Source organism: Podarcis muralis, chromosome 7, assembly GCF_964188315.1.
Source record: "Podarcis muralis chromosome 7, rPodMur119.hap1.1, whole genome shotgun sequence".
In the NCBI taxonomy this organism is placed as follows: domain Eukaryota; kingdom Metazoa; phylum Chordata; class Lepidosauria; order Squamata; family Lacertidae; genus Podarcis; species Podarcis muralis.
This window is the reverse complement of record NC_135661.1, coordinates 50,817,329-51,287,539: the sequence shown is the minus strand read 5'-3', so window position 1 is coordinate 51,287,539 and position 470,211 is coordinate 50,817,329. Positions and strand designations below refer to the sequence as shown.

Here is a 470,211-nt window from a genome sequence, read left to right as displayed (position 1 = left end):
TAGCAAAAATGGCACTACCCATGCACAAAAGAGGTATCAGCAGGGTCAGGGGAACCCAATGTACAAGCAATATTTTGGGGCAAAGCCCTAAGGGGGCAGGGGCGAGACTCAAAAATAGCACAACAAAGACTAAAAGTCCTTTGTGGGCATGGAATGCTGGATGACTGACTGGGTGGGAAAACTGAGGAGAAGGAAAATGGAATAAGGTATGTTGGAAAAGGTCGTGGCTGGCTGGAACCCTGAACAGGAGCACTCTATACAACAAAATTTTGCTGCAGCCCTCATTTGTGTGTAAATAAGAAAAGATACAGATAGAAGTAAAACATTACCCTAACGTATGTTGATTCTTTCATTTACAATGCACAATTAACAAACGAAGGGGGTATGCATATTTGACCCTGTGCTGTCAACTGTGATAGAATGGTGGGGCAGGACCTGTCTGTGAGGAGGACCCCAGGACTGGAGTTCAGGCAGTGAGAGGGATGGGGCTCTGTCCTGCCATCACAGGACACCATGAGGGAAAAGTTGGTTGAGTCAGTCTCTACCCTGCCTTCAGAGAATGACCTTCTCAAGGGAGCTGAAAAGCCGGTTGGCCAATGGATGGAGGCAGCTAGAGAACTGGACTCAGGCCCTGTTGCTGCTCTTTGCACTGGCGTGCACAGATTTAGCAACTGCCAAAGAAGCATTTGCTCGCAGCTTAGTCTTCTTGCTTAAGCATAAGAACTATACAAAAGATGTACTCTGCCCCACTCTTTAAAAGTGAAATGGGAAGGGTGTGTCAGCTATTGGGAAGATATTCTATAGCTCTGCATATGGACCTTTGAACTGTGTGTCCTGTTCTCTGAGCTGAGGTTCAGGCCGTGTGCTGATTCCTGGAGTAAAGCTTTCAGGTTTCCTCAAGCTGGGAGTCCAAGTACTGAGTCTCTGAGGGCAGGAGCCAGAACAGCATGTTTCTTTCTCCTGGGAAGAGTCGGAGCTTCTCCCTCGTGTTGCCTTGCTTTAGCAAAGGATCCAAACAGCGCACGCATTCTCTGAGCCTTCCTGCTTTTGACAAAGAGGCAGGCGATTCCCATTAAACCAATTCCAGCTCTGGCTGATATGTATGCCAGGCAGAACTCGGAAAGACCTAACAGAAACCAGATCAGTTTCTTTCTGGTGGAGAAGTAGCGTGGAAATCCCGAGAGGATTAGCAACCTAGGGATGAAAGTCAGTTGAGTGTGTTTCTGGACATTGCATAATGATTCCTGGACTCTGATCTCAGCAACGAGCATGGCAGGAGTATATTTTTTCTGGAAAGCTCCGTAACCTTTTGCTCATCTCTGGCACTTACGTGTTGCTTAGTATTAATGATTAATACCAGTTGCTGGGAATCGCAGGTGAGCAGAGGCTGTTGTGCTCATCTCCTGCTTGCAGGCTTCCTGCAGGCATCTGGTCAGCCACTATGAGAACAGGATGCTGGACTAGGTGGAACATTAGTCTGATGCAGCAGGCTCACCTTCAGTTCTTATGCTGCCAGCTTCATCACTGCATCTCCAACATCCCGTTGCTTTGCTAATTGGGCATGGGAATCAAACTACCGTATTTTTCACTCCATAAAACGCACCCGACTATAAGATGCACCTAGTTTTTAGAAGGGGAATGCAAGGAAAAAAAATATTTTTAAAGGGAGCGCTGAGCAGAACCTGTATGCATCGCAGGCTCTGCTCAGCGCTTCCTTTCACGAGCTGCGTGGAGCGTGTGTGCGGCGCTTGCAGGCTTTTCCCCTCCTCGGGGAAAAGAGCTGCGCGGAATGTGTTTTCGGCTCTTGGGGGCTTTTCCCGCCTCCCTCCCACCTGCATTCGCTCCATAAGACGCACACACATTTCCCCTTACTTTTTAGGAGGGAAAAGGTGTGTCTTATGGAGCGAAAAATACGGTATATTTCATCCCATAAATTTGGGGTTCCTTTTAAACGTAATAACTGACTTTGTTAGTTGATTCCAAGGACTAAAAAGCCCAGCATTTTCTTTCCAACTTCCTTCTCACAAGGGAGGCTTAAGAATCATAGAATAACATCTGCTCCATCAGTAGACATAGTCTTATGCATCAATAGGATAGAATGTACACTTCCAATATCCATCAAATTCACTATAGTTAAAAATCAATATCTGCAAATATATGTACTAACATAACATACATGTTAAATTCTTAAAGCAAAGTGCTTCTGCTCCCACCTCCCGATGCGAATAAAAGGGTATGGTAGCTAGGGGCACTTTTAGAATGCAAAGGGTGGAATATTTAGAAGTGTAATTAGTCACTGTAATAAATACATGATCATAGTGATTAACTGCATCCTTCTGGGATCTAGAACAAACTTGTCTGAAGTGCTGCCTGATGCTTTAATATATATTCGTATATATCCACCAACTTGGATGCCTTTAAAATCAGATAAATTTAATGGATGATAGATTGTCACAGGCTAACAGCCATGATGGCTGTGTTTTAACTCCACTGTCAGAGATGGCATGACAGTTGCTTGGGAACCACAGGATAGGACAGATGGAGCCAGATTCAGTGACAAGCAGAGACAACTAGAAACATAAAATCATAGAGTTGCCCACAGGGCCTCTAGAGTTAGCTCCTTTCCCAGCTCCTGTGCAACAGGGTTTCCCTCAAGACGCTGCTGGACTACAGCTCCCATCATCCTTGACCACTGGCCATGCCAGCTAGGGTTGATAGGTGTTGGAGTCCAACAACAACTTTTGTAAGGCTACAGGTTTCCCTACTCCGACCTAGAAGCTAAGAGATTTAGTGGGAGGACAGAGGCCTTTTGTGAGTAGCACACATCCATGGCAATACATGCACATGAACACACATAAACCCCAAGGAACCATGCAGTGCACAGCCTGCCCTTTCATGCACTCCACAGCTGGCTGCTGAGGTACATTTTGAACTGTGGATAACAGATTGTATGACAATTGCCACACACCCCCGCCACCGCCAAGATATCATTTCCCAGATGAACAAATACCCCCTGAGCTTTGAAATCAGTGGAGGATACATGTTGACAAAGTAAACTCATAATGCAGGTGGGACAGAGCCTTCTGCAACTTGTAATAGTGCGGTCGGGGGTTGGGAAGTGATCCTTGGCATGAGGTCTCTGTTTGTGTAACTAAAACAGCACCACCATTCACAAAAAAAGAAAGAAAAAAGATGGCAGTATCAGAAGTCATGGGTAGGCGTGGGGAACCTTTGCTGCAACTCTCATTGTCCCTAGCTACTGGCCATGCTTGCTGGGTTCAGCAGCCTCTAGAGGCCCAAAGGTTCCCCACACCCGGCTTGGGAAAACTGCCAGGGTTTACGGGAGGAAAATAGGAGTGAGTGGTGGAATGGAATTCCTGGAAAGCAGAAGCACTTCATACTGCAACATTGTTGCAGCTCTCACTTATTGCACCTCCTTCCGTCTATGAAATGCCAGAAGTCAAGGTATACAACAGATTTAGGGAACCTCCAATCCTCTCTGTCTAGCTCTCAGGAGTCTCCTCAGTCAACACCCCCTCTTCAGCCACACCTTCTGTTGACCTTGCTTCGCACCCTCTTTTAGAGTTTTTGCCTGGCTGCAATTTGTCCTTGAACTCTGCTACAGTTTTTTGCTTGTCTGGATGGAGGATAGAGTGCAGTGTGTGGAAACTAGACTACTGTACAACAGTAACATGAGCATTTCTTGCTCCGCCTACTTTTGCCTCCAGCCCCACCCAGCACTGGCATGTGCCCCTGGAAAGGAATGCAGCCCTTGGGCTGAAGGGGGTCCCCCACCCCTGGTATACTAGTATCCCATCTAGATGCAAAGGCTGGGAGGTGGACTGATATGCAAACAAGAATCCCCCCCCAAGGGCTTTCGCTTTACTGTTGCTTCAGAAGTATGATTCAGAGCATTGTTTTCAACAGGAAACAAGTTTGGCCACTGAAGCTTAGATTGTAGGAGAGGGGAAGGAGGGGTGTGGTGTTATGCATGCAAGGCAAACATATCCAGGCTAACAGTTCTTTGCAGTACTCAAATTCACTTTCAGGCGTATTTAAGGGGTCAGCATGATCTACTGGGACGACATAGAGTTGCTCAATGCTGCCCATCAACGCTAAAGGGAAGATTTTAGCTTTTGCACAACCAGCAGCAAGGCTTTGGTGGTAAAGTCAGCTATGATAGTATAGTCAGATTTTTAATCTTTAAAATGCACTATTACATCTCCTATGTTTCTGTGCTTAGTATAAAGACATGAGAGTGGTGTAGTGGTTAAGAGTATTGGGCTGGGAGACGAGAGGGCAGGGTTTGAATTCCCAGCTGGCCACGAAACTCACTGGGTGACCCTGGGCCAGTCACTGCCTCTCAGCTCAATCCTACCTCACAAGGTTGTTGTGGGGATTAAATGAGGAGGGGGAGAACCATGTATGCCACCTTGAGCTCCTTGGAGAAAAGAAAGGGTGGGGGTGTAAATCAAATTATAAATAAATAAATAAGAGTCTGGTTGATCAGGCCAGTGACCCATCTAGTCCATCATCCTGTTCTCACAGTCGCCAACCAAATGCCTATGGGATGCTGGCAAGCAGAGCCTGAGCACAGCCCCACTCTCCCCTCCCGTGGTTTCCAACGACCTACAACAACGAAGGGAGAATGCAGCTGTCAAGGTTAGCAGTCCGTGGTGATTCTGTTCTGCCTCCACGGTTGGAGATAATATGCTTCTCAATGCCATTTGCTGGAAACCACGGGCAACAGCAATTGTTCCATGGTAGTTTCACATTCAGTTTTCAACTGGTTTTGGTCTTATTAGTTTGACTCTGGGGCAGCTTTAAAATCATTCTGTAGGCCTTTCCCCTCCCTCCCTCCCTCTGCATTAAGAGAAGAGACTTTATCAAGCATTATCTTCAAAGCCTCTCCCGTTTATCATGATCATGGGGTTTTATGCTTCTCACAGCATCAGAAAAGCGTAAATACTAATTGGCCATGGACAATAGTAACGAGTGCATCAGGGTTGATAACTATGAAGGCTACAGAGAGCAAGCCAGCAGAGAGAGAAACTTGTTTTGACTTGCAAAGGGAGTAAACATGTCAAAGGAATGATGGCAGTCATACGGGCCAGCAAGCCTCCGTAACTCTTCGTGGCCAGAAGACAGTAAACGCAAATCATTCATCTGGAACTAAGTCACTTTCGCAACTGGCTTTTGAAGAAGGAGGTACAAAGGGATTGGGGTGGGGGATTGGAGGAAGGCAGAATCAGAAACCCTTTTGAGAAATTCTGCAACGACTTGCCAGGCATGGTCTACTAAAGCAGCAAAGAGACTGGGCTGCAAATCAGGCTGTCACTGGTTCTAATCTTAGACCCAGCACGTAGTAGTAGTAGTAGTAGTAGTAGTAGTAATAATAATAATAATAATAATAATAATAATAATAATAATAATAATTTATACCCCACCCATCTGGTTGGGCTTCCCCAGCCACTCCGGGCAGCTTCCAACAAAATATTAAAATACTGTAATACATCAAACCACACACACAACACACCTCCCCAATTTGCTAAATGATAATATGAGGAGAATATTTCCAACTGGTAGTTGCCATATCACTGGGAAGAAGAAGAAGAGGAGTTTGGATTTGATATCCCGCCTTTCACTCCCTTTAAGGAGTCTCAAAGCGGCTAACATTCTCCTTTCCCTTCCTCCCCCACAACAAACACTCTGTGAGGTGAGTGGGGCTCAGAGACTTCAAAGATGTGTGACTAGCCCAAGGTCACCCAGCAGCTGCATGTGGAGGAGCGGAGACACGAACCCGGTTCCCCAGATTACGAGACTTCCGCTCTTAACCACTACACCACACTGGCTCTACATAATTGACTGGCAGGGCACTTTAGTCCAGAGCTGGGGAACCTTTGGTGGTCCTAGGGCCAGATTTTTATCTGGCCAACCTTCCAAGAGCCAAGTGGACAGGCCCAATGGAAGGCAATTTAAGTAACACACACCATACTCCTGAACTACTCTCCCCTGCCATTGCTGTGTTTGTGTACAGGATTTATGCCTTTGGGATAGTAAAGGATAGTGTACTTTACTGCAGTTTGTTTCAACTTGAGGTGAACAAAGAACTCCCCACCACCAATAAAAATAAGACAGACCATACCCACAGTCTTATAATCAAAAAGACACACCAAAGGAAAAGGGAATGAGGAGGGAAGAAAACAAACTTGACACATTTTTAAAAGTATATAGTAGTTTTTAATAACCAGCCTGAATGGAGAGGAGGAACAAAATGGAGCTGGTCTTTCAGTGGAGCTGATGAGGGTCACCCTGCTTCCCTTCTCTCCATCGGGTACAACCATATAGAATGGCTGCTAAAAATGTTGGGTTCCATCCAACAAAGTCCTACTCAGAGTAGACCTTTGGAACTTAGTGGACACAACTAACTTGTGCCCCCTTCTTTCAACAGGTCAATTCTGAGTAGAGCTTAATTGGATACAACCCACTGGTTTCAGAAAATTTGGTCTATTGTGACATTGATTGATTGAATTAACTTATTAAAGGAGAGCATAGATTTTCTAGCTAAACAAATTAATGGAAAGATTGTCTATACCCCTCCAAGAAACTCAGAGCTGCATGTGTTTTTCCTCCCCATTTTATTCCCACAACAGCTGTGTAAAGTAGGTTAGCCTGTAAGATTGACCAGCCCAGTGAGATTTGCGGCTGAGAAGGGATTTGAACCTTGTTTCTGCTACCAAAACCTACTATTGAAACTTTCCGTCAAAAGCAGATGCTTGGCCTCAGCCCCCAGTTCAAATGAAATCTTGAGAGGTTCACATAAGGTGTCATGCTATCTTCCTTCTTACCTCATCTGAAACAAACAGGCACGATAAATTGTTAAAAGGAGAGGTGAGTTTCCAGGTAAGCAGCTCACCATTCATCAACATGGATTGAGGATGATGGAGTTTCAGCCATAATTTCCACTGATAAAGTAAAGTTATGGAGGTCATAAAGATACTGTGTGATTAGAACATACCTGAATCATTAACCTGGAGAACCATGTGGGCGTGGTTCTGAAACTGACAGGCATTGCGTACGGAGGGCTGGAATGCAACTGGATTAAAGTGCTGTGTCTCTGATTCATAAAACGTCCCGGGGCTGATGCAATGTCATGAGTTGTGCTAGGATGCAGCGGGCAGATAGTGCAGCATATTTCTCCCCAGTGAAAAGTGCTTGCCCTTATATAATAATAATAATTTATTATTTATACCCCGCCCATCTGGCTGAGTTTCCCCAGCCACTCTGGGCGAATCCCAATCAAGTGTTAAAAAGCCTCTGTGCCTCTGTCTGGTTCCCTGTAACTTCACTTCTTGCAATGAGGGAACCGCCAGAAGGCCCTCGGCGCTGGATCTCAGTGTCCGGGCTGAACAATGGGGGTGGAGACGCTCCTTCAGGTATACAGGACCAAGGCCGTTTAGAGCTTTAAAGGTCAGCACCAACACTTTGAATTGTGCTCGGAAATGTACTGGGAGCCAATGCAGATCTCTCAGGATCGGTGTTATATGGTCCTGGCAGCCACTCCCAGTCACCAGTCGCATTCTGGATTAGTTGCAGTTTCCGGGTCACCTTCAAAGGTAGCCCCACATAGAGCGCATTGCAGTAGTCCAAGCGGGAGATAACTAGAGCCCTTAGCCCTTAGCAACCTATACCTGAAGGGGCATTGCAGAATGATCCCTTGTGCTGCTCTCACTTCTAAAAATGTGGGCAGTTACACAATGCGCCCCAACTGCAATCTGAGTTTTGCTTCTGTTTCGCTTACACAGGCCATCTATACCCTGTCTGTCTGGCTGGAGGCACTGCAGTCTGCTGCCGAATATCAGTTGCTGGAAGCTGCAGGAGGGGACGGGGTTCTTGTGCTTAGGTCCTGCTGGCACGCTTCCTATGGGCATCTGGTTGGCCACTGTGAGTACAGGATGCTGGACTAGATGGGTCATCAACCTGATCCATCAGGCTCTTCTTATGTGGTATAGTGGTAAGAGTGTTGGCCCAAGACCTGGGAGACCAGGGTTCAAATCCCCACTTGGCCATGAAGCTCATTGGGTGACCCTGGGCCAGTCACAGTCTCTCAGCCTAATGTTGAGATTAAAATGAGAAAGAGAGCAAACCATGTACTTGAGCTTCTTGGAGAAAATAGTGGGATAGAAATGCAATAGGTAAGTATGGAAATAAGTAAGTAAGTTAGTAAGTAAGTAAGTAAGTAAATCAGTAAGTAAAATGTTCTTATCTTACCATTTGGATTTCCATTCCTAATAAGAAGTTTAAAAAAGGAGCCAGGGACATGCTGACATTTCTGCTCTAGTGATCATTTCATCACCGAGTTTTTGTCCTTTTCTCTTTCAAGATGATCAAAGGAAGAACATGGAACAGGGTGGGGGTGGGGATCACACACACACACACACACACACACACACACACACACGGAACTACAAACCTGATCATTGTTGCTATTACTGAACCCCAAAGGAAAGGGGTGCATAATTTCTCACTCACTGTTTTTGTGTACGTGTGATTTAATAAAAAAAGAAAATCAATGCCCCCCCCGCCCTTTAAAAAATGAAATAATGCAATTTAAGCATTGGTCAGATCCCAGGAAAAGATAATCAACAGCCAAATAATGAGACAATTTCCACAGAAATAGTGTAACATCCTAGCCAGCTGTGCTTGCTCCAAACTTCCTGTATATGTCCCGAGAAGTAATGTGTTCTGCTGCCTCTCTCCCAGTTTGGGGCTTTAGAAGTAACATAAAGATGTCTCCTCAGGCAGTGGATGCCAAAGGGTTGCTATCAGTGTCGGATCTGTGCACAAGCTAAGTAAGAATAAAAATATCCTAGCCAGATGGATGGCAAAAGTCATTGCCAGGCGACCTTCCCCGGAAAAGCATTCCATCCGCGAGGGGCTACCACAGAACAGGTCTGTTTTATTGTTGCCACCTTCCAAACATACTGGGTGTGGGACGGCACAGAGAAGGGCTTATGGGGGAAAAGGGATGTATAAAGACTTTGACTAAAAATAAGAAGGAAATTTGTCACCTATTTGTGAATGAGACGTTTGTAAGTAGAGCGCATCCATTTACAAAAGGGACACCTCACTGAGAAAATGTTAGAAGATTATGGTTTTGGCAGCCTCTCTTTCCCAGGAATTTCACAAGACCTAAATGAAAGGAAGGCCAAAGAGTTTACCCCTCACTGTCTCTGACCTGCAGTCTTCGGTCTAAAAAGATGCTGAAAAGATGCACAAGCCAAAACCTCAAAACCACCCCATCATTTCCTATACAGGCTGTTGGAAATGAGAGAAGGGGAGGGGGGGAAAGGGTTTCTCCCCCACTCCCTGCCATGCAATCCCTATCAGGATACCCAAGCAGAATAGCTGTGTGGCTTCTATAAATAACCATAAAGCTATTTTTAAGCCTCTGGCGGGACTTGCAATTCAACACTGTGCTTTGAAATGCTAAATCCTGTCAGAATGAGGATCTGGGCTACAGGGAGTGCATCGCTCTAGCTGCAGCAACTCCACGTGCAGAGGACTGTGGCCCACTTCCTCACATGTCGAAGGGAAGCAAAGACGCAGCTTGCCTGTCCTTAGACAACTCCCAAGTCTCTCTCATTCATGTCAAAAGGAGCTTTGCCTCGTTTCTTTCCATTCATCCCCTTCATTCACATTTCTTCTTCACTTGTCTGGAGAGGCAGAGAAGGCGAGAGGGGCGGAGGAAAGAGGGAGAAACCATTTCTCCATCACGACCCACAGGCAATTTCCACACCAGCGGTTTCACAAAGCTCTTCGTGGGCACATCACATTCCTTCAAGCTTGTCCGTGTCGTGCAACTTTCAGCTCATATGTTATGGACAAAATGGTTGCTTTTGCCCAAAGGGAAGAGGGCGGCTATGCTTTTAACTAGTGCCTGGTGATCTGGGCAAATGACAGGTGCATAGTCTAAGGTGTGGTGGAAGCTCAGTGGTACACACATGCTCTGCATGCAAAAGGTTTCAATCTCCATATGGGGTTGGGAAAAGACTCCTGTGTGAAACCTTGGAGAGCCACTGGCAGTCAGTGTTGGCAATGCTGAGCTACGTGGAAAAATGGACTGCCTTGGTATAAAGCAGTTTCCTATACAGTGGTACCTCTAGATACGAACGTAACTAGCGACGGCATGTCTGCGCACGCACGCGTCGCTTTTTGCCACGTCTGCGTATGCGCATGACGTCATTTTGAGCGCATGCGCAAGCGGCGAAACTTGGAAGTAACGCGCTCTGTTACTTCCGAGTTGCCACGGAGCGAAACTCGAGCGTGCTCAACTCGAAGCGTATTCAACCCGAGGTATGACTGTACAGTGGTACCACTGGTTAAGAACTTAATTCATTCTGGAGGTTCATTCTTAACCTAAAATTGTTCTTAACCTGAAGCACCACTTTAGCTAATGGGGCCTCCTGCTGCTGCCACGCCACCGGAGCACGATTTCTGTTCTCATCCTGAAGCAAAGTTCTTAACCCAAGGTACTATTTCTGGGTTAGCGGAGTCTGTAACCTGAAGCGTATGTAATCTGAAGCGTATGTAACCCGAGGTACCACTGTATTCCAGTTAGGACACACCTTTGCAGCATTCAGAGGCATTTGTTGTTTTTTTCAAGCGGCATTTGTTTTAAGGAGAAAGCATGCACATTTAACACAGTTCCATTGCATTACAAAAAGGTCTGTCGCCACCATTCAATTACCATTATTTTGTTGTTGTTGTTTAGATTTTGATTGCAAAAAGATTTAGATTTGAAAGAACCTGGAGTCTCTGGAGATCCCAAATATGGAGATCTAGGCAGACTTCAGTATGTGTACATACTGTGAAACCAACTGCATCGTAATTCTTATGCAGTCTGTCCCTCCAACATTTGAATGTGTACCTCCACATTCTTACTCAACTAGCCACACATTTTACAGGTGGAAACAGATACCAATTGTTCACACATGTGCAGAATGAACACGTGACAAACAATGTAATATTTTAACCCTCAAATTCCATGAAAACTTTTTGTAACTGGAAATAAGAGGCCTTGGAAACATGGTTCCTGATATCTGGGACATCTGAATGCTTGAAAGGTGTTCAGGGGTAATGACTACCATGAGTCTTCGTGCTTCCACAAATATCAATGTGGGGAGCTTCTTGGGCCAAACCAGCCACCAGAATTGTGCATGCGGTCCCCTAGCCATCATTTCTAAATTGAGAAGCAAAAGGTAAGCATGGTAGAGCAACTTCTGTGGCAATGCCACCTGGCGGCAGACCACTCTGAGGCTGCGCAAAGGGCCATGTTCTGCAAGCTTCCACTTCCTTGTCAAAGCAAGCCACAGGCAAAATCAGTTGCTGACCGAGATCTCACAGGTATACACTACCTCAGGCGAGGCCAATGCAGTGGACTCCAACTCCCATCAGCCTCAGCCAACATGGCCAAAGGTCTGGTCTGACAGGACCTGTAGGCCAACGCCATTTGGAGGGCACATGTTGGCTACCCCTGCACTAACCATTCATTGAAATTGCTAAACACCTGACATGCCAAACAACCCTATCTATTCAAAATCCACATGTAATCCCCAGATTATTCTCATCTCATTTCTACAGCAGAGTAATGGCTGCTTGGGTCCCAGGTTTGCATTCAGTGATGCTGAGCTCTGGTGCCATCTTGAGGAGGTGGAATCAATAGGCCCAGTTCATAGATCAAAGCACAGTAATGGAAGAAAAGGCAGTGTCTTTTTATGGTCTTAATTGCCACAACATTTTTTAATTGCTTTAACTGCTATGCAAAAAAATTCAGGATTGGTTCTGGATCACAGGAAATAATAACAAAAGAATAGTAAGAGATATACACTCTGAGAATGCCCAGATTTAAATATTTCCGGTATCATGTGAACGCACACAGCTCACCACACCTGTAATTTCCTGTGAAGTGGGGTGACAGGAGGTTCCTGTTCAAGAAGCAAGGATCTTTGTGGGATGGAGAATCATAGAATTGTAGCATCGGAAGAGACCCTGAGAGTCATCTAATCCAACCCTCTGCAACGCACCAATCCTGCCCCCCGTTTTCCCTGGGTTGGCTCGTACAACCAAACGGTCTGGTAAACAGCCAGATGCACCGTCCCTTTGGGCCACTGTAACTTCTCTCCCTCACCAATGCACACACAACTGTGAACACACAAAGCAACAGTACTGTATGTCTGAAATTATGTGTGTATGGAGAGTTGAGATATCAGTGGAAATCAGCACTAAACATTAGTGTCGTAATTTTATCGAATATCCTGCATATCAATGCTGCTTCACAGAGGTTATTTCAGGAACTTGGTTTGAGGGGTAAAACCTTTATTTTGCTTACAAGTGTAAGCAAGACACGACCACACTCCATTTTCCTAAAATAATTCAGCTGTACTGTAACAGGAAAGCTGTGTCAGTGGGAATTTGAGCTCTAGGGAACGGACTCTTACCCTTTTTCCAAGATATAATGTTCAGCCTTTCCTGCTGATAAAAAGCATCCTGATGGATAAACATTTGTTGCTACTGTTAAGTGCAGCAGTTTCTTTTGCTCTTAAATGGTTATTGACCATTTCCCCATCTTTACCCACAAAGGAAAGGTTGCATTTATTAGGGTTTGAATTCAGGCTGTCAACTGACTGCAGGGCTGCTGTTTATAAATGGATTAATCTGCAAGTTTTCTATGTAACGCTGTGGCCACTATGACATGCCTATAATTAGTGGTGCTGATTTGATTATAGAGGTTTTAGGACAGGTTGGGGAAGCTGTAGCCCTCCAGATGTTGCTGGACTCCAACTCCCACCACTATTAGCCATGATGGCTGATGCCAATGGGAGCTTGAATCTATTAACACCTGGAAGGCCACAGGTTTCCCAGTCCTGCTATAGGAGATTGAGAGGCAAAGCACACTTCCATTTCCCAGAGCAAGTAATTGAAAATATCAAAACTTGTCTCTAAGAAGACAGATGCTGGCCATCTCTGTACCAAATTGATTCTACAACCCCTCTTTTCATGATCAGGGTGGCTCTCTACAAAACTTCAGCTTCATTTCAAGGCAAGGCTATTTTCAACTGTATCTTTTTTTTATTAAAAGAAAGAAAATATTTAATGCAAGAGACAATAAATGTACGCAAACCATAAAATGTTTATTTGGTTAGTTCAACTTTAAGACAATTCAATTTTGGTCTGCACCCTTCTATAAAATAGTTCAAGTTTTCAACAAACCTCCAATACATAAAGCAAAGTGACTTTACCGTACACAGATTTCAGGTCAAAATACAACACTCTTTTTCTTACATTTTATAAAACCCGGTCAATACAAACTACATTAAAAAATATCACACACTTTCACCTGTCCTTAAAACATCATTACACCAAATTTACACACAGTGGCTACAAAGCCCCTGGAGCACAATCTATGTGCTTTAAATTAAAATAAAAAATAAAAGACCCTTACTTGCCCAACATTATACTGAACATGTAAACAAAGTGCTACTTAATCCAAGAACTGTTTTGTATCCCTTTTTTGCATCTTTAGAATATGTAAACCTCAAAAGTATTACCAACGAGAATGAAAGAATTGTAATTTTTAAATGCCTGCCATGCAAGGCTATCCATGAAAACAGACTGATGGACAAAGGACACGTGAAAATGATCCTAAAGCAAACAAACTCAGATATTTAGCATGATCCAACACCCCATAAACTCTGATTCACAGACCGGATTCTCTTTGATGACTGAAGGCTGACGTAAACTTTGCAGAGCAATGAGCGTGTGTATATATATCAATTTAAGGCTATCGATGGCTACTAGCCCTGATGGCTATATTCTATCTCCACTGTTGGAGGCAGTATTGCTCTGAATACCAGTTGCAAGGGTACACAGGTAGGAGAGTGCATCACACTCATGTCCTGCTTACAGATTTCTCATTGGGTGGCCACTGTGAGAACAGGCTGCTGGATTAGATGGGCCTTTGGCCTGATCCAACATGGCTCTTTTTATGGAAGAGGAGGGTTGGGAGCATCCGAACAATCCAAGCATAAAACGTTTCCCGTCTCAGGGCAGGTGCACACATAAAAGTCCTAGGTGAACAGTGCCAATTGGCTAGTACTTGAGATGTCACCAACACACTCCTTTCTTCCCCACAAATTCACTGTAGCAATACTGCAGCTGCTCATGAAATATTTGTAGCTTTGCTTTAGATAAGATTAAGATACAGGTGAAAGACCTTTTGTGGCCTCAGTTCAAATGTTACATCTATACTTATTCTAGGAAGAGAAACACATTACGAGTATAAGGCAATTTCCCACTGGGAGCAGAGAATTCCACTGGTCAAAGAATGGGGGGAACCCCTGTACTTAAGTGTTACATGTGCGCATCACATTGAATCACAGCCACTGTTTTTTCTTAGCTAATTAACAAAGTTGAACAAGATTTCTCAGAAGCACAACATTTTTTTAAAAAGAGGCATTGACAAAACACTTGAGAAGGATATACAGATAGCAAAGACAACACTACTTATTAATTACGCATTAATATCATATGTTCCATTGCAAAGCCCATTTTTCATAAACTGATCACAAAGTGCCTTCAGAATTGCACGTTTTTCTTCTTCAACCATAACCGTACAAGATAGCATGCTTAACATTCAAATTAGCCCAACTTCAGCTGTTCTTACATTTAAAGAAAATAATAATCCCCCTCCCCAACTAGCAAGAGATGCGGGATCCCTTACACAACAAAATCAGGAAAAAACAAGCCATGCATACTTAACGATGGATTTGTTCAGATGCCATATGAGTTTACCAAGGACCTGCTGGAAGCTTAAAATCACTTTGTCATTCATGGGAAGAGCAGCCATGGGAATGGGCTCTGTCCCATGACTGAGGGAGCTGGGGACACCCACAGCAGAGTAAATATATTATACTCACCAGCACTGACTGATAGCTGAATTAGAAAGGGTAAGCAAGGAATAAAAAACACAGCCAGCAGCATGCCACTAACTTTAAAATATTTTTTTTTAAAAAATAAAATAAACTTCTTCTGCCTGGCTTTGTATGTAGATGCAAATGTGGTAAGGTGGAATGTTGGCTAGTGTGGCTAGAAAAAAACCTGAGCCCAAGATGATGGGAAAGTTGCTACTGGTCCAAGTCTGGAGCACTGGGCCTGCTAGCTCAGGACTGATTCCACACAACAGCTTTCAATGTAGTTTCTAGCCATATCTTCACATCTTGGTTTGGTTTCATCTTCTGCGCCATCTATTCAGCACAGGAGGGGCTTCCTCGGAGTGTCTTGTGGAGACATATGATATCTGAACAAACCCAGTTGACCGAGCTGACAAAACAAAAGTGATCTTGGAGGTCCACTAGTAAACACTGACTTCCCTTATGGTTTGCAGAGAATTGTGAATTAGCATCAACAACATCAAGGGTATTAATATTATTACTGCTATTATTTTTGGCAATCTACAGGCCTTACTTAGCATTGCAAACACTCCAGTGGAACTGCATAAATAACTTGAGGGACATTTACATCCCATTTTAAAATCCAACCCAGAAACCTATTCTTGTATGACTCTTCCAATTATTCAGTTTGCCAACATTTCCTCTAATGCTATGTAGTAGAATGCATAGACGAAAGCAAACTGAGCACTAACCAACAGAATATATGCATAGATAATTTTGTCTGATTCCAATTCTCATACCATTAAAATTTCTGGATTTTTCATGTTAACTGTCAAGATGGCAATTACAAGCAGCAGCTATGGCAAGAAAAATATTTTTTTTGGAAATTCAGCAGGTCAGCCATAAACATCAAGAACCAAGTATCATGAATTTTAAAAATGATAGAAAAACCTTTGTTAAATACACCCCCTCCCCAAATTATACTCAATTCCTATTTCTGGTGCCTTATTTTGTTTTTCTGTATCAGCATTTTATTTTTATGGCCAGGGGTCTCAAAAGCTGGGAGTGGCCTGCATCCCCCAGGCTGGTTATGTGTAGTGATAACTTCTTATTTTTGCAAATTGATTGCGTCTGACAACTCTGAAGCTATGAATCTCTCTTCTTCCTCCAATGGAAGACATCATACATTTACGAGATTGTTCTGTACATCTAGGGTCTTAAAGCTGCACTTCATGTCTACAATTCACTACCTTAATATGGTAACCATACAAACTAAGTGGATGGAGTTAACAGCATTCTCATAGACATCCAACAGCCCTGATACTTTGTAAGTCTCATATTGCATGGGAGGAAGGAGCTGGTCCATTCCCTTCACTACTAGGGAATAGTCTTTAGAGAGTACACATGCCTCTGAGGACTGTGGGGTTGCCCACAACATATACAGAGCCAAGCAAAATATATAATGATGGGAATTGTGGAATGGAGTATTTTGGATTTTGCCCATTATGTCTACACACTTCTAAACAAAAGAGCATATTATTTTGAAAAATGTATACAAATTCTGTCAATACAATACGAAAAAAGTTCCTCTGAAATTATACAGCTACACAACATTAATCAATGTACTGTGTGCTTCCTCTAAAAAGGCCACTTTGACAAAGTACAAAAATTGTATGTTTCCTTAAATAACCTGCATTTCTGTTAACACACACTGTGGATGTGTCGGAAGAACAAGAAATGTATAATTACCTTTTGGCTTGGCTATACAGAGTCAAAATACATTTAAAATCCTAGTATCTAATGCATTTTCAATTAAGAAAAGAAACATGATATTTAAATCTAAGAGCTCATTGAAAGAAAGCTGTGAGCACAATCCACAGAAAATTAGCTGCACTGAAGTCCTGTTGAAACAAATGTTGCTATAAATACAGGGTTAAAAACAGTGCTCTCCCATTTATTTCAACAAATCTTATATGCATACAACTTTCTCTGGAAGGCAATTTTTAGATTAACAAGAGACCACAAAAAACAATTAGTTTCATTTGTGCTAAGTGAAACAGTGAAGCAGCTCAAACACAACAAATGACATGAAATACTTGCTCAGAGGTAAATGGAACACACACAAAAAACCCACTAGCCAGTCTGCCAGCCCGCCCCTCTGCATTTCTGAACACATTTCAGCAGAAACAAGAAACCAACTCCCTTCCAAATCTGGACTAATCGCTTTGACTGGAGATGCTAAATAGCCAAATGAGGTGAAGCAGAAGGCATTTCTTAGCACAGGTATTTACAGAGAAGTTAGAGGTTGTTGCTCTCTTTTGTCTGCATAGTCCTTTCAGAAGAGCATACAAACAAAAGTTGCATAGCTGAGCTGAACAAGAAGGTGGAGAGGTGGTTATGGTTTACTAACTTCCTCTTGCATACAGTTCTTGTCATAGTTTTGCCCACTATGGATTTGTATAGGAAAAAAGAGATCTACCTGAATTTGCTATAAGTTGGCATTAGCTTATAAAGATAATGTAAGTAGGTCTTTCTAAAGTTGAATAAACATCTTAAGTTCCAACTGGAAAAGAGAGGGTTGAATTAGATGCTGCATTTAAAACAAATGCAGCAGACACTCAGTACCCCCCCCCCAAATACACAGCTGCCTGGCGGAGAGGAGAATTGGAAGGGCAGATAAGTGGTAGGTAGGGAAGATGTTAAGCCCCACCAAAACTTTTTCCCCTGAAAATGGGTGAGGGTGGAGATCTATCGGAGATTTGTTACATGTATGTATTTATCATTAAATTGGGCCCATATTCTCTTTTAAAAAATTAAACCACACAATCTGTCTTTTTGCTATGACATCCTGAATACTAGAAAAGTCTGAGGACATTTCATTTTTGTATCCAATGGTTGGATGGATGCAAATGTGTAGCTCAGAATAGCAGGCAGCCTTACAGCATAGAGCAGGGGTCAGCAACCTTTTTCAGCCGTGTGGTGGGCTGGACCAAGTTTTGAAAAAAAAATATGAACGAATTCCTATGCCCCACAAATAACCCAGAGATGCATTTTAAATGAAAGGACACATTCTACTCATGTAAAAACATGCTGATTCCCGGACCATCTGCGGGCCGGATATAGAAGGCGATTGCCTACCCCTGGCATAGAGCAAACCAAACCTACACTGAAGAAATACAGATCTGATGGGAAACATCCTGCCAAAATATGAAGCAGCCTCCACTTGGTGGGGTTTCCTGTGGCAGCCAGGAATGGATCTGTGCTTGAAGAAGACAAACAATAATTATTATTGATAAAAACAAAGTTTCAAATCCCAGTGCAAAAACAAAACAAAAAACTTAGTCAGAGAGGTGTCAATAAATGAGAGGCCCCACTAAGAGGGTTCAGAACACATGAACAAATTATTGATCCATGTTACGTTCTTTTTCTTTCTCTCCCTTATCAGGCAATGATAAGAAAGTTACTAAAATAGCAGCCTTGCCTTGATGCAGTGAAATTGCAAGGACAACCTGAGGACAAAGAAGCAATCGATTTAACTGTATTGTGTTTTTCACCCCGATGGTTATAACATCTGGTTAAAAATAATAATAATGAATGACTGAAAGGTTTCCCCCACACCAAGCCTACCCAGGGAGATCATAAATGGCATGGAAGATTATATTCATATTTCTCCACTGTCACCAAAATTGGGAAGAGAACCTAAAGTATTGCTGCCTGCTTTTATCTTACCTCTACAAAAGCCTCCCTCTTCCTCAACTAGGCATAACAGGCACAACTTCCACTCAACTTCCTCCAAAAGAGACAAGTCATTGTTGGCCTGCCCTTTCTCCTTTTTAAGAACAGCAGCCGCAGTTGGCTTCAATCCAGAGTGGGGCCATTATGCAAACAGGGGGAAGCAGGTGGGGAATAATTTTGCCACCAAAAATCAACCTGTCTGAAACTGCTCTGGGCATGTTCCTTCCCCCATTGAATAAGTTCAGAAAACTTGACAAACTTTCAATTTGCCTCTCTTTAATATCCTACCTTCACTGTATTTGGGGATGGGCAGCTTAGCTTTCCATGATTAATAGTTAGTGAAATGGTATAGGACTTCTTAAAAGTCTACAAGAGGAAGGTACAGTGCATTCAAAGTAACTTTTTTAAAAAAGAATCAATCAGGTAAATGTTTCGTACTTATCTGACACCTCCTGGGAACTGGATGCAACTCAAGAAAACTATTTCACAGGAATGAGATACATGAGGAAAGAGTCCCCATGTAAATTGAACACTTCAACATTTTACAGCAATACTTAGATAAAAAAGCCTATTGTTCAGTAAAGGGCAGTTATTTTATTTCATGAAGGGTGTAACAGTATAGGACAGTATAGAGGCTGTTCACAGAGAAAGGTTGTACCTTAAATATGGACAATTTCCCTGACCTCAACTAAGAAAGAACAAAGGAGCCACCACTCACCATCAATTGATAGCTAACATTCAAGTAAAGGATCAATTTGATTTTTTCAAGCACAGTGTTAAAGAATTCAATAGTTATGTCAAAATAGCACCTTTAAAGAATAGAACAAGGCTCTTGGTATCAAGCAGAACAAAAACACAACTGATTGGACCACACAGGGTAAGCAAAGGTTGTCTTTGCATACATGTTAAGCCATCGTTCTGCTTTTCCTGAGAAGCAAAGGCTGGAAATTCCTGCTTTAGCCTGTTGGTTGTTTTATTTTGCTATAGTTAATAGTAAAAATTCAAGCTATGACATAACACTAGTAATTTTTACTTCAGTGCAGTTGAAGTCAAAACGTGATATGGAGCAGAATGCTGAATTTCATTTTTACACTGTACAGCTAACTATAGCTTTTCAGCTTATTGAGTTATATCCAACCACTTTTTAGTCTCAGATGATTAACAAACTAGATATAACACAACTGGGTTAATGGAAATGGAAGGGGTCTTGCCCTCACCCCTTTTTTGCAGGGGGTTGGTAAGTGATGGAGACTCAGAGGGTCTGGATGGCAGCTGGAACAGAGAAGTAGGAGAGGATTGGCCTCTTCACTTGGGGATAATGGCACAGTAACACCAAAACCTCTCTTCTGGGTGTCCTGCACACTGTATTCCTGGCAGGATTCAACATCTATGTGCTCTGCACCCTTTGGAATATGCAAAGCCTACTTTCACACACACACACACACACACCACCACTGTAATGATGGGCCTTCTGCTAGCTTCTAAAGAAATAACAGAAGAAAAAATGACACTCCACAATCTTCTTCCTGTTAAAGTAAGTAACTGTTCCTTTTTGTGTTACTAAGAGTATTAAAGGGAACCCACAGGCCGCCTATAGAGAAATACCCACTTAACACATTAACTATCCAGCAAGAATACTTACAGTGCAATTCTGTGCATGTCAACTCAGGTGTAAGCCCCACAGTGTTCAACGGGGCTTACTCCCCGGTAAGGGCGTATGGGATTGCAGCGTTAAATGCCAGTGATAATTGGCATTGCCTAGTTTGTCCCAGGTGATTCAAACACACTAAATAGTTACATCAGCCAAAGCAATATTAAAATGGTGAATTCTAACAAAGAGCATAAGGAATGTTTTATTTGGAGAATCTAGTGTACGTTAGGTATGGACTCAGAAGGGACAGCTACACTTTCATTCCTAGTTAACAAACTTTCAAAACCAACCAAGACTTTAAAATCAGTTAGTATGATTTTACAATAAAAAGGCAAAGACCGCAACATAAAATCCTATGCATATCAAGTTGATGGTCAAACGGAAGACCGACTTTAATGACTCTGGACTGCACCCACAGCAAGTAAAACATTTGAAATTTAAGCAACCAGACAACAGATCCATCTGGCAATTTTACACCTGTCCCTTACAGTTGGATATAGAGCTATCAGTTAAAAATCCTAACTTCCTGTTTACTATTGAGGCTTCTTTAGAAGAAAAATACCTCAAAACTATTTTAAATGTTGTCAATTTCATAATGTTAACAAGTTAATAACAGGCTAATTTAGGATTAAGAACAAATTGCAGTTGTTTTCAGTTCCTTAATTTAGGATTAAGAACAAATTGCAGTTCTTTTCAGTTCCTCATTTCTGCTCCCACTGATATTGCAGTGAAAAACCAAGGCCAATAAATAAATAAAATAAATAAAAACAAGACACGACCCCATCTCCAAATATGCCAGAACGCTTCGGAAGCATTTTTAATGTCTAACAATCAGGCTAGGGGAGAAGCACAATGATGTATACTATCATGAGTTCCATGAATCTTATAGTTGATCAGTACTTCTTGCCCCATTATGGTAACTCACATTTAGGGTTACAGAACCTGAGATGTGCAACTTTCCTTCTGTAAGCAAAATCAGTTAAAATAAATTGCACTAGACATGATCTGTTGCCCAGTGGAAAGAGCTGCAGATTCAGGAGGGGACTGACATGGGGATCAACAAAGGACTCTCTTCTTTTTCACTCTTCCTTGGGGTATGTGGACTGCTGCTCTCAGCCATAACTTGCAATGAGAGTCCTGTATGCAGCTCTCACATACACATCCAGCCACGTCTCTCTTCTTCTAAGGGCCCTGGCCATGAAATACTCATTGTGAGTAACAGGCTCTCGTTAAGAGCAATTGCTGGCATGCTGCAGAGCACATGGAAAGGAGATGGAGAGAAGCAGGCTGCAATGAGACCTATGATGATGCCTTCCCACGAGTCCAAATACACCCCAGGGAATGGATCAAGTTCACACTTTACAATATTTATACGAAGTTAAAAATAAAAATGGTCAGCTGCCATTTACTATTTAAATGCATGGCACTAGAATACCAATGGGGCAGTAGCGTGCCCATATGCCCTACAGGCAGCGATGTTTTCTGAGGCAGTTTTGGAGTATAAATTAAGACAAAATAATCAGACCCTGCAGAACTTTGATTTGAACAGTTCTAAGATGTGCAAAGTTTCTTTACTAAAGAATTCCACCATTCTTTTTGCAGCTCAAGGTCTTAAACAGCCCTGTGCTCTAACGGATGAGATCCAGAATACCTGCGTAGAAAGAGAACTCTTGGCACTTATTTTCGTTATTGCATACTGCATTATGTGCAACAAATGTAGGCTCCATGCTTTCAGAAGCTTTATACTGACAAAAGTATTGAGGACAGAAACGGTAACAAATAAATATTCCTATTTCTACCACTGGCTGTCTCTTTAAGGATTCTGATATACACCCCATTCTTTGCAGAATGTGGCTCATATTCTCTCCACTTAATTTTATCGTCACTTAAAAATTGTGACGATAAAATTGATTATAACTGTATTTTAAACCAGGATCTCAGAGGTGATTCCAATCAGATTTTCAACAGGCTTTGATTGCTCTTTCTAAACTGAACATAAAGCAGAGTTTGCATAAGATAAACAAGTAGTTTTGATTTACATCCAGAAGCACACCTATTGCACGATGCTAACTAAGGCTTACTTCACAATCAAAATGAAGCATAAATAGTTGCTATGCAACCAAAGCCACAGATCAAGCCATCATTGGTAGTGCAGGCAACATATGCTAAACTCAAAACCAAGGAGTGGATATTATTCTGTGCAGGGTCCAGTGGAATAAACAGAACCTGCACCCTAGTCTTAAAGGACCAAAACTAGAAATGGTAGTGCCACAAGTAGAAAACCGACCCCTTTTCCAATGCCTTTCTCCTTGAAATTGCTTCTCCCTAGGAGAAATACAGAGAGAGAGAGAGAGAGAGAGAGAGAGAGAGAAAGAGAGAGTTGATAGAGGGGAGAAAAGGTGGGGGCAGGTTACTTCCCGCCCTCACTCCCACCAGCTTTAAGTTGCTGCTACAACACTGCTTTATGAGGCAGCAATCCAATTCCAACACACAGTTCTGCTGTCACAACATCTAGTTTAGCTCCAAGATCCAAGTTGGCAAAATGATTCTACAGACATGGCCATGATGGTAGACAGAGAAGCTTTTCCTTGTGTAGCTAACTGTAGGGTCCCAAGGCTGGCAAATGAGACCAGTTAGTCCTACTGTACTAACTCATCAGCTGCAAGTTCTTCTAGAAAAGCTCAAAACCAAATATTAGGTACCTAAAATTGCACTGACTTAATTGCTCTGCAGTGACTGTCAACATAGTACCCGTGTATGCAACTCACTACTAGTCACTTCCCAATCAGATGCTGCCCCTCTGTTCAACTACATGTACCCAACAGCTTTTTGTCAAAGCTGGTTTGAGTGACTGTATTCTGCAATTAAGTGTGCTTTAACAATGCAATACATAGCAGCATCTCACCCTAAATATTTCCTGTGCAGCAGCTCACAAGCAAGAAGACTAAGATATCCTCCTTAAAAAGGTAAAGGTAAAGGTACCCCTGCCCATACGGGCCAGTCTTGACAGACTCTAGGGTTGTGCGCCCATCTCACTCTATAGGCCGGGGGCCAGCGCTGTCCGCAGACACTTCCGGGTCACGTGGCCAGCGTGACATCACTGCTCTGGCGAGCCAGCGCAGCACACGGAACGCCGTTTACCTTCCCGCTAGTAAGCGGTCCCTATTTATCTACTTGCACCCGAGGGTGCTTTCGAACTGCTAGGTTGGCAGGCGCTGGGACTGAGCGACAGGAGCGCACCCCGCCGCGGGGATTCGAACCGCCAACCTTTCGATCGGCAAGCCCTAGGCACTGAGGCTTTAACCCACAGCGCCACCCGCGTCCGTAGATATCCTCCTTAGGAATACATTATAAATTATGTTTTCAGTTTCTCTTTCAACAAGAACCTTGCATTTATTTTTTATTTTTAAAAGAAAACCAACACTCTCTGAAATGTTAGCGAAATCAAAATAAGATTGCTCCTCACAACATCATTAGATTCACCGTATGGAATTTTGTTCCTTAGTAAGGTACACTAGAATTTCACTATTATAAACACGGCCAGGGCAAGGACAGCCTCTCCGAACAATTAGCAACCCTCTCCAACCTGATGCCCTCCAGATTTTTAAACTTTCAAACATCAGCCTGTGGCAGCTAGTCAAGGATGATGGGAGTGTAGGTCAAAACAGTTGCGAGGATGGCACTGGATTAGAGAAGGCTGAATTAGGATGTTCCCTGCTACTTGGCGAAACAGGCAGCCTTGGGCCATGGAAAGGAAAGGCTCCTTAGAGTGGTTTGGCCACTCCTGCACTCTTCCCAGTTGTTAACTTCCAAAGGGACAGACATGCAGAAAGCAAATTTAAGAGGGCAGAGCTGCAAACACACCAAAAACTCCACCCGAAAGAGCATATGAACGAAACTCATAATCACCTCTAATGAACCAGCTTCTCACAAGCTAAGCAAACAATACACACATCTCCCCCTTTTGTCAGTTGCCTCCCTCTTACTTTTGTACATAAACTGGTCTTCTTTGGTCTAGAAGTTTAGACTGGAGTGCATCTCAGTTAACGCCAAAGGGAGGACAACACACAAGTAAGGGTTCAGTTGGAAACTATCTGGTAAGTTCCCTATGCTGCCACCCCAATAGGATCATAAGCAACTCAAGATTATCCCTCACTAGTCCTTTGTTCTGCCTGAAAATATGTGAAGAATCCCTCAACACAAAAGCACAAAGCATAACGGGGTGGGGAATAGCTGCCTGTAAGGAATAAGTAGCTGAGAGGGAAAATTGGGAGACTGTAAAATAGGGTGGATTACTTGAGAATTGCAGCCTTTGGATTTTCTGCAAAACTTTTGAAGTTGACGAGAAAATAGTTTATAGTATTATATGAATGAACTTAGAAGCATCTCTCAGCTCCCACTGTTTGGGGAGTGGGGCAGAGTTGTGGTTCCATTGCTTGCATGAGTCAAGCCAAATGTTATTCTGGATTGTAACCTCTGAGCAGAGTCAGAATTCTGATACTTCAATTTCTGAATTGTATCCCCAATGGCACAAATGCATAGAATACACTCTTTGTGTAAGTGTGACATGATTGACCTAGCTTATTAAGAATGAATGCCATGATCAAGCTAACATACAGTGGACATGTTGAGCATGTGCTTAAGGCTGCAATTTTAAACACAGTTACTGAAGAGGAAGACCTACTGAACTTAATGGGACTTATTTCACAGTAGACATGCACAAAATTGCGTGGCAAATCTCTTCTCTTGAACTAAATGAGGCTTAAAATGTGCTTACTCTTGTCAAAACTTCCTAGATTCTGGAGTGTCTCTTCTAACAGAATTAATACAGCATTGTTGCGTGGTACTAGTTGTCACTTCTCTTTCAGTGTTACCTTCTAAGACAACAGGCACCCCTCTGGGTTTATGGTAGCGTAAACAAGAGCAACATCTGGCCCTGCAACACTGGAGTGCAACAGGCACAACTGAGGTCCTACAACTTTCCAAAGTGGAAAGCACTAAATCTTATAAGGATATAGTTTGCAAAGGTTGTAGTGCAAGACTGTGCCCTTTTCCATTTCTTCTTTTTTAAAATTATTGTGTTTCACTAACAAAGTAACAAAATAAAGTTTCAGTAGTGAGGTAAACAGTGTTCTACCAGCAAAAAATTGCTATCAATTAAATATTATTATTTGTGAGCAAAAAGTTACAAAAAAACCCAGAAAAAAATACTTCACTATAACTGCACTCTAAAGTTCAACAGTACTCAGTAAGACTATATCTTAGAAATAGGTCATTTGTACACCAGCTTTTGATCCCAATATAATTCTCCAGAGCAAGTCTGAAATGTATTACTGTTTAATAGTTCCACTCCCACCCTCCCCACAAGTTAAAAATCAGTCTTTTACATTCCTCACTTTTTGCACTAGTATAGGTATTAAAGTTTTCAGCCCTGTAAACCTGCAGCAACTTTCAAGTTGTTTGGAAAAACACTCCTTATTGTATTTCTCTTAAAAAAAGAAAGAAAGAAAGAATCAGAATCAGATTTGTGTGCTGCGTAAACTGGCTGATAGTAATAGCATGGCAATTCCGGAAAACCCAGCCTTCACCCACCCACCCACCCAACCTCACTCACTGTTTTTCAAGTGAGTGGTTACTGCAGCATGTGGCTTTGTGCTGGTCCACATATGACACACCATTTTAGATCATTTGACGTACACAAGATTTACAAAAAAATCTGTGTGACTCTCAGTTCTCTACTGTACTGAAATCTTTAGCTCAGTTTAGTCCATTTTAAACATACTGGTGTTTTTAAAAAGATTATTAGGAGTGAAAACACACGGAAAAGTGACATATGTACAATTCTATCCTTTCAGGCACAGGCCTTAAATTGTCAGGAAGGCCTTGAAGTAAAAGGTGCAACTGCCCATCTTTCTCCACAGTAGAGTTAACAGTCTCTTTTGGCATACTAGTGAGATCGGTTTTCATACAGGATTTCCTGTGTTATCAATGTCATCTAATGTCAACACAGCAAAGTTATTTGTAACAATTCTCCTTGATGAAAATGTCCCTTACTGATTCCCCCACCGTCCCAATTTCAATAGGTTTCATTTTTTTTAATCCACTCCTCCTGGTTTGAAGCAAAGGAACTGCTTCAATAGCATGGTTTAGTATCTTTAGATAAACTGAACTTAAGATACCTCCTCAACCATGTTTCTCAATGTACAATGACTTGCCCCAAAGCAAATGCTGAGGCTTAAGCATTTAAGCAGTTAAAAAAACAGGACAGATACCATACCAAAGCCGAGCATACAGTTTAAGTTTCTGCCGCAAGATGTTTGTTTCTCCTTTATATAAAGATATATTGTTATGGTGGAGTGCCTCTCAAATTATTCCCATCTCCTCTGTTTTCTGAAGTTCTCTCAAGGAGAAGGAACACGGATGCGGAACAATCCTTGCTGGAGCTGGAGCCGGAAAAGCTTGCAGTTTGCTATACGCAAAGCTGCACATCCAGTACGGCGAAGATCCGATGGAAAGAGTGGCTTAGTATGGTGCCAAGTTCCGGTGCTTCTTTTAAATTCTCGAACATAATCGTAATTGGTACCTATTAGGAAATATATTTTTAGCTTTAGGATTTAAACAGCATATGGGGAAAGATTTACTCAATAGCATCAGTGGAATTCGAAATAGAAACCTGTTGCAGATCTGGGTTTCCCTCACTTTAGAAAAATGCAAAGCAATACCAGGTTCAAAAACAAATGCATTTTGCATCTCACACTGTTATTATGTGGGAAGGCTCTATTGCAAATATGCAGATTAAGGATATATTTATTTCCTTTACCCAACCCCCTCCCCTACTTGCTGTGCCCTAAACACACCAAGAAAGAGATAGTTGTTAGTTGTAAAATGATATTTGAGAATACAAAATGTGGTATTTCAATGATGGACCATTTAAGAACAGGAGCTAGCAACATATAAACTATTCAAATCCTAAGAACAACCCCCCCCCCCATTCAAGTTTGTATAGCACAGGTCTGAAAAGGTTTTATAGCAAAATGTTAAAAGGCTAAGATGCAACAAATGCAGCATTAATGGACACCTTTGGCTCTTGAGATGACATTTGGGCTTGTCTTTTAGGAAGAAGCCAGACAAGTGGTTTAGCAGTGATACTGCAGAAGGCTTCAAAATTTCCTTTTATGTCCTAGTTTTCAGTGACTGTTTTTAAAGATGTGAGGAAAACACTGGATGGATGAGTAAAGGCTGAACATGACCAACAGATGGTTTTTTGGAGCCTATGTTGACTCACTTGCCAAGCTGATGAGAGAATGCCGATATCCTAATCCTTTGGCAAGATTAACTGCTCTGAATATACAAAAAAAGGCCTTGGCCAAAACAGATAAATGAACAAGGCAGATAAATGCAATTCAAGTAGTACATGGTGCTTTCAAATCCCAGAATATGCGTTATTGTGCAATGAGTTTTCATTGACCAGAGTCAACTTTATCACATGAGTCTTTTGTGAACTGCAAGTGACAAATTACATAACAAATTACTTAAGATGTCACAGAATGGTCATTTTTACTGAAGTGAACTAACATGGCTACTTTTTTCAAAGAGACAGGGATCGGTGGCAAAAGTGAATTACCCTCAGTTTGGTTGAACAAGTCAAACTTATTAGAACAAAATGCATGATAGAATAGAAAGAAAGAAAGCTAGGTTATACTTATTTTAAATAAGTGAAAACAAGATAATTTGCTTTCCCAGCTATAATTTCACATCAACAATGTTCATTAAAGTGAAACACTTAGCATGGTTGCTCTCCAAAAGGCACTCAGATAGAAATGTGATGAATGAAGTCTCCTCCCCTAATCTGCCTTATATATTTTAAGGGTGGGATTTAATTTTAAGCAAGTGGAACAAGTTACAAAAGAACTAAAGAATTAAACATGGAATCACCAAAGAGTTTCATACTATCAGTATTCCAAAAATGTAAGTAGCCAAACTCTTGAGGAGCACATTAGCTCCCTCTGCCTTACAGTATGTCCTCTGAGAAACAAATACATACAATAAAGGGGAAAAAACACACAAGATATATTGTTTAGACTCTAACCTGTATCAAGATCCCCAATCACATAGATACTAGCCCCAATGGGCACAGCTCCATACACAAACGAAGAACTGGCTGGGATGCATAAGTTCTGATCATTCAAGTAGATCCACCTGCAAGAAAAAGCAACCTTTGAAGTATAATTTGTAGAGGGCTTTTTGCAACCAAGAGACACACAGATGCCAAAGATATTCGCCTCACAAATTTACTCACCCTGGGCAAGAAAATGAATGAAAGTCCACGGATATCTAAAGAATAGGATTTCTAACCTGATGTAGTGTTACACCTCGAGGCCTAGCTCCCTTCTCATCTAGGTTGGGTCTTGAATGCATACCAGAATCCTTTTCGTGAATAAAGCAGGTGGATGTCAAAATGTCCATACAAGCTGTCTTTTGTACAATTAGTACCTGAAATGTACACTGTTTCCTGTGTCCTGCCCTTGTCAGTGCTCCATTTTTTTAGTGCAAATATTAGCATCTTATCTAACAGGCGTCAACTGTTACATGATGGGAGGCTTCATTACTCAGTGGATTCTGGAGGTCGTAGGCGCAATCTCATCTTCAAATGAAAGGATTTCAGGTGGTATGACAACTCCATCTGAGAGCTGCCACCTGTCAGAGCAGACAATGCTGTGCTAGTATGACCAGCAACTCAAAATCTAAATATATGGCTCAAATATTTGTATTCATTAATTTCTTGCAATGTTTCTAATCCTCACTGTTGAGCCACTCTTCCTCCTCTGCTGTATTCACATCTAGCAAGTTTGCTGGCATGTGTTTAAAGATGTGCATGAACAAAAGAGCAGCTTGCAGTCCCAGTATAGGAAGAAAGCAGGGACACAAAAATGGTTGTCTGGCACACAGTTATAACAAGAGAAAAGAGAGAGCGAGGTCGAAAAAACAGTCCATCCTTGTAAAATAGCACCATCTTCTGGTTAACAGATGTAAACAAGTGGAACCACATGTATAGAAAGATTTATTGAATGCAGACATGCTCCCAGAACAGGAAGATTAACATTACACAATTAGTATGGCACCACTGTTAAGTATTCAGTCTTGCTTATTATTTCAGGCATAACCCACAGAAGCAAGAACTTTCAACCAGTTCTCATGAAAACTATGCAGATGCAGCTTACAGGTCAAGTTAAGATTTAAATGAAAAACCAAACAAGGCTGGCATACACTAATACTTCATAAAAATAAATCTATTATTCTATCTGGAAAAAATGCCAGGGGTTAGATTTACTCATGCAACAGGGCATATATTTTATTTTTCCCCCAAAAGGGAAGAGACCATAACTCAGCATTGGAGCCCATGTACTGCATGCAGACAGTCCCTGGCTGGAATTTCAAGCTAAATAATATCAGGTTACACTCAGCGTTGGAAAATATCTCAGTCTGGCAGCATCTCTACAAATTCTCAATCAGAGCAGACTGTGCTGGGCTAGACTCAGAAAAAGACAGCCTCTACAGGGCACCTCTGCATGTGCAGTTGCATTACAACTATTCAATTAAACTGTAAGTGATAAAAAGGTCAACAGCTATTTTAGAGGCTGTAAGATCATGTTAGTGAGCTATCTTAGCAGTTGTTACCTTTTAAATTCATCGTGATAGAATTCTGATTTACACGTCACCATCTCACTGGATTGATTGTCATCACGACTTCTCACTCCACCGAAGACATAGAGTTCTGAAGCAACTCCACAGGCCACAGCCCCAAACCTTAAAAAAAAAAGATGTAAGAGGAATCTTGGGTGTCCAGGTTAATTCAGAATTCCTGCTCTCTTGACATTAAGCAGAATTTGACAGAGCTACTAACATTTGGAGTGATTTAAAACAAACAAACTATGGCTTAATGTAGTGAGATATATGCTATAAAAAAGAGAGACCCCGTCACTCGTAAAATAAAAGCAACATGAAGTCAAGGAAAATACAGTGGTACCTCAGGTTACAAACACCTCAGGTTACAAACTTCGCTAACCCGGAAGTAGTACCTCGGGTTACAAACTTTGCCCCAGGTTTGAGAACGGAAATCGCACGGCGGTGGCAGCAGCGGGAGTCACCATTACTGAAAACGCACCTCAGTTTAAGAACGGTTTCGGGTTAAGAACAGACCTCCGGAACGAATTAAGTTTGTAACCCGAGGTACCACTGTAATACATGCTGTATAGGTGAAGGCAAGAAAACCAAAGAGGACAGTATGATCTCAGTATCACACACATGTAAAAACCACAACATCAGCTACCTGAGTTGACAAGCCTTTCACACTTGCTCGTCACCATTATTTTAATCTTGTAAGTTTATTGATTGTTTAGAAAAGTATAACTATTTGTTTCTAAGCTGCCTTGCCATCCCCATTGTTCATCTGTCTATGAATCTCATATCCACTGAAACCTACAGTAACTCCTGAGACTTAACAAGTTCCTCCCTTGGTAGCAGCAACTTAAACACTGAGAATTATTTACAAAAATGCAATTCAGCTTTCCAAAAAGGGAACGATCAACTGCACAAACTAAAGACAACATCCCACAGACAAAATCTGCAACCATAACTGCCTAACAATAGACAGTGTTTTGAGTTGCAGCTTACACTCTGAAATCCATTAGTTCTTATGATGTATTTTATTACATATTTCTTATTGTAATAATTTATATAATTGTTTTGATTTTCACATTGTATAGCTATCATGTTATGTACTTTCATTTGCATTCCATGTTGTAAACTACCCTGTAGTCTTTTGATGAAGGACAGCATATAAATTTAAATTAATAACCACAACAATAACAACATCAACAACAATACTGTGGTCAGTTATGTAGACCATGTAAAGAGGAGGAGCCTTCAGCAATTGGGGAGATGTAGCATCTCAGGAAACGATCCTTGCTGCAAGAAATAAGGGTGGTTTATAAACACATATATGTGCCTCTATTTTCACCTGTGGAGCACTGGATGGTATGCAGGATTAAGGCAATGATACGTGTTACTAGTAATTTACTAACCTCCTCTCTTTTAGCGGACAGATAGCTGTCCACTGCTGGATCCTTGGGTCGTAACATTCAACGGACTCAAAAAGCTTGCCATACGAACCCCCGCCCATTGCATAGATCTTCTTTTTCATAGCCGCATAGCAACCAATCTTAAAAAAGCAAAATCCAAAGCTATCATGCACCGTTTGTCATCTGGTTAATGTATATGTCAGACAGTAATAATAGTAAGAACACAAATAAAGTGAAGCACGAGCCCTTTAAAATCAAAATACTTCTGGGGGGGGAGGAGTTCTCTCACACATTAATCAACAGATAATAAGTTTACTGTTCCTAATGCAATTTAAACAGAAAATACAACAGTTGATGAGGTGAGTGTTTTGAGCCATTATCTGGCTCAAGATTGCTCTTCTGGAATTCAACCTTGCTCTGTATCAGCTTGAGATTTAGCCACCTTTCTGAACTTAGGAACACGAGTAAGAAGTGTAGAAATGAGCAGTTCAGAAGTCAAGCAACATTAAACCAAATGCAGCAGTTTAGAAACAGTTTGAAAAATAGCATCCTGTTTTTGCTTAGTTCCTACCTTCCTAATCATTGTCAAGTCCGGTTGCTTCGTCCAAGTCCTATTATAGATGTCATAGGACTCCATAGAGATGAGTTCCCGTTCTCCATCCTCGCCTCCCAGAACATATAGCACTCCATCAATCTCTACCAAGCCAAAGTTGTGCCGGGCCTATTGGAAATAAGTAGAGTAGCATTTATTAAATTCACTTACAAAAGAAACTGAAGAATTTAACAGAAATAACTATCCTAGTTTTTGTTAACCAACATAAATGGATATCCAAAGATCTGATCAGAACAAAACTGCAGAAATTGGGGTGGGTGGGGGCGACGGCTAACAAAAAGGCAGACTTGCCTCATTCATTGGTGGTAAAGAACTCCATGAATTGGTATCTGGATCATACTTTTCTCCAGAGTTTAAAGTGGATTTATCTTCATCTTGACCTCCAAGTACAAACAGGAACCCTTCTGAAAAACAGACCACAAAATGATTTGGAAATGCAAGTTGCACTGGTGGCACATCTAGCTGGTATTCATGAGAACTAGGAGCCTAGCTGGATCAGACCAGAGGTCTATCACCCACAGATGCCCACAAACAGGACATGGAAGGCCATAGCCCTCTTCTGTGGTTGCTTTCCACCAATGAGTATTCATACTGCCTTGGAACATGGAGGTTCCAGGAAGCCATAATCACAAATGACCATCATGATCTTTTATCAGGTATCCAGAATTAGGGCACTTACAGGTCCAAATCAGTGTTGATATTTCTTGCTTTTTGCTGCTTAGTCTTTATACCTTATAATATATGTATTGCAACAAGTGAAAGATGGCTTGATGTTTTATTTATTCTAGAACACTAGTTTGTGGCAATTATATTCCAATAAAGATATAAAAATAAAAATGTTATACTGGGAACAGTTTTATTCTTTCATTTAGGAGATAACACAGAGCAAGATTCCAGTTGTTTTATAGCAGAACGTTCTTGTAAGAACATGTTTAACAAGTTTCTACTAGATACCGAACAGCAGTTCAAAGCTTATAAGAATACTTCAAAGCCATGGGTTTTGATACCAATTTTAAACTGATTAAATTCTTTCTTACAAAATCTATCGATACTTGAATATGTGATGCAACACAGAAAGTCTGGAATGGGTGTAGTTTTCCTATTGCCAAGTTTGTCAAATTTTATTTTATTTGTATACAGTATATACTATATGAGGAAGTTCCAAAGAAGTTGATACACATATGTTGTGGCTGTTGTTTTGCCAATGTTATCTTTTGGTGGTGACACTTTGTTTCTCATGGAAAGTTCCCTGAGCTTTGGGGGCAGGGGGGGGGGGACAAACGACAGATGCAGGATCTACCAAATATGTTGCCAATCTTGACTCTAAATGAGTCTCCACCCTTTGGTTGTCCTCCAAAATACTTGAGAACTTTCTTGAGTATTTCACAGGTTAATATTCTCCAAGGCTGTGATCAAAGAAGCAAAACAAACAAACAAACAATATTGGCTTTGAAAACAGTTAACACACCGGTAGGCAAACTAAGGCCCGGGGGCCAGATCCAGCCCAGTTGCCTTCTAAATCCAGCCCGCGGACGGTCCAGGAATCAGTGTGTTTTTACATGAGTAGAATGTGTCCTTTTATTTAAAATGCATCCCTGGGTTATTTGTGAGGAATAGGAATTTGTTCATTTCCCCAAAAAAAATTATAGTCTGGCCCCCCACAAGATCTGAGGGACAGTGGATCGGCCCCCTGCTGAAAAAGTTTGCTGACCCCTGAGTTAACAGATTTAGCCTTGTATTCTCCTACTAAAGAAACAAATAACTTTCCTACCTGCTGAAAGCACACCATGATTTATCCTAGGTATACTTAAAGGAGCCAGTTCTATCCATAGCTGTCTGTTAGGATCATAAAGAGGGCACATACACCTCATTACTGCTGATGGTTTCCGGGATCTGAACAGGAGAAAAAGGATAAATTAACTCAGCTACCTTGCCCATACAGCAAATCTTGATTAGAACCCAACAATGCAGAGGAGATGGGGTTTCTACTTCAGTGTAGAAGCATCCATTCTGTTTGTATACTTTATACTGACTTTTGTTTGAGACTTAAATCCTTTTTGTGTGTGTGGCAGGAGGGTGGCACAATAGGTCAGGCAAGTCAGGAGAAAGGCTCTAGAGCTCAGTGGTAAAGCACATAGGTTGCACGCAGATGTTGCAAGTTCAATCTTTGGCACTTCCAGGCCCGGCTGGGAATGTCCGCAGTCAGAAGCCCTGGAGGACCACTGTCAGACAATACTGAGCTAGATGTTATGGCCTGGCATTTCTATTCTGCCAAGCACGTGTGTTTAGACCAGGTTTGTTGAGAGACACATGCCTAGTCACTTGTGTTGAGTGACAAATGCCTCTAAGCAACAAGTCACAGAAGCTGCACATTTCCCTTCTCTCTTTTAGGCTACTGTACATACAAGTACAGTGAGCAGGCAGTTTTTGTAGACATGGTTGCAAGGTTATCTGGTACTCCAGCATGGTGAGATATGAGTTATGCAGTATTCCTATAGAAATAAAACGTGATTTGTTCCCTCTTAGTGTTTTGAGGAGGTGGTTTTCCACAGGGCTTCACACATTGGTGACTTAGACAATAATTTGTACAAATAAATGAACTCTGAATAAGTCAGTCACCTTCCATGTTTTTCAGCTTACATACCTCTGTCTTTGGCCAGTTTACAAGTTCTTCATGTTGAATGGATGTTATAAACAAGTAAATGGTAGTATGTGTAGTATGCATGTCAAAGTCACATAACCCTTTGCTTCAGAAGAAAAATGCCTGTTTCCTTGCACTGGTAACACTGCTAACAGGCAGGATTCAAGGAACAGTGGGCAGAAGGATAATAGCTCTTAGCCCTGTTGCACAAACATTTGCACATTAACTTGCATAAAAGTGGACACGGCACTGTAGCAGGTAGGCTTTAGAGTAGTTTTCATGCTTCCACTTGTGCAAGAGGTGGCACAACAGAAGAACATATCTGGAATTGGTTTATTTATTTTCCTTGTGCAACACCTTGGTCCAAATGCAAAACTGCCCTTTTGGTGAACAGAAGAAACCTCCCACAAATGGAAGTGCATCTTTGGAGATAACCCATAGTTATGAGGCATACAAGAAAAAATAAAGCACAATGTAGTTTTGCAGCTTAATCTCAAATATGACCAACAATAGGACACTTACTCGAGTATCATCCCTCTCCAACCCCCATCCACTTCTGAGATCTGAAATAGCATGCCTGAGCCACTTACACTCTTTCTTCACCACCAACAGTGACAATGCACTCTGAGTATCCTCTGGGTTTAAAAGATGCTAGCATTGCCTCCCCCTGCTGTGGCGGAGTGAGTGGAATGTTGCTACATTCTTTGACAATCTCCCGTACCAGTGGGTCATTCATCATTTGCTCACGCAAGTAGGTAGCATCTAGCCCAGATACCCACACAGCTGACATTACATCCTTCATGTGAACCTGAAGAGGCAGAAAGATATTTCAGGCAAACAAACAAGCCGAATCATAAAACAGTCACACGAGCATATGGCTTTATGGAAAGCTTATTTCTCAGAATCCCTGCTTATACAACACCAGGATATACTGACTTAGAAGAGGAAGCACTGACATGAAAAATGCTACCGCATATGCATTATTTGGGTAATATGGAGGGCTGTCTCTATTTTGCAATTCTGCAGAAGCACATAATATGGTACTAGGTGCACAAATCAGCTTCCTTTAATCTAATTTTTCATCTTAAAACAAGTTCATAGTCCTTATGGCTGAGAAAATAGGCTAGAAAGTGAGTGAAGAATATCTTCCTACATCTCAGAATCCCAAGGGGCAGCTGAATAGTTGGGGCAGGACAGGAGTCCACTCTGCAGCAACTTGCTCCTCTCTATGACTAGGCATTGCTAGAATTATACAAATTAGTAAAATGTAGAATGAATTAAGGAAATTAATGTAAATAAAGCATGTAAAGTTCTTTGGCCAGCTTAATCTATATATGCTGCAGAATTCAGCTTTTCTTAGTGCAGAATGTCTGGGTACAGACAGAATGATGCTGGTAACATCTGTAGTCTACAACATGGACCCAAATCCCACAATGCATTGCAATTTGAAGCACCCAAGTACAATGAAGTGCTGATTATTTTTTCTGAAGCAGCATTATATAACTTCAAATTCTGTACCTTTCTTAACTCAGGGTCATGGGAGATCCATCTAATAACTGCTTCAAAAACATGTCTTTCATTCCCAACATTCAGCTTCTCCAAGGACAGCACTTCTTTTGCTTTCTGAGGACTCAGTTCCAGAAACTCCTCCGTACTGCTAACATCCCGGAAGTGTGTTTCCAGATATTCGGAGGCAAGATAATGAACATGACGCAGACAATAGTGTAGTGCAAAGTCCCGGATTCCAATACAGTTCTCAGCAGCAATGCAACCTTCCAGAAACTCACAGCACAGAGTTTTCAGGTCTGTAAGCAGCAATAAATCAGCAGCCTGCACAACGTCCTGGATGGTGTCTTCACTTAGCTTGATCTGCAAAAGGTTTATTTTTGAGGAGAGGAAATTACAACTAGCTCAGTTTCAAGTATAAAAGTGCAGCACTAGTGTCCATTACTGCAACTAACTGTCTTTCCCCTTTGTAGCTTGGTGGAGTTTTGCCTCTACTTTAGTGAGAAGGTAACAGCACAGCACTGGAGAGGGAAGTTGAAGTGTATGCTGTACTTATGCCATGGGCCTTCTTTCCTCCACCTCTAGTATACTGCCTGTGTCACTTGTCACACATTTACATATTGATCATCTCTGATATAAAGTGACTCCTGGAGTCAGAGTTAGGATGACTTCAATATGATACTGGAATTTGCTTGCTGCAATATGTGGTGAAAGCCACTTGCTTACATGACTTTAAGACGGGGATCAGAAATGGTCATGGAGGATATGTCTGTCAAAAGACACTAGCCATAACACCTAAACGAAACCTGCAGGTTGATAGGTGGTATACTTTTGCATACTAGTCACGGGGGAAGAAACATGAGAAGGCATTTGCATTCACACCCAGGATTTGGACTTCCTAAAAGCTTTTAGCTAGCCACTACGAGAAACAAGATGTTACATTAGTTGGACCCGTGGTCTCATCCAGCAGTCTTCTTGTGCTTTTACTGTATGCAAGATCATGTTCACAATCTCTCAACTGTTAAAACAAAGCAATGTGCCCTCTTGATAAATAACGTAAGGATCAGACCAGCTTCCACCTCATTTAGCAAACTTTGCAAGAATCTCAGCAAGCAACAGGGATGAGATGGTTCGTGGGAAACTGGTCTACAATCCACTACAAGTCTACTTCAGGAGTATGGAACCTCTGGCCTGTGGACCAAATTAGGCCTGACGATTTGGTTAACAATTTGGCCTGCAAGGCTATTTTCCCCAAACAACACCCACCATATTTGACATTAGGTGTGGTGCAGGGAGAGAGGCAGATGCAGAGAAATCACCAGGAGCCTTGAAGTGTCCTCCTAACTGCTAGTGAGGTTTGTTATCGATGTGGCTGATTGGCAGTGAAAGTAAACCCCATGGGATTGGCTGTGTTATTTGGGATCAGCGGCAATTAGGAACTTTGTAGCACAGATCATCTCTGCCCAAAGCAGGGCTTGTTATTAGCACTGATCTGCTGAATGGAGTTTACAGGAAGCCCCACTGGTATCAGCAAACCCCAAAGCTTGGACTGAAGCTGGCGATATAAAGAACTCTTTCTGTTAGAGCAGCTCAAGCTCAAGCTGCACTTGCATGAGATTTTTTTTTACTTTGGCTACTCTGACTAGCCACTCAGATAATACGTCCTGCCTCAATCTACTTTCTGCCCATTCTATTCAAAGGGTTTTTTGAAGGTGTAGATTATGACTAGAACTGACATACAGAGATATGTAGGAATAACCTTGGAAACACAAACCTGACCACTGAAGATGTAGTCCAAAATCTCTTTCATAATATCAACAGATATCCCTTCAAGTTCAATTTTATATGTGGAGCCATCATCCTTTGGAGGATTATAGTTCAGCTTTGTTCTGAAATCAGAAAACATAGCTGTTTTTACAAGATGATTAGAACAAGACATAAACAAAGGAAGGTCACATATGAAAATTTCTCAGCTTTCAGAATAGATTTTTCAATTACATATGAACACACACTATTAAAAAGAGGTACTAAGAAAAGGAGAAAAAGCAGCTGTTTTAAGTCTGTAGTATCACTTAATGGTATCAGCCTGTGGATGTTTAGTGCACAGCATAAAATTCTTTCATGCCAGCTGTTAAATATAGGAAGTTAACTCTGTTTTCTTAACAGGAATTTTGATCAACACATTATTTCTTTTTTGCTATGCATACACTCCCTAAATCTGCTCAGTTCACAGCACAGGATTTGTACAGCATTATTTCAAGTGATAAAAAGATAAAGTTTTCCAAATCCAATCAGATATAAGCCTAAGGTTGCAAAACAATTCACACATTTCCTGGGAAACAACGTTCATTAAATCTGCTACAGTGGAAATAACCACACACTAATCTGGATGCATAAGGGAGACCACACTTTGCCAGCCACAATGAAAGGCTTGGAGTAGGGAAAGGCATAAGTTGTACTGGAGCAGATATAAGGGATAGCCAAAACAAGAATATAATATACTTAGCAATGCCTGCATTGAATAGTCTTGATATATGCTATAATGAGAAATTATTATCCATCCATTAGGGGCATGTGAAGCCTTAGGTCTGTGAGCTGCTGGCTGCAACTGGGAGGGGGTGGCATTGTGAATCAGTTGGTCCTTAATTTGATCCAGCAAATCAATGCTCATTCCCACATGTCCTTTTTGATCTGAAGACAACGCCATTCATTCACACATTTTATGACATTCATATCTCATCTCTCTTCCATGGAACTCAAGGTGCACATGTGTTGTCTGTGTGGTAGGATAGGCTGAGAGGCAATGACTGGATCAAGGTCATGCAGTGAGCTTCAAGGCTGAGTGGCGGTTACAACCCCAGTCTCCCAGGTTTCAGTCCAATACTGTCTCTCAGTCATATTGCAAGTTCCATCTTATCACAATGTGTAACCTTGGACAGCTAATGGCAGGGCCTTTGAGGTTTTATGCCAACAGGCCTCAGCAGTAATGAAGTAATCATCTCTGCCTGAAGAGGCCCATCTAAGCCCATTCTCAATGAGTTTTCAACTGGGCAACTGAAAACAGCTCAGGAAAACAAAATGGGAAGGAGAAAGAAATACACAGCAGGAAGAGTTTTCACCTAATTTATTCCCATTTCATTTCTTTCAGGAGTAAAACTGACTTGAAGGTTTCCAGATTTAAACAATAGGCTAGGTTGCCTACTGGCCAGTAGATCAACTCACAAGTAATGACCTGCATTCCATTTCAAGCAGAAAGCTTATAGAGGGCATGGTCACAAAGTTAAACCCGTGCAATCATTTTGCTGAATGTTTAACAAATCTTACTCATCATCAAAATGACATTTGTTTAATATTTAACCTTAAGTGTTTCTAAATAACATGAAGTGGGATTTGCGTAACACAGAGCTACAGGTGGTCTGTGAAGTGTCTTTAGGCATCTCTCTCTTTAGATATCACTCTGTGTGTATGCATATAGGAAGAATAAGCTATATACTTCTGAAATTACATCTCCTCATTAAGGAAAGACCAGCTACCAGGCAGGATATCAAAACACAAAGTAAAAATGTTAGTAATATCAGATATACAAATCTATTACAAATCACTCAAGTAAACACTGGCTGAGTCAGCAGAATGCTATTGCTTAAGGTTGAACAAAAGAATGGTATCTTTTTCAGTAAACACATTACACAGGCATAAATAGGACCTGGAATGAAGATCTCATGCCTATATTCAAAGGCAGCATTAGCCACTTTTGGAAACCCTTCAGGGTCTGTTTAGGTGTTGCAATTTAAAGAGAAGTCTCGGTTTGATTTGCGTCTCAGGCACACATACACCCAACTCCTTTACCACAGGGAAGAGGTAATTAACAATCCTGCTCTGTATCACGTGTTATCTTACTAATGACAAAGTTCAGGGCCCAACTACACTTGATGACAGAAGATACACGGCTTTAAATGACAACCTGCCTCAATTATATGTAAAACAATGGGCAGGTATGGAATCGAAACCACAAAAGGAACACGAAGATTGAGGTGCTAAGCTTTCTCTACTTATGCCACTTTTATCTCGCCTTCCATCTACTAAGGTCTCCCCCCCCCAAAAAAAGAACTAAGAATACAGGAAATTATCCAAGTCTGAAGAAAATCACCTTGAGGGGGCTGAAGGAGGGGCGTGAATAGCACTCTGTGCCAATGTTAGCCTTTTGCACTTTATATCTCACTCCCTCAGTTATTATGGAGGCAGATCCACATTAACACACACAGATCCAAAGTCATCAGGTACCCTTTGCTGCAAGTCAATGTAAATGACTGCAGATTTCGCTACTGCTGAAGTCTATATGGGTAGCTTTTGGTATCAACCGACAGCACCAAGTCACAGTTAGGTTAACTTATTTCTATGAAGATTTGTGATCTGCCAGAAAACACCCCCATGTCAGCCCTAATGAAGTATTGCTTAATTGTATTATATAAAAGATGACAAGCCATCATTATTGTTTTTATGGCTGTAATGCTTCCTTGCTGTAAATTCTGCCTTTGGCTCATGAAAATGTTTCAGGGAGTATTATATTCCACATCAACATGATGCAGCACTTTAAGGTTAAACCCCTTCCCCATAAAGATTTGTTCAACAAATTAACAAGGGTTTCTGTCTCCCCTCACCTTCTGTTCCAGGTCACACCCTAGCCTTTTGGCAGTGCACATTAAAGATATCAACTTTCACCACACCCTGCTCTGAGTGGCAATTTTCCAAAAATTTTGCTTACGTACTTGTTTTCAGGTGCTCTGTACATGATGAGCAACCTCAGAACTCAAAGGAAATAAAAATAAATCCTTGCAGTATTTCTGTATAAAAACCAGGGTACTTGTCTCTGCACTCAGCTGGTGAGGCCTTCCTGGCAGTGCCATGTGTTCAGTATGGTGTCACCAGAATTATGGAATTTATCTTTTTTTCTCCCCACTTGGCCCTTTCCAAGCTGAATTATTGTTTCAGTTTGCAGCTGATAACATCTATGATGGATTTTTATTATGTTTTGTCATTCTGCTTCATTATTGATTATATTTTATGTATTTTTGTATACTCTTGTTCATTGCTTAGATAGTTTATACTAAACAGCTTACAAATTCTTAAAATAAGGAATAAAAAAATTGGTTTTCAACTGGTGAAAAGTCAGCTTTTTAATCTTTCAGAATTTGTGAAGTCAAACAAGGTACTGTATTATAAAGTTTGCAATTTGTAGCATTTAATAGGCCAAAGGCAAGCTAATGATGACATAGCTGGTCATGTCTCAATATCTCAATTACAATGTTGCAAAACTAAGAGCTGGCACTGCCTGGACTAGTAGCAGAGTTTAGCAACATATCCTTTAAAAAAAATGTTTGTATTAAAGGATTTCCATAGTTAACAAGGGTACGTGCAATGCTTCCGTTTTCAATTCACAGAGTCCTTTCTACAGGTCAGTTACAGTTAGTGTGAGACACTGCTGTCATACACATTGTGAGGTTGTGGGGGGAAATAATCGGAGGGGGGAGAAAAAAGGAGGGGATAAACGTTCATTCTTTTGCTTAGTATACGTGCAGTTTTTGTGTCAGCGTTGTGAAGATAGGTCCTTCATTTGTCTGTTTCTTTGAAGGCGGTGCGAGAGGCTGGAGAATCCACAGCTTAGCTGGTTGCATTTAGTCAATTGCAGTGGGTTTTGTTTGTTTGTTTGAAGGGGTGGGGTTGTTGGATCTGGTTAATCACTTTGATCTGTATGCTGTTGGGGCGTTTACATTGTTGCTTCGTTGGGCTGTATATGTAATAAAGGGGAGCTATACCAGGGTGAGAAGGCTGATTACCGAAGAATTGATGCTTTTGAATTATGGTGCTGGAGGAGACACTTGAGAGTCCCATGGACAGTTTGGGTAGGGTTTATTTCATAACTTATAGGATGCTCCCATTGGTCTTCGATTGTGTTGAGGAGCTTTGTAGAATCTTGGAGTAGTTTTTTGTACATTGTGGACACCATCCACTTGCTGTGTCCCTCTGCTGTCAGGAGGAGTTTTTCAAAGGTGGTGAGAGGTCTGGTGCCTGCTGCTTTGATTGCTGGGCTATTTAAGGAGGTGTGTAGTTGGTGTTGGTTCAACCAGGGTATTTGGGTGTTCCCTAGTTTATCTTGTATTTCTTGTGCTGGTATAGGTTTGTCATTTCTGCACCTAAGTCTGTTAGGTGGTGTAAGCCATTGGCTCGCCATGTTTTTGTTGGGAAGCTTTGGGCTGCATGCTGGAATAGTGGGAGGTGGTTAGGCCTGGACAATGTATCAATACATTGTCCAGGACCAGTTTGAGGGCCAGAGCATGATGGCAACTTCATTTGGCAGCATATCATGGGTGAGACTTGCTTGCGCCTTACCTTCCTCCACCTGCTCCCTACCTTTGCATATTGGGTGCTGGTGGCAGAGAGAACTGCAGCGGTTTCACCCAGCGCCCCATGGGGCCGGGGCAATCCTTGTTGTTCCACCCTCCATGTGATGGGCGCTGGTAGTGGAGGGAGGAGGCTGCCAAACTGAACAGGTATGGTCAGCACCCCACATGAATGTCCACCCTGCAACAGGATTCTAACCCCAGAATCCTCTGCCATGGAGCCCCCTGCATATTGCAAACACTAAAGGCATGAACTTGGAAAACCTGTTGTGCTCACAGCATGAAAATATGGTTATAGCAAATTAGGATAAGAGCAACAGAGAATTTCAATCAAGGCCACAGGGTACATTCAGTGCAGCTAATGCACTTTCAATGTCATAAGAAAATGGGACTAGGAATTCTGCACAATTAAATGCACAACAAACACAAGACCTGCTTTTCTAGCAGGACAGGATAAAACAAGAGAGATCAGCTACCACCTTCCTAAATTGACATTCCTTCAATTTGTATGCTGTAATTTCAGGGTCCACCCTGGACATTTTTCACAACTGAAACTGTCTATATTACATGCAGGTCTCCCTTTCTGAACACAATGAAATTCCCAGGAAATCATTCATTAGGCGAGTGTTCACAAAACGAGCTGACAATTTCCATTATTTCCAGTGGGAACATTTCTAATCCGTTATTTGTCCAATCTCCCCCTCTTTCATGGTTTCTTTCTGAAATGGCTGCTGCTGACCAGCAAGGAAAAAAGTTTATGTTCAAAAGTAATATTGAACAAATGTTCTTAGCTATATCACACCAACTTTTAAAGGATAAATATGGGGAGATATGTTTATCTTTCAGATATTAATGCAAATTTGGATAATTAGCTCAAATAAAAAGGGTCTGTCTTCGTTAAACAAACCACTACACAAAACCTCTGATCTAGTAAGTTTTTTTTAAATAATCATGCTATTTAGGGGTTTAAACTGCAACAGCCTTCAAATCACATTAAAAAACCAAAATACAACCTAGTATGCCAAGATGTAACAGAAATGGTAATTCCACACACAAAGGCAGAAGGGAATGTGCTAACCCATGTTGCCTAACACTTCCATTAGCCAAAAACACTCAAAGTAACAGCACGACTACCATTATTACTCACCCAGTTATGTTCTTACATAATCTCCAGAACTGAATTTAAATCTCACTCAGTCATTAAAATTAGGAGCCAAGTGATGCACACCACCAAATTTATGCAATGACTAAGGAGCTTTAGTCATCTGTCTTCTCACAAGCTTCAATAAAAACCAATCAAAATGCTATAAAAATCAGACAATGCCAAGTAGAAAGAAGAAAGAAGTCTGAGACAGAATAGGCAGGCCCACACCCTCTTTCAGCCACAGCAGATAGCAACAACTTTAGATCTATTTATGGTTCTTTTATGTTAGTAGTTTTTAACCAAGTCTTCTAGGAAGACATTTGTACATCTGGAATAACAAGTTTACAGCACAATTACTCAAGAATAATTTGAGCATTTGGGGCTAATAACAGGACAAAACATTACATTAAGATGTAGAAATATTAAAACTACGTGTATTTTAAGTATCAAGCACCTGTAAAAAGGCTATTTTAGGATCTTGGCAATAGGAATTTCACTAAATAAGATATTTCCCTGACCCTGCAAACAGCAGCATTGTTAACTGTGACACTTGTGTCTTGAATGTAATCACAGTGTATATGTGAACCTGATCTGGAAGAAGTAGAGGGATGCTAAAATTGTTACCACCTCTTTGCAGAACAATGCAGTTAGCAAGTGGTTATCTGCAAATTATAAGTTACCACTTGGGCAATGATCATGAAGTAATTAATGGATATCATTTTTAATACACATGCTCTGTATAAATGCTAGTTGTTTAATTATTCAGTCCTTGAAACATCAGAATTTAGAATTGTATTCCAAACAGTCTCACGACAGATCAGTAGGAACCCATGTTACTCTGCTCTACAGACCCACACCTAACAGAAATAGGCCAAGTAAAAAGAAAAGAAAAAAATTGAAAGTCACCCACCCACCCCACAGACAAGGCTCTCTATGGATATGCTAATATGCCAACACACTGGCACACTCAGTGTATCCAACTCATATCAAACATATTTCCATTTTCTCAGAATACTTGAAGCACTGATTTAATATATGGCTAGATGTCTTATAAAATGAAAGAGAATTATTCTTATTATATCTTGGATATCTGAATAGTTTACACAGGATAAAAATAGCTTGAATTGTATTCTATTTGCCAACTACTAAACTCATACCTGCCCCTTTAGGATGTATGACAATACTAATAATTAGCATCTGTATAGCACATTTGAATGTTCAAAGCACTCTATGAACATTAACCACCCAGGGTGGCCCATTCTGTTTTGCCGCCTGAGGAAAAAGGGGGAAATGCCCCCCACTCCGCCGAAGACTTGCTTACTGGTGTCACACAGCTGTGGCTTCTGGCAAGACTCGTGGAACTCTTGTGAGATCTCACTGGAAGCCACCACTGCAGCTGCACAACCCTAGCAGAGGCGGGAGGGACACCACCCCACAGGATTCTGCTGCCCAAGGCAATTGCTTCAGTCTGCCCCATGGGCAGGCCAGCCCTGTTACCACTACACAACAAAAGGTAGACTAGCATTATTACAGTGGTACCTCGGGTTAAGTACTTAATTTGTTCCGGAGGTCCATTCTTAACCTGAAGCACCACTTTAGCTAATGGGGCCTCCACCTGCCGCTGCGCCGCCACTGCATGATTTCTGTTTTCATCCTGAAGCAAAGTTCTTAACCCGAGGTACTATTTCTGGGTTAGTGGGTTAGTGTAACCTGAAGCATATGTAACCTGAATTGTATGTAACCTGAAGCATATGTAACCCGAGGTACCACTGTATTCTCATATTGAAGATAGGGAGCAGAGGTCATGGGAGAGTGAATTTGTGGCAGAGATGAAACTAGAACCTGGGACTTACTCACTGGCTGTGTTTGTACCTTCACACTAAGCCAAACCATGGAGTAGTACAAACATGTTCATTCCGGAAATGGAGATCACATTTGTTTTACCCCTCCCTGGGCTTTTTAGGCCAGCATAACACAACAACTAAGCCCAAGTATTGTCTGAACCCAAGATCATGGTGATGAACTCTCTTTCCTAACCATCATCTGTAGCCAAGATTTGTTCTATGGTTAAGCAGGAGAGAAAACCCACAACTTTGGACAGCACACTAAAGCCAAACTTTGGGCTTAGCTGCTGTCTTGTGCTGACCTAGAGTCAGACTCCAGGGAAGAACAACATTGGAGTGAGCTCCTCTCCAGGAGCCAACACATTAGCACAGTCATGGTAAGTCACATTCTTTCTTACTGCAACATATGAACCAGGACTGTTATTTTGGGTTGGATGATATGACCATATTATATTGGATACAAAGGGAGGCTGTTATAGCCAAAAGAAACCCCTAATGGTTGCTTACTCAATCTAGATCCAGCATTAATCGCAGAAGGGGCGTCCATAGGTGACTAATCCATACATCATTTTGCCGACTATTCCAAGTCATTCACAGGTACACGTACTTCTCTACAAAACCGTGAGCTACATCAACCTTTCCCTTTGTTTTTTTTCAAAAACAGTAACAAACACACATTCCAAAGTTCACGGATCTTGGAATGAAGAGAAGGTGTTCTTTAAAAAAAAAGTCATTGCCAGTTGTTCTTGATTCTCTTTTGACTCACTTCCGTTTCTGAATCAAAAATTTAAATGTAAACAAATCCAAGGTTGGAGTAAATTCAGGGGTGTTGTCCCAGGATGCCTAACAGTATAAACAAGTGCTTCAATTAAAAATGATAATGTCTTATTACTGCTGTTGTTATTATTATTAATTTATTTATACCCAGCCTTTTCCCTGACGGGACTCAAGGCATCTTACAAATAACAACAAGAATTGCCATGAACATAGAAAACCAATCACTGAAACAGTTAAACGTTAATAGAATTAAAACTATATACATATATAAAATCTGTTTAAAACATACAAATTATTACAATAAAAGCAGCATGGCACCAGCCCTTTCATTAAAAGCAGTCAATTCTTCCCAGCTGAATTTAAAAACTGTTGTTCTGCATCTTTTACCAGCATCTTTGCAAACCTAGCCATTACAGTATCATAAGTACAGACATATCTCTGGCAAGTCCTTGTGATTTCTAGCAACTGTGCAGCTGGGATTTGTTCTCAGGCAATTTTAATTCTCATTCTTGTCCCCTTGCTTCAGGCAACAGGCTTTTTGTCTGGTTCTGGCCTCTCCCTTTCTTAATTAGACATGTGGGCTGACATTCATTTTTCATCCATCAGCATTTCCATTTCCCCATTATGTCTGGGGGCACATTACATATACTTTAGCAAAATGCCCTATTATAAAACATATCTTCAGGAGGAAGAGCTTCCTTACACAGAATCCTGATGCATTAATAGGAAACCCTGGTTTTGGTTTCAAATATGCATAATGGATTTCACTGCAAAAATACCCTCTAAATTATGCACAGTTATATTTATTAAACCAGCTGTACCAGAATACAATAACCATCTAAATAAACCCCTTCCTTATAATTTAGTAATATCTATAAAACACTAATTTTTATAATCTATTCAGAAATCTTATTTATGAAATGGGAAAACAAAACTCTGGACTAACTTGAAAATGCAGAGGTTTTCTCCTAGCCTGGGTCCTTTGCAGATAGAATCATAGAACTGTAGAGCTGGAATGGACCTTGAGGGTCATCTAGTCCAACCCCCTGCAATGCAGGAACCTCAACTAACACATCCATGACAGATGGCAATCCAACCTCCAAGGAAGGAGAGACCACAAGCTTCCAAAGGAGTCTGTTCCTCAGTGCACTCAAGATGCATTGAGCCTTTAAAGGACATTGTAAATATAAATGATGTACAGTAAAGTGAAACTTAAAATAAATAAATAAATCATATGCTGTATTTCTGTTAGCCACAAACAATTAAGGAATAGGTCCTCTGCTAGGCCAAAATACTATTTACTGTTCAATGAAATTTGCTTTAGTTTAGCTACTTTCCATTTTTACAGCAGGTCAAATTACATGTTATGGTAAGCACCTATTTTTAGAAAAAGTAGCTACACAGGTCCTGCAGCCCAGGGACTGCAGCCCATGATAAGGGGTTAATCCTTTCCTCTCACACCATTTCCATCTGAAAATCCCAGCCCAGCCCCACTACTACACGCAGCAGAAAGCACCTTCAGGAAAAGTAGCAGAGGTGAATGGATTTGTAAAGGTGTGGCACTGAGGGGAACAGGGTTGAAAGCTCTTCTCTGCATTCCTTATTAGGTTGCCCAACAGCTCCTTTTCTTAAAACTACAGGCAGTAATAAAAACACTTAAAAAATGTACACCTAGCATCATCTAACATGCAGTTTGACTAAAAATATGCACTTTTGTTCCCTTTCCAGTTACCATTCCAAATTTTTAAAAAAACAAACCCTATGCATTAAAAAACACTTGCACACTCCTGCACCCACAATAACTGATTCAATGAAAAAGATCTTATCTTGTCCTTCTCAAATTCTCTGGAACAAATGTGGATACAAATGCTTACAACCATCTACAAATATTTTATTTGTTGTTCCTATTATTGTCCCTAAAACTATTGTGTGTGATGTGCCAATAAAAAAAACTACAGAACTCTTTATTTCACTAGGCATCAACACTTTAGCTCACTAAGGCTAAAGCTGAACAAGTCCCACTAGATAAACTAACTTTTCATGTTTTTGAGCCACTTGTTCATGTTTTCTGTTTCAGATTACAGTGGTACCTCTGGTTACGAACTTAATTCGTTCCGGAGTCCTTTCTTAACCCGAAACCATTCTTAACCCAAGGCACGCTTTTGCTAATGGGGCTTCCCGTTGCTGCCGCACCGCTGATGCACAATTTCTGTTCTCATCATGGGGCCAAGTGCTCAACCCAAGGTACTACTTCCGGATCAGCGGAGTTTGTAACCCAAAGTATTTGTAACCCGAAGCATTTGTAACCTGAGGTACCACTGTATAGAGAAATGTTTTTATATATTGTTATAATTCATTATCGGATTATTTCTATCTGATGCTAAAAATACTGTCAATTAAAAGACTGCCTATGCTAGGCATAATGTTTTTGATTTCTCCAGTGAACTCAAACTACATGCTACCACAGTGGTTAAGGATTAGCAACTGAGGCTTTAGAAGGCACCCAAATACTGTTTAAGGTCAACACTAGTGCGTTTTAGAGCATTTAAAATGCAGCAAGGTTGTTTCCTCCTGCCTCATTTCAAGTCTCACTGACATGCTGCTGTACACACCAGAGAGGGGCAGGGGTGTCTTCACCTAGTGCGTGTTACACATTTATTTCTCCATGCCTGCAACACACACTCCAACCTCCTATTCATGAAGCTGTCATCTGTGCATGCACAATGGCTGTCTCAAATGTACACATCTCTGTTTAACAGTTGGATTGAGTGGAAATGCACCAAACAGGAGTATTTCTCAAGAATCCACAAAACAGATACAGATTGTGACTGATGTCATATGTACACAGCTTTAAACACTGGCAGTGGGAATGCACTAGAGGCAGAATTATCGGTAATGTGCACATGGCCTCAGTATCTAGGCTGCATATTCATTGGCAATCAGCATAACATGACATCAAATGTATTGGCAACAAATCTAAATAATTTTAAAGCAAGCTTCTTCTTTTTCTACACTTAAACCAATAAAGGAGGATAGTAACTGCCCTATAAGCTGCCAGAACCATAAACTATGTGATGAAATGTCAGTTGTCAAAATACCAATATTTAACAAAGCTTATTTGTCATAACACTTCAAAAAGAGGCAAAGTGACTTCAATGCAAATTATGCAAAGAGTGATGATTGAATATTCAGCATGCATTTGATCTGAAACTACTTATCAAAGTAGGGAGAGCAGAGAACAATCTAATGCTGAAAATGTTGCGGACAGGCCTTTCCTGCTGGGTCAGGCAGCTGAAGATGATGAGCTTATTTATTAGTTCATCACAAGAAGGAAATAACAAAGCACCACACTCTCTCTCTAAGGGTGTCACTGTATTGTGTAAACACCAAGTTGCATATTATAATGAAGGATATCATTTTAAAGTTAAAATGTCCAGTCAGCTTTTAGACAGGTGTGTGTTGTTTTATTTAAAGCATATTTAAAGCATATATTTATAATGAAGCACAGGAAGTACATAGTTAACATTATAAAGACAGCAACTTTAGCCTTATGCATAAGTAGTGCATTTGCAAGATATATGTAACAAATTGTGAAACTCCCATCTCTACTATTTATTGTCAGTCTTAATAATGTCAGTTCTATATACATGAAAGAACTTTTTAGCACACAAAGCATGAATCCCCCAGGTGGCTCCCTTTCAGTTAGTTGCTAACCAATAATTTCAAAACCACCCCTCACCATGAAAACTGCCACTTTTGATTTTTGCAAGAATCTGTTTCACATCAAACAGGGAATGATGGCAGTGATGTCCATAAGTAATGTTGCTAAACAAAGAAATGATACTTCCTGTATTCCTTTCTAGTGAAAGGAAGCATAAGTGGCTTGGGAGCATGAATTTGGCAATAACCTCCTGACTATGGCAAGCACTCACCCCCAGAAGCTACACACCTGTGGAATTGGTCCAAGTCTAGGCTTCTGCCTCCCTTTCTGAATCATAAAGTACAGCTACATGCTTTCTCCTGTTTACAGCACAATGAGATTAATGTGCTTTAAAGTAGCTCAGAAATTTTTAAAGGGCATGCAATACAAGATGGGGCCAAAATGACAGCGCTGAGCTATACAACTCTGTGTGTCTGTGTATGGACCTATTTGGTGTTTTATTAAAACAGTCAGGACTTTGTCTGCACTTTTTAATCTATTCTCTTTCTATTGTTGAGGAAATGTGTGGATAAGAGGAAAACAGCAGGCCAGGGCAGGGCTGGAGAGAGAAAAAGAGAAAAGGGAGTGAGCAGCTAGGTTGTTAGCTAACCAACTGGGTCAACAAGAAATGAGAAAACCCATGAAAGCTAATAACGAGAAAGATCTGAATCCATAATGTGGTGGCTACTTAATAGTCTTGTTCCTGTTACAGACAGCTCCTTTTGCTGTTTTAATCATTCATATACTCTTATCTACTTTCCCATAAACCATGGTCCCTGGGCATAGTATGGAGGGAGACTGAGCAATATGTTTGCTGAAGCTAAGCAGGTCTGGGCCTGGTCAGTGTCTGGATGAGAGAGAAAATTTAGGAACTGCAGGTCTCACTTTAGTTCTTTTGCAAAGCACTGTGACTCAATGGAAGAGCATCTTCAGCTTGAAACCCAATGGAGTTGCTGCCAGTCAATGTAGACAGTACTGAGCCAGATAAACCTATGGTCTGTCTAAGGCAGCTTCCTATGTTTTACAATGGAAGGAGGTAACAACCCACGCCCCGTTTTCATTAATTCTCTGGCATGCAGCTGCAGCTGCAGCATTCATATATCAAATAAATGTTCTCTCTAATGGAACCCCAGTATTGTGGGGACTTGTAAAGGATTAACTAAGTGTACATCCCAAGATTACTAAATATGGTCTGCATATCTGTAAGGAGCATTAACTATCCAGAGTGGTTAAGAGAGTTAAAAAATTATTCCACCTTTTAAATGCATGCTTAAGGGAGAACAAGCCAGGAAACACTTTCTGTCTGTCATAAACAGTAGCAGTTTTTGTTTTGTTTTTTTAAAAGCTGGCAACACAGTTTCAAGAATAAGTCTTTGTTCTTTCAAAAGATATTGGGCTCAGCCATGGCACACAGCATTTAATAAGGAGTGATGGGGTTCAAGCCATCTTGGGAGTCTTAGTTCTTCAATCCTGAAGATGTGTTTGTGGAGGGTTGCAATTCATCAGTATAGAGAATAATTCATCAGTGGTACCTCGGGTTACAGACGCTTCAGGTTACAGATGCTTCAGGTTACAGACACCACTAACCCAGAAATATTACCCCGGGTTAAGAACTTTGCTTCAGGATGAGAACAGAAATTGTGTGGCGGCTAAAGTGGTACCTCAGGTTAAGAACAGTTTCAGGTTAAGAACAGACCTCCGGAATGAATTAAGTTCTTAACCTGAGGTCCCACTGTATACCAATCATATCTAAATGAGACCTCCATTTTTTCATAAAAAGTATGTTCTCGGCATACACACACACACAAAAAATTAGAGATGGCCATCACTACCATCACCTACTTTTGAATTTCCTAGGCAACTAACTGAAAGCTGTTGTCAACGGTGGTCAAGAAGCTACATGCCTCTGTGAAGCTCACAAGCAGCAACACATTTTAAGAAACCATGATGAATCCTGCTAGAAAGATCAGGACTTGCAGGTCAAGTTTCCAGAAGCCTCTGGTTGTTACGGTTGGAAATGCTGTGCTTGATAGACCCACCCTGGTTTCATCCAGCAAGGCTCTCCTGCTGTCCTTAGCAAGTATTGCCTTAAGCTACAATTGGAAGTCCTGGTCCAACAAACCAACTGTTTGATTCTTAAAACGAACTGTTTTTTAAACAACAGGTGCTACCTGCCAGGTTCCCTGTTGCTGACAAAGAGCAGGACCAAGGACTCCTAAGGCTCAAGTTCCTTACTGAGGAGCAGACGGTTCGACAACCTCCTTCCTTTCATATTTATTGTGTTTACATCCTAACCTTTCCTCCAAGGAGCTCACTGCGGCCTACATAGTTAACCTCTCCCCAAAATTTATCCTCAGCACCTTGTGAGGTAGCTTCGGCTGACTGCTCCAATGTCACCCGCGGTGCTTCACGGCCAAATGGGGATCTGGACGCGGATCCCGCCCCCACGCCCCCAATTTTAGGCGGCCGCTCTAACCGCTACACCGCACTGCCTCAAGCCGAGCATGCTAGCTAATTCCGAGATGGTGGTAATAACGAAAACAATGACACGCGTGTGTTGCGCATGTGCAGCCAGGAAATGCTCTCCCCTCCAAACACACCCGCCTGGTGCACTCTGCACATGCTCGTGGGGTTGAGTAAGACCCAACGACGAGGCCGTGCCTCACCTGATGTAAGGGCTGGCGGCCGCCAGGATGTTGGTCTGCACGGGGATCTCCTCGCCCTCCAGCACCAGATGGGCGTCGCAGAAGCGGCCCTCCTCGCGGAAGGAGCTCAGCGCCCTCAGGAGCCGGGCCGGGTGCTGGGGGTCCGACACGGCGCTGCCCGCCGCCCCGCTCGACATCGCGGCGTCCCCAACCGGACGGAGCCCAATTCTTAGCAGCAGGAGTTAAGGGGCGGTGGTGGTCGCCGATGCCGCCGCCTCTTCTCCCTTCGCGCCTTTTCCTTCTCTCCTCAGGGGCCTGACTCCGCCAGGCCAAGGCGGCCTTTCTCCGCTCCTCCTCCTCCTCACACGCCCAACAGGCCGAAGCTGCCTCCGCGCCTCGCGTCCGCTCTTTCGCCTCAGCCGCTCTCCGGCTCCTCGCATCCGAGCCGGTCCCCCACCATACATCCCAGCCCCGGCTCCGGCCTTGACATCATATCCTCGCGCCGGCCCATCCCGGCTCCGCCTGCCGGAGAGGAGGAGCCGCAGCCGCCGGTGGGATGGAGGGGAAGGAACTGGGCAGCCTGGATTATCCCCTCCAGGCTGGACAAAACGGACGGCATGTGTCATGAACACCACGCGGGATGACAGCAACAACAACAATAACATCATACGCTTTATCCTCTTTACTGGCACGCACGCAAAGCAGGGCGGGCGCTCTGCTTATGCTCAGAGGCACCAAGGCGGCTCTCCATCTGCCTTGCGCTGAGCTTGCTCATTTAGGTTATGGGGGGGTGGGGTGTCATAACCTAAGGCCCTCCGGACGTTGCTGAATTACAATTGCCCAATTGACTAATTTAGCTTAAAAACTACTGTAAACAGTTAAAATTGTGAGTAGGGTTGGAATAACACTTGTAGTTTAATGGTAAATTTTGGATATAATATAAATGAAGATTTGGGTTATTGTAAAAGATGCAGGAGGAAATGATTAACAATAGGACCCACAAAGGGGAGGAGGGAAGTTCATGAGAGTCTATGGAATCTTGCCTTTCCGTTGTATGTTGGATATGTGATCGTAAAATCGTAATTTGAAAAACGAAATAAATTATATATATATATAAATTACAAATACAATTGCCCCTGAGGCCGTGTTTGTGAGATTGATGGGAGTCCAGCAACATCCGGGGAGCCATAGGTTATTATTTATTTCTATACTGCTTAATATTCAGAATCTCTAAGGGGTGTAAGATTAGCCAGCCATGCCCAAACTCCTGATGTGTGGAGTGAGTGGAAGATACACTCTGAACATGCTCACAGCATTAAGCAACAAATAATGTTCATAGATTTGCAGCACAAACCTATGCATATTTACTTGTAAGTAATCCCCATTGAACTTAATAGGATGTACTTTTAATTGTGCATAGGAGTGTGTTGTTATATGCTGAGACTATGCATGTATTCTTTGGAAGAATGCTGTTGTAAACATCAGACCTGGATTAAATGGTGCCTGGTGTCTTCAGCGCCTCCATCCATTTGCTCGACTTTATTTCAGAGTTGGATCCATGTTTTGTATGCATGATTTATGTTGTCATGTAAGACAATAATTTTTCATGCTAAAGTTATAGAAATCTGTATTGTGTGGCATAAACCACTCCATTTCATCACATGAACGGTTTGCTGCACAAAACTCCTACTATATCCCAGGTTAACGGGGCTGCAAACAGATTTTTTAAACATAGAAATGAGTGCTAGTTCCATTAGATTCCATTAGATTTCCAAATTTCCAAATGTGACTTTAGCATCATGTGAAAGATAAGATAAGATAAAATGCAGAAATCGTCAGGTAAGTAAATGTTGGAAAAATGGAATAAAGTGCTGCCTGAATGAAGCCCAAGTAATTTCACAGTAGACTCATTGAAATGAATTAACAAGTTCATTCTTTTCAGTGGATGCATTCTGCCTGGGACATAGTTGAATACAACCCAATTATTACACTGGCCCCAACCAGAAGTTGGGCATTTAGTATTGCTGATCCCATGCCGTGGAACACGCTTCAAAGAGACATTTAAGACTTTTTTTTATGTGGACAGGCCTATGCAGCCGATTAAACTTTTCTTGAGTAGCCAGTCTTTTTAATGATTGTTTTGTGCTGCTTTTATTGGTTTTAAAAATGTTTTTACATTGCTGTACACCGCCCTGATGTTTTATGAAAGGGTGGTACATATGTAAATAAAACCTGTGTTTGCATTTGGACATGTAGGCCCATACTGAAACTTGTACACATAAAGGAGGAGGGATGCAATCCTCACCCTCAGGCTCATTCCCAAACATCAAAAGCCAGGGGAGATTGTTGTTGCCCAGGTGAAGTCAGAAAATGAAGTCTTTTATTACATTTCTAAAGCCAGTGGCCTGCATGAGTGCATTGGAAGTCCAGGAAGCATTTGCTACCCTGGGAATGCTGTAACTCACAGGCCTTGTACCTTGCCACATGGACAACAATGCAGAGATTTGCAGGTTCTTTTTTTTTTTTTTTTTTTTTTTAATATTTTATTAAGGATTTTCTTGTTTTACAGAAGTGTAGTGCCTCATATATATTTTTCCCCATGTAACATTTTTACAAATCCGTTTCATTTGTTGAGGCATTAGGGGGAGAAGAAAATAAAAATAAAAATAAAAAAAGGAGAGAAAAGAGAAAGGGGGGGTGGAGAGAGGGAAGATGGATAAGGGTGGGATTGGGTGGCGGTGTTTCTATTATGTTTAATGTGTGTAGAGTTTGGTGTCAGCGTGCTTGTGTTGTTCACTTGTGTTCCTTTGGTGGTGAGAGAGGTTGGGGTTGGCCTAGGGTGTGATTGTTTGCTTGTGATTGGCTGTGGTGATCTTTGTTTTCGTGTGTGAGTGAGGTGGGTGGGTGTTTTGGATCAGGTTAGCCATATTGATTTGTATGCTGTTGGTGGATTATTGTCATTGTCCTGTTGGGCTGTGTGTGTGATAAAGGGGAGCCATACCGGGGTGAAGGCATCTTCTTCTGTTTGTCCCCGTGTCAGTTTCAGTTTATTAGTTAATTTTTCTAGTAGGGCTGTTTCCCATACTATTTGATACCATTGGTCCATGCTTACTCCTGACAGGTCTCTCCAGTGTCTGGTTATGGTGTTTCTGGCTGCTGAGAGCAGGTGGGTTATGAGTTCTTTGTGGTGTAAATGGGCATTGTTGTCTTGGAAGATGTTTAGTAGGGCCAATTCTGGGGTGGTGTCTATTACTTGCTTAGTTATTTTACAAATTTCTTGTATGGCTGTTGTCCAGAATAGTTGGATTTTGGGACACTCCCACCACATGTGGAAGTATGTGCCTGTGGAGGTGCACCCTCTCCAGCATTTTGGTGAGGTTCCTGGGTGTATTAGCGCTAGTTTCCTTGGTGTTAGGTACCACCTGTAGGTGAGTTTCAGTGTGAGTTCTTTTCTTTTCGTTGATATGGATTTAAAGGGGGGTTTAGACCACATTCTGGTCCATTGAGTGGGGTTTATCTCATAGCCTATGTCATTCTCCCATTGATTTTTGATTGCGTCTAGGGGATTTGCGAGATTTTGGAGTAGTATTTTGTATATTGCGGATACCATCCCTTTACCGTTTCCCTTTGTTGTTAGGAGGAGGTTTTCGAAGGTTGTCAGGGGCCTAGTTGCTGCTGATTTTACTGTTGGGTTGTTTAAGAGGGCATGTAGTTGGTGTTGTGTTAACCAGGGCATTTGGGTGTCTTCTAGTTTGTCTTGTATTTCTTGTGTTGACAAGGGTTTGTTATTTTTATAAAAGTCTATTAGGCGATACAAGCCTTTGGTTCGCCAGGTTTTTATCTTGAGGTTTTGTGCTGCATGGTGGAATAATGGGTGGTACGCCAGGGGTATTAGTGGGGATGGGGTTGGGGATAGTTTGCCTATTTGTGTTTTCCATGCTTTGAGCATGGTCTGTGTGTACCTGTTAAGTGTTGTGGGAATTTTCTTTAGTTTGTTTGGGAGGAGTGGGTATGTTGTGGTGCAGGTGTTTTCAATTGTGTCCTTCTCTAGGTGTACCCATTGTTTTGTCTCATCTTCTAGTATATATGGGATTATATGGCGTATTTGGTTGGCGTTGTAATATGCTTCTATGTTGGGGATTCCCCATCCTCCTTCTGAGGTGGGGAGGTGCAGGTATTTGGGGCTTATTCTTGGTTTTTTATGTGAGAAGATGAAAGAGTGTAGTTTTCTCTGCCAACTGTGAAGTTGGGTTGAGGGGATCCAGATTGGGAGGGTTTGGAATAGGTAGGTTAGTTTTGGGAGTGTGATCATTTTGATCATGGCTATTTTGTCTGAGAGAGTGAGGTTCATGTTATTCCATCTCTTTAGGTCTTTGTTAATTTGTCGCCACAGGGGCTTGTAGTTGTGGAGGTATAATTTATTGAGGTTTCTGGTTATTTGTACCCCTAGGTATCTGAACTTGGTGTGGCAAAGTTTTATTTTGGTGACCTTCGTGAGTTCTTTTTGGGTGTGAGGAGGGGTGTTGAAGCACATAGCTTCTGACTTTGTGAAATTTACCTGTAGGCCCGACACCATTGCAAATGCGTTGAGTTCTCTGATTAGGGAGGTTGCTGTGCTTATGGGGTCTGGTGTTGTGACCATTAGGTCATCTGCAAAGAGCCCTAATTTATAGGTCCTGCCTTTTATTTCCACTCCCTTGATGTCTGTGGCTGCTCGGATGCGGATTGCTAGGGGTTCCAGAGCCAGGATAAATAAGAAGGGAGACAGTGGGCATCCTTGTTTCGTGCCTCTTTGGATAGCTATAGTGTTAGAATCCATATTGTTAGTTCTGCATTTTGCTGAGGCTTGGGAGTATATTTGTTTGAGGATTTGTAGGAAGTTGGGGCCAAATTTCATGTTAGTTAGTACTGCTAATATGTATTTCCACTCCAAGCAATCAAAGGCTTTGAGTATGTCTAGGGACATAATTGTCAATGGGAGTTTGGTTGCCTTGCTGTGTTCGATCAGGTTCAGTAGTTTCCTGATGGGGTCTGTTATATTGCGGCCAGGGACAAAGCCAGTCTGGTCTGGGGCTATTAACTTGTGTAGGAAGATTTTTAGGCGGTTGGCCAAGATTGATGTGAATATCTTGTAGTCTTGGTTTATTAATGAGATTGGGCGGTATGATTCTACTTTGAGGCTGTCTTTTAGTGGTTTTGGGATGGAGACTATTTTGGAGTGGGTCCAGGTTTTGGGGATGGGGCCTCCTTTTATGATGTCGTTGAATAGGCGGGTCATGTAGGGCATCAAGGGTTCTTTGAATTTCTTATAGAATTCTGCTGTGAAGCCGTCTGGGCCTGGGGCTTTGTGTGGTTTCAAGTTTTTGAGGACCGCATCTATTTCCTCTGGGGTGATAGGGCTGTCCATGAATTCCCGCTCCTCATCAGTTAGGGTAGGCATGGTCAGTCCTGCTAGAAATTTTTTGATTTCCCTCTCTGGTGGGTTATGGGAGGTGTATAGGTTGGAGTAAAATTCTGCAAATTCTGAAATTATTTCTTTGGGGGAGAATGTTATGTTGCCGTCTTTTTTGGTGATGCAGTGTATTCTTGTTTTGAGTGCTTTTTTCCTACATCTATTTGCTAGTATTCTGGAGTTTTTCCCTCCATATTCATAGAAACGTTGTTTAGAGTATAGAATGTTGATCATTGTTTTGTTGATTTCTAAGGAGTCTAGTTCTCTCCTTTTCTGTTCTATAAGTTTGAGGAGTTTTTTAGATCCTGTTTGTTTGTAGCGTGATGAGAGGGCTGTGATGTCTTGTTCTATTTTGCTAATTTTTGAGGAGGTTTGTTTTTTAAGGAATGTTTTCTCTTTTATGCAAGCTCCTCTGGTGACCGCTTTCATTGCGTCCCATAGGAGGGGGGTTGTTGTATTGTTTACATCGTTTTCTTTGAAGTAGTTTTGGAGGGTTTTTGTGAGACTCTCTCTAATTTGTTTGTTTGTAGTTAGGATGGGACTGAAGGACCAGGATGGGGTGGTTTGTGTTCCTTCTCCTATTTTAACAGTGACTTCTACTGGGGCGTGATCTGTGATTTTAATGTTACCTATGTTTGTTGATTCTACTGAGGGAATCAGACCCTGTGTGAGTAGAATGCTGTCCAGTCTGGACACTGTATCATGGCGTCCCGATTGGAATGTATGGCTGATGTCTCCCGGGTTTTGCTCACCCCAAATGTCATAGAGACCCCTGTTTTTTAGCATTTTTAGTAACTTGTAAGAGTTCCTGGTTGTTGGGGGTTTCCTTCGGAGGAAGGTTGCCCATGGGGTTGTGGGGTGGATATCTTTCAGGGATATACCTTTCATATTTAGATTGAGGTCCCCTCCTAGGATTGCTTCCCCTTCAGAGAAGGAGAGGAATTTGTTTAGTGTTTTCTGGAAGAATTCTAGTTGTTTCGTGTTTGGGGCATATATGGAGCCGATTGTCAGTTTGATTTTGCCATCTAGTGTCCCTTTAGTGAAAATGAATCTGCCTTTTTTGTCCTTGAGGACTGTTGTGGCAGTGAAGTTCAGGTCCCTACTGAGTATTATGGCTACACCACGGGCTTTCCCTGAGCCTTGTGCGACCCACTGTTGACTAAAGCGGGGGTCGCTCAGGAGTTTGCTGCCTTTGGGTGGATTGTGTATTTCTTGTAGGAAGGTGATGTGTGGTTTCATGGTGTTTATGTATGAGGTGATGCGTTTTCTTTTGATGGGGTTTCCCAGCCCCCTCACGTTTAATGTAATTGCTTTTAGGTTAGCCATTTTGTTTATCTATTATGTGGGGCGATTCCATGCCAACCCGTTCGGGTTGTCTTGTGTCTCTCTCTTCGTGTTGTTTAAAGAACCAGTGGGGTTGCGCTGACCTAGGGTGTGGTGGATGGGGGGCTAGTAGGATTAGAGTGAGATTTGGGTTAAAGAGTAGGGGGTAAGTTGTAGGGAGTTTCCTATATGTAGTCATATAGGTGTTTGTTTGGGGTATTTTGGGCCATCTGGCATTTAGCCAGTTGGTCCTAGGTCTCAGCTGGTGTGGAAGGCCGTGTTCAAGGACAGGCCGTCCCCCCTGTTGTCTGCGATAGGGGGTGATCAGCGAGACAGTGTGAAGTGACTTTGTAACGTCGCTGTCAGGTATAAGGTTTGTAAGCAGTGTTGCCAGTATTATGAGCAACATTGTTGGTGTGTTGGGGTGGGGATGTGGGTGCTGGTACGCTCTGGTGCCACCATAGTGCTGGTTGGGTATCAGATTTTAGCCTGATTGTGGGTTGTGTTATTAAGGTTGGAGTTGTTTTTCCTTAGTATGGAGTATGAGGATGTTGAAGGTGTGGGTGATGGGGAATGTGGTTGGGGTCGTATGGACTGGTGTTGGGGTGGGGATTTCTGTGGGGGTGCGGGGCTGGGGGGGGTGTTGATGGTGTTAACTAAATCTATGTTTTGGGGGGGGAGGGGAAAAAAAGGGGGGGAATCACCAGTCCTTCAGTTTGTGGTTTTTTCCTGGTTGCTTCTTTCAGCCGGGGTTGTTGTTGTTGTTGTAGGGTTGTCCATCTGCGATGAGTTGGTTTGGTTGATCTTGGTCTGGTTTCTTGTGTCGTATGGCCGGCGGGACGGTTCTGAGCATGATGCTTGCCTGTATTGGTTTGCGTTGTTGCGCCGCTTCTGTTGTATCTTTTTCTTCTGTACCATTGTCCAGTTGTTTGCTGTTGTTTCCTCGTGGTTGGGGCTGTCGCTTGGTGGGTTTGTCGGTTTCCATTCCGGCGGGAGGTCGAGTTCAAGGTTCTTTAGTAGTTGCAGGGCCTCGGGTATGTTGGTAGCCATGTGTTGTGTTGTGTTCGTTGTTACAATGAGGCGGAAGGGGAAGCCCCATCGGTATTTGATCCCTGCTTGTTGGAGACGCTGGGTGCATGGGCGCAGGCTTTTCCTCCGGTTTAGGGTATCCTGCGATAGGTCCTGTAAGGCCAGAATGGGGGTTTCTCCATATCGAAGGTTGCTTGAGTTTCTGAGTTGGTGCCATATTTCTTCCTTCTTTCGGTAGCGTGTGAAACATACAATGATGTCTCTTGGGGGGGCGCTGGGTTTTGGCATAGGTTTTAGGGCTCTGTGAGCCCTCTCCAAGTCCTCTGCCTCAAGTTTCAGGCTTGGGATTGTGTTTTTCAGCCAGCGTATAATTAGGTCCGCTGGGCTTTTCTCCTCTGTTTTTTCAGGAAAGTTGCGGAAGCGGATGTTACAACGTCTATTGCGGTCTTCAAGGTCGGCTTGCTTAATTTTCATCTCGTTGTGTTCTGCTTCCATTTGGTTTACCAGTTCGTCCAGTTTCTTGTTCACACGTGCGTTCTCCTCCCGGTATTGTTCTATTATTCTTTCTTGCATTTGGTTCTTGTTCTCTAGAGCTTCCACTTTGGAGGTTAGATTGTTGATTAGTACCTGCATGGGAGCCATTGTGGCCTTCAGTGCTTCTTCTAATCGTGTTTCCATTTCCCTCAGATCTCGTTTCGTTATTGGGTGGTCATCATCTTGAAGGGGAGCTACCATCTTAGCATTGTTTGCCATCTCCCTGGTTGGTGTCATCTCGGTCTCCCTGATGGTTTTGGTTTGAGGTTGGCTTGGCGTCCTCTTGGGGTTGGGCGTGTGATGGTTAGGAGTTGTGGCAGTGGTGATTCCTGGGTATTGTTGGGTTGCTGAGCTGATCAGGCTTTGTTGGCTGGTGGCTTTTACAGAGCGTTTCGATTAGGTGGTCATTTGTGTCACTTCTAGCCTGTGTTTTAAGAACTTCTCTAGGGCTTCTGTAGATGCCTCAGCGGTGCCGCCGAGGCGGGGGGGGGGCAGGTAAGCAGAGATGGGTAGACTAATGGACAGACAGTTCATATAAAGGGAAGGGGGTTAGCAGGTAGAGATGCAAGAGATTAGAGGGTATATGTTTAATTTTCCTCCATTTTTAATTACTTTCCCACAAGCAAAAAATAACAACAATAACCAGGGGGAAATATTATTCTTAAGAAAAACAAATCAAACAAAACCATGCAGTTATTTTTTGTTCTCCAAATGGGTATATGGAGGAAATTTTTGTTTTAAAAGAGAGTGGTGGTCGTAGCTGGGGGCGATAGATTCCCCCCTCAGGAGCAGGCGAACAAGAGCTTTAAAAAGAGAAAGAAAAGAAGAATAATTGTATGGCTCTGCTCTGTCTTTTAAAAAATAATAATAATATGTCCCCCCAACCACCGCCACCACTCTCCGTCTGCAGAAAAGCAACCAAAAATGTACGGGTAAAAGATAAAAATGAGAATTAAAGGTAAAAAAAAAAAAAAAAGGGGGGGTGTCTTTAAATAGAGCTTTTTATTTTTTTTTTTTATTTTTTTTTAATGAGTAAAGTATAGGTAAAAGAGGGTAGGTAAAAGAGAGTGGAAAGTCTGGGGCGGAGTGGCAGTCCCAGGAAATGGCCTGTGATGGTTCAGGGCTGTTTTCTGGGTACTGCCATTTTAAATCTTAAGAGGGGGGTTTGAGGTGGAAATAAAATGAGGTTTAAATTGAGGATGTGTGTGTGGAAAAGTGTGTCTTTAAATAGTGAGTAGAAAAGATAGAAATAAAAGTAAAGATTCAAATAAAGGGTGGCTGCAGCAGCAGTGGCCCCTCTTTTAAAAAGAAAAGTGGTAAAAGTAGGTATATGGGGGGGGAGGGATAAGAAAGATGTATATATATATTTTCTTTAAAGGGAGGGAGGGAGGGGGAGGAAGGGGTTAAAAAAAGGGGGGTGTTAAAAAAAAAAAAAAGGGGGGGGGAAGGTTGTTTTTTCTTTTCTGTGGTCTCCTTTGTTATGCAGCTTCTCTGTGTTCTCCTTGCCGCTGGAGCTCCCGGTAGGGCTCAGCCACGTGCGTTTTTGTTTTTTTTCCCTTCCTCCCCGAAGCCTATTTTGCCTTCACCGTGCTCACCTACCTCTCCTCTGCTTTCCCGTCGGCAGAGATGGGGGCAGCAACGGTAAATTTGGGGCTCCTTTTTCTTTCTTTCTTCTTCTTCCTCTCTCCCTTTCTTTCTCCCTCTTTGCGTTAGTTCCACTGTCCTCCGGGTTTTGGAGCTCCTCTTGGCTGTTGGGGGGGGGGTCGGGTGCCTTTCCGGCTCAATCAAGGTCGTGGGGGGGGTGTTTTGGCTCCTTTGATAGATGCCCGGGCACCCCCAATTCCTCTCCGTTGGCAGTGCTGGCAGCAGCAGTTCTGGGGGGTCCGGGAATCGGTCACCAGAGCCTTTTACTCTGGCTGGCTTCAGGAGCTCTTTTCTTCTGCTGCTGCCGCCATGCTGCCTCGCCGGAAGTCCATCCAGATTTGCAGGTTCTTAGTGCTAGTTCTGGCAGCTATCACCATAGTGCACCTAGAAGCTGATGTGGAGTGATTTAAAGTTTTACTTTTTGTACCGTTTTTCTCTTTTATTTTGCTTGTAAGCTCCTTTGGAAAGGCATTTGCCCAGAAAACCAGCCTAAAAATATTAATAAAAAGAACAATTAAATACTAAGGCTCATCCTATATCAGGGTGGGGGCTATTTTTTATGGGGGTCACAAAACCTTTGTGAGGCCAGTGACAAAAATGAGTAGAATAATTAATGTAAATTTGGCTTTGTACGGAAGACTGGTTTTTACACACTCACCCCTCTATCTTCCATCCAAGCAAGCAAGCAAGAGCCATTATCAGAGATAGAGGGCATGTTGCAGCTAACCAAAAACACCCCAGGATGGTGAGGGGTGTAACTGGGGAGTGTGTATGACCTTGAGTGAGTCCCAAAGGCCAGATAGAGAGGCCCACAGATTCGCCCACCTAGACCTGAGATTTCCCCACCTCTGTCCTAGATTCTGAGGCTGTGTGTTGGAGTTGACCAGCTTTTAGTATTCTAGTTCCCACCATATAGCACAAAATTTAGTACTCTGCATCTCTCCGTAACATTACAAGAAGCAGACATTACGGGCAGGATTCGCCTAAAGAGCCCTGTGCAAAGATTTTGGCTTGTGAAATGGGGCTTTCCCCCCTCTCCTTCCCTAAAATTGGCTCTGGGTGGTCAGGAAGACCCCCAGAACAGTATTTAGGGATTACGGGGGGGGGGGGGGAATCCATCAGGCAAGCAGAAAGAACATTTGGCATAGCACAACACAGAATTACACCCTACATATGCATGCATGCACACAATGCAATGATCTCCTTTGGGTGTGGGATGGGGTGTGCTGCACTGAATATGATCTGTCCCAGTCAGCTTGGAAGAGAAAGAAATGTGGAACAACCCAATGCCTCGTGCTCAATAAACTCCCAAAGCTGAGGACGCTCAAGGAACTTCACCTGTAAGAAGGCCCGTGTGTTTCTCCATTAATACAGCTGCTTTGGAAATTTCCTAACCAAGGGTGTTGTGCTTTGACTGCATGTAATGTGAAAGCCAATAATTTGGGTGACCTTGTCTTAATTATTTCAAGAGAAGTACGGTAATTTGTTTCTGCTGTCACCTGTTAATGATTATGATGTAAGGAAGCAGAACTGTGTTTTTGGTTTTCCCTTCAACTTGTAAACAATGACTTGGCTTCTCAAGTCACCTATCTAGGTCAACAAGGAAAGCAGGTGATGTAACAGATGGAGCAAGGAAGAACAAACCTAGATGCAAAAAATGGGAAAGAAGCCTGTTGAAAACAAAACAGGAAATGGCCCAGCCATCCTCTTCCAGCTGGCTCTCTCCCTTCATCCCTCCTCCAGGAGAAAAGAAAGGAAGGGTGAGGTCTGAAGGTAGGGATGGGGGAGAAATTTGATTCAATTCACAGTTATGTAGGCTAATCTGTCTAATTCTCACTTTCCAAAACTACTTGAACCAAAACACAGCAATCCTTCCAAATTTGCACTTTTCCAAATTTTCTCCAAATTTAGATAACAGTTCTTAAAGGTTGACCAGCTGAGGTGGATATAGCTGAGAGAACTGTCTCTGAGTAGAGCTGATGGAATGGCCTCGATTCTTTCCTCTCATCTCATTCTGCTACAGCCTGATGGAGCGGCTATTGCTAAGTGACCACTGAGGAAAAAAGCTTGTCTGCACTAACCTTTGCTACATGCTTTCTAGGCACAGGTCCAGGTTTTCCAGGTCCGTGTCTGAGCAGGGTTTGTCTGTCCCCCTGTCTGTCCCCCCATCACTTTCTCTTGAGAAACCAGCATTTTACAGCAGAATCAGAGCAAATGACAATCTGCAGAAAAACCCTATTGCCATTTGCTCCGATTCAGCGGTAAAAGTCAAGTTTTCCTGGGGAAAGTGCCAGGACAAAACAAAACAAAAAACCCCACTGATCAAACCTGAATCTGGAAAGCCTGGACGTGTGCTTAGAAATGAGGCCTCAAAGGAAGTGTGGATGAGCCCAAAGGCTCTCAGTAGATCTGATGGAGTGGCTCTGCTTTCCTTCTCTCGCTCTGTAATAGCCTACTGCTGTAGGCTATTTGACAGCCAAAGAACAGGAAGTAGGCGAGGAAGCCACTGTCCATAATAAACCTCAGCATTACACTTTAAATGCAAGGATGGAGTTGGTAGGGCATGTATGAGTGTTTTTTAATGACCCCTGTGCAGGAAAAACATCACGTGAAGTAGCTTGCACTGCAACATTTGGGTCAGAGGGGAAACAGTCGTCCTGTTTTATTCATGCAAATTAATGTCAAGATCACCTGATCTAACTTTAGGATAGTCATTGCAGTGGCGTAGGTTTGGTGTTAAGCAAGTTATCCTGACTAGCCTTGCCCTGCTCCACAAAAACATACACACCCTTTTATATTGCCTGCCTGCAAGTGATGGTATGTTTTCAGCTTCACCCTGATTTTAATCCTCTGCCTGAGATTTCTTCCAGGATATTGGTCTATGGTGCAACTCCTTAAGTGCTTGTATTGATTTCAAGAGCCCTAATTGTATGCTGAGCTTTATGTTCTGACCCTGCATCCCTGAAGACAAAGATCTGGCCATTTACTTCAGTGGCAATGGAATCAAGGCTCTAAAACAGACCCAAAGCAAGTTTGTCTGACAAAAGCTTTCGGTAGAAAGGGATGTTATTGGACTCAAGACTGTTTACATCAGCAAAGCGATTTGTGGACATCATACACTGAAAGGACATGACTTCCCCCAAATAATGTTGGGGGAACTATAGTGTGTTAAGGATGCTGGGAATTGTAGTTCTGTGAGGGGTAAACTACAGTTCCCATGATTCTCTGGTATGTATGGATGTGACCTTGTGTTATGATGCAGTCACTGATCTGAGGCAAGGCTGGATATAGGGCTCTGGCTGTGATATAAGAGAGTAAAACATTGATGTTGCTCCAATACTGGCATTCCACCAAGTGCCTTCAACCTGGATCTTCCAATTTCTTGATGTTATTACCCTATCTATCTTCTGCTTTTTCTGTGAAATTGCTTCAGGACCTGCTGTCCCAGCTCTTTATGTAGCCAGGGAGAGGAGAGGTTAAGAGCACAGCAGCAGGAGTGGACTTAGGGCAGTGCAAGCGGTTGCGCACCGGGCATGCAACTAAGAAGGGCACCTGGTCAGTGGTTGCCTGGTTTCAGGAAGGAGGCATGTGGGCCCTGACAGGGTCCTAGAGTGCTCCTTCTACCTTCCCAAAGCCAGGCAAGTTCTTACTGAGCTTTGGGAAGGAAATGGGTGGGCTCTAGGACCCTGCCAGAGCCTCATACCTCCTTCCAAAAGCCCAGCTTAAGCAGGTACTGTGAGTGTGTCAAATGGCCTTGCACAGGGTGGCCCCTGACATCAAGTAGCACAGTTTGCCCCTGACATCAGGTAGCCATCTGCCATAAAAGGTAAAGGGACCCCTGACCATTAGGTCCAGTCGTGGCCGACTCTGGGGTTGCGGCGCTCATCTCGCTTTATTGGCCGAAGGAGCTGGCGTACAGCTTCCGGGTCATGTGGCCAGCATGACTAAGCCGCTTCTGGTGAACCAGAGCAGCGCACGGAAACACCGTTTACCTTCCCGGACCTACTTATCTGCTTGCACTTTGACGTGCTTTCAAACTGCTAGGTTGGCAGGAGCAGGGACCGAGAAACGGGAGCTCACCCCGTTGTGGGGATTCGAACCGCTGACCTTCTGATTGGCAAGCCCTAGGTTCTGTGGTTTTTAACCCACAGCGCCACCCGCATCCCTTCAGCCGTCTGTCATAGAACACCACTTTTGGCCCACCAGTGTTGATTTCTAGTAGTACCTGCAATGGCACAGCTTCAAGGCCATGGTTGGCTGAACCCAACTCCTCACACTTACATTGAACCTGTACATTACATTGATTAGAGTAGCAGGCTTTCAAGTTGCACAAACCCCTTCAAGTAGAAAGCCCCAAAGGCCTGTAAGATCCAGCATATCCTATGGGTGTATGTTAATAGTCCGATCTGGGTAACTTGAATTCAAAGCCCTACTTAACCATTCCAAAGCATAGAACTTCCAAGCAACCTGTTTATTGAGCTACAGATAGGTAGCCGTGTTGGTCTGCCATAGTCAAAACAATTTTTTTTCCCTTCCAGTAGCACCTTAAAGACCAACTAAGTTAGTTCTTGGTATGAGCTTTCGTGTGCATGCACACTTCTTCAGATACACTGAAACAGAAGTTGCCAGATCCTTCTATATAGTGAGAAGGTGGGGAGGGGTATTACTCAGAAGGGTGGTGGGAATGGGTGATTGGCAGATAGCTGTGATGAGCCTGTTTATTTGTTTATTGAGCATTATCTTTATTTGACCGCAGGTGAATTAGATGACACTGGCTATTTAATTAGCACTCGTTCTGATTTGTTTGGAGGAAGTTAGACAATGTTGCATCAGGCAAATATTATCCCACATTTTCCTGTGCATTTCCTCACTTCACGTAGTGCAAAAATTGGATCTTTCAGGAAAGCAGGTGTGTTGTGTTAGAGCTCCAAATTAGCTTTAATTGCACAACCTGCATTTCCCCAAATAGCATATCTGGAAGTGCCCTATGTATCCAATTTTATCAATTAAAAGCTAACTCTCAGTATTAAGAACAAAATAAGACATTATTAACACTCAGGAGGAAATTAAAAACATTTCCTGATTACCCAGGAATTTGATGGTTGAAAGATAGTGGGTTGTCTCCAACTAGTAAGTTTTACTCATAGCAAACCCATTGAAATTAATAGACCTAAATTAGTCATGGCCATTAATTACAATGGAACTACTTGGAGCAGAAGTAGTATTGGCTACAACTTACTGTTCTCACCAACCTTGAAATTATTAGTTGTATGTGGCTATTTTAACATGTTTTAGATGTTCTTAATTGTATTTAATTGTTCACAACATGTTTTATCTTAATTGCATTGTTTTTACTACTTGCTATTTGCCCATTGGGCTTCTTAGGGAGGAAGAAGAATGGGATAGTAAGAGCCCTGCTGGACCAGATCAAAAGTCTATCTAGACCATAATCTAGTTTTCATTCTGATCAACCAGATGCTGATTAGAAGCTCACAAGCTTTTTTGGGGTGCTGTACACATGATGTCGCAGCAGTTTTTAGCCTTATCCTCCATGAATATTGCTAATTCCCTTTAAAAGTCATTAAGTTGGTAGCCATCACTACATCTTGTGGAAGCATAGTTTGTAGTTTAACTATCCCTACATGGTGAAAGTATTTCCCTTTGCCAGACCTGCATCTACCACCATTCAGCTTCTAGTATGATGACAGAGGGAGCAAAATAGCTATCTGAGTGCTTCCACACAGCAGCTTATTGTGGATTCGGTGTTTCTCATGAATGAAAGTTTTACACAGCATACACATGAAGTGATCCTCAGCAAAATGCCATCCCATATGCTTTCCCCACTTAATCCAGATTTACTATAGACACATAAAATGCAGTAAGTCAAAACAAAACAAAACACTCACATGGAAATGGTAAATCCAGATTTAATTGGGGAGGAAGGATGGGATGGCATTTTGAGAAAGACAATGTATTGTGGTTACTGCAAAAAAAACCTACCTGTGTGAGCCACGCAAACTCCACTATAAAATGCCCTGTGGAGGCATGCTCTATCCACTTCCTCCATAGTCCACGATGCTTAATTTTATATAGTTTTATTTTTTTAAAAAAGCATTGAAGGATTATGCAAACTGTCCTCAGTTGCTAACTGTCTAAAGTGAGAGAATTGCAGCTGTCTGCTCCCCCTTTTTAACAGGGCATTGTTGATGTGACTGGCCCAGGGCGGGGCCTGACAGGCCTATAAGAACTGCTGTTGCGGCTACCATCTAGGAGGATTCCCCTGCTCAGCGCCTGAGGGCCCCAGTCCTGCTACTCACCACCTGGCCCAGGGCGGGGCCTGATGGGCTCTATAAAGGACTGCTGCCACTGCTGCTGCTGGGCAGAGGGGGCTCTGTTTTGTTTTGTTTTTGTTTTTTACCTATGTCATTTTAAACTCTGATATGAATGCTGTATTCTTAGTTTTAGATTTTGATTTATGTGGAAATTGTTTCCCATTTGGTTGTGTATTTTTTGGATGTGGTTTATTTATTGTTTATGACTTTTGTAATTATGTAAATCTTGTTATGCTGTAAGCCGCCTTGAGCATTGTTTTTTTAACTGTGGAAAGGCGGCATACAAATAAAAAAAAATGATGAATGAATGAAAATAAACATGTTGGTTTCTATTAAACATACTTCGGATTTTAGCTTCAAACCAGAAATTCCCTCGGTAAATATACTTTGCCCCCTGGAGTTAATCAGAACAAATGAAGCATGAACTGTGTGATATTTAACTTAATTTCAACGGGTCTGGCAGCTTACTGTGTTTAGATACATTATGGTGATTTCCCAAATCACCTCTGGTCTGAAACATTCTTCAGCTCCAAAGACATTTATCAAATTCTAGGTGGAGCCAAAGTGAAAGTTAAGCTGGCATGAGACAGAATAATGCAATGGCACCTGGGCTGTAATCTCCTTGCACCATGCCAAGTTCCTTGTTAAGACAGAATTAGGTTTGATTTCTGTCCATGAATGGCCACCCAGTTAGAATACAGTATCTGAATCCCCCTTCCTTTCCAGATTGAGGATTCATTTGTTATTATACCGGCAATGTGCTTTTATAAAAAAAATTGGCACACTACTCCTATGGATTGGTTTAGGAGCTGTAGTCCAAAACACCTGGAGAATGCCATGTTGAGGAAAGCTGGTTTAAATTGCAACTATATGCATTTCTGTGTATGCAGCAGTACTGGGAGAATGAAGATTTAATAACAGCAGGAGGAGCCTTATCTGCCTTCCAGAGGCTGTTTGGGAACATAAGAAACTGCCAGATATACTCAGTACTTTCTACATTGAGCAGCTGTGGCTCTCCAGGATTTCAGATGGGGGTCTCTGCTAGCTCTTCCTGGAGATGCCGGGGAATCGAACCTGAAGGAAGGAGAGGGTCAAAATATAAGAATGGCAACGACCCTGCCACAAAATGGTGGCTTTCAAATGAGAACAGGAAGAAGTCAGGGCTATGTGTCCCTCTTCTGTTTTCTAAGATTTATGGCTATCACTTTTCTTGCTATAGAAAAATGGACAGTGAGTTATTGAATTAATGTCCATAATTTCAAAGGATCGCAGGCAAGTCAACTGCTATGGTGGCAGAATGCTATTCTAAAGGGCTAGATCTTGTATAGTGCTTAAGAATGCATCCTTTTGAAGGGCCAAGTACACTGATTATGGTGAAATTTACTTCCAAGTAAACATGCGTTGGATTGAGCTGTGAGGAGGGCTGGAACAAAGAGGCCTCGTCAGCCCATAACATTTGTGCTCAGAAATATTCATTGGCTATTGATTTGCTACTATGCCAAGTTCCAGGTGCCACTATTAGCATATAAAGCCCTTAACAACTTGGGACCAGTTTACCAATGAGATTGCCTTATCCCACATGTGCCCACTTGACCACTTCAGTCAGCGAAATTGGCACTACTACAGATGCCACATACCTATTCCGCCTTTGCAAGAATTTGATTGTTTAGCGTTCTCCCTGCCTATCGAGATCAAGTAGGCGTTTTCACTGTACTCTTTTAGAAACCTGCTAAAACAAGCCTATCCAGATGCTTAGAAAGTCGAGGTAATTTTAATGTGCTTTAGTATTTTAACTTTTGTATGTTTGTTGTGGATTTCTCTCTCTCTTTTGTAAACTGCTTTGAGGGTTTTCAAAGTGTATAAATTTCATGAAGTAAATAAATAAAGCCCACAGAACAACACACCATAGCTGTCAACTTTTTCCTTTTCTTGCGAGGAATCCTATTTGGAATAAAGGAATTTCCTTTTTAAAAAGGGAAATGTTGACAGCTATACAACACACCCTTTTACAGAATGGGTGGGTAGTTTTCCCAGCAGCTCATTTTCTTTAAGAGGTGCAGAGTTAAATGTGCTTTGAAAGAAAAGGCAGTGGTTGAACTGGGTTTGTTGCAGAACAACTTGTTGTTTAGTCGTTTAGTCGTGTCCGACTCTTTGTGACCCATGGACCAGAGTACGCCAGGCACTCCTGTCTTCCACTGCCTCCCGCGGTTTGGTCAGGCTCATGTTGGTAGCTTTGAGAACACTGTCCAGCCACCTCGTCCTCTGTCGTCCCCTTCTCCTTGTGCCCTCCATCTTTCCCAACATCAGGGTCTTTTCCAGGGAGTCTTCTCTTCTCATGAGGTGGCCAAAGTATTGGAGCCTCAGCTTCACGATCTGTCCTTCCAGTGAGCACTCAGGGCTGATTTCCTTAAGAATGGATAGGTTTGTTCTTCTTTCAGTCCATGGGACTCTCAAGAGTCTCCTCCAGCACCATAATTCAAAAGCATCAATTCTTCGGCAATCAGCCTTCTTTATGGTCCAGCAGAACAACTAGAAAAATGTTATTTATGTTTGGATATTTGAAAATAATAACAAAAGACATGCCAGGGGTGGGGTGCAGTTGGGGGTGGAGGGGGATCTAAGATTAATAATGCAATGTTATTTATATGTATTCAGAAGTAAGACTTCTGCATGAGTATTTTGCAGCTTGCAAAATGACAGATGACGTTTGTTAAGCATTTGTGGCAATACTTACCTATTAGGACCTTTTTAAAATCAGACATATTTAAAGTTGAAGTCAAATCATATTCTGGTTTCTTTTGCCCTTGGCTTCAGAACAGTATGTTTAGCTAAGGTTATCTTTATTTTATTACAATATTTTGCTTAATATACCTTAGGGAATACCATATGAGAGAAGTATTTCTGTCTGCGGCATGTAAAATTACTTTTGTCACTACTAATTGTTAGGTTCTTTGGATACGGTGCTTAGTCTTAGCTTGGTTATATTTCTCTTAAACAGAAAAAAAATATATGAGCACAATCTCGCTTCTGCTGAAATAGCAAAGCATAATTTACTTATGAGACAGTAAGGCCAGTAAGCCCACTGAACTTGCATTAGAAGTTCCTAAAGAAAAGATCTAAAAATAAGTACATCTGAAGGATTCAAAGGAAAAAGGCTTGCTTTAAATATAATTACAATATACGGTAATTAAAAATAATATAAAAGCATTCTGGATTTAAACGTTTTTCCACACAGGAAGGAGGATAAGCCTTGCCTTCTTTTGAAATAATACAGAATGTCAGGTCAAGAAATCTTTTAGCACCTTAACTTAACATTTCACTTTGGTTGTTGAATTTAGCAAATGAAGCACCAAAGTAATCAGCTGACAATGAATCTCAAGTGAATTGCGATTAAACACCAGAATTTTTGACAAACTCAGATTATCGAGGGTTTCCTTCTAATTATGTGCTGAACACAATCCTTGAAGATTTCAAACTTTGGAAAGTGTGATTCATGTCGCACACACCACATTGTAAACTCACTTTGTTCAAGCAACTAAGTCGTATGTTCATTGCACAGACATCTTGCAAAGCTTGGCAAAAGCACCCAGAAAATACTGCAGACAGCTTGCACCATATGCCAAGAACCAGGCCATTAGTCCAGCATTGCAGGTAAATATACAGGTGCATGTGCTGAGGACTGGAGTATCACAGCAATTTTTTCAGCAGTGTGCAGCAAGACAATGTTCGGATTATAACATGAAACAGTCTATTTTATTCGTGTTCGTTGTCCAAATCTGCCTCAGGCTCCACTTTCAAATCTTTCTCAGGTATGAAGAGACCATGTAAGTCCAGGTGCAGATCTGTCTTGACCATGGCCCGAGCTATTTCCTTGAACGTTTTGGCATCCAGTATCAGCAGGAAAGGTGGTTTCTGGGGATCTGACGTTACGATGGGTGACAAGATGATACCTAAAGTTGCAACAGAGTATATGCTAAAACAGATTTTCCTGAAATATGGCTTTTCTTTTTTTTTTTTAGAAGATGGGGCAGTGGGGGCATGGAATGGATATTAATTTATGCTTAACTTTTGGAGCTTGCCCTGGCACAGGGAGTTAATAGTTTCCTACTAAACTGCAATGAAAAAGAAAGCACTGTTGCTGCATGGAAGAAATAGCCTGCTGGCCGCTTAAAAAGCAAAAGAATTAACTGGAAACAAGCTAACTGTTATTTGATGGAAAAATCTTAATGATCACTTTAATGGAGTATGTAATGTTAACACTTGGGAATGCAAATGCTTCTTTGATATGATTTTATATGCCCTGCATTGTTTTCTTCACTGATACTCTCTTGTTTGTTTTTCTTATATGTAGCATGCCTGTATGATTTCAGTATTATAAAATTACAATAAAAACATACTCCCCAAGTAAAGAAACTGGAGAGGCCATAGCTCAGTAATAGAGCACCTTCTTTGGATGCAAAAGCCTGTATGTTCAGCTCCTGGTATCTCCAGTTAAAAAGAGAGCAGGTGACTGGGAAGACCCCTCTTTTCCCAAGACCCTGGAGATCAGCTGCCAGTCACAGTTGACAGCCCTGAGGGAGATGGGCAAGTGGTGTAAGGCAGCTTCTTTTTCTGTTATAGCTGTGCTTGTTGTGTTGATATAAACTATTTTTTTAAAAATAAATAAATCCTATGTATTATTATTGTTGTCCCTTAGCCTAACATATCACAGAGCTGTTGTTATGATGATAAAATGGGAGAAAGCCAAATACATCACCCTGAGCTTCTTGAAAGATGTGCAGGGCACACGTGACAAATAAATGCAATGGGGACAGTTGACAAAGGAAAGTGACATGTGTCAAAAGCCGCAATGTGTGGATGTCAAGCTTCCCAATTAAGTCAGCATTACCACAAGTATATAATGGTTCCATGCAGCTTCTTGGAATGGTTTCTCAACATGTGTGCAAATGCTGAGCACTCACTTAAGCAGGAATGTAGCCCAGATTATAAAGACTTGTTTTCAGACTACATTAGCCAACATGCCATGGACTAAGTGAGTCATTGACAAGCCTGCAAAGTTTAAATCCAAAGAGTTGCATTCTGGGACATTATGGTGAAGGGTAGGAAAGAAATTTGAAATAATAATAATAATAATAATAATAATAATAATAATAATAATAATACTTTATAATATTACTTAAGAGATTTGAACCCATGCAAAGTTAATGGCACACATTATTATTATTATTATTATTATTATTATTATTATTATTATTATGTGTTCCTGTAGTGGTTTTCAAACTCTCTAGCTTCAGGGGCACTTTGGCAAAGAACCCCTTGCACATTCCAGCACATTCCAGGGATTGTTCACCCTGATAAGCTTCCAAGGATCAGTTTTGCTTGAAAACTGAAGTTACTGAAATAGGTAGAGAAACTATTAACGATGACTTTTCCTTATAATCTTGAGCAGGAACTTTTGTTTATTAAACTGGATGTTCTCACATCTCCCATCAATACATCAAAAAGCTCCTATGTTGAGGTTTTGTTGGTTTTCAAACATTTACCATGTAATCAGTTAAATGAATATATAATTAAAATGCAGATATTATCAATTAAAATATATTCAATTAGTTAACAGCCTTAGTTACTTATAGCATATATTTATGTCTTGCTCCTATCTGCAGTTCTTCCAAAACAGAACTGGCAGAGTGTGATGAAACAACTGCTGTTGTGTTTGCTGACTCTGCTGTTTAGCTTAGACAAAACAGCCTTAATCTCCAGGACTATTACACAGTTTAAGACGAGGCCCTTTGATGATAAGCCATTCCAATAGGCTGCATGAAAGATCCATTGTACACGCCTCTGTGCCTGTCAAGGCGAAATGTAGCTTTGCTTTGTTCTGAGTTGTGCATTGTCAGTGGATAAGTGAGTTGCATTGTCAAGAAATTTCTACTGGTGATATAAACAAGGTTTAGGGGCTGTTATGGAAGGATGACATGTGCCAATCTAGTCATTAAAAATCCAGTTCTCCATTTCGAGTAGGTATCTTAGTACCTACTCCAGTACCTTAGTAACTGCTCATAAATTCAACACTTCCTATTTGAAAGAATATGAGGTAAATCCATCTGCCTGAGATTCTGGACACTCACTGACTTGCAAGACTGGAAGATAGATTCCCTCTCCTGCACCTAAGAGTTGGTGGCTACTCATCATGTTGGTTATATACTGCTTCCAGGATCAGAGGCAACATGTCTCTGAATACCAGGTCCTATCTGCACTATACCTTAATACAGTTTGTACTTTTGGCATGATGACCAATATATTTTAACAAATAAATCTGACTGGCTCTTGAGTTGGGGTTGTGTTTAGTGGTTTCTTGTTTGGCAGGGGGTTGTTGCTGTTATTGATTTTTTCCCCCCGTATCTTTATTTTTAGATCTTAGGATTTATGTGGAACTTATTTCAGTTTGGTTGTGTACTTTTTGATGTGTTTTATTTATTGTTTATGACCTTTGTTATATTTGTAATATTTTTTCCCCCATGTGGTAAGCCGCCTTGAGCATGGTCCCAACTATAAAAAGGCAGCATACCGATAAAATGATGTATGTATGCATTTGTGATTCCAGCAGAATTTGAGCAGTTTCTTCTCCCACAACAAAACCAGAGAGATAGAAAGGGAGAGAGAAAGCTGGCTGTCTAGTCACTGGTTTTGCAGGTTTCTGTAATGCTCCCAAAGCCTCCCAAACTTGTTTGACCAGAGACAGCAGCAGGATAATAAATGAGCATCTACATCACAGTAAGGTAAACAAGGCCTGTATTATACTACCTTCAAATCCCTTTAAAAAAACTGTTTGCCTCTATTCTTGGTAAAAGCAGCTTCTTAAAGCCTGTTCTATTTGTGAAAGAGAAAGGCTTTAAATTAAAATATTGTTTTTTGCGACTAATAAAATTGCATTCCCTTAAAAATGGGTCTTAACTTTCGCAAATCTTCACACTTTCCCTCATTAGAACCATCATGTCATTTACCATCATCTTCCTCTTTGGCATTAGGACTAGGAACAAAGATTGGTTCAGCTGGCCAGCAATGTTCTTCCTCCCAGTGAAGTGCCGTCTTCGTCAGAGTGTCAACTTTAACTACCTAGGTGAACAAAGAAGAGGGGAAATGCATTGTTATGATAGAATTCTTCAAATATTTTCCTGATTTAGATTTGCATGCCTCCCCAAAATAAAATTAATCCCCATTCCAACTGCCTGACTCAGAGGGAGGGATGCTGCAGCAAATCCCTACCCCCTTCAACGTGTCCGGGGACATCTGAGGAAGACGCAAGACAGCAACGACTTATCAGTTGGCCTGGCTGGAATCTACTAGCATTTTGTTCCTCCCCTCCCAGCTCATGTATTTTGCTTTCTTTTCCCCATTTTTATTTATACTGTGTCTATTAGATTATAAGTCATGATTTTAAACTGTGACCTACCCTGAGCAGAAATGGGGTATATAGAAGTAGTAAATAAAATTATATAGTTTCTTTAAATATATTTATTATTGTTTTAATATTTCATTGTGAGTCACCTTGGAAAGATTTCTATCCTGAAAGGTGAGATTAAAATTACGATTGTAAGAAATAATCAAACAACATACTCATTTAACTTTTCTGTCCAACATCCCCATTATTATTATTTTATGTGTAGAAATATTGAGATTGATTCAGATTCACATTCAAAAGTGAACCTACCTAATTTGCACTTCCTGAAGCAATGCACAAACTGAAACATAAGCATCCTTCAAAGTTTGCACTTTTCTGAATTCTGCAGTGCAGTTCTCAAGCCAAGTAATGTGTACAAAAATGCACATACTGGGGTAATATGTGCATGAAATTGCATATATTACATACAACAATGCATTATATTTGTGGAAACTGCTTTCCCAAAATGTGTGTATTATTTTTATTAAGGCAAAATTGCATATAACATGTCAATTAGACAAAATTTGAACTAAAATGCTAATGAATTTTCATGAGGACTTTAAAAATACACACACTCACAATTGAAAATTGAGTTGGAAATGTGGGGAACTGAACTTAAGATTGGAAAAATGAGAAACTGAGAGCAACTGAAATGGACAGATTTGCCCATCCCTAGATATTATATGTAGACAGAGTACGGCTGCCATATATGTGGATTTTCCTGGATATTACTGGGATTTCAAAGGCAGAATTGATGTTTGGGAGGAATTTCCAAAAGAGAGCACTTTGTCCCGGATCTTAGGCAGGTCAATTGAAAAATTGCATTAAAAAAAAAAAAGCTCAACAACTTTGGGGTTTGTTTAAAAAAGCTCAACAATTTTGGGGGCGTCCTGGTTCGTACTTTTTGAAATATGGCAACGCTAAGATGGAGTCTAGAATACAGGATATGGTCCTGACATATGGATATTACTTCATGGTCCCACTTCCGTATCTCTGGCTTGATCAATAATTATGGAATGAAAGTCACATTTCATGCAACTTTCCAAAGTTGCCAAAATAACTTGGAAAACGTTTGAACTCTGGGTCAGATTTGCTGCTGAAAAAGGAAGTCTATTCTCAGCTCTATTTTCTCCCTATTGTCCTCCTTGACCTTAACTCAGGAAGAAGCAACAGCCTTAATTAAGGGTTAACAAAACATGCATGTCAAGCAAATTTAATTCAGGGCCCTTTGGTTGTTGCTAAAGCTGTGATCTATGCATATAATTGTGTTAGGTGGCATCATCAATTATAAGAGAAAGAAAATAGGCCATGGACAATAGAAACGGACGTGATTCAATGAAGCATCTAAAACAAGGGTGGGGGACCTGTGGCCTTCCAGATGTTGTTGGACCACAGCTCTCATCATCCCTGGCCAATGACCATGCTTTCTGGGGCTGATGGGAGCTGGACTCCAAAATCTGAAGGGCAACAGGTTAGCCACCTTGAATCTAAAGCACTTCTGTGGAGAACCTGAAAGGAAGGAGATGCCACCTCCTCCTTAGGCAGCTTATTTCAAATACTGCCCTGCTTGTACTTAGCTCCCTGGCCTGCAAATGGCAACTGGAGTATCTTGCGAAGTTGTAGGTCAGAGGAAAGGCAGCCTTGGCTTTAAACAGATTTTGTTTAAATAATAAAGTCAGTATAATGTTTATTGGCATTGCACAATGACATGTTATAAGAGGAAGTGTGTTTTTAGACAGCATACCTGTGTGGGAACTGGACTCCATTTAACCTGTGTGGCATAGATATATCTGTATTTTTTGCCATTGTAGTCATAATTGATGCGAGGCAGCTCTATTCCTGCAAGGGAAGTAGAACAATTTGTACTCATAAACAACAAGAGGTAAACAGAATCACTGCTGATATAGGGGTAAATATATTTAAAGAGCCTATAGTATAGAAGATCAAACGTATCCATTTTTAAGGAAATCAGCCCTGAGTGCTCACTGGAAGGACAGATCGTGAAGCTGAGGCTCCAATACTTTGGCCACCTCATGAGAAGAGAAGACTCCCTGGAAAAGACCCTGATGTTGGGAAAGATTAAGGGCACAAGGAGAAGGGGACGACAGAGGACGAGATGGTTGGACAGCGTTCTCGAAGCTACAAACATGAGTCTGACCAAACTGCGGGAGGCAGTGGAAGACAGGAGTGCCTGGCGTGCTCTGGTCCATGGGGTCACGAAGAGTCGGATACGACTAAACGACTAAACAACAACATAGTATTGAATACAGTAAGACTGACTTCCTGTGTAATCCCTCTGGGAGCTGGTCATGTCTGCAACTGTGATCATATCTGGAGTCAAGTTCCTAGAGCATGGGTGTCAACATGGCATCCTCAAAATGTTGTTGGACTTCAACAGCCATTTTCCATGGCATTTGGCCATGCTGGCTGGAACTAATGGAAGGGCACCATGTTAGCTAGCCCTGTCCTATAAGGTCATTAATCATTTCAATGGGCATTTCACAAGGAAGGTGGTGGAATATTTTCAATCACAGTCATATTTTATACATCCCTGAATAGAAATTATGAGACTTAGAAGATGCACTGTGTCTCCCTCCCCACCGGCTACACAATGGCCTCTCACCTTCATATAGTAATTCAGGCTGACAGTAGATGCTTCCATCTTTTTCCTTCACTGCAGTTGCAGTGGTGGATGGGAGCTGGACCAAATTCGAGCCTATTTCTGCCTCCTGAAAGAAAGACATAGTGCAAAGGGTGCATTTCCAGTGCCAAATGAATACATAGGAACCAAGGAACCTGTCTTCTACAGTCAGACCATTGGTCCATCTAGCTTACACACTGACTGGCAGCATCTCTCCAGGATTTCAGACCAGGGTTTCTTCCAGCTTTACTTGGAGATGCTGAGGAAAATATTCAGGACATCCTGCATGCAAAGCAGTCACTCTATCATTAAACTAAATGTAAAATTTGCACTGGGATGTATTTCATAGTATAAAACAGCTCACAAAATTATGAATCGGGATTAGAAGCAACTTGGCTGCAATGAGGCCAATTTCAAACACAGAGATGGGTTATTTTTTAGTAAACCCAATGAGGACTGAGCATGCACAGTAACCATGTAATGCTGAGTGTCACCTGAAAAAGAAAATATCAAGTGACCTGAATCCTGCACTCATCATCTGCAGCCTTATTCGTGTGCCCCCTCCACAAGAGGTCCTGAGAGTGGCAACATGAGAAAGGGCCTTTTCTGCAGTGGCTCCCCATTTGTGGAATGCTCTCCCCAGGGAGGCTTGCCTGGCACCATTATTATATATCTTTAGGTGCCAGGCAAAACCTTTCCTCTATAACCAGACCTTTGGCCTTTAACTATTTAAGTGGGTGGGATATTTTTAATGTAATTCTCTTTCTTTTTGGTTTTAATTTTACCTATGTGGGGTTTATTATCTGGTTGGTTGTAAGTTGCTTTGGGTTGTCCTAGGCGAGATAAGTGACTAACTAATAATAATAGTAATAGTAATGATGATGAAATTGGGTCTGGGATGGAGATGGAATGGCTTGCTGGAGGGAGGGCCCTGGCTGGCTAGACAGCACGCTGAACAGGAGCATACTTATTGAGAGATGATAATACATCAATGTGCAGCAGGATCCTCTTGCCATAGTATAAAAGATTTGAAGGCATTGAGATTTGCTATGCAGATTTTTAAGGGAAAATACTAAAAACAGTTCAGTTTGGCCAAACCCCCTCCCCCGCCCCATGCCTTTCATTCTTTACAGATCAGGAAGGAAGAAAAATATTGAGGGAAACAACTGATGCAATCTCAGTTATTAGTACAGAGCTGTGTTTTCATGGCATTAGTATAGCCCTGTTTCAAAGGCGTAGCAAGGAACACTGTCTCAGCCATTCCACAGTGCGGCAGGCCTAAACTTGTCGGACAGGTTGATGGGCAGGATGAGTTATCCCTACAAAACAAGACAAGGCAGTTTCAGGACTGCTTCAAATGTGATGGGATTCTTGACACAGGTACCACTTCCCTGTTGGAAATCATGTTTATGTCACTTGAGAGCTGGCAGTTAAGACTGTGAACTGGGAAGTCCCCAGGGCAAACCTCACTGCAGCTGTGAACTCACTCAGTGACCTCAAGTGGTGCCATTGGGGTGGAGGGGGGGGAGAAATCCAGGGCTCCACTCAGTAGAAAGAGCACGAGGGTCCCCAAACCCAGCTTGGGTGGCTTCGTACATTTTAAAGAAAGCAGAATAGAAACATAGAAAGCTGTCTTATATGATGTCAGGCCCATCTAGACATCTAAACTGGCAGTGCCTCAGAAAGGGGACATTCCCAACACTGCCTGAAGATTCTTGGGATTGACCTGGAACTTTCTGTGTGCAAGGCAGATGCTGTATCAACATCTAAAGTGGGGTAGCAATAAGGCCATTAAACCCTGAGTCTAAAATTACCAAACTGCACCATCATCTCTTATATCCCTCCACCTACAATTTGATAATAATGCTGGTTGACCTTACAGGGGTGTTTTGAAAGCTACATTACATAGTATTTTGGAGCTCTGCAGTTGGATCTTGGGAGCTCCACAAAACAACTTGCAGGGGCCTGGGTGTGGCCTGAGGACTACAGGTTTGCCACTCCTGGTCTAAATCTTTGTCCTCCGACTTCGGCCCTAATCTGACTCCTCCTCTTGCTTGAAAGAGGAAGTGCTGTAGCTCAGGAGTAAGGTGTCAGCTTTGTATGCAGAAGGTCCCAGGTGTTCAATCCTCGACATCTCCTGGTAGGCTGGGAATGTCTCCCATCTGAAATCCTGGAGAGAAACTGTCAGCCAGTGTAGACAGAACTGAGCTAGATGGTTCAATGGCTTGATTTATACTTAACAGGACAGCTTCCTATGTTCTGATGAAATTGGTACTAGCTGCATAGAGGAAAACATACACATTTATGTACAGCTTCAGTGGGAGGTGATTTAATACAGGAAACCAGCTCAGAGGCAAAGGGTTAGACTTCTCTACTCCCACCTCAATCCAATTAACCCCTGCCTCCAGATACCTTTTAAGAAACAAAGAAACACAAAATTGCAGGGCATTCCAGTCTTGCAACCGCCACGCAACATGCAGTTTGATCCTGGCGATAATAAATGCTGATAAATTTTGGTGAAGTGTTTTGCACTCCCTCAAGTACTATAATAAATGCTATGTAGTATTACACCATCTGTATTTACTTTGCTATTCAGATGCACAGGCTCATGTAATAGATGTTGCAGCTGCCCTTGGTTGCCACAGCCCACTGAGGTTCCCCAGCGCATATACATGCAGCTAAACAGACACATGTGCATTTGTTATGTATGACACACAAGCCACTCCCATGCCAGTGCCCCACTCTTCAGAAACATGAAGAAATACATTTCAAGTTACCTTAGAATTAACCAAAATGTGATCTTATTCCCTCTCCTCATTCTTATACAAATGGGATCTAATAAACAATTTAAAAACAATGGACAGTTTTTTCATGAACATACCTCACACTGCATTCACTTAAACTCATGTTTTTAAAAATAAATCTGTTTTCTGGTATATTTACTTGCAGTGTGCAATGCAGCCGGGAGACCTCTCAGAAAATGTAATTCTCAAGCAAAGTAGAGAAGGGTTACATCCATACTATAACATTAAAAGCACATGGCTTGCCCCAAAGAAACCTGGGAACCGTAGTCTACCCCTCATGGAGCTACAATTTTTGGCATTTTTAACAAACTCCAGTTGTCAGGATTGGGGGGAGGAATAATGTGCTTTAAATGCACGGTATGGATGTGACCTTGAAAGAAAATGTGGCACAATGGACCAGCCCTGTTAAACAGGGCAAAGCGGCTGCCTCAGGTGGTGGATGCTGAGTGGCGGAGGAAAGTGGCAACAGACTCCATCTATCCTTCCAGAGGCCCCTCCTTCTAGCCATCTGCTTCCATTGGAGGATGGAGCTATGTGGGTCACATTTTGCACCTTCTCAACTAGGCTGCTGCCCTTAAGCACTGTGGCAGACATTGTCCCATTGCTAATGTTGGAGTAAGGTTGAACTACCATTCCAGTCAGCTTCTGAACCTGCAATGATGTTCAGTGATGACTGTTGCCCATTGGGACTGGTAGATTAACAGCAAGGAAGCCAGCAGTAGGTGGAGCCAGAGCCAATGAAAGGCGGAGCCAACTCTCCTCCTCTCTGCTGAATTCTACAAGGGGCACCTCAGAGTAAGCTGCTGGGAAGTGCTGCCCACTGGACTGTGCACAAGTAAGAAGGCAGGCATATAGGGGTTGGCTGAGGGTAGTCTGAAATTAGAAGGTCAATGTCCCATTAACCCCAATGGATCCGGTTCCAGTGATGGTGGGGCGCTCTCTTCCCTTCTTGATCCGCCCCTCCCTGCACCTGCAGTTCACTTTTAAAAAACGGTTCATGCAGTTATGAATGTCATGGATAGTATGTTCCTAGTTTGGTGCTTATGGTGTTGAGACCTGGGAAGTAGGACCTGGGGGCAGGAGGGAGTGGGAAAGAGTGGAGTTAGGATTTTGTGGGACAGAAAGCCAGGCAAGAGAGACTGCATGGGGAAAAGATATTCTCCCAAGTTGGGCTGATGGGTGTGTGGATATATGTGTGATTTCCACATAGATCAGCCAAAACATTGGCTGCCAGAATTATACAAACGTTGTGCAGTATAAGTAAATAATGCAATGAATTAATTTCATTATTTGGCTTACCTGGGTTGTGCCCAGGTCATTCAGAAGGCAACGTGCTTCTGACAATGTTTTCTTTTGGCTGACCCAGAAAACAAGCCAGGTCAGCTGGAGATTGTGGAAGGAAATGCATACCGTCTCAATGATTCACCCACAGAGCCCAGGTCTCAAAGCCAGCCCAATACATTTTGTTGCCTGAGGCACAGGACAGCATGGTTCACACATGCACCCATTCCACATATAGCAGCGAATCCTATTTCAGTACTAGCAACTGGGCACTGCTCTGCCCTGGAGGGAGATAAGTGGGGTGGAGGGCAAGCTTTGTGATGCACAGCTCTCTTCTCCAACAGAAGGGTATGGTCAGGGAGCTCAGGAGGAATAACTGAGGACCACCAACTGCCTCCCAGCATATGCTGCCTGAGATAGTCACCTCACTCTGACTAATGGTTGGCCTGGATCTGCCAGGTCTTAACTACCAATGATTTGGGGAGGAAGTGTAATGTAAGCATTATCAACTATATCAGGCATGCTGCCCCTTTAAGAGAAATAGCTATGGCCCGGAGCCCAGCTCCTAGAGAGCTGATTCAGAGGTGTGGCCTGGCTGGAGAAGTTTGTCACTACTTTCTGTAGTGCCCCAGGCCTCATCAGAATTTTCTTTTGTGTGCTACCATTAATTCAGCTTATAGTGAGTTTCCATGTACGCAGCAGAAGACATTGCAGGGAGCACCAGAAAGTTTTATATAAGACTGTTCCTGGGGAAACATGACATTCTAGAAGAGTACTGTTATCTAAGGTTGCATCCAGATAACCTGTTTATTGAGCATTCATCCTGATTTCTTTGCAGAGATGTTAGATGATGTGTCAAGCAAAGATGCATTTTCCCGTCACTTTGCTTATTGTAAAATGTGAATTTGTTGTGTAAGAACTCCAAAACGACTTTGATTTTGCAATCTGAATTTCACTGTATGCGATTGAATCCCATCCCAAAGTAGCAATAGTCTGGAAATGTCCCTACTCAAACGATCTAACATGTAAGTTTGCATTTTGCAACATGTAAGTTTGCAACATGTAAGTTTGCATTGCATTGCCTTGACAAAACTTGCCCTCTCTGTTCTTACGCTTGTAGATGCTGTGTTCACCATTGCTATGTGAATCAGAACCAAAAGATACAGTTTAGAATTACCTTGTCATATTGCAGAGGAATCACAAATCGCTTGCAGGTTGGTATAGAATTGAGTTTGGTGTTGTTTTCAAAGTTACCGTCCAGGTTTTTTAAATAAAACATCTGGTACAAGCTATTGTCTTTATAGGAGATGATGTCGAAAACCACATGGTCCTCCTCCTCGTAAGCATTCACGTGGTGAAAGAGGACCATGGCATCCGTGTAAAACTTGGCAGACACAGGTTTCTTGGTCCTTTTGTCAATAAGGTGGATCCAGGTCTACAAAATGGCAACACAACTTCTGGTTAAGAATGTTGCTGTCATAAAGATGGAAATTACATTACGCAATCAGACTGAATAATTCTGCATTTTCATTTTAGATACTTTGCTTTAAAAACTGTATATAGATTGTATTTTATTTTATGTTGTCTGCTGTTCTAACCCAACCTGGGACTGCTGTTTGAAAGGCAGCATATAAATCTCAATAGTTATTTATTTATTTATTACATTTATATTCCATCTTTCCTCCAAGAAGCTGAAGATGTGTATATTGTTCTCCCCTCCCTGCTCTGTCCTCACGTTGTAGGGTAGGCTAGGCTGACAGACTGTGACAGGCCCAAGGTCATCCAATGAGCTCAATGGCTAAGTCAGAGTTTTAACCCATGAAGAATAATGCCAGATTAAAGGGAGGAGTGGAATACGAGCTGACATTTTAATGCCAATGACATCAAGTCCTGGCTGGGGCTGATTGGAACTACAGTTAGCGATGGATGAAAGTGTCCATTTCAGCTTACCTCAACTTCTCATTGTTCCAGTCTTAAATTCACTTCTCTGCATGTCCTCAGCAGCTTGTAATTTTTATTTTAATCCTCATGAAAACTCATTAGCATATCTGATTTTTCTGGTAATATACACATTTTTGAATGTAGTTCTGAACATATATAATGCTTTTTTTTTGCTATTTTCATGAAAATGTGCATTTTAAATTGCACACTTTCCTGCAAATATATGCATTTTTTAAAAAAAACAACATTACTGGGTTGGAGAACCGCATTGCAAAATTCATAGATATGTGCATTTTGAAGGTTAATTGTGTTTCAGTTCATATATTGGTTTGCAGAGTGCAAATTAGCTGGCTTCCCATTAAAATGCAAACAGAATCAAATCTCTTCTCCATCCTAAGTTGTGGTCTAAAACATCTGAAGAACATCAGGTGAGGAAAGGCTGTTTTAGTCAGTGTTGGGCTTTTTATATTGTTACCAGCTCTGGATATATAATTTTAAAAATAAAATAATGGAATCCAATGCAAGGAAATAAACTTCCAAATATTAGTCAGACAACATGCAGATGTGAGCACCTTATACTGCAGAGGTGACAGCCAAGACTGCGCGAATGTACTTCCAGGGGTTTATTGATTTCAGAGTCATCACATCAAGAAAACTCACTTAAGCAAACAGCCTGCAAATTGTTGCTTAGCCATGTTCTCAGGAAAATATGGGCTTTGGCACTTGCAATTTAATGTGAGGTGCGGCATTCCAAAAGAAATGTTCATGCTAATAACAAATAATATGTTGGATGGAGTAAGGGAGCTGTATAAAACTAATAGGCAGTTACAGAAAATTCACTACTGCTGTACTCAGCAAGAAAGGAGGGGGTGGGGGAAAGGTGTATATATATATATACCTTGTCATCCTTATGGAACACGAGGCATGAGGCCCAGTTCACCCCTCTGATGTAGGCTGTTGCCATCTTGAGTATATCCAGTTTGAAGGGCTGCTCTATAAAGAGGATGTAATTTTCCGAAAGGCCGAAGCTGTGGTAATAGCTTGGGTGGAGCAGGGAGCGAGAGGGGATGGAACACATGACTTCCAGGTGTTTCAGGCACGACTTCTTTTTCCTCTTTTCGCTTGCTAAATAAATAAATAAAAAGAACACATACACCGAGGGTTGTCAACATTTTGGGGCATGTGAGCTCTTCTGCAAACCAGAGAACTGCCACACCAGTTCTTCCCTTACAATCGCACCCCCTGCCATAATGAGACTTGAATAATGCTTTCTATCAGCTACAGAAGTTTTCTTTCAAGCATGAATTTAGGGGGGGGGGGGCAGGAAAACAACCCTTTAGTAGGGAAGGAACAAATCCGTCAATTTCGGTTTCTCTCAGTTTCTTATTTCCCCCCAATCTTAAGTTCAATTTTGTATGCTATTTTCACAACAGTGTGTATTTTTATGCACACTTGATCGAGCACATGCATTTTTGTACACATAACAGCTGCAGAACTGCACTGCAAAATTCAATAAAGTATGAATTCTTAAGGATGGCTCGGTTTGAGAAGTGCACATTAAAATGCAGATTCAAATTCATCCTTCATCCCCTACACACACAAACACACCCTGCTCACCCACACATGGTCATTTTTTTATTCGTAGACCACCTACCCATACAACATGGTTGTTCCCTTGCTATGATCCTGGTTAAAATGCCCCCCAAGCTGCTACTTCTGTTAGGAGAGGAAGAGTCTCTGGTGTTCTCCAAGCACAACGTGTTGTACAAATCCACCTGATCCTGCTTTATTTCGCATTAATAAGGCGCTCAGAGATGCCAGCTCCTTGTGCCTCTTACCTGGTGCTGAAGAAGGGATCTTAAAGATAACATATTTTGTCTTCCCCTTATCCACAATGGAGGTACCCATATTGAGAACATTTCCAGCACTGTCATAATGGGGATGGGATGTTGACAGATTGATGGCCACGTACTTGGTGTAGTCAACCTACCGCAGGAGAGCAAAAGAAGACAGAAGGATGATGGGATGTGTTAATGATCATAATTCACATCCCAGAAAGTGTTAAGGAATCTGTTCAGGGGAGGCTGGTCCATTAGAGCAAACAGAACAGCGCCCCACCAGACTCACGTCTACCCGCATGCAACTCCCACCTGCCTCCCTTCCTACTTAACTAACAGTTCAGAGGGTGGCACTGGCTGCTGCCTTCCTCTTCCTTAGCCTCAGTGTTGCCCTTGTAGAACTCAGGAGGAATACATTAGCCCTGCTAACATTGGCTTTGGCTCCACCTACTGTTTGCCTCCTTGCTTTCTGTCCTACCAGTCCTAATGAGCACCAGCCTTCACTGAACCTACGGCTACCCTTGCCAAGGATTCTGTTGGGCAATTCACCAGGAAGAGCAAAGACTAAAACAATGGTATTTAACCTGTGGCCTTTAGCTTAATTTCACGGAACAGGAAAGGATGGAGGGAAAGGTGGGATTGGTGGAGAGAGAGAAGGAATGGCCCAACCAATTTGGGCTCTGGCCTCATCCAATGCTAGCTACAGCACCAGACATTTGGACTTTAAAAGATTAAAATGGCAGTGGGCCACAAGGGTTCCGTCCAGACCGTCACTATTTTGGTGCATGAGGTTCAGTCACAAACTCACTATTGTAAAGATGAACTTTTTGCAGCAATGAAAGGGATAGAAAAGTGCCCTGGAAAATGTGGGGCAACAATTGCCAGGTGGGGCATCATAAACATGCCCACAAATGAATCAAGATGGATGCTCCATAAACAAGCCCTCTGGCGGTGACCACTGATGGCTGCATGACTGAATTATAGGATGATATGGAAGGCTCACTTTATCTAATCCAAAGTATAATTCATGCAAAAAGACAACTGCACCCCACTGTGACAGGATCCACTAAACCTAATTACACCTGACAGATTCATCTGCATTGGCCAAGGTTGTAAGATTTATGAGGACAATTAAGTATGATGATAATCAATGCTGGGACTCAGTGGCAGAGCTGAATCATGTTTGCTAGCTCCAGTCCTGACATCGATGCATTGAACAGCTCTTGTACACAGAGCATATGGACACACAGTTTGGAGATGCTTGGCTCTGTGTAGAAGAGAAAATCCATATGTAGAGATCAAGGGTCTGGCCAGGAGGTGGCATCCCCCACTCCCAGGTTTAGTTGTTTTCAGAGTGCTATAACGAGACATGAATAAAGAAATGTTGAGAAAGGATCCAGTCCTGGGAATTAAGTCCCACTGAAACTGTGATTGGCCTTACTTCTCAGCAAACACGTATAGGATTGCACTGAATGGTACACTGGAAGCAGGGATGGGCAGAAGGTAGATGTCTGGGTGATTTGCAAGGGTTTCAAACTCTCAATTTGTCTAACAACAGCAACAGCTAAAAAGTATTTTCCCCTCCTAATTTAGGCTGATGAAAAGGCATGCTTGGAATAAAGCCTGAAGTGGATTTTTGTGTGAAAGGACTTGGGAGCCTGGTTCTGGAAGGAGCTTGTGTTGAGAGACACCCGCTTCCTTTCTTTTGCCTGTTCTCAGATTGGTTTAGCAATTGATCCCTCTTCCTAGGGAATTCTGAAAACTATAGCTTTGTGAAGGGAATAGGGTTCGCCTAACAACTATCAGTAGCCTTAACAAACTACAGTTCCCAGGATTCTTTGGGGGAGGCCATGATTGTGGTACAATAGTGCAGATGTGGCCCAGCGCAGTGGGGTCTCCTACACAAGTTCCTTTGGAATTAGGTTTCCAACTACAGTGGTGCCTCGCAAGACGAAATTAATTCGTTCCGCAAGTCTCTTCGTCTTGCGAGTTTTTCGTCTTGCGATGCACGGTTTCCCATAGGAATGCATTGAAAATCAATTAATGCGTTCCTAGGGAAACCGCCTTCAGACCAGGTCCGGGGACAGTCTGTCCCCCGACCTCTTCTGAAGGCTGGGGGGGGGACAAGGGCCTTTCTTCCCACCCCCAGCATTTTAAAAAACCCCGGGACAGCGGAGGACGTCTCCGCTGTCCGGGGCGATCTTAAAATGCTGGCGGGCGGCATTTTAAAATCGCCCCGGGACAGCGGAGGACTTCTCCGCTGTCCGGGGCGATTTAAAAGCCCCTGGGAAGGCAGGCAGGGGGGACAAAGACTTTTGCCCCCGCCTGCCTTCAGAAGAGGTCCAGGAACTCGTTCTGATGCCGGGCGGCGGGGGGAGGCGTTCCTGCCCCGCCGCCCGGCATCGGGGCATCGTTCCGAAGCCCGGCGGCGGCGAGAGGAGGTGTCCCCGCCCCGCCGCCAGGCATCGGGGCATCGTTCCGAAGCCCGGCGGCGGCGAGAGGAGGTGTCCCCGCCCCGCCGCCAGGCTTCGGAGGAGGTCCGAGGACAGCGGGGAAGACGCGCTGCGCTTCCCCGCTGTCCCGGAGATTTCCCTATGGGCTGTCGTCTTGCGAGGCAAGCCCATAGGGAAATTCGTTTTGCGAAGCGCCTCCAAAACGGAAAACCCTTTCGTCTAGCGGGTTTTCCGTCTTGCGAGGCGTTCGTCTTGCGAGGTACCACTGTATACCCTCTGTATCTGTCAAATCATCTCCTTGCAGCAAAGCGATTTATCATTTGAGGTGCATTTTTACCAACTCCACCATTGCTCTCATTTTCTGGCCTTTTGCCTTATGAGGTCTACTCATAAGACACCAATGCTTACCTTCTCCATGGTTTCCAGAGTCCGAGGATTGATTTTCCTAATGAAATTAACCTCACTTGTAGCGTAGTAATCGTCACCATTTCTCATTATGTTGATGAGACAATTGTCTGTGAACTCAGGTATTGTGTGGGATAAATAACAGAATGCCCTGTGGTCAAGGGGAGGGAGGGGAAATTGCATCACAGTGATAATCTTTCCTATCAGCTTCACCAAGAAACATCTTTAAATGCCAAGAAAATGTGAAAAACTGGTTTGGTACATATGCATGCACATTATTTGGTTAGACAATGTGTGTTAATCTGCAACTGAACTTGTAAATACACCACATTCAATAGGATGGTACTTCAGGCAGCAACTAAATTCTACCTATGGCTCCGGCCTGGTGCTGCTCAGATGTTTTGGACTATGATTCCCATCAGCCCAAGCCACCAAGGCCAATGGTCAGGGATGGTGCAGTTGTTTGTCCAAATCATCTTGAAGACACTAGGTTGGGGGAAGACACCTGTGATAGGTCATTCACACATGCAAGGCATCACTTGTACAATACTCAAGGGATGGTGTGTTTGTGAATTCGGCCTATTGGTGGATTAAATGTCATATATTTTATTTATTGGACAATTTTTACACTAAAAAGTGTCAAATCGACTTGATAAAGTAAAAATACAACACACAGAAGCAATTTAAGGCCAGAAAAAATGAGAAACACTGGCAATGTAATATACATAAGATGCTAATCGAAGGACCAAGGAGCACCACCATAGGAGGCAACATCAGTTAACCAAAGGCCCGGATAAACAGAGAGGGCTTAGCCTGGCACCTAAAAACTGACAAAGATGGCACCAGGTGTGTTGAGCTAAGAACAGCATTCAGTAGATACTCTGGTGTGTCCTGTATGCCATGTTGCTAGTATCTACTAATTTTTTGAAATTCTGAATAATGGACTGTTGGGTAGCGAGGATGTCACATTCCTCTACTAACATCAGCAAAATGCATGTTGGAAAGCACCCAGGTATCTTTGTGATGCTGAAACATAAACACACATTTCCCAGCTTAAGTAGTGACGCTTGGTATCAAGGATGAGGAGCCTCTGGCTTTCCAGCTGCTTTGAACTACAACTCCCATCCTTGGCCATTGCCATGATGGCTAGAGCCAATGGGAGTTGGATTCCAAAATCATCTGAAGGGCCATACATTCCCCACTCTACTTTATATGTCACATGTAATTGTAATCAAAGATAGGGGAGGGGTCAGGAACTTCTGGCTCAAGGGTTCTATGTGACCCAAAGGGCCTCCCCCTCTAACTCACAGCCACTTCCCAGGCCTACTTCCCCTCCTCCATCTGCCTCTCCTCCTAGGCCCCCTTTTCTTTGTTGTTGAACTGTTTCCCTCTGATCAGCACAAGTGGAATAGTAGAGAGGGGAGGTGTAGACTCAGCTGATTGGTGGCAAATAGTATTTGTATCTGACAGGTATGCAGAGCTTGCATTACAATTTAATCATTGTGACCTGGGCAAAATTCAAATTCCTGCATTTGTTATGTATGCAGAGGGAGGTGGAGACATCTGAGTCAATGAAGGTGGGAGAGGAATCCTGTTCTCATGTAGGTATTTTTAAGGTGGCTGGACAACAATTTCCTTCGTTAAACCTATAGCTAGAGGTTAATAGCCCATAATGGTTCATTGTGGTCCACTGTCAACTGAAGGGGCAGGTGTCTGTGTATATATGAAAAGCAGCACTTTGTAAGGACGCATTACATTCATAAGTAAGTAGAATAGGGAGAGTAGGGACGAGTGTGCCAACTCTGTGCCGTGACAGTGGCCTGGTTCACATGTAATGCTAAGCCATGGTTAATGGTAAACATCATTAATAAACAGCAGTTTTACATAATGTTAAGCAATAGTTTAATAAACCATAGTTTAGCATTAGGTGCAAACCAGGCTAGTGTCAACTTCCATGAGTTGTGAAGTTGACCATCTGCAGCTTGCTGTAGCTCAGTGGCAGGGCATCTGCTTTGCAATGAAGAAGGTCCCAGGATCCATCCCTGGCATCTCCAGGTAGGCCTGGGAAAGACTCTTTGCCTAAAACCCTGAAGAGCTGTGGCCACTCAGTGTAGATAATACTGACCTAGAGGGACCAATGGTCTGTTTTAGTAAGGCAGCTTCTTATCTTCCTATGAGCCTAGAAAATCAGGGTTCTATATTGCATGGGGCGTTTCCCTGAGTACAGGAGGCTCTGTGCTGCAGATGGTTGCCCTCCCACTCATGCAAGGTAATGGGGATGGTGACAAGAGGGTGGGCAGAGGGCAACCCTGGTTCCTTCCGAAGGACCTGAGAGAAGGGGCACTGAGGAGCTAGGCCTCAAAGGGAAGCAGGGAAGAGCATCACATTGTGTATAGAAAGAATTGCTTACTTGGCAAATATATTTTTACATGGATCTGGATAAGCCATCGTTCCAAATTCTGACACCACGATTCGGTTTGCCTCAATATTGCAATTGTATGTGTCGCTGCGGAGGTATTTACTTCGATAGAAAACTTCACCTGATAAGAAAAGAAAAGAAAAGAAAAAGCTTTATATGCACACGTAATCCTACACATGGATTGATTAATATGGTCCCAATTTCCCACTCATTATGCAAACTGAATTTGATACTTTTGTATAAAAGGCACACCTTAGTTTGACCTCAGCAGACATAGTTCTAAGCATGATTTTGGGACCACATATTAAGGACAGGAGAAGAACCCTGTTGGGTCGGGCCAAAGGGCCGTCTAATTCAGCATCCTGTCTTCACAGTGGCCAACCTATGGGAAGCCTGCAAACAGCGCTTGAGCTAGAGGTAGGGGAGAGATTAAATGCACTTCACACTTAAAGGTGAGTCGGATGTTGTTGGACTCCAGCTCCCATCAACCCCAGCCAGTGGGGCCAATAGGAATAGCAGTCCAACAACATCTGGAAGGCATCACATAGGCTATCCCAAATATTTGCTATGAAAAAGACAAAAGAAATCTCATGATGCAGGACAAGGGTTAGAATCATAGAATTGTAGAGATGGAAGGGACCCTGAGAATCATCTAGTAATTGCCTCCTGCAATTACAGGAATATGCAAATGTACCATATGGGGATTGAGCCTGCAACCTTAGCATCAGCACCATTGCATGTCAAGGCCCCGAGCCCTCCTCCATAATAATAAAACACACGGCCACCAGTATTTCAGGTTAATGGGATAATTAAGGCCACAACTTTATTGGTTACAGAATATGAGTGGTATTGGCTTAGGCATTGGAATTGAACCGACTATATCTGACCCCTGCCTGCCATGCAGGTAGGCTAGTAAGGGTCAACCACCAGTAGGAGGAGCCCTGTTGATGTACATCAACTGAGAGCTCCCCTAGGGTCCCTGATGGGGTCGTGGCATGGCCCTAGCCCATACCCAGGCTTCGGACAAGATCCACTCCCCCCCCCAGATCCCTTAAAGAGGAGGGGCAGGTAAACCAGGTTTTACCAATGCCTAACCGCAAGTTGCAAGCGAAGGCAACCGGCTGCTTCAGCACCCAAAAGAGGCAGAAACAAAGAAAACTACCACTTGTTTATGCAGTGAAGTGGGAAGCTAAGGCAAGCAGAACGGGAGCAGCGGCAGAGATCCGACGAAGAGGTAAGAAGGGAGAACCCCTGGCTGCGCGGCTGTTTAAATAATGCAAGCCACGCCCCCCAGCCAGCCAGATTGGTCGGCCGGGGGGCGTGACGCAGCCAGGACTCCCTGTGACGTAGGCGGCATCGCCACGCCCCCCACTGTACAAGGGGAGAGTGCGTGGCCTGCCTGCAACACCGCCCCCCTGGGAGGGGGAGTGGCCTGCTCTAACCGACTGAGCTATCCAGGTTGTGTAAGAAGGTACTGGGTCTAGAAAAGGTTAGAAGCTTTTATAATCAAAGCACACAAAGGCATTTGTTTCAGAACAAGGAAGAAAACCCAAAACAATTCCAGATCGGCTGGGCCTGCCAATGACCCTGATTAGAAAAATCAAACTTCACTTCACTTCACTGGCTGTGTTGTAAAAATGCAAATTGCAGAAACACGTTTACAAACTAAAGAAAACACCAGAATAAGAATATGATAACAGTGAAATCCCAAATAAAGACAGCATCTGCTGTCCTGGAAGCACACAAACTCTTCAAGCTTGTGCTGTGTTAAACAGAAAGCACAGAGTGGTTACTTTTCAGGTGTTCAGAATTGTGGCAAAGGTCAGACCAGAAGTAATTGGGAAGGCAGAGAAAAGGATCATGTGAACGATTTGCTCCTCACCAAGCCAAGGTCACTTTGTTTTGGCTGCTGCTACTCCCCGTATTGGGGTCATTCATTACTATATAATGAATAGGCTGAAGAGTGAAACCTGTTTCACAAGTGGCCTACTTTCGTGCTTGGCTTCAGAAGCTAAAAAAAACTGCAGAAGGGCAGACTTTAAGTCACTGAAAACTAGGCTAATGTAGCATGTTGCCCTTTTACCTTTGGGAAACCCATCAGATCTTGTGTGCATCACCATAAAGGTGAATCTTATAGATTTTTTTATGGGCAGCCTGGCATTCCCTGGAGCTACACCCAGCCTCCATAAAGAGGCTTCTACTTCATGGTTTGAAGCAGGAAGGAAAGAAATCACCAGTGCAGACCTGCTTCCCTGGACAAGCCTGTTGGTCATGGAGCAGAGTTAAGACCTCAGCAACTGGGTTCAGAAGCTCAGAGAAAATGCTGTTAACCACCTTCTCCAACCTGGTGCCCTCCGGATGTTTTGGACTACATCCAAATTGCCTAAGCCAGCATGGCCCAAGGTCAAGGATGATGGGTAGTCCCAAACAGCTGAAGAGCTGTACAAGACTGGGAAATTCATGACCCTCCCATCACCCCTTGGCCATGCTGGCTGGGCTGATGGGACAGGGGTCCCACAACATCTGGAAGGTCAAAGGTTCCACATCCCTGTTTAAAATAATGCACTGACTTTTAACCTAAAAGGCAAGAGCAGAGAAAACGCTGTGCCTCTTAACATACTTCCCTTTATCACGTGGAAGTGAAAGTCACTAAGTACCTTCCCACCATCACATGTGCAGTTCAGAAGCTGTCTTATTCCAGTCAGAATATTTGTCCTCTAGCCTAGCAGGCAATTCCACAGGCCAGACTTTGCCAACCTTCAGGTGTTTTGGACTATAACTCCTAACAACCCCCAACTGATGGCTGGTAGCATCTCTCTAGGGTCTCAAGAAGAGGTCTTGCCCATCACTTGCTACCTGAGCAAATATTTGAAGATGCCAGGGATTGAATCTGGGACCTTCTGCACCCAAACAAGCTGTTCTTCCACTGGGTTGCAGTTCCTCCTTTAAAATGCACCAGGGTGTAAGGAAACAGGATCTAAGTCATAAGCCCAAACAGTGCTAGATATTTATAATGTATGCTAAAGAAAGGGAGTGCCTGGCGTGCTCTGGTCCATGGGGTCACGAAGAGTCGGACACGACTAAATGACTAAACAACAACAAAGAAAGGGAGATTGCCATCACTGGATCTGAAGTTGAGAAGCTTTTTCTTTGGATTAGATCTCAGCTTCTCCCCTAAACTCGCATTCACTGTCCAACAGTGGCTAGCCAATGCCTCTGGGAAACATCCATGCAGAGCTTGACAGAGATAGCCATGACCTGTTGCCCACAAAAGCTTTAGCACATTAATTATGGCATGTCTCTGGCATCACAAATGACTAATGCATTTATTGTGGCATAAGACACCTTGCTGCTCATCTCCTGTGGTGTGTCTCCATCCTGTGGTAACTGGAGGTAAAATCTGCCTTTTGAGCACTCACTCTCCATTCAGCTGCATTGCACATTTGTGTGCAGAAGGGCTCAGTGACAGAGTATAAGCCCAGGCTTCCTCAACCTCGGCCCTCCAGATGTTTTGAGACTACAATTCCCATCATCCCTGACCACTGGTCCTGCTAGCTAGGGATCATGGGAGTTGTAGGCCAAAAACATTTGGAGGGCCGAGGTGGAGGAAGCCTCGTATAAGCTTTGCATGCAATGTCCCAGGTTTAATCCCCAACATCTCCAGGTCTGTCTCCTGCCTAGAATCCTGGAGAGCCCTTGTCTGTCAGTGCAGACAATACTGAGGTAGATGGACCAATGGTATGATTCAGTAGAAGGCAGTTTCCTATGTTCCTCTTCAGTTTGACTATTAGCGGGGAAGAAGGGGGCTCTATCCAACATCTGATTGGACTCCGTTTTTGCAAAATCACTCAGTGGCACTCTGCCTATTTATTAGGGATAACAAAGATACTGTATTATACAGCAGGCTATGTTTTGTTAAAACTGGCATTAAATGTTTTTGTTGCTGAACTTGTATTTTGTGATATGGTGCAGAAATCTGGGATAACCCTAGTAAAGGTAAAGGGACCCCTGACCATTAGGTCCAGTCGTGACCGACTCTGGGGTTGCGGCGCTCATCTCGCTTTATTGGCCGAGGGAGCCGGCGTACAGATTCCGGGTCATGTGGCCAGCATGACTAAGCCGCTTCTGGCGAACCAGAGCAGTACATGGAAATGGCGTTTACCTTCCCACTGGAGCGGTACCTATTTATCTACTTGCACTTTGACATGCTTTCGAACTGCTAGGTGGCAGGAGCAGGGACCGAGCACAGGAGCTCACCCCATCGCAGGGATTCGAACTGCCGACCTTCTGATCGGCAAGTCCTAGGCTCTGTGGTTTAACCCACAGCGCCACCCATGTCCCTCTACTAGGGATGACTCTAGTAGAGAGGAATTCAGTGTAACCAAAAATAAGTTATGGTGTACAATAGTTGTAGTCCCATATTGTACACCTGAGACATTCTTCAGAATGGAAGTTGGCCTTCCTTCTTTAAAGGCACATGTTCATAAACCCGTAAGTTATATATTGGACAAAGCCCTTCTCTATGTCAGCCCAACATTTCACAAAACTGAATATTTTAAACCTGCAGAAAAGAGAAGGCTGGGCACAACCTTGTAGGCATTTGACAATGAGTTACTCAATTTTACCTGTATGGCATCTCAGGATGCCTCTGACTATAAGATCTGTGGCATCGTTTTAGTTGAAGATACCAAAACGGACTTTGAATAGATACAGAAGGTGATACATGAAACCAGAGACAGTCAATAGGGTGCCCTCCATTAAATAATACTAATTAAATGACAACAATTATTAGAATAATTATAAAATGGATTTTTGTACTGCTTCCGCCAACCCAGAAAATACCAAGATAGCTATGCCTTAAACTTATGCCAGAAAATACCAAGACAGCTTCACATCAAAAAACACACAAAATTCAATAAGAAAAATAGATTTTAGTAAACAACAGTTACCAAAGGCAACAGGAACCCATGGAAAGCCTGGGTGGACAGATAGGTTTTTACTACTACTAATAGATATGCAATACAAACAAGCTTACCATTTTTAATTGTGAAACTGTGCAACAAAGCCATGCCGTCGAACCAGTGATTGTATTTACTTTCCCCGATTGTATGCATTCCTGGACCATTACGGAGAAGGATCCCCTCCATCCAGCTTGGGATCTCACCTGGAAAAGAAAGGGACTTTTTGCAGTAGGATATTTGTTTCTGCCTCAATGGAACCCCAGAAGTATTTCTGTTGAATGACCCCCAATTGCCCAGCCCTCACTCCTGCCAAATTAATATGGCAGGCTGAGATCAATTTTGCAACATGTCAAAAGTGACAGGATGGAGGTTGTTTGGTGATCTTAGAAATGGAAGGATGCTACCAGACACAGGTGTCGGATGCATTAGGCAAAAAAGGTGTATTAAGTCAGTAGGGTGGCACCATCCCAATAAAGAAACCATTCAAAAACCCCATACTACTCAAACTTCTGTTTCTTCCAACTGTTAGGATGGACCTACAAACTGCAAGTACTTCTGTAAGTATGTTTAGGCACCCCTCCCCAACCATTCAGCCACTGGCAACACAGTCTGAAGTGGAAGATCACCAAAAGGGAGGCTTAACCCTTGAACCTCTCTCATCCAGCTGCAGTCTGGGGAATAAAGCAGTTTGGCTGAGCAATTATCATGGATTACACAGATTTTTAGAGGGTAGGCCTATAATCTCTTCTATTTCTGCTGTTTTGGTTGTGAGTGCCATTGTTTATATAGCCATAATGGCACCACCCACACGCAAGAGGGTGTTATCAGCAGAGTTGGAGAAGCCAGAATTTTGCAAGTGTAGCAAATAAATCTTGAGAAATAACCCCAAGTGGGGGGCGGGGGGGAGGAACTATCTAAAGCAGACCAATGAGAACTCAGCCGCCACAGAATGCTGACTGGTGGCTGCAAGGCAGGGGGCAGAAATGAAAAACCAGGGGGAAGAGAATGAAGTGGCTGGAATCCTGAACTGTTCGTTGTAGGTCCTACTTGTTACCGTATTGGCCTGAATTGGGGAAACTGCACTTTCCCCCCAAATTCCGACCATGAAAAGTTAAAGTGCAGCTTAAATTTGCGACCTTACAAAAATTGGCTTTTTCGATATTGCTGCTGAAACTGACATACAATAAAACGGAACGGGTGTGAATGCCTGTATAATTTTAAGGGAGCGGCTTATATTCGGGTACTGTCTTCCCACCCCTTGAATTTTAAAGGTGCGGCTTATATTCAGGTGCAGCTTATATTCGGGCCAATACGGTAACAAGTATGGATCATGCTGGCTCCATGGACTTTACATGTTTAGAGGCAGTGGTGGTGGACCATCCCTTACACAGAATTGGCTACCATGAGAAACTGGATACTGGACTAGATAGGAACATAAGAAGCTGCCATATACTGAGTCAGAACCTTGGCCCAAGCTTAGTAATGTCTATATTAACTCTCCAAGGTTTTGGATGAAGGACATTCCCAGCCCTACATGGGATTAAACCTGGAACCTTCTGTATGTGAAACAGAGACTACCTCTGTAGATTTAGCTGACACCAGGAGCGCTCCTCTTTACATCCTTACAATCTTCACTTGAGTGGCAAATGGGGAATTCTCTCTTATTGTAAACAATAACAATCACACTGTCCATTTAAATCCACCTATAATTTAGTTCTGTGTGTATCTGTAGAAGTGGATGTCAACACATTTCACAAAGGCACTCATGCCGATGTAAATCCCAGATGAGCCAAGTCACAGTAATAATGCCAGTGCTAGACTTATGACGCACTGACCATGGCAGAATTTATGACAGCAATATCTTCAAGCCGTTGGTCATGTCAGAAAAAGGAAACCAGGATCCAAAGGCTCTGAAACTAGGCCAGTGAAACTCAAGGGAGCTTTAGATAATTCCCCTCCTTCGAAAACCCTCTTCCTCATGCCACATTGCGAAGTGCTTTTGAAAATGAAGGGAACTTGACTGTTCAAAGGAAAAGTAAAGAAGGAAAATAATCCAAGGGTCCTTGCCTCTTCTTGAATCTCACTCAGCCAGCCTTCAGCAGCCTGGTGCCCTTGCAGATGGTTCAGACTACAACTCCCAGCAGCCCTCAGCAATACTACATATGCTTACTTATCCTGTCTGAGTTGCAAACATTTCCAATGATGTCAATCTCATAACTTGTGTGTCCCCCTAATTATTATTCCTTTTATAACTTGAGGCAACTTTTCTCTTACTTAACTATCCTTTGTGCCAAGATAAGTTTGCCCTAATATTTAACCCAAATCAAGCTACCCTCTTACAAGAGCAACATATTTCTTATAAAATGGCTTGATCTAATCCAGTATAAATGCCTTATGAAAGAGCTAGGTTTATCTAACATGCTTATTTGCATTACATGATGATTGACAGTGAAAGACGTGCAAACGCGCACACACACCAAACAGGGAGACAGGAGGCAGGCAGGCAGAGAAGATGCTATTCTTCTGTTTTTATATGGGGATTTTAGCCACATGCACAAGGCATTTATAGGGAAGGAATGAAGTCCAGACTGCAGGATATATTGATATATTGGTGTCTCAGGTTTGAAATGCCAAACTTAGCTTTATTCTTGTGAGAGTCCCTGATGTGGATTGGTGCTACGGTATGCGTGGCAGGGGTTGGTGGGGGAACTAATAGTTTCATGTCTCCAGCATGATTTGTGGTTGGTTCCTCCGTAATTTGGATTTTAAGAACTTGCATTAAACTAATTTAATTTGGTTTAATTTGTAATAATTTGGAAAATTAATTTTTTAAAAAAAATCGAAATGGCAATGCACAGTGGAAGTCAACCAAATCTTTTAAACCTGAATCTTTCGCAGTGCTGATGGGTCTTGAACTTGTCTGGCTTTGAAGCTATTTTTGGATCTGGTATGCTAATGCAATGAAGAATATTTTGTATTCCCTCATTAGTTGTTGGTTGTCTTTTGAAGGAAAAATAGGAGAAAGCCTTTCTTTAGAACAATGAGATTTTATTTACTAAAGTAGCAAAGTGTCTGTCATTAGGATGGGTAGGATACAGGTGGAGGAATGCTTTGTGCATCATAAGGAATCCTGGACATCTCAATGGGTTCACTTGCTGTGCATCCATGCTATGAGATTCCTGTTCATGTGCAATGTTGAAACAAGACTTTGCCCACACTGCAGTAATGGCCCAACCGCTGGGTACAACTTTCTCCATACACCTGAATCATTTGTTTAGGTTTAGAAAATCGACTTGGGGACCCCACTGGGACAGGAACTAAACTGCCTTCCGGCAAATCAAGATACTGAGAATCAAGTCTGGCCTTATTTACATAGCTTTGCCTCAACATCTGCATAGACTTCCTCTGGGATCATGCTAGAATCTGGAAGAATATTGGGAACAGACTTTAAAATTTCCAAGCCTGCAAACCACAACAAAGGGTTGCAGTACAGTCTCACCTCTTAAAAGTAGTGCTCCGCTTTAGGGTGCCAGCCAACCATGGCCATAAGGACTCTCCATTCCATCCCCACCTTCATTTTGTGTGCCCCCCACAACAGTCAATTTTCTGTGGATATTGAACATGCTTAATTCTTTTGCTGGAAGGAGAGGTTAAGTTTTGGGGTTGTTGTTGTTTTTTTTTTTACTTCTGCAAAACTGTAGTTTCCTCTGAGGTTGCTTCTCTGTGAACCCAGTTTGGTTACAAACCTATTGGTGCTTACCACCTGAGTTTGCTAAAAGAGAGAGCAACAAATCTATACTACATATTATTCTAATGCAGGGTTGGGGAAACATTCACCCATTAGACGTTGATGGAATGCACCTCCCATCATTCCTAACTATCTGCCAGGTTGCCTGAGGCTGGTCAGAGTTGTAGTCCAAAAAATATCTGAACAGCCACAAGTTCCCTATACCTGTTGTCTAGTGTGTGTTGTTGGTTGTGTAAGCCAGTGCAGTGTAGCAGCTGGCAAACCATGATGGGAATGAGGTTTACATCTCCAACTCAGCCATGAATATCTCACTGGGTGTACTTGAGCCCCCCAGCCAGCCCCCCCTCTGTGTGTGTGTGTGTGTGTGTGTGTGTGTGTGTGTGTACACAGCACACACAGAGCACACTTTAAATCACATTGAAAGCACATTACTTCCTCAAATAATCTATGATTCTCTTATCACAATGCAACCATTACTAGCATCTTTAACAAAGTACAGTTCCCAGAATTCTTATATATCGGCCTCATCTACCTCTCAAGTTTGTTGTTAGACAAGGATCACAGGTGGATGGGTGAATAATCATGTATGCTGCCCTGAACTTCTTGGAGGAGCAGAGTGGGGGGTTTTTTGGGGTGGGGGATAAAGAAATAAGTAAACAAAATGTAAGAAAGGAGAGACTTTTCGCTTCAATCGCCTCGCTAAACTTCCGCACATGTCTAAAACGTCCTTAGTCATTCCAGCGGGAATTTTAAGCTGATGGATTTTTATTTTGTGTGGTTTATTTCATGTACATTGCTTAGGTATATAAATGCCTTAGATAAATAAAAAATGGAGCCGGGGCGTGTAGCAATCTCTAGGTGCAAACATTGAGGAAATGGCCAACTTGCTGACTAGGCAGATGAAAGCTCAGAGAGGCGAGGGGGAGGAAGACGACGACGTTAAAGTGAAAGTACGACTCCCCTCCCCCTATTTAGCTCCGAGGAAACCAACCTGCCCCCCGGCTGTTTTGGAGGTTTAAATGTATTTGGGCAAGTGTTACGCCACTTGTCCGCCTCAGCCGGACTTTGAGGCTCAAGTCCAAGGGCAGTGAAGCCACATTCCCTCCCAGACGGTGATTGGAAATGCTCATAAACAGGAAGTGGGGAGAGAAATAATTTATCTGCGATCCCTAAACTGCAACCCGATATTTGTTTACTAGGAAGTGGACCCCATTCAGCTCAGGCAGACCTGCCTCTGAGCAAACACGTCTAGGGAAAAGAAGTCTTCTCTGGAGAAAGGCAGGAACACCCCCCCCCCCAAAAAAAAAAAACCTGAGTTCCTTCGCAGTTGGCTAGCTGCCTGTTGCACTTACCCTGCACTTCTGCTCGGAGGGGCTCCGGGTGCTCCTCTTTATTTCTGGCAAAAATCGCTTCCATCATCCCTACAGGTGCTGCCATCGTCCCAGCCGGCGTTACTGCGATTTGCAGCCTTCCTTTCCCATCTAAGGCTTTGGAGAAGGAGGGGGGGACCCGCCGATTTTTCTGGTTATTTATATTTACGGGGGTAAAAGGGTGAAGTCCGCCCCCAGCCGACTGCTAGTGGCTAAAGGGTGACCATGTGGTTTATAAACGGCTGAGTATTAATCCGCAGGACTTTACTTTTCTGCTGAGCTTCACACTTTCTCTGCAAAGGCTACTCCGCGCGCCCCGAAGTTGCGGGGCTTAGGATCACCTAGTTTGGAGGAGAGGAAATCCCTCCCAAATCGCCATCGGCTTCTCCTTAGCTTGGGAAGTTTGCTTCATTCGGCATGTCTTGTCTCCACTGCTTCGATATGTAATAGATTACTACTTCTGCTATAATCATACTGTTATTTGGCAAGATTAATATACCACATAGTGGTTTACATAAAATTGTATTATTAATTGTTGTTGTTATTAGACGTGTTAGTTGCTTGTTGCAAAAAGGTCTCCAAGTTACCTGCAACACGTTTAAAACAAATAAATATACATTATACCACAACAGTGGAACAAAACAAACCCCATAACAGCCACAGGATACTTTGGGAGTACGCCAGTAACAACTCCCTCCCATAGCACCCCTTAGCCTACTCTATGAAAAGCATTATTCAGAATAGCAATTTGCACAACCCACTAAGGAATATAATAACATAATGAAATTCAAAACAGTAACATTTGCACATATTCAAAATCCAATTAAAACTATGTAGTTTTATTGATGCAATTAAACTGATGAACTCGATCCAGGGATACCAGCTTTTCAAAGTTTGATAGTCATTGGCACCTCCAGCACCCCATGACGCCCGGTTACCTCTCAGCGCCTGCCTGGGTAATCCCACAGCACCACCAACTTTGGGAACCGCTGCCTTAGTGTATCAAAAGCCTTGGGGGGAAGTGTAAGCCTTTTCCTAGCACTGGAGCAATGCCAACGATGGTGCCAGCTGGAGGAGAGCATTCCACAGATAGAATATAATCTAAGGGTCTGAGTATTATGTTCATATCAAGAGAGGCATATGAAATATCCATTTTAAAAATAGCAATAAAAACAGGTTTTAAAAACAGTAGATTAAAATAATCAAAACATACCGTATATACTCGAGTATAAGCTGACTTTTTCAGCATATTTTTTATGCTGAAAAAGCCCTCCTCGGCTTATATTCGAGTGAGGGTCCTTTCGGGCTGCTCCTTCCTCCTCCTCCTCCTCCTCTTCCTCCTTTACTGCTGTCGGCAGAGGCGGCGGAGGAACAAGCAGCCCAAAAGCAGCCCTTTAGGGCTGCTTGTTCTTTCTCCTTTGCTGCTGCCACCAGCCTCTGGTGTGCTGAACTGGCTTATACTCGAGTCAATAAGTTTTCCCAGTTTTTTGTGGTAAAATTAGGTGCCTCAGCTTATAATTGGGTCGGCTTATACTCGAGTATATACGGTAGATAAAATTAACAGTTTTAAATAAAAACACAAATGTACAGAATTAAAGTACAGTGGTACCTTGGGTTAAATTCTTAATTCGTTCTGGAGGTCCGTTTTTAACCTGAAACTGTTCTTAACCTGAAGCACCACTTTAGCTAATGGGGCCTCCTGCTGCTGCCATGCCGCCGGAGCATGATTTCTGTTCTCATCCTGAAGCAAAGTTCTTAACCTGAAGCACTATTTCTGGGTTAGCGGAGTCTGTAACCTGAAGCGTCTGTAACCTGAAGCGTCTGTAACCCGAGGTACCACTATACGCATCTGGGTAGGCAAGTTTTTAGCAGCCATTTAAAAAGTAGTGTACAATGAAGTTACCTGCCTAATATCATTAGGCAGTGTATTCCAGAGAATAGGAACTGCCACACTAAAATATCAGTTGCTTGCACACTTATAAAATGCCTGCTCTGCAGATCAAAGTGGTCAAGTGGGAAACCTGTGGATGCCCAGATGTGCCTGAAAAACAACTCTAATAATTGGCCATGCTGGCCGGGGATGATTGGACTTGGAGTCCCACAACATCTGGAGGACCCAGCCCTGCCTGGAGATGCCAGGGACTTGGTACCTTCAGCACGCAAAGCAGATGCTCTGCCACTGAGTCACAGCCCTACAGGTTTGGTATCAAGAACCTGGACATGGCCTTCAGCTGGCAGTACTGCAGCCACACATTTGACTGGCTCGTCCTCCCTAGTCTCTGTGCTTTGGCTATTGCTCAAGTCTGGGGTCATGAGACCAGATCTGTTCTAAAAGGAAGGTAGCAGCCTAAGTGGGTGAAAACAGACAGTTATGGCAGGGAACAGGAAGCGGAGGGAGATGTAAGGGAAACTGAGGCAAATATGCGTACACTAACAATTTTTCAGAAATTGGCGCGCTCAACCCAACAGCGATTTACCAGTAATTTGTATCAGAAAATAGAAGATAGTCACAACAAAGGCTTTCAGATGATTAATAATAATAATAATATCATTTAACTTTGAATGCTAGTAAAAGTAGCTCTTGTTGACTCTTACTCCCCCTTCTTTCCCTTCTGAAACTTGAACATCTCTAATTGTGACGTTACATGCTCCACATGAAGACTCTTTGCACGACTCATTGCATGTCACAAAATCTCATGTGAATTAGACTTAGAAAATCAGAAGCTTATTAACCGCTGTCCCAGAATGTGTTTAAATCTCTCTTAATAACCAATTAAGCAATTAACATATGCGTCTGCTAGAACTAAATGGCAGTTTTTACTGAATAAGGCTCTTGCTGCATAAGTTTGAAACTAGGTCCAGGAATCTTTTAGACCTGCAAAATTTGTTCCTAGGTTGTTGAAGGGCAGAGCCACATATTATGAGAAAACCACAGGAGCCCTAATGCTGATCTTTTCCTTGGGCTGTAAAGCCAAGGCTAGGAAGATACGTTACTGTGGAAAATGAACACGTGGGAGCATCTCTGGCTTTTATAGAGAATCCAGGCAAATTTACTGTTAGTCTGTTGCATTTCTGCACTTTCTGTGTTGCCCTCCTGCTTTTAATCCTCCCCACATAATCTGTGGCAATTAATCAATATGTAAGATACACTCACAGCATCAGCCTCTCCAATATAAACAAAACACTATTTAGGCTTTCACAAGTTATAGAATTCTCTCCAGGGGAAGCTGACAGACTTTCTCTTTCTTCCCAATTTTATATGGTGTTCGAATATATTTTTATTCCAGGGGCAGGGGTTGCTGGGATTTAGCACAGCTGTACGTCTTTTTTATTATTTCTATGCAGTATTTTATTGTTATATTTTGGTTTTTGATGGAAGCTGCTTTTGGAAATTGATTTGAAAAGCAGAGTACAGTAGACATAATCAAAGCAAACAAGCAATGAACCTGGGACATTTTGTGTGCCATGTTTGTGCTCCAGCATTAAGCTATCCGTTGCATATTTCAAAGTGGAGCTATCAGGACCAGTCAGTGTCTATAACAGCCTAATCCCAAAAGCATATCCAGTGCATGGCAAATAAATGGAAAGCTGGCAAACTGTTTGGGTGCCAAAGGTGCACCGCCTTCTCCAGTGCAAAACACTGGTGGTCGGATGATGGAATGGAAAATGGAGTATCCTGTTTGGAAATCTGAGCAGGAGTACACCACACTGCAACATTTTACTGCAGGTCTTACTCGTTCATTTCTTCTTCTATTTATCATAGTCAACAGCAGTTGAATGACAACAGGTAACAGCTAGCTACCTTTGAACCTGCCATTTATCTGTGTTGCTGTATGGAGCACAGGAGACTTAACTGTTTTAAACGTGGCTCTCTTATCAAGTGCACTTAAAACTGCATAATTCCGTAGTAAAAGCAGGGTCTGTAAATAAAAGTATTAGCAAGCTTGATGCATATATGAACCTGCCTGTTATGAGCCAGCAGATGCAACAGCAAAATTGGTAAGTTCAGAACATAGCAATATATTCACTGAATTGATTGGGAGTTGTTATCTCCTTGTGCCAGGAGATGCAAGGTCTAACCATTATCATTGTTAGAGATTGCCTGGCGGGCGTGATACCTGTTGGCAATAAAGTAAAAGTGTATTTAATAGCTGAGGGCTGATCCAAGGTTCCTGATTTGGCTGAGAGGTTTCTGTGCGTCCGCTTAAGAACATCAGAAGACCCCTGCAGAACCAGGCCAAAGACTCATCTAGTACAGCATCTTTTTCTCACAGGGGCCAAGCAGATGCCTATGGGGAGCCTGCAAGCAGGACCTGAATGCAACTCTCCCCATGTGTGATGCTGAACAAATGGTATTCAGGGCCATCCTGCCTTCCAGAGTGGAATGCTTGTACACACAGAGGCTTTCTTCAAACCTTCAAACAAACCCATGTGAAACCCTAGCTAGCTGCAGCCACTCTGCTCTCCAAGCATGTACTCATTCCACCCACAAGTGTCACAAGAACAGCTCTTTAGTAAACAAATCGTATATTTATGAGGCTCTTGAATCTTTCAATAGACAGCTAAGCAACATCTATTTATTTATTTGCATTTATTTGCCACACTTTGAGGGTATGTGTCTAGGACAGTGGTGTCCAAACTTTTTTCAAAAGAGGTCCAGATTTGATGAAGGGCCGTGAGGGCTGACCAACCAAAAGTTGGCCAACCAAAAGTTGTTGACCTTTTTTTTGGGATTGAAGTCTGCCACAGAGGATGGATTAAACGGACTGGCGGGCCGGATTAGGCTCCCAAAACAGACTTGGGCTATGCCTGGTCTAGAGCTGGAAAACCACTCAGCCACGAAGTTCACTAGGTGGGCTCAGGCCAGTCACAGTCTCCCAGCCTAACCTACCGTTGCTAACTTTGGGTGCGTGTACTGAGAATGTGTTGGTTTTTGTACCCAGTCAAGATAGCTTATCAAGGGGAGGTTTATTACATCTTACCAATTAAGATAAACACCTCAATAACCTTGTGACAGCACTAGCTGAAGCAGCTGACTCAGCTTATACAATACAGAAGAATGTATATTGTGAAATGAGCTTTGAGGAATCAAGAAAATCTCTTTGCCAGAAAAAGGGGACACGTTTCAGCACGGTGCCTTGGAAGTGGAGGGCAAGGAGGACATTTGGGTGAATGGGAACGTGCAAAAATGAAAACTGCTACTATCAGTCTCCTTGGCTGTCTGTACCTTTTCTGATCCTCTCCTTAGGCGGATGGATTAACCTAGTTTCCTTTTGGTTAGCTAACATGGAAAGCTGCCTTATAGCGAGTCAGTCCATTGGATCATTTAGCTCACTATTGTCTACAATGAATAACAGTGGTTCTTAGGGTTTCAGACAGGACATTTCCAGCCCTGTCTGGAGATGCTGGAGAATGAACCTGGGACCTTTTCTTTGTAAAGCAGGTGCTCTCTCACTGAGTCACAGTCCTTCCCTTCCAGCAGGAATAGCCAAAGTGGTGCATTCCTTCTATTGTTCAACTTCAACTCCCATCAGCCCAAGTCAACATGCCCAATGGTAAAGGATGGTGGGAGTTGTAACTAAACATCATCTGGGGGCATGGGGAACCACAAATATTGCCCACTTTTGCATAGAGGGATATAGGAAGCTGCCTTATATCAAGTTGGGTTTTCTAGCTCTGAATTGTCAACACTAGCACTGCAGGGGAGTTTTACCTGCAAGGCTCAACCACTGAGCTCAACCACTGAGCTATGACTGTTCTCCTACAAGAAAAACAAGAGCAACAACTCTCATCGGCCTCTGCCAACATGCCCAACGTTCAGGGATGGTGTGGCTAATGGTTAGTAGAATAACAGAATCATAAAATTGTAGAGTTGGAAGTAACCCTGAAGGTCATCTAGCCCAAACACCTGCAATGCAGTAATCTCAACTAAAGCATCCATGACAGATGGCCATCCAACCTCTGTTTAAAAACTCCAATGAAGGAGTGTCCGCCACCTTCCAAGGGAGTCCATTCCACTGTCAAACAGCTCTTACCACCAGAAAGTACTTTCTGATGTTTCATTGGCATCTCCTTCCTTGTAACTTGTATCCATTGGTTCAGGTCCTATCCTCCAGAGCAGGAGAAAACAAGCTTGCTCAATGTGACAGCCCTTTAGATATCTGAAGGCGGCTATCATATTTCCTCTCAGTCTCCTCTTTACCAAGCTAAACATACCCAACTCCCCCATAAGGGTTTGTTTTCAGACTGTTGATCATCTTGGTCACCCTCTTCTGCACATGTTCCAGCTTGTTAATGTCCTTCTTAAACTGTGGAGCGCAGAACTAGACATAGTACTACATGTGGGTTCTGACCAAGGCAGAATAGAGCAGAACTATTACTTCCCTTTGGCCTGGATACTATACATTTGTTGATGCAGCCTAGAATAGAATTAGCTGCTGTAAACCTTGTGGTCTACGAAGACCACAGATCCTTTTCACATGTCCTAGTGGCAAGCCAGGTGTCTACCATCTTTTATTTAATGCAGCTGGTTATTCCTGCCTAAATGTAAAACCTTACATTTGTCCCTACTGAAATTCATTTTGTTAGTTTTGGCCCAGTTCTCCAATTTGTTAAGGTCATCTTGAATCCTGATTCTGTCTTCTGCAGCATTAGCTACCCCTCCCAGTTTGGTGTCAGATTGATTAACATCCCCTCAATTCCTTCACCCAAGTCATTTATAAAGATGTTGAATAACAACAAGCCCAGGACAGAACCCTGTGGCATCCCACTTGTCACTTTTTTCCAGGATTATGAGCATCCATTAATGAGCACTCTTTGGGTTCGGCCAGTCAAACAGCTACAAATCCACCTAACAGTTATCTTGTCCAGCCCACATTTTACCAGCTTCTCAGCAATACTATCATGAGGGATTTTGTCAAAAGCCATACTGAAATCAAGATACACTATGCCTACAGCATCCCCCTGATCCATCGAGCTAGTAACTCTGTCAAAGAAATGAGATTCGTCTGCCACAACTTGTTTTTGAGAAACCCATTCTGGGTCTTAGTAATCACAAAATCCTTTTGTAAGTGCTCACACACCAATTGTTTAATTAGCTGTTCTAGACCTTTTCTGGTATCAGCATCAAGCTGGCCAGTCGGTAGTTACCTGGGTCTTCTTTCCCCCCATTTTGAAGATGGAGACAACATTTGCCTGCCTCCAGGAACATATGGAACATATGAAGCTGCCTTAAACGGAGTCTGTCCAGGACTTCTTCCTTGACATCTCAGACCAGGAGTGTTTCTCCTTTGTGTTTTTCACAACCTACATGATACACCAGGAGCTGACACAAAACATTTATGTATGCAAAGCGTGTGTTCTGTCACTGAGCTATGGCCCCTTCTGGCTAAGGGAACATAATGAAAAACATACCAGGAGTCCACCAGCTAAACAATGCATGCCTGTGTACTGTGATGTGACTTACAATATAATGCTTTACCTTAAAGTCCCTTTGTCCTCTTATGCCCTTTTGAGCTGGCTGGAATGGGGTGGCGTGAGACAGTCCTTCCATTGAGGGCAGTCTATACCATGAGCCAAGAGGCTGTAAAGTATAATAAGAACTTGTGGGGAATGAGGCACCATCCTGGGACAATTTCTTTGGGACTATTTGGAGTAAATGATTTCAGATCAGTAGGTGTTACGTCCTGAAAAAATGCTCGTTCTGTGTAAGAGTCAACTCACACAGTTGCATATCAAAGGGGATGATTTCTTGAAAGGATAGAGACATATGTAATATGAAAAAAAGGATCTCAGTTATGAATCCTTTGGGTATGGAAAGCTTCTTTTAGTTGCTGACTCCCGGGAGCCATCGTTTTATTTTTCCAGAATATCTTGGACATTTTGTCATTCCAGGATATTCTGAGAATAAAATAAGATTTGCCACCCAAAAAATGGCAGCACTGACTAATGGCCACCATCCTGCCTCTTCCCTAATTTTTGGTGCTCCAGTGATCGTATATTCTAAATTTTGGAAAGCTAGAGAAATGAAGGGAAGCATGACCCATTCTAGATGTACCCATGCAGGCTCAATTAGGGTAGATTTAGGCTTCTGCAGAGTTAGACACTGGGGTGTCTGTGCAGCAGGCCTTGATTCCATCCCTCAGCAGACATTGCATTATGCTAATCACAGAAGGCTGATCAAGCATTTAGCAGTCCCACCTAAGTTGCCAGCTGCAAAACTGGTTAGGAGCATCACAGCTATAAAGACATTATGAGAGCTTAGCATCACAGAAGCATGTTCTGTTAGGATGACAGGTCTGGTAAAAAGCATAACAACCACTAGGCTAGTTATCAAGGCAAGGTCAGAGTATTTATTGTAAATACCAGTACTTGCCAGAACCAGTATGTCAGAGGCTGAAAGCCATATAGCATGATACATTTCCTGTGTCAGTGTGAGTCCATCTTTTGAAAATAATCTTATTGGTAATCAAAAGCAAAGTTTTTATATATATAAAAAAACAAAAAACCCACACATACACAAGTTGAATGTTGGGTTGACAACTGAATTTTATCCCTCTCCTTATGCGTTTGATGGACTGTCTAGTTCCTCACTGGTGCTGGTAATTTCATCTCTACCACATTTATAACTGGGATCAGGGGGGGAAATTGTCTTTCCCCCAGTCCATCAAGCAAAGCCTGCAGAATAAGCTTATTGCAGCCGTCTCTCAAAATCCACACTTCTCTGAATTTTTCCGTGCAGGTCTTCACCCAGGTAATATGTACAAAAATGCATATACTGTGTAAAGAAAAGGAGGGTACTTTTTACCATATGTGGTGGGAATGTAAGAAAGTTAAGGACTTCTGGGAAATCTTAGGCTGTGATAGCCAAAGATTTTGAAATGATGTTTAAAAGAATGATATGCTGGAAAATATGTGTAAAAACCAATAAAAAATATTATAAAATAAAACAAAAATGCATATCCTGGGGTGAAGTGTGCATAAGCATTGATAGTGAAAATATCACGGAAAATATTAGGCAAAATTGCATATAAAAATGTGTATTTCATGAGAAATTCGCACTGAAATGCTGATGAATTTTCATGAGGTCTTCAAAATAAATAAAATTGTAAATCAATGTGGAAATGTGGAAAACTGATATTAATTGAGGGGGGAAAAAACAGGAAACCAACATGGATGGATGCACCCTTCTCTAGTGCATGCCCTGGTTCACATACTGAATGGAAAAACACAACTCCAATGTTTCATTGCACATACAGAATTTCTGTCTGATTATTATGGTGCACCAGCTTTCTGAGTTTCTAAATGGTTATTTTGAGGTTGAATGCCCAGCTGCTAAGGTACAATAGCTTCTTTTACAGGGTCCTTTATCTTTGGTTGCCATATGTCCAGTGGGTGTATATATCAAAGTAATCTTCTCTACTCACATGAAAGGCTATAAATTAAAGCCCACTGTGTATACCGTCTTTATTTGAACAATTGTACAATGGCCTGTCTCATATCCATTGGCACATCTTGGCATTAAGAAAAAAACGTTTTCCCCTGTGCAATAACCGTTGTTTATTGGGAGCAAGCTATTCCGCAGAGCCATTGCTAGTATTGTCCAGGGAAGGGAAGGTTGAGGCGAGAAGAGCATATGCCAGAGTAGAATGACACCCCAAATATCTGCAGAAAAGGTCAAAAAGAGTGGTGGGCTGCATCGGTCCCCAAAACAGGACTTGGTAAGCTGCTGAATCGAACATGAAGCTCCTCATCCTAAGCCTCATCATCCCTCTTGTCGTCAGTTCTACTGCAGAGGATTTCTCCCTCGTGGAGGGTATACCATGTTCAAAATACCAAGTGGCTTTCAATAGCTCATGCTATGAGTTTGTGAGGCTCCAGCGCACTTTCACGAGTGCCCAGAGCTGGTGTGAGAGAGGAGGGGGCCACCTGGTCTTCATTGAAAATGAAGAAACCCAGATGTTTCTGCAGGAGCACATCTCTGAGGACAACGAATGGTGGATCGGCATAACCTACAGTTCTTCCTCCAATGATACTACTGAAGGTAGGAAAAAATAGAATCCCTGTTTTGTGAAATGTTGAGCGGGGGGGACATGTTAGCATAGTGTGGTGCAGGGGTGGGGAACCCGTGGTCCTAAAGATGTTGCTGGACTACAACTCCCATAATCCCTAACTATTGGCCATGCTGGCTGGGACTGATGGGATTTGGAGTCTGACAACATATTCAGGGCCATAGGTTTCTCACTCCCAGTGTAGAGGTTAGAGCAGGGGTAGCAAATGTGGGATCCTCCAGATGTTGCTGGATTACATTCTCATGACCCTTGGCCCTTGGCCAGGCTGCAGGGGGTTGGACTAGATGACCCTTGAGGTCCCTTCCAACTCTATGATTTTATAATTTGGAGAACACCATGGTTGGCTACACCTTGGTTAGTTAGTGTACCAGACCAAGACTGTGGAGACTCTGGTTCAGCCATGAAGTTTGTTGGGTTGCCTTGGGGCAGCCAGTCACACTCTTTCAGCCTAGTCTTCCTCACAGGTTTGTTTTGAGGATAAAATAAGGGCTGAAGAGAACTTTATGTTGCTATCTTGCGATCCTTGGAAGAAAGGTGGAGTAAAAATGCAATAAACAAGCATGCTGGATGTCAGTGGATTAAATTATGCTTAGATTTTTTTCACTGTACTACTGATGAGATATTAGCCAACTGAGTCCTGGCGACATAGACCCATTTGAGCTGAACCCCTAAGTCAATATGCAAAAATGTAACCACCTCCCACAATCAATATCTAACTAATGGAAAATGTAGAAGACCACTTTCATCTTATTTTCTTAAGGCAAGTTTCTGGTTTTAATGGTTGAAAAATAAACCCTCTCAGAAAATGCATATAACAGTGAAGATAACATACAAAAATGCATTATATTGAGGAAAATTGCTTGCTAGGAAAAGTGCACTAAAATGCTGACAAATTTTTGTGATTTTTAAAAAAATTTAAATTGCAAACTCGTGCAGAAATGTGCTAAACTGAATTCAGGACTGGAACAAGGAGAAACTGGGAGAAACATAAATTGGCAGATTCACTCATCCCAGTTGTTCAAGTAGGAGGGGCATGTGCACTCACGATGCAGCTTCCTTCCATGCAGGGTCCATGGTTTGGCTCGATACCTCGAATATCACCTACAGCAAGTGGCACCAAGACCTGCCTTCCGTTCTCTCGTCGTCATGTGGCTATATCCTGAAAAATGCTGGCTATGACTGGGGTGTAACAGAGAACTGCAGCCAGGAGTTTGACTTTATTTGCGAGTTTGGTAAGAGGTCCTGAACTGAACTTAAGGGTAACTACTTGTACCACACATCACCCCAAAAGAGTTAAAAAATAAGATTTGCACAGAACACAGATCTGCAGCAAAACACATATGCTTATTTATAATTATAGGTGCAACATAGGACACTTAAAATAGAAGGCTGTCCTGTGTAATGCAACCTAACCCATGCATTTGAGAATGTATATTTATAGCTCGCTTGATTAGTGCTATTCCCTGAAATATGTTTATTAGCAGTTTCAGTGTGTGCACAATACCATGCTCTCATTTCCTCCAATAATTAACTCAAGTGGCGATTGTCAGCAGTAATGGGCCAAATCAGGCCCATTTCAGCATGCTCAGGTGATCCTGGCGCTTGGAGAAGCACAAAAGAAGGATGGAGTCCCATTCAGGGAGCTTGGTCAGTGGCCACTTGAATGATTTCTGAAGAACCCCTCACCCAAATCAGGGGCTGCAAGGGATGTGGGATGAGGCATCTGCAAAAGGTTTGTTGCATTTTACACTGCAACATCTTGTTGCAGATCTCACTCGTGGTTGCTAGAATTTTCTCTCCTGGTTCTTTTCTGAATCTTATTCATGCCACCTAGAGGATCATTTTGGAAGTGCTCTCAACCCATATGAAATTCCCATTCAACTTTTTGGAAAAAGTGGGATTAGTCGTCTGGGGCAGGGAAGGGTTAAGAGGAAAAATAATGCTAGCATGCTTTTCTCCAGGATTGTATGCATTTTTTAAAATCGTCAGCTTGGAGCAGCCCATTTAAATTTCCACAATCCCTCAGAGCAATATTTTAAAACTATCTTTTTTTTTAATGATGATGGTTCTATGTATGTTTGTGTTAATGGTGATGGCCTTATGTATACTTGCTTTTAAGTGGACTGTGTCTTTATCCAACAATGCCACACACTCATGGTGTTTCTTGTATGCGTGCACAGAATCAGGCCACAGCATTGCCTGCGACAACTTCAATGCCACAGTGCAGTGTGGCTCAGGAGAAGTAATTCAGATTGGAGAAAGCTTCTATGGACGGAAAACACCTCACTTCTGTGTGCTAGAGACTCCCCTACAGTTTGATGTCGAAGAGGAATGTAGCTGGATAAGTGTAAAGGATGAAGTTGCAGGTAAGGCTTAGGGGACTTCAGTCTTTGAACACAGATGGGGGAGAAAATTGATTCAGTGTGCATTTAAAGGCAAATCTATGTGGCGAAGCAAGGCGCTAAGTGAAACGCAGCCAACCTTCAAAATCCACACTTCTCCAAGTTTTGCAATCCTGTTCTCTAGCCAAGTAATGCATATAAAATGCACACATTGTGGTAAAGTGTACATTGAACATCATTATATTAGCGAAAATGACATACTATTGCATCAAACCTTGCAGGGCAGTGCCATGGACTCCAAGCATGCCAGGTGGCAGCTGATGGGACCTTCTTTGGAGATCCTTGTCCAAGTTTGGGAAGCTACCTGTCTGTTCAATACCACTGCATGGAAGGTAAGCAGCAGCACTTTCTCCACCCACACCCACAGGTACCATCAGCAGGCTGAGAAGCATCTCCCAGTGACCAGCTTGCACCTAGATGGACCAGTGCAGCCTGATTCGGTACAAGGCAATTTCACCCGAATGACCTCTCCAAGGATGCAGAGAGGTGCTATTATTCTGTGCACTGTTTTACAGGCTTGCGACTGGCTGTGACAGAGGAAAGCTTTATCTTTGAAAACATCACCATATCAATGAAGTGGCTCCTCTCTCCTTATTCTGGCAATCTCTCCTGCATCATTAGCACCGGAGACGGAAACACTATTGATCCATACTACCCTCCAACGTAAGTCTAAGTTTTTGCAGCCAGGCGATGAGGAAGTGAAGGCTTTGTTGCTTTCTTATTTGATGATGGTGATGATTGAAGACACCTTTCAAGTTGTCAGTGATGCCCCAAATCAGGAGAGCAGAACCTCACGCTTGGGGACTGAATCCCTTAAGGACTACCCAGCTGGTTCGTGAGACTCTCCCCATCACCCCAGACCTTACCTCTAACTGGGATGTGTCTTTGAGCTGTCAGACCTCATCTTCCTTGCCCGGATGCAATTGGAATGGTGTATGTTTGTCGAGACATCTTGCTTTTGCATGGCTGTAATGTAGCCTCCTGTACAAATTAAGAGTCCCTTCCATTGCTCCGCCCACATTTCCTTCTGGCCATGCCCACCACCAGCATGCAGCCCCTGGAACATCAGAAGGGTATAAAGTGAAGGGGCTGGAAAGAAGGATGACTGGGGTGTGAGTGTGAAGTGGAGGGGAGAAGATGCAGTAGCAAATCCAAACAGCTCTCCTTTTCCTCTGCCTTGGTCTCCCTGACCCATTCACCTCCCTCCTTCCCACGCTTCCCTTTTCTTCTCTCACACTTCTCAGGCTTCTCTGCTTGTCTGCCATTTCATTTCCTCTCTTTCATTCCCCTCTAGCTCTGTGTGCTACAGCATGCTATATCTCATGTCTCTAAGGGGCTCCCACATATGCCTGCATCAGGGCTGTCTTAAGCATATGCGGCCCTGGGGTGCAAATATCTGCCTGGTGCCCCCCCCCCAGGTTGCACAGTCCCAGGTGCGCAGGAGGGCGGAGCTGGCCAGCCGCCTCAGCGTCTCACTGGCTCGGTCGCCTCCAAACTTGCAGCGCAGAGCTGCCCGCAGAAGAGCCTGCTGCGGCGCTCCAACCGACGGGCGGGCTCTTCCCCGGACTCAACTCTCGGGCCCCGGACTCTCGGGCCTGGTGCCCCTGAGAGCCTGGCGCCCGGGTGCCCCGCACCCCTAGCGCCTATGGGTAAGACGGCCCTGGTCTGCATTCTGCTTGTGCCAGGTGTGGTGCTGGCATCAGTTCAGTCCAAAGGCAGCCTGCCCACTCTGTCCTGCTTGTGCACAAGCAGGACAGAGTGGGCAGGCTGCAGTGCTGAGGCCCACCTGAAAGTGGACTGAGGGTCAATGGTTGCCCCCTGGCTCTTAGACTGAAACACTTTTTCTAGGTAGAAGAGAGAGAAAGGCTTCCCAATGCCACAGCAAAAGAATGAAATGAATGCTTTAAATGCTGCAAAAATGATGCAATTTTAACTTGAAAAATGCACATATGAGCATTGTTGGAGAATGGAATGGATTATCCTGGAACAGGGTGTGGTTGTTGGTTGACTAAAATCCTAAACAGGAGCACTCGCGCTGCAACATTTTGTTGCAGGTTTGGCTTGTTCTGCTTCTAACGTGTTCCATTTTGCACCTCAAGCCTGTCTAGCAATGTGACCCATCGCTTCACATCTCCTGGCGAATTCACCATCTTTGTGGAGTGCACAACCAGCGAGTGGCACGTCACAGCTCAGAAACTGATCACCGTGCAAGACAAAATGGATGAGCTTTTGGTAACCGGGTGCTTCAGCAAATATGAAGTAGGGAACACTTCACATTGCAGGACTCTTTATGAAGAGGTGTTATGGATTCAAGTGGAACTTAATGGAGGTCAGAGCCATCACTTCGTTTTTGTTTATATATTCTTTTGCAGATCAATAGTAGCTTGAACAATGTACTTTCAGAGCACATAGGAGAGACTTCTGCTGGAACTGTCCTTTTTAAAAAACAAAACACCTTTCATGCTTAGGGAGAAATTCAATTCAGTTTGCATTTGAAGGCAAATCCATGTAATTCAGACTTTCTTAAACCCTACACGTCCCAAAGCACAGTCTTCCTTTGAAATTAACACTTTTCCAAATTTTGAAATGTGGTTCTCCAACCAGGTAAGGTCCATTGACTTCCCATTTTAGACAGGTGTTGAAAACAGTTTTATTCCCAAAGGCATGTTGTAGCTGATTTCTGTCAATTAAAACTGTAAATTTGATGGATTGTTTTTTTTGCTTGTTTCAGTGCTGCTGTGTTTGACATCTGCCTCTGCTTTCTTTTTAATCGGTTTTATTATTTTTATATTTGATTCTTTTGTAATGCCATGCACATGGATGGTGCCAAATAAGTAAATAAACCACATTGCTATAGTATTACGGTAAATAAACTGATACAGTACATAAAATAAATGTTTTAAATGTTTTGCAAAAGGATGCGAAACGAAATATAATTTACACCACATTTTGGAAACCATTTTTCCTTTTCAGGTAGTGGAGTGACCTATACGGTGCTGGCTGATAACAAAACTCTGCTGGAGTCCAGGGTGAAGGAAGGAATCGCTCCTCACAATCTCACCCTGGATGGCGCATCCCAACGGCTGATTGGTCCTGGCGTACATCATCTTGAAATAGTTGCGTCCAGCAACACCACAGAAGCAGACGTTTCGGAAATCCTGACGGTTCATTTAGTCGAAGCAATCTCTGGTCTTCAGGCCATATTAAGCTCCCACTCTGTGGTTTTAGGAGAAGATCTGGAGATAAAAGTCTCTGTACGTCATGGGTCTCCTGAGAAACTGAGGTTTGAGGTGACCGGGCTGAATGAGACCTTTTCCCACTTGAAGGACTTCACAGAAGGAGAAGCTGAGACCTACAGAATCCCAGTGAAGTCTGAAGGTACTTCCACACAAAAGCACAAACATGTAACTGAGCTAGATGAGTCTTCATTTAAAAGTATGAAAAATGAGAGAGAAAGAGAAGGGAAGGGGGAATTTGCAGTGTACCATACATACACCACATGGGGGTGAGAAGGCGGAGCTCCCATCCCCTTTCCCTCTCTGTGGCCGAAGGAAAGCAAGTGTGCTGGTCCCGTGGGTTACCCGAGAGGCGAGGTCCAAGTCCGGTCCATGGGCAAAGATGAAAAGTGGAGGCAATCCATAGTAGCTGAAGCTGGGTGCAGGGCAGGGAGCCAGGGCGGGTCAGGCAGGAAAGCAGGACAGGGTTCGGGCAGGAACTAGCAACCAACAATGCTGCTCCCACAACTTGGGACTGGGGCTGGCTGGCTTTTATCTGCCCCGAGGCATAGGGTGGCCCCGATCCTCTGGTGACTCGCCTCTCTTGGCCTGGAGGCGAGCACTCCTCCTGCGGGAACTTAGTTCCCTCCGCCACTCTGCCCTGAGCCTCTGCAGCTCAGAAGAGGCTGGAGGGTTACCAGACCCAGAGGCAACCTCAGCTTCCTCTGATGGGGCTGAGAGTGGAGCACCTGCAGGCAGTGGGTCCTCCATCACCTCAGGAGCCAGAGCAGACTCAGCTGCACCTGAGGATCCAGCACAGGTGAGGACCCTTCAGGCTCAAGCCCCAGCCCTGGCTCAGCTGGTTCTGGAGGTGGGGAATCCTGTGCAGGCTGGGATCCCTCAGGTTCAGCATCCGAGTCCGAATCCCAGGCCATCACAGCAAGTGAGCAACAGCAAGGAGGAGGACTGGACCTACTGGGGCATCTGGCACAAGGGGACCCCAAAAACTGAGGCTGGCCCTAAGACTGGTCAGATGACCAGTATTTGGGATGGAAGATAAGAAGAACCCAGCTGGATGAGACCAAAGCCTAATCTTATGAAAGGAGAACCTGTGGCCCTCCAGATGTTACATAGGAAGCTGCCTTATAATGCGTCAGACCACTGGTCCTTCTAGCACAGTATTGTCTCCCCAGCCCTACCCAGAGATGCCAGGGATTGAAATTGGAGCCCTCAGCTTGCAAAGCAGATGCTCTACCGCTGATGTACACACACACCCCGCTTCACTGTTCCAAGGGATGAGATATTTGATTTGTGTTTTAATTCAAGAGAACTACGCTGATACATTAATAAATAACAGATATAGATATCACATAAATTAAAGCACCTTGTTCACTCAAATTGCTATAAAATCATGGGTGAAAGGGACTTGTCTTGTACTAATATTTTTGGCTCCATTTTTTGTCCATCAAGCCACATGAAGCCATGTTCCCACCCCCTTTTTACAAGGTGCTACACTTCCCTGATTGGCACCAATAGACTTTGCACCTGCCCTAACAAGTTTCACCCCTTAATCTGCCTGGCTCTGTGGATCTTTGGTTCCCAGCTTCTTATTCGCCCTTATTCACCTTTTCCCATGTCTTCTTTCCAGGTACCTTCCAGGTCAAAGTGTTTGCTGTTAATGCCTTCTCGAACATGAGCATTGATGCAGGAACTGTAATCGTCTCATCTAACAGTTCTCACGAAGAAGGTAATAGCAGGCTCTTGATTATGCCAAATGATGACTTCATAAAATGAAGAGCAATCATACTTTTTAAATTATACTTCTGTCTTCTTTTCCTTTGCATTTTATTCATACTGTTGTGTGCTTCCCACTCCCAAGTGGTAAGAAGTTACACGAACAGCATTATAGGATTTGGTATCCTTTTGATGAGAGGGCACCACAGACTTCTTAAACCACAACCATTCTTAAACTGAGGCACGCTTTTCCTAATAAGGTCTCCCACTGCCGGTGCCCTTCCACTATTCAGATTCCATTCTTAGACTGAGGTAAAGTTCTCAAACCAAGACACTATTTTCAGTTTTGCGGAGTTTGTAAACCAAATTGTTCTTAAACCGGACTGTTCTTAAACAGAGGTACCACTGTACATACCGTATTTTTCCATGTATAAGACGCCCCCATGTATAAGACACCCCCTACTTTTGGGGACCCCAAATTTAGAAAATGGGCATATGCACTATCCGTGTATAAGACGCCCCCAGATTTTTAACCTTAATTTAAAGTAAAAAAAACCTAGTCTTATACATGGAAAAGTACGGTAATCAGAGGACAAGGGAAACAAACAAGCACTCCTGCAGTTGGTAACATATCCCCGTGGAACCATCCCTGGTTTCACGTCTGGTTTGATTTGACACTCCCAATGTTCCCATTCTCTCTCTCTCTCTCTCTCTCTCTCTTTTTTTTCCCTCCCCCCCCCCTTGTCGCTTGCACACACATACATCACATTGGTGTGTGGACTCCACAGAAGGTTCCTAACAAGGTAATGTAGCCATCAGGCTGGAAAAGGTTTCCACCCCAAGCCTTATGGTAGGGCCCACCCTCAACACACTGGTTGAAAAGGGTTGCCCCTCCCCCTCTGCATTGGGCTGTGCATAGATTCCATATAATGGAGACATGGGACCAGATGGAACAGCTGGGTGCTTAGTACGAGGCAGCATGAGGCCCTGATCAATGAAGTCTGTCTCCCTCCTTCCCATGAACAAACTGAATCCTTATACACTGTGATGCTTCGGGGAGGAATTTCTACCAATTGCTCTGTAACTTTCACACAGACCTGGAAAAATAACCTTGATTTATACAGAAGAGGTCAGCATGGCATTTGCAGGTGCTATTGAAGCCTTCTGATTTATGCTTTGTGTTCAACAGATCCTCTTGAGGACAAAGAACAGTCCAATGTAAATGGTGAAAAAAGAGTTGTGAGTATCTATTAAAAGAAAGAATGAAAATAACGGAAAAAATCCTTTTGAAAATATTTCACAGGGATTAATGAACGGCTTTTCTTTCTTTGTAATGGGATGACATGGTTAAGACACTGGATTTATTCAAGCTGATACCTTATCAGTGGCGTAGCGTGGGGGGTGCAGGGGGGGCCGGCCGCACCGGGCGCAACATCTGGGGGTTAGGGTTAGGGGGCGCAAATCCACGGGTTAGGGGGCGCAAATCCACGGGTTAGGGGGCACAAATTACTTGCCTTGCCCCGGGTGCTGACAACCCACGCTACGCCACTGTACCTTATGCCCTCTTGCCTGAGGGTAATCCCCATTGTACACAGTGTGACTTACTTCTAACAAAGCATGCATTTGATTGCGCTGTTGTTGGGTTGTATCCAAGTAAGTTGTATTCAGAGTAGATCCAGTGACATGAATAAAGCTAAGTTAGTCATGTCCATTAATTTCAGTGGGTCTACTTGGAGTAGGACCAATGTTGGGTATAAGCCACTGTATTTATTGAGGCTACAATCCTAACTATGCTTACTCTGAGGTAAATCCTTCTGAACTCAATGGGACTTACTCCCAAGTAAGTGGATTTAGTACTGAAGCCTACGTTTTATGTTTGGCTGTGCTTCAGCAAAACTATTAGGATGGCATCAAAGACAAAACCAGCCAACCAACAAAACCAGTTAATAAAAGAAAATATATGCCTAAAAATTCCTGCATGTCTATGAAGTTGCTATGGAGCCTTGGGAATGTCCATTCTTCCAGCCTTCATCCCCTGTCTGCAATGTGGGACTGATAATGGCTTATATCATGACAAGATTTTAAAAAGAGAAGGTTCTCACCAGACATCAAGGAGGCAAGAGGTACTTAAACCAAGGAAAACCTGTCCCAAAGCATAACACACCTAAGAATAAGACCCTTCTGGATCAGACCATCTAGCCCAGCTTCCTATTCCCACAGTGGGCAACCAGCTGCCTCTGGAAAGCTCACAAACAGCAGCTGGAATTAAGAAGCAGGCTGCCTCCAACAGTGGAGGTAATATACAGCCATCTTGGCTAGTAGTCACTGACAGAATTATCCTCCAGGAACTTGTCCAACCCCCTTTTTGGCACACATTGGTGGCCATCACTTCTCGTGGGAGCAAATTCCATGCTTCAATTATGTGCTGAGTGAAGGAGGACTTCATTTTGTCTGTCCTGAATCCCCTGCCAATTGGTTTAACTGGATAGCCCCAGATTAAGGTATCCTCCATCTTATTCACACCAAGCATAATTTTGCACACGTTTATCATGCCACTTTTTACTCTCCCCCCCCCAACTAAAAAGTCCCAGATATTGGGGGGCTTTCCTCATAGGGGAGTTGCTCCAACCCCTTGTTCATTCTGGTTACCTCTTTTCTGTGTCTGCTTGCACATGGAAGATGCAACTGCTCTGACAATTACTTTCCTTTGTCGTTTCTGGTTTAGGATGACAAAGGGAAAACCAAGATCTACATTAAGCCCAGCCGCCACGCCAGCCTCTTCACAACAATCATTCTTGGCTGGCCTGATGACAGCACTAATTCTACCTACACCTGGTCTTGCGGTATGTATGTTGTGTTTCACTGCCTTCTCCCCTTTACAATTGTGACCAGAACTCTCCAAAGCATATGAAAACGTCCTCATGTTCTAAGCGAGCTGATGTGTTTGGTTTGTTTATCCGAGTTTAGGGCTGGGAGAGCCATTTGATTCAGTTCACATTTAAAGGTGAACCTACACATTCACACAGCCACCCTTTGACATTCTGACACCTCTGATTTTGCAGCGCAGTTCTCCAGCCACACAATGTGTACAAAAATGCATATCCAGGGCTAAAGTGTCCAATATAAAAATACAGCACTGGGTGCTGGGTTCTCTCAAGTGATTCAGCTGAAAATTGCCTTTGAAGGTTACTGCTGGCCTGAATGGGACCAATGTGTGCAAGAGCATTCCATCCTCACAGACCAAAGAGAGATCCGGATCCCACCGGCTTGCTTACCTCCTCCCAGCTCTGCAGTGACCGTGAAAGTTACAGTCAAAAGCCCAGAGAAAGAAGAAAAACAGGATGAGCAATGCCTCTACATTACAGCAAAGCAGGATCTGAGCCTGCAGATCAGGTGTGCTGCACTTTATTTATTTCCTTGCGCTCTGAGGTTCTGACAGTGTCAGGTGAAAGCCTCATACAGAAGCTGTCAGAGGCAGTTTGCTCCTGAATTCCACTTGCTGGGAATCTTAAATGACTAGAGTGCCATTGTGCTCAGGTCCTACTTGCAGGCTTCCCATTAGGGCATCTGGCTGGCCACCAGGAGAACAGGATGCTGGACTAGATGGGCCACTGGCCTGATCCAGCCAGTGGCGTAGCATGGGGGGTGCAGGGGGGGCCGGCCGCACCGGGCGCAACATCTGGGGTTAGGGCAAATCCACAGGTTAGGGGGCGCAAATCCACGGGTTAGGGGGCACAAATCCATGTGTTAGGGGGCGCAAATTACTTGCCTTGCCCCGGGTGCTGACAACTCACGCTACGCCACTGGATCCAGCAGCCAGGCTCTTTTCTTAGATGCATGGAGAGGGTGAAGGATGGCAAGATGCTACCCTGACAGGTCAGGTGTGCTTGGGGAAGCCAACTAGGCAACAGGAGATCTGTTCAACAGGTAGACATTTGAGAATCCTGGTTGTGAGTATCACAGATGCACAGCATTGATTATATCATTCCACCCAAAAGCACAGAGCTCATTTGGTAAGCAAATACAGTTTGCTCCCCTTAGCTTGTTCCTTGAGCTTGCTAACTGCAGGTCCTGCCTTCCTCCTAGCTGCAAAATGAACTGCAAACCAGTGAATGTTACTGAAGACGTGACGCTCCTAGCATCCGTGGGGACAGACTCAAAGGCTACGCAGTACAAGTGGTACTTAGATTATACGTTCCACAGAAAGGTGAGCCTGTTGCCCATGTCAGAAATTCTGTACACATACAAAAGTTGAATCAATGAAATTTGCACTTTCTGAAACAACATGAAAAGCAAAACACAGCCATTTTACAAAATTTATACTTATTTGAGTGTTATGATGCAGTTCCCCAACAAAACAATGTTTACAAAAACTCTATATATGGGGAAAAATTACTTGCAAAAGTTCATTAAAAATGTGTTTATTTGAAGAAATTTGCATTGAAACGCTAATGAATTTTTGTGAGAATTATTTACAAAGAAATCTACAAATGGCTACAGAAATGTGGGGAACAGATTTTAAGACTGTAAAAAATGAAAAACTGAGAGAACAGAAATGGACAGATCCATCCTGTGTGTGAGATGACACTTGCTTTGACATAATATCATTTAACCTTCCGACAAACAAATCAGAAGGATGTTCACTAAATAACCAGCAGCAGACAACCTGCTTATTGAGCTTTTATCTTGATTTGTTTGCAGGGAGATTAGATAACACTGGCTATTTATTAATAACCATTTTATCTTTCAGTAGGCCTATCTAGACACATGATATAGTTACATCTGTTTTTAAATTTGTTTTATGTTTTTATTGTGATTTTTGTTTTTACATGTTTTCAGTTGTTTTAAAATGTTTTACATAAATATTTTTTTAAAAAAATACTGCATCACTGATATATCATTCCACCCAAAAGCACAGAGCTCATTTGGTACAGAGCACATTTGCTGCCCCGGGTAAGATATCTATTTAATAAAAATTGTAAAAATCAAATATTGATTTCTCTGTGAGGAGGCTAGATGACCTGAAATCAACCGCAGTCTGGATGCACCCTTAGAGATAGAAGGCAAGACTATTAAAAGCTGGTTATCCTTTTGAAAGGGACAGGGGAGATATTAATGCAGCTGTTTGAGAACTAGGTGAAGACCTTGAGAACAGTCTCTTTGCTAGACATAGTAGAAAGGTGACCACAAGTCCATGTTTTAATCCATGTTTCTTCTGCTTTCTTTCTCTCTCTCTTTCCCTTGTGGTTCATTCCCCTCACCAGCCCAATCCTCTTCCACCAAGCTGTACCTTGAATGCTTTCCCACAGAGCTCCCTCACTTTGCTTCAGAGTGGCACACCAATGTTGGTGCTGAACAGCTCCTTCTTGCAAACCCAGGGAGAAGCTTTTCGAATTAAAGTAACAGGTGGGAGAGCCAGAATTTGGATAATCTGCGTTTACTATGGCTTTAGTAGTAATTGTTTGCTTCCAATTGGTAGTTTTAATACTGCATGCTATTGATCGTTGTTTGTTTTCTACCTGTAAGCTGCTCTAAGCACTACTGAGTATTATTTTCATTACTATGAATTACCTGCCCTTCACTCTAAGACCCCCAGGACAGTTTACAACAATTGAAAGGCAATGTTAAAAACAGTTAAAAACACAGAAATCCCAGAAATAAGGTGGGTACACCTCAGGTGTCAAAAACAAGAGAAAAGAGGTGTGCTTCAGCATTCTGAGGAGGAAGTTCCACAATTTAGGGGCCGCCACAAAGAATGCCCTACTCACTGAACTTCTGAGGGTGGTGGAACAACCAAGAGGGTCTCCTCTGCCAACCTATAGGGAAAGAGGTGGTCTTTCAGATTTTGGGGGCCTGAATCATTTAAGGTTTTAGACCTTAAACCTGTTAATACATTGAATTGAGACTGGAAATGAACCGGCAACCAAAGCAGCTGTTTTAAAACAGGGAATATGCAAGAACTAAACAGAACCCCAGCCAGTAATACGGCCGCTACATTTTTAACCAATTTAAGTTTCCAAGACATCTTCAAGTAGAAGATTGGCATATTATTAACAACATTATAGCAGCAACAACAAATGTGCAGTTCAGAGTTCTCCCTGGCACGAAGGATGGCAAATATTTCAAAGCCCTGCAGGATGAAACCTACAATGGGCATTGAAACAAACTCTTCAGGACTTTTTCAGACCTTTGGGAACATTTGGAATGGCTGCTGGGGGTTGTCTAGGGTCTAGGCATTGCCAGGTAATGCATTTTGGGGGTTCTGAAATGGCTGCCAGCTGACACGGATGGGAGCCTATATACAAATGCTGCCACTAAGGTGTGATTGGTTTGGGGGGAGGGGAGGCAGGGTGAAGCCTGGCCACTGCATGACCACACAGGTGTTGCTGCAGTGCAGCAAAATGTATAGGTAATATTAATCCAAAAAGCCAAGTGCTCCTTTTATGTCTCAATAGTACACAAACCATAGCAAACTCACCTTTGACTTGTCTTCTTTCTAAATTTGCCAGCTATGAGTGAGGACAAATATGGTGAAGACACCTATACTGTGAGCACCGTGCCTCCACCTGTAGCCCCAGTATGTACTGTATCTCCTGCTCAAGGATCAGTGCTCACCAGCTTCTCCATCTCCTGCCACTCTCCCTGTCTGGTGGACCAGTGCCTTCCAGCTGACAGCTCCTCACTCACATACTGCTTCTACCTGGAGACAAGTAAGAGTCAGAGGTGGCTGCTTGCATACACTGTTTGTCTAAGGTTGGTTCTGGTCCACATGTTCTAACTGAAGGCACCTCTGTAGCTGAATTCTCTCATAGGGACGTCATGCCAGTGTTTAGTGGGGTTAGAGGCAGAAGTGGTGCAACAAAAAGGGTGCTTCTTACTTTTATACAGTAGGTTACATTCCAGTAAAAGGCACATTCTGGGCATCCATCCAGGTAAGCAAGAGGCATTAAAATATATATAAATAACTGAAATAAATAAATAATATACAATAAAATATTCACAATTCAATGACACATCCCAGCCTGGCAAAAGTATCCTAGAGGATGCAGAACAGGGCCAGGGGAAAGCATGTCCTAGGAAAGGGATGTGGCCTAGAGGGAGTCTCGAGGGCCAAATAGAGAAGCTTGGAGGGCCACATTTGGATGCTGGGCCTGTGGTTCCCCACCCTTATGCTAAGTGGTCAGGTTCTACAGTCCACAAGTAGCTTGTAGTAGCTAAGCTACAACTAAAGGGTGTAGAGGTGAAAATAACATTCAGAAATGGGTCGTATCGGGGCAATTGTTTTGCAAAATTGCATAAGAAATGTGTGTATTTGGAGAAATTCACACTAAAATGAACTTTCATGGTGAATTTAAAAAATAAATCACAAGCTGATGTGGAAATGTGGGGAACTGAACTTAAGACTGGAAAAATGAGAAACCGAAACTGAGAAATTTGCCCCTCCCTACAAAGGTGTAGGGCATTGTAGTCCAGCAACAACAGTAAGGCCACAGGTTTCCCACCCCACCCTGTGTTAGAACGACTGGCTATAAATAGAAAATGACAAATAAATGTGCATCTGGCCATTGCAATCCAAGTCTAGATCAACACAGATCAAGAAATGCCCTGCTGCTGCTGTCAGACTGGGTCATGGAAAAATTGGTTTCCTACTCTGTCACCTGTACCAATCTCCCTCTCTCCTCCAGATTCTCTTCTACACTGCGGACAAGAGCCTGTCCTACCTTCAGTTTACCTTCCACTCGGAGAAGCAGACAATAACTTTCTTTTATGGATTAACATTGGTGTGAGCAACGGCTATGGTGACACTGTTTATACCAATGCCACTGCCAGGGTAGGTGTGACTTCGCTGGCTTCTGCTGTCTGTGCCTTTGCTATCTATATTATTATCTTCACATTCTATACAGCCATCTTAAGGTGATGTTCAATAAACACAGTTAAACACACATACACACACACACACACGCACGCACACACACACGAGTAAATACATTTAAAACAAAACTGAGGCCGTACAAAATAGACACTCAAGGCAAAGACATCCACTCACCCTTGTGGTGTTGCTGGACAGCAGAGTCTCCCCCAAGAAATCCCAGGATTGGCTTCCTGTCCTGATGGGAGGAGAGGGTGGCTAAGGTGGTCGCTGTATTCTGGGGCCGGGTAGGAATTTGTCCACCAGGCAAATTGTCACCAGCCTGTTGGTTTTGCCTACCTCATAGCAATCGTCACAACTTGGTTGGGCATTGGGGCAATATCAATCTGGGATGGAGGGGAGGTTGTAGTCTCTGCCTGCCCCTCCAAATGCTAGACAGTCCGTTAAAGGGATCCGGGGGGAGTGGCCATGTCCGCATGCCCAGCCGGGGCCTAGGAACGTTGGCTCTCCCCCAGACAGCAGTCCCTATTTGATGTAAGTCTTAGGAACCCCTGTGTGGATTGACCATTGCGTCACTTCTGGCAGGCAGGCTGGAAGTATTTACTTGCCCCATGCCCAAGCCAAACCTCTCTCATCTGTATTCAATAAAGTTGTGGCCTGTTTCAATCCATAACCAGTCTCAATTGTCTTTCATTTCTCTGGGGGTAGCAGACTGGGGAGAATGACGACTGGTCCTGCAACCATTTATCCAGCTGCAATATCTTGTCAAAACAAAACTGTCTTCAATTGTTTCTAGAAAGTGCAGCCCAGTGAGTGGTTGACTTTTCTCCACAGGAAGGCTCTGCCACAGAACAGATAGGGTGACAAACCCACACAGTTCAGGGGCTTGATCTGGTCCCCCTGAACATCCCCCCCCCCAATATACCACCTAATATCCCTCTTGATATCCCACCAATTTTGATGGTGGGATGAAAAGAAAAGCAAAGAAAGTACAGGTGACACAGCAGGTGGGTTTTTCTCAGAAAAGAAAATTCCACCTACTGTGTCTCCTCTATTATAGAAACATGTTGTCAACAACCCATTTACAATATTAAGCCCCTATCTGAAAACTTTCTTCTCATTGAGAACTGTTGGTGTCAGAGAACTGATTTGGATCAGGACTATAATGAGATGAAAAGCTTAAAGCCTTCTGCTGTATATCATGGTCCTGGCCTCAGCCTTGAGCATCTGCATCTACTGTTTGTTTTCTAGCCACACAAGGGCTAAGAGGAGGGGACTAAGCCTAAGAATAACAACATATCTACTCTGGCATTCAGCAGCAAGAATGTCCTTGGTGGTTATGGAATGAACAACACAACTGTGTGCATTTCCCCCTTGCTTTATCAGGTTCAACACCAGGACATAAGCAGCGGAAACCAGACCTTGCAAGCCATTATTTCAGAAAAATCGAACACTATCCTCAAAGGCGAGAACAACAGCATGACCCTGTTCCAGCTGTACAAGTCAGTGTCTTCTGTCCTTAATCTAGAAACAAAAGAAGAGAGTGTTAATTCATCTCTGCGGACAGATACACGGAAAGAGGTTAGCTGCACATATTGCATCCTGGAACCTTTGGTGTCTAAGCAGCATTTGTACAGTTTATCTACTACAAGCTACTCATGGAATGTAGAATCAATATCTTCTGGTGTCATTGCTTGATCTGGGCAGACCACAGGTGCTTCCCCTACCTCTCAGCTGTGGGGGCATAAGGCTGCCCACACCCTCTGTGACATCAGCGCATTATGCCCAATGGTAGTGACCCCTATGTAAACCCCACTCAGCTAACAGTATTAAGAGTTGAGTAGGAAAGAAATACAGTGGTACCTCGGGTTACATACGCTTCAGGTTACACACTCCGCTAACCCAGAAATAGTGCTTCAGGTTAAGAACTTTGCTTCAAGATGAGAACAGAAATCGTGCTCCGGCGGTGCAGCGGCAGGCCCCATTAGCTAAAGTGGTGCTTCAGGTTAAGAACCGTTTCAGGTTAAGAACGGACTTCCGGAACGAATTAAGTACTTAACCCGAGGTACCACTGTAATTGCTTTAGCTGTTTACAACCTTTTCACCAGCCAGTTATTTTAATGATTACTTTGCTGTTTTTAATGGTGTACATATTGTTGTACATTGGCCTGATATTTTATGAGAGGGCGGTACATAATTACTTTTATAAATGCATATATGCATTTATAAAATGCATATTTTATAAATGCATTTTATAAATGCATATAAATAAAAAACACCAGTGGGTCATTAATTAAAAGCTAGCTGGAATAAAAAGAGCTTTACCACCCATCAAAATATGGGAACATGGAGTCCAGGAAATCTCCACCAGCCCCACAATCCCAGCCCCAGCACTGAGAAGGCTCCTTCTCTCTTGCCTGCACACAGGATCTCGTATAGAGGCACTACAGAGAGCAAGGTCTCCAAGGCCAGTCTCCAAGGCCTGGTAGGCTCATGAAGGAGCAGGCAGTTTCTGAAAGGCAACCTGGCCCTAAGCTGTTCAGTTTTAAAGCCAATACTCACACTTTATGTTAATCCTGGAAACAAATAGATAACTGCAGCAGGTGGAATAAGTCTGCATTTATATGCTCTGATCTTCAAATGCCAGCAGCGTTTTGCACAAAATGAAGCTTGGGGTCTATTTCCAAAGTTGTCCCTGCATAGACACATTTGCAGTAATCTTGTATGAAATAATGAAATTACAACTCATCCTGTTAATGTGTCCTTTGCTAATAAGCAGGATATCCCTCAGATATGGCCTTGTTCCCCAATTCCTGAAGCATTGTTTGGGTTTGGAAGCCAATTGTCACAAATAGGGTTTGTATTATTTTAGTGCTTTGGGGATCCAAATCCTATCTGGCACTGCCAAAATGCCTCTAGATGTGCAAATAAAAGAAGCCAGAGAAGTGTAAAGAATTGTTTAATTGGCATTAATAATGATCATTTTGAAAGTCACGGGGTAGCTGGTACTTATGCTCAAAAAGGCTACATGTTCATCTCACTAGGAACTCGTTATTGTAAACGGATTTATTCCACATTCATAAATTCCCTTCACTCTCATGCAGTTAATATATTCCTCTATTTATATGGTCAACTGGAAGATAAACTGCGAATTTGCAATTAGAGTGAATTTCAACTCAGATTAGGCATAAAAACCACTTCCTACCCTATAATTTACAGTAGGGGTGGGCAGACTTTAAGCTTGGTGAGGGTCTACTTTTTCCCATTGGGACTCTGAGGTCCCCAATTGAAGCCAAGTGCAAAATCTCGGCTCAAGAAGGTGCACATAGAATTGCAAGGCAAGATGCCTCTGAGCACATGCAGAGCTTAGGAATTTGTTTCGGTAGCAGAAAACGGCTCACATCCTAATTATTTTACCCACAAATCTATTTCTGCTTTCTCAAGCATTCTTGATTTCTGCAGCCCAAATGAGGAGGTGAAGGGCGTGGGAGAGAAAGACTTTTGGTTGTTGCTATTGTTAAACTATTGGGAGCCGGAAATTCTATATGTATATTTTTATTTAAAAGCATTTCTGAACCACTTAAAAATCTCAAAGCTGTGTACACTATGTACAATATAAAAACAATATCCATTAAAACAAAAATATAGGCTAAAATCAATAGAAAGATATAAAAATATAAAAGCATTTAAAAGCAGATTTAGGAGATTCATACACAAAAATCAGGATCCTATCTTACGGCAAACAGGGAAAGGCTGCGCAAAAAGATAAGTCTTTATAAGACATCTGAAGGAGGAAATGCTTTATGTATGGCTGAGGGACAGACATTCCACAGAACAAGGGCAACAGCTGAAAATGCCCATTTTTTGAGTCACCACCCTATGATATTCAGTAGCATGTTGCAAATCACAGGGTCACCAATGCACAGTCTCTAGATGCAGGTCTTCGTCTGGTGCCTGTGAAACCCTGAGCCCCCAATTTCACTGTCCACCTGATCCTGGAGTGGCAAGGGTGATCAGCATTTTCTTGCTTGAAAAGTACATAGAGGAGGAAGCTGGAAGGGATGCCCTTTGCCACTTCCTGATTTCCCCACTATGTGCTTTTCAATATTCAGGTTAATTCTACTGGATCTGATGTTTTAGTCAGATCACATGGAAATGTGTCTCTGCACTTTCTCTTTCTGTGTGTTGGGGTGGGGGGATGATCCAGGGGGAGATAGAGGGAAGTGATCAGAGTGGATGGTACCCATGGCACTCACTCAAAAATCCAGATGTGCCCATGGACCTAGAAAGGTTGGCAACTTCTGTACTAGTTGATCCTGTTCTTCCAGGGGAGGGTCTATTAGAAACAAGACCATCAATAACCAGTATTTATATGGTCTCTAATGATCTGTCTTTGCATCCCCAGCTGCGAGAGCTGATGCTGACGACCCTCTCTGCTGTAAATGTAACATCAATGCAGACGGCTCTTAAGATGTCAGAGGTGCTCAAGGAAATCACTTACAGGAGTGAAGAGCTCTCTTCCTCTGCTCAGGTGAGTGGCTGGGCGATGTGCATGTCTTCATAACTGCGTGTGGTTCATGCAAAGAGGCAACAGATGTATTGACAATGTGGGAATCTGAGATTAGTGGTGCTTTTAACAGACTGGTAAGGGGGGGGGTTGAAAGTGGGGGGGAATTGAAGGAACTACAGTGGTACCTCGAGTTACATACGCTTCAGGTTACATACGCTTCAGGTTACAGACTCCGCTAACCCAGAAATAGTGCTTCAGGTTAAGAACTTTGCTTCAGGATGAGAACAGAAATCATGTTCCGGTGGCACGGCAGCAGCAGGAGGCCCCATTAGCTAAAGTGGTGCTACAGGTTAAGAACAGTTTCAGGTTAAGAATGGACCTCCGGAACGAATTAAGTACTTAACCCAAAGTACCACTGTATTCAATGATTAATTCTTAGAGGAAGGCAGTATACTTATAAAACTGCCGGCCACCTCTTTGGTGCCCTTGGATAACTGGAGTTGGGACAGAAATTTCAAAGAGGAAAAGGAACCCACCTGTGACTGATGGAACCCTCCACCTTGTACCAAACATAAGAAGAGCCTTTCTGGGTCAGCCAAAGGTCTTCCTAGTCCAAGATCCTGTTCTCATATTGGCTAACCAGGAGCCAACGGCCCTCTCCCCACCTGTGATTCTCAGCAACTAGTATTATCAGTAACATACTACCTCCAACAGTGGAGGTAGAACATAGCCACCATGCCTAGTAGCCCTTGATAGCCTTATCCTCTATGAATTTGTCTAGTCCTCTTTTAGTAAAGTAAAGGGACCCTTGACCATTCAGTTTCATTGGAGGGAAGCAGAACGTGTGTGTGTGTGTGTGTGTGAAGTACCCCCTGGCAGAGGGCCCTCACCAATCTACAGTGGTTTGTGAGAGGTGCTGCCCTGTCATTTGCTTATCACCTGAATTTGGGAAGAAGGGAGCTATGAAAACCTGCTAGTTTGTTCTCTTTAGCCTAGAGCAGTGTTTCCCAACCTTGGGCCTCCAGCTGTTTTTGGACTACAACTCCCATCATCCCTAGCTAGCAAGACCAGGTCAGGGATGATGGGAATTGTAGTTCAAAAACAGCTGGAGGCCCAAGGTTGGGAAACACTGGCCTAGAGAGCTATGTCCACTTAGAGGCCTCTTTTCTCGTTCAGGTGGAAGCCGGTAATACTTTGAAGGATGTCAGTGAATCCTTGCTGATTGTGAATGCTGAAGATGGCGAAGATGACCTGAAGCGCAAGGAGGCTGCCAGCTATCTGTTCAATGCAGTGAGCAACGTCCTTGAAGCTGCTGTGCAGAATGGGACAGAGGATACTGCTGGACCAGAGACTGCACAGGTGGGCGCTTAACTATGAAAGGTCAAAGAGCTATAGCATGCAAAAGTATATATAGCATATTGTGGCTATGGAAGGGTGTCATGGACTGGCATGGACTGGAGGAATGGTGGGAGGCACTGGCTGGGAAACCATCAAAGGAAGAAGGTTCAGAGTGTGGTTTTTTTCTTCTGTCATAGAGTTTGGTGTCACTGCAGCTTCTAAACACCATTGAAAACCTCCAGAGTGCTCTCTTGATTGGGAAGTTGCCTGACAATGAACCCATGGTGCTCACAGCCCCTTCTGCAGCTATGTACATCAACCGGTAAACAGATTTTGCTATACTGCTTTTTCATCACCCTCCAGGAAACATGTAGCATAACTGCAGCAACTAGCATCCCATTAACTATATGGCAAGGCAACAACCCTAACAACAAAAAATGACTTTGGATTTTCCAGTGGGGAATTTTTCATTTGTAAGTCAGTTGAAAGATCGGAGTCAAACAAGGTTACCCAGAAGGGAATGTAGCCCTCAGGCTCAGAAAGGTTGCCCATCTGTGATGAAGACAATATAGAGCTAGATGGAGCAATAGTCTGACTTGGTTCAAGGCAGCCTCCTATGCCTTCTGCATTGTATGCAGGAGGTCCTGGATCCAATCCCCAGCATCTCTAGGTAGGGCTGAGAGAAACCTGCCTGAAACTTTGGAGAGCCACTGCCAGTCAGTGTAAACAATACTGAGCTAGATGAACCAATGGTCTGGCTTGGTATAAAGCAACTTCCTATGTTTTGGTTCCTACTTCTGTGATTTTGTCTTCTTTGCTTTCATCTTTTCTGACTTTTTTCTTATCTTTCTCTGGAAAGGTTGCAGACAGGCAACGCAGACAGCACATCCATTCATATCTCTGACTCCAGCTCTGCCAGCTTCACTCTGCCCTCTGCCTCTTCTCTCAGCATCTCAGGAGACAGAGACGAGACAGTGGACATCAGGGCAAGTGTCCTGTTTTTACTGCGCTTTAGCTTGCTCTGGGAATTCATTTTCTTCCTTTCTTATTAAGGCTTTTATTGGCTTTAATAACAATATAAACAATGGGACTATAGAAACTGACCCACCTGTTCCCCACCTGCCCAATAAAGGGTGGAAAAGTGGGGGGGGGGGAGGAAAGGTGTAGGGAACTAGAACAAACAGAAATAGGAAGTACTTTTTACAAGGCTAAGTACAGAAAAAGAATACTAAAGAAAAAGTTCAGGTGCTTTGAGAGGCAGAAAAGAAGGAGATCAGCAGAAGAATTTTTATGCATTTGTATTTTGTAGGAATTTCATCTGGTTTTGTATGAATGTGTTGATATTGTATTTTACTTATACTTATAAAAATGCTGGAAGTTGCTTGGAGACATCTGTGTAACAAGCAACTAGCAAGTTAGAAGCAGAAGAAGCAGAAGAAGGAGAAGGAGAAGAAGTTGTTGCAGTGGTAGTACATTGGAGGTTTTTAAACATAGATTGGATGGTCATCTGCATTGTGGGGGGTTGTGGGGTTCCTTCCAACTCTACAGTGCTATGATTCTATGATCAAATCTTTTTGGTGCTTAAAAATCTCTTCCTGTAGATGGTGAGCTTGTCTGTGAACCCCTTTTCCACAAGTGACAGCTTTGATATCCATGGAGCTGTGGGAGGCCTCTCCCTCACCAGCCTAGATGGACTGGTTATTCCAGTTAAGAACCTTACAGAAGACATTGAGGTAATTTTCCTTGTGTGCATTTCTGAAGGGCAGGACCATGTGCTTTTCTAAAAACAGGCCACTTCGTTCATTCATCATTGCTAACTGTATTGTGATGAGAGGAGAAGCCCAGCCCACCCAGGCTTGGATCCAACATTAGTCTTACTTATAGTAAAGCCATGGAAATTGGTGGACATTATTAACTAAGATCTATTAATTTAAATGGGTCTACACAAAGCAGGACTTAGTAGGCTACAAACCACAGTTCCCCACCCCTGGCCTATGGTCAGGGTGATGGGAGTTGTAGTCCAGAACCATCTGGAAGGCCACAGGTTAACCACAGCATCCAAGACATGGTCTTAAGGCAGAGCTTTCAAACTTTTCATGTTGGTGGCACACTTCTTAGACATTCAATACTTCTTAGTAATTCAGTTTTACTAGGAAATCGGAGGTTAAATTGACCTGTTTCCAGCCCTGGGAGGAGCGCAGGGAACATTTGCCCGACACACCTGCACACTGCAGCCAAGATACTAACGTGTCACAACACACGGTTTGGAAAGCTCTGTCTTAAGGTATTGATGCAGGCACCTTGCTGAAGCCAAACAAGTCTGAATTTGGGCAGTGCAAGCTTGAGACTGCCTGGGAAGGGGAAACACCATTAAAGACACCCGGAGTTCCATAGAAAGAAGGTGGGGTAGAAATTTAATATATAAACTCACACTTGCATTTATACTTCAGCTGGGTCTCCCTGCTTGATGACAGCATAGGTTTTTAAAAATTTATCAGGGTTTGGGGGCATTTTCAGAATTGAACTGTTGACATTAAATGCAGATAATGCTGCCAAGGAATTCAGCAACTGACAATGACCTGAATGTGTTGAATCTGGGAAACTTCGGTGCTCTCCAAGTCAATGTGACTTCAGTAAATGCATCTCTAGTGATCCATCTACAGCTGGACCAAGACATTCCACTTATCCTATATTTGGGATATGGCTATCACCCCAACGAGACTGACTATGAATTGATGACACGCCTTCCTCTCAACAGAAATTCAAGAGGTAAAAATAAACACTCTGATAGAGGTCCGGTTGCTTGCTCATCAACCAAAGGGTGATGTAAGCCTGTGTAAAAACTACAAATCTTTCATGCAGGTTAGTTTGAGAATTAAGGGGTTTGTTTATAAAACCTTACTTGTCTGGGAAACCAATTGGAAGGTGGTAAAACCATTGAGAAAGACACAAACTCTAGGCAATGTTTGCAAGTGCTTTGTGGCTTGGGCTGTAAGGGTCTTGGGTAGCCTGAGGGTAAAGAAAGGCAGATCAAAGTGAGTGTCCCAATGACAAGGAAGACAGCACTCCAAAAAAGGAGGAGGAGCTGCGACTCTAATGCAAGAATCTTTAGAGAGAATGTTATGTTGGGAGACTGTTTAGTCTGAGGGAAAGCTGGGTGCATTAACCTCTTTATTTCACTATGCTCTTCTTGGTCCATTTGGGGTTTGCAATGTGTACATGTAACCTTTCTTACGTTACAACCTTTCCCGCTAAGAACAACCTTTTAATCTTTTTTGTAGACTTTTAATCATGACTTATAAAACCTTTGTGGTCTCTTGTTAACATTTCAAAGCCACGTTTTAACCACGTTAAAATGTTATAAATAAAGAAATAAGCATTGCTTAATCTGATCATACTTCCCTAGACTTCAGCTCAACCACATCTGTTCCAGATGTTGTATATTCCTGGATCCTTCACCCGGAAGATCTTATTTTTGGAGAAGGGACCTACTATTTCATTGTGAGACCAGAAACAGAACTGGAGTCCATGGCCACCCATGACATAAATGTTTCTGTCACTTGCTTTGTCTCCCAGTGTGTATTCTGGGATGAGCACCAAGGAAACTGGAACAGCTATGGATGCCACGTGAGTAGACAGTATATAATGCAGCGGAGGGGCATCCTGAGTAATGAAATTTGGGGGAGGACTGCAGCCTAATGGTAGAGCACCAGCCTAGCATGCAGAAGGTCCCAGGTTCAGTCCCAGGCATCTCCAGGTAGGGCAGAGGGAGACTTCTGCCTGGAACCTTGAAGAACCACTGCCAGTCAGAGTAGACTGTACTGAGCCAGACAGAACAATAGTCTGGCTCAGGATAAGGCAGCTTCCTCCATTCCTGTAAGGAAAAAAATCTACTCACAAGTTTTGCACAAAGCCACAAGCTTGTGAGTGGGTATTTTTGGATTCTTATAGGAATGTAGGGATAGATAGGTGGTCATAAAGACAACTATTCCTTGGCTTGCAGGTTGGCCCCAAAACAAACCCCAATGGCACTCAGTGTCTCTGTAACCACCTGACATTCTTTGGGAGCTCCTTCTTTGTGATGCCAAACTCCATTGACGTCAGCAGAACGGTGGAGTTGTTTGCCACCTTTGTGGACAACCCTGTGGTGGTGACAACTGTGGGCAGCATCTTCCTCGTGTACCTGCTGGTTCTGATCTGGGCCAGAAGAAAAGACATCCAAGATGACGCCAAAGTAAGTCTTGTTCTCAGCCAGAACTTGTCTCCCGCAATATGAAGCTGTTATCACCTGAGAAAGATCGGTGAAACAAGACATTATCTGGAAGCTGTTGGTTGCTTAGAGCATTCTTCAACTGAGCATTCTTCAATACAGGGGTACCTTGGTTCTCGGAATCCATTCCAGAAGTCCATTCGACTTCCAAAAATGTTCAGAAACCAAGGCATGGCTTCCAATTGGCAGCAGGAGCTTCCTGCACTCAATTGGAAGCCATGTCAGCCGTGTTGGACAATCGGCTTCCAAAAAACATTCACAAACCAAAACACTCACTTCTGGGTTTGCGGTGTTCGGGAGCCAAAACATTCGAGTCACAAGGCGTTCCAGAACCAAGATACAACTGTACAATAATAAATATTTTTACACTGTGTGGCTCTTTGTTATCCTTGCTGAAATGTACACTTTGCAATTGTAATAGACTTTTGTCTACTTGATCGTAAACTTCCTCTCATTAATACGTTGATGTTACAGTCTTGTGCCTTTTTGGCACATTTTTGTACTTGTTACATAGAGCTGTGCCTTTGTATATGACTTGTTTTCATACTCCTTTAAACTGCCCTGAAATCTCTTGAAGAAGGGTAGTTAAGAAATATTTTTAAAATATGTATTTTTGAGATGGTGCAAAGAGGAAGAGGTAAACGGCATTCCATTTGAAGACCCTATGTGTTTCCTTTGAGGTGTGAATAAATTATGGGGTGGGGTGGGGAATCGGAGTTCATCCCTCAGCAAAAAAACAAACCTGGTCCTATTTCCAGGTATGTCTTAGATTCAGATCTAGTAATCATTCTCCTCTTCCCTGCATTACATATTTTCATTCGTCATTTGCATGTCTTTGCTGATGCTGCCATAAAATCTCCAGGTGAAGATAATGGTGTTGGAGGACAATGACCCCTTTGCTCAGTATCGCTACCTGGTGACTGTTTTTACCGGACACCGTCGAGGCTCAGCTACAACCTCCAAGGTACCAATGGGGTCCTGGGCATTGTTGCACACAAGTAAGGAGCTGTAGCTTGTGCCTGAAACCCTGGAGGCTATAAGTGCAAATCATAAAGCAGTAAATAGTGAAACAGCCCCTGGTCGTGTTCATGCACACCTGCATTTGCTCCGTTCAGACACCTATTCACAGCTCAGGATTTGGTGGCACGCAAGTACAAGCATGAACAATTGCTATTCCAGGTGACTCTGACCTTGTACGGCCAGGAAGGGGAGAGCGAGCCACACCACCTGGTGGACCCCGACATGCCAGTCTTTGAGCGAGGAGGAGTGGATGTCTTCCTACTGTGTACACTGTTTCCACTCGGGGAACTGCAGAGCATCCGGCTGTGGCATGACAATTCCGGAGGCAGCCCGTCCTGGTATGCAAGGGGCAAAGAGATGGAACAGGGAAAGGGGCACCCTTTCAACTAGGGCTGGGAAAGAGGAGCCAGCTGATAGGCTGGGTGCTGAGCTCCCTCATGGGCAGTAGCAGCCACTGAGGCAGAGCCAGGTGAGGAGAGGCTGCTCACCTGTTTTCCCAATGTGGAGGTTGCTGCTGGTAACTGAGAGGGAGAGGGGTGAAGTTGGCTTGGTAAATCATGGTCAAGAGTGGATTGGCTAGGGTGGCCAATTGCATAAGAACAATCACTCATGGCACAAAATACTGCAGTGGGGGCTCTGGTGCACTTGTGTTGTGCGAATCTATCCCAAGTCAGTCCTGCTAGCTTCTTTCTGTTGTTTTTGTTCACAGGTATGTGAACCGTGTGCTGGTTCATGATGTGGCCACGGATCAGAAATGGTATTTCCTCTGCAACTCTTGGCTAGCCATTGATGTCGGAGATTGTGTCCTCGATAAAGTGTTCCCCGTAGCTACTGAGGAAGATATGAAGCAGTTCAGGTATGTTAGGCTGGACCAGAAGGAGCAGTTTCCTCTGGCTGCTTTGGCCCTACCAGAAATGCTTCCCCTGGTTATGAAGTAGAGAGTCCCTTGCACATGGGTTTTGTTGGTAATGCAGAAATGTGTGTGTGTGTAAGTAAAATAGTGTAGTGGGGTTGGTATGAATGCCATCTTTGTGTCCCCTACAAGCCTGTAGCTTTATATCTGTAACTGTATAGTGGAAGGTACTACTGAAGTGGTTAAGTTAATGGCCACCAAGACTGTTAAACATCTTTTTACATGACTGAAGAATTGGCCAAGTATAGGTTTGTTGCCGTAGAAATGACTAGCTAGTAAAACTTACAGAAGGAGGTGGAAGGTCTTCTCCCCACGCCCTGGCCCCCTGGTTGGAGGTTGTGTCTTCCTAGGTGTAAGAGAACAAGCCAGGGGCCAGTCTGGGAAGACAGATGTTCCCCACCCAGCTAGAGTTTATTAACAGGGTGAAGACTACAAGTCACACCAGAATGATTTATGCGACTCTGGTGGTTTCATTTGTCTGTGTTGTCATGAAGCCATGTATCCACGAAACAGTCTTACGTTTTAGCTTAAAATAAATGTTACTCGTGGTCCAGCCTGACACCTTCTTTGCTCCTCTGCAGCAATCTGTTTTTCATGAAGACCTCAAAGGGTTTCCGTGATGGGCATATTTGGTACTCCATTTTCAACCGCTCACCACGCAGCTCCTTCACGCGAGCCCAGAGGGTATCCTGCTGCTTCTCACTGCTTCTGTGCACCATGCTGACCAGCATCATGTTCTGGGGCGTGCCTAAGGATCCAGCTGACCAGAAAATGGATTTAGGTAACTGCACGCCAGCCTTACCACTTGAGTTGGAACTGTGGTGAGAGTTAAGACGGAATGCTGAACAAGGAAGGGGTTCTATAGATCTGAAGGGTTCTTCTTGCTTTGGGTTGGCATTGCTGCTAGGTGACTTTAAGCAGGCTGCTACTTTGTTCATTTCTTCAGTTATTTGGGAATAACCATACTGGCCTACTCTGAAGGGCTGTTTGCGAGATTTCTGAGATTATCCATGTGAAGCACTTTGAGTGTGTGAAACCTGCTATATAAATGCTTACTAGAAAAGCTTTCCAGCATGCATGGCTCAGCTTCTTAAGCAAAGAACATGGATTCATCAGGTCAGAGTGTTGACATCCCAAATTTTGCAAATGAAATGTCTCTGTAATGAACCACATTTGGGATTTGTATTAGGAAAGGAGGATAGTTTGCTTGGAGTATGGAATGTTAGGTAGGGAGGAATGTTGCATATATGTTTGGAATGTTGGAGTGTTAAGGTATGGAATGCTGGGACTTTAATAGGAATTTAGCTGGTTGCTGTTGAAAGAGGGTGGAGAGTAGAAGGAATAAGCAGAATGAGAATGGGTTTAGGAAAATAGTAGTTCTAATGACTTTCATCCCGGTCTTTAGTTTTCTGTGAATTTGTTTTTATTCCTGAAAGAAAGACTCTGTTGTTCTAGAAGTACGTATTAGGTAGTTTCTCATTAAAATGCAAAGAAAATGAAAATTCTAACTGATCCCTAACTGCAAAGCCTCTCTTCTACCTGATGTTGCCAGGTAAAATAGAGTTCACGTGGCAGGAGGTGATGATTGGCTTTGAGAGCTCCCTCCTCATGTTCCCCATCAACTTGCTCATCGTCCAGATCTTCAGGAACATCCGGTCTCAGCCTAAGAAAGAGAAGAAACCAGGGAAAAGTGGGCGAGTGTCTCCTGACCTACCTGCGCCTCTGCACCAAGCTACTCAGAATATGTCACTCACTCCGGAGGCTGTGATCAAGGCAAGCCACGTGACTATACAAAGCTGCCTTATGCTGAGTCAAACATGCCTTGCCTACAGAAGGTGCCATCTCCACTTAGAAGGGTCAGGGAAGGACAAAAGCAGAAGGTCGCAGTTTCAAACCCCAGCACCTCCAGGTAGGGCTGAAAACAAGCTCCTGCCTAAAACTCTGGAAGCCACTGCTAGGCAGTCTTAAAAATATCAGGAAGCTTCCTATGTTCTCTGTTTGAGACCCTGCCAGTCAGAACAGACAATACTGACCTACATGAATGAAATAGCCTGACCTGGTGACAAGGCAAGCTTTCATGTTCCTGTTGCTCCACCTGACACTGGGGACTCTGATGAAATGGTTTATAAACTCTCCTAAATTTAAATAAACAAACAAGACTCTGGGCATGATGATTTTATCCACCCACACCCCCATTCTTTAAAGTGCAATGTGTATTTCTTGATTTGAGAATACGGTAAACTGCCCTTCTGGTTTTGCAGACTGCCTTCCCTCTATCTGCTGCATGGGGCCTGGGATTTCTGCCCCAGAATCCTCCTCTGATGGCTCCACTGCACCTGTGCAATCAAGGACACAATGCCTGAGCAGTATAGGCTCAATTTCATGATAATATGTAGTCGCTCCTCTCCTCCAGCATTTTATTTCTTTGGAAAAGGAATTCAAGTACTGGTAGATTGTGGGGTGTTTCTGGTAGATACTGGTTGATCTCTGGATCTCCTTCCCCCCAAAATAAAAAATAACTTAAAAAGCTCAACAACTACTGCTTCCTCAAAAAAGCTCAACCACTCTGGCTTCCTAAGAAAAGCTAAACAACTTTGGTTTTCCAAAAAAACCCAACAACTTTGATCCATCTAATGACAATGGGTAGAGCACGGTCAGTTTTTTAATACTGTAAGTACATCACAATCTGTTGGGAGTTGGACGTCCCTCGTACTGTATATAGGAACTAAGGAAACTGCCTTATACTGAGCCAGACACAACAGTCCATACAGCACAGTATTGTCTACACTGACTGGCAGCTGCTCTACAGTGCTTTCAGGCAGGGTTCTCTCCCAGTCCTAACTGGAGATGCTGGGTATTGGAACAGGGGCTTTCTGGAAGCAGAGCAGGTGCCCTACCACTGAGCTATAGCATGTCCCCTAATTGCAAGATTCTGTTCATCTTTGTTTTTGGGTAAGAGGGGGGTGGGTGTTTTTTTTAGGGTTTGGGCCTGGATCAAGGTGGGGAAAACCTTTCATGTTTTCTGCATGAAACCAACACAGATGGCATTTTCATAATCTTGGCAAATTTGGATTTTCCCTCCCATTGCCACCATATCTTTTGATTCCATACAGGATATCAGGCGAATTGCCAACTCCCTGTTCAAAACCCTCAAGGCCCCACTGCCTTCCCCAGACCCTGATTTTGGCAAATCGACTGACATCAACAAGCTCTTGGCCTTGGTTGAGGACATTATCTGCCAACAGAACAGGATCGGACAGGAATTTTATGACGAGAGCAAGAAGAAAGATGATCCAATTATCATCACCCTCGGCTTGGTGGATTTACAAGGTAAGTTACAAGCTGGCAATTTCCGATGCGGCAAAATTCCGGTAAGTGAAGGTGATAACAGCTCCCAAGGACACAGAACCATCTGGCAGGCAACACGGTCCTAGCGGCTGACATGCTCACTCTCTGAGACAGTTCACCAGGGCCAGCCTGAGACATTTTGCTGCCTGTTGGGGCAAAAAAAATCTTAATTTCACACATATGTTCATTGGGTTGGAACTGCTGGTGGCTGACCAGGAATGAGACCTTGGGATTCTAGTGTGCGGCAACTGTGAAAAAGGGGCAACTTTCATGTTAGGAATGATGAGAAAAATAACTGAATATAAAACTGCCAATATCATAATGCCTTTATACAAATCTGTGGTGTGACTACATTTGTACCGTTCTGGCCAACTTAGAAAGCACAGTGTAAAGTTGGGAAGGGTTCAGGAAAAGAGCAACCAAAATGATTGAGGGGTGGAACAACTCCCTATGGGGAACGTTTGCTGCGTTTGAGGCATTCTAGTTTACAGAAAAGGTGAGTTCAAGATGACATGCAGGAATCACAGGTAAGGAGTCCCTAACAAGTAGCCATCCAACCTCGTTCGAAAGCCTCATGTGAAGGAGAGTCCGTTCTACCATCAAACAGCTGTTACAAATGATGGTCTTTTAATTTCCAAGTAAACAAGTTTTAGTTTTCCTCTCCCTCTAGAAAAGACAAGGACTCCAACTCCAGAAAAAGGAGTGGGTGAAAGGCTGAAGCATCGAGACTACAACCGCTGCCTCTACATGCAGCTACAGCATGTAGAGATGGAGATGGAGTTGTTGGGGCCTCATAGATTCCAGAGCCCACAAAGCTACTCCCAGGCTGTGAGGCAGGTTCGGCACATGAAGGACTTCCTGGAAAGCCAACTGTGCTCTGCAGCATCCATCAGCGAGAGGTAAAATGATGAGTTTGGGGAAGGTCCAGAGGCCTCATGCCATTGCCCATGCATTTATCTTACATAAGAACATTTACAAGCTTTGCCTTGTTGACTTTTTCCTCATAGGACTCCTATGAGATAGGTCTGTTATTCCCAGTTTACAGTTTGGGGAAGGGAAAACTGAGGCCAAAAATCCACCATAAGGCCACAGGTTGTACTCAGCTAAGCTTTGCTCAGATTAGACCTACTGAGATGAATAGACCTAAATTAATCCTGTCAACTGATTTCAGTGAGTCTACTCTATGGCCAGCAATAGATGCAGTCTAACCAAAATGTCACAAAGTAGCGTGCAGGCTTTTGAGTTCACTAGAACACTTCATCAAGCTAGACAGTAAACAGAGTGGGGGAGGAAAACGGGGTGGGGAGAATGAGGAAAAAAAAGTTAGCTCATGTAAAGTCATGGAGTCTGCAGGGTGGAATTAAGATGTTTTAAGATGGAATGAGGGACAAGGAAACAGACATTCAAACCCCTGTTTTGAGAATATAAAATTCAGTATCTGAGTGTATCTGAAGAAGTGTGCATGCACACGAAAGCTCATACCAAGAACTAACTTAGTTGGTCTTTAAGGTGCTACTGCAAGGAATTTTTTTTGTTTTAAAATTCAGTAGTTAATCTGTCAAGAGATTTTTTTATCTAAGACCACACAGGAAGTGAATGACTGAGGGATGACAAGGACCAAAACCCTACCATACTTTTAAAGCACTCTTACACACTTGTAATCTTTTTCATTCAACATTCTGCCCCTTCCTGGTTAAGATGCTTATTTTTACCACTGCTTTGAGCTCTTGTATATGTCATGTAACCCAGCTTTCTTGCATCACCAGAGGCTCACCAACTCCCAGCGTTCTCGGAGATGGCAAGAAGGAACCAACACCCAAAGGCCTGCCCTGCTGGTGTGTCTTCATTGGCTGGTCCCTGGTGGCCATCACCAGCGGCGTATCGGGATTCTTCACAATGCTGTATGGGCTGCATTATGGGAAGGACAACTCCATCAAGTGGCTGATCTCCATGGCCATCTCCTTCTTTGAAAGCCTTTTCATCACACAACCCTTAAAGGTAAGCTCCCTTAGGAACATTAGAAAGCTGTCCATCCAGCTCAGTATTGTCTGCACTGACTCCAGGGTCTTCCACAGCCCTTCTTGGAGATTCCAGGGAGGGGACCTGGGGCATTCTGCATGCAAAGCAGATACTCTACCACTGAAGACTGCCCTTCCTTTTCATCACAGGCTTTAGTTACATAAGGTTCAATGGCAGAAGCTCCATTTACATGTGTGCACACAAGTGGGAATGTCAGTGAATGGTCACAGCAGGATATTCAGGGCTTGGAAATGAAGAGGAGATGTGCATTGCTCACCAAGGGTTTTGTTTCTGTGGACCACTTGCAGAAGGGATGCTATGGGCACCTCTGGATATGCACTTTCATTTATCTGATTTTATCTGCTTGTTCCTAGCCTAAGGCCAAATCAGGGTACCAAGAGGCCATCTAAATATATGTGGGAAGAATTGCAGGGCTTTGTTTCGTCTTTTAATTTAATGTCTATACTACAAATGTAAACTGGTTTCAAATCTCTTTAAGCAAGAGTCTGAACAAAGAGAAGCCTGGAAATTGTAGTTATTGGTTTAACTACAGAATTGCTGGCACCTTCAGAAACCATAGTTCTAACGGTGCATTATCTTAATTTGATATGTGCAAGGCAGCCTTCATTAATCAGTGGCATACTATTTATGCCATCTTCAGAAAGAGTGAAACAGATTCCTGGTGGCCAAATTTTCCAATATTCCATGGGCTTCATCTGCATTTAGAAAACACAGTATCTTTACTGCCAATGCAAGGTGTCAGAAATAGATATTTTACACTAAGCTTATCTGTGCCAAAATATGTTTCTAGATCTGCAACAACTGTTTTCCAGGTACTGGGGTTTGCTGCTTTCTTTGCTCTGGTTCTTAAAAAGGTGGAACAGGAAGATGAGGAAAACACAACTATCAATGGCCCATTGTCTGCCCCAGGTAACTTATTAAGCTATTTTAATAACATGGCCTAGAATAACATTAGCCTTCTCTAATCTGGTGTTCTTCAAATGTAGCTGAACTATAACTGTCACCAGCCCTGGCTATTGGTCATGCTGACTGTGTCTGATGGGATTTGGTGTTCAAAACATCTGGAGGGCTGCTGATTGGGGAAAATTGACCTATAATTTATTTCCCCTGGCTTTGCAAAAAATCACGACCAGGCTTTGATGGTAGGACAGAGAAAGCTAGAAGTAGTTGTAGTTCCAATTTAAAGTCCTCCTTCTGTTTGCCACCCATCAAGCTCCCAAAAGAAGGGGACTGCAGAGAAGGCCTTCTGAGGACTTTCTTAACAGCTAGGCAGGTTCATACGGTTGACCTCAACTTCTAAAGGATTGAGGAAGAGCAAAGTGCTGAACAGGGGCAAGTCTACCAATAACTGCACAATTTGTGTAACCTGCATGTGCAAATAGTTGCGCACTCATGTTATTCGCATGTAATGTTCAATTGTTGTACTGTCTGTGTACCTATGCACATAGTCACTGAGCTGTACAGATCAACAAGTGTGCCCTCTTTCATGCAAACACTGGAACACGGGTAGAAATAGTTTGAACTTGTGTTCAGTACATCATGTGAACAAGCCTGATATCAAGGGACATCCTCTTCTGCAATTTGTGGACAATAAGGGGCAACCAGGACTCAGGAGCATCAGGTTTCCCTTGTGAAATTGCCTCTTGTTGTCACATCAGTTCCACTGGCAAAATTAGCACGCTGTACTGGACACCTGCCCAGTTTCCTTGTCATCTTTGAAAAGTGGAAGTTTCACTGGCTGTACAGCAGAGCTCCTCGCTCCACTTAGGCCCTTTTCTCGCTTGTGCAGAGATCTATTTTTATCTCACCTTAAGCCAAACATATTCTCTCCTGCCCATTTCAATAGCCATGATGGGTGTTAGATCACATGCACTGTTTGATATCGATGACCTTTTCTTTGCTCCAGTCAGTCTACGCTTTTTTGTCCATAATCCAAGGTACTAGGTAAGTTTGTGCTATTTTCCATTTCTAAATAATTCAGCTTCTCCATTGAAGTTCCTAAAGGGGTTTTTAAATGTGTATCCTTTGTTTTCCTAGTAAGAACCCAGTGCAGGTTACATAAACAATTGTATCAAATAAGCATCTTAGCCTAAAACAGAAGGGCAGTCAGCATTAAAAATCAGCTTACGGTTGGTGATGGAAGACTGAGTATTTATAGAGAGTTGCTGGTTTTTTAAATGAAACTATCGTGCTGCTGTTTTATAATTAACAATATACTGATATATGCTGTGGAGGCAAAGTGCAATCTAATCCATGTTTATCTGGAGGTAAGTCCCAAAGTGCTCAGTAGGGCTTTCTCCCTAGTAAGTGTGTTTAGGATTGCTATACATGCTTAACCGAACAGTGAGTCACACTGAAGTCATTGGTTTCTCCTTCTGAGTCGACAAACATATATAAGATCGCACTATTAATCAGCTAGTGTGGGGGGTGGGGAACCTGTTACTGGACTCCAACTCCCATCATCCCTGACCAGGCTACTGGAGCTGGTGGGAATTGGTCCAACAACAACTGGAGGACCACAGGTTTCCCACGTGCTGAGGAAGTGACTGCAAGGAGATATACAAAGTAGCCTGCAATCCTTCCTGTCTGTCTGTCTGTCTATAATTGTGCCTGGAAATGGTCAAGAAACTAAAGAAGCTTTCATTGACTTTGTATTTGAAGGTTCTGGCCTTGACCTACAGAGCTCTAAATGAGCTGGGTACCTAAAGGAGTATGAATGTCCTTGGTAGCTTGGGGCACATCGTACTGTTGCTATTAAAATGTATTTTCTGTAGCATGAAAAGTAAGTAAGAACATTATGCAAAAACAACCACGAACCCTGCCCCCTGACTGTTGCTATTTTGGGGTGGGGTTTGATAACTAGAATGTGCCTTTGAGCTCCTGATGATGCTTCTTGCTTGCCTGGATAGACAGAGATGTGTGAGCATTGTTGCTCCACCCACTTTTGCTTCTGACCCCGCCCACCACTGAAATGTGACCATTGGAAGGATACCTAGAAGAGAATGATTCCTCAGGCTGAAAAAGATTCCCCAGCCCTGATGTAGGCTATCAAAACTAGCTCTAGGGCTAGTCTAAATTAGGCTTTCCCAATGGAAACTGTACTTTTCATACAGCCAAGAATGTGCTACCTGAGATTGGTGACATATGCCTATTGCCATTGATTCACAGTCTCCAAATATTGTCCCTCTCCTATTGTTTTCAGCTGATAAATTCCAGGCTAGTAATGGGCCGCTGCCTCCTCTTCCTGTACAGGTGACTCAAACCCTATCTTTGGAGCCCGCAGGGACAGCGGAAGCAACATCTACCAGCCTCCCCCTTCTACCGACATTGAGAAAATGAAGAATAACCGTGTCAAGGAGCAGAAAGCATTTGCCCTGATTAGAGAAATATTGGGTACTTTTATGATTGCATTCTAAACATACTGTGAGGGGAGAGAGAATGGGCTTTAAAAGAAGACATGAGTTGGTTAGTTACTTATTTCCTTGTCAAGAAGACGGAGACAACAGGCTACACTGATTCACATAAAATGTGCTTGTCTGATTTATATGTATAGATGCACATTCAGAAATGATTACTGTAAACGTAAATAGAAATACAATAATCTCACCATGAGGAAGACTGATCAGGTGAGCTGTGTGCCGGGTGGTGCTGTGGTCTAAACCACCGAGCCTCTTGGGCTTGCCAATAGGAAGGTTGGCAGTTTGAATCTGCATGACGGTGTGAGCTCCCGTTGCTCTGTCCCAGCTTCTGCCAACCTAGCAGTTCAAAAGCATACCAGTACAAGTAAATAAATAGGTAAAGTACCAGTAAACGTAAAGGGAGTGGGTGGCGCTGTAGCTGGAAGATAAACAGCATTTCCATGCACTCTGGCACTCGTCACAGTCCTCCATGTGCCAGTAGCAGTTGAGTCATGCTGACCAGATGACCCGGAAAGCTGTTTGTGGGCCTTGAAAAGCTAGACGAGCACCGCACCCCATAATTGCCTTTGACTGGACTTAACTGTCCAGGGGTCCTTTACCTTTACCTTTTTTACTGCTCGCTGTTGATGGACAACTTTCAATGCCCCTTCTGCCTTGAAACAAGGCTCTCTCTTCTTTATAGGATTCTTTATCTTTAAACTGGATTTGGGCTGGGCAGTAGGGAACTCTTCAAATAGAAGATTGTCCTCTGGGCCATTAAAAACCAACCAACAAGGACATGCCCAGTTTAGAGAAGCTATTATCTTAAGCGGTCCACAAAGTAAACATGGGACGCTACCTTAGGGACCATAAGCACAGTACAATTTTGTGTGTGTCCAAGACCTTAGTATTTAAAAATTAGAACCAAATGGAAATGGATATAGCCCCTCATAAAAACATATGCCACAATCATTACGCCGTAATCCTAACCAGTGGAAACTTAACCATATCTACTCAGAATTCAATAGGACTTACTCCCAGGTAACTCAATTAGGATTAGGGTGGCAATGTTTGCTGTTGTGTTCTTGCACACTTCTTGAATTGTTTTTTAAGGTGTGTTTGCAAAGGTACAGAAAAACCTGTGTTCGTACTACAGCTGCACAAAGTAGAATGAGCCATTTGCAATGTATTAGCTCCTGTCTGGAAGCACCTTTGGAAACCTATTGGGTTTCTTCTTTGCTTTCATATTGCTTTGCTCTCCTCTCTCCAGCCTACTTGGGTTTCTTGTGGATGCTGCTTTTGGTTGCCTATGGGCAGCGAGATCCTAACTCCTATTACCTGAACAAACACATTGAGAACAGCTTCACAGACGGATTCCAAGACGTCTTCAGTTATCAGGACTTCTTCAAATGGGCCAGAACCACCTTAGTCAGCAACTTGTACAGCTCACACCAAGGTACAGAGATTCATTTCATTTTGTTTCATTTCAGTTATTTATTAAATTTCTATACCACCCTTCATCCAAAGATCAGAGGCAGTTTACAATATAAAAACACAAAAATACATAACAGATTAACAAACAAAAAGCCCATATATTGTTTAATGAGCCAAAGGCCTGGGAAGAGTTCCAAAGCCCAGAAACAGAGGCATGGAAGGCTGCATTTGGCCCTCTGGGCCTTAGGTTTCCCATCTCTGCTTTAAAGCATCTCCTCTTCCAATATACTGCTGTCTGTACCCCACAGTCATCAGTGGAAGCCCTTCTGCAAGTACCCCCTGAGAAAGTGGAGGTAAGAGAGAGGGGCCGTCTCTCTTGTGGCTCCTCTGTTATGGAGTGCTAGATCTTGGGATATTCACCTGGTGCTTACATTAATTTTTTTTTTGGCACCAGACACTCTTCAGTTCACCGAGTTGTGTTTTTTAAGGGCTTTCTTGTTTTAGCATGGACATATTTTTAATTTATTACTGGAATAATTTTAGGCTCAGCTGGCTGTGTTTTTTATGGTAGCGATGAGGAGACTGAAACCTAGGGGCCAAATGTGCCTCACCAGGGATCTCTGTCTGGCATTCAGACTCTGGCACAGTAGGAGATGCAGCCCTTTGACTGAAAAAGATCTGCCTTTTTAAGGATTTTAGCCTTATGAAGTATTTATACAAGCAAATACAGTTAGCATTGCATTGTGCTGCCTCGGTTGCTGCTTCTTCGTCTCTGTTTCTTTGCATCTTGTGCATTTGTTACGAGGGTTTGCTTGTCACTCAGACGACATTGCCATAAATAAAATAAATAAAATAAATAAAACTGTTGGTGGAGTACAAATTAACTTCGAAAGCATTGCAAATGACTGTGGAAGGATTTGCCTTTTCAAACACTTTCTATCCCCCTCCCCCCTTAAATTTCAACAAGGCTTTATCACGGATGGCAACTCCAAGCTGGTGGGCAGTGCCCGGATTCGCCAGGTGCGAGTGAAGGGCAACACCTGCCCAATAGATCCCAAACTGCAGCTGACGGTTGGCAAGTGCCATGCTTCTTATTCTTTCGACACGGAGGACATGGCAGATTATGGAGCACACTGGAACATCTCTTCACTTGATAACTCATCAGAACTCAGTTCTGCATGGCAGTATCAAAGCCAGTCCAAACTGAGAGGGCACCCAATCTGGGGCAAACTGGCTGTCTACAGAGGTGGTGGATATGTGGTTCACTTGGGGACAGATGCCCACAATGCCTCCAGGTAGCTTATCTCTGCTTATTTGTGCTTCCACTGTAGTAGTGGTAGCAGCAGCAGTAGTTTAATCAGTTAGATTAATTCAGGGGTTGGGAATCCTTGGCCCCACCTGGTGCTAGGGTCCCATCCCACCCATTAGCAGTTCAATGGGAAGCAACTAAGTGAGAGAAGATGGGGTGTTGATGTTTTGCAAAGCATGCAGTTGCAGCTCCAGATTTGGTACAAATTGGGAAAAGTCTTAGCAGAGAGATAAACTTACGTTTCCTTGCAAATATGCAGCGTTTCTGCATTTTCTAATTGCATACATGCCATTTACAGGGAGTGACTGCATTTTGAAGTTTGGGACTTTGAATAGCTGTTAGGCAAGGCTTGCATTTCAATGGTGTATTGATATTATTTGTATTCTTCTCCTGGAGTTATAGAGTTCTTTTTACCTTTTGCACAGTGAAGCCAGATAAAGTGGGGTTGAGGGTGTCTATGCTGGCTGCGGCTAATGGGAGTTGTCTTTCAAACCATCTGGAAGGTGCTAGGTTGGGAAAGGCTAGTTTAGACCAATGGCTGATCTAAGGGCATCTCAAATGTTCTAGACTGAATGCTTTGTTACTGCAGGAAATGGGGTTCCACCCTCTTTTCTGCTGGATTTGGCAACCTCTTGACTCCTTAGCATCTTAACATTTTTAGGACCTCAGCATGTGATGGCACATTCCTCACTTTGTATTTTGGCAGAATCCTCCAGTACCTCTTCAATAACGTTTGGCTGGATACATTTACGAGAGCTGTGTTTGTTGAGTTCACTGTCTACAATGCAAATGTGAACCTCTTCTGCATTGTAAGCCTCATGTTTGAAACCAATGCCTTAGGTAAGAGCCTGACATCTGCGCCAGTGTTTTCATGTAAGAAAAAAGCAGTGCCTACATTACTCTGGGAGTTTGCCTGGCACATTTTGTCTCCACATTACTGTAGTCATTCAATACCAACCCAGCATATTACATGGATACAGTGAGCCAGACAGAAAAAGGAACATGAATTCCATACCTTTAACAGCTACAATACATAGAAGAGGGCATTTCAGATTTGTACATTTTGACTTAACCCTCCACAATAAGCTGCACCTGCTGTCCGACAGAACAGAATACTGACTTCTGCTTTGGTTTCGCAGGGGCCTTCTTCACGCGGTCTGAGCTGCAGAGTGTCCGGCTTTATCCATACACAGATGGTCTGCATATCTTTGTGATAGCAGCAGAAGTCATTTATTTCCTGTTTGTCATATACTACATGGTGGGACAGGTAAGGATACCAGACAAGCCCTGCTGGATCAAGCCAATGGTCCATTTGTTCCAGCATCCAACAGTAGCCAGCCACATGCCTCTGTGCGCAGTAGCACTCTTTTGCTCTTGGTTCTCAGCGACTGGTATTTAGAGGCATGGTACCTCTGAACAGCGGAAGGCATGCTCTTCCACCCTGAGCCAGGAAAGCAAACCTTGTTGGTGATATGAACCTGGAATTTCTTGTGCCACAGTTGAGAAGAATGCTGCTAAACCAGCCTTCCACAAATTAGTCCTTCCAGATGTGAAACTCTCACCATCCCTGGCCATTGCCCATATTCACTGAGGCTGATGCAGGTTGGAAGTCACCAACATCTGAAGAATACACATGTCCCCCATGCATTCTGGAGACCAGACACCCATATTGTTTGGTCACATATGTTCCAGGGCTTGTGAATCCTATCAGCAGCCCTGGCTGCCACCAGCCCTGACACTTAAGTGTTCCCGATTATTATAGTGCTTGTAACTCCTGATGCCAGTCAACTGCCACACCTTGCAGGCACGGACTAAGTAACCCAGACAGTGTAATTGTATAGATGTCTTCTCAGAAATAAGTCCCACACTTAGTTCTATGGGACTTTGTCCAGGTAGGTGTGCAGAGGCCTGCAGCCAAAGACTTGTAATGAGACAGCTGTCCTTCTTTTTGTGACCACCCTGAAGTTTTGGGATGCTGTCCTACAAACTGATTGGCTTTCTCTTTTGCATGGAATTTCCAGAACATCATTGGAGATAAAGGAGTACCTAAGGCTGCATTCAGACAGCACTTTGCTTCATTTTCCTGTCATTTCCGTAACTGTTGATTTCCACGTTTTATGTGATCTTTCACATGAAGTAAAAGCCACTTTTGGAAAACAAGCGGCATCTAGAAGAAATTTCGTGTCTTTTCCTTCTTATTTGGTTCCAGCAAGATTTTATTTGCAGCCATGTTAACCCAGGAAATTGCATACAGTTCCTACTTGCCGTTTAAAATTTAGGCCACCCCAAGTCTCTGTACATGCATCGTGAATATAGTTGGGAATAGATAACAGACAGTTTGCAGAGCAGAATGCTCCTTGCGGAATAGGCTAGCCATCAGAAGTGTTTTCCTTATCTTCTTTTCCATGTTGAATCTCTGCAGGTCAGGCAGCTGTTAGAAAGCAGAGGCAGCCACCAGCCAGAAAAAGCTGTAAACCCTCTCTGCATTCCAGCAGCTCTCTCATTTAACTGACTGTGTGATCCTTGGATATGAGGCCATGCTTGGCTAGTCATCGAAATGAGGTTGCATTGTAGCAACACAATCTGCCTTTCTCCCTAATGATCACTTAATGCATTCTTTGGAACTGAACACCTTGTTCCTGCAGGGAAAGCTCATGCGGGCTCTGAAATGGAATTACTTCCGAAGCAAGTGGAACCTGTTGGAACTGGCCATCATTTCCATCAGCTGGAGCGCCCTGTTGGTGTTTGTAAGACGGACAATCTTGGGCTTGCGGGACATCAGCTACTATCAGGAGCATAAGGACGAGTAAGGGCTCCCCATCCTGCCACTTTGCAAACTCTCCATCCCAGCACAGGTAGAAAAGGGGAGAATTTTTAAGCAGCCTTTGTGATCTGTGGAATTAGATGTCTGTGAATTCCAATGCAAACTGACCTGATTTGCATCTCCCAAATATAATTATCCTTTGATTTTGCCACTTGTACAAATGCTGCAGTACAGTCCTTGGCATTAAAGAGTACCAAAATGTATTAAAAAAAAAATGTATGGTTTCAGAAAAAGGTCTTTAGAAAAATGTGGCTTTATATTTTTATTTAGTTTTTTGGAAAAAAGTTTTTAAATACAATTTTTTAATATAATTTTGTGGAGGTTTTTTTTAAACTACAAGCTCAAAATGGATGGGATGGGTCGCATGAAATTCACATAGATCTTTTTTTTGCAAGGCATTTTTTCAACTTTGTAATAGCTACTGCTTGCATCCATAAAGATTATATAAAATACAATTAATGTGCAGCTCCCAGGTTTTTGCTCTGAGAGAAGCTGTCCAATTTTTAAGGACTTGTGTTTCAATTGGAAAAGAATGGATTGGTTGGCTTGCCCAACCAACTCCACTTTTCCTCCAAGAAGCAGCTCAAGGAGACAAACATGATTCTCACCTGCCATGTGAAGCAGATCAGGCTGAGAAAGAAAGAAACTTGCCCCCCAAAATTCAGTGAACCTTGTGGCTGAGCCAATATCAGTCCCAGCCTGACACTCTAACCACTACACAACACTGCCTCATTACCGGTGCTAGCTGGGACTCGTAGAGCAGAGAGCAGGGAGGTCAATGACAGGCAGTGCCAACTAATTCTAGTTTAGGGAAGTTTTTAATGTTAGATGTTTTATTGTGCTTTTAATATTCTGTTGGAGCCGCCCAGAATGGCTGGGGAAACCCAGCCAGATGGGAGGGGTATAAATAAATAAATTATTATTATTATTATTATTATTATTATTATTATTATTATTATCCTCCTCTTCCCTGGTGAGTTTTAAAAAGCAACACTGAGACAAAAGAGGAGGAGGGAGCTGACATCTAGAGACAGCCCCAGGACTGGTTATAAGGAAGGAGAGAGGCAGGCAGGCAAGCAGGTGGAGGGTAACTAAGGTTGGTGGAGCCACGCTCCATGTGCCCTAACAGAATAGCCTCCACTATGTCATAACGATTCCCATATTCCTTCAGGTTTGCAAGCTTCAACCAGACAGCGACTGTTGATGCAGTTCTGGGCTACCTGATTGCCTTTCTGGTTCTTCTTGCCACTGTGAAACTCTGGCATCTCCTGCGGCTGAACCCAAAGCTGAACATGATCACCTCAACCTTGAGGAGGGCCTGGGGGGACATATCGGGATTTGCAACTGTGATTATAATCATGTTCCTTGCCTACTCCATAGCGGTGAGTACCCATGTCTTCCATCTATTCCCAATCGGTTTTCTGGCTCTCTCTCTCTCCCCTCGCCCCCTCCCAACCCTCCATAATTTGGATTAGTTTGCTCCTATTTTTTTTAGAGTCCTGTCTATTATACAGATGTAGTCAAAATGGTACCTTCCAGATGCTGTTGGACTACAATTCCCATCAGCCCCAGATATCAAGGATGATGACAATGAGTTCAACTTACTACACACTTGTCACCCTAAGGTCCCAGAGCAGGTTACAGCCACTTAAAATACAACATTAAAAACAGCTTGAAACAAATTTCAACCAAAAGGTGGTTTCTTTCGGGGGGAAGTCATGACTCTTAAAGCGGTAAGGTAAAGGTAAAGGTACCCCTGCCCATACGGGCCAGTCTTGACAGACTCTAGGGTTGTGTGCCCATCTCACTCAAGAGGCCGGGGGCCAGCGCTGTCCGGAGACACTTCCGGGTCACGTGGCCAGCGTGACATCACTGCTCTGGCGAGCCAGAGCCGCACACGGAAACGCCGTTTACCTTCCCGCTGGTAAGCGGTCCCTATTTATCTACTTGCACCCGGGAGTGCTTTCGAACTGCTAGGTTGGCAGGCGCTGGGACCGAACAACGGGCGCGCACCCCACCGCGGGGATTCGAACCGCCGACCTTTCGATTGGCAAGCCCTAGGCGCTGAGGCTTTTACCCACAGCGCCACCCGCGTCCCTGTCTTAAAGCGGTATGAGTGCTTTAAACATATGCAGAAGCTGTGGCCTAAAGCGCGGGGGGGGGGGGGCTTGTAAAAGCAACTGGCAGCAACAGTAATTATGTTTTCAAGCAGGGCTCATTTCTCAGTTGCAACCTCAGCTTTAACCTAAACCTTCATCTCTGCAGTAAAGAGACACCAACCGCTCCAATACACCCTGTGTCTAAGCAAAAAAATCACCATGTGTATTATGGAGAACCTAGTCTGCCCAGTAATCTGTGTCACTTGCTAACTGGCCTTGTGATTTGGGTGAGAAACTGTTTTCCTCCCATTTTTATAATTTGCAGACAAACTTGATATACGGCTGGAAGTTGAACTCTTACAAGACCCTGTTTGATTCAGCAGAGACAATGGTCAGTCTTCAGCTTGGAATCTTCAACTATGAAGAGGTATGGTTTATCCTTCAGAGGTTTTTTTTCCTTGTAACTAAGGTTGAATTAAATGAAATGAACCACAAATCTGTTGTCTTATTCATTTAGCACCATCCACACACATAGTTTTGCCAACCCCATCTTAAACTATATTTTGCAATGCCGTTCTCCAGCCAATAAATTTGCACACAAAGCAAATGCTAGAGTAAAGTGTGCATGGCCATGCATCTATCAGCAAAAGTAACATTCAAAAATGTATCATATTAGGGAACATTGCCTTGCAAACATGTGTATATTAGGGAGAAACTGCATATAAACATGTGTCTATTATGGGGGGAAATGCAGTAAAATGCTGGTGAATTTTCAGGATTATTTTTTTAAATTCAAACTACAGTGGTACCTTGGGTTAAGAACTTAATTCGTTCTGGAGGTCCGTTCTTAACCTGAAACTGTTCTTAACCTGAGGTAACACTTTAGCTAATGGGGCCTCCCCCTGCTGCTGTGCTGCCGCCGCACAATTTCTGTTCTCATCCTGAAGCAAAGTTCTTAACCCGAGGTACTGTTTCTGGGCTAGCGGAGTCTGTAACCTGAAGTGTATGTAACCTGAGGTACCACTGTAATGCGAAATGTGGAGAACTGAACTTAGGAAGAGAAAAATGAGAAACGGAGACAAAATTAAATGTACAGATTCACCCATCCCTAGTTATCATAAGACAACCTTCCTCAACCTTGTTTGATTCCCATCTCCCATCATCCCCAGCCAGCATGGCTGATGGTCAGCAATTATGGGAGTCCGAAACATCAGGAGGGCAACAAGCTGGGAAAGGCTGTGGATGGGTATCGGGACTACTGTAAGTGGTTTACCAAAGGCTTCATGAAAAGGCTTGTTTTGAGCAAAGCAATAAAGGTGAAATAACCTTTTGGGGTTTTGAAAAGCAGTTCTGGGTATAAAGGGGAAGAAAGGATGAAAGTTGACTAAGCAGGAAGAGACCTTTGGACAGGTGAGGGTGGTGGAAAAGGAGGAGCAAAAGTCACAGGCACATACATTGGAATGGGAGAGGCAAGAGGGAACACATTTTTTTACTTTTCATAATGCTACCCCCTGCTCCCACTGAAGTACGGTAGTATAACTTGTACATAAAAAAACAGCAACACATATCTTAAGCATTACTTCTCCTCAAAATATACAAGGAAGCACTCTCTTCAGTATAAAGGCAGAGTGCATTTGGGTAAACATGATGCTTACACAAGACACCAGCAAACTGAAGTGTTTAAATAATTCACAAGTACTGTCCCTGAAAATAATGTTCTCTTCCCTGAAGAAGATAACAATATCCCTTATTGTAACATATATGTCTCTTCCAGGTCTTGGACTACAATCCCATCTTGGGCTCCTTCTTAATTGGCTCCTGCATCATTTTTATGACATTTGTGGTGTTGAATCTCTTTATTTCTGTGATCCTTGTCGCTTTCAGTGAGGAACAGAAACATTATCAGGTTTGTCCACAGAAGTAATATGTGAATTTCCACATTTAAGGATGCCATCTGCCCTGGTCTGTACATATATATGTATACTGGGAGATCCAACTAATCAAGGACCTGCACAGGCCGAGTTCATATGTAACACTACTTAACCATGGTTTAGTACTACGTACAGTGGTACCTCTGGTTAAGAACTTAATTCGTTCCGGGGGTCCGTTCTTAACCTGAAACTATTCTTAACCTGAGGTACCACTTTAGCTAATGGGGCCTCCTGCTCCTGCTGCGCTGCTGCCGCACAATTTCTGTTCTTATCCTGAAGTAAAGTTCTTAACCTGAGATACTACTTCCGGGTTAGCAGAGTCTGTAACCTGACGTGTTTGTAACCCGAGGTACCACTGTACATGGACATAAGGCTTGCCTGCTCCCCTTCCACTCCTCCCATTACTTTCAAAGAATGTTGTCCTGTTTTATGAACCAGGAAACCTGCCATACAACTAACTGTGGTAAATTTCAGAACAAGCCAGTTTCAAACTGTGGATTGTGTTACTGGTTTGTTTAAGTAACTGGTTTGTTTAAAGCCAGGATTCCTGGTTCATACAACAAAACAAACAGATAATTCTTACAGAACAAACATCTGTAGATCTCTGCCTACTGGCTGTGCAGGAGGAGGAAAGGGGAGAGTCCGAGCCCAATTCTTTACTTGGACTCGTCACAACTAATCCACATGAGACTAAACCATGGTGTTAGCATTAAGTGTGGGGCCCTGGCCTGGTTCACATGACACAGTAATCCATTTTGCTTCTCCCTAGTCTTTTCACTCCTTCCTGCACTAAGCTAAGCCACTAGGCTCAGTGTGCTGTCCAAACCTCATCTTGTGATTGAGCTTGCTAACTATGAACTAGAACTAAGAATAACCCCCCTCCCAATACATTTTCCTGTCTTCCTTTCTTTTGGCAGTAATTTTCAGTATCTGTCTGCAGCCTAATCACATGCACATTAATCAGCAGGTTTAGCTTGGCTGACAATCTACTCATACTGAAATTCACATATTCCCCTGGCCACACTACAGTTTACTGCAGTGTGCTATTACAATGTTTAACATGACTGTTTTGTGTTCTACTTTTTCCTGCCTGTAGTTATCACCATCACCACAAATTCTACACAAGCCCAGGATGCAATTCACTGTTATATCTATACTCATACAAACTGTATTGTGTGTGTCTCTGTGTGCTTTTTAGGCTTCTGAAGAGGAAGAGATTGTTGACCTAATGCTGAAGAAAATTTGCAGCTTCCTTGGAATAAAATGTAAAACTGACCATAAACCAGCCTGTGACAAGAAACTAGAAGAACCTGTGATGAGCAACTAACAACTGGGCTTCTTAACCACTTCAACTTACATCTGTTGCAGCTACCTTTAGATATTGTGGCTTCCATGTTTGTGAAATGTTGTGGCAGACAGCAGAATTACTTCCATTGACTGAGGTCTTGATGTGCTCTCCAATAATTGTACTTAAGATACTGGCCTTAACTCTGTACTGATAGATGTGAAAATGAGTGCTTGACAAAACTATAGAACTGATGCTTGCTTGATTATGCATACTGCTTTATTCTGTACTTATTCCAGTGTAGTATAATAAAAGCTAAGAATCCAAAGCATTGTTCAGCTTCATTGTTTATAACAAATTACAAAATCATTACCAGTTCGATTCATAATTTATTCTTAGAAAATGCTTTATTTGGAAATGTATAAAATTATTCACGGTGTGGAGAAAATGGATGAGGAGGAGACCTCTCTGAGTACTGTACTAGAACTTGGGACCATACTAGAAAGCTGGATGTTGGATTATTCAGGACAAAAGATAATACTTCTTTACACAGCACATCATTAAATGGTTGAATTTGCTCCCCACAAGATGTAGAGATGGCCATCAGCTTAGATAGCTTTAAGAAAATCGCACAAATCCAAAGAGAATAAAGCTATCAGTGACTATTAGCCACATTGATTACTTTCACTTTCCAGTCTCTGAGGCAGTACTGCTCTGAATACCAGTTAATGGGGTGAGCACTGTTGCATTTATGTCCTGCTTGTCAGCTTCCCAGGGGCATCTGGTTCACAACTGGGAGAACTGTTGCTGGACTAGATGGGCCTTTGGCCTGGGGAGGGCCATTAGAGAGGTCACTCTAGAGAGCCACGTTTGGCCCTTGGGCCCAAGGTTCCCCGCCTCTGTCCTAAAACATTAACTGAGGAAGTGGTGTCCACAGAGCATAGGAAGAAACAAACAATAATGCTAGGACATGTATTGATTGCACACACAGTTTGCATTTCAACTGGCTGGAGGTTTAAAGTGTGTGTGTTTAATGGCTGAACACTTTAGCTGCTCCTAATAAATTAGCCATTATGCTATATGCTTTTAGTTATTTATTCATGTATTACATTTATATCTCACCTTAAATGCATGATTCTCCCCCTCCCCATTTTATCCTCCGCTGCCAGCCTGTGATGCAGGTAAGCTGAGAGACACGGAGTAGCCCAAGGTCATCTAGTGAGCTTCAAGGCTGAGGAAGGGATTTGAACCCTGGTCCTCCAGTTCGGAGTCCCAACACTCTAACTACTACACCACACTGCTCTTCGGCACACAGCTATCTGCATTTTGGGACTCTCATTAGAGGGAACAGGGCTCTATGGAGCTTGTCACGATGGGCTCCTAAAGTGCAAAAAGTACCACTCCTCCACTTATTATGGGATGCACTCCTCCAACTTGTTTCCGGCGAGTGTAAAAACAAAACTCCTAAGATCTTTTCAGAATCGTGTTTATACGGCTTGAAGCAAGCTTTTAGACGGGTGACGAGCTGCTTGTGTTGGCTCTTCCTTCTGGGGTGATTTGTGCTAAATGCTACTGCTCTTAATTTTTTTACTGTTACTTTTTTAAAAAAACACGCCACTTTTTCTTTTTTGCAAGCCGCCCAGAGGACACGGTCGATGGGCGGTTAATAAATGCCTAAAGTAAAATAAAGCAAGCAGCAGCTGCCGCGGCAACCCCCTTCCCTCACGTTCCCTCCGCGGTCTCCTCCTCCTCCTCGCCGGCCAGGCCAAGCCAGGCCCCCTTCCGAAAGGCCCGCCTCCCCCTTGTCCTCCGCCGCCGCCTCCCTCGCCGGCTTGTCCCCTCTGGCCCCGGCCGCGTCTCTGTGCAGCGGCCCCGCCATGGCAGCGGCACTGGCGGCCTTGCGAGCGCTGCGGCGGGTTGGGCCTGGCACGGCTTCTGCCGCCGCCGCTCCTTGTGCAGCCGGCTTGGCCAGGCCCCGTCGCGCCTTAGTCGGCTGCTCCCAGGCCGCCTGGGCCAATAGCAGCAGCAACAGCCAGGCCGCCCCGGCTCGGAGGCTCAGCACCAGCCCCGCGTTACTGCTCGCCGGTGAGTCGCGGCGGGGAGGAGAGGAAGCGAGAGGGATGAACGGGCGCCGTGGGGCCACGGGGCGGAGAAGCGGGCGGCGGAGGGTGCAGTGCAAGGGGCCCGGTCCGGAGGCAAGCTCTCCTGCGCAAGGAAGCTCTTTGCAATGAATGAGAGCTGCGGAGGAGCTTCAGTCGCTCTCGTTGGGTGGAGGGAGGGGGGGCTGCTGCTGCTGCTTTGCAACCCAAGTCTTTGCGTGCCTTTCTCAGAAGGAAGCCCCTGAGAATCGAGGGGCGGCTTACTCCCAAGTAAGCGTGCCTAAGAGTGCAGCTGGGCAGCCCAAACTTGTGCGGGTTTACCTCACTTAAGTTCAAAGTGGCGTATACCACCAGCAGCCGGTCATAGATTTGCAGCTTGTTTGCTGCTACACACCATGCATTTAAAGCACACCCCCTGTCCCCAATGAATCCTGGGAACTGCATGTCAACAGAGCTACAATTCCCAGCACCCTTAACAAACTACAGTTCCTGAAGTTCTTTTTTGGGGGGGTAGGGGGATATGAGTTAAATGTGTAAGTAAAGGTAAAGGGACCCCTGACCATTAATGGTCCAGTGTGACCGACTCTGGGGTTGCAGCGCTCATCTCGCTTTATTGGCTGAGGGAGCCAGCGTACAGCTTCCGGGTCATGTGGCCAGAATGACTAAACCGCTTTTGGCGAACCAGAGCAGCGCACGGAAACGCCTTTTACCTTCCCACCAGAGTGGTACCTATTTATCTACTTGCACTTTGACATGCTTTCAAACTGCTAGGTGGGCAGGAGCAGGGACCGAGCAACAGGAGCTCACCCCGTTGTGCGGATTCGAACCGCTGACTTTCTGATCACCAGCTCTGATCCTAGGCTCTGTGGTTTAACCCACAGCACCCTCAGTTAAATGTGTACAGAGCCTCAAAAACTGCAGTCCTAAACACACCTGGGTGTGAGCCCCATTGAGTTCAATAGGACTTACTTTTGAGTAGACAAAGTTAGGATGGAGCTTTTCAGTACTGCAATCCTGAGCACATTTATTTGGAGTAAGCACTGTTGAACACAGTGGGACTCATTTCTGAGTAACATGCCTAGGATTTAATTGTGCAAAACTTATTGGGTTATTTAACCTATTGAGGCAGGAGGGAAGGGATTGCTTTGGTTGACCTAGCTATGGGTGTTCAAACTTAAAATCTGTCTTGTGTGCAGTACAGAGTTTGTGCTGTTATTGGCTCATAGGCTGACTTTATGCAGTCTTTACCCTGCATTTTTGCAGGATTCGAATCATGCTTCCTGCATGCCCAAGACCTAATCAAAGAATAGAGGTCAGGGTTGCATTCCTTCATTACCCCATAAATGTTAATAAACATCCATGGAAGCACTGTGGTCCGTACAGGGTTAATTTTATTGCAGCATTTGCTTAGTTTGCCATTCATATCCAGTGACACACCCACTCTGATTGGATCTGACTCTTTGGACTGGGTCTTGTGTTGCTGTGCAGCATAGTAATTTATTGCATTGCTTGTCATTCCCTATGCACCCTCATTTTTTCTCAGATTAAATTCTGCAAGATGGGGATGGAGGGTTTTTTTGTTTTTGTTTTGCAGCAGGCATATGGAATTAGGGTCATGAGATTTTACACCACAGTACTGTTAATGTAACCTCAGGCCCAGGTGGCTGAATGTGACCCTCTATGCCTCTCTGTATGGCCTTCAGGACTCTTTCCAGGCTACACCCCTTCCCTGGGCCGCATCCCACGTCCCGCACCAGCCCTGCTCTGTACTATTACCTGCTTGTAATGTGTCCTTAGGGATGCGGGTGGCACTGTGGGTTAAAGCCTCAGCACCTAGGGCTTGCCGATCGAAAGGTCGGCGGTTCGAATCCCCGCGGCGGGGTGCGCTCCCGTTGTTCGGTCCCAGCGCCTGCCAACCTAGCAGTTTGAAAGCACCCCCGGGTGCAAGTAGATAAATAGGGACCACTTACTGGCGGGAAGGTAAACGGCGTTTCCGTGTGCTGCTCTGGCTCGCCAGATGCAGCTTGTCACGCTGGCCACGTGACCCGGAAGTGTCTCCGGACAGCGCTGGCCCTCGGCCTCTTAAGTGAGATGGGCGCACAACCCTAGAGTCTGTCAAGACTGGCCCGTACGGGCAGGGGTACCTTCACCTTTACTAATGTGTCCTTGAACTCTGATAATTCCTATTGCTTGCCTGCACGGAGCAGGGGTGTTTATGTGGAAACCTCTGGTGGCTGGAATGTAGCCTACTGTACAAAGGTAAGAGTTGCATCCATTGCCCACACCACTTTTGCTTTTGTACCCAATTGGAAGGTTGCCCACAAAGCAGTGCAGCCCTTGGGCCAAAAAAGGCCCTGCCATCCCTGTATTATTTAAGGTGCTGCAAGGCTTCATTCACTTGAATGGTAGATTGTGCTGCAGAACTTCTTTCAAGTGGTGTATGCATATTGGTGGGACCACTAAGATGTGCTTGCTCATGGTGGAGAAAAAAGGGGAGAAAGATTTAGGGAGAGGGTCCCGGGAGGGGAGGCACAGCTTTATTTTCACGCAAGATTGGGCAAAGGACTCTGTGCGAGTGGTGTGAGATTTCAAGGGTACTAGGCGTGCTTGCCCAGGGTCTGTGTTTCCTTTGGGACAATGAGGTGCAGAAGAGACTGTGGCATCTTGATCATATATGGTTTATTTACACATATTTACAACCGGAGTCTAGATAAAGTTCCCAGCATTACACTCTTGCTTCTCTCATAGGGGCAGGAGCAGATTGCCTGTTCCTCTCACGGCTGCCATGTTGGATCCAAAAACTGCCAGCAAACATTTGACTTGGCCTCTACTTTCCTGCTTGCCAAACTGCAAGCCCACCACAGTTGTGCCCCTCCCTTCTGAAACTGGGCTTTTGTCTCTGCTAACTCTCTCTCACCTCAGGAGGGGATTTTCCCATTTGTTTTCCTGCCCAGAGAGTCTCTGTGAATAGCCTCTTTGATCAACCATTTCTTTGTGGTCTTCTAAAGGTCCATCTCTCCAGGCAATTACTTCATCAGGAAAGCAGCCTGGCTTTTTTAACAGGCTAAATTCAATGTTTGGCACCCCAGATTTAGAAAGGGGGTCCAGAATTAGAAGGGGAGTCCAGGCATCCCACAGATTTATAGCACTGTGGGCTATTTTATGATATTTGACTGTGGTGTGTTGACTGGAATCCCAGCTTTTCTCGCTGGTTTTAATTAACTGCAGGGAAGTGCAAACATAATTCATAGATGGACAATATCCAAAGGAGTTTCACTCCTAAGGAGTGAAGCAAATAAGGAGAAACAATTTGTCACATACTATTTCAGTACATTTGATTTACCACATATTATTTCTGCAGTGGTGATTTTTATTATTGTTCAGGACTAACACACCAGAAGTCCTAAGGAGTGAAGCTCCTTTGGATAATGAAATTGATGCACAGCTTGGATTTGGGAGTGGTATTTTTTTTGTACTTGAAATAGGAAAGCAGGCTATCTTTTTCTAATTCCTGCTTGCAAACTTGGAACTAGGAAATCAAGTGCTTTTTTATGCTGATACTTTTTAAGGTAAAACATTGAGGCAAAAAATGTGTTTAGAGAAAGCAAGGTGTGTTGAAATGTTCTGTTTGCTTCATTCAGCCCGTCGATTCACAGACAAGCATGAATGGATAACAGTTGAAAACAGTATTGGAACCGTAGGAATCAGCAACTTTGCACAGGTACTGCTTCTCTCTCTCTCTCTCTCTCTCTCTCTCTCTCTCTCTCTCTCTCAGCTTTGTGTTGCAAAATTGACATCTATCAGCCTTTTCTGTTGGCCTTGGTCTTTGGCTCCTTTATTGCCTATTCTGCATGTAGAGCCAAATTGTAGACTTGGAACTCCAACATTATTGGCCACTTTAAACCATCCTCTCCTCCCTTCAGCAGTTTGGCTCTGTATCTTACACTTAGGACTCAGTGGGAACCTTGGCTCAAAGCATTTTTTGCTTTTTGTTTGTTTAATTGTTGATAATACTTTTTAATGCGTTTATGGGGCTGAATACGTCCTTGTAACTGGAGTTGGAAAATCCCCAGGTGCATGTGACATTAATAACCCTTCACCCCAGATAGAAACAAGATTGTCGCGTTTTTATGAATCAGGACTTTAAGAACTATGTGGGATGGATTATAATAGGAAAGAAGTCTGGAGAACGGTGAGAAATGAGAAATTTTTTTATGATGCAGTTAAAAAATGGCGTCTCGCCAAGACAGGCTTGCCGGAGGAAGAAGGACTGGGGGAGGAGAATCAGGATTGTTCGAATGAGAAGGAATGTTGGAATGTGAGTTTGGCCTGACAGAACCCCCAGACTTATTTGATTTATTTGGTAAGCCTGAGAAAAATAAAGGACAGATCGGAGATTAATTTTGTTTATGGAAGCGTTGTACAGAGGCTGTCCCTGATCGATATGATTTTTGGAAGAGTACAAAATCCACATAGAATGCCAGCTTTTAACTTGCTTGTGAAAATCATCAGAGATCGCAAAGAAAGGAATTTATGATAACAACAAGAAGAGAAAGGAAGTAATAAAGGACTATCCGGATCAAACTGGACAGAACTGTCTAATGAAAGCAGTAAGATAAGTGATGCTGTTTTGGACTCGAGCGGAGCTTGATGTATGGGTACCCCCAACAAAATTTAAAAATTGGCTGTATAATTTGGAATTAATATGATATGGATAATGTGATGTAATTGGCCTGTTAATAAAAATTATTTTTTTTAAAAAAAAAGGAAAATCCCCAGGTGCTTGGGTAGTTCCCTATGCACCTAAATATTTCAGTAGGGTCTATGATTTTGCAGACAGAACAACAACAAAATGGCTGCGTGTGTGCTGGAGCCTAAGAAACAGAAATGTTTATTGCCCTGCTTATATATTTATTGCCTCGTTTGCAGTGGTGGTGGTGATGGATAGCACCTGAACCTTTGCTCTCTGCATAGGAACCATGTAATTTCTTTAATGAGATTGGGACTGCAAGTGTCATTTGGTCTGCATCCAGCTTGGCTGGTCGCAACTTGCGCAAGACCCAGAGCAGAGCTTTCCTCATAGCATGCTTGGAAAGTTCCTCCATTCCTCACCTGTAAAAATAAAGAGCAGCTGTTTGAAAAGGCTTTCCTCATTGCCCAAAAGCACATGGCCAAATTTTATTGTGTCAAAAAATGTGTACAGAAATGCATATACTAGGGCAAAGCGTGCATAATTAGATGTGTTGTATTGGTGAAAATAGCATAGAAAATGCATCATATTAGGGAATATTGCTTTGCAAAAACATGTAGATTAGACAAACTAGTATACAGAAATTAGGAGGAATTTGTGCTAAAGTGCTGATTAATTTTCATAAGGACTTTTTTAAAAATTGCAAACTGATATAAAAATGTGGAGTGTTAAATTTCAGAAAAACTGAGAGAAAATTGATGGATTCACCCATCCTTAACCAGCAGACAGACCGCCACATAGGCAGATCCTTGCCCTATGCCTACCTTTGCCAATTTTGTGCCCTCCAGCTGTTTTGGACTATACCTGTGGTTGGGGCTCTTGGGAGTCATAGTCCATAACAGCTGGAGGGCAACCGGTTGGCAGGTGTTGCCCTATGCTATGCCAAAGCCAGAGATACTGTAACCAGTAAAGTTATAGCCATGTTTAACCCATCCACAGATCTTGTGGTATTTCATTGCTCTTGCTTATCTAAACCTGGATATGCCTATTTATTTATTTGTTTGTTTTCTTGAATAATAATAATAATAATAATAATAATAATAATAATAATAATAATAATTTTTATTTATATTCTGCCCTCCCCAGCCGAAGCTGGGCTCGGGGCGGCTAACATCAATAAAATAATACAACATTCTAAAATAATTTCATTATAAAATTAATTCAAATCAAATTAATGGCAACCATTGGACTGGAATTCACAGCATAACAAGGAAGCTTGCAACAGGTTAAATAAAATCAGTCTCTAGCTCTTTATAAAACATTTAAAAGTCAGTAGATGCTGGTTGGCTTAAACAAAAATTCTTACAGTAAAGGCCTGTCTGAACAGTGCAGTTTTCAGAAGATATCTGAAAGAAGGGACGGTTCTTGCTGAACCTCTACAGGTGGGCAGTTCCACAAAGCCGGTGGGGGAGACCTGACCCTCAGGGTCTCTTCCCACTCTACAATTCTATGATCAGAGGGTCTCAGGGATGAAGGCGGAGTACAAGGGATCAGGCGGTCCCTAAGGTACCTTGGGCCCAAGTTGTGTAAGGGCTTTATGAATTAACACAAGATTCTTGGAGCAGGCCCAGTGGCAAAATCAGCAACCAGTGTTGCTCTCCTTGTTGCATTACAAGAGGGAGGATGGAGCGATTGCTGCAATACAATGCACACACAAAGGTAGTCTGGGAAAGGGGGCCTGGTCCTTCCCTAACAACAGCTGTAAGTGGCTGGATGGTAGTAACATGGGTCTTTGTGTGTCTCAGGTGCTCCTAAGCTGGTGTGGCTGAGAGACTCTACAGCTGCTTCTCTCTTCATTCATCACCCTCCACTTTGACTTTGCTGTGTATGAGAAGCCAGTTATATTATCCTTGATAAATCAGTCATGTTTATGACTTGTTTGTGATACAGTTCATTTGCCAGACTAAAGTGTATTCAGAGACAGGTGTGGGAAGCTTTGCAGCCCATGTTTGATATGGTTTTTGGGAACTGCAATAGGAATAGTGCCACCAGCTTCTGGGGTGTGTGGATTATAATGTGGTGCATTTGTTCCTTGCTTAAATTCTTGCCAAGGGGAAGGCGGGGGCTGGGATTCCAACTTTTTGATAGCTTTCTCAGTTAACAATTCTTGCTGATGTCTGAATGTTTTTGTTTCAGGAAGCACTAGGCGACGTTGTTTATTGTAGTCTTCCAGAAATTGGAACAAAGCTGAACAAACAAGGTAAGCGATTTTCTTTACTTTTTGGCACTTTTAACACATTGCAACATTGGCAGAAAGCAATGCATTTTGATTTAAATGGTAGCAGCTTTCTTGGATTAGAACCCCAAAGGCTAATTTAGGTATTTTTCAACAGCTTGAGCATACCAAGTTGTTTGTGTGTGTGTGTGTGTGTGTGTTTATGGACTTTGAATAGAAGGCTCCTTCTGTTTCCCCACCTCCAATGTTATGGCACAAGCAACTTTTAAAAGATTGTTACTTTGGAAAGTTGGTCATGTGGAATTGGGGTGGGGTGGGTGGGGTCCTGTTGTTGGAAATTGCATCTTTGGACTTGCTTACGCAAGCAGATCGAATTGTGCACCCACTGAGATCTAAGCCTCCTCCTTTCATAGCCTCCACTCTTGTAAAGAGGGAGAGGAAACTTAGTTTTTCCTCTCTAATGTTGTGTACACATTATACCAGCTTTAAAACAAAGTAGTGTTGTTTCTTTCCTGCTGCATTTCAAACCACATTTGCACATCATTGCACATATCGGTACAGTTGGATTTGTTGCCAGGTGGCCTGCTGTCTGTCTCCACTAATGGATGGAGAGGGGATGTGGATGTTTTCTTATTGCTTATGTTTTTCTAATCGGATCAAAGCTGGCTTGGGGAAAAACACATCAAAATGCAATATTTCTCAAGAAACTACAGGATCGTAGGTAACGCTATGTGTACATGGCTTCACATAGGGAGTGCACTGGATGCAGATAAAATGTGTACACCTAGGCTGAAATTGAGCTTGGATTTACCTGAATTCCTAATCTTTCAACACTGGGATTCCCTGCCTTTAGAAAATTCTTGTGGGAGCGCAAAGTAGTTCTCAACTTCCTCAAAGCCCAGTTAATTCAGTTTCTAAATTAAATGCTTTGCTCTCTTCAATTCTGTATTTCAGATGAGTTTGGTGCTTTGGAAAGTGTGAAGGCTGCTAGTGAACTCTATTCCCCCCTCACAGGAGAAGTAACAGAAATCAACACTGCCCTTGCTGATAATCCAGGACTTGTCAACAAATCTTGCTACCAAGATGGTAAGGGAGGCATCTTAACTTTGCAAAAGTGTTTCCGCCATCATTAGTTGGAAGGATAACAGTGGAACTCATTTTGTATCTTCTTGTGCTTGCGGCAGTGAGGTTTATTTGAAAGCATTTTTATCCAATTCATCAGCTGAAAAATGCTCACAAAGCATTTTATAAATATCAGTGATAAGGTAGTCCCTACTCTCAGGCTGATGGAAAAGGGACATGGAGAGAGGAGGAGCAAAGCAAACTCAGCACTATTTCTTAGGTCCAGAGTTCTTTTAATGACCATTCTGAAAAGATTGCAAGGAAAGGGAGAGCCAAGAGTTGCTGATATTTCAGCAGAGAGGCCCTGCAGTTCCATCTCCTTTTCTCCTATAGCCACGAATGGAATGGCTTATATATGTATTCGCATCTTCAGCTAGTGAAAAGTTACCTGTTTCCTTTGAGACTTTTATGCTTGTCGGCATGGATGGAAATTGCTGTGGTCAAGAGCCAGCATTTTACTAAAGCTCCAGGGAGTTGTGTGTGCTGCTGCTTCTGCTGCTTCTGCTTCTAATTGAGTTGCTTTTATGCTCATAGGTTGGCTTATCAAGATGACTGTGGATAACCCTTCAGAATTTGATGAACTCATGAGTGAAGATGCATATGAAAAATACATAAAATCTATTGAGGAGTGATCCAAATGTTAACAGTAAACCAATGCAGACCATTTTCTTCACTGTAGATTGTCCTAAATTAGTGGTGTACAGAAGGTTCAACTCTGAGCAGCTTATCCAGGAAATTTTCAAGGAAAATATGCTGCCTTTGATTCAAATTGTGCTGATCCATGCCCACAAGTGACTGCAAGTCAAAACATTTTCATTTGGGGTGGCGTGTCTATCTTCACTTCTAGTACATGTATTGTTTTTTAGTCGAATAAATGTAATTATAGGATGTCAAGAGTTTGAAGTTCATAATTACATCTGGAGTAGAATAACCTTTGTTCCTAAAATAAACCTAAGCATTGATAAAGTAGAACTGTAACAGCCTTAATTTCACAGCACAAACTGTGCTTCTCAGCTCCACGGGTTTTATTCCCTCCCCAAGACAGCAGTCTGCTTTCAATCACGTTTTGTAATATTAAGGCTGCGTTGCTGCCTTCAGAATTAGTGAAGGTTCCAGGTGACTAGAGCAGAACCAGATTTCACCTTTTTAAGTGAAACTGTGGAGGTGTGGCCATCCTCTGCAGATAAGGCTCCCTGCTTTGCCTTGGAACAGATAACAGAAGTTAATAAAAAATCCTGACTTTACCAAGTGTGTTTGCTGTTCTTTTTGTGTGTGTTCTACAGTAGCCTCTCTGGGGTTAATATTTAAATGATGAGCTTTCAGGTGGCATTTTGGAATGTGCAGGATCAATCTTCAGTGTAGTGCATTTGGCTGATTGGAGTGTCTGCCCTACAAATTCTAAGCAATGTTTTGAAACTGTCAAATGAGCTGGGTTAGGTTATCTGGGGAACTGAAAACATCAGTGTGCAGCCTGTGGTGGAGTTAAATGGCAGTCAAAGATAAGTCTAATAATCCGTAGTACAGTGGTACCTCAGGTTAAATACTTAATTCGTTCCGGAGGTCCGTACTTAACCTGAAACTGTTCTTAACCTGAAGCACCACTTTAGCTAATGGGGCCTCCCGCTGCCGCCGCGCTGCCGGAGCACGATTTCTGTTCTCATCCTGAAGCAAAGTTCTTAACCTGAGGTAATATTTCTGGGTTATCGGAGTCTGTAACCTGAATCTTATGTAACCTGAAGCGTATGTAACCCGAGGTACCACTGTAGTTACATTTTTAATAACTGTTGTTGAAAGCATTCTCCTTGACAAAGATGCAATGAAGATAAGGTCAGGCAGTCAATCCGTAATGAATAGTACTCCAACTGCTTGGGGTATCAGCTGTGTTAATGGCACTGATAAAGCAGCATGTGATCTGAGGCATGTGCCCGGGGATCCTTCAGATTGTGCCTACCCACCTCTGACAATGCGAGGGATTTTTGGATAGGTCTCTTGAATTTCTTGGGCAGCAGACTTACTTGGCTTAGCACCAGCCCAGGGTAAAGAACACAACAAGGAAATGGCTTTCTGAAGTCTGGGAACAGATGAAACAGTTTTTCATTTCCCTCAGTGTATTCTTATTTATGATTTTATTTACTTACTGTATTTATATCTCACCTTTTTCTCAAGATGGTATGCATGGTCCTTCCCCTCCACATTTAATCCCCACAACAACCTTCGGAAGCAGGTTAGGCTGAGAGGCAGTGACTGGCCCGAGGTCGCCCAGTGAGCTTCATGGCTAAGTGGGGATTTGAACCCAGGTCTCTCAGTTCCCAATCTGACACTCTTAACTACTATACCACACTTGCTCACCTTTCCTTGGCACATCAATATTACTTTCCTTGACACATCAGCTCTGCAGATGGAAAAGTGGGGTTGACGCATGGATTTTTGTTCTTCCTCAGTGACATTAAGAAAAAGGCAAGAATGGGTGGACTCCTGTGTTATCAACCCCCTTCCCTTAAAGGCATCCACTTGGTGGCCATCACTACTTCTTGTAGGCAGTTCCAGAGTTTTAACTATGTGCTGTGTGAAGAAGCACTTCCTTTGGTCTGTCCTGCATCTTCATTAGTATTATGGGAAAGAATCACATTCTCCATGCCATGCCTAATTCTCTACCCCTCTATCATGTCCTTCCTTACTTGCCATTTTTCTAAACTAAAAAGCCTCCCATGTTAAACATTTCCTCAAAAGGGGAGTTGCTCCAACCTCTGGAATCATTTTCACTGTCGTTTTCTGAACCTTTTCCAGGTCTACAGCAGCCTTTTTCAGGTATGGGGACCGGGGCTCTGCCCAGTGTGACTGCACCATAGACAGATTAGTATAATTGCATTATGATACAGCAGAGCTTTCCAAACTTCATGTTGGTGACACTTTTAGACATGCATCATTTCATGACACAGTAATTCAGTTTTACTAGCAAACAGGAGGTTAAACTGTGAACCGTCCTGAGACCCCTGGGTATAGGACGGTATATAAATTCTAAACCCCACCCCCCAAAAAACCTAACCCCTTTCCAGCTCCAGGAGGAGCATGGGGAGCACTCATGTGACACACATACACACTGCAGCTGACACACTTAATGTGCTGCCACACAGTTTGGAAAGCTCTGTGATACGGGGTATGGGATTTTATTTTCAGTTCCTTTCAGTAATGGTCCCTAATGTTGCCTTTTTCACTGCTGTCACACACTAGGTTGATGTCTTCATTAAGTTTATGCTCAAAGAACAATAAGAGCAAAAACGCCCACAGAGGCTTTGAAGTAATTAAACCCATTGCAGACAAATTCAAAAATGCCCAAGAAGAATTAGTGAGTGGGACAGGAATGGGATAGGCACTCCTAGAGCAATTTTTGGTAAATCCCAACTCCCCCCCCCCATACATTAATAAATGGGATGTCCCAACAATTTTTCTAGGTCTCCCTTAAACCTGGCTCCAGCTCTCACAGACTGTTCGAAGTGATGTCTAAACGTACCTCTTGCGAGAGGCTGAGATGATTGCTCCTGTCAGTGACATTGAGCGGGTCATTCACTCGCTGCAAATGTCGTAAGGGATAGGAATATTGGCAGAAAGGCAGGCAAGTTGCCCCATCAATTTCAGGCTGCCCTGAGGCCCACAGGAGGCTGCACTGGAGAGAGAGGGTTTAGGGAATGTTTCATCTCCACCCTGCAGGATGAAATGTGGAGGGCCACAGGTTAGCTACCTCTGGCCTATTTCTTGTTCAGATGTGTGAGCCCTTTTCTGATGTTCTGTGAAATGGACATAGGAGGGGTGCCCTGGATGTGCATTCATTAGAATGTCCTAACGGGGATCCCTGCTATACACACACTGGGCTCTATCCTTGCAGTTGGGAACCTGCCAGTTTAACATGTGGGAGCACTGGTTTTAGATACTGTATTAATCTGACAATTTGTCAAAATTTGCCCATCTGTGATAGAGGACCTTGTGTAAGCATTTCAGTTCAGTGCAAGGATAGGGGAACCTGTGGCCTTCCAGACGTTTTTAGTCTCCAACTCCCATCAGCATAAATAAAAATAGTGCGCTGAAAAGGATATGTGATCAAGTAGGTGAAGATTATGGTCTGCAGCCTAAAACCTTGAAAGACACACTGAGGTTTGCTTAACACATTCCAGTGCTTTGACCCTTTGCTTCCATTGCCCTTTGAAATATTTGTGACGGCAAGCACAGGAAGTCAAGGTCAGAGTGTCCCACTAGCATCTGCCAGCACATGGCACCAAGTACCAGAAACTGGGCATGAGACCCCCTGCAACAAGTCACCCATGAGACAATTCTACTCCATACATTAAAAGTCAAGGTTCCGAGACATTTGGATTGCATTTTTGGAACTCTTCACCGAGTAACAGCCACAAATTAGATGCAATGGGAGGCACAAGGCAGGGATGGAAACTTCCCCAACTTAATGGATGCTAATCTAGGACTACAGCAGAACATTAATACTTACTTATCCTAATCCTTATCTGAATGTACGTAACTGAACATTATAATAGTATGCTAAACAAATGAATAACAGAGATGAAAATACTGCAGCTTAAAAAAAGAAAAAGTGTGAGGTTGGAGGATGATAATGTGGAAACCCTAATAAACCATGGATTTTTATAAAGTGCATGCTGCACTCCCTCCAGTAGAGGGAGATGGTGCTTTGCCAAGCAACAGGTTTGTGCGCAGAAGCACATGAGCAGACAAATGCGCTTTCCTAAGGAACATACACCAGAATACAACACGGTTAACATGTATACATAGGTCTGCTGATCTTACTGTGTTTTAATAGTGGATTGTAGCATAAGGCTATATTATGATGATACTGTTTGACAGATTCGAGTCCCTGGCATCTCCAGGTGGTGCTTGGAGATACTCCTGCCTAAAACTCTGGAAGATCAGCTGCAGGTCAGTGTAGACAATACTGAGCTAGCTTGACCAATGCTCTGGCTCTGTATAAGAGAGTTTCCTATGTACCCCCACCCAGCAGTATGCTGTGGCCTAGTACATAGTCTGAACAAACACAAGGCACTTCCTTTGAAGAAGGACGTATCTTTCCTTTGATAACCTTAATTTTCAATCAGTCGGCTGCAAAACACTTGGTGCAGCCTGCTGGGAAAATAACAGGCACAACCGACAAGCTGTTATTTCCAAGCTGCTTCCTAGGGAGAGCATTCAAGAACAGCCATTGTGTGTGCTTGTGCCTTTCTTTTTAACACAGGCAACAGCTTAAAGAAAGATAAATCCAATCCAGGTATCCAGCACTCCACTGCAGTCAAGAAAGGAGGGTGAAGGAGCAAATGGGTAGGGTGACCGTGTGTCAGAGGACAGTCTTCTACAAAAAGGCATTCTCTGTTTAAAGAATTGTCCAGTCCAAGTCTGGTTTAAAGTGAAGGAAACCTAAGGAAGGAGAGCAGGAGGGGCCTTTAAGTTGCCCATCAACTACAGTATTAGCACACTGAGCTGGCATGCCGGGCAGTGTGTTCTCCCAAAAGAGGCCTATCTAGTTCAGCTCTCACTGTGGCCAACCAGATGCCCAAGGGAAGCCTGCAAACAGGACCAGACTGCAACTCCCAGCCAGTGGTAGATAGAGGCATACCATGGAGGTTCAGCATAGCCATCATGACTACTAGCCATTGAAAGCCTTGCCCTCTGAATTTGTCATAATCCTCTTTAGGAGAAAAGAGTTTTAACTATGCAGCATGCAGGAAAAGCCATTTTACAGTACTGTCCCGAATCTTCCACAATGAGCTTTATTGAATGGCTCCAAATTCTAGTATTTTGACAGAATGAGGAAAAAATTGCCAATCTATTATAAATCATCCAGCCATCTACCAGCAGACTCTGTCGTCTGCCCACGCTAAGCTTGGATGGTGTATTTAGCAACAGATTCATATGATGGAGTCATCTAGCTGTGCTGATGTCCTTATTCTGAGCAGCTAAAGTAGCAACCCAACGATCAAGGAACTTCATGCTGTGTGTTTCGATCTGGGAGTCCATTTGCTGCTGTGTTGTGTTAGCTTGCTTGCCGTATTGGAATAATGAATCTTGGAAAACTTGCTTTGTAGGGGGTAGAACATAATCAATTACATATCATTTGCAAGCAACAAAGACAGCAAACACCGATTGCCTTCACAGGATAGATTTTTGTTATGGACATGGGACGACTAAGCAAACTGGCAATTTTCACTCCTGTTTCTGCTGGCACTCTCTGCTGTCCCTATGCCCTCCTCTGTTGCACCTAAGGAAAAATAAAAGTAGACCTGGCAAGCCAGAAGCCTGTCCATGCCCAAGTTGCATCATAGATTAGGGATGGGCATCCTGTCAACACAAAGGACCATATATTTGTCCATTTTTGTTTGCTTATTAATCACTTTTGACGAGGCACCCCAAAGCAACTTACAATATAATAAAAACACATGCAAAACAGTTACGTATTAAAAAATCAAAGCAACTGCATACATACATATATATGGATGTGTACATCTATTTTTGTGTGGGCCTGGTTAAAACAACAGCACACACATAAAATCATTTCAGATCCAATGCAGACACCAACTAGAATAAAGCTCTCTATTTAGAAGGCTTGTTAAAAGAGGAAAGTCTTTAGCAGGCACTGAAAAGGCAATTGAGAAAGTGCCTGTTTGATATATAATGGGAGGCAGTTCCAAAGGATAGGGAATGTCCCACTAGAGGCCCAATTCCATCATCCTGGGGAACAGACCTAGGATCATTTGGGTTTGTAGGAGATGAGACTATATGCTCTTTCTTCCGGTTTGTCTTTTAGCTGATAAATAAAATGCTAGCTGAATTCATTTTTAACCTGATGTGGCTGCTATTTTTTATTCTGCTTCTACCATTTCGCTATTTTTGTTAGGCTTATTGATTTGCTCCTTAAACTGCTTTTTGAGTGATTGTTGTAATGCTTTATTCCTAGGAGTATTTTTTCTACTGAAGGTGGGGTACAAATTTTTATAAGTGACCCATCTGTTTTTTGCTGCCTGCTTGCCTGTGTCAGCAAAATGGATGTGGGTTTGCAAGCCCCACATCTGGCCGCAATAAACTAACAGGGGAGAGGGGAGGGGGTGAGTTCAGCTTGGTGAAGTCACAAGTTGTGCAGAACCTGTGGCTCTTCACATGCTGTTGGACTCCAGCTCCCATCAGTCCCAGCCAGTATGGCCAATGGTTAGGGATGATGGGACCTGTAGTCCAGCAGGTGTCTGTAGGGCATATATAAAGGTCTGTTGTGGAACAAGTGCCTTGTTATTCCATCGGGAAATGAAAGGTGGTATATACATTCCAGGAAAGAAGTTGCAAAATCGTGTCAAGTAGCAAAGCATTGTTCCAGGGGCAAATGATAGGGCCGTGTATACAGACCCACCTACCTAATCTCTCCTGCAGGATACTGTTCTGCAAACACAGTCCATGTGGGCGGAGGATTTGAAAAGCAGCAGGAATCAAGCCTGCTGGGATCTGTGTCTCCAGGGCACGCTAGGGATGCTTGGCTGCCACTTGCCCAACTCCTCAGCCCAACAGCCCCGGATCACTCTGGGCAGCCTGATCCTCCTTCTTCTTCTTTGGCAATTACTCATAGCCGAGGAAGATTGTCTTCCATGAACATGGTCTTAGCAGTGAGTCCATAAGTGACTGTAGAGGCCAATTATGGATCCACACGTCCTTCCACAGTGGGAACATAGGTTTCTGGGTGGGAGTTGATCACGGTGAGGGTTTGCCAAACGTGCCTTCCTCTTAGCACTTTCGCCCTGAGTTTGAGCGTCTTTAAAGCCCATGACACCTTTGGTAAAGGCTGTTCTCCAACTGGAGCGCTTGCAGGCTTGCAGAGTTGTCTCCACCTAACTCAGTCAAAGCCTGGATCCCCTCAGGTTGGCCTGATTCTGTTTGAGCTTCGGCCAAATCCAGTGCATATCCTTAGAAAACAGGTGAAACAAAAATGCTGTTTTCTGCACGTGGTACCCAGGCTGTCTTACCTCTGCAAATCTTGCTGTGTGTGGAGATGGCCAAAAGTACTTGAGTCCCACTCTAGATGAACAGGGGATGCAGAGCGACTGATGCTGAGTGGATTGCCCTGGCCCCCCCACCAGCACTCAACTTGTTAGCAGGGTCATTGAGAGTATCAACGCAGCAGCCTCCCTGTGTCAAATTAAATTAGCAGCAAGCCAATTACCGCAACAGCTTTGTCGGCTAAGCTGACGGTGGCTGGCGCATCTCAATGTCTTCATCACAGAATGAGTGACAAATCTGGCTGCCTCTTTGCCTGGTGCCTCTGCCGTCAACTGATAGAGGATAAAAGATTCTCTTTCACTTTCCATCCCTTGGGAGACATGGGATTTACAATGGTCTCAGATTGCTATCTCTACCGCGAGATGACAGCAGAGTAATCAAACCTGACATTTAAAGGACACGAAGAGACTGCGCACCGCTGGGGCAGGTGGAGAAAGGCAGGTCATTGCTCTGGCAGCCCTTGGAAGGTGGAAACGTGAGATCCCCCCTTTGCTGAACGGGTGGCAGGAGCCTGGGAGCCAAAGGCAGGCAAAGTTGAGTCAGATCTCCTACCCAATTTTCACACTGCACACCAAGGGTTCACCTGAGCACGCTGAGCCTTCCCAGCTGCCCAGCTCTGGTTCCAGTTCTGTTGAGACTCATTGCCTCAGTTTGCAATAAGGAGGAACAATATGAATAGCATTCCAGTCAATATAATAATCAGCACACCCATATCAACAAAATATTGAAGGCATAATGTAACATGTTAATAGAAAATGCAGAAACCATTCAAAAACAGTTCAGTAACCCAAAATATAATAACAATAACTTTAAAATGATAGACATAACATTTTTTTTACCTACCATGTCTAGTAACAACTGTCATTATAGTAAAGCTTTAGTTTTGGGATGTCCTCCAGGGCTTCACACAAGACACATTTCATGTGATTGGTTGAACACTAATTCTGGTCATGTAAAAAGTGCTGTTAAAATGAAATAAATTACAGGCTGAAATGAAGGATAAACCTAGCTCTTATTCACTATGGGTATAAAACTGAGGGAGAAGGAGAGTAATCTTAATTATCGTTTGACATACTCTCAACTTTTATATTCTCCAATCTTGACAGTATTTGAGTACCTGCTTATCTACTACTCTGCCTGCCCCAAAAGGCTGTGTTTCCCCCCTGGAGGATGCTTACCTGGGAGAAATTGCTGCAGCAAATGTCCTAGAGTTGGCAACACAGGTGTAGTAGAGAAAACCTTTTGGGACTGTCGAGAAACTGCCAGAAATTAGCCTGGGTCTCTGTTCCAACAAAAACAGCAAACCTCTGCTTGTAGTCTGTATCTTGCTGAGTACAAAGCTTCCCTTTCTGCTCTTGAGATCCCAGTGGCTTTCCTATGGCTTCCATGTGGTCCCCGGACTATAGGAGTTTCAAAATAGCAGTAGAGGCATTGGTTTTGTAATGTTTCTGAGCTCCCGCTTGCCTCTGTGACTCCAAACAGGAAGGCACATGCTCTGTGAACGTGGATGCAGGCAGCACAGCTGCCAGAGAAACGTGGCCTAACAGGAGACAAGGCATCATCTTTGCCTCTGGGAGAAGTGCAAAAAATGAGTGCTGTGTTAAGATTTTAAAAAGGAGGGAGAAGCAGCACAGCCCTGAACTCCTTGTAACATCTGCTAGTAAGACCACATAACATTGGTCCAGCTAGGTGAGGCCAAAGGTCCATCTATATCATGTGATCCTTGGTGCAAATTTCACACACACCGTGGTCAAAACTTGAGAGGGCTGCAAGCTTGTGTGCAAAAAATAAAATAAAAAACCCGTCCTCCCCTCCCTGCACCCAGCAAACTTAGCATGCCCAGTTACGTTTGGCCATTTGCCCTGACATACTAGGTATCTAGGGATGCAGGTGGCGCTGTGGGTAAAACCTCAGTGCCTAGGACTTGCCGATCGCATGGTCGGCGGTTCGAATCCCTGCGGCGGGGTGCGCTCCTGCTGCTCAGTCCCAGCGCCTGCCAACCTAGCAGTTCGAAAGCACCCCCGGGTGCAAGTAGATAAATAGGGACTGCTTACTAGCGGGAAGGTAAACGGCGTTTCCGTGTGCGGCTTTGGCTCGCCAGAGCAGCGATGTCACGCTGGCCACGTGACCCAGAAGTGTCTTCGGACAGTGCTGGCTCCCGGCCTATAGAGTGAGATGAGCGCACAACCCTAGAGTCTGGCAAGACTGGCCCGTACGGGCAGGGGTACCTTTACCTTTACCTTACTAGGTATCTGTGCAGGTGTTCTCCCCACCCCGACCAATCCCTAGACAAAGCATTTAAATTTGCATGCCCACTGTCACCTGCAGCCTGAAGTGGAACAGTCCATGAAAAGCCTGGCCACTCTGGCTGATTGTATAACTGGGCCACTATTGAAAGTGGCCTCTATAAATATATGGCTGCTGCATCTGTGGATTCTGACTCTGCCCAGTCTCATATGTTTAAATATTTTCTAACAGGAGCAGTTGTGCTGGTAGCATACTAGGAGTCCTGACGACTCTTGTCAGGAGAGACATCAAATACTACAGTAAAGACATACCCAAGCGAAGGTGTCACAGACGATTCATGATTGTATCTCCGTCACTTAATATTTTATTTTTTAAAGGAGCCATGGAAGGGAGGAGTGAGTTTGATTGCAGCAGTAGCCGTAGCAGAAGGAGTGTTTAACCTTCCCCAGGACCACATCATTTTCCTTCTCTCTCTCTCTCTCTCTCTCTCTCTCTCTCTCTCTCTCTCTCTTATATACACGTTGGCCAAACTGTACTTTACATTAAACTGAGCCTTATTGAACCTGGTGCCCCTCTCTCATCAGCTCCAGACAGCATGATGGGAATTGTAGTCAAAGAATGTGTTGTCCAAAGCCTGACAGCTGTAGTCCAAGCATCGGTAACCTTGAGGCTGGATTACTGCAAAGCACTCTGTGTGGGGCTGCCCTTGGGCCTGTTTTGGAAACTCCAGCTGGTATTGAATGTAGCTGCAAGATTGCTGAGGGTTGCATCTGGCTGACAACAAGTGACAGCATTGTTAAAGCATCTGCACTGGCAGCCCATCTACTACTGACTCAGGTCCAAGGTCCTTGTATTTACAAAGCTTAGGTCCAGGGTACCACAGGAACCCTTGATCACTGAGATCATCCGCAGGAGCATCATTGGTCATGCCCTGAGCTGGTGTGGTTCATTGGACAACAAGAAACCAAGCCTTTAGTCATTTGCCCAGTCCTGTGGAATACTCTGCAAACAGAGGTTCAGCAGACACCTTCTGTTTCAACTTTTAAGCTCCTGCTGAAAACTTTTCTATTCTGTCAGGCTTATGCAGGCAACGTTTTTCCACAATAGCTAGCTTGATTTCTGATTAAATGTTTTGAAATACGTTTTTATTGCATTGATTTTTGTACAATTGTTGTAAACTGTTCTGTTGTGGGGGGTTTATGAATAAAAGGTAAAGGTAAAGGTACCCCTGCCCGTACGGGCCAGTCTTGACAGACTCTAGGGTTGTGTGCCCATCTCACTCAAGAGGCCAGGGGCCAGCGCTGTCCGGAGACACTTTCGGGTCACGTGGCCAGCGTGACAAGCTGCATCTGGCGAGCCAGCGCAGCACACGGAAAGGCCGTTTACCTTCCCGCTAGTAAGCGGTCCCTATTTATCTACTTGCACCCGGTCGAACCGCCGACCTTTCGATCGGCAAGCCCTAGGCGCTGAGGCTTTTACCCACAGCGCCACCCGCGTCCCGCGCATTATGAATATGGGCATATAAATAAAATAAATAATAAAACATCTTGAGGGCACCAAGTTAGAGGAAGGCTGTAAATGTTACCACATTTTCTCTCCCCTTTCCCCACTCAAGGGCAACCTGGGGTGAGGTGGGAAGGCTGATTACGATCAGCATCGGCTTTGTGCCATGCAATCCTGGGGGGGGGGGGGGGACGGACATATTTACCACCAAAGTTTGCTGCAGGAAGGAAGCCAGTGTAGTGTAGTGGTTAGAATGCAGGACTAAAACCTTGGAGACCAGGGCTCAAATCCCTACTCAGCTAGGAAGCTTGCTAGGTGACCTTGGTCCAGTCGCAGCCTCTTAGCCTTACCTGCCTCTCAAGGTTCTTGTGGGAATTAAACGAGGGAAAGAACCAGGTATTCCACCTTGAGCTCCTTGGAGAAAAATGTGGAATATATATGCAATAAATACACATGTGATGCAATACTGTTGAAAGCTACTTTAAAAATACAACAGGTATGTTAAATCGCTCATTTAATTCTTTCTCACACAAACTAAACTGCTGTTAGCCCTGCTAGGGCATGATATATGTCCTTGCATTTCTTTTCTTCACCAAGTTTAGTCGTTCTAGGGCACAGACTGGAGCATTAACCTCTCCTTGTCCCCAGCACTGCTGCTCCAACTGAGAGCATCCACAGAAGAAAGGAGTCAGGAGATCCAGAATGGACCTTGGTGTTATGTACTGAAGTTCTCACCCTGGGCCAGTAGGGGGATACTATAGATAGTTCAGGTCCACATATGCAAATAAGGGATCGAAAGTGACGTTCATTGATTGGATAGTTACAGAAAATGTTTACTGTTGCATTCTAGTGGAGCTCTATATAAGCAGGCTGACTGAGCTCTTCAGTTCAGTTCTGTTCTGGCCTGTGAATAAACAAGAGCTGTTTGAAGAATCACTGTGTCATCTGATATGTTCACCCACAACTTAACACTTCCATCTTTTGGAGGCTCCCAAGGTGTTCCTTTGTGCTTCCCTTTATTACAGGAAAGCAGAAGTTAAAAAGAGCAGCTCAGGATTGGCATATGTGAAGCCCTCAAAACCACTCAGATGTGACAAATTCTATGGATGATTGTTGTCCTTATGGTGAATTGCTTGCATTAAAAAAAAAACCTGTAAAAAACCCGCCTTTTCTTTCTATCCATTTCAGATCTGTTTTGGTGCACTGGGCACCATTTGTGAGGCTACACCAATGTTCAGTCAAAGTGGGAAATTGCCAGTTTAATTTCACAGTGCATACCAACTATGACCGGCCTACGTGACTTGTGCTTCATTAGACCATATTTTATTTAAGAGCTACACTGAGCTGCAAGCTAGACAATGCCTTTTAAAGTTCCTGCTCCAGGAGTCCTGGCTGCTGCTTAGAGCACAGGCTTTGAAAGAAGGGGTCTTCCTTGGTCAAAATATTTCATTCACAAATGACATTTGATTGAAGACCATTATTTAAGAGACCTGCCTTCAAGGGAATAGAGGTAATCTCCCCTCCTCTTGCTTTACTTAAAAATATGAGAGATGATTAACTACAAGAAGGAGGGCACTGAAGTTCTCTGAATAAGAACTGAGATTAGTAGCTCACTTCTTTCATACTCCCCCCCCCCAAAGGCTTTGAGAGGGAAGAAGAATTGTGTTAAAGCAATTAAGTAAAAGGACACCATAATTAAAGTCATTGGAGCTCAATCACAGAGCTTTTGCTATTACAAACCAGGATTAAAAAGGCATGGATACTTCTTTTAAAGATGACACGGGGGGCATGTGGGGAGGGAAGGTGTGTCACCCTTACCCCCCAAAATGTACACAGTGCTATTGTGCTTCAGACCATGGGAGGGGGAAAGGGTGGCAGGTGGAAGAAGGCTGGTATTGCACTCTCTGGGGGGAAAACATGAAAGATTTCCAAGTACAGTGGTACCTCAGGTTACAGATGCTTCAGGTTACAGACACTTCAGGTTACAGACTCCGCTAACCCAGAAATAGTACCTCGGGTTAAGAACTTTGCTTCAGGATGAGAACAGAAATCGTGTGGCAGCAGCGGGAGGCTCCATTAGCTAAAGTGGTACCTCAGGTTAAGAACAGTTTCAGGTTTAAGAACTGACCTCCAGAACGAATTAAGTTCTTAACCCAAGGTACCACTGTATTTGACTTCAACATTCAAGGCTGGCAATCGATTTGGAGGGGGGGGCAGCACTTTGGCACTTTCCCAACAACAGCTGTGCTTACGTTTCTATTCCTTTTACTGCTTTAATACATTTGATTTCCCTCCCCCTTGCATTGTTTTTGCTGATTTAGCTGTTTTTATTGTTAGCTGCCCTGAGAGAGAAAAACACTGAAAAGCAAGATGTAAGTTAGCATAAGAAGAGCCCTGCTGGATCCAGCCAAAGGCCTCTCTAGCCCAGCATCCTGTTCTCACAGTGGCCAAGCAGATGTCAGTGGGAAGCCCCTGAGTAGGACCCTCCTCTCACCTGTGATTCAGCAAGGGGCATTCAGAGGCATGCTGCCTCCGAGAGGAAAGGCAGAACACAAGCATCATGGCTAGCTGCCACTAATTGCTTTTCCCTCAGTGAATTTGTTTAATCCTCTTTTGAAGCTGTCCAAGATGATGACGCCTTGTTTTTTATATAAATGGACAGTCTCTGTGATAGGGTAACCTGAGAGGTAGTGAGTGACTAACCCAGAATCAGCCAATGAGCTTCACAGCTGTATGCAGGTCTCTTCTCAGCGTGGTAGGATCCAGATATTTGGGCTACAATTTCCATCTTCCGCCCCAGAGGACTGCTCTGGTTTTAGTCTCACGGTACATATATCAAAAAGGACAATCCCTTCCTGAGAGGAAAAAGGCCCAGGAGGTGGGGGTGGAAGAAGGAGGTCTCTCCCCCCCATCCCCCCGCCGGCATCCTCCAAGCTAATAATATTGCCATAATTTTATGAGGCATTAAAAAAACAGGCGAGGATAACAGATGCTTTTAAGACACTGTTATGGGTTTGTGCGATTTGATTACTGCTTTGCCTGAAGTGCTGCCTGACAGGAGTCAATGATTTGACAGAAATGCCCTTAATGTTCCTTTAGTGGCAGCCAATGCTCTCATGAATAAGCAAAGCGTGGGATCCGAGACCAGCATTTTGCAAGGCTGCAAGAGAAAAGCAGGCAGGGCTTGTTTTGGTTTTGTACATTGAATTTTGGGGACAGGCAGACCTGAAAGAGGTTTTGTTTGGCTGAAGCTAAAGCTCTGTGAGGTGAAATGGATCTCCCACTCTCTGGGGATCTGCTGCTCCACTGTGGGCATCCCTTGCTCCCAATATAATCTACTTGTCTATTTAGTAAACAAAGTTATGAGAGATGGTGTTGAAGCTCTACAGCAGCCTTCGCCAACCCAGTGCCCTCCCATCAGACAGAATGTGCTGGCTAGGGCTGATGGGAGTGGTAGTCCAAAGGATCTTGAGGGCACCAGGTTGGCGAAGGCTGCTGTAAGACTACAATGGGGAAACTCCAGGCCTGCAGGTGTTGTTGGACCGCAGGTCTCAACAGCCAATCAGCATTTATTTAAGATTGTAAGAGCAGGAGGGTAACCTGAACATGCATTTGCAGAACAAGCGCATTAGAAAAACAAAGTCGCACCTTAAATGCCATTTATTATTATGGCATATGCCAATGTGGGTTCGAGTCTTCTTCCTCAGACTCAAGTAGACTCCAGCCCATGAAAGCTTATGCCATAATAACATTTCAACTTTTTTTTGTCTGCTGCAAAAAAACTTAACGTGAGTATCCCTCTGGGATGAAAAAAAAGAAGCCTTTAAACAGTATTGTATCATGTCAGCATAACCTATGTTAAGTCAACAAATACGGAAACATATACAATGCTCTGTTTTAAAAGCAATGGAGTGAGGAAGGGTCTTGATAGGAGCATAAAATACGTCTGGCATACACTGCAAAAGCCAGCTCTGAACACAGAATTTGCATAAGGGGTATCAGGATGAAAGCAGGTGGCAATGTGGTTATATAGCACTGAACTAGTGAAGCAGGGCTCTCTCTCTCTCTCTCTCTCTCTCTCTCTCGTGTGTGTGTGTGTGTGTGTGTGAGAGAGAGAGAGAGAGAGAGAGAGAGAGAGAAATCCTAACAGCAAAGCACCTTAGGAGGCCTCCATTTTATTACTGCAGAGAATGAGTCAGGAATTTTATAGGCTGCTGCAGTTGCTTGTTAAATCTCTGCATCTGCCATTGTTGCCTTAACCACGGCTCACAATGGCAAAAATTGTACTTGGGGAAAAGAGGAGCAATGGAAAGTGCTCTCAGCTCACCTTTGGAGAAAGGGAAGCCTAAACAACAGTGATGGTGCTCCTCGCCCCCCCCCCCCACTGCACCCCAAACATAGCCTACACCTATGGGAACTCTTACCATTACAGCTCAATTCATACATCACATCAAATCATGCCTAAGGAATCTTAACCATGTTAAGAGTGATGCAATGAACTGACAAAGTGCATTTGCACACGGATGTATTTGCAAATTAGGGAGGGTTTGTAAAATGGTGGGTGTTCATTGTGGGTTGGGGGGAAATATGCATGTCACAGCTGTTGGTTCTGCTTCCAGAGCCCACCATACCTACAGACCACAAATGGAATATTTAAAGGAGAAGAAAAAACTCTCCCTCATAGTTGCCCTGGGAGAGCAATTTTCCGGATGCTGTTGTGGTTGAGAAAGGTTAGCCCTCCTCTGTCCCTGTGCTGAGGTCTGGAGGATATAATTAAGACCAAATGAAGATATAGCTGCACACGATGCATTAAGCGTAGCATATAGTTTCACCCTTAGACGGACATCAGACTAGAACCAGTTGTCAGACACAGCACACTACTGGTCTTCAGTGAGTGGGATATACATTCAGCCTCTGGGGCTGAGGTTCCCCATGCCTGCTTTAGAAATTCTGACCAAGAGAACCTCTGCCTTCCATCTAGAAAGTTTTTGAATGGATACGTTAGCGAGAAAGGCTAAATATAGATGTTACCCATGAACGTAGAACGCATACAGAACAGATATTTTCTCAGGATCACACTCCCATTTTGCACCATTCAAGTTTAATGACAATTAGTAATGACACATTTATAAATTCTACTTTTCACCATAATAGTACAACCAGTGACTGGCTAATGCTTTAGGTAGACAAGATATGTAATGTTGTCATAAGGCAAGATATATTACATTTGTATTCACTGGCTTCAGAAAGAGTAGAAGGCATTAATATCAAATGACATGAAGTATTTTTTTTAAACCAAAATAATACCAGTAATATTAATCAGAAAAAAACTACAAACCAAACAACATCTCAAGTACAAACATTACAGAATTCAGATACCAGTTTGCATCCAGCAGTTAAGAAATAACTTTGAAGAAAGTCAAGATGTGTGGAAATAAATAACAAAAAAAGTTATACTATCACAACAGGAACATGTTGCTAAATAAGGACTCTTCTCCAAGAGCTAGTAATTTGGGCATAACCCACCCAGAGGCTTTTCTGTGCAAATCCTGCTGAAATGAATAGTAGCTTCAGGACTGAACGTGCTCCTGTACACACTTACCTGGGAGTAAGCCCTAGAGGACCCACTCTTGAGTAGACCTGCACAGGATTTCAGTGCTATGATGACTAGTGAGATAACTACTTTAAACTAGGCTAGTTTGGTTTCAAAAAGCAGAATGTTGTCCTCAACCCCAGAACCAAATTACTGTGTTTATGGAAATGAAACAAAGCTTTGCGGTCCAATCCTATGGATGTATGTTCAGAATGACATCCCACTTACTTCACCAGAACTTATAGCTGCTGTGGGCATGGGACTGGATCAGAAAAATTCACAGGGCAACCCCAATACCTGTGTACCCATAAGGAAGCCCCTTTGAGTCCAATGAGGCTTACCTGCAGCCAGGTAACTGAGTACAGGATCACAACCTTAGCTTTGTCTGTCAAATACACTTTTGTAACCTTGGGATAGGCTTGCAAGACTTAGCCTGTGAGGCCGGAGTAAAAAACAACAAAAACTATTTGTCCAATATAAAAGTGTTCAATATTAAAATTAGTAATTTTAGTCATTGCTACAACAGTGGATGATTGCCAGATTATTTTTGTCTAGCATTAGCACTATCCACAGTACACACACAAACACACACACACAGGATATATAATAGGACTATAAATCCATATTATCAAAAAGGCAACAATGCATTTTGCATTGTAGAAAGGATCTCATTTAACTTTCCTGGAGAAAAAAAATCAGTTTTCTACAGCACCCTACTGGTGTCTGCTTGAGTGTTAAGACTAATTGCGCTGCTATTAAGCTTTCTGAACCCTTTGCTGTAGGGAATCACAACACAGAAACACTTAACCCCTTGTCAACTTCAAGAAAATAAATTTAAAATGTAAGTTCAACAACACAGCTTGCTGTACAATTGTATGCAAGTTTACTTAGGAGTATGTCTCCCTGTGTTCAATAGAACCAAGTATACATGCACAGAGCTGTAGTCTTAAAAGTGCTTAATTGCAATAGGGTCATGTCCTTTTCAAGTCCTCTCTTCTCTTTTTCAAATAAAAAAACTGAAACACAGAAGGTGACTAGATTATTGCATAGAAAAAGCATTGGTAAATATATGCTTTTATTTTTAGAGATGGTATGTTTTGTGGAACTATGTTTAACTAGAACAAAGGCCAAGCATTCTAAAGTTGCACAAATTACGTTTAAATGGAGAAAAGTTTACCTATGCTCTTTGGAACTGCTAGTGTACATACCATATTTCTAAATACATTTACTCTTTTTGCATGCTAACTTTTAGTCAATGACAAGACAATGCTAATGTTTTATGGTTTTGTGTAATGAACTCTTTACAGAAAGTTAAGCTAATTATTAAAGAAATATTCCTCCCCAAGGGCTACAAAGGACAAGATCACAGCTACCACACTTGCAATGGGCTATGTGACAAACGGACTTGTGATTCAGCCTTTCCCACGACACACAGGGTGCACACAAGATACACTTACGACAGAAGTTTATTCAAGTTTTGCATAAGAGTCGTGCATATCAATTAAAAATGTAAAAGCAAATTCCTTCAGAGAAGAACTTCCTCTTTGTGTGAATGCTAAAAAATGTGCAAGAGAAATAATACCCACCCGGGAGTGCCAATGCAGCGTAAGACTACAACACATTTGTAAAATAAACTCTGCACAGAATCAACCCCATAAAAAAAACCTAAGATTTGATTACATATGTGTGTGTGTGTAAAAATACATCTGCATAAGAGTTGTGCAAATATATATTACGCTATATTATTATTTTTTATGCTCAATATATGAATGTGGTTTATAGAGATGCACAAAAAGACATTTCTCACCGCTACATCTTTCACTACAATAAAAGCAAAAGTTTAAAAGCCTATTGGGCTTTTGAAAACACTGGCTCAAATGTCCAAAGGACATTGTTCTGACAGCAGGATGGGGGAAAACGCTAGTCCAGTTTCTGTGTTTACGATATAAACTCCATCCTGAAGCCATAAAACATATTCTTTAAGAATTAAGAAAAGAATTTAAGGACCACATCCAATGTTGTAGTGATTATCCTTAGAAGGCACCTAAACAATCTGAATTCACTGTGGGTTGACTTCTTTTTTGAGGATATAGATTTTGCAGATTTTTGCCTGCGAGCCTCATCAATCCATGCTTCAGCTGGCTGATAAAAGAACAATGTTATGCATGAACAAACATTTGTTCATGCGGTAGTTTATGAGCAAAAGCAACTGGGTAGCTCCCCTTTCGATAAACAGCATAGGGGTGCAAGAGCAGGAACTCTCAAATCACTTTTACATAGCTAAGAGAAGCTCATGTTAAAGAGCATAATTTATATAGGGAGGTAGAGAGGGGGCACTCTACATTTTAATCACTCTTTTAAAAGCAGTGCTCATGGGTTGACAACACATTTAGTTTAAAAAGGAGCAGCTAAAATCTTTACCTGAGTGCTGTATTTGTTGAGAGCGTTACTAAAGGTTTTCTATATGGATGAAAGGAACCAGGCGAAATATTGCACATTTCAATAAGACATGGCACATTTCATAAAGCTACATCAATACGCTGGCAGTAAGCTTATGAACACAAAAGCTAAACTACAAAGCATCTACAATGAGGAGACGCACACACTTCGGCTACCTGCTAAACCCATGGATTTCAAACATTCCACCTTCAATATGGCACATCTCGCGGCCGTCTATTACAGAGCCCCCACTTGGCTACAAAAGGATTCTGGAACATTCTCTAGGGCACCCACACATTCAGTCGTCACCAGCAGTGGTGCAGTTAGGTAATTTCAGACTCTGGACTTAATGGAAGTCCACTTTAGAAGCAAAGTGCATTACTTCACACTGTGTGAACCAATTGCACCTGTGGTTTGAGATCTCAAAATCCTGGCCTGACAGCTCTCTCCTATCCAGATATTCTGGCCCTCACTGCTGCCCCTCACGGGCTGAGCAACATACCCAGCATTCCTCAGAGGCTCTATGCTGTGTGAGTGAAGATTAGTCATGGTGAACAAGCTGTCTTTATCTGGGAAGCTTGCCCGCTATTGCTTCCTCTTCATGGAGGAACCCCTTATAAGCTTCCAAGGAAGCTAAAGGGTTTCACAGATTCAAATCACTGCTCAACATTCTTCTTTGGAGGAAGACATTCTAATGCTATGAGGAAAGGATGATTGGCGTGCGCTGGTTTGTGTTAAGATTAAGACAGATACAGCAGACAGTTTCTCTAAAAATATATTGCATTTAAAAACACTCATGTTTCCTCCCAGGGGAAAAATATATAGATCTATTATATATATATATATATATTAGACTCTACCTTGGCAATATATAGCTTTATAGCTTTGATTTATGAGAGTACTGTACACATTTGGTTCACATGAATAACTGGCTCGTACCTGGGTCCACAGAAGTTACAGTCAACAAAACCAGGTTTAAGTGCAGCTCCTTGAAAAGCTGTCAATATACAGAAAAGTGCTGCTTGCTGCTCTGTAGGTAACACCATTGAGTTCTAGCTCATTTATCTATCACAGTGCTAGGCAGCAACCTCTTGTAAGCATTTGACTACATACAGACTGCAGCGATATACATACACACAAACACACACAGAATTTGTTTTTAAAAGTGCTCCTCGTCAGTGTTACAGGGTTCTTAGCAGTGCTTAAAAGAAACTATTTTACTAATGCTCTGTATACAAATAATAGATCGTGTCACTGATACAATATATGGGATTGCTAAGTATTAATGTTGTCGGCCAGCTTTGGTCTCCTTGTCTGGAAAGTAAAGCACAGATCTGCAGCAGTTCCCTGCCTGCTGCCCTGCACTTGAACAAATACAGACTGTAGCTAGCTGTTACTTTAAGTCGTTTTCCAAATATTCTCTTGGAAAACTGCTGCTTGCAATTTACATGCTGGGAACCCGAACCTGAAAATGTTTGCATGTAGGCTTAAAAATATAAGCATGGGCTCAGAGCATGTTTGAGTATGAAATCAGCCCTACCAGCTCACTTACTAAAAAAAGATCGCTGGGAGATCAAGAGACCCAATCCAGATTAAGTAACTCGAGCAACCTAAGTGGTCCGAGGATTCTTTCTGGAAGAAAAAGGGGAGGGGAGGAAAAGCACTGCCACCCCCTCGGAATACAGTTAGCACACAAGCTTAAAGCATGTGCTGGACCAAAAGCCAAGTATCTCAAAAGAATATTTGTTTCTAGGCTTGCTCCACATATTATCATGCACACATAAATCCACTAACATTTGGAAAGCTACTGTAAGCATTGGAGAGATACTGTACACAAGCAGCAGCACACAGCTCTCAAATAGTGCAACCTTTCCGCCCCCTTCCTAGTGTTGCTCCTGAGCCTTCAGAGGTGGCCAGGTTCAGAGAAATTAAGCAGTCAAGCTGTTCCTATCATTTCATCAGGATAGGATATCACTGGGCATTTACTAGTGCCCATGTCCCATTGGAAGGCTCAGCCTCTGTATTCTCCTTGCTGTTGCTGCTTGTTGCTGGCACTGACTAGAGCAAAGGGAATGAACAGGAACTCCTGCATGCCCCTTCCAATATGGTATACACTGGGTCAAGAGGGAGCTGCAACTGAATGGGCAGTGCAACTGCGGTGAAGAAGTAGAGAAGGGGGCTCACTGAGAATATCTTGTTCAACTGCCCCCCACCCCTCAGAAACAGACTGCTGCCATGCCAGGAACTGTACCACTTGCTTAATTTCTTATTGGCGTTAAAGGCACAGGCACAAAACAAAAAAAGGCGGCAATGCTGCTGCAAGGATACCCTTTAGAAACACAGAATTTAAAACAGTGGCATGAAGCATGAAGCATGATTGTTATTTGCTGGGCATTAGCTGACTGGTGCAGTGCTGCGATTCTGCATTCAGTCTTCCTACCCAAAGCAACAGCTGTGAGAACGGCTGTTTTTCAAAAGAGCTCCAAAGATGTGGCCATGCTCAAACTACTAGAATATATTTTGCCTTTACAAGTTGCTTTATATGCCTCTCATAACTGCAAATTATTTGTACCATGTGTAGGTTTTTTTCTGCTTAAAAACTTACATTAAGCCAAAAGCCCTCCCTTCCTAAGAACGTTGGTCCTGATATGAACAGGCAGCAGTCAAAGGTGAGTTTCAAAAATAGCAGCATAAGGAATATTTACAAACTTATTTATTCTTATAGCCTAGGAGCATAGGAAGCTGCCTTAGGTTGAGTCATATCATTAGTTCATCCAGCCCACGACCATCCACAATGACCAGCAGTGGCTCTCCAGGGTTTCACACAAGGGTCCCAGCCCTTCCTGAAGATGCTGTGGACTAGAGGCCTTCTGCATGCCAAGCAGATGCTCTACCACAGAGCTAACACAGCAGCCTGTCATGTGGTTGACTTTTTCTGCAGTCCAGGGCAAGCAGAATCGCTTGGCATCTCTTGGGTCGCCATGCATGGCTGCTGCATCATCAGAAGTGGTGCCGACTTGGTCAAAGGCCAAGCAACTCTCCCTCCATGAGGAATAGCTAGTGAGTTGCACTGAATAAGGGCTGAAGAAGTTCCAAGGAGAAAAGAAAGGAGATGGCTTGCAAAAATAAATAAATCTGAATGACATTCCATTAAAAGATTCCATTAATTTTGCTCTCTTGTCTTAAGGCGCAAAGAAGTGACCCAAACATAAATAAATAAATAAACAAACACAAAAAGACCCAGGCCACAATCCGCTGGAGAGTTCAGCCCCGCTGAAATGTCTCCGGCATCTCTGAGGAGTGAAACAGGAAAATTCCTCAGTGGATTATTCTCCCTCTTGACAGCGTCAGTGGCCCAGGCTCTATTTGTGGATATATTTTGTGCCCATCCATTGTGGGAGGGATTTTGATAAGGGAATAAAGTCAACACAACCAATGTCCATTGCAGCTAAGTCAATGGACTTAAAGTGAGGTTTAAGTTCTCACTTAAATGTATTCACCATCTTGCAACACACCTGAATAACAATCAAGATAAGGCCTCTTTTCTTCAGAAAAGCACACATGATTCACCCCGAAGAACGAGCAATCTCACTTGAGTCAACAGGATTACAACTCATCACATCCCTGATAAGATATAGGGCAGGGGTGGGGAACATTTGACTCTCCAGATGTTGCTGAGCTCTCTCTCCTATCAACCGCAGCCAACATGGCCAATAATCAAGGCTGAAGGGTGTTGAAGTTCAACACCATCTGGAGGGCCAAAGGTTCCCCATAATAGGGTTTTCATAAAAGAAACATCTGCACCACCTCTGTACTGTACTGAGGGGGGGGGGGAATGAAAATTCAACACAGTATTTCTTCTATGTGTCCTTCCACACATAACTAAAAACAAATAGAAAGATTCTGAGTCTAATTTCTAGAGGGGAATAGACTAGAGTATCTGGCATCTGATGGGAAAGCCCTTGCCTAAAGAAAATTCTAATTCAATTCCTTTTCACTCTGTTTTCCAAATGTCAAGACTTTCCCCCCCATGTATCCACATAACTTGGACCTGTGGTTTGAGTGTTATACTCCCCTGTCCAGTTCACAAGTAACACATAAACATGGCTTTAGCACTATGTGGAAGAAACGTCATGAGCCCGAGCGAAATGATGGATTTGTGCACTCTCCCCTACGGATGAGCAAGTATGTTGACAGTGCTTTCTTTCAATCTCCTGCTATAATACATTCTATGTTATTCTCATTAACAGATGTACTTTACCCTAGTATGTGCATTTTTGTTCACATTACTTGTCTGGGGAACTGTTCTGCAAAATTCATTGAAGTGTGAATTTCAAAGGATGGCTGCATTTCGATTCACAGATTGTTGTGCAAAGTACAGATGAGGTATGTTCTCCTTGAAATGAGAAAGGAATTGGATTTTGTCCTCATCCTATTCTTCCACCATGTCTCTTCTTCTCCCACACAGGTGGAAGGACTTTTGCTGAGTTTTGTTTTGCCTCCACAGAAACTTAGTTCAGTGTTATGTACAAACCAGGGACCCTGCTTTACAACAAATAAACAAGCAAGTTTCATGACCAATATTCTTGGTTGGTACATAAAGCTAAGCCAATTTTTTTGTTTTTGTTTTTTAAAGCAAATCTAAACTTGATAGAACTGCTCCTTCCAACCGCAGGGGTGGAAGAGTGCAAAAGCATGATGCTTCACTCTGGCTCATAGAGACTCATATCCATGTAGCACTAAATCATGGTTTACTGTTATGTGTAGACACAGCCATTGTTTCCCATCCAACTTAAACATGGCTATACTGCATGCATTTCATGATAATACTGGTTCACAGCATACAGAAGCTTCAGCAGTGACAGAATAACTCAAAGACATCTTTACAGGAATACCAGTTGCTCACCAAGAGTGCACATTTTGATGAAGCCAAAGACTGATGTACACGCAAAGAGAACACCTAAGTTTCAGTGGACTTTTAATAGGCTGATCCGGAAAGCAAGGCTGGAAAAAATATTTCAAATTCGTAAGCAGTTACCCAAACTGTTAGGTGCCAGTCCTGAGAGAGCTCAGGAAAACATTCAGTTCCCAGAGTGCCAGCATCAGATTCCTGTGGACAAGTGTTCAAGCTAAGAGGAAGACATAACACCATCGGTTGGGTACAGGATTTATACATGAATCTCTAGTCATTTGGAATCAGCAGAACTGTTAGAGCACTCATGCTTTCATTTTCAAATTCTTGGCCTAAGTCTGCATACACACTGACTTGAGACTAAGCCTCAATGCCCTTGCATCAGAACACATATACATAGGCCCAGGTTGCAAGTACAGCCAAAAAGCAGGTTAGTCTGTATGCTTTTTTCACCATTTCCCTTAGGTGTCATATCAGAACAGTTGTTTGCTTTTTCAGTCACAATTGGGACAATCTCAGGTAGCCTAAGCACTTAGAAATTTGAAATAATTATTCAGCCATCTGCAGCGCCAGTGCCTCAAAATTTGATTCTAGCACCTAAAAACGGTAACACACTTAGGAATTGGAAATCATTTTCCAGTTCTGCTCCAAACACGTAGTCAAAAATAGTATCAAGCCACTGGTTTACACAACTTGTCACTCTGTTACAGTCTGGTGTAATATCCTAGGTTGTTATACTGCAAGCAGCTGTTTCATAACAGAAAAAAGGAAGAAGCTTACAGTGTAAGAAATCGTTGCCCTTGCAAGTTATTACAACACTACTTTCCTGTACTTTGCCTGCAAGTTGTTCCTCTGACGGAAGCTTGAAACAGCTCCTCCCCTCCCCCCAATATATTTCTCAAAATATAAAATATAAACCATCTGTATTTAACCTGGAAACACACAATTTTGAAAATATCATCTGATGGTGTATATAAATAAGGGAACATCTTACAATTCAAGACACAGCAAGTGAAGAACGGCAGAGGAGAAGGTACCCGCATGAGAACAGGAGACAAGGTCTCGTGGTCCAGACCAGCTTGAGGAAGAGAAGGCTGTGGGGCTTGAGCAAGTCAGGTGGTCTTCCCTGATCTGGAAAGAAACCTCACTGGATAACCTCTCAAGAGCAGACACATACAAAACCCTCAGTGGAACTGAGAGAGCAGCGCTGTGGTCTGCTGAATTCTAGCAATGAACAGACCACATCCCTACAGACTGGGGTTTCTGTGCAGATTCTTCTCACATCATGGTGAACTGAAACCACCCAGACCTAAACACATTTCACTAGGCGATACAAGTGGACGTGCAGATCATGTGTGTTCCCCAACCCCCCCCCCCAGCAGCTTGAGCCTGGCTCACCCCTCCTCCCCCATTCGAGATGCAGACAAATCAATTGTACTGATTCAGTAATCTGCATTGCCCTTTCCCACTGCTTCAGGCAGGCTACCTGACATCTTTTGAAAGACACTGCTTGCACATTGATTGGCTTAAACGTACATTCACTCCCTCTTTCCTCCTCTTTTTAAAAAGAGGAGCAGATTTGTTTCTTTTTCTTGCTGAAAACCTATTTCAGCGAAAAGGGGAAATGTGGGCTAGTGATGTCACTTAGCTTTCAGCCAATCAGCACTGAGAACAGCCAGCTCTTGCTGCAAGTTGCAGGCTGGTTCTCCGTGATCCAGATATGGGAGAAGATTCTACACCTAAGCAAAATGCAGTGAGTGAGTTTCTACAGTGAGTTCTCCGTTTATGGTCTAATGTATGTCACCTACTGTACTCCTCACTGAGGAAGCTAACCTATGTCTGGGCTGGACAGCCTCAAACTGCAGGAATGTCTCATATGATGGGAGTGTCTTTTTAAAATCCCTACACACAGAAAACTAGCATGTCTCTCTGACATGCCAATTTTCATGGTGGAGAGATTTCTTATTTTAAATACAGGAGCATTCCATCATGCCTGCCTTCATTGCAGTACTAGGTGTTACTATACCCAGAGATTGCTCTGCGTGAGTACTAAGCTGGAGTTGTCATGGTGCTTACCTCCCGTTAAATATCTAATTAGAACCGCAAGCCTCCTTGCCAAGAGAGATTTGATCAAGGCTGGTTGGAGGGCAACTCAAAGGTGGTTGGAGATGGATAAAGTGAGCCACAAACAAACAAAGCTATTACCTATTGCAATCCAATGGAGGTTAATTTGGAAAGGGGACTTTTGGACTCTTGTTTTCCACATCCACTGGCCATAAGGAAAGATGAGCGTAAGAGAGAAGAGCCACCCCACGGCTCTGCCTTTAACGACGGGTCATTTTCCTCCTCGGTCCTCACGTCCGACCATGCGCCCTATCCTAAAAGAAACTCTCCTGGGTGTCGCCATATCCGTTGAGGGAAAGGAGCCTGCTGCTCTCCGGCAAGGTGGAGAGGAGGCCCCTCGAGCCGTCGGAGAACCTCGGCGGGGCGGCCGGCGCGCCTCCTTCCTCAGATGAAGTGGATCCAGGCGCCGGCGCCCGGCTCGTGGCCCGAGGCGGCCGCCGGCCTCTGCCTGGCGCGCAGCCGGTAGTTGTGGCCGTCGTTGTTGTCCCAGTACTCGGCGTCGGCCACGCGGTAGCGCACGGCGAACTCCAGCAGCGTGGTGCCCGCGCCCACGGGCAGGTGGAAGGCGAAGCGGTCGCTGTGGCCGTTGGGCGGCGGCGGCAGGTAGGCGGCGGGCACCTCGTTGCAGCTGGCCCAGCGGTTGAGCGTGTAGCGCACCGACACTTGCTTCTCGTAGGCCACGTTGAGGACGCGCACGGCGCCGCGCAGCCCCGACGCCTCGGGGCGCACCCACTCCAGCCTCACCTTGTGCTGCCGGACGCGCTCGGCGAAGCCCGCGCTGGCGCCCGGCTGCGGCGGGAAGAGCGGCTCCAGCACGGGCGCCGGCGGCCCGAAGAGCACCGGCTCCAGCTCGCCCAGCGACGGCGGCTTGCGCGTCTTGAGCAGGTCGGCGGCGCGCGGCGGCAGCGGGAAAGGCGAGGCGGCCAGCGGCGCCGGCGGCACCCGGGGCACGTCGGCCTGGCAGAAGTGGCGCACGGCGATCAGCTCCAGGCCCAGCGAGTCGGCGAAGCGCACCGTCTTGCGGCGGGACGGGCTCTGCTGCAGCGCCGGCCGTAAGCCCCGCTCGCCCGGCGTGGGCAGAGACTTGGCCCGGCGCCGGAGGGTCGGGCTGGGAGGCACCGACGGCAGCGTGGGCTCCCGGCCGCGGGAAGAGGGCGAGGCGGGCGGAGGAGAGGTCGGCGGCGACGGGGAGCGAGGGGCGGGCAGCGGGGGCGGCTTCGGGGGGGCGACAGCCGCTGCCGCCGCCTCTGGGGTCACCGGCGGGGAGGGCGGCGGCGGCGAGGAGCAGGGCGGCGGAGACGACGACGACAGCGGCCCCTCGACGGGCTCGGGCTCCGGGCTGCAGCCCCCCTTGCACTGGTCGGCTAGGCTGCCGTAGAGGCAGGCGCTGCAGCTGAAGTTGCGCGGGAGGTAGAGGCGCGGCGGCGGCGTGGGCACCGACGCGTGCACGGAGCCGGCCTTGTCCATGGCGGCGGCAGTGGCGGGGCGCTCTCCTCGGAGGGGGCCGTCGGGCAGGAGCCTCCGTTCACGGCGGCTACAGCCGGCTCTCCGGCGGCGCCATGGCGCGCCTGGGCACCTTTCCCGCTACCTCGGGGCTGGGCTGCGGGGCTCACCTTGGCCGGCTTGCAGACGCGACGGGTCGCGATCCAGCTCGGAGCCCGGCGCGGCGCGGCGCCTCTCTTCTCCCTCGGTGCTGGGAAGACGTTCCTCTCGTTCGCGGCCGCGGGAACAACCGAGCGCGCACGTCGCTGCTGTGACCGTGAGTTGCCCGCTGAGCTCCGCGTCTGGCGGTGGCAGCCCTACTCCCGTAGACCCCGGCACGATGGAGGGGGAGACCACCGTGACGCGCCGCGGCTCCGGGGCTGCTGCTGACGTCGTGGAGTCATGCAGCCGCCGCCGCCGCAGCAAAATATACGCATCCCGGGCCTCGTGTCATCTTTCCAATTCATCACCGCTCCGCTCTCCGCCCCTTCATCTCCGCCTCGCCTGCTCGCTCCTCTGCCCCCGCCGCCTCCCTCCTTGTCATCTCGGCTCACGATCAACCCGCCCCCCCCGCAAACTGTGACGATTGTGCCACCCGCGCGCCTTCCTCTTCTTCTTCCCCCTCACCACCCCCCTGCCGTGTCCTTAAGTACTTGATCCCAAAGCAAAGGGAGGGGGCGGCGGGAGGGATTCCCCCGGAGAAGCCTCCCTCCCTCCCCGCTCCAGTCTGTTACCGGAATAGCAGAATCAAAGGCTCCCTGGGAAACCTAAGTCCGCGGCGGAGAGGAGATGCAGCTGGCTTGCGCGCCGGATCTGCCAGCGTAGATTTAAAAAGGAGGAAATCCAGTTTAATCCCATGTAATGCATTTTTCAATAAATCGGCCGCGCTCGGGAGTGCAGAGCTGCTCAGTCACGGTCAAGAACAAAAGGTACTCATTAGGCGCCGAATGAGCTTGATTGGTTCCATTTTCTTGAAAGAAAGTTAATTATGGTTTTAATAAGGAAGATCAGGGGAGGAAAATAATGCTAGTTCAATGTGAGCAGAATGAATTTTGTCACCTGTTCAATATTCCTCGGTTAAATATAATGCAGCCTCCATGTTTTGATTTGTGAATGAGATTTATGGATTTATTTATAGTGCATAAATAACGGAGAAACTAATCCTGTATTATAGTGCATGGGAGCAGCTACGCGACTTGTGCTTGACTAAGCATAGGAAAGACCAAGCATCACTGCCATTTTGATGTCTCTCCGAGTTAAGATTGTTGTCGTTTCCACCTGAACCCTTAATCTAACAAAAAAAATTTAAACAGGATTCAGGCAGAGGAATCTGGAGGTGGCTAGAGCAGCAATAATTATGGACGAAAGAGACGTGACAACAAAGGAATTCCATATTATCTTCTATACTAGTGCAAATAACAACAAACCAAAATATCACTAAGTAGGTTTCTTATCTGCCATTCCTGATCTAAATGCAGGTATCAGAGGCAGATTTAGGGGTGCACGATCAGTTTGGTCGCACTGGGCGTGGAGCCTTGGGAACGCCACAAATATGCTTTTGGATGGAGTACGGGGTGTCAAATTTTGGCATTGCACAAAAAACTACAAAGGGTTAACCGAGTCCTGTGTTCAGAGTCTTCAACTGCCTGAAGTTTATGCTGGTCATCTGCCAGGAGGGAAGAAGGAAAGATTGATGATTTTAGGCTGATCCATGTCTGCTATATTCATCAGTAGGGAAAGTTTAGAAATGAGAAGTAACTTTTTTTTTTTTGTTTAATACAATTTCATGTTCTAGATATTCCATATATTCTGTTAATAAAACAAACATTTGTTTAAAGTACAGCTTGTGTGGTTTGATCAAAGGGGAGTCTGTACAACCGATATTATCTCACATCACACCTTGGGCCTTTTAACCATGGTAGAGTTGAACTGCTCTTTATTCAGCAGGTGATGGTAGCTAACTCTCTGATAGGGTGGTTTTTAAGCTGCTTGTGGAGAAGCTATCTGGAAAATCTTTGCACTTTTTGTAAAAAGGGTCATCCTTTCAGTGCTCAGGAGAGCAATTGCTCAGGAGAGCAATTTGCACACCATGTACAAATAAAGCATAGGCTCTTAGGATTATTAGATGCCTGTGATAGCTCATGTGAAATTATGCAGCCTCAGATAAAGAATAGCCAACGGTTTTTGTCTGAAAACTCTTTTATGTCCACATACTTTGGCAGAAATAGCAGTGTTCCTTGGGGACTTCTCATTCTAAGCAAGGCATGCTTGCTGAAAGTGTGGAATCCATTATCTGGCAAAGGATTTTGCATCCTAAGGTGCCAAACATCAATACAATACCTAATTAAACTAATTAGGTTTTTGTAAACAATTGGTTATCCTTATTCAAACACTGAGAAACATGGCCAATTTTTAATGAATTTCAGATCATTTACAAAGCTGCTATCTTGTGTAAACCACTAAACTCTAATGTTAGTGTTTGTGTCAGAAGAGGAATTACAATATATGTAGAAAAGAAGCAGCTTTTAAAGCATGATAAAATATTTCAGAATTAGTTAATAAAGTCCCCCCTTACTTGCACTGTAATTTGGATAAATATAGAAGGAGAGAGGACTAAGTAAGTGTAATTATTTTTTTCCTTCTGTATTTTTGGGGGTGGGGCGGGAAGGGAAGGGATGTTGCCAAATTTCTGTGACAAAGATTCTCTCAGTTCTTGTATCTATTTGTTTCAGAAAGTAGTTTTTCCATTCATCTGTTCTCTATGCATTTGGACACCTTTTAAACCATCATTACCAAATTTGGCCTGATGATGTCTGTGATCAAGGAGCAGATTTTGTTCTATGTTTGGGTATGATTGGATGCCATTTTGATTCAAGATGATGGACTGAATGTTTCTAAACCATTGCTTTTAACTACTGACTTCAAAACTACACTGTTTTTTTTAGTTTCTCAGAATTCTTGAGCAATGTCAGATACACTGTTGCCAAACCTCTATAGCTGGAGAAATAATTTAGCAAAGGTAATCTCTGTGTATAACTATTTGACACAGACACACACACACACACATTTAGAACATTTGTATCTTTCTTTTAAAAAGTTTGAGATTACTTCCAATAAAATAACACAATATTAACAAAACACAATTTAAAATTACATAAATGGCAGCAGCCAAAAGTGGTGCATTCTTGCAGAATCAGAAATGCCCACTTTGTCAGAGACTTTTGGGAAAGAGCTGGGTTTCATGGCCTTTCTGAAAGACAATCACAAGAACTGTTTGACTTCAGACTTCAGGGTAGTGATTTTATAACTTCAATGGCAGTGTAGGCACAAGGAGCTAGGGCCCTCATGTAGAAAATGGAATTTTTTTGCGGGGTGGGTGGGTAGAAAGCACAGTGTCTTTGTGAAAGAAACATTAGTGTAGCAGAGAAAGCAGTCTGCAGTAGATTACATTTGTTGTGTTTTGCTCTGACACCCACTCCCATGGAGCAAGGCAGGTTGCAGGACCACTGATAGACCTGAGTCGGTGACTTGTTCTGAACTTCTGAAAGAAGCCGAGAACAGACTGGAGCCTTCTAAGCCTCTGCCTCCAGACTACCTTTTTGCCCACTTTAAGAGTCTTCAGATTCTTAAAGGACCAGCCCTCTAATCTGCCCTTCTCCACCCTTCGATCACCTTCTGCCTTGTGAGCACCCTGTCCTGCTGGAGCACTGAGGTACTGTGGGAGCCATTTGGTTCCCCAGGCTGAATGGAAGGTGCCTGCCAGAATCTTGCCTCAACACCTAGTGTCTCTGATGGTCCTGGATATTCTTCTGACGGCTCCTATCTGGCCTCCTTGGGTGCAGTGCTCTCCTGACCTCCAGTCAGAGCCTTCAACTTGGTTTCCTCATCTGATGCCTCAGCAGCCTCTGACTCTTGTGTTTGGATTGCTGCTGGATTCAAGGGTTGTGACAAACTTAAATCCCGAGTTTCTTAAAGAACGTATCACCCTGCCTGTGCGCAAATATCTCTAGTGGAAGCCCTGGTAGTGATCTCCTCACCCAGTGAGATCCATGGGGTGGGGACTAAGTGTGCTTTCTTAGTACTGGCTCCCTGCCTCTGGAAGGACCTCTCTTCTGAACTGCATCTCACCATGACATTGCTCTTGCTTTTTCGTTGGGTGAAGAGGCATCTCTTTGCTCAGGCTTTTGGGGAAGGGTGAGGTACACTGGACTCGATTTTTAAAAATTGCTGCTGCTGTTTTTTTAACACATAATTTATGTTGGCTTGTTTAAATATTACTGTTTAACTTCTGGTTTTAATTTTATGCATTTCCACCCTACAACCTTTGGATGAAGGGCATACTATAAAAATGATAAATAAATAATAAATGACTACAATACATTCTTTGTTTTGATAATACGTATCTTTAGCTCAGGGGAATATGAAGGCACTTCTTTCAGAGTTTCCTGAGTCACTCTGATTTTTCACTGCAGTCATGTGTTCATGCCCTTAGTGTGGTGGTTATCATTTTCCTCTAGGGCTTGTTCCTGCTTAGACAGACATGCAGGATTTTAAAAAGAAAAATCTACAGATGAGCCAAGGAGGTTTAAATGGTCTCACTTCACTTTTGATTATGTCACACTGCTTTGATTAAAACAAGGAACACCCTTTCTGCTGTGTAAATAACAGTCATGTTAATGTTCACTGAAATGACCTTATTGCAGAACACACCTGTTCATAACCGTTCATAAAAGTTCATAGCAGAAAAGAAAATATTTTAAAAACTGAAGGACTGAGCACTGGGAATATATGATTGTCACTCTCTGTCACAGAAACATGTTTAGCACCTTTATTGACCAGACACTTCTAAATTGTAAGCCAGTTTTGTGATCATGAATAGATCACTCCATTTTTGGTAAGATGTTCAAAGGACAATTTTCTTTCTGAATTTTCAAACCTGTTATAAAAATAAAACATGCTTGTGGACTCTTATTACAGCAACAAGTTACCGGTATGTGAATTCTTACCTTAAACTTTGTAACAATATGAACCTAACTTTGCTTAGGCTAGAAATATCTAGTCATAAACCTTCTATAAGTAGGAACCAGATTTCATACAGACAATTATCTCTTTTAAGATTAAATTTATGATCCAGGAACTGTAAGGTTAAAGGTTGTGTCCTCTTCATTTCAAACTTGTGTCTCAGGAAGGTAGTAGTAAACCAGAAGATATGTACAAACAACAGTTCAAAGGTTTTGGTGTTCTGTTACTCACTAGGTAAGCCCCTTCCCTTCCCATAGAAGTTAGGTTTGATCGAAGTATACTTAAACCCCAAGCAACAGCTTCAACCACTCTTCCTTTGCTACTTACCTTTGCTTGACTGCAGACCAAAGGAACAGGTGAGAGATCTGTTTCCTTGCTGGTGTAGGATTCTGAGGAAGAGCACAAGGTGACTTCACACCATACATTTAAAGTATGACTTAAAACAGTCATGGCTTTTTCTAAATGGTCTCGGCCCAGTATGCCTGAAGGAGCATCTCCACCCCCATCGCTCAGCCGAGATGCTGAGGTCCTCCTCCAAGGGCCTTCTGCTGGTTCCCTCACTGCAAGAAGCAAAGTTACAGAGAAGCAGGCAGAGGGCCTTTTCGGTAGTGGCACCCTTCCTGTGGAATGCCCTCCCTTCAGATGTAAAGGAGATAAAGAATTACAGAACCTTTAGAAGACATCTGAAGGCAGCCCTGTATCGGGAGGTTTTCAATGCTTGATGTTTTTATTATTTTTTAGATATGCTATATCTAATGCATATACAGTGGTACCTTGGGTTAAGAACTTAATACGTTCTGGAGGTCCGTTCTTAACCTGAAACTGTTCTTAACCTGAAGCACCACTTTAGCTAATGGGGCCTCCTGCTGCTGCCGCGCCACCGGAGCACGATTTCTGTTCTCATCCTGAAGCAAAGTTCTTAACCCAAGGTACTATTTCTGGGTTAGCGGAGTCTGTAACCTGAAGCGTATGTAACCTGAAGCGTATGTAACCCGAGGTACCACTGTATATATGCAGTGTAGTCCAATATATGCAGTGTAGTGGTTAAGAGCAGACGACTTGTAATCTGGTAAACCGGGTTCAAGTCCCTGCTCCTCCACATGCAGCTGCTGGGTGACCTTGGGCCAGTCACACTTCTCTGAAGTCTCTCAGCCTTGCTTGCCTCACAGAGTGTTTGTTGTGGGAAAGTAAGGAAAAAGAGATTGTTAGCCACTTTGAGACTCCATAGGGTAGTGATAAAGCAGGAAATCAAATCCAAACTCCTCCTCTTCTTCTATAAGCTGCCCAGAGTGGCTGGGGAAACCCAGCCAGATGGGTGGGGTATAAATAATAAAATTATTATTCATTATTTATTTTCCCATAGGAAACACTGGGGATCATAGCTGTGCGTGGGAAATAGGATTCTCCTAACAATTCTTAGGACCCTTAACAAACTGTAGCTCCCAGAATTATTTGTGGGAAGCCATGACTGTTTAAAGTTGTATCACTGCTTTAAATGTATGGTTGTGAATGTGGCCTGTCAGAAGGCACAGATCTCAAATTCTTGACTTTGCACTACACTTGCTCATAAGATCAGTTACACTTTGACTCTTAATTTAATTTCTTTAATTTCTCTTTAGTGTGAATCTGTTTCTCACGCTCCAGGTTTTTGGATAGCTGGGAACTCTTTTTGAGACTAAGGTGTGTGACTATGAATCATATTGGCCGCCTACATAACTGTAAAACTTGCTGTCCAAAGCAACACTCATATACCCACTGTCTTTTGTTTCTGTGTAATAAACTAATATGTTTATACTTCCTGGTGTGACTGCTTCTTAGCCGAGTATATGGGTGAAAGGTATATATGCATTTTAAATAGACACATGTCCTGATTCCACGCAAAAGGCTTCATTTCTCTCAGTAGGGTTATTGCTGGCTTCATAGACATGATGCGGGTTCAAACGTACACCTCGTAACACACTTTTCTGTTTTCTTCTGAGTGCACGGTGCTCACTGTATGAGTCAGCCACATAGGAAGCTGAACTGACATGTTTACTCCCAGGTGACAGATTATCTCGACATAGCGGAAAATTGCTAAAGGAGTGACTCTCTTGACCCTCGCTGCTAGTAGCAATACATTTTTGAAGCTGAATTTTGTTGCATGTGTGGCCTGTCCCCTCTGTGTTTGCGATGGAAGCACATGTTCAGACTTCTGATGGGGAGCAGGGAGGGGCAGTTTTATGCGGCGAACAGTTGCCAGGGGAATGGCTGAGCTCTCCTTTTCCTCTGGCTGCTGCAAAGCTCCATCTCCCAACAACTCTAGACCAAGAAGGGCCATTGGTCTAGTAGTGTTACACGCAGAATCTGCATAGCTGTCAACCTTCCCTTTTTTTTTGCGGGAAATTCCCTTATTCCAGCGCCGTTTCCCGCTGCTATCCTGGATTGTTAGATATCCCGTAGACGGTCCCCGGGACAGGGGAGGCAGCTGATCCCTTATTTTCGAGGCTGCTGATCCCTATTTTCAAATCTGAAAGTTGACAGCTATGAGAATCTGGCCAAGATCATCATGGTGGAGGGACTCTTTATCTTAATGTTCTATCTTGGCTCACTTCTTGATGTGCTAGCTTTCAACTTGCAGAGCTTATGGGATGATGCTGATGCTGAGAGCCAGCGTGGTGTAACGGTCTGTTTTCATGTGAGACTAGCACCAGGGAGACTGGTGTCCAAAATCCCAACTCGGCCATACGGAAATCACACGCTGGGTGACTTGGTTCGGGCCAGTAACCAGCCCAACCCACCTCGCAGGGCTGTTGTGAGGATTAAATGAGAGCGAACCGTGTGGCCCACCTTGAATCCCATGGAGGAAAAAGTGGGAGATAAATGCAAGGGACAATACTGGTAATGAACCCCTCGCGCCCCGCCCGCCCTCAGGCCCGGCTTCCTAAACAATCGCCGCCTCCCCTTGGCCCCGCCCCCTTTCCTCCCGCGCGCCGCGCCTTCCTCCCCTCCCTCACAACGACCGCTCCCGTCACCCGGGGCAACGGCTTTGAGGCGGGAGGGGGCGGGCGGTGACGGCGACAGAGGCGCGGGGCGGCGAGGGGACTGTGAGCGCAGCGGAGGCCCCACCCACCTCCCGGAGCAGCGCTGCCGCCGCCGCCGCCGCCGCTCAACCCCCTGGTCCGTCCGTCGGTGTGCCCTCGTCGCCGTGTTCCCCTCTGGGTCCCGCGTGGGGGACTGGCAGGCGGAGGAGGAGGCTGAGGCGGGTCACACGACTTGCGGGGGGAGGAGGAAGGGGCACGAGGAACGCCGAAAGGAGGCCTTATTATGGGGTGAGTCCGAGGGGGCCAGAGGAGGGGAACCGGGCCGAAACTGGAGCCAAGCCACGGGGACAGTTCGGGAAAGCAAGGCGAGGCGGGGGACCTCTGAGCGCGTGCAGAGCGCTCCCACAAAGTAATTGGAACTCTTGCTCAGCCCCAGTGCCTAGCCGAGTGTTTCCCAAACTTGGGTCACCAGCTGTGTTTGGACTACAACTCCCAGCATCCCAAGCTAGCAGAACCAGTGGTCACGGATGATGGAGATTGTAGTTCAGAAACAGCTGGAGACCCAAGTTTGGGAAACAGTGGTCTAGCCCAGTGTTCCCCAACCTTGGGCCTCCAGCTGTTTTTGGACTACAATTCCCATCATCCGTGACCACTGGTTCTGCTAGCTTGGGATGATGGGAGTTGTAGTCCAAAAACAGCTGGAGGCCCAAGGTTGGGGAACACTGGTCTAGCCCAACCTTTCTCAACCTTGGGTCCACAGATGTTGTTGGACTACAACACCCATCATTTTTAGCCAGCAAGACCAGTGGGCAAGGATGAGGGGAGTTGTAGTACATCTGTGGACCTAAGGATGAGAAAGGTTGGGGTTTCCCAAACTTGGGTCTCCAGCTGTTTTTGAACTGCAGTTCTCGTCATCCCTGACCACTGTTCCTGCTAGCTAGGGATGGTGGGAGTTGTAGTCCAAAAACAGCTGGAGACCCAAGTTTGGGAAACACTGGGCTAGCCATACACAACTGGGATTTTTAAAAAGAAGGGTGTTCCTGACCAGCCCCAATGTCTTCCCATAGGTAACTGGTGCTTTAAGACAAGGGTGCCCCTGACCGTGCACAGTCACTGCCATCCACCCTCCTGCAAGTTACTGGGACATGTCAGCAAGTTCTGAAATGAGGGGCTGAGCTATGGGCATGGTTGCTGTGAGAACACTTGACAGCTTGTTTTCTGAACAGTGTAACTGAGGGAGGAATTGTCTTCTAAAAGAAAAAGAAATGGTATTAAATTATGGGAAGGAAGAACATATGGGGGAAGTAGGGAAAGACAGTGGTGAAGCTAAGGGTGAAGACAGCAATTCATTATACTGCAGGGTACTCAACGTTTTGGGGCCTGAGAGTATATTTGGAAATGGAAGAAAAACTCATGGGCATCACATGCTACCCATTTCATATAAGAACTGCCAATGCTCAGACCCTGCTCCTTGTCCAATCCAGGCAAAACATCCCCAAAATTAATAAAATAGTTTGCAGACCCCAGCATTATGTAAGGTGGTGAAAATTTTAATGCTCTTCTCTTCATTGAAGACAAATGCCTAGCAATGCAATCTTTTCACTGGACTTTAAAAAACAGGTTTCCATCACACTTTAGAACTGATGTTTGCTTTCATTCTAAGGCAGGGGTGGACAACCTTACTGTTCCTCAGGGGCACATGTAACTGATGGGCGATACTCGGGGAACTTGTGCCAGTTTGTGTGGCTGGTCCAGTCTTGGCAGTGGGCTGGAGCATTAACATCCACACACCCAACTTACACCCACATCAAACCACAGGATTTTTTTGGAAGATGGGGACAAAGTAATACAGTCGTAGCTTGGATCCCAAACGCCTTGTGAGTTGAATGTTTTGGCTCCCAACTCCGCAAACACGGAAGTGAGTGTTCCGGTTTGTGAACGTTCTTTGGAACCTGAATGTCTGAAGGGGCTTCCTCGGCTTCCAATTGGCTGCAGAAGCTTCCTGCAGCCAATCGGAAGCCACACCTTGGTTTCCGAACGTTTTGGAAGTTGAACGGACTTTCAGGACAGATTCCGTTTGACTTCCGAGGTACCACTGTATAGGGATGATATCTGTAAATAAATTCCCATTTCTTTGATCTATTTGAAGCATCTTGGGCTTCTGGGTGTAGTCTTTCTGAGGGAAGGGTCCCAGTTAATTAGTATAATGTGCCACCAGTGTGGAGAGCCTGCTACAGGATTGCTCAAGGTCAGGGGTTGGCCCATGGACCGGAAGTGGCCCACAGAGGCTGTTTAACAGGCCCACGAGCCGCCCGCTTGGTGAGTCCCTGTGCGCTGTGCTAAACCGACGTGGTGCGGGGACTCTCTTCTGTGGCTCCAGAAATCGCTTCTGCGCATGCACAGATGCTGGAAATAGCATCTGCGCATGTCCGCGGCGCTGGAAATCGCTTCTGCGCATGCCCAGATGCCGAAAATTGCTTCTGCGCAGGCATGATTTTTGGTGTCTGGGCATGCGCAGAAGCGATTTCCGGTGCCACAGGCATGCACAGACATGATTTCTCGCATTGCACCGGCCCGGCCCACGGAGGATCTCCGCAGGAGTGATCCGGCACATGCCTGGTAAGCCTTGCCGACCCCTGTTCAAGGTCATAGAAATGGTGCAAAAATGAACTTTGTAGCAGCAGCTGGATAGTTTTCCAATATGTACATTATCTAATGTTGGGAAAACTAGGCCCTAGGCTGTGATTGGCAAAAATCTGCCTTGTAACCAGGCTTTTTGGTATTAATAAGTAGCCTTTGACTTAGTTTGGGGGGCCCCATTCAAATGAAGGATTGTGTTGCAACGACTTGGATGTAGCTTGCTGGTGGGATCTGTGACTACGGGGTTGGTGGTAGGGTGAGGCAAGTTAATGCTGTTCTTTTTGGTCTGTACCTGAATTCCCAAAAGTTTTTTTGTTTCTTAAATTGTAATTTTTAGTATGAAAAGGATTCTATTTTAGTCTTGTGGTCTCTTAATAAAGTATTTGTCTTTATCTATTGCTGTGGCTTCTTGTGGTAGGCTTTTGCTCTAAATCTGGCACCTGGTTTTCACTACTGAGTAATTTGTGGGTTTGGGGCTTGGAGAACAAGGAGTGGATATTTGGCTCTTGGCTAGTTGAATTCCAAGGGCTCCAAAAAGAAATCTGAGTGTCCCCTGACTTAGATTTAGAATACTTTTCAGGAGTGGAGGCTGGGCAGGATTGATTTTCCCTGGGCATCATTCAGCTTGGCTACAGAGTTGAGAAATTAGCCCTGGGTAGAGAGGAATAATACCTGCTCCTTTGTTCTAGGCTAGAAGGGGTGAGATAGGAATAAGGAATGCTTACCATCATAGCTCCCATCTCAAAACAAAATTTTATTCAATCCCTTCTTTATCATACAAGTCTAGAAATAATGTGGGTGCTGTGATGCAGAGCTGCTATGTAGTTCCTGAGTCAGCAGGACTCCTGTCCGGTGGGGTAAAAAAGCATGTCCTTGTATTCTGTTAAAGGATTTTAGAGGTAAAAAGTACTTGTTATCACCCAGCAATAGCTGGTCAGTAAAAAAATAAACATACCAATTTGTTTCATTCATGCTATTATAAAATAAATTGTCTAACTGCAGTATTATTACTTTTTTAAAAAAATCCTTAAAACACAGGCAGAGCGCGTGTAACCTACAGAGTCAGCAAGTGTAATGACTTCCTCTGAACAGAAGCAAAATGAAATAGAGTCTGAAAGAGTCGCTGGAAATACAAGAATTGTGGAAACAGAATTGCGCTGCACCTACCCAAATGAGAGGCGGGAGAGGAATCAGATTTACACCCTTCTAAGCATCAGTAACAGCATAAATGAACAAGAGGAAAGGTCCTTGGATTGTACTAATGGAACAGGATGGGAGGAAGCTGTGAGTAAGAATCTTATGTTGTGAACATTTATACTCTCAGTCACCAATTATCCATTAAAAAGAATCTTCTATAATATAGTGTAGTTTATAAATGGGCACCACTTGTCTCCTAGGGGCTGGTTCAAATGTAGTATCAGTTGAAGCATCTTGTGTTCAAATGTGCATTCTGATGAGTATAAGAAGTATATCATTGGTTTCAAATCCATCAGGTGATACCGTTGCAGAAGTCCATTTAGTTATAGAGGTCTCTCTTGCTGAATCTTTTCAATATAAATGTTGCAGCTGTGGATGCATGCACCTTCCCTCACCTTAAGTTGCAATACTACCTATAGCCCTGCCTAGACAGAGTTAGCTTTGCCTTGTCCATACATGCTGTGGAAAATCCAAGTCTGACTACTCTAGTGGACTTGGAGAGGCCTTTGGAAACTATTTGTTATCTTCAATTACTTCAGAATATGGCAACTAAACTGTTGACTGGAACAAGCCACTTGGAATGTAGCTTGCCAATTTTCTGTGGCTTCTAATTTGATTCCAAGGATTTCCCAAGATACTGGTTGTGACAGGTTTTAACGTATAAAGTCTCATATGGCTTTGGACCAGAGTATCTGAAGGCTTGACTGCTCCTATATGAACCTGCTTGATTTTTAAGACATTCATCAGAGGCCTTGCTTTGGGTGCTTCCACTTTCAGATGGAAAGTGGGTGGCAATCAGATAGTGGTATCTTGGTTTTGGAAGATTTTCTCCAGGGACAAATTGACTGGCACCTACTCTTAGCCTTTAGAATGAGGTTGATACAACTGCATTCTCCTGAATTTTTAATTGTTTTAACACTTCCTTTGCTGCTGGGTACGTTTGTTGACATTCTTATGGTTTGTATTGTTTCTGTATTGTAGTTCCTAAACTTTCTTAGCTGCTTAGAAAGTTTATATACTCAAATGTGGGATAAAATTATTTTAAAGAAAATATTTAAAAACAAAACCCTTGTGACACGTTAAGTCCATTTAGCGTGATAAAAACATTTGGGAGATAGACCGAGCTTTAACCCATAAAAACCTATGCCATGATAAATGTGTTAATCTTTAAGGAATGGCAAGAATCTTGTTGATCTATTTACAAAGGCATTAATAAAAATAAATTATAGGTATTAATAATTTCACCCTGTCCAGACTAAAGTGAGTGGTGTTGGGTTCCTAAATTTACATAAAAGATAATCCTTAAATTAGACAATGCTTTTGATGAAATTATTATAATGATAGTATTTGTGATTTGGTTCAGGTTAGTATATGTAGCAATACTTTAATTCTTTGCTCAGGGTACTCTACAGTCTACACTTTCCCATTATATGTCATTTTAAAGATGTGCAGCTGGCGCTATGCATGGAAATAAGTCAGCCTGCATTTACTGGGGCTTATGCCCAAGTAAGTCTTCATATGACTGCAGTTAATTGTGTAATTACTTTTACAGTTTTCTTGTATTTTGGATTGTGAAGCAAATGTCAAAGCTTTTCTTCCTACTGCCATGCCATTGTTACTCTATTTTTAGGCTCATGTTTACTACATTTTTTTGAGCTCTGCTTTGTGTCCTGATTTCTGTATCTAATTAAGAAGCCCTGTGGTTATGTCCACATGGTACTTATTTTTAGGGCTGCAATCCTGCCAGTGGCTTCATCCAGAGTCCATCCTTTCCTTATATACATGCTTTGCATTTCCTAGTTTATAACACCTTGCAAGTGTTGGGGGAAGAGAATGACCAGCAAGGTCTAGTGATGCTTTCTTGTGAGAGGGAGCAACCCAAGCCACCTTGAAGGAAGCAGATATGTACCTTCTCTTAACATGCAGACTGTTCCATTTATTGGTTGATAATTTCTCATTTGTGAATAAAAGTTATCTAGTAGGTAATTATCACAACCCTGATTGCAACCCTCCTATTTTTCCTAAATTTCTCAGCAGGTTTTGTTACCATCAGTTATGATATTATTCTGGTGTATATTTCCAGGGACATTGTGCTTCAGTTCCCATGTGGAGAGCCATTTTCAGAATGTGGTGCTGAGAGATCATCACTAATGTATTATGCAGGGATTTATTTTGTCTCTTATGCTGTTTAGAATCTCTTCTGTTTGAAAATCCTGAGGTCCTTTGGGATCCTGGAGTAAGGTGCCATCCGTATGCTGCTGACATTTTCTTGTAAAATTCAGAAGTGGTGGTGGATAAGTTGAACTGATGTATGAAATGAGTAATAATAATAATAATAATAATAATAAATTTATTATTTATACCCTGTCCATCTGGCTGGGTTGCATGAACTGGATGCATGCTAACTAACTGAAGCTCAATCCAGACAAGATGGAGGTACTGATTATAATTGGTTTATAAGTGATTTAGCCTGATATGTTGAGTCTATTTTGGGTGGTTTTGCATTTCCTTGAAGAATTAGATGCAGAGCTTGGAGATTTGTTTAGATCTGTTCTTATATCTGGATGCCCAAGTGAGATGTTGCATGAAGCACTTTCTGCCAGTTTCAGCTGCTATGCCAGTTTTCATCCCTCCTCTTGATGACTCTCTTATGTTAAGCTAATGCAGTGTCTTTATAGAATCATAGAATTGTAGTGTTGGAAGGGACCCTGAGGATCATCTAGTCCAACCCCCTACAAAGCAGGAATATGCAGCTGTCCCATAAGGGGATCGAACCTGCAACCTTGGCATTATCATGCTCTAATCAACTGACCTATCCAGACTCAGATGGAAGGGGATGCCTTAGAAGACTACTGAGAAGCCACAACTAGCCCATAATATGTTTGGTCGAATGGAACGCATTACACAAGTGCATAAACATATTCAGTGGTTAGATGTCTATTTCCAAATACAATTCATAGTGTTGTTGTTAACCTTTAAAGCTGTGTAGCTCAGGTTGCAGATATCTGCAGGACCGCTGCCTGAATGCTGAGATTCTCTTCAGAGGCCCTTCTGTGGGTGTCCTTTGCCTGTTTTATATCCTACTTTTCGAGGCAAAAGACATTTTTAAAGCAGCTTACGATGTAGCAGAGCAAGTATAACAATTTCAAAACAATAAAAATTCAGTTCTATTAACTAAGATTCTAGTTAGGAGATAATGCATCCTGATTCAGAGCAAAAAATTGGACTGGATCATCTTTGAAGGAGTTTGCCATAGTGTCGTCTGGTTTTGTCATAATCAGGAATGTGGCAGTAGGCTACTATGCAATGGTTGTCTTTCATGGGCATGAGGATATAGTTTACGTTACTCCAGTGGACCAGGAATTATTGACCAAACAGCAAAGCTGTCCTTGAAGAACACTTTCACATAGTCAGGAGTGCATGATCCAGCTTTCCACCTTGTATTCAAACTCGGGCTCATAACAGTCACCACTGGAGAAGTTACTGTGGAAGGCATTTATGCTGACAGACTAGTAGGTGGCAGCTTTCAGAACCATAACTGTTCCCAGAAGCAAAGCTAACATAACCTAAGGGTTTGCTTACAAGAGCTCAGCCTGGCTGCTGTGATGGTACCTATTTTGGCTTTTGTATGGTACATAGGACTCCATGCTAGCAATGCCACCATGCTTCAGTGTTTTGCCTGGCACAGATTATTCAGACTTTTTTTTGCTTTGGGTGAAGTTCTTTCTATTTATGACTGTCTTTACAGATAGACCAATCAGATTTCTGGACACCAAGTACAGGGCCTTTTCAGTGATAGTCCTGCATCTTTGGATCTCCCTCCCATAAGAACTTAATTGGCCTCCTGCTTCAGAGTTTTAAATGGGCCTTAAAGAGTTTTTTTGGTTGTTGTGTGCAACTTTTTGGGGATGGTGTTGCTGGCTTTTATTTCTTTCATGTGCTCTATTCTGTTGTTTATATTAATTGTGGTGTGGTTTTAGGATATTGGTTTAAATATGATGGTACACTGCCTTAGGAGGACTTGTCCTTAAAACTGAATTGAAAAGAACTTGTGAGTTTACTGCAAGGTGCTCTGAGAACTTCATGGTAGATATAATATTCACTATTTTTTAAAAAAACCCTGAAAGGATTGATCAGAACACTTGTTGTGCCAGGGTGAGATTATGCAAGCTTCACAGCTGACTTCCTACTACTGGCAATGGGGCTGTTCTGGAGAAAAGCAACTTGTGTTTTCTAGAGGTACAGCACCTCCAGTTGTGCACGGAAGTATAGTATAGTATAGTATAGTATAGTATAGTATAGTATAGTATAGTATAGTGTGTCTATGGAGCACTGAAGTACAGATAATTGCTTTAGCCCATTGTCTGCATTTTAAAAAAAGCAAGTCTCTTCCTTTCTTCTATAAAATGATATTTTATACTTTCTATTACTTAAAAAAATAATTCAGTATTGAGGCTAGAATCCCATGGTCCCTGGGAGGGTGTGCCAGGGGGCCATTGGATGTTTCAAATCTCCAAGTTGAGGGTGGAGAACCTCATAAGGCCTCTTCCAGCCACTATGGAAGTCACTGTGGCCATTTGTCTTACCAATGTCAAAGTTCAAATGTTGGTTGGAGCAAAGAAAGGGGTTGGTTTGGATCTAAATCCTTTCCATATCCCTGACTCCACCCCTGCCCAATAAATAAATTGAGATAAATAAATGTCAGCCTTGGAACTGACATATGTATTTTCCTTCTACTGGAAACATCAGGAAAGAAATAATAAAAACTTAGAAGACAAGCACTTAGAAAGGACAAATAAAAAAGAGCACCACGCTTTCCACCTTTTTGTTTTGAAACCATGTGTCCAGTAAAATGTCTTTGAGTTATTCAAATCCTCTGCCTTCTGCTGTCCCATTGGTAGGAATGCTGTGTTAGTGAAGAGCTCTAAAGAAAGCATTAAGAACATGAATAATAGCTTTTGGTCCTCCCATTTTAGACTAAATATTAGCCATAATATGATATGCACAGCTTTGTTATTTAAGTAGACTGGTATGAAACAAAAGTCAGGAGTTGACTTGTGCTGGACCTTCTTGTTTAGTACCAAACTATGACTCATTTAAGGTCTGCTCAACAGTCTTATCTGACTTTCTTGATAATGGGGCATTATTTTAAAATGGTCTAGGAACCTCATTTCAATTACACTTTTTTTGAGCAGAGAATAGCTTTTCCTGCATATTGGTCCACAGTTAAAATTAGCAAGAGATTACCAGTAAATCTAGTTGCTCTGCTGCTTAAAATACTAACTTATATTCACATCATTTTGCTCTCAGGTCCAAGGCTGGGGCAAAACAGCCCCATTTGCTTATCTTCAGCTACAGAAGAAAGCTAGAAAAGCAAAGACAAGTGAGTCTGTCAGTGGATGCCAGTCTGTCAGTGGATGCCTTTACTGCTTAGATCTGAATCAAGTTATTGACAAAAGTTTGGAACAAGACCCCAAGGGTACAGAACCATTGAAAACTGATTTCAAATTAAGTACATGTGCTGCCACAGATCGTATTCCAGAAAAACAACAGACACTGCTTTTACAGAGTGCAACCATAGACTCTTCTGCAACAGAAGACTCTAAAAAGGAAAACTGTTATGGCAAAATATATTCTGGTCAGACATCCCAAGGAGAAAAGAAAAAAGTGTCCTTAAAGGATGCTCAAGCTACTTTAAGTGAAAGGAGATTTTTTCTAATGAAAGAGAGTCCTCTCTTCCAAGGAGAAAAGAGAACAGTGCCAATAAAGGAGTATAGTATACTGACTACAGGAAAACCCAAAACTCTAGAAACTGTGAAATACAAAGACACAAAAGGCTACGAGCCTCCCATATGTAATCATGTTGGCACTGAAACTGCTACTGTTAAGCCATCATTAGTACTACCACCTCTGAAAGATGCAACTCTCAAAACCACCCTGGATCCTTCAGCAAAGAAAAGCAAGACTGTTACTTCCCAGGCAAGTGAAAAATCATTCCATGCTGTTTCCGAGACAAGTTGCTGTGGTCAGGTTTTTAAAACCAAAGAGCAAAAGAGTGAAAAAAGAATAGACACAATGTGTAATGCAGTGAAGGAGCAAATAAAAATGCATGAAATAGCCTCTTTTGACTCAAGGCTTTCCAAGACTTCATTCATCTCAAGAAACCCAGATCGTTGCTACTGGCATTGTGCATTTGCACCAGATCCAAAAATGGCAACCATGTCTAATTCAATAGCACTGCGAAGACACAATCATCTCAACAGCATGCATTTTCTGCATAAAAAAGGAGCGCGAATCAACAAAGCTAATGAGATGCAAGACCCTTGCACCAGAAGCAGGAGTCACACTGGAACCAAACAAGGAAATGAGTCAAAAACACAGGAGATCCCTCTGCTTTCTGGACTATTCCCTTCCTTAACGGTCAGCCGTGTTGCAATAGCTGCATTGCCCTTTAGGCTGACCTGACTTTTTAAATTGTAATTTCTTGTTGGGCTATTCATGGATTTGTTTGGAGCACTCTGTATAATGAGAAAAAATACTGAAAAGTCATTGTAAAGCAGACTGGGCAGATTTGTTAATTTGCATAGGTGCTATTTTGAATAGAGTTGACTGCCACTCATTTCTGTACAAAATTAAAATACCAATTGATTACCTCTTACAATATGATAATGGTTTCAGTAGATCCTTAAATATGTTTAGTTGAACTAATAGAGTCTGCCGTGTAGACTCAGGCTCTCAGAGATGAGCCTTAATGTGCATTGCCTGGATGATGCCCCCAGTTTGCCAAAAACTTTTTGTCTTTAAAAGTACACCTAGCTAGTTCTTATTTAGAAAATTGGGCATAGCGTTTCAGTACTTCCAGTCCCCACTGTATGTATGGTAAATGCAAGCTACTTTGGTCTGTTTCGTTCTTATTAGTCCTTTTGCTTGGGAAGGACCACTGCAGAAGCACCATGACCTGTGTAGTTTGTCTTCTCAAGGAATACTTGAACTACTGCACCAAACTCAGAATAGATGGGCAAGGGATCAGATTTTGCCTAAATTAAGCCCGTACAATTTGGAAGTCATTGAGCCATACATAGCCACAATGCCTGTTTTTGCTCTCTGTCAAGGATGGCAATAGAAGGCTGTCAAATATCTGTCAGGCCAGACTAAGTTGCTCATGAGCTATATTTATCTCAATGAGTTGTACAGTTGTACAGGCCTAGACCAAGTGCTTCACCATATGGAATCTAGAAAAGTACCAAAAATTGTCTGCGTAGTCTCTGCCACAATGATGTACTATTTTCAAGCGCCCTCCAATTTGTGCAAAGCCTTAACTGTTTTTAGATGTTGTAAAAAGTTTATTTTTAAAGTTTTCTTTTATGTTTAATGTTCAAACAATGTGTAGATAAGACTAAGGAAGCAAAGTTAATATTTAGTTATATTTGTGTGTGTAGAATTGACTGTATATACTTCTTGATTTGTTTATGTTAGCTAGGACTTGTCCCCCTCTGCAAAATTAGGTAACTCACATTGCTTTATAATCTAGATAGCTTCAATAAAATACTTTTCTGTATGCACAGTGACAGCATGTTCCTCAGTATTTCAATCCAAGAGATTTTCCTGTCAACATCTGCCATAATTATCCTACACCTTATCTGATGCATTTGGAGTAGCAGGAAGGTAATGACATTTCTGGATATCCAATTGCAAGAGTCCCAATGTCACTCACCCATGATTCATGGAATCCACTTATATTTGATCAATTGTACAGAAACTTGTTCAAGTAGTTTTATTATAAAATCTTGCCAAATTCTTTTTAGTTTCAAACAAACAAGTTTGCACATAAACTGATCGTAGTCCTTGAACTAAATATTTTGAGTTCTTATGCAAAAAAAATCTGAGAGCTGAGTGGCCTTTTCCTTTTGGAGCAAGGGCTCTCACCAGGAATTCATGTGCATAAACCTCCTGCAAGAACACAGTAGGCTAGTTGAAAAAATGAACTTTTTTGACAAGCAGCTTGCTTTCTTGTTCTTAAAACAGGCATGAAATTATTTAAAGCAAAAGTGTTCAATAGCATGACCATTTTTTCAGGATTCATCAGTGCCTACAAAGAAGGGATTAAAACAGTGACTGACAGAAATGTTGTAACAAACATGCAATATCTTTAAGAAACCACACCTGTTTCTACAAGTGTGGGGCAAAGATTTTTGGGGGTGAACCACCAATTAAATGGTGTGAATTCCTCACCCCCCCATTATAGGAGACAAAATTGCTCGAACCATTATAAACTGTCTATTTGAATTGCCTTTTCTTGGATTGGCTGCTAGACTTAACCCTTCCTCTTGCTCCTACTACCACTTCTGTAGAAATGCTGGTTTTAGTGAACATTGTTGAAGGGCTTCCTGCTACCCTCATTGCACATCACATTTACTGCTAAGAATTGTGAAATTCTGTGCTCCAGTTTAAAACAAAACAAAACAGGGCTTAAGCAAAGTTTTGGATAATGGATGGATACAAGCAGTCGTTTACAAAGTGGTTGCTTAACCATGCTATAGCTGTAACCACTTGCTGAGTCAGTTACCTGTGTGATCCTGTTAGGCCAAGTGGATGAAAGTTTTACCTCTCATACAAAATACAGACAGTTAAATGGTTGTCAGTCTTCACCTATGTAGACTTGTACCTTGTGAAATAATGGCTTTACAGAAAATAACATGTCATATTTAAGGACCCATTAATATGTGTTTTCATTTTTCAAAATTACAAGCAGAATAAAATGTCAATAAATTTTAATTCTTTGTGAGCATAAATAAACTTGAAGTTTCTTTTCTAATGATTCCATTGATGAGTGAACCAAAATAAATAGCAGCTACTTTTCAGTGAATTTAAAATGATTGATCTTGTTACTTACCAGCTAAACCAAGTTAGTGAGCTGAAAAGCCATGCTTGATAGTACTTACAAGTCATGCTTCCTGATGCTGCAGTTAGGAAAACTTCAAAAAGCAATTTGGCATTACAATGAACAAAGTATGAATTTTGTATTACTTAGGCGAGGGTGTGGTGTGGGGGGAAGGCTGGGGCCCTCTGGAGACGGCTGGACTCCAGTTCCCCTCCTTGAACACAGTGGGGCCCACTTCTGGGTAGGTATGTCCAGGGCCAGGCTGCATATTCCACTGGTTTCAGTGGGAAAGATTTAAGCATGTTCATAACGCTAACTGAAAATAAGTAGGGACTTTAAAAGTATCTTAGCGTTGGTTGGGTCATGCCCTTTGTTTTAACTCTTCTTTTCTGCCCTGCACAAATAGAACAGATGCCACAATCCAATACTCAATGGTGCATGCTCCAAAATAAGTGTATATAGGATTACATACACAAGTAAATGTGTGTAGCATTACATACTAACACAAGTGTGTATTGCTAACTAGCTTTTAAAATAGCAATAGTTTTTTTTCTTAGTTCTTCTGTGGACTTTGTCAATGATAACAGTGTGGAATTTAGCTGTGATTTCATTCTTTTTTAAAAAATTGTGGTGTGTTTTTTTAAAAAAAATCATACTATTGATTTTCTTTTAAACACTTGAGGTTTTTTTTAAAAAATCACCATTATATCAAATGTGGAAAAATAGGGGGTAACAGCATGGATAATGTACATCACAAAGAATGTGAGACTACAGCAGAATTTAATAATCATTTAGCTTTAAAAATATAGAGCCTTCTTTAGATACAAATAATCATTTGATTCCTCCCCACCCCCCCGCAAATGCACCCCAAGACCCTCCTGAATTTATATCCATTAAAAAAAACCTTGACCAGTTCTGTGGACACCCTACTGTGATTCTGTTATACCAGAATATTTTTTGGTGATTCTCCCAGGACTCCCATGCCGATGTATCCTTTAAAAAAGGACTACACCTGCTTTTACACTTTCGCCACTTTGGCAAGTGGCCCCCAGAGGGCTGACATTGGTTTTTTTTTATAGGATTTCATTACTAACTTGGTTCAATAAATCATCACCAGCAGGACATATCCAATATAACATTTAGTGGAAAATTCTCATTTTTCAAATGAAAGTTCTAGAGAGCATGGAAAAGTTACCTAACATGACATTGAAAAGTTTAAGCAGAATTTGGCCAAAATTTACTACAAGTTTTGTATAGAGGTTTGGTGAAATTCATTATATTAAGTGTTTTTTGTGAAAGTGAAAGATTCACGTTTTTGGTGTGGCTGCAAGACTCTGAATTTAAAGGCACCATCTTTCCCCCTCCCTTCTTTCCTTCCAGGAACAAGGCTGGGGGAGAGCTACTCCTTTCGCATGCTGTAAGATCCAAAAAGAGACCAAGAAACCAAGAGTAACCAAAACAGTCTCAAGCATCTCTCACCAGAATATGGTGCCTGCTAATAAGAAAAACATGGCCTGGGTAGCACAGATGGCAAGAGAGAGACAAAAAATGGACGGCAAATTTACCGAAGGAGAACCAGTTTCAAGCAACAAAAAGATTGAAGTTTCGTGCATCAAACCATACAACTATGTCCCAAAGATGACAGCCCATGCCGAGGGAGACAGAAAGAGAGGGAAATTAGACTCTATCCAAACATTCCTAGGTGAAAAAAGGAGCTTGCCAATAAAGGAATATGAAATCAAGTACTCACACCGGCAGACAGAACCTGACATCCTGAAATATAATGAGATCGGCCTGCCCAGAGTCATCCACGGTAATCCTCCTAACAGCTTGAGCTGCATAACCTTAAATGCATTTTTGGTCTTCAGACCAGACGAAGGCAATGTAATCAATTTGCATCTGGAGCCTCCTTCAAAGCATGGAGCAACGGCAGTCAAGAGAACTGAGGAAGAGGACAGCACGGACGCAGTCTCCTATAGCCACGTAATTAAAAAGGTAAAGCAGAAGAGTGAAAAAAAAGAAGTTGGTATGAATAATACGGTGAAAAAGCAAATACAAAAATCATGTATCGCCCTTTGACTTGTCCATGGTGCTCAGCTATTTTGTCTTGTCTTCAAAGCTGTTTGACTTTTTCCTTTGCACTGAATTAAGATTACATTCAAGCTATCTTCCCTTCCCAATTATTGCTATTCTAAATGCAGTACGAACACCTGCATGGTTTGTGCTGCCCTTGTAAAATTGTGACAGTAGCAAGGGCAATTACATTAATAATGAGGGAGCTTTAACTCAACAGGACTGATCATCTCAATTAATTGGCAGTGACTAATTTCAAACCAGTGAGGCCAAAGACCTGGGACTTAAGGGGTACTCTTGGTTTCTGAGGCTATTTTGGTTCTAGTAGTTTACTATAATTCAGAATGACTATATATTAAGGTGGTCATTCTTTCTCCCAATATCTGGAGCCCCAAAGCACCATGGGTGGTTTTTGGTTGGCGCACCTGGCCTTCCCAACTGCCCCTTTCAGTGGTAGCCCCTTTTAGGTTATGGGGGAGAAAGAAACCTATTTACAGGTAGTTTTCACAGGTTTATGGGGGGAACCATTGAATTTGCTGTGTTTTAAATATTGCAAATTTTGATGTTACAATATATTATTATTATTAAATAAAAATGCAATATATTAAGACTGTAGACAGGGCACTGAATATTAGTGCTGTAAGGTTGCAGATTAGAATTGCAATCAAGCACAATCCAAAATACTTTTTTTGCAACACTGGGGCAATGATATTTTGATTGTCAGCTTATACCCTAAAACTAATTTGCTGAGAATAGGGAGCCTTAGCATTAGAACTCTGGCTGGTTATGAAAATCTAATCTATTAATCCGTGATTCTTCAGTTAGAAGAGTTATTCCCCAACTCTTGTGTTTGTTTGTTTTTTAAAAATCTTATAGTGGAATAATTATTTCCCTCCTCACCCCAAAACATAGGTCAATTGTGTGGCAGTATAGTTGTGCCAGGGACGCGGGTGGCGCTGTGGGTAAAAGCCTCAGCGCCTAGGGCTTGCCGATCAAAAGGTCGGTGGTTCGAATCCCCGCGGCGGGGTGCGCTCCCGTTGCTCGGTCCCAGCGCCTGCCAACCTAGCAGTTCGAAAGCACCCCCGGGTGCAAGTAGATAAATAGGGACCGCTTACTAGCGGGAAGGTAAACGCCGTTTCCATGTGCGGCTCTGGCTCGCCAGAGCAGCGATGTCACGCTGGCCACGTGACCCGGAAGTGTCTCCGGACAGCGCTGGCCCCCGGCCTATAGAGTGAGATGGGAGCACAACCCTAGAGTCTGTCAAGACTGGCCCGTACGGGCAGGGGTACCTTTACCTTTATAGTTGTGCCAGTTGTGCCTATCAGAGATGCAGAAGAACTTCCTTCCTACTGATGAGTAAAAAGCCCTCCCTGCTCAATGCCTACTGCATTTTATAGACTTTAAAAATAATATTCTTATAATGTGGAATTTTCCTTTACAGTAAACATGGGCTAAATATAGTCCACAAACTTTTTTTAAAAAAATCACCAATTAAGTTAGGATACATCAAGTACAGCCTTCAAACTATAATTATTCTCTTAGCATGGCAGCAAAATCTTATAATTATTTGGAGGCTTAGTTCTAAGAGGTATGATAACCGGACATTAAAATGAGTAGCCTTTTCCTTTTACATGACCTCTAAGAACCTTCATGGGTTTGGTGCTTGTCCTTTAATAAATGGCGCTCTGAAACACAGGGCTTATCCACACTTCCTCTTGTCCTGCTGCTTTCCCCCAGTGAAAACCCACTCCTCATCACTCGGAGCAAACAGCAATTTGGGTTTCCCCCAGATTGCCATTTGTTCCAAGCTAAAGAGCTGGTTTCCCCTTGAACGCGAGCATGGCAAGGGGGAAGCCACTTGGACCTGAGCTATCTAGGTGTGGCACAAACAAAAGTGTGGATGAACCCCAAGGCTTCACAGAGGAGTCTGCAGAACTTTTTAATGTGAGTCTGGCAAGACTGGCCCGTACGGGCAGGGGTACCTTTACCTTTAATTACTGTTTTTGCTGCCAATAAAGAGGCTAAAATAAAGACCTTTTTATTTTAGTGTAGACTATTAAGTAGTTTGGTGAAATAGCCAGAATTACACATAGAGGAGTCAGTCTTTGAAATGTTCTCTTTGGTCATATTGTTATTTTTTTTTGGAAAAAATTCTTACCCCCAAATGCCTCTGACAAAGAACATGACTGCCACCTGTGGGCAAATGTACCAGTCCCTTGCCATCCCTTCCAACATTTGAAGCTGCTTTGAAGGTCTTGGGGGGGGGGAGGGGGATGAATAAGAGAGGGATTACTTCCTTGCTGTCTTAAGACACAGATGTGAGCTTGATGTGGATCTCCACCTTTTTTTGATGCCCACCCCAATACCATAGCCCCACTGAACAAAACAGCTTCAAGCAGGCATTTGTACACGTGTGGTGAAGGCACAGAGGCTAAGGCACTCCTTCAGAGTGCCCTTGTAGACCCTACACTCTCCAGATTGGCTCTTGCTGCTGCTGGAGACAGAAAAGTTATGTGGGGGTCAGCCCCAGACACAGCAGCTAGCATCCCTGCCTATCGTGGCCCCCTTGTGATCAGGGAAGGATCAAGGTGGTGAAGCACGGGATCCCAGTTACAAGGAGGAAGTGCTGAGGGAGCTTTGGAGCCTGTATACAGCAAGCCTTTCATTTACTTTTGAGTGCATGGATGGGGTTGTGGATGCAGAGGTGGAGGGGCATAGCACAGGTGAGGGGAAAGTAGAGTAGATGGAGAGGGAGGCAAAAATAGCAACTAAGTGATAAAATAATATGAATGACAGAGAAATGAACAGAAAAACAGAATGGAAGAGAGGAAGAATAGCTGGTATGAGAGGGTTTGTGTATGTGTGTGTTTGAGACTGGATGGAGGATGGAAGCATGTCTGTTGTGTGTAAGGATGGAAGGGGTTGGCTTATGTGAGGAGGAATGGTTGATGAAATGGGGAAAAGCTGTGAAGAAAAAGGGGTGGGCTATCCGTTGGCTCCAGCCTTGCCTACTGCCGTTATGCGGCCTCTGACCACCTTTCCCCCACGGAATGCAGCCCCTGCATTCAGAACTGTTGGCCACCCCATATTAAACCATAGCCACGCTTGCATAGCCCTGGGAAAAGAATGCCAGGATGGCTACATCTCCTGCAGTCACTCCCCATCATTTGCAAACCCCTTGCATCAGGACAAAACCATACCCTTTATCACTACTTTGGTTTTAAGGCAAGGAATAAAAAAGAAATGCTATCTCCATCCACACAGTCAAAGGCTATTGCACTACAGCAATTTGACAGGGGCTAGTGAAAAGTGTGACATTGCGTTTCCATTTCACAGTATAATCCACTTTCTAGACCTAACTATTTCTTTTCAATAGAGGAATGAAATGGCAAAGAGTTCAAGTAACCATTTAGTGTAAAACAAAAGAGGCAGGGGAAAAGAACTGGTGAGTTAAGGCAGAAAGACATTTATTTGTTCATCTTTGTGACATAAATGTGTTTCATTATATATACAGGTAGGCCCTTAGCCTGAACAGTTTTATTCAAGACAGAGAGTTTATTTATTTAAAGCTCACAGTATTTACAATTCTATGCATGCAGTTGTGTGTGCAAACACCTAATGGACAGAGAAGAGGCAGTTCTACCATTTTACTGTCTGAAAGCAGAGGAAACTGTGCACTTGCATGTTGGTCTAAATTGTCATTGCATGCACGTGTAAGATTAATGTGCTCTTTGGCATTTCATCTTGATTAGCTGCCTGAAGAGAATACGTATGAATCGGAGGAGAAAAAGGCGGCTTGTGGCTCCATAAAGAATAACAGATTTAACTGTGGTAGATAAATTTGATCTTTAACAAAGTGAGCACAAATGAGAGGGAGGAAACCCCTAGAAAAAGAGGACTACTCTGTCCCTAAACATGACAGAAAGGAGGGTGTAGTGAAAATTGCAGCTGCAAACGAGAATGAGATTTTCTTTCACTTACCCATATCCAGCCAGATATTAAAACTCTAATCATATGACAACCTCCTCTTAAAGGTAACAGGCCACAGTTCCATTTTTATTCAGGATTCCTCCAGCCCATCGGCTCCCTATCCACTCAGTGATGAAATGGAAGTCATTCTCTTGAGGCTAGGAAACAGCAGCACTGTATTGTTTCCTTGCAAAAACTCCATAAAGTGCAAGAATTGGATACAGAAAATGTTCAATGATATACATGATCGATGCTGGAATTTAATACGGTGTAATTCAGATTTTTCATCTACATGCCAAGGTTCTGATACAACCCTTGTCCCTTTAATAGATAAACTGTGTGTATTGACTCCTTTTCACATTTCAGGCAACTTGCAGTGGACAAAACCCCTTAGTTCACTGGTATTGTTCAATGACACGGTATTGCTTCTGACATGGTATACCCATGCTTAGGCTGCAGGTGGGGGCTCACATTATTGAATACTCCTCCATACAAAAGGATTCCCTCTTATTTTCTATATGGAAAACTAGGTATTAGGGAATTTAAAAAAAAATTGCAGGGGGGTTGAGGTGTAATCAAGCATACGTGTTCCCATCTGCAGCCCATACACAGCCTAGACACATTATTCACAGTGCAATCCTACATTTAGTCAGAAACAAGTCCCCAACCTCCAAAAACCCAAATCCCCATAAAGCATGCAGAGGCTCACAGAGTTTCATTTCCAGTGTCTGTGTACGCTATCTCAATCTGCAGCCAGATGTGAAGCATGTGTGTGTATGTATGCACACCTAGAATTTTTCTTGAAAATTAGCAAGCATAATGAAATGAAATACCATACTTTGATCCAGCAAGAGTAAGACATCACACTAAGCTCTGCAACTCAGGTTTTTTGTTTTCAAGTTTAGAAATATCCATTAAGCAGACTAGTGCTATTTCGTGGTGCAAAATGATATTCAAGAATGTTCCTTTAAAAGTTAATATAAGCTTTGCAAACAAGAGGTGGTTGTCTATTTCCTGCATGCTCATCCTCTTTTACTCTTTCATCCATCTCGAACCAGCTACAATGACAGGCATCCTGGGTGCATCTACTGCCACAGGTAACCTCTAACGCTGCCTTTGCCAACCTGGCTGTGTTGGCTAGGGCTTATGGGAACATCTGGAAGGCACCAGGTTGGCAAAGGCTACTGTACAGTGATTGTGAACGAGTTATTTTACTTTCTAAAATGATACTAAACAACTCACCCAGTACAGTGAGTGTTAGGCCCTGTTTTCAGATGCTCAAAAAAGACAACTAAGATAGCCCTCTAGAAGCAGGCATGAGAAAGGAAGCAACCAAACCCTGGGAGGAACAGCTTGCCAAAGTTTCTTGTTGCTTGCCTGAGATGGGTAGTAACTTGTAGTACTTGCCTTATTATCATTGCCGAAAAACAAATATGGTTGTAGTTCAAGTTAATTTTAACCCTTAACTGAAGAAAAAGTGAAGAATTTCAAGGATGAGTCTTTCCCTATAGAAGACAGGACTCAAGTTAGAGCTGATGTAAATGTCAGCTGACTATATGCACCATGCATGCTGTATTATACTTGGGATTGTAAGGAAGATCATGCCTGTATATATCAGTGTCCATCAGACTGAGAGAAAGGCATTTCTTGTTTCTTAGTACTATAGCAATCAGGGCTAGTCACACAAACACTAAGATATCAGTATGTATATTACCATCTTTCACCTTCTATGAAGTAGAAGATTAATATGTAGAAGCTGAGCAGGACATTCTTAGTTTGCTTTTGACAACATGCTGAGTTTGATAGGTTGTGGAGGGCTGGGTGGTTTAGATCTAACAAGGGATAATCTCCAGCTCAGAAGGAGGATATGTGGTATCAACCTCTATTCAGGTCAGCTGGTTCACGTTGACAGAAACTTACCTTCCTGTAGCTATTGTGTCATGCAAGTGGGCCCTCTGTGTCTAGGTCATGACAATCATGCTAAACACTTGTATATAAACCAATTCTTTAAAAATTCAAATCTGTTTACTGCTCCCTCATTAGCAGCTAGGTTACCCCGATCGCTAGAAAATACTATGGAATTGGAAAACCAAAGGCAGAAGATGTAGCTTATGCACCAAACTCCCTTTAATTAACTTATATTAATCAAATACAAGGATTGTGTGCAGACAGTTGCAAACTGAGCAACATTCTGGTTCAATCATTCTGATGAAATGGGGGGGGGGGGGAGAACAATCAATAGAAACAAAGAACAAAATGTTACAAGATTCATTTTGAAGACAGGCTCAAAATCTCCTTTAAAAGGATGCCAGGAACGCGAAAGGTGTTCAGACACCAGGTCTTTTCTGCAAATATGACTAGGCTGAGTCAATATTTTCTCTCTTATAGCAAATATATTCTTGGAATCTCCTACTAAAGAAAGAAGATAGCCAAAGGTAGGGCATGCAGGAGATCTGCCATTCCTGGATGGCTTTTAAGTCTTCTTCTATGAGTCCAAGGAGTGTGGAACATTTCTTCCCCCACAAGCAGAAATCCATGGATTGATTTAGTCACAGCAGCAGTTCAAGGCGAGCTATTGCATAAGCACCCTATGTAGGATAAGATACCAGTAACAGAATAGAGCCCAAAGGTCAATCTGCACTATTGGCACTGGCACTACACATCTATAAGTAGCTGCTTAAAGACAATCACATCAACTTAAGAAGGCGATTATATACCAACATGATCTCCACTGCATTAGTGGTACTTTGATTAAGGTGTGGGGGACCCAGAACAGCTGCCTGTTTTGCTTGTGGAAAAGCTTAATATACATACTCATATTAGTGCCTGAACACCCTGACCACAGATACGCATCAACAATTCAAACCCACTTCAAGGTGCCCGTGGACACTTTAATCAAAAGTGCACCTAGGCTACTACATTCTGAACTGCAAGTACCAAGCTGTACACCACAGCAAGCCGGATGACACTAGCTTTGCACTGGAAGCACTAGGAGAGCACTAAGCTTCAGTGGGATAAGGGACTTTTTAGTTGCATCCCTACAAGAGTATAGTTAAATCTCTGGAGTGCTATCTTTTTAATGTATTTTACATTGTTGTGAACCAACCTGGGATCTTATGGTGGAAGGGCAAGTAATAAATCAAATAATAAATAATAATAAATAATTCATGTGACCATGGAGGAATAACAGTACCACTCCTGACTGGCAATTGACCTTAGATCAAAACAACTTGCATGATACATAAAGAGTGCACCCTAGTGATGTCATTACTTCACTGCTGCCTGGGACTCTGACCAAACTGCATCATTTCAGCTTCATCGCTTGTTAAACAGCATCAATCTAGAGATTGATTGAAGAACAGTGTGTAACCTGCATCAACCTTGAAGCTGTTTGCCACTCTTTGGCTGAAGCATTCAGCTGGTGCATACCAAAGTGTTATGTACGTACAGGACCCAGTTGAGAGTTCTTCTTCCAAATGCTTATCCAAGGCTCATTGGGAAATAGATGCTCAATTCTGCAGAATAAATGCTTGGAGAGAGAAGAAATAAACCCTGCATACAATTAATGAAGATTGCAAATATCCAGTGTAGGATATTCTCTTCAATAAACAAAAAATGGAAATAGAAGTTTCTGAAGAACATCAACAGATAACACTGAGCAGTTGCTAACACTTTAGACTTTGCACAGAGTATGCTGGGTAAGAGACGGTAAGACACAAAATCAGTGTGGAAGTGATGGGTCTATGCTGACAGACCATTAGCAGCACTATACAAAGACAACAACAGGCCCTACCACTGAACATGGTGCTCTCCAGATGCTGCTGAACTCCCAACTCCCATCAGCCTCAGCCAGTAGGGACAATTGTCAGGGATGATAACAGTTGTAGCCCAGGAACATCTGGAAGGCCACAGATCCTCCATCCTAGCCCTAAGTTTTTTTGCTCTTTGAAAGATAAGTTGTTCTTGGAGGAGCTGAGGGCTCAACATGAATTTAAAGAATTCAATCACAAACAGAACTTTATGTCCAACAGCAGGTAAAAGCTGTAGTTGAACACATGCCATCTGCTACTTTGATGAACAATTTCCTTTATCACTTGGTAGAAGAGCTTCCTAGTAATCTTGTCCTGAGCAGATAGGAACTCATTGCTTTCTCATAGTTTGCCTTGCAGCTATGTTTCCAAAGTGATTGTTTGACATAAGATCTTAGGACAGATTAAAAAGAAAAAAGGTACATTGGAAATTTTAGTCAATAATCCCTTTTCAGAGGCAATGAAAACCAGCAGCTCTGAAGAGTTGCTGACACAAAATACACTGAATTAAATAACATATATCCAAGTGTATATATCTCTCATTTCTGCATTGGTGCCTTCCTTTCTTTTCCTTACTTAATATAGATTTTTGCAAACCATTGAGCTTAATTCCAAACTGTCTGCTAGAATTTGGTAAGACTGTTCAGAAACTAAACGTCTTACAGGCTACTAACATTGTTTCAAGAAAACTGAATCCATGATCAACAAGGATTTACCCATGCTAAACATGTTGGGTTGTATTCAACATTAGTCATACACTGAGCAGACCAACCAAAATTAATGGACATGGCTAAATTAGATTAATTTCAGTAATCCTAGTTTGAGTATAGCTTAGCTGTACAGAATCCAAAGTGTACTGCTGCACATTTTTCTTAGCATGGTGATGTCAATATTCAGTTGTCCACCTACCCACAGTCGCAAGTATGAAGTCTTACTAAATTTATATGGATTAGAAGCCAGATGAGACACACAGAGAGAGAGAGAGATAGAAAGAGAGAGAGAGAGAGAGAGAGAGAGACAGAGAGAGAGAGAGAGAAAGAAAGAAAGAAAGAAAACTTGTTCTGTACTTTGGTTGGTTTTCTAGCAAGCAACAAGCTGCTGCAAGTATGTAGGGCACATTCCTGCCAAATTGTTAGCCTATGTCACAGCAACATGCGGAAGCGTGAATCTGTAGGAATTCTTGGGCACAACCATGATGTAACCCCTGTAGAGCTGAATTGCAACGATGAACTCCAAAAACAAGAAGAAAAAAGAGAAGAGCTCCATTTTCAGGATTTGGGGAATGAGCCAGAATTTAAAGAAAACTAGGTTTTGGTCCATTAAAAAACAAACACCTACAGCACAATTCCATGTTTGATTACTCAAGAACTCCACTCTGTTTAGTGGACTTCTTCCCAAGTACAGGACTGCTGCGTTAATAGTCAAGATCTGAGGACAGGTATTACTAACAGCTATGAGTTTGGAACTTAAAAGAGTTTTTTTAAAAAATGTAACTCAGCATAGCAGAGGGCAGACACAAGATTACTACCAGTTATGAAGTGTTCAAACATACACAAACACACAGCAGTGAACATATGCACACAGGATTCATATTAGTAAACACAAAACAGTTAAAGTACCTTATAGTAGGACACAGTTTGTAAACCAACCATATGTGGTCAATTACATTCAGTGGAGGTGACTTGAATGTCAGTTTCTCCTACCCACACATAAATTAATCCTCAAAGAAAAGAGAGTTTGAGAACAGCACTCAATGGTTTGATTTATCAGGACCCTGAAACAGAGAACACAATTCTGCACAAGTCTGTGTTTCGACTGAACTGAACTGGGACTCCATTGTATTCCAGGCCAAGTCAGCCAACAAAAAGTCATCCATAGCAGTCTGAGTCTCATTGCTAGTAAGAAATAAACTGCCAAGGGTTTCAAAGCAGCTATCCATGGTCTGTGTTTCAGCACTATTCAGCTGGACTTTGCTTTCTGCCATTTGGTTAGAGGAATTTTTTGCAGGAAAATGCACTTCTGTCTGTGTTTCTGTATCAGATGAGTCTGTGCTCATAGAGAAGGTAGACTGTTTCAAGATGCTCCCCAAAGGCAAATAGGGGCTGTCTAAAAAGAAATTTAAGTCTGTCTGGGTCTGTGTGTCAAACATCTCCAAACCTAAGAAATTGGGATTACCCCTGCAGCTATAGGACTGGGTGGCATTATCTGAAAATAAATCTGTCTGGGTTTCAATATCTAGCAACTCCAAGACTGGCTCAGAGTTCAGCTGGGTCTCTTCTGTCTGTGTCTGGATATTGGAGGCTGTGAAGAAATCCTCAATGTCAAAATCAATTCCTGCGTTCTGCGTAGGGCCAGAAGGCAAGGGTGTGCCAGCATGCGAGCTAGTGTCAGTCAAAAGACTACGGTTATCCAATGACTGACCCGCTGTGTTATTCGAAAAAATAGTTTCAAGATCGTTCAGTAACTCCATTGTCTGGGTCTGATTATCTGTCATAACCTGCTGTGGGAGAATATTATTTTGTGCACTGAAGCTGATAACTGGCTCACACTTAGTGTCTGGACTCAAAGATTTGCAGCTTCCTCTTTGTAGCAGACTTTGACCCAGGCCTGCAGCCATTAAGTTGCTGCCTGGAAGTCCCACTGTGGTTGAATCACTGAATGATGAACTAACACTGTCAAAAATGTCATTGCACATTACAGCCTGGTCCATTTGTACTCTCCCATCAATATCTTTCTGCGACCTATTGGTCTGAGTCTCCCGAGAAATTCCACATGACTGAAAGCAAGCCTGTGCAAGTGCATCTGTCTGAGCAGCTATGGAAGAAGTCAACTTTGAACTGGGTAACAGTGTCTGTGTCTGCACATTAATTGGCAACAAAACCTGAGAGCTGAATGTCAGGTCTGTTTGAGAACAAGAGGACACCGATGAATCAGGAGTCCAGGCTGCAGATGTCACAAAGTTCTGCGAAATATAAGATAAGTCCGTCTGCACATTTGTTGAACAAATCCCGTTCTTGTAGCATATGGTTTCCAGATCTTGGATTGTATTATCTGATGCCCCTTTACCCAAATTGACCTGGATACCTGTGCTGACTGGCTCAACACTGCCAGCATTTTTGGTTTTTGAAAGGGGGAAGGTGCTTTTAAATGCAAGTGTTTCAGCCTCCAGTCCTGGTATCATAAATCCTACCGGCAGAGGCATTAAGTGAACAGTACTCATAACAGAGCCTTTGTCATCAACGGCAACTACAACGGGTTTGACAGAAGAGTCTGGTGCTGATACAAAGATAGGCAATTGAGTAAGCTGCATTACAGGGAGTTTAACCAAAGCCACTTTTGGCTTTGGCAGAAGCAACTTTGGTGAATTTTTTGGCTGCGTTTGTGTTTGCTTAGTAGTATAGGAACAGCTAGAATCTTCAAAGGAAGCTGCTGGCTTCATCTCAGAGGTCTCCAAGTCTTTAGTGCTAGTACATCTGGTCTGGACACTGGCAGAAGCTCCTTTAAGTTTTTCTCCCACCAACTGATTGGATACAGAGGTTTCAATTTTCCTTTTCTTACTTGGTGGATCCCTGTAAATATTACAAAATCTTTGACTAGGTACAGCTGTAGCACATGCTCCTTCATTTCCTCCAAATCTTTCCCACCCCACCACTTTTACCATTTCTATAACATAATTTAGAATAATGTGAATTGTTTGCCTTGAAAGCATACTTAGAGAAATCAAAACAGTAACACACTGAATTATGGTAATGTTAAGCATAAAACTGCATTGCTGGGTAAATAAGTCAGAGTTACAGTTAAACTCTGTGCCTAGGCTATTCAACCAAAGAATAATCTTACAGCAGTTTAGCAGCCAACAATGCTGACCTAAAAGTAAAACTTGCACTGCAATTCCACACAGTCTATAATACTGCATTTTGATAAAGGACTTCAAAAGCAGTAGTCACCCCGCCTCCCCACATTGAATGGAAATGCATTCTGAATTCTTAGATAGTTCAAACAGAATCACTTTTACTGGTGGCAGCATGTTGGATAATAATTGATTGTATAAAAGCCTGGAAAAATCCATGCCTCTTCAGTTATCCTTAAAAAAAATATGTTGGTAAGATAAGGGAAGCTGTCAGTGGCAGTGATCTTCACAGAATGGTGTTAGAACTCCTCCCCCTTCCAATGTTTTAAGGCAAATATATGTGCACATATATGAAACAGTTAACAAAGGAAAAATGTTGCCCTTACCTATGTTCAACAGGGATCTCATGCTGTGTCCTATAAATATGAGACAATAATGCTGTCCTGCTAGCATAGGGGCATCCACAAGTACACTGGAAAGACTTGCCACAGTCCTCACTATGTCGCTTCAGATCCCATATGGTGCCATAGGAATTGCTGCATTTATCACATTTATGCTTCTTTTCAGCATGCATTTTCATAAAATGCTGAAATATAAAAACAAAAGTTAGGTAAGTTATAGGAAACTGCCTTGGACAGCACTGGTTCATCTAGTTCAGTATTGTCTACACTGACTGGCAGCGGCTTCAGGATTTCAGACTGGGCTTTTTTCTGAGCCCTACCTGGAGATGCCAGTGCTCTGTCACTGAGCGATGGTCCTTCCCAAACAAAAGAAAGTGGTACTATGTTTGAGACACAAAGCTGTTCAAGTTCCAGCCTTGTCTATGCAAGACAAGGCACTTTTAAGCATGCTGTCAACAACTGAATTTTCCATAATTTTTGATGCATTTTCATGCATTTTTAAATGACTGACTGGAGTTGATAGAGGGGGTTCAAGATTTTTCTTGAATTCCTGAAAATGGTTAAAACATGGGAATGAAAGTCCATATGCACTATCTGGCTGCACCTCAACTCAATAAATACTACAACTGATTTTAACAATTCCACTCTTTCGAAAGTTATTAAGAATCAGATAATGCATTTCTTAGAAGATCCAGACCTCTGACATGCAACCTGCATGAAGTTTGCAGTTAAGGTTCTCAATAATCTACACAGGCCCATTGTAAATTTTACAGTTATGTACTTCTGTTGAAAAGAGGGCATATTACAGAGAGTTAAAGGAGTAATTGAATTAACTAGTCAGAGCTCTACAGTAAAATTACCCTCCAATTTGTTCCTTTCATTTTCAGCTACTGAAGGCATATCTCAGCACATTTAATAAGTTTAATTTTCTAACAAAAGAGTAGTATGTATAAAACCTGTGCAATGATGCTGCAGGCTCCCTAGTTCCATGAGAGCTCTTTCCCAACACACTGATCCCATAAACAACAGACAACTGACAATATGAAATGACATTCATATGAAGCTTCTCTTATAATGGTATACATTTACACAGAAATCTTGCAATTCAGAAAGATGCATGGCTCTTGAATAAGATGTTCCATATAAATTATATTGTTCTATTTATTGAATAGTGTAGTTAGAATACATACCTGTCGTACAAGAGAAAATTGTGAAAAAGGCCTTTCTGGTCCTCTAGGACAACCTTCAATAGGACAGCAGTAGTATTTCTGTGGCGTTTTCAAGTCTTTCCTTATTGCAGGATTTATTTTTCCATCCTGTAGGAGAAGAATATTCTTAAATTGTATCTAATGTTTGGGGTTCAGAAGTATCTGGAATACAAATAAAGCTTGTCTTTATACAGCATTTTGCCTGCCTGCATACTGAAGAGATTCTCCACTTGAAACTTCTGTACATGTTTCAGTTATTCCCTATATGGAATAAAAACTTTAGGTAGTTTACATCCCAGCTCACTCTAATTGCCTAGATTATGTGATAGGTAGTTGATTATTCACTAACCCAGTTTGGGTCAATCCTGGCTAAATAAGCAGAGGTATGTACAAGGCTTTTGCTCATGTGCTCTATCCCATGTGCTCTGATTTAGAGAAGCCATCCTGGTTTCTGATTTGATCCCAGAATGTCCTGCTTTTCCTTAGGATGTTCCTGTTTTCACTGAAGAAATGTTAGAGGGTATGGAGTTATCTAACCCCTGAGCTGTCTGAAGGCAATACTGTATAGGGAAGGTTTTTTTAATGTTTCATTATGTTTTCATATATGTTGGAAGCTGCCCAGAGTGGCTGGGGCAACCCAGTAAGATGTGTGGGGTATAAATAGTAAAATTATCATTATGGAATGGAATGTCCCTATTTTCATCAGAGAAATGTTGGAGGGTATGCTATCCTCATGCTGCCACTTTTTTCCTTGGCACGCTGTGAGAAGCAAGGCAATTTTCAATTAATGATAGGTCCCAGTAACATAGTTACAATGTTCCAAACCACCCAGGATTTTAAACCATGGTTTGAAAATGTTCCAAACCTGAGACAACCAGTTTCCTAGTGCTAGTGTAATAAGAGTAGATGAAGAATTCTGGGGTTAATTTTGGGGCACCAAGAAGGAGGGAAGGGTGTGTGTGGACACAAGGCTTATTCACATCTGGGCTTGTTAAACCAAGAAGATATGATTGAGTGATCACTGTCACTTAGGAAACAGAAACATTTTGCAGAAAACATTATGCTGAACTTTTAGACCAAACGATTTAGAACCAAACATCTCACCGCAAGAGAGTGTAATATTAAATTCAAAACAAACTGAAGCTAAGGAGACTAGTGCTATACCAATGACTTGTGATGTCAGAGCCATGAACCAGATCAAGGAACCACTGACTGCTCCAGTCTCTCCATAGCTGAACTTGAGCAGGTTTTTGAGCATACTGTGATACAGAGCAAGCATGGACAAAAGCACAGAATAATGAACATATTATTTCCTATAATATTATGTTTAAAAATGCAAAGTTTCTGGCACTTCTGGTTGGAAAGATTTGCTTGAAATATGTGTGGATATGGCTCCTAAAATCTCAGAAGCCAGAAGGAAATCAGTAGGATTTCCAGTAGCTTTGAGATAGGGCTTAATTCCAGTAGTTTGGGGACAGGGATTCAGTGCCCAACATTGCAAAATAGTTTGATTGCAGAAGTATATGGGTGTGGTTCAATTAATACAAAGACACAGCTTTTCTTGGTGTAAAATTTGGACTGCAGAACTTTTAAAGGCTTTTTAAAGTGTGGCATTCTCTTTATACATTAAGGAACCCAAGCATTCGTAATCCAAGGCGTTCCAAACCAGCTGCATTAGATACATGCTCAGACTGGCTGGAATGTAAGTTTCATCATCGGTGCCCAACCTCTTCTCTAACTTCTTTTTATCTTCCCTTTCAAAAAGGAGTGGGGAAAGTGTGAGAGAACAACCTAGAGATGCTAAAACCTGAAATGCAACGATTCAGTCCTGAAGAATGCAGGAAGACTCTCTCTACTCTTCAGGCCCTCCCTACCCTTCTGTTAATAAACAGCAGTGGTAGCATATATAAATCCCTAGGAATGAAAAATATTTCCAAACCTTAAGCAAAAGAATCTTTAAAAACAACAAAAAGCTGCCAGCATTTATTTATTACATTTTTCATATTAGGCTTCCACCCATCCATTTTATCTTCACAACTACTACATGAAGTAAGTTAGGCTGAACAATAATGACTGCCTCAAGGTGACCTAGTGAGATCCATGAATGAGTGGTGACTTAAAACTGGCTCACAGACCCATTGACTGGAGTCTTCCTGTTTATTTTACAGAGCTCAGTTTCCCCATATACAATGCAAGTCTCACTTCAAAATTCACTCACAAGGGTATACAGATTTCCATTTACTCATAGTTCTAAAGCACTATCAGGTATCTTAACTGTCTACTGTAATATTGGCACTAAAATATAGAATACCATTTTGAGAAAACTCTTTGTTGGTTGGAGCAAAAATAAGTCTGAAAAGATATTTCTGAGGTAAAAGCCCAACAAGCCAATATGCCACCCTGGGATATGTAAAGGGATGAGGAGGGATCACAAAGAGTCCAAGTAGGACAGGTTGCAATATTATTGTCACATTACTTCAAAATCTTAATTAAGTCAGTACTTTCCAAACAAAGTATCTGGCTGCAAGATGGAGGACACTGTTTTATAAACACTCGTTTTGCTCTAAATAGCTACAGCTTCCCACCAGAGGTTTTATCAAGCACTTCTGGAAGGGATTTGGAGGAAGCCGCCAGCCACTTCCCATTAAAGGTCACATTTCAAATTTGGAAAGAGATTAAAACTTAAATAATATTATCAACAAAGTACGATCAGAAGCAGGAACCCCACCATAAAGGCAGTAGCAAAGATGTGAGTACTTCACTTAAATACCAGGATTTTGAAAACAGCACCATGGGCTCGGGCACAAAGCTCATTTTCAAGATAAACACAAGAGAAGAGAAAGTTACGGGAGAAAAGAAAGATTAGCGGTAGGGATTCTGGCTTTGGTGAGAGGAGGTTTCCTTGCTTAGCCTGAAATACACAGAGCAGCTGAAGGAATCTGTAATTAAGTACAGTGAGCCTTTCATAGCTACAGTGATTAGGTTACTAGGGTTTCAGGCTAGGTCTGAGAAGGTTATGAAGTTGTCCTTACCTGGGGCATACTCAGAGATTTTAAGAAAAGTACAGTGGTACCTTGGTTCTCAACATCTTGGTACTCAAACAACTTGGAACCCAAACACTGCAAACCCAGCAGGAAGTGTTCTGGTTTGCGAATTTTTTTCGGAAGCTGAGCATGCTCCGTTTTGAGTGCCACACTTCCGTTTTGAGTGTTATGCTGAGGTCTGTCTGTTTTTGCTATTTATTTTGCATTTTTGTAGCTCTTTTTTGTTTTGATTTTGTGACAGTGTGGAACCCAGTTCAGCTACTGATTGATTGGTTGTGTGACTGCAGTACATTGATTATTGCTTTCATTTTATGGATCAATGATATCGTTACGATAGTAAAATTCATGTTAAATTGCTGTTTTAGGGGTTGTTTTTAAAAGTCTGGAATGGATTAATCCATTTTGCATTACTTTCTATGGGAAAGCGCACTTTGGTTTTGGAACGGACTTCCGGAATGGATTAAGTTTGAGAACCAAGGTACCACTGTACAGAGTGAATTTGTGGAGTGAAAGAGCACATAGGTTGCGATAAAGCAATGTAGATGGTGAGGGGATACTGTTCATTGAACCTAGAAAGCTTAGATGAAGTACAGTTTCAGAGCTTAGGAAGGGATTTCTAAATATTTTAAATGGGGATGCTCTTGCCTGATTTTAGTAACAGCACAGCTTGGCGGGCAGGATGTTTGGCTGGAGTGAGGAATCAGGAAGGGATGCAACAAGGCCAAATGAAGCTGCAACTTGTATCAGTGGGTCATAGTATTAGAAGGATTCTGAGAGTTTGAATAAACCCTAACCTGCACCTAGTACATTTATATAAGAGCCTAAGAAACAGATTTTAGGGTGGGTTTATAATTTGGCCCTTCAAGAGGCGCCTCCTCATATTTGCTTACAGAAAAAGCTTTTTAGTGTGTAAATATGTTTGTGTGAGAGAGTGTACAGGAGGATCATAGTGAGGGGATTTGTCAGATGCTTATGGTGAGGGTCACAGTTTAGTGGTGCCACTACTTGTCTCCTTTTTGCAGAAAGACATATCATCATATGGGGCTAAATAGGTGGTGGCAGCAGCAAGTGTCTGGAAGGTCCAGTTCAAATTATGTAGTCACTTGAGACTTCTAGTTCGGGCTTTGGTTCTAAACCTGCTTACTATGAGGGAGCAAGATCAGTGGTTCTCCAATATTACAGGCAAGTCTTCCCCAGCCCTGTTACTCAAACAACCCTTTACAGTGGTACCTCGGGTTACATACGCTTCAGGTTACAGACTAACCCAGAAATAGTACCTCGGGTTAAGAACTTTGCTTCAGGATGAGAACAGAAATCGTGCTCCGGTGGCGCGGCGGCAGCAGGAGGCCCCATTAGCTGAAGTGGTGCTTCAGGTTAAGAACAGTTTCTGGTTAAGAACGGAATTAAGTACGTAACCCGAGGTACCACTGTACTTATGTTACACATTGTTCTAGGTCAAGCAGAATGTGTGGTGGATGATTACCAATTACGGTATGTATTGCAACTCTGTGAATGAATGGTTAGAATGGATACTTTCTGCTGAAAAATTACTAAAGGAAAGGAAGTAGGATGGCAGCTGAGCTGAACTGCTAAGTATCACAAATAAACAAAGCATTAGAATTCTGCCTCTACAGAATCATCATGAAGCTACAGAGTTAAGAACCCACAATAAGAGCCACAGTCCTTGGAAGTCACAGGCTAACCTATGATTAACAGAAATTCCAGAAGCATGAGAGGAAAATAACATTCCAAGGATAGCTGGTACCCAGTCTTCCCCAGGAAGAACAGAAAACATCCTGATAATGCCAAAGTTACTTGCAATTATGATGCCAATCCACCAAGTTACGAACTAGAGAATTTTGGGAAGTACTAAGTGAACAGACGAAGAGGCTCAGATGATCAAGTTATTGAGGGATAAAAGGTATTAGAGGGACAGAACCATTTGGGGAGGGGCAAGATCTCTGCAGTGTAAAGCTTCCACCACAAACCCCACTCCATCACAGAGTGTTTGTGAGTGTATGAGACCTCTCTAACTTTGATTTCAATAAACCCAGTGTTTTGCCTCCCCCCTATAAGACCCTCACTAACTTATTTCAGGCTGAGTATAGTCTGACTATACTCCCAACATTTGGAGATACTGATGATTGAACCTGAAACCTTCTACATTCAAAGCATATGAAATGATGTTACAGTGGGTTGGGTTTCCATGGGTCTTCTCTGAGTAGAACTAACCTTGGATACAGCCCATTATACTGACTCAAAGGACAAAGTATGGCACTTTCATATACCACATTCATATGACTTAGATCAGGAATGGCAATGTGGTGGCCACCAGTTGTTATGGACTATGATCCCCCCATAATATCTGATCACTGGCCATGATGGCTGGGGCTGATGGTGGCAGCTGTAGTCCAAAATGTCTAGAGGGCACCATGTTGGCTACTCCCAGTCTTACACCAATGGTTATCTAATTCAGTATTTTCTATCCTGACTGACCGCAGCTCTTGGGTCTCAAGGAGAATTATTTCCCAATAAGATCCTTTTAACTGGAGGTGCTCAGTATTGAACAAGGAATCTTCTGCATAAGCAACTAGGAAGCTACCTCACACCAAATCTGATCAAATGGTTCATCCAGCCCAGTATCATCTGCCACAACTAGCAGAAATTGAATCTTGTCCCAAGACTAAACCTGGAGCTTTTTGCATGCAAAGGATGTGCATCACTTTAGCTATGGGCCCTCCCTAACATTTGCTTTTTTAAAAAAATGTATTTTATTATCATGGTTGTATGGCGTCCTGGCAGCTTTGCTAGATATGCCTGAAACCTTTAAATAAAGCTAAGAAGTAACTGTGAGTGGGAAAGGGAGTCTCTGAGGTTTGATTTAACATTGTACTGGCACACCACTTTTCAAGCAAAGAAAATGAGCTCAAGGTGGCTCACAACAACAACAGAGCATTAAAAAGATATTAAGAATGCCGCTGGGGGAGGGAGGGAGGGGAAAGGAGTAACTGAGGTAAATCAACCAAAAGGGGTGGGGTGCGTAGAATAGGAAAAGGGCTTTTGTTGCTGTGATTATTATTAATAACTGTCTATAGCTAACAGTTAATAATTATTGCCTGGGATATGAGGAGGGGCTGAATATTATAATTAATAATTGAATTTTGCCAGCTACCCACCAATACTTGGGAACGTTGTGAACAAACCGATGCTGGAAGGGAGTGATTATTAACATTAACATTTGAATTCAGATAGCCGCCATCAATGAAAATAATTGAATTCTGATAGCTACCCATCAGTAGTACATTGGTACCTGGGAAGCTTATAAAGAAACCGAATGCTAAAAAGTGGGGCTGAAATGAAACCTCTCTCTGGCGCGCCTCTGGAGGGAGAGGGAAGGCGCTGGGTCCCCGGAAGAGCGGGAGAGGGGAGGGCGCCGCCGCCGCCACTTACCTGCTGCTGCTGCTGCACGCCGTGGGCCTTGCTGAGGTGCATGCTCAGCGCCGGCGGGTTGGGCAGCACTTTGCCGCAGCCGGGCACCGTGCACAGGATGTTGCTCCTGACGGCCCGCGAGAGCTCCGTCACCGAGGGCCTCACCAGCTCCCACGGGCTCGACGGCCGCTCGCGGGGGCCGCGCGGCGCCGAGCGCGGAGGGCGGCCGAGCCCCAGGCCCAGGCCGGGCCGCCGAGCGGGCGGCGCTCGTGACACGGCTGCTGCCGCGGCTCCTCCTGCCGCCGCCGCTGCTGCTGCCGTAGCCGCCATGTTGCTCTCGGCCGTTCCCGATCCGCCGACCGGCGGGGCACTTCCGGTGGCGGGAGGAGAGGGAGAAAGAGCGTGGAAGGGAACTCGGCGGAGAGACTGACAGGGAGCTCATACATATTTATACTTGGCGTTTTCCATATTCATGAGGGGCGCGCGTTCTACGAAACAAGTCCCACACCCAGTTTGCGCCTAGTGCCTTCCAGATATTATCCGCGGCTGGAAATAAAAGTAGACCAGCATTTTCTATCTCTCCATTTGTAAAATGGAATATGGCTTATTGATAAGAATGTGGACAAAACAGGGTGGTGGTTACCCCCCCCCCCCCATTCAGCAGTTGCATATGAAAGATCTTGGGTTCTGAGGCCTGACCGCAACTGAGAACCGATAGGTAGAAATTCTTTTGTTATTTGCAAAAGTTTGTTTGCAACTTGTGTACATCCATGGGCGTAGCCAGGATTTATGTTGGGGGGCGGGCAGGCTTCATGTTAGGGGGCAAATCCTCAGTTTATTAACCCCTGCCGACGCAAATGTGTACATCCTCAGATGAACTCAATCCCATTTTACACAGGGACAAAGCGCAAAAAAAAGTATGAATTTTTCCAAATGTATGAAGCTATGGATGTCATTAACACTGGAATACAGATCTCTACATTCCAAATCTACCTGTTAAATGAACTCAAATTGATATGTACACACAGTGTTTTTTCTGGGGGGGACACAGGGGTACGCATACCCCTAAACGTTTTATGAATCTTTGTACTTTTGTCTATTTACTGTATTTATTTTTCCCAATTTGAACTATAAAATTGTGTTTTTCTTCCAAGTCAAAATGAGTACCCCAGAACATGTGAATTAACTTCAAAACAGGTTTGGACATTAAATAAGAATAGGAAGAAAATCTAAAAAAGGCTTATATTAAAGAAGAAGGAATACAGTTAGCAGTTGGATTAAATATTCATTAATGTCAGTGTTTAACCTTTAAAAATTCAAAATAATGATTTTACATCTATAGTAAAGAAATCTTTGATTCTCTAAAATATGCTGTCTCTCAACCTTCTTTGGAAATCTGATTGTAATTCAACAGAGGCACACATACTTGATATAAAAGAGATACTACCAGTATAATGGGGCCAGTTACATGCTCAGACTTTGCAGTGCTTTGAATCAGGGTATTTTGTTATTCAGAGGGGCTGGCTGCTTCAGAGTTTGTCTCATTATACTGTACACAGCTTGAGTTTTGTATACATCATATCACTATCACTACTGATGATTACATTTGGGGGTAAAACAGCAAGAATGTGTAAGCCACTGGACTAGAGAACAAGGAAATGCATTACTAATTCCAGTTCTTTGATAAGCACACTACTGTATTAAATGGGAAGTGGCAGTAAAATGTAATAGCTTTATTTACTCTTGTGAAAAAACTTGGACTCAAGCAGTTATAAGCTTTCATTTATTTAATCACACAGCTATTTCAAAACTAATATTACAAGCACCATGTTTATTATAATTTTAATATCATATCAATAAGAATTTTAGTTTCATTTGGTTAAACAATCAAGCACTTTGATATCACATCTAACTTCAGTTATTTGCTAAAGAAGTTCACCTACTCATTGTCCAGGAAGTACACACAGACTCTGGTCAACAGGTCACACCAGCTAGCAGGCTACAGCCTGCTAAGATGTCATATTGTAATATGACCAACTGAATTGTAAGAAGTTTGTGGGAATAGATTCCATGTTGTTTTATTTTGCTGAAGAGAAATAATCCACTCCTTTGTCTAAAAATGTCATTAGCTTGCAAGGGTTTGTGATAGTGCACTTTTTCTCTCATTAATTCTAAAATAGTTCCTGGCTTTTTGGGTGATGCAAGTAAGTAATGGTGAAGGGGGAACATCTGCCAGCCCTAGAATAGAAGAAAACAAAATTAGAATCAGTTCTAAGTTTTGCATATGGTTCCATATTGCCTTGAAAGTACAGCTGTCCAAAGAACAAAACAGTTGGTGGGACCTGTCTTTTAAGGGTCACATAAGCCTTTTCTTTTAAATACAGCTCTTCACTTGGTTTATGCACATGCATTTTATTCTAGATCATTATAATAGTCTATAATCCTCTGTATGTTACACTAGACCAGGACTGGAGAACTGATGACCCTTAATTAACCATGCTTATTACAACTCTCATAATTTGCCTTACTTACTAGATGTCATAGGGGTTGGTCCAATAGTTCCCTACCCCACACTAGGGGACCATTAGTCAAGTTCAGCCCCTAATGTCTCCTGCTTGCATAGTTTGATACATTTCAGTTTCTCAATCCCCTGTGCAAGTCAAGCAATAGGAACTGAAGTCTGAACATTCAGCTGCAGTGCTTAAGGGCTCTGAAGATGTTATGGAATCATTTGCCTGCATCTTAGCTTATGTTGGAATGTTGGCACAGCCAATATTCCTCAAATCAATTTTTGGCACTTAAATACAGTAGAACCTATACCTATGACTGCCTCTACTTGGGCCTGATCCAAGTTGCGACCATGGCAAACCCGGAAGTAAATACAGGGTTTGCTGCGATTTGTGCATGCGCAAAAGTGGCTGCTGCTGAATGCACCTGCACACAACAGCGCTTCTACCAGCGACCCTGATCAACTTATGGACAGACCTCTGGAATTGATTACGTCCGTAAGTAGAGGTTCCACTGACAAGTGAAACAGAGTATATTTTGCCAGTTGTCTGATTATCAGCTGTCATTTAAAGCCTAAACCAGTTTTAAAACATTAAAAATAAGTTTGGCAGTGGTGGTACTGAAACTCAGGAATTACTGCTTCTATGGAATCCTTATGCACCAGATAAGCATACAAAACATAATACTATGAGTGTGCATTCTCAGACACTGGAACACTTACCGGCAGGTGCTAGGGATTTCAGTGACTCTAAAAGATGAGGACTAGAAAACTTGACCATACATCTAAACGGGTCTTTATTGTTCAAGATACCATTTTCTTGTTCATTTCTGAACATAGTCTCAAGCTGTAAGTCAAATCAATAAATGGGTTTATAAAAAAGAGCTCTTTGTAGCTTATAATAAGCAGATAATTATTTTTACAGTTCAAAGTGCTAAAACTACACTTCATTTTCAGCCAACAGATTATTACACTCAGGATCCTGGTTTAAGATACCATGGTGGTCCATTAATTATCTGCTCTCAGAATCCAACAGTTATCCTTTCTCGCACGTCATTTTAAAAGAGCTTTATGCATTTTCTTTAAGAAATCTACAAACAGGAACAGCAACTTTTTCAGATTTTACAATCCTGTTTTTTTCAAAGTACTTATGTTTTCTTAAGTATGTGTGTGTATACACACACACAGAGCCAATCAGTGAAGTTTGAGCTCAACATATGGAGAACTATATCACTCTGGTGGAATTCTACCTGTATTGTACCACTTTACTTGGGCCTTCTGTCACAAAAACATTAAAGAAAACAGGTTCAATAGATGTGCATTAAAAAAAAAACCAAAGAGTGCCCCCCTGTGGCAAATAGGCAACAATGCCTAAAACAGCCTCATTCATAGTTTTAAAGAACCCAAAACATCCGTAGCAATTTTGATTCCATTTTTATCACTGCACTAAGCTACATATTCTAATTTACTGTCTCAGTATTGCTACAGTATTGGCTCAATTAAAAAGCGTAAGAATTACTTCAGTCTCAGTACACTACCCTCTGGGGTAGTTGTGAATTGAGAAAAGTACTTTAACATTTCAAGACCATGATGTATCAATTACAACATCAAAGGAATATCGCCATTCTGTATACAGGGTAATGATCTGCATGCACGGCTGGAAAGCCCATGTGTATGTAAAATAGTTCATTTAAGAAAAGTAAGCCATTTAAGCCCAGGGTTTTAGACTGTATTTCAAGCAGTCTATACAGTATAAGAATGGACTCATGCAACACTGAGGAACAAATCAATACTCTTTCAGTTAGTACAATGAAATCTGCACGCTAACAGTTAACCTATCTTATAAAAATTGCAGGGCTGCTACAGAAATAGAAAACTTAGTCAATAATATGAATTTTAGGCCACAAACAACTCTAATTGAACATAGGAACTTACTTCTGAGTAAACAAATGGGATTGAAGTTGTAATAGAATAAACAGAATAAAAACTGAACTTGTTTGTGCATCTTACACAGGGGAGTACCTCCCCTGAGATGGTGCCTACCATACAGTTTCATATATTCCCGTATTTCTTTTTAATCTGATTAATGGCACCTTTTTCAGTTGATCAAATAGTCTTATTCAATTAATCTAAGTAGTTAACTGACACTTCAGCCCTAAGTATTGTTTTGTGCAAAAATAAATTTTATAGAATACATATACATAATAAATGTATATTTGTGCATTAAAATTATATAATATGCATTAAATATAATTTTACCTTGTATTGTGCAAACTCTAGTTTTGGCTGAGGACCATCACCAAAGGCTTCCTCATTAATTCTTTCAGTTCTTTCCTTTTTAAGTTTATCTTCCTTAACTATATTTGGATCCACTGAAAGTACAGAACCATATAAAATTTCATGTAAAATGTTATCCTTTTCAAAGTGGCATTCAGAACTGAACAGAATTCCAAAGATGTAAAGGTCATGATGCAACAGAGTAAGACATACACACGCAGTCCACTGTTGTGTGCTTGAAGTACTATATGAATTGTGCTGCAGTGCCCCCCCCCATTCATTTACTCTATAACAAACATACTAAAAGTGAACATATCAACACCAGAGAAAGCTATGAACTTCCAGCTGTGAGTTAAATGCATGCAAGACAAATATTAGCCACTATTTAAGTTTCTGAATATTTATTTAAATATTTTAGAAGATTGATAAACCTCTCCAATTAGTGCACAACTTGCTGAACCACTTCCTGTGCACACACACATAGGGGATAAGGGCACCCCAAAACAGATAGTCATGTGGTAAACATGGACCTCCTTACAATGGCCAGACTTCTTAATATTTAAATATACTGTTTTGCTATATAGAGTTTTAAACCAAGATATTATGGATACCTCTTTGCAGAATGCAATTTCGTTCTTGTTGAGGTTGTGGGTGATGAGTTTGAAATTTCTGGAGGAGGGGGGTCCATGGAGAGATAGAATAGTGATAGAACATTGTTAGTGTATTTTTGCCTCTAATGAGTGGTTGTATGAAACTGCATTGCATTCAATGCTTGTCCTACTTAGAGAAGACCCACTGAAGTGAATGGGCATGACTAAATTAGGTCCATCAATTTCAATAGGTCTACTCCAAGTAGGACTTTGTATACAACCAATATTCCAAGTTCATTGACTTAAGACCCAGTTTGCATGCCATGAGAAACTGTTAACTATATATTATGCTTAATGACTCCATCAGGGCTGTTTTGCTCCTCCTTCTAGTTTATGACGAAACAAACCATCACAAAACTGCAATCTGATTTATATTAAAAATGCTGACTTCTTGTTGTGGTTTGTTTAGAGGAAAACAAACCACAACCTCTGCTTTGAACATTAGACTATTTTTCCTTCTTGCCAGTGCTCAGTGAAGGACCCTTGGCTCAACTCTCTCTTCAATAACCACGAAATGTAGCCAAGAACAAACCTTGGCTACAGCTCATGATTAGTGAACAGAGATCTTAACCACAAGCTGCAGTTCAGACAGCACATCAAGCCAAACCTTGGCTTAGCACAATAGCAAAAAGGACAGGGGAGGAGCAAAGTGACTTAGCAAGGTTCAGCTTAGCATGTAATGCAAAGCAGTTCAATGGCATATTTTGAGATTAAGTGATAACAGACAGAAATGATAAAAACTCAATAACGGCTCTAAAAGCAGGAGGGAAACTAATTCTGGCCTTTATTATCTCTTCCTGATTGTAAGACTGTACAGCTCTGTAGCACTATAAGCAATCTCTTTGAAGGAGAAAATTTCCTTACCTCCTGAGAATTTTAGAAGCAGCCCCCCCCCCCATTGACTTAGAATAGTATACTTAAATAACTCACCTGGCTACATCGCTTAAGTAAAATATCTTTAAGCGAGTCTAAACAATGGCTTCGGAGGTCCATTTCATGGATGTCATTGTAACTGGCGGCAATCAGCAGGGCCTTTAATTAAAAATGAAGGTGCTAGTTTAGTTGGAGTTGAAAGAGTTGTTCCATTATTTCTGTTTTAGAATTGGAATTTGATATTGAATTTCAGAGTATACACCTCTGTAGGATATCATGCAACTGAGCAGTAATTTCCAGTTGCTTGTTCATTCACTCTTACTAAATCTAAGTTTAGAAATTACCTTGAAGATGACAGAAAAACAAATCTTTACCAGACATAATGTATTTACCTGCAAAAGTAACGGTTTGCAGTTCTTATTTCTAGAGCTGGATATGAACACATAAGGAGTCTGTGAAATGTAAGCTACATAGGATGGCTTGTATTGGTTGGGCTTTGTATACTGTGTTCCCCATGCAATGCGAATCCAAATTGCATTGTCTTCAAACTCTTTAAAGCTGATAGTTACCTGAAGTAAAGATAAAGGAAAAATATATATTGCAGTCTAGCTGGCAGAAGTGGGCACTCAAAGTACTGAGAACCCTATATTTAAAGGCCAAGAAGTATAGACATAGTTGTTTCTTATATGTGTGTTACAAGAGGCAGCAAACACATCATGAACTACTTTAACACAATGGTTTCTACAATGTATACAAAGAAGTTATGAGATATGAAGCACACCTAATTACCTTCCAATATGATACTAAATACTGCATTTTTTTAAAAAAAAAACAAACCCAAGGATCACTGCTAAATTGGATAGATGGTAGACATTTCTCCATTTAGTTTCAAATTACTATAAATTTACATTATTTTTATACAACAGGATAACAAAACATTTAAGAGAACCCAAAATATTAGCATTGTTTATGCTCACATTTTTCAAAGCTGACTGAAGACTTCTTTTAAATTTCTTTTTAAAATCTGCCAAGTCAAAAATGTCATATTCATCACCTGCCAATAAAATAAAACATTTTAAAATAAGCTTCATTCCAAACATAACTTGCATTATTTTAGTTCAATCATGCAAAATACCAAATTATTTATTTATTATTAATAATTTTAAAATCCTGCTCTTTAGTTAAAAAACTTTTCTGAGACGGTCTCATATCCCTGCCCTCAGGAATGCAATAAAAAATATGAAATACAAAATGAAAAAGGGTTGGGAGAGAAATAAAATTTAGTCACTGTTTCTCAGTTCTTATAATGATCACCTGGAATTACAGGAATTCAAGGAGAGAAGGGACCAAAGTTTCTGATCTTCCAGCAGAGTTTATGGAAAGATCCCGCAGTACCTTCTCCTATAGGATGGAATGGCTGCTGTAGACAATAGTTCTGGAAAGGGCATAATAAAGTTGCTCTTTCCTCAAAGCAAGTCTAGAGCTGGTGTAATGAAAACTAATCTGCCACCCTGGCTGGCATGAGTTGGTGAGGCTTAGGATATGGTGGTGGATCCATACATACACACATCCCAGTTAGATTGCTCTGTTCATTTCCTGGGGGAAATGTTTTATTATGGAAGGAAGAAGTATATCTTGGTCTTTAAGTAGCATTAAGAAAAACCCAACCCTTTGAGCTCTGCTAAACAGTCAAAGGTCTGCAAGAAAAACAGCAAAATTTTAGAGGTTTCCAGCAAATTTTAAAAGATAGCTGACATAATCCACTTTAAAGTTAGGATAAGCAAAATAAGACTATAACAGATAACTGGGCACTTCACTTATTTATATAATGCTTTTGATAATTATAAACACTTACCACCTTCTTTTGTCATTTGGTAAACAGTCCAAAGCTTTTTGTCCCTGTATGTGTAGTTGTCTGAGGAAAAATATTTGACAATAAACAGCATTGCTTATTAACACAAGAATCCATAATTGTTATAAGCTAGCAACTCCTCCCTACACAATACAGGAATTTCATATTTCATTTTGCTGATTAGTCAACAGTTTTGCTCTTTGTTACAGAAAGGATGGCTAAGTTCTGTATGCTTGGGAACTGATATCTATTACACATTCTGGAGATTAGAACAATCCAACCCAACCCTTTTCATGGATGATCAGTTTCCATATAATAAAACTGGTTCCACCCAACAATTAAGAGCTTCACAGAAATAGGACATGTGTTTTCAAATGGTAAGATATAAACAGATTTCCAAATAGTGCAGATACATACTATTCTCATTGGCCACATTTGCAGATAACTCTTAAGTCATACATTTTGGCTTACTAAACAATACTGTACACAGATACTCCCACTTTCCTCATCCCTTCATGCAGCCAAAATTTACTTCCCTAACAAGTATAATTGTCAGCAAATTTTAATATCATTCTGATTATATTTGCATAGGGCCATTTGTGCCTAAAATTTCTTCTGGAGCCAAATCCAACCTGCAAGTGACTAGTTGAGTTATTTCTTCTTATTGTTATTTCTACCATAAAGCAGCTTACAAGAAATGTGAATACAATAAAGATCAAATATTTACCCAAACATTTATTCCAAATTATGAGAGGAGGAGAAATTATGGTTCCTTAACTTGACATTGGATATAGATTATTTCAACCTCCATTTACTTTTCAAAAATTGAAGCAAACTAGAAATCAATGCATGATCTGGGGTACTGTAGTTACATTTTAACATTTCACAATGTAAACTATAAATAGCTGCAATGTAAATGTTTACCAAATACTACTGATTTCAGATCACAATGGAATTCAAACCTTCAGATTCTGACAAATATTCAAGCTTGTATTTAGTGAGTTATGCAAATACCATTTAATAGTACTGTAATCCTATAAACACTTGTGGCAGTAAGCCAAATTAAACAGTGACACTTGTAAATAAACAGAGGATGAAGTTGAAAAGAGCATCCTATTTCCTTATCTGGCTCTAAATGTAATTCAAGCTATGTATACTGCAAAGAAATGAAATCTTAGTCTAGTAGAAACTTCTTTGCTTTGGGAATGTTCATTGGGGAATACGATTACAGTACTGGCTAAACACAATTACTGGGTTGGAGAGGACTCTTGCCTTCTGAAGATGGTACATGGATAGCTGGGCCTAGTATCACTGTGTAATGAAAACAATACCATCAAATTAAGAGGAAAGGGGAGTGATCAACTACCTTGTATTACCTAAAAGTTAAATGATTTATTTTTTCGACAAGACAAATATTAATCTAATCAAAAGGAAGTGCTGAGTGCTTAACCAAAATCTAACTGATTTATACCAAAACAGAAACTAATCACAACAACAACAAAATATAAGAAAACACTTCACTTACAAATTATGTCTAGATCTGCTGCATGCTGGATAGTTGCATGGTTTTCCTTCAAGACAATAAGAACAACTAATCAAAAAAGTTAGACGATATTATATAGGCCCAAATTGCATACAATGGCAAGCCACAGTTTTTTCCAAATATACTGGTGCATGCTTCACACCAGCCCCCTCCCCTCCATGTCATGTTAGGAGAAAACAAAGTAGAACAGTGACCTTGTATTACTTGCGAACCAGCATTAGTGGTTTGTTTTCTCTAAACAGGTAAGCAAATGTGTGAGCATTCGTTCCCACATAAAACCAAGTCTATGCCCTGATTTGTTTTCTCCAAGCATGGAGGAGGGGGTGGATGTGAAAGAGCTGTGTGCACCAGCATGCTACTCATTCACAGTAAACCATGGTTCATGGCTTACTCCTATGTCCAGATCTGGTTAAAAACTGCATTTGTATTAAAATAATATTGTTTCATTATTAAGCTCTGAACCTGTAAAATCTATTAGTTATTCATTAGTTGCTTCATTGACAAGAAACTGGGGGCACTCCATCACAGATGAACAAGGGCTACAACAGTCATGGATTTTGTTAAAATTCTGCAGAATCATTATACAAATCAAAATGTATCTACAGCCAAAGTATCCCTGAGCCTCACCACAATTGCTCCAAGGTCACATTTCCCACACAACATGTACAATTTGTAACAGACTGTCAGTGGCAGGGGTTTGTGGCCCTGTCCCCAGGGTTCCAGTTACACAGCGCTCAGATTTCTGGATTAGGTGCTAAAAGGAGCTCCATCACATTGCCCTGCTATACTCTAGCACTGGAGCAAGAAGATACAGTATGCTCCAGTTCTCAGAACTGGAACAAGAAGATATACACCCCAAAGGCCAAAGCCAGTGCTATTTTCTACATCAGGCTTCCTCAAACTAGGCCCTTCAGATGTTTTGAGACTACAATTCCCATCATCCCTGACCACTGGTCCTGCTAGCTAGGGATCATGGGAGTTGCAGGCCAAAAACAACTGGAGGGCTGATTTTGAGGAAGCCTGTTCTACATCATTGCCCATGCAAGGAATAATAGTGACAGAAAAAAGATGGGGTATAAATGTAAGAAAAATGTGCTCCCCAAATGTGCATTCAAAATTCTCTCACTGCAAAGACCACTACTTTTCCATCACACATACTCCAATGTGCTCACATCACTGCCTCATCCTCTTATTTGGGTGAAGACATCACCAAAGCTCTGGTGGGTCCTCTATTAAAGGCACTTGAGAAAGATTTCAGTATTAAGAAACCAACTCCTATTAAAAGTAGTTTTAAAACACAGACCACCAATAGTACAGTCATAGTACTTAAATAGTACAGTACTGTTTCCCAGTAAGCATGTTTTTTATTTTATGCAGAAAAAACACTGACATTTGTACAAATTTCACAATGATCCTTCCAATACTGTTCTCACCTCACATAGCCGAACTACTTCTTGGGACACGTTTTCCTTTAGCTGATGGATGTTTAAAGACTGAAGCTGAGTTTCAGACAGAAACCCCCATGTGGCCAGCATTTTCCCCATTTCGGAACGTGGGATTCGCAGCACAGTTCTTCTAATGTATTCAGCTACTCTCTCATCCATAATGAAGACCCTTCAAAATAAAATAGAGATTAAATATTCAGATACATTACACCAGGCACCCCCAACCTTCGGCCCTCCAGATGTTTTGGACTACAATTCCCATCATCCCTGACCGCTGGTCCTGTTAGCCAAGGATCATGGCAGTTGTAGGCCAAAACATCTGGAGGGCTGTAGGCTGGAGATGCCTGCATTACACACTTAAGATAGACAGGATACAGCAGCTGTGAAAAAGGCAAATCCAATATTAAGAATTAGTAGGAAAGGGATTCAAAATAAATGGCAATAATTGAAATGCTACTATAAGTATTTGCTGCAGCCACATTTGGAATCCTGTTACAAGTCTGGCTTCATCTTAAAATGGTATCACAAAGCTTCAAAACCCCAGCCACAACCCTAAAATAATTACAGGGTTGAAACACCTTCCAAACAAGAGATGAGCTAAAGTTTTAGAGGCTTAGGAGTTTTGAAAATATAATTAAGAGGGTAGGATATTAATATTTACAAAATTATGTTGGCAAAAGTATAGGTCGAGAAACCTCTGTGGTATAGCTACATATTCCCAAAATTCAGGATAATCACAACAAATTTAGATCCTCACCACTTGAGATATTAAGGTCTAGTCATACTACAAAGTAGAACCTACTGTGAATCAATCATCCTATCCACAACAAGTAGATATTAAATACTTATTTTCTCCTGTGTTTTGGCTACATCAGCCTGCTTCAGAAGCCAGTACAGGACACACTATTACAACAGGGGTAATCAGTGTGGTACCTTCCAGATCCTATTGGACTCCATCTCTCATCAACCCTAGTCAGCACCGCCAATAGTCAGGGATGATGCAAGCTGTAGTTCAATTACATCCACATTCTATTTTTATCTTGCCATTCCTCCAAATACATGTTCCTCTCATTTTATCCTCACAACCTCTGTGAGGTAGACCAGGCTGAGAAAGGAAGTGACTGGTGCATGGTTACTCTCCGTGAGCTCTGTGGATGAATGAGGATGTGAATCTGGGACTATCAGATACCTGATTTTAGTCTGGCACTGTGCCACTTTATACTGGCTTTTACTCTTGTGAGAGCAGTGCAACATAAGCGTACACTGGACCCTATTTTCTTCTGAGAGTTGTTGGAAGATTTATTTTTGTAAGCCACTTAAGAGCGTATTTTGTTTTTACAATCAAGTGGTCTATAAACGGCCTCGGTCCAGTATACCTGAAGGAGCGTCTCCACCCCTATCATTCTGCCCGGACGCTGAGGTCCAGCGCCGAGGGCCTTCTGGCGGTTCCCTCATTGCGAGAAGCAAAGCTACAGGGAACCAGGCAGAGGGCCTTCTCGGTAGTGGCGCCCACCCTGTGGAACGCCCTTCCAGCAGATGTCAAAGCGATAAACAACTACCTGACATTCAGAAGACATCTTAAGGCTGGGAAGTTTTTAACGTGTGATATTTTACTGTATTTGTGGTTTTTATGGAAGCCGCCCAGAGTGGCTGGGGAGGCCCAGCCAGATGGGCGGGGTATAAATAATAAATTATTATTATTATTATTATTGAATATAAAAATGCTTGAAGTATGCAAAATAACAGAGCATTTCCGAGCATCTTGGTGGCAAGAGCCCATGGGGTCCTAGGCATACACATGGGTTCTGTTTCCCTATGAGGAATAGAAGACATGGCGGAGAATGTCATGTTTTAAGAAATATGGTTTATTCACCTATTTACACCTTCAGTCTGAATGGAGGAAGTCCAGATTTTACACCATAGTCATTCCAAAAGGTAGCAGCATAAGTAGCCTGCAGCCAGCACACTCCAAATGATGGATCTCAGCTCTTTTATCCTTCTTCACCTAGCTCCCACCCAGCTGTTACCCTGGCAACCTCCCAAAACCCCAGTCTCAGTTCACACCTGGGGGCAAGAGGGAAGTTTCGTTGCCTTGTTAACCGACTCTATTGTACCCTTGATAGCCGTAGCTCCACCAGGTTGGTTTGCATAAGCCAGCCCAGGAATTCCCTGCCTGGCACAGCTGTGAAGTTGTTGTCTTAATCCACATCCCATTTAATCAAACTCCTAATACTTAATTATTCCTAGAGTTTGGGGAGGGATCCCCCCAGATCTATTATATCCTCATCAATGAGCAGCAACATTCTCCCACACTCCAACCCACTCGCTGACATTACTTTGGGGACTACGGGGCGGGGCTCCTATGCCCTTTATCCCTGCTGGCTGGGGCTGATGGGAGCTGCAGTCTCAAACACCAGGAGGGCTCGACATCCGGCACCCCAGGCCCAAAGGCCATGACTCGGGTTCTCACTGGCTGCGACTTCCTCTCCCGGCCCTATCCTACCTCACAGGGTTGTCGCCAGGACGAAATGGGGATCCCACTATGTTAACGGCCGTTCTGAGCTCCTCGGAGGAAGAGCCGGATAAAAATAAACTGACTGATTTACAACGTACCGTTTCCCCGGCTCGCTTTCTTCTGAGGGAAAGGGGCTGCCCCTGTTACCTCAGCGGCGCTCCCCCACCCTCAAGTCGAACTTACTCGGCCCCGTCCTTCCCATCTCCGGCTTCCAGCCGCCGCCTCTTTGCCATCTTCTTTTTCGGCTTACGAAGCCCTCCCGCCGCGGCCGCCAAACCGTCCCCTCAGCTTTGAACCAGCCAATCAGCTGCCGCCTTCTCGTCCTCCAAAGCCAATCACCGCCCTAGCGGTGCCACGCGCCGCGCTGGCGGCTGCGCAGAGCTCGAAGGCGCGATAGTCAACAGAAGCCCCCTAGCGTTCCTCGTCTCCTGTTCCGATTGTGCCAGCGTTGGTATGTGTACTATCAGCTGCAGCGGGAGAAGAGGCGGGGTTTCCGTGTGACGGAAGCGGTCAAGAAACAACAACTTCCGGGTCTGAACGAAGCTTACATCCGGGTTTTGCCCTTTCTTTGAATTTCCGTCTGTTCCAGGCGTGCAGGGAGTTTTGCAGAACTTAGGTAGGTAGGTGTGAAGCGGGGTCTTCAGTAAGCGGGTGTTTGTGTGACTTTGAGCGAAAATGTGAGAGAGGAGGAAGAATAAGAATGGCAAGGATGTTGAATTCTGTTGACTGCTCGTTTATATCTATTGTATTATATCATGGGGAAATTATGTAATGTATTTATGCAATATATGTTGAGTTGTATCTGACCAATTCATATTCAGCGTAGATCCATTGAAATTAATGGAGTGGAGGGACACATTTATGCCATTCATATTTCCTCCAGCCCAGCGGAATGGGGAGTTTGGATTGCTCTGCCTATAAGGTAGTAATATTTCTGGAATTTCAGTACTTTAGTTGTAATAGCAAATCAGGATTTTTATTTTTATTTTTTGCTGTTTAAGAGAATAAGAAGAGCCTGCTGGATCAGGCCAATGGCCTGTATATAGCATAACATCATTTTCTCTCAGTGGCAAACCAGATGCCTGTGGGAAGCTTGGAAGCAGGATCTGAATGGAGATCCTTTGACAGCGGTGATGGAACCCAGCCGTAGGTAGCCTTATTCAACATGAATTTGCTACCCATGTTGATGGTCGTCACTACTTGTGGGAGTGAATTCCATAGTTTTAACTGTGTGCTGTGCTTCTATAAAACCCAGTCTTAAAAAAACAATACTGTATGCTGTGCGAAGATGTATTTTCAGTCCTTTCATTCTTACATTTATGTATTTTTCTGTATACTTTGAAAATGGATTAGATTTATGATGTGTCCGTATGCTAGTATGTGCTCACTAAAACTGTGATTAAAAACAATATTAGGAACAGCAAAAAATCTCAAACTAGGCTTGCTCACTGCATTGTAGTGTTGTCCTAATAAAGCTCTCCCCTCCCTTGTCATATTGTGTTGGGAAATGGGTAGCTATGCTGGATTTGTACTTCTACCTTCTATTGTTCTTTTATTGACTATTTTATGATTTTATATACTATAAGCAGGCTTTGGTGGGAGAGGGCATTCTCTGTGCCAGCCCTTAAGTTGTGGAATTAGCTCACCACAGAGATGTGTCTTGCACTTACACTATATAGTTTCGATTGTATGTTGAAGATACATTACTTTACCCTCGCCTTTAGTGCCTGAGCTATGTATTTTTAGGACCCACCCAGTTCTCTTGACTGTAATTTGTAATATTGCTATAATCCACCCTGGGGCCTTATTGTGAAGGATGGCTAAGAAATCAAATCAACAACAACAACAACACTTTGTGCACCACATTCTACAGTATGACTGGCTTCTGAAACTGTAGTTTATGTGAAAAACGTTGGGATCTTAAAGTAGCTTATGGTGTGGCTAAACCTTGTATATTGAACAAAAACTAGCCTATGTATAAATTTGGGTCATTCCGAGCTTTCCGGCAGCTGAATTCTACAAATGGAATAGAAGCACTCTTTGAATGAATGAATTTTATAGTGGTGGTTACTAGAAAAGCCTCTTAATAGTTATGCTTGCTTTTCTTGGCCATGGCACCACCTTGTGGTCATTCGTATATAGACTTTGTTGTTGTCCTGTGGGTTGTAAATAGCTTCTATGTGCATTTAAATAGAAACCAACTCACAGCCTGCTTTTAGAGAGAGAAATATAATGGTGCATATTAATCACGCCAGGACTGGAAGTTAAATCAGGCTTGGCGGAAGCTTTCCTACATTTATGCCATTTTCAGTGAGAAATGATCCCATCTTCCTTTAAAAAGATGATGAAAACTCTTGCTAGTTAGCAAACAGTTGCTATGAAAACCTGTTCACCCAAGCCATGTTAGGCTTTCTGCAATCCCTCAGAGGCTTTTTTCACACTTCCCATCTTTAAAGTGTAGATTTTTCACATCTAACTATCCATTTTTAATCTGCCTTTCTTGTTTCTGTGGTGAAAGCTTGGCTGCAGCTGTAACACTGCTGGCTAAGTAACAATTGTGCTGCACAGTGAAATATCACAATATGGTACTATGTAAGGCTGACACCAGTGACATGGAGTACAAATTCTTCCAGTACTTCCTTTTCCTGTGGAAGTTTTTCCATTTCATAATTTCGTTAGTAATGATTAATGCATGGCAATTGTGAATATATACAATGCAATCTCGGCAGTTTCAAAGCTTCGTTAACTAAATACAAATAAAATAAGCATGCTACATTAGATCACCCTGTAGGACAACAGAAAATTTTCTGATGAAGACTGAAAAATTGTCAATACAAAATTTTCTGTAATACCCGTGTCACTGTCTGAGGCATGCAGTTTTTAAAAATTTTTTTTGGGTTATATAAGTCTGAGGGGTTTCTGTATTTCTGCAAACTCTGAGGTTCCTCCAAGGTGCCTGATATCTCCTCTGTATGTGTGTGTGTGTGTGTTTGTGGTGTCACTTATGCCACTTAAAGAACCTGATTCGGAGAAGGAGTTCACTATTAGCCCATTTTGTCAAACCTATATAGTGAGAGTAGACGGTTAGGTCTCCTTAGGGGACATAAAGCTGTTCCATTCATTCTGTAAGAGAGTAAAAAAAACCCTGGCAGCCTACTATTTATTGAACAGCGCTCCCTCCTGAGGAAGAAGAGAAATGCCATTTCTGTGGGGGCTCCTTAATATCCTGAGGTTAAATGTATTGAGCCGAGATAATGCTGCTTTGTGATCAATATAAATAAATCATCTCTTGAAGTTTGACAGAACAGTCTTGTTCATTTTCTTCTGCGAACTCAGTGGTGCAGAATGATTTGACTGTGGAAAGAGAGAATGGTTAGAGCAAGGCACTGGCATAATAGCTCAGTAGCAGAGTGCAAACAGACATCTGGGGACGAAGCTTTGTGTGTGTGTATATGTGTGTATATGCAGCTGTTGTCCCCCCCTTTGCTTTGTATGATGAGGGGAGGGCGATGCAGCCACTGCACATGTGTAGATGCAATGCAAATAATACTTGCTCTGATACACCACTAATTATCTGAATATAGGAAGCTGCCTTATACTGAGTCAGGCCAGTGGTCCATGTGGCTCAGAGTACTGGGCAGAGGCTCTCCAGGGTTTCAGACATGACACATTCCCAGGAGATGCCAGGGACTGAACCTGCAAACGTCTGCTTGCAATGTAGATGCCCTACCACTGAGCTATAACCCTTCACTTGTCAAAGGCTAAATATCTTCTAGCTCAGTATTGTCTGTTCTGGCCTGGTTGATCTCAGGGGTCTCAGACAGAAAGCTGCCTTATATCATATCAACTTGTTCATTCGTCTAGACCTGTATTGTCTACACTGACTGGCAGTGGCTGTCTAGGGTTCCATGTGGAGTTTCTCCCAGCCCTACCTGAAGATGCCAGGGATTGAACCTGAGACGTTTTTCATCCAAAGCAGACATGCTACCACTGAGCTATGGCCCCTTTCCCAAATTTATTTCATTACTAGTTTATTTTGCCTTTCTCTTGAGCAGCTCAGGACAATACGCAGAGTCTCCAGCTTAATTTTATCCTCACAACAATCCTGAGAAGTATGTTTGGCTGCGAGAGAGACTGGCCCAGGGTCACCCAATTAACTCTATGGCCAAGAGAGGATTTGAAACTGGGTCTCCCGAGTCTTAAAAAGGTAAAGGTAAAGGACCCCTGACAGTTAAGTCCAGTCGCGGACGACTCTGGGGTTGTGGCAGTCATCTTGCTTTACTGGCCGAGGGAGCTAACGTTTGTCCGCAGACAGTTTTTCCGGGTCATGTGGCCATCATGACTATGCTGCTTCTGGCAAAACCAGAGCAGCGCACAGAAACACCGTTTACCTTCCCACCGGTGCGGTACCTATTTATCTACTTGCACTTTGACGTGCTTTCGAACTGCTAGGTTGGCAGGAGCAGGGACCGAGCAACGGGAGCTCACCCCGTCGCAGGGATTCGAACCTCTGACCTTCCGATCGGCAAGCCCTAGGCTCAGTGGTTTAGGCCACCGCACCACCTGACACTATCTACTAGGGCCTTGGCCAGGGACAGCTATCGAAGTTGTGTGGGATCTTTTGCATGCAATGCTTGTGCTCTACCAGTGAGCTATGGCCTCTCTTTATATTATAACAAATTAACAATGGTATGGTCAATAATTGCATCTCTGTGTGCCTTTTGCACCTTTATCCTGTCAGTGAGTGCAGTATAACACAGTACAGTAAGCTTTTCTTGCTTTTCACTACCCTGTGATCTTCAGATGAAGGGCAGTATACAAATTTAATAAATAATAGCAATAAAAAAATCACCAATCGCCATTGCATCTTTCCAAGAAATAATTGCTTCAGAAAGATGACACCCAGGGAATGTAGAAACCTATGCTGGAATGTTAACTTGATGTTCTATGTATCCAATATTGTGTTGCAAAAACTATTATATATAAAAAATTATCCAGTTGTTGGAGTACCAAATAGTTTTCTCACACATACATACGCACATGCATGTATACACAATCAAACAAACATTATTTCTTTCCTTCCTCTACTGGCTTCAAGCCTTGTGCGTTTCCTGAAAATATCCATTTGATTTTAAACTTACATAGTTTTACCAAAGTCCAAGTTCTATAAAGTGGGACCTGTTTTTATCAATGTCCAATTTTTCTTTAAACATTCTGATTTTGTAGGTTTTTAATTGAATTCTGACTTCTTGTCCTTGCAATAGTAAGCATATACACACAATCACAAACTGCAGTAACTTTTAAAAACAAAGTTCAGCAGACAGAATTTTGATTTTTTAAAAATGCCATTCATGTTTCCCCCCCACAGTTGTGAATTGACGGATAACAGCAGGTGCACAAGTCAGATTTCCCAGGTAAGTACTAATTTTTATATTGTTCCAGGCTTTCAAAGGTTAGAAATAGCTGCCTTATACGGAGGCAGACATTTGATCCATTTAGCTCAGTATTCCCTACACCAGACCTTTCCAAACTTTTCGTGTTGGTGACACACTTTTTAGACATGCATAATTTTGCAATACAGTAATTCAATTTTACTAGCAAAAGGGAGGCTAAACCAACCCCTTTCTAGCCCTGGGAGAAGCACGGGGAGCGTTCACCCAACACACCTACACATTGCAGCTGACACACTAGCGTGTCACGACAAACAGTTGGGAAAGCTCTTCCCTACACTGACTGGCAGCAGCTCTCCAATGTTTAAATTACTTACATATCCTCACAACAATGCTATGAAGTAAGTTGTCCTGGGAGACAGTGATTTGCCCAAGGCTATGCTATAAGCTTCACAGGTGAGCAGGGGTTTGTATTTATGTATCATGTACAAACCTTATATTTTGCTTTGTCAACGTAAAAAGTGCTTCAGCCATTTTTCCCTGCCAAAGAAGAAAATGAACTTAAGTTTTTCTTTCTTAAACAAATGACTTTTTTTTTAAAAAAAAAGTTTGTTAGCTATTGGAACAGAGCCAAAATCCAGTTGTTGTAGCTTTATAAGTTTTGATCTGGAAGTCCTTTATGTTATGTTGCACTGTCCACTACAAATATTTCTCTTCTTTATTTTATGCATCCAAGCCCAGTGCATTTTGTTTGCTGTGTGTAAATATTACAATTTTGATGGTTGTATTTGATAAATTGCAGGCGTTGGAACTACATTACTAATACCAGTTCTTAAACTGTGTTAAGCTTGAAGGCGTTGTTTAAAAATCTCCCTTTAAATAATAATATTAAAAAGTAGCTATAGTCATAGTCACGCTATTCAGTCAAGCCTTTGTCTGAATAGCAGTTCTTAGGCTTCATAAGGGAAGAATGCTATTGCTTCTGATTGGTCACTGCGGGACACAGGAAACTGGGCTAGATCAGGCCTTTTGGTCTGATCCAGGAGGTTTCTTTTTACGTTCTGAACTAGCCAGGCTCTTATTTTCTTTCTTGTTCTCTTTGGTTCTTCCCCCTCCCTCACCAGAGAGAAATGAGTACAAAACAATGCTTTGTGATAGATACTCTATCTGTGATAGTTTTATCTATATAGTTTTATCTATATTATCAATATAGTTTTATCTATATTATCTATATTTCCAGTTTATCTATATTTTTTCCTTTCCCATCCTCAAACATAAGACGCTCTTCGGCTCTTAACCGCTCCAAAGACTACTAACCCTGATGGCTGTGCTCTGCCCCTGCTCAGAAACAGCATGCTTCTGAATACCAGGTGCTGGAAACCTCAGGAGGGGAGAGGGCTCTTGTGCTCAGGTCCTCCTCAGGGGCTTCTCACAGGCCTCTGGTTGGCTGCTGTGAGAAGAGGCCACTGGCCTGATCCTGCAGAGTTCTTCTTATGTTCTTGTACCTTCTGAAATTGGTCTGAAGTTTCGGGAGCTACCGAATTATCTTTGGGCTACTTTATAGAAGTCGTCCTTCATGTCTGTTCAAAATCTCTCCAAAAGGGGCTTTGTCTAAAGTGGAGGCCCACACATTGTGCTTGTGCCTTGCCTTTGGCCTTCTCGCTGGCATGGGTGAGAAGCAAGATGCGAAACCTAAACAGGCCTTTGTTCTTACCTTCTCAGGTTTTTACATTCTTATCTGTTCCATTTACCACTTTGGTATATGTCTTCTTGGCCGGCTGGCTTCTGATTTCTCGCTCACCCTAAAAGCTCAAAGGGGTGTGACAGCCCTTCCTTATCTCATTTTGTAGGTTGCCTCTAACTTGCCAAAGCTGAATAGCTTTCAAGATGGGCTACAGGAAAATTATCCTGAGGTCGTGCTCCCTTCTCTATATACTATACAATCACAAAAACACCCGATAGATCAGGTTTATTAAACTTGGTTGTTCAGGCTTGGTATTTCTGATACTCTGGGCTTATGGCTAGACCCTTGAGGTCAACTTTGAAAGCCTTGCAGGAAGATTTACTTCTTGATTACTTTTTGAAGCAGTTGCACACCTTGATGCCTGGGGATACGTGTTGAAAGCACGGTTAGTGGTGCACATACCCAGGCAGCCAGAAGCTGAGACATTTACTGCTGCTCTATTCCTGTATAGTTAACAGAGATGAGGTGGAAATAGAGCTTCAGCTTTGAAAAATTGATTAATGGAAGCTGAGGTGTGGCAGAGCAGAAACTAGTAGCAAAAGGTCACCCCCAAAGAAGCTGCATTGGGACCGGGCAAGGGACACACAGAGAAGCCCAACAGATACTGGGGATAAATGTATTGATACCCGATGTATGAATTTCAACATATTTTGAACAAATTGTGCTTTATCAGACAACTGTGTTCTCTGCCATTTTTTTTAAAAAAAGTCTTTCTTCAAAAGGAGTCCTTGCCTAATCTACTGATTCTCTTCATCATTATGGATGTGGGGCTCAGAGGATCCCGTTCTATTTAAAACTAAATTTGCAGTGATTTATGGCTAGAATCCAAAGAGCCAGTCTTGCAGTGCAGACTTTTGCACAAGCATTCAGGAATGAGTTACCCTCAGTTCAGTGGGACTTAAGCTCAAATGTGCCTATTAGGATTGCAGCTGTGGGTTCATACAAGGGGCTTAAACTAGCCCAATGGGACTGATTTACTTGGGCAGCTGATGCTCTCCCCATTCCCTACGTGTCTGGGATACATCATAAACTATATGAAACTCCCCATGGTTTCAAAACCAATTTGCTGCTCTTTGAGCTCACAGAACCAGTTTCCTAATTTGTTGGCTCCTGGCCCATTTTATCTGTTGATAAGCGAGTATGTAAGGTTTTTCCACTATGTAGAACCTTTAATTGGGCAAACAGGAAAAAGAGGAATTGCTCTCAGTTGATGAGCTGAACTAAAATCACCAACCCATTGTAGAACATGAACTAAATTATGTTGTTCTGGTTGTTGTGTTGTTGTCATCGTCATTGTACATTGTACATTGCCTATCCGTATTGTACATCTACAAGTAGGGTCAGGTTTTACTTTTGTTGTTGGATGAACTCCTCAATACATCTCTGTTCTATTATGTTTTATTCTATGTATTTGGGTTTAAATTACGCACAGGCAGTTGTGTATTTTATATGATGTAAGTTGCTTAAAGAAACTGTCATGTAAAGGTAAAGGATCCCTGACCGTTAAGTCCAGTCATGAACGACTCTGGGGTTGCGGCGCTCATCTCGCTTTACTGGCCAAGGGAGCCAACGTTTGTCCGAAGTCAGTTTTTCCGGGTCATGTGGCCAGCATGACTAAGCCGCTTCTGGCGAAACCAGAGCAGTGCACAGAAACGCCGTTTACCTTCCCGCCGGTGCGGTACCTATTTATTTACTTGCACTTTGGCGTGCTTTCGAACTGCTAGGTTGGCAGGAGCAGGGACCGAGCAACGGGAGCTCACCCTGTCACGGGGATTCAAACCACCGACCTTCTGATCGGCAAGCCCTAGGCTCAGTGGTTTAGACCACAGCACCACCTGCTTCCCTAACTATCTTGTAGGAAGCAGTTAATAAATGAAAAATATTATCGTTATTAAACTGATTAATTAATCGCTCACTATAGATTCTCTGGTTTTACAAAAAATTAAGAGCCAAATGCAAATAGTACTTTACTGTATAATCATGCTTTGGTTCTGATCTTTTCGCTAAGAAATATACATAGGGCAAGATGCCCTATCTGGCATTCTCTTGGATATAAAAATGTATCACAATATTGACAGGTGGAAGACTTCAGATTTTGCCCATGAGCTCTCCTTAATTTGCGATGCACCCAGATCTGTCTCCTCATCTGCACAGCGAAGAATGCAACCTTATTATCCGTCTGCTCAAGGAGTGCCACAAAGAGGTAGGACTTCTGCCTAAACCCAAAGCACACTGAAATGTATCCTGATAGAAAGGGCTTATCCCAGAACTCTACAGATAGAGGAGACGGCCTTTGGGCAGTATGGCCATGAAATAGCTAAATACATCCTAAAGAGCAGCTCTTTCTTTCTTTCTTTCTTTCTTTCTTTCTTTCTTTCTTTCTTTCTTTCTTTCTTTCTCTGTCTCTCTCTCCTTGGCTCAGCGGCACACACAGTGTTGCTGATGGTGCCTTTAGAAAGTTCAGCAGGTTAAACTGATTCAGCAGCTGTGCAGGTTTGTCCATTTTCACAAGCGACAATTTTGTTTACCCTTTTCTTTCTCAATATAATGTAACATCCGGGAGCATCCATATTACTGCAGGTACGTACAGACGGGTTTATCAGCTGGCGCATTAAGAGCAATCAAAGTGCTGGGCTTGCCACACAAGCCTTTTCAAAATTAATGCTGAGAGATTTTGCCTATAAGGCAGTTGCTGGGTTAGGTTTTGGGTGGGAGGGAGTTGCTAGGTGCTTACGATTCTCAAATATGATGGAGAAGTCAGCTTGCAAGGGTGTCCTGTAGCCATGGGCCTTGTATCGCTCATCCGACTCCTTGGCTGCAGTTGTTCTCTTCAAGCAATTAGAACTTTGCTGCTACCGCTACCACCTAATTACGCCATGGTGGGTAATTAAGAGCTGCCTTTTGTTGCTCGGTAGAATTCATCTGCGGTAACATTCCTGCCTGGCCATGGCTGCAAGGGAGCCTTTTTTCGGAATTAATATTCATGAACAGCTCTAATCCTTTCATGTTTTAGAAAGGCTAGGTGAAATGTTACATATAATTATAGGTTAACAAGATGTGGTTTATGATCAGTCCTACTTGAAACCTATATTTGATTGCTGGAAGAAGAGAAATGGAAGCACGGCCAAGGAAGGAAGGAAGGATCTTTTACTCTCAGTATAAAGATGCAGATGATGTATCTGACACGTTAAAAATTGCTAACTGCTCTCTAGCTGTGCATGTAGAAGCAACAATAAAGAGTTAATTAGCTGAAAATAGTTTCCTGCAGAAGGAAGTAGAATATCTGCATTTGTGGTCCAGGTCCCGAAAATAAATTTCTTTATTTTCTAAATACTACTTACAAAAGAACTTCCCCCTGTTTCTTAGTTAACTTATATGGTCCATTGATTGTTTCATGTTAGAACTTTGGAAACATGCTTTTATTGAGATTAATACAAGGCAAGTATAGGAAGTGGGGTGGAAACCAGCATACAAATTCAATGCAGCTGCTAATAATTTTGAAACAGTTATACAGTCCTGTACTGAACTGGTGCCTAGGCTCCTAAAGGCTTTTGTGACTTACTGCTGTAGGAAGCACTGAACTGGTTGTGGTTAGGATTGAGCCAAATTGGAGGGGGAAGTGGTTCAAACAAACAAACAAACAAACAAACAAACAAACAATCCAGTGAATACGTGTGTGTGCACACGTAAAAATGACACTAGCCTGTTTAGAGGGGGGCAGGAAGCATTGCTCTGGTTCTGTGACATGAGGTAACTAAATTTAATAGTTTATGCAGCATAACCAAGGTTTGTCCTATGTTTACAATACATGGTTTGTCTGAGAGAGCTAAATCACGAGCCCATTAAGCTTAGTGCATCAGCCAAATGACCAACAAACAGCAAAGTGACTGCAATATGCTCTCTTTGAGCCTGCATGTTGCGCTTCCACACTATACTGTGGTTTGACGTGTGAACCAGACAGCTTCCTATGTATTCTATGGGTGCAGCAACTATGGATGAGAGTCTTTAGGTTTGGGTTGGGGGAAATCTTTCAACTGCTGGCTCAACTACTCAAGGCCTCTCTTGGGATGTGTGTCCAGGAACAATGCCTACGCTCCACCCCCACCCACTTCCTGCCCTTTCCCTTTCCAATGGTTGGCAGGGGGAGTGTCAATCACGAGGTGAAAAGAAAATAAGTAGCTGTTACTATTAGTATTCTCTTATATCCCACGTAATACCAAAATAGGCTTCTAAGCGGTTTACAAATATAAAAACACAAGCATGGTGTCATACAGCTGTTGGTGATGACAACTGGAAGTTGGGAAGCCAGGCCCAGGGTTAAGCCTGGGTTAGGGAGTTAAGGTCCTGAAGTAGACTGGAGAATATTTTGTACTGTGGATTTGTTTTCATATTTTAAATTGTAAACTACCTTGGCAGAAAGGTATGTGTGCAATGAATAAAAAATAAAACACTGACATCATAGCCTTGGTCAGCTAATTAACGTACACAGTCATGAAACAAATGCCTTTGTCTTGGTTTGACCCATGTTGTCAGAAGTGCCACAACCTCCATTTTACAGATTTTTGGGGGGAGGGGGAGTTGGAAAGGAAATCCAGTGTGACTGATTATGAATTACCATTACCACTAATTTAAACGTAAATTATAATCTTCACTTTGAACTCTTCCCATGTCTGCCAACACTTTATAATGTTTCATTGATAACACAAGAGGAAAAATGACATTTACGTAATCTAAGCACAACCACAAGAGCGCCAGATCAGGTGTTTAGGTGTGCAATATTGAATGTTACCTGTTAACCCTGTTCTATCCTCTTTCCCCTTCGCTTTTGCTTTTGTTTAAACCAATTCACAAACCAAGAACTTGTACATTGACCATTAATAATGAATCCTATCCTGTAAATATTACTTCAAAACTGTTATACTGTTTTTGTGTGATATACAAATGACATGAGAAGACTTGGTGTATTTATTTGTATAATTTATTATTACTGTGGTCCTGTTTCTCAGCACTCCATCATGAGATATTTTGGTCGTTGCAATGATTTTGACAAAGAAATGAGGCGATGCTTAAAGAAAGAGGTAAGCCACAGACAATGAGGCCAGACCACTGAAATATTCCCAAACACCCCTTTCAGTTTTGTGCCTTCCTCTTGACAAGTGGTTCCCAAGGTGGGCTGTACCAATCCCAGGAAGGGCAGTGGGATTATCTATGGGGGTACTATGAGGCAAGGGGATAGCTGGAGGTGTAAATGACTAACAGACTTTGAAATGTTGGCATCACTGGATCAAGTTCCACAGTTTCATTGAATTAATTGAACTAAATAGTTTTAATTTGGTTTTGAATAAATGTGCAATTAGTTATTACTCTTTTGAATTTTATGGTGTTGTTATATTTAGTAGGTCATGCAAACAGCTCTTCTGAATGATGCTTTTTGTAGAGCTGGGTAGGGGGCATTGGGGATGAGTTTATGAAACCAAGCATGGCCTGAAAAAGTTTGAGAACCCCTGCTCTTGAGTTTAAGGGTCCTGCTGGAATTTTACAAAAGCGTTTGAACCCATATTCCCCTAAGCTGTCTCCCATCAGAAATCATCCACCTGGGGGACCACACTCAGTGCCAAAATCCAGGCTGGAGAGGATCTAGATAATTTGTTTAACCCACCCACACCCATCCCACAGAACCTGCATTGCCACAACCTGCTCACACACCTTGCTCCAAAAATGGATACTGGGCAATCGTTCAGATCCTTTGGCAAGGTTTGTTAGCCCTCATGGTTTAAAAATGTACACAGAGTGTTCCCTTGAAGTCTCAGAAAGCATATGGAGCTGTGGAAAGAGCTGCTGTTCACTTTTGAAAAATGGAGTAGCTAATGATGCAAATTAAATAATAACCTTGTTGTTGTTTAGTCGTTTAGTCGTGTCCGACTCTTCCTGACCCCATGGACCAAAGCACGCCAGGCACCTCTGTCTTCAGAATAATAATAATAATAATAACCTTAGTGGGCTGCTTTGGTGGTGGTCCCCACCCCAACCAATGCAAATGTAATTTGTGTTCTACAAAAAAACCATGTATTTCCTTTTCGAGTGATAAACCCATGCTGCATTTTTAATGTAGTGACATGACTTATCTATTATTCATTTATCGCCTTGTTTTTCCTGCCAGTATCAAGAAAACAGAGCCAGGAGCCAAGCACACGCAGAAGAGATAAGACGAAAAATGAGAACTTCAGAACCATAGATAGAGCTGAGGACTGGGCAACATACGGATGGCCAAAGGAGTGTGTTGTCTCATGTCTTCTGGGTACCTAAATAAAGAAAACTATTTAAATCCAAAACATTTGCAATAAAAATGGCTGCGATGTTGGCAACTGTTCAGTGCACTTTAATTATTTGGTTGAGACTTAACATTTTTTAAAGAGCCCTGCTAGATCAAGCTATTTATTCCATCATCCTCTATCCTGCAGTGGCCAACCAGATGTCTGTAGGAAACCCACAAATAGGATGCCAAGACAATAACTCTGTCCTACTCATTCTCCCCAACAGTAGGTATTTAGAGACATGCTACTTTGAACCTTGAGGGTAGCATATGGCCATCCTGACTAGAAGCCATTGATAGCCTTGGTGGAGTATAATTGCTTCTCGAGTTTTTCTGCGGAGAGGAATGATAGCTCCGTGGGTGAGTGCATGATTTGCATGTGGAAGGTCCCAGGTTCAGTCCCTGGTATCTCATATTAAAAGGATCTCTTGGGAGCAAGGCGGGGAAGAGCTTTCCCCTGAGACTTTTGGAGGCTGCTTTGAAAAAGAAAGCAAGAAAGTAGAGACTAGGGAAGCTGAATCTTGCAGCCAGTACCACATACTGCATTTCTTTGCTGGAGTATACACATGGCCTTGGTTTTAACTGATATGTTAGGAGCTTCAGATCTCAGTCCATTTCCTTTTGGAAATAAAAGCTCTTAGAGAAATGCCTGATTACCTGCAAATTGCTTTCAAAAAATATCAAGTCAGATGGTCAGAGGCATAAAGAACCGTCCTATTTGCTCAGCACACCTGTCAAAACACGACCCTGAAACATCATGTGTGCAACCCCAGCAGGAGGTGCAAACAAACAGCTGAGTGCATTAATGCTCCTGTGTTTGGTGGGAAAAGAACTTAACTCTGATGATACTCGATTGGGGGCGGTGGACAACCAGCAAAAAAGTATTTGATGGGCTCTGAAGTCACACACTTTTTAATAATGCTTAGTTTATCCACAAGATAAAAAGTTAAATAGAAAAGAAAAGGATGAATGGACATATATTAACACAGCACGGCCCATTTCACTCAGAGTAGACCCACTGGAATTAGTGGACCTAACTTTGTAATTAATTTCAAAAGGGCTGCTCTGACTAAAACTTAGTTGAATACCACCCGTGGTTAGGGTTCCACTGTAATTTCATCTGCCTGCAGGAAACAGTTTTGACTTATAAACAGCCTTTATAAACTAGCCTTTTGCTAGACTGATAACTGCTTGACCTTGCTTACTTATTCTCCTTGGTTGGTTGGTTGGTACCTGCTTGGTCTATATATTTATAAACTGGATAATATGAAAAAGCCTATCATCTTTTGCAAAGAAAGCTCTTGTCTTTTGTTGATTTCTTATAATCTAGCTCTGAGTTCTTCACACTTAGAACATGTTCATACTTTGCAACATAGGAAACTTACCTTAAACTAAATTGGACTGTTGGTCCCGCCAGCTCAGTATTGTCCACACTGGCTTTCAGCAACTTTCCAAGGTTTTTAGGCAGGAGGCATTCTCAGCCTGACCCGGAGGTTCTGGGCATTCAACCTGGGGCCTTCTGCCAGAAAAGCAGATTCTGTACCACTGAGCTGCAGCTCTTCTCCTTAAACTTCATGGTTTGGGGCTGCTGCCTTTCTCTCAACCCATTTGCAATCTTAAGTTTTCGCAGGCTCTTTTCCCGTCGTCAGTTTCTCGCTTCTAATTCTAATGTCAACGCTAATAAAATCCCATCGTAAAGGTGTTTTATACATGAGCTGTGCTACGTTATGGTGCTTGCAATATCATGCTCCCCGGATCACCACATTAAATCAAGATATTGGCATTTATGGCGCACTATACTGCCATCATGTGAGGTTATAATTTGGAGATGCTGCAGCTCATGATTGTATCTGAAATGGGAATCCACAGCAATAAAATGAAATGTCTTATAATAGGGCACTGTGAGAACTGTATGTGTGTGTGTGTGATGTGGAGTTGCAGACAACTCTTTTGGAATAAATCTGGGTAGCTAATGGGATGCCCTCCAGATGTTGATGGACTACAACTCCTGTCACCCCCTGCCAGCATGGCCAAGGGCAGGGATGTTAGGATTTGTAGTCCAACATCATCTGAAAGGCACCATCAGTTGTCTGCAAAGCCATGTTTCCCTGTTAGTGAAGCCTTACACATCTTTGAACCTTTTTTTAAATGAATATTTTGTACTGTTTTAAATGTGTTTTATTGTATATATAATGTTGTTGTGAACTGCCCTGATCATTTTTGATATTGTGATATAGAAATACTTTTATAAATAGATGAATGTAAGGAGTACTATGTGGAGATAAAAAATAAACCCCAAACAGGCAAAGTTGTCCTTAGAAGATGCTTTAAATGTGCAAGAATTTAATGTGGTATAGTAACTGCACCTGACAGTTTCAACTTGCAAAGTTCCTTGCCTGAAGTGTTCCCATATCCTTTATAAAGCTTGTGTGTTGGGTAGGAGAGACCAACTTGCTCGCTGATGTGTATGTGTGACACATAAGGATAGGTTTTCAGATGGGCAGGCTTTCAGGCAAGCAAACTGACTAACGTCTTTGGTTCTGACAGCAAGAGCTGTTCAACATTGGAAAAGACTCCTATGAGAGGTGGTGGACTCTCCTTTCTCGTAAGAGGTTGGATGGTCATCTGTCCTGTATGATCTACTCCTTGCCTTTCAGAGAGTTGGACTAAATGACCCTCAAATCCTTCCAACTTTATAGTTCTATGATTCTAAGTCTCTCTCTCTCTCTCTCTCTCTCTCTCTCTCTCTCTCTGTGTGTGTGTGTGTGTGTGTACACACATACACATACATACATAGATGCATGCAAGGCTGGTTTTCATATTGTATTTATTTACAAAGAAGCAGTGGTTGGCACACTTCACATTGTTGCAAGGGAGCCTGGTATTGAGTTCGTCATTCCTGGGCCAGCAGCCAGTAGCTGGCAGAGTTATGAATTAAAAATAAAATGGATATTTATAGATATGCTACATAATACTCCTTTTATGTGAGCTACTTATGTAGGATTCAGCTTGTGCGTAGCCTTGTCCAGTCCAGCAAAGTAATGAGGTGAAGTGCACCTATTAATATAAACAGCTGGTCGCTTTCCCTTGATTCACTGCATTCCTCGTGAAGAAAAACATAAAATATTGGACCGAGGCTCATTGGCTCAGTGGTAGAGCAAACACTTTGCCTGCAAAAGGTCTCAGGTACCATCTCTGAGTAGAGCTGTGGAAGATTCCCATCTGAAACGCTGGAGACTCACTGCCAGTAAGTGTATGTAGACAATACTGAGTGAAATAGACCCCTTCAGAATTTAAGATTCACCTGCTTAGGAGCCAGACGAAACAGAGACATTCTGTTAAATGAAAGTATAGAGTTCGGATCAAAGGAAGTAATAGTAATAATACAATTCTATTCTGCCTTGGTCAGGCCACTCCTGGACTACTGGTTTGGGGTATCTCATTTTGAGAAGGATATTGACAAGATGATAAAACAAAACTTTATGTGGAACAGTTGAAGGAATTAGGAAAAGAGGAGGCTGAGAGGATATATGATAGCCATCTTCAAATATCTAAAGGGCTGTCACATGAAAGATGGAGCTAGCTTGTTTTCTCCTCCAGAGGGTAGGACCCAAACCAGTGGATTCAAATTACAAGAAAGGAGATTGCAACTAAACCTTAGGAAGAACTTTGTGACAATTGTTACAATGCATTGTACGTACTTCGCCAAACCTTTATTAGGCATTACAAATATAGGCCATCATAGCACATCTATATATAAAATTTTAAAATATATACAAATAAACAGCCATGTAAAAATATGCAATAACAAGGATTTTCACTGGAGTTTCTTCCTGCTAAATACTGCCATTCACCACTCTAAGAAATACTATTGATAAAAACTCAGCCACCCTTGCAGTTACTTCTGGGTTAATGTCAGACAGATAGAATCTGATATTTTCATTGTGCCATGATGTTAGACTACCCAGAAAATGGGATAGCATGCATCAGCGTAGCTGGTTGTGGAATGGACTGTAGAAAATTATATGTTCTACTGTGTCCGGAACATTAAAAAAAATCCTCAATGGGACAACTGATTGGTTGCCAGCTTCCAGACCTCCATATACTATCAACCAAAATGATTTGTTATTTTTGTTTTGGATGGAGTCAGGTAATTGGGACCGTTTTGGGGTGGCATATTTTTATTTCTTTTCGGCCAGAACAAGGTGATGTTTTCTTGTTTCATTGAAGTAGAAAGGTTCTAGTTTGAAAATTTGGTGCAATTTTCTTTGAAATTGAAGAAATTCATCGAACCAGGGACTAGTTCTGTTTTTAAGTGACCTGACTTTTGGTGGAGTGTTAAGCTCTTCAAATGTTTTGAAGATTTCACTATACAGTGGTACCTCTGGATGCGAACGGGATCTGTTCCAGAGCCCCGTTCACATCATGAGCAGAATGCAACCCGCATCTGCGCGGGTCGCGATTTGCCGCATCTGTGCATGCGCATGATGTCATTCTGAGTGTCTGTGCATGCGTGAGCAGCGAAACCTGGAAGTAACCTGTTCCGTTACTTCCTGGTCGCCGCGGGACGCAACCTGAAAACGTTCAACCTGAAGCGACTTTAACCCGAGGTATGACTGTATACTTCCAGAATGTCACTACAAGAATTAATGTTCTTTAGAGTAAAGATTACCTGGTTTGTAAAATCAACTGTAAGTTTTTGCCCCACTGCTACACTCATTTCCAGGGACCATTTTAATGGGTCATTTGCTCATGTTGACAACAATTTGTGTTGTTATGATTAGTTATTTCTAAATCAAAGTTTAAATTTACAGACATCACCAATGGTTGGTTATCACTTTCGGTGCATGTTTCAATTCTAAAGTCCATTATCAGATTTACAATGTCACAGTGGACCAGCATATAGTCAATGAGAATGCATCCTCAGGGGGACAATGCATTGTAACACATTATTGACAATGTAACACAATGTGTTGTCCACATTTTCCAGCAAAGATTCTCCATCAGCTAACAACAACTGAAGAAGTTATCATAAATATATATTTCTGTCTCCAGTTTCTGGTCTTGCTTTTAAATTTGTAATCCAAGGTTTAAGACAAAATCCTGGATTCCCTGTGCAGGTCCAAAGACACTTTAGAATGGAAATTGGAAAATCAGCAATAAGAATAGCTGACTTGAGCCATAACCTTCCAAATTTGCTCTTGCATTTGCTGCTGGGTTAACAGTGTAGAAATCATCTCATTATTCCTGGGTCAAACAGATGGTGTAACGAGCTCTGAAAATGTTATTGTTGTGGTTGGGGTTCAAATAAGAAAAAGTTTCACCAGTAAAATGTATATCTGTCATGCAGCTGTTATAAGCGCAGGAGCCCCGTTAGGAGAAGGTTCAAAAACATGTATGCACTCTATGTTTGTTCCTCGTTCAAAATCCAAAACCTATATTGTTGTGGACAACCCAATGATCTGGTTTCAACAGATGAAGTTGGCAGGAGTGTAGAGTTTCTATTGCCAATTAGCTTTGTCACGTAACAGGGGTTAATTCCCCCCCTGAAAAGATCGCTTCTCCTGATGCTGTTGGTAGGTTAGCATATGCAAAGTGGGAAGTGGTCTTAAGGAGGATGACTGAAATTCTACCTGCACCTACAAATGTCTCAGCTTCTGCACAGTCTGACAACAAAAGACAGAGGGCTCAATTCTAAAAGGGGAAAACTCGTAAAAGCACAGAATCATGAAAACTGATGAGGTTGGTAGAACCATGTAAACTAGTCTGCTGTCATAAAGGAGGAACATCCACATACATGGTGTTGAGAGAGTGGATAGAGATAATTTGTTCCTTTTCTCCCATAATACTAGGTGTATTATTGAAATGAAAATTATTAACAGCATCTTCTGCACATATCAAAGAAATCACTTCTTCACACAATGTCCAATTAATTCATAGCCATAAAATGTGTTGGCCACAAGCTTAGATGACCTTAAAAGTGACATAGACAAAACTCAGGCAAGTTAGGGATGGTTGATAGTGATTGATGTGGCAGAGGGCTGTTGATGCCCTGTCATGCTTGTGGCTTTCCTAAAAGCACATGGCTGCCCACAAGATAATAGAGCCTTGGTCTATCTTTGTGTTCACCAGCTCTAGACTATAAGATCCACTTTCACCATCGGTAGGGATGGGAAAATCTGTCAGTTGCAGTTTCTCTTGGTTTCTCATTTTTCCAATCTTAAATTCAGTTCTAATTTCCTCATCAGTTTTTTTGAAAAGTAAGTCCTCATGAAACTCCATCAGCATTCTGGTGTTACTTACTCCTAATATACACATTTGCATGTAGTTTTGCCTAATATACTCCCCCCCCCAACCAATGACCCCTAATATATGCATTTTGTTTGTTCATTTCACTAATATTTGTGCTTCTATGTACCACATTTTACCCTAATGACATGCCTTGAATTGTATTGCAAAATTCAGAGACCTGAATTTAAAGGATTTTTGTGTTTCAGTTCCTGTGTTGTTTCAGAAAGTGTGAATTAGTTAGATTGGCTTTTATATGCGAACTCCATTGAATTTGTCCCTCATCCCTCATCCACCAGTAATAGTTTGTCTGGAGAAGCAGTGGCTGCTGCAGAGCTACTATTTTTTTCTGGATCCTTGGAGGATTGAGTCCCAGTGTATAATTTCAGAAAATAATAGTCTCAGTGAAATGCTCTAATTGGGGACAGGTTGGGTTTTCTCCAGAGTGTGGTCTCTTGTGAGCACCTTGCTGATTATCTACAGTCCGTTAAAGAGAAAGAGACACTACGCTCCTCCCCAATTTGATTTCTGCCGGGCTTGGGAGCCCAGAAGACGTCGAGCGTATTCCCCACACGACAAGGCTTCCCGTTCTTGCCTTCAAGACTCCTGATTATAAAGGGGTGAGGAAAAAAGAAAGCGCATCGTCACAAATTATAAATGCAAATGCAAGTTCCATCTATTTAAGCAGTTACTACATTCATGCCACATCTTTCTTCCAAGGAACTCAAGGTAGTTTACAGGTGTTCTTCTTCAGGCCCATTTTATTCTCACAGTAACCCTGTGAGGTAGTTTAGGCTGAGAAAAAGCCACTGGAGGAAGGTCACCAAGTGAGTTTCATGACTGGGTAGGGATTTGAACCCGGGCCTCGCCAGTTCTAGTCCCACAACTGCACCACAATGGCTCTCCAGAACTATGGTTCCTAGTTAAGTGTCAGAAACATTTCCCATCGTGATGATGTAAACTGGGTAAAATTAGACAGTACTGAATAGAATAATAGAGTTGTGGAGCTGGAAGGGACCATGAGGGTCATCTAGTCCAACCCCCTGCACTTCAGGATTTTTTTGCCCAGCGTGGGGCTCGAACCCACGACCCTGAGTCTCATGTTCTACCAACAGAGCTATCCCTAAGTTTTGTTCTACCCATTAGCAGGAATTTCCAGAGCTTCTGTTTAATGAGAACCTTTCAGGGGCCACATGCCAGTGGATAGTGGGGCCAAGACATAAGTAAGCACAGCAATGGATGTGGTTCTTGCCTTTATGCACTGCCACCCCTTTTAACCCTGAATGGACATCTTGGTGATGCTGCTGTTTAAACTGCATTCCTGAGGGTACATTCCTGCTCCTCATCCCTCCAAAAGCATTACTTTCCATGGACACAACCCAGGCTAAATTAACTGCAAAGAACCATTCATTGTCAATGGGAGTTTAAAAAGAGCCATCTTTATATTTCTCTTACTGAATAGCTGTGACACTAGGTGAGCCTCTGCAACCCCTGAGAATCAGATCAACCTTGTGGCTTGTAAAGTTCTGCACAGTGGGCTGTGCAGAAGAACAATACAGCTGTCAGGTGGTGGTGTGGTTGCTCGAGAGCAAACAGGCAAGACTCCGACCTGTCTTTTCCAGGCTTTATTATTAGTGCAAACTATTTACAGTGAAGAGCGTCGCAAGTTCATGTCTGGCTCACTTGCTAGCAGAAGCTGGGAGTGGGCAGTCCTTATACCTCCTCCAGCATAACAGCCGCGTGACCCCCAATCTTCTCCTCCCTTCCCTGTGCCTAAACCTACAGCGCAGCATGGGGGCTGGCAAAGGGGTACTTCCCTCCCCTCCGGTTTGCTCAGGCTCGGTGTTGAGGCTCTCCCTAGCATCCCCTGCTCCCACCCCTTCCTCTCCACTGGAAGTGGGGCTTCCCTCCTCACCAGAGGAGAAACTGCTTCGCAAGATTTTCGGAAGGTTCCCTATATCACAACTGCCCTTCCACCTCTCGCCTCTGAGCTGATGGCAGTTCCCTGACAACAGCAATAGCATTTTTTTCGTTAAAGTGACAGGTAAAAGCAGCATTAAAACCCAATCTTTTTCAGATTAAAAGTCCTTAACAGACATGGGGAGTTTGGTGCCCAAAGGATGATGACGTAGGTTCCAGGCAAGCCTTCCTGAAGTTTTTGTTTGTTTATAAAGTATTTTTATCCCTCTTTTCAGCTGAAAAGGCTTCCAGAGTGGCTTAGATAAGATCAAGAACAAACCAGGCAGCATAGTCGTCCTACTTTACAAAGGAACATAAGACGAGCCCTGCAGCTGGATCTGGCCAAAGGCCCAGTCCAGTATCCTGTTCTCAGAGCGGCCAACCAGATGCCTATGGGATGCCCACAAGTATGACCTGCGTCCTGTAGTTGAAGGACTGTTTACCCCAAATCTGTCTTAAAGATAAAGAACCAAAAGAAGGGAGATCAGGAAGGGTCCTGAAGTTGCCCACCAGCAGCTAGCTAACAGACACACCAGGTCACAGTCTTCCTTCTTTGGTGGGATGGAGTGTATTTCTCTCTAAATAATAATAATAATAATAATAATAATAATAATAATAATAATAATAAGTTATTATTTATTATTTGTACCCCACCCATCTAGCTGGGTCTCCCCAACAACTCTGTGCGCTTCCAACAAAGATTAAAAATACATTAAAATGTCACACATTAAAAACTTCCCTAAACAAGGCTGCCTTCAGATGTCTTCTAAATGTCAAGTAGTTGTTTCTCTCTTTAACATCTGATGGGAGGGCATTCCACAGGGGGGCGCCACTACCGAGAAGGCCCTCTGCCTGGTTCCCTGTAGCTTTGCTTCTCACAGTGAGGGAACCGCCACAAGGCCCTCGGCGCTGGACCTCAGTGTCCGGGCTGAACAATGGGGGTGGAGATGCTCCTTCAGGTAACTATTCCCACGTTTGCATCTATACAAATATACATCAGCATATGCAAATAGCTATCTTCTTTTTCAGAGGTGCATATGTAAGCAGCCTCCCAACAAGATGGTCCCTGCCTGTGGACTTGCAATCTAAACGTTACGGCAAAAAAATAAAAAAGGGAGGAAGAGACTGCAAGGAGATTACTGCATTGCCATAACTCGTGTGGTAGAGCATTTGCTTTGCATGCAAAGTGTTCCAGATTCAATACCTGGTACCTCCATGTAGGTATGGGAATGCCCTCTGACCCAGAGACACTGTCAGTCATTGTAGACAATTCTGAGCTAGATGGACCCAAAGGTTTGACTCAGTATCAGGCAGTTAGTTCACTATGTTCCTCTGAGGAAAACAAGCAAACTCAGGCATTTATTCTTAAAGTTACTAAGTTATTTTACTGTCCACTTGAATGAAAGCAGTTCAGGATATGAAGCAGCTAAATGGAGCTTTGCAATCAAATGTGTTGACAGAAAGAATTCCGATTCCCTTCTCTCCTTTGACTGTAGCCTCATAGAATGTCTGCTCCTAGATTCATAGTTGAGGGAGAGAAAGAATCAAAGAGCACCCTGATCCCAGCAGGATTCTAGCTTCCTTTAAAAGGCTATGCATGTGCATTCTTGTTTGCTGGATCAGCCCAAGGTATTATGAGTGCAGTGCCAGCTTGCTCATGTAATTCTCCATTAAAGGTGATGGAGAAATTCTGTTCAGTGTGCATTTAAACATGAACTTACCTGACTGGCCCTTTCTGAAATAATATGTGACGTAAAACACAGCCATCCTTCAAAACTTGCACTTCTCTGATTTTTACAAAGCACAGGGTGACTAGTCTAGCCATTACATCTTATTTCAATACTGCATCCAAGGACAATTGCTGCTGCCTTCCAGCATTTGCTGCCCAAGGCAGTGTCTCACTCTCCCTAATGGTAGGGCCGGCCCTGAAGGTGCCCATATGCAATACTTCTTATAAAACCACCAATCCACTTTTGAGAAAAGAAAAAGTAGCATTTGAGCTAGGAAATGAGAATGAAAGAGCCTGCCTTGGAGGTTCGGAGATTAATAACACTATAATGACTCATCCTGGCATTTCCCCCCTCCACAACAAAGCCAAATTAACAGTCTCCCTAGGTAATGACTTTAGAAGAACAGTGCAACGTCTGAGAGATTTAAACCCCTCTTTAATGACCACCCTTCTGCCCTTGGCCAAAAATAGTGATACCAACAGCAGAGGCGTAAACTAATCTGGAAAGGGGTCCAGAGGTGACAGAATGTCCCTTATTTTGCAGCCCACATGATGGTTAGGCTTAGGAAATCAGATTGCCAAGCAGAACAGGCAGAGAAAATGCTTAAGGTCCAACTATGAGTTGTTAGGATTTCCCCCCTGTTTCCCCTCACAGAGCTACAATTCCTAGAGTGATTTAACAATCAATCCTTCATTGCTGGGCATTCTGAAAATTTTAGCTCTGTGAATGGTGAATTGTGGTCTCCTAACAACTCTCAGTACCCTTAATAAACTACAGTTCCCAGGATTCTTTGGGAGAAGCCATGACTGTTTAAAGTGGTATCATACTGCTTTAAATGTGTAGTGCAGATGGAGCCTAAGTGAGAATGTCCATGTGTGGAACTTATCACGATGCTACAGGCATTGTGTGATGATCCTTCATATGTGGACCAGCCACACACATTTAAATCAAGAAAGTCCTGCAGATGTTTCTTTTACTGAAATAATAATGACAAACTGAAACCAGCTAGGCAGGTCCAACTGAAACATTAGCAGGATGAGCTAAAAAATTGTTTTAATTCAATGTTTTAATTCAAGCAGCGTATGACAGCAGTAATTGCCCTAGTTCTGACCATCGTACGACTCAGTCACTAGGAAAGCCAAGGAAGAACATTTGGTGACCTTTTTTAAAAAGCTAAAAAACCCAGTAAGGGACACTGAGGTGTTATCAGTTTCCTGCTGTGTTCAGTTGCAATTGCAAATATGTGTTGGCTCAAAATTATAATTATAATTATATTATATTATATTATATTATATTATATTATATTATATTATATTATATTAATCATCTTGCCAACAAAGGTCCGTATAGTTAAAGCTATGGTTTTCCCAGTAGTGATGTATGGAAGTGAGAGCTGGACCATAAAGAAGGCTGATCGCCGAAGAATTGATGCTTTTGAATTATGGTTCTGGGGGAGACTCTTGAGAGTCCCATGGACTGCAAGAAGATCAAACCTATCCATTCTTAAGGAAATCAGCCCTGAGTGCTCACTGGAAGGACAGATCCTGAAGCTGAGACTCCAATACTTTGGCCACCTCATGAGAAGAGAAGACTCCCTGGAAAAGACCCTGATGTTGGGAAAGATGGAGGGCACAAGGAGAAGGGGACGATAGAGGACAAGATGGTTGGACAGTGTTCTCGAAGCTACCAGCATGAGTTTGACCAAACTGTGGAAGACAGGAGTGCCTGGCGTGCTCTGGTCCATGGAGTCATGAAGAGTCGGACACGACTAAACGACTAAACAACAACAACATATTTATATTATATTATATTATATTATATTATATTATATTATATTATATTATATTATATTATATTATATTATATTATATTATATTATATTATATTATTATTATATACCTTGTAACAGAGTTTCAACTGCTGTTTTACATTGGATGTATGATGTGGCATTGGATCCATTAGACAGAATGGGCCACTGCCCCACCAACATTAGTTTGCCCTCCTTTCCATGCCTCTACCTTCCTGCCCGCCTACCAGGGGGCGTGGAACTGCCTGCAAGTTTCCTCCTTGTCTCAGTGTTGCCCTTGTTGTACTCAGCAGGGAGGAGGAGGGGGACAAAACTAGAATCAGTTGACACCTCCACCTGAGCAAAGGCTCCATCTACTGTCGGCCTTCCGCCCTAAAAGTTTCAATAGGCACCAACCACCGCTGTGCCTATCAGTAATCAAACTTGCAATGAGACCTGCACTATAAAAGTTGGAAAGATGGTTAAAAGCCAAGAGTGCTCTTAAGCATCCCCTTTCCAGCCACAGACCTCAAAGCACACAAGATTAGTTAAGAGCCAAAATCTTTTTGGTCAAAGTTAAACTTTTTATTCAGCATACATCTGGGTAGAATACACTTGCATTTTGCCTGTATTTGTAAGAGGGATGGGTGAGGGGAGTTGCAAAACTTCAATTAATACTATTAACAATGAACATTTTATTACTATGTTTCTCCCGCTAATCTGATGTTGCTGTTTTTTTCTCCCTCTCTCTTCAATTTCCTGGTGTTTGCCTTTTATCTCTTCCACAGGATATTATGCTACCTTGCAAGATGGAGAATGCCGGTTTTGATATTAAACTGAAGCAGGGCTGGGAATGGAACAAATGCTCACCCACAAGTAAAGAGACAACAATCTTCTTTTTTGAGATGAATTAAATAAAGTGAAATTCTTTTTTTTATTTTATTTTTTTTTTTTTTTAAATTTTATTTATATCCCGCCCTCCCCAGCCGAAGCTGGGCTCAGGGCGGCTAACAACAATCAAATAACCAAATAGTTGAAATTCACCAGTAATCCATTGACACCATCTGACCTGAAGCCTAGCAGGGACCCTTCCTTATCTTTTCTTCCAGCTTCAATGAATTAAGTACATTTGCTAAATGTTTTTATATCAGAATAAGATCCTGATCCCACTGGTTTGGGAAAGAACGCAGACAAATGAATTGGTTTGGGAAGCAAAGATTGGAGGTGGAACCTGAGTCGGTCCAGACACTATCTGAGCTGACTGAGGAATAGAGTACTGTCAAAAGACTAGGCCAAGTGTGGGGAACCTCAGTCCTGGGGGGGCGGGGAGGCGGGGCGGATGTGGCCAACCAAGCCTGTCTCTCCCAGGCTTCATCCATAGGGACGGAGGAGAAATTGGATTTGGTTTGCATCTAACTCACACTTCCCCAAAATCATATGTAAACTGATTCGCAGCAGTCCTTCAAAGTCTGCACTTCTCTGAATTTTAAGCCTCCAATCAAATAACATGTACAATAATGTTGTATTATTTTATTGTTGTTAGCTGCCCTGAGCCTGGCTTCGGCTGGGGAGGGCGGGATATAAATAAAATTTTTTTTTTATTATTATTATTATTATTATTATTATTATTATTACAGTTCCAAGTGACAGAAAGGTCGACATTTGGCCCTGGCCCCTGGTCCTGAGATTACTTGTCCAGTCAAAGCTTGGTTGTCGAACGTAATCTGTTCCAGAAGCCCGTTCGACTTCTGAAATGTTCGACATCCGAGGCGCGGCTTCCGATAGGTTGCAGGAGCTTCCTGCACTCAAGCGGAAGCCACGTCAGATGTTTGGCTTCCAAAAAACGTTCAAAAACTGGAGCATTTACTTCCGGGTTTTCAGTGTTCAGGAGCCGAAACGTTCCAAAATGGAGGCATTCAGAATCCGAGTCTGTTTCCAGTGAGACAAAGCATCACTCTCTCTACCACACATTTTCTCTTTTTTGTTATTTATTTTCCTGTCAGAAGGTGGTTTCTGCTGCTTCCTGTTTTAGAGTACATCGCCTATGGCCAAACACAATTTCCTTCTCGAAAGCTGCCGAAACTCAGCTGACCAGCATAGGCATATGCAAGCATTTTTTTTAAAAAAAAGAAAAAACACATGCAAAATCCACCCCCCCCAAAAAAACCCTTGTGTGCTTCCCTAACAAACTCAGCATTACTACTACTTCTTCAGGCCCTGGCGGAGGAAGAGGTGTGCGGGGGGAGCACACCATCCCCGGCAGCACGATCCCGGCGGGGGGCCATCACGGCTGCCCCCCGCCCACACTGGGTGCCATGCCCCTAAGGGTGGCACACCACGGCCCCAGGACGCACACCAGCCCCGCCCCTGCCTGTTCTGTGCCCCCCGGTGCTGGAGCATGAAGCTCCGCCACTGCACTAGGCATACAATGTGGAGAGAGGAATCTAGTGTAGGAACAGGGATTTCTGTGGCTTCCCTAAAGTAGCCTAAGACTGCAATCCTGTGCGTGTTTGCATCAGGGGAAGTTCCACTGAAATCAGTGGGTTTGCAGGCATAGCTAGGACTGTGCAATAAGGCAGCTGGTGGTTTGCTGCTATGCTTCTGTGTTCTGCTGTCTTTTTAGTTATTTATTCATATCAGCAATCCCATGTATGTATGTATGTACATACATTTATATGCTGCCTTCCTGGTGCAAAAGCACCACAACATTTAAAATTACAGTTCTATAGAAACAGCAATGTAAAACAAAATGGGCAGGAATGCCTCTTTTACTGTAAAAACTCTGCTGCTTCCACAAAATAATACAAAATAATAATAATAATAATAATAATAATAATAATAATAATAATAATAATAAAAATGTTATATGCATATTTTTTCCATTTTACCTGGAATACTCATTAAAATTAATAGACCTACATTAGCCATGTTCATTAAATTCAGTATGTCTAGCAGCAGATGACATGCAGTGAATGTATGTATGTATTTTAAAAAACCAATCTCCTGCCTTCTTAATCAGGGAACTATTATTTTAAAACATTACTTAATTTTTTTTAATGCATTTCTGCCTCACACTTCAGCCAAAAATGCTTCCATAATGGCTTGCCGATCAATAAAAATAAGAATGACAGTCCCTGCCCTTGGCCTTATAAACCGTAAGACACACACACATACAAAGGGAAAAGGGGATGCTTTATGTGTGGAGTGGGGTGGGAGGAGGAAACACAGGCAACCAGCTGTTAAAATTACAGAATATGTAAACATTTAATTCGCAGCCAGCCTCAGAAAAACGTTTTGGAAAACATGGGGGTACCTTTTAGTTGATTAAAACGTTTTTAATCAATTGAATTGTACCAATTAATTGACTAAACACTGCAGCCTTATATCAGTCAAAGATATGAGAAGAGGTACACTGCCTTATCTATCCAGCCTTCTGGTTACGGATTACGTAGCCTTCCAAACAAGCTCCAGGGTATCCGTTTTCTATAAGAGGTCATTAAATGGATAATGGCATCACTGAAAAACTCACTCCCCATGCCTAATTAGTCAAGAGCGGCATTATGCGAAGCCTTCATCTCCTGGTCTCCTGTGCAGCTGGAGTGACCTGTTTGACAGAGATTGAAAGTCAGGCGTAACCTCCTCCTCGATAATTGTTTGCCCACCAGACTCATAATGGGCAAGAACTCAAGAAGAACAGGCCACATCCCCCACCAAGAGGCTCTGCCATTGCTTCAAAGACATGTGACTGCTGACCGCCACTCGGAAGGTGCTTCCAGACTGTAAACACAGCGCATACTATAGAACTCGCTCCCACAGAAAGCAATGATGGCCACCAATTTGGATGGCTTTAAAAGAGGATTAGACCAATTCATGCTATTGATGGCCACTAGCCATGATAGCTATCCTCTGCCTCCACATTCAGAGGCAGTAGGCTTCTGAAAACCAGTTGCTGGTAACCAGAGGAGGCAAGGATACTCTTTGCTCTAATCCTGCTTGCTGCTTTCCCACAGGTCTCTGGTTGGTCACTGTGAGAACAGGATGCTGGACTAGATGGGCCATTGGCCTGATCCAGCAAGATCTTTTTATGTTCTTAACTATTTGGGGTTTTTTTTAGATTAAACCACATACCAGCAAATTCAGGTTGTATGATTAAGGGTTTCTGTGTAATTGCAGGCTTCTGGTAATTGTCCTTGTTTTGCCAGCCTGCACCCCAAATCCTTTTAATTGTGAAAGTGTCTTTCTGTGTGCAGTCTTTCCCTCCTCTTTGCAAAGGTTAAGTCATAAGAACTGATAATGATGCCTCCATTCTTGGATTTATCACTGATTGGCTTATTCAGTACCTATGATCACCTTGCTCATAGGATGATGTAAGTGAATATTTGAATATTCTTATAAATACTGTTATGTTCCCACACAGTTTGAATTTCAATGCAAATTAGACTAACAGGTCTAAAGAAGACGAGACAATGAAGGATCCATACACAAATCTCCTATCTGTTTAAGTTTTTCTTTTAAAAATAGCTGTGGGCAGTAGGTAGTGTAATGTTTCTGGGTCCAATAACAGGCACTTTAAGAGCTTTATTCAAACAAATACACCACAGAGAATCTTGTTCTGCCATGTGCTCCAGCACAAAAACCTTAAAAAGATGATGATGTCTATCTCATATGACAGACAATCCCTGCGTTTCTAAACAAACAGCAGGATAAAAAGCCTATGGACAGCATGAATCCTGTCAGGATTTTCAAATTTTCTAAAACGCTTTAAAAACTTTATATTAATGTATCTATCCATCTGTCTACCTGTCATACAGTTACTATAACTGAAGTAGGTGAAAGTAAATTGAAACAGACAGGAAAGTATCTTGATGGGAAGTAAAGACTCAGAGATATCATTCACTACTTGACGTGTCAAGCAGTTATGGAGAAGTTCATAGAATTCAAATGGAATCCAATAAACCATTTCCAGAAAATCTTAAACGAACACATCTTCTTTTGAAATTTTAGAAGTTTCAATGCACCAGTTTGAAAATATGCATAATTACTCACTATGGATTTTGAGCATATTAGGAACTTAATATATACATGCAGTTGAGGAGGCTAAGAATAAGGAGGTCTTATTAGCATACAATACAGCTTTCTGATTAACAAGACAGTGCTTGTCCACTTATTCACACAGGGTATATGTGTGTGTGTGTGTGTGTGTGTGTGTGTGTGTGTGTGTGTGTGTCTGCCTCATCTTTGTCTCTTTGGTACCATTGGTAACTGAATCTCCTTTGGGGACGCCAGCTGGAACTAAAGGGAAATTAATATCAGGGAAGGGTCGTAGCTCAATGGAAGAGTATCTGCTTGGCATACAGAAACTCCCAAGTTTGACCCCCAGCATCTCCAGGTAGGGCAGGGACTAACTCACCCCAGAACCCCCAGAGAACCATCACCAGTCAGTTGGCAATACTCAGCAAAATGGACTAATGATCTGATTTGGTATGGCAGTCTCTTGTTTTCTTAAGACCCAAACAACTGACATGATTAGAAAGGAGCACTTGGTAAGGAAGCATATAAACATATGTGTGCAAGTATGTATGCTGATAGATTTGATACAGAGCACACTGGTGGATAGATTGAACAAGAATGCCAAGGTTTGAACAACTTCTACTGCGACTGCTATACTAGTCTGGGTTGGCAGCTGTTGAGGGCTATCCCGTGCACCCTCTCCTTCCTCTTCTGATGCTGCTGGTCTTGACTTAGTCTGTTTGCAGGTACCAGCAGCTGCAAGTGACTTTGGCAGGAAGCACTGGGAAGCTACAGGCCACCCCCAAATTTGGCTTGCATTATTGGAAGGTGAGGAGGTATCTAAATCCTGATTATCAGGAGGATGGAGTGTCGAACATGGAAGAGGAGATGGTGGGAGACCTGAGGATGTAGAGAGGGAGTTAAGGAGGCAGCAATGGCTGAGGAGGAAGGAGAGAACACGGCTGAGGGGATTGGAGTAATTAGGAAAATAATGGGCTGTATCTTGGTGGTAGAACGCATACCTTGAATCCCTGGCACCTCAAGTTAAAAGGACTGGGTAGTTAAAGGATTGGCATCTCCAGTAAAAAGGTGATGGCAAAGACCACAGCCCCAAACACCAGAAAGCTGCTGTCAGTCAGTGTTGACAATCCTAAACTAGATTAACCAATCAGTTGACTGAATTGGGTTAATTTCTGTCACTTATACATAAAGGTAACAGGACCCCTGGCCATTAGGTCCAGTCGTGGCCGACTCTGGGGTTGCGGCGCTCATCTAGCTTTATTGGCCGAGGGAGCCGGTGTACAGCTTCCGGGTCATGTGGCCAGCATGACTAAGCCGCTTCTGGCGAACCAGAGCAGTGCACGGAAACGCCGTTTACCTTCCCGCCGGAGCGGTACCTATTTATCTACTTGCACTTTTTGGCGTGCTTTCGAACTGCTAGGTTGGCAGGAGCAGGGACCGAACAATGGGAGCTCACCCCGTCGCAGGGATTCGAATCACCGACCTTCTGATCGGCAAGTTCTAGGCTCTGTGGTTTAACCCACAGCGCCACCCTTACACATATATTTTCCTTAAAACTCCATTATTTTTTTCTGTCTTAAAAACAAAACACTTTAGTCTGTTTCATAAACCTGGTGTGGTGTCTTATTTTAACCCTCTCACACTTAGGAGCTATAATACCACACTACTTTAAAAGGCTTCAGGAGGGCCTTGGGGGGAATTTGGAGGCTGATTGATAAGGGGCAGCCTTTTGGAAATAACGTACCCGTCTCAGGGCGGCAGTTTTTTCCTCAAAGCGGAAGAGTGGGCTGAGCAGAGGGAGATACTCTATGTTAGCTAAGGACCCTCTCCTGCACGTGGTACAGGCCCCAGGGAGGCTGGGGGTGGGTAGCTGCTACAAGGAAGCATTGCACGGACTGGCCCACCATGAATGGCACTGGATGGAGCCGGTTGTTTCATTTTGATAATCCTTCCCCTGGCTCCTTCACTCATATGAAATGGTTTTCACGTTATGAACTCCTTTTTTTTTTTAATGGCCTGCATGATTGTAAAGCAAAGCATTTCCTTATGATAGCACATAAATGTTTTACAACGCTTTCATTTAAATTTAGCGTCTGCTTTAGAATGACAAATGAAACAAAAGGAAGCACCAACGTAAAATATTGTTTTGACACCTTTGGAGCTGAGCAAGGAAATTACACCGAATACGTTTATCCTGCTCCAGCACATTTCAGCACCTTTCAGCAATCTTTTCTTTAGAACAAAGTCACGCTGCAGTCGGCGTGTAAATAATGCATACAGGTAAAATATTATTATACCTGCACATTGATGTAAAATTCCCTGTAACTGCAGGCAATATGGAACATCTGCCAAAACAAAAGAAATTCCTTATTTCCTCACTTCCCTCCAGTAAAAACAATGGTTGGTGTGTGTGTGTGTGTGTTTGCACGCTACCTGCAAAAGGCTATGAAATACAAAATACCATTGCATATCAAATGTTAAATAAGATTGTGTTTTAGTTATTCAATACTGCTAAATATTGACTGTTTAAATTTAGATTTGGAAATGAAGTATCACAATGTATGAAATGAGAATATCAAATGGAACTCAAGCAAATATACACCAGAGAAGATAGAATCTTTGGTCCTCCAGATGTTGTCAATTTCCCATTTGCTTTGACTGTCCCTATTATGGGAAGAGTCCTGCTGGATCAGATTTGAGGTCCACTTAGTTCAAATACAATAGCTGACACCCGTTTAACTTCAAACTGCATTTTCTGAGCCAGGTTTGTTCCAGACCTGATAGTCATAGTTTCACAACGTGGATGACATGAGAAACTGATCAATTAGTCCAGGAATTAATTGCAGCAAGGCTTTACACAATGGAAAAAAGACATTAAAAAACTGAGGATTAAATATAAAATATTAATAGATGAAAGGCAAAGAGAGGGGATTTGCTCTTCCGGATCTGAAACTCTACTATGAAGCAACTTGTCTAAGTTGGATTAAATAATGGATTGAACTGAAGGATGTGAACATATTGGATTTAGAAAGGGCCAATTTGATTTATGGGTGGCATGCGTACCTATGGTACAAAAAAACCAAGGTTCACAAGGGATATTTTAATCATGTGATTAGAAGTTATATAAGGTCTGGATGAGACATAGAGATATCTTAGAAAGAAAAACTCCTGGTTGGATATCACCGTAGAAGCAGTTGCAGTATGGGTAAATATGGATAGGACTTGAGGAAAGTATAAAGATCTGCTTGAATATCAAGAAGGTAATATAAAATTAAGAGATAGGCAGGAGATTTCTAACTGGATATCTGATTGGTTTCACTATTTTCAAACAAAGGAGGTGTTTAAAAAAAGATAAAGAAAGAAGGTTCAGAATTTGAAAAAGTGATTTTGGGACCTAATAAAAAATAATTTCTATTTATATAAATTATTGTTAGAATGGGAGACTAAAGATGAATTTATAAAGGAGGCAATGATAAAAAGGGTCATTGACATTGGGCATAATATTGAAATTGAAATCGCTGAATGGGGAAAATTATGGAATTTTACACTGAACATTTCTGCATGCTATCAAATAAGAGAAAATATGCAAAAAATGCAATACAGATGGTATTTGACACCGGTTAAATTGGTTAAAATGTATAAAAGAGGCTCAAAACTTTGTTGGAAATGTCTAGAAGTTGAGGGCATATTTATTCATTTATGGTGGAAATGCAACCGGGCAAAGGAATTATGGTAAATAGTGTACGAGTTTTTTTAAAAAATGAAATTCAAAAATTCCAAGGAACTGGAAGCATTCCTTCTAGGCATGTTTAGGAATGAATTACCCAAAAAAGCCCACAAACTATTTCAATACGCAACAACAGCTGTGAGTATGGTATACGCAATATATTGGAAACAAAGAGATTCCAGGGAAAGAACAGTGGTTAAATAAATGAATTGAATATGCCAAGCTTGCAAGGATGACATTTAAAATAAGAAACCAAGATGACAAATGGATGAGGAGTGAGTGGGAGTATTTAGGGGAATATTTACAAAATAATAATAATAATAATAATAATAATAATAATAATAATAATAATCTGAAATATAAATTCCAGGTAGGGGGTACCTTATGACCAACAGTTGACAATATAAAGGTTATGAGAATGTGGAAAATAAGGTGAAGGAATTAATGTATATGCAACTAAGATTTGTAAAGAACTGTTATGGAACGCTGGGTGGAAAGTCCAAAATGACTGCTGTAAAAGAATGGAAAATATTGCAACTATAAAACTGAAAACTCAATTAATAATAATAATAGCAAGGCAAGGAGAAATGATGGCACATGCAGGTAGAGGGTTCATGCACATTCTCTGATGAAGTGTGTTATTACAATGCGGTGTGGCTGTTTTGTAAGGTGGTTGACCGTGATATATGGACTCATCCATCATTTGACTTGCTTTGGATGTGTGCAGGGACAGTTTCAGGTGTGAAGGAATACTAGGAAAAGTTACTTTGGCGGGCACCTCTTAGGTTGAGCTTGATGGGCTTGATGGGCTTACCTGTCCATCTTACTGCAAGGGTGGGTGAGAGCCGCCATATAACATTTACGCATGAATTAAATTTACATCTCGCCCTCCTCCTAAAGGGGCACATGGCAGCAAACCCTCAAATGATAAAACAGCTAAGAACAATTCCAACACAGAGACAGGCTGGGAAAGATCTGGATTGAAAAGGCTTGCTGGAAGAGGAAGGTCCTCAGTAGGACTAATGGGAGGGCAGAAATGATCTCCTGATAAGATCTCCACTGAAGGCCCTCTTCTGCGAGTGCAGAGATCAGTATCTTGATTAATTGCAATGCCCCAAAGCGTCTTACCTAGTGTCATGCCAGGACATTGGGGATATGAAAAGGAAGGCTCACAGACCCAACTGCCCAACGTGGAGGGGCAGAGGTTAGTGCTGGTAGGCCCTGCTGGAGCAATTTGCCTAGGTTGCCAGGTGATGATGTCAGGCCTGTATCACGAGTGAAGAAACCCCTGTGACTGCTTGGAAAATCTGGCATGCACCTTCCCCTTAAGTTTGATGTTGGCAGTAATGGATATACCCGTTGACACTCCTTGGCAAAACTCACCATGACCATTTTTATAACCCCAAAGTCAGAAAATGGAAGTTTCAATGTTTTTATTCAAAGCAGCTTCTCACAATGTATAAATACTGCATATTAACACACATGAAAAATACAACTTCTAAGGCACCCAGAAAAATGTGTTCATACACTAGTTTACAGGACCATTGACAAATATATTGTGTACAATTTGATCTAGACAGTCAATATTTGATAAATCAGAAGAAACTAGTACTGAACTAGCTTCCAAAATATTATTTACAACACTGTGGTTAAGGGGTGCCCTATACCCTCATATTTTTTATATACTGTGCACTCTCCTTCATCACAAATATTGGAAACTGTTCCCATCTTATTCTATGCTATTTGGGCAACAAAATAACTTATGGGCCTAATCAGAAAATGTTTTAATTCCTTTGTGCAAGACACTCATTAGAAATCAAACAATCTTCACAGATTAAATTTGCAATTCTGCTTTTTTTTTTTTTTTTTTTGGTTATTTGCTTTATCTCCAAAGTTTGGTAATAAGCCTTACCAATAGGCACTCCATCATTTACTGGCTATCTTTCATGTTCCAACATGTTAAAAGCAGATAGACCCACAATGGCTATCCTGCCCTTTTCTCTATCCCTGAAATGAATGATACAAAATGCATGTTGAAAGGGAATCAACAGACGACCCTTTGCTGTACAGATAAACTGCTTCATTTTTTAACTTCATTCATTAGGATAATTGATAACTCTTTGGTCCTTATTTTTTTTAATGGAAGATACATATAGATTTATATATATTATTCCCTAGAAGTTAAAATCCTGTTGACAATGTCAGTGAATTAGCAATTGAATTCCCGTGTGGTATTTAAAGTAGCGGCAAAGAGATTTAAGTATGGCTTAAAAACATACAGTTAATTGGGTAGACAGAGATAACACACCCAGGAAACGGCGTACTTAGATGCACTACGATTAAGATTGTCTGTAAGTCCCTTATGTAAACTTCTTTAGTGCCTCCTAAAGAGAGTTGGCTTCAGTCAGATTTGACTTTTATAGACCCAGCCACCGAAAAAAGAGAGAGCCTGAGACTGAGTAATGTGGCTGGGCGGACAGTATGCAGAGTTTATATCAAACAATACCCACACCGACAAGCCTAACTATGTTGTTTGAAAGAAACAACCCGTATTAATCCATATCACAAGGAAAAAAATTAAGGCCTTGCATTCTAAATTTGCCAAATGTCTGAATGCTTCAACTGGGGGGGGGGGGGGTTTAGAGGAAATTTCTTCAGATCTAATTAGATATGATGATGACACAACTCATTCCTTAGAACGTAGGTTGTACTGAACACTTTCTCTGTCTGTGTGTTTCCTATCCTGAGAACCACCTCTCCCTAGCAACTTGCCCCTCTAGAGAGCGTATACCTGGTTTTAGAGTCTGGATAGGAGGAGGCAACTTGAGCGGAGGGGGGGGGGGAGTTTCAGTGGGGAAAAAGATGTGTGAAGAAAGGTGGCCGGCATGAAGTTTTCCCCATCCTCTGTTTTTTATATCTGCATGATGGCAACTATAACAAGAAGAATAAAAGTTCTACAACATGGGTCTGTTGCCATCACATCTAATTGGACCCTCCATCTTACTTATGCAGTTAACAACATTTGATTCAACCTAGTGGTAAGGCTTATTCACAAATGCACTAAATTTACAAATTGTACCTTAAACTCTGTTATTTCAAGGTTGGGGGAAAAACAAAAGAAATAATAAAACAACACCCTGCCTGCATATATAAGTGTAAAAGTGTGTATTAGAATTCTAAGAGGAAAACAATTGGCACCAACCCCAGGATGCTTGAGATTAAAATAATGGTTAACCATTGTGGAAAAAGATTGCCTAAAACGCTTACCCTAATCTACCACGGAAATATAAAAGTTTATATTTTTGAAAATATATACTTATTAAAGTTGGACAGCTTATTCATTGAAACAGAAGGTTACCCAACTAAAGCCACGCTTTATGTACAGCGAAAATGTACATGCAAGAGAAACACACAGAAATAAATGGTTTCATTTTACCGTATCTACAAATGCAAAAACTGCCAATCCTTAAAGATTTGTACAAAACAATTTACATGAAATAATATAACATACTTAACAACAAATTTGCATGTATTTTTTAATTAAATACTGTGAATATTCATAAAAGTATTCGGTCTAATATATACAGTATACCTATACAGCTGAATAACCAGTGACAATAGAAAGAGAAAACAAAATAAGGAAGTGTATTAAAAAATAATCATTGCCCATTTTTCTTAAAAAAATTTAATGGAAATTAAATTAACCACCTAGACATGATTCTTTTTTTTTTTAAAGCTTTAGAGCTTTCAGAGTTAATTTTTATGAAGAAATGGTACTCAGTTTTGTTTAGCTATTAATTTGCCAAGGCAAATGAGACAGTTTTGAAAATGCTGTTGAAGAAACAATGTTGAAAAATCAAATACATTAAGAAAAACTGCTGTTCAAAACCCAAAATGTTGCACTCCCATGAGCAATAATTTCCCCATGCTGCAAGGACTTCCCACTGGTTCGTTAAAATGTCTAACACATCATTTGGGGTTGCACCACTTGTTTAGAGACATGAAAGCATGTTTTTGAAAGATGTTTCCCCATATATTTCAATACAATTATTTGCCCTGCAAGTGTACATTCAAGGGTATGACTCCAGTTCACACGTTGACTCTAAGGAAGTCAACTGGACGAAAATGATTCATGGGTTTGTTAAGACGGTTCACGACTGAGAATAAGGGAGGCATCAGCCCTTGACTGAGGAATGCGGCCTTGGCTTCTGACACTTGTGGGTAACAAGCATTCCACAAGCCACCTTGAATATTGCTTTCCAAAAATATTTAGACAAATCTGAACAAGAAGCCAGACTCTGCATTGATTTGTAAGCAGATCCCCGTGGATGTGCTCTAACTAGAAGGTGGAACTTTGCCAAATATGAAGCAAAAAATGGAACAAAATAAAAAAAAATCCAAGCCCAGTAGTCGAATTTGGAACCTCTGAAAAGTAAAAAGAAATGGAAAGTGTGTTCTACTTAACCTTGAAAGGGCAGCAAAATAGACAGACAGACAGACAGACAGACAGATAGGGAAAGTCGTGGAAGCCAATCTCTGTATTCCATGAAATCTGAGAGATAAAGTGAACCCTCAGTCTGTTCCCAGGATTCCTTTTTTTCCTTTTTTGCAATCTTAAGAGAACAATAATTTTTTAGAGTTGTCGGAAGATGCAGACCCGCCATACAAAGCACTAGAACAGCCCACACCTTTTATCTTGATTGGACTTGCCAGCTTCTTTGCTTAATCTGAAGAACGCATTCCTTCTGGTATTTTTCCAGAGACTTCAAACACATAATAAACTGAGGCAAAATGGAAGAATCTATTCATTAGGGTCACATTCTAATAGTAAATGACCACAGACTGTCCTGAGGGAAACCTGTGGAGAGTCTGGCCACTGAGGGCTGGAGAATGAAAGAAGTATGAAAGCCTTTCCCCATCTAATTCATGATCCTCTAGCAGCTTCTTGCTGGCCTCTCTCAACGTTCTCCAAAATATACTACATCACATCTGAGGAAGGAGGCTCATGAAGGTAAGGTTCTAAGTGTCATAGCACAAAGGAATGCTTAATCCTTTGTTGGTGCCACAAGTTAGGCACCATTCACCCTGTTATTAATGTTGAGCTAATAAGAAAATAGTAAACATATTAGCTTTTCTTTTAAATGTAGCACCTGCTACCTATGCCTCAAGTTGTCAGGAGACTTGTGTAAAACTCACAGCTTCGGCATTTGATTGGTTTTTTTAAGGTATCTAAAATGATGTCTACTCTCTGCTGCTTTTTAATGCCCTACAGCATTCCTGCTTTATCTTGTTTTTATTGTACGCACAGCTCAATTCGTTTACTGTAAACCACAGAGCTTGTGTACTCGTGCAAAACAGTTGTCCAATCCGGGGAAATTTGAAAATGATAATTATATATTAACTAGACGAACAATCAAATGTGTATGTATGTGTGCGCGCGCACACACACACAGAGCAAGACACAAATAAATAAATTAAATAAATTCACCAACAGAGCAGGGAAAACACAAATCCAAGTAGGTTCTTTTTCTTTTCTCCAAAATATTTTTTTTTTACATCATACATATAAATTATACTCTCCCCTTTTAATTATTTTCCATGGTTATCTTCTTTCAATGAACAAAACAAAATTATTAAAATATTTCTAAAGTGGGCCCTGAAAGCGTGGCTTCGGCCCAAATTCTAAACTGAGCCACTTGGGTCAGCGCAATGATAAGTTGCTTACAGTAGCAAAAATAAATTAAATTTAAAAAAAGAGACAACAATTGATTTTTGCAGTATGCCTTGATGGGGTACACTTGTGCTTTCTAGCACATGCAATGTACACTTCTCTCTAGGCAAGTTTACATTGAGTTGCAGTTCTTAACACATCTGTCTCTTCCTTTGTCGAACAATAATCAAACCTGCTAGGAACAGCCACTGAACTTCTCTATTTAACTCACAAGGAAACTGACACAACCATAGGTATGTTAGATACACTATCACAAATTCCTCTGAAGGATTTGCTGGGTCTGGGTTTGATTTTTATATTATTTTCTCAAACCCTGGTGACGCCTGAAATCGCTTTACTATTGGAACATTCTTCCTCCCTGCTCTTTCAGAGTTGCGCAAGGATGTCAGACTTCGTATATTTTGTCTTGCAGATAACTGAACAATGAATCTAGTCCTTTGGAAGAACTCCAGAGCTGTTTTAACATCTGACATTCTTTCTCATTCACATCTTCGAGGCCAGATTTAAGGAAGCTCCGGACCAGGCATTTAGATTCTTCCAGTACCTAAGAAAAGAAATTGTTAAGAAGCCCATTTCATCATTTCAATTTATTCACTCTTTGGAAACAGCAGCTGGCCCAGAACGCAGCTGCAAAAGTCTTAGTAGGTGCTCCTGAGGTAGAAACTCTGTAAAACCCATTACGAGTGAGGCCAGTGTCACTACGCAAGAGGGCGGCCAGATTAGGAGTTTAGGAGGAACCAAACCTCTGAATGTTAGTGAAACAAACAACACCAGAGTAGAGGCAAAGAAGGTTCTAAATGTAACACATTCATTTTCCAAGTACTGTAGTTGGATGGTGGGATAATGGGGTGACAAGAGATGGTTGGAGAGAGGATGAAATAGCTAAGATGATGCCTTTTTTCCTATACAGCTTGGAAAGTCTCTGTTCTCTGGCCAGAAGGTGAGACCCTTATCTGTGTCTCACCTATGGGGGAAGAATGTCTGGATGGGACAAGAGAAAAGGTCTTCTCAATGGCTAAAGCCAGATTATGGACCACCTGGCCCCTTGATATGCAGTTGGCCCCTTTATGCAACATTTTCCACCAGTTACTGAATTACCTTTTGTTCTGGCAGACTTTTATTTTATGTGCTAGACCAGCGGTGGGGAGTCTCAGGGTAGAATGTGGCCTTCAAAGATTCTCTATTCGGCCCTCAGACCTCTCTCCATGCCACAACCCTCACTAGCCATACTCTGTACCTTCTCCATGTACTGTTTATTGGATGCAGTGTGTCCTTGAAATGCAATAATGCCTGGATGGAGAGATGTATGTGTAGAAGCCTCTGCCTTTTGTTGGGGGTGGAATGTAGCCTAAGATATCAAAGTAAGAGGCACACCTGTTGCTCTGCCCAATTTCTGCCTCTGGTCCCAGCCAGTTATGGCATGTGGCCCCTGGAAGGTTGCTCATTGAGCATCATAACCTTTGCTCGTGACTCTCCACCTGACCACTCTTTCTTCTTCTGTTATAGTGGGGATGGGGGCTTTTTCATTCTGAAGGCCATACTCCCTGATGGGCAGCCTTCTGGGGCTGAAGTCTAGCCATGGGTGGAGCCCGAGAAAAAAAGTGAGTAGAGCTGTGAGGATGATATACCTTTGTACAACAGGTTGCCTTCTTGCCATGCAAAACCAGACATTTCTGCACATGTACACACATTCCTCTACGTAGGCAAGTGAGGGGTAACCTCAGTTGCCTCAGGTGGCAGGCTCGGGGCAGCTGGGAGGGGTGGCAAATCTGGGCCCCTGAGGACCATGCCACTGGACTTTTCCTGTGCTTTTTGCCCACAGCCACTGCCTGGGAAGAGTGAGGCTGCCACTGCCTGCTCCTTTCTGACTTCCTTTTTTGCTTCTCTTGTCATCTTCAGTGTGCTGGGGCTTCCCCAGGCTGCCTCCAGTTGCCTCAGAAGGCAGCGGCAGCAGAGACAGTGGTGGCAGAGCACCATTTTCTGTTTTGCTTCAAGTGGCAAAATGTCTTGGGCCGGCCCTGGTCCTGAGGGTCAGAAATACAGGCCTGATGCTCCCCCATCCTTGTTTTACAGGCTTCCTTATGTGCATGGCTACATTTCATCATCTTATGAAATCAGAAACAAGGATAACAATGGAAATAACAATGGGGAATGCAGGATCCGGCTGGGGGCATTGTCAGATCAATTTATGCGCTTATCGGCAGAATCCGCAAGAGCTTCAGTGCTTTTTCAGTCTGTGCTTCTTTTGTGGTTCTCATGCCACGTGAGATGTTATCTGCAATTCATTTAATTAAAAGTGCCTTGCTGTGTCTCCAAACCTTTCCTCTGAAACAAGTACCTGCTCTGTCTTTGCTGGAGAAGTATGTGGCAGAGCTACAATCTTTTATTATAAAAGGTGAGAAAAATATTCTATTTTTCTTTGGGTAGAAAATCAGATCCGACACATTATTTGAAAATCAGGACTACTCTTGAAGAACTTTTACTGTGCAAATGTAGTGTGTGCAAATAAACAATTTCCTCTCTGAGAAACTGAGTCTGCAGCAGAAGCTCATAGCCTTGATTGGCTAGTGCCTGTGACACCATGAGCCCCACAATGTTTCCATAAGCAGCACTGGGCTACATAGGATAATGGTCTGGCTTATTATAAGGCAGATTTAGGTATCTAAATTATAAAAAGCAAGCTTAGCAAAGATGATTCTCAGAAGGATCTGGTTGGTGCCTGTTGGAAACAGGATGGAGGAACAAATGGTTTTTTTGTTCTGATGCAGTTGGGTTTGTCATATGTTTGCCAGACAACATGGAAAACATGTTCCCCGCTCCAGGGGTGGAGAAGAAATTTGCAGAGGAAAACTGGTGGGCAGAAGGGAGAGTGCTTAACACTACTCCTATCCACCAGTTCACCCATCTGTTTACCAACCCAAGCTTATTCCGGGACTTAAGAGTCTACCCACAGGCTCCCCAAATTTCTCTGTTTGGCCCTTGAGGATCTCCCCATGCCATCCACCCACTCAAGCAACACCTGTCACCCACCCTGCTTCACACCCTCTCCTTTTGTCTGGCTAAAACGTGTCCTTGAACTCTGATAATGCCTCTTTGCTTGCCTGGATTGAGAAGAGAGAGAAGAATGTCTGTAGAAACTAGCCTACTGTACAAAGCTCAAATTTACACTTCTTGCTCTGCCCACTTTTGCCCTTGCCTTCGCCCACCAATGACATGCCCCCCCCCCCGATCACATAGAAGATAATGCAGTCCTTAGACAAACATGTCTCCCCATCCGTGAATAAAATGTCCCAGGTAAAGGATTATCCATCCTTGCCAGCTTTCCCTAAAAAGCCCCCCAAGATTGCAGTAACAAGAATAACAAAATATTTTTATGTAGTTGTTTAGAGTCCTCAAAGCACTGCATATTAATTATGTTGTTGTTGTTGTTGTTATTTATTAAATGTATATACTGCCCTTCACCTGAAGATCACAGGGTGGTTTACAGTATATTAAATTATTATTAAATTATTATTATTATTATTCCCAACAATCCTGATAACTAGAAGTTTCTGGAAGAGATGAGATTAGCTTTTACAGTAAATACATAAAAGAAGTCTTAACTATTCCCTTCAGGCTGAGAAATAGAGCAAGCCAGGTAGCACCTAAGGATATTGTAATGATACGAAATTACTTTTAAAAAATGTATAATCTCCTGTTATATGGGGAAACGCCGGATGAAATGGTAAAGTCAGCACAAATAAAGTGGGCTCAGGATTTAGGTCATAATATACAACTGGAAGACTGGGAAAAGATGTGGAAGGTGAATTTAAAAATTATAGACTCTATCTTACTGAAAGAGAATTATATGAAAATGATGTATAGATGGTACATTGCACCAGAGAAAGTGGCAAAAATGTATAAAAGGGATCTAAAACCTGTTGGAAATGTAAAGAAAAAGATGGTACATTTTATCTTATGTGGTGGAAATGCTATATAATGAATTGAAAAAAATGTTTAAAAAGACTTTTGTTAAGAAACCCGAAGCATTCCATATATATATATATATATATATATATATATATATATATATATGTTTATTGTAGCTGATGGTTTTATACAAATGGGCAAACCTATCAGTTTTGGTTTCTTATATTTCCAAGCTTAAATCCATGTCTCCACACTGCTATATCAGTTTGTGAGTTTCGTTTCCAAAAATGAACATTGCCATGCCTTAGCCAATCCCAGCGACTGCACGTTTCTTACCACTGCACTGCAGGATGCCATTTCCTTCACCCTCAACATCACTTCTTGCCCGAACGTTGTGGGCCAGAAAACCTGGGAGACAAGTCCTCTGCTGCAGGCTTCTTGTGCCGTTAGCTTCCTTCCACAGAACAACATTTCATTTGCCTGCAACCAAACATATTTGAGTCAAGACGCTGAAATGTGTGTGTAAATCCTCCTCAGACTTCTGATTGGCTGGAATGTAGTCTCTGGTACAAAGGTAAGTGTCACAGGTCTTGCTCTGCCCACTTTTACCTCAGCCCCTCAGCCAACACTGGCATGTGGCCCCCAGAAGTTTGGCTATGAGGGGATGCTGCCTTCAGGCTGAAAAAGCATAAGGACTCGGTTTGCATTAAGTGAGTTAAAACCATAAAGGTATGGGATTCAGGGGAAGAAATAGCAAACAACATTGCACATATGGTTGAATGAGGATTTGTCCCAACAGAAGAGAAACTCTGGATTCAGCTCACTTTCCTTATGCAATCCTCTTCCGTTAAGTCAGAAGTGGTCTCTCTATGAGCTGATAATGAGGCTTTGTGCCTGCAGAAGGGCACTTTTAGATCCAAGCCATTTGCCTGGATTTGGACCACTGAAATAATCCAGGAAGAAGACTTACCAGAGCGACACCCAGTATCTGTGGGAATGTGTACGAAGAGCAGCCGGCTGGAGTGAGACGAATAGTTGCATAAGGTGTCTGAAACCAGGCCTTTTCACTCGCCCAGACGATGTCGCAGAGCGGCAAAATGGAAGCCCCCAAGCCGAGAGCAGGTCCATTGATCGCAACCACGATTGGCTTCTTAAACTGGATAAAAGCTTTGACAAAATCCCTGCAGTTTTAGAAAAGGAGGCGAACTGTTACTAATTACATTCCAAAAAATGTCAATCATCCCATCGGGAAATTACCAGAAATTGCTGGCAATTCTGAGAACACTTTTTAGTGCAGAACCTCTGTTATTTTGCATTTTTGTTTCCTTTTCTGCATGCTGTGCCCTGCTTGGAAACCTTCTGTGTTAATGTACGTGTAATATATATATGATTACAATATATAGTGTTGCAATAAAAGGAAACAAACTTGAGAATGACCTTGCTGGATTGGATTGAAACCTTTGGCAAGGGAGCCAGATAACTTAAGGGAAAGGGAAAGGGAAAGGGACCCTTGACCATTTAGGTCCAGTTGTGAGCGACTCTGGGGTTGCGGCGTTCATCTCACTTTATTGGCCGAGGGAGCCGGCGTACAGATTCCGGGTCATGTGGCCAGCATGACTAAGCCGCTTCTGGAGAACCAGAGCAGCGTACGGAAACGCCGTTTACCTTCTCGCCGGAGTGGTGCCTATTTATCTACTTGCACTTAGACGTGCTTTCGAACTGCTAGGTTGGCAGGAGCAGGGACCAAGCAATGGAAGCTGACTCCGTCGCAGGGATTTGAACCGCCGACCTTCTGATTGGCAAGTCCTAGGCTCTGTGGTTTAACCCACAGCGCCACCTGCGTCCCAGATAACTTAAGAGAACCTCACAAATAAAGCCCATTGGAGACAGCCACTCCCTATCACTCATGCCCATTCCCTCTGAAAATGGATTCACCTTTGCAACCTATAAGAGCACAGGAATCTACCTTTTAATGGGTCTGGCCATTGATCCATCTGGCTCAGAACTGTCCATGCTGACAGATAGTGGCTCCCCAAGGTTTCAGACAGGAGGTTTCTCCCAGCCCTACCTGGAGATGCCACAGACTGAATCTGGAACCTCCTGTGTGCAAAGCAGATGTGCTACTCGCTGATCTATAGCTCCCCAGAGCAGCAAGTACACCTAAGAAGTTTGCTTATACTGGGACACACCCTTGATCCATCTAACTCAGCATTGTTTTTACTGATTCACCTTCAACATGCCAAGCAGATGCCCTGCCTGCTGGACTGCAGCCCTTCCCCACCCATCTTGGCTTGGGGTGGTTTCCTGATGTCTACGGAGGGTGAAGAAAGGCATCCTTCAGCTGCAATGCGAGCCCTACACATCTGGTCGGCTTTGCCACTTGAACAGGTGGTGCACACATGCCAGTGAATTCTGTGCTGGCTCAGCTGTCACTCTCCTTCAAACAGGCTGACTGCCTGTCTTTAAATTATAAAATGTTGCATGGGCATTTAACTCACTGCTAGGGATTCCTTAGTTGCGATTCCTGCATAGATGAACCTTGGGGTCCCTCTCAACTCTACAGTGCTTTGATTCTATGATTCTATGCCTTAAAAGGTAAAGGTAAAGGGACCCCTGACCATTAGGTCCCGTCGTGACCGACTCTGGGGTTGCGTGCTCATCTCGCTCTATAGGCCGAGGGAGCCGGCGTACAGCTTCCAGGTCATGTGGCCAGCATGACTAAGCTGCTTCTGCCAAACCAGAGCAGAACACGGAAACGCTGTTTACCTTCCCGCCAGAGCGGTACCTATTTATCTACTTGCACTTTGACGTGTTTTCGAACTGCTAGGTTGGCAGGAGCAGGGACCAGAGCAACGGGAGCTCACCCCGTTGTGGGGATTCGAACCGCTGACCTTCTGATCGGCAAATCCTAGGCTCTGTGGTTTAACCCACAGCACCACCCGCGTCCCAATGCCTTAAAAGAGAAACACCCAAATATTCTTTAAAACAGATGATCCTGAGATACGTGGATGTGATGGCTTTGTGATGGGGAACCTCAGGTTCGGGGGGGTTCAAATGCAACCCCCATGACTCTCCTCAGGCTGTACTCTCCTCTGAGCCACATCCCTCAGCAGCCATGCTATGCACTCTCCTGGCAAGGTTCCTTTCTGGCTGGAACGTATTCCTGAACTCTTATCATGCTTCTTGCTTGAGGGATGGGCTTGCATGTGCAGAAACTAATTTGCTGTACCAAAGGCCAAATTCTGCTCACTTTTGCCTCTAACCCATGGCATGTGGCCCCTGAAAGGTTTCTCAGAAAGGAATGCGGCCCTTGAGATGAGCATAGCTTCCCACCCCTGCTTTATGACACTGTAGCCTCCTGAAACTTTAAAATGCCTGTGCAACTTCTGAAATCACCCCTGATTTGAGTGGCAATTTACTTGGCATTTTTTTGGGTACACTACAAACTAAGTTTTTTCAGGCACATTGGAAGATACCTTATACTGAGTCCACGTAGCTCAGTATTGTCTATTCTGACAAGCAGCAACTGTCTGGGATTTCAGGTAGGAGCCCTAGCCAGTCCTACCTGGAGCGGTCAGAGGTTGGAGCTGGGACCTTTTTCATGCAAAGCATGTCCTCTGCCCCTGAGCTACAGACCTCCCCAAACGAAACACAGAGCCAGAAACATAATTGGCACAAATGGGTCATGATTGCATGGGCACTAATTGGCAACAGTTTGGGATCGGGCTCCAAACAGGAAGGAGCATGTTTGGCAACGGATTTAAGGAACGTGCTTCACACTAGGCAGATTTCTATTAAAAATAATATGACACTTATTAAAGGAAGGCCACATTTTAGCACTGGTAGTCCATTTACATGTAAATGAGGTCATTTTACTTCTAAGGAAAAGAGCAGAACACCTCCTTTGTTAGGCTCAGCCATATTGCACAATCCTGTTTTAATCAAGCAAGGCTGCCATGCTAGGAATCATCACGAGGGCTGAAATTTATGAATATGCTGAAGTCCCTGAGGCAATATCTGACATGCCAGAAGGAAGGAAAGCTACAATCAAAACCTCTATAGGGCTTGTACTTCATGTTGGTGATCTCCAGGTGAGCTCAACCCTTTCAAATTTCCCAGATGAAAATGGGGATGCACTTGTAACATCTCCGGCCAAGGATCACTGCCCAAGCCAGGGATGGGGAACTGGTGCCTGTTCAGACATTGCTGGACTCCAGATCACATCAGCCCCTGTGAGCATGGCCAACAGACAGGAATGATGGGAGTTGTAGTCCAACAAACTTCTGGAGGCCGACAGCTTCCCTATCCCTGACCGACGTCAACTCTCCAGGCTTGATTATGTGTCCCATTTGCTGTATATATTGTGTTTCAATGTTGTAACCCACATTAGGGCCATAGAGTGAAAGTTGGGTAAAATAGTGACAACAACAATTTTTTAGTTTGTCCTACACTGATTTCTAAGCCGTGAGGCTTTGTGATAATTTGGCTCATTTATTTTAACAAAACTTATACAATGCTTGATTGTAATAAAACTTCAGAGTGGCTGCTAGTATATTATAAGTGAATTATTATTATTATTATTATTATTATTATTATTATTATTATACTGCCCTATACCCACAGTTTTCAGGGCAGTTCACAAGATAAAAACACAATATAAAAACACAAAGCACAAAATACAAAAAAACAACAACTCAATAATAACAACCCTATTAAGCAAAGAAACACATAAACATGTACAGTGAACACAAAAACTAAAATTAAAAAAATCTTAAGACTTCCTCCCCATGCATGGCAACTCCTGAGCATCAGAGGCAAGACAAAGTCACCTTATCGCTTCTGCGATCCTCGTGCTTTCTTTTCTTCTATCGTTAGATAACCTGCCGATTAAATAGGAGTAGTCTAGGCCACTGCAGAAGACACTACCCACTGCGCTGAGAAGCAGGAGTTTACTGTCGTCGGCTGACGCATTGCACAGTGCTCTCCGGACCTCCTTCATGATCTGTGAAGACCAAAAAACCAAGAACAGTTCTTTGACACACACACACAGCTAAAGTGATCACTAGCTTCACACCGTTTCAGCTACAACTGCATGTTTCAAATATATATTCAATACTACTTTGGCCATTGGATGGGTCTGTTGTTGGGAGTTGAAGCCTAACAACATCTGGAAGCCTCAACTTTGGCTATCTCTGCTCTACACTCATTATTTATAAGTTGCTTTGCAGCTTTCAAAAGCAAAAGGTATTGCTAGCGAAATAAGGAGGAAGGAAATTTAAGGTCATTGGTTTGCTTCGGACTTCATGTTGCCACCCTTTAAATTGCACCCTCTGCTTTTCTTCCAGAAAAGCTTGTCTAAATTACCACACAAGGGTATTGTGCAGTGGTGTGGGCCCCAGAAGAGCTGTTTTTCCTTTTCAGGTCTTCAGAAACTGTACAGACTCTTCAAATGACTGTGTAGACTCAATGTGTGGAACAGGGCTTGGCCAACCTTTTGCAGGCCAAGGGGAGATGTGCAAATGGCTGCAAATTGGAGAAACTTTTGGGAGTATAACACCCACACCCACAACCCAATGTACACTGCAGGAAGAGCAGGATCATGCCCATTTTTTCTGTCCCTCCTGAGTACTGCACTTTGTGTTAGTGTGGGCTTTCCTCTGTGATTTGCAGATTCTGTACTTTTAAGCAGTTGTGTATGTGCATGCCTGCCTGCAAGAAACAAACCAAGCAACATGACAGCTGTCTTTATTTAAAACAGGTGGTAAAATCACTTTACCTGGCATAGAACCCCCTTGACACATTCATCTTATGAAGGGGATCAAGGATATATCTCTAATCCTGTCTCAACTTCCAAGTGCACAAAACCCCTGGCACCAATGTATTGGGCACAGATGTCTGAATTGACAAAGCCTCTGTGTGTACAGAAGTTTCCATGCAACTAGGTCCCATTCCCCAGTAACTGCATAGTGTACCCCCCATGTAAGTAATATGCCAAGGGGAAAATGCTGTGCTATGCTTCTAGATAATTGCTTTTCAATAATATGCATTCAATGTACATGTCATGAGCTGCACAGCACTGTTGGAATCGCCAACAGTGTATGGCTATTCTTTTTGGAGAGACTGGCAAAGGAAACTAGAAAAATAAAATAAATAGTGATGGAAGTCAAGTGACAATAAAACGAATACATCTTTGGCAAGAAATGAGCTTTCCAGCTTGGTTAGTGGGGCTCTTTCTTTGGGAGAATCAAAGAGGGTTGGGAAAGCTTTCTGAGAATCAGGTGTACTGTAAGTTTTATTATGTACATCCACATGGTTGCTGACACTTTAATTCTGCAAGAAAGAGAACATTAAAAGCCTTGGGAAGATGAAATAATTCATATCCTTGATTTCTTATGAATTTAAGATTATTCATATAGCACTCACAAACTGTTTTCTAATTTCTGCAGGCTTTTAGTTTATGAGGATTTAGGAATGATTTGGCTTCAGCTACCCACTGTGACTTTCACTGCTTGTCTTGTGCTTTGCACCATAAGGGCAGGGTATAAATTGTCTTGATAAAATAAACAAGTTACTGGGTGTGTTTTAAAAACATGTTCTCACACCCAGTATCATTACTACTGCTGAAAGTTCTTTCCCGCCTGCTTCACACTGCATTTCGTTTACCCAGAAATTATCCTGTCCTGCATTATCTTCTGAAAGTGGTGTCAGATCAGACCAAAGAGGCCCTTGACCAAACAATCTTTAGGAGAACGTTTACTACAGTGGAACTTGTCTTACTATGATCAGCAGCTCAGGCGTATCCACAGGGCAAAGTTAGGCATACTGAAAAGTAACCCCCACCATGTTCAAGGGAACTTGCTCTCTGGTAGGGATGTGGGGAAAATCTGGTGTGGCTTGAATTTTATCATGAACCTTCATAATTCACATTATGAAACAGTACATGAACTGAAACACAGCTATCTTTCAAAAATCACACTTCCCACGATTTTACGGTGTAGCCCTTGAACAAAAAAAATGTGCATATTAGGAGAAAATGTGCATTGTATATATTAGTTAAAATAACATGCAAACAGGTGTATATTAGGCAAATTGCATGCAAATAGGATTACACTGCATAAAGGTGCGTATGAGAAATGGTAGAACGCCACACAAAAAGGCTGATGGGGAGTCTATCTATCTATCTATGTGGAAAAGCCAAGCTTAAGATTGGGAATTAGAGAACCCAGGTCCTAGGAGAAATCAAAATCAACAAATCCATCCATCCTTACTCTCAGATAGCAATGGGGGAGAAATTCAATTCAGTTTGCATCTAAAGGCAAATGTGCCTGTTTTTTGTAAGCTGTCTGGAAAAAGGAAGCATATAAATAGTAATAATGATGATTGATTGCACTTTTGTAAAAAAACATAAACTGAAACACAGCCATTCTTTGAAATTTCCACTTCTCTTAATTTTGCAATGCAGTTCTCCAGCCATATATTTGCACAAAAACGCATGAACTAGGGCAAACTCCATATGAACATGAATATATTAGTGAAGATAACATACAAAAATCCATTATATTAGGGGAAACTGCATTTCAAAAATGTGTATATTAGTCAGATGCATACAAAATGTGTTCATTAGGAGAAATTAGGAACAGTTGAAGCACCTGAAAAATCTATTTTCAAAGCCATTTCTGAAGGTATTGTTAAGAAAGCTGATGTTTAAAAGTGGTCATGGACTGGGGCAATGAAGAGAAGACGTAAGAAACTGGGGTGAGGAACTTGCTGTTGGAATCCAGTCCCATCAGCCCCAGAGAGCATGGACAATGACCAAGGATGATGGGAGTTGTAGTCCAACAACTTCTGAAGCACAAGAGAAGAAACAGAGACAAATGCCTTCATAAAAGTGTGCCCCTCAAACTGCCGTTTGCCCCCTTGAATGTCTGGAAGAAACAATTCTGATAGCACATTACATTGCTTGTGTCTTCTGCTAGGCAAAACATTTGCTCTGGTTTTGTTTTTGCTTTAAACCTGTGCAAAGAATGGAAATGCAATTACCAGGTTCTGAGGCACCTTTAATTAATTGAGGATAAAGCAGCAGAAGCCACCGCCTTCAGAAAACAAAGCCCCAAAGGATATTGTGCTATTTCAGAATGTGAAGTGGAGATTCAAAGAGCTTGGGGGAAGTGATCCTTGATTAGGGGCTCATCTGATCAGTAATCAGGGCTGTAGGCAAACCATGGGAATAGGATCAGTTACAGATAGGTAGCCGTGTTGGTCTGGCATAGTCAAAACAAAAAAAATTCCTTCCAGTAGCACCTTAAAGACCAAGTAAGTTAGTTCTTGGTATGAGCTTTCGTGTGCATGCACACTTCTTCAGATAGTGGGAATAGGAGTCATGGGAATAGGAGTCATTCCAGTGGAATTTTTAAAGCATTATAATATTCTCTAGATTTTTATGAATTGTACCACCTGTACCCAGTTTTGTATTTTTTGTGACATGATACACTTAACTCTGAGGTGACTTTTTTACCCATAGGTTGTTTTTTGGAATAAAAATTAATAATAATAAAAAATGAAGCAGGAAGCTCTTGATACTTATTTCACCCTGGAGAATGGTCAAAAGTTCTAATATCTTGAGAGATGATAAGAAGGAACATAGGAAGGTGCTCTGTACCATCAAATCATTGGTCCATCAAGCTCAGCATTGTCTATATGGATTGGCAGCAGTTCTACAGGGTTTCAGAAAGGGGACATTCCCAGATCTACTTGGGGATGTCAAGGATTGATCCTGGGACCTTTGACATCCAAAGTCTGTGCTCTGCTACTGAGCTATGGTCCTTCCCCATCAGTAAGCCTCAATATCCTGCCACTTGGGAATGCAATCAGGGACCACCACCCCACACAATTGGCCGCCATGTGAACATGACGGGTTGGGGAGTCATCAACTCATAATGCAAGCATCACTTAAGTTCCTGTGGCCTCCATTCAAACCCTGAGGAAAATAAAAATGTTGTGTACGGACTACAAATCTGCAGCCTCTGATTCTATTCTTTCATTTAAAAAATATTGCAAGCATCAACAGCAGAAGTCCGAAATGGGAGCTTCTTCATGGGTGATGAGGGGACAACGATAAACTCTGGTTAAGATTGACTTTAGCTTCAAAGCTACTATCGCCCTCCCACTTTACAGGGCCTCTCCCCTTTGCTTTGATGTTCACCTGCATACCTCTGGAGTCAGTGCATTGTTATCTGAGGTTTGACTGGAGAGGAGGATGTGCGTGAATCCATCTTCTTTGCGTACAACAATGTCTCTGAACCGACAGTTGCTCTCGTTTTGACGCACGCTGTACCTGAGTCTCTTATCAAAGACGTAATCTTTCTCCCCTTCCAGCTTCCTTTTCACAGTGCTATGAAGATTCAGGCCTCCATTTGCCAGAGAAGAACCTTTCAAAAGGCAAAGAGTCAGAAGAGACACATGTCATTATCTCTAGGAATCCCCCAAGAGACAAGCACAGGAACATAGGAAGTTGCCAGTCTACTGGTCCACCTAGCACAAGATTTTATGCAATGACTGACCGTGGGCTTCCCAGGGTCTCAGCCCACCTGGAGATATCAGGGATTGAACCTGTGACCTTCTGCAAGCAAAGCAAATGCTGTACCACTAAGCCATGGCCCCTTTCTCCCCAAGAAGTACATCTTTGATGTACTGCAGCTTCATATGATGCCTTCTTCATTTGGTTGAATTGCTCTTATTCTGCTTTAAAGGATGGAGTTGAACAGTGGCAACTGCTAGAGTTTCTCCAACAAAAGCCAATGGATACTATTGCCTTCCTTGAAAGTAAACTCAGCCCCTTAAAAAAAAAAAGTACCTACTTAGTGAAACATATTTTGTCTCAATATGCTGTAGTTCAGTCACGGGGAACCATTTCCAGGCCACAGGCTGCCTTCTCTTGCAGGCAACTTTCTGGCAGGTGAGGCCAGAGACAAAGTGAGCATTTTGCCTGGGGCAAAAGTAGGCAGATCAACGGATGTGAGTTCTACCTTTGTGTGGTAAGGCTACACAGAAACCAGGGCTTTCAGTGCTCACTCCAAGTGTCCCATCCAGACAAGAAAGAATTCAGATATGCATGCCAGCCAGTAAAAAGTGAACTCAGAAGGCATAGAACAGTGCCTGTGAACAGTGTGACCTGATGAGAACCTCAAGGGTCAGATCATCAGACCTGGCAGGCCTGAGGTTACCTACCACTGTGCTAGCTAAAGGGAAGAGCAAGGTGTGTGCTTAAATGTACTGAAATCACTAGGACTTCAGTCTGCAACCCCATGCTCCTTTCCTTAGGAGCAAACCCCGGTGAACTCAGTGACACTGATTTCTTAGTAGGATCATGCTGTTCACATGTTTGATTTGGACTGGATTTTTGTTTTGTCTGGCTTTTCGAAAAATATATATTTTGTATATTCTGGCTTTTCAAAAAAAGCTTGAGACGGTTAATAAGTAACGAGGGGTGGAAGAGAAATTCAATTTCATTTGTATTTTAATGTGAATGTGCTTAATTCATAATTCCTCGAACCAATACACAAAGTGAAACACAACTATTCTTCGAAATTTGTATATTTCTCTTCCATTCCTAGACAGGAAAGACTGAGCATTTCTAAGCATATGAACCTGCCCAGGCCCAAGGACCATGAGACTGGAGGGGAACAAAAACAGGGCCTTATCTGCTGTGGACTTCCCTTATTTGGGAAGTGTGAATGGGCCCCTCACTGTTGTCTTTTAAGTGAATTTTCGAATCATAGAATTATATAACTGTAGAATAGGAAGGGTTCACAAGGGTTATCTAGTCCAATTTCCTGCATTGCTTTGAACCCCCCCCCTTTTAAATCCATTCTGCTTTTTATTGATGGCTTTATTTGGCTTCATGTTTGTTGCTGCTGTTTTAATAGTTCATCCCCAGTTGGGTTTTTAATGTTTGCACTGTTCAATGTATCTGGCTGCATTTAACTATTTAAAAAAAAAACTCAGAGTAGACCCATTAAAGTTAATGGACATAAGTTAGCTATATCTATTAATTTCAGTGGATCTACTCTGAGCAGAACTCACATTGGATATAATCCACTGTATCTATTCATTGCTTGCAAGGGGTTTAAATCAACCAAATAAATGTTTTTCAAATCCAAACTTCCCTCTTGTTTCCCTTATATGTGAATTGCAATGAACAAAGTTGTTTCTTGGCTCCAGACAGCCTGGTGTAATTTCAATCAGAATCAAAAGATGTACAACTGGGACCTGGATCTGAGTTTTGTAGATTGGATTCATCTTTGCTTAGTGAAAGTGCTGGTGGACTGCCATGGGAGTTTAAGGTAAATTAGTCTCTCAGGGAGTAACCAGAGGCAAGAGAAGTCTTTCAATTAATGTCACTAGGGTCTGGATTATGTACTTTTGAGGGTGTTGGAGGAAAAAAAAGTTAATAGAGTCTGTGATTGGACAGCTAATCCTACCACACAGTGAGGCCTCTATAAACATATTCCAGAGATATTCACCTTACATATTTCACCTATTGCCTTCTTCATAATTAGGGATATTAATACACTGATACTATTTTTACACATTAAGACACAATCTAATGGTCTCAAAACAGACAAATGCCAAATATTTGTATTGTTTTATTTAAGGCGCCCCCACAAACAATTTTTCAAATTTTTAGCTGGAAATGCTGGGATTTGAACCTGTGATCTTCTGCATGCAAGGCAGATGCTTTACCACTGTGTTATGGCCCCACTGGAATAGACAGGACTGAGTCAGATGGACCAACTGATCTCTATTATATTCTGAAACCTTCCACATCAGTGGATGCATTGAAGAGGAGGAGAGCTGCAGGTGGAAGTAAATGTAGCAATCCAAAAGCCCAAAACAAGGAGAAGCAAAACCCTAGACTGCTGCTTGAAAACAACCATTTATTATTGTTTGAAGATTGCTCACCATGTTTTGAGAACTGTCTCCCTCGAGGGCAAAGGGGCTTCCCAGATCTTATTCCAGCACACCAGTTAAAGCCCACTCAGGGAGTATACTTTTTCTTTCTCCAAATACACTAGGCAAATCTTCAAATAATGATCACTCCCTCTAATAGTGGAGCCACCTGGCAAGTGCTGTGACCAGATTGTAACCAAAATGGAGCCAGTAAGAAACAACAGAGAGGTATCATCAGAATACCTCTGATGAGGCAACCCCCAGGTTTGCAGAAGTACAAATTACCTTTAGTGGGGGGGGGGGAATCTAAAGGGGCAATCTCTCCCCCTTGCCGAAAAAGCAACCTCCCAACAAGGATTGATCATGCTCAGGGTCAAAAGAATGCCATGTGTCTGTTAGGAATTAGATCTAAGCAGGTTCAAGTAGGTCTGGACAGGGAACTCTGAAAAATCACATGCAAGTGCCTGGGCAATGGATGAAGGCAGACTTCGGCTGGAAAATTTATATGCTATTGAGGAATAAGCAACAGCTGCTGAAGGTGCAGATGGTAAGGGAAGAGGGCAGGGGATTAATCCTTCGGGGAAATCTAACACAACATAAACCCTCTCATCCATCAGGTTATCATCATTATTTGTTGTTTCTTCATTTGTTCAAAGAGAGCACCTAGCAAGCGAGTTGAAGAGGTGACAAAAGAGGCTGTTAACCTCACAGCAGGTCCCCCAAGCAAAGCAAAGCCTCTCTGCGGAGAGGAGGGAAAGGCAACCAATGGCTGGTCCACAGGAGAGCTCTTGCCACATTTGCGAGAAAACAAAAAAGGAGCAGAGAAGAGATGGTGGCGTGTAATGGGATCCGATGCAGGCATGTGCTTTGCTATTTTATGTGCACACACACACAAAAATTAATCTGCCTACTCTAGCAGCAGCCCTAAACCTCACACAGGCTTCCTGGACCTCTCACAAAATGACACGACAGCGGCAATATGATGAGATGTATCAGGTTGCAGCACGGAAAGAATGGGGTGGTTTTATGTCTCTGGTGTAGGGGAAGTAATAGGCTCATCATCACCTTTCCTTCTCCCTTCTAACCTTTGACTGCTGTGCAAACTTTCCATAATGCGGAGTTTAAAGGAAGGCTAAAGCTAATAGCATAAATTTGCTGTGGTGGGGGTGGGGGTGGACAATGCTGGGAGGACGTAGGGGGATTTTCAGCAAGAAGGCCACCTGGGCAACCTGCTGGCAGGCAGATGCTAAAGTGGGCAACGGATGTACATTTTTACCTTTGTACAGTAGACTATAGATGCACTCACACATGCCTTTCTTCCTCCATCCAGGCAGGGAAGAGGCATGGTAAGAGTTCAAGGGCACAGTTCAGCCAGGCAAAAACGCTCAAGAAGAATGTGACGCAGGGGCAGTGAGGGGGATGGCCCCAGGAGAGATCCAGGGGCCAGTTTCATGGGCCACATTTGGCCCCCCAGGCCTGAGGTTCTACACCTCTGCTGTGGAGCATCATGCATTCAACAGCTTCAGAGAGGCCACAAGACACAGTCCAGGAGTCCATATCAGGAGAAGGGGGTGACTGGGATCCCTGAAAATACCTGCAATCTTTAAAAAATGGTTTGGAAGGTGGGAGGCACCAGTTGAGGCTGAATCCACCCAGCACAAGCACATCTCAAAATTGAACTTTGGAAGGGGGTCTCTCTTATAATGGTTGCCACTGGAGCATTTTCTCACTCCAAGAGGCAGAGTGAACGAAACTTTGCTTTCAAATTTGCATTTAAAAACTGTCCACACTCATCGTCTTCCCCTTCTGTCTGCAGCCTTTTTCAGGGTACTTAAAAGCCACAAAAATGGTTAACCTACAAGGCACACCCTTTCAAACTTAAGAAGCGCAGTAGAATTTTATTAGCTGTGATATTAGCTGGACAAACATTGACTTCCTTAGGAGTAAAACTAGCATTGCAATTAAAGATTATCCCTGGAGTCTGTTGGTAAAAATAAAAAAACAGAAGACTCAGTGTAAAGCTAAATGAAAAGGGCAATCTTTAGCAAACGGTGCAGAGAATTAGATCAATAGAGACGGAGAGAGAAAGGAAAATATAAGGGATTGCTTTTTGATTTTAATAATGCTGTCAAGAAACCTGACAAAAGAAGACAGCAAGCACCAATGGAAGATGATGGAATGCTCATGTGGGTTCGGTGAAACCGCAACAGATGTTCTCTGTGTTATCAAGGGCTTGGTTGATGTGGGCTGGGTGACTTTCCCACCCTGGGTAAGTGTTGACATCTGCTGGCTGATAGCAAGACACTGGGAGAGCTAGCTTGCCACTTGAACTAAGAGTTTCCAGTTGTAGCTTGATGGGCAACTATTTAATTTATTTACTCATTGTTTTTATTGCTACGTATTTTCCTCCTCAGAACGGAAGGTGGTATGCCTGATTCTCTCCCCTCCCCATTTCATCCGCACAGCAACCTGGGTCATACAACCTGTGTCACGTTCCTCTTCACTGCCTTAAGAACTTGTGAATGTAAGAAGAGACTGTTGGATGAGGCCAACGCCTAGTGACCACAAGTGAAAAATATATGGGTGGGAATGGAATATCAATGTCCTAAGGGGGCTAGGGCAGGAGTACGCCACACTGCAGGTCCCATTTGCCCTACATAAAGCACTCGAGGGTTTTCGTGTTGCTTTCTCTGTGGTGGGAACACCAGATTCTTGAGATGGGTTTCTCCTAATGCAAATAATCACTGTACTCCTGCTGAGCCAGCATGGTGTAGAGGTAAGGCTGTCGGACTACGACCTGGGAGACCAAGGTTCAAACCCCCATTGGACCATGAAGCTCACTTGGACCAGTCACTGCCTCTCAGCCTATTCTACCTCACAGTATTGCCGGCCGGAGGAGAATCATGGACATTGCCTAGAGCTCCTCAGAGAAAAAGACAGGATATAAATGCAATAAATGCAAAAACCATAAGCTAGAATTGCAACTGGCTTTCCACACTATCAGGGATATTGTACTTTTGCCCTGTGTTCTCCCCAGGATGCTGTCTATCCCTGTGAGTGTGATGTGGCCCAATTCAGCTGAGTGGCCACTTGAAGCTCAGTGAAGATTTAGTGTAAACTTTGAGGTGGGGGCTATTTTATCACCCTGTTGATGTTTTAATCAATATTTTAATTAGCACCGAAACACATCTACAGCTAAAATTGTGTTTTTTAAATAAATAAATAAACAAATGGAACACAGCTTAAATGGAAGAGTGTTATAGTGCTACAATGTGAGGCCCCTCCAGCTCTCTTGGACTCCAACTCCCATCAGCCTCAGCCAGCAAGGCCAATGGTCAGGAATGATGGGAGTTGTAGTCCAGTAACATGTGGAGGCCACCACATGGGCTACCTGTGCTTTAATGCTAATTTAATAAATGTTTTAAAAACAACTCTTCCTAGTCACTGTCATTTTGGCAACAGCGTTGACAGAAAGGATTCCAAATTTTTTGAAAGGCCTTCTACTGTAATGATTCTAATGTGATTACCATGATGGTTATAGTATCAACCACCCCACTCCCATTATTTTAACCTGTGGTCCACAGTCAGTTCTTCCTTTCCTCTCTTGCTTCTCTCCATCCCACACTGCATTCTGACTGCCTCATCTCTGCTCTCTCAGCTTTGCTGCAGTGTGTGTGTTGTTTGTGTGTGTGTGTGTGTGTGCATGGTTGCCCAGCGCGAAACAACACTGGCTGGCATCCGAACCTCCTAAGCAAAGACTTTGCAGAAGAGGTGAGCCCAAGGCTCAGAGATGTAGTGATAAAGGAATTCAGCTTCCTTTTGCTGCTGCTGCAGGTGACAGCGAGGGGAGTGTACAGGCTTAAATGAAGGCAGTGGTGCAATATAGCAAGGCAGCTGGGCAGGGAGTGGCGTGGAAGTGGGGTACCTTCCATCCAAATACACTTTGTAAGGGTTTTGTCAGTCAGTGTGCCCAAAAGCCACACAGATATACATCTAGCTAACTCAGGAAGGGCTCGGTGGTGTAGCATCTGCTTCGCACGCAGGTCCCAGGTGTCATACCCTGGTGAGCCACTGCCAGTCGCTGTAAACAATACTGACTTAGAGGGACCAGTGGCTTGACTTGGTATAAGGCAGCTTCCTATGTTCCTATGTACTATATGAGAAAAGTAATTTGAAAAAACAATAAAACCAACACACACCAACAAACGGGGAGGGGGAATGTCATCAACACAAGACACTCGAAACATCCCTTGGCAAAGCATTTTGCCTGGCTATTCAGCTTTGTATAGGGATGGGTAAACCTGTCCATTTCTGTTTCTTTCTGTTCCTCATTTTCCAAGTCATTTTCCAAGTCTTAAATTCAGTTCTCCACATTCCCACACCACACTTTTTTTTAAAAAAGGCCTCATGAAAATTCACCAGTATTTTAGTGTAAATTTTCCCCAATATGCACATTTTTATTTTTTTTTGCAAAGCGATCCCCCCCTAATATAATGCAATCTGGCATCTTATTTTCAGCAACATATGCACACTTTACCTCAGTGTGCGGATTTTCTTACACATCATCTGGCCTGCCATTGCAAAATTTGGAGCAATGCGAATTTCGAAGGATGGCCGTGTTTCTGTTTGTGTGTGGTTTGGGAAAGTGTGAATTAGGTTAAGTTCACCTTGAATTGATAACTGAGTCAAACTCCTCCCCCATCCGTAGCCTTGAGTAGAGAAGCCTTGTTTGTTCTGATCCTTTTTTCAAAATAAGATGTGTCCGTTTTGATGTACCCTGCTTTCAGAGAATTTTGCCATGAAGGATGGCATACATACATTTTTGGAAGGAAGGAAGGAAGGAAGGAAGGAAGGAAGGAAGGAAGGCAGATGCAATGGGAAGAAACAGGAGGATCATATGAATATTCAGCCTCTAGGTCACTCTGTGCCCTAAAAAGGGCCCTGGCAAGGCAGTCTGAGGCATGAAGCAAGAAACAAGAAACTGCTTAGTCTGAAATGAAACTCCAGCAGAAGATTGCCCTGACCATTTCAAAACTTCTGCTGAGTGAGCACCACAAGCGTTAAAGACACTGAGAGATGGTGGATGATGAAAGACTCTACACACTGAATCTCACATATTGCATTGACATCCTTTGTTGGAACAGTGTGCTCAGCCCTGATCTCATAATCTCTGGAAGGATATAATAGAAAGACAAAAGGCTCAAGAAATGTTTAGCAAAAATAGTTGGAGGTCAGAGAAGACTCCCATATAAGGAGGCTGTGAAGATAGTGAGATTGTGTGGCCTAGAGAAGAAAATTGAAGGGATTTAGGAATACTGCTTCTCACCTGTACATACAATGCAAAGGGACATAAATAGAACTAATTGGAACATATAACAGTAATAAAAAGAGCATCATCATATATGCATAACATAGATTTCAAGAGCACTAGGCATTAGGACTGATGCTCATTAAGCTTCCAATTTTGCACATTTATGGACACGTCAAGGTGATCCCCAATGATGATGGAAAATACTAAAATATTGTTTCAAGGCTCTTGGGTGTTCCAGGCTAGCTGAAAAACAGACGCCTGAATTTAGTGTTTTCATTGACTTTTATTTTTGTTGTATTGGGTTACTTGTGCACCACTTAAGAGATAATTGTGATTGAGCGCTATATAAAGTACCAAAATATAAATAAATAGTTAAAATGCTGCTGCTTTAAATAGGGAAGACAGGATAAGGGGCAGTCTGACATATCTTCCAAAGGAAAGGGATAGAAAACATTGTCCATATGACAGGATTAAGGTGATACCATACTGAAATATTTAGGTGGCAATGCTATACACCAGGGACTGCCAATGTGACGCTTGCCAATTGCTGGACTACAGCTCCCAGCACTTTTGACCATTGGCCATGCTCGGTGGGGCTGATGGGGGTTGTAGTCCAACAACCTGTGGCTTACTCTGCTATACAAACTAACCTGGGAGAAAGGCCTGTAAAATTCAGTGGGACATATTTTTGCATAGGAAAGCATAGGATTACACCATGAAGCAATGTATTAATAACATGTAGATTTTTCTGCCTGCATTTATGCTAGCATGTCAATATTGTAACATGCTACATATGCAGACATATAACATATCTAATACACATGGCATGATTTTGTGCAAATAAAATAATGATAATAATTAATGCTTAAAACAAACATCACCTACCAATTCCATTCATGACAGGTGGCTCATTATTCACATCCAACACTCCAGGCAAATCAGGTTCCGCTTCATGTTCATTTAAATCCAAGTCTGGCTTTGGGGGGCCGTTCCCAAAATGTCTAGAATCCTTTTCATAACTGGCATCTCCATTCTGTAAGCCGTTGTGTGGCTTTTTCAATGGCATAATCTGCAAGCCGCTGGGAGTAGTCCGGTAAGAGACTGTTTTAGCAGCCCTGTCTCCTGAAGGTGCTGGCTTGGCCGCGTAACCCTTTTTTTGCTTTTGAAATGAGGGGGCCATGCGCTTCCGTTTATGGGGCAGCCCTTTGCTCTTCCCAGAGTCAGATGGCCTATGCGGTATTTTGTCGAGGGACGACGCTCTGCTCTCGCGTAAAAATTTTGGCGTGCTGGCTTGTTTCCCGTGCTTTGCTCGCTTTTCTCGCGTGACATGCAGTCCGTTGAATTCATCGATAAATTCCTCACAGTGCAACAAGTGATGTTCTGGCTCCCAGGTGTCTTCATTGCTCCCGTAACCTTTCCACCGTATAAGATATTCCCATTTACCCTTTTTGTTTTTCCTTTTGTCTACGATCCTCTCAACCTAAGTGGAGAAAAGAAAAAGGTAAGCTGGAACAAGGGAAAATATTCCAGACTGCAGGGTTGTATTCAATGCTAGCCCTACACAGAGCAGATCCACTGAAGTAACTGGCTGCAACTAACTTAAGTTCAGTCATTCCAATGGGTCTGCTATGACTAGGACTTGGCTGGATAAAACCCTCACCAAGGAGCAAGTCCCACTGAATTCAATGGGATTTACCACTGAGTAGAGAAGAACAAATCTTTTGGCTGTTATTTTCTTCAGTTTTAACTCTTCCTGTCTTAAGATCAGTTTGTCCCATTTCCAGGGTGGTTTGTGAAAAAAAGGTCTGCGGGAAAACTCATGTGCATTTTAGTGTACATTTTTTCTTAATATATGTACCTGTTTAAATAAATCTTGATCAATTGCTTATGTGCATTTGAGATAACTGATTGTTCAATGCAATCTACATTAATTTACATAAGAGAGAAAAGCCAAGTTGCAAAAAAGGTTAGATTTCTCTGCTATTAGGTGATAAGGGCTGCACTTGGCTTCATGTTGTCCTCTCTCATATACAGAGAAGATGGTGTTTCCAAATGGAGATTTTGGAAGAATTCACCCTTTTCTCAAGGGCAAGCTATAGATGAGACACAATGGAAAAGATTATGGCTTTTGGCTCAGGTAAATTCTGCCTCTGCTTATGCAACAGAAAACACCTTAAAAGTGGTACACTGGTGGTATCAGCCATGATGTTGGCAGTACTAAGGGGACTTGTTATCAGTCATGGCCCAGTAATTTAGACATTTGGGGGACTTGTGTCCTTGGAAATATCCAAAATAATTTGGGAGCCCATGGATTACTCACCCCAATAGTGCTTTGAAGGCCTAATGCTGATATAAAGACAAAGGATATATTGACTCTTCTCTTAGTAGCTGCTCAATTGTAGTTCAAGCCTGGAAGGCCTTACAAAGACTATCCCCCCAGATTTATGGCACAAAAATGTTTGGGTGACTGGTGATTGCTGAGAAAATAACTCATAATTTAAAAGCGATAAAAGGAACGAAAACCAGGTGCTATTTATTCATTATACAAATGATACTGGTCTTAAGGATATATTCTCCAAAGCACTGTTGCAAATAAGGTTATCATAAATAGTATGGCCTGGACTACACTCTTCTCTGGGAACGACTTGCCTGTGACAGATAAGACAGTTTTTCTGCTGTTCCCCCGGACCTTATATGATGGACGTATGGATAATCTATATGAATAGGTAAGAAGCACTCACATTAATATATAACCTGATACCAGTGACTGGAGAGGGGGAAGAGATTAGGGCTGTTGTGTTATATACTTTAATGTTTTACAAAAGCCAATCATTTATATATGTATTAAAAAAACTACACTTATTTAATTGAAATCTGCTGGCCAATGAAAATGTGGGCATCCATTTTAGTAAAATTAAAAGGACCTCTAGTCAATTAATCAACCAAACGTGGAAGATCTGACGATCAGTTGCCAGGTTCCTAACAGATTCTGGAGGAAGAGATTGTTTTAGAAGTCAAATATTCCAAGGTTTGCATAAACATTTCAAACTACTATCCTAACCCTGGCACACATTCGACTTGTGCATGACCACATGTATGTGTGGTTCTGGACAATAAACAAATCGATTGGCCACTCCTACCTGTGGCTCAGATCTCCACTCCTGGCACTGTGGGGCGCATGTTCACACACACACGCCAGCTCATCCCCAGTGCCAAACTCAAGGTGTGAGTGGGAAAGCAGTGCCCCCACCACCTGTGTGCCCTGCCTGGGCCGCTGCCACTATGCCACTCAGCCTCAGACAATAGGCAGGCAGGGGGAAAGGACAGAAGCACATGGGATCAGTGCCTGCCTGCTGAGCCGCTGGGTCATTAAGTGCCTCTTGGGTGCAGCCTAGAGGATGAGCGACCCAGTGCCCCATTAGCCACAGTGCCCTGGGTCAACAGGAGAGGAGCGAATCCATCTCCAAACAAGGTGGGATCGGGGTGCGGAGGAGAAAATGAGTGGTGGGGGAAGAGTGTGAGCGTATAAATCTAATAAATGAAATAATAATAATAAATAATTTAGCTGAGCTGATCGGGGAAGTCTAGGGCAATGAGAGCAGCTGGGTCAAATGGGAAGGGGAGGAGGAAATTGAACTTCAGCTCAGAAGTCACTCAGGGACACTGCCCAGGAGGGATTGGAAGGAAGGTTCGGGGTGAGGAAAGGTGTGCTGGGCAGCGGCCCTGAAAGAGGGAAAGTAGCTGCTTTGGCGGTGCACATGAATATCTCGCTCTCCTTCACTTTACACGTAAGTGGGAGGGTGCCTGTAAATTATTCTAGCCACAGATAAACATGATAATATTTCTCTTTGTAAATACAAGTAACTAATTTAGATGAATGAAAAAGAAACTGCATTTTGAAAAGCTGTTCTATTATGAAAGTATTCAATAACAATCAATAAATGTATTCCAACTCTGTATTTCTTTCCTGTGACATATGAAAATATGAGAAAAGTAGTCCTAGCCAAGTAAGTCCTACTGAATTCAATGGGCCTCAGTCCCATGAAAGTGAAGTTAGGATTCCACCCTTAGAATTGTATCCAACCAAGTCCTTCCGACAGTAGACTCATTACAATTAATGTACCTAAGCAGGTCATGTCCATTAACTCAGTGGGTCAACTCTGAGTAGGGCTAGCACTGGATTCTACCTTCAACCTTCTACCACCTAATAAAATGAGATGGCTGCTACCTAAAATACCCAACCAAGTTATACATTTTATATACTGACTGCAATCCCTTTAACAGATGCCCTATTTTTGCCCATGAAACCGACTTTAGTAGAACATATGATTCCGCTGTCACAGTGTGACAGGATCTAATCTTAGAAACTCTACAGTGGGCTCTCTCTGGGCGATAAAGGGCAAAAAAGCAACACAGAAATTCTACAGTATTCAAAGAGAATTTCTAAAATGAGAGCACGTTGTCATTCAACCCAACGGCCATCTCTCTTATGAAAAGCTAAACAGTGTATTCTGAGAGAGTGCCCTTAATGGATCACATTCTTTCCCTGCCTTAGAAAGAGGAATCCTGTACTGACTGTGCCTGTGTTTTTAGCCCGTCTGTCATCCAGCTTAAATGTATGTTAAGCAGTGTTCTAATGATCACTGACTTTAATTTTATGCATTTCATTGCCATTCAATACTCACCTTACCATTTTCTCCTTCACAGAACTGCCAAAGCTTTCCTTCATGCAGCTGACAAAATGATGCCACATTAAATGTGCAATGCCCCATCTGCACTATACAATGGTACCTCGGGTTACATACTCTTCAGGTTACAGACTCCGCTAACCCAGAAATAGTGCCTCAGGTTAAGAACTTTGCTTCAGGATGAGAACAGAAATTGTGCTCCGGTGGCGTGGCAGCAGCAGGAGGCCCCATTAGCTAAAGTGGTGCTTCAGGTTAAGAACAGTTTCAGCTTAAGAACGGACCTCCCGAACGAATTAAGTACTTAATCCGAGGTACCACTGTACATTTATTGCTGTACTATGCCACTTTAAATAGTCATGGTTTTCCAAAGCATCCTGGGAACCATAAGGGTGCTGAGAGTTGTCAGGAGACCCCTATTCTCCCCACAGAATGGTTTAAAAACCTCTTTGCAAGGAATTGTAGCTCTGTGAGGGGAATAGGGGTCTCCTAATAACACTCAGCACCTTGAACAACCTACAGTTCCCAGGATGCTTTGCAGGAAGCCGCACCTGTTTAAAGTGCTATGAATCAGTTTTAAGTGTATAGTGCAGATGGGGACTAACACACCACAAGACTCCATTGTTTTTGCTGCAACAGCAGAGACAAGGCTACCCTTCTGGAAATATTATTGTGACAGTCACAATAGGCAGGGCTCTTCCTATGTTTGTATGCTTAATACTCTACTGTATTTCAATATTCCACTTTTTGTGCTGGTTTTTATTGCAATGGGGCGTTTCCTATTTTTATCTTTTGTTAGCAGGTAGGAGTTGGTTTTTTTGACTGGATTGTAAACTGCTTTGTGGAGGAACTTCTTCAAAAAGCGGAGCATAAATTTTCAAAGAAATAAGTAAATGAAAATAGACATGATGCCTATTCCTGACAGCAAAGGTAAAGAAGTAAAGGTAAAGGACCCCTGGACGGTTAAGTCCAGTCAAAGGTGACTATGGGGTTGCGGCGCTCATCTCGCTTTCAGGCCAAGGGAGCCGACGTTTGTCCACAGACAGCTTTCCAGGTCATGTGGCCAGCATGACGTAACCACTTCTGGCACAGCGGAACACTGTGACGGAAACCAGAGCACACGGAAACGCCGTTTACTTTCCTGCCACAACAGTACCTATTTATCTACTTGATTGGCGTGCTTTCAAACTGCTAGGGAGTCAGGAGCTGGGACAGAGCAACAGGAGCTCACCCCGTTGTGTGGATTCAAACCGCCAATCTTCTGATCAGCAAGCCCAAGAGGCTCAGTGGTTAGACTACAACGCCACCCGCATCCCTCTCCTGACAGCAAAAGCATGCTTTCGCCATGATGTCTGGACGAATCCAGTTTGCATGGTTGTGTGAATGTGGCCAGAGGAAGTTGTCTTCACTCCTGTGCCTTAAATGATGCAGGCAGCTGCAAAATGTCTAACAGCCTCACTGAGGTGGGTATAAAAGTCATTCCACCCTGTCCTTTATGGCTACGAGAGAAAGTGCCTGAATACCTAGAAGTTAAGAACACACTGCTGCTTGTGCAATTCAATGATTAACCAAGTATAACAACCACAGCACAGTTCCTGAATGCATCCTCCTTGAAAGGCTTTCTTAGAAAAAGTGAAAAATAAAACAACATATGCCCAGATGTGTACAAGGTGGCTGGAAATTTTAACTCAGCTAGTCATCAACACATGACTAGGCCAGAGTTTAAAGTCTGCCCACTTCTGTAGCTTAACACCATTTTTGTAGTTTGATGTTAGTGCATTTTAATTTTGTCCATTTCTCTGTGGAATTTAATTTTTTTAAGAGCCAGACTGTAATGCTTGCATATTCTGCAAAAAAATAAGAAAAACACAAAACATATTTAAAATATTGGAAGGATGTGGGAAGCAAGCAAGCCTTTCACGCTTCTAGAGAAATCCACTCCCCGCCCCACCATTTAACCCAGTCATGTGTGGTCATCACCAAAACTTGGCAAATATGAAACTGCCCATGCTCGTAAATTCCCTTTGAGGACTCCACTTCAGAGTTTTGTGTTGAGGAAGTATGTGTTAGTTACAGACGGCAGTGGTGACTAATTGAGATTTATCTCTGCTGTCAAAAACTGAGGCTGGCATATCAAAGGACTGTCAAGAGCCAAGCCCAGGATCCTGAATCCACTGGATTTTGTTTCTTTTCTCTTTAAGTTTTACTTATTTTTAGTGATGGTTGGGTATGATTTAGGCTTCTTCCAATATATGTAAGGCATATCTGTTTTATTTTTAAGATAAGGTCAGGTAAGGTAACCCCTGACCATTATGTCCAGTCGTGACTGACTCTGGGGTTGCGGCACTCATCTCGCTTTATTGGCCGAGGAAGCCGGCGTACAGCTTCTGGGTCATGTGGCCAGCATGACTAAGCCGCTTCTGGCGAACCAGAGCAGCACATGGAAACGATGTTTACCTTCCCACCGGAGCAGTACCTATTTATCTACTTGCAATTTGACGTGCTTTTGAACTGCTAGGTTGGCAGGAGCAGGGACCGAGCAACAGGAGCTCACCCCATCGCAGGGATTTGAACCGCTGACCTTCTGATCGACAAGTCCTAGGCTCTGTGGTTTAACCCGCCTACATAAAATAGAGTGATTTTCTTGGCCTGTTTTAATGTTCTACTGTCAAAAGATTTTAGATGGCAGATTTTCTGCCTGTGTAACCTAGAGGTGGCCAACATGGAGCTCTTCAAATACTGCTGGACTACAACTCCCATCATCCTTGACAATTGACCACACTGACCGTGACTAATGGGAGTTGTGGTCCAGCAACTGAAGGGTACCACACTGGCTACCCCGGTCATGCGGTTGCCCTGGGCACAAAATTTCCTTGAGGCTAGGAAAACCAATTACACATATAATAATTACATGTTTTAATAGAACTTCATTAAGATCTGCATATATAGTTATAATGCATGGTATAATCCTGGTATAATGCATAATGCATTAAATGACTTGCTGTAACACCATACCTTTTTCTGTACTCACAGACCCTAACTGCACATGCCTATTTTCAACACAGGGTCATACTGTCCAACCAGGACATGGGATTGTGCCTCCTTCCCTGAGCCCGGGGACCATTTGCCCAGCTTAGGGAAGGAGGCACAGTGCTCTGAGAGGGCCTGAAAGCCCTCCTGTCTCCTTCCCCGCCAAAAATTGCTGGTACTGCATACCGTTGTGTACTGCCAGAAAAAAGCACTGCTCTGAGTATCTTCCATGATGTGAACAATAAATTTATTATCAAACAGTTCACATACTATCTGAATGTTCTAATAGCCCTGCTATGATTGCTAGTTCTCAGCTTGTCATTTAAATAATAATGATTGGTTATAATGGAAGCTGTGATTTCATATTTTCTATTCCATCTTATTGATGGGTTGACAGTAATAAAAACCTGGCTGACTCTTCCTTTTAGGATTGCTATGAGTGAACATTAAAACCTTATCTGTGTGGGTCAGGAGTGGGAAGCCTCAGGCTCAAGGGCCAAGAGCTGTGCTCTGGCCCTCAGGACTTTCTGTAGCCCATTCCTAGAGACAACCTTCCTCATTGGTTCTTGTCCATTCCTTCCCTGAATGCTTCATTGAATCAATGCCTCTTTCCTACTTGGAGAGAGAGTTGTGCACATGTACAGAAACCTCTGATGTTTGCATGGGTGCAATGCAGCCTACTGTAGAAAGATAAGAGTCATTTTGGATTCACAGCTGTCCATGGAGGTGCAGGTCAATTCTGTGTCCAGGGCAGCTGTCTGCCAGCTCCATCTGGTATGCAGACTGAGACCCTACCTGCCCGCAGACTGTCTCGCCAGTGGTGCATGCTTTAGTTAACTCCCACTTGGACTACTGCAATGCGCTCTATGTGGGGCTACCGTTGAAGGTGACCCAGAAACTACAACTAATCCAGAATGTGGCAGCTAGACTGGTGACTGAGAGTGGCTGCGAAGACTATATAACACTGGTCCTGGAAGACCTACGTTGGCTCCCAGTACATTTCCGAACACAATTCAAAGTGTTGGTGCTGACCTTTAAAGCCCTAAACGGCCTTGGCCCAGTGTACCTGAAGGAGTGTCTCCACCACCATTGTTCAGCTCTGTCTCGGAGGCCCAGCTCCTAAGGCCTTCTGGCGGTTCCCTCACCTCAATGCAAGAAGTGAGGTTACCAGGAACCAGGCAGAGGGCCTTCACGGTAGTGGCACCCGCCCTGTGAAACACCCTCCCATCAGATGTCAAGGAAATAAACAACTACCTGACTTTTAGAAGACATCTGAAGGCAACCCTGTATCAGTACATTTTTAATGTCTAATGTTTTACCATTTTTATGTGCTATAAGCCACCCAGAGTGGCTGGGATATAAATAATAAAATTATTATTATTTATTATTATTAGTCCCACAGTTGCGACACTCACTTTCGCATCTGGCCGCATCCACGCTTATGATGCGGCCCCTAGATGATTGACCCCTGCAAGAGTATGTGGCCCTCAGGCTTAAAAAGATGCTCTATCCTTGATGCAGGCTTATGCAACATCATGGCGGGCAGGTGAGTGTTTTCAGCTACCCCACCCCTTGCCCTTGGAAGCCTTGCAAGGGACGCTGGGCAAAATCATGGAAGGGGTGTTTCCAGGACGAAGGTGAAACTGAGAAACTCCCTAGTTATTTTTGCTACTGGATGCTGCTTGCTGTTTAAGTACAGTGTTCTTGTTATATTTATAATACTGAAATGTGGGGTTTTTTGTATGTTATTATGTTTGCTTTTGTTGTGCTATTTAATTATGAAATTGTTACTATGTTATTGTTTTGCAATGTTAGGAAATTGTTTTTGTAGTGTTTTGGTTGAAATGTATTCCTGTTTCCTTTGTTGTAAGCTGCTTTGAGTATGTTTTTTTGTCTGGAAAAGTGGCAAACAAATAAAATGGATGAATGAGTGCACATGGGTATACAACCACTGCTACACAGAGCAGTGCCACTGAAACTCAGTATTACTGACTAAAAGCAGTAGCTCCCACAGTGTAGGATTGCTGAATGAGCAAGTGCCAAGCCCGCCATGTATGGGGTTCAATGAAAATATCGTAATACAGCCTGAGAACATGATTATCATCAAGAGATGAACCTAACCCTTTTCTTCATAGTGCACTCCAATGATCAACCCATAATTATCTTCGAAGAAGCAGTTTCATTTCCACTATTCCAGCTTTGAAAATCTGTGAGTATTTTGCTACTTTCATAGTCTGGTAATAACCTCCTTTTACGTTCTACAGCATCTCAAAGTACATTTGAGGGAGTTTCTGCTAATAAGAAAAAATGTATTATCTGGCTACTAGAGATTAATCAAAATATATTTTCAATTCTGAAAAGGAAGAAACTAGTCATTTAGTTTTCCATTCCCTCATCCATTCTCCTTTCAGTTGGAACTGACACATACAAACCAAATCATTATTATATTCCCCATTTTTGTTAATTTAAATTGGAGAATGCATACAATTTCCTTTTCCTTTCATCTCTGCTGCACCTAAAGCAGTCTCACGGTGATGTGAAAACACTTCTTTTGTTCTTAGCATGCTATGTCTTAACTTGCAAATATGGCTGACACAGCATGTAACGCAGGAAACAGCCACTTATAATTCCACTGGCGCATAAGACAAAATCATGGTGCAGCATGACATGGTACCATTTAGATATTTTGGTCCCACCATGTGATAAAGGATCTGGAAACCAAGCCTTACGAGGAACCGTTGAAGGAGCTGGTTTTAGACTGAAGAAGAGAAGAGTGAGATTTGATATGAAAGCCATCTTCAAATATCTGGAGGGCTATCACATGGAATATTGAGCAAGCTTGTTTTCTGCTGCTCCAGAGGGTATAGGATCGGAACAAACTGATTCAAATTACAAGAAAGAAGATTCTGACTAACCATTAGGAACAAGTTTCTGATGGTAAGAGCTATTCAACACTGGAATGGACTACCTTGGAAAGGGGTGGATTCTCCTTCATTGGGTTTTTTTTAAAACAGAGGTTGGATGGCCATTTGTCAGGCATTCTTTAGCTGTGATTCCTGCATTGCAGGGGGTTTGATTAGATGACCCTTGGTGTCCCTTCTACAGGGCGAGTCTTTTAAAAGAGGCCCCATGGAACATGTGTACTCTGTATCCACGAGGACTCTTTTAAAGGACTCACCCTGTAACTCTACACTTCTATGATTTTATTATTGATGTCTGCCTATTGGTCATAATGGTTGGAGTTGATGGGAGCTGTAGTTCAAAACATCTGCAGGGTCCTATGTTGGCTATTCCTGCACTCCGTAAATGAACAAAAGTCTGCTGTTGGCTCCCATATTTCCCTTATTCCTCTTCTCCTCTGTAAAGAGATTGAAAGCATCCAGTCTAGTTAATCCATACGTTGCTAGACTCCAACTTTCATTATCCCCAGCCAGGCTGAGGTGATCAGAGTTTAACAGTTAGGTATCAGGCCAGTGTACCAAATAAGACCAAAATAAATGGAACCATGAACTAAAATCCATAATATATAGTCAAAGCAATTTTAAGAAGCAGAGAAACACAACAGGGCAGACAAAACATCTAAAATGTCTACACAAACAGAAATGTTTTGACTTGGTGCTGAGAAGACGGCAAAGTTGGCGCTACGTTGTCCTTGTACAAAACTGTGTAACTATTTGAGCCTGACCTTCCTTTTTGGATAATCTTCTGGGGGCCACATGCCAGTGGTGGGGAGGGCCAAAGTGGACAGAGCATCAAATGCCAATTTTATCTTTCCACCGTAGGCTAGTTTCTACACACTCATTCTCCCTTCCATCCAGGGAAGCAAGAGGATGCCAGAGAGCAAGAAAACATTCCAGTCAGGCAAGAACATCCAAGGAAGGCACAGAGAAGAGTCGGTGAGGGCTGAGGGGAAAGTCCCTGGGTCACATTTGGCCTGAGATTCCCCACCCCTGTTCTACAGGGAGGATGTTCTACAGCTGTGGTGCCCTATGAGGAAACTGTGTGATTTGATGCAGAAAATCATTCTGTGGTGACTCTTCCCACCATCATCAATAGCTCAATTTCTCCCTAACGCTCGGCTTTGACGTGTTGGCATTCCAATCCTGTCCACTGGGGTATTTTCCCTCCTTTACACTGGCGCAGCCAATTTCTCATTTAAAGGAGGAAAAAACGTTAACAATCACAATTTTTTATAAAAAAATATGCAGCTCTAAGTTCAAGTGCAAAGCACGCATAACCCAAGACTCCCAAAATAAGCCTCATAAAGGTAAAGGTACCCCTGCCCGTATGGGCCAGTCTCGACAGACTCTAGGGTTGTGTGCCCATCTCACTCAAGAGGCCGGGGGCCAGCGCTGTCTGGAGACACTTCCGGGTCACGTGGCCAGCGTGACAAAGCTGCATCTGGCGAGCCAGCGCAGCACACGGAAACGCCGTTTACCTTCCCGCCAGTAAGCGGTCCCTATTTATCTACTTGCACCCGGAGGTGCTTTCGAACTGCTAGGTTGGCAGGCGCTGGGACCGAGCAACGGGAGCGCACCCCGCTGCGGGGATTCGAACCGCCGACCTTTCGATCGGCAAGCCCTAGGCACTGAGGCATGCTTAATTTAATAGAGAGTTTGTTACTCTGAAAACGCACACACTTTTCTCCAGTACAAACAGTTATTTAAAGGAAGGAAGTTCACCAGGCTTATGCTGAAGCGTTTCGGAAGACTTAATATTCTGGAAATGCTCCTTATTTACACTTTGCTCACCTTGTGGAAATGAGGAGACTTAATTTATTAATGAGGTTTAAACTTGCAAAGCTCTTCCTGAGTCCTTGTTGAAAGGAACTTAACAAGGCTTGGAAGGTTAGGATTTTATTTAACATGGCATCATATGTAATGCTACACATACATTATTTCTCCCTGCCTCTTCCAGAGGACTAATTTGGATCATGGGGAATGTAAGTAAACATTTCTCAGCTGGTGGAGCTTTACTCATTTGCATCTCTTGAGTCATTTAAAAGTATCCAAATATATTTGCTCTGTTGGTTTTGGACACGTCAGTGAGGTCCTGCAGGGAACCAGTTGGTGTGTCCAAACTTGCAGAAAGCAGGATTGAACTTTCCACACATCAAGCAATGCACGGGGTGTTCAATTCTGCTTGGGCAATACCGTTTCATCCCTATGGGCCAACTTTGATAGGTGGTTGGGACAATCTACCTGATATTATGTCATCATTCAGCCCGGACACTGAGATCCAGCGCCGAGGGCCTTCTGGCGGTTCCCTCATTGCGAGAAGTGAGGCTACAGGGAACCAGACAGAGGGCCTTCTCGGTAGTGGCGCCCGCCCTGTGGAACGCCCTCCCATTAGATGTCAAAGAGATAAATAATTACCTGATATTCAGAAGACATCTTAAGGCAGCCTTGTTCAGGGAAGTTTTTAATATGTAACGCTGTACTGTTTTTAACACTGATTGGGAGCCGCCCAGAGTGGCTGGGGAAACTCAGCCAGATGGGCGGGGTATAAATAATAAATTATTATTATTATTATTATTATTATTATTATTATTATTATTATTATTATTATCATATGATTGACAGGTGGGTTGGTTTACATGAGGAGAGAAAGATATGGCCCATTGGACCAAAAAAGGTCCCTACTCCTGGTATATAGAATGCCAATCTAACATGCTTCTTCAACTGAGTTTGTTGCTGTCAAGTCTATCAGATAGCACCAGACCTCACAAAATGGTTTGAACAATTCTTGATTTTTCGTCTGTTACTATTTATTTGCAGGTTTATAAGCTTCTCCACAACCAAAAGTTACTGAAGTGCTGTACAATAAAATAAAATAAGATAAAATATAAAAGGCAGGGAAACTAAAGGGAACAAAACCATTTCTACAATTTTACAGTTATTGTTACATTAAATGGCTGGGCCACATTTCAGGGAAAGCCTTCTGAATTTTAAAATGCTAGGCGCTTCTCTGATTTCAGTTACTGTATAGATATATAAAATCAATATTCACCTTCCCGTAAAAATAGATAAAGTGGTACGATGCTTAAAAAATTGCGAGCATTATTCATGAGTTCTTTGAATGAGTGTAGGCATAAAGTATGTAGGAATAGCAGGTGCAGACATGCTGATCCAACCCTCAGTGTCCTCACCCATGGCTGCTCCACCCTGACCTTCCTGCATTGAGAGGAAAGGTCTGAATGCGGCTTCTCAGTGTGTTCAGCTGAAGCCTTCCCACTATTAGGAATCCTGCTGATGGTCAGTCCAGTGTTTCCCAACCTTGGGCCTCCAGCTGTTTTTGAACTACAATTCCCATCATCCCTGACCACTGGTCTTGCTAGCTAGGGATGATGGGAGTTGTAGTCCAAAAACAGCTGGAGGCCCAAGGTTGGGAAACACTGGTCTAGACAATACTGAGCCAGATGGACCAATAGTCTGACAGTATATGGTAAAGGTGTTCACTGATCTCAAGATTCTAATCTGGAGCCAAATTTAGTCTGAAGCACTGTGGAGGCTGCCTGCTTTGGTTTAGGTCCAAATTTTGACTTGGAAAAAATGAAGTGTTGTTTCTTCCCCAATTCACTACTATGGGCAAAACTAATGATACCTATAACTTTTCTTCCTTTTGACAGAACCGGATGACATTTGCATGCATAGTAGCTCCTCAGGGTGAATAAAGCCTGCCAAATTATGGAAAACAGGTCTAGGGATTTTGTGCTGGGCACCTTTAATTTTTTTTTTTTAAATGAACCATTTATAACTTTTTTTGGCAGAATCAGCTGGAATTTATAGACATTCCCCTTTTGAGGGGAATCCAGCCAAATTTCAGAAAGATAGCTGCTGCGGTTTTCCTGCACATTTTGGGGTAGTTAAAAAAGTAGTTGCTTAATATCTGCTATTGTTTTCTGTATGGAAATGACATACAGTGGTACCTCAGGTTAAGTACTTAATTCTTTCCAGAGATCTGTTCCTAACCTGAAACTGTTCTTAACCTGAAGCCCCACTTTAGCTAATGGGGCCTCCTGCTGCTGCCGCACCGCCGGAGCACAATTTCTGTTCTCATCCTGAAGCAAAGTTCTTAACCCGAGGTACTATTTCTGGGTTAGCGGAGTCTGTAACCTGAAGCGTATGTAACCCGAGGCACCACTGTATATGAGATAAATGCCTCAAGAAAGAAACTTGACAAATTACAGATGAATAGGTTAAGGGTTTTTTCATGCTAGGTGCTTTAAAAGTTGAGGAGGAGAAGTAAAAGGGCCTCACTGGGTTTTTGTGGGCAATGGTTTTAGTATGAAAATGGCATATATTGTAGGGGTTCCCTACAACAGTTGCAACAGCAAGATTAAATGGCTTCAAAGGTCGATTAGACAAACTCATGGAAGATGATAATGGCTACTAATCATGATTGCTAAATTGAACCTCCATGTTTAGAGAGAGTATGTCTCATAGAAACAGAGGTGGCTAACCTGTAGCCCAGATACTGGATTCCAACTCCCTAACGATTGGCCATGCTGCTAGGGCTGATGGGAGTTGGTGTCCAACAAATCTGGAGGGCCACCATTTCCAGCCTTGTTGGGGGACAACAACAGGAGAAGGCAGTTGTCTTCATGCCCTGCTTGTGGGCTTTCCTGAGGTACCATGTTAGCCACTATAGGACACAGGAGTCTGGACTACATGGATTGTTGGTCTGATCCTGAAAGTCTCTTCTTATGTAGGAAGCATCACCATACCTAGACGTAGACCTGCTTCAGGAAGTTTTCTGAATCCTGTGCCTTTGGACCACAGAGCTAGCTGGGATCCAACATAAGAACATTCTTAAGAGCCCGCTGGATCAGGCTAGTGGCCCATTTAGTCCAGCACCCTGTTCTCACAGATGCCTATGTGCAAAAGCACTCTCCACTTCTGTGGTTTCCAGCAAATGGTATTCAGAAGCATACTGCCTCTGAGCGTGGAAGAAGAGCATGGCCAGCAGGGTTGATAGCCATTGATAGCCTTATCCTCCATGAATTTGTCCAATCCTATTTTAAAGCCATCCAAGTCGGTGGCCACCACTGCCTTCTGCAGGAGCAAATTCCATTAAGTATGTGCTGTGCGAAGTAATACCTTTTTTTTTTGGTCTGCCCTGCATCTATAGACTAACAGTGAACAGGATCCAGAAGGTGTGGCAACTGCTGTAAGGTCATAAGTGAAATGAAAGTTTTCTTTTGCTGAGGCAAAGAATGCTCCAGTATTAGATGACTCTGCAATTATGCATGGAATTTATGATCCCATACCAGCACATCATTTTCCAGCAAAAAGTAAGTGGCATCAGTCCCTCCCTCCCTCCTTCTGTGTGTGATTGTAAACACAGCACAGAAAGAAGCAGTGATAGTAATGCATAGATGGAAGGCACAGCATTGCATCAAAGACAAAAAGAACAATTTAAGCTTATATAGGAAGGGGCCCAACCATTTTTTACAACTTTGACATGGCCCAGTAAATGTGCCTAAACACACCTGATTCTTCTAATCACAATTACTTTACATTTAAACCATCAGAAGTGGTCTCACACCAGTCTCAACAAATTGTGTATTTCAGTTGTCATCAGCCCTCCAGATTCACAGGTAGAGGTTTTCCACATGGCCTGCCATGTGACCATTTAACTGGAAATTGAACCTGAGCCCCACTCTGCATGCAAAACATGTACTCTAGCATGAAGCTGTGGTCCCTTCCCTGAACATGTGTGGTCATCACATGGAGCGGGACGTGTGTTTGGACCACTGCAATCCATACACAAGCATTTAAGATTCCTGCTGGATCATAGGTCCATCTAGTCTAACATTTTCTTTCCCATGATCAACCAAATGCTTCTGAGATGAGGGCAACAGGACTTCTATGCTGCCACTCAGCAACTGGTATTCAGAAGGATAAATCTATATAGTATGTATGTATGTATACAGGTATCCATCCATCGGTCCCATCCTCCTTTCCATCTGGGAGTTAAAGGCTGAATTGATACATGTCTAGACGAGTCACATCTGATTTTATACCGGAGCTTTCCATAATATTTTGTGTTGAAGTCCATAGATGCTTCCTTACCGGAAGTGAAGCAGAACTCAACATTATGCTACGATCTGATGCATCATTTAAAAAGCTATGTAGAACAGAATCCATTAACAGATAGGTAGCCGTGTTGGTCTGCCATAGTCAAAACAAAAAAATTCCTTCCAGTAGCACCTTAAAGACCAACTAAGTTAGTTCTTGGTATGAGCTTTCGTGTGCATGCACACTTCTTCAGATACACTGAAACAGAAGTTGCCAGATCCTTCTATATAGTGAGAAGGTGGGGAGGGGTATTACTCAGAAGGGTGGTGGGAATGGGTGATTGGCAGATAGCTGTGATGAATCCATTAAGACACCCTTGAAGTTGCAAGGCCATTTCTTCACTAATGGTGGTGCATGAGAAGAGGACAAGGAAGGAGACTGTTAAGAGGGAATGGGTTGTGTAGCTTCCAAATGGTCTTTCTCCATTCTTGTCGAGGTATGGCATTCATAGGATGAGTGTTTCATGAAGCCTGATGAAACCTCATTAGGAAAATGGAGGGTTCGGACTATTCCCAGAGCACACAAGTTTATACTTTATAGGCACAGTTTTATTTAGAAAAACTGCTTCGTGAAATGTTTTCCAATATCAGTTATCAAGGCAACTTCACTTCTGCCTGGAGGCCATTTGTGATTCATATGACTAAACAATCTCATAGCTGGCACCTCCCCTCCCCCCCTAAATATGAGTTTCTTTAGCAACATTCATGATTATTTTATATGTTTGGTATACCTATGACCTTTGTATTCTACTATGGAATATATTTTCCACCAAGGCAGATTAGTCCTGAAGCCAGTTCCATAGAAGTGGATCCAGCAGATGCCATTTTTCTCTCTACTCTGATGCTGAGTTTGGAGAGATCTTTCCAAAGATGTTCCAGTCTAAACTGGATGCTGCCCTTCAAGTTACTTTGGTGTCTTCAGCACACTTAGGATGTAAAAGAGCACTTTCCCTAGAATAAAGTGTGATCATATCCTGAAGAATCTTTTTTTATGAAGTGCCTTCCTTGCTTCGCTGTGCATATAGCACTTATGCCAGTTTCACACGCCAGGAAGACACCATCTTGCAATGATGCTTAAAGTTTTCTAGAAGGGGCATTGCAGTTTTCCAGATAAGGATTTTTTAATCAAATATATATTAGGACTATTTAATGAGAATTTGAAGGTTGTAAATTATAACAATCCATTAATAATATGGCAAACGGAGATCTTAACTAGAAGGAATATGAACATTCACACAGCAGATACTTCACAAGATATCTATCCACATAAGTGGATTAATATTTTCTTGTATGTTACTGCGCACCAATACATTATGGTTATGTTTCATTCCTCAACAAAATGGTCATAAGGCTCTCTTTCCTCTTTGACTGACCATATTAGTCCATTTTATGTTATTTACTACATCCCATACTTCGGTTACGCAGTCTTCAAGTGTCAGAGTGCTTATCTTTTTCCAGTTATGACAAATAGTCAAGCAAGAAGCCATGAACAAGTTCGAGACCATTTCTCTATCATCTGTTAAGGCCAGATCTTTAACACACCAAGTAAAATAACTAATGGATCTGTTGAGAGTATATATCCTGTTATTGCTTCCATTTCTCTTATCACATTATCCTAGAATTTATCTTAGGACAAGTCAAGAAAACATGTCTGCATTTATTGTACTGCATCTCTAACATAGTTTACTTGCTGGGCTATAAATGTGATTAAGTCACAATGATGTCAAATATAATAAAAAATGAGTTTATAGAAGCTTTCTTAGAGATTTACATTAAATGTTTGTTTGAGGAGGGATTTTGCCAGAGCTTTTCCCCAGTGTTAGGTGGTGTGTACTCCTTACTTCGATTTGAGTTGGGCCAGCATGAAATATTCAAAATTATTCACATTTTCTCTCTTGTAACAGTCAAGCAACTAGTAAGTAGTGTGGTGCATTTTAAAAATGCTTCTGTTGGAAGCAATATGTCATAATGAACAGTCCCTTCCTGGGGAATGATATAGAGGGAAAAAATATGGGAGACTACCAGGGCCACTGTACAGGAAAAAAGATGGCTGGCCAATGGATACAAGAAGGCATCCATCTTTCTTTCTCTGTACAATTCTCCAGAAGGGTCTGTGCATTAAGTTTTATGGCTCCTTCCTGGAGTATTTAAAAGGCATTTTACTTACTGGGTGCCATACTGTACTAATAATAGCTTCTCCAAGCAGCTTGAAAATCTTAAAAAAGAAAAAAAACAGCCCTCTGAAAACCTAATGGGTACTTCCATTTTTTAAAAAAAAATGCTAAAAGTGTGACATTTCTCCGCTCTCCCGGGAAGGCAGGCGGGGGGGGGAGCAAAGACTTTCGCCCCCCGCCGGCCTTCAGAAGAGGTCCAGGACCTCTTCTGAAGGCGGGCGGGGGGCGAAAGTCTATGCTCCCCCCCGCCTGCCTTCAAAAGCCGTCCGGGACAGCAGAGAAACACGCTGCGTTTCTCCGCTCTCCCGGGAAGGCAGGCAGGGGGGAGCAAAGACTTTCGCCCCCCGCCGGCCTTCAGAAGAGGTCCAGGACCCCCCCCGCCTGCCTTCGTTTTTGCTCCCCCCCCCGCCTGCCTTCAAAATAGCGGAGAAACGAAGGCTGGCGGCGGGAGGAGGTCTCTCCGCCCCGCCGCCAGCCTTCGGAGGAGGTCCGAGGACAGTGGGGAAGACGCGCTGCGCTTTCCCGCTGTCCCGGAGATTTCCCTATGGGCTTTCGTCTTGCGAAGGAAGCCCATAGGGAAATTCGTTTTGCGAAGCGCCTCCAAAACGGAAAACCCTTTCGTCTAGCGGGTTTTCCGTCTTGCGAGGCGTTCGTCTTGCGGGGCACCACTGTACATGGAAAAATACAGTACTTAAGAGTCTGAGAGTATAGTTCTAGCAGCGGCGTAGCGTGGGTTGTCAGCACCCGGGGCAAGGCAAGTAATTTGCGCCCCCTAACCCCTAACCTGCCGCCGCTGCCAGCTTCTTCTTGCTGCTGCCTGGGCTGGGGTATTTACGGTAAGGTAGCCACGGCGGCGGCGGGGGGTCCGTGTCAGGTGATCTGAGGTGAGTTGCTGCTGGTGCTGCCGCCCAAACGACGCCGCTTGCCCGGAGGAGGGCAGAGAGGCGAGGAAAATGCAACATGGCCCAGCAGATGCAGCAGCAGCAGCGGCGACAGGGCTGTGAGGAGGGGCTGCCTGGCGCGCCCTCCGCGGCCCTGACGCGCGGGGACCGCGGCGAGCGCTGAGAGCCGCTGCCAGCTCGTCGGTTCCGCGAGACATGGGGCTCTGCTACAGCCTGCGCCCGAGGCTCTTCGGCGACTCCGGAGGTGGCGAGCGCGCCCCCCCAGATGTTGCGCCCGGTGCGGCCGGCCCCCCCTGCACCCCCCACGCTACGCCACTGAGTTCTAGGGCTCTTTCTTTTCTGATTTTCAGGATTAATATGACATTCTGTTGATGCAAAGCAAGCAGCGATGGGGGTGGGGGGCAGAGACAGCTGTGCACAGAACTGAGAGCTCTGGTTCTCGAGCCCCAGAAAGCTCCTGACAATGCAAAAATTAAAACCTGTGAACGTTAGGCTTAGTAGTTGCCAATGTCTATTCAAACCCTGCACTTTGTATCTATAAAACACCCATGCTTGCATTTCATACTAGTTTCCAATGTGCTCCAGCACTCTCTGTGTTGTATGTGGGTGGGGGGGGGTTGGGCGCCTGCTCTCGCTGCTCCAGTTTAACAATGCAACTCTTCTGGAATGAATCCCGTATGTGGTCCTGTATGAGAGATTTCTCGATCTGCCTCTTCCCACTTCCGCCTTTGTGAATTCTGGCATGCTTGCTTACTTGGCCATGATTCATACACCTGCAAAGAGGCAACAATCTCCGCATGCTGGATGCAGGAGCAGCGGGGAGTCCCTGCCACCCACTGGGCACCTAATATTACACCGGTGTTCCATGCAAAGTATAAAGGTTGCAAAAGTATGATGTTTGCAATCGTACTCGCTTTTCTGTCATGGATACTTTATGCAGGGATGGGGACCCTCAGGCCCGGGGGACAAATGCAGTCTTCCGGGCCTCTTGATCTGGTCCACGGGACTGTCTCTAGGCATATCCCTTCTCCTTAGGCCACATCCCTCAGCAGGGCTTGTTCTTCCACCCAGCTTGCCAGCGCCTTGGTAAAACATGCCGGAACACAGAACACCTGTAGAATACCACCATCTCTCTCTTCCATGAAAAACACATTTCTGTGAAACCTTTGGAAGTGTACTGAGTAAGTGTTCCAAAAGGGGAGGCACAAAAGTGATATTTTTTTTAAAAAAAGGAAATACGAGGGAGTCCCCCACCCCAAAGAAACCCAGCTGAATGAAGACTGAGCGTGTTCAGCAGTCATGGAATTCAGGCTGGTTCTAAGGGGTGGACAAACCGGAAGGCAGAGAGGATGAAACTACCTGAAGAGGCTGCAACATTTTGCTGTTCCCACATGCTACAACTGGTAAGGGATAACAGAAAAAGAGGCATGTATGAAACCAACCTACTGGGTAAGGCTTGTGTAATGAACAATTTTTTTTTACAATAATACTGTTCTGAAATAATTCGTTCCAGAGATCAGTTCTTAACCTGAAACTGTTCTTAACCTGAAGCACCACTTTAGCTAACGGGGCCTCCTGTTGCTGCCACGCAGCCGGAGCACAATTTCTGTTCTCATCCTGAAGCAAAGTTCTTAACCCGAGGTACTATTTCTGGGTTAGTGGAGTCTGTAACCTGAAGCGTAGGTAACCCGAGGTACCACTGTAACAGCTTCCTTTGGGGAGACTGAAGTAAGAGGCTATTTTAATTTATGTAAAGCCAACACAGATGTGAATAGTTCCTTACATTTCCATTGCTCCACCAGTGTTTTCATGCATTGAGATGGCTGGATATTAACCTTTGATGCTTCTTGTGCTCTTCACAATTAAGAACAATTCATTCTTTATTCAAAAAGGCTGACACCACCAAGATGCTTATGTCATACAATAGATTATGAAGTGTTTTCTCCCCCCATACATGGGATAATGAGAGACAGAGAGACAAAGCAAGAGAGAGAGAGAGAACTATAGAAAACCAAAAAACGCTAGGCTGCTAAAAGGCTAATGAATGGACAATGGAACATGTTTTTCCACACACAGCAGTTAGTCGTCACAATCAATTCTTTGATGAAAAAAAGGAGTTGATCCTGATTACATTTGAATTTTACGATTGTTTTGGGCAGGGCATGTCTGAGCATTCGGTAATTATATGCTTATGGCACAGCTCACGTCCCCACTGAAGTCATCAACTTGTACTTATGACATCATAAGTACAAATTGTTTGGGGCTCTCAAAACCGGCATTCACAGCCCACCTTCTACAAAGTTATCAATAAGGGTATCATGGGTTCTATTGCCAACTGAAATCAAGCTATACAATGTCCATGGGGGCATAGCTAATGCTAGTCATAACCAAAGTACACCCATTTATTTTAATGGACATCATTAGCAATGGGTCAACACTGAATAAAACTTAGCTGTGTACAACCCATGGTGCTCCCTGTCTACCAGTAGATCTATCAGAGTCTATCAAAGAAGATTGTTCTGACATGATGCACCTACTGATAAACTCATGCTGGCTTCTAGTAATCTTTATCCTAGTTGGTATCTCCCTTGGATTTGAATTTATTTTATGTATGTGCTGCTGTTGTTTAAATCTCACTCACGTTTTTAAATATGAATTTTTAAAGCAACTTTCAGGGTTTGTTTGTTTTTACAATCAAGTGGTGTATAATTTTATGAAATGTGTGCGTGTGTGTGTGTGCAACTGTTTTATATATGATATTATATTGTAAATCGCTTCAGGGTAGTTCATAGGAAGAAATTAATAAATAAATAAAATAACCGTAAGCAGTGCAGTCTTTCTTAGATGCTGACAGTCTTAATAAACTGTGCTAGAATTCTGTCCTAGACAGCATCTTAAAAAGTAGAGACATCACCTTGCCAACAAAGGTCCGTATAGTAAAAGCTATGGTTTTCCCAGTAGTGATGTATGGAAGTGAGAGCTGGACCATAAAGAAGGCTGATCGCCGAAGAATTGATGCTTTTGAATTATGGTGCTGGAGGAGACTCTTGAGAGTCCCATGGACTGCAAGAAGATCAAACGCATCCATTCTTAAGGAAATCAGCCCTGAGTGCTCACTGGAAGGACAGATCGTGAAGCTGAGGCTCCAATACTTTGGCCACCTCATGAGAAGAGAAGACTCCCTGGAAAAGACCCTGATGTTGGGAAAGATGGAGGGCACAAGGAGAAGGGGGCGGCAGAGGACGAGATGGTTGGATAGTGTTTTCGAGGTTACCAGCATGAGTTTGATCAAACTGCGGGAGGCAGTGGAGGACAGAAGTGCCTGGCGTGCTCTGGTCCATGGGGTCACGAAGAGTCGGACATGACTGAATGACTAAACAACAACAACAAGAATTCTGCCTAGTATTAACAGCAGGCTGACAGGTCTGTAGTTTCTTCACTTTCTGAAAACAGGGGCCACATTTGGCACTTCTCCAGTCATCTGGCACTTCACCTGTTCTCCAAGAATTATTGAAGATTACAATAAGCAACTCTGAAATAGTTTCTGCCTCTCCCTTCAGCACTCCCGGGTGTAATTCATTTGGCCCTGGAGATTTGAACTCATTTAAGAGTAGCGAGGTGTGTCTAACCATCACTATACCTATTCTGGGATGCAAGCCCCTCCTGATATCATTTGTTCTACACTTCCCAGATTGAACCCAATCCCCCTTGTGGGAGAAGACCAAGACAAAATAGGAGTTGAGTAGTTTCCACCTTCTCTGCATCACCTGTTAAGGCTTCACCGTCTTCTCCAAGCAACAGACCTAACCCTTCCTTCTTGTTCTTGCTCCAAACATAACGAGAGAAGTCCTCCTTGTTTTTAGCATCTAATCTAAGTCTCAGCTCATTCTTGGACTTATAGCTTTTCTGACACTGCCATTACAAGTAAGAAGTATTCTAGTCTGCTCATTGTTGACTATATACATCTCCTATGCATGTCCTTTTAAAGGAAGGATGAGGGCCCATTTTCAGCCTGTATTCCCTCCTGGACAACCATCCAGGTGACATGTCAATGGTGGGAGGGGCCAATGGCAAAAGCAGGCAGAGCAACAAATGTAAATTTTACAGTAGGCTACTTTCTACCCACACCCACATATCCTCCATGCAGGTGAAAAAAGAGCCATTATTAGAATTCAATGATATATATACATATATAGAATCATAGAGTTGGAAGAAACCACAAGGGTCATCTGGTCCAACCCTATGCAATGCGGGAATCTTTTTGCCCAACATGGGGCTTGAACCCATGGCCCTGAGATTAAGAGTCTCATGCTCTACATGCTGAGCTATCTCCAGCCAGGCAAAAACACTGAAGGGTGTGTGAAGCTGAGCCAGTGAGGGGCATGGCCTGGGAGGAGGGTGAGTGGCTAGGGAAGTGGCCCAAAAAGCCTGTTTCCAAGTCTCAGCTCATCAGAGAGCTCCTTGTGCAGCCGCACTGGGCATGGAAACGGTTTGTAATTGTGCCTTCAGTATCTCTGTTTGTGGTGCTGCCCCAGCAGTTGCTTGCTTGGCTGTGACCTGTGATAGGTCCTTCTCTGTGGTGGTTCCCTGTTTGTGGAACGTCCTACTTAGCAAGATGCGCCAGTCTCCCTCCCTATTATCGATATCTTTCTACAGTAGTTAGTTGAACTCTGTTTTAGTTTTTTCTTAACGGTTTTTATTGTATATGTGTATGGTTGTTTTTATGTATTACAGCATATAAATATTTTTTTTTTCAAATAAATAATTAAATATTAGCTCTTAGGAGAAATTTAAGACATTCTAGTTTGCCCAGCCATTTGATGGCTAAAAGTTCTGTCCGTGGCAACCTTGAAATTATTGGATTGTGTTTAGTGATTGCTTTTAGGAGTTTTTAACTGTTTTTAGACATTTTAACTGCATTGTTTTAGTATGGACATGTTTACTGCCCTGGGCTCTTTTGGAGGAAGTTTCAGGTTATAAATTTAATAAATAAATAAATTTCACTTTTTAAAGTCTCCCATCATTCAACCTTCATTCTCCTTCAGAATTTCTAGCTATGAATTCGTACTCAACATTTCCTTGAACTCCTTTCAATCTGCTTCCCTGAAGTCTTATTATGCTTAGGTTCTCACATCTCTTCCTATCACAAATTCCAAGATGATACTGTCACTTTCCCCCAAGGTTCCTGCCACTTTCACTCCCTCAGCCTTATCGGTCAGGATAGCAGGACTCCTGAACCTTCCCCTCCACCTTCTGAGCTGTGAGGTTGTTAGCAGGACAAGTCAAACATTTATTGGATGTTCCACTTGGAACAGAGTTAGACCTCCAGCATATGTCAGAATAGCTGAAAGTCCTCATTACTACTATGACTTGCCTCTGCAAAAGTTGTATAATCTATTTCAGGGAAACATCATATATGTGTTCCAGCTGGCTAGGCAAGTCTAGAGCATAACAATATCACTTTTGTGTCTGTCTTCTATCCTTATCAAATTCTCTCAACAACTGGGTATGGACAAGAGAGAAAAAACCATTGCTCGCTTTGATGTCTGAATGGAATCAGTAATATAGCACATTCATATGGCTGCTACTTTAGGGGTCAGAGGAAGTGAATGAATCCGATTCCTGCAGTAAACATGGATAGGGTGGTTCAGCAGGTGCCAGTTCCTTAAAGGTAAAGGTAAAGGGACCCCTGACCGTTAGGTCGAGTCGTGACCGACTCTGGGGTTGCGGCGCTCATCTCGCTTTACTGGCCGAGGGAGCCGGCGTACAGCTTCCGGGTCATGTGACCAGCATGACTAAGCCACTTCTGGCGAACCAGAGCAGCGCACGGAAATGCCGTTTACCTTCCCGCCAGAGCGGTACCTATTTATCTACTAGCACTTTGATGTGCTTTCGAACTGCTAGGTTGGCAGGAGCAGGGACCGAGCAACGGGAGCTCACCCCGTTGCGGGGATTCGAACCGCCGACCTTCTGATCGGCAAGTCCTAGGCTCTGTGGTTTAACCCACAGCCAGTTCCTTAGCAGTCCATATACCTTAGACTCTAAGCCCTAGAGGCATTATTGCAGGCACCGACTCTACAATGCTAAGAATCACATTTGTTGCTCCACCCACTTCTGTCTGCGGACCTGCCCACCACTGGCTTACAGACTCTGGAAGGTTGCTCATGAAGGAATGTGAGCCTCAAACCGAAAAAGGTTCCCCATCCCTGCACAACACCAAGGTGTGCTCTCACAGGTAACTCTGACACGTCATAAAGGGTAGTTCCTGAGTCACACCCTAGAAACACCTTCATGTTCCATATTTTGTAACCCCCCCAACACATTTGACAGTAATGGGCTAGCAAGTCACACAACGGAGGTTAGATTACTGCAGTTATTCCTTTACTTCCCCTCCAAAACTCCAGCACAATAAACAGCAGTTAACACTTTCTTTACTTCTGACACCGATAAAATTGGCTGTGTCTTTGTAAAAAAAACCAACCTGTACTACCTGGTAATTACATTATTGCAGTTCAGTTATGTCAGTCTTCTTGAAAGACACATATTGTTGTTAATCTAATTCAATCTGGGAGGCTAAGGCATATGAAGGCAAGTGGAATTTTCGTCTGCTTCTCCAGGTTGTCAGCAGTCACTATCCGGAAACACACTGCATTATTCTGCTTTTTATAATGTAATTAGGAAGTTGCCCTGCATTATGACAGGCCGTGCGTGTTTCTGGAGAGCAAGGGTGGGGAAACTCAGATCTGGGAGCAAGCTGCACCCTCTCTGAGCCTCTTCTGAACTCTCCCCAGGCCTCACCCCTCACTGGCCCTCCTTGAATAGGTTTGCCTGGCTAGTATGTGTCATTGAACTCTGATAACACCTCTTGCTTGTCTGGATGAAGGATAAAGAGGGGTGTCCGAGTGAGTGTAGAAACCAGCTTATTGTATTAAGGGGAATGTTTGTGCCCATTGCTCTGCCTACTTGTGCCTCTGGTCCCAGCCAACACAAGCACATGGCCTTTGGAAGGCGGCTCAAAATGGAATGTGGTCCTCGGGCAGAAACCGTTACTCCACCTTTCCTGTGCTGGGAGAAAGGTCTTCTCTGTACACATCCCACACAGCACCTGAAGGGATTAATCAGCAGCAGTGCTGAGTGAGTCATTCGCCGCTATCCCCAAGGTCAGTACAGTACTGCATTTTGCACCACAGGGGAATACAGCAGCCATTCATTTGTATGGGATAAAGCAAAGAGATGCAACCTGAGGACATACTGGGTTGGTTATGGTAACGCTGACTTCATGCCCTTGCTCCCTATTCAGGATGCCCCAGACTCTGACTGAAATTCATTTACTTTTAATTAATTCACTGCTGTATCTACAGCAGTGACCAGAGGAGGAATGACTGCTGGGAGGACAGTGGAGAGAAAAAACACCATGGTGCACCTGTAGCAGCAAAACTGGACACCTTCATCTGCTATATCTGCAATAAAACACGTCTCTCATTTCATTCTCTCCTTGTCACAGCAGGCGCTGTAATTCTCCAACTGTTTGACTTCACCCCCAAAGGCGAACTCTTCCATTGTCACCCAAGAGAGACGGATGCCAGCAGCAGCAGCAGCAGCAGCAGCAGCAGCATCAACTACAACCTGCAACAGTGCTAATAAGAGTAGCTTTACAGACAGGGATTTGGGGAGGGTGGGGTTCAATTCAGTTCACATTTAAAGAAAAACTTACCTAAGACACATTTAAAGACAGACCTACACCGAAAACAATTCATAAACCAAAATGCAGCCAACATTAAAAATGTGTACAAATTTTGCAATGCTATACAATCCAGACACATAGTATGTACAAAAATGTACGTACTAGGCTAAAGTGTGCCTAAAAATGCATATGTGGGTGAAAACGGTGTTGAAATTCCTAATAAGAGGAGAAATTGCTTTGGAAAAATTAAGGGAAACGGTGGGACGCGGGTGGCGCTGTGGGTAAAAGCCTCAGCCCCTAGGGCTTGCCGATCGAAAGGTCGGCGGTTCGAATCCCCGCGGCGGGGTGCGCTCCCGTTGCTCGGTCCCAGCGCCTGCCAACCTAGCAGTTCGAAAGCACCCCCGGGTGCAAGTAGATAAATAGGGACCGCTTACTGGCGGGAAGGTAAACGGCGTTTCCGTGTGCTGCGCTGGCTCGCCAGATGCAGCTTTGTCACGCTGGCCACGTGACCCGGAAGTGTCTCCGGACAGCGCTGGCCCCCGGCCTATAGAGTGAGATGGGCGCACAACCCTAGAGTCTGTCAAGACTGGCCCGTACGGGCAGGGGTACCTTTACCTTTACCTTTTATATACAAAAACGGGATAAATTTGCACTAAAATGCAGATTAATTTTCATGAGGGCTTAAAAAAACAATCCACAAACTGATAGAGAAGTTCTGAACATTCAGAAAATCAGAAAGGGAGAGAAATCGAAATCAACATATTCATATGTCTCTATTTGAAGGTTATATGTTAAAAAAAAAAGTGGGGGGAGAGGCAGGAACCAGTGATTCATGCTTGCTCTTTCAGTGGTTCTGGTTTAATGTTCAAAACTCCATGAGTTGTACCTGCTTCTGAAGCGCACAAATTTTCTGAAAGAGAAGATGCTCCCCTTCCCCCATTTATTTCATAGACAGAAGCTCCTCCACCAAGTGGATAACTCATCACAAGTTTATCAGAGTCCAACAAAGGCATGGGCCCTATATCGTGGTTAAAATAATCTTCCCTGTGTTTTCGCCTAAACATTTTAACAAGTATCGCCAACCCTATCATCTATCTATCTGTCTATCTGAGATAGAAGGCTGATCGCCGAAGAATTGATGCTTTTGTATTATGGTGCTGGAGGAGACTCTTGAGAGTCCCATGGACTGCAAGAAGATCAAACGCATCCATTCTTAAGGAAATCCGACCTGAGTGCTCACTGGAAGGACAGATCGTGAAGCTGAGGCTCCAATACTTTGGCCACCTCATGAGAAGAGAAGACTCCCTGGAAAAGACCCTGATGTTGGGAAAGATGGAGGGCACAAGGAGAAGGGGACGACAGAGGATGAGATGGTTGGATAGTGTTCTCGAAGCTACAAACATGAGCCTGACCAAACTGCGGGAGGCGGTGGAAGACAGGAGTGCCTGGCGTGCTTTGGTCCATGGGGTCATGAAGAGTCGGACACGACTAAACAACATCTGAGATAGATAGATTTGGGGGGGGGGGAGGGAGGGAGAACAAACATTCTTCTCAAAGATGAAAAGTGTAAAATAGTGTATTTTAAAAGCAAATACCACCACTCCTTCTTTAAAGAAAGCTAGCCCAATTTTGGTCCTGTAGAGCAGATTTATTAGGCAATTTGGGACTGCGGCAGAGAGGGAATCCACAGAATTGCTTCCCTCTCTGTTCTGCTTTTGATTGCCTCTTTCGATGGAGTGTCCTGGATTCTGCTGGCGGAGAGGCTCTAGTACTGTGGAGGTCCCCACTCCATCTGCCATAACCCAGTTATGTAGCTTCTTCACAGTAATATCAGCACCTTAAATATATTTTCTTATCAACGGGACAATGGAAATGGATTTTCCGTGCCCTCATGGTAGCCAAGAGGAATTGGAAAAATAAAGGTATGATACCCTTCAATCAATGGACTGACAAGATGACATCACTCATACTTTATGAATGGACTGCTTACAGGCACAGACTCTGTACGGATAAATACGGTAACATTTGGAATGAGTGTATACAAAAAGTAGTAGACTATTAACATTTACGTAAGCATTAGGACAATAACACTATAACAATGTATACAAGAATGTATGGGAATATTGTATATCGCTTTTGCCTTTGTATGTGTGTGTGTATTTTCACTTTTATATGTATCTTTGCTGCTGTTTGTTCTGTATCACTTTGTTTCTTTTAACTGAAATCACCTTAATAAAACATAAATATTTTAAAAACTTAATTATTTTTTCATGGTGTAGTGATGTGCTTGGTACACACAGACGTCTCCCTGCCCCTTTGCAAGTAACAGCATTTTCTGAAACACAGCATAACTGTGCAAGATTCTGTTCCATACGGTACACACTATAAGCAATTGACCACTTTACATTAAAAATCAATCTATGATTAAAACAGATTGTCTGGGAAAGAAGGGGACGTGGAGAAAATAAAGGACCTTTCAGAATGAATTGGGTCTTGCCACTACTGAATTCTGCTCCAGAAATTCTAGCAGCTGTTCCAAAATTTGCCGTGCTTTTGCCAATGGTAAGTTATTACGGAACAAGCAAACTGTGCATATGTGAAAATGACTGTTTATATAGCTTTAAGCTACAAAAGCCATGGTGGAGTAAGGCAGCAAGCAAAGCACATGTGCCCAAAAGGACTCAGGATATCATTTATTTAACAATCTGATGTGTGGCTACAACCTGCTAAAACGTGAGCAGATATAATTCTGCCCACCCAAAACTGCAAGATTTGAAATTGGGACTGCAAAAGGCAGTTCCTCCCACTGTTTCCACTTCCGCAATCCATCGCAGTCCTAGCTTTGATCTTGCTGAGATGCATTTCTCCAAGAACTTCATTTGTTTTAAGCCTGGTTGTGAGATCGTCAAGCACCTCTATCCACAGAGGCCGTATTTAACTTTAATAGGGCTTTTGTTGATGAAGAGCTTTTAAGGTTGAACTGTTCATTATCCTTTACATGCTAGGGCAGAGCACAATGTGGAGAATGCATAAGGATGTCCCAAGTCAACAAGGGTTTTTAATGAGTGTCAATAAACAATGCTGGAATTTACTACTTATGAGCGTATATACTAATTCTGTTTGTCATCAAAATCACTAAGGTCTCTGTATCAACATGCTTAACAGCTGCCTGAACTGTAAAAATTAAACTGTGGAAGGTTATGCCCTCCTCCTATCACTTATTTATCTATTATACGTACGTACAACAACCTTCCCTACATACACTCCTAGGAACCAGTCGCTCATCCAGGCACTGACCGGGGACACAATTTGCTTAGCTTCAACTATCTTATGACATCACATTCTCCAGGATTGCTTGCTTAATTATTGTCTTGCTTAATTAATGGCTTAAGTGTGCAATGCTGGTGCTGGTTGCTGCCAAGCGGGGCTTAAGGGAGCTAGGGGGTCATTGTTGGGGCCGCTAGCCAAGGTAGAAGTGGGGGCAGAAAAACAGTTGCACAGGCTTCCTGGGCTCCCAGATGGAGCCTGATGCTGTCACATGACAGCAGTAGATACCCTGTGACGACTCAGCCCCTCCCTGCCCATTCTGGGGCCTTTTTACTGACTGCAGTCAGTAGTAACCAGCAGCAGTATTTAAAGGATTACAGTATTTCCATGGGATGAAAACAGTGTTCAAAAGCTCTGACGGATATCATTGACAAGTATTTCATTTGGGTTTCATGGGGATACTTAATGTCATCTGTACTTTCATATGATTTGTTCAATGACACTGGGCATGATCCACCCCAAAGAAAGCACCTTCAATTTCCTCTCTTTTCAGTAAGGGTGTTGAGTAGGGGCTTCCACTGAAATCAGTGCGATTCAAAAGCTCTTAGCTTTACCGTCATCTATGTTCTAGATTCAAGTCTTCCCACTCTCGTGATAATTATACATTCAAAACCACACCACAAATGCACATAAGAGAAGTAAAAGCACTCTTAAGGTAATCCTGAGATACAAACAAGTAAAAAAACACATAATTTTTTTTCAGGAAAACTTAAGAGGGGAAAGACCCCCCAAAACAGCCCAAAAATATATCAATGACAAAACTTGAGAAGGAAAACAACTGTCAGGTGGGATAGAAGAGCAGAACAGAGTGGCTGGAGCAGGATCACACACACACACACACACACACACACACACTAGAAAGAACCATCCTGTTGTCTGGACAGGTGACTTCCTGGTTCACATTGAGAAGATATTTTTAATTTTCCCCTAGGACAGAAGAGAGAGATTGCACAGAAAAACTAAAGAATGGAGAAACTAAAAAAAATGATACCATAGCTGGGACTGGGCACAATTCCTTCTACTCTGCCCCTCACCAAGAAACTGAAAAGACATAGCAATTATTTTCTAAATGGAAATTAGTGAGAATTTCCAATAGTGCCGCCTTCCAATAGCCATCACTAGCAAGAGATCTGTTACACTTTACAAATGATTTCCAGTTTAGCTGAACAGCAGTTTCCTGACCAAAGCACCCCCAAATCAAAGAGGTGTACTTCCGTTGGTGCAAATTCTTGTGTTAAGGCATTGTGCAGATCCAACCCTGAGACTTTCACATGGTTGGTATATAAACACTTCAGTCTGCATTTTCCTGATTCTCTGTTTCTTACACTGAAACAGTGCAAACTCTGACACATTAGGGCACTGCCATGTGAGAAGTCAACATCGCTTCTGCAAGAGCTCACAGAACAACACTAATGTGTTTTCTCCTTCCCCTCACAATTCTTTGGAACTAAGCCATAGTTATTTTAAATGCCTACAGGTTAATTCACACAATGCCTTTCCTGACCATGTGAACAATCCACATTCCCGTCAACCATGCATTTCTGCAAATAAATGTAATGTATGGTCCTGGATAGGGAAACATATGATCATTGCTATGATTCTGCCCTCTCTGGCAGCTGCAGTCACAGAAATTTCGACGAGCCATATTTATCATTAGACATTTACTTTTTCCCACATAAGTGCATAACAGGAGAAGACATTTGACTGCTTGTGTTGACAAAAAATATATATATGTATTTTTGAATCAGCCCATTGTTCCTTTAACAGCCATTTGGAGCAACTGTAGAAACGCTTTCTCATATTCCTAGGAAAAACTTAGGGATCAGCTCTTTTATTGAAACAAAACGCTGAAAATAAAACTGGGCTTTTGCTCAAACTGTACATGTAGGGGGAAAAACACAGACTGCTGTGTTAAAAACACAGTGTAAGGAACTTTCCGATGGTGAAATTTATACTGCTCTCTTTTTCTTTTGCTCTGTCTGCCCAGGGTTCTGTGCGGGAATTTCATAAATTGGTGCCTTTCATAGAATCATAGAGCTGGAATGGACCATTGCAGCAGCCAGCATCCCTTACCATAGACTGCCCCAGCCTCTGCTGAAATGCTCCCAGAGAATGAGTAAAGGGAAGTCCTCTCGTCTCCTGTGATTTTTCATTCCTACAAATGAGAGCCCAGCGCCTCCTGTGGCAGACTTTGTTCCAGCGTCAAACCACTCTTACTATTAAGGAGGCCACAATTCTGCTTTGCATGCAGAAGGTCCCAGATTCAAGCCTCTGGATATCCAGGGAGGGCTCAGAGAAGACCCTGCTTATGTCTTTGCTGCTTGGCATCTCGTTGGCCATTATGGGGAAAAGGATGCTGGAATAAATGGACCTTTGGACTGAACAGCAAGGCTGGTTTCAGGTTAGAATCAGTTTTCTAGCATTAGAAGAACTCAAAGTCTGATAGGCAAGAAGTTGTGGTCTGTGTGGGGCTCCTGAATTTGGGCTGTAATTAATAATTTCTTTTTTCAGGGTTGTTGTTTTTTTGGTCCCAGAATAAATGAGTTTTAGAAATAGCTTCCCCACATCAAGCCCTACCCATCAAAACTCTTTGACTGTAAGTCAGAATATGCACATTTATCCAATCTGGTTTTCTCCTAGTGCTTTCCCCACCTGTTACTTCAAAGCCATTTTATCCCACCTTCTGTTTACTTCTTTGTTTCCTTCTGGTTTAGTTACATAGGCAACTCTAGCCGACCATATTGGTGAATAAGATGACATCATTACTCAGTATGACCAATGAGATATGGAATTGACAATGTTAAGTGAGGGCAAATGAAGTCAGCTGAGAATGAGGGTACTGATTCAGTGATTTGGCTACATGAGGAAATGAACCCAAATGAGAGACAGATTGACAGACAGTAATACAAATCAAGAGGCAGACAGTCACAAAGGAATTGCCAAGAAATAGTTGAAGGGGGAGCAGTGCTGAAAATGTCTGCAAAATACAGTTAAGGGGCTAACCAAACTCAGAACAAGCCTGCTATACTTGGCCCTGAAAATAACACTTAAATTAACAATATTGACTTAATTCCTTAATTGAACATTATGTACCTTAATTAGACACCTAAGTTATGTTTTCTGCTTTCTGCAGATTTAAACTTGCTTTTTTAAAAAGGCCAATAGCTGAATTTCTAAGATGTGAAAACTCAGGACTGTATTTCAAGTTACCTAAAGTAAACTCATTCTAAATGACAAATAGCTCACAATTTTTAAATTGTAGTACAGTAAACCACATTTCACATCATCAGAATATATATATACATAAAATGCTGTGACTAATTTGTCATTTTATATGTTTAAACTTACCATGCATTTTCATTAATTCTATACACAACTCTCAAAAGATGTAAACATGATATCATAAAGTCAGAAAGATTAAAAGCATGGGGCACAATCCATTCAACATCAAGCGCTATTGTGTTCCACTGATTTCAGCTGTGAAGTTAAGCATGTGCTTAATTTTCCCCCCTTTTCAAATGAATAAGAACAAGTTTAGTTGGAGAGTATGCAATAGCAGCACTTACTGGCACAGGCTCAAAAACTGGATTTGTCCAACATGTGCCATTTCTATTGAATGGAAGGGTAGACGGCACAACTTCACAAGTTCCACACCTATTAATGGAGGGGTAGCAGCTATTATCTACTACAAGTGTCATCTTCACATGCATTTAGGAACATGGGAAGCGGCCTTATATAGGTAGTCAGACCATTGGTCCAGCTAGGTCAGTACTATCTACCCTGACTAGCAGTAGCTCCCCAGAGTTCCAGACAGGGTTTTCTCTCACTTCTAGCTGGAAAAGCTGAGAACAGAAGCAGGGACTTTCTTCAACCACTGAGCTACAGCCCTTCCCCACATTTGCTACATGGCCATTGGATAGTGCATAGAAAGCAATACTTGGTTCTTTCAACGAAATCTCTAAGAGGAGATTTTTCTCCCAGTTTGATCGATACTGGATTTGAATATATATATATATGCAGTTGTTTTAACTGTTTTGAGACATTATTCCAAAGAATTTGTAAAAATTGTATTGTGAAATCATTTCCAGGAAGCGATTCATAAATGAATTAAATAACCACTAGGTTCAAAATTGGGAAACGAGTACGACAAGGCTGTATATTGTCTCCCTGATTATTTAACTTATATGCAGAATTCATCATGTGAAAGGCTGGGCTGGATGAATCCCAAGCCGGAATTAAGATCGCCGGCAGAAATATCAACAACCTCAGATATGTAGATGACACAACCTTGATGGCAGAAAGTGAGGAGGAATTAAAGAACCTTTTAATGAGGGTGAAAGAGGAGAGCGCAAAATATGGTCTGAAGCTCAACATCAAAAAAATGAAGATCATGGCCACTGGTCCCACCAGCTCCTGGCAAATAGAAGGGGAAGAAATGGAGGCAGTGAGAGATTTTACTTTCTTGGGCTCCATGATCACTGCAGATGGCGACAGGAGTTACGAAATTAAAAGACGCCTGCTCCTTGGGAGAAAGGCGATGGCAAACCTAGACAGCATCTTAAAAAGCAGAGACATCACCTTACCAACAAAGGTCCGTATAGTTAAAGTCATGGTTTTCCTAGTAGTGATGTATGGAAGTGAAAGCTGGACCATAAAGAAGGCTGATCGCCGAAGAATTGATGCTTTTGAATTATGGTGCTGGAGAAGACTCTTGAGAGTCCCATGGACTGCAAGAAGATCAAACGTATCCATTCTTCAGGAAATCAGCCCTGAGTGCTCACTGGAAGGACAGATCGTGAAGCTGAGGCTCCAATACTTTGGCCACCTCATGAGAAGAGAAGACTCCCTGGAAAAGACCCGGATGTTGGGAAAGATGGAGGGCACAAGAAGAAGGGGATGACAGAGGACGAGATGGTTGGACAGTGTTCTCGAAGCTACAAACATGAGTCTGACCAAACTGTGGGAGGCAGTGGAAGACAGAAGTGCCTGGCATGCTCTGGTCCATGGGGTCACGAAGAGTTGGACATGACTAAACGACTAAACAACAACAAAACCCTATCTTGTGCCACCCTAATTCAATCTTGGCATCTCTTGCTATTTCTCCTCTTACTGATTTCTCCTCTTACTGATTTTCCTGAGAACTCATACATAGGCCACAAAAAAAGTCAACATGAATTATGAACTGCAGATGCTGAAAGTGCTCCATTTAGTCATGACTCTTTGATCACTGAGACCGTAATCATAGGTAGCAAAGTAATTTTACAAACATTATAGATTACGGCTATGACATAACTAATCATCAGCATCAGCATCATGACTATCATCTATACCACACTTCCGCAAAAGCCTGTAAGCACAATCTCCAATATTAAACAGGGCATCATAAGGACATTACTAACCAAAAGGACATGTGAAAACATTTCTCCAGTATAACATGTTAAAATAAAGATACCCAGCTACTTAAAACGCAGAGTTTGATGTCGTCAGAGTGCCCCATCTTCCCTGGCCATGTTGGTTGGGACTAATGGGAGCTGTAGTTCAGCAGCATCTGGACAACCAAAGGTTGCTATAAGCAAAGAGTTTGCCCAACATACAGGTGATGGTTTGATGTTATCTATCTGAATATATGTTTTAGTTATGCTTGCAAACAATTGATGCAGGTGTTATCCATATTACTTAATGTAAAAGCAACCATTGAGGGAAAAGGCAACCTAAAAACCAATAATCAATAATATGCAAAGCTGCCTATCCACAATTCTGGTAGATTGTCAAACACTGTAAAGGTACTTGGGATGTTAAGATGATTTTGGCTGAGTATCCTGTAACAGCAACATAGGAAGCTGCCTTACAGAGTCAGGTCATTGATCCATCCAGCTCAGTTTATACCAGAACTTGTCAACCTGGTCCCTTCCATGTCTTAGATTACAAGTCCCATCAGCCCAGAGCTGATGAGAGCTGGTGTTCAAAACATCTCTAGATCATCTCTAGAACATCAGGCTGGTAAAAGCTGGTCTACAGTGACTGGCAACAGCTGCCCAAGGTTTCAGATGGGGATTACTCCTGGCCCTCTCTCGAGATGTTAAGGGTTGAACCTTGATCTTCTGTCAGCAGAGCAGATGCTCTATCACTGAGCTACAACCATTCCCCAGAATGTTGTTCACTACAATAGTATAATAGTGTTACCTGTAGAAATTCCGCTTGATATATTTATTTGTATGTCCCATGAAGAATGTAAGATAATCAATAATCTATCTTCTCAGGCACAATCCTGAAGTGCACATATTTTCAGAATATTTTTGAAGAAAAGTAGGAATAGCAATAACGTCTATATGAATGCAATGCCAGCTTCATGGAGAAGGATGAATGCTTTCTTTTAGCACCCATGTGCGTATTCATGCTGAAATGTTTCCAGAGTATGAAATAAATGTAAACATTTGCAATAAAGTTCACCCAGCACAAAACAAATATTTATATCAATAAACCAAGCAAGCACATTAAACCAAGCAAGTAATCAATAGGCAGAATTTCACCAACAATGGTGGAGTTGGAGAAGAGAGAAAACCGATGCAATAAGCTCCCTGGCAGGCTACAAACTCAAACCTATGCAAGCTTCAAGCAAAGCTAAAGGCATCAATATAAATTGGAGCAGACTTCTGAGTAACTGATGTCACCTTGAGAGATTCTGTTTGCTCCAGAAGAAATCAAGTTGTACCACAAAGGGTCAAAACTTTAATTGCTCCTCAAGGGCACTCAGATGCTAAAGATGCATCCAGACTCTTCCACCCATATCTGAACACCTGTGCCTTTAAATCATCCATAAAACACCAACAAAAGATAAAGCAACTTGTAGCTATGCTTACTCCATAGAGAAAACAAATAAGGAGAGCAGGAGGTACAAAAATCCATTTGTTCCATTTTCTAACGTTTGTTGTCTGCCCTTCCTCTCAGAGTGCTCATCCTAATAATCCTCAAAGGTTGAGCACAAAGCTGTAATTCAAGACAAGCATCTAAACTTGACCCAGCAAAAGTTTGGCCTTCAAAGTTAAAAACCACCACATTAAAAATAGCCATCAATACCACTAACTTAGCTTCATTGGTGCAAATAACTCTGGTTCAGCAGTCACTGCTTAAAAATCTGGTGTTACAAAGGGCCTTTAAGCAGCACTAACGCGTATGAAGTCAGCATTGCTGGAGATAATTAATATACATTTCTTTATTCAGGCAATAGATATGATCTGGTGATTTGACTTCTGGAATTGCAGTTACATATTTCCCAAAGCCAACTAGGGAATGGTTCTTGGCGGAGCCTGACCAAGATCTACTGTGGGATACATGGTTTCCTGAATTGCAACCATTGTGTTTAATATTAGTTGTCACCTCTGCCACATATTATTTTTCCAAAGAAAGTATAATTTGTATGTCTTACAGACCAGAGAGACTAGTAACATCATCAACTACCTTCAAAATATTACAGGCATTAACATACCACTCATACATTTTATTACAAACACGTTATCAATATGGGAGTTCTAGGAAAAGAGGCTCCAAACTTCCAGTTGGGATTAATCACCATTACGACTTTAACATTAATTTGAATTAGCTAATTAATCCATTGAATTGGTTAATTAATCAATTAATTGGCTGCAAACAAGTCTGCTAATTGTCTGAATAATCTTTATCTGGAGGGTGAGCATTATTTTTAAAAAGAGGGAATCTTCTAGGACATTCTATATTGCTCAAGTCAAGACTGTATTATGGAACATCTGCTGCCACTTCTTTGTGGTGTCTAAAACAGCTATCAGAACATAAGATGCCCCACAGGTAAACCCAATATCGGAACCGATTAAAATCTCAGGCATGTTATGTGTCAAACTCTAACAAATGGGTTTTATTATTTCCAGACTTGTTCCGTTGGTAGCCTTGATGGTTGCTAGCTGTTGCTAGCTACACAATATCAAGTTCGGTGTACCTGTACATTATGAGATTAAATTTGCTTTATTTAGATTGGGGAAGGGCTGTAGCTTTGAGGTAGAGCACTTGTTTTCCATGTAGAAGATCCCAACTTCAATTTCCAACATCTCCAGGTAGGTCTGGGAGCATTCCCTTTCTGAAGCCCCGGAGAGCTATGGCCAGCCGGTGTTTTTCAACCTTGGATCTTCTAGTATTGAGGGACTGCAATTCCCATCACCCCCAGCCCACCTTAGCCAATGGTCAAGGGAGATGGTAGCTCAACCACATCTGGGAACACTGGTATAGACAATAGTGAGCTAGATGGTGTCAACAACTGGTATGAATCAAAATAAAGCAACTCCCTATGGGTTGTATCCCATAGAGTAGACCCACCAAAATGAATGGACTGACTAACAGACCCTTCAGTTTCAATGGGTCAACTGAGTAGAACTTAGTTAGATACAACCCTGTGTCATCTGAGGTAGAGGTTTGGTGGCACTTTGGATGGAGAGGCTTTGGTACAAAGTGTAGTCCAGCCATTAAAATTCTGTCATGGAGTGAGATCCAAAGATGGTCATCCAGAGTTTCCATTGGGTTGCCCATGCCCCAATTCAACACCTCCGACCTCTGACCAACCAGATAGTTGGCGTGCTACTTTCTGCACTTACATCCTCTAGTCCAAAATCATGGGACAAACACAGGCAGCATCCTCTAATCCACATGGAACAACCTAATAGGATCTACTCAAGTTAACATGGTGGGGAGAGGGCAAATCCCTCTCTCCTTTTGCACTTCAATGCTGTATGATAAACTAGTAAACCGGCACAGAATCAGTGACACTTTCTTCAGAAGACTTGATCAAAGCAATTCACTTGAAGACCTCCAGGTTAACCCAATCCAGGAGCACCTGCCTCCCCAAAGACCTCCTCTCTCAAGACCCCACCAAACTTTGACAGCCCACCTCCCAAGCCCAGCATCCTTGAGTGCACCTCCCCCCCAATATCTCCCAGCATGCACTGGTGTCCACCAGAGGTTCCAGCTCCTCCTCACCAAGCCCCTCCCCCGTGGCTTACATCCGCCCCCTGGGGGCAAGCCTGGGAAGCCCCCGAGAGAAAGAAAAACAGGCAGCGCCTCCCTCTTTGCCAAGACTTTGCGCCGCCGCATGCCGGGGCGCAACCCTCTCTCCTCTCTCCTTCCTGTTACCGGGTTGGGTTCCGAGGGCGGTGGAGGAGGAGGAGCAGTCCAGAGGACTTTACCTGGACTTTCCGCCCCGGGGGCTGTCCGGCTGGGGTGCCCCCTCCCCCTGGCCCGCTAACTCTCCTCTAAGGCCTACTCAGCTCATACCCCGTGGAAAGTGGCGGGGGGGGGGTCTCGAAAGAGAAAGCAGGGAGGGAGCGCTTCATCCATCCCTCCCGCCAGCAGCAGCAGTAGATCTGCCACCCCCCTCCGCCTCCTCTCCACCTTGGCCATTTCCTCTCAGTTCCTCCAGGAACTCCAGAGGGGGAGAAGGAGACCCCCCGGCGCCCCCCGAGAGAAAGACCCCGCGCGGAAAAGACGCCTTGGCCAAACAAGCCCCCGCAGCCTCCTTGGCCGGGGCGTCCCTCCTTCTCTCCCTCCCTCCCTCCTTCCTTCCTCCTTTCCTTCCTTCTCTTCCTCCCTGCCTGCTTGCCTGCCCGCCTCCTTTCGCCGGCTGCCCTCCGGCCAAGCCCCGGACCACCGCTCCGGCGCCGTACCTCGTAAAGGTCCCCCGAAGCCATGCTGGGCTGCGGGACTCGGGCGCCTCGCTCTCTCGCCGGGCTCCTGAGCTGCTCTCCCTCCGTGTGTGTGTGTTTTCTCTCTCCACCACTCGCTCTCCGAGCGGAGCGAAAAAACTGTGCTGTGCAGAATGACAGGCTGTGTGCGCAGAATCGGAGGCGAGGGGAGACGGCGAGAGGCAGGCGGGCGGCAGGCGGGCGGGCGGGCTGGCGTAACCAGCAAGAGCGGCGGCGGCAGCGGCAGCAGCAGTGGCAGCCGTGGAGCGGCAAGAGAGCGGCGCTCTGCATGCGTGTGAAGGAGTCGTGTGTGTGTGTGTGTGTGTGTGTGCTTGCGCGCGGGTGTCTCTGCGCCTTCAGGAACTCCCCCCCCCCCCCACTACCCACCCTAGTGAAGCGGCACAAGGGCGGGGAGGACAAAAAAGGGAAGGCTCCGCATGGCAAACCCCCCAACGAGCAAAAGTCCCTGCACCTTTTGCCGCAGCAGCTGCACACACGCTTGCCCGTTCCTCCAAAGGGACCCGCCAGAGGTCCTGGCTGACCAAGGGGAAAGGGCTCACAGGGTAGAGCATCTGCTTTGCACGCAGGTTCCATCCCCAACCTCGGCCGAAACCCTGGAGAGCCACTCTGCCCGTCACTGTTAGGCCATCTGAGCCAGAGGCCTGACTGTGTCATGTGACTTCCTACCTTCCAAAAGGAGGACATCGCCATCATCTTAAGGACCAACTCAGATCAGATTTGTCTGGGGGGTTCGGGTTTTGACAGGTTCTTTGGTTTCCTCTCCTTCCAGTTGCCTTCCAGTCTCAAATTCAACCTGTCCCAAAGACATCCCATCCACCTGCTTATAGATGCAAGGGGTAGGGTGGGAGTAGAAACATCTTTTGGCAGCTTGGATGGGCCTCAGTAGACCAGCCATATACACAACACAACCTGCGACCCCAAGCGCATGTTGATCACTGTAATGTGTCACAATAAACCGCGGTTGACGGATTGCTGTGAATGTGCTGATCACTTCCCCTGTTGCTTGCCGCTAGTGAGCACAACCAACTACAGTCTTTAGTGTTACATCCAAACTGGAGATTGCAGTTGGTTTCACTAAAACAAGCCACAAACAGAAAGCCAAGATCAGGGTTGGTTCAGAGCGAAACAAGTCACACTTTCCAGTTCAGAGGTAATGCTATGCCAAGCATCATGTTGTTTCCCACTTACTCCCTAGTAGGAAACAGTGAAATTAATCCGCATTTTCACAGTAAAGCATTAGCCCTCTGATCTTCCCTGTTGATTAAGCACCTATGCCATAATACATTTAAGATGCCACAAGACCTTCTTTTTTTTTACTGCAACAGGCTAACATGGCTACCACTCTAGACAGTTTTCCAATAGAATACATCACCAACATTTTCTATAGCAGCTTTGTTGAGTCTTCACAACTACCTTCCTATCATTTCATGACTGCAACATTAAAGGTAAAGGTAAAGGTACCCCTGCCCGTACGGGCCAGTCTTGCCAGACTCTGGGGTTGTGCGCCCATCTCACTCAAGAGGCCGGGGGCCAGCGCTGTCCAAAGACACTTCCGGGTCATGTGGCGAGCGTGACATTGCTGCTCTGGCGAGCCAGAGCCGCACACAGAAACGCCGTTTACCTTCCCGCTAGAAAGCGGTCCCTATTTATCTACTTGCACCCGGGGGTGCTTTCGAACTGCTAGCTTGGCAGGCGCTGGGACCGAGCAACGGGAGCGCACCCCGCCGCGGGATTCGAACCGCCGACCTTTCGATCGGCAAGCCCTAGGCGCTGAGGCTTTTACCCACAGCGCCACCCGTGTCCCCGACTGCAACATTAGGTGATGGCAAGTTGCACGTGTGACTGAGTCATTGCCAATCAAATACCACAGGGGACAGAAATTTCATGCCACCTCATATCAGCACTGATGCTTTCCAGTGAAAGCAGTTCATGTATTTGGACATGCATTCATCAAGTAATGAGACATGGGGTGAAGACATCTCAACTTACCAAGTGGTAAATGTGTGGGGAAGTTTGTTTCTTAAACATGTACCAGAGATGAATGCAGCCGTGCAGACTGTGGTTGTCTCTGTACTTTTCTGTGGTTGCTCTTGCTCCCCTCCTAGTTATTGGCTTATTCTGTTGCTAGGGGATGAAAACTCATTCTTCCACCATAGCTTAGTGGAAGAGCCACCTGTCCTGGAGGCAGAAAGTCCCAAGCATCTCCTGTTAGGGTTGGGAGAGAACCCCTGCCTGAAAGCTTTGAGAGCTTCTGCCACTCGACAAAATATTTAGTTATGGGACCAGTGATATGATTCAGCATCTTCATACCTGGATCTTTATTTAGGGATGTAGATTGTTGGTATGTCTTCTCACAGTCTCAAAAGTTTACCCATTCTGATAATGGTGTTGTGTCAAAATCTATAAAATATTTCCCACTCTTCCCTTTCTCCTTGTGGAAAAAATAAATAAAAATAAGGTTGTGTTGCTTTTAAGCCTGTAAAGTCCACCTACTGTGTCACTTTCAAGTGTTGGAAAGCATCTTGCATGCAATTTCATTCCTTAAAAACATGATCAATCATATATGCACTCCACTGGTGATTGGAGCGCATTGTGACCAAAAGGGCAGAAGGGAGGGAGGCCAACAGTAGGTAGAGCCTGAGCCAATGACAGACAAGTTAAGGATAATGATTTAAGTTCCTGAAATGTGAAGATTTATTTATATTAAATTACTGTGTACTTTAAACATAGGGTCGTCCCCCCCCCCCCAGGCAGTGGCTCTCATATGATTGGCTGACTGTTGAGTCACATGAGAGAGGCATTCCATTCTATTGTGACTATTATTCCAGTAACTGTTGTTTTTGTCTGCTTTCTCTTCTCTCTATGTGTGTGAGGGAGAATGGTTCCTAAGAGAGGCTGCTCAGGATACTGCTGAGGATGGTATGGTGTCAATGTGATCTGTCTGATGTGAAACAGATAGCGGAAGATCTCTAAACATTAATAGGGAGAAACCTGTGCAGGAGCTCTCAGTAAGCCCTGAGTTAGGTAAAACTTTGGTACAAGTCTCAACACAATTTTGTTTGTAAGTCTAAGTAAATAGACTTCAGACTACAATTCAACTGAGAACGTACCCATGTTTGAATAAGCATGAGATTGTAAATATATTCTTCTTAGTTATATGTTTATGAAAGTAAAGTTCTTTTGAATATAAAGAGTCTGGACATTGTATAGTCTTTACAAAGAAATCAATCACCTAGAAGAGTTATTTAGCTTCCTAGCTGTAAGCTACTCTGCTACTTTGCATATCTTCAAAATTTATTTTATATAGATAACACCATTTGCCCTGGTCGACCAGCCTTTCACTGATACACATACATCACCCAGCTCACTCAGCACACATGGAACCATAATGTTAGAGATATGACTATGGTTTACTGTTTTAAAAAATCCAGCTCTCAGAACATAGTGTAGTACTCTGATCATTAAGGAACAAGTTTAGAACATTGCCTTCTTAGATACTGGAGCAAGATTCTCCTTGTACTTTTCAGTTCCTTTCAGTTTCTCAACCAGTATGTTCCCATAATGAGCACTCCCTTCCCTTCATACACAAAGTGAGTAGGACTTTTATTTTCAAGGGGCAGAGTCCTTTTCGTGGTAGCACCCAGACTTTGGAATTCCCTTCTTGGGCTGACCTGTGAGGCTTCATGTCTTCCCATGTTCAAATGAATTTTGAAAACTCACATATTCAAATAGAATATTAATGTTTGTCCTCTGCTGTTTTAGTATAAATATTTTATTAAGTTTTATAGTGTAATTACAGGACTGCTGACTGCATTTTCATTATGTTTCAGATAGTTTAAATTGCTTACTGAACTGTGGCTGCTTGCTTTGCTTTGTAAGGCAGATGTAGTTGAGTTGTAGCCAGTGTTAGTCACAGTCAAGGGTGGATCCATAGATATTAATGCATTTAAGGTAGTCATGTCCATTAAATCCAGTGGGTGTACTCTGGGTATGACTAACATTGGATGCCATCCTTTAAATATAAATGTTGAACGAAAAGTGTTTTATAAATTGGAGTAATAACGATGTGTTGTTGTTGTTGTTAAACTTTATATCCCACTCTTTATCTCAAAGATGTCCAGGAGAGCAAACAAGCAAGCAAGCAAGCAAGCAATGAAATGATTTAAACACCTAAAAACAGTTCTAATACTCAAGGTTTGTTGGAAAAGAAAGGCCTTCAGTAGGCAGTGAAGAGACAACAAAGACTGTAAAGTAAAGGTAAAGGGACCCCTGACCATTAGGTCCAGTCGTGACCAACTCTGGGGTTGCGGCGCTCATCTCGCTTTATTGGCCGAGGGAGCCAGGGTACAGCTTCTGGGTCATGTGGTCAGCATGACTAAGCCGCTTCTGGCGAATCAGAGCAGTGCACGGAAATGCCGTTTACCTTCCCGCCGGAGCAGTACCCATTTATCTACTTGCACTTTGGCGTGCTTTTGAACTGCTAGGTTGGCTGGAGCAGGGACCGAGCAATGGGAGCTCACCCCGTTGCGGGGATTCGAACCGCCAACCTTCTGATCGGCAAGTCCTAGGCTCTGTGGTTTAACCCACAGCGCCAGCCGCATCCCAACAAAGACTGTACCTGTCTATTATTCAAGGGGGGGGGGATTCCAAAGGGTAGTTGTGAAGACACAAAACTCATTAAACAACAGAACAATCCTATGCACGTCTAGTCCGATGTAAACCCTATTGGTTCCAGTGGAAGGGAGCAAGGTAAAATAAAGATAGGTCTTTCCTACAAGACATTTCCAGTATTTTCTATCTCCTCTCCTGAGATGAGGATGATTTGGATGCTGTGGATTGGGGTCTGTGGCTTTCTAGCCATAGGATTGCTTACCCAACATTGCCACCTTAATTAAGTTGAGTGAAGGGAACTGGTTTTGCCTAATCCTGCTCATTTCCATCTCTTCTCAACTCCTCTAAATTCGCATTAGTGCAATATGACATACTGAAAGTAGAAGCCTTGACAGGTGCCAAGGCTGTGCTGGGTTAAGGCTAACCCTGTGCTTTGTGCTGTTAAGAATATAACCTGACATTCTTTATATTTTGTCTCTGAACAGACCAAGTCTTTAGTTAAAACAAGAAACTTGAGAAACTCACAAGTGAAACTCACAAGTATCTATACTCATGTGGATAGGAAATGTTTGTTCTGCATGAACTGCACAGATTTGTAAATCTTTTGCTGTGCAGTACTTGATAATACTATCAATAATGCAAATGGCACCATGCATTTTATTTTATTTTTAAGCTTACCATCTCTCAAAATTGTGGTCTCTATTAGAAGAGCAGAATTTACCAAGCATTCTGTATAGGCAACCGAACACTGAAAAGTTATTAGAGTTGTTTTATTGCTAAGAGCTGAGTAAACACCTTTAATTCTTATTGCTCTGTTTTCCACTCCAGTATGCCTTTTATTTATTTAATCATAAAACTATGGTTCAATAGCTATTTTGTCTTGGCTGTTGCTGGAGCCACGATCCAATAAATTAATCCAGGACACATCTGGGGACAGATATTTAGAAATGTGTTGGGATGTGTTTGACGTTATGGATCATCCAGCAGCCAGAAAATTGGGACTCCATGACCCCCGCTCAATACGTACTTTCTTTTCCTCCCTCCCTTATTTTTCAAATTTAAATTACACAGAAGAAAGAAAGAAAACCAAGCAAAAACAAGAAGATAAATTATACAATCTTATATTGCCAGTTTGCAGTAACACAGTCCTCATTCTGAGCATTGCAGTGCAAAACAAATGGATTGCATTTCTCATAAAACCTATCCATAGATCATCCTGCTACTCTAACTTGAACATAAAGAGATCAGCTCGTTCATTACAGCTCTGTGAAATAGTTTGGCTAAACATTCCTCCCAACTCTATTTCCCCCAGTGTTTTGTTGGTGACATCCCTGAAGACATATTAGAGTGGTGCATCTTAGGGTCCCTCCACACACCCTTTTTATTCATTATGATTTGGGCTTATGATGGTGTCAGGTGGCTAGACACGATCCTGCTTGCAACACTCTTTGGCTCTGCAAAGGTTCCAGGGCAGGCAAACTGCTTTGCTTCCGGTCATTGCATGCCCTGTAACCGCCTGCTCAAATCCCGTATCCTTTTCTATCACAAATGTTCCGGTTTATTTTTTGTCTCGTGTTTGTTGTGCTATGGTATAAGAGTGCCCCTCCCGATGGCAATAAGGCAGTAACATTGGGGAAGCATCACAGAACAGCTAATAAAATAGAATGATGTGTGTATGGTCCAGTATAAATTCATCACTGGTGCACTATTATTGTGTCAATGACATGTGGCAGAATACACCTAAGAACTAATAAGCAGCGCTCTGGAGGGGCCCTTAAATTGTGGCGCCTAGTGCACATTCAGGTGATCCCTTCCCCCCCTTGACCTTGGTGACCTTGGGCCAGTCACTGCCTCTCAGCCCAACCTGCCTCACAGGGTGGTTGTGGGGATTAAATGAAGAGGGGAAGAACAATGTGTGGTGCCTTGAGCTCCTTGGAGGAAAAGTTGGGATATAAATGCCATAAGTAAGTAAGTAAAGTAAGTAAGTAAATACTTCTCATAATTTCTTCAGCCATCTTTATAAGTTAACCTTGATGAGTAGACAATGGGCACATCCAATCTGTTAGTATTTTACAAGAAGGATTCAAGTGCATCCCAGAAAATTTAGGTTTGCTCCATAAAGTAGATTTAAAGCACTCGGTCCCTGTAGGGCAACAAATGCACTTCAAAAAGAATCAGAGTTTGTGCAGCAAGGACAATGATGGGGAAATGCACTGAAAAGTAGGGTGAACAAATTAATAATGGGAAGATGCTTGAGCACCCTAGGCAGGATGAATGCCCATTGCCGTATAACGTGCTGACAAATTGGAACAAATGCTCAGTGTTTGTGACTGTACGAGTTGTTGACCCACTGTTTATGTCTTGGAATACTGCCGTATTGCCTCTTTTGTTCAAATTTCTTCCGATATTTTTATGGACATCTTTCATCTCCTTACCTTCTACCTGACCGTGCTCAGTTGGTTCCCCCACCTTTTGTTGAATTTGTAGGAATACCCTGCTAGTCTTGTTTGTTATCGATTTAATAGAATAATAATAAATCAATTATTAAAAGACCACTGGTGACTCAGAGGCATATTAATTATCAAGCAAATCAGGATAAAGGCTCAGTAAACAGGTTACATAATAGAGCCCTGCATACATGGAGGGAGAAAGGGACTATGTCTGTTAGCCCTGCCCCTGATTTCACACATCCCACTGGATTCATCTCACAGAGTCACTAAAAGGCTTAGGTGCTCAATGTGATGAAAACCTGGATCTTGACACCCCATAGATTTCTCCCAGATATTAGCTGCTGTGGCAATCAGACAGTAGGTTAAATGCAAAGTTGCCCTCCTACATATGGTAGGATTTTTCCAGTAGGACTCCATCTCCCTTCAGTCCCAGCCAGCATGGTCTATGGACAGCACTGGGGGTGGGGGTGGGGGTGCAGTCAACATCTGGAGGGACACAAGTTCTCCATCTCTGCTCTAGAGAGCATTAATGGAATTGACAAGTGATCCAGTTTACCACATCCTCAAAAATTTGACCCAGTCCAACTTAGTACGCTAAGCACTATACCACTTCTGCTCTTATGACTGATATTAGGAGCCATAGTTTCCAGATAAGAAGTTATGACTCAGGCAGGAGATGGCTCTTTTTTGAAACCAATCAATGTGAGTTTTCTAGCAGAGTGCCACAGCAGAGGATCATACGCTTTGACAATGCATATTTAATCATTCTTGAGAAGGGAACAGGTTATAGCAGCATAGCTCTGGAATTTCCTCTCAGTGTCCCTGCAATGGGCATTCCACATAGCACTGCTCTTAGTCTGCAAAGAGAAAATATGTTAAAGGGAAATGCCTTGCCAGCGTCATCTTACACTCCATTCCTGATCAGAGTTAACTGGAAAGAAGAATGCTGACTCACTGTTGTCACCTGATTGTGGCCAGGCAACTACAAAAGCGCATCTCTGGTTGAGAGTTACTCATTTGCAGAAGATTAAGGGTGGCAAAGCAATATGGTTTCCCATTACTCAAATCAGTATTTTGCACATCACATACATCAAATTTCCTATTTTGTCATTTTGGATTTGGAAGCTGTGCAGGATGACCAATAGCTCTTTCATGCAAAAATCCAAGTTGTGAGATTAATATGAGAAAGAACCATAGCTCAATGGCAAAGCACATGTTTGCATGTGTAAGATTTAATTCCCTGGCTTTTAAAAGGAATCTGGTAGTATGGATGAGAGTTGCTACCAAAGCTAACAGCATTTGGCTAGATGGTTCTGTGGCTTGATTCGGTACAACACAGTTTCACATGTCCATACTTCTGCTTCATTGTGAAATCTTGAGTGATATTGTGTCTTGAGGATTCTAGAACTTCCCTGGATGTGTGGAATTGCTTCATAAAAAAGATATCATAGGCTGTAGTGGCTGGTATGGTGGGGGCAGAACAATGGAGCCTCTCTCCAGATGCTAGCACTGCTGTCGTTTATCTGGATGAAGATGGGGCAGGGCAGGGCAGCAGAGAGGCTTATAAATTATGCAATTTATAAGAATCCTTATAACGCTTTGCTTATTATGTATTATGTTTTGCTATTTTTTGCAAACAGCTCTGTGACCATTTTTTGGTGAAGGGTGTAAATAAGGACTCACCACATTTTTGTGATTGCAAATGGTTTTAAACTGTTTTTAATATTGTGTTTAAATGTAACCTGTCCTGGGTGGGTAAAATAATAATAATAATAATAATAATAATAATAATAATAATAGAGAAGGAGGGAGGAGGAAAGGTTGATAATGCATCTTCTGCTTCTCCCTTACTTCTGTCTTGTACTCAGCCAGGTGAAAAAGCTTGGATTCCCTTTTTCAATATTTCTTGGAGCTGGAGAAACTGGTGCAGGCCTGCATACAAGGTGCCTTGATCATTCCTATTTTGACCTTGCTTGTTGCTACTCAGATCTCCTAGGAGACAAAAGAGCAACCTGGAATCTTGGAACTAGGGATGGATGAGACTGTCAATGTTTCTAAATTTTCCAGTCTGAAGTTCCACATTTTCACATCAATTTGTGATATTTTTTTTTAAGTCCTTATGAAAATTAATCAGTATTTTTGTGAAAATGTCTCCTACATTACAGTTTTGTATGCAGTTTTGTATAATATACAAACAATTTCACCTACTAAAATGCATTTTTGCAAGCCAGTAGGTGCATTTTTGCACACATTGTTTGGCTGGAGAGCTGATGGTTGTTTTTCAGTTCACATAATGCTTTAGGAAGTGTGTGTTAGGTAGGTCCGTCTTTAATTGCAAACTGAACCAAATTTCTCACCCCTCCCCATGTGGATCAAGGTGAGACCCCAAAACTAGTACCAGATTATATTCATTCAATGTAGAATACAGCAAACTGAAAAAGGAAGGTCCAGACTCGATAATAATAGTTTGCAGTCTATGCCAAGTAAACTGCTTCGTCTTACTGTGTTCAACATCACATATGTCTTTCAGATTTCATTCTAGGATGGAAAGCAACTCTTCCTTTAACCAACAGTATATACCATATTTACTCAAATCTAATGCACACATTTTTTGGCCAAATTGTGTCGCAAAAATTAAGGTGCACATTAGATTTGATGGCTCATTAGAATCGAGTGCAAGCTTGAAAAACGCTGCTGACATAGCAAATCCTTTTTTGGTTTCAAGGTTTTGAAAACGGAGGTGCGCATTAGATTCTATGGCACATTAGATTTGCGTAAATACAGTAGTTCAATGATCTAACAATCCTTTGCCTATATTTTAAGGTAATTTTCAATGACTAATTTTGTGCCTTGCAGCCAAGTTTCACTTCGAGAATGTGTCAATGGTGCAGCTTTCACTTCAGTTGGCTTTGCAGCAGGGAAAATATGTACTCTGCATTCTCAGAATGCATGTGATAAAAAAGGCTGACAATTATTGTAATGGGGACCACAAATACTTATTGTTTATGGACTAAGAATGGGTAAGTGTACTCTTCATCTAGAAGCCAGGAGCAACAATCTGTTGAATGTACTTTGAGCCAGATTCATGGTATAGCAGGAGGACCAAAACAGCTACAGGTCAAGTGTCCCATATTTTATCCATTTCTTGTCATCCTTAATAATCCTGCCATTTCCTCCATTGGTGTCAGATAGGGATGAAAGGGTTTCATCCATTCTGTTCATTTTTTGTACTATCAGTTTACTCTACTTGCATTCTTCTCCTTCTGAATTCTGGTTTAACTCTGAGAATTTTTGAAATTAATTCTGGAATTGGAGCATGCAGTGTGCTGCAGTGTTCAGATCAATTGCATCTTCCCTCCACCTGCCACATTACTAACATACACGTGCCATTAAATAAATAAATAAAATCCCAATTTTTCCTCCTGCGTTGATAGGATATTATTTGATAAAATAACCCCATTCAATAGAAAAACCCTTAAATCTCATGAATAAGGATAATGCTTCTTGAACGCATGTCTTCAAAATGTCCCATACTTAGTAAGTTTTGGGAGGAAGTAGTGGATTATATAATTATGACTACTATGCGGAAAAATGTAAAATCTACAGAGGATAATATGCTTTTGAACTATATACCTACTACATGGAATTTGACAACTGGGCAACATAAATAGATTCTCCATGCCCTTACAGTGGCCAAGAGACTGATATTGCTGCATTGGAAAGATCAATATACGGCTCCATTCCGTGGATTGAAGACCTGTCTACACTTGCCATTTATGAGCGGATGGCTTATAGATGTAGACTTTGCATGGAGAAGGATAATGCAATTTGGAACTCATTTCTGCAATATACAGTAGGTTAAAAAAATGTAATTGTTAACTGGTAGCAGTTGTTATAGTGATATACAATGGTACCTCGGGCTAAGAACTTAATTCGTTCTGGAGGTCCATTCTTAACCTGAAACTGTTCTTAACCTGAGGTACCACTTTAGCTAATGGGGCCTCCCCCTGCCGCTGCGCCGCCGCCACGCGATTTCTGTTCTTATCCTAAAGCAAAGTTCTTAACCTGAGGTACTATTTCTAGGTTAGCGGAGTCTGTAACCTGAAGTGTCTGTAACCTGAAGCATCTTTAACCTGAGGTACCACTGTACTATAGTCTTTCTCCCTTTCTTCACTTTTTTAAAAAATATACCTTTTATGCAAAGAAAAATAAATAAATTCAAAAACCCAATACAGTCATACCTCGGGTTGAATGTGCTTCAGGTTGAGCGCTTTCAGGTTGCACTCCGCGGCTACCCGGAAGTAACGGAGCGCATTACTTCCGGGTTTCGCTGCTCGCGCAGACGCTCAAAATGATGTCACGCACATGCACGGAAGCGGCAAAACGTGACCCGCGCACGCGCAGATGTGCCGTCGCATCTTACGTTCTATTCAGGATGCGAATGGGGCTCTGGAACGGATCTCGTTCGCATCCTGAGGTACCACAATTTCTTTGTACTTTTACTCATTCCATTTGCTAATCTAGCAGCTAATGGGAAATAAGGGTTTGGGCCAATTCCATTCTACTCAGAGTAGTAGACCCATTAAAATTCATGGGCCTCAGTTCACCCTAGCCATTAATTTAAATGGGTCTACTCTGAGTAGAACTAACATTTGACACGGCCCCAACTCACAGAAATAATCTTGATGCAATCAGGTGTACAAATCATATAAATATGTTTTTAAGGGGGGGGGATGTTTTGCCATTGTATGTATGTGCCTAGGTAATGTAATGGGGGGAGGAAGGAATCAGAGGGGAACGGAAGGCATTTAAATCTATAACAAGCTGAACATGCATTTTGTAACAAAATTCAGAAACAAAAACTGGCTCCAGAAACAAGACTGAATAACTGAGAACCTCAACAGCCAGGAAGAAATTTGGCTGCTAATTTCAGATGCACCACTAGTATCAGATGCCTCATATGAAGAAATCCTGTGCCAAAAGCAGATATACATTTTAGATGCCGGACACTGGGATAAGCAACCCATTGGCCTTTACTGGCCCAGTAAAACTGGTTGAGATGTTTTTCATAAATTCTTCCCCATGGACACCTACTGAAAGTTTTGCACCAGTAATGACACGTCTGCACATGAAATGCAAGGGGTCAAATTACTGCTTGTGGGTGGAGATCGTCTGTGCAGACACAAACAGCAAATAGTAATTAAAAGGAGTGGTGGTGTGACGAGTTATGTGCAAGGGCACTTGAGATGTGAATCATTCCAATCTCTCTAACTCTCTCAGCCATACTTTGTACAAATCTCAGAATGGCAGCTAAAAAACACGAGGGAAAGAAGTCAATAAGAGCAAGAGTTCATAAAAAGGAAGACATAGCTTTCAGCTACACCTGGTCACTTTTGATCATAATTAGAAAATGACACACACAACTGAAAAACAGCAAGTATACCTAGGATTCAGCTATACAGCTGCAAATAAAACGTTTTAAGTGTGTTGTAAAGTGCATTATACAAATGTGACACTAGGTGGCGATGGTGAGCTATGGCAAATTCAATATATTTTTCAATATTTTTTTTTAAAATGCATTTTTTATATGTGTATAGATTCCCCCCCAGTCTGGTGAGCTCTCATTACATTTTTACATAGGAATGTCACCTTAACCTCACAAGTTATGGACAGCTCAGAGTTCCCTGGGTGGAAAGAGAGAGGAAGATCAAGTTTTAAAAAGGTCATTTCGTTATTAATGGTTTTTTTCAATCCTTTCTGTTCAGCTTTCAAAAATAAAAACGGTCAAGGCAGCTTAAAAAATGTACATATTTTTAAAGTAGGGGCTGCACCCCGCTCACTCAGCTTACCAACTCCTTTCCCATTCTCCCCATATTAGCCAGCTAGAGCTTCCTCTTCCCACCCCATGTGATTACTAAGCTCATTTTTCTGGCCAGTTAGGAAGCCACCATCCCTTCCTCTTTTTCAGACCCTTCCATGCCTTTGTGTTCATATTCAAATATAGTCCTATGCCTCCTACTCTGTCTGTCTCTCGTTTGCAACCCCCTTTGCACTCTATTTTCATACTCACTTTCCCCCTCCACCCTCCTCCTCCTTTTTCTCAACTCTCCCTTGCATTCACTTCGCCCCCATTTCCATACTTTCTCCTTTCTCCTATTGTGCACTCCCCCTGCCCTTCCTTTTTAAACACCCAGGTGCACAGGGACCACTCCCCACTTACATGAATCCTCTTCTCTTATTCCGCAGTCCCCTTTGTGAACACACCCCATATGTACATGCACTAAAAGGTAAAGGTAAAGGTACCCCTGCCCGTACGGGCCAGTCGTGTCCGACTCTAGGGTTGTGCGCCCATCTCACTTAAGAGGCTGGGGGCCAGCGCTGTCCGGAGACACTTCCAGGTCACGTGGCCAGCGTGACAAAGCTGCATCTGGCGAGCCAGCGCAGCGCACGGAAACGCCGTTTACCTTCCCGCCAGTAAGCGGTCCCTATTTATCTACTTGCACCCGAGGGTGCTTTTGAACTGCTAGGTTGGCAGGCGCTGGGACCGAGCAACGGGAGCGCACCCCGCCGCGGGGATTCGAACCGCCGACCTTTCGATCGGCAAGTCCTAGGCACTGAGGCTTTTACCCACAGCGCCACCCTTTGTACATGCACTACTGTATCTTTAAAGTGAATAGAATCTTAAGAGCAAGGCTCTCAGCATGTTCAGTTATAGAAGGTTGTTGCCTCAGTTCTGCCATGTTTTTGTGACAGCCACCATAGTGTTGTTGTTGTTTTTTTAAAAAATAATAATTTACAGTGCCCTAGAAAGATGGAACTTCTTTGAACTTTGGGGAAACTATGATGGCTGTAAGAATGACCCAGGGCCCATTTGATGGAAACCTGCCAAGGGCTCTTTCGAACTCACCTGGAAATTTAAAGATCCCAGTCCAGTAAGAGAATTACCTGCTTTCCTGCTGCTACTCTATCAAGCACCATGCACCAGCACTGGCCTTCCCATATGCATTCCACACCCTCCTCTTTTCAGCTCAGAGCTGAGCCATGAACCCACAAATTTTCTAATTATAAATTTTCCATTTACTGGGGATAGAGATTCTGAAAGACAAACACACCACAAGAATTGTGAATAGGGGGCAGTCGCACTTTCAGATAGTCCAATTCTTTGCTTCACCTTCACTCACACATACTGCACCTTTTGTCTCTTCTGTGATTGCCTGTGCTGGCCCTCAGAGAAGAATTTATAGAGGCAACAACAATGGAATGTCTCCATCAATTGCCACTCCTTTTCCAGAAATGCTTCCTGATGGGGGAAAAAAAAAGCTAAATGAAGTGAGGGACTTTACTGGCAAGAAACCACTTTCCAATCTCGTGCTCAAGAATATAAACTGTGGATTACTTCTTCACTGCAGTCAAGTTGTGGTTGATTGACCTATGCACACAAATGGATGTGTCTTTTCCTAGCAAAGAATCTAGAAACAGGTGACTGGTGGGAACCGAGTTTGTTTGAACGTTCTCTACATGTGTATACATTTATGTGAGTGATGCAATTCAGGGCAAAAGTGGCGCCTACTCTGGGAGTAACTGGGACAGGCCACAATATTTTCATTGAGCAGACACTGTGAGGAAATTTTATTCAAATTGCATTTAAAGTTGAATTGGCCTAATTTGCACTTCCTGAAACCACATGTGAACTGAAACACATACTTCAAAATTTGCATTTCTCTAAATTTGTGAACAAATTTGTTAAAGTGTGCTTTAAAATGTATTTATTAATGAAGATAACATGCAAAATTAAGGAAAATGTGCAGAAATGTGTATTAGGTAAAATTGCATTCAAATTGTGTATATTAGGAGAATGCTGATGAATTTTCATGACGACATGCAGAAATGTGGAGAACTGAACCAAAGATTGGAATAATAAGGAAGTAAGAAGAATTGAAACGGACAGATTCATTCATCCCTAGTCTATGATATTAGTATTTCAAATTTATAACCTACCCTTCCGTCCCTAAGGAACTCAGAGCAGCTCCCAATGATAAAATCAGACAAAAACAATGTATGACAACATTATAACATGTTGCAGGCAGCTATTAAAAGCCAGCAGTGTAAAACCTTCATAAACTGTAGACCAGGACTGGACTGTATTATGGATGTCTCTCCACCCACCCCTGTTTCCTCTCTGCTTTGATATTTCCTACCTACTTTCTGTGATTATTTTGTTCTATGCTTGATTTTGCATTCTAATAAAATAAGAAGAAAAGTCGAATGTTTCCTGAATGCAGTTTAAGAGGAGGACTGTCTGATTTCCCTTGGAGGAGTTCTGTAGCCAGGGTACCACCACGGAGAATACCTCATCTCAGGGAGGAGTAGACAAATCCATGGAGGATAAGACTATCAAAGGTTACTGGCTGCAATTGCTGTAAGCTTCTGAATACCTAGCTGCTGGGAGTCAAAGGTGGTGGTGAGGAGTGCTGCTTCACTTACTTCCTGCTTGCAGACATCCCAGAGGCAGCTGGCTAGCCACTGAGAACAGTTTGCTGAACTGGATAGGCTTTGGGCCTGATTCAATAGGGCTCTTCTGATGTTCTTATGAATCACTAAAGCACACCAAAACCACAGACCAAGTACAGGCACATAAAGCGACCAACTGTGTCTTTTGTATCTTTCTTTTGACCTTTATACCACAACTTTCCATGATAAACTCTAGCATGTGAAAAGGATCTAGGAGTCTTAGTAGACCACAAGCTTATCACGAGTCAACAGTGTGATGCAGCAGCAAAAAAGCTAATGCTATTCTAGGCTGCTTCAACAGAAGTATAGTGTCTCTATCAAGGGAAGTCATGGTACTACACTATTCTGCCTTGGTCAGACCACACCTGGAGTACTGTGTCCAGTTCTGGGCACCAAAATTTAAGAAGGATATTGACAAGCTGGAACATGTGATGACTGAGATGATCAAGGGTTTGTAAACTATGCCTTATGGTTGAGGGAATTGGGTTAGTTTAGCCTGGATAAGAGGAGACAGAGAAGCTATGATAGCCACCTAAAAATATCTAACAGGTTGTCATATGGAGGATGGAGCAAGCTGGTTTTCTCCTGCTCCAGAGGGTAGGACTCAAACCAATTGATTCAAGCTACAAGAAAGGAGATTCCCACTAAACATCAGGAAGAACTTTCTGATAGTAAGAGCTGTTCAAGAGTGGAAAGGACTCCTTTGGAAGGTGGTGGACTCTCCTTCCTTGGAGGTTTCTAAGCAGAAGTTGGATGGCCATCTGTCATGGATGCTTTAGCTGAGATGCCTGCATTGCAGGAGGTTGGACTTGATGACCCCCAAGGTCCCTACCAACTCTATAATTCTATGATTCTCAGGTCCTAGTCTCTCAGGTCATAGTCCAACACTCTAACCACTGCACCACACTAAATAATATATCATTCATTCTTTTATTGTGGAAACCGTAATACCCTTATTAAAATAAAACCTCTCATGTCAGACTACTTCTGTTTAAATCTATGCCTTCACAATATATTGCGAAACATCCTTTATTCATGATGACATTAGTGGCTAATAGACACTTAACTTGTCATTTTTTTGCAGCGAATACCCAATTGTAACCCCCTCACAGCATTACAGCTATCTCCTTTTATTTTGATGCAATTTATAGCTTTGCATGTTAGTCATATTCCCAGTCCTCCATCACAAATTAATCACAAACTCCCAAAAGGATTTCACAGACTGGAGGGAGAATAATACAGCAAATTATTAGCTGTTCATGGTTTGTGCCCTATGTGTTTTGATCATAGCAAATAAGGTGCAGTTTAGGTGCCTGTGAAACAAATATTTTATATGATTACTAATGGAGCATTTTCAGTGCAATATACAAACCTATTAGTTAGGAAAGATACTGTGTTATTTTGTTTATTTATAAGTAGGCTTATAACCTACTTATATTTCCAACATAGAGATGCCCAAAGATACTAACAAAATAAAGTATAAGCATCACCAGATAAAAATAAATCATGACATTTCCTGCTGAGACCAAGAGCAGTAAGTGCTCTCTTGTGTTTTAATGATTTTGTTATTTTATAAATATACAGGGTGGTATCCAATGCTATTTCTGTGCAGAGCAGGCCTACTGAAGTAAATGGACATTACCCACTTAGGTTCATTAGTTCCAGTGGGTCTGTTCTGAGTGGGACTAAGCTGGATACACCCCATGATTGTGTTTCTGTTTTATCTTATATTGTATACTACCTTGGGCTCCTTCTGGCAATTCATAAATGCAATGACATGAATGGATTGATGGATTCACTTCACCAAATGTATAATCTAGCTCATTCCTCGACATGACCTTTTTACCCAATGGCCACAGATTGTTCTGGGCCGCAGGTGGCCAATATCTGCAAACTGGAGAAACTGTTGTGAGCACCACACACACACCGCAATCAATCCTACACCCCAACTGATTCCATTGGCTACAACGCAGTGCTTCTTTCAAGCCTGATTTAGGGGTGATGGAGGAGAAGATCCTGCAGGTACCAGGACAACCTGGCACCACTGCTGGCTTTTCAGCTCCATGCCAAGACAGTTTTGTTTCTCCTGGCTTTTGGTTCTTGAATTCATGTCATTTTTAGCCTGCTTTGGTGTTCCTTGGATCTTCCTCTCTGTCCCAGGGATGCTGTGCCTAGTGAGCCAAATCTGTGCTTTCTTCAAAGGGTATACAGGAAATTATGCCCCAGGTCTCAAACAGACTTTTAGAACTTATTGAGTGTTTAATTTAAGCTTGACATTTCACTTCACTAGCTTATTTGGATGTATGTGTGTGTCTGTATATATAATTTGTGCATATTATCTGTGGTATGATGCAGTTCTTTTACTGAATGTCACCTCAATAAGTTTACTTTCAATGTTCTGGGAGGCCTAGCCGGCTTCTGTTCTCCCTGAAGAATACAGATTTTGTGAAATGCAAGTTGCAAATGAACAATCTTTATCGTTAGTGATGTTTCTCAAGCAAAAGGAAAAACACAGCTGATTTTTCAATTCCAGATGGAGTTTGCCATTATGGCGGAAAAAAGGGAGGGTGAATTCTTTTTTTTTTTGCTTGTAATGTAATTACATCTTGATGCCACAAATGAGAGAAAATAAACAATTGGTCTTATTGTGCCAACTTACTCTGAGTTAAAATATGCTAAAAGGGGCAGCGTCTAGGGCTGCAATCCTGCACACAGGCTGGATTGCAGAGATGGCGGCATTTATTGGATATTTAAATGAAGGAAGGCCTCAAGTGTAGGAATGTGTACATGCAAATATATGAGTGTAACAATATTGTCTACATTGACTGGTAGCAGCGCCAGGGTTTCAGACATGGTTCTCTCTCCCAGCCCTACCTAAAGATGCCAGAGATTGGAATTGGGACCTTGTGCATGCAAATCACATGCTCTACTGCTGAGCTACAGACCTTCTTTAAATAAATACAAATATATGTGTAATGTATGCAAGGCATTTGGAAGTACCATACAAATTTTAAAATAATAATAATAATAATAATAATAATAATAATAATAATAATAATAATAGCTTCCATATAGAAGCAAAGTTTGTGAAATGGCATAATTTATGCAGAATTCAACATTTATTGGTACAGAGTTTAGGGTTTGATCAGTAAAAACTTTTTTTCTTATTTTTAAAGAACAGATGGTTTTTTTATTTAACACCTTGACTATTCTCCATGTAGGATCTGCAAACCCCTCAACCCTTCTCTTTTTAGCATGCTTTCAAATAAGATAAAGAATGGTTAGCCAAGGCAGTTATCCTGTTCTCTGTAATGAAAGTGTTTTAAGCCATATTGACCAAACTTTAATAAAGCTGCCACTTCCATAGCTTCTTGTGGGAACTGGTCCACCAAGTAGGTAGCTTCCAAAGTCAATTTGGTCTAAATATAACTTTTGCTGTTAAGGGGACCCAGTATTCTATTGTGCTTGAAACTGCTTTTATTGGACTCTCATAATATATACAATGGCATCTCTGAATGCCATTGCATCTTTATCTCTTCCTAAATAGAACCATCTGAATATATCTGATAAAAAAATACTAGCAAGATTTTACAGAGAATTGAAATAGGGAAGGGGGAGAAATTTGATTCAGTTTGCATTTAAAGACAAACCTACCTAACTTGCATATTCAGAAACAATATGTAAAATGAAACATAGCCTTTCACACTAAAATTCACATTTCTCTGAATTTTGCAATGTAGTTCTCCAGTAAAGTGTACAAAAATATGCATGGGTTAAAATGAAATCTGCATAATAAAATTTTGTGAAAATAACAGAAAATATGCCCTATTGGGGAAAACTGTATTGCAAAGGTGTGCATATTAGGGAAACTTGCATACAACATACACAGATTAGGAGAAATGCTAATCACCAAAATGCTGATAAATTTTCACGAGGACTTTTTTAAAAAAAATCACAAACCGATTTGGAAATGTGAAGAACTCAACTGAAAACTTTAAAAATGAGCAATCGAGAGAAATGCAAATTGACAGATTTACTCATTCCTGGTCTTTCCTCAAACAGCTGAATTTATATGATAAAAAATACTAGCATGGTTATAAATTTTTTTTAGATGTGATATATGTAACGCACAGCTGATACACACCTGATATATGTAACACAGCTAATAAAAAGCTTCTAGATGAAAAAAGTCACTAGTGCATAGTGTGTTTATTTTATAAAACTGTTGGAATGAATAGATTGGCCTCTATCAGAGTAGAAAATCCAAATTTCATTTTCACATGAACCTCAATTTCATTAGATCTGCTAAAGCTACCAGAAGTTGTTGCCTCATTTTGTTATTGCTCATGTTGGAAAAGATAGTGTAAATATTCACCAGGTATAATAAAAGCTCTCTTTGAAGAGATTGGGTATTATTATTTTAAAAAGCATGAAAGGGGAAAAATAAAAGAAAAACTTTACTGTACATTTACCAAATAAAGTTTTCAGAGTTTGGAAATGGAAGGGGGAGGGGAAATCTGGATGGAAGCAAGTTGTATAATGAGAAAATATTTAAATAGGGCAAGACTGTTTCCTGCAGAGCTGGGCTCTTTGCAATTTTTTTTTTTTTGAGCAGTTGAAGTCACTACAGGAAGTAATTTTGCAGTTGAAAATAAGATCACATGAAACTTGGCTGCCTATCGTGATAAAAAGGAAATACATCACTCTGTAAAACTACTGTGTGCTGCTCACTTACCGTAAAGGCACTGTTTCATTTTTGTCTGGAGTGTGGCCAGTGTTATTATCAGAAATGCACAGCCTCGAGGGATACACACCCACCCACCCCAGCATGGACTACAATGCTCTGCACATTTACCTGGGAGGGAAGCACCAGTGGACACAGGGGGACTTTGTTTTGAATAAACTGAAGAAAGGTAAGATGTCTGTGATCAAAATATCAATTTTCAGTAGTGGCTGGTAGCTGTAGAGATAAGTCTTTATAGACAGCATGAGATGTATTTCCCCAGCTTCACCATCCTGTATCTTCAGGAGCTACAAAGTTCATGGATGATGCTGACACCTGCTGGCTCCCACTACTGCCTGAACCTCTGTTCTAGACTTCCAGTGACTATGGATCAATATTAGTTTTCCCTATGTACTATTGCCCTATCAACCCAGTGCACTGTGGGCAAGAAGAAATGGTGGTCACCATAGAAACATAGTGGCTGTGAGCTGCCATGCTTTCCCCCCACAATACACCAGCAGGGTCTGGAAAAGACCCTGATGTTGGGAAAGATTGAGGGCACAAGGAGAAGGGGACGACAGAGGACGAGATGGTTGGACAGTGTTCTTGAAATTTTGAAAGCAATTAGAATGAACCGTTACTTCCCTGCCACTTAAGCTCCAATCCTTTACATACTCATTTACCTGGAAGTAAATCCCACTGACTCGAAGCTACAAACATGAGTCTGACCAAACTGCGGGAGGCAGTGGAAGACAGGAGTGCCTGGCGTGCTCTGGGCCATGGGGTCACGAAGAGTTGGACACGACTAAACAACTAAGCAACAACACACCAGCACAACAGAATTTGCAGGGCATTTTTTTTGGGGGGGGGAAACTAAGATGGTGGCTGCACAGCTGTCCCTTGGGTCTCACTGGCTGGCACATGAACAAGAGAACCCTCAACTCTAAAACCAGCCTTGAGCGCATCTTTAAACCCGGGGTGGGGAACTCAGGGTCAGGGGCGAACAAAGGCGTCGTGGCACCTGGGGCAGGGCGTCGCTATGCAGGGCACATGTGTGGCGTCGCTACATGCGCTGTACATAGCGGTTTGCCGCCGCCACTCCAGTGCTGTACAGACGGTGCCGGGATCCCTCTGGCGCCACTACAGCCGTGAACGGAGGATCCTCTACATGCGGCTATAGCAGTGACGTAGGGATCCCACCACCGTTCGTACGGCGCTCGAGCGGCGCCAGCGGCAAACTGCTATGTACAACACATGTGCATCATTGTTACATACAGTGCATGCCTGTGAGGCCACACATGCACTGTACATAGTGGTTTGCCGGCGCCACTGGGATCCTCTGCAGCTGCGAACGGAGGATCCTCCACATGCGGCTGCGGCGGTACGATGGCTGCTTGCGCTGTCACGAGCCCCTGTGGGGTGCCTTCTTGTCACCCCCCCAGACATGGCACCCTGGACGAACCACCCCCCCCCCACAACCCCCATTGCAAGGCCACTGCTCAGGGGGTCATAGTGATCCTTCAATCCTGTCTAGCTGGTCCTCAGAGTACTCCCAGGGCAGACTTCTTGCCCAGCCACAGCCGCTAGTGGCTCTGCTTCTTACCCTCCACATGAGTGTTTTGGCCTACCTAAAATGAATAATTGAACTCTGACAATGCCTCTTGCTTATCTGCATTGATATGAGTGGAAACTAGTGTACTGTACAAAGGCAAAATTAACATTTGTTACTTCACCAACTTTTTGCCTCTGTCTCTGCCCATGACTGGAAGTAGTCTCCGGAACTTTGCTCAAAAGGCCCAAAAATATTCCCCACCTTGCTTTTAAAAAATAACAGGAATGAAACCCTTGAACTGCATCCAGTGTCATACTCAGAGTTGGCCCATTGAAACTAAGAAACATAATTAACTTAGGTCCATTAATTTCAGTGGGTCCACTCTAAGTAAAAGTTAGCTGGATACAACTGTCTACTGCAGTTTGAAGGTGTATTCCTAGGTGTTATGGTGAAGTAATGTTGTCTAACTTGTATGCTAAGTTTCTCTATATTTAGATTCAGATATTCTCTTAGTCCAGAGTGTGTATTTTTTTTTTACAAGCAGGCTATCTTCATTTCCTCATTCATATCTTCTTAGGCTGCGTTCTGAAACGGATAAGAGAATATTGTCTCTACATTACTCCCCTGCAGCTTTGACGGCAAACGGAAGCTTCAGACTGTCGAATTATAAATGCAACGAGCTTTTAAAGTTAAGTTTGCACTGCAAAAAAGAAAAAGAAAAAGAATCATGATTTATTGATCTCTTTAATTAAATTTCCACTGCTACCAAGTTGATACAAATTAGCTGGACTGAAACATGCAGAATCTTGATGAGAAATTTAAAAAAATAATCTTATTTACACATCACCTCTGAGACTACTTAATGGGACTATTTGTACATCTTGTGTTATTTAGTTTGCTACAATATTTTACTGCTGATAATTCAACAGGAAAGCATTTGCAGTTTAGAGATTGGTATTTGCTTTTATATTTTAATTGGGAGAGAACATTGTTGATGAGTAGCGTGTGCTTCTATCAGTTTCAACAAGCATGAGAAAATGCCTCCTCTGAAGCCAAGCACAAGAATGGACTTCCTTTCCATATGTTTGGTATTACTTATGTTCGGACATTTGTGGGAATGCAGGAGTACTTAGCCTGGAAAGAAGGTGAAGCATCTATGCAAGCCCACCCTGGTTACACATCAGAGGTTGCCACCGTGTTCAGTGGGATTTTGTTGTTGTTTAGTCGTTTAGTCGTGTCCGACTCTTCGTGACCCCATGGACCAGAGCAAGCCAGGCACTCCTGTCTTCCACTGCCTCCCGCAGTTTGGTCAGACTCATGTTTGTAGCTTCGAGTCAGTGGGATTTACTTCCAGGTAAATGAGTATGTAAAGGATTGGAGCTTAAGTGGCAGGGAAGTAACGGTTCATTCTAATTGCTTTCAAAATTTGTCTTTACTGTCATCATTTATACAGCACTTTTATTGCTGAAAGCCTTTTGCAAACCTTATTCCTTCAGTGCTCAAAATAATAGTGTGAGGCAGACTGTTAATCATGGGTCATTAGGACAGGCTGTAACCTTTAACAGGCTAATAATTTATCTATTGAAATGCCATTCTTGTCATAATACATTGTCAGTTGCTCTCAGGGCAAGTTGCTCACATTCTAAGCTCCCTTAATGAATTTCACCACTTGTTCAGAAGAAATCTCAGTACCTGTTAAAGCCACTGGCATATTATGGAAAATACAAAAGGTGCTTTTTATCCAATGATTCTCAATACTTTGTCATGCCTAGTCCTGACTTTTTGACAAACATGGAGCCGTCAGAGATCTGACCACAGATTGTGGACCTTCAAGAGCAGCCAAGACCCCCTGAATCTGATGGGGAATATCTCCTTGAGGGGGCTCTGGGTTATTACCTGATAAAGAACTCATGGAATTGTCATCCCAGTCATGAGTTTCATCCCACCAGGTTTCAGTTATGCCTATTAGACCATATTTGCCATTCTGTACTAAGATCTTAAATTCATCTTGCTTGTTTCCCATACTCTGTGTATTAGTATAGAGACAAGCAAAATCATGAGTCATTCCCTCTTGCTGTTTCCTTCTTGTAGTTTCCAGCCCTTTAGCAGGTTTCTGTAGCACCACATCAGTTTCCTGTGCATCAATTAAGTTATTATTCTTAATACAAGGTGTTCCTTTGTGATTCATAATATAGTGTCCCTCACCCTCAGGATTTAGTTTAAAGCTCTCATGATCAGGTTCGTGAGACTCTTAGCAAACACATCCTTGTCAACTGCTGTGAGGTACAGCCCATGTCTTGCCAGAAGTCCTTCCTCAAGGAAATGGAGACTATGGTCCAGGAAGCCAAATCTTTCCTAACAATGGCATCTGTGCAGCCAGAAGAAACTTCTTTCTTCTACCCAAACTACAAGGGATATGTGCAAATCCCAACTTAAGGAATGTAGAATCCCTTGGTTGATATGGTGCCACAGTGAAAATGTTATATGCCAAACCCACACCACAGAACAGGCACTGAGAGACTTTGCCCATTTTGAATTTTTGTTGGACTCCCAAAATATAGAACAGGGTCTAGTGTCTAGACTGCTCAGCATGTCAATCTTAACAGATTGGATAATGGTCTAAAGCAGATGTGAGAAGCTGATTGGCAGACTGCTATCAATGAAGAGGTCTGGACTTGAGTGTGGGAGAAATTTCCTTCTAAATCTGTCACAACCTCAATGAAAGGTCACACTTAAAATATTGCACAGATGGTATCTCACACCTATATGTTTGGCCCATTTTGCCGCCTCCTATTTTCTGAACTGCTAGAGAGAATATGGAATGCTAAGCTTTATTCAACTTACGTGATGGACGCATGGGGAAATGGCCCAGTTCTAGGAGGAACTATTTGTTGAAATAAAAGCAATTACCAGACAAAAAGTCTCTACCTGTCCAGAGCTGGCACTGCTCAGTATTTTCATGGAAGATAACATTAAGTTACACTTCAAACTCATAAGTTATCTTTTACAAGTGGCCAGGCTCATAATCACAAGATACTGCAAGAATATGGAGGATGCTTCTTTGACAATCTGATACAATAAAATATTGAAAACAGCACTTATAGAAAAATTGACTAATAAAATAAAATTGGCACAAGGTTTGGAGCACAGAGATTCTTTTGCAGCCGACTTATACAACTTTATTATGTACATGACTAAAAATGAAAACATGGGACTCCTCTCACATTAGAAATTTTTTTGTTTAGCATAAACTGTACATAAACTTCTATATAAATGCTTATCTGGGATAAAAACTTGTTATTTGGACATTATTTTTGATGTGTTGCCTAAACTCCATCTTCAGGGCAATGGCTGAATATAATGTGGTTTTTGATGCTGTTATATGTTGTAAGAATCTAATGGAATCTGTTATAAAATCCTTAAAAAACCCAGAAATGTACATTTATTACTGCTCAAGGATGAAAAAGTTTAATTTCCGATATGGGAACTCAATTGGGAGTCAGAAACCCTCTGGCTGATCATTCAGTGATCTCCCAGTTGATCCTGATTTACCTTTTGCCTACACTTGTCCTAAACATAGCAATGCATAAAATGCTCTTAACAGCCATAGCTTGAATCAGAGCTCTTGAAATTTACTGCTATTACAAATAGAAACAAATTTCCAATGTTTGGATGGATTGTGCTATTCTCTAGCTTAAGCTAGGATGGTGTTAGAAGTGGATTGCAGTTAACTGGCAAACCCTCTATATAAATAGAAACTGTCAATCGATACTTGTGATCAGCAGATAAACAGAAAGTAAAGTAAGGTTTGTCTTCCTTGCTTCAAAGAACATTAACAGAATCATGGCTTCTTGCAGTTCAGGGTGAACAGCTCTGATGCTTTGCCACTGCGGAAGAGAATAGTAGTACATGAAGGAAGGCATCAAACTCTTAACTGTCTCTTGTAGCCCTGAATTAATAATGTCATTGCCAATAGTAAAGCTGTTGTAAGTTCTTAGAAGATCAGATAAAGTGATTGAAATAAGGAAATATAGAACATGATCCAGTCAAAGTGTTAAACTAGGACTAGGAAAACTGTGGCCTGCCAAATGTTGCTGGACTCCAACTCCCATCAGCCCCAGTTATAGCAGCCAATGGTGAGGGGAGATGGGAGTTATAGTTTAAAGAATGGTGGGAGCTGTAGTCCAACAACCTCTGACTTAGAATTATGTCCTTCCTATCATGTCAGCATCCTGCGTTAGGTTTTTAAGAAAGAGGTGCTGACATGGTAGCTTAGTCGGTAGAGCCCGAGACTCTTAATCTCAGGCTTGTGGGTTTGAGCCCCTCATTGGGTGAAAGATTCCTCCATTGCAGGGGTTGGACTACATGACCCTTGTGGTCCCTATCCAACTCTTACAATTCTATGATTCTATGGTAGATAAAAATAGCAACATAGAAACAGATATTACTAAACAGTTTAGGGCAGGGGTCAGCAAACTTTTTCAGCAGAGGGCCGGTCCACTGTCCCTCAGACCTTGTGGGGGGGGGTCAGACTATATTTTGAATAAATAAAAAAAAATGAACGAATTTCTATGCCCCACAAATAACCCAGAGATGCATTTTAAATAAAAGGGCACATTCTACTCAAGTAAAAACATGCTGATTCCCAGACCGTCCGCGGGCTGGATTTAGAAGGCAATTGGGCCGGAACTGGCCTCCAGGCCTTAGTTTGCCTACCCATTGTTTAGAGACATTATACATTTAAAGCACTCTGACAACACTTCAGCACTCCTGGCTTCCCCCAAATAACCTTGGGTGCGGGGGGTTATTGGGGAGACCCCTGTTCCCCTCACAGAACTACAAACTCCAGGACTTCCCTGGAAAGAGAGGGAAATAAGATGAGTCCATTAGGAAGGCAAAGACTATGCAAGACAAGGAGTCCCTCCTCCAGCTGTGTGTTAGTGGGAAGATACAGAAGGATTTCAGTTTGCCTGATGAAAATGAGCAGGAAAAAGTGTCAGTTTTGCAAGTCTGAGAGAGAGGGACCAGAGCAGAAGGCGGGCGTTCTGTTTTATGCTGCAGAGTGATTCAGACACAATGTTTGCGGTCTCTTTGCATCTAAGCTGCAGCAATGGAAGGAACAGGACCCTCTTGGGATGTGAACACTCTGCCCTCTCTCCCTCTAGACTTAGGTTGTGTATATGTGTAAATAAACCATACATCATAAAGACACCACAGTCTCTGCTGTGCCTCATTATCCAAAAAGAAACACAGACCTTGATAAGTGTGCCTGGTGCCCCTGAACTCTCTCCACAGCTTGGAGATTTGGGAGGCATCTAAGTGTAAGCATATCCAATTAAAAGACTTGTAGCAAAAGGAAGATCTTCAACAGGTGCTGAGAAGACAACAGAAGCAGCACGTGTCTGATATGCAGCTGGGGAAAGTACAGCATAAATATTACAGGGAACATATGCACATACATAAGTAAGCTTGTATCATATAAATCTCATTATTCTCCCTTCTCAATATGTGGAATGGAGAAGTTACATGGATTGGCCAGATATATGCATGGAGATAATCACATATGTATCAAGCTACATGCTACACCATTCTCACAACAGAGGGTAATATGTGTGGGTCCAGTGTCCAACCACATGTTTGGGACCATGGGATTTCAAATGCTGGGAGGAGGTGGCCTGAGATTCCTTTGCATTTAATGTGGGCTGAACAAAGCAAGAAGCCTTTATGCCGGTCTATTGACATTTTGATCTGTTAAATCAAGCTTTGACTATGTTTCCAAAGCTCAACAGAAGCATTCATAGAAAAGTAACACTAGGAAGAGGCATTGAAGTTCCAATGGCATGAAGCATTTGATGTACCAAGTAATTCTAAATCACAGGAGGCATCAAAGCGCCTGACATGTGCAAAGGGCCGGGGGAGGTATTTGCATTTTTAAAAAGTTTATTTTTATTAATCTTTTTCTCAGGGTGTTAAGCACTTGTCCAGGCTCCCTCTGCTGGCTATGAATGTTGACGTTAATTTGATTTAACGTATGTGCCCTGTTTTTGCTGACAAAAATAACTGTATTTCATGCTCTCATTCCTCCTCCTGCTCACCGTAGATGTCTTTTTGTAATTACACCATTGTGTTTGTTTATGACTAATGCAAGCTCATCCTTCTGAGACTGCTGGGTGATTCATGTTTAAGGGAGTTTTAGAAACTGACTCCACACACTTGGCAGAAAAGGAAGATCAAGAAGCATGGTGGTCAATATACAAAATACACAGCCTTGCATGCATATACCCATCAGCTGAGTATTTCATTATTACTGTTTATACCTATGCTGTTAGTCACTGTAATTACACAGTGCATCATAAGAGAGAAGGGAGGCAAGCAAACCAGTCAAACCAACATCTCCTTCTTATTAACTTCACCACTGCCAAGTGAATATGTTAATTTTTCTCTGGCTGCTTCCACTAAAGAGCCCTTTAACCTTCTGGTCTTTAAGTGACCCAACCTACTCCCAATAGTGAGTAGAGTCATATGGTGCATAGGTGTGGGGTGCATAACAAGGCCTTAGACTAATTCCCCTCTCTCCCAAAGACATGAGGCTTTTACTTAGGGATTTAGAAAGACAACACATTACACAGTTTTCAAGGAAATTGCTACCCATAAGAGCAAATTTTAAAATAAACATATCTAGTTATACCTTTACTAGATTATTTCCCTGACCAAACCAATATTTATCCATTCACATTGCTAAGTTTAGCTTCTGGATCACTTCATGACCTTCTCCTTGTTCCTTCTTCCTGCAGTGCCAGTGCCCTCCACTATTCCAACTTTTTCCCCTGTCTCATGAAGTTCTTCAAACTTCTGACTCCACAACCTTCCACCTATTCCACTTTTTTCTAGCTTGACATATAGAGTATTTGCACTCTCTCTCCTTTCCAACTTTTTAGTGATTCAGAAAGAGAGGAGAGTGTTGGTTTAGTTTCTCTTTCTCTTTAATTTCTAGGTGCCTAGGACGAACCTTTGGACCCTCCTGTGCAAAATTTCCTCAGCATAACATCCCCTCTTAAACTTTTGACTCTCCTGTGAACAACTCCCCGAGCAAAACATCCCACTGAACTTTTAACCTCCATATGATCTTCTGACCCTCCTATGCACAAGAGCCCTTAAAGGAAAAAGCAACCCCTTTATATTCTATATTTTGCAACCAAAAGCCCAAGAGAAAGTGACTGAAATTCCAAATCCTTCACAGTCACCCTGAGAGCCCAAGAGCTCAAAGGTTGCCATAGTGATACACAAAACGTAAAATAAAATACAACATACAATGTAAAAACAGTCATATCAACGATCTCCAAAGGCCTTGGTAGGTTTATAAAGCAGCAGATGGTCTTCGAAGCATCCTAATCCTTGGCTTACCCATTCGTCTGATTACTTACAGGAAACATTCTGACTGGCTTGTGTACTGCCACCTTGCCCAAGCTATGCCTGTCTTAAATGGTGGTCTAAGAATTGGCAAAAAATTAACATAACAATATAAACGCAACATAAAACCCCCACTACAAACAAAATAAATACATATAAAAATGCAATCTAAAACCAGCAGCAGTGACACACCTTCCTCCCCCCACAACCAAAAACTTTCCTGAACAGAACACCCACACTTATAAAGCATTTGAACAACTACCCTATACCTACAAGAGTGCCGTTACCACAGTGAGACTGACCCAGTTGGGGTGGGGGAGGCACTTACATTAGCCACCACTGTGCTTGCTCACAGAAATAAGCTTTTTGCACCTCAAGAAAGTGACTGAAGGCATAATTTTACCTGAGAACTGATATGAATGATGGGGATTTGTGGTTGCTGATGAGGAAAATGGCAGAGAAAATGACTTTGAGACATTCCTGATGGCACTTCTGAATAATCTGCCAAAATGTACTTCTGAAAACCCCTCATCTCATCAAGCGCTTCTCTACTGCAGCAATCCTGAATACAGTTAGCCTTACAGTGGGATTTAAACTTGCTTGGATTTGCAACCAAAATCGGCTTATATTAAAATATATCCCTACTTCTTCACTATTTTCTCATGCTTCTCATTCAGATGAACTGGTCACCTGACCAGATCAATAAGTATGATGCAAATATAACATCTTTTTCTCTCTCATCTTCTCAGTGCTAAGCTAAATCTGTTCTATTCAGGAAAGTATTTGGTTGTGTGGGGGAAGAAGATGGTATCACTGCTGTTGGTTTTGGGTTGTGGGGGGTGTTCTTTAACCTACGTACATCCTCTTTCCTGTTCCAATGAACAAGCAACCAAATCACCATCACCAACCCAACTAGAATATATACCCTGTTGGACCCTTGGTCCATCAGGTTCAGGTCAGGTTCACTCCCAGACCTTTTTGGAGATACTGGGGATTGAACCTGGGACCTTCTGCATACAAAGCAGATGCCCTACCACTAAGCTACAGCTCTTCCCCTGCCTTTCTATGCTTCAGTCCCTAGTTCCCCTTACATTTAAGATTTCATGTCCCGTTCCATATTCTCTCCAAAAACAAACAAACAGCACATTGTGACCATTCTTCTCCCTGTACATTACTCAAAGACAATATTTGGCATACAGACACAAAATTGTAAATACAATCCAAGCCAATATCAAAATTGTGTGTGTCTGTTTCCCATCATATGTCATAATAAAGCTGCCTTTTTCAGTGAAAAATGCATAAAGAAGTATTCGCCTGCCATCGTTAACCACCAGTTTCTTTGTCTCCCCCCCCCAGTTTCTCTGCCCCCCCAAGCAACTCCAATATTTTTATAAATGATATGTCTTTTTGTATTTTTTTTAAGTACTGCATGACACAGAAGCAATAAGTTTGGCAAAATCAGATAGCTAGCATAAAGAGTGCTAAGTGAAAAAAAACATTTCTGTATAAATATTTTGCATTTAGATCAAATCTGAGCTGTGAACAACAAGGGATAATTAGCTTTATGAATTCTCCTGGGTGGTTAGATTTGGTCTATACAATTTTATGTCTCTCCTGAATTGCTGGGTTTAGCACATTACACTTAATTGAAGGTTTCAGCTTTATAAATGGAGCCATCTTGGTTGGGGGAAACGATATTGTAACAGTTGCTGTGTTGATTGGGTTTGGGGGGGGGTCTGCTCTGCTGCCCCCATGTTCCTGTCCACTCCTTCAGCTTTCAAAACAGGCATAATGTCACTTGGGGAAGGGGCTCTGCATGTATAGTGCAGCAGCGACAAAATGGTAAAAGCATCTTCCTTTGGGCAATTTTCGTTTAGAGAAAAGGCAAGTAAAAGATGACATGATAGTGGTGTACAGCATGATGCATGGAGTGGAGAAGGTGGACAGAGAGAAGATCTTCTTCTTTACTCATAGCACTACAACACGGGGACAACAAATGAAGCTGAATGTTGGAAGACTCAGGACAGACGAAAATGGTACTTCACACAATGCAGAGTTAAATTATGGAATCTACTCTCACAAGAGGCAGTGATGGCTGCCAACCTGGGTGGCTTTAAAAGAAGATCAAACAAATTCATGAGGGACAAGGCTATCAACTAGCCAACACGGCTATATGCTGCCTCCACATTTGAAGGCAGCAATGCTTATAAGTTGCTAGAAACTGCATAAGGGGAGAGTGTCCTTGTGTTTGGGTCCTGCTTGTGGTTTCCCATTGAAGCCTCTGACTGGCCACTTTGAGAACATGATGCTAGACTAGATGGGCAATTGGGCCTCATTCCTACAAGCTTTCCAAAATAAAATGGATTTAACATGGCATCATGAAGATAACGGACCCTCCAAGTGTCCTTATTTTCCAGGGACATCCCTGATTTAGAGAAGCCGCCCCGGATTCTGATTTGATCCCAGAATGTCCTGCTTTTCCTTAGGATGTCCTTATTTTCATTGGAGAAATGTTGGAGTTCTATGGAGTTATCCAACCTCCGAGCCATCTGAAGGCAATCCTGTACGGGAAAGTTCTTTTTTTTAATGTTTAATGTTTTATTATGTTGGAAGCTGCCCAGAGTGGCTGGGGTGACCCAGTAAGATGTGTGGGGTATAAATAGTAAAATTATCATTATGGAATGGGACATCCCTATGCTCACCGGAGAAATGCTGGAGGGTATGAGAAACGTGAGAAGTGATCTACACCTTGAAGTACTTGGAGGAAAAGTAGAATATAAATGTAATAAAGTAAGTAAGTAAGTTACCTCTGCTGATTGTCTTACACACTGACAGCTTAAGAACAGTCATATTGGATCAGAACAAAGGTCCATCTAGACTAGTGTGCTGTTCTCAGAGTGAGCAACCAGTTGCCTGTGGGAAGCCAACAAGCAGGACATGAGCTCAATAACCTTCTCCCAATGGTGATACGCAGCAGTTGGAATTCAGAATCCTCCTGCCTTTGATACAGGAGAAGTTACCATACCCTCCAACATTTCTCCAATGAGCATAGGGACGTCCCAGTCCATAATGATAATTTTACTATTTATATTCCACACAATTTTACTGGATTGCCCCAGATACTCTGGGCAGCTTCCAACATAATACAACATTAAACATTAAAAAAAAAAACCCTTCCCTCTACAGGATTGCCTTCAGACAACCCTCCAACATTTCTCCAATGAAAATAGGGACATCCTAAAGGGAAAGTGGGACATTCTGGAATCAAATCAGAAACAGGGGCGGCTTCTTTAAATCAGGGTCATCCCTGGAAAATAGGAACACTTGGAGGGTCTGAGTTACACCATGGTCTTCCCTCTGCCCTCATGGGTTTCCTGAGAAGCAAGGGGTGTCCTAGTTTTGTGACTGAGGTAGAAGCATGCTGCCCCCCAGCTTTGCAGTCCCTGGGCAATCTTGATGGAAGATGTTCTTACACAAAGAATAATGTCCCTAACAGCATAAAATAATCATAAAACACAACACCTACACATGTTAATAAAAAGGCAAAATTTACCCATACATTGTATGTGCATGCAGGGTGGGAATATTTTCATCTGTAGCATATTACCAGTGTGTTAGAGGATGCTTTTCTCTGTCCATTGTGGTAAATGAACGAGAAAATCACTTTTATTTGAATCTCTCCTTTGCTTTCAGATTTTGTTTTCTGTGGGCCTGTGTGTTTTTGTGAGTTCCACTCCGTGGCTATTTCCTCCTCCCAGTAACCACTTTTTTCTTTCTTTCTGAACCAAGCCTGCTCTTGGGCTGTGTTTACAAACCCATACACTGGCCTGAACTCTTTCCATTTGTTCAGTCATCTAGCAAATCTCCGTCTACACAGATTGATTATGCAACTATAGGAACGCAGGTGATTAAGCAACAAAAATAGCTCCAGCTAGTCCCTGAGTAGAATGGAGCTGAACAAACCCAGAATCAAAAAGTGGCTTTTAGCTAAATGAGCATTTGCAGGGAACAGGCATGGTTTTGATGAGAAGAATGAGTCATTATAGCTATGCATTCTCCCTGCTAACTAAGGTACTCACTGGTAAATCTGTAGCAACTTTCACACAGTCCATCATGTGACTTACTAGGGGAAAGTGTACATAAAAAGTATATATAAGTTAAAATTTTATAGAGAGATACATAATGCATTATATTAGGGAAATCTGCTTGCAATAATTTATATATTAGGAGAAATTTGCACAAAAATGCTGGCAAATCTTAATAAGAACTTTTGTTTTGTTTTAAGGGGGGAAAACAATCACAAGCTGATGCAGAAATCTTAAGAACTGGAAAAAAGAAAAATCGAGAGAAATAAAAATTGTCCATTCCTAATCCTATGTTTGACCTGCTCAGTTAGGTCCATTAATTTCTATGGAACTATAACTTAGAAGCTGCAGTAGATCCATAAAACACATGGACAAAAAGTAGGATATATGGTGACCCTTCCCTTAATTTCTTTATCTTCAGAATTTTGCCATTTCAAACCTGCTGGAATGTTTGAGTAGCTGCTGCGGAAACTGGTGCTGCTGTTAGCTCCCACAATCCCTTCCCCATGAAAACCTGGAGGCTTTGCAGAAAATGCTTCCTCTTCCATTTCCAGCAAGGTCCTTTTATTATTGAATAAGTAGTATGTGCCATTTCTTGCTGTGGTTTCCCATTCCCCCTAGCATCTGCAAATAACTTTCAGCGGGTCCTTATTGATTCTCCACCTGTTCTATAGCCCCCTTGCCGCTAATGTTGTACTGAGATGCCAGGCGTGTGAGACTGAGAGCAGGGAGCTCCCCATCCTATTGGTCACAGCAAATACACAGAACGTGGAAAGCGTCTGACCTCTCTGACAGTTTTCTGAAATGCTGAGAACATCAGAAGAGAACTGCTGGGCAAGACCTAAGGTTCGTGCAGCCCATCTTCCTGTTTGCAGCAGCATATAGCCTGATCATCCCGTTTTATTCTGCATTGGTCAGGGATAGGGATGGGAGAGAAATCTGATTCAGTTTGCATTTAAACAAGGACCTTACAAATTTGAACTCTCCAAAATAATACATGTACTGAAACGCAGCCATCCTTTGAAACATGCACTTCTCCAATATAATTCTCTATTCAAGCGATGTGTATAAAATTGCATTTACTAGGGTGTGCACATAAATCCTTATATTACTGTATATATCATACAAAATTTATTCTGTTAAGGGGGAAATGTATATATTAGGCAAAATTGCATACAAACTGCATTATACACACTTAAACACTAATAAACTTCCATGTGTTTTTTTTTAAATTAAAAAATGGCAAACTGAAATTAAGGTTGGAAAATGAGATACTGAGAGAGACCAAACTGGCAGATTCATCCGTCTGGAGTCCTGTGTCCAGTTATGGGTGTCATGTTTTAAGAATAAAATTGACCAACTGGAGGAAATCCAGGGGAGGTGGTCCAGGGTAGTGAGGGGTCTGATAATCATGTCCTAGCAGCAATTCTCATACATGGGTGTGGGCATGTGTGAATGTGTGTGTGCCACTTGAAAATTGGTAAAAGAATGAATGATTGTGTTTTTTTTTCTATGAATGAACGCAACTCATTATTTTCTTTCAGTGTAGGAATTGTCAAAACCAGTGCCACATTGTGAAAATCATTGGCCCTAGCCCAGGCTGCTGAGAACTGGCCGCTTTCAGAGAAAATTTAGTAGAGTGCACCAGCACCATTTAAAGAAAATCGTGCATCCCAAGTTAGATCCTTAATAGCCTTGCCCTGGTCAAAGGTGCCTTCATCTCTATCATGGGTGGGTGAGGGAACCAAATGTAGGGCCAAGTACAAATATTCTAGATGGTTACACAATGTCCTGAACCATGGGGTACCTGGCGGCAAGTCCCGCTGGAGTTGCACAATCCCATGGCAGATTCTGGCAGGCCAACAGGTCCGAAGTACAGTCAGGTCAGGTTCCTGCCTCTGCAGCTGATCCAGGGATCAGAGCACCTGAAGGTCAGTCCTGCACAAGCACAGCCCCAAAGAGCTCCCTGTAACACCCAAGACATGGGAAGAGTCAACATGTCAGCTCTGTTTCTCTTTTATACCTTGCATGCTGACTGCAGCATCTGGGTTTGACAAGGCGTGTGACCCTCACTTGTTCCAAGCCCACTCCAGCTGAGGAATCACACACCTCCTCCCAGAGCTAACAAGCTCCACCTGGCCAGCTAGTGATCTGGGCTCTGGGTTCTAGCCTGCCTCCACCTCCTAGAGCAGCGGTGGCCAAAGTTGGCCCTCCAGATGTTTTGGAACTGCAATTCCCATCATCCCTGACCACTGGTTCTGTTAGCTAGGGATAATGGGAGTTGCAGGCCAAAAACAGCTGGAGGGCCAATTTTGGCCACCACTGTCCTAGAGTGTTCCTCTTGCTGCTTCTTATGCCTTGGAGCTACCGTGTCCAGGGAGACAGGAGCCCCTCCAGCTCCGGTGATGGATTCTGCTGCTCTGGTTCCTGTGCACTGACCTCCATCCCCTTGCCATCCTCCGTCGTCCCATGAGTACTTTCTACACCATTCTCTCCTTCTCCATCTCCAGCTTGCCCCGGTGCCCCCCAGTCATGGCTATATCCCTCACCAAGATACTCTTTCTCTTCCCTGCTGTCCTGCCAGTTCATGACACACAATCTTTCCTGGACCACCTGAATGAAACACACAGGTCACATTTGAGGATGGTTGACATTTTGCTTATAGTGTTAGCCTGTAAGGAAGTTTTGGGATGATGTCTTCCACATGATTTCTAAAATCCTGAATATTACAGTGATTAAAGACCTAGACTTGGTCTTGCTATCATTATTTTGAGGAGCAAATTAAGATATTTTGTTTAAGCTATTAATAATCCATTTCCTGGTAGCAGCACAGATGGAGGCCACATTCTTACAGAGAAGTGATTGCTTGTTAACTACAGTGGTACCTCGGGTTAAGTACTTAATTCGTTCCGGAGGTCTGTTCTTAACCTGAAACTGTTCTTAACCTGAAGCACCACTTTAGCTAATGGGGCCTCCCACTGCTGCCACGTGATTTCTGTTCTCATCCTGAAGCAAAGTTCTTAACCCGAGGTACTATTTCTGGGTTAGCAGAGTTTGTAACCTGAAGCGTATGTAACCTGAAGTGTATGTAACCCAAGGTACCACTGTATACAAAACTGGTATGTTAGGTTATTGCCCAATTCCATATAGCACAGTGCAGAAAAATGCTCAATAGCCATAGTAGCTATTTTCAAAATATACTTTAACTGAGTGCAGTCCACTCTTGCCTGAATTGTTGGCTACCTGGATTCTGAACAAAGGAAGAGCTGCTGATATTCCTGATGGTAGAGTGTATAGCTTCTGGGGGGAAAAGATTATTCTGCACACTTTCCAAAACTTTAATGGAATTCAAATAGAGCCCCAGATTTCAACACCACAGAGCATTTGAGTAAGCACTTAGCCACCAAATATCTTTAGAGTAGGTTCAATCAGCTATCCTCCCTTATTGCAACAGAATTTCATCAATGCCCTGTGGTTTTCTGTGCTTTGACTTTCACTGCCTCCATATGACACTTCCAAGTGAGTCAGTTTGCTTCACTCCTCATGATGTTTTAAAAGCATCAGTCATACCACCATTTAAACCTACTCTGACCCTCATTTCTATGTTGCTGCATAGTTCTTGGATCAATAGCAGAAATCTGCAGTCAATGTTACCAATTTGAAATATCTCTTATAGTCTGTGTTGTTTAGGTAAATAAGCCTACCAGGACAGGTGTTCACCATTCTATGCATTCCTTATAGAGCTCAGGCAGAAGCATATCTTCTCCAGGAGCTTTATTTGATTTCATGTAAGAAATAAAGGCCATTGTTTCATTACAGGAGACTAGTGGCCATTCAGGTAGGTTTGAGAAAGCCACACACACTGCTGGTACATGTGATTGCCCAGATTGACCACCAACGTAAGTTGAAGAAATTTTTACATAACCCAACCAGAGGCAAGAATGATGATCTCACTTCATTTAAACCCCAGGCCACCAGTTCCCATAATTTGTATTCCCCTCTGCTCCATTACTGCTAGTCCCAGTTCCTGCCACTGGATTTTTGTATATTCAGCTCTCTTGTTTTTGAGCAGACTCTTGTATTCAAATCTACCTTTGTTCAAATTTTCCATGGATTCTCATGCAATCCCTTAGCCAGAACTTTCGCTTTGCATTGACCATCAAACCAGCCACGGTGTGTTGATTGTGTTTAGTTATTAATTGTAGACGTTATCAAATAAGGCCTGTGTTCTGTTACAATTTGCTGGAAGTCATCAACAAGATTTGGAGATTTGATGCAAGCTTGTCTGATGATACTATATAGCGTCTCTTGAATATCGCTGCTCCATCTGTGAGACCAACAGCAGTTAAAAACAAACAAGAAGTATTTTAAAAAGCAGATTGTGCAAGAGAAGATTGGGAGCTGGGGGGTTGGCATTTGTGGTTGGATGACAATTGCTATCAGTCACAGCCAGCATGGTCAAGGATCAGTGGAGTTCCAGTCCCACAATATCTGGAGGGTCACAGGTTTCCTACTTCTTTTTTAGGGAATGGAAAAGCAGGGTATAAAACTTTGATAAATTTAGACAGTGAAATATGTATGCATGTGTTTAAAGCCAAAAATTTCAGTTTAACCAGCTTGCAGATCTGGTTGCTTGTAAGTAGAAACCTCAAAATAAAGAGAGAAAATATTCCCTCACCTAGCAGTAGAAAACAAGCTCAATTATATAGTGTGCTGCCAATCAATTTGGTTTTCAAACACAGTGCAGCTGCAGCCTATGGCTAAGCCTTTGCCAAACAACAACAGTTTAATATTTCTAGTGCCAGAATCTCATCTGTAAGAGCACACAGCTGATCTGTAATGTGAGATATTGCCTCTTATCTTCTTGAACACCAGCTCATTTTTTCAAGGCATCTAAAAAAGAGAGAGTCAGTAATGAAGTCCTCAGATGGTAAATTAGAACTGGGGGAAAATGGGACATGTTAACTGTTAACGATGGCGGAAGAATGAATTCATATTAAAATTGAATTATATGATGAGGAAAGTACTCTGTGTCAGGTTTCACTCTTTGCTAGCAATCCCATCAGAAGATTAAGTGGGGAAGATCAGCCAAATATGACTGTCTCCTGTGGCAGAAAATGTCATGGATAAGAACGTAAGGATGAACCAGGTGGGTAAGACCAAAATCAGTCTGGTTCAGGTATGGGGAACCTTTGCCCCCCTGCCCCAGAGATGTTGCTGAACAACAACTCTCATTATTCCCGGCTGTGTATCAGGATTGTTAGGGCTGATGGGAGTTGATGTTCAGCAATATCTGGAGGACCAAAGATTCTCCACTGCAGATCTCTTCCCACCATTCTGTTTCCAGTAGTCAGAGGACTCTGGAAAGCCCTTTTGCAGAGCATACAGGAAAGTGCTGTCGTTGAACTATGGGGTGGAGGGAACCTGGAAGCAACCGAAACTTGCAGCATCTTTAAAGATCAGCCACTGGGAATTCCTTTGCTGAATATTCCATCTATTCCACAATGCTTGGGGTGGAGGGAGAAGTGTTGTTAAAGACCTAAAGTAAGCATGAAGGATGATTTGCAGCACTGTACAGGATTTGTTTATTTACAAGAGGGACTTGCGTCAAAATGCTATGGCGTTGGGAAGTTTCCCATGTTCAGTAGCAGCTGGCAGAGTGCAGCAGTGTTGCTTACCAGGATTCCCAACATGAGGGTGCTGCTGCTAGCTGATAGGGAGAAGCGGAGGGCCAAGGTGGTAGAGAGACTGGCCAAGGGCAAACCTTGGCATTCTCCTCAGCCTGCTGGCACCTCCCTCTTGCATGTGGGTGGGGCTTTTTTCAACAGTACTCACAGCCTGAACATTGGGAATAGAGTGAATTTTTGAATGAAGTCATTTCCATTGGAAAACACAAGGCAATCAGCAAAACAAAACGATCGCATCAAGTACAGCAGTTATTGACAAATTATTAAAGAAAATGTCCAGATCATAATAGTCCCACAGAAAACCGCTTCCTCTGCAGAAGAAACAATAGAATGAAAGATATAGCTGGTCTTTGTTTGCTTAGGATAGACTTAAGACCCCCTGAATTTATTTATTTTTTAAAACTAGGTCCCAATTTTAATCCCCAACATCTTCAGGTAGGGCTATGAATGGTCCCTGCCTGAAACCTTGGAGAGCTCCTACTAGTCATAGAACAGGGGTCAGCAAGGTTGCCTGGGCTGGATCAGTCCTGCGAATATCCCTCCATGGGCCGGATTGCATGCGTGCATGAGCACGTGGCCTGCAATTGCCGGTGTCTGTGCATGTGCAGATGCGATTTCCGGCGCTGCGGAAGCAAGTCCAGATGCCGCGCTACACTGATTTAGCGCAGTGTGCGAGCAGGCAGCTCAGTTTGGGGGCAGCTTGTGGGCCAGTCAAATGACCTCTGTGGGCTGCTTCCAGCCCATGGGCCTTAGGTTGCTGACCCCTGTCATAGAAAATAGTGATCTAGATGGACTTTGGGTCTGATTTGGCATATGGCAGCTATCTGTGTTTCCAAGAGTAAAACTCTCAAGGCAGCTTATAAAATAAAAACAATATAAAAGTAACCACAAGTAATTCATTGGTACTAATCTTGCTCTCTCCCTTTCTCTGTGCCTCCGCATAACACTTTATTGCCACCTATCATTGCAGGGGTTGGGCAAGATGATCACCAGGAAGGATCCCTTTCAACTTCTATGCTGGTGTTCCTGGTGCTTGTTCATGCTTGCAAGTTTTTCATAGTATCCGTACAACATTGCCTGTATCAAAATTCCATCCCATCCCACCTTTTGTTCCTGGTTTACCATTTCTGTGGACAATCTGATGAGCTAAAAAAATCGAGACCACAGTAAACAGCCATGTGGAAGCACTTTGCTGTATTTCAGTGCTTCCCCCAACTGTGCTCCTGCAGAACAGAACTCCTCCATGCACCTATGGGTTCTTGTCAGAAATCAAGTAATGGCGGCCTTTTCCCAGTTCTGCATGATACTGGATTTTCTAGCTACAATCTCCACAAAAACAGAGTACAGAAACCCAGTTTAGCACATTTAGTTGACAGTTATCACACCTGATATCAAGGGTGTTTACTAAAGCCATCAGGCTCAATCATCACATTAAATTTCATAATTAGGCTCATTTTGTTATTTTTATTTATCTTTTGTCCTTGCTAGTGTGATTAAATAAATATAGTTTTTATTATTGCAATTATGATAATCATTATCATTTCTTTAGATACGCAGACTGCAATATAACCCTTAATTGCTATCTGTTAATATTGTCCCAAGTTTGAATGATGGCATAAACTACATTTAATGTATTTTAAATTGTTGTGTCCTGCCCTGGAATCTTAGGGAGATTGGTGGGCAATAAATCAACAACCACCACCATTTTTCTTGGAGTTTTGCAGAGAACAACGTGATATCCAGGTGCTCCTCTGTGAACTGCAAAGGTTTGGGAATGATTTCTGTATTTGAATCCAAGATCTGAGTCTAAAATTTTGCCCTGCCCCTTTAAGGCCGCTCTCTTCAGGACTCTGGTGATATTGGCAGAATTGCTGAGATGTTACAGAATCTGAAGCTAGCTGCTGGAGGTCTGCCAGCCGCTGCTCCTAGCATGCCTGGATTTACTCTTCTCTAGCTGTGCGAGCACACAGAAGGCCAAACTGATAACTCTCAATTGCATTTGGCTGTAAGGGTCCATGATATCCCCTGCCTGCAATTCAGCTATAATTAATACAATTGCTACCATCAAGAAACAAAGTTTAATGGATAGGGCAATTTAAGGAACGTTCCTGGTGTGGCTTGAAGGAGCTAAGAAGATGTCTTGAAGAATATATGGATGTGTAATTGATTTACAGGCTTAGGAAGCTGCCTAATCCTTTCTTGGGATTGTCTCACTGCAATAGCTGCCCAGACAAGAATCTTCCTCAGCCTTGCCTGGGGATGCTGGGGATTGAACCCAGGACCTTCTCCATGCAAGCAGATCCTCTGCCACTGAGTCACAGCCCTTTCCCAACAGACACAGTGGTCAGGAGACAGATGCTGGAGCCTTTGCACAAACTGCATTTAACTGTTTTTCGCCACATTTAAGGGAGGGATCATGGCTCAGTGGTAGGGTCCACACCTTGCATACTGAAGGGGCCAGTTTCAAACCTCAATATCTCCAAATAGTTGCTGGAAAAGGGATCCTTCTCTGAGCCCCCGGAAAATCACTGCTAGGGATGGAAGTGACGTGGCAGCGCTGGAGGAGGGAAAAACTTAAACACGTAGCAGAGTTTCTAAAAAACAGACCAGAGGCAATTGTACTTCATCCAGCAGAGCTTTACTTGCAACTGAAGGCAAATGTGCATTATGGTCACAAATCTAATACAATCAGGATAAAAATCCAGTTGCAGCACTTACAAAAGCTTATAAACTTATAACAAGACTAAACCTTAACACTAACCATACTACACTAACAGAAAGAGATAGTAAAACCCAGGCTCCTTCTGGTTTATATTTATAATTAATTGGAAGAGATGAGAACCAGTTCAAGCCAGCTGTACTCAGCTTCTCTGAAGGTATAACCCAAACAATCAAGAAGCTTCTTTCGTACAGAGAAGCTTCCAGTAGCTTCCAGAACCCTCTTGAATTAATCAGAATAGGAAAGAGCTCTACGCATCGGATCAATACTTTCTGCACTAAGAAATGCAAACTGACAGGAAGGATATGTCAATGTCCATTCTCTGTTTCTCTTTCATTCCAGCATGCAGTGAATAAAACCCACTTTTCCAAAAACCTGCAAGTTTCAACATTCACTTCCTTTTGAGCCCTCAAAAAATAAGTTTATTTGGAAATAATGTGCCATTTTTTTTCAGAGGAGTGATATATAAAATTTATGAAATAAAATATATGTAGAAGATTTACATGAGTTTTAATCTGTTCTTAGAGTATCACTGATCTTAATTATTATTAAAATGTTTTAAATAGCTGTTTTAACTGCTTTTACTGATAATTTTATTGTTTTATTCTTTTGTTAACCACATTGAGGTGGTTTTTTTTAATAAAAAAACCAAGCAGTATATAAATCTTATGAAATAATATGAAATAAAATTAAAATGTGGGACAGTGTTCATCTAGGAAATTGCAATGCAGACATGAGCTACATTTAGTACATTAATTGTTCATTTTAAATCAGATTCTGCCACTATCACCCTCATATAACATAATAAAATTACTGTAGGGTCAACTGGTGAGAAAGACCATGTTAATCTCAACAATTTGCCAGTTAATTTCCTCCAAAACTGATTAATAACTGGGCAGGTCCAAAATATATCAAAGATTTCTGCTGAGAAGGCCAAAGATAATCAAATACATCATAGTTTGTTTTATAATTTTTTTTGCAAATGCTGTGAGATGTTAGATACTATTGATATATTTTGTGGAAGTTTTCCTTCAGTTATGCAGGGCTCAGTCCAGAAGATAGAATATTTTTCCACATCTCGACCCATTAATCCCGTGAAATAAATTGTACTATATATTTTCCACATATCTCCTTAAAATGATCATCCTTTTTCAATGAGTTTAATAGCATTAGATAAATTTTAGTAGAAGAACAATGGGAGATACATTTTATTATCTGTAATTTGAAAGGAGTTTCAGCTGTTATACCTCCATATTTCCTGGTTAAAACCATTGTCATGTCTCAGCTAAATTAAGTTAAATGGACTAGTCTGATCCCACCTAATAATTCCAAAATTTATTCCAGGGATGAAACATCTCATTGTTAAACAAGCACCACCACCACTACCTTGAACTTACTCAGAGAGAAGTATTACCAAATAATCCCACATAATTCTCACATAAGTAACTGAATTATGTGATTGCTTTTAAACATTTTTAGACATTTAAAAGTTTTTAAATGTCTTAAATATGCTTTTATTATTTTAATTTGTATTTAATGCTTTAATATTTTGATGTTTGTCCCCTGGGGTGCTTGGGGGGGGGGAGGGGGGATCAAAATTTGATAACTACTTAGTTAACTAAAGATGTTAATGTATATTAGGTCTCTGATATATGTAGGCTCTTTGGTGGGGATGGCTGAGTAGGGGCTCATTCTATATTGATTTTAGGTTGCTTTTTTCCTAGGTTATATGTCCATCTGTGCCTTTTTATGTCGGTGGATCTGTGCCTTTTTATGTCTGTATAGAGATTGTTTTTAATTTTATTCTTGTTTGTATTTTGCTGGTTTTGATGCTATGCAAGCCAGATTTCCAATCTTGTTTGAACAGGTTGAACCTCATTCCATTTAGAAACCAGGATTTCTCCTCAGGGAATTAGATGGCAACTGAGATTTCTTCTAGTTCTGTAATTCGATGACATTGTAAATGAGTTGATGTAAACTTGTACGAAAACCACACCAGGGAAATGCAGGGGTGGGGACATGGTTTAGCATCGCCCCAACCAGCCAAGAGAGTCTGAAGGGGGAGGACCATAGTTCAGTGGGACATTCTATTTGCTTGCAGAAGACCGCAGTTTCAGACCCTGAAATCTCCAAATAGGGCTGTGGGTGTCCTGGTTCCTAAGCAGGAAGTAGCGATGTTCAATGATTTCAACCAGTTTGTATTTTTAAGGAAAACAACCTGATTTGTACATGGGTTGGAACACAATTACCCTGCAGTTGTTGCATTTTGTTACATGGTTCTCAGCTCAAAAAATTTAGCAAAATGTGTGCCAAAATGCACAATTTAGATTATAATGTGTACAGAAATGCTCTTGGATGTTGCAGTGTGTAGAAATATGAGTAGTGGGGGGGGGGGGGGCGGGGCGGGGCGCGGGTGTTTACAAAAACACATATTTTGTCAAAGCATGGAAATGGGTAATTGATTGAACACATGGAAAATTGGCATGGGCTAGAAATAAAGTGATCTGTCCATCCCCAGCAGAGAGAACTGAAGACTGAGGGTAATGTGTTTGGAAGTATTTTAAAAGGACCTGGAAATTACTTTGGGGATTGGGAGATGGGGAACATGAGTTTGCAATGCATGGGTGCTAGTCAATAGGCAACTCCCAAAGCTGGTTTTCCCCCATTCAGGCTGAACCACCTTGAAATCCTGCAGAACCAGTTTTGCCACAGCTCTTCTACATTTAAGTAAAATAATGTACTTTGTTTACAGAGCAGTGGGAATGCTATTAAATGGTCTCCGTCACTTGTGAAATGTCATGTCTGATGTCAGCCAAAAATAACACTGGCATCAACCTTTTTCACCTCAAATATGGTACTCTTTAAAGTAATCAATGCACTGTGCATACCAAGAAGTGTTGGTACCTTGGAGGAGAGAGTCTGCTGTTGTGATAAGTTCCTGCTTGCAGGCATCTCATAGACATCTGGTTGGCCTCTGTGAGAACAGAATGCTGGACTAGATAGGCCAAGGGATCTTCTTATGCTCCTAAATATTGCATAATGAAGTGTTGAATGATCATATATAGCTCTCCTCTGGTGAATTTGTAGCCACGGAGGGGTGCAGAGCTGTGTGTGTGTTGGCCTTGTTCTGTCCACTCTAACCTCCTGGCATTCAGCAAGAAGGTCTGAAGTGGGGTTGTAAGCACATTTGACTTGGGGCTCCTCCAGACGACCTATTTATTGAGCATCCCCCCAATTTGCTTGCATCAAGCTTATGCAGAGGGTAAATCAGGCATAGGCAAACTTGGCCCTCCAGCTGTTTTGGGACTACAACTCCCATGATCCCTAGCTAACAGAACCAGTGGTCAGGGTTGATGGGAATTGTAGTCCCCAAACCTCTGGAGGGCCGAGTTTGCCTATGCCTGGGTTAAATGATATCTAGTCATCCTTGAACATTTGTTCTGATTTGTTTATGTGGCAGTTATACAGCAATGAGCGTTCATCCCACATTCATCTTGATTTGCTTGTGGGGTGTTGATAGATCTTCCCCTTAGTCATTTGTTCATCCCATGTTTTGTGGTGCATTTCCCCGGCACAACAAAAGTCTGTTTATTTTTAAAAAGTGGATTTGTTGTGTCAAGGTGACAGAGGGCATTAATCCACTTGAATTGTGCAAACCTAAAGTATGAATAATTCTCTGTAAAACAGTAACAGTCCAGAGGCACCCTTTAATACACTTGCAATTTTTGCCACAATCACGACCTTGTCAAGGTTCAGGTGAGGATTGTCAATGTGTTCAGCTGAATGTGCTTGCAGATCCCCTTTAGACTCTCCTATTCAATCGCTGCCGAGACCATATAACACTGGTCCTGAAATACCTACATTGGCTCCCAGTACGTTTCCGAACAAAATTCAAAGTGTTGATGCTGACCTTTAAAGCCCTAAACAGCCTCGGCCCAGTATACCTGAAGGAGCATCTCCACCCCCATCGTTCAGTTCGACACAGAGATCCAGGGGCTGAAGGCCTTCTGGTGGTTCCCTCACTGTGAGAAGTGAGGTTACAGGGAACCAGGCAGAGGGCCTTCTCGGTGGTGGAGCCCGCCCTGTGGAACACCTTCCCACCAGATGTCAAGGAAATAAATAACTGTCTGACTTTTCGAAGACATCTGAAGGCAGCCCTGTTTAGGGAAGTTTTTAATGTTTGATTCTATTTTTAATATTCTGTTGGGAGCCGCCCAGAGTAGCTGGGGAACCCAGCCAGATGGGCTGGGTATGTATGTATGTATGTATAAATAAATTATTATTATTATTATTATTATTATTATTATTATTATTGGTTGGGGCAGAGAGATCGGGGTTGGAATGGACACCCCTATGACTCTCCATGAAACCAAATAAAGAAGGAGTGAAGACACTTTATATGTATATGTGAACCAGCTGTTGGTTCAGTTAATCTGGGAGAAGTTCTGATTTCCACCTCCCCCTGTTCACATGAAGTACATTTAACAAAGGAAGTCTTTTGGAAAGAAAGCAGCTCATGTCAGGAGCAATCATAGCAGTGAAAACTAACAGAACAGATAAGATAACAAATCTCCCGTTCTCCTTAGAGAATAATTGGCCCCAAGCAATCAATAACAGCAGCAATTTTACTTAATTGTGTATCATCCAGTTTGTAGCAAGCTCTCCAGAGATGTGCAAACTCTTTATTTTACCCAACAACGTGTCGGAGAAGCCTGTCGGCTGGTACAGAAGGGACTTTTCAACCCATTTCACTCTTCATTTTCCAGAATATTGGATCACTACCTCCACTTTAGGAAACTAGGTTGGAAATTGCTGACTGCTTGTAAGGCATTGCTGTACAGGTGTTAATTTACCATCCTGGTCTGTTTGACATTCTAAGCAAGAATGAGTCTAGGCATTAGGAGTGAAAAGGTACTTTGAGTCGAATGTTAAAGGCATTGTCACAGGAAGAAGAAAGCATTTTGAAATGCAACTTTCTTGACTATTATTATTTTTTTAAGAAAAAGAGGGGAAGCTGTGACGACACCATACATATAAAGCACATTTTAAACATTTCCCTCCAAATAATCCTGGGAGCTGGAGTTTGTTAAGGATTGTGGTTAACAGATGGAGGTTGAATCCCTACAAAACAGAAGCACTGTTTCTGAGGGACACGGGGCGGGCAGACATGGGGGACTCCCTGGTCTTGAATGGTGCAAGTGTACCACTAAAATACTAGGTGCAAAGCCTTGGGATCATTTTGGACTCTCAGCCACCCATGGAAGCGCAGCTTAATTCTGTGTCCACCAGCTCCATCTGGTACGCAGGCTGAGACCCTACCTGCCCGCACCCTGTCTCCCCAGAGTGGTACATGCTCTGGTTATCTCCCACTTGATTCATGAAGGAAATAATAATATTAGTGGGAAATACTGCAGCCCAAAAGTGTCATGAAGTGTTGCAGCCCAACGCATTCTGAGCAGCTGCCATTCCTTAGGGCCATCTCCACGTTCAATTTTGACAGAAGGGATGGGTGAGGGGGACAGGAGACACTTCACCTGGGCCTGGAAGCTAGGGGCAGGGAAGCTTAACCTAGGCTGCAAGCCCATTTGACATAATGCGGTGGTGGCAGACGAAATGAGGCTAAATTGCAGGTTGTGCTTGAGCATGTTTGTGCATTCACAAGGGACACAGGATCCTCCTGAAAAATCTGCTTAGAGATATGTAACTGATACTACAAGGAAGGTCTTTGCTCGTTGTTGATTTTAGCAGACTTTGTAGCCCTCTCCCGGGAAGCAGGATGGCCCTTGGCTGAGGCCCTGCCTTGTGTTCTGCAAGCTCTCGTTCCCATTTCTGTAACGTTTTGTATGTGGCAGAGAACAGAATGTTCTCTATCCAAATATTACTGCGCTCTGCTGCTGGGGTGGGGGAGGGCCGGCTGGGAGGAAAAAGAAGCGTGCCAAATCTAATCCCTAAATTGGAAAGGGAATGGAATCCCCAAACTGGGAGAAGGATTTTCTTTCCCCTGAGTGATCTGGAGGCATTCTGCAACTGGAGTGATTTAAACAGCTTGGAGATTCAGCCTGGAGATTTCTAGGTAAACACCTCAAATAAATGTGATTGTGAACATCCAGTAGGTGATGCTTTCATTTCATTGCATTTTGCCTTTTTGTACATTGCTTTTCCTTTCAAAAGGAAGCCCCAAAGCTCCCAATAATATGAAACTAAAGCAAATGCAGTAATTCCAAATATGAAAAATGACATCGCAATAAAAATACTACAGTAAGCTATCAATAAAATTTTATTTCAAGGCCTAAGGGAGGGAGTAGGGCAGGGTTTGATGAGTTGTAGCCAACTAACTCCTACTCAGAGTAGACCCACCGAAATGAATGAAACTCAGTTGGTCATGCCCATTACCACTGGTGGGTCTTCTCAGAGCAGGTTGGATTGAGCAGTAAACAAATAATATTCAAATATTGCTTGCTATCTTTTATATCTTTAATGGGATAGGCGCCTTCTCTTTTAATCTGTAAATGCCTGTTGAAAACATTTCTATGCCACTAAGTTTATGCTGGCAATTAAGAAATTTCCTTTTTGTAATAGTTTTTTTAAAATATGGTTTTCATTGTATGGTTTAATGTATGATTGTTGTAAAACATACTGCTTTTTATGGATAGTGATATATGCTTTTTATCACAAATAAGAAAGATAATAAATAATAGTTGTTTAAACTCTTTTCATACTTTTATTAATATAAATGTTATTAAATTGTAATTACAATTGTCATTTAAAATATGTAAGTCTAGTTGTTAATAATACCCCAAAAGAAAGGAACCAAGAAATCTTTGTACACTTGGAGGAGAAAACTGAAATTCTGAATCCACTTAGAGCTAAAAATATAACAACAGCTACATAATTGCCCCTTTCCTGCCCTTGGACAATACTCCAGAATCCACCATCTAAGGTAGGGCACTTCACCTGGGCTAATGATAGGGCTGGCTCTATGTCCAAATCATCTTGAAGGCAATTTCTGCATTTTGTTTGACTGGAAGTATTGTGTCCAGCTTCTGTTTTTGCCTTAAAGCAGTCGTTGCAATTTGCTTAGAGATGGCTTCATTAGCTTTCTAATTTCCTGCTCCATACAAACATAGAACTGAAGTGGTAGAATCAAGAGGTGGTGGAGTGGAGAGCATGCTACTTCAGACTGATGGTGGGGCTGTATCATTTTGAGCTTTCCCAGTGGCAAAAGGCTTCCAGCAAATTAAATAAATAAATAAATAACTGGTGTACCAGGGAGAGAAGGTCGAGCCCACGCAAGCCAACGGTTTGACAGAGAGCTGGTAGCTAACCTAAGGTTACCAGATTTTTTTCAATAAATCCGGGGACACTATAAATAAATAAATCATGTTCAGGACGTTGATGCTGCAGTGATGGTGGTGGCAGAGGGGCGGCTACCGCCTTGACCTCAACCGCCATGTTTCCCCTTCCTCTGAGGCTTCTATCTCCTTTCTCTATGAGCCTGGGCAGCGCCTGAGTTGTTGGTTCTTTGGTGGTGGTGGTGGGGAAGCGGTGCGCGGTGGGTCAGGCATGGAAGGCGGAGAAGGAGGGCCGAGAGCAGCAGCAGCGGTGAGGCTCAGGCAGCGCAATGCCTCCCTTTCCATCGGAGCAGCCCCAATTGCATTCCTATTTGCGTGCAAGCAGGAGGGGGTGGAGATCCCTCAGCTGGGAAGCGAGGCTTCCCGTTGCCTAACTGAGAGATGCCTGCCCCCTCCTGCTTGCACACAAGCTCTGATAGGCAGCGTGAAGCCTCCGTTCACAGGTTAGTTGTCAGGGAAGGTGGAGGCAGCCCGGAAGCTGCATCTTAGAGCCCCTGCACCACCATCATATGGGGACTTCCGAGAAGCTCCTGAAGCTCCTGAAGCCAGCCAGAGCCAACTGCTCCGGGCTGCTGAGACTGCTGTTGGGGATAGAATTTGTCCGGGTACTTATTTGCAAATCCGGGGTCTGTCCCCAGGAAACAGGGACACCTGGTAACCCTAAGCTAACCTGCCACTCTCCAGATGTTGTGAACTCCCTGAAGTTCTATTCAGGATGGTTAATGGTCAGGGATGAAGGGAGCTGTAGTGCAGCAACACACCTGGAGGGCACCATGTTGGCTGCCCCTGGTTTAACACCAAGTGTAGTTTGGCCCTGAGCAAAAGAATCGAACCCCACTTCCTCAGAGGACTCCTTTGCACACGTAACAGGTGAGTCCTTTACTAACCACAATGAATCAGACTAATAATAGGAGTGCACATATCACTCCCATATTCTCAAGCCTGCCTTTAAGCACGCCGACCCACGGCCCTGCTCCAGCCTTTTCCCAACAGAAGTGAAAAGGAGATTGCTTCATACCTGACATATCGGCGCCAGTATTCATTTGACCTCCTGTGTTACAAATTTACATCTTATCTATTTAGGTCAGTCTAACAACAATTTCGCAATACTGGATATTTCACGAAAGGGGAATGGCGATTTGCTATCTCCATTTCACTTGATTCTGCCAACCCTGAGGTCATTCTCTCTCTCTCTCTCTCTCTCTCTCTCTCTCTCTCTCTCTCTCACACACACACACACACACACACACACACACCATGAGAAAAGCTGTGGAGTAAATTTGGAACCTTAAGAACACACTCCAGCTTTGGATATGGTTGTTGCTAACATGAATAATGTTTTGAAACATATACTCTGACTGACTGCATAAAAGCCAATTCCTTGAGGAGGGAATTGTTTTTTTTTTACTGTGCAGCAAAGTTGTAGTGACGTGCTGCTGTTTTTAAAAGAAAGGCTATCAATCAGCTCAAGTAGTTTTTATAATGTAATTTTATAGGAGGTTCAGGCAAGGATCGGGACCCAGAGCACTTACTGGTGCCGCCCCCTGGACAGTGATGGTACACTTCAATCTTTTAGATCCTTTATGACAACGGGATAGGTTATACACACTTCACCAAAACACAGATTTAGCAGGATTAGTGACTCCCCTCCTCCTGCCAAAACATCTGTCATTAGCAACTGGAAAGATGAAAGAGATTTAGCCATCTGGAGAAGCTGTATCGTACGACAGCGCAACATTAAGTGGTAGGCCAGGTGGCTGAAATTTGCAAAACAGGATGTTTGCTGTCACAGGGTAGCTACAACTCCATCCACTGGGAGCAGTGGCAGTCTCTGAGCTCAGTTAGTTGTCAAATGAGGTAATCTGTTCTTGCGGAGTTTTATTCTGGAAGGTAGAGTTGGCCTTTCTCCCCCTGGCAGCCTTGCAGAGTATCACCTTTGCTTTATTGAGGTGCCGTGAACAAAATGTGATGGGGACAGGGAGGGAATAATCCTGATCCAATTTCTGAAGTTTTGTTAAGCAATCTCCTTAGCTTATTTTGCGATCAAAATCAGCCTTCTAATGTTACAAAAAACAACAGTGCAGATGGTGTCAGCCCTGTAGATAAACCTACTATCAAGTTATGATTCCTCCTAGAAAAACAGCACTAATAATGGCTTATATTCAATGAAGACAACCCATTGAAACTGATGAACCTGAATAAGTTAATTTATCAATTTTAATGGGTATACACTGAGTGGCACTAGCAGAACACACTGAAATCGTTGAAGCTAAGCTAGCTTTGCTCATTAATTTCAATGTGTCTACTCTGAGTAGAACTTTGTTGGCTACAACTCTATTTATTTATTGAATTTCTTTGCCACTCTTCACCACAAGCTCCCAGGGTAGGTTTCAACTATGTTAAAATACAACATTAAAATTAGTTAAAACCATTTAAAATACGAAGTCCTAAGAACATGTACGTATCTCAGATGCCAAAGGGCCTTGATAAGAGGTGCATCTTCAGAAAAGGATGGAAACTATATCGCGAGGGTACTAGACACACCTTTATGGGGGAGGGGAGGCCACAGTTTACAGGCTGTCACAGAGAAGGCCCTCTCCTGTGCTTCCACTTCTCCTGAACCTCCAAGGGTGGTGGAACTACCAGTAGGGCCCTCTCTACCAATCTTAACACCCATGGGAGTCTGTATGGAAGGTTCTTAATATATAAGGTTCTTGTGAGATAGTGTACATGAAAGAGCTTTGAAAATGCAAGAATGATATATGAATGGTGATGAATGATGTTTTCACTGAATGGGTGCTTTGATCAATAAATAATGCCCACAGAAATCGTTCTTGACCAGTCTTGGCAGATAAACCAGAAAGCACCACATTGTATTGCTGGAAAATAGCCAGATTTAGAGGAGGAAGTCTGGATAAGAACCAAGGAATGTAGCCATGAACACTCAGAATAACGCAATGGAAACAAAAATATATATAATCAGTGACAGTCTAGTCTGCAGCAGCTGACACAAGTCAAAGCCCCAAGCCAAGTTCATGTCATTCTCTTGCTTCCCCTTGCTTGAAATGCATTAAGTCTTAGCCCCAAGAAAGTTTTTTTTTTTAACCCAAACTTTTGATAGTTGCCTGAAGTCCTGTAATTGACTAGAGTGCACTGGTGTAATACTGGAATAAACGATCGCGTGGGGAAGTGGCTCTGCTCAGTATGGGAAAAGATTTTGAGGCTACCTGCTTCTCTTCTGATGGAGAATAAGGCCATCCAAAATATCTCCAGGACCTGAGGGATGAGGCAATAGCTCTGCTCTATTGGGGATGTGTGAAGCCAGAGTGGCCACATGTCATATTTCATGGAAGACAGCCTTCTATTTGAAGAGCTCTCCAATCCAAATCAAATTTAAGAATAAGAAAACGTAAGAAGGGAGAGCAAGTGCCTTGACATTGCCCATCAACCATGATTATTATTTTTGTGGCGTAATTGCTAATTAATTACCACTTCTAGGCACTTTACAAGTACCAAGCCAATTACAAAACAGCATTCATAATTAAAATGCACAATGAAACAATTTCATCAAAACATTGAAATAAATATTCACAATTAAAATAAAACCTTTTAAAAACTGAATTTTGCAGTGTAGTTCTCTAACCAAGCAATATGCACAAAAATTCATATATTGGGGAAAATGCATATTTTAGGCAAAATTGCAGACAAACCTATATATTAGGGGAAATACACACGTGCGAATGAATTTTCATGAGCGTTTTTTTCAGAAATATGCACATTAGTCAAAACTACATTAAAATACATGTTTATTAGGATAAATTTGCATTAAAATTCTAACCAATTTTCGTGAGGATTTAAAAAACACACACTATTTCATTAATTACTGTGGGAAAGTGGGAAACAGATTAAGATTGGAAAAATGGAAAATGTAGAGAACCCACATGGACAGATTCATCAATTTCTAGGAATGGAGGAAGAAACATGTATTTGGCCTTGAGCTCCTTGGAGGAAACATGGGGTATAAACTAGTCAGATATCAGCTGGCAATGATTTCAGACTGTAAAAAAAAGTGAAACTTTTTTTGGGGCATGATTTTATAACCCTCCATAAGTGGAGACACTGATGCTGGGAAGGATGGAGGGCACAAGGAGACGGGGGCGACAGAGGACGAGATGGTTGGATAGTGTTTTCGAGGTTACCAGCATGAGTTTGACCAAACTGCGGGAAGTAGTGGAGGACAGAAGTGCCTGGCGTGCTCTGGTCCATGGGGTCACGAAGAGTCGGACACGACTAAACGACTAAACAACAACAACAACAACAAAGTGGAGACATGTTAGAGAGGTATAAAATTATGCATGGTGTGGGGGAAATTGATGGGGAGACATTTTATTCATTTTCTCTTAATTCTAGAACTTGGGTCATCCGATGAAATCTCACAAGGGGCCAGGATCTCACCTAAGAGTCTGCTGGCTATATAAAGGCAGATGTGGGTTGAGTCAAGGAGATTAGACCTTCGCTCCAAGCCTGGTATAAGAGGCTAAGCAGAAGTGGTGGCTGGTAGGACAGACAGAGCTTGGCTCATCCTCCTGGAGACACTGGAGACCCTGTTGCCAAGTACAGTCATACCTCATGTTGTGTCCGCTTCAGGTTATGTTTTTTCGTGTTGTATCCCACGGCAACCCGGAAGTGCCGGAATGGGTTACTTCTGGGTTTCACCACTCACGCATGCGCAGAAGTGCTAAATCATGCCGCATGCATGTGCAGACGCGGTGCTTTGGCTTGCATCAGTTCCATGTTATGGACGGGCCTCCGGAACAGATCCCGTCCGTAACACGAGGTTCCACTGTATGGCCAGTTGAATAAAACAACCAATCAGGAGGGAGCGGAGAGCAAAAAGGTAGAATTTGAGTTTAACTTTCTGAGAGGGCCTGGCTATGGAAGTAGCTGGGTGGGGGTTTGGGGCTTTACCTTTTTACCTTTACCAACAGGTTTATTTTTCCCTAGGGAAAAGAGGAGATCCCAGAAAAGAGATAGAGGCATTTCAGTGGCAACGTAAAACCGCTGGAAGGAATTGGATTTATTAGAAATAGTCTTATAACGGAAAGTTAAAAGTACATCTGTAAAAGAAGTTATGACTGAAACGAAGTACTGTCCTTTTACTAGCGAAAGCAGAAAACTTTATCTCTCATAGTGCTTGTTAATAAAATTCCAATTTTGTTTCCATCATGCCTCATCTTCCAATTATTTCCACTTCATAAAATAAGTAGTCACAGGACCCCAACAACAACAAGTCCTTGTTGCTGAATTACAGTAAGTGCTACCACACTCATAAAGTTTCTGAATTCATAGTTTTTTTAAACTGGGAGTATCTAAGTTTAAATCGCCCAGACCTGGTCATGTTACCTCACTTCCATCTTTGCTGAGGGAATTTGCCACAACTGTTGCATGTTAAGATCCCAAGACCTCCCCCAATAAATAAAGACACAATTGACACAGAATTTCGTTTAAGGTTATTGGTGTAATTTTGGCCACAACTTTATTGATTACAGATCGTGAGTGGTTTGCTTAGGCATTGGTTCCCGACTAGCTGCATTTGACCTTGGCAGGGCAGCACTGACGACTGGACAGCGGCAGAAGTCAGTAAAGTGGTACCTCAGGTTAAGTGATTAATTCGTTCTGGAGGTCCGTTCTTAACCTGAAACTGTTCTTAACCTGAAGCACCACTTTAGCTAATGGGGCCTCCTGCTGCTGCCGTGCTGCCGGAGCCTGATTTCTGTTCTTATCCTGAAGCAAAGTTCTTAACCTGAAGCACTATTTCTGGGTTAGCGGAGTGTGTAACCTGAAACTTATGTAACCTGAAGTGTATGTAACCTGAAGCGTATGTAACCCGGGTGTGATGGCCTGGGATTCCGATTCTGAGAGTGAACCGGAGGAATCCCAGCCGGCACAGGAGTCCCCGCCTCCAGGGCCGGCTGAACTGGGGCAAGGCCTAGATTCTGAGGAGCCTGCACCTGTGCCAGATCCTCAGGAGCAGGCACCAGGTGAAATCATTCTGGCCCCAGAGGTGCTTGAGGACTCAGTGTCTACAGGTGAGCCTCCCCCAGGGCCCAGTAACCCTTCGGCCTCTCCTGAACTGCAGAGGATTAGGGCAGAGAGGCGAAGGGAACTGGTTTCTCCCAGGAGGAGTGCTCGCCTTAAGGCCAGGAGAGGCGGGGCTCCTGGGGGCCGGGACCGCCCCTGGCCTTAGAGAAGATAAAGGCCAGTCAGCCCGGTCCCAGGTTGCGGGAGCAACGTCGTTATTGAAGAGCTGTTTCGGCCAGCATCCAGTCCTGTTCCTCCAGTGTTCCTGTTCCCCGCCCGGCTTCCTGCTTCTGACCTTCCAGCATTCCTGTTCCCCACCCGGCTTCCTGCTTCTGATCTTCGAGTGTTCCTGTCTCCGCCCGGCTCCCTGTTTCGGACCTCGCCTCGCACCTTGTGGACTATTACCAGGCTAGTGACTCAGGACTGAACTTTGACTACGATATAACCTTCCCCCCGGGACTAGCACACCGAGGTACCACTGTACAGGTAAACATTGTGGGGGAGCTTTAGACCAGACGCAGTCTCAAGCTCACCCCAAATGTTCCCAGGGGCTCTGGCGTGGCCCTAACCCCTGGAAGGGGATCGGACAAAAGCAAGGCGAGCCCCTCGATTCCTTTAACAGAATACCCTTTTGTGCATTGGAGGGGCAGGTGTGACAACCTCCCCTCAACTCCACATTGAACCAATGCCTAACCGCCAAACCTTACAAAGTTGTGATGATTTGCTACGCGGCAGGCGAAACCCAAGTAGCACCAGCCAATCAGCCAAATGGGAAAATTCCTATCAGGCCCCTGTCCCCAAAACAGACGACCCATGACGGCATAGCAAGGTCATAATGAATCCTAAATATAGGGAGGGAGGGCGGGTGATCCGATGCATGAGGTGAAAAGAGGAATCTCAATGCAACGTGCAGCGGTATATATAGGTCCCCTGGTTAATGCATGAACAATCCCATGGCCAGATTTACCCCAGCAACTGAGAGACCACAAATCGGGTTGTTGTGGCTATCCAATCACTCCCACCCACGCAAACAGTGAGGTCAGTCCTGATGATCTCACTGCAACACATGCTCTCTGTGAGGAGGACATGATTTATGGGGAACTCTGTGCCACTTTGCATTATTTATTTCATATGAGATTTGAACTCATTCCTTTATTTTGAATGACGCTTGCATTGTGGGTGCGATCCCCTAAAGCACTGCTTGAAAGGAATGGATGTTATTTATTTATTTATTTCATAAAATTTATACACCGCTTGGTTGTAAATAACCTCAAAGTGGTTGTACAACAACCTTAAACGTTGCTTTAAAGCAAAGCTTGCCAGACTTGTTTGCAGGAAAGTTGTAAAGAGGGCTGTAAGTAACAATCTGTCTATTTGGAAAGATCCTGTTGAATTGAATAGAAAGCTATAAACTCAGTAGACTTCAATCTTCGGAATTACTGTAGTGGAAAACTTGCAGCTCCTTTGAATGTTCTCCTAAAATGCAATTGTTAAATCAATTTGAATTATGTAGTTCTCCAGAGGAAGCATAGCCTTTGTATAATAGTCTTCATAGTTACGTCTTGAATTTCTGAAATATGTTCTACAAGACAGTAAGAAGGAAGAGTCTTTTTCTTTACCTAGGAAAGTTCATCTTTCTCCCCACCCCCACTGCTTGCCCCTGCCAGCCTCCTGCTGTGCTGGTCTCTTTGGTGTATTGTTTCAGATTCACAGTTCCTGTTTGAACTAGTTCTCTTTAGTGCTTCGACGCCCCCACATTGTCCTTGGGGAAGTCTTGCTGCAGAGAAATCCTACAGGATTTCCTTCCTGGAGCATTATTGTGGGTTTCATACAGAAATATGTTTACTTGGAAGAGGATATTGGGTGTTCAGGACTAGCCATCTGCCATGACCTTCATAGTCTGAGTCAACGGAGACAGCACAAGGCTAGCATGAAGCTGCTTGCTCTGTGAAACATCTGCCAAAATGGCCCGCAAGCTAGCTCATTTATTGTTTGGAACATATATCTTAAAACAAGCTGCTTGGACTGATAAGAATTTCTAAAGAGCCTTCTTGCACAACAGTTTAAGAGGCAAGGCGGCATCAGTGATTCCTCCAGTCAGAAGGACTCAAGTCTTGAGCCTCCAGCGAAGGTAGCACATGTGGTGTGAGGCAGTACGTATGGGTTGGAAAACATAAGCTTTTTTATGAATCATCTGCAGGTCCTCATGAGATGCCACCACAATGTCATACATTAGAGGGACTCTGTGACATTCCTTCAGGGGAAGGTAATGGCATCTAATGGAAGGGTGTGTCATAATCCTGACTGACTTTAATTTGCTCAACAAACTCCATGATAACTAGTGGTTTATCCTGAATAGAATTTAGCCATTACATTTCAGCATTGCACTGGTGTGAAAATCAGCAGGAAAATTAGAAAGTTACACTTGCATAAAGAAATGATCATTTATGGGGGATCTCAGGCCTGTGGGCTGAATGCAGCCCCCCAGGCTTCTCTCTCTGCCCCCCCCAAGATATGCTCCTGTTCCCATGCCAAAATAGCCCTGCTTCCTGCCTTCCTGAAGTACTTTGGTCTGGATGAATTGCATCCTTCAACTATGAGGACAATTTGACATTTTATCTTAAAAATAAAAAAAGGTTCCCAGAGACAGGCTTACAAATACTAATGAGAAGACAGTCCTTGCCTTCAGGGTCATAGTCTAAGTCAAGAGACACAACACAAAAGGAAAAGAAACAGGGAGTAGGAACAAAGCCAGCTCTGGCAATAATTCTTAGTTAAAGAGCTCTTGTAGGAACAACAAGAATGGACTAAAATTGGACAAGAGTCAACATTTGCTGGTCTTCTACCAAAGCCAGTATCGAGGCCCTGCAGTCTTATCTCTCTCCTACCCACATTCTCCTGCAGCCAGATGGAATGGCTGCTATAGATGACAGTTGAAGGAGGAGACTGCAGCAGCTGGTCTTTCAGCATAGTTCCTTTTGCTTCCCTGGTTGGAGGATACAAAGGGGTGTGTGTGCAGGGAGTATCTAAAACCTCTGGCTTTGTGTAGTTGAGGTATGGCCTGCTGTACATAGAGAAGAATCACACCTGTTGCTCCATCCAATGTTGCCTCTGGCCCTATCCATCACTGGGATGTGGCCCCCGGATGGTTGCCCACAAGAGATCTGGCCATTGGGTTGGGAAAGGTCCCTTAGCCTTGCTATTGTGATATATTTTATTTTTTAACACAATGGCATGAATTTCAAAGTTTAGAAAGACATATGTCCAGGCCTTTCAATCCCATCCACCTCTGAGCACTCAGGGGGTGGGGAAAGGTAGGTACAAAAGGTAAAAAGTAAATGACTCCTGGATGGTTAAGTCCAGTCACAGGTGACTATGGGGTGCGGTGCTCATCTCGCTTTTCAGGCCAAGGGAGCCAGGGATAGATAGGAGCGGCTACTGAGTCAGACCTTCCTTCTTTTCTGTTTCTCCCCGCTTTGCTTCTCGCAAAGCTGTACATTTCATCAGGATATACTGAAGTAGATTGCAAAGCCTTGCTTTAATTAAAGGAATGACCATTTAATCAACTTGGTAGTTGGCGCTCTAGGGAGAAAATAGCACTCAACAGCTCTATGGCTTAGAATTATGAATTTTGTAATTATGAATCTGCCGTATGTGACCTCGGCTCTGTACAAATACAGAAATCTAAAAGGAAAACATTGCCTGGGGGTGGAGGAACATGGCTATAAACGGGACCATTATCTTCAAAATGTCAGTGTTCAGGCCAGCGTGTAAGTAGCATATTGAAATCATCTCATGCAGCTTTGATATCTTCTTGAGTCTCAATTACAGATCATTTGTACCACTATGCGTTCCTCCGCATGTTGCTAAATTTTCGCTCTCTGTAATGTTTCTAATAGTAATTAAAGTTTATTTATTATGATTCGGTTCCCAGAAAGCCCGCCTGTTAGAGCAAATTGTGTGTGCATATTTTCCTGCCCTTGGCACCTTTGTGGGGGACTAGAATGAACAGAAAGTGTACCCAAGAAGTTCAAATCTGAATATGAAAGTGTGCAGAAAACAACATACCATATTTTTCCGTGTATAAGATGCCCCCATGTATAAGACACCCCCTATTCTGGGGGACTCCAAATTAAGAAAACACCCCTCAGCACTACCCGTGTATAAGACGAGCCCCAATTTTAAACCTAATTTTTCCTTAAAGAAACCTAGTCTTATACACGGAAAAATACGGTATTTAACCTGCTTTAAGTGAGTCCAGTAGTGGAAGGTGGTGGTGGGGCCCGCAGTGCTTACCTGACCTCCTGGCAGTGCAGTAGCTCCTGCATACTGGGAGTGAGTGTGGGAAGGGGCAAGGAGTGGGGAGGTTGGTGCTGCTGTGCATCCTAGCAGAAGCACCATATTTGTTCCACAGATGTATTTGCACAGTGCCAACCTTCTTTCATTCTTGCCCTTTTCACTCTCCCTTCTGGGAAGCAGCAGCAACTGACATTCTGGGAAGTCAGGTCAGTGCAGCCACCCTAACCCCTCTGTCTATCTATCTGTCTGTCTATCTATTTATATTAAATTTATATACAACCCTTCATTTGAAGATCACATGGCGGTTTACAACATAAAAATACAAAATACACATTTAAAGTGCTGTAGATTGTTTTATTTATTTACTTAGCCTTGCCTAAAACACAGCGAAACAGCGAAGCATCTGTCTTTGGACACCAGGCACCATTTTGAATCAAGGTGGCAGACCGAAATGTGACTTTGGTGTAACTGCTCAATTTGGTAGGATGGGTTCAAAGTACACAGATTTTTATACCTCTGAAGATATTGTCACCCCATTTTATAGGACTTTGCCCAATTTGGAATGACAGTTCCAACTTGCACCAATTTAGATGCCTCTTGAGATAACATCACCAAACCCAGCAAGAGAGTTCCCAAGGTAGAGGTGGTGGTCTAATCCTACAGTTGGACACTGGGCACTATGTTGACTCAAGATTACGGATTGATATATGACTTTGCCCAATATAGCATGACGGGTCCAAATTACGCAGAATTGTACACCTCTAAAGATACCATCACCCTGTTTGGTGGAACTTTGCCAAATCTGATGTGATTTGTGCCAAATCTGATGTGATCTGATGGGAGCCAGTGTGGTGTAGTGGTTAAGAGCGGTAGTCTTGTAATCTGGGGAACTGGGTTTGCATCTCCACTCCTCCACCGCAGCTGCTGGGTGACCTTGGGCTAGTCACACTTCTCAGAAGTCTCCTAGCCCCACTCACCTCACAGAGTGTTTGTGGTGGGGGAGGAAGGGAAAGGAGAATGTTAGCCGCTTTGAGACTCCTTAAAGGGAGTGAAAGGTGGGATATCAAATCCAAACTACTACTACTACTACTACTACTACTACTACTCCTCCTCTTCTTCTTCTTCTTCTTCTTCTTCTTCTTCTTCTTCTTCTTCTTCTTCTTCTTCTTCATATGGCACTCTACCCTGCCTTCAGAATCTAACAACGAAAAAGGGCACTTGGATTGTGGGGGGTTGTCCTCATGTAACTTGAGCCTTTTAATTTTTTAATTAATGACTATATTGTAAATGACATTTTATTATTTGTAAGACTCTGCCAACCCCCCCCCCCCCCCCATCCTTTAGATTTTCACTGGGAAGACATTAACAAATAAATACAAGTTTCTTAGATCTACTTTATTGTTTGAACAGAACTATAAATAGTGTCTCACAGCATAGGAAATGCCTCTTTCAATATGGTATTTGCCATTTGTGGATTTTGTAGATACTTTTATTAGACTAATAGGTTGGTTTTAACCTCAGTTATTTGCACTTTGGTTTCATTGAAATCAGTGGGACTTAAGTTACACTGCAATCTTACATACACCTTTCTGGTTTTGTATATATATAGGGTTTGAGGCAGTGCTAAGCCCCGAGGTCTCAAATTTCAATGGTACCCTGTGCAATGCCAAAATCCCCCCCCCCAGCCTCTCATTCTCCATTCTAACAATAGTTATGTCATCCCTTGTAGCACCCGCAAGGTTCCATGACCAGTGCAACCGAACCGGTCATGTTTCCCTAAATCCGCCTCTGTTTGCTGGCCCCATTGATCAGCTGAAATCAAAGTGTTGTGCCTTTGCAAGTGCTGATGAGGAGCTGATTGTTGCCACTCACTTCTTTACCTGACATCATTCTTGTTGGATGTAAAACACAGACAGCGGTCAAGTACAACATTCCTAGAGTGAACATGAAAGGGGATGTTTGCTCCAGCCAGTAGAAAACTTCCTGGGCTGGGACAAACTTCCTCTGCATGTGTCTAGAGGTGGGCGTGACCTTACCTGTCCTGGTGACAAAAGGACCAGACACACAGTCCTCCTTCTCTTTCTGACTCCATTCATCGAAGAAGCAACATCTCTTCAGCTAGAGATACCCTGTTGGCTTTCAGCCATTAAGGGACAAAGGAACTATCTCCTTATGGGTTAGATTCCACATGTATATACTTTTGTAACCTAAGTCTGCCTTCAGGGATCCATCTGTGAACTGAATGTGAGTAAATTCTTTTTATTCTTCTTCTATTCTTTTTAAGAGGGATATAAGGAAATTACCAGGAATCTTATATTGAGAGGCTAAAACTAGCCTGCAACAAGCTAACCACTATGTATTTAAAAGGGGACTGCACTCTGCTAAGTAAAGGGACTTTATTATTATTAAACAATATATCCTCTCCTGCGTCCCTGAAGATTCCCACAGTTCTGATTAGTCCACTGGTCAAAATGAGCTGCAGGGGTTGAGAGACCCAGGCATCCAGCTTGCTGTCTGACAACAGTTCCCCACCCTGGAACAAAAGTTTTCCCACAGCTGTGAATATCCTTACCACCATTTTTAATTCCCTACTGTGTTTTGGCATGACCAATTTTGCATTGCTCTGAAGCATTATGGGAAATTTAAATGGTGGTTCTCAGTTGTCTGACATTGCTGACGGGCAAATCATCCCTGCTTGGGGTGGGGTGTTTTGATGAAGGAGGGGCCCCTGAGAGTCACTTTCCTGAGGTCCCCCTCCACTCCAGGGCTGGTCTCATATTAAACTTGTTTTCAACTGTGCCGTAAATCACACCCAATTTTTCTTTAATGCCATGAATATAAATAAATTGAAGCCTCTTCATCACAGGAGAAGAATGCATACCTACTGAAGTCAAGGTATAACCCAGATAGTTCACAGGATTCCTGGAAAGATGTTGCATAGGTTAATAATGAAACAAGGCAGGAAATAAAGAACAGCCTTACGCTCACAAATCTAGCTCTGCATCACATGAATGAGTCCTAGGCTTACCCTTTCATTAGATAGTGGTGTTCCTTTTCTTTTTTTATATATAGCAAGTAGCCTTCGAAAAATGTTTACTTCTCTTCCTGTCTAATATGAAATAGGAAATGAATGGGATGCATGATGACAAAATTATATTGCCCCATTAATATGACTGGTTGTAATTTGTGAGAATAAATAAACCACCTTCGATGTTTTATTGCTTTCGGAAACTCTACAATCAGTGCAACCTATGCCATAAACATAACTCTTGGCAGGTGCTCAGTGAGATAAACATATAACTCAAAGTGAGCCGGAAAGAATCCTGGACGATATACTAAGTAATAAGCCAGTCAGGGCTGTGACAGGCGTATTTTTTTTGGAAAAAAAAGTGAGAAAGGAGAGAGAGAGAGATTGAGAGAGGGAACCATTCAAAGAAAACAGAGTTTTCATATTTTAAGCTCATGTGTGCTGCCTTTCATCTTCAAGGATGCATTCGAACACAGACCTTTGTATGAGAACAGATATGTCTGTCAAGGGCTATTTGCCAGCCATGATGGAATCTTCATGTTCAGGCTGTAGGGAAGCGAGGAGTCTGTGTGCATACTTAAGGTACACTTCCGGGAACAGGACACAAACTGAAATGTAGCTAGCCTTTGAAATTCCCTTTTCTCTTTGCAGCGCTGTTCTCCAAACACAAAATATGTACAAAAATGTTTATGTTATAAAATGTGTATATCAGGGGAAAGTGTGCATAAAGATGCATACGTTAATGAAAGTAGCATATAAACAATGTATTGTGTTAGGGGAAATGTCCCCCTCCCCCGTTCATATTTATTGGTTTCTGGTTTCTTTAGACATACATTCATCATATCACATTGTAACAACTTAATTTTCCTGTAATTAAACATATATTTTTAAAACTTAATAAAAGAAATACCCACAAAAATACATATTTGTTTGTTTGATTAATTTGGGATCCTCTTTAATTTGACTTCCTTCCCCTTCTTACTTGGGTCCTCAGTTTTACTTAATTGACTGCCCCTCCTAACACAGCCATTTATTCAGTAACCTAGTTCCTTTATATACATATATATTGTTATATTTATTTATTTATTTATTTACTTATTCTTTCTTTCTTATAGGAGTTATTCTAAACCGGTCAAAAATTTTAATTCTTCATAATGGTATTTCAAATATTGTTTGAATATGTTCCAATCATTTTTCAATTTTTTTATTGCTTGATCTCATATCTGACCTGTCAGCTTGTCCAAATCTGCATACTTCATTAATTTGACCAACCAGTTTTTCTTTGTCAGTAAGGTCTCCATTTTCCAGTTCTGGGCAATCAAGACTTGCTGCCATGGTGGCATACATAAATACTTTCATAAAGTCTCTTGGAATTTCATTCCCAATGATCCCTAAGAGGAATGCTTTGGGCTTTTTGGGGAATGAGATTTTAAAACATATTTTTTAATTCATTATAGATTACCCCCCAAAAATCCCTCATCTTTTTACATGTCCACCAAACATGATTTGCTGTGCCCACCACTTCTTTACATTTACATTCCCAACACACAAGGGTTAACTGAAAGATTTCATAGGACATCGCAAATGATATATGAGCCAGATTTTGCATTTATTTTTTGCTGTTCTTGCGACAAAACAGTTAGGTTTAACATAAATCAGTGATGTGAAAGAGCACAGGGAAAAAGATCAAAGATTTTTAAAAAGCTATCATAAAAATTATGCATTCCAGAACAAACAAACAAACAAAAATAAAATCCTTGATGTAAGACAATTCCTGCTTGTTCCTGCCTTCACTCCAGGGGTTCACACACATCTAGTAACTCTGTTTGCATTTTGTGAATTACCAGATGGCTCTTTGATACCGAAGAAAAATACATCTCTCTCCATCAGACTTTTTTGGTCTTCTGTTTTGCTTTGGTTTCTGTTTAAGATCCTAAACAAATAATAAAAGGAAATGTCTTTTCAAAAACATTGTACACAGATGGGAGTGAACAGAAAGCAACTTCCGTAGGAGGTCATGAACAACTAGGTATTTAAATAAACATATTGCAGAAAGTAGTTTTACACTGTTCAAAGTGCTTGCAACAAGTCCCCAATGTCTTGCTGGGAAGAGGGTTTGATGGTTGTTGCAATCAATAACAGATAAGTCCAGGGTGTTAAAGAATGGGAAATTTTGGCAGTAACTCATAAAGCTCCCATATGCAAGCACCATTTTAATGAAGTTACAGTGGTACCTCGGGTTACATACGCTTCAGGTTACATACACTTCAGGTTACAGACTCCGCTAACCCAGAAATAGTACCTCGGGTTAAGAACTTTGCTTCAGGATGAGAACAGAAATTGTGCTCTGGCAACGCGGCAGCAGCAGGAGGCCCCATTAGCTAAAGTGGTGCTTCAGGTTAAGAACAGTTTCAGGTTAAGAACGGACCTCCAGAACGAATTAAGTACTTAACCCGAGGTACCACTGTATATTTATGCAAAATAGCTTAGAATTACCTCGGGGCCCAAACCAGATCTATTTCAGATCAGATATGGAATTTGGAATTTGGTTCTATCGGGTTCCAGTGCATCCCATAATTCAATGGCAGCTCTACATTTAAACTCATTTGAGTCTGTTTTGCAGCCATAGGGTTGTGTTCAACATAGCGCTAAGCAGATCATTCTGTTTCACCTTGTGTAACGGAATGACCGCCCCTCCTCCCCTAAATGTGTTGCAAGGGATCCCCAGCCCAGAGGCACATAGTGCACAGTGGGAGGGAGGGGGGGAAATCCACTTGCTAATCCTTCGGCAAGCACAATAACTTAGTTGAATAAACTCGTAAGCATTAGAAACTGTTGAGACAGAATGAAAGCTGATCCCCTTGTTTTTTGTGTTTCCAGTATTCTGAAACACAAATTCAGTATAGCATTTTGAGATAAACTTTTTCCCTTGTGTTTTTATTTATTGAAATTTGGTATGAACAACTTAGAGACTTTGTTATATCAGGTGGTATATAAAACATATAAATAAACCATGTATCCCAACCCCCCAAAAATTATGAATTCGGATTAAGTACCACTTTCCCAGTATTCATGTGGAATTGTGGAATAGACAAAAACCTGTCACTGTGATACTACTTTCCACACAGAGATTTTGATGGGTACTGCATTATAAGGTGTGGGGGAAGCTGAGGGAGTTGTTGAAAGGCAACAATTCCCATAGTTTACTTGGGAATGATTGTTATTAGAACTGTAGTGCTATGGTGGGAATAGGGTTCTCCTAACCACTCTCAGCACCCTTAAAAAACCACAGTCAAATCTTCAATGAACAGGTTGTCAGGAAGCACCCCTGCTTCCTCCTCATTTTATCTTCTTCCCCTCTGTCCCATTACTAGTTTTGGAGTAACAAAGGGATGTACTACATAGCCAGCAGCTGGGATGCGGTGCTGAGGTCCACTTATGGTTCCTGGCCCACTGTGTGGTAAATGTTGTTCTAGAGCAGGGGTAGGTATGGTGGTGCCCTCCAGATATTTAGGACTACAGATTCCACCACCCCTGACAGTGCGGACTGGGGCCGATGAGAGTTGCACCCCACAACATCTGGAGGGCACCATGTTGGCTACCCAGTTCTAGGGAATGAAAATATTTTAATATTTTATTGGAAGCCGCCCAGAGTAGCTGGGGAAACCATCCAGATGGGCGGGGTATGTATAAATAAATAAATAAATAAATAAATAAATAAATAAATAAATGTCTTTTATGCAAGAGACTTCCTATGTTTGCAGTATGTTTATTTAAATATATCGAAATCCATTTGATTACCAAATTGGGTTTGCTTGTTTGTGTGCATGGTGCCTGTTCTTTGAAATGATTGATCTAGGCCATGTTCATTTTCAAACGGGAGAAATTTGGAAGAGCAGAGGGAGAAACAGTAGGCTACTCAGAAAACAGCTTGTCATACCCTGACCTACTTTTGGGCCAATCTGACTGCAGGCAAGGCAGTTCTTGTGCTGACATTGTAAACCTGAGCTGGCAAGCTGAGAGATGAAGCAATCACAAACTTGAGTATCATTCTGGAGTTGCCACTGAAATGCTGGCCTATACAAAGCAAATTTACAGGTTCCCCTTTAGGCAAAATCACTGAATGGAAGTTAAAGGAGGATAAGACTTACAACATATTCCGGGGAGCCCCCCAAAAACATTAGGAATATGTATAATTGTGGGTTGCTGCTGATCACCATTCATGGTTTAGCGATTAGCCTCCATGATAACTGAACCAGGTCTTAGTGGAACAGTTAAACACTGATCTCAACATGAATTAGACATGTTATATTTTCTCCAGATTATGCCTCTTAACTCTGGCACATATATGGAGAGATTTTATACATACGCCATCAGTTACTGGTTCTTCTTCCTCTTTGGGAGAATCAATATTGGGCCCAGTTTCCAATTCCAGCCCAGGGGTGACAGGGCCAGATACTCCGAGTGGAAATAAAACATGCATTAAAGTTCTCAAGAATGAATCAAAAATAGCAAAGAAGCCATGTTTAGGCTCTTCTTCCTCTTCTTTTAAATAAAAACAGATAGACTTTCAAGCACACATTCCGGTTCCCTTGGGAAGTTGCATTCATTTCAAACAATGCCAGAGAGCTGAGCTTGTGTTTTTCCTTCTGAACCGTGAACTAAGTAAGTGTCTGGCTCTCATACTGGGTGGGATCAGACAGCTACTGAATAACAAATCTGGCTGCAGAAATGGCTAAAGAATGCCAGAAGAGTTTCCTGATGATGGATGTTTGAAAAGAATGCTGCATTCCATTCCAGCAGGAACAAAATGAATCTTTGATTCTCTTATGACTTATGTATTTGCCTGACTTCTCTAGCAAGGCTGTTGGGTGAAAATGAAGCACTTGGTGTGTCCACAGGTGACCTTGCCATGCATGTGTCAGGTCACAGCCTGAGAGGTCACTCACCACCCATAGGGTTTTGGTTGGCCAGTGGCCTGGGCTAAGAAACAGATTTTCCCATCTGAGGAGAGGGGTGGGCAGCATTGTCAGAGGCTGTTGGATTTCAGCTCCCATCAACCCCAGCCAACATGGCCAATAGTCAAGGACAATGGGAGTTGGAATCTAACAACACCTGGAGGGCCACTGGTTTAGAAGATGAACTTTGGTGTTCTTTCCTTACAAAAGATTATGCTTTATAGAGAATAGAGCTGGAAGATGAATGCATTTTAAACAGCTTTATACATGGAATGTGGGGCTTCTGACCAGGTCAAGCTTTGCCTGCATCAAACCACCTCTTGCATAGAGTTGATCTTCTGGTGCCTACTGAATACTTTTTCTTGACTCCAGAAGGTTTTTGATTTCTGATTTTATAGCTTTAACTCATTTTCAGTTTCATTGTACTGAGTGTCTCATACACTGCTAAGAAACGACAGTATTTAAATGGCATACAAACTGCCTAAATAAATAAATAAATATAAGGAATGAGAGTGATGAAGCAGCTTGCAGAGGAGCATTTTTGAACATATTAGATTATTGGAGACAGATAACCTCACTTTTCAGAAACCAGTTCTACATACCTAAGAGAAGACATGGTTGTTGTTTTCAAACCGAAATGTGTGTGCAAAGAGAAATAAAGCCAGGAGGGGCTTAATGATTCAAAAAGTGTGTTAAATTAGGCCCAGAAACTAAGATGTTAGCTGGTGCAGTTGCCACAAAGCAATATTGCGGCCAAGGATGATAAATTGGAGTGGAGAATTATGTGCAGGAGCTGCTTTGGTATGCAGCAGTAGTGACAAGCAATAAATAAGATGCATATGAAAAAAATAACAAGAAGTAAGTGCCAAGACAGTAGAGGATAGTTGTTTATTAAGTCTTTCTGGATATTCTCGTTATTCACTTAAGTGTCCAAGCTCTTATAAAAATTGGCCTCCAGGATGTCATTCTTTCAGGAATTCCACCATTTAATTCTCTAATCCTGGAGAGTTCACAGTGCATTCTTTTTCTCTCCTCACTTATTGATTTTTAACTGTTCTCTCCTTTGCTTTCGTTTAATGCTATGCTACTATTATGAACAGGGTCTGAGGGAAGAATAGAAGACCTTGATGCTCTTCTCTAGGACACTGGTTTATTGCAGAGGTACAATTAGCTAGTCAACTTGGGATATGCAGCTATAGCTGCTGCAGGACAGGAGCAAGTAAGCTAGGACCAATATTTCCTCTCAGCTACTGCAGTGGTCTTTTCTGGGGCTGGTTAGCATGTGCCAAGGTGCCTTCTGGTCTAGTGGAAGTCCATTGCAGTGCATCTGTGATCGCACATGGTGTGGCTGTTGGGTAGAAAAGGTATTGCTCTGGTGTGCTACTTCAGCCAACAGTTGTGTCTTCAAAGACCAAGGAAACCATGATAGCATCCCATGATAGCATCTCCACCCCCATCATTCTGCCCAGACACTGAGGTCCAGCGCCGAGGGCCTTCTAGCGGTTCCCTCACTGCGAGAAACAAAGCTACAGGGAACCAGGCAGAGAGCCTTCTCGGCAGTGGTGCCCGCCCTGTGGAACACCCTCCAATCAGATGTCAAAGAAATAAACAACTATCTGACTTTTAGAAGACATCTAAAGGCAGCCCCGTTTAGGGAAGTTTTTAATGACTGATGTTTTAATGTATTTTTAATCTTTTGTTGGAAGCCGCCCCGAGTAGCTGGGGAAACCCAGCCGGATGAGTGCGGTATAAATTAAAAAGTTGTTGTTGTTGTTGTTGTTGTTATGCTGCAGCTCCAAATATACAGTTTTGAACACAGTAAGCTGCTTTCTAATGAGTCAGACCCTTGGTCCATTGAATGGCTCATCCACACTTCCGCTTGTCCTGTGGCTTCCCCCTGGGAAAACCTGCTGTTTACCTCTGAATTGGAACAAACATCAATCGGGTTTTCTGCAGACTGACGTTTGCCCTGACCCATATATGGCAGTGCTTCCTTGCTCAAGGCAGAGCAACCTTCATATATTTCCCTCTTTCCTTTGTCCTTAACAGTAATTGCAGCAGCTCCTGTGTTCTTGTCATTCCATCCTTCTCTCATCGTTTTCTTGCAAGCACAACCTTTACATTGCAACCGTCACTTGCTCAGCTTTCCTCACACACATTTCAACTTTTAATTTTATTTTACTTTATGTAATTTCTATGACACCACCAGCTGGCATTGGGCAACAGTCAGTGGCATTTACTTTTTAGGGACCATTAATTAATAAAGTCACAGGAACTGCAGTCCAGCACCATTTGGAAGGCCACAGACTGGTGTGGTGCAGATGATAGTTAGCTAGATCAACTGAAGGTCCGACTCGGTATAAGGCAGCTTCCTATGTCTGAAATAATAATAGAGAACCATTAAATGGGATTTAGTCTATTTGCCCCAGATGACTTATGGGCCGTAGAATTCTAAGGAAATGAAATGACACCTGTTTGGACTGCAGTTCCTTATTACTCTCTGTACTTGGTGCCTTCGTATCATATCTTCCAAGGACTGACAAGATAAATCATAGCATGATAAGAGCCTCTGCTCTGCCAAAGGGTAAGTCTCATAATCCAGTCTAATTAAAGATGTGATCTCCTCAAATATCATGTGGACAGATGATCAATATTTTCCTGGCAGTGTCGCCCCCTTCTTCTTTTTGTTAACCCATGCCAGTTCACAAGAATGCTGGCTTTCAAGCTGACTATGACCCATAAATCACCCAAGGCAAATGGACTAATTCTGTTACTGATTCTGCATTTGCCTTAATCTTTCCCATCAACTTCTGAACACTAGATTTCTGTTATTGTTTCTGGCTTTAGGTGTGTAGGAATACCTGCAGAACTAGGTTTTTTTGGTTACAGATAGGTAGCCGTGTTGGTCTGCCATAGTCAAAACAAAAAAAATTCCTTCCAGTAGCACCTTAAAGACCAACTAAGTTAGTTCTTGGTATGAGCTTTCGTGTGCATGCACACTTCTTCAGATACGATAGGTTTTTTTGGGTTTTAATTGGCTGGGAGGATTTAAATTCATTTAAAATTCTGTTCCAGATGTCCCAAAAGCTTACTCTGATGGCTTTACTAGGGTAGTTCTTGTAGTTTTTGCAATTGTCTATTTCTGGAAAATATGTAGTGTGGAGGCCATCTGGAATGCTGCTGATATTTGTAAATGAATCATAAGCAACTAAAAAAGAGACTGAAATTGAAACTATAAATGCAGAACATGAATCTGTTGCATAGTCAACTGCAATTGCTGTTTACTTCCTAAAAACCTCTTCCAACAGTTGACTGCCCAGCCTCTGCTTGAAGGACTAGAGCAAAGGGGAACACACCCACCCCATAGAAGTTAGTGGTTCCCAATTAGCTAAGTACCATGGACTCCCTGGTGCTGTTGGTTTTTTTTTTTTGGTAAATAAATTTTTATTAGTTTTTCACAGTTACATTTTCACAAATAAAAACAGTAATTAGCTCACATTTCTACCAGATCCAAATTTATACAAATGCCTTTTCACAAACCTCCTCTTTGAGATTCTTTAAATCTCTGGACTTCCCTCCATACCCTCTTCTGGTTCCTTATATTAACCAAGTTCTTCTGCATAGCCATTCTTAAACTTTTTCAATTATCATTTCCCTTAATTTTATCTAATTTTCTGCTAGTTGCAAGTTCTGCTAGTTAAAACCCTGCCAATGTATCAACCTGTTTACAGTATTTTTGCACGTAAACAATAAACGATTCCCACTCTTTTTCAAACTTCTCATTGTCATAGTCTCTGAGCTTTGCCGATAATTTTGCCATTTCTGCATAGGCCAGTAGCTTGATTTGCCATTCTTTTTTCGTCGGTATCTTTTCTTTTTTCCATCTTTGGGCTAACAATATTCGGGAAGCTGTTGTAGCATACATAAATATTTTCTTCTGTTCTTTGGGGAGTTCAGTTCCTATCAGTCCAAGTAAAAAAGCTTCTGGTTTTTTAAACAAAAAATATTTTAAACTTTTTCTTTAATTCATTATAGATCATTTCCCAGAAGCTTTTCCCACATATTTATTCCACACATTTCCACATATGATACGGAAATGCAGAGACCTCCTATAACTTAAGCCCATCAAAACTAGTCTTGCCCTCTAAACCTCACCCCCCCACACACAAACGCTCACACCTCTAAATTCAATGTGCCTACTTTGAGTATGACAAATAAGCACCAACAGAGGGAACCTTCTGATCTGGATTGGGACTATGATGCGAAGGGAGGGGGCTCTCACACTTTGCCCCCACCATATTCCTTATTGGAGCCCACAGGACTCTTGGCCACTGCTTTGGGGAGAATCGCTTCTCAGTGTTTCCACTTTAAGCGCTATGTTCCTAGCAACAACAATACAAATGTTTTTATCTCTGCCTGAAAAAGAACTTTGCTTGGAACACTTCCCTACTGACAAGGGAACAATAGTACCTATCACTCCTCAAAACAACAACTGCCCTGGATATAATGATTAAATTGCTCCCCTCGCCTCCCTCCAAGTTCCCCAGAGTCTCAGGATTGAGCTACAACATGTCGATATAATTCTGAAGCTGTTCTTAGTACCAAAGAGAGATTAAGGATGGCAGTGTGGAGGTTGCCATGGTAACTAACAGGGGCTGCTGTAGATCCAGGAATGTGCAAACTGTGGATGCAAGGTAGACGGTCCCTTAGAAAACAAGGGTATCTTAGGGCATCATCCCCCCTCTCCCCAAAAAGCTTGGTTTACTTTAGCAGTCTTTGCTCACTACTCTACACATGTTTATGACCAAGGCTGGCCCAAGACTTTCTGCTACCTGAGGCAGGGAATCAAATTGCATCCCCCAAGTCAAGATGCACTATGGTCAGGTCCCACAAGCACCTCTGCCCATCCATGGCAGTTGTGGAGACTCATCCACTGGGGCGAATGGGGCACTGTCCCACCAACCACACTCTGCCCTCATTCTGTGTTTCTGCTTATAAACTTTTCAAAGGAGGCACTCTAAGCTGCATTCGTCTCCCTGATTTGTCTCAGTGTTGCCACCATAGAACTCAGCAGGGCAGAGGATGCAGAAATAATTAGAATTATTTGGCTCTGCTGCCACTTCTCCACCAACGCTGGATGATAACAAGGGGTAGAGCTGGATGTATATATCAAGTTTGGTTCTTTTCAATTTCTAATTTTCCCAGTCTTAGTTAATCCCATTTCCATCTCAGTTTTTCAAAAAATCTGCTTGGAAATTCATAGGCATTTCCACACACATTTATTAATATATAAATATACGGTATAGTGAGAAATTTTGCCTACTATGCACATTTTTGCAGACAGATTCTCCTGAATCTGGTTTTGGGTTACGTTTACAGACATATGCATTTTGGTGCATGCTATATTATATGTTATTTTTTGTACACTTTATTTTTTTGTTCCAGATCTGTAGGGAAGTGTGAATTTTGAATGATAATTGTGTTTCAATTCACATACTGATTTCGGAAGTGCAAGTAAGGGTTATTGTCTCATAAAAATGCCAGCTAAACTGAACTAATTGTTTCCTTTCCCAAAACAAGGGTGACCATGTTTTGCATCCCCCAGATATCAGAAGGAATGCCCTATCTATGTTTGTCTTCTTTTCTTGGCTTGGTAAAATAGAGACAAAACCATCCCAAGGCATGGTTTGTTGTTGTTTGTTGTTACATGCAAGCAACAACACTGCAATAGGGTAGAATCCTACAAATGACAAAATGGAATGATCAGGATGTGATCCATAATCCCTTTATATCCAGTAATGTGTTGTTTCGGAGAAACTGGGTTATAAAAAAACAGCTGCCTCATAATAAGGAATATCACATTATTCAAGGGAGATTTACATGTCATTTGATGGATTGCATCTATACAGTTAACACAGCCTGTGACAAATTCAAATTTGTAACTGCTGTAACTGTCTGAAAAGCAAAGGTAATGACAGGTTCATTACAGCGAAAGCAGCTTGTATTTATTATCCCCCCCCCCCCACACTTTGGTTATGTAAGATTTAAAGAATGTTCTGTTCCTGTATTGATGCACCAGATTGAATAAAGAAAATCTCCACTCTGAAATCCATAATTTATTATTGTCTTCAAACTATAGCATCCTGATCACAGAATCACAGGACATTTAAAAGTTTTATTTTTTAAATCCATTTAACATAGAATATGGAATGCATCCTAGAATTCATAGCTGATTTTGTCAGTTATATAGTGAGAGAGTGAGGAGAATTTTTGTATGTCAAGATTGAAGTTTAGGGCAAGTGTTATTTAATGAAATATAGGCAGGTAAAGAAACCTGTTTAGTGGAGCCTGAATTGTGAAGTCAAAGTACAACAAACACACACAGTTTAAATGCCTGGAATTTAATACACATTTGAATATGATCATTATATCAAAGGAGAGAAATTATGGCTCAGAGGGCAGTGAGGAGATTGAAAAGGTCTGCCTTGAGTTAGACTAATGAGAGGGAGAGCATTATTGCAAACATCCCTTTATATATCTAAGCTGGTAATTAGCAACATTATTAGTATGTTTGAGCAATTCCAGAGATCAGTTTCTTCCATCAAAGATTAACTGCAGCTGCTTCTTTCCCTGTGTTCTTCGTAGTGAGATGCTGCTTACCCAACTGTATTCATATTCTGCTTCTCATTCTGAATCTCCCCTCCACTGTACTGATCACATTTCTCGATAAACCTGACAGTCTTCTTGAGTCGGTAAGTAACTGAAGTGAAACTGGATTCTTTTGAGTTCAGGAGATTTTCTCAAAAAGCAAAAATGTACAGGTTTAAAATATATCACAATTATATGTAAAGAAAAGTTCTTCGCATTGGCATTGGGGCATTCTGTAATTGCCTTGAAAAGTTTCTGCCTTCTTTGATATGCAGTATTTTCTTACCTTATGCTCTGACTATGTATTTATATTCCTTCTTTCTTCCTATGTGGGAAGGCAGCACACATAGGATTCTCAGTAAGTCCTTGTCATGTGTTACTTACTCACATTTTCTGAAACAATATGAAAACCGAAACAGTCTTTTCCGAAATTTGCACTTTTCCAGTTTTTGCAGTGCAGTTATCCAACTAATAATGTGTACATAAATGCATATACTAAGTGCGCAAAAAATGTATGTGCTAATAAAAACGATGTACAAAAATGCATTATATTGAGGAAAATTGCTTGCAGGCAATTTTGGGACTGAAGCATGGATAGAGCTTACAGTTTGACTTGTTTGATCCATCTCTTGCTTACAGTTTGGTTTGTTTAGTTTCATTTACCCCTTCAAGGCCTCTCTGTTCTTGTCTCATGCCTTTTCACATTGTGAGTCTGCAGCTACCTTCTTCTGCATTTAACTTTTGAACAGCACCTGGCAGAATCTTTTAAAGAAATCGTAATTCGACAACGATAAGAAAATCAGTTTTCTTGCAATACTTTCCTCACATCCAGCTCCCGAGGAAGACATTGCCTGTTTCCTGATGTAAATGCAGAATGCAGAACAAAAAAGAAGATTAAATTAAGCTCTTGGAAACCACCTAGTGTCGTTCTGTTCTGATGTTAAGTCTAATAAATCACTATACATTGCGGGTTGTTAGCAATAATGGATATCCTCAAAAAGGCTCACAGTCAGCAAAGGGACACGGCAACCAGGCCAAATCCACATATATGATTATCTACTGGTACAGCCAAGTTTTTCTTTTCCTTTTCTGGCCCAGTAACCACTCTTGTTGAGATGCTAACTGTATAACTCTCTTTTGTTGTCTATGTTTTTAAAGGAAGTTAGAGACAGTGGCCATGATCCACAGGGGAAGGGGTGCTCTGCCACTGCAGGCATCCAGTTGATGGGAAATGCCTCCTTTGATATGCAGCCTACACCAATAGCTGGCTGTTTTTGCCATGTGTTAGAAAGACTTTTATTCAGGTGGGACTTTAGGGAATAATAGATGTGACCCTTCATAGGCCCTTCAGATTTATGAATTTTACCTTTATTATTTCATTTTTTTAAAAAGATAAAGCACTTTTATACTAGTGATCTGTGGATGATTATAAATGAATAAATATGTACCTTAGTCCTCAGATTGCTATCTAAAGAGCTAGTTTGGTGTGCCAAAATTATTGGGGGCAACCTGTAGGATTTTATTTTATTACTATGTCATATCAAAATGCTTCTGAAATAGTGTTTCAAAGTTGGTTACTGGGGTGGGTGGTGGTGGTGAGGGGGCTTATTTTCAAGAAACATTCAGAGACCCCTGGGCCTCATGCAGTAAGTTGATTCTAGTCATATGTTCCCCATAGAAACCCACAACATCGTGGTGCTAGAAGCTGCTTGTTTCAGGGACTGCTGAACCTTAGCTTAAGAACCATTGGATGTAGTGCTCAGGCCTTGCTTTCTGGCTTCCTATGGACCTCTGTGAGAACAAGATGCTGGACTAGATGGGCCAGCAGGCTCTTCTTGTGGTCATCCCAGACTTTCTCCATGGAATTCAGATAGGATACATGCCCCCCCCCCATTTTATCTTCAAACCAACCTTGTGAGTTTGGTCCCATGGTGAACCTCATAGGGGGTTGGATTTGAAACTGGTTTTCTCCCCTATCCTAGACCACACTTTCAGAATAAACATTTTCTCACACTGCACCATTTTTTAATTGATAATAAATACATTGGAAAACACTTGCCATCATCAGTGTGGCGTGCCACAGCCTTTGAGAACCACTGTCCTAGACCAGGCATAGGCAAACTCGGCCCTCCAGATGTTTTGGGACTACAACTCCCATCATCCCTGACCTGTTAGCTAGGGGTGATGGGAGTTGTAGTCCCAAAACATCTGGAGAGCCGAGTTTGCCTATGCCTGTCCTAGACCAACACTCAGACATATAAGCAAGACAAAGAACAAGCAGAAATTGGTTCAAGAGGACTGGACATTTAGACCACCGTGAATTAAATTCAGTGATGTAAGAGGTGAGTGTAAGTTCATATGTTATTATCACACACGTGGCTGCAGATTGAATGTCAATCACTTATTTGCAGCTGTGCTCACAGTTCATTCAAGATGATAGACCTTGGTAGATACAACTGTCTAAATATAGTCCAGGACCGGTGGTTTTCTTACTTAGTTGAGTCTGAAATTGCTTGTGCCTCACGGACTTCATGCATCATACAGGGAAGCTCCTACCTAGGTAGCAGATGTGCTCCTGATGTCCTAAGCTGGGTGTCCTCTTAATGTCCTTACCTCAAGATGCTCCTAAGAGCCTTTTGTTGGCTGGCTTATAGTGAATCAAAGTTGAGAGAGGCAATTGATCAGCCTTCTGGGCTGAAGTACAAAAGCTGTGTTAAAACTGGGATGAAACAATGTGCAATAGGCTCAGGGCACAATATGCCTATATGAAAGTATTGCTGTCCTTTTCCATACGGATGTTCCTGCACATTCTTTATTTATGCCAGCAGTTCTTAGCTGTGTTCTTTAATGCTGTGAAGAATCTACAAACCGGCAGCCATGAAAGTACAATAATAAAATCAACAATACACTCATCATCCATAAAACATCTATGAATATCAAAAGCAGCCAGATAGAAATCTTAGAGCAGGAGGAGCCTTTCCTCTCTAAATTTGAGCTTATGAAGCTCAAGGTTTTAGGTTAAGGTTGAATTCCAAATCCCCTTTGCACCAGGCTGGCAGTGGTGATGTTGCATTTGGCCAAGGTGTTCCTCTGCCCAGCCCCTCTGGCCTCCACCTGCAAACTGAGACCAGCACCACTTCATTGGTGTTGAGCGCCTCCTCCTCCTGGCTGAATAGGCAGGTGGGTGGAAGTGTGGCTGGTGGATTTTCTATTACTGGCAGACAGTGAAATGTCCCAAAATGGAGTGCTCCAGGGGTGGGGAGGGGTTGAGACAGCTTGGGATCTGTTGTTGTTGTTGTTTAGTCGTGTCCGACTCTTCGTGACCCCATGGACCAGAGCACGCCAGGCACCTCTGTCCTCCACTACCTCCCGCAGTTTGGTCAACCTCATGCTGGTAACCTCGAAAACACTATCCAACCATCTCGTCCTCTGTCGCCCCCTTCTCCTTGTGCCCTCCATCTTTCCCAGCATCAGTGTCTTCTCCAGGGAGTCTTCTCTTCTCATGAGGTGGCCAAAGTACTGGAGCCTCAGCTTCACGATCTGTCCTTCCAGTGAGCACTCAGGTCTGATTTCCTTAAGAATGGATGCATTTGATCTTCTTGCCGTCCATGGGACTCTCAAGAGTCTTCTCCAGCACCATAATTCAAAAGCATCAATTCTTCGGCGATCAGCCTTCTTTATGGTCCAGCTCTCACTTCCATACATCACTACTGGGAAGACCATGGCTTTAACTATACGGACCTTTGTTGGCAAGGTGTAGTAAGCCCCACTGCCATCATGTGAAGCCACCAAGAGAAATTCACAATGAAATGCTGGTAAATTTTTGTGAGGATTTTTAAAAAAGTAAATTGTCGTGTATATGTGGAGAACTGGAAAAACAAGAACCTTGGAGCAGCAAAACTGACAGATTTCTCCATCCACAGCAGCAGTGAGTTCGTGGGGATATGCAGTGTGTCAGTCGTTGTGGGCTCTGGCAAATCCCTCACTATGTCAGATGCTGAAGCCAGGCCTACTCCAGGGTCTCAGGGAGAGGTCTTTCGCCTAGGATTTGTGCCAACAGAAGCGCTTTTCTCCAAAGGCAACGGCAAAGGCAAAGGCACCACTGAATACAAATGCCTGTATCCCAGCCTTTTTGTATTCAGCATTAATAAAATCACTAAGCCTGAATGTGAAGCCAGTTTCATCCAAACTCCAACCAGAGAATTATTACTGACAGCCCATGTAGAAGCAGTCTGCCAAAAAAGAATGATTTGTTTCCAGTTCGTAAGAGAGGCTTCCTCTCTCAAAGCTGCACACTATGGAAATTTGTGGAGTAACCCATCTTTGTCCAATTTACATATGGAGCTGCATTTCAGGTTGCCTCTGATTTAATATCCTATGTTCTCCTCTAGGAACGTCTGAGCAGCCAGCCAAATGCTTTAGTCAGCAATTCCATTGCTTTTGAAGAATAATAATTAGCTACTCTTATATGATAATGATGGATGCACACAAGTTGGTAGGAAAATGTTTGCCAGTGTGTTTCGGGGGGCTGGTGTGTGTGGGGGAATGGGACATTTTGACTTTGATTATGCCACTCCTTATTCCCATAAACTAACACCCGTAGAGCTCAAATAGCACTGATGACAGCTTACAATAATTAAAATCAACGATACAAATCTTATAAATAAAACATTTTGAATGTTGACCAGATGTTGCCTAAATATTCAAATTTAATTATTTTAAAGATGGTATGTTGCATTTTTATTACTGTGCATCACCCTGGGATCCTTTTGATAAAGTCAGTGGTCTATACATTTCAAAATAGAAATAAATAAAATATTCATTGTCAATTTGATACCTGCATTTGGCATCCCATTACATTTTACTTCAGCATTTTATGTTAGTTCATATTTGATCCTTTTCGAAAGCAGACATGCAATTATGTTTAGCTTTTGTTTTTAGGTTTCATATTATTTTTATTGTTTCTTTTATAGTTTATTGATTTGAATTGTCAGCTGCTTTGGATGAGCCTTCTGAGACTACCTTGAATATTCCTAGAGGCTGTGCTTTTTTCCTAAAAAAAATGTTTAGGGGTACTCTCATTTTCCTGCTCCTATTGAAATACTGCCCCTCAATGAGGCCAAACTTAGATTCACAAAATGTTTAGGGGTATGCGTACCCCCAGAAAAAAGCACTGCCTAGAAGTAAACCCCAATCCCACATAAAACAGGATGGTTGGTCCCTCGAGGTGGGAAGGTGGAGAATGGAGTAGTAAAAGTGTGTGTGTGTGTGTGTGTGTGTGTGTGTGTGTGTGTGTGTCCTGGAGGACTCTGTGTCTTGCAGAAGCTGTTGGCCACTAGCCTAAACCTTGCACACCCAACCTGTAGTGCTGTCCACAAGTGTCATGTAGTCTCAAGATTTCCCCGGGAGGGAATGTGGTCCCCTGGCCAGAAAAGGTCTAAAAGACACTAAGTATTTCAAACTCCTTTGAGGATTATTTTTGGTAAAAATATAAAGCAATATAGAAATGGTGATAATGATGATGATACTATTACTACCACCACCACCACCACTACTACTACTACTACTACTACTACTAGTAATAATAAGCCAGTGTCAGCTGGAGTGGGCCCTCAGAGGCCTTGCATTCACCCAGGCATTTACACCAGGTCTGGTAAAGGGGAAAGAAAATACAGAGTACATTTGAAGTTTATCTCATTGTCAGGGATGCCACTACTCTGTACCTAATTTTTATTTTCTTTCTCGGGGATTGGAAAGTTGTTTTCCCTCAACGGCATTGAGAATTCACTCTCCCATACAGAATGAGAAAGAATTCTCATGGGAATTCACTCCCTTATGTAGCCTGTGCATTTGTTTTGCATAAACAGTTTTCTTTTGACTTGAGAACACAAGCTGATAAGGCAGCAGGAGTCCCATGGTAGTAGCAGTAGTAGCAGTAGTAGTTGTTGTTTTATGGGCTAGATGTAGTTTTTTTTTTAAGGGAACCTGATTGGGATTGGAGTCCTGGTGCTGAGGGAAGGGGCTGGAGTTAGCCCTTTCTACCTATGCCATTTATGGGAGCCAAATTGCCCTTCTGGACAGGGCTAACCTAAGACATTTTGCTGCCCGAGACAACTAACAAGATGGCATCCCCACCCATCCAGTGTTCAGAAGCTGACGGGACTGAGAGTTCATTCTTATTTCAGTGTTGTGTGACAGCATCCTCCCCCATGGGACAGAGCAGCAGCTGAGCTTAGTGGGTGGAGGACAAGCAGTGTGACATAGTCCACTAACACCTTGTCACTGTCCCATCTGCTGCCTGAGGCAATTGCTTCACTCAGCTTAACAGTAGAGCCGGCCCTGCTTTTGGAGCTACTGTTTGGCTTGTTGGGCAGTACTCGCAGGTCTTGTAAAATGTGTAGAACAAGTGTGGGGAACTTTCTTCCACTTGAGGGCCACATTCTCTCATGGGAAACTTCTGGGGAAACTTCCAAACATACCTATGAGTGGGGAGGGTCACAGGCAAAAGTGGGAGGAGGCCTGAGGCAGCAATGCTTCTGAATACGAGTTGCTGGAAACTATAGAAGGGGAGAGCGCTCTTGTGGTATAATCCTGCTTGCTGGTTTCCCACAGGCAACTGTTTGGCCACTGTGTGAAAAGGATGCTGGACTAGATGGATCACTGGTTTTGAAATAAATATTTAGTTCATATATATTGACTGGTTTGTCCTCACGATAGCACACTGACTAACGAAAGCTATAAAATAAAATAATCAGAAAATCTTATTGCCACATATAAAAACCAAATCACAGCAATAAAACAGGTCGTCCATGAAAATGTCCACATTAAATACTGCCAGAAGCTTGGGTAAACAAAAAGCATTTGGATGGCAGTTGGAAACCTAATGGAGTAGATATTTGCTGAATAGAAACAGGCGAGTTCTCTCTATTTGCCTCAGATTAACATGGAAACAATTTAGTTCTCAGGGGATGGGAGGGAAATCAAGGGAAAACAGTGAATCATTTCTGTCTGAATTACCCTCTGCCCACAGCAGTTTTCCCCCTTTCCCCTGGAGACCTCTCAGCTATCACCCACCTTCAGAAATCTTCTCCCAAATGACAGCAGAGGGGTGAACAGGTACAGCATTGCAGCACGCCAGAAGACAAGGCTCTGGAGCCCCTGAGCAAAGGCATTTCTCTCAAGGGTAATGCATCTGCAGGCAGAACTGAATTAGCCATGGGCTTCCTCCTTCCTTATTACTTTATGAAATAAAACAAGCAGGTAAAATAAATAAATATGTATTGTATTAATGTACTTGGATGTGCAGAATTATTTCAGCCATGGTTTCAGTCCTACTCTGCAGTGCCACAAGGCACGTCCTAAACTCGGGCCAGGACTCTGAAGTTACTCTGGGAAGGATTGAGCTGAAACTGAGCCCTCATACAGCAGCAGCAGCAGCAGCAGCAGCAGGCACAGCCCAACTGCTAGCAGTATCTGTGAGCTAGCCATGGTTCTGGGAGGGGGACCTCAGAGCTTCCTAAGTCTTCTGGAGTGAAGTGGAGTCTTCTGAGTCAGAAGACGGCAGTGCCACATCCTTGGTTCATGTTTCTGCTACTAGCATGCCCTTCCCTTTCAAGTTCAGAGTCCTTGCCTCCCTCACCTGATGAAGAGGCATCTGAGTTCTGGTCCCTGAAGATTTATGAATGATACTGTGTCCACTTTTCAATTTTTCTTTTCTGGAGGAAAATGTTATTTGTGCATCAAGCAGGTTTCCTAACTTTGCCTGTATGGCAGATCCAATTCTTCAAATATAAGACTGTTTGTCTTCATGTTATGCAAATATTGCTCTTATATAGGTGCATTAGGTCTCGTTGGCATTTAGACTTTCCTTTCTCTCTGGGTAGTTTTTCACAAATTTAAAACACACACACAGAGAGAGAGAGAGATATAGAGAGAGACTGTCCCAAGAAACGTGACATTGAAATATGCCTGTGTTATGAGGCAAGCTCAAGGACTGAAAGAGAGAGATAAATTATTCTAGTAGGATGACAATATAATCAAGATGCGAGATGCATTGAAGTCTTTCTGTGGGCAATTCTGAGAAAATTTTGGTTGGGATGCCTTTTCTATCCATCTTATTCTCCAAACGCAAAGCATTTCAGAATTGTTCAGAGGGAAGAAACACGGCAAGCAAATGTACACAAAGGAGGAACCAGAAACTTGGCAGTAGAACCACCTTGACCTCAGTTCTTCAGTTGGTCATTTGCTATGATTAAGGGTATACAATTGTATGTTCATAGATCTTTCTCTGTAGGTGTGTTTGGACAAGTCCACCACATGATCAATAAACCTGTGAGAATAGGAGGTTCAGTGTTTGCTGGCCCCACCCAACACCACCAACAGGGTGGGACTGCAGGTACACACTTCAAGCCAGCAGGACTCCCAGACTTCCAACTTTTATTAAGGTGGTGGTGGGAGAAGTAAATTGGACATTGCTAAATAAAGTTAGAAAGGAAACTGTGGAGGCAGTTCAAAGCCTTCTGCACTCAGTAGGCAGCACTCCTAAGTTGCTAATTGGTAAGGGGGGGGGGGGGAAATGCTGACCACACCCTCCTGTGACTTGGGCTCCCAAAGCAGCAGAGGCTGGTTGCAGCTAGCCTGATGTTAGACAGAGGAAGATTCTAGGGTATGTTTGGTTAAGCACTTTCCCCTATGTGCACGTAATTTCATCCCCTCCCAAAGTGCAGTGCCTTTACAGAAGAAAACACAATTGGTTGTCCTTGTTATGTTTTACTCAGAGGTTATTTCGCTTGAAGTAAATGAGACTTTATTTCTATTATTTATTAATATACAGTAATCATTAAACCAAACTAAAATATAAATTGAATCAGCCAATACAACCATAAAATAATCAAACACAGCTGTTTGAAGTTAAAATTCCCAGAGAAGTTGTGCTTTAACACAAGGACACTTTTTCCTCTATCAAGGTTGGCAAAATGTTTTGTGTGTGTATATATGTTTGTTGAAACTGCACATGCTTAAGAATATCTCTCTTTTTTGCTTGTTATTTATTAAGGTTGTTAGGGACGCGGGTGGTGCTGTGGGTTAAACCACAGAGCCTAGGACTTGCCAACCTAGCAGTTCGAAAGTATGCCAGTGCAAGTAGATAAATAGGTACCGCTCCGGCGGGAAGGTAAACGGTGTTTCCGTGTGCTGCTCTGGTTCGCCAGAAGCGGCTTAGTCATGCTGGCCACATGACCCGGAAGCTGTATGCCGGCTCCCTCTGCCAATAAAGCTAGATGAGCGCCGCAACCCCAGAGTCGGCTACGACTGGACCTAATGGTCAGGGGTCCCTTTACCTTTACCTAACCTTTTTTTTTTTGTTGTTTTGTTCCTTTGCTGTGAATATCAGATTTTTAGGCCGAGGCTGGGTGACCATTTGTCAGGGATGCTTTAGCTATAATTCCTGTATTGCAGGGAGTTGGACTAGATGACCCCTGGGGTACCTTCCAGCTCTACTGTTATATGATTCTATTACACACACACCACATTATTCTAATGAACACTACTTTAAAATGTATTATATTAGGGGAAATCGCTTTAAAATTTGTATATTAGGCAAATCTGAATAAAATTATTACATTGCATACAAAAATATTAGGCCAAATGTACACTTAAATGCTGTGAAATGTTCATGAGAAGCTTTTTTAAAAATGCAAATGGTGTGGAAAGTGGTGAATTGAATTTAAGATTGGAATAAGAGAAACTGCCACTGGCAGATTCATGCCCCTTAGTAAAGTCATGGATGTAACATTAATGAACAAACAACAAAACAAATGTGATTTTAACAAATGAATGGCAAAGGGAATGAGGAGCTGAATGATGAGAAGAAGTGAAATAATGAAATGCAAATGAACTCTTTGCACCCCTCTGGACATTTTGCCAGGTGAACAGCTCTGCACATTACTGTTACCTGTTGTGGGAGACTCTCCTTCACCTCACAGTGACCGTAGCTTCTCTCCATGTCTCTGTTATTCAGGTGACTACTCTGCCATATCCTTCTCCTTCCTCTTTATCCAAGGCTATGTTTATTTAATTGAAGTATTCTTACTCCACTCTTCAGCTGAAAAAGCTGAAAAAGCGTCTCCTCCTCCCGGAGGGGAGGGATTGTGATCTGGAGCCATTCCCGCGCTCTGCAGGGGGCGTTCCAGCCCCTGGTTGCCGTCACCGCTGCCGCGTTGTGCTCCCCGGGCAGCCTACCAATCGAGGGGAGGCTTGGGGGTGGGGTTTAGCCGCTCAAATGCGGCAGCTCCTTCCCCTCATTGCGCTGCCAGGTTTCAATGGGTCACCCACCCACTCTCCCTTTAGTTCACTGCTTGGTTCTTGACATTGCTATGGACCTGTGGCTAGTCACCTTGGTTGCCCAACTGGCAAATTGGCACTTGGTTTTTCGCCTACCTTGTAGCAAATCGTCACAACTTTTAGGTATTGGCGGTTAGGCATTGGAATATGTTGTTGGTGTATGGAAGGGCAGGGTGTGGCCATTGCCTACCCCTTCACTTTATGGGTATTACATTAAAGGAATCTGGCGGCCGTGGATCCTGTCCGATGCCCTGCGTGGCTGGGGGCCATGGCACGACCCCCGGTGACATCAGGGGTGAGCTTACAGCTGTATTTGCATCAACAAGCTCCCCATACTGGTGGTTAACCCTTGTTAGACTCACCCCTTCCTGAGGGGATTTATCCAATGCCTAAGCCAGTACCTCTCACATGCTGTAATCAATAAATGGGCCTTTTTTAGCCCATTAACCTAATATACTGCATCCAAGTGTCTTTCTTATCCTCAAGCGGGTGGCGGGTCCTCGAATCACAAGAGCTGGTGACATAGAATCACTGGGTTGAATCTACACTTAGTCACGCTAAGAACAGACACAATGAAATGAGTGGGATGGCTACTGCTTTCAGTGGGTGATATCCAATGCTACTCATGCCCAGGGTATAACCATTGAAATTAATAGAATAGACTCTGGCTATGACTTACATTGGAAATCCCCCAGTGGGTTTACCCTGAGCATAACTAAAACTGCAATCCTACACCCACTGATCTGGGAATAAGCCCCATTGCATTAATTAGGATAAATTTTGAGTAGACATGGATTTGTATTCAGAGTAGCCCCACTGAAATTGATGTATCTCATTTATGCCCATCATTTCCACTGTATCTACTCTGAGTAGGACTAAAATGGCATACAATCCATAGTTAAGATTGTACTGCGAGCCAATACACATACTAACAATCCTTGTCTGCAGACATGCAATTGAGAAGACATAATGCAAACTGAAGAAAGGGTAATGAATACAAATTCTGTTTCCCTCCCTACTCCATCTGATTCAAATTAAAAGAGATTCCAATTAAGCATTAGAACAAACTTTTTGACAGTAAGAGATGTTTGACAGTTTGACAGTGGAATGGACTACCTTGGAATATTCATTCCTTGGTGGTTGGCTGGCCATCTGTCAGCATTGCAGGGGCATGGATTAGATGACCGTTTAGGTTCCTTCCAGATCTATGATTTTAAAAACTTCTGTTTTCATTGCTCTGTAAACTGCCTTAAAAGAGAAACATAGCTGATACACTTCCCAAAATAAAATAGTATAAGATTTCAGCTAATTCTTTGGCATATATTTTTTAACTTGTTCCACTTTGGAATGTGTGCTTTTAAATTTTTTGTTATTATTATTGTTACTGTAAGTCAGAGGAAAGGGGATTTCTCAGGAAAAGAGGCACAGCTTCTCAAGAATTGCTTGCAGCTCAATCTGATGCTATGCTGATGAAATTTCTAGAAACTGCATGACAGAGCTGGAAATTGCAATGCCAGGCTAAGGGCAAATGCTGTGACTATTGTGGTAGTTCCCAAATAAAAATAATAATCCCAGGGCAATGCTGCAGTCTCCCATTTCAATGTTTGGACTGGAAATAGTAATGGTGGTATTATGGACAGATTTCCCCCAAAGTCATAGAATCATAGAATCATAGAATCATAGAATCATAGAGTTGGAATAGACCACAAGGGCCATCGAGTCCAACCCCCTGCCAAGCAGGAAACACCATCAGAGCACTCCTGACATATGGTTGTCAAGCCTCTGCTTAAAGACCTCCAAAGAAGGAGACTCCACCACACTCCTTGGCAGCAAATTCCACTGCCGAACAGCTCTTACTGTCAGGAAGTTCTTCCTAATGTTCAGGTGGAATCTTCTTTCTTGTAGTTTGGATCCATTGCTCCGTGTCCGCTTCTCTGGAGCAGCAGAAAACAACCTTTCTCCCTCCTCTATATGACATCCTTTTATATATTTGAACATGGCTATCATATCACCCCTTAACCTCCTCTTCTCCAGGCTAAACATGCCCAGCTCCCTTAGCCGTTCCTCATAAGGCATCGTTTCCAGGCCTTTGACCATTTTGGTTGCCCTCCTCTGGACACGTTCCAGTTGTCAGTGTCCTTCTTGAACTGTCAAGAAGTCAATGAACACGAGTCCTTTAGGGAGATTGGGCCACTGCCCCACCACCTCCCAGTCTGAGTACAACCAGCTGCCACCTACCTGCCTTCTTCCTTGCAACTAGTCCAGGCCATAGCTATCAACGTTTTCCTTTTTTAAAGGGAAATTCCCTTATTCCGAATAGGATTCCTCGCAAGAAAAGGGAAAGGTTGACAGCTATGGTCCAGGCAATGCTCATCGACTTCCTTTCCTTCCTTAGTCAGAGTGCTGCCCTTGGTGAACAGAGCTACGGTCCTTCCCAATTATTATATCCCCAATTATATTTTAAGGGGAAAGACACTTGACTAAGGACAAGAGCAGAAGTCTCAAGTGAGTCAGCCCGAATATCAAGCAACAAGTCTCTGGCTCAACCCTCAGCATCTCCAGGTGGGGCTGAGAGAGATCATGGTCTGAAATCTCGCAGATGCTGCTGATCAATGTACACAAAGTGAGCTAGATGGACCAACGTTCTGACCCAGTATAGCCCAGCTTCCTGAGTTAGGACCAGGAGGCAGAACCAAAGAGCAAGATCACACCCACCCAGGGCCTGCCTGCTCATGAAACAGGATGAAGCAGCCGCCTCAGGCGGTGGCTCTGGATGCCCTGGGAGGGACAGCAGATCCACCTGTTGTTGCCTCTGCCCACTCCCACTCCTCTTCCTCTCATTCTGATGCTGATATTCACTTCACCCTTTTGTTTGTTCTGAGGCGGATATCCTCTCCCCCTTCTCATCCTGATGCTGATTTTCACTCCCTGCGCTCACCTCTACTGTCAGGGGGAGCACCATTTTGTGGTTTGCCTCAGGTGCCCAAATGCTGGCCTTGAACCCACCAGAGTTCAGGTAGATCTTGTCACTCAAGCATCGCACTCACATGGCAGAAAGATACTTTCTGCACAGGAAAAGCCAAAAGCCAGCCTGGCAGCTGGAGCTGGTCTAGAGACGGCAGTGATGGATTGCACATGGGGCAGCAATCTAGCCAGATTACTGCTGGCTTCTACGTAGGGGAGGGGGGAGGGGAACCAGCCCTTTTTATGGAGGGAATGTTTACATCAGAATAACAGCAGTTTTATTCTTAAGGTACTTCACCACCTGGAACTTTAGGATAACAAATCACATATTTAACTTTGGCAAGGACCTCCCCCCCACCCCCAAAATGACATAAGAGTCTAGCTAAATTGAAGGGCCAGACAGCTTGGCAGCATCTGCAGTCTCTGTCTTAACTATCCCTCCCTTCATCTCTTGTTGCTGCTTGTATCTTTATCTCTCCCCACCCCCTCAAGCGTAGAAGACTGATGATATCACCCATCTGGTCATCTTCCAATGTAATCGACACACACAGCATTATAGAGAAGGAAGTTATAGTATGAAATAAGAGGAATCCAGACTTTCACCCCATCTGCTCTATACATTTACTACCACTTTAAACAGTCATAGTTTTCCTGAAAGAATCCTGAAAGTTGTAGTTTGGGAGTTACAGTGGTACCTCTAGTTGTGAACGGGATCCGTTCCAGAGGCCCGTTCACAATGTGAAAAGCCCGCAATCTGAAGTGCCGTATCTGTGCAGGTGCATGGCATGGCATGATTTTGCACTTCTGCGCATGCGCGAAGCGCGATTTAGCGCTACTGCGCATGTGCAAGCGGTGAAACCCAGAAGTAACCCTTTCCGGTACTTCCGGGTCACCGCGGGACGCAACCTGAAAAAACGTAACATGAGGTATGCCTGTATTAATAAACCCTGATTCTCACCACAGAGCTACAATTTCCAGAAATCCCTACTCTGAGAATTGTAGTTGTGAGAGGAGTAGGGGGTCTGCTAATAACCTACTAGCACCCTTAACAAACTACAATTCCCAGGATTCTTTCAGTGGGACTACTCTATGCATGACTAAGGCCCCATCTACACTATACATTTAAAGTACTCTCATATCATTTTTAACAGTTCTGTTTAAAACAATTCTCAGAATTCCCTGAAAAGAGGAGTTGATTGTTAAACCACTCTGAGAACCAAGAATCTCACCTTCTTGGGAACATGTTCCTAATACTACTGACTCTAATACTCCTGACTGATGCTTGCTAGGAAGTTTATTTGTGAGAAAATAACATTTGGAGTGTCACAACTAATTACAAAGGCCATGGCCTTGACAAGAGTACACAGTTTTTAGCTTGCAAGGCTTAAAGCTAAACAAGAAAAATAAAGAATGCCAGTAACTATCACAGTAAGATTTTTAGTTACATTGGCTATCCCTCAGAAGTACAATTTTAGACCTTCCCTCCAGTTCAATTCAGACTTTTTCATTTATTTTATTTCCCAGTTTTAAAGTATTTTAATCTCCATCATGGGATTTGAGGGATTTATATTTATATTAATGTTTTGGTTTTTGTGTTCTTTATATTTATAAACTGGGCGTTTTGATAGTCATCTCTTAGAACATTGTTGAAAGATGGAATATAAATATCCAGTGTTCATATATAAAATGGAATAAACTGTATGAATAAAGAGGTTCCTATGGGATTGTTTTTCCCTAAGGAATGCTGGCTGAGAGTCAGGCTGGAGGGGGAGACCTGTCTCCTGTAGCCTTCCTAATTTTGCTGGACTCCAACTCCCATCATCCCAGTACAACAAAGCAGCACAGTATATCTGAAAGAGACAAAATTAGGTTGGTAAAGTACTTGAGTTGGTAGTTTTGATCTGTTTTCCAGTAACAATTCTTTTTTGAATCTGCCTTAGTTCAGTAACTAACAGCCACAAAAAGCAGAGTCATTTAAGGGCGTGACAAAAGCATTACCTGTCCAAAGATGAAGGTGAAGAATATGTGATTTCGGCCAAAAAGAAGGAAGTGTTTTAATATGGTTTAATATGGTTTGAGCAATTTGTTTTAAGCATGTCATTTTATATAATTGGTGAACATGCTGCCCCTGTCATTGCCCTCCTTTGTTAATAGTGCTTCATAAATAAGTATTTAATAAATGCATAGGTCTGGATGTTAGGATATAGTTCTATTCCACCTTAAAAGGGTCAGGCATGACTGTTGTGTATCACATGCCTGTTTACGTCCAGCACAGTCGGCTGGGAACTTCCCTTGTATGTTGCTTTTGCTATACTGCTGTTTTGCTGGACACGAAGGCAAGCAGACATGTTTAAAGGTGCTGGGACTTCTAAGTCTGTGAGGGGTGAACTACAGTTTCCAGGAAGACACATGTTTTAAATGCATGGTGTAAAAAGATGTATGGTGTGGATGTGACCAATAATAAAATTCCTATATAAAAACACAAATAAATTCAGCTTACAACCTAACTAAAATAAACACACTGGTTGCCAAACAATAACATAAAATGTCTTCTAAATGCAATAACAAGGCACAAAATAGATTGAAAAGCAAAAGAATAAATAACTAAATAGCCCATGGGGGGGGGGGATACCACAACCCAGCATTTTCAGTTGCCAAACATAGTTCAACCATATGGTCTTCTTCAGCAGCACATATTGAAAGGCTGAAATATTTATTTGAATTTGGCTGCAAGCTGCATTTACATGTGTATTATACTATTGTATCCAGAAGGTTTCTAACATTTTTTTGAATAAAACTTTTACTGTATTATTATTTTATTTTATAATTCATGCAATTGACATTATCACAGTCATCTAAAGGAGCACAATTATTAAGTCATTAAAAGTCCCTAACATGAAATTATTAAATACACCATACAGTTACTTTGTTAAAATAAATATCATAAATAAATAAATAACTATAAACACAATACTTGATAACAACAAGAAAATACTTTTAGGAGTTTGTGGATTGCCTGGACCCCTTTTCTAATTCCTGGACCTTACTTCTAATTCCTAAAAATTTAGCATTTTTAAATCAAGCCAGTCTTGCTTCCTGTATTCCGGAGATTCCCTGGGATGGGGCACTAAGGAGAACAAAAAGAAGGTGATGAGCCATTAGGAATCTACTAAAGAGAGGGGCCCCTGCTTTGGCTCAGGGTTAGTTAGCAAGACAGAGGCCAGAGTTGGAAGGAGAGTTATTGTTTAGCATTGCATTTGGCTGTGTTGTGTTCTAGGGGGGGGGGGGAGGCTTTCAGTCTATAAAATGCAGCAAGCTGGAGCAGGGACAGAGGGCCATGGCTGATTTCTGCTGGTATCCAAGGCCATGGGCGTGGGAGAAGCAAGAACCTCTTGTAATGCTGTGAGCCCCTCCATCATAGGCTCAGGCAGTATATATGTGTAAATAAACCATATATCATAAAGACACCACAGTCTTGGGTGTGCCTCATTCCAAAATGAAACACAAGCTCTGGTTAAATTCCTGCAACCCCTGGCATGTCACACTGCCTGTGGTGATTGGGGTACTGTGCAACAATACTTTGACTGCTGTCTGACTTGTTTTCCATTTAATTTAAACCTTCTCTGGGTATATTATTGTTATTTCTTCACAACTGTATATAACAATCAATTCCCTGGCCTGAAAGAATAATAACAATTATAATATGCATTTATTCATTTATATATAAAAATGTCCCAAAACAACTTTGACGAGAAAACAAAACATAGCAACAAAATTCCTAAAGTGCCCCATCTAATGATACCATGAAAAGGACAAATCCTGCCCAACCCCACTAAAAGGGGTGCCCTGCAGGTGGTGCTGCTTTTTATAAGATGGCTTACACTGTAAGTGATATTGACAAATTCATTAGCTGCTTCTGAGTGGTCTTTGAGTTACACTTGTGCCCAGAGGAGCCCGGATGTAGTAGTGAGAGAGAAGGCTTGTTTGACTTTCAGCAGCCTTCCAAAATGTTTTTGTGACATCATTAGATTTCTTCCCCTCTCTTTCCCATAAAGTACAAAAGGACCCACCTTTAGAGAATGAGGATAGGTGTGTGATTAAAGCATCTGTCTGTGAGCTCAGTTTCCAGATATTGAGGATATGACTGAAAACTCTTGGTGAGTCAGTGAAAATTGTTTTCTTTTGCTTTTTGCAAACTAAACAGATTGTGGAGCCAAACACTGTGGGTGGTATTCAGCTATGTTTTACTCAGAGTATACCCACTGAAATAAATGAATTAACTTCACTGGGCTTAATGTAAGGAAACATAGTTGAATCCTGTCTTGCCTTGTACAGAACCAATGGTATAATGACCATTTTAAATAAAGCTTTCCTGAATAGACTTGGATTCCTCATTCTTTCCCAGACACAAACCAAATTGTGCTGAGCAAGAGGAACACAGCCTATTTTTGGCATAACAATGTGCTGCTACTTAGCATCAGATTAGGGTCAATTTACACTAAGTCTGCTTTCAAACTGTTATGTAACTGAGTCAGAGGTAGGTCACTGTGTCCTGTTCTGCATGTACCGTACAGAGCTTGCAGATTTTGAAGGGGGTGTGTGGGTTTTTGGTGGAACAGGTAGCAGGATGCGGAGTGGCCGGGGGAGGGAGCAAAAGGACTGGACCTTGGAGGTCCAAAGTCCAAGCAGTTTCTTGTAATGTGTTTAAAAACCAGGCACCGTGGCATTGGAGCATTAATGGATTTCTACAGCTCATGCAACCCTCTATCATTTCCCTCCAAATAGAATTTTGCTTTAAAAGATCAAAGCAACTCATATTAGCTCAGTCATCCTGGCAATAACTCAGCAAAGCAGGGAAGTATTGTTAGTCCCACCTAATTTTGGAGCTCGCCCAGGTAGCCTGTTTATAGAGCATCCGTCCTGGTTTGCTGGCACAAAGCTTGTGTAGAATGTATTTATTTAAATTGTTTTTATACTACACTGGTACCTCAGGTTACATACGCTTCAGGTTACAGATGCTTCAGGTTACAGACTCCGCTAATCCGGAAATAGTACCTTGGGTTAAGAACTTTGCTTCAGGATGAGAACAGAAATCGTGCTCTGGCAGTGCAGCGGCAGCAGGAGGCCCCATTAGCTGAAGTGGTGCTTCAGGTTAAGAACAGTTTCAGGTTAAGAACAGACCTCCGGAACCAATTAAGTACTTAACCCGAGGTACCAATGTACTTCACATTTCCAAAGGAAACTCCAGTTGGTTTATAACTGGCATTAAATAATCAAATAGATGGTAACAACAACAACAACAACAACAATTTATTACTTATATTTACTTCCCCAGCCATGCTATAAATGAGAATCGGAGACAAACTCATGTAACATTGCTTGTAGGTTTACAAGAAGTTTTGTAAGGAGGACTATATAAATTATTGTAAAATAATTTAGGAAGGAAATAATTAGGAGACTAAGTTTAAAAGCATTACCGGTAATTATAATAATAAAATACAAGATCAGATAACAAATTTGAAAATCACTAGACAGGATTGATGGAAGTCTCAGGCTATAATAGCCAAAATGAGGATGATGTGATGTGATGTGAAGTTTTGTTTGGAAAATATATGCAAAAACTAATAAAAATGATTTTTAAAAAAGAGAGAATCGGAGACAAACTCAATGATCCACATTTAAAGCAACAGAAAAAGCAGGTAAACAAAATATTCTCTTAGACATGAATAAATACAAATAGAAATCAAGCACAATATTACAATAACAATTGTACTTCTAAACATGACTAAACAAAATAAAGGAAAAAGGAGGTGCACATATAGCTCCTCCCCACAGTTCAGTTCACACAGTGTTATTCAGCAACTTTAGAACATGCAAAAATGCTACAAACCAGACTCTCACTCAGGGCCAGATTTAGGTTTGATGCGGCCCTCAGCTACTAAAGGTAATGGGGCCCTTTATATGTCCAGCTGTCCTTTGTCAGCAACACTTTGTTGGTGTTTTTGTGTGTTGAATATATGCTATATTGTAATTTATGGACCTAATAGGTATCTAAAGACATTTGCACATAACTTATTTGTTTTTTATCTTATATTTTGGAAATGTACATCCAGCTTCTTCCCCTTTAATTTTTTGGGGCCCCCCAAGAGAGTGGGGCCCTAAGCTATAGCTTGTTTAGTTTATACGTAAATTTGGCACGGCTCTCACTCAAGGCAGCAAGAAACACAACAGACACAAGCAATTGCAGTTACCACCCAATCATACATCACTTATTCTATAGGATAATTAAAATTGAAAGTAAAAAATTAAAAGATTTGCCCTTTCCATGCCTCTACACACTTTTAACTCTTGTGTGTTTAGACAAAACACCTGCTATTTTCTCCTTCTATTTCAGGCTTGTAAATAAATGAAATGCAGACATCCGAAAACCTTGTTATATAGAGCAGTGTTTACCAAGAGCTACTTTATGCTGCCTGTTTGCTACAATTTACCTAGTCGCACCATATGTTGCACACATTTATTATCTTGGTAAGGCGTTGTGATGACATCCATCAACTGCAAAAGTCAAAGTTACAGATGGGTAGCCGTGTTGGTCTGCCATAGTCAAAACAAAAAAAATTCCTTGCAGTAGCACCTTAAAGACCAACTAAGTTAGTTCTTGGTATGAGCTTTCGTGTGCATGCACACTTCTTCAGATACACATGTGTATCTGAAGAAGTGTGCATGCACACGAAAGCTCATACCAAGAACTAACTTAGTTGGTCTTTAAGGTGCTACTGCAAGGAATTTTTTTTGTTTTGCAAAAGTCAAAGCTTTTCTTCTGTTAGTCATTGAGATGATTCAGTAATGCAGCAGCAGAACTGTATTTAAAATTTTGTAAAGACCAAATAGCATCTCTGCAGCAAATGTTAAGGGTTTTGCTGCTTTGAGTTGTATCTTTGCGATAACCAGCCTCAGACAACCGACATGCTAAAGTCTAATGAATGCATGAAGGGGCTAATGCTGTAGAGTCAGCTGCCAGGCTTAGCCTAGCTCACTTCCTTTCACTTTGGGAAGAAATAGCTAATCAAGCCTGTTATTCTTCCCCACCCCGGTCTACCTGAGAAGCTCATTGTGTGCAGAGGTGTGAGCTGGTTGTTCCAGATCAGCTGCATGGGCTCTCACAAACTACTCTTGAGTAGCAGAATTTAGGAACTTTCACCACTTTGTAACTAAGCTATGTTTTCCTGTCTGTGCAACCTTCTGAAGCAAATAAATCCTGACCTTTGGAGAGTTTGTAAGTAAACCACTTTTCAATTTACCAAACACGTGCTATTACCCTATCCCTTTAGATTCCAAGCCTACATCATGAGATGAGGTTTCATGTCTGCCATATGCAGGAGAGACAGCAAGGAAGCAAAAGCGCAGGAGGTTGAGATGGAGCTTAGGGTGTTTAGTGGGAAACCACAAAGTGTATTTCCCATGTCTATCTGTCAGTCATAGAAAATACACTATAGGGGTGCGAGGGAGGCTGAGCCAGTTCCAGCAGGAACTGAGCAGAAAGAGCAAACAGTCTCATGTCCATTGTGGGTTTCTGAGGGGCTATTTACTGAAACCTTTCATAGGCACCATAGGTGGTATATGTGAGCATATTGACTCTGGTGGGTGTCATGATGGTAACCCCTGGTCTACTCTGCTTCAGCAGCTCCTCTCTGTTAGAGAGGATCTTTTCCACTCTCTGCTTCCTGATCCTTCTAACTATAGATGACCATAGCTGTCAAGTGTCCCTTATTTGAAGGGACAGTCCCTTATTCCAGCGCCATGTCCCGCTGCTGTCCCTTATTGATGGATGTCCCTTAAATGTCCCTAAAATGATGTCCCTTAAATTTCAAAGGAAGCAGCTCCTCTACCTCCCTCCCTGTCGGCCAGGGAGGAGGAAGGCTCCAACTGTGTTGCTTGGCTGTGTTGCTCACCCAATAAGAAGTCTAAAAACGACTGAGGGGTGGAGCTTGCATGCCTTGTGTGTGGCTAGTTAATGCAAGCTGAGGGGGTTTTTGAATGCTGGACGCCATTTTGTTGCACGTGCTGCTGCAAACTTTGCAGTGCAAAGCCAGGCCGGGGAGCCTTCTTAAGTTGAGGCTGCATAGGCCTTGTGGTGCATGTGATTCAGATTCTATTCAGTTGAACCTCTGGTTACAAAGTTGGTTGGACAGTGTTCTCGAAGCTACCAGCATGAGTTTGACCAGACTGCAGGAGGACAGGAAGACTGGAGTGCCTGGAACAGGTGAGGCTGCAGGTCCCTTATTTTGGCTGCTGGTCCCTTATTTTCAAGGCTGCTGGTTCCTTATTTTCAAATCTGTAAGTTGACAGCTATGTAGATGACAAACATTGAACACAGTCTGTAGGTGACTGTGGAGGCCAATTCTGGATCTCTTCTTGTACTGCATTTCCGAAAGCTTGAACAGACATTACTCCTCCTTCTTTAAATATCACAAATAAACTGGGCTCACACTTAAGTTGCCACCAACTTAGACAGCTTTAAAATAAGTTTTAAAAAATCCATGGGGGATAAGGCTATCGCATTGGCTATTGGTCATAATTTGTATGCTACCTCCAGGATCAGAACACCAGGGAGCCACAGCAGAAGAAGGCCATGGTCCTAATGTCCTACTAATTGGCTACTTTCAGAAAGTGAATGCTGGCCTAGATGGAGCTTTGGTCTGATCCAGCAGGGCTCTTCTTATGCTATTGTGATTACGTTGCATGATGCCCATTGTCGTGAATCTCGAGCAAGACTTGGGATGCTGCTGCTGTGTGTGGCACTTCTTTGACCGCAAGGCACTCCCTTATACTTTGGCTATTTGCCCCAGTGGCACTTGCTTTATTTTATGAAACTACAACCTTGTTTTTTGTATACAAGAGGGCTTGAAAGAACACGCAGAGGCTACAAACATGTTCCTGGACTCCGGGCATTAGTTAGCATTATACTGTAGTCATGGGAACTCTGAATCATTGTTGAAGGATTGTATCTCATGAATAATGCATCCCAAGCTATTCAGTCCGATTTCCTGTATGCTAGAATATTAACAATTTCCTCCACTTGGGATTCATATTTGTCCTTTTCTATATTTAACAGTAGCACAAGTCTTTTATTTATTAGGTGGCATTTGCCTAGCGCCGCCAAGATGCATTTGCTGATGTTTCCTCTTTGTTCTTTAACATATTCAGAGCTTGCTATCGAGATTCCTTACAAAAATGTCCCCGTCTATTAAAGTCATTAATGAAGTGAAACACATTAATATGCATTTCCCTGAGGGGTGTTCACAAAAGAAATCCTCATAATAAATGGTGGGTTCTAATACAGCAATATGTAAACATCTGTAATCAGTAGAGGCCACGTCAGGGGAAACTGGAATAAACTATTTCCTGAGTCCTGTGATGCTGAGCGCCAGATTAAGTTTGGTGGCTGGGCTCTAAACTCTTTTGTTTGTGATTGTGTTATGTACTTTTGTGATTTTGTACTGTAAACTCCCCTGTGATCCTCAGGTGAAGGGCGGTATATAAATTTAATAAATGAAAATAAATAATAAAAGCTACACTGGTGTAGCAAAAGCCTAGATCACATCATTTGTGAATCTCTCCCCATCCCTAAATCTCTAATCTTGCTCCAATCTTAAAGGGGAAGGAGGGAACTCAGAAAGGCTTTTGCAAGCCTCCTCCCTCTTTCCTTTCAAGCTCCTGATCTTGGACAGTTAAAAGGAGGCACGAGGAGGCTCCTTTCTCTTTAGGTTTGGAGCACAAGGGATTTTGACTGCATGGTGGCCCCACCCACCTGTCAAATTTGACCCACGAGACAAATCTTGATAAGGATATGACTAGTGGAGCCAGAAAGGTTTTCCCACTCCTGGTTTAAATAAAGAAATAACATGTAAACCCCAGTGTAGCCACAGTAAGCATGATTGCAGCAGAAAATGTGAAACTGGCCCTCCAGAGTAAACCTTGGCAGTGCAGTGCACAGGATCAAAGTGAGAATCATGGTGTTGAAAAACAAGCTATTGACTCTCTAAATAAATTGAAGAATACATAGCCCACTTACCCCTGAGCAAGTTCAGTTTTCTTTTCACAAGTTTTCTCTGAACTAAGTGGGTTCTGGCTCGCAGCCAACCTGTTAGCCACACCCGTTGGCTTGACCGTAATATGCAGAAGTAATTGTTTTCAAAGCTGACAAATGAATTGCCAGCTATTTGATCTAATTGGGTGTAAAAGCGGGCAAAGGTTATGCTTTTAAATGGTCTGAAGTGTTGAATCAGTTAGCAAGAGTCCTGAATAAACAGCTTTGGATCCAAGCTTCAAAGTCTCAGAGTCTAATGACCAAAATTGCATGGCAAGTCTGGTAGCCAAGGGCCAGTTTTCACTAACGAGGGAACCACTGAAACCATTTAGAAGGGAAACCCAAGCTGCTGCCTCACAGTTATTCTGGAAACATGTATTCATGGATGACGCAATCACAGCTTAATTTATGATTACACACCACTCCAACCTGCAGGTGGTGAGATACTCCAGGGGTTCCAAGTGCTTACCTAGGGTTCGATTTCCTGAGTTAAGGTCAGCAGAGACTGTATGTATGTTTCCTTTACACATACAGTTTATACAATATGAACATAGGATGGAGGGGCTCATGGCATTAACAGCCCCAAATATCTTGCTTCTCCTTTTTCCATAGCTTTGGTTTCAGCGCATGTTGTGCATGTCTCTGCCTTTCAAGTTTCTAGCCTGTCTTTTCCAGCTCGCTCTCACACACAACTCTCTAGCTCAGCCTCCTTGGGGCCTCTTGTTCTCCATCACTTAGCTGTAGCCATTGCACCCTAGCTCATTGTTTTAGATGCTGATCAAAAGTGGCCAGCTAAGATCTTACAAAGAAACTTGTCTAACCTGTTAAGCAACCTCCTCTGCTAGATTCTAACCCTCACCAGATGCAGCATCCCAAGAACTGGAAGGGACTCAGGGCATAATCCAACCTGACCCCCTCCCCAAACATGGTGACTAAGGTCCCATGGTACACTAAGATGGACAAAGATAGCATGCCACGTGGTACTCTCAGCTATGCCGGCTGGGGCTGATGGAAGTCTTGGGCAGGAGGTTGAGGAATGCTAGATGAACTCATAAAGCAGGGTGGCCACTGTGGCATCCTACAGAAGTTGTTTGACTCCAACTTCCTCTGCTTGAAGCAGCATGGTCAATGCTCAGGGATGATGGGAGCTGGAGTCCAAGACCATTTGGATGGCTCCAGTTGGCTACCCCATCATAAAGGCTATGACCCACAATGGCTAAATGAAGCTTCCCTATCCAGGAGCAGTGTGTCTCTGAGTATCAAATGCTGAAGGGGGGCAACAGCAAGGAAAAACTGTGGCTTTCATGCTCTACTCGCTGTCTCCCTGGAACCATGTGCCTGTGCACCACTGGAAACAAAATGGGACTAGATCAGCTTTTTCTCAACTTCGGATCCCCAGACACTGTTGGACTGCATCTTCCCTGGCCATTGGCCATGCTGGCTGGGGCTGGTGGGATTTGGGGTGCAACAACATCTCAAGGAATATCCCTGCAGCACTATAACTGTTAAATTGTGGGTGAACATATCGGACGACACAGCGATTCTTCAGACAGCTCTTGTTTATTCACAGTCCAGAACCGAACAGGGCTGAAGGGTTCAGCCAACCTGCTTATATAGAGCTCAACTACAAAGCAACAGTAACAATTTTCTGTAACTATCCAATCAATGAACGTCACTTTCAATTCCTTATTTACATATGTGGACCTGAGTGAAAACTATCTACAGTATCCCCCTGCTGGCCCAGGGTGAGAACTTCAGTACATAACAATAACAGGGCAGGAATGAGCCCAGGTCAGTCTCAGACCTGTATGCTTCCCTTCCTCGGGCATAGCTGCAAAGAGGAGTTTGGAAGCTTTAACTTTTGTTTTTAATTAGAGTTTAGCATAATGTCCCAATGCTAAACTGTGGTTAATCATCTTCACTCTGATGTTATGAAACAAGCCTGCTTCAGAACCTTGTTAGAAATTTGCTTGTGTGTGTTTTTTTTTAAAGCCATAGTTTGGATAAAGACAGCATGAGGTGCTAATAAACCGCTGAACTCCTGAGGACCATGCCAGAAGAGAAGGAAAAAGGAGTTCACGGCATCCAAGCACAGCCATTATTTCACATTCTTGTAGGGTTATTGTTTCACCTTATTTGAGGAGTTGTTCTTTCTTTACAGTATCTGTTATTGAGCAAAGGGCATATATACACACACTTCATGAAGGTTCCTCTTGCTTCTGGACACAAGAGAGAAAATGCCTTGGGTATTTTCTCTCTCTGGCAAAAAATCTACCTTTGGGGAAAACTTCCGGAGATTGTACTAAGAGACCAATTACTGGGAAGAGAGCTACTGGGATCAGGAAAACGGGCCATTTGGGAGTTGCTTTGCCTCATACACAGAAGCAGCTTGTTTCTGAGGGGAAAATGAGAGGCATCTGGCACCCAGAGTCAGTAGAATTCTGCTAGGGCTGATGGTGTGATAAGAATAATGATATGTTTTAGTTTTAATGACACCATTCACACACGTTAAAGGCTCGTTTTGTTTACTTAATGGTAGCTTTTCCTTGTCACTAGTAAAATGAATGACTAAGGCTTGGTTGTTCCCCCAACTGGGAACGATTCCACAAGAATGAAGAAGGTGGATGAACAGGACCTCAGAGCCTGCTCCAATTGGCCTGTGCTCTCCTTTACCACCAGCAGCCCTGTGATAAAATATAGGGGTGGAAGAAGAATATCCATCTTAAAAAATAAAAATAAAATGCAATGAATTTGGCTGTTCCGACTCAGCAGAGCGTTGCCTGCATCAAACTTCCTCTGGCTTCAGGCACCCACTTATGCTCAAGCTCCTTGTTAATATATATATATTTATTTTAAATATATATATGCAAAATAGTTATAATATGTATTTTTAAAGTCAAGCTGCATGCACTACTGTATTTCTGCAGCATAAATTAATATTAATATAGAAGTATCCTTATACAGTATGCATGGGTTACTTCAGGAAACCTGGAGTATATATGCTTACAATATGTGCATATTATAGGTGCACTTTTGCATTATAATTTCACTACTGTAACTTTTTTTCAGGGTTTTTTTTAAAAAAGAAAAGCTATGCACTTAGAACATGTTTCCAAGACTTGGTGAAACTTGCCAGCTTTTTTGCTGACATGCATGCTTTTGTCAGGAATATATGGAATATTCAGGCATTGGATGCGAACTCAAAAATACAGATAATTAGGAGATTGGTAAGATAGTGGCAGGTTTTCAGATATGGACAATCAGAATTGCTTGCTAAGCCTTTACTTGGAGAAATTGAAATGGGGTTTGCTCTCCCGCAAGCATTTCTGAATAAGGCTGAAGGTTTTGTTTGTGATGCATCTTTATGTAGAATACTCTAGGTTTAAGCAGCCAAGCATGTATAGGCAAAATGAAAGCAACCTCTTGCTGCTAAGATCCTACGGAGAGACTTATCTATAGCTGAAACAAATAAAGGAGAAAAGCATCCTCAAAACACTAGTCATTGCTTATTCTTAAAAAATTATTATATTTGTTGGTTGCTTTTCTCACAGAGGCACAAAGCAATTTATATTAAAACTAATTAATAACATCAAATAAAAATCCAAAAACACAAGTGTACAGAGAAAAGGCAGGGCTTACAGATCCTACCTCACTGCAAGAGGCCACAATGCCATCCTTCAGATTCAGGGTCAAAAGTCTGATAAAGTGAAGTCTTTTCCCAATGACTAAAAATAGATAAGGATGGCACCAGGTGTACCTCGCCAGGAAAGCATTCCACAGGTGGAGGGGGGGGCACTACAGAAAAGGCCCCCCTTGTGTTCCTACCCTCTGAAACTCCCACTGAGGGGCAGATGGAGGAGGACCTCTGATGACCATTGCAGGGTCTGAACTGGTTCACATTGGGAGAGATGGTCCTTGAGGTATCTGGGGTTCTGAGCTGCATATAGCTTTATACTTAAGTTGATGGTAAGAATCCAAAGTTATGTTCTTCTAATTATACCTCCCTGCCCCAATTTTCATTGAGGGCTTTAGAAAATTATGTTTGGCATGTTTATATTTACCACTTTTACTTTAAAACTCTCAAATAATTAAGATTAGTAGTAGAAGTAAATCCCATTTCTTTAAAAAGATCAGATGTTCCAGCGAGGAAGCAAGGAGCTGGATTTTGCTCCTCTTTGTAGAATTTGCAGCAGTTTGTTCAACAAGAGTAAGTATGGACAATATTGAAACGGGACTTATTCTACGTACATGTTTGGAGTGTTAAAGCACAATCCTATGCATGCTTACTCAGAAGTAAGTGCATGCAATGGGGTTTACTCTCAGTAAAGTGTTCATAGGACTGCAACTTTCATCTTACGAAGTATCGGATTGGTGTGGAAGATGTTAGTATATTATGCTGTCTATTTTATATGACACTGAGATGTCATTACATGTATCTGCATCAGAATTGTTTCTGGAAAATAATAAAAAAATATTGCTACCGAGCAGAAACTAGTTATATGATACATAAAAACTGTGGCATGTGTACATGTTCAATAGGATGGCTCTTGTTGAAAGAAGCTTTTAGTGTGTGTTTCTGAAATTAAGAGCTTTTAGTAGGTGGGATTTTTTCTTTTTGTAAAGTGAGTTTAAATTATTTAAATCATCAGCTAAGCCTTGAGACCATTTGACTGTGAATTATTATTTTTTCCCTTTCTAATGCTTTATTATGAAAATCACATTTGGTAAGACTTATGCTTAATTGGACTTATGCGGTAACACACATCTAGATCATGCTTTTTAATGTCCCACAAATAAACTGAATGAATTTGAAGTTAGAAGTTGGCTTTTTTTCTAAATCAAAATGCAAACACGTTTCTTTATGAATGCTGAAATGTAATTGAAATGTTTATATTACTAGAAATGAAATATTTATCAAGGGATGAAAACAGAAACTTCAAGGAAGTTGTAGAGATTTCCTAAGTTTGGTGTAATAATAATAATAATAATAATAATAATTTTATTATTTATACCCCACCCATCTGGCTGAATTTCCCTAGCCACTCTGGGCAGCTCCCAACAGAATATTAAAAACACAAGAAAACATCAAACATTAAAAACTTCCCTAAGAAGTTACTAAGCATTTAACAGTCCCCACCTTTTAGTTCAGCCAACCACAGAAATAGCATACCTCAATATTATCTTAAAACATAAAAGGTATACCTGCCCGTACGGGCCAGTCTTGACAGACTCTAGGGTTGTGCGCCCATCTCACTCAAGAGGCCGGGGGCCAGCACTGTCCGGAGACACTTCTGGGTCACGTGGCCAGCGTGACATCGCTGCTCTGGCGAGCCAGAGCCGCACACGGAAACGCCGTTTACCTTCCCGCCAGTAAGCGGTCCCTATTTATCTACTTGCACCCAGAGGTGCTTTCGAACTGCTAGGTTGGCAGGTGCTGGGACCGAGCAACGGGAGCGCACCCCGCCATGGGGATTCGAACCGCCGACCTTTCGATCGGCAAGCCCTAGGCGCTGAGGCTTTTACCCACAGCGCCACCCGCGTCCCTATCTTAAAACATACTGCTTTGCTAAGTGAATGCCTGCAAAGAGATCACATTCTGTCTTGCTGCACATCTCTGTGATGAAATGGAATCGCCCTCTTCAAGCACTTCTGTTTAAGAGATCTTCACTGTGCTCAAATCCTTTGTTTCCCTCCTGCTTCAGTAGTGCGCCATACATTCCTTTGAAATAATTCCCTCACTAGGTTCAGAAGTCATGCAGCCTGAACCTGCTTGAGTACTGTTGGAAGTAAGTCCCACTGAGTTCAATACGATAGGCTTGCAGCCTTGCTTCAGAACTTGTGGTCCCTGTCATATTTCAAGTAGTTTGTTTTACATTTCACTTCTATCTGTAAACTACTGATAAACGTTTATTTCATAGAGGCATCTGAAACATTGTGAGCCACTGCACAAAAACTAACTGCAGACATTAATTAATAAGGAAAAGCATGTTTAGTTTCTGGACGTTGCTTTATGTTGTTTTTAATTAGAGCTCTATTAGGGGGAAAAACCTCACTGGTGCCCTGTCATTCTAAGGAGCTCACTATATTATTGAATTCACTTACTTTGGGCACAATCAATCTGAAGTTGGAAAACTTGACCATATGTTTAACAATCAATCCCACTGAAATCAAAGGGACTTAATAATCCTGTTTAATGTCAGTTGAAATGCAACCATTATTTAATTCTGCATTCCCTACTTCCGATTGTTTACATGAAAATGGCTTTGAGAGCTGTTTTTATGAGATTTCCAGTCATAGCCTTAGCTCTGTGCTTAATTATTTCAAAAGATTTATTTAATTTTAGAACACATGTCCCAATCAATGTTAACACATGCCTTAAGCATTTAAGTTTATTGTCCTTTAAGCAGTTAGACACACATTTTCATTAATTCAGTTACAAATGCAATGCATTTGCACACATGAGAGATTTTAGCTTGCAAACTTCCTGACAAGTTACTGGAAAAGTTTCTTAGTTGTATGCTATGACATCTGTAGTAAATGTCATTTTAAAACTGTAGCACAGTTCCCATAAAATGGGTGTGGTTGGTCTATTCACAAGGATTTTGGATAACGATCAGAAGATATTCCTTATCTGTGGAAAAAGATAATAAACAATGAAAGTGGTGGCAAATGCTTACAGCTTGTTCTATTTCAGCTATTCCTTATTTTTACAATATACTGTTGATTCACCTTGGGCAAAATAATGAAGACCACTGCTTGTGCCCACTCAGTAGACAAAATGAAACACTTAAAAAAATAATTATAGCCATTGTTTATCAAATACCATCTTGATGTACAAACACAAGTACTAAAAGCAAATCTGTCCCATGTTAGATTGGTGGTTTGGGAGTCATTTGTCACCAACAGTAAGTAGCTGCAGTTTTATGTGCTAATTGGCCAAATCCAGCTTTGGAAAAATGGTTTTTCTTCACACATAGGAAGCAGTCTTATACCAGATCAAACAAATTTCTCATCTAGTCAGGCACAGCAATCAGCTATAGTCTGGCCTTGCCACACAACGTGATAGATAAATGCTGGGCCCTCTCTATTTAAGCAATTAAAGGATCTGAAGGCAAGCACATCCCTTATGCTTTTGTCTTCCTAACTGAAATAGGAAGACAGATGTTTCACAGCAGCATTGGAGCAATGAAAGGGACCTCAAAAGCCACCCACACAGCAGTTGGAGCAGTATTTTCTTTTGGAAGACAAAAGATATTACCTGGGGCAACCATGATTTCATGTTTCTTTGATCTAATCCTGAGAAAGGTTAGATCATTCTGGGGATCGATATCTCTCACTGTGCCTTTTGCTTTCATAGTGAGCTGATGAAGGAGACCCGCGTATTGTACTGTAGTTGAGTTGTCGAGAGAGGTTCTGATTGGGATGCCTGAAAAGGAAGTCATTTGCTGCTTTAGGATTAAACAGGGCAACATCAGAACCAAAACTGCATCCGAGGTTAAGGACCCTTCTGAAAAAGCCATTTTTACTCTGGAGAAAGAACAGCCAATCAGCAACTGTTACAGGTGAGGAGAGACAATTAAACCATAAATGGGAATCTTTTGCCTCATTTTGCTGCCTGGTATCAGAGAATAGAAAAAAGGAGAAGGGACACCTAGTTGGGAAGTAAACTGCCACCCCTACTCCATGCGTTTCAATGAGGTTTCAGTAACCTATGAGACAAAGGTTGTAGACTAAGATTGTCAGGCTGTAATCAAAATTACTTGGGCCAACCCTATGAAAAAGAGTTTTCAACAGTCTTCTCCATGCAGCTTGATATCCATTTCTGCTTAAACTGAATAACTATTATCAATGGTTACTAGCCAAAATAGGTATGTTTTACCTCCACTGCCAGAGGAATTATGCCTTTAAATACTAGTTTCTGAGAATCACAACCAGAGAGTGTGCTATTGTACTCAGGCCCTGTTTACAAGCTTCCCACAGGCATCTAGTCGGCTACTGTGGGAAAAGGATGCTGGACTAGAAGGTTCAGCTGCCTGATACAGCAGGGCTCTTATGCCCTTACAGACCCTCCAAGTGTCTGTATTTTCCAGGGACAGTCCAAGATTTTCAGAAGCCATCCCAGTTTCTGATTTGTTCCCAGAATACTTTTCCTTAGGACGTCCCTATTTTCATCGGAGAAATGTTGGAGGGTATGAAGTTATGCAACTCCTGAGCCAAGGAGATAACTATACAACCTTTAGAAGACATCTGAAGGAAGTTATTTAATGTTTAATGGGTGGTTTATAAATAAATAATAATAATAATAATAATAGTAATAATGGAATAGCATGTCCCTATTTTCATCGGAGAAATGATGGAGGGTATGCCCTTATGTTCATTAAGTACAGACATCTGGAGATACTGTAAAACCTACTGCTTGGGTAGGCACGTGAATCTTCCCTCAAGAATCTCAGTATTTGGGGTACCTAGACAAATAGCTACAAAAATAATAAATGGTCACAGACACTTGAGATTGTCACAGTAGTTACATACTGAGTGAAACCCCCAACTTCCAGTAAATGGGAATGCTGCCACCAATTTTTTAAAAAAAACCCTGTAATTTTATCCAGTGCTTTTTTTAAAATAAAAAAAGGGTGCTGGTACTCCTCATGAAATTGTTGCAGTAAGTGCCACATTTTTAACATGGGGGAGGGGAGGGAAGTGCTGGTACTGTGTACCCTTTAGCACCTCCAGAAAAAGCACTGATTTTATCCACTGTGTTAAAGTGGCAAAAGTGTCTTTAAAAACAGCATTTGTGAACTTGAAGAAAACGCTGAGGCCTCACACACAAGTCACAAAGTACCCATCAGCCTCTTGATATCAAATAAACTATTCACCCTGATGACTTCTGCAGATTAAAAGAAACCAGTCCTCAGCTTTGAATTCAAACTGTAAATTAGAAGAACCCACTTAGCTTAAAGCAAGATTTCTGCCAGGGTGAAAAACAGCACCAATCCAAGAAAATGTTTCATTAAACACATGAGCCTGCCAGGTGCAAGAGACCACATTCTTTGCTAAAATTAACCCAACTGCAAAAGTATTTTTGTTCAGGACCCCACTGTTACATAATTGCCTCAGGAATTCAGTTTATCTTTTAGTGCTCTAACAATATTAAATGCTGGGGGAAGCTGCTGCTGAAAAGAACTCCAAACCAAAAAGGCTCAGCTAAGGATTGAAGAATTGAGTAACTCGGCCCGGAATGGAAACACACTGCCTGTGCGCAGCCCTCCTTTCCTCCAGTATGCTATGGCAGAGGTGGGCAGACTGCAGATTTGTGGATGTACTTTGGATTTTACAAAATTCCCAAGTGCACTAACAGGAGACAGATGCTGTGGGGGATGGGTGTAGATTTAGAAAGAAGGAGCAGAACGCCTTCAAATGATGCTCAGCCCATGGATTTCTTTTCAGTACCAGAACTGAGCTCACAATCGTTTCATACAAAAACCCACCCCTTGTTTTTCCATTCAGCTTTCTTTGTTTCAATAGCCTAATCTGGAAGGGGAAAGCAACTTTGTTGTTGTTGCTATTTTAAAACATTTGGAAGATGGAAACCCTTGCAGATCTACTGCAAATCAACCTACTAACTACCAATAGATCCCAATCTACCTTCAGCCTATCCCTGGCTTATGATTTTACAAGAATTCAAATAATCATGGAATATGGATTTTTTAAAATGTCCGTATATGAAACTCTGAGGGAAAACCTATTTCTAATTTCATATCTTAATGTAATAAATTTTGGATGAGAATGTGGTATTGAACCTAATAAGCTGATTTATATTGTTTCAGTTCACTGCTCCAGTATTGTCAACTTTGATTGGAAGTCCTATTGATGGAATGCCAAATTGAATAAAACTTGTGAAGCACTGTGCAAGTCAGAAGAGCTCTAACCAGCTACACCATGAATTCAAGTTAGTTTCTGATGCAGAGTAACATAACTGCATAACTCATAAAAAATTCCTTCCAGTAGCACCTTAAAGACCAACTAAGTTAGTTCTTGGTATGAGCTTTCGTGTGCATGCACACTTCTTCAGATACCTGTGTGCAGTGTGCATGCACACGAAAGCTCATACCAAGAACTAACTTAGTTGGTCTTTAAGGTGCTACTGGAAGGAATTTTGTTTTGTTTTGACTATGGCAGACCAACACGGCTACCTATCTGTAACTGCATAACTCATGTAACTGTCTTTAGTCGTACACCTTATACACTCTTTTTTATTAGCTTAAATATAACAGAAGTTTTTTATTTGCTTCATTGATTTCCAGTTTAACCCAACCAAGCACCCAAATTCATTATCTAGGCTTACCAGAATAAAATATTCCCTTAATTTTATCACCTTATTAAAAAGGAGATTTCAAATATAAAAAGAAAAATTCCAAAAGGCATCTTTTTGTAAAAAGCGTTGAGTGTACTTTTGAGAACACCAAAAAGGCAGATCTTTACCTTCTGCATTTAAAACAATAGTTCCAATAACTCCTTTATGTGACTGGATCCTCTTTAAAGTTTCTTCTACCTCTGCCTGTAAAAGAAGCAAAATCACTGTACAAAATGTGAGCACTAGCCCGTAACATTTTGGCAGCAGCCAAGATTTCTAACCAGTTTTGGTCTCCAGCTCCAGAACATGGGATAGTATCTAACTAAATCAAAATCAGAGCAGACCCACTGAAATTAATAGAGTTTAAGTTAGTCATAACCATTAATTTCATTGGGTCTACTCTAACCATCCAGCCCAGCAAACTAGCTACTGAATTAACAGCAATGGAGCATTTGTGGAGGGAGTCCTGTTGCAAAACAGCATCTGGAATTATGGAATCCTGCTGAAGGCGCTAGGGAACGAGGCTGCTCAGCATTAATGGGGCAAGTCGGAAGGGACATGCTCTTAGTGAAGCAAGAGAGGTGCTATGTTAAAGGGTAGATGGTAAGATGGAGGCTTAAAATGTCATCTATATTGTTCTTTAAAACCCAGCATTAAGACAGCCACCTGCAGCATCCTCTACTCCCACATATAGTAGTCTGCTCATGTGGGGTTTCCTGCTACCAACACCCTGATAGCAGCAATACTGAGAGCAGAAAGCCACATTCAGAGTTGATAAGAAACCAGATGGGTTGGCTCCTTAAAATCCAAGTTAAACTCAAGCTCTTTGGTTGATTTACGCAGGCATGAACCAGCATACCTACTTACACAAATAACTTATGTTCAGTTTGCTCGTGGTTGCAAAAAAATATTACATGACTCATAGATAGAAGGATGGGAACTCTCTCCCCCCCCCCCCCCCGCATTAAGCAATGGTTCCACGAGATTTTGGAGACATTAGTCCTTCAATAAGTAATCCATCAAGTCCAGGTTATATGACACTGTTCTTATTTATAATTTTCTGAAAGGATGAGTATCAGTTAAGAAAAGTGCCAGCACATTATAAAGCAATAGTACTAATTGTAAAAGTCTTATTCTATTTACAGGAAAAGTGTGTGTGTGTGTGTGTGTGTGTGTGTGTGTGTGTGTGTGTGTGTGTATCCTAAAGTATTTTACAAGTTAAATGCAATAAAAACAGCAAATATCAAAACAATTATGTCAATATTGTCTTTAATATTTTCCCATCTTCTCTCCCAATCCCTTTTCCTTTTCAGTGAGCCTCGGAGCAGGGACTGTCTTATGATTGTTATCTGCAAGCCATGCTAAAAGCCTTATTTGGCTTAAAAGTGTGGCAGGGCAATGAGGGTGGGATATATACTACCCATATCTATGTATCTTTCTATATCTATATATCTCTGCGTGCAATATGGATTCTGTTCTATTGTACAAAGTTGATTAAAAGCAAATATAAATCAATTAAATCTATATATTCTCACAATCTGTTCATCCCATTGTAACTATCTCTGCCAGCGTCTACCTGAATCTCATTAGGCACATCACCTTCACCAGCATTCCAACACATTTCTTAGCCACAGAGTATGTACACAATCACACCTGGCAAATTACATGCAACTCAATCCTACTTTTTTTAAAAAAAATCTCAGAAGTAAATTGTACTGGATCAGGGTGCTTAGCCCAAATTAGTGTGCAAAAGATTGCAGCTTTAATCACCATTTTGCTGCTGCCTCTGCTTCTGTGTGCTGTCACATTTGTTGTTGTTGTTTAGTCGTTTAGTCGTGTCCGACTCTTCGTGACCCCATGGACCAGAGCACGCCAGGCACCTTTGTCCTCCACCACCTCCCGCAGTTTGGTCAAACTCATGCTGGTAACCTCGAAAACACTATCCAACCATCTCGTCCTCTGTCGCCCCCTTCTCCTTGTGCCCTCCATCTTTCCCAGCATCAGTGTCTTCTCCAGGGAGTCTTCTCTTCTCATGAGGTGGCCAAAGTACTGGAGCCTCAGCTTCACGATCTGTCCTTCCAGTGAGCACTCAGGGCTGATTTCCTTAAGAATGGATGCGTTTGATCTTCTTGCAGTCCATGGGACTCTCAAGAGTCTTCTCCAGCACCATAATTCAAAAGCATCAATTCTTCGGCGATCAGCCTTCTTTATGGTCCAGCTCTCACTTCCATACATCACTACTGGGAAAACCATGGCTTTAACTATACGGACCTTTGTTGGCAAGGTGACGTCTCTACTTCTCAAGATGCTGTCTAGGCCTGTCATTGCCCTTCTCCCAAGAAGCAGGCGTCTTTTAATTTCGTGGCTGCTGTCACCATCTGCAGTGACCATCTGGAGGGCCACAGGTTCCCTATCTGTGCTAAACACTTACCTAGGAGGTGGTTGCAATGGGGCTACTTCTGAGTAGGCATGCGTAAGATTTTCCTAGCCTTAAGAAACGTACACTAGTTCTCTTGTTTTGCAAGCAAGTTCAGAGTTAAACATACACGGGGTTTCTGTCACATTTAGCCGTTCACAAATTTTAAAAGGGCAGAAAATGAGTGAAGTGTGTTTGTCAGGTATCACATCCAAATAGTGCTTTCTGCATTTTGCATAAAAGGGCAAGTAATTTTAGGGTGTTGTCAGAAAAGCACCGAGGAATATTAATGGATTTATCATGACAGAAGCTTTGGGGAACCGTGAACCAACCATACCACTACTAGCAGTTAGCATACTAGAGTCAGTGTTATTATATATGTTTACATCTGGAGGGCCACAGGTTCCCTATCTGTGCTAAACACTTACCTAGGAGGTGAGCGCAATGGGGCTACTTCTGAGTAGGCATGCGTAAGATTCTCCTAGCCTTAAGAAACGTACACTAGTTCTCTTGTTTTGCAAGCAAGTTCAGAGTTAAACGTACACGGGGTTTCAGTCTGAGGCTGCAATCCTAAACACACTAAATAGGGAGGAAGGCCTTCTTTACTAGGGTGGCCAGATGAAAGCAAACAGGATGCAGCCCATGCAGAATTTAATAGCTGAATATCTGAGCAGGTGAAATCCCCTCTTCTACGCAACTAGTAAAAGCTGGAGAAGCTGCACCCTCACTGGCGGAGGAAGGGGAGTGCGGGGGGAGCGCACCGCCCCCAGCAGCGTGATCCCAGCACAGTGCCATCACAGCTGCCCCCCGCCCGTGCAGGGTGCCCCACCCCCGCAGGCGGTGTACCCCACCCCCAGAATGCGTGCCCCGCCCCTACAGGCAATAAGAGACTGCTGCATTGGGGCATTTTTGTAAATTACCCCCCCCCCCCATGTCAGCACCAAAGAAAGCTGACCACATCTTAAGATACTTAAGATAAAAAGGTAAAGGGACCCCGACCACTAGGTCTAGCCGTGACCGACTCTGAGGTTGCGGCGCTCATCTCGCTTTATTGGCCGAGGGAGCCAGCGTACAGCTTCCGGGTCATGTGGCCAGCATGACTAAGCCGCATCTGGCGAACCAGAGCAGCGCACAGAAATGCCGTTTACCTTCCCACCGGAGTGGTACCTATTTATCTACTTGCACTTTACGTGCTTTCAAACTGCTAGGCTGGCAGGAGCAGGGACCGAGCAATGGGAGCTCACCCTGTTGCAGGATTCGAACCGCCGACCTTCTGATATTTCACCTTTACTAAGGAGAATCATAAGGATGATTATGAAAGAGCTTTTGCCATATTTGATGAGCATTTTATTCCCAAGCATGACTTAGTTCATGGAAGTGCTTGTTTTCATTAGAGGGTTCAGAGGCCTTGGGAGCAAGTGGAAACCTTTGTGAGACACCTTATGAAATAGTAGAAAACTGATTTTGGGGACGAAAAGGAAGATTGCATCAAATACATGGTACTGATAGGCATCCTGGAAAATGGAGTCTCAGGCTGCAAATGCATACAGATTCAATCCTTCATACTGCAATAGGAATGGTGAAAAATCAGAACAGAGATCAGAAATCATCAGAAAGTAACCTGGAGGTCTCCAGCAAACATAATGCTAAAAGAAGAAAGTACTCATCCACAGAAAGCACTACAAAGAAACTCTCCTGAGCAGCTTGGAATAAGCCTCAGACAAGTTCAGACTTTTCTCAGTTCAGGTATACTAGATGTGAAAAAAACCACAGCCCTGGGGTGAGGTGCCCAGCCAGAAGAACCTGATCCCACAAGTGTAAAGCTCTTGGGATACTTTGCAACAGGCTGCCAAACTAAGACAATAACAGAAGTAACAAATGGTAGCCCTCATATACTTTTTCTTGGCTCTGTTGGTTACGATAATTAAGAGCCAGCATTGAGAGTGGAATCAAACATCTGTGGCAAGCCCATAGACTTTAAAATGGATTCAGGTGCTGATGTGACAGTCATATCAGAAGAAACACATCTTAATCTTGATCCATCTCCTATGTTGACACCTGCTGGTACCAGATTAAGTTGCCCTGGAGGACCCTTGACTTTTTGGGGACAATTCTCTGCAAAAACATGATACAGTAATAAAATCTTCCATTTCAGTTGTCATGTGATTAGAGGATCAAGCAAATAGCCTCCTTGACTACAGTGTAGCAACCACAATGGATTTTGTAAGGAAAATAGGTAATATTGAAAGAGTGTATGGAGTTCTTAGACTCTTAAAAGGAGACTGTTTATATTATTTTGAAGGATAATGCAAAACCATATAGCGTATGTTCACCTCGGAAATTCCTGTTTCATTGCACCACAAAGTAGAATATGAGAACTAAAGAGAATGGAAGAAGCAGGTGTAATAAAGAATCTTACAGATACTTTTAAATTTGTCACTATTCTACTAGAGTACTAACATTCTTGAATCTACAAGACTGTTCTAGTTAAGTTGAAGAGTGAGAATGGAAGACTCAGGCCATTATAAAGAAGTACCTGTCATCCAGATCCTGTGTCATTTAGGCCAATTGAGGAGAATTTATTAGAAATCACAGACATCTACAGTTAATGCCAAAGACAAAACAAATACCCGGAGAGATCCCTTGTGTATGTCTAGACTTGGCATCAGGAGATCTACCTGCCGCAACACAGCCAGAGAGGGAGAAAGATAAACAGCCCAAGAGCCAAGTTGTTGCTTGTTATGGCCAGGTAGTCAGGAAGCCCCTTCTTTTTGTGGACCATTACTAGCCATGCGTTTGTTTTATTTCTAAATAGAATTCATATAATATGGACTGCAAGTAACTGAGGGAAGGAGATCTGACAATGCATTGGCCTAATCATTATGCATTAAGTTTCCCTTCCCCCTCTGAACAGTCAACCTCAGTTTATTTTGCTTTTTAAAGATATAATTTATTTGCATTTAAATTCTGCTTCATGGCCCAGAACTTGGCTTCTGATGCAGCACCCAATAAAAGGAATCATGTTTGACAACAAAGCAAAATGTATGCAAAATAACGGGAGTCAACACTATACAATATAAAAGCAATGATTTCAAAAGCCATGGTTGCTAATATATGCATTTTAACATATAACATGTTGGAGTGATGTGAACAATGGGTTAAATAGTGTGTGGTCTCATGTCTTGAGTTAATAAATCCCCCACATCTGGATGTTCTGAGCTAAGAGATTAGGTGCCCTGGGTTACCATAGCAGCAGAGGAGAGATTGAGTTTATGACTTGCTGAGTCATTCACCCTCCCATTGGTTCAGGAATGTAGAGGCAGGTATGATAGTCTCTAGGGCAGGATTTCCCCAACTTGGGTTTCCAGGTGTTTTGGGGCCACTGGTCCTGCTAGCTAGGGATGATGGGAGTTGTAGTCCAAAAACAGCTAGAGAAGCAACTTCGGGAGATGCTGTTCTAGGGCATTGCTTTCATTAAGTCATCTTGTCTTGCCCTGATGCTGTCCTGTTTGCTGTTAGAGTGAAGGAGAAGATCTCCATAAGCCACATGAAGCTCTGCAAGAAAACAATTTAGTCTTCCATTAAGAAGTGAGTACCGGTAATTTCTACCTGAAACTGCATTCATGATCTTAGCGACCATCTTCATGGCATCCTTCCATTTCAGTTGATTGACACAAAGTGATTCTTGGTGGATGATACAATAAATGAAAGGACATTTGATGCCATGCTTTTGAAGCAACCCCACAAGCCCCAAAGTTTTCCCTGTCATTGATGATGCACCATCTGTTGCTACAGAACTAAGCTTGATGAAACCTCCGATTTTCTGGAGGACGGCTACAACTTCTTTGCAGATATCTTCTTCTTTTGTCATACTAGAAGAGAAGCTATGACTAATAGCTCCTCCAAAACAGTGAAATGGCTGGCCATGCCACGAACAAATATTACGAGCTGTGCAATGCCCGTCACATCAGTGCTTTCGGCAAGGGCAATTGAAAAATATTGTGCGTTCAACAGTTCCTCGTGCAGCATGTCCAATACATTTCGAGATAAAGACTCTATCTGGCGCGACACCATTTGATGTGTCAAGGGCACTGATTAAAAACGCTTTACTGTTTTTTCCTCCTGAAAGGCTTTGGCCATATTTATAGCACAGAATTTCACAAATTCACCATCGTGAAACGGTTTCATATGTTGCCCTATTGATTCTGCCACAACAGCTTCCTGTCAGTTTGTGAAAGTGTTGCGTCTGATGGGTGAATTTCTTTTTTTCAGTTCCTTATCAAGGATTTATCTGGCTTCATCTTTGACTTTACTATACACCCCATGGCATGATTCATAAAACAATGACAACTGACATTATACAGTTTGGGCACACTGACTACTGACTACCCCCACAGGCAGCATGCCACACCCCTGCGGGCGGTGCGTCATGCTCCCGGGATG

The 470,211-nt window shown here is 42.6% G+C and overlaps 11 protein-coding genes and 1 long non-coding RNA gene across 18 annotated transcripts; 5 read left to right on the top strand and 7 right to left on the bottom strand.

Annotated features, from left to right (window-relative positions):
• Positions 1-20,509: 20,509 nt before the first annotated feature.
• GAN (gigaxonin) lies at positions 20,510-53,635 on the bottom strand. 2 transcript variants are annotated; one of them, XM_077931733.1, is made up of 11 exons: positions 52,708-53,635; positions 37,953-38,067; positions 36,191-36,541; positions 35,263-35,480; positions 33,803-33,924; positions 32,323-32,432; positions 31,990-32,139; positions 31,422-31,558; positions 30,016-30,144; positions 28,427-28,536; positions 20,510-26,920 (listed from the first exon to the last, which is right to left on the bottom strand). In XM_077931733.1, exons 1-11 carry the CDS (start codon positions 52,881-52,883, stop codon positions 26,739-26,741), a joined length of 1,800 nt encoding a protein of 599 aa, XP_077787859.1. In that variant the 5' UTR covers positions 52,884-53,635; the 3' UTR covers positions 20,510-26,738. The 2 variants fall into 2 exon arrangements, with proteins under 2 accessions (XP_077787859.1, XP_028595437.2); XM_028739604.2 differs by having other exon boundaries at positions 32,323-32,435; positions 52,708-53,633.
• Positions 53,636-72,025: 18,390 nt separating this feature from the next.
• BCO1 (beta-carotene oxygenase 1) lies at positions 72,026-102,477 on the bottom strand. Its single transcript, XM_028739605.2, has 11 exons — positions 102,285-102,477; positions 97,259-97,387; positions 92,215-92,344; positions 89,808-89,955; positions 86,947-87,094; positions 86,007-86,233; positions 84,345-84,602; positions 79,065-79,170; positions 78,186-78,280; positions 76,005-76,116; positions 72,026-72,950 (listed from the first exon to the last, which is right to left on the bottom strand). Exons 1-11 carry the CDS (start codon positions 102,367-102,369, stop codon positions 72,754-72,756), a joined length of 1,635 nt encoding a protein of 544 aa, XP_028595438.2. The 5' UTR covers positions 102,370-102,477; the 3' UTR covers positions 72,026-72,753.
• A 9,454-nt stretch (positions 102,478-111,931) lies between these two features.
• Positions 111,932-159,640, top strand: LOC114602917 (polycystin-1-like protein 2). The gene is made up of 44 exons (XM_077932475.1): positions 111,932-112,344; positions 113,440-113,604; positions 114,553-114,738; positions 114,996-115,106; positions 115,290-115,437; positions 116,883-117,103; positions 117,748-118,152; positions 119,638-119,736; positions 120,913-120,962; positions 122,449-122,566; positions 122,909-123,116; positions 123,810-123,930; positions 124,988-125,129; positions 126,233-126,433; positions 127,409-127,558; positions 127,940-127,955; positions 129,000-129,174; positions 131,999-132,124; positions 133,280-133,462; positions 133,639-133,763; positions 134,301-134,427; positions 135,043-135,174; positions 135,985-136,183; positions 136,848-137,068; positions 137,445-137,675; positions 138,574-138,675; positions 138,891-139,069; positions 139,441-139,587; positions 140,226-140,425; positions 141,197-141,417; positions 142,758-142,974; positions 143,663-143,864; positions 144,759-144,990; positions 145,845-145,941; positions 148,285-148,425; positions 149,701-149,886; positions 150,832-151,159; positions 151,880-152,013; positions 152,313-152,440; positions 153,819-153,979; positions 155,169-155,379; positions 156,422-156,523; positions 157,871-158,002; positions 159,226-159,640. Exons 1-44 carry the CDS (start codon positions 112,041-112,043, stop codon positions 159,352-159,354), a joined length of 7,413 nt encoding a protein of 2,470 aa, XP_077788601.1. The 5' UTR covers positions 111,932-112,040; the 3' UTR covers positions 159,355-159,640.
• A 1,474-nt stretch (positions 159,641-161,114) lies between these two features.
• GCSH (glycine cleavage system protein H) lies at positions 161,115-170,703 on the top strand. The gene is made up of 5 exons (XM_028739607.2): positions 161,115-161,397; positions 165,053-165,132; positions 168,298-168,361; positions 169,292-169,423; positions 169,994-170,703. The coding sequence occupies exons 1-5, from the start codon at positions 161,190-161,192 to the stop codon at positions 170,089-170,091; spliced, it is 582 nt and encodes a 193-aa protein (XP_028595440.2). The 5' UTR covers positions 161,115-161,189; the 3' UTR covers positions 170,092-170,703.
• Positions 170,704-186,343: 15,640 nt separating this feature from the next.
• On the bottom strand, positions 186,344-198,327 carry LOC114601943 (protein phosphatase 1 regulatory subunit 3E-like). The gene is made up of 2 exons (XM_077931731.1): positions 196,414-198,327; positions 186,344-195,339 (listed from the first exon to the last, which is right to left on the bottom strand). The coding sequence occupies exon 1, from the start codon at positions 197,797-197,799 to the stop codon at positions 196,717-196,719; it is 1,083 nt and encodes a 360-aa protein (XP_077787857.1). The 5' UTR covers positions 197,800-198,327; the 3' UTR covers positions 186,344-195,339; positions 196,414-196,716.
• A 7,456-nt stretch (positions 198,328-205,783) lies between these two features.
• Positions 205,784-220,736, top strand: C7H16orf46 (chromosome 7 C16orf46 homolog). Its single transcript, XM_028739619.2, is given in 5 exon segments — positions 205,784-206,144; positions 209,535-209,780; positions 215,004-216,113; positions 219,955-220,612; positions 220,615-220,736. Coding segments are annotated over 4 exon segments (2,088 nt in total). The 5' UTR covers positions 205,784-206,144; positions 209,535-209,570; the 3' UTR covers positions 220,725-220,736.
• Positions 220,737-224,093: 3,357 nt separating this feature from the next.
• On the bottom strand, positions 224,094-241,269 carry ATMIN (ATM interactor). 2 transcript variants are annotated; one of them, XM_028739609.2, is made up of 4 exons: positions 240,379-241,269; positions 233,867-233,992; positions 232,662-232,861; positions 224,094-231,994 (listed from the first exon to the last, which is right to left on the bottom strand). In XM_028739609.2, exons 1-4 carry the CDS (start codon positions 240,685-240,687, stop codon positions 230,176-230,178), a joined length of 2,454 nt encoding a protein of 817 aa, XP_028595442.2. In that variant the 5' UTR covers positions 240,688-241,269; the 3' UTR covers positions 224,094-230,175. The 2 variants fall into 2 exon arrangements, with proteins under 2 accessions (XP_028595442.2, XP_077787855.1); XM_077931729.1 differs by having other exon boundaries at positions 233,867-233,995; positions 240,385-241,269.
• Positions 241,270-242,126: 857 nt separating this feature from the next.
• Positions 242,127-254,333, bottom strand: CENPN (centromere protein N). Of its 3 annotated transcripts, none has more exons than XM_077931730.1 (11): positions 254,202-254,333; positions 251,492-251,672; positions 250,041-250,086; positions 248,522-248,578; positions 247,641-247,717; positions 247,056-247,232; positions 246,721-246,822; positions 245,752-245,809; positions 245,123-245,235; positions 243,587-243,710; positions 242,127-242,595 (listed from the first exon to the last, which is right to left on the bottom strand). In XM_077931730.1, exons 1-11 carry the CDS (start codon positions 254,249-254,251, stop codon positions 242,483-242,485), a joined length of 1,098 nt encoding a protein of 365 aa, XP_077787856.1. In that variant the 5' UTR covers positions 254,252-254,333; the 3' UTR covers positions 242,127-242,482. The 3 variants fall into 3 exon arrangements, with proteins under 3 accessions (XP_077787856.1, XP_028595444.2, XP_028595445.2); XM_028739611.2 differs by having other exon boundaries at positions 248,519-248,578; positions 254,202-254,331; XM_028739612.2 differs by having other exon boundaries at positions 248,519-248,578; positions 254,117-254,266.
• A 173-nt stretch (positions 254,334-254,506) lies between these two features.
• On the top strand, positions 254,507-267,517 carry CMC2 (C-X9-C motif containing 2). Of its 3 annotated transcripts, none has more exons than XM_028739615.2 (5): positions 254,507-254,634; positions 259,387-259,432; positions 263,231-263,355; positions 266,159-266,230; positions 267,313-267,517. In XM_028739615.2, exons 3-5 carry the CDS (start codon positions 263,275-263,277, stop codon positions 267,385-267,387), a joined length of 228 nt encoding a protein of 75 aa, XP_028595448.1. In that variant the 5' UTR covers positions 254,507-254,634; positions 259,387-259,432; positions 263,231-263,274; the 3' UTR covers positions 267,388-267,517. The 3 variants fall into 3 exon arrangements, with proteins under 3 accessions (XP_028595448.1, XP_028595451.1, XP_028595449.1); XM_028739616.2 differs by having other exon boundaries at positions 254,571-254,638; XM_028739618.2 differs by lacking the exon at positions 259,387-259,432 and having other exon boundaries at positions 254,522-254,634.
• An 11,460-nt stretch (positions 267,518-278,977) lies between these two features.
• Positions 278,978-280,832, top strand: LOC144328426 (uncharacterized). Its single transcript, XR_013393653.1, has 2 exons — positions 278,978-280,147; positions 280,262-280,832. It is a non-coding gene; the product is annotated as an uncharacterized LOC144328426 (long non-coding RNA).
• Positions 280,833-289,404: 8,572 nt separating this feature from the next.
• On the bottom strand, positions 289,405-355,681 carry CDYL2 (chromodomain Y like 2). The gene is made up of 7 exons (XM_028739620.2): positions 355,451-355,681; positions 315,772-316,366; positions 306,837-307,054; positions 302,456-302,628; positions 298,597-298,807; positions 297,963-298,106; positions 289,405-294,261 (listed from the first exon to the last, which is right to left on the bottom strand). The coding sequence occupies exons 1-7, from the start codon at positions 355,472-355,474 to the stop codon at positions 294,103-294,105; spliced, it is 1,524 nt and encodes a 507-aa protein (XP_028595453.2). The 5' UTR covers positions 355,475-355,681; the 3' UTR covers positions 289,405-294,102.
• Positions 355,682-459,355: 103,674 nt separating this feature from the next.
• DYNLRB2 (dynein light chain roadblock-type 2) lies at positions 459,356-469,639 on the bottom strand. Its single transcript, XM_077932474.1, has 4 exons — positions 469,378-469,639; positions 463,481-463,576; positions 460,257-460,424; positions 459,356-459,629 (listed from the first exon to the last, which is right to left on the bottom strand). Exons 1-4 carry the CDS (start codon positions 469,637-469,639, stop codon positions 459,586-459,588), a joined length of 570 nt encoding a protein of 189 aa, XP_077788600.1. The 3' UTR covers positions 459,356-459,585.
• Positions 469,640-470,211: the final 572 nt, after the last annotated feature.

Coding starts and splice junctions, on each gene's coding strand:
- DYNLRB2 (XM_077932474.1), bottom strand. CDS start 469,639: ATGACAAAAGAAGAAGATATCTGCAAAGAAGTTGTAGCCGTCCTCCAG. Junction 460,425..463,480: donor TATTGTTTTAAATGCAGAAG/GTAAAGATCTGC, acceptor CTTCCTTTTCAG/GCATCCCAATCAGAACCTCT. Junction 459,630..460,256: donor TGAAATCATGGTTGCCCCAG/GTAATATCTTTT, acceptor CTTTTTCCACAG/ATAAGGAATATCTTCTGATC.
- GCSH (XM_028739607.2), top strand. CDS start 161,190: ATGGCAGCGGCACTGGCGGCCTTGCGAGCGCTGCGGCGGGTTGGGCCT. Junction 161,398..165,052: donor CCCCGCGTTACTGCTCGCCG/GTGAGTCGCGGC, acceptor TGCTTCATTCAG/CCCGTCGATTCACAGACAAG. Junction 169,424..169,993: donor CAAATCTTGCTACCAAGATG/GTAAGGGAGGCA, acceptor TTATGCTCATAG/GTTGGCTTATCAAGATGACT.
- BCO1 (XM_028739605.2), bottom strand. CDS start 102,369: ATGGCAGCACCTGTAGGGATGATGGAAGCGATTTTTGCCAGAAATAAA. Junction 84,603..86,006: donor TGTTCCATAAGGATGACAAG/GTATATATATAT, acceptor GCCATTTTGTAG/ACCTGGATCCACCTTATTGA. Junction 78,281..79,064: donor GCCTGAATTACTATATGAAG/GTGAGAGGCCAT, acceptor CTTCCCTTGCAG/GAATAGAGCTGCCTCGCATC.
- CMC2 (XM_028739615.2), top strand. CDS start 263,275: ATGCACCCAGATCTGTCTCCTCATCTGCACAGCGAAGAATGCAACCTT. Junction 263,356..266,158: donor TCAAGGAGTGCCACAAAGAG/GTAGGACTTCTG, acceptor CCTGTTTCTCAG/CACTCCATCATGAGATATTT. Junction 266,231..267,312: donor GGCGATGCTTAAAGAAAGAG/GTAAGCCACAGA, acceptor TTTTCCTGCCAG/TATCAAGAAAACAGAGCCAG.
- LOC114601943 (XM_077931731.1), bottom strand. CDS start 197,799: ATGGACAAGGCCGGCTCCGTGCACGCGTCGGTGCCCACGCCGCCGCCG.
- GAN (XM_028739604.2), bottom strand. CDS start 52,883: ATGTCGAGCGGGGCGGCGGGCAGCGCCGTGTCGGACCCCCAGCACCCG. Junction 35,481..36,190: donor ATGACCCTGAGTTAAGAAAG/GTACAGAATTTG, acceptor CTGCCTCTTCAG/GTTCACATGAAGGATGTAAT. Junction 28,537..30,015: donor TATCACGATGAATTTAAAAG/GTAACAACTGCT, acceptor TTTTTCTTGCAG/GTGGATCTACTTGAATGATC.
- ATMIN (XM_028739609.2), bottom strand. CDS start 240,687: ATGGCGGCTACGGCAGCAGCAGCGGCGGCGGCAGGAGGAGCCGCGGCA. Junction 233,993..240,378: donor GCGTGCAGCAGCAGCAGCAG/GTAAGTGGCGGC, acceptor CTTCTCCTACAG/GATGGAAAAATAAATCCTGC. Junction 232,862..233,866: donor AATTTTCTCTTGTACGACAG/GTATGTATTCTA, acceptor TTTATATTTCAG/CATTTTATGAAAATGCATGC.
- CDYL2 (XM_028739620.2), bottom strand. CDS start 355,474: ATGGCTTCGGGGGACCTTTACGAG. Junction 302,629..306,836: donor ACAATGCACTGACTCCAGAG/GTATGCAGGTGA, acceptor TGGTCTTCACAG/ATCATGAAGGAGGTCCGGAG. Junction 298,808..302,455: donor AGGATCGCAGAAGCGATAAG/GTGACTTTGTCT, acceptor CTAAAACTGCAG/GGATTTTGTCAAAGCTTTTA.
- LOC114602917 (XM_077932475.1), top strand. CDS start 112,041: ATGAAGCTCCTCATCCTAAGCCTCATCATCCCTCTTGTCGTCAGTTCT. Junction 132,125..133,279: donor AGCTCTCTTCCTCTGCTCAG/GTGAGTGGCTGG, acceptor TTTCTCGTTCAG/GTGGAAGCCGGTAATACTTT. Junction 148,426..149,700: donor CCTGATTAGAGAAATATTGG/GTACTTTTATGA, acceptor TCCTCTCTCCAG/CCTACTTGGGTTTCTTGTGG.
- CENPN (XM_028739611.2), bottom strand. CDS start 254,251: ATGGCAAAGAGGCGGCGGCTGGAAGCCGGAGATGGGAAGGACGGGGCC. Junction 250,087..251,491: donor AAGTAGTTCGGCTATGTGAG/GTGAGAACAGTA, acceptor ATTGTCTTGAAG/GAAAACCATGCAACTATCCA. Junction 243,711..245,122: donor TAGAGTTTGCACAATACAAG/GTAAAATTATAT, acceptor TTTGACTTACAG/CTTGAGACTATGTTCAGAAA.